The sequence below is a fragment of the Mobula hypostoma genome, chromosome 6, assembly GCF_963921235.1.
Source record: "Mobula hypostoma chromosome 6, sMobHyp1.1, whole genome shotgun sequence".
Taxonomy (NCBI): domain Eukaryota; kingdom Metazoa; phylum Chordata; class Chondrichthyes; order Myliobatiformes; family Myliobatidae; genus Mobula; species Mobula hypostoma.
In genome coordinates, this window is record NC_086102.1 from 79699450 (window position 1) to 80276165 (window position 576716).

At 41.1% G+C, this 576716-nt stretch overlaps 4 protein-coding genes and 2 long non-coding RNA genes across 14 annotated transcripts; 4 read left to right on the forward strand and 2 right to left on the reverse strand.

Annotated features, from left to right (window-relative positions):
• The first annotated feature begins 12180 nt into the window (after positions 1-12180).
• Positions 12181-78878, forward strand: LOC134348132 (BEN domain-containing protein 2-like). Of its 3 annotated transcripts, XM_063051059.1 has the most exons (12): positions 12181-12470; positions 31596-31751; positions 32911-33110; positions 36079-36168; positions 37880-37954; positions 38591-38695; positions 39177-39708; positions 44428-44631; positions 45143-45264; positions 53452-53659; positions 67225-67428; positions 76338-78878. In XM_063051059.1, the coding sequence occupies exons 1-12, from the start codon at positions 12455-12457 to the stop codon at positions 76580-76582; spliced, it is 2157 nt and encodes a 718-aa protein (XP_062907129.1). In that variant the 5' UTR covers positions 12181-12454; the 3' UTR covers positions 76583-78878. The 3 variants fall into 3 exon arrangements, with proteins under 3 accessions (XP_062907129.1, XP_062907130.1, XP_062907131.1); XM_063051061.1 differs by lacking the exon at positions 12181-12470 and having other exon boundaries at positions 31628-31751; positions 32916-33110; XM_063051060.1 differs by lacking the exons at positions 53452-53659; positions 67225-67428; positions 76338-78878 and adding an exon at positions 47170-48338.
• On the reverse strand, positions 76334-86750 carry LOC134348134 (uncharacterized). The gene is made up of 4 exons (XR_010018359.1): positions 86620-86750; positions 83155-83305; positions 78903-78991; positions 76334-76464 (listed from the first exon to the last, which is right to left on the reverse strand). It is a non-coding gene; the product is annotated as an uncharacterized LOC134348134 (long non-coding RNA).
• Positions 86751-87003: 253 nt separating this feature from the next.
• Positions 87004-252428, forward strand: LOC134348133 (BEN domain-containing protein 2-like). Of its 2 annotated transcripts, XM_063051062.1 has the most exons (12): positions 87004-87121; positions 115258-115419; positions 131952-132199; positions 144608-144694; positions 147085-147159; positions 152928-153029; positions 158714-159266; positions 169207-169410; positions 183802-183911; positions 200795-200963; positions 248592-248795; positions 250628-252428. In XM_063051062.1, the coding sequence occupies exons 1-12, from the start codon at positions 87085-87087 to the stop codon at positions 250810-250812; spliced, it is 2136 nt and encodes a 711-aa protein (XP_062907132.1). In that variant the 5' UTR covers positions 87004-87084; the 3' UTR covers positions 250813-252428. The 2 variants fall into 2 exon arrangements, with proteins under 2 accessions (XP_062907132.1, XP_062907133.1); XM_063051063.1 differs by lacking the exon at positions 169207-169410.
• Positions 252429-283783: 31355 nt separating this feature from the next.
• si:ch211-161f7.2 (retinoic acid-induced protein 2) lies at positions 283784-353793 on the forward strand. Of its 3 annotated transcripts, none has more exons than XM_063051071.1 (2): positions 283784-283865; positions 345790-353793. In XM_063051071.1, the coding sequence occupies exon 2, from the start codon at positions 345874-345876 to the stop codon at positions 347554-347556; it is 1683 nt and encodes a 560-aa protein (XP_062907141.1). In that variant the 5' UTR covers positions 283784-283865; positions 345790-345873; the 3' UTR covers positions 347557-353793. The 3 variants fall into 3 exon arrangements, with proteins under 3 accessions (XP_062907141.1, XP_062907139.1, XP_062907140.1); XM_063051069.1 differs by lacking the exon at positions 283784-283865 and adding an exon at positions 284005-284247; XM_063051070.1 differs by lacking the exon at positions 283784-283865 and adding an exon at positions 284334-285269.
• A 3529-nt stretch (positions 353794-357322) lies between these two features.
• Positions 357323-499028, reverse strand: scml2 (Scm polycomb group protein like 2). 4 transcript variants are annotated; one of them, XM_063051067.1, is made up of 16 exons: positions 498955-499022; positions 473754-473845; positions 462724-462792; positions 461979-462000; positions 452266-452336; positions 449391-449625; positions 439432-439520; positions 436486-436729; positions 421861-422108; positions 416089-416224; positions 415284-415487; positions 408544-408726; positions 390689-390814; positions 386765-387043; positions 359306-359469; positions 357323-359197 (listed from the first exon to the last, which is right to left on the reverse strand). In XM_063051067.1, the coding sequence occupies exons 3-16, from the start codon at positions 462724-462726 to the stop codon at positions 359072-359074; spliced, it is 2130 nt and encodes a 709-aa protein (XP_062907137.1). In that variant the 5' UTR covers positions 462727-462792; positions 473754-473845; positions 498955-499022; the 3' UTR covers positions 357323-359071. The 4 variants fall into 4 exon arrangements, with proteins under 4 accessions (XP_062907137.1, XP_062907135.1, XP_062907136.1 ...); XM_063051065.1 differs by lacking the exon at positions 461979-462000 and having other exon boundaries at positions 498955-499028; XM_063051066.1 differs by lacking the exons at positions 461979-462000; positions 462724-462792 and having other exon boundaries at positions 498955-499028.
• Positions 499029-499077: 49 nt separating this feature from the next.
• LOC134347579 (uncharacterized) lies at positions 499078-506659 on the forward strand. The gene is made up of 3 exons (XR_010018203.1): positions 499078-499159; positions 499398-499510; positions 506119-506659. It is a non-coding gene; the product is annotated as an uncharacterized LOC134347579 (long non-coding RNA).
• The last annotated feature ends 70057 nt before the right edge of the window (positions 506660-576716 follow it).

Genomic DNA, 576716 nt, shown 5'->3' on the forward strand with positions numbered 1-576716 from the left:
AAAGGGCTTGTTTCTGTGTTGTACTTTTCTATGACTCCATGACAGTGGCCATACCTACCCTCGATACTGGAGGAACTCAGCATGTGAGTCCCAAAAACAAGGTGAAAACAATGACAATTATCTCTAGCCAAAAGGGACAATTGCCTCAGACTGCTCCTGAGATCTACACAACCTTGTCTCTCTAAAATTTGATAAGAGTCTCTGTGATATCAAAAATTGTCTAGTAATAATGGACAGCAAAGGCTAGAAATCTCACTGATATTTAGCCCTTAATGCCAAACCTCTAGCCAGTCTGTACCAATCCACTGCAACACTGGGATCTATCTGGCAATCCTGAAAATCATCTATGTTTATTCTATCTGTATTAAAAAGAACAAATCCAATCTGGCCAGTTAACAACACACTGGCCCACCATTCAAAAACAAAGTGCTATTGTCAGTGCTTTTAAACTGCTCTTACCAACAATATGCTCTTAATACATTCTATGTGCCCTGCCAGTGTTAATACATTCTTGATCCAAACATCAGTAAAAAAGCTGAATATCAGATTTCAGAAAAGAAACACTTCCTGACGACCAGATGTGGCAGCAAAGATCCTTGGTAGAATAAACGCTCATGGGAATCAAAGGGTAAATCTCAACACAAATGGCTGGAGTCAAGATGGTTGAAGTTCAAAGAGACACATTACTTCAGCCTTAGGATATTGCTGCAGAAGTTCCTCAGGGTAATCATCAGACGTTTCATCAAAGACCTTCACTCCATCATAAGATAAGAAGTGGGAATGTTTGTGATGATTGTTTAATGTCCAATTCCACATGCAACCTGTGAGATAATAAAGTAATCTATGTTCAGATGCAGCAAGACTTAGATAACATTCATCTTACGGTAACTACAAGTTGCACTGTCTCAGTCCCAGGCAATGACTAAATCCAACAAGAGAAAGTCTAATCATCTCCAGCTGATCACCACTATTAACATCATTGAGTAACCAGGGAATTGCCATTAACTGGAAAATTAACAGGAGCAACCAGACAAATATTGTAACTAAAAACATACTGTAGGTCAGAGAATAGTTATCTTTTGAGATATGTGACTAATGAATCCACAAAGCCTTTCCAATACTGAGGTTATTGATGGAGTAATCACTGTTTGCATTAGAATTCACCGAATTCACCATGTATTTTCTTGAAACTAGACAATACTACATTTTGAAACCAGAACCAATGCATTCACATATGAACTATTTTTGAAATGCACCAGTGCAAGATGTTTGTGATATCAACTGTCATCAAACTTCCAAAAATTGCAGCAGAATTTAAATAAGTATATTCAGGTGGGCACCTAAAACTGTACTGAAACACTCCAATAAAATTAAAAACTACATTACAAAGTTGGAATTATTTGCCTTTCAGCAAACTGATTGTACTGTCACACAACGGGTTACATGCACTGAATTACTCCATGCCTCCATTTTGTACAAAAGTAATGGTTAATCCATTGATGGTATGCCCAAGCTGACTGGTAATTCTTTGAGTACCTTTCACATATTCAGGACCATAGCCAAATTCAGGTGATTCTGGGGCTGCTAACATATTCCACTTGTAATATGTGCTTCACGATGAAAGCCAACACTGATAAAATATGACACAGGCTTTCTAAAGAGCAGCAATTTTTTCTGAAACAGCAGAAATAATTTTGAAGAAGTATAAATAAACAGAATACAATGGTTTTCAATTTTATTGAGCGATTTTTCCGAGTCTATCCATGTGAGAATCATTAAAAATTCCCAGCAGGGACTTGCAACATGTCAGCTGCCTAGAAACCACACAAGCACTTTGGCATGCAGCAGATAACCTAACAAAATGATGCCATGCTTTAAATAAGCTGTTGGAGAAATTACAAAGCTTGTTTTGCATTAGAGGCTTTAGGATTGCAGAAGATGCCTCAATGGAGCAAGAGGGATGAGAATTTTCTCTCTTTCTGAAAATGGCTAGAGGTAGTAGAAAAGAATTGGCATCCTTGCAGGAAGGTTTCCTTCTCCAGGGGGTTTAATCCAGAATTGCAGGGGGCTGGGAATGGAAGTGCCAGGGTAGCTAGTGGAGTGGTTGTGGAAAAAGTACATGTTAAATTTACATACAAAGACAGGAATCAAAAGGTTGAACATGGTGGGACTAATGTTCTGAGTTGCATCCATTTCAATGCAAGGAATATTGTAGATAAGGCAGGAGAGCTTAGGGCATAGATTAGCATACGGGAATTATGATATTGTAGCCATTAGTGAGATTTGGTTGCAAGAGGGGTGGAACTGACAGCTCAGTGTTCTGGGGTTCTGTTCTTTTCAGCGTGATAGAGGGGATGTACTAAAGGGAGAGGAGTGGTATTATTAGTCATGGAAAATGTCACAGCATTGCTCAAAGAACAGAGTAAAGGGCTTGCTACCTAGGCTTTATGGATGGAAACGAGAAATGGTTGGCACCTATCTGTCTCGAAGGACAATGGGTGATGATGATCATCATCACAAACCTGGGTGGAAGGTATGGAGATCCTGAGATGCCCAATCATCAAGATCCCCCTCTCGGCCTCACTAGTGTAGTCCAAAGGAAAGATTATGAAGCAATACGTATGGCACCAGCTTGGCTGCAGGAGCTGCCAGAAGGATGTTCAATGATGTTCAGCTGCCTTAGAGGCTCCATTCTAGATACGCTGCCTGGGTTTATTTCTGTAGCCTTCTTCTCTCCCAAGGCTGCCCACGAGGCAGTGGAGCTATTTACCCACTGCTGGGGATCTGGTTCACAAGCACAAGGATGTGTCCACACACCAATGGGCCTGCTACGTGTGCAGGGGCCAGACCTTCTCCCTGTCCTCTGTAATTCAGCCTGGGACCGAAAGGAGTTCAGTTTCTGTGTGTCGCTAGCGAGGAGGCACTACATGAGGCTTGCGTTTGGACAGGCTACGTACTAGCAGGGAGAGACTGATGCACTCAGCTGTCCTTTTCACAAGACTAGTAGCCGGCGGTGGAAGCTGAAAGTGAAAGCGGCAAGCAATACCCACTACATTACCATAATACCACATGAGAAATAAGAAAGGGATAACCATGTTTTGGGATTACTTTATAGACCTCTCAATAGTCAGTGGGATTTAGAGGAGCAAATTTGTAGAGAGATAGCAGACAGTTGCAAAAAAATAAGGTCATGATAGGAGGTGAATTTAACTTTCTAGGGGCTTCTACAGAAATATTAAGAGGAAATGGAGAGTAAGGGACAAAATTGGTCCACTTGAATGTAAGAGTGTTCATCTATGTATGGAGCCAAAAGAGATGGGGAGATCTTCAATAGATTTTTTTGTATTTGTATTTTCTTGGGAGATGGACACAGAGAATATAGAACTGAGGCAAAACAGTAGTAAGGTCATGGATCACATACAGATTACAGAAGAAGAGGTGCTTACTGCCTTGAGATAAATTAGGGTCGATAAGTCCCCAGAGAATGACAAGGTGGCCTGTCAGACTTGTGGGAGGCTAGTGCAGAAATCGCAGGGGCTCTGACTGAGCCATTTAAAATGTCCTTAACCATGGGTGAGGTGTCAAGGGGCCTGAGAATAGCTATTACTATTCTGTTGTTCAAGAAAGGCTCTAAGAATTATAGGCTGGCAAGCCTGACAGCATTATTGGAAGGAATTTTGAGAGACAAGATATACAAGTATTTGGATAGACAGAGACTAATAAGGATAGTCAACATGGCTTTGTTCATGGTAGGTCATGTCTAACCATTTTTACAGTTTTTTTGAGGAGGTTACCAGGAAAGTTGATGAAGAAAAGGCAACAGGCATTGCCTACATGGATTTTGGCAAGGCCTTTGATAAAGTCCCACATGGGAGGCTGATCAAGAGGGTTCCATTGCTAAGCATTGCTTGATGAGGCATTCAGGATGAAGTAATAAAAAGTATTCGATATTGGCTTTGCTGGGGAAGCCAGAGAGTGATAGTAGATAGTTGCCTCACTGACTGCATGCCTGTGATTAGTGGTGTGCTGCAGGAATCAGTGCTGGGTCCATTGTTCTTTGTCATCTATATCAACGATCTGGATGATAATGTGATAAAGTGGATAAGCAAAGTTGCTGACAACATCAAGATTGGAGGACACAGTGGACAATAAGGAAGGCTATCAAAGCTTGCAGCGAGATCTGGACCAGCTGGAAAAATGAGCTGAAAATGGCAGTTAGAATTCAATGCAGACAATTGTGAGGCTTTGCGCTTCGGAAGGATAAACCAGGGCAGGATTTACACAGTATACGGTCGGGTACTGAGGGGTGAGTGCAAAGGGAAAATAGATCCATAATTCTTGAAAGTGGTAAAGAGAGCTTTTGGCATATTGGCCTTCATAAAACAAAGTATTGAGTACAGGAGTTAGGAGGTTATACTGAAGTTGAATAAGACTTTGATGAGGCCAAATGTGGAGTATTGTGCAATTCTGGTCAACTACCTACAGCAAAGATATTAAGATTTAGAATACAGAGAAAATTTACAGGGATGTTGCTGGGACTTGAGAAGCTGAATTATAGGTAAATGTTGAACAGATTTAGACTTTATTCCCTGAACCATAGGAGAATGCAGGAAGATTTGATAGAGGTATACAAATTATGAGGGGTATAGATAGAATAAATGCAAGTAGGCTTTTTCCTCTGAGATTGAGTGAGATGAGGTTGGGTCATAGGTCAAGAGTGAAAAGTGAAATATTTAAGGGGAACCTGAGTGGGAACTTCTTCACTTAGAGGGTGGTGTGAGTGTGGAACAGGCTGTCGATGGAAATGATCGATGCGGGTTTGAGTGCAATGCTTAAGAGAAGTTTGGATAAGTACATAGAACAGAGGGGTATGTTCCAGGTATGAGATGATGGGACTAGGCAGATTAACAGCTTGGCAGAGACTAGGTGGTCTGAAGGGCCTGTTTCTGTACTGTAGTGTTCTATGACTTTATCATTACAAAAACTGAAAGTCTATTGCAGTAAGTTGTCTTCTGCTTGCAGTAAGGACATCAAAGATTATGGGGAGAAGGTAGGAGTGGTATAACAAATCAGCCATGATGGAATGGTGAAGCAGACTCGATGGGTTGAAGGGCCTAATATTGCTTCCATGTCTTACATGTTTAGATGAGACTTATTCCTGAAGGCCAATTGCTGTTCAGGTGGATTTAAAAGGTCTCATAGAATTTTCCCATGTTCTGGCCAACATTTATCCCATTACCAACAAATTATCATTTGTTGCTGCCCATGGAACCTTACTGTGTGCAATTTGGATACCAGTACTTATAAATCTCCAGAGCTAAAAAAATTCAGACTTCAGTGTTTTCTGACAATATATTAGAATAACATTTTTTTTATTACTTCCTTCCACAAAGACCAACTGAAACAAACTAGAAAGACAGAAGAAGGAAGAAAGAAAGGAACTGATCTGTGTGTAGGAACAGTATTTAAAATACATTGTTTAAACATTGTTCTTTAGAATGATTGAGGCGTTAAAGTGAAGACGTTCATGAAAATACTCAAAGATTACATTCAATGGTTACGCCCTGAAATCAGCAGGTAATGAGTTTTTATCAAGTACTTTAAGCAATTTTGGCTGATTTGCTGTGTTCCTTTTTATTGAGAGGACAATAATTGAGATAGGTAATTCAGTTACTGCACCCTGTTCTACCACTCCAAAAGACATCACTGCTAAACTGAGTACTTGGCCTCCACATTTGCTTTGGCTCTATTTCATTTGATACTTGTATAAATTACAGATATAAAAATATTGATCAATCTAGCATTTGTTATTTTTACACATTTCTTTCACCCCTTAAAACCTTCTCTCCTGAACTTTAAAGTAATGATTCTATGAGTTGGACTCCCCACATCCTTACCCCAATGAAATCAGTTTCTATCTATCCTATCATTGTCTTCAAAACTTCAATCTAATCACCAGGTGATCTCAACCTAGTTTATGTAACTTCTTATAATCTAATGCTGATGAAAGAAGATCTGTGTTTTGACCTTATCAAAGAAGTGGCACCAAGAACTGACCATAGTACTGTACCCCAGATGTGGAATAAACAAGATCAAGTACAGCTGTAGAAGGACTTGTTTCCCTTTATATTTGAGGCTTTTAGTGAAAAAGATTATAAACAGAGCTTGCTGGAGAGTTAGAACAAATCAGCAGCACTTATGGAGAGAAAAAGTGAATGTTTCAAATAAATTACCTTTCTTCAAATGAAGGTCAAATGCAGTATGGATTCAGCAGGGTTAGATGAAGAGCGGTTAGTTAAAGTAAAACTTCCTTCCCTAGACTACAACCGATGATTAGATTTAAATTTAAAAGAAAATTGACCTAAATAGATGCTACCTGACCTGCTGGTATATGCAGTTTTCCTATTATTTCATTTTCCAGCCAATTGAAATCTTTTGCTTTCCATATTAGTTATAATGATTAAGTTTCTAGTTACCTCTTTGATTATTCCTATTTGTCCAGCAATATCCATATGCTGTGATTGTCCAAGACTAATTGCTCTGGACTGTCAAGGAAGTAAATAATCAAAATATATTGGTGGTCTGAACACATAAGTAAGGATAAAAGATCTCTCTTCATTCTCTGAAGGATATCCATGACCAGCTGACTTCTGTGATTACCAGTTCTGAAGCAATATTTTTTCAATTCCAGATTTATTCAGTTATTTGAATTTAATTTCTCCATCTGCTATGGGATTTCACATTACACCTTCTGAATCAAAGATCCAGTATACTGGCTGCAAGTATAGTAATTTAATCAGCAATCAGGCAGTGTAAGAGGGAGCAGAAATGCTGCAAGAGAGCTGAGCCACTACTGAGGCTGAGAGCTAACCCAACCAGACCAGTGGTCATCACTTTCCTGGCCAGCGTCTGCTTCCTAGATAATAAAATGGACTTACTGAGACTGAGTGAATGCACAGAAAGAGATGAGAAACTGCTGCTTTCTGATTTTCACCGAAACATGGTTGAACAACAACACGCCTGCCTCAGCATTTTAACTCAACGGGATGGAAGGGGAATCTGTGTGTACATTAACAAAGGTGCACAAACTCATCTGTAGTTAGCAATCACTGTTCCAGGGAAATTAAGCATCTTACAATTAAATGTTGGCCACATTACCTGCTCAGGGTTATTTACTGTTCTGTTCATCATCGCTGTCTACATCCCCCTGAGTGCAAATACCAAGGTTGCATTGGGAGGACTTTACAATATCATAAGCTCTCTACAAAATAAGCACCCGGATAGTCTATTCATAACTGCAGGAAACTTCGTCATAAGACCATAAGACATAGGAGCAGAATTAGACCATTTAGCCCATCAAGTGTGCCCCACCATTCCATCCTGTGCAGCTGTCTGTGGCAATGAATTCCACAGACTCACCACCCCCTGGCCAAAGAAAATTTTCCTCACCTCTGTTCTAAATGGACATCCCTCAGTTCTGAGGTCCTAGACTCCCCGACTATAGGAAACATTTTCTCCATATCTACTACATCTAGACCTTTCAATATTTGATAGGCTTCAGTTCATTTCACCATCATTCTCTGAAACTACAGCACTTACAAACTCAGAGTCATCAAACGCTCCTCATATGTTAAACCTTTCATGCCTGGGATTATTCTCGTGGACATTCCTCTCCAATGCCAGCACATCCTTTCTTAGATAAGGGGCCCAAAACTGCTGACAATACTCTGTGTGGTTTGAACAATGCCTTATAAAGCCACAGGATAATATCCTTGTTTTTGCGTTCCAGTCCTATCGAAATGAATGCTAACTTTTGTATTCTCCTTCCTTGCCACCAATTCAACCTGCTAGTTAATCTTTAGGGAACTTAGCACCAGCAATCCAAAGTCCCTCTGCACCTCTGATTTTTGAATTTGTTCCCCAATTAGAAAATAGTCCACACCTTTATTACCTACGCCGAAGTGCATGACTATGCACTTCCCTGCACTATATTTCATCTTCCACTTATTTGCCCATGCTCACTAACTGTATAAGTCTTTCTGCAGATCCCTTGCTCCTTCAACACCACCTGCTCCCCCCCCACCTATCTTCATGTCGTCAAGCAACTTGGTCAATTCCTTCATCCAAATCATTGACATATAACATGAAGAGAAGCAGTCCCAACACAGACCTCTGCAGCACACCACTAATCACTGGCAGCCAACCAGAAAAGGCTCCCTTTATTCCCACTCTTTGCCTCATGCCAATCAGCCAATTTCTATTCATGGTAGTACCTTTCCTGTAATACCATGGGCTCTCATCTTGTTAAGCAGCCTCATGTGTGGCACCTTGTCAAAGGCCTTCTGAAAATCCAGATAAACAACATCCACAAACTCTCTTTTGTCTACCCTGCCTGTTATTTCCTCAAAGAATTCCAACAGATTTGTGAGGCAAGATTCCCCCTTGAGAAAACCATGCTGACTTTGCAAACAAGAGGAAATCTGCAGATGCTGGAAATTCAAGCAACACACACAAAATGTTGGTGGAACGCAGCAGGCCAGGCAGCATCTATAGGAAGAGGTACAGTCAACGTTTTGGGCCGAGACCCTTCGTCACCAAAACGTTGACTGTACCTCTTCCTATACATGCTGACTTTGGCCTATTTTATTATGTGCACCCAAGTACCCCAAAACCTCATCCTTGATAATAGACTCCAATATCTTTCCAACCACGAAAATCAGATTAACTGACCTATAATTTTTCTTCCACTTCCCTCCCTTCTTGGAGTGGAGTGACATCTGCAATTTTCCAGCCCTCCAGAATCTAGTGATTCTTTAGAGATCATTACTAAATGAGTAGGTACAGAGGAGATGTCAGGGGTAAGTTTTTTTACTCAGAGAGTGGTAAGTGCATGGAATTGGCTTCCAGCAACGGTGGTGGAGGCAGATACAACAGGGTCCTTTAAGAGACTTCTGGATTGGTACATGGAGCTTAGAAAAATAGAGGGCTATAGGTAAGCCTAGTAATTTCTAAGGTAGGGATATGTTCAGCACAACTTTGTGGGCCGAAGGGCCTGTACTGTGCTGTAGATTTTCTACGTTTCTAATACCTCCACTTCTCTTCAGCTACCTCTTTCAGAACCGTGGGGTGTAGTCCATCTGATCCAGGTGGATTATATATATTCAGACTTTTCCACTATGTTAACCTGCAGGACAGTGTGCCCAAATTCCACTGATATGTCGTCATGGCCATTAGGGTAACAAAAGTATAGGACCATGTTTATACAGACACATATTTACAAAGCCAGCCCACGCTCTCATCTTGGCCTCTCTGACAACATCTCCATAATGTTAATCCCAGCATAATGACCCTACTGAAAATAGACAGACCAATCAAGAGGACCATCACTGTATGGCCTAATGAGGCAATCTCTATGCTCCAGGACTGTTTAGAATGGACTAAATGGCAGATGTTCAAGGAGGGCACCACAAATGAAAACACAGACCTTGAGGAACATGTCTTATTTGTCATCGGCTACATCAGTAAATGTGTAGAAGGCGTTGATACCTCAAGGATGGTCATCTTATGGCCCAACCAGAAGCACAGGCTGAATGCTGAGATGCACTTCTTACTAAAAGCCTGAATTCTTCCTTCAAGTCCGGTGACTGAACAGCTCTTTGAGCAGACAGGAGTAACCTCGTCTTAGGCATCAAGAGGACAAAGGCCATCTATGAACAAAAAATTCAGGAACACCTGTCCGATAACCATCTCCAGCATATATGGTTGGGTATCAAGGGCGTTACAGACTATGCATGAGAAAACAGCATCAACAGTACCAGTGACACTACCCTCCCTAATGCTCTAAACAACTCTTACGCATCTTCAAGCCTGGGAGTGTGCATTACACATGACATTTCAAGGTCCCAGAACACATCCTGCACAGTCAAGGAAGTTCATTAATGCCTCTACTTTCATAGGAGGGTGAAGAGAACTAGACTTTCCAGATCCATATTCACACGATTCCACAGTTGCGCAGTACAGAGCATCCTGAGAAGCTGTATCACTGTTTGGTATGGAAACAGTTTTGCATCAGACAGGAAAACTCTACGATGGGTAGTCAAAACTGCCAAATGCATCACCGGCACCAGCCTACCTGTCACCAAGGTCCCGTGTAAAGTGCTAGAAAAGGGCCAGAAACACCATGAAGGATCCCAGTCTCTTTGCTCATCCTCTACCCACTAACCCCACCACTACTTCATCATTTCCTGTCAGTCACCTTATGTACAGCCTAGTGTTACTTTATGGACATACAGTATAATCAATCTACTTATATAAGCTATCGTAGGTGTTTATATTTATTGTGTTTATTTTTTATTATGTTCTTTTCTTGTGCCGTATCGGATCTGGAATAACAATTATTTCATTGTCCATCACACTTGTGTATAGGAAATGACATTACACAATCTTGAATTAAGATTACAATTTTGAACCCCATTTAGTATAACTGAACATTGTATCATTGTAATCTGTGTGCAAGTACAACTAAGTGTCTTTAGATTCTTTACAGCTTATCATGATTTTATAACAAAGAACTCAGGTCTATTTACCAAAAATACATAATCCTATATTTGTTGTTATAGTTTCATACAGCACAGAAATAGGCCTTTTGGTCTACTCAGTCTGCATGGAGCATCAAGCACGCATTTATATAAATCTTATTTTATTTGCCCCTCCAATCCATCAGTAGTCAACAGATTCTACCAATCATCTACAAAATAGGGGTAATTTATAATGCCAATTATAATGCCATCTGCACTGAAATCCATCCAGCATAAATTTGCCTACTCACTGTTTGCCCTAGTAGTATCTAGCCACTGCCAAAGTCCTTAGGTCACTATTTCCTCAAATCTAATTTAGCATTTTACTTTCGGTTAACAAATTTAAATATCAGAATGTAATAATTAATGAGAGAAAGTTTAGGTATATACACCATGGGCACTGCTTCTGTCCCATCTCGGGCTTCACCTTCATTGGGTGACACTAAAACAGGATGGGACTGATCAGCTACTCCCACATCTACCTACCTGATTTTACATTGAAATGGAATTAATTGAGAGTTGGTACATTAGGTGTGTGTACAGGAATGTAGATTTCCTGGCTCTAGTTGTGGTGGTGGAGGGTAAATCCTTACCATTATACACAGATTTTTAAAACAAATTGAGTGGGGAGCTCTTGCTTCTCTATCCTTGCCTACTAGCCCAATCTTGCACATGATGATACCAAATTTGCAATCAAATTCTTCTGCAAATATTGTCATAAAGCTACAAAACACAACCAATCAAAAGTGAGAGGTGGGTACAGCAATTTTTGAAAATCAAGTAACTACAGGCACTGGAAATCTTAAATAAAAACAGAAAATATTTTCACAGATGCTGCCTAGCCAGTTGCCTATTTTCAGTATTTCCTGTTTTTATTTGGTACAATTTTTGGTCAGGCAATTTTAGGTCCATCTTAAATCTTGCAGATTCAGCAGTCCTAGTCACTCTTGTATGTTTACATTAAAAGACATTCCTAGTCCTCGTGTTGAATCAGGTGGCACCATTATTCTGGTTTATAACAAACGGCAGCTCATTGTGATTCGAAGTAGGTGTAGAAATTAATTTGCGTTTTTCTGTGTTAACACATTGCTACATGGCTCCCTAACATCGTTGAAAACTGATGCTTCCAGTTCCTACTCTGTTTCAGAGATAAAAATCATTTCCTGTCGAATTCCTCACTGCTGCCAGCATGACATTAAGTTCATTGACAGAGACCTTCAAATGCTGGTGGATCACAGGAACTGATGGAGGAATGTATCCTCGAAAAGGTGGACACAGATTTAAATAGCCAACATTAGATTTCAAAAAATAAGGGACAGTTCAGGCGCAGAAAATATAGCCTAGCTATTAGATCAATTTTCAAACTTCTTTTTTTACATACACACTAGTGATTTAACCTAAAGCAAATTCAATTGACGGGCTTAGTATTTATTTCCTGGCGACATAAACGTCGCAAACGTTCAACAACGCCTATTTCATTCTCTGAAGAAAAACACAAACCAGAAGAAAAAACGCGCAAACGCAAGCGATGCATTTAAGCAATGGGCGTGTCAACAACGAGCAAGTCCTTGCCTGGGGCGTTGCTTTGCATAGAAGCCTTTTGCAAAGTTCACAAACGCACCGAGACAGTAGAGTTCGGAGCGTTACTCCCCACCCCCAGCCCGTCAAATTTTGGCGATGCGTTAACAGCTGCGCAGTGTTGCCTCCGCGTCGCCTCGCTATCATTGGACTGGGTCTACAAAGGTTTTTTTTAGTTGAGAGTGTGTGTGTGTCTCTCTCTCTCTCTCTTCTGTTAAAGCGCCATTCGAGCGGCGGCTGAAAAAGGGACGTGGAGAACTCGACGGCGAAACACCCCGGAGCCCGCCCGTCTGCCTGCCATGTCGGTCAGCAACGGTAAGGCCCTCGTCATCATCTTCCCACCCCATCCGCTTGGCTGGTAATGCCGAGGATTCGGTGGCCCGCATCCCCATCGGCCGCAACGCGACAAGAGCCCAGAAACGGTTAAAGGGCGTTCGCTGCTCAACTCCTCCCCACCCCCAAACGCCGGGCTTCGGACCCGCCTTCGCCCCGCACTCGTTGCGCGCCGAATTGGGCCGCTTCCGAGCGTTGGCGACGTCAGGGACCTGCCTGTTATCGTGACGTCACGGACCCGGCGTCTCGGAGCGAGTGCGCATGCGTGTCGCCCGGCTCCGTCGCTAAAGGTTCCGCGTAGCAACGTGGTGGTCGCCGGAATGTACAGACGGACACCTAGGTGGTTGTCTGCAATGCACTGGGCGCACTTACACTGTTCTGTAGATTCTTAGCTGCGCTCTGGGTGCATTGCAAATCATGTCGCTGAGGTACAATCGATCGGCGTGAGCGAGGGTTCCTGAAATAGTCAGCTGAAATGCTTGTTTCCCGTGTTTCTGAAAAGAATGTTCTACCGTTTTAATTTACTTTATCCCCCCCCCCACACACACACGTTATACGGTATATTATGGATGATTTGTCATGATGAAGATTCCTGAGAATGACGTGTCCTCTGGAATTTCGGGATGAATATAAAACAGCGACTGCGCCGGTAATCAGCATATCAATAGTTTAACATGATGTGCTGGAGAGGTGTCAGGAAGGAACTGGCTCCATTGGCAGGGCTGATTGTTGATATCGTATGTGGGGGAAGTCACCTTGAGGTCGTGAAATCGGATATATGAATTGAAGCTTTTTTTGAAACCTTATTTTTCTTGTTTGTCCTATTCTATAACGTTTTACAACTCTGCAACTCTCATAATTCCTAAACGCGAAATCCCTTGAATTTCAGATAATAAGTTCACAAAACAGGAGCAGAATTAGACCATAGGGCCCATCGAGTCTGCTCTGTTAATCAATCATGGCTGATTTATTGCCGCTCTTAACCCCATTCTCCTGCCATTTCCCTGACTACTGGGTGCATGCCCTTCCCACTGCCTCCATCCTCACGTCTTTAACACCATTGATGAAAGCACTGCCCCTTTCTTAAATTAATAATCAAGGTACATTTATTATCAAAGCATGTATACATTATACAACCTTGAGATTCGTCTCCTAACAGGCAACCGTGAAGCAAAGAAATCCAAAAGTACCCATTTTTTAAAAACAAGACTGTGGAGCACCCAATGTTCAGAGAGAAAAAGAACAAATCTTGCAGACAATAACCACAAGGAAATAGCATTCTGAACTGAAGTCCGCTATGAGAGTCTCATAGTTCAGCACGTAGCTGAGTCGTGGGCCAATCCGAACCATCCCTCACATTGGGCCCCAGCATCCTGACCCTGGCACCTAAATCGGCATAATTGCCTTGATATGCTCTGGGGCCAGGACCCCGCTGCCTCGATTCGTCTTGTACCGACCTTTCACATTTGGCTCTACATGTAAGTCTCTGTCCACACATCAGGGTCATTTCCTTCAGTACACTGTGGAGCCTGGACCACGCTGCCTTCAGTTGGCCTGTAACCGACCTTTCTGATTTGGCACGCCGTTTAAATCGATCGAACCTTGGGTCTTCCTCACACTCGGCGACGGGCATGCCGCCTCCCCTTGGTTCTGTCACATCGAATTGCCTTCAAGTCCATAGGGAAGTTACAGACTATTACTTGCGATGTTAGTTTACCAGAAAAAGTGTGATTAACAAAGTATTTAGTTTTTCTTGTTTCATTAGCCACCAGGCAGAAGTCATTGAGGTTCAGCAGCACGATCTTAAACTGGAAATTTAATCAGCTTTTTTGTTAATACTGAAGGAAAGGTTGTCATGACACAATGTTACTGAGCCTGCTTTCTCCTTCCTGTACTCTGACTGGTTGATATTTGTGTTCTGGCCCACTATTGTGGATGGAGCTAGAGCCAAATCTGACTGCACAATCATGAGTGTACAGGGAGTAGAGTAGGGAGCTGAGGATGCACAGCATTGCGGAGCATCAGTGTTAAGACTGTGGTGGAAGATGTTGCTGCCTATCCTCATCAGTTGTCTATTGATCAAGAAGTTGAGGATCCAGTTGCAGACTGGGGTATTGAATCTCAGGTCTTAGAGTTTTCTTGGAATTATAGTATTGAAGGCAGAGCTGTAGTCAATAAAAGTAGTCAGAGATAGGTGTTGATTTGGATCCTGAGCTTGGTGATAAATTTAAGGGTGTTATTTATTTAAGTTTTTATTTGTAAAGACCATTCAGATTTGAGGGAAAATGGTATGAAGAGTGCCCAAGGACTGTGCTGGCATAAATAACAACTAATTATCTGGTACTGGTGACTGTTTCAGATCCTGGAATATAACTATTAATGATTCTAGTTAGACAGAATGACAACTGAACAATTACAGTATTTCTCCTTTTCCATCCTTCAGAGCAGATGGTACATTTAAACCATTTCACAAGTGTGGTTGTTTTTAAAAATTTTGGCACAATGAGGCCACTCTCAGGGTGGAAGAGCAACACTTTATATTCCATCTGGGTAGCCTCCAACCTGTTGGCACGAACATCGATTTATCCTTCTGGTATTTTTTCCCCACCCCCTTCCTCCTTCTATTCCCCACTCTGGCCTCTTACCTCTTCTCTTCACCTGCTTATCAACTCCCCTGGTGCTCCTTCCCTTTCTTCCATGGTCCACTCTCCTCTCCTATCAGAAGTCTTCTTCTCTAGCCCTTTACATTTCCCACCCACTTAGCTTCAGTTATCATCTTCTAGTTAGTTCTCCTTTCCTTCCCCCCACCTTTTTATTCTGGTGTCTTCAGCCTTCCTTTCCAGTCCTGAAAAAGAGTCTTGGTCTCAAATGTCAACTATATATTCGTTTCCATAGAAACTGCCTCACCTTCAGAGTTCCTCATGCATTTTGTGTGTGTTGCTCTTTTACCCAGGTGTACTTTTTTTTGTGTGATGATATACCCCGTTAAGTAGTTTTGCCCAGTTCTGAGATTTCTATTTAAGAGAATCAGAATTTGCAACATGAGGCTAACTTCCCGTTTAAGGTGGCACTACTGAAACTGGGCAGCAGCTTACTGGTGGTTAGTAAGGCAAGAAATACGACTAAATACTTCATTGTAACATTTTTTCTGTGGTAAATTGTGGTAAACTATCACTCCAAACAGTGAGGTGAGTGAAGTGCAGGTGTGACGCAAAGTCAGAGCATGGCATGTTGGAGGACAAATAGTCAGAGGGAGGTCGAGGTGGTGTTGGAGTCAGAGATGGAGTTGGCGCAAGTCAATCAGAGAGGAGTGTGTGGAGGAGTTTCAGAACCCAAGAGCGAGATTGGATCGACCTGAGCGTTGTGCCAATTTGGAAAGGTCGAGATCGGCCTTGGGCTGGACAGTGGGGTCCAGGCCCAGAGCATATCACTGTGGTGGGGCCCAGCTCCTAATGCGGGAAACAACCCAGTGTTTGGGCAATTTAAACGCTAGCCCAGATAGACTGAAAAGGCCTGGATGTTGGGACAGAGGCAAGGGTCAGGCTGATTCCACTTGCTCTTCAGGACCACTTCTTTCTCCAGGGGGGTACTGAGGCTGTGAGACTGCTCCAGCTGCTACAGTCTTCATGTCTGCGAGCTTCGCAGCAATTTGTCCTGCTGTGCGACGAACTGAGACCGAGACTGTGCCTGCTCCAGGCTCCGAGTCTATGGACTTAATTTGATTCAGAATGCTGTTGCTTCCCTTTATTGTTTATGATTTGTGTTTTTTTTTCTCTTTCTTTGTGCATTGGGTGTTGGTCTTTTTTTAAAAAATTGGTTTCTTGCTTTGTGGCTGCCTGTAAGCAGACGAATCTCAAGGTTGATCGATATATTCTTTGATAATAAATGTACTTTGAATCCTATTGAGCCTGTTGTCCATTCCGGTAAAAAATCGCTGTAACGCATAATCCCATGTTCTATAATTGTCAACTGCAATTGTGCTGGAAGGGGCAAAACAGTGAACTTGATGTATCAAACAAGATCATGGCAATTTTTGCAGCATTTAAAAATTTTTTTTTGTTGTCCTATTGTCTCTGGTGTACAGAATTCTTTGCAACTCTTTCCTTCACCTACAACTTTATTTGAGTCCTGTGTTTGTAAATCTTTGGGTTAGTTCCCTACCCAGTTGAATTGCTTTTATAGTCATTGCACCAGATATGGGATGACTTCCAGCATTTGTGGATTTAAAGCCCTGCATTTAATCCACTCGATATTATAGTCCTTGGATTCTTTATACCCAAATTCTCACAGGTCCTCGCACAAATGTAGTCAAACCTGTTTGTTCCCATGGTTAAAAAATCTTACTTGCATTGTGTAAAAATCCAACACATGGATAAACAGGTGCAATTCATTTCATTACCAGAGTGGTGTGGCTGGAGTGAATACATTGCAAAATGCACTATGGTTACCTATCTCATTTACTGCAAGATCTCTCAGACCGACAGTCTCTATCCTCATGAAGAATAATAGCAACAGGCATATAGGAAGCTTGACATGGAAATGTTTGACGTCACTGTTAGGTCTAAACCCACAAAGTCTCTAACCATTGGGTTACTGTGGCTAAAATAACTGCAACAGCTCATGTCAAACCCTGGGTATTCAGAATAGATAATAAATATTGGGATTGGCATTGATCTCTGCATCATAAATGATTAACTAAAAATGTACCTTCAGCGCTATTTTCTCACAGCTGTTTAAGAGCAGCTGAAATTCCAGCCAATTAGGTTCAGGGGCTTGCATTTATAGGAACAGTTCCTTATGAAGTATAGTGCCAGATTTGAAAAGTAAGTGGGGTCTGTTGGGACATAGGTTTAAGTGGAGTGGGACAGAATTAGAGTGGGTAACTGAGACTTTAGCTTGAGGCTTTAATGAAGAGGGGCAAAAGCTAGGTTGAGGTTTCTCGTAAAGTTTCTCTCTCTTTTAGTTCCTAGCTAGCACTGCAAGAATGTATCTCTGGTCACCAGTGTGCCCCTCATGAAAGATGTGGAAGGACTGGGAGTTTCCAGCCTCCCTGATTGTTACTTTTGTGAGAAGAGCATCTGGGTGCAGCTCCTCGTTGACTGTGTTAGGGAAATGGAGCTGAAGCTGGATGACCTCTCTCATTCAAGAGAGTGAGGAGGTGATAGATAATTGCAGGAGGCTAGTAGTTAGGTGACTGTTCAGAGAGGCAGAGTATCCCAATGGCCATTCCCCTCAATAGCAAGTACACCACTTCGGGCCTGTCAGGGGGAAGCCACAGTGACCAGGCCTCTAGCACTGAGTCTGGCTCAGTGGTTGAGAAGGGGAAGGAGGAAAAGAGGAGTGAAGTAGTGACAGGGATTCAATAGTTAAAGGAGCAGGCAGGAGATTTTGTGGATGTGAAAGAGACACCCAGGTGGGGAAAACATTAAGATAGATAAATCTCTGGGACCGGATGGGATATAGCCCAGGTTACTATGGAAGCAAGGGAAGGGATTGCTGTGCCTTTGGAAATTATCTTTGTGTTCTCACAGGCCACAGGGGTAGTACTAGAACATTGGAGAGAGGGCAGTAAATGTTATTCCTTTCTTCAAGAAAGGTAATAGGGATAATCCTGGGAATTAGATCAGCGAGTCTTGGTCAATGGTGGACAAACTATTGGAGAGGATTCTTAGAAACAGGATTTATGAGAATTTGGAAATGCATAGTATCATTAGGGTTAGTCAACATGGCTTTGTGAGGGGCAGGTCGTGCCTCACAAGCCTGATTAAATTCTTCCAGGAAGTGGAATAAATTGAAGGTAGAGCAATGGATGTGGTTTATATGGATTTTAGTAAGACGTTCAACTAGGTTCTCTTTGGTAGGTTCATTCAGAAAGCCAGGAGGCATGGAATCCAGGCTGCATGGATTCAGAATTGGCTTGCCCATGGAAGGCAGCAGGTAGTGGTAAATGAAGTGTATTCTGCCTAGAGGTTGGTGACTGGTGACGTTCTGCTGAAATCTGGTTTGTGACCCTTGTTCTTTGTGATTTTTTTTAATAAATGATTTAAATAATGAAGTGGAAGGGTGGGTTAGTAAGTTTGCAGATGACACAAAAATTGATGGTGATGTGGATCATGTAGAAGGTTGTCATGAGTTACATTGGGTCATTGATAGGATACACAGCTTGGCTGAGAAACGCCAGATGGAGTTCGACCTGGGAAAGTGAAGTGAATCAACATGGAAGAATGAAATTGAAATCAGAATACAGGGTTAGTGGCAGGATTCTTAGCAGTGTGGAGGAACAGAGAGACCTTGGATGGGTTGGTTAAAAAGGTGTATGTTGTATTGCCTTCATTAGTCAGCGCCCCAGGTTCAAGAGCCACAAGTTAAATGTTGCAGATCTATAAAACTGGTTAAACCACACTTGGGGTATTCTGTTCACTTCTGGTTGCCTCATTATAGGAAAGGTGTGTAAGCTGAAGAGAGGGTACAGAGAAGATTTACCAGGATGCTGCCTGGATTCTCATGAGGATAGATTGTGTGAACTGGTGTTTTCTCTTTGGAGCAAAGGAGAATGAGAGGTGAATTGAAGTGTTGTACAAGATGACAAAGGGCATAGATAGAGTGATCAGACAGCACCTTTTTCCCAGGGCAGAAATGGCTAATATGATGGAGCATAATTTTAAGGGGATTGGTGGAAAGCGTAGGGGAGATGTCAGGTAGGTTTTTTACACAGCGGTAGGTGTGTGGAGTGAGCTGCCAGGGGTAGTTGTAAAGGCAGATACATTAGGGACATTCAAGAGACTCAGATAGGTACATGGGTGAAAGAAAAAGGGAAGGAAGGGTCAGCTTGATCTTGGAGTAGGTTAGAAGAATGGTGCAACATCTTGGGATGAAGTGTTATTACTGTTTTATGAACAGTACTAGCCATTACATGCCATTATTTTATACTTTTAGCATAGACTTGGGCATATTTCATCACCTGACCAGTAATGAATTCAGGTAATCCCATGTTACTCCAACGTGATTGATAAGTACTCTGATAAGCCTGTGCTCTTTCTCTTTCCGTGTTATGTTACATGCATTAAACAATTACTATTAGAGGGCTTTTTCCTCAAAATCTGTGTAATTGCAGTGGTCTGGTTCGTGCTTTTTTTGACCATAGCTGAAAGCCTGGAGTAGCATTTTGGGGTATTGCCTTTAACAAAAAGTTTCCAGTGATTTTGCTTGTAGCCTTTCAGATGAGCTTAATGCTTTCTATTCTCACTTTGACCATCAAAACATGGAGTAACCATCATGAACTCCCACAGCCCTAGATGATCCTGTGACTTCAGTCTCTGAAACCAATGTAAGAGCATCCTTCAGGAGGGTGAAACCATGGAAAGCATCCAGCTCAGATGGGGTACCTGGCTGAGTACTGAAGACCTGTGCTGATCAACTGGCTGGAGTGTTCATAGCGAGAGATGAAAGATCCCAATGGTGAGAGATTAAAGATCCCAATGAACACTCCAGCCAGTGCCCACCTGCTACAAGCAGGCTTCAATTATACTGGTGCCTAAGAAGACCGTGGTAACCTGCCTCAACGACTATCATCCAGTAGCACTTGCATTCACAGTGATAAGAGTGTTTTGAGAGGTTGGTGACGAAACACATCAACTCCTGCCTGAGAAGCGACTTGGATCTGCTCCAAGTTGCCTACCAGTACAACAGGTCCAGTAGGTGCTATTTCACTGGCTCTTCACTCAACCCTGGAATATCTGGACAGCAAAGATGCATTCATCAGGATGTTCTTTATCCAATGATGGATGATAGTATGGCATTCAATACTATCATCCCCTCAAGACTAATGAATAAGTTTCAAAACCTTGGCCTCAATATCTCCTTGTGCAATTGGATCCTCAATTTCCTCACTTGCAGACCCCAGGCAGTTCTGATTGGCAACAGCAGCTCCTCCACAATCTCAACCAGCACAGGTGCACCACAAGGCTGTGTGCTTAGCCCTGATCTACTTACTTTACACTTATAACTATGAATTAGCACAGCTCCAAAGCCATATTTAAGTTTGCTGATGACACCACTGTTGTAGCTGAATCAAAGGTGGTGATGAATCAGCATATAGAAAGAAGAATCTCCCTCGTATATGATGACTCATCACCGTCTTTGACTCGGCCCACGACCGTGGTGACATCGGCAAACTGGAATATGGCATTGGTGCTGTTCTTAGCCATACGACATGTATTGCTTATTTATATGTATAACTTTTTTCTCTTTCTTTTTGTGTTTGCCGTTTGTTGTCTTTTGAACAGTGGTTGTCTGCACTGTTGTGGTCTTTCATTGATTCTATTATGGTTATTAGATATTTTGAGTGTACCCACAGGAAAACTTCAGAAGGGGTAAAATGAGGGAACACACCAGTTCTCATAAAAGGATTAAAAGTAGAAAGTGTGAGCAATTTCAAGTTCCTGGGTGTCAACATCTCTGAGGATCTATCCTGGGCCCAACATATCAAGGAAGGCACGACGGAGTCTATATATCATTAGGGGTTTGAGGAGATTTGGTATGTCACCAAATACACTCACAAATTTTGGTAGATGTACCGTGGAGAGCATTCTAACTGGCTGCATCACCGTCTGGTATGGGGGGGGGGCACTGCATAGGATCAAAATAAGCTACAGGAAGCTGTAAACTCTGTCAGCTCCAACACGGGCAACAACTAGCCTCTCCGGCATCCAGGACATCTTCAAGGAGCAGTGCCTCAAAAAGGTGGCATCAATCGTTAATGACCCCTGTCACCCAGGACATGCCCTCTTCTCATTGCTACCATCAGAAAGGAGGTACAGGAGCCTGAAAGCACACACTCAACAATTCAGGAACAGCTTTTTTCTCCCCAGCCAACAGATTTCTGAATGGATCTTGAACCCATGAATTTTTATTTTTGTTTTTGCACTACTTACTTAATTTAGCTTTTTCAGTGTGTGTGTGTGTATATATACTTAGCATACTTTACAGTTTTTGTTTCTATGTTTTGCATTTACTGCTACCGCATAACAACAAATTTCACAACATAGGCCAGTGATATTAAACCTGATTCTGAATCTCAGGGTTGCATATGGTGACATATATGTACTTTGATAATAAACTTACTTTGAAATTTTAACTTTCCAGATTCTTGTATAAGAATTATAACAGTTGCATTTGATTGAGACTTTGATTCTCAGATGCTGCTAAAGTAGCATTTTCTGTGGGAACGTTTGGCAACAGGAGACATGCTCCTGACATAGAATTCTTAGAATGAAAGATACAAAACCTACAGCATAATACAGGCCCTTCGGCCCACAATGTTGTGCCGAATATCTACTTACTTTAGAGATTACCTAGGGTTATCGATAGCCCTCTAATTTTTCTAAGCTCCATGTATGTATCCAGCAATCTCTTAAAAGACCCTATCATATCCACCTCCACCACCATCGCTGGCAGCCCACTCCATGCACTCACCACTCTCTGTGTAATAAAAACAACAACAACTACTTGCCCCTGATATCTCCTCTGCACCTATTTCCAAGCACCTTAAAATTGTGCCCTCTCATGATAGCCATTTCAACCCTGGGAAAAAGCCTCTGACTATCCACACGATCAATGCTGTCAGTAATTTCATTTTATCAATTGAGCAGTTACTTTTCAGAATCAGAATCGGACTTATTATCACTGGCATGTGATGTGAAATTTGTTAATTTAGCAGCAGCAGTTCAATGCAATACATAATCTAGCAGAGAGAGGGAAAAAAACAAGTAAATCAATTACATATATTGAATAGATTTTTTTTTAATGTGCAAAAACAGAAATACTGTATATTTAAAAAAAGTGAGGTAGTGTCCAAATCTTCAATGTCCATTTAGGAATCGGATGGCAGAGGGGAAGAAGCTGTTCCTGAATCGCTGAGTGTGTGCCTTCAGGCTTCTGTATCTCCTACCTGATGGTAACAGTGAGAAAGGGGCATGCCCTGGGTGCTAGAGGTCTTTAATAATTGATGCTGGCTTTCTGAGACACCGCTCCCTAAAGCTGTTCTGGGTACTTTGTAGGCTAGTGTCCAAGATGGAGCTGACTAGATTTACAACTTTCTGCAGCTTCTTTCGGTCCTGTGCAGTAGCCCCTCCATACCAGACAGTGATGCAGCCTGTCAGAATGCTCTCCACGGTACAACTATAGAAGTTTTTGAGTGTATTTGTTGACATACCAAATCTCTTCAAACTCCTAATAAAGTATAGCCGCTGTCTTGCCTTCTTTATGACTACATCAATATGTTGGGACCAAGTTAGATCCCCAGAGATCTTGACACCCAGGAACTTGAAGCTGCTCACTCTCTCCACTTCTGATCCCTCTATGAGGATTGGTATGTGTTCCTTTGTCTTGCCCTTCCTGAAGTCCACAATCAGCTCTTCCATCTTACTGACGTTGAGTGCCAGGTTGTTGCTGCGGCACCATTCCACTAGTTGGCATATCTCACTCCTGTACGCCCTCTCGTCACCACCTGAGATTCTACCAACGATGGTTGTATCGTCAGCAAATTTATAGATGGTATTTGAGCTATGCCTAGCCACATAGTCATGTGTATACAGAGAGTGGAGCAGTTGGCTAAGCACTCACCCCTGAGGTGCTAAGTTTCTTTTACTATTTTCTTAGGTGTTACGAATTCTTCCAGGAAGATGTATTTTGTCAGATTAATTGGGATTTTTCTAATTTTTTTTATCTCTTTTAAGTTGATGGTGGCTGGTGGTGTAGTGGCATCTGTGCTGGACTTCAAGGCAAGCAGTCTTGGGTTCAAATCCAGCCAGCTCCTTGCACGCTTTCGATCCATGCTGGGTTGTCTGTCAAGCTAGCAACTCAGCCTTGTGAAAAATAGACAAAAATGCTAAAGAATGGCATGGTTGCCACCTGATGCGCTACAAAGCGCGGAAAGGAATAACAACAATTAAAAGTAGCAGTTAAAATATACAAAGTGTTTTTAAATTGGCATTCAGAATGGATTTCATTGTCCATGCAATGTGGTAGGTGCACGAACTCTTAATATTAAGGTTACTTAGAAATAAGAGGACATTGCTTTGAATGGATGCTCTCAGGATGAGACTTTTCATTCTAGAACAAAGGAGATGTCATCCTTTTTCAAGGAAAGGGGCTTTCCTTCCTTCACCGTCAACGCTGCCCTCAACCGCATTTCTTCCATTTCACGCACGTCTGCTCTTACCCCATCCTCTCCTACCTCATTACCAAAGATAGAGTTCCTCTTGTCCTCACGTATCACCCCACCAGCCTCCACATCCAGCACATAATTCTCGGAAACCTCCATCACCTCCAACTGGATCCCACCACCAAGCACATCTCTCACCCCCACCCCCTCTGCTTTCTGCAGGGATCGCTCCTTACGCGACTCCCTTGTCCATTTGTTCCTCCCCACTGATCTCCTTCCTGGCACTTATCCTTGCAAGTGGAACAAGTGCTTCACCTGCCCCTACCTCCTCCCTCACAACCATTCAGGGCCCCAAACAGTCCTCCCACTTGAGGCGACACTTTGCCTGTGAGTCTGTTGGGGTCATTTACTGTGTTCGGTGCTCCCGGTGTGACCTCTTGTATATCAGTGAGACCTGACCTAGATTGAGAGACCGCTTCGCCAAGCATCTTCGCTCCATCCGCCAGAACAAGCAGGATCTCCCAGTGGCCACCCATTTTAATTCCACTTCCCATTCCCATCCGATATGTCCATCCATGGCCTCCACCACTGTCGAGGATAAGGCCACACTTAGGTTGGAGGAACAACACCTTGTATTCCGTTTGGGTAGCCTCCAACCTGATGGCATGAACATCAATTTCTCAAATTTCCAGTAATGCCCCCACACTCCCGTTCACTATTTCCTATCTCCTTGTCGCCCTCTCATTTTCTTTCCTTGCCTGCTCATCGCCTCCCTCTGGTGCTCCTCCCCTCCCCCTTTCTTCTTTCTTTCATGGCTTTCTGTCTCCTTCACCAATCACCTTCCTGGTTCTTTGCTTCATCCCTCCCCCTCCAAGTTTCACCTATCACCTAGTGTTTCTCTCTCCCCTCCCCCACCTTTTCAAATCTACTCAGCTTTTTTTCTCCAGTCCTGCCAAAGGGCTTCAGCCCAAAACGTTGACTGTACTTTTTTTCCATAGTTGCTGCCTGGCCTGCTGAGTTCCTCAGCATTTTGTGTGTGTTGCTTGGATTTCCAGCATCTGCAGATTTTCCCTTGTTTGTGAGTGCTTTAAGTTAGCTTCCTTATCCCCGGCTACTTCTATTTCATGACAAACAGGAAAGGGGATGTGCTGTATGTAAAAAAAAAGAGCAGCAAAATACTTGCTTTACTTACGAAAAAAAAACTTGAAATATGACTCATGGTATTGAGCAAATGTCACTGTTACCTTATCATCAGGTTGTTTTTTTAAGCATAATAATGAAACCCTTCAGCAATGCCAAAACGTCACTCCTAAATTAATGCTCACGAAAGGGGAAGGTTAAACTTTGAGCCATTAACTGCTTAAAGGACTTGTGTAGCAGACTTCAGAAGTTTAACATTTTGAGAATTAAGCAGGTTGCAAGTTTCCAATTAGAATTGTGATGAAGTAGGATTGTGGAACATCTTATGGCATAGCAGTAAAAAGTATAATTAGTTACATGAAAGAATTGGCTCTGCTTTTAGATTGAGAAAATTAGTGGCTATGATATAAAGGGCGAGGCCATTCAATGAAAACAATGCACAATGGATCTCGGGCTGTGGCAATGGTCTGTATAATCTAGTTTCATCTTTACTCAAAAGTCAAATTTGTTTTTGCACCTGCAACATATTCGTAGCCTGCAAAACATTAGTAGTCATAGTCATACTTTAATAATCCTGGGGGAAATTGGTTTTCATTACAGTTGCTCCATAAATAATAAATAGTAATAGAACCATAAATAGTTAAATAGTAATATGTAAATTATGCCAGTAAATTATGAAATAAGTCCAAGACCAGCCTATTGGCTCAGGATGTCTGACTCTCCAAGGGAGGAGTTGTAAAGTTTGATGGCCACAGGCAGGAATGACTTCCTATGACGGTCAGTGCTGCATCTCAGTGGAATGAGTCTCTGGCTGAATGTACTCCTGTGCCCACCCAGTACATTATGTAGTGGATGGGAGACATAGACAAAGATGGCATGCAACTTAGACAGCATCCTCTTTTCAGACATCACCGTGAGAGAGTCCAGTTCCATCCCCACAACATCACTGGCCTTACGAATGAGTTTGTTGATTCTGTTGGTGTCAGCCACCCTCAGCCTGCTGCCCCAGCACACAACAGCAAACATGATAGCACTGGCCACCACAGACTCATAGAACATCCTCAGCATTGTCCGGCAGATGTTAAAGGACCTCAGTCTCCTCAGGAAATAGAGACAGCTCTGACCCTTCTTGTAGACAGCCTCAGTGTTCTTTGACCAGTCCAGTTTATTGTCAATTCGTATCCCCAGGTATTTGTAATCCTCCACCACGTCCACACTGACCCCCTGGATGGAAACAGGGGTCACCGGTACCTTAGCTCTCCTCGGGTCTACCACCAGCTCCTTATTCTTTTTCACATTAAGCTGCAGATAATTCTGCACACACCATGTGACAAAGTTTCCTACCGTAGCCCTGTACTCAGCCTCATCTCCCTTGCTGATGAATCCAACTATGGCAGAGTCATCAGAAAACTTCTGAAGATGACAAGACTCTGTGCAGTAGTTGAAGTCCGAGGTGTAAATAGTGAAGAGAAAGGGAGACAAGACAGTCCCCTGCGGAGCCCCAGTGCTGCTGACCACTCTGTCGGACACACAGTGTTGCAAGCACACGTACTGTGGTCTGCCAGTCAGGTAATCAAGAATCCATGATACCAAGGAAGCATCCACGTGCATCGCTGTCAGCTTCTCCCCCAGCAGAGCAGGGCGGATGGTGTTGAACGCACTGGAGAAGTCAAAAACATGACCCTCACAGTGCTCGCTGGCTTGTCCAGGTGGGCGTAGACACGGTTCAGCAGGAAGACGATGGCATCCTCAACTCCTAGTTGGGGCTGGTAGGCAAACTGGAGGGGATCTAAGTGTGGCCTGACCATAGGCCGGAGCAGCTCCAGAACAAGTCTCTCCAGGGTCTTCATGATGTGGGAGGTCAATGCCACCGGTCTGTAGTCATTGAGGCTGCTGGGGCGTGGCGTCTTTGGCACAGGGACGAGGCAGGACATCTTCCACAATACCGGAACCCTCCGGAGCCTCAGGCTCAGGTTGAATACATGGCGAGGTACATAGCTGAGGGGCACAGGCTTTGAGCACCCTGGTACTGACACCATCCGGTTTTATGCATTTTTGCATAAAGCATCATGCAAAACAACCATTAAATTATATCCAAAGTTTGCAGTCAACAATGGCAATCTCTGATCTTGCCCAGATCCTTTCCAACCCCACCACAAAACAAACTGCAATGAGTGTCCTTAAAAATCTGATCTCCCCTCTTTCTGGAGATTTCGTAGCTTTGCTCACAATGGAGACTGTATACGACTAGTTTCACAGTTGTGTGGAATTAGCGTGATGCAACACAAAGCCTTGGCTCCCAATTGTGACCGTAACAGCCCCTGAATTACCTGCATTTGCCATCTATCCATGGTGACATTTTAAGTAGTTGTGGCATTTTCACATAGCAAACATCAAAAAGTGAAGAGCTGGGAAGTGGGATACATTTAAATGAAATTAGCAAGCTTTTTATTTCAAAAATAAAACAGAATACTGGAGATATTCAGCAGATCAGATATTAACTGTGGAGAGAGAAAGTGGATTAATGGTTCATCATAAATACCATCAATCTGGAATGTTTCTCTCTCCAAAGAAGCTGCTGACCTGAGTACAGCCAGCAATTTCTGTTTTTATTTCAGTTTCAGCTGTTCTACCATCTTCCACTTTTTCTTATTGGTGTTTTTTCAAATTGGTTCCATCAAACATGCTTGTTTTTCATGAGATTAATCTATTTATTGATTTGCCTTTTCCAACAACATATCTGTACCATTGTGTTTCAAGGTATTAAGCAGCAGGGCATCATGATTGCATTTGCAATGAAAATTATAATCCAGTAGCGGAAAGCCAAGAGATAAAATCACTTCTTTCAATATAAATGTAGAAACTGCCAATAGTTAATCAGGAAAAGGCCACAGTGTGAATTGGAGCACTCCAGTAACTAGTCATTTCTCAGTTGACACAAGGAAGGATATTGGCTGAACATAAACACGAGAAAGTCTGCAGATGCTGAAAATCTTAAGCAACACACAAAAAATGCTGGAGTAATTCAGCAGATCAGGCAGCATCTATGGAAATGAATAAACAGTTGACATTTCGGGCCAAGACCCTTCTTCCAGATTGAAAAGGAAGGGGGAAGATGCCAGAATAAAAGGTGAATTTTGGCTGATACCCCTGGAGATTCTCAAGGGTTCTCGTGTTATTTTGCCCCAGCTTTTTTTATGTTCAAGGTGAGTTTTAGGAGATTTCTTTGCAAAGTTGACAGAGTAATACTATGAAAATCCATCAGGTAGGAGATGCTCTTTACGCCTCTGGGAATGAACAGTGATTTGAGAAGAGCAAGGTGAATGAAGAAGTGAAAGTCTTCATGAGAAAATGAAAAGCTTGCCAATCTAAGGGTGGCATTGGTAGAGTAGGTATGGGCATACGGAGAATTGGAAAGATGTTGAAATTGTTTTTACAGAACAGCAGCATATGTTAAGTATCTGTACAAGATTGTCTGACTTCTAGTGCACGGGAATATATTTAACTTATTGGAACTCTCTAGCTGTGTGAACTCTTGTATTGAAAGTAAAAGAATATAAGAAATGTTTGGCTTCTAGCACCCTCTCGTGGTAACTTAACAACAGTAAGCACAAAGCATTTCCAGCTCCAAGGTTGTTGGCAAAAAGGAATCTGTTCAAATTGCAGCGTTGTCCGTTAAGCTGGAAAGGATGCAGAAAAGGTTCACAAATATGTTACTGGGACTGGACGATTGTTTTAAAATCAGTAATGACAATACTTAGCTATTGTGAAGCATGACAGGACTTTGTGTCTTGTATTTAGAGTTACAGCACAGTGACAGGCCCTTCAGGACCATAAGCCTGCACCTCCCAATTACACCTACTAACCTGTACATCTTTGGAATGTGAGAGGAAACTGGAGCACCCAGAGGAAACCTACGCAGTCAGTGGGAGAATGTACAAACTCCTTAAGACAGTGGCAGGAATTGAACCCATACCACTGGCACTCTAATAGCATTATGTTAACCACTACTCTACCATGTTACCTTGTTTTGTAAAAATCTTAGTATTTTCTTCACTTCATTTCATTCTCCACTTCAACTCCATTTTCGAATGGTTTAGAAGTCCTATTAGCATTCAAACGGAATTCTTTAGTAGTACCTCAGAATATGTTTTTCCCTTGCATCTAAATGAGGAATTCAAGAAACTTGAACTGAGGCAGTTGCTGGGAAGAGCCTGGAAATACTAATATTCCATTTCATGGACTGGCATAGAAAGCAACAATTCAGCATGTCTGGCCTATATGCCAGTATTTTAATGCTGCATGCAAGACTTCTCCCACCAATGCTTTGTCTAAATCCATCCATATATTCAGGAAATGTTGGAAATATTCGGCAAAATCTCCTTTTCTTATAAAAAGATTCAGATTTATTTACTTATGTACATGTACATTGAAACATAGTGAAATGCAACATTTGCTTTAACATCCAACACAACCTAAGGATGAGCTTGGGGCAGTCCATAAATGTTGCTATACCTTCCGATGCCAGTGTAGCATGCTTACAATGAACAACACAAGGAACAACAACGAGAAAACAAGCCCCTTTCCCACCCACCTGCTTACACACACAGGCCTCCAACCCCAGGACAGACTGTCTCTGGACCTCCAACCTCCAGCCCATGGCTTAGAATGACAGACGTTGGGCTTTTGACTTCCAGACATGCCAACCCAGGGGCTTCAACCTTTGGGCCTCGATCTCTGTTCTTGCCAACGTCAGTCTTTGACCTTCAGGCTTCGACCTCTGGACCTTGATCTTTGGGTTCAACTCTGAACTTCACCATCTTGTCATTAGTGAGAGTGCAATGAAGATTCATCAGATTAGTTTCTGGGATAGCATATTCTTGGCATGGGAGACAATGAGTTTATTTGGCATGTATTTCCTAGAGTTTAGAAAAATGAGAAAACATTAATTGCAACGTGAAATTCTAAGAGGTCTTAACAGGCTGGAAGAAATGTGTGTGTTTCCCTTGCCTAGAGAATTTTTGGAGAATCCAGTTTGCAAATACTTTTCAATTCAATTTTCCACATAACTGAAAAGCAAAGCTTTACTTCCATTTAATTTGCCTATGATGACAACTATTGATTTATCAGAGGATAGTTAAATAATGTTTCTTGCAAACACGCTCCCATCCAATTCTAAACTACATATATGCATACTTCTTTTAGCTAGAGTGGTAACAGTCTAACCATTTTAATTTTAAATATCATTGGGTTTTGTAAGCCTTCTGTGAAAAAACAAACCAGAATTCAAGGTTGAAATTGTCAGGAAATAGCCAGCTGATCCCCATGGAGCTGCCAGCATTTCCTCGCATGAATGACGGAAGATCGTATGAGCACAGAAATTCTCAACTTTCTGGCAGCTGTTTGTCAGTAGTTCTATAACTACATTCTGTTGCTACGTCCATCATGGAGTTCTGTAGAAAACTCATTCAGTCAAGCAGTGATGTGTAATTGTAACAACCCCATCTTCCTGCCACCTTAACAGTGATGGAGTTTCTCTTGCCCTTACCTACCACCCCATGAGCCTCTGCATCCAACACATCATCCTCCACAACTTACCTATCTTCAAAGGGATCCTTCCATTAAAATACCATAACCTGCGCCCCCCCCCCACTTTCCACTGGGATAGCTCCCTCCATGATTCCCTGGTCCATTCGTCCCTCCCCACTAATCTCCCTCCTGGCACTTATCCCTTCAAGTGCCCAAGTGCTACACTTGACCATTCACCTCCTCCTGACCTCTGCTCAGGGCCTCAAACAGTCCTACCAGGCAAGGCAACGTTTCACCTGTGAATCTGCTGGGGTTGCGTATTGTGTCTGGTGCTCCCAATGTGGCCTCCTTTACATTGGTAAGGCCCTTCGCTGAGCACCTCCACTCTAGTGGCCAGGCATTTTAATTCTGATACCCATTCCCATTCTGACATGTAGCCTCCAACCTGATGGCGTGAATATTGATTTTTTTTTTCCCTTCTGATTCAAAAAAAATCCCTCTCCTTCCACTCTTCTATTTCCCCACTCCGGTCTCTCACCTGTCCTCTCCTGTCTATCACTTCACCATGGCTCCCCTTTCACTTTCTCTGATGGTCCACTCTCCTCTCCTATCAGATTCCTTCTTCTCCAGCCCCTTATCTTCCCAACCAACCTGACTTCACCCATCACTTTTGAGCTGTCCTCCTTCCCCTCTCCCCACCTTTTTATTCCAATCCTGAAGAAGGGCCTTGGCCCAAAGCGTCAACTGCTTCTTCATTTCCATAGATGCTACCCGACCTGCTGAGTTTTCCAGCGTTTTGTGTGTGTTGCTTTGTAATAATTTTCCAGTGCTTTTGCTAGGTAATCCACTCTTCAATGAAGAAGAATGGTTGTGAGGAATTATGGTCAGTGTAAATGCACTTTTATTTTAGAATAGAATTTATTTGAATGTTTAATTGTAATAACATTAGCTTTTCTTGTAAATTTGTTATGGCTTGATTTTTAAAAATTGTTTTACAACATTCTTGAAATAATAGAAACAGTGAGTGCTTCAGCACTCTATTAAAGTTGGTTAGCGGTTTTCTATGTATGGCGTCTTTTGGCCCTCTTCTCTGATTGGATTTGTGTGTGGAAATGCTAGCTGTTTTGCAGAGCCAGGTTGGATCTAACTTCATCTAGCAAGCTCTAGAAATCTCATTTGGGGATGAGCATTGAAAGATGACGGCCAAAGTGATTTTCACTCACACAGTTCAAATTTTAGTGATAATGTGAACTCTTGCTTTTCTTTTGTTGCAGATGCACACCTTAGGGTTAAAGTAGAAGATGATGCAGAAGCTGTGATATTTAATGGAGCTGAAATGGTGGACATACAGAATGGTTCTTCATCCCCATCTATTGAAGATCAGTCACAAGTGAACAATCAGAAAAGATATCTAGCTGCTGTTGTTTATGGTAAATATAGATGTTGCTTTAATATCCCTATGCATTTAGAGCTAAAAGTGTTGTTCCCTTCTGTTGTAAAATACATTTTTTGTCCTGTGATCCGTAACAGAAAGTAAGAATTATTCTTATATTGACATTCTTCATTCTACTTATTTAATCAACTAGGACTCGCATCCTAATTCTATTACCTGTCAGATTGTTCCAATCATTCTGTTAGAAATTGCAAACAAATTTCGTCTTCACTTGTCATTATCTTTGGTATAATAGTTAATATTTGTTCATTTCCTGATTTCCTTTTTCATGACTTTACCATTGGTTTCACTTGCTTGTGACCTTGGTTTTGGAATTCTGTCCCTAACTGTATCTATATCTCGAACCATTTGAGATTTAACTTGAAATACAGGTGATCCCAATGTTGTGTTCCTAAAAAAATGGTTTCTATTCAGAAGCTAGGTGAAGAATGGGTAGAATATAGGGAATACCTCTCAAATATTGAGACCATAAAACTTAGATGAAGATCAGATTATGCTGCTTTCTGTCATATGTTACCAATAGTAAGACTATGGCTAGCAGTCCTGAGTATAGTCATAGAAAAAGAAAAAAAATGGCTAAAATGATGACAAACATAAATGTCCTGCTCTGATTCAGAAAAAAAGAAAGAACAAGTAACCTGAAATTGGAGAATTCAGTATTGAGCCTTTTAAAACCAAGGTGTTCCAGTATCTTAAAGTGACATTGCTTAACTTTGATGTTGTTCCTGTGTAAAAACCCTTTTGAGATTTTGCTGTGTTGGTCACAGTAAAGGCACTCTGCAATTGTTAAATGTGATTGTGGCATACTGGAATAAGGGGTTTCCTATAATCGTTTAGCTGTATAGAGTGTTATCATTAAGCTTCCCCCCTGTATCTGGTTTCTCTCGCACTCTCAAAAAGCACAATACAGTGCTCCAAATGTGGTTTGGCTAATGCAATACAAAGCTTTAGGTAACCTATGTGGATATGTATTATTGGGTTTGCCATTCCTTGTACTACTTGCCTTTACCAGTTAAGTTGCTGTTTAAAGTTGACTTGTATGTAATTGACATTGATATCACTTAAATGTTATGGTATATTTTTAAAAAGAAAGGCCTTTTTTCACTGTTTCACTTTCCCCATCCATTTTCTTTTAGTACAGCAGCCAGGAGTAGAAGGTGTACCTGGCGACTCCAGTGCGAATATCAATAAGTCAGCAGGAAACCAGCTACAGGAATGTGTGCCAAACAGAGAAGAGGCATCATCTGAAATCAGATCGTGTGAGGCTAGACGCACCAGTGGAGAATACAGCTATGTTTATAGGCCAAAGAGGAGGAAAATCACAGTCTGTAATGCAGTATGTGTTGCTACCTTGTAAAAAGAAAAGTTTGGGGTGATTGAGAAAAATACAGCATGCTTAACTTGAATTATCAAATAATTCAAAAAGCATTAATGACAGAGCATTTAATGCACATGCACTGGGTTCATGTTTGGCTAAGACTAGCTATTAACCAAGGCAATGTCAGGATGGAACTGCTGCTCAGGAATTGAGGGCACCAAACAATCTGCTGGAAGAACTTGTAGGAGGAAAGGAATTGAAGTTTTGGTTCAATATCCTGCGACAAGATTGTCCAACCCACTGAGTTCCTCCAGCAATTTACTTGTTGCTCAAGATTTCAGCATCTGCTGTCTCGTGTCTTTATTCATTGAGAGTCTCAGAACTGCTAATGACCCTGCGTAATCACTCCATTTTGAGCATAACATTGTATGTATACAGTGGCATGCAAAAGTTTGGACACCCCGGTCAAAATTTCTGTTACTGTGAATAGCTAAGTGAGTAAAAGATGACCTGATTTCCAAAAGGCAAAAAGTTAAAGATGACACATTTCTTTAATATTTTAAGCAAGATTACTTTTTTATTTCTATCTTTTACAGTTTCAAAATAACAAAAAAGGAAAAGGGCCCGAAGCAAAAGTTTAGGCACCCTGCATGATACTTTGGCAAGAATCACAGTTTGTAAACGCTTTTTGTAGCCAGCTAAGAGTCTTTCAATTCTTGTTTGGGGGATTTTCGCCCACTCTTCCTTGCAAAAGGCTTCTAGTTCTGTGAGATTCTTGGGCCGTCTTGCATGCACTGCTCTTTTGAGGTCTATCCACAGATTTTTGATGATGTTTAGGTCGGGGGACTGTGAGGGCCATGGCAAAACCTTCAGCTTGCGCCTCTTGAGGTAGTCCATTGTGGATTTTGATAGTCCATTGTGGATTTTGAGGTGTGTTTAGGATCATTATCCTGTTGTAGAAGCCATCCTCTTTTCATCTTCGTAAACACGAGGAATTCTGCAGATGCTGGAAATTCAATCAACACACATCAAAGTTGCTGGTGAACACAGCAGGCTAGGCAGCATTTCTAGGAACAGGTACAGTCGACATTTCAGACCGAGATCTGTCCTGATGAAGGGTCTCGGCCCGAAACATCGTTGTACCTCCTCCTAGAGATACTTCCTGGCCTGCTGCGTTCACCAGCAACTTGTATGTGTGGTGCTCTTTTCATCTTCAGCTTTTTTACAGATGGTGTGATGTTTGCATCCAGAATTTGGTGGTATTTAATTGAATTCATTCTTCCCTCTACCAGTGAAATGTTCCCCGTGCCACTGGCTGCAACACAAGCCCAAAGCATGATAAATCTACCCCCGTGCTTAACAGTTGGAGAGGTGTTCTTTTCAAGAAATTCTACAAACATACCTATGATCATTGCGGCCAAAAAGTTCTGTTTTAACTTCATCAGTCCACAGGACTTGTTTCCAAAATGCATCAGGCTTGTTTAGATGTTCCTTTGCTAACTTCTGACGCTGAATTCTGTGGTGAAGATGCAGGAAAGGTTTTCTTCTGATGACTCTTCCATGAAGGTCATATTTGTGCAGGTGTCGCTGCACAGTAGAACAGTGCACCACCACTCCAGAGTCTGCTAAATCTTCTTGAAGGTCTTTTGCAGCCAGACAAGGGTTTTGATTTGCCTTTCTAGCAATCCTACGAGCAGTTCTCTCACAAAGTTTTCTTGGTCTTCCAGACCTCAACTTGACCTCCACTGTTCTTGTTAACTGCCATTTCTTAATTACAATATGAACTGAGGAAACGGCTACCTGAAAACACTTTGCTATCTTCTTATAGCCTTCTCCTGCTTTGTGAGCATCATTTATTTTAATTTTCAAAGTGCAAGGCAGCTGCTTAGAAGAGCCCATGGCTGCTGATTGTTGGGACAAGGTATGAGGAGTCAGGGTATTTATAAAGCTTTGAAATTTGCATCACCTGGCCTTTCCTAACAATGACTGTGAACAAGCCATAGCCCTAAGAAGCTAATTAAGGTCTGAGACCTTTGTAAAAGTTATCTGAGAGCTCAAATCTCTTGGGATGCCCAAACTTTTGCATGGTGCTCCTTTCCTTTTTTTCCACTCTAAAATTGTACAACACAAAAATAATACACTAATCTTGCTTAAAATGTTGAAAAGAATGTTTCATCTTTAACTTTATGACTTCTGGAGATCAGTTCATCTTCTACTCACTTAACTATTCATAGTAACAGAAATCTTGACCGGGGTGCCTAAACTTTTTGCTTGCCACTATATATGCTGGCACTTGACATTCGTTCAAAATAGGGGATTCTATCTATTTGCATAGAAAACTTTGTGCTGGCATGTAACTGGCTCCTGATAAGGTGCTGCTTCTGTGTTCCATTGTATCATGCTGGCACTGGAATGTTTTATAATGAAATAGATAAGCCTTATCATCTTCCACTATTTTCCTATAGCAACCACAAGATGGAAATTACTATAACATAATTCCAAATGAATGCTTGATCCTAGATAGATATGGATGGTGTTTTTCATTCCTCCTTGATTTGAAAGGAATTATCTAGTTTTTAGAGTGTGAGTGTGTGAGATAGCAATTATAACAACCACAGGGTTTAACACCCTGTAGTTTTTTCAATTCTGTTTTGCCTTTTGCCTTGGTGCGTTGCTCCAAAGAAATGGTAGCAATGCTGTCTGACAAAGGACTAGACCACCTGATGACAACACTATGTTTTGATCACATTTCTAAATGTCGGGAGAGAAGCCATCTCATTAAAGCAGTTGTGTCACTTAAAGAGTTGTTCACCAAAACATGATTCCCATCTGCCAAAATGTTCATGCATTGCATTTACATTGATGCATATGTAGCTCATTGTAAGGCTGGAAAAGCAAGGTTTTTCTTGTTGATGAGAATTGTACACAATAACATTGTGTGTCTTAACCTTACTGCTAAATATTTTTTGTGTGTACTTATCTGCAGCCTCAGATGAGAACAAGAGACACTGGAGATTATGCTGACTATGAAGAGAATGGTGACTTTGTTTATGACTACAGTGCTGACTATGAATGTGTGAGTAATCCTAAATATATTGTCACTGGTTCTGTTAACATTCTCTTTTGTCTCACTTAGTATATGCTAATGACCAATGTACTTTAAGGAAATACTTAGTTTAAAAAAAAGGTTGAAAATATTCATACGTTGCTTAGATGGCCTTTTATCATAAAATCTACAAAAATATATCTTTGGAAGATTCTATTATTTAGTTTCCCTTGAAAAGCTTACTTCTGTGCACGTCCTGATATAAAGGACAGTTAGCAGCTTTTAGTCAGCTGCTTTGAAGCATGTTTTGGTGATTTACTCTCCCTCGTATATTGTTCCTCTAAATATGTCCAGATACAGATTTGTCCAGTGTATGCATAGTTTTAGTAATGTATGTTCCACTACCACTTAAATATGCCATTTCTTTGCATTCAGCTGTTATGATATATAGTGACTGTGTTACTGACCAGTTTGGTCCTTGTAGCTGGAAATATTTTCGTTCCCAAGCTGACTGATGCATTTTGGCAGACTTGAAAATATAATTTAACAGTTCTAGATTGCAAAATATTACTTTTCTCATTACATTTTTGCAATCCAGTGAAATGTACAACATAGCAAATGGTTCATCTGGTTCCAAGGCTGTATTTGTTGAATGAACTGTCTAGGCCAGGCATGACAAACCTTTTTGAGAGCATGTGCTAAAATTGGTGATAATCTTCTAGAAAATTCTCTCACATGCTGTGATAATTTTAAGCAGAGATTATTGCTGATTAATGAATTAGTAACAGTAATTATGGACGTTTTAAACCTCATGTATAACATCGAAAATGTGAACATGAAAGTAAATGCTTTGGTGCACATTCATAAAAGATAAAGGGAAGGAAAATAAACACTTTACTCTCTGAAACTTCTGTTGCAACACTAATGATGACAAATATTTTATATCTGGTTGTTTTGAGAGCTATGCACGTACCACTAGTTTCATCAGTAAGTCTACTCCTATAACTAGACTTGACCAGGTTCGTCACTGAAAGCAGTGTCTCACATGAATATTCATAAAAAGCACTAAACTATGTATACTGTTTACCCTTATTATCGTTGAACATCCAGAATTCACTCATAAACAGCAGAAGAAAAAATATAAGAATGAAGCCAGTGCCATCTGGCCCAGCTGTTACTTTCCAAGTACTGATGTATGCAGCAGGTCTGAGGGGTTTCGAAACTTATCATCCAACATCATATGTTCTCACAGCCATGTAGCCAGTGTGAGACATTTTCTTCTGAAAGCATCTCACTGCTCTAGTGTTGTAAAAAAAAATCATTCGTTGCTTCATTTGGCAGTAATGATAATCAGAATATATTTTGGGTGGGTATTAACGAATTGTGGGACGGCGCTGCGTGCCAACAAAAATTCTGAGCGTGTCATAGGTTCGCCACCCCTGGCTTGGGTGGAGGTAAGTGACCATTGGGTAATGCTCATGTAAACTGAGGGTCTCTGTGGATTTGGTAGGTCGCTTGCCTTCTCCCTTACAACAGACTTAGCATCCTGTGTAGTGCAGTAATGGGTAAATTGTTCAGCTGTTGGTGCTCTGTTCCATTTGTTGCACCAAGTGAAAATGCCCATTAATATCTTGGGGAATGGGAGAAAATTAAAAGCTGTGTTTATGTACTGCTTAAGTGTAACTCAGAGCATTTGCATTTTATACAATTCCAGTGAACCAATGCATCTTCTTCTCTACAGGCCAGTGATATGTCAGAAAGTTCTTTTGTTACAGATCAGCAGAGGACTTTAGTGGAAGTTCTTAATTACTGCCAGGTAATTGCTACCACAGTGACATAGCTCCTTGTATGGTTCTTTGAAATATTTTTGTAAATTTTATTTTTTACCTATTCCCAGCACACAAAGTTGAATCTAAGACAAGTCTGATAAAGCACAGGAGTCTGTATTTTCACGCAACATCTGTAGAAACTACTCCCTCCCTAGCCCCATAGGAATTAATCTACAAAATGGATTTGTATATCTGATTTTAAAAACTACATTTATAAACCAGATTGCCCTGTCCAGGGTATAAATCTTGGTGATGAACGTATTTAGAATTCATATTGTGTAGTGTAATATCAATAAAAATGTAGTAAAATCAGAAACCTGTCTTGGGTTAGTTCCAAAGAGCCTATCTGAACAGGTCCCAGCTGAGGAGTCTGGCACTGGGAATCCACTCCAAGTAGGTCACCTTTAAACTATATCCTTTTCCCTTGAGACATCTGTCCAAAGAATTAACCCTGGGTAAACAACTTGATTAAATCTTAACTATTTATTCACAAGTGACCCAACTTCTCACTTCTCTCTGTAATTCTTAATTCTGTTCAAATGTAATTTATCTGTGCTATGTTCTTCCACTATTTCTCAACAAAAAAAGCATCTCTTTTGTCATTATTTTTTTTTTTCTGACAGGTAATGTATGCTGCCATCCAAAGACTGGATAAAAAATTTGATGTCCTTCATCGTAGGGTCACAGAAATGCATGAGGGAAGAACAAAACCTATGTTTTTCAAGCCAGTGAGTATTGGTATTATTAGCTTCAACAGTTTTAATTATTGTACTTACTACTGTGTTATAAAGAATCCATTTTATGTTTGTGATGTAGCATATAGTGTAAAACAAATAATTTTTAATACTACTGTTCAGTAGTATTCTCCAGTATAAGGGTATGGTATACAGTAAAACTTTGATAAACCACTCCCTGATTATTTCAGAAACCTGATGGTTCAGCAGCTGGCTCACTGGGTGCTGATTCCTGTGCTCCCTTTAATGTACCAGGCCTCATTTCCTGTGCTCCCTTGAAATCTGCCTGGTTCAGTGGAAAATATTTTTATTCTACAGTGTAAACACTTTTTTTTGAAAACATGAATTATAAATGTATTGGAGTAGCAACAACATAGCATCCAATAGACCACAAAAAGTCTTATCCATGCCAGATTAACTGAGTTGTACTTATCTTTTTCTTCCCCATCGTATCGATTCTAATTGCAATTTGCAGAGACTTATGACATCGCATGGAAATTCACACCAGATGTCGCTCACTAAAATGAAAATGCAAAAGCCAGCGGAAAGACAAGTCAGGATCCGGATGCCTCCACCTGACCAACGGATTTGTTCTTCCCCGCTCAGGATCCGAGTAGAGAAAGAGCCATTGAACATCTCAGTTCAAAGCAGTACTGCCCAGTCATTGACCAATCCACAGACAACGTACAGCTGCACGCGGGCAACAAGTCCACCTCTGCCCACGATTCACTCAGTTTTGTCTTTACAAGAACCATCAATGCAGGGTTCAGCCACAGCTGTTGGGATTTCTGACCTTGTTCCTGTAAAAACAATTGTTAAGCAAGACACAGGGGTACCAAAGCTTTCAGGTGCCAATGACACAGGTAGGCTGTATCAAGATGGATACAGTTCCAGAGATACAGAAACATTTGTTAATGGCAATACAACTAATGGAACTGAGCAGCAAAGCAACTTGTCTGAACAGTTGTCTTGTGCTCCTTCATCAAGTGCAGCCAATATGAATTTTGGTGAGTTGTTCACATTTACTAAACAGATTTTCACAAAAAGTCAGCTAAATATTGGTACATAGTTACACATTAATTGCATGAATATATAGTTCTAAACTCTGTGCTTGAACACTTGAGTTGGATTTCAAAATGTTCATGTAATTTGATTTCTGTTTCAATTTTATGTTAATATTGTAGTTTGTAAAAATTTAGTTCTAGTGGATGAAGCCAGTTTAAATTAAGCTATTCCCAGGGATGTTAAAATATCTTTGTAGGTGGTTCTAGACACTTCCAACAGTATCTTCTATGTGGGAACTTCAGGTTGGGATTTAAATCTTGATTTTATGTACATTGTGTACATTTGCCTCTGTTATAAATTTTTGGCTCAAATTATTGAATGAATATCTGCATGTTATGGAGCCTTGAAATGTGATCAAAGTTAAAGAACAAGATTATAGAAAATATATCCTGAGTACTTGTGGCTTAAGTAACAACTTCAAGGATTTTAATTTCTATTAACATTCAGCTTTACAAAGTATCTTAATTTAAATATTACTGTTTTAAAAAAATAATAATTTCATTTTGATTGTGGAAGTCATACAAAATGCAGGGTTGTTTCCTTTGGAAATATAATTGAGGTGTACAAAATTCGGGGAATTAGACAGGTCCTTCCAATTTGTACGATTGCATTAACTGCTCATAGCAAAAAGATTAAATGAAAGTAAAAAAGGAAATATTCAGTTGCAGGAATATTTCAATAGCCTTGTTGAGTGAGCAGCAAAGGAGAAAATTAAACTAAAGTGGACCTAGAATTTACTACCACTTGGATTTTGAGCGGTATTGCAAGTCACCCGAATGCTCTTAGTGGAAGTTACACAATGAGAATGAACTTCCATGAACTATGTTGTCGGAATTTCTTGTGTAATGCTGTGCTGAAACTGTCACTAGTTTCAGCACTGTTCTTATGAAGCATCAGGGACCCGAAGCCTGAAACTGTTTCCCTTTCCACAGATGCTGCCTGCCCTGCTTAGTGTTTGCAGAGTTTTCTGTTTTTATTTCAACAGTCCTATTCTGTAAGTTGCCTCAGTTGTCAGCATGTAGCGCAACATGTGATTTTCACAGCCAGCTTTTAAAGAGCAGGACACAATGAAATGTTGCTGAAAGAATGGACGCTACGGCGAAGGGGGAGGGGAACATTTTCATCAAGTGATCAGAAGGACAGGTAGGGGACACAGGCTGCAGCAGGGGAGCCAGAGGCTTACAGCCAGGCACCCTTGGCAGGAAGTCGCAAGGTGGCCTGTATAAGGATGTGATTGTTGTCTCTGAATGCTTGCTTTTTAAGAAGTCTTGTGGTGGCCGTAAGAGGTTCCAGAGCTCAGGCAAGAATGCAGCCCGAGTGTCGAGCTGTATAACAGCAGGATTGCAGGAGAAACAAAGTTAGGGGGGAAAAAAGGTTGTTTCACAAAATAAGAACTGCAGTTTTCAGAACAGTGAGGTTGTGAACTCTCACACTAGATGAATTTTACATGCTGTGCTACTGCTATTAGCACCATTTGAGAGTTACGATCTTTCAGAAAATGAGACAAGTTTCTTGATATAAATTAAAGCATCGAGAAAGGTGAACCATGTCACTCTTGTCCTGGTATTTTTCAACTATCCAGTGTTCCCTCCCTGGATTGCATGAGTGAATTGCTACTGTAATGCAATAAAGAACGGCAAACAAGATGAGAGAACACCCTATAAATTGTAGGATACAATTGAAGTGTTGATGGGCAGAGGGAGCTTGAAGCTCACTCAAGAAGTTGTATGAGATTTTTGCCTTTGTTGTCTGAAGCAGAGAATTACATTAGAGGTCATGGTAGATTTATTAAAATATTAAATCATAGCTGGAACATTGCACTGGTTACAGGTAGGTGTGTTTACACTGATAGTATGTTAGGAGATTTGTAGGAAACATTTTGAAGACATGAAAGTTATACTATTGAGCAGAGAATGTCTAGGCTAGGAATGTTTTCTTTGCAACAAAATATGATTTAATGGAGGTGTACTTAATTACATATGGAAAGCCTGGTCAGGTTTAACCAGAAGGACATTTTCTTGACAAGAGGTCAATAAGCAGTAATCATAAATTTAAATCTTGCACCACGGATTTAACAGCAAGGGGTAAGAAATTTTCATCACATTAAAAGTACCTGGAAGAACCGATTTTGAGGTGAGATTAGTCTTTTAAAATTTCAATGGCTAATAGATAGTATATTGTACAAAAATAAAGGGCTTTTCCCAATAATATGCAAGCACACTGGGGGGGGGGGGAGGAGAAACACTATTAACCAATCGTGCAATTACTATAAGCACTAAATGCAAGCCTGCAACAATGTGCTCAGTATAGACTGTTAGCAGCTCCCGAAGAAAATATGATGCCGGTATTGAGACAGTTGTTGAACTCACACCAACTCTACTAAAACAACCCTTGAATCTGATTGGCCTTACTATTAAGACAAGGATATCTGATCCATTTATTTGCTCTTGTGTCTTAACCCATGATTCCTCCGTACGACACAAATATTTCTGCTTAATGAATCATTATCCTGTGCTCTCCGAGTTTCTCCAAGAGAAATTCCTCTTGCTGGTTTTAACTGAATCTCAGGATTGTATGTAGGTATGTGTGTGTATGTGTTCTAAGCTATGGCCACCAGTTTTAAACTCTGCTGACTGGGATGTGGTGAGGGGAGTGTAGGGAGAGACATTCTCAGCATCTTTTATGTCATATTCCCATTAAATCTTCTCATTATTCCTCATCCAGTCTTTGCTGCATTGCTCTGAAGGGGAATAAACCTTCCTTTGAATCACAGCATAAAACTTTACATGGTATACCAGATGTGGAAACAAAAGCCCTGTTAAAGATTTCTTTAACATTTAATTGAAAATTTAAAAAAACAATTGCAGAAGGTAGAAATCTGATGTAACAACAGTAAATTCTAGAACTGCTCAACAGATTAGGCAGCATCCATGGAAAGAGAAACAGAATTAAAGGTTCAGGTTGAAGAACCCATTTACTGAACTGAAAGAAAGAGAAGGAAAATATCTTAAGTTGCAGAATGGATGGGACAAAGGGAGTATATGATTCCAGTACCATCTGGTTAATAGATTAAAATGGTCAGTTTGTGTGTTTGAAGAGAGAAAGAGACAAAGGCACCTACTAATGCTGTGCCCGTTGCTGAATTCAGAACCAGAATAAGGATGTAGAAATACCCTGCCCAGCAGGCAGTATCTGTGGAGGGAGAAAACAGCAAATTAATGTAGAGATAGATAAACTTGCAGCAGAAGTATATGAACCATTCATTGTTTTCTTCCAGACTTCTTACCAGTCTTAGGTTTCTGGACTTTATTTCCTGTATGTTAGCTGTACAATTCCTCAGGAAATGAGTTTGACAATACATGATCTTTGAGTACATAATTGTTGCTAATTATTGATCGTCGTTCTCTGGTTATGCCGTTGGAATGTCTTAGCAGTCCAAATGAAGAACCAAAATGTTCCTATTGTTACTAGCAGAGCTGTATGGTTTTCATGTTTCCTTGTGTGGTATTCAAGCAGGTCCTCCAAGACGGCTACAACCTTGTCATGGGGTTTGAAGACCTGTGAGCCTCAGTGACCTGGAGAGCTATGTTGGCTGGAATCAGGGCTTTGTGCTTTGGCTCTAGGCAGGGTCAATCTTTGTCAAACAAATTAAAGAGTAGAGGCCAGCTACGTGTGGTCTACCAGTCCTCCAGGTTCAGGGGTTCAGCTCAGGCCTAGCAACTCTGACGGCTCAAAAAAAAATTGTTATGGAAACAGCAATGAAGGATCCTCCTATATCTGTACAGCAGTGTGGAAAGACATTGGCTGAGAACCTTCATTGCTGCCCTAAACACCAGGGACGTAACAGGCAGGAATTAAGTATTAAAGGAAGGTAGGAGGGAGGGAGGGAACGTCGACTCAGACCATGAGAGGTCTGCATTGGGCATTTTCATGCCTTACAAGGTGCAGATTGGACGTCTGTAGGGCGCCACTCCTCGCACAGACTAGAGCAATGTGTGATTAAGTGCCTTGCTCAAGGGCACAAACACTCTGCCACAGATGAGGCTCGAACTAGCGACCTTGAGATAACTAGACGAACGCCTTAACCACTTGGCCACATGCCCAACACTAAGGTAATATCCCCTCTATTTTTCCATGAACTCCCAAAGTCTACCACTCACCTACACTCAATAGGGGAAAATTTCTGTAGGCAGCTATCCTCTTGACTAGTATGTCTTTGGGATGCGAAGAAACTCACACAGTCAAAGATCTAACTTGCAAACTCCAGACAGACTAAGCTGGAGGTCAGGAATGAATCTAGGTTGCAACAGCTCCAGTAGTTGAGGCATTGTACTCTACAGGGACTGGTCAGCTCTGAATCAATTTCCAGATTGGTTAGAAATCAATAAAGATGGAGGCAGATAGTGGCTGCTCACACTCGGTGCAGTGTAGCAGAGCTAGAGGAACTAAAGACCATACAACCAGTATCCAGAGGATAAAATTAAAACAGTTATAAAACTAAAAATAAACTAAATGTGTTTTTACTGAAGTCAGAATCAATTCTGCCCTTTATAAAGTTCAACAAATAAATTCCATTCTATGGTCTATCCATATTTACTGATTAAGTGAAGATTTTTTTTTAAACATTATGCTTAACCCACCTTTTACTGTTGAAATCAAAGACTATTTAGGTGACCCAAGACGGAATATAAAGGTACCTGCAGCCTTCTTGATAAAGGCGCGTCAAAAGTCCAAGCCAAAGTATGCAGCACGTTACCTCATTCGGATGATGTTCCCAAGAGATGTACTAATGTGTAGTAATATGCAAGGTGACAAAGCTCGAGGAATCAAACCACTGGACTCTAATCGGGTCAATGCTTTACGAGGTAAGTGTTTCTCTGAATGACAGATAATTAATTAAGCTCTTGAGATGCTTCGAGTTTGTATCTTGTACCTTCACATGTTTTAAATTATAAATACCGTTGTATGTGAGGTGCAGATGTAGTTTGTTTTCGGACTGAATTGGTACTTGTGCTGGATCTAGAATCCATTCCTTTAAAATAAGTTTACCCATTTCCTTTTGGCTTTGAACCGTAAGATTGGAGTCTTTCATGTCTTAATGCTGTCTTCCTGATTACCAAGACTTCCATGGATCAACTGGAGTGTATAACTGCTTAGAAAAAGTAATTGGAGTATCAATGAAAAATTATGTGCTGATGCTCAATCAGTGTAAAGGTCTAAGCTGACAAGTTGAATATTCCTGATTTGTTGTAAGCAATTTTAAACAACTATTAAATAATTGTATATAAATATATTGCATGCTTTTGAGGCCAGGGTAAGCTTACAACAAATTTTAAATTTGCCTTATTTTAATAGAATCTTTTTACCTTCACCCAGAATTCCTTGGTACACTGTTTCCCACATTTGATTTGAATGAAGAAGGCAAAGACTGGAAGACTTGTGTCACCAGTGTAAATTCCATGATACGCAGCCTACGTTATGAGACACAAAGAGCAGCGGTAAGTAGAGTCAATAGAGAGTAGAAACATTAAATTTAGAGCAATGCAGGCAAATGTGCATTATTTTGAGCATAATCTGAGGCAATGTAGACAAAGAGCTTCAAAGAAACTGCATCAAAAGTTGAGGGGGAAAAAAAGTTTCAGAATACCTGAAATACTGTTGTCCCTACAGTGGGAGAAAGGATAAAGACACTTTGATGTATCAATATATTCAAACTAGGATTTTCTTGATTCGCTTTTTAAATCTGAGGTTACAGTCAAAGTAGCAATTTGAAGGATAGTTATTTTTGATGTACCTTGACTATAGAATTTAAAATCATCCAGTGTTCCTCTTCATGATTTCTATCTAAAACATCAGCAGTACTGTAAAGAACTGCCATGCAGCCCCAGACACTGGCATTCAAATCCTGACCTCGGGTTCTGCAAATGTGGAGTTTGCACATTCTTCCTATGACGAAGTGGAATTCCTCTGCATACTCCAGTTTCAGCCCATCCGCATCCCAAAGGTAGGCAGGTTGTAGGTTAAATAGCTGCTGTAAATTGTTCCTGGTTTAACCTGAGGAGAGTCGATGAGAATGTGGAGAATATTTTAAAAACGACTGATGTAGGACAAGTGTAAACGGGTGGTTAATGGTTGACATGGCCCCATTGGCCAAAGGGCCTGTTTCTGTTCTGTATGACTCCATGACAGATTGCTAGTAGTTTTTACAAATACATTGTCAGGCAGTACTTTCCAAAGGACATCATCTGTTCAAGACTTTATCAGGTCTGTAGGATTGCTAGAAAAAAGAATAAAGAAGGTATGTGGATAACTTTCCATATTAGAAACAGAATTTGGCAAGTACTTATTAAACCAATGCTCTGATTCTGTGCAGTTTTGAGCTACATTCCCTATGTATTTATGATCTTTATTTTTGTTGGATACTTTAAAAGTATTTTAAGCAGTGACTTATGTTCCACATTTGGGTATTTGATGGAAGAATGTGAACCAATAAATGAGTCATTCTATAATTGGTACATTTCATGTCCATTGATGATAATGATATTTTTTTCTAACTATTTTCTTCAAAAATATCATATTTTACCAATTAAGGGAAAGCATATTATAAAATCAGACGAACATTTTGTGCACACTATGTTTCATTCAGCTTGAAGTTGTCATGATGTTCCAAAAATTGACAATTTTTGCAATGTCCATTTTTCAATTGAGTGAGTCTTGTCCTCAAAATAGTGAAAAAAACCATTAAAGTTAGCATTATCTATTTGTTATTTATTTTAAAATTCTTAATACTTTAGAAAAATACAATTTTTAAAATTGAGTTTCACATTTAAATTAAATAAATATCTCAGTTTATTAATGTCCGTAAAAGTTCTGTCAACTATGTTACTAACAGAACACCCCCCGCCCCCCCCGTAACTAAAAAAGGTTTGTCCCAAAACCAGCATCACAGGATGTCATTTCGCTCAGTGGTGGCCATTTTTAATACATTCTGGTGCATGTCCTCTCATTTTTAAAAATATTTTATCTGTAATAACGCATTGTCAAGGAGTATATTAATTGACTATCAACTATGTTGGGTACATTGTTATGGTTTACAATTCTTTTACGATTTTAATTCAAATATATGTTGAAATTTAAGGTTAACCTGATAAAGAAAATGACATGTGGTCAGCCATGCAAGGCCTACCATTGAAATTATGGGCTAAAATAGGGAAATTGTCAACTATGTTACCCAGTAGGGCCAACTCATGAGTAACATAGTTGACGTGACCCTACTGGGTAACATTGTTCACTGATGATAATGGATCAGTTGCCATAGATCAGTATATTTTGTCATAGTTTAGGCCTGTATGTGCCAGAGGAGACTGAGAATTAAAGGGATATTTGCTAATGATTTTGAACAGATGTCAGCAGCTGAGAAACAGCGGAGATACAGGGCTCGGCGGGATGCTGATCCTGCAAGAAGGTCAGCATACTTGGAGAAACAGAGAGAGGCATGGCACAGGCTTAGAGCACAAGGCAAGGTCAAAACAGTGACAGAGATGAGTGAGAGACAAAAAAGAAGCAAGAGGGCCTATTGGAGGAAAGCACAGCAAAGAAGCAGAGAAAGAAAGAACCGGCTTGAGAACCTAGCTACGCCACCAGACACGTACCGAGATGTAAGCTGCCCTTACACCACCAAACAAAGTTTTGAGTGTCAGTGTGACAACACTAATAACTTTAGTTTTGGAGTTCAGCAAAAAACCCCTGCTCTGCCTCAAGCACACAAAAGCAAGGATGACGAAATCCAGTGGGGTCCTCATTTGATTGACCAGTGGTGTGCTCTGAAGTACGATGGTAAAATTTACCCAGGAGTTATTCAGGAAGTCACTGAGACACATGTGCAGGTAAAGTGCATGCACCACAGAGGAGTCAACCGTTTCTTCTGGCCACTAAGAGATGATGTGCTGTGGTACCTGTTTGAGGACATTGTGAGAATGATTCCTCCTCCAAAGCCAGTGACATTGCGTCACTTCGAAATCGATAAAGATATCTGGTCTAGTTTCTAAAAGGTCCATCTGAATGTTGCAGTTAATACTGTTGTGTTAAATATTGATTTTACTGTACTATTTTTAGGTTAGACTTCACTTGGACCCCTGCTGCCGCAGTTGTTTGAACCCATTACTTTAAAAAAGCACTACTTTAAAAAAACTGTTGTCTTCTATCATTCACCAGTTAGTCAAACCAAAGCTTGTTCCTCTACTACATGTTTGTTTTTTTGCCTCATGTCTGTCAAATTTCTAAATGTCAATGTAAAATACAGTATATTGACTGTTTTGTATGGATTATGTTAGCCAACATTTAATTCTGATTAAATGTGTGAATTGAAAGCACTTGTTTGAACCCTTCACCAGTTACTGGTCAATAGGAATGTTTTATCCAAACTGTACAAAAGCTTGTTCCTCTACAATGTGTTTGTTTTAAGTAAATGAAAATGTATTGTGTTCTGTATTCCTTTAATTAATCATCATTGAATTCTGTATCTATGAATTGAAAGTTTCAATTGAATGGCACTTCTGCCTTGAAATAAACACTGTGCTGATGGTTAATAATTATGTCCAGTCAACTATGTGACTTTCATTGTCAACTATGTTACACTTGATTTTTTTTTATCATTTAAACTAACTAAAATGCTGCTTCTGATATCCTTCAAGGTATACCGTACATCCACACAGGTTGGAGTTTTGCATAACATCTCTTAAAACTATCAAAATGACCTGTAAGGCAGACTTATGATATAAAAAAATACTCCTGACCTTAATGACAGCGCTGAGCATATCACATTTATATCTGCAAAATATTAAATTCTTAAAAAACTTTTAAAAAATCATCGTACATATGGCAGAATAGACACAAGAACTCCTATAAATGTATGTTACCTAAAGTAAAGCATTTAGTCAAAGTTTGTAATGGCATACAGTTTGTCCATAACATAGTTGACAAACTAACTAGCAAAAATATCCTTTCCCTTAAAATGTCAAAAAAGTTGTTAATGCTTAAGCTTTGCAACTAGTGGATATATTACACTGAAGGAATATTTTAACTTAAACCGCTGATTGTTTTATTGAGAAAATGCATTACTTTTGTACTTTTTTGTTTATGTGAGATTTACCCCCAATTATAGAATGACTCACAGATTAGTAACTTGATTTGGATTCAACATTGCCTCAAAAAGTAACTGCAATTAAATATGGAGCCTTCGTTATAAATGCTAAGTAATCTTAGTTTTTTTTTCCCCCAGAACTTGTTTTTAAGCAAACCTCTTTAGATTTTGGATTAAGCAGCACACACAAAATGCTGGAGGAACTTAACAGGCCAGGCAGCATCTATAGAAAAGAGTAAACAGGTGACGTTTCAGGCCAAGATGCTTCATCAGGATGAGGAAAAAAAGACAAGGAGTCAAATTTAGAAGGTGGGGGGAGAGGAGGAAAAAAACACAAGGTGATAGGTTAAACTGGGAGGGGGTGGGTTGAAGTAAAGAGCTGGGAGATTATGGTGAAAGAGATACAGGGCTGGAGAAGGGGGAATCTAATAGAAGAGAACAGAAGACCATGGAAGAAAGAAAAAGGGGGAGGAGCACCAAAGGGAGGCAATGGGCAGGCAAGGAGATAGAGAGAGAGAGAGAGAGAGCGAGAAAGGGCTGAGGAATGGTGGGGAGGGTATTACCGGAAGTTCGAGAAATCAATGTTCATGCCATCGGGTTGGAGGCTACCCAGACAGAATATAAGGTGTTGCTCCTCCAACCTGAGTGTGGCTTCATCGTGATAATAGAGGAGGCCATGGATGGACATGTGGGAATTGGAAGTGGAATTAAAATGGGTGCATATTTTCTTTTGTTTATATTTTGGATTAAGTCTGTTTTGAAATGGTTATTTAGAGACATTTACATTGTGGGTCAAATTGAGCCCAAATCTAGCTGTTTGATTAGCTGACTATCAGAAGCATTTAGAAACAGTTAAAAAAGCCTTTCATACTGCGTTGTCAAGATACCATCAGGGTATTTCAGAAGAGGACCTCAGCATCCACGAACTGTGGCTAAGTCAATGTATTGTCCATTCCGCTCCCCATCCCAATCGCTCAGTCATGAATTTTCACCAGAATTTGCTCAAATTATAATTAGAAGTCACTTAAGCAAAAATGTGTTACCTGTCCTAAGTAACACAACTGAAGACCAAATTCAAAAGCCATTGGGAATCATTACTGACTTGTCCCAAAATATCAGCAAACAATGCAAATTAAAATTGTGTATCTTCTAAAGAGCGAACTTTACATTGATTTGTTAAATACGTAAGATGAATACTGAACTCTATATCTTATCCTTTTCCATTTGAGTTTGTGCAAGCAGCAGAGAGAGACCAGAAGCTTTTGACTTCTTGTTGGCCAAGCATTCCTGATTGCTAGTTTTATTTTATTAAAATGTAAAAGGAATCACTTTATGAACAAAAATAACCACATTATCACAATGTTAAAGGCCTTAACATACAGTATAGAACAATACAGCCTAGTAAAAGCCCAAAGGTTCATGATCTTGTGCCGACCTTTTAACTTACTGCAAGGGTTAATTCCCTTCTACATAGTCCTCCATTTTTCTTTCGTCCCTATGCCTTTCAAAACAGTTTCTTAAATGTCCCTAACTTACCTGCTTCTTACCACCACCTCCCCCAGTGTATTCCATGCACTTACCACTCTCTGTGTATTTTCAACAAACTACCTCTACGGTGATTTAAGGAAATGTAGGAGGGATGTTAAAGTACCCTCTTGCATTAACCTAGATAAAGGTACCCACTGCCCACCCTTCCTGTGCCTCTTCTCAACTTGTACATCTTTATCAAGTCACCTCTCAACCGCCTTCCCTCCAAAGACAAATAAAAGACCCTAGCTCTCTCAACCTTTCCTCATAAGACATGCTCTTTAATCCAGGCAACATCCTGGTAAATCTTCTCTGAACCCTCTCTAAACCTTCCGCATCCTTTCTACAATGAGGCAACCAGAACTGAACACCATACTCTAAGTGTGGTCTAACCAGAGCCACAACATTATTTCACAGCTCTTGAACTCAGTTCCCCGACTAATGAAGGACAACATACCACACTCCTTCTTAGTCAACCTATCAACAGGCATGTCAACTTTGAGGAATCTATGGACATGGAGCCTGAAGATTTTTACTACAGAGTTAAGAATGCTGTTATTAACCTTGTTGTCTGCCTTAAAAGTTCAACCTAACAAAGTGAATTACATCACACTTCTCCAGATTGAACTCTTATCTGCCACTTCTCTGCTTCCTGTCAGTGTCCTCTTGTAACCCACGGCAAACTTCTACACTATCCACAACACCACCAACTTTTGTGTCAACTGAAAACTTACAAACCTATCCTTACGCTTCCTTATCTTACTTACAAATATCACAAAGAGCAGGGATCCCAGAGCTGATCGCTGCAGAACACCACAAGCTACCAAACTCCATGCAAAATACTACCACCGTCTGCATTCTGTGGGCAAGCCAATTCCAAATCCATGCGGTCAAATTTCCTTGGATTCCATGCCTCTTGAATTTCTGAATGAGCCTATCATGGTGAACTCTGTCGAGCATCTTACTGAAATCCATATACACCATATCCACCACTGTAAATTCATCAATTTGATCTGTCATTTCCTTGAAAAAGGAATCAGCCTCATGAGGTACAGATTCTCTAATCAGACCGTGTTTCTTCAAATGTCTGTCTCTAGGAATCCTCTCCAATAGTTTTCCCACCAGTGATGTAAGACTGACTGGTCTATAATCACCAGGATTCTCCCTATTATGTTTCTTGATCAAAGGAATAACATTTGCCATCCTACAATTCTGATACTACTCCTGTAGCCAGTGAAGACACAAAGATCAACTATCCCTTCATTCACCTCCTGTATATCCCATCCAGCCCTGGGGATTTATCTATTCTCATGTTTTTAAAGGTTCTAACACATCATCTTTCTTAACTTCAAAATGTTTCAGTATATTAGCTTGCTCTGCACTGGCCTCACATTCAGCAAGATCCCTCTCATTAGTGAACACTGAAGCAAAGTATTCATTAAGAACCTCTCCTACCTCTATTGACTCCAAGAACACATTTCCTCTTCTATCCTTGATTAGTCCTACCTTCACTCTAGTGATCCTTCCAGTTTTTCATCTACATATAGAACACTTGGAGATTTTCATTAAGGCCTTCTTGTGTCCCCTTCCAGCCCTCCTAACTCCCTTCCTAAGCTTCCCCTGGGTCACCTTGTAACTCTCTAGAGCCCTGACTGATCTTTGCTCCTAAACCTTATAATTGTAAGTATACTTCCTCCCTCCTGATGATTAAAGGTTCCACTTGTCAAACATGGTTCCTTCACATGACATGATTTTCATTTCCAATTATCCACTAAATTAAATATTTGTTTGATTCTATATGTGGAGTCTATCATGTGAAGTTCTTTGCAAAAGTAATTTCTGTCTAAAGATTGATCTGGATGAACTTGGATGACTTGCAGAAGTTAGAGAACAGGTTTACAAGAGTGTTTTCTGGATAAAGGACTTTACTTGCATGGAGAGACTTAAACTGGGGCTGTTTTCATTGCAGCTGAGATGATTGAATGTCCAAAAATTGCTCACCTTGTATATGCTTCTGATACCTTGATTACCTACAACAGGTATCGCAAGACACAGGAGAAGTATTACCAACATTTTTCTTGCAAAAAAACCCACTCCAAATTCAGGGGAAGAGTAATTGAACCAACATCACTTTCTTTCCCAGCAGTAATTCTGATTCTGATCTCTTAATAGGGAGACTGGCTTGTTGGGATTGGTTAAGATTCAAGAATGTCCTCAAAGCTTCTATAAAATTCAAATTACCACTGACTACTGGGAAACTTTGGCTCACAACAGACCAAACTAGAGAACAGCATAAGGGATGGTATTGAGAACATAGTGCCCATATCTTGGGAGCACTGTGTAAAAGCCCTGTGTAAGTGGTGGAAGGAGAAGCCCACCTTGCAAAATACATGCCGTTGTGCTCCATCAGCTATGGCTTGCAGTGAGTGATATGATTTGAAAATGTGGTGGAAGCAAAGTTGATCATGGCTTTCGCAAAGGAAGTACATTTAAGTACTGGAAGGAAAATTCTTTGGAAGACAATGTTGAGAGACCAAAGTAGGACAACTGGACTTGTTCAAAGGAGAAGCCAGTAATAGCTCGGTGGGCCGAATACCACTGCCCTTTGCTGTACCTATTGAATGGTTTGAATAAATGAGCAACAAACATTTGGGTCCTGCATGTTTACAAATTATTTTTAAAGAATTTGTTGCAAACTACTCTTTTGTGCTTGACATGGATCACACAAAAAAAAATCAATTGCCTTTTTGTGGTGTTGCCCATGCTCAGTGACCACATACATCTCAGAGGTAAATTGTACAAAATTACTGGTCATATTATTCTGTTCATCAACATAATAGAAATTGTCAGTGTAAAATTGTATATTCTGCTTGTACATTTGGTGAGGTGATCTGGTTTTGAGCCCTTCAACCAAATGAATACTGCTTTTAAAATGCTGGTTCTTTGAATCTAAATGCTGTGATTAGTTACAGTTTAAACAGATGTTAATCCTATTCATCATTATTTCTGGCCATAGAACATCACAAGTGATAAAGCTAAAACTTTGGGATCTGAAGGAGCACAGGTGTGCATAAATCTATATTCAGATAATGAAGAATCACTGATCCCTTCAGAAAGACTTGAGGAGCCCAAAGTTACTACTGAGCCACAGCAACAGGAATGGAATCAGCAAGATGTTACTACTGTACCTGAGAATGATAAGCAGAAAGCTTTTGAACTAAAAGGTATGGAGAATAATTTAATTTTTAACAAGTAATTTCATGAGCTATTTAAAATATTTAAGAACAGCATTTATTTAAATTGTTTGTTTATGACATTAAGGATTATTACTCATAATGTGATATCTGTGAGAGTTCTTAATTAAAAGAAAATCTTTTAACAAGACCTAGCTTAAGACATGGTTACAAAGAATTATGATTAATTGTGTGTAATGTTCTGTAATGGCATTTAAAAAAAAATTCACCCCAACTTTACATCTGGATCTGGTATCAAGATACTGGTTCATTTGTGGCAAGGGAGAAGTTTGAGTTTCCTTGAGTCTAGCAGCATCATTTTCTTAAGAGGATAAACAAGAAATTGTTTTGAAGAATCTTCACATGGCCCATCCATTTGCCAAAACGCCTGCACTAAGGGGACATTATGGACCGGGGGTCACTCTGCTTGGCAGCTGAGATTTGTGACAGTGAAATAATCTCAGGCTCTGGGGCCTCCTCGTGGTGTTTGTAGGAGTTGACTCTGGGACTGCAGGAAGTGGTTCTGACAGCTCTGGACACCTTTCTTCGCTCAAAATTGACTCAACTTGCTTTCTTCAACTGATTGATGTGTTGTCTCCAGATGACATCAGATGCAATCTCCACTGTGTAGGAGAGTGGTCCAACTGTGTCCTTATTGGCATAGTGTATATGGAAGGAAGGGAATCAAGCAGCAGTATCATGGAACATATAGAGATTAAAGAGGAGGAGGTGCTTGTTGCCTTACAGCAAATATAGGTAGATAAGACCCCCGGGCCTGACATGATATTTCCTCGGACCTTGAGAGAGACTAGTGTAGAAATTGCGGGGGTCTGGCATAAATATTTTAAATGTCCTTAGCCACGGGTATGGTGCCGGAGGATTGGAGGGTAGCTCATGTTGTTCCGTTGTTTAAAAAAAGGCTCCAAAAGTAAACCAGGTAACTACAGGCCAGTGAGCCTGACATCAGTAGTAAGTAAATTATTGTAAGGTATTCTGAGAGATCAGATATACAAATATTTGGACAGCCAATGGCTGATTAAGGATAGTCAGCATTGCTTTGCGTGGTAGATCGTGTTTAACAAATCTTGTAGAGTTTTTCGAGGAAGTTACCAAGAAAGTAGACGAAGGAAAGGCTGTGGATGTTGTCTACATGGACTTTAGTAAGGCCTTTGACAAGGTCCCACATGGGAAGTTAGTTCAGAAGGTTCAGACACTAGGTATCCATGGAGAGGTTGTAAACTGCATTCGAAATTGGCTGTGTGGGAGAAGACAGAGAGTGGTAGTGGTGTGACGACAAACCAAGTTATCAGAAGATTGATGCTAATGAGAGAGAGATAAGGGAGACAATGGAGAAACATTCAAAATGCTAATAAGAGAGAAGAGAGAGATTAACGAGAAAGAAACACAATTCAGATATTGACAGACCGTTTGCTTTGAACCTGAACTGTTTGAAGTTTGATGGACAGGCGATACCCCAGCAGGGGGATAAAAAGAACAGGTTCGCTAAGGCACGACACACACCATGAGATCACGAGATAACGAGATCCTGGAAGAGCGGTGTGCCCCCACAAGTTGGTGGGAGTTTGGAGGTCTGGTTCCAGGGAACCGACCATAGACTCACAGGGTAAAAAGGTACGATCAGCGGGAACCTGGTGTGTGTGTCCGCCCTTGCCTGGGTGCCGGGTTCACTGCGGAAGAACGGTCGTATCTGGAACGGAAGGGTCACAGTCGGTGACCACAGCGGGATAGAAGACATAATAGGGTCCGCCCGAAAGCCAACTGCAAAGAACATCAAAGGCCTGCTTGAATCAAAATTTGCATCTCTCTCTGTCTCTCTAACGGCACAACAGCGATTACTGCGAACTGTACTACGCTGAACTGAACTCTGCGTCACTTGAGACTGATCATTTTACCCCTAGACTGCGATAGAGCTTGGTTGATTCCTATTACCCTAGTTCTGTGTACATGTGTATTTTATCATTGCTAACCTGTTGCATTTATATCCTTACGTTTAGAGTACTGTGTTACTTATTTCTTTAATAAAACTTTATTAGTTTCTAGTAAACCAGACTCCAACTCATGGTCCATTTCTGCTGGTTTGGCAACCCAGTTACGGGGTACGTAACATAAGTGGGGATCTCGTCCGCAATTTTGAACACCAAATTTGGGACTGGGTAAATTGATTGGGTTAAAGTTCCCGAAAGAAAGAAAAGGCAAACAGCAGAAATGGAGATTGAGGAATTTCTAAAGGTGCCAACCTTGGAGGCATTAGAGGATGCCAGGAAATCAGAATTGGCGACTGTTGCCAAACGGTTGAAGCTTTTTATGGGGAAGTCGACAATGAGGAGAGCAGAGGTGCACAGAGCTATCATAGAGCATTATGTATGTAAAGGTGTGTTTGCCCAAGGGGAGCTGGAGGTGGTATCTATGGGCAAACCAGGTGAAGAGGCGGTGCAGCTGCAGATAGAAAAATTGAGACTCGAGCAGGAGTTCCAGGTAAGGCAGCTAGAACAAGAAGAGAAGTAGTTAGAACGACAAGAGAGAGAGAAACAGAGGGAAAGGGAACTTGAGCTGGAGAAGTTAAGGATGACGCTAGCGCAGGGGCCCATGCCGGACCAAGTTGGAGGGTTCGGGGCGATCCAGGAGGTTAGGCTGGTTCCCCCATTTGAGGAGGCCGATGTTGATCGGTACTTTCTACATTTTGAAAAAGTCGCTGCAAGTCAGGACTGGCCGCGGGATAAGTGGGCTGTTTTACTTCAGAGCATACTTAAAGGGAAGGCTCAGCAAGCTTACTCAGCATTGTCCGCAGAAGATGCCCAGAGGTATGATGTGGTGAAAGAGGTGATACTCAGGATTTATGAGTTGGTCCCGGAGGCATACCGGCAGAGGTTCCGGAATGTGAGGAAGCAGTGGGGCCGCATATATTTAGAGTTTGCCCATGAGATGCAGATGTATTGTGAGCATTGGTGCGCCTCGAAAGGGGTCAATGGGGATTATGACAGACTGCTACAGCTAATACTGATTGAGCAGTTTAAAGGTTGTGTCCCTGAAGGTATGAGGCCCTATCTGGATGAGAAAGAGGCAGAAACCTTAGCCGCAACTGCCAAGTTAGCGGATGAGTACGCATTAACACACAAAGCAAAGTTTACCCCGAGTAAAAGCTACCAGAAGGGTAGTCAAGAGGGCGGAGAGAGTCCACCAGAAAAGCCAGAAAGTAAGCCGGGGACTAGTGAGAAGGGTACGGAAAACCGGGAGCAGTTTAGTAGGAAGTCTCCTGGGGTCGTATGCTATGATTGTGGGAAAGCCGATCACTTTGCGTCCGGGTGCTTTGCCCCAAAGAAGGAGACGGGGAAAGGAAAAACGACAATTCCGACTGGCTGTATTGAGCCGGCAAACAAACCGCTAGGGGAGAAGAGGTCTGATAAAGTTCAGGAAGGGCGCAAGAAGTTTATCTCGGCCGGATTGGTGTCGGTGAAGGAGGGGTCAAACCCAGTTCAAGTACGGATCTGGGGAGACACTGGGGCTTGTCAGTCACTGATCTTAAGGCGTGTTTTAGATTTTAGTTCAGAGACCGAGACTGAGGAGGTCAGTGTGATAAAAGGCATTGGGAAAGGGACTGAAGCAGTACCTTTGCACCAGATACACCTAAAAAGTGACTTGGTCTCCAGATCGGTCACGATCGGGGTGAGGCCCGAACTACCGATGGAAGACGTGGAGGTCTTACTCGGTAATGACCTTGCTGGCAGAGAGGTGTACCCAGCAGTAAGATTGACAAGCCAGCCTGCCAGGATTGAGGCCCCGCCCATGGACTCACAGGTTTATCCCGTTTGCGCAGTGACTCGGCGCATGTCCAGAAAGGCTGCCGAAGCAAATGCAGATTTAGCTGACAACATACATCAAAGTTGCTGGTGAATGCAGCAGGCCAAGCAGCATCTATAGGAAGAGGTGCAGTCGACGTTTCAGGCCGAGACCCTTCGTCAGGACTAACTGAAGGAAAAGTGAGTAAGGGATTTGAAAGTTGGAGGGGGAGGGGGAGATCCAAAATGATAGGAGAAGACAGGAGGGGGAGGGATAGAGCCGAGAGCTGGACAGGTGATAGGCAAAAGGGGATACGAGAGGATCATGGGACAGGAGGTCCGGGAAGGAAGACAAGGAGGGGGGATGACCCAGAGGATGGGCAAGAGGTATATTCAGAGGGACAGAGGGAGAAAAAGGAGAGTGAGAGAAAGAATGTGTGCATAAAAATGAGTAACAGATGGGGTACGAGGGGGAGGTGGGGCCTTAGCGGAAGTTAGAGAAGTCGATGTTCATGCCATCAGGTTGGAGGCTACCCAGACGGAATATAAGGTGTTGTTCCTCCAACCTGAGTGTGGCTTCATCTCCACAGTAGAGGAGGCCGTGGACAGACATGTCAGAATGGGAATGGGATGTGGAATTAAAATGTGTGGCCACTGGGAGATCCTGCTTTCTCTGGCGGACAGAGCGTAGATGTTCAACAAAGTGGTCTCCCAGTCTGCGTCGGGTCTCACCAATATATAAAAGGCCACATTGGGAGCACCGGACGCAGTATATCACCCCAGTCGACTCACAGGTGAAGTGATGCCTCACCTGGAAGGACTGTTTGGGGCCCTGAATGGTGGTAAGGGAGGAAGTGTAAGGGCATGTGTAGCACTTGTTCCGCTTACACGGATAAGTGCCAGGAGGGAGATCAGTGGGGAGGGATGGGGGGGACGAATGGACAAGGGAGTTGTGTAGGGAGCGATCCCTGCGGAATGCAGAGAGAGGGGGGGAGGGAAAGATGTGCTTAGTGGTGGGATCCCATTGGAGGTGGCGGAAGTTACGGAGAATAATATGTTGGACCCGGAGGCTGGTGGGGTGGTAGGTGAGGACCAGGGGAACCCTATTCCTAGTGGGGTGGTGGGAGGATGGAGTGAGAGCAGATGTACGTGAAATGGGGGAGATACGTTTAAGAGCAGAGTTGATAGTGGAGGAAGGGAAGCCCTTTTCTTTAAAAAAGGAAGACATCTCCCTCGTCCTAGAATGAAAACCCTCATCCTGAGAGCAGATGTGGCGGAGACGGAGGAATTGCAAGAAGGGGATGGCGTTTTTGCAAGAGACAGGGTGAGAAGAGGAATAGTCCAGATAGCTGTGAGAGTCAGTAGGCTTATAGTAGACATCAGTGGATAAGCTGTCTCCAGAGACAGAGACAGAAAGATCTAGAAAGGGGAGGGAGGTGTCGGAAATGGACCAGGTAAACTTGAGGGCAGGGTGAAAGTTGGAGGCAAAGTTAATAAAGTCAACGAGTTCTGCATGCGTGCAGGAAGCAGCGCCAATGCAGTCGTCGATATAGCGAAGGAAAAGTGGGGGACAGATACCAGAATAGGCACGGAACATAGATTGTTCCACAAACCCAACAAAAAGGCAGGCATAGCTAGGACCCATACGGGTGCCCATAGCTACACCTTTAGTTTGGAGGAAATGGGAGGAGCCAAAGGAGAAATTATTAAGAGTAAGGACTAATTCCGCTAGACGGAGCAGAGTGGTGGTAGAGGGGAACTGATTACGTCTGGAATCCAAAAAGAAGCGTAGAGCTTTGAGACCTTCCTGATGGGGGATGGAAGTATATAAGGACTGGACATCCAGTTATGAGGGGTACAGACAGAGTAAATGTGAATAGGCTCTTTCCACTTAGCTTAGGAGAGATAAATACGAGAGGACATGGCTTTAGGGTGAAAGGGGAAAGGTTTGGGGGAACATTAGGGGGAACCTCTTCACTCAGAGATTGGTGGGAGTGTGGAACGAGCTGCCATCTGACGTGGTAAATGCGGGTTCGCTCTTAAGATTTAAGAGTAAATTGGATAGGTACATGGATGGGAGAGGTCTGGAGGGTTATGGACTGGATGCAGGTCGATGGAACTAGCGGAATAATGTTTTGGCACAGACTAGAAGGGCCGAATGGCCTGTTTTCTGTGCTGTAGTGTTCTATGGTCGTAATCTTTCCAAGTACCCACTTTTGATCACCTCTGTAGTTTCTCGCCAGCACTGTTTGTCCAGGAGTGAAATATCGAACCTCTGTGTTTGAGGAGTGCTCAATTTGTCTCAGCTGTTCGGCCTGCATAACCCTTCTGAGATGGATTTTGAGCAGATCCAAGCCAGTGACAACCCATTGCTGGTGAGTTGTTGGTTGTGGAGTGTGCTGCACTGCAATATGCAAGGAGGAAACTGGCAAACTTCTAATTGAGTGTTAGTGTAGTGTAGTGTATTCTGTAGACATTGCTCACAGTGCACTCTTCAGACCCTGGACAAGCCTTTCCACCAAACCATTTGTAGCTGGGTAGCATGGTGCAGATGTAATATGTCTTATTCCAATCATTTTCAGGAATGACTGAAACTGTTCCTCAACTGTGGTCCATTGTACAGCTCTCAGTCCCCATCAATGACAATGTCATTCCGATGATGGGAAAATTGGGGGGAACTGGAATTTCGGCTGCACATTCCAGCCATTTTGGGTGGCCAGGTACTCCTGAGTCATTGTGGGGTCTTTTGATTTGAGAATACATCCATTTTTGTAAATGTTTCAGGTATTTCCTTTTTCAAGGGTAAACAGGATAATCTGTCAGCATTTCCACGATTGTCTTGAATTTTATCTTGTAATTGTAAGATGGCTTTGTGGCTAAGTTTGCTGATGATACGAAGATAGGTGGAGGGGCCGGTAGTGCTGAGAAAACGGAGAGTCTGCAGAGAGACTTGGATAGATTGAAAGAATGGGCAAAGAAGTGGCAAATGAAATACGATGTTGGAAAGTGTATGGTTCTGTACTTTGGCAGAAGAACTAAACGGGCAGACTATTATTTAAATGGGGAGAGAATTTAAAGTTCTGAGATGCAACGGGACTTGGGAGTCCTCGTACAGGATACCCTTAAGGTTAACCTCCAGGTTGAGTCGGTGGTGAAGAGGGCAAATGCAATGTTGGCATTCATTTCTAGAGGAATAGAGTATAGGAGCAGGGATGTGATGTTGAGGCTCTATAAGGCACTGGTGAGACCTCACTTGGAGTACTGTGGGCAGTTTTGGTCTCCTTAAGAAAGGATGTGCTGACGTTGGAGAGGGTACAGAGAAGATTCACTAGAATGATTCCGGGAATGAAAGGGTTAACATGTGAGCAACGTTTGTCTGCTCTTGGACTGTATTCCTTGGAGATTAGAAGAATGAGGGGAGACCTCATAGAAACATTTCGAATGTTGAAAGGCATGGACAGAGTGGATGTGGCAAAGTTGTCTCCCATGATGGGGGAGTGTAGTACAAGAGGGCATGACTTAAGGATTGAAGGGCGCCCATTCAGAACAGAGATGCGAAGAAATTTCTTTAGCCAGAGGGTGGTGAATCTATGGAATTTGTTGCCACGGGTGGCAGTGGAGGCCAAGTCATTGGGTGTATTTAAGGCAGAGATTGATAGGTATCTGAGTAGCCAGGGCATCAAAGGTTATGGTGAGAAGGCGGGGGAGTGGGACTAAATGGGAGAATGGATCAGCTCATGATAAAATAGCGGAGCAGACTCGATGGGCCAAATGGCCAACTTCTGCTCCTTTGTCTTATGGTCTAATTGTGTCCTCCAAGGAACAGCTCATTTCTGCATTTATGTTACTGCTATTAGTGGACCACCCTACTGTGGATTGAAAATGGACACGAGTGGTTGATGATCAGTAAATCAGATCAAACTCTCTCCCGTACAAGTACTGGTTGAAAAGTTTCACACTCCAAACCAAACTCAAGGCCTCGCTGTCAATCTGTGCATAAGTTTTCTCTTCAGTGGTAAGGGAATGTGATGAGAAGGCTCTAGGGCATTCATTTTCATCACTCATAACTTGTGACATGACTGCACCTATACCATAAGGTGAGGCGTCATAGGCAAGCTTCACTGGACAACGTGGGAGTATCATGTCTGACATCACCATTTCCTTTACCCTTTGGAAAGCCACTGCTTTGTCCATTGCCATTTCTTCATGATCTTTAGTAATGAGTTCAAGGAGTGGAGCACAGTACCCAGGTATGGCCGGAACCTGTTATAGCAATTGACGAATCCTAAACAGGATCGCAACTATGACAAGTTCTTTGGCCCTGGGACATCCACCACTGCTTGAATTTTCTCAGCACACTTGTGTAATCCTTGTGCATCAATGGTGTGACCATAGTAAGTGTGGTCACACTCATTAAAGAATTCACGCCTGTTGCATCATGCTCTGAGTCCATCATCTTTTAATCTTTTTAACACAGTCTTGAGATGTTCTTTGTCATCAGTGCCATTAACAATGATGTCATCCAGGTAACACTGAGTTTCTGGGCAGCCTTACAGCAGCTAGTTCATAGCTTTCTGCCAGATTGCACTTGCAGATACCACTCCAAAAATAAACCTATTTTAATGATAAAGCCCTTTGTGAGTGTTTATGGTGAGAAATATTTTGAACTCTTCTTCCATTTCCATCTGTAGGTAGGCCTCAGCTAAGTCAACTTAGCTAAATTTTTTCCCTCCAGAAAGTTTTGCAAGGCTGTCTTCTATCTAGGGTAGAGGGTATTGACCTACTTTCAGCACTAGGTTAATTTAATGGTAACCTTAAATTCACCGCAGAACCTGACAGACCCATTCTTCTTGACATTGTCTATGGGCTCTACTCAACCATGGAAGAAACTTCTCAGCCTCCATGCAATCTGCCTCACTGGTTACTTTATCACAGATGGTGATAAAGTAACCAGTGAGGCAGATCGCAAAGGAACCAACAGGCTTTGTAAAACTTGGGAGTATCATTTTCATTTAATGCTTTTTTACCCTTGTTGTGATTGAGTTTTCCATTGCCATCCTTGAACACTGCTTTAGCACCTTCTTAGAGGGTGCTTGAAGGCTACTGAGTCATTCGAGGCAGTGGTGAGTTTCGTTGGAAATGCCAGTGAATGTCTGGAAGTGGCAAATCAGGTAGGTAGAGTAGTGAAGAAGGAATATGCAATGCTTTCCTTCATAAGTCCGATCATAGAATATTCTAAGTTGGGAAGTTATATTGAAAATTTACAACACATTGCTTAGACCACACTCTGAATATTGAGTGCAGTTCTGCCTGCCACACTCACAGAAGAACGTGGTTGCTCTGGAAAGAGTACAGAAGGGATTCACCAAGAAAATGCCTGGATTGGAAGCCTTTAGTTAAGGGGAAAGATTGGAGAGACTGGATTTGTTTTCCCTGCAGCAAGTGAGCCAAGGGATGACATGATTATGGACCATTATGGAGACAAAGAAGACTGCAGCTGCTGCAGTCTGGAGCGAGAGACAAACTGCTGGAGGAACTCTGGATCAAGCAGTATCTATGGAAGCAAAGGGTAGTTGATAGCATCAGGACTCAGGGTATTTCCAGCATTGTCCATTTTATATGTATTAGCTTAGAACCCAAAACGTTACAGAGATCAGCAGGAATTCCACTCTCAAATAAACGTACTAGAGAATTTATGCTGGGGCAAAGTATTTGAATGATCCACCGCCTTAATATAACTGTGCACTCAGATATTTGTGGAAATTCTGTACCCTTTTCAAATAAAGATCATGCTTCACCCAGAATCAGAATTATGTTTATTATCACTGACAGATGTTGTGAAATTTGTTGTTTTGTGGCTGCAGTACAGTGCCATACATAAAATATTACTATCGCTTGCAATGGATGTTCATGGATTGATGGACCATTCATAAATCTGACGGCGACGAAGAAGCTGTTCCTAAGATATTGTGTGTACCTCCTCCCTGATGGTAGTCTGATTCTGCCAGTGACTTGAACATTTTCATACACAAGCCCAAGAATATTACTAAAGTACAAGTGACAATTTAGAATGTGGATATCACTGGCAATAACCAGAAATTATAATCAATCACTATTACCCTCAAAAAGATGGTGATGAGTTGTCTTCTTGAGATTCTGCAGTCCTTCTTGGATGGTCACTGTTGTGTATTTAGTATTTCTGTATATTTTAGTGATTCCCGTACACATCAGAGAAGAGGGTGGTTTATTGGCATGCATCTCACTGTCTAAAAGTCCTTAAAATCTACTGGCACACTATTTAAACCCATGTAAGTGACCTTTCCCAAACAATATTCCCAGTTTTGATGGTCTGATCAGCTCCACTGGATCAGACCAAATTCTTGGTATCGGGCTTCAGAAGCATTTTACATAAAGCTCCATCAGAGCAAGAAAATTTCAGGAGGGCAGAAAATATCAAGGATTTCCTAAAATCTCGAAAGATGTGTAACATTATTGTTAACCTAAGGGAGTACCTGATCCAAAACCACTCAGGCTGCTATAGAAACATCTGAGAGGCTCCGAACAGTGCAAGTCTCTGAGGGATTACTTGGAAGATCAAGGGTAATCAGAAGAAGCATGCAATTATTAAAGCAATCTATCCACCTGGTACCTACCTGGCCTGCCAAGCTCCATATGTGGCAGAGGGGATAGATTGATTCATCATCTTAGAACGCAGATACCATAAGACCTAGGAACAGAATTAGGCCTTTCAGCCCATTAGGTCTACTCCAACATTCCATCATGGCTGATTTATTATTCCACTTAACCCCATTCTTTTGCCTTCTCTCAGTAACCTTTGGTGCCCTGATTAAACAAGAACCTACAACCTACAACCTCCACCTTAACTGTCTCCAATGACTTGGCCTGCACAAGTGTCTTGTGGGAATGGGTTCCACAGTTTCATCACCTTCTGGCTAAAGAAATTTTTCCTCATCTCTGTTTTAAGTCGATGTCCCTCAATTCTGAGGGTGTGGCCACTGGTTCTAGATGCCCCACTATGGAAAACATCCTCTCCCCATCTACTCTATCCAGACCTTTCAATATTCGATAAGTTTCAGTGAGATCCCCCCCCCATTTGTCTAAATAATAGTGAGTACAGGCCCAGAGCCATCAAACACTCCTCATACATTAACCCTTTCATTCCTGAGATAATTCTCGTGAACTTCTTTTGGACCAACTCCAATGTATGCACATCCTTTCTTAGAAGGGGGGCCCAAAGCTGTTCACAATACTCCAAGTGCGGTCTGAACAATGCCTTCTAAAACCTCAGTCTCATGCGGCACATTGTCAAAGGAACTTCTGAAAATCCAAATAAACAACATCAACTGACTCTCCTTGTTTATCCTGCCTGTTATTTCCTCAGTGTTCCAACAAATTTGTCGGACAAGATTTCCCCTTTAGAAAATCATGCTGACTTTGACCTGACCCCTCAAGTCACTTGTCTGAGGCTACTGGTACCATGTAACCCTGTCGCATGGTCGGGTGGTCGGCGACTAAACCAGCTCCCCCACCAGGCTTGCCTGTTGAGGAGGGTGGCTAGACACCCTGCAGGAGAAAAAATAAGACCTGTCAAAGGGCAGATGAACCCTTTCGTAGGGTCAACGGCCATCTAGCAAACATGTGCCGCAAAGCTTGGTCTGGCCATTCACTGCAACAGAACTTCCCCAGCCGTCTTGGACCCCACCATGCTGCTGGATCCGGGAGGAGATGTCGAGAGGGTGGGTCTGGACCTGTGCAACCCCCTACTCACCTAAAATCCATTCACGCACACTCTGTTCCTTTCTGAGGTTATCATGTGCCTCCAAATTACCCCCTCATCATTGATCCTTAATAATAGACTCCAACAACTTTACAACAACTGAAGTCAGGCTAACTGGCCTATAATTTCCTTTCTTCTGCCTCCCTTCCCTTTTAAAGAGTGGAGTGCCATTTGCATTTTTTCCACTCCTCTGGAACCATTCCAGTATTTAGTGATTGTTGAAAGATCATTACTGATGCCTCTACAATCTCTTCAGCTACCACTTTCAGAACCCTAGGGTGCAGTCCATCTGGTCCAGGTGACTTATCTACCTTCAGATTTTTCAGCTTCCCAAGCACCTTCTCCTTAGTAATAGCAATGACATTCACTTCCGCTCCCAACACACTCACATTTCTGGCATTCTGTCCACGCTGAAGACTGACACAAGATACTTATTAAGTTCCTCTGCCATTTTCCCCCCTATTGCTACATCTCCAGTGTCATTTTCCAGCAGTCCAACATCCACTCTCATCTTTCTTTTATTCCTTATATATATGAAAGAACTTTTTGTATCCTCTTATTTATTGGCTAACTTGTCTTCGTATTTTATCTTTATGGTTTTTTTAGTTAACTTCTGTTGGTTTTAAAATCTTCCCAATCCTCTACCTTCGCACTAATTTTTGCTAAATTATACGTCCTCTCTTTTGCTTTTATGCTCTCTTTGATTTCCTTTGTTAGCCACATTTGCCTCATCCTCCTTTTAGAGTACTTCATCATCTCTGGGACATCTTTCCTGCGACTTACAAATTTCCCCTAGAAACTCCAACCATTGCTGTTCTGCTAATGTCCTCTTCCAATCCACTTTAGCCAACTCTTTTCTAGTGCCTCTGTAATTCCTTTTCCTCCACTGTATTACTGGTACATTTGATTTTAGCAGCTCCTCAAACTACAGGGTGAATTCAGTCTTCTTATGATCACTGCCTTCTAAGGGTTCCTTTATCAAATCTGGGTCATTACATAATACCCAATCCAAAATTGCTATTTCCAGTGGGCTCAACCACAACCACTCCAAAAAGCCATCTCACAGGCATTCTGCAAAATCCCTCTTTTGGCATCCAGCACCAACCAGACTTTCCCAGTCTGCCTGCATATTGAAATCCCCCATGATTATCACAACATTTCCCTTTTTACATGCCTTTTCCATCTCTCATTGTAATTTGTAGCCCATGTCTTGGCTACTGTTCGGTGACCTGTATGTAACTCCCATCACAGTCTTTTTACCCTTGTGATGGAATTGTCTTTAATCCTGCAAAACAGAATGAAGAACTTTACCATCTGCAAAAGGCACTGTGGTTGCTCACTTGAGCTACTCTGATACCACCTCTTAAGCTCATAATCTCAACAATCAGGAAGGACAAAGGCAATGGTGCACCGGCACCTAGGATTCACACCATCCGAACTTGAAACTATGCCTTTGTTCCCTCATCAATGAGCCTAATCCCTGGAACTGCCAACCCAATGACAGGGAGCTGAGAGCACTTTCAATAGGAGGACCTCAGCAGTTTATGAAGGTGGTTAATCATCATCTCCATCATCAATAAATGCTGGCCTTGACTGTGATGCCAACATCCCATAAAGTGAACCAACAGAAAGATGCTCTCTCAGACCCTTCAAAATTAGTGTACTGTTGTTGTTTAAATAACGTTTATTTTCAACTGCTGATCATATCTCTATGAAGATCTGCAGATAACAGTGCATTTCAGAGGTTCAATAGTACTAACTATCTCCTGATCAATTTCTAAAGGCAACAAAGGATAAATACAGCCAATTTGCTCATGGTGCTTCAATTGTAGCTGCTTGAATTCATGACTGAACATTTAAGAAATTAATGTGCATTGGCATCTATGTGCCACGTAAGATTACTGTATGCTTGTACATATGTGTGTATGTTTTTTTTTAATTTGACCATTTTTCCTCACTAGAAACACTTGGTAATCCAGCTCGGCAAGTCCAACTCCCGTACTCTGCTGTGTACGTTGCTAAACAGAGATTAAGGCCAGAGCTGGCAGCCCGATGCCTAATTCGACATCTTTTCCCTGAGGAGGTGCTGGTCAGAAGCAATGTATATGGAAATTTAGATCGGGGTATAGCTCCTTTAGACTGCAACAAAATCTGTGCTGTCCGAGGTATTAATATTTAATCAATATGATTTGAATTTTGTATGGAAACTAAGAGAATTAAGGCATAGTAAACATGCTTAGTTGCTTGATAAATCTGCATCAAATACAAAAAGATAAAACCATTCAAATACTTGGAGAGCATTTCCATAAAGGCTTTGATTTCCAGTACTTATCCCATCATACTGTGTTGCTATGGGTGGTTAGCAGCTTTTGATTAGGCTAGACTAGGTCTGTATTCTCTGGTGTGGAGGAGTTTAAGTGAGGACATGATTGAGGTCTGTAAAATTATGTGTGATTATGGATAGGATAGATGGCAGGAAAATTTTCCCTTAACAGAGGTGAATAAAACCAGTTTGTGGTGAGTATCTGGAATACATTGCTGGAGAGAGCAGAGTCATTAACAATATTTAAGAAGTATCTAGATAAGCACTTAAATTGCCTCGGCATAGAAAGTTGCATGAAAAGTGCTGGAAGATGAGATTCGTATAGATAAGTGCCCAGTTAGCACAGATATGATGGGCCAAATGGCCTGTTTCCATACTATACAACTCTTAAGACACATCAATAGACATTTGTTTCTTGGATCTGTATCCTGATTGGTAGCAGTTTATACATTTAAAATGTGTGGCCACTGGGAGATCCTGCTTTCTCTGGTTCCAATTCCGTCCTCACTCCTTCCGAAAGACCCAATGCAGACTGGGAGACCGTTTCACTGAACACCTATGCTCTGTCCACCAGAGAAAGCAGGATCTCCCAGTGGCCACACATTTTATTTCCACGTCCTATTCCCATTCTGATATGTCTATCCATGGCCTCCTCTACTGTCAAGATGAAGCCACGCTCAGGTTGGAGGAACAACACCTTATATTCCGTCTGGGTAGCCTCCAACCTGACGGCATGAACATTGACTTCTCTAACTTCAGTTAATGCCTTTCCTCCCATTCTTAGCCCATCCCTTATTTATTTATTTATTATAATTTTTTTTTTCTTTTCCTTTTTTCTCTCTGTCCCTCTCACAATAACTCCTTACCTGCTCTCCATCTTCCTCTGGCACTCCCCTCCCCCTTTCTTTCTCCCTCGGCCTCCCATCCCATGCCTCTCCCTTCTCCAGCCTTGTATCCCTTTTGCCAATCAACTTTCTAGCTCTTAGCTCTATCCCTCCCCCTCCTGTCTTCTCCTATCATCTGGGATCTCCCCCTCCCCCTCCCACTTTCAAATCTCTTACTATCTCTTCTTTCAGTTAGTCCTGACGAAGGGTCTCGGCCCAAAACGTCAACTGTGATTCTTCCTATGGATGCTGTTTGGCCTGCTGCGTTCCACCAGCATTTTGTGTGTGTTGCTTGAATTTCCAGCATCTGCAGAGTCCTCAAATAATGCAAAGATGGTCAGAATACATCAAAGACCTATATGACGACAAAGACCTAGAGGACAACTTTGATACTGGCAACAACAAAGAGGGCCCAGCAATACTGAAAGAAGAAGTGGAATATGCTATGAAAAAAATGCGAAAGGGGAAATCATCAGGACCAGATAACATTCCAGTTGAACTGTATGAGGCGCTAGAAGATTTTGGTGTAGAGAAATTAACAATCTTATTGAGTGGAATATACAACAGTGGCAGAGTATCAGAAGATCTTTTAAAGACAGTATTCATTGCACTGCCAAAGAAACCAGGTGCACAGAGTATGGACAACACAGAACAATTAGTTTAATGAGCCATCTCACAAAAATTCTACTTAGAATCATCATGCTCAGAATCAGAAACAAAATTAAACCAGAGATCTGTGAAGAACAGTGCAGCTTTGTCGAAGGCAAGAGAACATCAAACGCCACTTACATTCTCAGGAATATTTTCGAAAGGTCAATAGAAGTACAACAAGACCTATACTTCTGTTTCATTGACTACACAAAAGCCTTTGACACAGTGAAACACCAAGTCATCATGAAAATGCTTAAAGATTATTAATAGAGTCATCAGAATGAGGTTAGAGGGAACCTGTATTAGGAAACAAATTTTCCCCTAACTAGAAAGAGAGCAGCAGGACTGTAATAGTTTGGTGACATTTTGAAGGGCTGATTACTGCAAATAAAGTCCTGTAAATGATTGCTGAAGGAAAGTACATTTTTTATCAAAAATAATCTTTGCCCCGAAGCTTTTGGATAGATAGCCTCAGATAAGACATGGCATTGAGAATGTCCTGTTCAGGCCCAAAATGTCCCAAGTATTTTACTATTAATAAGAAGGTCAGTGAGAAATGCAGGAATCTATAGAAATCAAAGATAGATAGGGCTGTAGAGGTGAATTACTTAGCCTAGTTCACTTAAATTATCCTAAAACAGACGTTGCACACCAGTCTACTGAGATTTTTTCTGATTGTTTTATTTTTAAGATTTTTTTTATCTTGTTGAATTGTTGTCAGGCCATTGGGATAATGTAGATGTTGATACAGGGGAGGGAAACAAACAAATAGCAGCACATATCAGATGGCATGCATGTGATTTTCATCTAAGCTTGCATGGTATGTCCACTTGTGCAGAGGTAAATTAGATGTGCTTCACATCACATGCTAGGAACAAGCTTATAGAGGTAGGTGCCTTGTAAGATCATACCAGAATCTCCATTGGACCCTTCCCTTCAACACCTAAATGATTGTTGCCCAATTTTCCTGAGAAATAACTGCCTCATGAGTCCTATGTTTTGTAACTTCATATCATTTAATTCAAAGGAAGACACAGGAGTCTGAAATGCGGGTCTAACTTCATATTTAAGCATGCATGTATCACGTGGTAGTGTGATGACATATGCAATTTACGTATTTTTACATATAACCCATAATGAATTATTTAAGTGAACAAGAATGCTTAATCAAAAATATACACATGATTACTCAAATATTACTGAAATATTAAATCACGAGTACCATGACTACTCCTTCCAATCACTCTTTTCTACTTGCCCTCTTCAGTACTTCCCAAAGTATTCCTCTTGCTGTCTTGAACTCCTGCCACTTCTCTTGTGTGACTTAGCTGCACTCTTGATGCCCTTTAAGTGCTTCGCAATAGTGAGACGCATTTTTAAGAAGTCCTTATTCTTTTAAGTCTGTTCACACCTAAATACCAAATACTTTGAGGAGCATTGGATTTTTGCAGCAGTGGGCCTTGAATGAAATACTCAATGAAATGTTAACAAGCCTAACTAAACAGATGCCATTCCATTTGCAGGCACAGAGGTCTCTTAAGGGGATCCAATACTATAAATGTTATTTTTGCATGTGCTATGTTATTTTATGTACAGAGCACTTTTAAAGAACATAATATTAACTTCCCTCTTAGCATTATTCACTATCCATCTGAACACTAATTTTAGATCTTGACAGTTTTGCTTCTAATCCCACACAGAGAATAATACATTTGATGGACATGAATATGGAGATTATAAAATATTTTCTAAAACACCCAGCTGTTGACTTTGCATGGTCCGCAGTTGTACTTGCACTAAATCTCCCAAAGTGCAGGCAACTTAAAAGAAACTTTTGTCCTGCAAGAGACATTTGAACAACACAGCGCATGAAATATAGGAGTACATTTGATGTCTTTTTGGAAGTTCTGCTGTAATGGGTTCATGGATGACTTGCTTTTGAGGTCACATTCCTCAAGATTTTTTTTTGCTTTTCAGTAATTTTACTGTAAGGTGTGGGTGTTGTTTCAGTGAAACTTTGTAAAGCCACCTATCCAAGGGAAGATTTGGAAATGTTTCTGAATTATACAACATTTCATATTTGATGCTTGCACAGGCGTTGTGGCCTGAAAGGGTCAGAATATATAGAAACATAGAAAACCTACGGCACAATACAGCCCCTTCGGCCCACAAAGTTGTGCCGAACATGTCCCTACCTTAGAAATTACTAGGCTTACCTATAGCCCTCTATTTTTCTAAGCTCTATGTACCTATTCTAGTCTCTTAAAAGACTCTATCATATCCACCTCCACCACCATTGCTGGCAGCCCATTCCACACACTCACCACTCTCTGAGTAAAAAACTTACCCCTGACATCTCCTCTGTACCTACTCCCCAGCACCTTAAACCTGTGTCCTCTCGTGGCAACTATTTCAGCCCTGGGAAAAAGCCTCTGACTATTTCAGCTCATGATAAAATGGCGGAGCAGACTCGATGGGCCAAATGGTCTACTTCTGCTCCTTTGTCTTATGGTCTTATGGTCTATACACACGATCAATGCCTCTCATCATCTTATACACCTCTATCAGGTCACCTCTCATCCTCCGTCACTCCAAGGAGAAAAGGTCGAGTTCACTCAACTTATTCTCAAAAGGCATGCACCCCAATCCAGGCAACATCCTTGTAAATCTCCTCTGCACCCTTTCTATGGCTTCCACATCCTTCCTGTAGTGAGGTAACCAGAACTGAGCACAGTACTCCTAGTGGGGTCTGACCAGGGTCCTATATAGCTGCAACATTACCTCTCGACTCCTAAATTCAGTTCCATGATTGATGAAGGCGAATACACCGTACGCCTTCTTAACCACAGAGTTAAGGTTTCAGAAGGTTTTGTGCTTCAAGTAGTTTTGACCTTGATATTTGGAAAATGTTATCTGTCAAGGTCATGTGATACCACGAGGAAAGTAGTTCTGTCATATTTCAGAAATTTTCTAGCCATAGATTCTCATTTTTCTAATGTTTCTCTATTAAATTTAGTTTAATAGTTGTTTATTAAATGTATGAAAACTTCCATTTTCTTCTTGGGATGGAAAAAATATAGGTGAGAATCATAATAGTTTATATTCATGAAAAACACTCACTAGATTGGGTAAGTCTCTGCTCCTTTGTCTATCATACCTCTACTACATCTATTTTCACTCTCTGAAGTTTGCTGCTTCTGAACCTGCAGTTGATGTATTAAATAAGATCCATTTCAATCTAATCCAAATTAAGGATACATTATTAAAATTGCTTTTATATTTCAATGTACCTGAAGGTTTCATTAGAAAGCATGTATGGGGTAGTCATTATTCTCATAGATGCAAGTTTAAGTTTTGTTGGTGCTTTTTATATAATTTTAGTTAGCTGTTTGGTAGCATTTCTACTTCATCGTATTGTTAAACACCTCCTAATTTCCAAAGTCAGTAACCATAAGTTGAGTTCAAGTTAATACTGCTTTCATTAGGATCACTTTGCATAATGTAAAATTAGCCTCAGACTGCTTCACAGATGCATCAAGCATTCTGTTCCTACAGAATACTGTTTTGCTTTCACTTTCTAACAGTTCTCAAAAAGATTCTTCATTTCATAACCAGATATTTAGGATGCAGTTTTTAACTTGATTATAGTAAAAATCATACAGTACATTCAGAACAAAGGTGGGACACCACTGTGGTGTAGTAGTTAGCACAACAGTGTTACAGTTTGGGGCGTCTGAGTTCAGAGCTCAATTCTGCCATCCTCTGTAAGAAAGTTTCTACATTCTTCCCATGTGCACATAGGTTTCTTACAGGTGCTCTGGTTTTCTCCCACAGTCCAAAGATGTACTGGTTAGTAGGTTAATTGGTCCTTGTAAATTATCCTACAATTAGGCTGGGGTTAAATCAGTGGGTTGTTGGGCAGCATAGCTGGAAGGGCCTATTCTGTGCTGTATCTCTAAATTTAAAAATAAGTAGTCTGCTTATCTTTGATACATCATGCACAGAGACATTACATTATCCATTCCAGATCTTTATTGATCAATTTTGCTAACTTGGTCTACATCGTCCTGATTATTTTATAAAGTTTTAAGGCCTGGAAATTCTTTGACAATTAGAAAAAAAGAAGCATTGAATGATTCAAACAACAGGAATTCTGCAGATGCTGGAAATTCAAGCAACACACATAAAAGTTGCTGGTGAACGCAGCAGGTCAGGCAGCATCTCTAGGAAGAGGTGCAGTCGACGTTTCAGGCCAAGACCCTTCGTCAGGACTAACTGAAGGAAAAGTGAGTAAGGGATTTTAAAGTTGGAGGGGGAGGGGGAGATCCAAAATGATAGGAGAAGACAGGAGGGGGAGGGATGGAGCCAAGAGCTGGACAGGTGATGGGCAAAAGGGATACGAGAGGATCATGGGACAGGAGGTCCGGGAAGAAAGACGGGGGGGGGGTGGGACCCAGAGGATGGGCAAGGGGTATATTGAGAGGGACAGAGGGAGAAAAAGGAGAGTGAGAGAAAGAATGTGTGTATAAAAATAAGTAACAGATGGGGTACAAGGGGGAGGTGGGGCATTAGCGGAAGTTAGAGAAGTCGATGTTCATGCCATCAGGTTGGAGGCTACCCAGACGGAATATAAGGTGTTGTTCCTCCAACCTGAGTGTGGCTTCATCTTTACAGTAGAGGAGGCCGTGGATAGACATGTCAGAATGGGAATGGTGGAACAATAAGCAGAACAAGTGCTACACATGCCCTTACACTTCCTCCCTTACCACCATTCAGGGCCCCAAACAGTCCTTCCAGGTGAGGCAACACCTCACCTGTGAGTCGTCTGGGGTGATACACCGCGTCCGGTGCTCCCGATGTGGCCTTTTATATATTGGCGAGACCCAACGCAGACTGGGAGACCGCTTTGCTGAACACCTACGCTCTGTCCGCCAGAGAAAGCAGGATCTCCCAGTGGCCACACATTTTAATTCCACATCCCATTCCCATTCTGACATGTCTATCCACGGCCTCCTCTACTGTAAAGATGAAGCCACACTCAGGTTGGAGGAACAACACCTTATATTCCGTCTGGGTAGCCTCCAACCTGATGGCATGAACATCGACTTCTCTAACTTCTGCTAATGCCCCACCTCCCCCTCGTACCCCATCTCTTACTTATTTTTATACACACATTCTTTCTCTCACTCTCCTTTTTCTCCCTCTGTCCCTCTCAATATACCCCTTGCCCATCCTCTGGGTCCGCCCCCCCCCTTGTCTTTCTTCCCGGACCTCCTGTCCCATGATCCTCTCATATCCCTTTTGCCTATCACCTGTCCAGCTCTTGGCTCCATCCCTCCCCCTCCTGTCTTCTCCTATCATTTTGGATCTCCCCCTCCCCCTCCAACTTTCAAATCCCTTACTCACTCTTCTTTCAGTTAGTCCTGACGAAGGGTCTCGGCCTGAAACGTCGACTGCACCTCTTCCTAGAGATGCTGCCTGGCCTGCTGCGTTCACCAGCAACTTTTATGCGTGTAGCATTGAATGATTGTTGCATGGGAACCGGGGATCTTTTCTGCACAGATTTGCCTACAAACTTCTAAAGTGAATGTGGTGAGCACGTGCAAAAGCCTTCTCTTCTGTAAACTCTAATGTATTTTTTGGGGGATGAAATATGGAAAGTTGGGATTGTTGGGTCAAGCCAGTAAATGAAGGTTTAAAAGACCAGAAGTGAAGGGAATAGGAGGGAAATTTGTGTAGTGAAGGTGATGTAGCTTGCACCTTGTTTGGGGCCTCTGGAGGGAAAGCACCATAGCCCACCTGATGTGAGTTATTAGTGCTAAGCTTTGCCTTCTGGGACCTGCTCTTTTCTTTAAACCCCCACTGATTCTTCCCCTTAACCACAGGCGAAACATGCTTGAAAATCAGGCAAGTAGCACCTAGATATGTGCTTTACACTGTTGACTGTTACTGCACATCTATAGATTGTGTATGTTTGTCAGCCTGACAGAAGCATAGAGGACCTTGTGGAAAATTTGTAGTCTTTATTGAGTTTGCATTAAGTCCCAGGTCATCCTTTCCAATAGAATTGTATCAAGCAAACTTTCAGCTCTGTGTAGATTTTCTAGGCCCTAGTGTTTTCTAATAAAGAAGGCTATTTGACTTTTATGATTAAGCAAGATATTATCCCATTGTATAGCCGCCTTTGTACTCTCAACTCTGCTTATTATTCATCCACTGTCAGCAGCATTTCTGGCAGGGGCATTTTTACATGCTATCAGTGTTGGATAAAAATTCTCTTATTATCTCAGTTTTATTTTGGTTGGTGATGTTGAATTCATGCCATCTAGTTACTGACTTGATCTGTGAAAATTGTTACTGAATATTACCTTTACCAAATACAGCTTTCTCTAAAAAGTCTATTGGTTGCTTCTCATCCCTGATATTGTTTCAGCTAATTTCTTCCATATCTGGTTTTGATATTTTGCCTTAAATAGAATACTGAAACAGGGTTTTATTTCAAGTTATGAGTAGAAACAAGATTTCTTCCTTCCCAATTGGAACCAGGTTTAGGGGAGTTCTGGTGTCAGTGATATTGATGTCAGCTGGCTGAATGGAGTTAAGAATTCTGAACAAGTTTTCACTAAGAATAATTATCTGTGAGGTCAAACTACTGTTTAAGATTTGATGATTTGGCTCTACTCCGTGATTTAGAAGAGGATGGTCAGGATAATGTTTGACTACCTCCCTTTAGAGTTATTACTCTATCTAGTCCCTTGTTATTTGATGAGCTGAAAGACCAGCACTGGGAATCAATTGTAACCAATACAACTGGAAATTTTGTAAAGATGCCACATCTTCTATTTGACATGAGAAGCAGAGGCTGTATATGGGGTAGTCAGGGGTGGGGGGGGGGAGGGGACCTTAATGGAATATGCTGCTGAAAAAATTATAATAGAAAACAGTGGAAAATAAATAATTAAGTTGAAGAAATGTTATGTTATTGTTCAGGTGTTTAGTTTGATTAGTATAATACCAGAGATCCTCATGTTGTATTAAGCAATTTAATCATCAGAGCAATTTATTCTAGCTTCAAAATACAAGTTGAATACAAACAGATTATGTATTTTATCCCATTCAGTGTAAATATTAAAGGAAATACAGCATGATTAGATATAGTATGCAGGAACTATTAATTTAAAGCAGTGTTTATAATTTGTTTTTGATGTATTGGCAGAGTTTCTTGAAGAAGCCTATCCAGTGTTTGACTTGCGTGAAAATGGACGTGACTGGAAAGCTTGTGTGGCCGCTATAAATAGTTCCATTCGCAGCATAAGGCATGACCTCAGGAAGTCTCTGCCAGGCTATAACAAGAAACAGCATCCTCAGTACTTGAGTTTATATAGCAAGAAACAGCCAGACAATCAGAGCAACAAAATGGATACTCCTCACAGCACTAACCACGAGAAAAATTCAAAATGACGCAAACATCCTCCAACCACCATCTTAAAAGGGATACTGAAAATGAAAATAAATGGAGAAAAATGAATGTATTCTTTGAAAGAATAAGGTCTTAGAAAGCATACATAATTAGCTACAGTATGTTTATGCGAAATCTGACTGAGAACTCCCTGAGTATGTAAAATTGTGCTTCAATATACTATAGTTTTATTCTTGTGTGCTTGTCAATGTTTGCATTTTTGCAGTAATCTAAAGTTTGAATTGCAGAATGGTAAAAATGGGGGAGAATAATTTTAGCAGGTAGCAAAAATATTCGCACAAAATGAATAATGAAATTAAACAGAATATTTGAGGTAACCTTACTGTGAGTTGCTGCTGAAATTTACTTACAGGGAGAAGACTGTATTTTCAGAGTTATTTTGTAAAACTCACTATTATGCTTTGAATGAAGATTTTTGATCTTTGAACTTTGCATCAAGAACACAGGCTTATATATGTGTTCTTGATGTACCACAACAAAAGCATTCCTCTTTCTCCTCTCAAGACAGAATTCTTCATTGTTATAAAATCATTACGGGCCAAGCCAGAGCTAATAAAATTCACCATGGTTACATTGGATAATTTAGTCTGGAGCCCTGGGATTTGAACTTTACTGAAAAGAAAATGTGGAATCATAAAACAATGCCAAAGGATTTGTACTGGGAAGGGAGAAACAGTTGATGCAGCTATTTAACATTTGTGGAGTTTTGAGTCTATTCCATGCCAAATTAATTAGAGAATGTATTTTACATAAATCCTACATGAGTTTGGGATAGTCTGGACCCAGTTATTTACAAGTCTAATACTTTCCATATTGTTGTACCTAAATTCCTCATGTCAGAGCTGGGATTGCTGTTCTGGGAAACAAAAACATGCTTGTGCGATAGAAAACAACAATGAGGTTTAAAAACCTTGCCCTTTATTGAGTCATTTGGGTAAAAGGTCATCTTTCCACCTAGCTCAATCAAACCCCATCATGAAGTATTTGACAAAGACTCTGAATTTTTAAATTATTCAGCAGCAAAAATTAACATAAAAACAATGTATGAATGAAAGATAGGGTTTGGAACCACTAATGCTTTGCCTTTTTCAGAATTATTATGCTTAAAATGTAAAACAAAACCAAGTGTCATGTAATGAAATCAATTTATTAAACTTATTTCCTGCTGGCATTCTTTATACATGATTTAACTTAAGGCTAAATTGTATTCTTGTAGAGCTATAATAAAATTTTGTGTATCAAATTTCAATTTGTTACCTATTTTCAGTCTGGTAGAACCCCCCCCCCCTTAAAAATTTTCAAATTTTGCAGACTCATTAGGCACCTTTAAATGCCCAAGCAAACTGTTTATGTGGATGTATTGGCCTGAAACATCGACTGTACTTTTTTCCATAGATGCAGCCTGGCCTGCTGAGTTCCTCCTCTTTGTGTGTGTTGCTTGGATTTCCAGCATCTGCAGACTTTCTCTTGTTTGTGAAGCTCTAATAATCATCAACATTTTCACTTGGAATTTATTTATTCAGTCATTGGTTTAGTTCAATGTAGCATTGTGATTACAGTAAGGGTACAAGCACACTAAAAGTATATTTCCCCCAGAAAACCAGGTTCTTCCCCCATTTTCCAATACCCAGTTCTTAGTTTTTCTATAATTTCTCAATGGTTGTTCATAGTGAACAGCAGTATTTCACGGGGAGAGCAATAGGTGCAACTCAGAGAAGGTTGAAGGGAGATTCTAATGGCATTTTTGTAGGGAATTGCCATGAATTGCTTGGTGGTCATTCCAACAAGTAACTGCTATTTTGCGGGAAGCAACACAAAATGTCATTTGGTCATTTATTTTTGTTGCAATAATCAGAATCAAATTTAATATCAGTGACATATGTTGTGAAATTTGTTGTTTTGCGGCAGAAGTACACTGCAATTACAAAAAACTATAAATTAAGAAATACATGTTTAAAAATTAAATAGCGCAAAAAAGAGCAAAAATAGTGAGGAAATGTTCATGGGTTGGTTCATTGTGTGTTCAGAAATATGATAGCTGAGGGGAAGAAGCTGTTCCCTAATAAGCCATTTGTTTATATCTAAATACCACAGCTAATTTTCAATTTTTTTGAAATATTTAGCTTGCCTTCTGCAAGAGAAGATTAGACTTCATTTGACTAGCCAACAGAAGGAGGATCATATTGTTGTAAAACTATATTTCTTGGCTCCATATGATAGCTGAAATGTTTGGTTTTGATTACAGGTATCTCGGATGATAGAGATTTGAAATGTTGCTGCAGTCACTATGAATGCACCCACCAGATACAGGAAATAAAATCTGTGCCAGTCCTTGTGTTGAGTTGTTCAAATTTGACTTTTGTTGAATCTTGAAGATTTCTTGTATGTTCCTGTCCACAAAACAAAACAAACCTAAGGGAAGGGTAAACAGAGTGGTCCTTTTGCCACAGGTTGCCCACAAATGCATTTATCTTTATTATATTTTTGTATTTTTATAGCAGCTCTAGTATTCAAAACCTCAAGGTACTTCCCATAATCAAAAAAATTGATCTTAGGTAAAGATATCAAAATGTGGTCTCTAAATCTTTGTCAGAAGAGGGAACTCAAAGGAGGGTCTTCAGAGGCAATGAGTTGAAGGTAGCAATATGGTATATAGGGATGATTGGGGTAGCACAGTAGTATGATGGTTAGCATAATGCTTTACAGTACAAGCAAACCAGGTTCAATTCCCGACACTGCCTGTACATTCTCCCTGTGACTGCATGGGTTTCCTCCCACAATCCAAAGAGATACAGATTGATAGGTCAGTTGGTCATTATAAATTGTCCCATGATTAGGCTCAGATTAAATCGGGATTGCTGGGCAGCGTGGCTGGAAGGACCTATTCTGTGCTGCTTTACAATGAAATAAATCATTAAAGCCATGGATTAAATGGGGTTAATAGGCAGGATTTAAAGTTGTAATTGATTGGTGCATGACAGCGCAAACTTTCGGTGAACTTTGATTAGGCTGCTTCTGCTGTTTATTGGAGAACCAACAGGAGAAATCTCCGGTACTGATCAACTCCTGTTTGGGCTGCTTTTGTTGAGGAAGATCATTGATAGGTGCACTCAAAACATTATCCTAAGGAACTCCGGCAGTGATGATCACCTCCCATTGTTCGAGATAGGACCTGAACCATCAGAAAATTGATGCCCACTGACATCAGTTTTAGCAGGATTCCTTGGTGGCACACTATGTTAAATACTACCTTGATGCCAAGGGATGTCATTTTCACCTCTCTACTGCGACAATGGGTGGAACAGGGGAAATTTTTTTTGTGGAGTGAAATGTGGCAATTAAGCCCCTCTGGGTAAAACGTTGGTAATCTAGTATATTCTGGCCTGGTGGGACATACCACAAATGAAAAAAAAAAGGTTGACAGGCAAAAATGACCAGACCTGAAACAAAGTTATTTGAAGTTAAGGAATTGAAGTATTGAGTCCTGGAGGCTGTAATTTGCCAAGACGGGAGGTGTTTTCCATTGAGATTGTATTAGGCCTAGTAACAATGCAGAAGAACACAGACAGGTTGGAGTGATATTCTAACAAACAATCACTCTGTTCAAGCTATCTCACCCGTGGGCTGCAGCATTTATAAAGTTCCAGAGGCAATTTGTGAAGAGCTTGTGCTCCTCCCATCTCATGCGTCAGTCTGCCCACACTGCAGTAGCTTTTGTCTCCGCAATGACCATCAGCACAGGTACACCACAAGGTTGTGTGCTTAGCCCCCTGCTCAACCCACTTTATACTAATGACTGTGAGGCTCAGCACAGCACCAATGCCATATTTAAGTTTGCTGATGACACCACTGTCACTGACTGAATAAAAGGTGGTGACGAATCAGGTTATAGGAGGGAGACTGGAAACCTGGCTGAGTGGTGCCACATCAACAACTTGTTATCCAATATCAGCAAGACAAAGGAGCTGATTATTGACTTCAGGAGGAGGAAAATGGAGGTTCACAAGCCAGTTCTCATCAGGGGAGAAGGGGGTCACAGATGGAGAAGTTCAGCAACTTTACATTCCTCAGTGTTATCATTTGAGGACCTGTCCTAGGCGCAGCAGGTAAGTGCTATTATGAAGAAAGTGTAGCAGCATTTCTACTTAGAAGTTTACAAAGATTCGGCATGTCATCTAAAACTTTGACAAACTTCCACAGATGTGTGGTGGAGAGTATATTGACCAGTTGCATCACTGCCTGATACAACCTCTTCTGACTGCTGCCATCAGAAAGAAGGTACAGGAGCCTCAAGACCCACACCACCAAATTCAGGAACAGTTATTACCCCTCAATCATCAGGCTCTTGAATAAATACACTTCATCAATGAAATTTTCCCATAATCTATCGACTCACTTTCAAGGACTCTTCATCTCATGTTCTTGATATTCATTTTGTATTTAATATTATTATTATTGTTCATTCTTTTTTGTCTCTTTGTGTTTGCACATTTTATAGTCCTTTGCATATTGATTAATCTGAACTGTTGGGGCGGTCTTTCATTGATTCTATTGTGTTTCTTGTGTTTATGGTGAATGCCCGCAAGAAAATGAATCTTGGGGCTGTATATGGTGACACACAGTATATGTACTTTGATAATAAATTAACTTTAAACTTTGAACTTTGAAGAATGCACCAATTAGACACACTTCACAACAAAACCTATATGAACTATGTTGTAATGATCACTGGGGTTTTCAATAGCATTGGGAAAATCAGACTGTTGTTGGATCCCAAGAGAAGGAATTTATTGAATGCCTGTGAGATGGCATTTAAGAGCAAATTTTGTTGTGCCCACTGGGGAAAAGGCATTTCTGGATTGGGTGTTGTAGAATGACCAGATTTGATTCAGAAGCTTAAGGTAAAGGAACCCTTAGGAGCTAGTGATTGTAACATGATAGAATTCATGCTGCAGTTTCAGAGGGAGAAGCTAGAATCAGATGTACAGTATCAGTATTACAGTGGAGTAAAGGGAATTACAGAGATGTGAGAGAGGAACTGGCCAAAGTTGATTTGAAGGGGAACTTAGCAGGGATGATGGCACAGCAACAATGGCTGGAATTTCTGCGGGTAATTTGGAAGGCACAAGATCAGTTCATCAAAAGGGAGGACGGGGCAACTATGGCTGACTAGGGCAGCATCAAAACAAAAGGGAGGGCATACAATATAGCAAAGATTAGTGGAAAGCTAGAGGATTGGGATGCTTTAAAAAACAGAAGGCTCTAACAAAACAATAAAGAGAGAAAGGATTAAGTATGAAAGTAAGCTAGCTATATAAAAGATGATACAAATTTTTTTTCAGGTGTGTAGTGAATAAAAGAGAGGCAAGAGTGGATATTGGACCACTGGAAAATAACGCTGGAGAGGTAGTAATGGGGAATAAAGAAATGGCAGACAGACTCTTGTGTTTTGTGTCAGTCTTCGTTGTGGAAGACACCAGCAGCATGCCTAAACTTCAAGTGTCAGGGGCAGAAGTGAATATAGTTGCCATTACTAAGGAGGAAGTGCTTGGGAAGCTGAAAGGTCTGAAGGTAGATGACACCCGGTCCAGATGTAATACATCGCAGGATTTTGAAAGAGGTAACTGAAGAGATTGTGGAGTAATAGTAATAATCTGTCAAGAATTACTAGATTCTGGAATGGTTCTGGAGGTCTCGAAAATTGCAAATCTCGCACCACTCTTTAGGAAGTGAGGGAGGCAAAAGACAAAATCATAGGCGAGTTAACCTGACCAATTGTTGACAAGGTGTTAAGGTCCATTATTAAGGATGAGATTTTGGGGTACTTGGAGGCACATGATAAAATAGACCAAAGTCAGCAGGGTCTCCTTACAGGGAAATCTTGCTTAACAAATCTGTTGGAATTCTTCGAGGAATTAACAGGCAGGATAGACAAAGAAAAATTAGTGGATATTGTCCAATTGGCGAGACCCGACACAGACTGGGAGATCGTTTTGCTGAACACCTACGCTCTGTCCCCCAGAGAAAGCAGGATCTCCCAGTGGCCACACATTTTAATTCCACATCCCATTCCCATTCTGATATGTCTATCCACGGCCTCCTCTACTGTAAAGATGAAGCCACACTCAGGTTGGAAGAACAACACCTTATATTCCGTCTGGGTAGCCTCCAACCTGACAGCATGAACATTGACTTCTCTAACTTCCACTAATGCCCCACCTCCCCCTTGTACCCCATCCGTTATTTATTTATATACACACATTCTTTCTCTCTCTCTCCTTTTTCTCCCTCTGTCCCTCTGACTATACCCCTTGCCCATCCTCTAGGTTTTTTTCCCCCCCTCCCCCTTTTCCTTCTCCCTGGGCCTCCTGTCCCATGATCCTCTCATATCCCTTTTGCCAATCACCTGTCCAGCTCTTGGCTCCATCCCTCCCCCTCCTGTCTTCTCTTGTCATTTTGGATCTCCTCCTCCCCCTCCCACTTTCAAATCTCTTACTAGCTCTTCCTTCAGTTAGTCCTGACGAAGGGTCTCGGCCTGAAACGTCGACTGTACCTCTTCCTAGAGATGCTGTCTGGCCTGCTGCGTTCACCAACAACTTTGATGTGTGTTGCTTGAATTTCCAGCATCTGCAGAATTCCTCGTGTTTATGGATATTGTTCACTTGGATTTTCAGAAGGCCATTGACAAGGTGGTGCACATGAGGCTGTTAAACAAGATAAGAACCCATGATACTACAGGAAATATACCTTTGCATGCATCGAAGTTTGGCTGACTGGTGGGAGGCAAAGAGTGGGAATAAAAAGGGCCTTTTCTAGTTGGCTACCAATGACCATCATGTTCTACAGGGTTCAGTGTTGGAACAACTTCTTTTCACATCATATGTCAATAACTTGGATAACAGAAATGATAGCTCTGTGGCCAAGTTTGCTGCATGATACAAAGATAGGTAGGGGGGGCAGTGAGTCTACAAAAGGACCTGGACAGATTAGGAAAATGGGCAAAGAAGTAGCAGATGGAATTCAGTGTAGGGAAATGTATGGTCATGCACTTTGGTATTTTCTAAATGGGGAGCAAATTCTGAAATTGGAGGTGCATAGGGATTTGGGATTCCTAGTGCAGAATTCCCTAAAGATTAACTTGCAGGTTGCGTCTGTAGTAAGGAAGGCAAATATAATGTTAGCATTAATTTTGAGTGGACTACAATATGAAAGGAAAGACATAATCATGAGGCTTTAGAAGGCAATGGTCAGACTACATTTGGAATATTGCTGGCAATGAAGACAGTTCTGAGGAGGTTCATGAAAATTATCCCGAGAATGAAAGGGTTAATGTATCAGGCACGTTTGATGGCTCTGGGCCTGTACTCATTGGATTTAGATAAATAGGGGGATGAGGCTGGCAGGATTTCATTTGAAATGTAAAGCATATTGAAATGCCTGGATAAAGTGAAGTGTAGAGCACTGCTCCCTCTAAGTTGCGTGAGTGCGCAGCCACACAGTAACTGCAATGCTTTACTCATGTAGCCTTTGTTGCCATGGAGCTGCAATAAAGAGATGAGAAAAACTTTATGAAACATAAGTGATATTCTTTGTTGTACGATATTTCATTATACCTTTCAATTAATAAATAAAAAAGTATATGATTTTTCAATTTTAGCTCTAATATGTTTCCAATAGTGGGGGAGTCTAGGACCAGAGGGCACAGCCCCAGAATACAAGAATGTTGCTTTAGAACAAAAATTGAGGAGGAATTTCTTTAGCCAGAGAGTGGTAAATCTGTGGAATTCATTGCCACCAACAGCTGTGGAGGCCAAGTCACTGGGTGTATTTAAAGCTGAGGTTGATAAATTCTTGATTAGTAGGGGTGTCGAAGTTTACAGGGACTCGACAGGGGAATGGAGTTGAGAGGGAAATTAAATCAGTCATGCATGATTGAATGGCAGAGCAGACTCAACGGGACGAAAACCTGATTCTGCTCCTCTACTTTATGGTCTAAAGAAAATCACGTGTCACCTAATTACAGTTCCACTCAAGAAAACAATTGTCAGGGGCTCCATGCAGAATGAATTATTAAAGAAATCATAAGGCAACAGGCCCAGATGGAGTACCTGGTGGGGCACTGAAAACCTGTGCCAACCAACTGGCGGGTGTGTTGAAAGACATTTTCAATATCTCATTGCTACAGTCGGAAGTTTCCATCTGCTTCGAAAAGGCAACAATCAGTGCCCACGAAGAGCAAGGTCAGCTGCCTTAACCACCAGCACTCATATCTATGGTGATGAAGTGCTTTGAGAGGCTGGTTATGGCTAGAATCAACTCCTACCTAAGCAAGGACCTGGACTCAGTGGAATTTGCCTATCGGCACAATAGGCATACAGCGGATACCATCCCACTGGCTCTTCACAAGGCTTTGGATCACCTGGAAAACACTAATGCTTGCTATATATCAGGCTGCTGTTTATTGACTACAGCTCAGCGTTCAACACAATCATTCCTACAGTTCTGATCAAAACGCTACAAAACCTGGGCCTCTGTACCTCTCTCTACTACTGGATCCTCGACCTTCTAACTGGAAGACCACAATCTGCACAGATTGGAAATAACACTTCCACCTCACCGATAATCAACACTGGTGCACCTCAGGGAATTGTGCTTAGCCCATTGCTCTACTCTCTCTACACCCATGACTGTGTGGCTAGGCATAGCTCAAATGCCATCTATAAAGTTGTTGATGACACAACTATTGTTGGCAGAATTTTGGATGGTGACGAGAAGGCATACAGGAACAAGATAGATTAGCTACTTGAGTGGTAATGCAGCAGCAATCTGGCAGTCAACGTCAGTAAGACCAAAGAACTGATTGTGGACTTCAGAAAGGGTAAGACAAGTGAACACACACCAGTCCTCTTCAAGGGATCAGAAGTGGAAAGGATGAGCAATTTCAAGTTCCTGGGTGCCAGCATCTCTGAGGATCTATTCTGGGCCCAACACATTCATGCAGTTACATTAAAGGCACAACAGTGGCTATATTTCATTACGACTTTGAGGAGATTTGGTATGTCACATGGAGAGCATTCTAACTGGCTGCATCACTGTCTGGTACGGGGGGGGGGAGGAGGGTGCCACTGCACAGGATCAAAATAAACTGCAGAAAGGTGCAAAACTCAGTCAGCTCAATCATGGACACGAGGACATGTGCCCCAGCATCTAGGATATCTTCAAGGAGCAATGCCTCAAAAAGGCGGCACCTATTGTTAAGGACCTCCATCACCCAGGGCATGCCGTCTTCTCATGACTACCATCAGGGAGGAGGTACAGGAGCATGAAGGCACACATTCGATGATCTGATGCCCTCTGGCATCAGATTTCTGATTGGGCATCTACCCCATGAACACTACATAAATGCTTTTTTTTTCTTTTTGCACCACTTATTTAATTAAGCCTTTAAAATATATATACGCAAACACGAGGAAATCTGCAGATGCTGGAAATTCAAGCAACACACACAAAATGCTGGTGGAACGCAGCAGGCCAGGCAGCATCTAGAGGAAGAGGTACAGTCGACATTTTGGGCGGAGACCCTTTGTCAGGACTAACTGAAAGAAGAGATAATGATAACTCTTTAAGAAGAGATATAAGAAATATATATATACACACACACATACTTCTTACTGTTTTTACTGTTACTATTATTTACTGTTTTTACTATTTTGTATTGTAATGTACCGCATGATAAAAAATTTCACGGTATATGCCAGTGATATTAAACGATTCTGATTTAGATTCCATTTAGGGTCTGAGCCTTAGTTGGCCTCATGGGGTGAGAGATCCCACTGATTTACCATTCCTGCTAACAAGATCCCTCTTGGTGTTCTTTTCAATAATGATATTGCTCTATATGGCCAGTAAATTAAAACTGCAGATGCCTCGATGAAGCAGTAGAGCCACAGATGATCTTCTTTCATATATATTAAAAAAAACACCCGATCGTCATCAACACCGGCAATTACTTTCTTACCTCATTCCAGTCCGAGAAACTGTATTTTCGTCCGTTGCCATGGAAATGCATGAGCAAAAAAATTGTTTAGGAATAAATCAACATGTTGGCGTTTTTTCCCGCTCCCGGTGGAGAGTATGTATGCGTGTTTCCCCCACATTTTGTATACGCTTGGGGCTGGATAAAAATTGGAGTTAGTGGGTTGTTCAAGTGGCCGGCTGTCCGGTGCAGGGTTGCAACGCAGCGCCCAATAGGCTGGCGAAACCTTCCGCCTCTGGTGTTTGCAGGCGGCAGTTTCCTCGCGAGAAAGCCCATGATGCTGATGGATGCACTGATCATCTTCATCAGGCGTTCGTGGGTGAGAGAGAGAGAGAGAGAGAGAGAGAGAGGGGGGGGGGGGAGAGAACAGCGCCATCAGGCAAAGAGGGAAACGCTCGACCGCCTTTGCTCGCCGCCCGCTCTCTGTGTTTGTGCGCGCACTTACGGATGGAGGCTGACCGGGCCGCCTCAGCGCAGCCCGACGGTAAGTGGCTGTGTCGTGCTTGCTGTATTAAATCGCCGAGCTCCGCAGCCCGCGCCCTCTCGTTGTCCACGGGAGCAGACCGTCGAAAATGGTGATGTTTTGGGCCATTTGTCGCTCTAGCGTCTGCCTCTCGCCTTCTGCCGACGCGCTGCGGCCGCCGGACACAAAGCCTTAAACGCGTTTCCTTCGCCTTAAAACCGATCGCAACATTTTATCCTTTTCAAATAAGAAAATTGTTGAAAGTAACCTGACGAAAACAAAAAAAAAGTGTCGAACGCGAAACGTAGTCAGATCGTGGAATACATATCGGGCTGTCTCTTCCTCTCCCTCCCTCTTTCTCTGAATCTCTCTCTCTCTCTCCCTCTCCCTTCCTCCCCCTGTTGGGGAAAAGCTTGTGTGGCTTTTCTTAAACGGCGGTGGATGTGGAAGAAACTTAATTCGGATCTCCCCCCCCCCCCCCAACCTTTTCTCTTGTATTCCTCATTGTGGCGGCTTGTTTCGTTTAGTCGCTGTGGCCTTCGGTTGGAGCAACGGCTCTCACCGCAGCTCTTGACTCCCAGCCTATTCGCCACGGCTGATAACTCCAACCTGACTCATATCGCTTGAAAATCAGGTTTTTTACTTCTGTATCTTGCCCAGAACTTATCATCATTTCAACTAAAGTTTGGGTTTTTGATAACCATTTCTGCAGAAGTTCAGAGTTATAGAATGCTGTGGAGTAAAACACCAGTGCCATGTTTTTTCATGATTTACGGTGGATATATGCATGATGCTGGGTTGGGCTTTGTCCTTTCCTGAAAACGGAGAGTTAAGTTTTTACAATTTATTCTGCCTTTAGGAAGAGCTGAGTACTTTTGTACACTGTAAAGGAGGCCAGAGCAGCTAGTGTTTTAGTTCCAAAAAATGAATGTGATATTTATTGTGCTTATATGCTGATTCTGCATTTATCTTAAAAGAGTGAAAGACCATAACACATGAGAGCAGAATTGGGTCATTTGATCCATCTAGTCTGTTCTGCAATTCCATCATGACTGAATTGTTATCCCTCTCAACCCCACTCACTTGCCTTCTCCCCGTAACCTTTGATACCCTGACTAATCAAGAACCTGTGCTTTAAATATACCCAATTACTTGGCCTCCACAGTTGCCTGTGGCAAAAAAATTCTACACATTCACCACCCTCTGACTAAAGAAATTCCTCCTCATATCTGCTCTAATTGGACGTCTCTTTATTCTGAGGCTGTGCCCTCTGGTCTATTGGATGCTTTTCATAGGTTAACCCTTTCATTCCCTGAATTCTCATGAACCTTCTCTGGATCCTCTCCAAAGCTAGCACATCTTCTTAAGGGGTCCAAAAGTCCTCACAGTACTCCAAAGTGCAATTTGACCAATGCCTTATAAAACCCCGGCATTACATCTTTGCTTTTATATTTTATTCTTCTCAAAATTAATGCTAACATTGCCCTCCATACCACAGACTCAACCTGCAGGTTAACCTTTCAAGAATCCTGCACGAGGACTTCCAAGTCTCTTTGCATCTCTGATATTTGAATTTTCTTCCCATTTAGAAAAAAGTCTACACCTTTATTCCTTCTACTAGAGTGCATAACCTTGTACTTCTCCACACTACATTCTATCTACCTTTACTTTGCCCATTCTCCTGATGTGTCCTCTTGCAGACTCAATACTACCTGCCCCTCCACCTACCTTTGTGAAAACATTCCCAAAAATAGTAGAAATATTTCCAGTTTTGTTCCAAAATCATTCACTTGCATATTCAGGTAAAGGTGACACAAAAGTAATTAATTTTTCTTCTGACTCTGCAAAGTGAGGTATTTGGATTTTCACACAAGTGTCACAAACAAAAGAAAATCTGCAGATGCTAGAAATTGAAGTAAGACACACAAAATGCTGGAGGAACTCAGCAGACCAGGCAGCATCTATGGAAAATAGTACTGTCAACGTTACAGGCCAAGACCCTTAGGCAGAACCCTTCAAGTAAATGTCCTTGGATCATAAATGTGAGAGAAGTGAAAAAATGAGGCTCAAATCTGACCAAGGAATTGATTTTGGACTTCAGGAAGAGGAAGTTGAGGGAATACATACCAGTCCTCATCAGGGGATCAGAAGTGGGAAGGGTGAGCAATTTCAAGTTCCTGGGTGTCAACATCTCTGAGCATTTATTCTGGGTCCAACATAGTGATGCAGTCTTAGAAAAGGCACAACAGCGGCTATGTTTCATTAGGAGTTTGAGGAGGAATGGTATGTCACCAAAGGCACCGGCCAGATTTCTCCAGATGTATCATGGAGAACATTCTAACTGACTCCATCACCAGCTGGACCACTACATAGGATCGGAAAAAGCTGCAGAAAGTTGTAAACTTAGCCAGCTCTATCGTGGGTACTAGTCTCACCAGCATCCAGGATACCTTTAAAAGGTGGTGCTTCAAGAAGGCAGCATCCCATAACCTAGTCCTAGGTTACAGACTCCCATCACCTAGGAATTGCCGCCTTCTCATTGCTACCATCAAGGAGGAGGTACAGGAACCTGAAGACACACACTCAATGTTTCAGGAGCAGCTTCTTCACCGCCGTCATCAGATTTCTGAATGGATAATTAACCCATGAACACTACCTTAGTATTTTTCCCTCTCTTTTTGCACTACTTGTTTAATTTGTTGTTATATATTACAATTTATGATTTTATTACTTTGTATCGCAATGTACTGCTGCCACAAAACAACAAATTTCACGATATATGCTGGTGATATTAAACCAGATTCTGTTTCTGAACCACCATTGTGTACTGTCCTGTTCTGTTGAAACTGCCCAATGTGTCAGATTGTCCTTGGAAGACAGAAGTTGCTCCCAGTATATCTTTAGCAAAACCAGGTGTTGTTATGGCCTCCATTACAGGCTGCAGTTTAACTTTAAGCCATTGTAGATGATTCAATATTGCAATCAATTCAATTGTTTTTGCTATTGCTACCTCGTCTTTTTCTCCTCATGTCTTCTTCTGCAGTCCACTTTCTGTTCATTTGAACTTCTTCACACCAGAATGTTGTGCTTTATATAACTGAGCCCTATATTAACTGGCATTGTTACGATTCCTTTGGCTTAGGCATCATACCTCTCTCCATCAAAGTCACCATTCCCTCGGAATCTCACTGTCCATCCAAAATATTTCTCGGTTTCTAACCAGTCCTTGAAGCTGATGTCCCCTCTGAAATCCATACCCTTTTTACTGCATGTTAGGATCAATCTTTCTACAGAATCCATTGTTTAGCTACAAAGTCTGGCCCTCATTCTCAAAAATAAATCAGGGTATTTGCAATTCTGTTGCCTTACTTAGTCCTGAGCTGAATTTGAGTCCCATATGTTTGATCACATCACCCTTCGCTGCCTTGCCTTAGCTTGAATGCTGTGGAAACTCATCATCATCCCTTTATCTTCTCCACTCTAGTTTAATGTTCTACCATCCATCATATTTTGTACCAAGTTAAAGTCAACCTTACTGTCATGAACAACTAAATGTACAGATAAGCAGTGTTCACAATAAATAAACATAAATTAAACCTAAATTATGCACAATCACTATAGAAGAACACAATCTGTACCACAAAAAAAAACATTGTGGTGCAAAGTGTTCATAGTGTTGCTGTTATGGGGTATTGATTAGGGAGATTAGTTCAGGAACCAAATTGTTGAAGGGAAGTAGCTGTTCTCGAACTTGGTGGTGTGAGTCTAAAGGCTTCTATACTTGGTAGCTGCAAAATGTGGAATGGTATGGGTGGTGGAGATCTTTGATGATAGATGTTGCCTTTTGAGTCATTGCTTCATGTAGATTCTACCATTGGTGGGGAGGGATGTGCCCCTGATGTATTGGGTTAGTCCACTATCTCTGCAGCTTTTTGCTTCCCTACACATTGAAATTGCTGTACCAGGCCATGATGCAGTCAGTCAGGATGCTGTCAAGAGTACATCTGTGAAGTTTGATTAAATGTCAAAGAGAAGTTTGAACCTCCTTAACCTCCTAAAAAAAAGTAAAGAAGCTGGCATGCCTTCCTTGTGATTGCATCTAAGTCCAGTCTATTCAGTGCACTTGACCATTCTTCACTTTAATAGCACTAGCTGTAATGGCACCGTGCTTTAAACATCCGCATCCTTGTTTAATCTTCACCAATCTTACAATTCCCCCATCTAATCTCTGTATCCAGCAGCACCACAGCACAGCATTTAGACCTGCTGAACAGCTCAAAGGATGCTGACCTCGAGTGTTGATTCTAAAGTTTTCTTTGACTACATAAGACTTATCCCAAGTAATTGGATTTTCTGCAATGTTACAAAGTTGTCCTGTTAAGATAATTGTACAAGAATCAGAGGAGGGAAAAAGTCATGGGTGGGGTGGGGAGAGAGAGTTTGTTTGTGTTTGGAGGGAGTTAAGAGGGAGGATGGAATTATGCTGAGACTTGGCATAGACCCAATGAGCGGAATAGCCTTTGTGTGATAAAAAGTTAGAAGTCAGTTGGTATATGTAGTTTGTTCCTCAGGAAATGATAACCATGTTTTATACCTTTTGAAAAGTTTAAATTGTGTGATGCAGCATGTTTTAAACTCACTGACTTTTTTTTACCAATACACATCCCTGTATGCACTGCAGTTCATTGCTTCATTCAGGATATGAAATGTTTGGCTTGTAGAATTAGTAAGTCTGGGATCTGGGTTGGGTGGACAGGCAGCAAGTCTTACAAGCAATGGACAAAGAAGTCAGACACCCTGGTAGCAACCAAGATGAAGCCCAGAGGCAAGAAAAAGAATTGGCTGGATGATCTGGCTAAGTGCAGTAGACACCTGCTGTTGGGGAATCTACAATAATGTGATTTATCCTATCCATTGTAATATATCATCTGATCAGCATTGCAGTCATCCTTCAAAGCAGAATTACGCTTTTCAGTTAGCCCTATGAAAAGTATTATTGCTTGCTTTCAATAAGCTATTTTATTCCATATAAGATTCATGTTATAAATCATCACTGTTAAAATGCTGAATGTAAATGAATAAACTAGCAAAAAAAACATAATGTTTACCAACCTATGATATACGGCATGGAAATCTTAATTGCAGGATTTCTATACCATAGAGAATGGGTTAGATAAGTGGTCAATCTGTACTTTATTGAACCTTCTGTGTCACTAAATTTGCCCTGTAATCTTCATATTGATATTTCTCTCATGCAGTGCAGTATCTTCAATATTTTTTTTCTTTCATGCCACTTCAATAGTAAATTGTACTTTTGTAGGACTTTTTGCGTAATAAACACAAATGTGATACACTTTAAACAATTTGACAAAACCACACAAGGTTGCATAACCAAACATTTCAGATAATAGTAAAGTTTAGAGTCATTGGAGACGTAAGGTGGTAGGGTAGGAAACTACAGAGAGCAGTTCAGCAATGGAAGGTACATAATAAGGCGCCTCCTCTTCCTTAGAAGTTTGCAAAGATTTGGCGTGACATCTAATACTTTAACAAACTTCTATAATTGTGTAGTGGGGTGTATTGACTGATTATATCACAGCCTGGTATGGAACCAAAAATCCTGCAAAAAGTAGTGGATACAGCCTAGTCCATCATGGGCAAAGCCCTCTCCTCCATTGAGTACATCTACATGGAGCTCTGTCACAGGAAAGTAACTTCTATCATCAAGGATCCCCACCACTCAGGTCATGCTCTCTTCTCACTGCTGCCGTCAGGAGGAAGGTACTGGAGCCTCGGAACTCACACTACCAGATTCAGGAACAGTTATTACCCCTCAACCATCAGGCTGTTGAACCAGTGGGGATAACATCATTCAACTTCACTTGTCTCATCATTGAACTGTTCCCACAGCCTGTGGACTCACTTTCCAGGACACTTCATCTCATGTTCTCAATATTTATTTATTCTTTTGTATTTGCACAGTTTGTTGTTTGTCTGCACTGTTGGGGGCGGTCTTTCATTGATTCTATTATGGTTCTTGGATTTATGAGTACGCCTGGAAGGAAATGAATCTCAGGGCTATATCTGGTGACAGATATGTACTTTGATAATAAATTTACTTTGAACTTCTGAAGAGGAGCATAGGAAGGTTGTGGAACTAAAGGATGCTTCATTATGGAGAAGGAGCCCAGTGTGCCTGTTGGTAGACCATGCCCATCAGTTCTATTTCCTTACAACATACTTTCTCTCAAATGATCAACCCTATTTTTATTTTTTTTTATTCTTTTGTTACTTTCCTATGGGGGGAGGAGAAGATGGCAGTGCGACGCAGCGCACGCGGCTGCTCCGAATTCATATTGTATTTGTTAAATAGGGACCATGCACAATCCTGATTTGATGGAGATGGATGTGAGAAGCACGGAGGAACATCTGGAGAAACTTCTGAAATGCCTGCTTCGCTGCTGCTGCTACTGTGCAATCGAGAATCTCCGGAGGGGAAGGCCCCAAATCCTCGGCTTTGCCTATTGCCTATTGCTGGGGCCGGGTTTGAAGCACTCGGCAGAGATGGTGTTCAGTGCTCGGTGTCGGAGGGCTGGTCGGAAGCTCAAAGTTTTCGGATGGACTCAGAGTCGGCTTTGGTCGGGTGCTTCCAGGGTGCTGCATCAGCAAGTTTGCGACGCTGGAGGTTCATGGCAGGGAGAGTTTCTCCCTTCTACCGTCTGCGTGAGATGATGGGACTTTCGAGAGGCTTTGAGACTTTTTTTTTACTGTACCATGGTCTGTTCTTTATCAAATTATGGTATTGCTTTGCACTGTTGTAACTATATGTTATAATTATATGGTTTTTGTCAGTTTTTTTAGTCTTGGTTTGTCTTGTGTTTCTGTGATATCATACTGGAGGAACATTGTATCATTTCTTAATGCATGCATTACTAAATGACAATAAAAGAGGACTGCGTGTCCTCATAGTCTAATCTAATCTATATGAGCATTTTCACAATGTTAAGTTATTCTACTAACAACTTCTGGGAAGTGGGAGAAAGCTGGAGCACCTGGGGGAAAGCCACAAAATCACAAAGAGAAAGTGCAACTTACACAGAGACTGGACCAGATATCAGAATAAAGTTGAGTTCCTGGAGGTGTGAAGCAGCAGACCTAACTTCTGTCCCACCAGACTGACTTTTTCAAATTAAAACAATTTGTTTAAAACTATAGTTAAGATAGAGCCTTGACCATGGAGGGAGACAGTAAAAGAGGACAACCGTCAAACAGAAGTGCCACTGGTAAGATCAGCTGCAGTTGTCACTTTCTGGTGGTTACTGAAGACAGTGCAACTCCATGGAGATTCAGTGGTTGGAAAGGCTCTGTTCACCAGGGAAACACTAAACCTGTGCTAAGTAGACCACAAAGAGACCTTTGCTACCAGTTCAGTGTCACCACTTTTATTAAGGGAACTTCCCACTAAGATTTACTGAAGTAACTGCATACAGGTGGTTTTTTTAATTTCAGCTAAATTTAGCAAGCAGGTATTTATTGCAGCCCTTTGTGGAATATTGTGAGCAAATCTGTTTTCTATATTATGAAATGCATATGGAGGTGCTGGAGAATCTTTGTGGGATTATGCATATCAACAAGGTTGAGCAGATGGTGTCTGTTTTCAAGAAATGGAAAGTTTGAAGGTTGTCCTGTGGGAGCACTGTGAGGGTCATGTTTTTTGACTTCTCCAGTGTGTTCAACACCATTCACCCTGCTCTGTTGGGGGAGAAGCTGACAGCGATGCAGGTGGATGCTTTCCTGGTGTCATGGATTATTGATTACCTGACTGGCGGACCACAGTACGTGTGCTTGCAACACTGTGTGTCAGACAGAGTGATCAGCAGCACTGGGGCTCCACAGAAGACTGTCTTGTCTCCCTTTCTCTTCACCATCTACACCTCAGACTTCAAATACTGCACAGAGTCTTGCCATCTTCAGAAATTTTCTGATGACTCTGCCATAGTTGGATGCATCAGCAAGGGAGACGAGGCTGAGCACAGGGCTACGGTGGGAAACTTTGTCACCTGGTGTAGGCAGAATTATCTGCAGCTTAATGTGAAAAAGACTAAGGAGCTGGTAGTGGACCTGAGGAGGGCTAAGGCACCGGTGACCCCTGTTTCCATCCAGGGGGTCAGTGTGGACATGGTGGAGGATTACAAATACCTGGGGATACGAATTGACAATAAACTGGACTGGTCAAAGAACACTGGGGCTGTCTACAAGAAGGGTCAGAGCCGTCTCTATTTCCTGAGAAGACTGAGGTCCTTTAACATCTGCCGGACGATGCTGAGGATGTTCTACGGGTCTGTGGTGGCCAGTGCTATCATGTTTGCTGTTGTGTGCTGGGTCAGCAGGCTGAGGGTAACAGACACCAACAGAATCAACAAATTCATTCGTAAGGCCAGTGATGTTGTGGGGATGGAACTGGACTCTCTGACGGTGGTGTCTGAAAAGAGGATGCTGTCTAAGTTGCATGCCATCTTGGACAATGTCTCCCATCCACTACATAATGTACTGGTTGGGCACAGGAGTACATTCAGCCAGAGACTCATTCCACCGAGATGTAACACAGAGCGTCATAGGAAGTCATTCCTGCCTGTGGCCATCAAACTTTACAACTCCTCCCTTGGAGGGTCAGACACCCTGAGCCAATAGGCTGGTCCTGGACTTATTTCCATCTGGCATAATTTACATATTATTTAATTACTTATGGTTTTATATTGCTATATTTATACTCTATCCTTGGTGCAACTGTAACAAAACCTAATTTTCCTCGGGATCAATAAAGTATGTCTATCTATCTATCTGTCTATAACAATAGAGTAGATGTGTAGGGGATCTTTAAGTTTGAAGGTACGTGTAGAACTAAGGACAGGGTAATTTTGCTCAAGATGGTTAGAGTAAGGAACGGATTACGATGTGAAACAGTCTGAGAAATGGCATAGATGTAAGGGAATGTAGATATGCTTCTGAGGGAGTAAATGATTGAAGAATCCATCAGTAAGGGTTTGATGAAGAATGGTGGAGGGGTTTATGTGGATCATAAATACCATTAGAGACCTTTTTAAGTCAAATGGATTGCTTTTGTGCTTCAAATATATTTTAGCCTTGGAATTTGTAGGTCTTAATTAACATTTCTCACCTATACCAGGGATTCCTAACTTTTTTTATGCCGTTGACCCTGCCCATTAACCGAGGGGTCCGTGGACCCTAGGTTGGGACCCTTTGCCTTATACCGTTTTTCTTACGACAAGCAACGTAAATATTGGCTAGAGCTTGCAGTCATCATCAAAGCTCAGCATGTGCTGTTGGCCTCAGCCATAAATATGTAGAGTTGGTGTGGATTTTTCTCTCTCAAAAGCAGGAATTCTTATTGGGTACTTTCTTCAGGAGAACCATAGCTTACAGCAACAGTGATATCTCAAGTTAAACTTGAAGATTTATGACAGGTACTAAAATGGGACATTTTCCACTTTAATTTTTTCAAATTTTATTATTTATACGTTAGAATATTGATATCAGGCTTTGATGCTGAGTTCATATGATATAAGATAAAGTATCATAAATATTTTTATACATTAGCGTTTTGAAATATTATTATGAACTAGTTGGAGGACATCGAACACCCAGCTCTTATTTTGAGGTTGTTCAGTAAGCAGTGATCAGATTTCCTAAACTGTGTTCTGGACATGGAGTAGAGCGGCATTCCTTATTGCAAAATAATAGTGGTCTAGTGCATTGGGACCTCTGATGCTACAGGTTACATACCAGTGGTAATTGGGCAGAGACTCTTTCAAACTAGTCCGGTTGAAGAAATCAAGCCTGGTTGCAGAGGGTCACAAAATTAGTCAGCTCCATCCTGGGTAGTAGCCAACAAAGTACCCAGGACATCTTCAAGGAACAGTGTCTCAGAAAGGCAGCATCCATTATTAAGGACTCCCCAGCACCCAGGGCATGCCCTTCCTCATCGTTACCATCAGGTAGGAGGTACAGAAGCCTGAAGGCACACACTCTGATTCAGGAACAGCTTCTTCCCCTCTGCCATCCGATTCCTAAATGGACATAGAACCCGTGAACACGACCTCACTTTTTTAATATATTATTTCTACTTTTGCATGATTTTAATCTATTCAATACACCCTATCCTCGTTATATGCGAGGGATACATTCCTCGAAGTTGACACATAATGTGAATAATTATTTAAATAGAGAAAATAGGGATGCGTTCCAGAGGGCTTCCTAAATATGTTTTATCTGTAACTTATTCACATTTTTATACCAATATGACACAAAAGCAGTACTACAAGACAACATTTGTATTATATTTAATCAGTTTAAGGTAATATTCAATGTAATAAATCATAAAAAGTTAACATCCTCTGGTGTATAGTACTCACCAACAGTGGCAGGTGTGTTCACTCCGGGAGATGAGTGGTTGTTGTGTCAGGCAGCTTTACACGGATAAGGTGGATGGTTGTGGTCGTCAGGATCATATCAAGCACAGCAAGGGGTTAAGGAAGACTCACAGAACTCTTAGAACTGCCGGCAGCTGAAGATTACAGCGATTTGCATAAAGAGGTGAGGGTAGTTTGCTTGGCAGCATTTTGTTTTTCAGCATAAATTTGCTTGTAGGGAAGAAGGGTTTGCGGCAGGGAACAACTGAAATGTTGACTCCGTTCTAAACATGGGTCTGTGTCCACCGCCATTTGTGTCAAGTGTTCCGACTTTCACCATTCCCTCACCGTTGGTAAAGTCCCAGGATTTACAAAATTGTCTATTGCTTGCAGGATCTGAGAGATAGTTCCTGGTAAAAAAATACGTAGGCCTTGAATGTGGATCACAACTTGGTCAAGTGGTTGAATCAGCGATGTTGTGTTAGGCAGCGGGAGACGCACTGTTATGTTAGGATGAATGCTGTCCAAATGTTTAGGATAGGCTGGCACATTGTCAAGCAACAAAAGAACTTCAAAGGCAAGATTCTGTTCCCGACAGTAGCGTCCCAGAGCTGTGTTAACCTTCAGCTGATGCCACGCTGTTTATAATTTCCAACTTTTTTTCAAGTATTAAAGCAGTTCTCTGCCGCTCGGCTGACAGCCCAGGACATGACATCGGACGCTTAGGAGGCATAGTTAAATATTTCAAGCGCAAAATCACTGCACCATAGGTAAAACCAACAAAAGTTTAAGATCGCGCATCCACACCTTGCCAAAACTAACGTGAGAGTGGCGGGAGTGAAATTGTGAGGCGCGTGCACCTGACTTGTATTGGTGGGAAAGCACTGCTTCTCATCCCAACAGAGAGACTGTGAGGCGTGTACACGTGACTTGTATTGGCAGGAAGGCAGTGCTCCTCACTTAACTGAATTTTGGACGCATATAACGAGATGTTGGCAGAAATAGGTTCCTCACATAACTGAATCCGCGTAGTCTGAAGATACATATAACGAGGATAGGGTGTATACATATACTGTAATTGATTTACCTTTTAATTTTTATTTTTTCCTTCTATATTATGTATTGTATTGAACTACTGCTGCTAAGTTAATAAATTTCATGACACGTGCTGGTGATAATAAACCTGATTCTGATTCTGAAGACCCCAACTGATTTGAAATGCGTCGGGGTGGACTGTTTCGTGCTTGGTGATGGCAACATGCAGTATCTCAAGTGCTGATTACAGTCTGCCAATGGTGGTATGTAAACTGCAGTTGGGATTGTGGAGGAGAACTCTCTTGGTAAATAGAATGGCCAGCACTTGATTGTTAGGTGTTCTAGGTCAGGTGAACATGAGTGCAACAAAACCACTACACTGGAGCACCACAAAGAGTTTATCATGGGTGCCACCCCGCCAGCCCCCCCATCATTTGCCTTTTCTGAATCAGTGGTTCGGTCTATCCTACGTCACCTTCTTGATGCAAAAATTTATAATCTGGACTTTCTGTTAAACTGGGATATTTCAGAACTTGTTTTAAAGAGAAAGTATAAATATCATATTCCCTTAATATATAAAGGACACAGTTTGGCCCGTCAAGTTTATGTTGGTTCAGAAAAAAAACATTTTATCCCACTTATATTCCTGCACCCGATTTCTTTCTCTCTCTCTCTCTCCCTCTCCCTCTCCCTCTCCCTCTCCCTCTCCCTCTCCCTCTCCCTCTCCCTCTCCCTCTCCCTCTCCCTCTCCCTCTCCCTCTCCCTCTCCCTCTCCCTCTCCCTCTCCCTCTCCCTCTCCCTCTCCCACCCCCCCTCCCCTCATCAATTTCACTCTGGGAGAATTGTGGAATTAGGACATGGGGAGATTGGAGTCTATGCTTTAATGGAGAGAATAGGATATGAATAGGTTAGAGGTCGGTACAGCTTGGGAGAGCCTGATAATTTTTAATTATCTCAGTTGTTGCCTATGATTGTTGTTTAATTCAGTGCAGTGCTCCAACATTCATCACTCCTGGAACAACTTAGTTTTCTAATAATGCTCCACTGGTGTAGCTACCGGAGCTGCTGCCTCACAGCCCCAGTGACCCGACTTCAATTCCTGACTTCCAGTGTGACCATGTGGATTTGTACTGGAAGCTCCAATTTCATTACAAATTGTAAAGATATGTGAGTTGCTTGGATGCCTGGCCACTGTAAACTGGCCCAACTGAGTAGCTGGGTGCTAGAATCTGGGCAAAGTTGAGTGGAAACTGGTGAGAATAAAATGGGATTACCATATGCCAGTGTAGACGAGTGGTTGATGGTTGCTGTGGACCTGGTGAGTCAATGGGTCTTTTACATGGGACTATGTGTAAGACATGATGAGTTTCTGCACAAATCCATCCATGACTCATCTAATAATAATAATTAATAATACTTGATTGATCTTGAGTGGGCAATTCTTTTGTTACAGCAGCAACAGTTGAATAAAGTAACTTGAATTTCTGGAATGACAGCATAGAACACAGAATTGGTTTTACAGCATAGAACACAGAATTGGTTTACTCCATTTCGTTTTGGAAATAAGTCTACATTTGTGAAAAAAAAATAGAGATTTAAGATTAGGGAAGAATCTGCAGAATTACATTCAAATTATGTGGCCATCAGATGTAGTCAAGAATTTTAAATGGTGGTTTTGGTGACCATAGGTCAGTATGAGGGAGGGATGCAAATTAGAGCAAAGGTAGCAGAGTTTAGGGTAACAAATTTTATAGAAGGTGAAAAGTGGGAGTCTTGTAGGAGAGTTAGCAATTTTAATATTGCACAATTAACAATTTGGTCACTAATTTCGCAATATGAAAATTGCTAAGTATCTTGCACTTTACTACAAATTTCACTTGAACTTTTCTAATGTAAACAGTTCAATCAGAAAAGCTTTTATTTTGAAAATTGTCTGATGGGTTATTCAGTACAGACTTGAAAGGCCATGAGTGGATTTCTCTGATCTACCTAATCTCATGCACAAATTAAAGATGAAAGACATGGTAGTATACACAATACTAATGTGTCAGTAGCCTCACATTGAATGGTAGACAACCAGTCTCTAATCATTCTTTTTTCTTTCTGTTTCCCCAACCAAGAACTGCTAGAAGGACAATATAGTTTGGGAATTTTAATTAATGGTGTAACAAAGAAATTGACTCATTTTGGCTACTGTCGCCCATTCCAAACTCTCACAGCACAAGGTGACCATTTGTTTTAGTTGCTTGTATTAAATTATTTGGTAGTCTTAGATGGTGTAGTTTTTAGATAGTGGAAAATGAGGGAGTTGTGAAGTTGGTTCAAAGTTCACATTTATGATTTGGTGTTTTTTTTATATTGGGTTTCACAGCTTTTGGTAAAACTAAATATTTCATTAAAATTGATGCAATATGTAGACAGAAACATGCTCCTGGTCAAGTAGTGCCACAACAACAACCTCTTACTCAGAGTCAGCAAGACTAAGGAGCTGATTATTAACTTCAGGAGGAGGAAGTCAGAGGACCATGAGCCAGTCCTCATTAGAGGATCAGAGATAGAGAGGGTCAGCAACTTTAAATTCCTCAGTGTTATCATTTTGGAGGACGTGTCCTGATCCCAGCATGTAAGTGCAATTATACAGCAGCACCTATACTTCCTTATGAGTTTGTGAAGGTTTGGCAAGACATCTGAAACTTCGACAAGCTTCTATAGATGTGTGGTGGAGAGTATACTGACTGGCTACATTGGAGCCTGGTATAGAAACACTGGCAAACATCATCAGGGACCCCTCCCCCCACCACCACCACCCAAGTAATGCTGTCTTCTAGCTCCTGCCATCAGGAAGAAGGTACAGGAGCCTCAGTACTCACACCACCAGGTTCTGGAACAGTGTTTACCCTTCAATGTATTGATTTTTTTTGTACTTGCACAGTTTGTTGTCTTTGGCAAACTAGTTGAATGCCCAAGTTGGTGCAGTCTTTTATTGATTCTATTATGACAATTATTCTATTATGGATTTATTGAGTATGCCAGCAAGAGAGTGAATCTCAGGGTTGTATATAGTGACAAATATATAGTTGGGTAATATATTTACTTTGAACTTTATAGCATTTGTTCAGCCTTGATAATTTTTTTCAAAGTTCTGATATGTGCTGCTATATGAACCTTGGCTAGTTTCATTCAACCCAAACTGGTTCAGTGTGACCTGAAAGAATCGGGTGCAAGAGACAATCTACACCCTTCCTAATGATTAACATTGCAAAAGGTGCATCAGTTTCTGTCATGTAATGATGCTGAAAAACTAATTCACACCTTTATATCGAATAGACTAGATTACTGCAATACACTTTTTACTGGCTTTTCAAAGCAATCTCATTTAAAACGCCACTGCTAGACTTTTAGCTAAAACTTGGATGAGGGAGCATATCACTTCATCCCAGCTACTCTGCATTAGCTTCCTGTATCTTTTAGAAATGTTTTTAAAGTTCTTTATATACATCACAGAATCATGCAGGCCTTCTTCCGCTGGTCTCTTAAATTTAAACAATCTCCCTCAAAATGTAATTGGCAAGTCAGCTTTTTTTGAACTGTGCTCCAAAACTCTGGAATTCAATACATAAAACTATAAGAGATGCAGACCTAATTGACACTTTTAAACAACAGCTCAAAAGCTATTTATTTAACCTTGCTTTCAACTAACATTTCTTTTATCTTTTATTTTCATATTTGCTCTTTTTCCCGTTGTAAAGTACTTTGAACTGCACCATCTGTACGAAAAGTGCTCTATAAATAAGTTATTTTTTCTTTGCTTTATTACTGCAACTTTGATGTGAGCAATGTATATGATATTGAACGGGTGAAAGTAAGGACGTATTTCATCATACTTAAATATGTGGATTAGGTTCAATAATTGTCAATACATTTGTAAACAATAGTTTGTGATTTATTAAAATATAATACACAGGAAAGTTGTATCAGGCTGTTTCCTTTACTCATGCGTGGAGACAACACAATAGTACTTGCAACTCATTGTGGCTATTTTTTTTAGTGTTAATTTCATTGCTGCGTTTCAAAATAGTTACCAGTTGTGCATCAGGTCAGAATAATTGTAAAAATTTTTTAAAAAACAAGAAGTGTAAGGTATGTTTGAGTTACTACTTCATAGAAACATAGAAAACCTACAGCTTCGTGGAACATTCTGTCTTACTGCAGTCTTCAATCAAAATGACAGCTAAAGTCTGATAGAATTCCACACAACTGGAACATTGCCTTTTCAAAGAACAAACCCATCTGTAAAACAGTACCATCCATCTTCAATTGGCAATGGTGAAAGTATAACAAAAGGGAATGATGAAAATCTCTTGAATATCTAGTCAGCCAATCTTTGCACCTTAGCTTTTTAACCTTTCAACTTACTTAACCATATCACTGAATTTTTTGCAATTGTTATGCTTAAAAAATGAGTGTAACATTTTTTTCCCTAAGTGCTTTCTCTGAGTCCTGCATTGTACATTCAAGTTTCTGAAAGATCATAATGGTCACTCTAAAATGAGGATTTTTAACCTTTTTTATGCCATGGATCCCCTTTGCAGTCCAGTGGAGCCCATGGACTCCTTCTCAGAATAATGTGTTTAAATATATAAAATAAAATGCATAGGATTACAAAAGAAACCAATTATATTGAAAAACAATTATCAAAATAGTTCTAAAAATTGTGACATAGTAAAATAGGTGCTTCTTTAATAACACATTAAATAACAAGACTATACATTTAAAATGCATAGAAACATAGAAAGCCTACAGCACAATACATGCCCTTCGGCCCACGATGCTGTGCCAAACATGTACTTACTTTAGAAATTACCTCGGGTTACCCATAGCCCTCTATTTTTCTAAGCTCCATGTACCTATCCAGGAGCTTCTTAAAGGACCCATTTGTATCTGCCTCCACCATTGTCGCCGGCAGCCCATTTCACGCACTCCCCACTCTCTGCATTAAAAAAGTCAACAAATTACCCCTGACATATCCTCTGTACCTACTTCCAAGCACCTTAAAACTATCCTCTCGTGTTAGCCCTTTCAGCCCTGGGAAAAAGCCTCTGATTGTCCACACGATCAATGCCTCTCATCATCTTATACACCTCTATCAGGTCACCTCTCATCCTCTGTCACTCCAAGGAGAAAAGGCCAAGTTCACTCAATCTATTCTCATAAGGCATGCTCGCCAATCCAGGCATCATCCTTGTAAATTTCCTCTGCACCCTTTCTATAGTTTCCACATCCTTCCTGTAGTGAGGTGACTGGAACTGAGCACAGTACTCCAAGTGGGGTCTGACCAAGGTCCTATATAGCTGTAACATTTCTTCTCAGCTCTTGAACTCAATCCCACGGTTGATGAACAGCGTCACACTGTTGATGAACGCCAATTCACTGTATGCCTTCTTAACCACACAGTCAACCTGTGCAGCAGCTTTGAGTGTACTATGAGAGACCTTTGGACTCAGACCCCAAGATTCCTGTGTGTGATTCTCCACAGTGTTAATACTTACTTAATACTTAATTGTTACCATTAATACTATATTCTGCCATCATATTTGACCTACCAAAATGAACCACCTCACACTTAAACAACAGGAATTCTGCAGATGCTGGAAATTCAAGCAACATACATCAAAGTTGCTGGTGAACGCAGCAGGCCAAGCAGCATCTATAGGAAGAGGTGCAGTCGACATTTCAGGCCGAGACCCTTCGTCAGGACCTGACGAAGGGTCTCGGCCTGAAACGTCAACTGCACCTCTTCCTATAGATGCTGCTTGGCCTGCTGCGTTCACCAGCAACTTTGATGTATGTCACCTCACACTTATCTGAGTTGAACTCCATCTGCCACTTCCCAGCCCAGTTTTGCATTCTATCGATGTTCCACTATAATCTCTGACAGTCCTTCACACTATCCACAGCACCCCTAACCTTTGTGTCATCAGCAAACTTACTAACCCATCCCTCCACTTCCTCATCCAAGTCATTTATAAACATCACGAAGAGAAAGGGTCCCAGAACAGATCCCTGAGGCATACCACTGGTCACCAACCTACATGCAGAATATGACCCGTCTACAAACACTTTTTGCCTTCTGTGGGCAAGCCAATTCTGGGTCCAAAAAGCAATGTCCCCTTGGATCCCATGCCTCCTTACTTTCTCAGTAAGCCTTGCATGGGGTACCTTATCAAATGCCTTGCTGAAATCCAATACATTACACCTACTGCTCTACCTTCATCGATGTGTTTAGTCACATACAGGCAAGCTAAATTTGACTTTTTAAAGACATCAGTGTGTGAAGGCTGTTGTTGCTTAGCTTGAATAAGAATATTAAACTGTGGGATAGTCTTTGACAAAGCTACACACGTCATGTTGAACATCCAATCGAAGGGCTGCCGATAGTTGGCTAACCACGTTGCACTAGTGTCTGCAGACAGGAAGACGGCAACCACGTTTGATCTAGCAGCATAATTTTGAAGTAAATGGCACTTTTAAGATATTTATAACAACTGTAATCTGATATGAAATACTGTTTCTCTAATTTCATTTGGTGTCCAAGTCACAGGTACTGCTCATGCTACTGTGGTTTGTTGCCTACATTTATAATTGAAGGAAATGCTAAATTTCAGTCAGAGGTTAGTGAAAATAAAGATGTAATTTTTTTTTGCGTCCAAGTTCAAGGACCCTCTAGAATCTATCCACTGACCTCCGAAGTATCCATGGACCCCAGGTTAAGAACCCCTGTTCTAAAATGAAATGGAAAAGCATTGGATGAATATTTTGAAGCATTCACAATGGGGCCTGGACACCTAGTCTGAGCTCGACCAGACAACTATTGTCAAAACTTTGGGCTAAGTGATTTTGATGTAATTTCAAAGTCATGAAAAAGCTTGCTAAATTGGACATAATAACTTTAAAGAAACATTATTGTGGCCTACACCTGTTTTTAACAGCATAAAGATCCTCCTTAGTCCTGTTTACTGGATGGGCTGTTTTTGTAACTTACAATCTCTTGATTAAATTAAACCATTAGAATAAGTCACTTACTTGAGCAAAATATGATGGAGAAATAAAGTCTGTGTTGGAGTAAATCATGACAGAGTATGCCGAGTCCAATTTCCCAATAGGCAGGATTTCAATATTAAATTACAAAGATGTTTTTGGTTCTTTTCCTAGTCACCCTTTTGTAAGTCCTCTGGCTCTTGACCCTTCGTCAACGGGGACTGTTTATGGTCATGAATTTTTTTGACAGAGTCAGAATCAAATTTATTATCACTGTAATATAAAATCTGTTGTTTTTTGGCAGCAGAATCATGCAGACATAAAATATATATTACAAAAATAGTGCAAGTAAAAAGGAATATGGAGTTGCGCTCATGGATCATTGAGAAAACTGATGGTGGAGAGAAAAGAAGCAGTTTCTAAATCACTGAGGATGGTACCTCCTTCACTATGTTTCTCCGGTCTAATCACAAAAGTAAATTCCCTATTGTTGGAATCATTCTAGCAAGTCTCTTCACCCTCTGTACAATCTTTATCTCTCTGTTAAGGTTTGATATCCAGTAGTTGTAGCCAAGCCAGTGTTTTATAAAGATTCGTTCTCCACTTCCAATCCCCTAATAAGCACTGGCTCATGAACCCCCAATTTCTTCTTCCTGTAGCCAATCATCATCTCTTTGGTTTTGCTGACATTGAGTGAACGGGTGTTCATAGCTCATACACTGCAGACCTGGAATGAGTTGAGTCACCCTGAACTCCCTCCAGTGCTTTCACATCCTTCACAAAATATGGAAACCAAAATTGTACATAATACTCAAGGTGTGGCCTCACAAGTACATTATACAGCTTCAGGAGAACAGCTCTATACTTGAACTCCTCTGAGCACGTCATATAGCCCAGCATTCTATTAGGCTTTCTGATCGCTTCTGTGCGTTGTCTAGATGTTGTTAGTGATGAGTCTACCAGGGTGCGCAAATCCTTGTCATACAATGTACTTTCTAACTCAAGAACCCCTGCCATTGTATATTTATCTCTAATATTTCTACTTCCTATATGTAAATGTAAAATGTTACTTACATTAAATTTCATTTGCCATTTGTCTGCCCACATCTGAATTTTGTTTAGATCTAGCTGTATTGATTCTGCTGCCTGAATGTTGTCAGCCCGTCCTCCTAACTTTGTGTCATCTGCAAACTTCACTAGTTTATTTGTTATGTGCTTATCCAAATCATTGATGTAAATTAAAACAGCAGTGGCTCTAAAACTGATTCCTGTGGAACCCCACTTTTAACATCTAGGTGGGAAAATGTTCCTCTCACCATAACTCATTGTTTTCTGTTTATGATCCAATCCTGCGCCCATTCACACACCTTGCCCTGAATCCTTGCCTCCTGTTGTTTGATTATTAGCCTCTTGTTGGGTACTTTGACAAAAAGCCTTCTCCAAGTAAATGATATCTACTGATCTGTTGTTACCATAAATTTTAGTTGCCTCTTCATAGAACTCCAGCATATTAATAAATGATTTCCCCTTTCTGAACCCATGATGGCTTTCTGCAAATGTGCCTGTTCTTATCAGCTGCTTTTCCATTTCATTTTTTCTTAATGTTTCCATTATCTTACCTACGATACATGATAAGCTTACTGGTCTATAGTTACCAAGGTCAGTGCAGTCACCCTTCTTGTATACTAGGAGAATGTTAGCCCATTTCCAGTCCATAGGGATTTCACCAGTTTTCACTGACTTTTGAAAAATACGTGTTAGGGGTTTGTAATCATAGACCTCTTTAGATACCCTTGGATAAATGTGATTTGATCCTGGAGATTTATTAACTTGCAGCCTTTCAGGTGAAACAGGACCTCACTTTCTAAGACCTCCAAGTTTCTTAAAACAACCTTGTTTTTCTCTACATTTACTGGCGTTTTGCTAACATCTTCTTGGGTGAATACTTTACCAAAATATAAGTTAATATCCGCAATGTCCTTTTCCACATAATTTAACCCTCTATTATTATTCCTAAAACACTTAATTTCCGACTTAACTTTTCTTTTACTACTAAAGTATTAAAAAATATCTCGTGGGGTCAATCTTAACAATATCCTTCTCAACCTGCCTTTTGGCAATTTAAATTTCCCTCTTGACTGTCGCTGTCATATTTTCATGTGTCCTACGGTTAATGTCGTTACTATTATTTTCTGTATTCCTCATATAGCTTTCCTTATATAGTCTTTTCTTCAATAATTTTTTAAGTACAGGTTTCCCCTGCCATCTGAAGGTAGAGCGTTCCTATGAAACGGTTCGTAAGCCGGAATGTCGTAAAACGAAGGAGCAATTAGCATTTATTTATATGGGAAAAATTTGTGAGCATTCGCAGACCCAAAAATAACCTACCAAATCATGCCAAATAACACATAAAACCTAAAATAACAGTAAAATATAGTAAAAGCAGGAATGATGTGATGAACATACAGCCTATATAAAGTAGGAATACTTTTCCACAATAATTACCTGCAGTGTTCTCCGTAGCGAAAATCTCACGCAAGCGCTCTCGGCAAAAACACAGCGCAAGCACTCTCCAGTAACCTTTAAGCTATGAAGCTGCCAAATCATACCAAATAATGCGTAAAAATACACAGCCAATATAAAGAAGAAATAATGTATGTACAGTGTAGTATCACTTACGGGAATCAGGAAGACAGCGAGCACACTGATGATGGTGTGTTAGGCTGAGTTGTCGGAGGTTGGGATGGTGCAGTGGCCCCCACCCTCCGGGCAGCGAACCAATACCAATCCGCGGAGAATGCAGAGGTCCGGTGGTGCCGGGATGCACCCAACACATCTCTAAGAAAAAAGCCGAAATAAACAAGCTAATTAATTAGGTGCCGCCCGGCTCATAAATGTCGGCCCAGATCAGAGGCAACGCAATCAGCAATTGCCTCTGATCTGGGCCGACATTTACGTGCCGGGCGGCACCTAATTAATTAGCTTGTTTATTTTGGCTTTTTTCTTAAAGATGTGCTGGGTGCCTCCCGGCTACTGCTGCATTCTCCGCGGATCGGTATCTGTCTGCGGCCCAGGGTTTGGGGTGGTGGGACACTGGGGTGTCATCTGTTTCCATCAGAGCAGGCAGGTCATCTTCTTTGTCTGCCTGCCTCGATGTCGAAGCTCGAGGTTGGTCATCTGCTATGGCTGATGTGGAAGGCTTGCTTGACTGCTTAGCCTCGTGCATTTTTAGATCATACAGTTCTTTGTAAGCACTCAAACCATCCTGCAAATATGCCCTAAACCGATGTACCCTATCAAAATTAAAGTTGTACTTTATCATTGCAGCGAAAATCTCATGTAGTTGCCTCATGTTCAGTACCTGGAGGACTTCACTGTTGGTCCATTCGCTACTGCATTCGGTTTTGATTGTTATCCTTTCCTCTTGCAATTGAATCAGCTCTTCATCTTCATAGATGATAGATTCTTGGTCATGGGATGCCAAAACCTCTTCAACATCATCTTCGTCGACTTCCGCAAGCCAAACTCACTTTGTCCTTACTTCATTCACCACGATCGAAACACTTAATTATGTCTAGTTTTACGCTAAGTGTAACACCCTTACGAGCTCTTTTAGGCTTTTCTGATACCTTAGAACTCATCTTGCAAACTGCTGCTCACAGGCATGTGTTTAAGCAATGCCGGCGAGAATGCTGTTCCAAATCCAGGGGAGAGCGGCTGCTCAGGGCGCATGCTGCTCTTTTTCATAACAGTGAAAATGTCTTCTATTAGTGAAAACAGGTAACTAATGTAGGTCTTTTGTAACAGTGAGGTTTCGTAAAGCAAACGTTCGAAAAGCGGGGGACACCTGTATAGCTTTCTTCATCCATGCAGTTGATCTATTGTTTTTATTGCTTCTCCTGACCTTGGGTATGAACATTTGCTGCACTGCACTTATTACCTCTTTAAGTCAACCCCATTGTTCCTCAACTGACTCAACCATCAAGCGGTTCCTTCCAGTTTACCTTCTGAAGTCTTTGCTGCATCTGCACAAACTTTGCCTTTCTGAAATACATTTTAACGCCTTTGGTTTTTTACTGATATCATCATCATCATCATCATCATCATCATCATCATCATCCGGTGCCATGCCCAGTTTGAGCTTTGACTGCCATGGCCCACACACTCCTGTTTTGGGTCAAGTGGATCAATTCATTGGTATTCATTTCCAGTTCTCTGGCTGCTGTCTTCATCCTCATTTGTCTTTGTCTTCCTCTTGTTATCTTCCCTTCAATCTTTCCCATAATTACCATGCATTCTAACTCCTCTTTCCTAATCACCTGTCCAATGAAGTTACATTGCCTTTTCGTGATGTCATACATTATTTCTCTTTTTGTGTTTGCTCTGTTCATGACATCCTCGTTAGATATTCATTTTGTAGATGATATTCTTTGCATCCTCCTCAAAAACCACATCTCGGCTGCTTCAATTCGTTTCCTTATGTTACTAGATATTGTCCAACATTCTGAGCCATATAACATAACTGGATAAACGTAACACTTCAGTACTGTGAGGCGGGTTGTCATGCCTAGTTTAGTATTGGTCAGTATACTCTTCATTCTCGTAAAGGTGTCTTTTACTATCGCTATTCTTCTTTTGATGTCCATGTCGCACCTGCCATCTGATGTCACCCAGCTTCCTAAGTAGCAAAAGTTCTGTACTTGTTTTATGTACCTGTTTTACTGATATACTCTCTCAAAAAACTTCGAGACAAACAATATTATGATCACTTGGTGTGACCACACCTGGAGTATTGTGTGCAGTTTTGGTTCCCTAGTCTGAGGAAAGACATTCTTGCCATAGAGGGAGTACAAAGAAGGTTCACCAGATTGATTCCTGGGATGGCAGGACTTTCATATGATGAAAGACTGGATCGACTAGGCTTATACTCTCTGGAATTTAGAAGTTTGAGGGGGGATCTTATTGAAATGTATAAAATTCTAAAGGGATTGGACAGGCTAGATGTAGGAAGATCGTTCCCGATGTTGGGGAAGCCCAGAACGAGGGGTCACAGTTTGAGGATAAAGGGGAAGCCTTTTAGGACTGCGATGAGGAAAAACTTCTTCACACAGAGAGTGGTGAATCTGTGGAATTCTCTGCCACAGGAAACAGTTGAGGCCAGTTCATCGGCTATATTTAAAAGAGAGTTAGATATGGCCCTTGTGGCTAAAGGGATCAGGGAGTATGGAGAGAAGGCAGGTACAAGGTTCTGAGTTGGAAGATCAGCCATGATCATACTGAATAGTGGTGCAGGCTCGTAAGGCCGAATGGCCTACTCCTGCACCTATTTTCTATGTTTCTATCACTTGTTCCTTATGACTCAACAACTTCCGCACTCAAGATTCTATCCTGATTGTTACATTGTTTGTTTCACTAATTCAGATACACGTAGCAGTTGAGGCACATGTATTGTGCGTTGTGCCAAGGAATTTTTGCACAGTGTGCCGTGCCCACTGAGTCTACAAATTGTGATCTTTGGTCAGGTAACAGCGACAGTGCAGCTTATTGAAAGAATTAAGATAGGCAGAGCAGGGCAGGTAATGTGCTACAATTATAGTTTGTGGCAGCTGACGGAGATTGTTGCTCAAGACACTTCAGCTTAAGATTTTGTGAGCTGAGGCCTAAGATTTGGACATTACAATGCATCAAGTTATTTGGATACATTCAGGGGTGTGCCAGAGCGCGCCCAGCACCTCTTTAAGAAAAAAACCGAAATAAACAAGCTAATTAATTGGGTGCCGCCCAGGGTGATTTGAGTATCTCAGAAACTGCTGATCTCCTGGGACTTTTACGCACAGCAGACTCTGGAGTTTACAAAGAATGGTGCCAAAAATAAAAAAACATCCAGCAAGTGGATTTAAAAAGATGTTTTCGCTCACACAACAGCCACTTGCTGGATTTTTTTTTTGCTTTTGGCACCATTCTTTGTAAACCATTCTTTTTCTTCCTAGTGCTAGAAAATATGTGATAGCATTGCCATGGTGGTAGCTTTCTGCCTCCATCAAGCCTCTTGTCTTTACCAGTCTTGCATGGGACAATATGGATAGACTTGAGGAAACTCTCACTGGAAAGGGTACATCACATAGAGTCAATGGCATAGCTGAGCTTCCGCACATTGAGAAACTGAAGCAGAGATCAGTCACCATTGAGGACCAAGAACTGGAGGTATACGTAGCAGGTGCACGTGTGGGCCCACAGTCTCTCCCAACCAGAGAACACTGTGTCCAGGAAACCAAGGAAACTGCTCTTCTTGCCTGCAAGAAGAACCTAGTGTGGACGCTTGCAAGGCAAACAGATCCAGAGAATCAGACAATTCCAAGCTGGCAAACACTAGGAAATCTGCAGATGCTGGAAATTCAAGCAACACACACAAAAATTGCTGGTGAACGCAGCAGGCCAGGCAGCATCTATAGGAAGAGGTGCAGTCGGCGTTTCGGGCTGAGACCCTTCGTCGGGACTAACTGAAAGAGGAGATATTAAGAGATTTGAAAGTGGCAGGGGGAGGGGAGATCCGAAATGATAGGAGAAGACAGGAGGGGGAGGGATGGAGCTGAGAGCTGGAAAGTTGATTGGCAAAAGGGATACGAGGCTGGAGAAGGGAGAAGATCATGGGAAGGGAGGCTTGGGGAGAAAGAAGGGGGGGGTGGTGCCAGAGGATGGGCAAGGAGTTATAGTGAGAGGGACAGAGGGAGAAAAAAGTGGGAAAGAAAATAAATAAATAAATAAATAGATAAATAAGGGATGGGGTACGAAGGGGAGGTGGGGCTTTAACAGAAGTTAGAGAAGTCAGTGTTCATGCCATCAGGTTGGAGGCTACCCAGACGGAATACAAGGTGTTGTTCCTCCATCCTGAGTGTGGTTTCATCTTGATAGTAGAGGAGGACGTGGACAGACATATCAGAATGGGAATGGGACGTGGAATTAAAGTGTGTGGCCACTGGGAGATCCTGCTTTCTTTGGCGGACAGACTGGTTTTGATATCAGCACCAGGGACCAAGAGCCAATCTCACAAGATGTTGTTGGGTATTTGCCAACCATCAATTCACCAGCCACAGAGTTGACCACAGTATTTGAAATCCTGAACCAATCAGAGCTAATCAGGAAGGAACTTCATCTAGAAACAATTGTGATAGTCATGAATCAAGCACTCTATGCAAAAGCCACTAAAATTGCCTGGAAGCACAAAGAGCGCTTCTCCAACATTCTTCTCAGGATGGGGACATTCCATACCATATGTAGTGCCTTAGCCATCCTAGGAAAGCAATTTCAGGATGCTGGTCTAAAGGATGTATGCATAGAGGCTGGAATCATCGCAGAGGGGTCCATCAATGGAGTCCTTGATGGTAAACACTACAATTGTGCTGTCAGGGTCCACAAATACATCTATGAAGCACTGATGAGACTCACATGGGCAGAGTTCACACCGTGGGTTGAGGGCAATGTTCCAGAGAGGAGTAGGATGATCAGATCATTCTTAGACAATGTGAACAACATGGCCAGTGACTTGAACCAACAGAAGTTGAACAATCTGCTGCAAAGTCCACTCTTAGCTGAGCTGAATAACCCTGTGGACAGACTTTCTGGAACACCTCTGTCACAACAATGGAGAGCTATCTGCGTTCTGGATATCATACATCGACATGGTAGAGAACGTAGCACTTCTGCGTGCCCCTCATGAGGGGGACTGGGGGTTGCACCTCCATGCTATAAGAACCATGATACCATGGTGCTTTGCCTATGATAAGGTGAATTATGTCAGGTACCTGTCCTCTTACTTTGCTCAGATGATGAACCTCCCAAAGAAGAATCCTTCTGTGTATGAAGACAGGCCAATTCTCGGTGCAGTTGTCAAGTAACAACCCCTTTGGGCAGATCCCTGTGGACCAGGCTATTGAAGCCACAGTGAACAAAGACACACAGACTCCTGGACGCACGTCACGATTCAGCCTGAATACTGGAGCTATCAAGCATTACTACATAACAGCTGAGCACCGCAGTGCATTCCTGGGACAGTTAAGGGACATGGTGCAAGGCAACAAATCAGAGCTTTCTTATGCGGAGCTACAGCAGCCAAGAATCTAGAAAGATGAGGAAGCAGTTTCAGCAGTGGTTAGCAGATGTTTTTATCATGTCTTTAGCATTTTGTGACAAGATTGCGGCCCCATTGTTCCAGAAGTGTGGCACTAGAACCCGTACAAGGCTTGTAGACATCAGGAAGGTTGCTGCCACTGTTGGCATAGAGGTATGTAGGGCTCTCATCGGGTTGCACGCATATGCAGGATGTGACACTGTAAGCACTTTTGCAGGCAAAGAGAAGACAAGTGCTAAAACTTCTGACCAGCAACAGGGAAACTCAGGACACATTCTTAGAGTTGGATCAGGAATGGGACCTCTCCTCAGAACTGATGGACAAACTGGAGGCATTTATATGTCTCCTGTATGCCCCAAAAGTATCGACCACCAAGGTCAATGAGCTCAGGTATCACCTTTTCTGTGCCAAAAAAGGTGAAATCGAAAGTCATCAACTCCCACCATGCAAGGACTGCTTAACAAAACATGCACAGTGAGCCATCTACCAGGTTGGTATATGGAGAAGATGTTTGGAGCAGGACTCACAAGTGCCAAGCCCTGTTGGTAGAGGATGCAAGATGGAGAGAGAAAAGGAAGCTGAACAGTTGGTGGTGCACTGGATGGAAGGCCAGCCAGCACCTGATGCCGTCCTGGATCTACTGACCTGTAACTGTCCAAAAAAATGTTCACTCCCAAGATGTATGTGTGTTGCAAATGGCCTCAGGTGTACTGACATGTGTAGACTGGCAGACTGTGAGAACCAGGCATCTACCTCAGAGAGTGTGGAAAGTTCAGATGAAGATGTGGAAGACTTGGAAAATTATTATGATTATTAATAGATTATGAAAGTATGGAAAACAAAGTATGGAAAGCAGTCTTTGATTAAATATATTTATTTTACAACCAAATGGGGCCCAGGTTATGGCCGTGTGGAACTCCACATTTGAATTATTGTACTGTAATTCTATATGCTATGACAAAAGTTTAAGATTGTTTAGATTTGATACAACAATAAGGAAAATATCATGACATTGATAAAACTCCAAAAATCTCTCCAAATGAGGTTTTTTCACCTTTTGGGGGGTGGGGTAACATTTTCTGCTGTACTGATGTTAATATCTAATATATACAGAAAGTGATTACTTATTTGAAGTAATAAAGCTACCATTGGTGCAATGCTCTCACATATTTTCTAACTCTAGAGATGTATACCTTGCCAAAAATACCGACCAATCCTACTGGCTCATGGACTAAGAGGTAGTTATACCCTCTATGCTAAATACTGTGCAATCAAGAAGAACCAGAGAATGCAACTGTGAATGAGGTCCAATGATATCATAACTTTAGGTAGATAGACCCAACTTAATTTTGAAGATGATGTTGTATTTCATTTTTAACAAGCAAAGCTCAATACATTGTTAAGCCTAATTAAACGTCAGGTCAATGCCAAGTACGTTGCTGAACTTGCCCTGTTTGATTAACAAAGTGAACGTTATATAAAAAAAACAGAACTTGAAATGACGATTTCTCACTTTTGCTTTTCAGTGAAAGCAGAAGAGGAAATAGAAGCACTGATTTTTGATGGTGCAGAGGTTGTTGACATTCGCAACATGCAAGTTCCTCAGCGAGTACTTTCGGTTAATAGTGTCCCCTCGACTTTACATGAGAGTGATGAACAAAGGAGATGCCTGGCAACGCTAGTATATTGTAAGTGATCTTGGAAGCTGTTGCTTATTGCTTTCAAAGTCAAATTCCAGTCACACATTATAATATGTAAGAAATATAAGATATACATACTTGCAATTTCATGCAAATTTTTTGTAACTTTGATATCAATTTACTGTCTTTTGCCAGTTTTAACTTGTTTGAAATAAGCATGGTCAAGAATAGTTTTGAACTTTCCATTTCTAACCCAGTCCTTTCCAACTTTAAACACATTTTATTTTGTGAAGAACAGAATTGCATAATACTTTAAGCAACACTCACAACACGCTGGAGGAACTCAGCAGGTCGGGCAGCATCCATGGAAACGATGAGTCGACCGGACGATGAGGCCGGAACCCTTCGTCAGGACTGTAGAGGGAAGGGGCAGAGGCCCTATAAAGAAGGTTGGGGGAGGGTGGGAAGGAGAAGGCTGGTAGGTTCCAGGTGAAAAACCAGTAAGGGGAAAGGTAAAGGGGTGGGGGAGGGGAAGCAAGGAGGTGATAGGCAAGAAAGGTAAAGAAGGAATAAGGGAAAACACAATAGGTAGTAGAAAGAGGCGGAAACATGAGGGAGGTGATAGGCAGCTGGGGGAGGGGGCAGAGTGAGATAGGGATAGAGGAAGGGAGGGGGAGGGAATTACTGGAAGTTGGAGAATTCTATGTTCATACCAAGGGGCTGGAGACTACCTAGACGGTATATGAGGTGTTGCTCCTCCAACCTGAGTTTAGCCTCATCATGGCAGTAGAGGAGGCCATGTATGGACATATCTGAATGGGAATGGGAAGCAGAGTTGAAGTGGGTGGCTACCGGGAGATCCTGTCTATTGTGGTGGACGGAGCGGAGATGCTCGGCGAAGCGGTCCCCCGATCTGCGTCGGGTTTCACCGATGTAGAGGACGCTGCACCGGGAGCACCAAATGCAATAGATGACCCCAACAAACTCACAGGTGAAGTGTTGCCTCACCTGGAAGGATTGTTGGGGCCCTGAATGGTGGCAAGAGAGGAGGTGTAGGGACAGGTGTAGCACTTACGCTTACAGGGATAAGTGCTGGGTGGGAGATCCATGGGGAGGGACATGTGGATAAGGGAGTTGCGGAGGAACCAATCCCTGTGGAAAGTGGAGAGGGGTGGAGAGGGAAAGATGTGCTTAGTGGTGGGGTCCTGTTGAAGGTGGCAGAAGTTGCGGAGGATAATGTGCTGGATCCAGAGGCTGGTGGGGTGGTGGGTGAATACATAATACTAATTTTGCTCTTTTTAGTCTTTACAAGTACTCTACAGGTGCATCAAGATTTGATTACTATGATGTGCAAGGGTTTACTTAACACTACCTCAACCTCATTATGGCTGTCAGTATCTTCTGGGAACTGGTGTAATTAAAAGGCAGTAAGGCAATTCACAACACTATGCGCTCTTCCAGCTTCACCCTAAAATAATTGCAGCAGAAGTGGTTACTCAAAAGAGGCATAAGGGAAAAGGGTGTGACTACAAGTGAAGCAGGTATGGGGATCCAAAAAGTAACACAGAAGCAGATCCAGTTCTTACACTTGTCTAATGCGTATGCAATCCTTGCAGCCTGTGTTGAGAGTGTAGTAAAAAGCAATGATGTGTGATGGGGCACATTATATGTATGAGGATCGAATCAGGAGCAGGTTTATCATCAGTGATGTATGTTGTGAAATTAATTGTTTTGTGGCAGCAGTACAACACATTACATAAAAATTACTAAAAGGTGCAATAAAAATATATTAAAAGTAGATAGTGCAAATAGAGAGCAAAATAGTGAGGTAGTGTCGTTGGTTCATGGACCATTCAGAAACCTGGCAGCAGAGGGAAAGAATCTGTTCGTAAAATATTGAGTGTGCATCTTCAGGCTTCTGTACCTCCTCCCTGATGGTAGTAATGAGAAGGAGGCATGTTCACAATAGTGAGGGTCTTCCAAGATGGAGTCTCCTTCTTGAGGCACTGCCTGTTGAAAATGTTGCCAATGGTGGGGAGGCTAGTGCTCAACATGGAGCTGGCTGAGTTTGCAACTTTTGCAGCTTTTTCCAATCCTGTGCGGTGGCCCCTCCATACCATACAGAGGTCCATAGTACACCTGTAGAAATTTGCTGGATTCTTCCTGACATACCAAACTTGAAGTTGCTCACTCTTTCCTCCACTGACCCCCCTCGATGAGGACTGGTGTATATTCTACCAACTTCCCATTCCTGAAGTCCACAATCAATTCCTTGGTCTTGTTGATACTGTTCTGTACAGGTGAGAATGTGTTGTGAAAGTTGTACTACCTACTTGGTGTCAGGGTTAAGGACATCACGCAAGATGAGTTAGATCAACACATTGAATTCTTGACTCAAGTATTAGTGTGATGGAAATTTATTTCAACATGGACACTGGCATTAGCACTGGAAGCTGCAGAGCTATTAATTTGGGATGAACTTCACATGAATTGAGCTGGAAATAATATTCAGAAGAAATGAATAACTAGAGCTGCAGGTGAGGTTTTAAATTCAATTTTGCAGGTAGGAAAATTTAAAGAGAAAAGAACCAAGTAATAAAGTTTGGATTGGATAGGTTATGGGTAATGAAAACCAGAGTCTATTGAGAAGGGAAGAGCATGAAGATATTCCTCCAGAGTTTAAGGAGGGAAAAATGGTAAACAAGGAAATCTGTCTATCTGAATGAACATAGTAATAAAAACAAACAGATAGATGAATTAACAGCACAAGGAACTCAAATATTACAGTGTAATAGCCATTACAGAAATGTAGTTGTAAAAGTGATGAATGCTGGAAATTAAATATTCCTGGATAGTTAGAGGGAGACACAGTTGGAAAAAGTGAAAGGTAATTCTAATAATAAAGAAAGCAATGAAGGCAGTAAAGAGAGAGGATCATGTCTGAAACAGTCAAGAGTTCTGGGTAGATAAGAAACAGCAAGGAATGAAACAAAGAGTGGTCTATAGAACCTCAGGCAATATTGATAACATGGAGCATTGCATAATTAAGAAAGTTAAAGGTGCAATTATTAAGTGTTATATAGTAATCATTGCAGATCTTTAATTAATACCGTATACAGTCTGGAGAAACCAAATTTTTAATAATAATGTTGAGGAAGATGATCTAAAAGAGGTATGAAACAGATGGTTTTCTAAATCACTATGTTGAGGTACCATAGAAAATTGGCTATTGTTAATCTGGTTCTTCAGAGAAGGATGTTCATGTCTGAAAACAGAATCGATTTAGTTCAATCTGAAACGAAGGTTTTAAATTGAAGCCAAACTACAAAGTTGTAAGACCCCAGTTCTGATGAAGGGGTTTTGACCTGAAATGTAACTAGAATTCTCTTCCCATAGATGTGGGCTGACCTGCTGAATATCTCCAGCATTTTCTATTGTTAATGTAAAACTACTTTAAAAGTTATAATATATAAGCAATGGCTATTGTTTGAAGTACTAACACATAGTCTGCACAAATGTATATCCTTTTAAAGCCATAAAAACCCAACATATAAAATGGTCTAGTGGTTAAGATATGAAAAGGCTTTTAAGGTTGCTATACAGTGCAGTAGGCCGATAGATTGGCAAAATTTCAGAGTTCAGTAAAGCAGAACTAAGACATTCATAAGGGAAGAGAAAGTAGAATACAAGAATAATCTGGTGACAAACACAAAAATAAAGTAAACAAAAACCTTCTATAGATTCATAAGAAAGAAATAATTAGGACAAGTTAATGAAAGGTCCTCATAGGATAAAACAAAATCAATAATATTGATTAATAAGGAAATATCAGGGAAACTATTTTGCGTCGGTTTTCATTCAAGTAGACCTTGAGACATAGGAGCAGAATTAGACCATTTGGCCCATTGAGTCTGCTCCACCATTTCATCATGGCTGATCCAATTTTTCTTCTCTGCCCCAATCTCCTGCCTTCTCCCTCTATTCCCTCATGCCCTGACCAATCAAGAATCTATCAACCTCTGCCTTAAATATACATAAAGACTTGACCTCCACAGCTGCCTGCAGCAAAGAATTCCACAGATTCACCACTCCATGGCCAGAAAAATTCCTCCTCATTTCCGTTCTAAAAGGACACCCTTCTATTCTGAGACTGTGTCCTCTGGACTTACACTCTCCCACCATAGGGAACATCCTCTCCATATTCACTCTTTCACCGTTCAATAGGTTTCAATGAGGTCACCCTTCATTCTTCTGAATTCCAGTGAATACAAGCCAGAGCCATCAAACGTTCTTCATGTGACAAGCCATTCAATCCTGGAATCACTTTCGTGAACCTTCTTTGAATCCTCTCCAATTTTAACATGTTCTTTCTAAGATAAGGGGCCTAAAACTGCTCACGATACTCCAAGTGAGGCCTCATTAGTACCTTATAAATTCTCAACATTACATCTTTCCTTTTATATTCTAGTCCTAGTGAAATTAATGCTAACATTGCATTGGCCTTCCTCATCCCAGACTCGACCTGCAAATTAACCTTAAGGAAATACTGCACAAGGACTCCCAAGTACCTTTGCCCCTCAGTTTTTTGTATTTTCTCTCCATTTATATAATAGTCAAGCCTTTCATTTCTTCAATGGTGCATGACCATACTTCCCGACACTGTATTCCATCTGGCATTTCTTTGCCCATTCTCCTAATCTGTCTAAGCCCTTCTGTAGCCTCTCTACTTTCTCAAAAGTACCTGCCCCTCCACCTATCTTTATATCATCTGCAGATTTTGCAACAAAGGTATCAATTCCATCATTCTGACATATAACTTATAAAGAACCGGTCCCAACACAGACCACTAGTCAACGGCAGCCAACCAGAAAAGTCTCCCTTTATTCCCACCCTCTACCTCCTGCCAATCAGCCACTGCTTTATCCATGCTAGAATCTTTCTTGTAACACCATGTAACTTGTTAAGCAGCTTCATGTGTGGCACCTCGTCAAAGGCCTTCGGAAAATCCAAGTACACAACATCAACTGATTCTCCTTCGTCTATACTGCTTGTTATTTCTTCAAAAAATTCTAACAGATTTGTCAGGCAAGATTTTCCGTGACGAGATTTTATCATGTGCCTCCAAGTACCCTGAGACCTCATCCTTAATAATCAAATCCAGCATCTTCTCAACCACTGAGATCAGACTAATTGGCTGATAGTTTCCTTTCTTCTGCCTCTCTCCTTTCTTGAAGAGTGGAGAGACGTATGCAGTTTTCCATTCTTCTGGAAGCATTCCAGCATCTAGTGATTTTTGAAAGATCATTACTAATGCCTCAACAATCTTTTCAGCCATGGCTTTCAGAAACCTGGGGTGTACACCATCTAGTCCAGGTGACTTATCTACCTTCAGAGCTTTCAATTTCCCAAGAACATTCTCTCTAGTTATGGTAACTTCGCACACTTCATGATCTGTGACACCTGGAACTTTCACCATACTGCTAATGTCTTCCACAGTGAAGACTGATGTAAAATACTTAATCAGTTTGTCCACCATTTCTTTATATCCCATTACTACCTTTCCAGCATCATTTTCCAGTGGACAGATATCCACTCACGCCTCTCTTTTACACTTTACACATCTGAAGAAACTTTTGGTATCCTCTTAAATATTATTGGCTAGCTTACTTTCATTTTCCATCTTTATCTTAATGACTTTTTTCGTTGTCTTCTGTTGGTTTTTAAAAGCTTCCCAATCCTCTAACTTCCTACTAATTTTTGCTGTATTATATGCCCTCTCTTTAGCTTTTATGTTGGCTTATTTTTCCTTTAGAATACTTCCTACTCTTTCAGATGTATATATCCTGTGCCTTCCCGATTGCTTCCAGAAATTCCAGCCATTGCTGCTTTGCTGTCATCCCTGCCAGTGTTCTTTTCCAATCAATTCTGGCCAACTCCTCTCTCATGCCTCTGTGATTCCCTTTACTCCACTGTAATACTGATACATCTGACTTTAGCTTCTCCTTCTCAAATTTCAGGGTGAATTTGATCATGTTATGATGACTTGCCCCTATGGGTTCTTTTACCTTAAGCTCTCTAATCAATTCTGGTTCATTGCGCAACACCTAATCTAGAATAGCTGATCCTCTAGTGGTCTCAACTAAGAGCTGTTCATGGTAGACAGTAAGCATTTGGAAATAATGGAGGCCAACAGGTCTGGTATGAATGAGGAGATGAAAAAATTGTTTTCTGTCACATATATACAGAAAAGGGCCAGTAACCTCATGAAAGATCCCATCCACCCTGCTCATGGGCTGTTTGCCCCACTCCCATCAAGGAGGAGGCTACATAGCATCCATGCCAGGATCATCAGACTCAAAAACAGTTACTTTCCCCAAGAGGTAAGACTGATCAATGCCTTCACCCACTAACCCACCCCTCCACACTGCCCACCACTGCTACTTTGTCATTTCCTGTCAGTCATCTTATGTACAAACACTTATGTGCCTAGCCTCATCTTAAGGACATGCAGTCAAACTATGTATTTAGGCTACTTTAGGTATTTATATTTATTGTGTTTTTTATTTTTGTGTTCTTTATCTTTTCGGATTTCTTTTTGTGCTGCATTGGATCCAGAGTAACAATTATTTCATTCACCTTTACACTGTGTACTGGAAATTACATTAAACAATCTCGAATTTTGTTTTTTTTTAAATGAGAGAAATCAATGGGACTGAAAGCTGTTAAATCCTCAGGGTCTGATAACCTGAACTTTAAGATTTTAAACAAGGTGGCTATAGAAATAGTGGATGCATGTCATCTTCCAAAGTAAAGTTAACAAATGTAAACACGAGGAATTCTGCAGATGCTGGAAATTCAAGCAACACACTTCAAAGTTGCTGGTGAACGCAGCAGGCCAGGCAGCATAAGAAGGGATGAAGAAGGAAAAGGAGAACTATAGAGTTGGAAAGCACACTACCATCTCTAGTTTCTCAGAAGGCTAAGGAAATACAACATGATCTTTATCAAATTTTATAGAAAGCATCCTATCTGATTGTGTCATAGCCTAGTCTGGTAAATACTCTGCCTCAGACTGCAAAAAATTGCTGAAAGTTGTGAACACAGCTCAGTCTATCACCCAAAGCTAGCTCTCTTTCCATTTGACTGCCTACACTTCTGCTGCCTCAGAAAAATACAAACAAAGAGCACCCCCCCCCCACCCTAGTCACTCTGTCTTCTCCACTCTTCCATTGAACAGAATTTTTTTTAAAAGCCTGGGAACAGGTACCACCAAACTAAAGATAACTTCTATCCCTCTGTAATAAGACTCTTGAATGGATGTTCTTGTACGATAAAGAACTTTCCCCAAGAGGTAAGACTGATCAATGCCTTCACCCACTAACCCACCCCTCCACACTGCCCACCACTATCAAAGTTCAAAGTAAGTTTATTATCTAAGTTTGCATACGTCACCATATACTACCCTGAGATTCATTTTCTTGCAGGTATTCACAGTAGAACAAAGAAATAAACTAGAATCAATGAAAAACAATACTACCCAATGTGCACAATAAGATAATCTCTGCAATTACAATAATATTAATAAATAAGTAAATATATAAACTGAGAACATGAGTTGTATGGTCCTTGAAAGTGAGTCTGTAGGTTGTGGAATCATTTTAGTGTTGAGGTGAATGAAGTTATCCATACTGATTCAGGAGCCTGATGGTTGAATGGTAATAACTGTTCTGCAACTTGTTATCTCAGTCTATCTCGGTATGACCCTTGCACCTTATTTGCATCTGATTTTGAGGGATAGCCATGTATGTGAGGAACTTTGCTCATGTCCTAGGAGGTTGTAACAGCTTGAGAAGTCTGGGATCCCTCAGTGAAAATCTGGGAGAAAGTGGAGAATGCCACTAATTTAATATTTCAATCCATTATATCTACAATTTTGCAGCCTACAATCTGTCTCATGCCATTGTGATCCATAGTATTTGGATTCAAAGATGGATTTTTATGTCATTACTTTTTTGTTTGACTATCAATGCAGCAATCTCATGTGCTTAATTTTTAACCATATGAGATGTATCCCTTGACTCTGTTATTACAACCAATTTAATCTCTTATCAGGTACTGTCCTTTGAGAAACACAGTTGGCCCAAATTCAGAGTTATCACACTAATCAGTTATATGGCACCTGTACATTTGTTTTGAGAATTGCAACTGTCAGCTATACTGTCCTGTATATGAGATGAATCACCGCAGAAAGAATTACAAGCCTGAGAATATTCTGTAACACATGTTGGTTGAGATTTACTGTAAGTCGCTTGTCACAGATAAATTCACGTTGTGTAATTCTGCTTTCCCAAATGAAAAGAGACTATTGTATGAAAAGCAAATGCTGGTATTTTAAAAAGTGAAGGATATGTTTTTAATTAAATTTGAAAATAAACTTTTGAGAAGAAATGCAGAGATTCATAAATCAATGATTATATGGTTACGTAGTCTTCGGCTGGTAATTTTTCATTTTACCCCACACCACAGCCTTAGTCAGTTTGATTCACTTCACCTCTACTTCGACCTGGTTCATCTATTGTATCTGATGTTCCCAATGTAGCCACCTATTCTTCAGTGAAACATGGCGTAGATAGGGAGCTACTTTGTCGAGCACTTTCACTCCATGTGCCACAGAAGGTGGAAGCTCTCAGTGGCTACTCATTTCAATTTGACTTCCCATTCCCATTCTGACGTTTCTGTCCATAGCCTGGTCTGCAGCCATGATGAGGCCATCCTCAGGTTGGAGGACTGGAGGAGCAATGCATCATATTCCATCTGGGTAGACATGAACAATGTTTTCTCTAAATTCCAGTAATTTCTCCCCCCCTCCCCCTTCTGTCTTTATCCATTTCCCATTCTGGTTCCTCTCTCATGCCTTCACTTCTCACCTACCTATCTCCTCCCTCTGGTGCCCCTCCTCCTTCCCTCTCTAGCAGGCCACACTCATCCCATATTAGACGCCTTTTTCTTCAGTCCCTTATTTCTTTCACTGTTATGTCCTACCTTCCCCCCGCCCCCCACCTGGTCTTACCTATTTCCTGCCAGCTTCTCCTTCTCCCCACCTTCTTATTTTGGCTTCTGCCCCCTTCCTTTCCAGTCCTGAAGAAGGGTTCTGCCTAAAACATCAACTATCTATTCATGTCCATAGCTGTTGTCTGACTTGCTGAATTACTCCTTCCTTTTATGTGTGTTGCTCAAAATTTCCAGCATCTGCAAAATCTTTTGTGTTTATAATTTCCTTATTATCCAGGTTCAGGACATTGCCAAGATCACACAAGTTGAATCATTAGGTAAACTCTAGTACTTGTAATGTTCAAGTGTGAAAATGTTCCCTTTCTGTAATAGTAAATACTATGACCACAATTCATAGAGGAAGAACATTTTGTCAATTCCCCAATATTTATTAGTATAAATTGTGGGCAGTAAGATCATAATTTTGGTTTCTTCAGTGTCTGAAATAGTAAGTTGGATCTCAGGCAGTTCTGGTTTCAACCTGTATATGTCAGCAGGGCACATTTTTAATAAACAAAATTATGAAGAGGGAGTGCAGATTTTAAGGATGGGAAAATATTGACAGCATAAATATTGCTGCTGTTCTTCCAATCTTGCTACCATCCTCACTACAAAAATATTATTTTCTCTTTTGATATACTTGTCAGAAGTGAACTGAATGCCTTTTGACTAATGATTTCAAGATAAAGTCTGTTCTCTAAAGCACAGCACAGGTAGCTTACAATTGCTGGCTCTCGTGGATACAGTAGTGGCGAACATGGCACCTCTCCAGGACAATTCCCCTTGTAACAGGGAAAGAACAACAGCAATATTCATGATGTCGTTATTTTCCCACCCTAAACTGAAAGTAAAAATCTGCTCAGCTGGCATATACAGTTTGAAACCAGATGAATTCCGAAGAGGTTTGGGAAAGTAATTCAGGTGGTGTAAGATTAAGTAAATGGATAGACTGGAGAAACTTTGATTGTTCTTCTCAGAACTGTGGGAGTTGCAAGGAGATCTGATAGAAGTTTCTAAAATCATAAGAGTTATTGAAAAGTACAGCACAGAAACAGGCCATTCAGCCCATCTAATTCATGCCAAACCATTTAAACTGCCTATTCCCAACGACCTGCACAGGAACCACAGCCCTCCATACCCCTGCCATCCATGTACCTATCCAAACTTCTCTTAAACGTTGAAATTGAGCTCACATGCACCACTTGCATTGGGAACTCATTCCACACTGTTGCGACCCTCTGAGGAAGGAAGTTTTCCCTAATGTTCCCCTTAAAGTTTTCACCTTTCACCCTTAACCCATGACCTCTAGTTGTGCCACCCAACTTCAGTGGAAAAACCTGCTTGCATTTACCCTATCTACATCCCTCATAATTGTGTATACCTCTATTAAATCTCCCCTCCATCTTCTATGCTCCAAGGAATAAAGTCCTAACCTATTCAGTATTTCCAAATAACTCGGGTCCTCCATTCCTGGCAACATGCTTTACATCTTTCCTAGAGGTAGGTGACCAAAACTGCACATAATACTCCAAATTATGCCTCAGCAATGTCTTATACAACTTCAACCTAACATCCTGGCAGAACATTGTGGGCCGAACGGCCTGTAACGTGTTGTAAATTTCAATGTTCTACGTTCAATCCCATCTCCTGTACTCGGTACCTTGATTTATGAAGGCCTATGAAGCAGGGGGATGGGAACTAGGCTGACTGAGCTGAAGATGAGCCAGCAGCTTTACGAGTAGATGATGGGTGTAACATGAATGTAAGGAAGGACAAGCCAGTCATTGGGTACAAACACAGACAGAGCAATGAGTTAAATTGTACCACAGAGGCAAAATTCAAAAGGGCGAAGAATGCAAGACTGAAGATGCTATATTTAAATGCGCGTAGCATTTGGAATAAGGTGGACGAACCTGTGGTGCAACTAGAGGTTGATCGGTTATGACATTGTGGGGATCACTGAGTTGTAGTTGAAAGAAGATCATAGTTGGGAGGTGAGAGCTTAAAATAAAAGGATATATTTTGTATCAAAAGGACAGGCAGGAAGACATAGGTAGTTGTTTAGCTCTGTTGGCAAGAGATGGAGTTACATCTTTAGAAAGAGGTGGCTTTTATTTCTCTTATAGCTAGGAGGACACTCTGGCTTAAATGGAAGGATATCGTTCCGCCTACTCACGCTCAATGGTTACATGATGTTATGTCATGTTTAACTTTAGAGAAGATCCATTGTTCAATTTCTGAATCTAGCCAAGACTTTCAAACATTGTAGGGACCATTTTTGAACTATTTTCGAAACCTTTGATTTGCTGTTAAAGTACAGATGTTGGCTAATAACGTATTTCACTATATGATAAGGATTTTTTTTTCCCTTTTTTCTTTCTTTACCAAACAGCTTCGATCTTGGTAGTGGGTTTAGATTCTTTTTTTGTATAATAAAATTATCACATTTCAATATTACAATTTAATTTAATTTACATGATTATAGGGTAATGAGATTGCAAGTGTGACTCAAATATAATGTATTTGGTATTACCTATTTTTGACTTTTATATATCTTTGTGTACTCTGTATTCTTCTATGTAGAAAATAAAAATATTGAAAAAGAAAAGAAAGAGGTGACATAGGGTCAGAGAATGTTGAATCTTTGTGGGTGAAGTTAAGAAACTGCAAGGGTAAAAAAAGTCATTATGGGAAACAGATAGTACTCAAGATGTGGAGTTGAGATTGCAAAGTGAGCTGGAAAAGGCATGTAATAAGGGTAATGTCACAATTGTAATAAGGGACTTCAATGTACAAGGGGATTGGGAAAATCAGGTTGGTGTCGGGTCGCAAGAGGGGGAATTTGTTGAATGCCTATGTGATGGCTTTTTAGAGCAGCTTGTGATTGAGCCTACTTGGGGAAAGGCTGTCTTAAGTTGGGTCTTGTGTAATAACCCAGATCTTATTAGGGAATTTAATGTAAAGGGACCCTTAGGAGGCAGTGATCATAATATGATTGAATTCATACTACAATTTGAGAGGGAGAAGCATTAGCCACATTTATCAGTATTGCAATGGAATAAAGGGTATTACAGAGGCAATGAATGTGGAGCTTGCCCAGGTGGATTGGAGGAGGATACTGGCGGGGATGATGGCAAAGCAGAGATGGCTGAAGTTTCTGGGAAAAGTTCACATGCTGCAGGATAGATATGTCCAACAGAAGAAGTTGTTCTCAAATGGCAGGGTTAGGCAACCATGGCTGACAACGGAAGTTAAGGAATACATAAAAGCCAAGGAAAGGGCATATAAGGTAGTAAAAGTGAGTTTGCATCAGTCTTCACTGTGGAAGACAGTAGCAGTGTACCAGAGGTCTGTGAGTGTCAGGGAGCAGGAATAAGTGCAATTGCTATTACAAAGGAAAAAGTGCAAGGCAGACTCAAAGGCCTTAAGGTGGATAAATCAACTGGACCAGATAGACTACATCCCGGAAAGGAAATTATAGGCCTGTTAGCCTAACCTCAGTGGTTAGGAAAGTGTTGGAGTCTATTATTAAGGATGAGGTTTTGAGTACTTGGAGACTAATGATAAAATAAGTCAAAGTCAGCATGGTTTCTGTAAAAGGAAATCTTGCCTGACAAATCTGTTAGAGTTCTTTGAGCAAGTAACAAGCAGGGTGGACAAATGAGAGGCCGTGGATGTCATTTACTTGGATTTTCAGAAGGCCTTTGAGGCTGCTTAACAAGAAAAGATACTGGCATGGATAGAGGAATGGCTGACAGGCAGGAGACAGCAAGTGGGAATAAACGGGGCCATTTCTGGTTGGCTGCCAGTGACTAGTAGTGTTCCTCAGGGGTCAGTATTGGGACCGTTGTTTTTCACATTGTTTGTAAATGATTTAGATAATAGAATTGATGGCTTTGTGGCAAAGTTTGTGGATGATATGAAGATAGGGGGAGGAATTGGTAATGCTGAGGAAGCAATGCGATTGCAGCAGAAGTTAGACAAGTTGGACTAATGGGCAAAAAAGTGGCAGGTGGAATACAGTAACACACATCAAAGTTGCTGGTAAACGCAGCAGGCCAGGCAGCATCTATTGGAAGAGTTTCAGTCGACGTTTCAGGCCGAGACCCTTCGTCAGGACTAACTGAAGGAAGAATTAGTAAGAGATTTGAAAGTGAGAGGGGGAGGGGAAAATCCAAAATGATAGGAGAAGACAGGAGGGGGAGGGATGGAGCCGAGAGATCTGACATGTCCATCCACGGCCTCCTCTACTGTAAAGATGAAGCCACACTCAGGTTGGAGGAACAACATCTTATATTCCATCTGGGTAGCCTCCAACCTGATGGCATGAACATCGACTTCTCTAACTTCTGCTAGTGCCGCACCTCCCCCTAGTACCCCATCCATTATTTATTTTTATACATACATTCTTTCTCTCACTCTCCTTTTTCTCCCTCTGTCCCTCTGACTATACCCCTTGCCCATCCTCTGTTCCCCCCCCCCCCGTCTTTCTCCCCGGATCTCCTGTCCCATGATCCTCTCATATCCCCTTTGCCAATCACCTGTCCAACTCTCGGCTCCATCCCTCCCCCTCCTGTCTTCTCCTATCATTTTGGATCTCCCCCTCCCCCTCTCACTTTCAAATCTCTTACTGACTCTTCCTTCAGTTAGTCCTGACGAAGGGTCTCGGCCTGAAACGTCGACTGAAGCTCTTCCAATAGATGCTGCCTGGCCTGCTGCGTTTACCAGCAACTTTGATGTGTGTTGCTTGAATTTCCAGCATCTGCAGAATTCCTCGTGTTAGGTGGAATACAGTGTTGGGAATTGTATGAGAATTCATTTTGGTAAAAGGGACAATAGCACAGACTATCATCTAAATGGGGAGAAAATTCAAACATCAGAGGTGCAGAGAGACTTGAGAGTCCTCATACAAAACTTTCAAAAGGTTAATTTAATAGGTTGAGTCTGTGGTAAAGAAGGCAAATGCAATGTTGGCATTTATTTCAGGGGGAACAGAATATAAAAGCAAAGAAATAATTCTGAGCCTTTATAAGACACTAGTCAGGCCACAATTGGATATTGTCAACAGTTTTGGGCCCCGTATTTCAGAAAGAATCTGTTGTCATTGTAGAGTCCAGAGGAGGTTCACGAGGATGATTCCTGAAATGAAGAGGTTGACATATGAGTAGCATTTGGCAGCTTTGGGCCTGTAACTCACTGGAATTTTGAAGAATGTGGTGGGGTGGGGGGTTGAGGGGAGGGAGATCTCAATGAAACCTACCAAAGGTTGAAAGGACTTGATAAATTGGATGTGATGTTTCCTATGGTGGGGGTATCCAAAATTAGAGTTTCCTGATTGGTCAGGGCATCAAAAGATATGGTGAGAAGGCATATGGTGTGGGTTGAGTGGGATCTGAGATCAGTGATGATGGAATGGCGGAGCAGACTTGATGGGCTGAATGGCCTAATTCTGCTATGACTTATGGTCTTGTGTGCCAAAAACTCTCTTTATGATTCTATCTATCTATCTATCATGAAAAGTATAAAGAGTGTTTGGAAAGAAATTAATCCAAGAATCAAGAACTGGCAGTCATAGATAAAGGTAATTGCCAAAAGAACTCAAAGAAGTACAAGGAAAATCTCTTTTTCAGTGGCAAGTAGTTCTCCGCTAAGATTAATAGTCGAGGGAGATTCAGTTGTAGTGTTCAAAAGGAAACTGGATGAGTATCTGAAAGCACAAACAACAAGAATTCTGCAGATGCTGGAATTTCAAGCAACACACATCAAAGTTGCTGGTGAACGCAGCAGGCCAGGCAGCATCTCTAGGAAGAGGTACAGTCAACGTTTCAGGCCGAGACCCTTCGTCAGGTCTCGGCCTGAAACGTCGACTGTACCTCTTCCTAGAGATGCTGCCTGGCCTGCTGCGTTCACCAGCAACTTTGATGTGTGTTGCTTGAGTATCTGAAAGGACAGTATTTGAATAACTTATGGGGGGGCAGGTAGAATGTGCAGGTTTCAGAGTCGCTAGATTGTTCTTACATTGATCCCGTATGAACTAGATGAGTCGAAAGGCATCCTTCCTTTCTGTAACAGTTCTTTATATGATGGAATGTGTATTTGACAGCATAACCTTTGTGTTTGAGGAATGGAAGGTGTGGGATCTTGCAAGAATCAATCATCCTTGTTTAAAGGTTTTGATGATTGCAGAATGTCACCGCTATGGCTAAGAGTGTGGATAGGTGGGGCTTGCGTGCCGGAAAATTGGTGTTTTGTAGAACAGCGGTCCCCAACCACTGGGCCGCAAAGCATATGCTACCGGGCTGCGAGGAAACGATATGAGTCAGCTGCACCTTTCCTCATTCCCTGTCATGCACTGTTGAACTTGAACATAGGGTTGCCAACTGTCCCGTATTTGCCGGGACATCCTGTATATTGGGCTAAATTGATTTGTCCCATACAGGACCGCCCTTGTCCTGTATTTCCCCCGCTAAGGTAGAGTGTTCCTATGAAACCTTTCGTGTCGAAATGGCGTAAAGCGAAGAAACAATTACTATTAATTTATATGGGAAAAATTTTTGAGCGTCCTCAGACCCAAAAAATAACCTACCAAATCATACCAAATAACACATAAAACCTAAAATAACACTAACATATAATAAAAGCAGGAATGATATGATAAATACACAGCCTATATAAAATAGAAATAATGTATGTACAGTGTAGTCGGGAAGATTAAGCCAAAACCAATTTGTGGGAAAAAATCAGCACGTGCGTGCGTGCGCACGTCAGGCATGTGCACACAGGTGCCCGCGCAAGGCTTCATGGTCATGGTAGTCTTTCTAGGGGTAAACACAAGTGTCCCATATTTGACTGCTACTTTTGTCCCTTATTTGAGAGTGAAAAAATTGGCAACCCTAACTGTAAAAGACATGTTGAGGTGAATTTAACCTTACTTGAACACCACCCCACCACCCCCCCCCCCCCCGGTTGGCTGGTCCACAAGAATATTGTCAATATTAAACTGGTCCGCGGTGCAATAAGGGTTGGGGACCCTTGTTGTAGAAGGAATGCAATGGTCTGGGTATCGTAGAATAACCATGAGCTATTCCGACGATTGCAGGAGAGTATTGGTGCTGATGGCTCTTTCATATCCTTTCAAACTGTAATGAGAACAGCATCAGCTGGTAGCTGTCAAGCCTACTTTGAGACCACTTCATTAAAACAAGTTCCACAGAATGGGATTTAAATAAATGGTTTTCTAAGTGTCAAGGAAGCATTTGAAACATTGTACCTTCTCCTTCTTTACATCTGTAATTGCTGTAAGGTTGCAATGTGGTTGCTTTCTCCAATGAGGGAGCAATAAACAGTGCATGCTTATTAAAGGATGATATCTAAGATTCCATATTTTTAAAAGGAATTTCTGTACTTAGAATTTCTTACAAATGCATGTCCATTCTTTTTATGGGTGTATGATACATGAATGAAACCAAAGAGTGTAGTTTTAATGAAAAAGGGAAATCTTTATATTATAACAAGGATTCTTATTGCAGTGAAAAATACCAGAAATAATAACCCTGGGGAGTGCAGCGCTGCAAGAGTCGATCTATCTAATGTGGAACCTGAAAGCACTAGTCACCAGGAGCAACCCCTAACTGGGAATAGGCGTGCTCAACTCATTACTCAACCATGTGGGCTCCGATCAGGCAAAAGGAAAATATTTGCTCCCTCTCGTACCCAGATGGACAAACCAGCCAACTACAATGAAGTAAGAACAAAGAAGAAGAGACTGCACAGTATGGTAAGCCATCAAACAGAATTATATGAGTTAATTTTAATATATTTTCATTTGTGCTAATCTTTATAAAAGTTACTTTTATGCCTGCTTTGGAAGTCACTCCTTGCATCTTTTAATGCATTATGCATCCTGAATGCTAGTTAACCTGCTAAAGTGCAATTGATGCTGTAGAGCATGTGATTTCTCGTGGGTGGTGTGTTTGGTTTCCTCACTCAATTCAACAGCTTTCATTCAAGATTAGTATTACAAGATTGTGACCTTTTGAGCTCATTCTGCAGTTTCTTGGATGTCACAAGTTGTTGATGTTATCAGGTCCAGGTAATTTTGTTATATTTTGCAGGACTGAAGCAAGCAGCATAAATTGACATTACTCAAATAATGTGCAACTTCATTTGCATTTTCAGTAGAAAATGCTGAGAAAGAGTGAGATCAGAGCTGACAGCTTTTCTGAGCTATGTTTGGTATGGCAGTATTGGTGGAGTGAGTCTTGGTAGTAAGTGTAGCCAATCTGATATCTTGACATTATAGGAAGGATATTGGGGGTTATGGAAAGAGTTCAGATGATGTTTACTGGTATGCTTCCTGGATTAGAGGGCATAAGCTGTAAGGGGTTAGACTTGTTTTATCTGGAGCAGTGGAGACTGAGATGGGATCTGACGGAAGTTTATAAAATTATGAGAGACATAAGAGCAGATGGCCAGAATCTTTTTCCCAGGCTCAATATGCCCAGTATTCGAAAGCATGCATTTAAGATGGAAAACGGAAATTTCAAAGGAGATGTTAGGGCAAGTGCTTTTCCAACGATTACATTGCAGGATACCGGTAATGTACTGCCAGGTTAGTGGTGGAGGCAGATACAAAAGAGGCAGTTAAGAGGCTCTTAGAGAGGCACGTGTACATGCAGAGGATCAGGAGGTGGGATATGGACCATGTGTGGACAAAGGATTAGCTATCTTGAGTTCAATTAGTAGAGCATGACAGTATGTCGGAAGGGCCTGTTCCTGTGCTGTAAAGTTTTATGATATTATGCATCTGCTGATAGCCCAAGGTGTCCAGGTGTAATATTAGAAGCATCTGACTTGGACAAATGTCCTTCCCAGTGCTTGTAGGTGAAATGCGGGTAAATCTCAGCTCAGCTTGCTCATGAATATTAAGTCAACTATTATCCTGGTGAACTTCCAACATTACTGGAGCAGAAATTCAATTATAGGGAGCACTAATGCAGAATTTATTTTGTTTGGTGCAACTTAACTATTTAACAATTGCTTTCCACATTTTGAAGTTGATTTGTCTTCATACAATGCATTTTCTTCATACTTTGCACCTATTCCCCTATGGAATCTTTTATCCATTTCACAGGAAGGTTCACAAACTTGTTGTTGGTTTTGGCCCTTGGATTTCCCCTCTGTATCTGTGGCAAAGCGATTGGCCTCCATTCCTAATACCTTCATTAGGACGGTCAAATTCCCAGCACTTGGCCCTTGTATCTTCTAAATTCTTGTTATGCATGTAAATGTACAGATGCTTAATAACTGTTTGTAATATACCTGCCTCAACCACTTCCTCTGCAGATTGTTCCGTATATGTACCACTTCTGAAAAAGATGTTACCTCTTGGATTTTTATTAAACCTTTCACCTCTAATCTTCAAATTATGTCCTCTAGTTTTCCACAACCCTGCAAAAAAAGACCATTCACTTCATCTATGTGCCCATGATTTGTATATCTGAGATCACCCATCAGTCTCCCATGCTCCTAGAAGTAAAGGCCCTGCCTGTCTAACCATCCCCTATATCTCTCAAGTCCTACTAACGTCACTTTAATTTGTGGATGTGATTTTTCTTTGGAAATCTGAGTTATGGTTTTTCCCCTTTGAGAATTAAAGGTTTATTTCTCTTTCCAAGGATCACTGAACTTGGCTGGTTGTCTGGTTCAGTGTTTGTAATTGTAGATGACAGTTTTTTTGACATTCTTGAAGTCTTTATTTTTTACTGAACTTTATTAGAGGCTATGGCTGATTTTAAAATCAGGTGCCAGAAGCAGATGGTGTTTCACTTGGATCAGTTCTTTGTGCATCTGTTCGGTAGATTTCTGTATCTTATCAGATTTTATACTCTTCCAGCTCTTATGGAGATGGTAATTTTTACTAGAGCTTTTTATTTCTAACACTAACTGGCCACAAAGTACATTACACTACAATAAGAGGGAGATAAAGGCTACCTTAGCCAGAGACTTGCATAAATAATCTTGAAGTAATAACCTGGATTATTCAATTATTGCTTAATAAATTGTTTGTTTGATGGCATTTTGTTATTGTGTGTTTGTAATCTTTAAATTTTGGCTGATCTGAATGATGACTTTGGTTTTCTTGATGGCATTTTGTTATTGTGTGTTTGTAATCTTTATCTTTTGGCTGACCTGAATGATGACTTTGGTTTTCAGAATTCAGTGGGCATTTCTGTTTACTGGAGCAAACAATTGGAGATATAAGAGATATCCAGCTACTGATGAGTTGATGAGTTCATGTAGCTGGCCAAAAGAAAATTAGTTTAAACATTTTCAAACATGAATCTAATCAGGACCAAGTTGTGTTGGCATTTTCTTGCATTGTAAAAAGGGAAGAAGTTCTGAATGTCTGGAAATGGTCCTGTCATTCTGCCATAAGTGCAGATGTTGATTCAGCCTCTTTAGTGGAAGAACCTGCTGTGCCACTACGCAAGAAGCAGCAAAGTTCATCCTGGCACCCAGACCTGCATTTGTCCAACTGCCACGTCACTTTAAGATAAAGCAAGTTTTCTCCAGCCATCATATGTTTGTGGGGTTTTGGCATGCACAGAACTTTGTTTATGAAACACTTTGGGATGATTTTCTTTTCTCACTCCTTTCAATGTGTGACTTGTCATCAGCCAACCTACTGTGATGTTTGGAGATCTGCCGTGGGTCTTCTATCAAGTTGAACTGGTCATCACGTGTGTATTCTACTCCATGTGGTGCTGAGTGAAAATGAGCAGAAAAAATTTATGGGTACCACGCCCACTTAAACTGTCAGTATTATTATATTTTAGAAAAATGTGCCAGATAGTCCTGATGAAGGGTCTCAGTCCAAAACGTCGACTGTACCCATTTCAATAGATGCTGCCTGGCCTGCTGAGTTCCTCCAGCATTTTGTGTGTGTTGCCCAGATCTTCTTTTTACATTCTTTCCCACTCTCCCAAAGCCTACAATGCATTGGGCCACTTAGCTCAATATAATAGACATAGGGCAATGATAAAGTACTTGCTTAAAAACAACTTTTCCTTTAATACGGTACTGCTGGATTCCTCCTATTTTCCAGGTTGCTTAGTAGCAAGAAACATGACTGGCAAGGAATTTCCGTCCATCTGTTTCCATTCCTCTAAGATTGGGAGTGGATGAGGTGTTATATTTAGGAATGCAGAAACGTGCTGTCCCTCTTTGCATCTTAAAGGCAGATTTTAAGAAAGTTTTTGGAGATGGAGAAGAAGAAGAATTTGGAGGAATTTGGAAAATAACTGTTGTCGTGAAGGGACTTCTATTTGGAGCATTCCTACAAGTGTGCTTTTTCTCTTGACGGCAATTTGTTCTAGCACTTTTAATTTATATATATTAAACTCTTTATGTCTTTGTACATGTGATACTTTTTTGAAATTGCTTTCTCGCTATCTTCCTATCTATCTCCATCTGATGCAATGAAATTGTACCCTGGTTTAGTGATTGCTGTTTATTCTAAGCCTCAAGTAGGACTCCCTCCTCTGAGCAATGTCATGGGAGATCAATGTGAATTAGATGGTGCTAACTCTGTCATAATAATTAATTGTCAAAACTTGGGTAGAAAGTGCAGACTTCAGGAGTTGAGATGTTATGTTGAAGTTCTATAAGACATTAGTGAGCCCAAATTTGGAGTATTGTGTGCAGTTCTAGTCACTTGTATACAGGAAAGACATCAATAACATTGAAAGAGTATAGAGAAAATTTACAAGGTTGTTGGTGGGACTTGAGGACCTGAGGTACAGGAAAAAATTGAACCGGTTAGGACTTCATTCCCCGGAGCGTAGGTCAATGAGGAGAGATTTGCTAGTGGTGTACAAAATTATGAGAGGTGTAGATAGGGCAAATGCAAGCAAGCTTTTTCCACCGAGGTTGAGTGAGACTAAAACCAGAGGTAACACACCCAAAAAAATGCTGGTGGAACGCGGCAGGCCAGGCAGCATCTCTAGGAAGAGGTACAGTTGACATTTTGGGCTGGGACCCTTCGCCAGGACTAACTGAAAGAAGCGATAGTAAGAGATTTGAGAGGGGGAGGGGGAGATCTGAAGTGATAGGAGAAGACAGGAGGGGAGGGGTGAATCTAAGAGCTGGAAAGTTGATTGGCAAAAGGGATACCAGACTGGAGAAGGGAGAGGATCATGGGACGGGAAGCCTGGGGAGAGAGAGAAGCAGGGAGGGAAGCCTGGAGGGTGGAGAGCAGGCAAGGAGTTATAGTGAGAGGGTCAGAGGGAGAAAAAAGAGAGAGAGTAAAAAAAAGGGGGGAAATAAAAAATATATTAAATAAGGGATGGGATGTGAAGGGGAGGAGGGGCATTCACGGAAGTTAGAGAAGTCAATATTCATGCCATCAGGTTGGAGGCTACCCACACGGAATATAAGGTGTTGTTCCTCCAACCTGAGTGTGGCTTCATCTTGACAGAGGAGGCCGTGGATAGACATATCAGAATGGGAATGGGACATGGAATTAAAATGTGTGGCCACTGGGAGATCTTGCTTTCTCTAGCGGACAGAGTGTAGGTGTTCAGCAAAATGGTCTCCCAGCCTGTGTTGGGTCTCGCCAATATATAGAAGGCTGCACCGGGAGCAGCGGACGCAGTATATCACCCCAGCCGACTCACAGGTGAAAGTGTCGCCTCACCTGGAAGGACTGTCTGGGGCCCTGAATGGTGGTGAGGGAGGAAGTGTAAGGGCATGTGTAGCACTTGGTCCGCTTACAAGGATTAGTGCCAAGAGGGAGAACGGTGGGAAGGGATGGGGGGGATGAATGCACAAGGAAGTCGCATAGGGAGCAATCCCTGCAGAAAGCAGGGGTGGGGGGGAAAGATGTGCTTAGTGGTGGGATCCTGTTGGAGGTGGCGGAAGCTACGGAGAATTATATGTTGGACCCGGAGGCTGGTGGGGTGGTAGGTAAGGACAAGGGGAACCCTATTCCTAGTGGGGTGGCAGGAGGATGGGGTGAGAGCAGATGTGCGTGAGATGGGAGAGATGCGTTTAAGAGCAGAGTTGATGGTGGAGGAAGGGAAGCCCCTTTCTTTAAAAAAAGGAAGACATCTCCTTTGTCCTGGAATGAAAAGCCTCATCCTGAGAGCAGATGCAGCGGAGATGGAGGAATTGCGAGAAGGGGATGGCATTTTTGCAAGAGACAGTGTGGGAAGTGGAATAGTCCAGGTAGCTGTGAGAGTCCATAGGCTTATAGTAGACATCAGTAGATAAGCTGTCTCTAGAGACAGAGACAGAAAGATCTAGAAAGGGGAGGGAGGTGTTGGAAATGGACCAGGTAAACTTGGGGGCAGGGTGAAAGTTGGAGGCAAAGTTAATGAAGTCAACGAGCTCAGCATGCATGCAGGAAGTAGTGCCAATGCAGTCGTCGATGTAGTGAAGGAAAAGAGGGGGACAGATACCAGTGTAGGCTTGGAACATGGATTGTTCCACAAAACCAACGAAAAAGCAGACATAGCTGGGACCCATACGGGTGCCCATGGCTACACCTTTAATTTGGAGGAAGTGGGAGGAGCCAAAGGAGAAATTGTTAAGAGTAAGAACTAATTCCACTAGACGGAGGAAAGTGGTGGTAGAGGGGAACTGGTTAGGTCTGGAATCCAAAAAGAAGTGGAGAGCTTTGTGATCTTCCTGGTGGGAGATGGAGGTATATAGGGACTGAACATCCATGATGAAAATAAAGCAATGGGGGCCAGGGAACTTAAAATCATTGAAAAGATTCAGCATGAGAAGTGTCGCGAACATAGGTGGGAAGGGATTGAACAAGGGGGGATAAAACAGTGTCGAGGTATGCAGAAATGGTGGGGCAGGAGCAAGCTGAGATAATAGGTCCACCTGGGCAGGCAGGTTTATGGATCTTGGGTAGGAGGTAAAAATGGGAAGTGCAGGGTGTGGGAACTATAAGGTTGGTAGCAGTAGATGGGAGATCCCATAGAACCATAGAAACTACGGCACAGAAACAGGCCTTTTGGCCCTTCTTGGCTGTGCCGAACCATTTTCTGCCTAGTTCCACTGACCTGCACACGGACCATATCCCTCCATACACCTCCCATCCATGTATCTGTCCAATTTATTCTTAAGTGTTAATAAAGAACCCGCATTTACCACCTCATCTGGCAGCTCATTCCATATTCCCACCACTCTTTGTGTGAAGAAGCCCCCCCTAATGTTCCCTTTAAACTTTTCCCCCCTCATCCTTAACCCATGTCCTCTGGTTTTTTTCTCCCCTTGCCTCAGTGGAAAAAGCCTGCTTGCATTCACTCCATCTATACCCACCATAATTTTATATACCTCTATCAAATCTCCCCTCATTCTCCAGGGAATAAAGTCCTAACCTATTCAACCTTTCTCTGTAACTAAGTTTCTCAAGTCCTGGCAACATCCTTGTAAACCTTCTCTGCACTCTTTCAACCTTATTTATATCCTTCCTGTAATTTGGTGACCAAAACTGAACACAATACTCCAGATTCGGCCTCACCAATGCCGTATACAACCTCATCATAACATTCCAGCTCTTATACTCAATACTTTGATTAATAAAGGCCAATGTACCAAAAGCTCTCTTTACGACCCTATCTACTTGTGACGCCACTTTTAGGGAATTTTGTATCTGTATTCCCAGATCCCTCTGTTCTACTGCACTCCTCAGTGCCTTACCATTAACCCTGTATGTTTACCTTGGTTTGTCCTTCCAATGTGCAATACCTCACACTTGTCTGTATTAAACTCCACCTGCCATTCTTCTTCCCATTTTTCCAGCTGGTCCAAGTCGCTCTGCAGGCTCTGAAAACCTTCCTCACTGTCTACTACACCTCCAATCTTTGTATCATCAGCAAATTTGCTGATCCAATTTACCACATTTTCATCCAGATCATTGATATAGATGACAAATAACAATGGACCCAGCACTGATGCTTGTGGCACGCCACTAGTCACAGGCCTCCACTCAGAGAAGCAATTCTCTACCACCACTCTTTGGCTTCTTCCATTGAGCCAATGTCTAATCCAATTTACCACCTCTCCATGTATACCCAGCAACTGAATTTTCCTAACTAACCTCCCATGCGGGACCTTGTCAAAGGCCTTACTGAAATCCATGTAGACAATATCCGCTGCCTTCCCTTCATCCACTTTCCTGGTAACCTCCTCGAAAAACTCCAATAGATTGGTCAAACATGACCTACCACGCACAAAGCCATGTTGACTCTCCCTAATAAGTCCCTGTCTATCCAAATGCTTGTAGATTCTGTCTCTTAGTACTCCCTCCAATAACTTACCTACTGCCGACATTAAACTCACCAGCCTATAATTTCCCGGATTACTTTTCGATCCTTTTTTAAACAACGGAACAACATGAGCCACTCTCCAATCCTCCGGCACCTCACCCGTAGACAGCGACATTTTAAATATTTCTGCCAGGCCCCCCGCAATTTCAACACTAGTCTCCTTCAAGGTCCAAGGGAACACTCTGTCAGGTCCCGGGGATATATCCACTTTAATTTTCCTCAAGACAGCAAGCACCTCCTCCTTTTCAATCTGTCCAGTTTCCATGATCTCACTACTTGATTCCCTCAATTCCATAGACTTCATGCTAGTTTCCTTAGTAAATACAGATGCAAAAAAACCTATTTAAGATCTCCCCCATTTCCTTTGGTTCTGCACATAGCTCACCACTCTGATCTTCAAGAGGACCAATTTTATCCCTTACAATCCTTTTGCTCTTAATATACCTGTAAAAGCTCTTTGGATTATCCTTCACTTTGACTGCCAAGGCAACCTCTTGTCTTCTTTTAGCCCTCCTGATTACTTTCTTAAGTATTTTCTTGCACTTCTTATACTCCTCAAGCACCTGATTTTACATTTTATACAACTCCCTCTTCTTCTTTATCAGAGTTGCAATATCCCTTGAGAACCAAGGTTCCTTATTCCTATTCAATTTGCCTTTAATCCTGACAGGAACATACAAACGCTGCACTCTCAAAATTTCCCCTTTGAAGGCTTCCCACCTACCAATCACATCTTTGCCAGAGAACAACCTGTCCCCATCCACACTTTTTAGATTCTTTCTCATTTCTTCAAATTTGACCTTCTTCCAGTTCAGAACCTCAACCCTGGGACCAGATCTATCCTTGTCCATGATCAAGTTGAAACTAATGGTGTTATGATCACTGGAACCAAAGTGCTCCCCTACACAGACTTCCATCACTTGTGCTAAGTCGTTTCCTAACAGGAGATCCAATATTGCATCCCCTCTAGTTGGTCCCTCTATATATTGATTTAGAAAACTTTCCTGAACACATTTTACAAACTCTCAACCATCTAGACCCCTAACAGTATGGGAGTCCCAATCAATGTATGGAAAATTAAAATCCCCTACCACCACAACTTTATGTTTCCTGCAGTTGCCTGCTATCTCTCTGCAGATTTGCTCTTCCAAGTCTCGTTGACTATTGGGTGGTCTGTAATATAATCCCACTAATGTGGCCATACCTTTCCTGTTTCTCAGCTCCACCCATAAGGACTCAGTAGACAAGCCCTCTAATCTGTCCTGCCTGAGCACTGCTGTAATATTTTCCCTAACAGGCAATGCTACTTCCCCACCTTTGATTCCTCTGCCTCGATCACATCTGAAACATTGGAACCCTGGAATATTAAGCTGCCAGTCCTGCCCCTCCTGTAGCCAAGTTTCACTAATTGCTATAATGTCATAATTCCACGTGTCAGTCCACGCCCTCAACTCATCCGCCTTCCCCGCAATACTCCTAGCATTGAAATATATGCACCTCAGAAGATTTTTACCACCACTCACAACCTTTCTATCAGTGGATTTGCTTGAACTTTTAACATCATTTATTTTCACCCCAGCCACACTGTCAGCTCTGGCACTCTGGTTCCCATCCCCCTGCAAATCTAGTTTAAAGCCTCCCCAATAGCACTAACAAACCTCTCTGAAAGGATATTGGTCCCCCTGTAGTTCAAGTGTAACCCGTCTCTCTTGTACAGGTCCCACCTGCCCCAGAAGAGGTCCCAATGATCCTGAAATCTGAAACCCTGCCCCCTACACCAGTTCCTCAGCCACTTGTTCATCCTCCAAAGCATCCTATTCCTACCCTCACTGGCACGTAGCACAGGTAGCAATCCTGAGATTACCACCCTTGAGGTCCTGCTTTTCAACTTCCTACCAAGCTCTCTATACTCACTCTCCAGGACCTCCTCACTCTTCCTTGCTATGTCATTGGTACCAATGTGCACCACGACATCTGGCTGGTCACCCTCCCACTTCAGAATGTCATGCAATCGATCAGAGACATCCTTGACCCTGGCACCCGGGAGACAACAAACCATCCTGGATCCTCTGTCACGACCACAGAACCTCTAACTATCGAATCCCCTATCACTACCACTCTCCTCTTTTTCCACCCTCCCTTCTGCACTGCAGAGCCAGACTCAGTGCCAGAGATCTGGCTACTGCAGCTTGTCCCAGGTAAGTCATCCCCCCCAACAGTATCCAATGCAGTATACTTGTTGAGGGGAGTGGCCACAGGAGAACCCTGCTCTGCCTGCCCTTTCCTCTTCCCTCGCCTGACAGTGACCCAATTTCCTGTGCTCTGCTCCTGTCCCCTGAGCTAATAAAGTTGGTGATGGTGTGGGAGACAATGGCCTGGTGCTCCTTAGTGGGGTCATGATCGAGGGGTAAATAAGAGGAGGTATCTGCGAGTTGACACTGTGCCTCGGCAAGGTAGAGGTCAGTATGCCAGACTACAACAGCACCCCCCCTTATCAGCGGACCTTATAGTAAGGTTAGGATTCGTGCGGAGGGAGTGGAGAGCAGAGCGTTCGGAAGGAGTGAGGTTGGAATGGGAACAAGGTGTGGTGAAGTTGAGACAGTTGATGTCCCGTCAGCAGTTAGCAATAAAGAGATCCAGAGCAGACAGAAGACCAGAGCGGGGTGTCCATGAAGAGGAGGAGGGTTGAAGATGGGAGAAGGGGTCATTGGCGGGGGTGGGAGAGTCCTTGCTGAAGAAGTAGGCTCGAGGTTAAGGGTGGAAGTTGAAATATTTAAGGGGAACCTGAAGGGGGAACTACTTTACTCATAAGAGAGGTGCGGGTGTGGAACGAGTTGCCAGTGGAAGTGTTGTATGCAGGTTTGATAGCAACATTTAAGAGAAATTTGGGTAAGTATATGGATGGGAGGGATATGGAGGGCTGTGGTGTAGGTGAATGGGATTATGCAGAATAACATTTAGGCACAGACTAGATTAGCTGAAGGGTCTAATTCTGTGCTGTAACATTCTATGACTTTATTTGTCATTTTTGTTACATAACTAAATGTTGCATTGCATAATTTTGTGTGTAGTTTGTGAAAATGGAGATTTCATAACATAATATGTTTACTGACTAGAATTAAAATGTGCCAATACTGCACATCCATTACAAGCTCTGGGGTTATTCTTGATTGGTATTCAATGCTTTAAATATAATATGGCAGTATTTTTTCCAGAGCTGTATTTAACTAAGATTGAGAAATTGTCAGTTGGTGACAGTTTTGCAAGCCTTGCTGAAATAACAAACACAAGAGCTTTTGCAGATATTGGAAATCTTGAGCAATACATGCAAAGTGAAGGGGGAGTCAGGAAGCATTTATAGAGGAGAATAAATCATTGAAATTTTGGGCCAAAACTCTTCATCAGTACTGGAAAGGAAGGTGGGGGCAGAAGCCAAAAGAAGAAGATGGAGGAAGGGGAAGGAGTATAAACTATTAGGTGATAGGTGAAACCAGGTGAGTGGGTAGTGGGTGGATGGGAAAAGGGGGTTGTCGTAAGAGGCTGGAAAGCGATAGGTGGAAGAGGTAAAGAGCTGAAGAAGAAGTAATCTGATTGGAGAGGACCATGTGGACCATGGAAGAAAGGGAAGGAGCTGGGGCACTAAAGGGAGGTGATGGCAGGTGTGGAGAAGAGAAGAGGTGAGAGGAGAACCAGAAAGGGGAATGGATAAAGAGAGAAGAGGGAGGGTGGAGATATTACTGGAAGTTAGAGAAATCGATGTCCATACCATCAGGCTAGAGGCTAACCAGATGAAATATGAGGAGTTACTCCTCTAATCTCAGTGTACCCTCAATGTGACAATAGAGGAGGCCATGGACCAACATGTCAGAATGGAAGTAGCATTGAAATGAGTGGCCACTGGGAAACCCTGCCTTTTGTGGTGGAAATAGAAAAGGTGCTCAACAAAGTAGCCCCTTCATGAACTGAGTAGTCCCTTCCTTTCCAGTGCTGCCGAAGGATCTCAGCCCAAAATGTCTTCTGTTTATTCCTCTCCATAGGGGACTGCCTGACTTGCTCAGTTCCTCCAGCACTTTGTGTGTTTGCCGAAATAACAGTTTTCCACTGTTGCCCTAAAATCTGAAGCGATCATTACTCTCAGGCTGCAGAGAAGAGATTATGAACCAACTGTTTCAGTCCTTGAAAGCAGTAATTATTGTCCAAAATCCTTCAATGTGTCCATACAGTAACAGGACTGTGATACAATGTTGGAATGTGAAATGGTATGAAATTGATCAAATCTCGCCTTTTACTTGGTTCTTGGTCTTGATCTTGGGCATGTGACACCCATCCTTCACCTCCAATGATGGACAAGAAAATCTGACCAGAGAGGTCATAGAGATGCTTTAAAGTGGTATTACAATAAGTACACTGTGATGGATAATTCCCCACTCCATCCCTTTGATTACTGATCTTTGGTTCATACAGCTCAAAATGACTGCTGTGCTGGAAGAGTTTTTAATGGCAAAAATTAAATAATCAATGTCACCGAGCCTCCTGAATGGGGGGAAAAAGATTAGCAGCTTGTATTTTGTCATATAATTTAGCTCTTTTTGACATATAATTGGTTGGTGCATTGAAATTCTGTTAAGCAGTACACTTTGAGCAACTTTACAAGAACAATCAGTACGCATTTCTGACTGTGTAGCAATTGTTACTTGACAGGTCATGCAGATAATAATTAGGCTTTCAGAATCATTACAGCTCCACCTTCAGAAATTATAGTGTTAAGTAACACAGCCTCCTAATACCTAATTCAGTGCTTGAAGAATTTCGATATGTTACTTATATTTGTGTTTATCCAGGTGAGGTCACCTGCATTAAGGAGACTATCAGATGATGAAGATTATGAAGAGTATTATGATGAGGAATCTGATGCAATGCCAGATAATGTAAGTAGGAATCTGTATAATAATTTTTATTGCCATGCTTTTAGTTGCTTCTCCCAAACCACCTTCCATGCCTCAATATCTGTTCTTAAAATGATCTTACTTGTAATTTTTTACTTAAAGTATTGAATGGCTTGGAATATCTTCTGCATTAGAGATGCTGAGACATTAAAAATGTAATCCATGTGACCAACTACAGATAGGTAGTGAACGTTAACCTTGTAAGTGGATCTCACCTTTCATGAAAGTATAAATTGCTCTCTTAAAGTTAAAGGGACAGTTGAAGGTACGAGAGAAGTAAACTATGAGAGGTGTAGGTAGGCTAACTGCAAGCAAGGCATCTCCACCAAGGCTGAAAGTAAGATTTCATAGAAATATATGATGGTCCTTCATCTTGATTTTTTTGTGCTACACAAACTACTAATCCTTTGATATGATGCACAGGAAGCATATAGGCAATAAGTGACAGTAATGTGCAGCCCACAACATTGGTCTTAACAAAACATAAGACATAAGGGTGTGCACCTGAAATCGATTTTTGCTTACTTACACAATGCAAAATATGGTTTGCTTCCTCATAAAGTAATGTAATTCAGGTGTGGCCTTTCAGGTGGTCCCTGAAGGGGTTGCTGTGGACTATCTTATATATACTGCTAAAACTCTCATGCTCTGTTTGTCTGTTTGTGACCTCCAGTTAGTGCAAACGGTGCATTATATTATAGCGGCACTTTTTTTTGGCTAAATCAAATTAAAATGCGCAAACTTACAGAATACAGGCAAAGTTCAGGGTTATATATTCGTATAAAATTGCTCATTCGCCAAAATCAACAGGCTCCCTTTTAACCCGAGAGCCGATCCACCATCACAGAAATCGGGACGCAACAGCCTGACATGTGCATGGCCAGCCTCAGCAGCGATACCTACCGGAGCAAAAGGGCAGGGCAGCTCTATTTCAAGGGGTCACATTCTACTAATCACCATCAGCATGTGCAGGATTGGAACAGATCTAACTGCTACCTATCACTTTTATACTTTATACTTTATTGTCGCCAAACAATTGATACTAGAGCGTACAATCATCACAACGATATTTGATTCTGTGCTTCGTGCTCCCTGGAGTACAAATCGATAGTAAATATTAAAAATTTAAATTATAAATCATAAATAGAAAATAGAAAAGGGAAAGTAAGGTAGTGCAAAAAAAACCGAGAGATAAGAGATAATTAAATTTTATTGTGATGACGTACTTCGAGACACCCATAAAACCCTTTGCTGCAGTCAAAGGACAGCGGTGACTATATCACGTCCATTTAGGAGAGCATCAACCACATCATCAAGAATAATCAGCATCCTTTAGTGTTACTGCTTCATATCTTCTATCCAGCATTAGGGTAAAAAAAAATGGCCAGCCTAATTATGCCGCGTGGAAAGGGAAGGGGGACATTATGGTCAAGAGATGACACCAAACGTTGTCGGGAAGCAGCAAGGAGAGGGAGAGGACAAGAATCAGATGAGGCCAGGGCCACACGACTCCAGAATCAAAGAGTCAGGACAAAAAAAGATGAGAGAAGAAGAGACAGAGGAGGAGAGGCATGCACGTCTCCAGGATCAGAGACAAACAACAAACAGCAGAAGAGATGAAGAGACGGGGGATGAAAGGGCTGCACGTCTCCAGAATGACAATGAGAGGCACAAGGGTGGCAGATAAACCAGAAATGATGCCATCAAAAGTGTCCTTCATTAAATGAGGAGCAGCTATATTTGCTTTGCTATGCATCGTTCTTCTTTAATAAACTGAGGTTTTCTACTTCAGTTTCCAAAGCAAAGCGATACCAATAATATTCAGGAAAATTGAATGTTCATTCTGGTCACATCAGACTGCACTACCCTTCTCTCAAAGGGTGCCCCAACAGGTCACTCTGTTGTCTAGTAATCATTAAACCCCAGTCCATAACTTGATTATCATTGCCACTTCCCTAAACCTTGATATCATTTGCTCCCTCCAGATCTTCATGCTCCACTCTGTTTTTGTCCTCTACCCACTTCCTGGTCTCTCCCACCATCCACCTTCCCTTCACCCATGTTGTCCAAGATACTTTCAGGTGTGAGTTCCTCTTGACATAGGACTGGAGCTTCCTTAAAAGATGCATGTGGCACTATACAAGCCCAAATTCTTACTCTTTGAATGGGAAACTGTACTCCAAGAGAGAGCTCAGGTAACTTTGAGAACTAGCACTTGATTCTCCTTAGAAGGAGGTGCACTTGGCTCTTCAAAGCTAGAATTTCTGCTGTAGGGGTTTTATGTTTAGAACATGGTGTTTCATCAATTTAAATGTATACAGAGAAAAATGAGGTAAGCAAAATACTAATACAGTTTTTCTTTAATTAATCAGGCCAGTGACTTGTCAGATAGCTCTGAAAATGTAGGTCAGCAGACCTCATTGATGGAAGTTATCAACTATTGTCAGGTAAGACAGAGGCGTAAAGGGCCTCAACTCTCTCAACTTTGTTAGTAGCCCTGAGCTGGATGTTTTAAATATTTAAAAGTTAATGTTTTGTTTCCCTGTATGTCCTGCGCATGATGAACACTTGACCAAGTGCATTCTTAAAGCAGTTGCCTTCTACAATGTGTACCTACTACGGTACATCCTTACTCTTCAACTTACTGAACTTTCACTGCAGCACAAAAGGGGCAGAGTGCTTGTGGGACACTTCAAACCCAGTGTCAATGATGAGAGACTAGGGTTTGTCTTTATAAAACATATTTTCTTCACTTCAACTCTGTGTTTGTGTGTGAGAGCTAGCTAGATTCAATTTGTTCTTGGCTGATTTAGTTAATTTATATCCCATGAAGTACATATAAACACATCTCCCTCTTTTGGAATTCGATATTTTATTTTCAAAATAGTTGCACTTTGCATGACAAGACATTTGTTCAGTGCAGTTTACATAAGAAAACAAAAGTTTGGATAATACAGTGGCTGAATATTGACTTCTGGTTTGCCCATACACCACTGTAATTTACATTCATGTTGGAATTTTAGGATGCTAATAATGGAGGAGAAACGTGGTCTGCCAATAAGCCTGCTGTGTACATTATTAAAGAGCAATGCAAAGTTTGTAGAATCAGAATTTGCAGTTGAGTTATTTATGCAGACTTATTAATCTTTGCTGATGTTCACATATAACTGTTTTCCCTTTCTGTATCTCATCTTTGCTAATGTAGAACGTTCCAATTACTTCCATTCCTGTTGGAATCGTTTAGATTCCCTTGCAGCCTCTCTGCTTCTGTAGGACTATTTTCATCCTGGCTGCCTGGAAGTAATGTGGCCAAATGTCCTTGTACCTGGCATACATTCAAATCTGTGGATGAAGGTGATCCTCTGGCCAAATTACTGCCTATTTGGTAAATTTGGAGAAGAAATGAGCTGTCCTTCCTCTCATAGTTGCTTACTTAATTTTTGGTTTTGTTGTTGGCATATTTTATCCAATGGTCTACGGTGGTGTCAGAAAAGAGGATGCTGTCTAAGTTGCATGCCATCTTGGTCAATGTCTCCCATCCACTACATAATGTACTGGCTGGGCACAGGAGTACATTCAGCCAGAGACTCATTCCACCAAGATGCAGCACAGCGTGTCATAGGAAGTCATTCCTGCCTGTGGCCATCAAACTTTACAACTCCTGCCCTGGAGGGTCAGACACCCTGAGCCAGTAGGTTGGTCCTGGACTTATTTCATAATTTACTGGCATAATTTACATATTACTATTTTACTATTTATGTTTCTATTACTATTTATTATTTATGGTGCAACTGTAACGAAAACCAATTTCCCCTGGGATCAATAAAGTATGACTATGACTATTCCTCAGTCGTTTTATATATGTATCACACATTCTCCTATTTACTTTCTTTGTCTCATTATTTTGTTTGAGATCAGCCTGCTCATTCCTTTATCTCTTGCCTCTGATGGAGATCAGAGCCAACCTTCAGGCTGAAGCTCATTAGTAATTACAGAAGTGATTCATTTTACTTGGGTATGATCAGGGACAGGGTTACCCAGTGGAATATTGGATGAGATGTTTATCATTTTTCTCATGTATTCTAAGCTCTTGAAATGGAGTTAAAGGTATCTTCAAATTCCTATGCAAGTTGACTCAGTTGGAGAAATTCTCTCACCTCTTCTCTCTCACCCCCTCTCCCCCTCCCCACCCCACTCTCTCCCACTCCCTTGCAGCCAATAGAATAAAACTCAGCCAGGTGGTGAACATCAGTAGGACCCTGAGGTTGGTTAACAGTTAGATAACAACATAAGAAATAGGGCAGGAGTAGGCCATCTGTCCCATTGAGCCTGCTCCGCCATTCAGTAAGCTCATTGCTGATCTGGCCAAGGACTCAGCCTCACCTACCTCCTTTTTCCCATAACCCTTAATTCCCTACTGTGCACAAATCTATCTAACTGTGTCTTAAATATTTTTTGATGAGGTAGCGTCTACTCCTTCTCTGGATAGAGAATTCCTCAGATTCACTACTCTCAGGGGAAAAATAGTTTCTCCTTATCTCTATCCTAAATACATTCCCCAAAATCTTGGTCCCCTAGTTCTTGTCTCACTTACCAGTGGAAACAACTTTCCTACCTCTGACTTATCTATCCATTTCATAAATTTTATTTGTTACTATAAGATCCCCTCTCATTCTTCTGAATTCCAGCTGCATCACTGTCTGGTATGGGAATTACAAGGCATCTGATCACAAATCCCAACAGAAGATTGTGAGGACTGCTGAGAGGGTCATCGGGGTCTCTCTTCCATCCATCAGAGATATTTATCAGGAACACCTTAGCATTGTCAATGATCTGTCCAACAATCTCTTTGATCCCTTACTTTGCATCCCAGTGTACTGAAAGAAATGGTGGAGGTTATAATTTACCCAAATTCTCTGGACTCTGGGCAGGTCCCAGCAGAACGGAAGAAGGTGAATGTCACGCCACTGTTCAAAAAAGGATGTAGGCAAAAGGCAGATAACTATAGGTCAGTTAGTTTAACATCTGTAGTTGGGAAAATGCTTGTAGCTATCATTAAAGAAGAAATAGGCATCTGGAAAGAAATAGATCCATCAGGCAGATGCAGTATGGATTCAGCAAAGACAGGTCCTGTTTGACAAACTTACTGGAGTTCTTTGAGGATACAACAAGCAAGGGGAACAGATGGACAATATTTACTTGGATTTCCAGAAAGCATTTGATAAGGTGCCACATTAAAGACTAACCATAAGATAAGGATGCATAGAGTTGGGGGTGACATATTAGCATGGATAGAGGACTGGTTAACCAATAGAAAGCAGAGAGTTGGGATACATGGGTATTTCTCTGTTTGGCAGTCAGTGGTAAGCAGTGTGCCACAGGGGTCGGTGCTGGGCCTGCAAATGTTCACAATATACATTAACGATCTGGAAGAGGGGACGGAGGGTAGTGTATCTAAGTTTGTTGATGACACTAAATTGAGTGGACAAGCATATTGTGCAGAGGATATGGAGAATCTGCAGAGAGATATAGATGGGTTAAGTGAGTGGGCAAGGGTCTGGCAGATGGAGTACAATATTGGTAAATGTGAGGTCATCCACTTTGGAAGGAAAAATGAAAGAGCAGATTATTATTTGAATGGTAAAAAATTGCAGCATGCTGTTGTGCAGAGCGACTTGAATCACAAAAGGTTGGTTTGCAGATGCAGCAGGCTATCAAGGCAAATGGAATGTTGGTCTTCATTGCTGGAGGAATTGAATTTAAGAGCAAGGAGGTTATGCTGCAACTGTACAGGGAACTGGTGAGTCCACATCTGGGTACGGCGTGTAGTTCTGGTCTCCTTACTGGCTTTGGAGGCAGTGCAGATGAGGCTCACCAGGTTGATTCCAGAGATGAGGGGGTTAGATTATGAGGAGAGATTGAGTCGCCTGGGACTGTACTCGCTGGAATTCAAAAGAATGAGAGGAGATCTTATAGACACATGTAAAATTATGAAAGGGATAGATAAGTAGAGGCAAGAAAGTTATTTCCACTGGTAGGTGAGACTAGAACTAGGGAACATGGCCTCAAGATTCAGGGGAGTAAATTTAGGACGGAGATGAGGAGGAACTGCTTTTCCCAAAGAGTAGTGAATCTGTAGAGTTCTCTGCCCAATGAAGCTGTAGAGGCTACCTCAGTAAAAATGTTTAAGACAAGGTTGGATAAATTTTTGCATGGTAGGGAATGAAGGGTTATGTGGAAAAGGCAGGTAGGTAGAGATGAGTCCATAGTCTGATCAGCCATGATCTTATTGAATGTTGAAGCAGGCTCGACGGGCCAGATGACCTACTCCTGCTCCTTTCTCTTATGTTTTTATGTTGTTATCAGGCAGGAGGTATCATAGTATTAGGACAGGAACTGTTAGGATGGGAAACAGCTTCTTCCCCCAGGCCGTAAGACTACTGAACTCCTTGCTACTACCCAGGTCTCATCATTTGTGAAGCACCAACAGCATTATACTGTTTACTTTTTAACTTGTGTCATAAATGGCACCTTATTATTTGTTAACTTACTTGTAGTAATATTACTTCATGTATTATTTGTGTGACTTCTATGTACTTTGTTGTGCACCTTGGTTTGGAGGAACATTGTTTGGCGGCATACATGTGTACAGTTGAATGTCAATGAACTGAACTGGAATTGAACTTGTTTTACTATATGATCCTTTGAATTATATCGTACAAACAATATAACTTGTGTAATTGATATAGAGCTTATTCATCCAATCTTCAGAAAATCTTATCAGAAATATTTAATAATATAAGTCAACAAAAATGTATTCACTTAGTTCTGCTCCTCTCCCATTTTGCAAAATTTCCCGCTACAATACTTGGAAATTATTATTAAACTTATTTTCATCATTCTTTCATGGGGTCCATTTCAAAGGTTAACAATAAATTTGGCAGAAGAATAGGAACATTCAGATACTTGTAATGGAGTTGATCTATTTTTCTCTCGAAGCTCAGGCAAGCTCTTTCAGAAAATGGTTCTCCATAGCTGATAATAGTAATGCATCATTCTTAGGGTAGTTGAAAGAAATCTCTTGTAAATAAACCCCAATAATTGCCTCTAACTATTTTCTATACAGATTATCACTGTAGTTACAGTTTAAGGATAAAATGTTAAAAGTCATTGATGAAATAATAGAGATGCCAAAATTATAAACGCAAACAACAGGAATTCTGCGGATGCTGGAAATTCAAGCAACACACATCAAAGTTGCTGGTGAACGCAGCAGGCCAGGCAGCATCTCTTCGTCAGGACAGAAGGGTCTCGGCCTGAAACGTCGACTGCACCTCTTCCTAGAGATGCTGCCTGGCCTGCTGCATTCACCAGCAACTTTGATATGTGATGCCAAAATTATGTTTGCATTGGCTATCTAGTTGTTCTAGGAAAATGTCTTAGATTGTTTATACTCAGTTAGTATTTTGTTGATTCTTTGGCAAGTCCTGCAATACTGGTGGCTCTATTTTCCTAACATCTGTTCTATAGAAAACTTAACTATTCCCACGATACCTTTTAAACTTGCAGGCAATATTGGAAAATTTATTATGTAACTGGGCAATTTTTTACAGATTAAAAAAAGAAGATTGTTTGGAGTATTAACTGGAATAAGATCCAAAGTTCTGGAAAATCTGCCAGTGCAGCACCGCTAAAGTTTTGATTTGCAGAGTTAACAAAGTTTTATAAAATTTATTTAACATCCTATTCTGTCTTGTAACTGCGTGCTTCACTTACAGTAATTTGATGATCAAGTGAAAAAACTAGTTCTCTACCACCTATTTTCTGCCATCCATTGTCATACCTTCCATTGTCTTAACATAGACTATGATTAGGGGTGATTCTATAATCGTTCATAACTTAATTTCCAATCTCTTCTCACAGCCAACTGAAAACTTGGAAAATCCAATTCTAAATGGGAGCTGAAGCCAGCATACAAAAATATAATCTTGGTTCATTTGCTTCATTCTTGCAGAGTCCTTGGTGGGTTGGTCACAGGTGGGTGGGTGGTGGAATCCTATGTTTAGTTAAACAACTAGATTTGGAAATGACTCTTCTTAACATTTTGCAACCACGCAGCAAGGTGTGAAAATCAGAACCAAGAAATGACTAAATAAAAATGTCTTTCTTCTTAATTATGATTGTCAATTTGCAAATATTTTTTATATTTACACAGGTTATTTATTCTGCTATCCGAAGACTGGACAGAAAAGTGGAAGTGATTCAAAGAAAAGTATCTAATCTGCGTCAAGGAAAAACAAGATACTTAACTAAACAAGTGAGTAACTTTTATGAGAAGTATCAGGGTCCAGCTGCAAGTTTTAAAACTGGATGCAACTTAGTGTTTACTCCATTCAACTGATGTTAATGTATTTGCTGAAAATGTGACCAGGCAGTTAAGATCCTAATCTTTGAGCTAATCTCAGTTTGTTGCCTCTACAAATGCACCTGCTCCACCTCCTCCTATTTCTTTATTTTCTTGGTTCCTTCTTGATAACTTGAAACAAATCCCCACCACCTGCTTCTCCAGAGAGTGGCCTCATCTTTTGTTAATGTGGTCATACTTGCCAGTGCATGAATCAGGTGTACAAAGTGCTTGGCTGCAGATTGTAGTTGGAAATGTAGGCCTCCTTTCAGGAGTATTGCATTGTTTGCTTGTGAGAAGGGATGTTGGAACTGCCCACTTTGTCCCACTACCTGACAAAGAACAGCAATTCTGCCAGCCCCATCTTGCAAGCCTAAGACATCTTCCCCAATGTTTAAGCATCTCATCTTCATCACTATTTAAAATCCTCATTCCCACCACCAACATAATTTTATGCCAATGACATCAATGTTTTCTTCTTTTAGTCTAAGCGCTGAGCAATTCTTATCATCATTGATTTCAACTTCCATTACAATTATCCTATCCTTCTCCCCTCTGAAGTCCTTCTCCTTCCTTCTGCATGTAACCCACCTCCATCTGTATACATGACCTTGATTCTGCCATTCCACGTAGATTCTATAATCCCGTCATGTCAGTCATAAATATGACCAACTCTAATCATTTCCCTGTGCATCTTTCTTTACTTCTATTCCCTTACATGTAATGAGTACTTTCATCTTCTTCAGTAAATAATGGTATAAAGCAGTTGAATATTTATATCAACAAAGCTGGTAGAATTAATGCATGGGGCAAAAATGTTCCAGAGCAGATATTGCCTGCTCCAGATAGCCTGAGTCCCAGATTGTTAAAAGAGGTGGAGGTGGCAAAAGAGATTAATGTTTTGTAGATATGAAGATGAGGCTAGAAAATTAGAAGGTGGAACATGTAACGTTCTTGTTTTTTTTAAATAACTGTAGTTTAGTATCAATAGTGGATAATGTTTTTGAACCAACAATCAGGGAACATAAATCAACATGCACATTGGAAGGGGTTAAATTAATTAAGAAAAATGAGCATAATTTCTTAAAAGCAGATTATATTTGACTAACCTAATTGAATTATTTGAAGTAACAGAGAAAAGGGATTATAAAAATGAAATGGGTATTGCCTGTAGCTGAAGTTACTGAAATAAGAGGGTGGTTGTTGGTTTGGATAAAGAAAAGCTCAATGGTAAAAGCAAAGTGTCATTGGAAAATCTATGGTTTATAGACTGGGGGATGAAGACAATAGTGCTCACAAGTAACAGTGTTAAGACCACTTTTCTTTCATTGAGAATGGAGTCCACGTCTCCATTCTTTAAATCAGGGGTTCACAACCTTTTTTATGCCATGGACCAATATCATTGAACAGTCAGCAGACCACAGGTTGGGATTCCTTCCTCTAAATTCTTTCTTATCTAGCCAGTCATAGCTAGAGAATTATCCACACTGGCTTCGTAGCATATCCCCATGCTGTTATCTCCAGAGTCCTTCAGTCACCTACTCTTTGGATTCTCCTGTTTCTCATCCACAAACTGCTCTTCGTATCAGTTCCATTCATGCCTAACTCTTGGTTTTCAATGAAGAGCAGTCTTTGACTTAAGAAGGACAGTTTCTTGGAGGATATCCTGTGCCAAGACTTCAAGCAATGTTTTACTAATGTAAAGATTTGTCTTTGAATTGCTACTTCCACTTGTTCAACTTGCAATAAAAATGACCTGCTCTTCAATTGATTAAAATTTAAATGAGCTGACCTCTAAGTCGCTGGTGGGAGTTGTGTACAGGCCACCTAACAGTAGTAGTGAGGTCGGAGATGGTATTAAACAGGAAATTAGAACTGTGTGCAATAAAGGAACAGCAGTTATAATGGGTGACTTCAATCTACATGTAGACTGGGTGAACCAAATTGGTAAAGGTGCTGAGGAAGAGGATTTCTTGGAATGTATGCGGAATGGTTTTTTGAACCAACATGTCGAGGAACCAACTAGAGAGCAGGCTATTCTGGACTGGGTTTTGAGCAATGAGGAAGGGTTAATTAGCGATCTTGTCGTGAGAGGCCCCTTGGGTAAGAGTGACCATAATATGGTGGAATTCTTCATTAAGATGGAGAGTGACATAGTTAATTCAGAAGCAAAGGTTCTGAACTTAAAGAGGGGTAACTTTGAAGGTATGAGACGTGAATTAGCTAAGATAGACTGGCAAATGACACTTAAAGGATTGACGGTGGATATGCAATGGCAAACATTTAAAGGTTGCATGGATGAACTACAACAATTGTTTATCCCAGTTTGGCAAAAGAATAAATCAAGGAAGGTAGTGCACCCGTGGCTGACAAGAGAAATTAGGGATAGTATCAATTCCAAAGAAGAAGCATACAAATTAGCCAGAGAAAGTGGCTCACCTGAGGACTGGGAGAAATTCAGAGTTCAGCAGAGGAGGACAAAGGGCTTAATTAGGAAGGGGAAAAAAGATTATGAGAGAAAACTGGCAGGGAACATAAAAATGGACTGTAAAAGCTTTTATAGATATGTAAAAAGGAAAGGACTGGTAAAGACAAATGTAGGTCCCCTGCAGACAGAAACAGGTAAATTGATTATGGGGAGCAAGGACATGGCAGACCAATTGAATAATTACTTTGGTTCTGTCTTCACTAAGGAGGACATAAATAATCTTCCAGAAATAGTAAGGGACAGAGGGTCCAGTGAGATGGAGGAACTGAGCAAAATACATGTTAGTAGGGAAGTGGTGTTAGGTAAATTGAAGGGATTGAAGGCAGATAAATCCCCAGAGCCCTTAAGCACATCTCAATTATCTCCACACATCTGTCCTCACTCTGTCCAGGAAGAAAGGGGGAAAGAGCAGGGATATCCTGATCCTCAACAGTCACCACATTTAACAGGTCATGCTTGGTAGTTTCCAACAGCTCCAGTAGAATTTCACCATCAAGCATCTGTTCCCCTTCCCTCTCCCATTTTAGCAGTTCAAAACAAGCATTCCCTTCACAGCTCCCTGATTCAATCTTCCAACCCCACTTCTTCTCTTGCAACTATCTGGGGTCCAGCCAAAACCTTCCAGGTTTTAATCCACTTGAACTTCTTCCCATCTAGTACGGTGCTTTTGGTGTTCACAGTGTGATCTCCTCAAGAGAAACCAAATGCATTCAGTACACAGAGGCAATCCCGTCATATTCCTTCCCCATCTCACTCTTGCTCTGAACTATCTTCTGTGGCCTCCTGCACAATTAAAATTTTAAACAAGACCCAATATCAGCTTGAGAAACATCACCCCATCTAGTTGATTGTAGTCTTCTGGACTCCATTGAATTCACCTGGCTATTTCTGCTGGAAACTATCCATCTGTAAACTAGGCTGAGTTTTTTCTCTTTCCATTAGAACAGCCTTACCTGCTGAGTGTGTCCCATAGCCCTTCACTTAGCAATACACAATACAGGCGAGTATAATCAGCCTCTAACTACTCCATTTATCCATATTTTCCCGGTCTCGTCGTATCTCATATTCTTTTATCTTGTCCATTACTCCTGCCACCTTCTCTACAAATTAATTTTTTTTAATCTGGTATTTTAACAAAGGGCCTTTGACCTCTTTCCACTTATACTGCCTGATCTGCTAAGTTGACGGAAACCTAACTTTATCTGATTTTATTGTCCTGATCTTCTACTTCTTTCTGCAAAATGTGCATATTTAGCTTTTCCTAAATGTTTGGATATTCTGCTTTAACTAACATCCAAGTAAATATTCTTCTTAATTCCTCAATATATTTATTGGCCTTTATAGGGCATTGTAAAATATTCAGCCCCCAACCCTTTGTTCACAAAAATGAGTATTACAACCAGGGATTTTGATAAATTTAACAGAGTATTTTTATTTTTATCACATGTTCCTTTTTCCCCCCACATTAGAACCCAAAAAAAGAGAAAAAAGTAAAGCATGAAAATCTAAAAATTCAAAAACTGAGATGTCAGTTCAAAAGTATTCATCCCTCTTTACTCAGTGCTTTGTTGAACCACCTCCCGCAGCTATTACAGCCAGTAGTCTTTTTGGATAAGTCTCTACTAGCTTTGCACAATGTAATGGAGCAAGTTTTTCCCCATTCCTCCTTGCAAACTTGCTCAAACTGTGCTAGTTTGGTTGGGGAGTGGCACTGGACAGCAAACCTGAGGTCTTGCCAGAGACAATTTGATTGGGTTAAGGTTAAGACTCTGACTGGGCCACTCAAGGACATTAATTTTTTCCATTTGAAGCCACTCCATGGTTGCTCTGGCAGTGTCCTTTGGGTCATTGTCCTGCTGAAAGACAAACTTCCTCCCCAGTCTAAGCTTTCCGGCAGGGGTTAACATGTTTTTATACAAGATCTCTTTGTATTCAGCAATCCCATAGCATGATGCTACCTCCACCATACTTTACAGAAGGGATTGTGTTACCTGGCTGATGTGCAGTATTAGAATTACGCGACACATACCACTTAGTGTTGAGTCCAAAAAGTTGTACTTTAGTCTCATCCGACCACATGACCTTCATCCACATCTTTACAGTATCTTCTAATTGACACTTTGCAAAGTCTTTACAGGCAAAAATATACTTTTTTTAAGCCAGGGCTTCTTCCTTGTCACTCTTCCATAAATGTCCTTATTGTGCAAGGCCTTAGAGATAGTGGAGCCATGAACTTCATCTCCAATTGCAGCCACCGACTTCTGCAGCTCACTCAGAATGACTGTTGGCGTCACAGTAGCCTGTCGTACAAGTGTCATTCTTCTCTGGCAACTAAGTTTAGAGGGGCAGCTGGACCTTGGCATTGTGACTGTGGTTTCATATTTTTTCCATGTTTTCATGATGGACTGCACTGAGTGACTTTGAGATGGTCTTGGCCCCTTCGCCAGATTTGTGCTTCTCTATTATTATTTCCCTGACTTGTCTTGAATGCTCTTTTGCTTTCATTTTGGTTTGGTCTATTGAAAATCTGCAATACTGTTGAAGCTCACAGAGAGAGGAGTATTAATTCTTATGAATTAATTAAAAACAGGTGATCCTCCAATTTTGTGCATCAGCAAATTGGGTAAATTGGTAAGGCAATGCATTTATTGCACCTAAGGAAAGTGAGTGTAGTAATTACAATAGGGATGAATACTTTTTTCGTCTCACAATTTTGGTTTATAATTTTTAGTTAATTGTTGGCAGGTTATGGATTTTTTTCTTTTGATTTGACATGATGCATAATGTTTTGTAAATTAGCTCAAAAATCCTCCTTCAATATATTTTAAACTTAGAAAATGAGACAGTAAAATGTGAAAATAGTTGTGGGGGCTGAATACTTTTTTAGAGCACCCTATTTCATTAGTATGTTATTTGTATTTCCTGTTTTTACACTCCCCACAAGTGGAAACATTTTCTCTCAGTACCTTGTCGAATCTTTTCACGGTTTCATAAACATCAGTAAGATCCCCTTTCAGCTTCCTATTTTCTAGGAGAAGGAGTTCAGCCTTTCTTGTTATATCTAAGGTAGCATATAATTATTAATTCAATTTGCTTACTTTTACTGTAGAGACAAGTTTTAGCATCTCTTTCCAATGGTTATAACCAGACACTGAAGAGGAAAATGGTACTGAAATCCAGCGGGAATACACGAAAGAAGAGAATTGCCAGCTCCAGCCCTTCTTATCAGAGTGAGCCAAATTACTCTAACGATCCTATAATAATTCAGGATGAAGAAGATGTTGCTGATGTGATAGTGGAAGAGAAGCCAAATGAATCAGCACCCTTTCATTCCACGGAACAGATCCTCAAAAACATGATGCCACCAACCAACTCAGCCATACCTGGTCAAGTAGTACAACCACCTGCCCTAAACTCAGACCTTCAGCAACCGAGCCCGAGGCTGCAATCCATGCCAGTTACATACAAAATGAACAAAATACCGAACAGCCACTGTCAGCGCCCAGTTCTTCAGCAGCTCGAAATTAAGAAAACTTTTCAACCCATAGAACATGCACTCCAAAACAATGATTCATCTCCTGATCATTGTAGTACTTTGGAGCATTTGAGAAGGGATCTGATGCTGCGAGATTCCTCTTTTGATCTTTCAAAGAACAGCTTTGGTAAGTTGGAACTTCTTTTATGTAATGAGTTAATTTTCAAACTTTTTAATAATTTGGAACTTAAGGGAGCTTATCTCTACACTGTTCAATCATGTTATTATGAGCACATTTGGAATTTTTCCAGCCTTTTGTCCATTTCATTGATAAATGTGTTAGCCCTTCAGTAAGTAACATAGCTTGAACAAATTTTCCTTAGTCTAGTAATGCAAAACCATAACCATGCTGGGCCAAAACAAATAAACAGAAAATTTGAAAAGAAATGTCAATTTTCTGTAACAAAGATCTAAGGGTTCTCTTGATTATTTCTCTGTGGGATGGTTTGGAATGTTGCAAACTTCCCTGTTTAATAGCTTGAGTCAGTGTTGTACTTGTTTCACATGTGTGCTCCTTCATTGAATTCGATTGCTCATTGTAGGATTGTGACTGATCATCAGGAGGTACTTACAAACTCTAAAACGATCAGAGAACCCAGGCTCTAATGCATTTGCAATTAAAGTCATAGTCATACAGTGCAGAATCAGGTCCTTCACCCACCAGCTCTATACTAATTGGTGGGAAGGATTTAAAAGACGGCAGTTTATTCCTCAGCGGTTTGATCGAGACACAACTGCACAAGCGCGTGGACGTCAATGAGTTAGACCGGCGGGAAAGATTTTAAAAGAAGACAGCTTTATAGAGTGGGTGTTGGAGTAGAGGGAGTCAGAGTTGGAGGGCTTTAGTTCAACGGGGCTTCAGCAATAATGGGTTGAGGTGAGGTAAGTTACTTGTGAGGAATAGGAAGTAAGTCTGTGAGGCCAGTGTTCTGTACTGGGTGTCAGATGTGGGATGTCTGGGAGACTCCCAGCCTCTCAGACGGCCACATCCGCACCAGCTGCGTCGAGCTGCAGCTCCTTAGGGACCGCATTAGAGAACTGGAGATGCAGCTTGATGACCTTCGTCTGGTCAGGGAGAGTGAGGAGGTGATAGAGAGGAGCTATAGGCAAGTAGTCACACTGCAACCTCGGAAGACAGAGGTTTTGTGAGAGGGGAGGATAGGCAGGTGAGAGAGAAGGGATGCACTCAGATTGATGGTTTGAGATGTGCCTATCTTAAGGTCCCCCTTAACAAGAAATACTCCTGTTTGAATACTGTTGGGAGTGGGGGGGAACAGCCTACCTGGAGAAAGCCACAGTGGCCGTGCCTCTGGCACAGAGTCTGGCCCTATGGCTCAGAAGTGTAGGGAAAGGTAGAGGATGGCAGCAGTAATAGGGGACTCTATAGTTAGGGGGTCAGACAAGCAATTCTGTGGACGCAGGAAAGAAACACGAATGGTAGCTTGCCTCCCAGGTGCCAGGGTCTGGGATGTTTCTGATCGCATCCACGATATCCTGAAGTGGGAAGGTGAACATCCAGAGGTTGTGATACTTATTGGTACCAACGACATAGGTAGGAAAAGGGATGAGGTCCTGAAAACAGACCACAGGGAGTTAGGAAAAAAGCTAAGAAGCAGGACCTGAAAGGTAATCTTGGGATTACTGCCTGTGCCTCGTGAGAGTGAGTATAGTATAGAGTGAGGCGGAGGATAAATGCGTGGCTGAGAGATTGGAGCGGAGGCAAGAATTAAGATTTCTGCATCATTGGGACCTCTTTTGGGGCAGGCATGACCTGTACAAAAAGGACAGGTTGCACTTGAATATGAGGGGGGCCAATATCCTGGCAGGGAGGTTTGCTAAGGCTATTGAGCAGAGTTTAAACTAGAACTGAAGAGACAGAGGAAGAGGCGGTTGGCTCACAAATAGAGAAAGCTTATAGGCAGTGTGAGAGGGGAGGATAGGCAGGTGAGAGAGAAGGGATGCACTCAGATTGATGGTTTGAGATGTGCCTATCTTAATGCAAGAAGCATCATGAACAAAGCGACTAAGCTTAGAGCTTGGAGCTATGATGTGGTGGCCATTACAGAGACTTGGATGGTTCAAGGGCAAGAATGGTTACGCAGAGTGCCAGACTTCAGATGTTTCAGAAAGAACAAGGAGGGAAGCAAAAGAGGTGGGGGCTTGGCACTGCTGATCAGAGATAGTGTCACGGCTGCAGAAAAGGACAAAATCATGGAGGGATTGTCTACTGAGTCTCTGTGGGTGGAAGTTAGGAACAGGAAGGGGTCATTAACTGTACTGGGTGCTTTTGATAGACCATCCAATAGTAACAGGGACATCGAGGAGCAGATAGGGAGGCAGATTCTGGAAAGGTGTATTAATAACAGAATTGTCGTGGTGGGAGATTTTAATTTCCCAAATATTGATTGGCATCTCCCTAGAGCAAGGGGTTTAGATGGGGTGGAGTTCGTTAGGTGTGTTCAGGAAGGTTTCCTGACACAATATGAAGATAAGCCTACAAGAGGAGAGGCTGTACTTGATCTGATATTGGTGGTCAGGTGTCAGATCTCTCAGTGGGAGAGCATTTTGGAATAGTGATCACAATTCTATCTCCTTTACCATAGCATTGGAGAGGGATAGGAACAGACAAGTCAGGAAAGTATTTAATTGCAGTAAGGAAAATACGAAGCTATCAGGCAGGAACTTGGAAGCATAAATTGGGAACAGATGTTTTCAGGGAAACGTATGGCAGAAATGTGGCAAATGTTCAGGGGATATTTGCGTGACGTTCTACAGAGGTACGTTCCAGTGAGATGGAAAGGATGGTAGGGTACAGGAACTGTAGTGTACAAAAGCTGTTGAAAATCTAGTCAAGAAGAAAAGAAAATCTTGCGAAAGGTTCAAAAAACTAGGTAATGATAGAGATCTAGAAAATTATAAGGCTTTCAGGAAGGAGTTTAAGAATGAAATTAGGAGAGCCAGAAGGGGCCATGAGAAGCCCTTGGCAAGCAGGATTAAGGAAACCCCCAAGGCATTCTACAAGTATGTGAAGAGCAAGGGGATAAGATGTGAGAGAATAGTATCAATCAAGTGTGACAGCAGAAAAGTGTATATGGAACTGGAGGAGATACTTTGCTTCAGTACTCACTACGGAAAAGAACGTTGGCGATTGTAGGGATGACTTACAGCAGACTGAAAAGCTTGCGCATGTAGACATTAAGAAAGGGGATTTGCTGGAGCTTTTGGAAAGCATCAAGTTGGATAAGCCACTGGGACCAGACAAGATAGACACCAGGCTACTGTGGGACGCGAAGGAGCAGATTGCTGATCCTTTTGCATCATCAATGAGGAAGGGAGAGGTACCGGAGGATTGGAGGGTTGCAGATGTTGTTCTCTTATTCAAGAAAGGGAGTAGCGATAGCCCGGGAAATTAAAGACCAGTGAGTCTTACATCAGTGTTTGGTAAGTTGATGGAGAAGATCCTGAGAGGCAGGATTTATGAACATTTGGAGAGGCATAATATGATTAGGAATAGTCAGCATGGCTCTGTCAAAGGTGGGTAGTGCTTTACAAACCTCATTGAATTTTTTGAGGGTGTGACTAAACACATTAATGAAGGTAGAGCAGTAGATGTAATGTATATAGATTTCAGCAAGGCATTTGATACCCCATGCAAGACTTATTCAGAAAGTAAGGAGGCATGGGATCCAAGGGGACCTTGCTTTGTGGATCCAGAATTGGCTTGCCCACAAAAGGCAAAGAGTGGTTGTCGACGGGTGATGTTCTGCATGGAGGTCGGTGACCAGTAGTGTGCCTCAGGGATCTGTTCTGGGACTCCTTCTCTGAGATTTTTATAAATGACCAGGATGAGGCAGGGGAGGGATGGGTTAGTAACTTTGCTGATTACACAAAGGTTAGGGATGTTGTGGATAGTGTGGAGGGCTGTCAGAGTTTACAGTGGGACATTGATAGGATGCGAAACTGGGCTGTGAAGTGGCAGATAGAGTTTAATGCAGATAGGTGTGAAGTGGTTCATTTTGGTAGGTCAAATATGATGGCAGAATATAGTATTAATGGTAAGACTCTTGGCAGTGTGGAGGATCAGAGGGATCTTGGGGTCCGAGTCCATAGGACACTCAAAGCTGCTGCGCAGGCTGACTGTGTGGTTAAGAAGGCATATGGTGCATTGGCCTTCATCAATCGTGGGATTGAGTTTAAGAGTCAAGAGGTAATGTTACAGCTTTATAGGACCCTGGTCAAATCCCACTTGGAGAATTGTGCTCAGTTCTGGTCACCTCACTGCAGGAAGGATGTGGAAACTATAGAATGGGTGCCGAGGAGATTTACAAGGATGTTGCCTGGATTGGGGAGCATCTCCTATGTGAATAGGTTGAGTGAACTTGGCCTTTTCTCCTTGGAGCGACGGAGGATGCGAGGTGACCTGATAGAGGTGTATATGATGATGAGAGGCATTGATCGTGTGGACAGTCAGAAGCTTTTTCCCAGGGCTGAAATTGCTTACATGAGAGGGCACAGTTTTAAGGTGCTTGAAAGTAGGTACAGAAGAGATGTCAGGGGTAAGTTTTTTATGCAGAGGGTGGTGAGTGTGTGGAGTGGGCTGCCAGTGACGGTGGTGGAGGCGGATATGATAGGGTCTTTTAAGAGACTCCTGGATAGGTACATGGAGCTTAGAAAAATAGAGGGCTGTGGGTAACTGAAAGCAATTTCTAAAGTAAGTACATGTTTGGCAGAGCATCGTGGGCTGAAGGGCCTCTATTGTGCTGTAGGTTTTCTATGTTTTTATGTGTTTTTAACCATCAAGCACCCATCATGCTAATTCCTTTTTTAATTCTCCCTGCATTTCCTTAAACTCCCACCAGATTCTACCCCTCATGCACACTTTAGGGGCAATTTAGAGCAGCCTATTAAACTACCAAGTGGAACGTCTTTTGGGATTGTAGGAGGGAACATGCAAACTCTACACAGACAGATTGAACTCAAATGACTGGAGCTGTGAGACAACAGTTCTGGTAGTTGTGCCATCTGTTTCTTGTTCCGTTTTGATATTGAATGATTTTATTTTGTTTATGAACCAAGAAATACCAAAATGAATTGAAATAGAATTTAAGAATAGATTAAAATGGAAACAGTAAATTAAATCAATCTGTTAAAAAATGTAGTACTGCATTAAAAGAATATTAACTAGTTACCTTGTCCTTGCCTAACACCCTATGAACCTACATATCCAGCTCATCAATCTCTGTACCTTCCACTATCTCCTACGGGACCCTACCTCTGGGTACATCTTTTCCTTTCCCCCACCCTAGCTCGGCTTTCCATAAGGATTGCTGTCTACATGACTGCTTGTCCCTCTCCACTGATCTTCCTTCTAGCACTTATTCCTGGAAGCGTGACAAGTGCTACACCTGCCCAGTCACCTCCTCCCTCACCACCATTCAGGGCCCCAAACAATCTGTCCAAGTGAGGGAACACTTCAGCTGCGGTCTGTTGGGATCATGTATTTTGTGCTTCCGGTGCGGCCTCCTCTACATTGGTATGACCCAAAGCAAACTAGATGACTGCTTTGTCCAGTACCTTCACTCTGTCACAAAAGGCAGGATCTTCTGGTGGCTACCTATTTAAATTTGACTTCCCATTCCCATTACAACCTGTCTGTCTAACCATGCCCTATTCTATTGCTACAATGAGGCCAAATTCAGTGAGAGGATGCCTGATGGTATGAACATCAATTTCTCCAACTTCTGGTAATTACTCCCCACTCCCTTCTTTTTCCTTTTCCCAATCTAGTTATTCTCTCACCTTACCTCTTCTCTTCTCCTCACCTGCCTATCACCTCCCTCTGGTTCCCCTTCTCCTTCCATTTCTTCCAGGGTTCACTGATCTCTCCATTTAGATTCCTTCTTCTTCAGCCCTTTACCTTTTCCACTTATTCCTCACTTGCTCTCACCTCTCATCGGTCAGCTTGTACTGCTTCCCCTCCCCCTACCTTCTTATTCTGGCTTCTTCCCCCTTCCTTTCCAGTCCTGATGAGGAGACACAGTAAGAGACATTGCCTGTTTATTCCCCTCCATAGATGCTGCCTGACTTGCTGAGTTCCTCCAGCATTTTGTGTGTGTCCTACAATGATCACATCTTACTTGTAGTGATTGTGTTTAGGCTGATAGCCAAGAGGTCAAAACTTGATGGTGTGCTTGGAATTAGAATATACAAGGGATGCTCACTTCCTGTACTGTTGATACAGAGGCTTATGTATCATTGTATGACCTGCAATTTCTATGTTTTCCCGGCCTAAGTAGCCTGAGGCAACACTGGTATTTAAAGCCTACTTGTGAAATGTGTAGAAGGTATAGTGACAGCTTCTACAAAATACGGTGCTCATTCATGTTCCAGATGCACAATGCCTGGTGCTGAAAGGGAAGTGCTTTTGATTAAATTGTTGAATATTTGTTTAATGGACAAGTACATGATGTGTCTCCAACAAACTTGGAAGGTCAAAAATTTAGTGCTTGACAGGCAACCAGCAAATTAAGTGCTGATATCTGATACCAGTGGTATCGCAGTGGTTAGCACAACATTTTGCTGTATAGGTGACCCGGGTTCAGTTCCCGCCACTGCCTGTAAGGAGTTTGTATGTTCTCCCCGTGACCGCATGGGTTTCCTCTGGGTGCTCTGGTTTCCTCCCACAGTCCAAAGATGTACCAGTTGATAGGTTAAATGGTCATTGTAAATATTCCCATGATTAGGCTAGGGTTAAGTCAGGGGTTGCTGGGCGGTGTGGCTCGAAGGGCCGGAAGGGCTTATTCCACGCAGTATGTCATTCAATCAATCAATCAATAAATATATTTCATTTGCTTGCAATTCCTTTTGTTCCTCCACTGCTTTGCGTATAATGCTGGAGGAATGCTCAAGGCATAGTCAGGCAAAATGATCTTTTCAAGTGCTAAATCAGTTCTGCCTGATGTAATGAGCAAAGATCCAAAAGAGATTTTGCTGAGATTACAAAAGAACCCAGGAAAATTGGAGAAAGGCCTCCTGGCCCCTCATGCCAGCTGTGCCAATCAATATGATCATCACACTTTTGCCCCATCTTCTCTTCTGTGCCAGTTCTCCATAATACTCAATTCCCAGATCTTTCAAAAATATATGCCTTCATCACCCTCCTGTGTAAATAATGCCAGAGCCTCACCACTCTATGAGAAGCCCTTGCAGCAGAAAGTGAAGACAAAAATGATAAGTTAAAATAAAAGATGCTGGAACATCAAAATCTCAGATTTATGTTAATTTGTTGGAGTCATACAGCACTAAAAGGAGCCTTTCATGCCAACCAAGATTCCCATTTAAACTACCTCCACTTGCCTCTGTTTGCCCCATTTCCCTCTAAACCATTCCTCTCCATGTATCTCTCCAAGGAACTTTAATTACCTTTTTAATTGTCTCATACACCAGGGTGCCATGAAATTCCTTGATCATGTGAAGCTCACAGAATAAACAGTATATTTGGTAACAAAAAAAAATGCTACAATAAATACAGCGAAGAGTGCAAGACAACAAAATGGTGCAGAGATTCAGTGCAATTCAGTCTGCTTGAAAGGTGCTACATCCATCATCCTAAATATTCACTCCCTCCATCACTTTCCCATTGGGCTGCAGTGCATACCATTTACAATATGCACTGTAGCAACTCTCCAAAGCAAATTTAATCTCCCAAATCCTCAACCTCTACCACTTTGCACAAGGGTAGCAGGTACATGCGAAAAGCACCACCTGCAGGTTTTCTTCAAAATTGTTCATATAATTTTTCAAGATATTTGTCTTGGATAGCTAATCATTGTTCCATCCTCATTGCTGGGTCAAATTCCTACCCAACACACTGTGGAAGTATTTTTACTAGGAGGACTACAGTAGTTAAAGAAAATGGTTCATCATCACCTTTTTAAAGGCATTTTGGGTGACTAATAAGTGCTGGTCTTCTTAGTTACACCCACATCTAACAAATGAATGGGAAAATATTGGAAGGATTTGTAAACAAACTATCTCTATATACAAATGCACATGCTGGAGGAACTTCATCAGGACCTTCAGCCTGAAATGTTAACTGTTTACTCTTTTCCATAGATGCTGCCTGACCTGCTGAGTTTCTCCTGCTTGTGTTGCCCTGGATTTTTCATATATACAGTCTGAGGTGAAATTCAGTTTTAGAGAACTGGATGATCTCTGATGAATAGGCACTTAATGTCTACTTTGTGACTTTTCACCTCAACTAAAAGAGAAATTAGGTAATTTGTCATGGAGTCACAAAGCATTAGAACAGGCATTTTGGTCCAACTCATCCATGCCAACCAAGATGCCCATCTAAGATGCATGCATTTGCCAATATTTGGACTATAGTTATCCAAATGTCTTGAATGTTGTTATTTTATCTGGCTCAACCACTCCTCTTGCTACTCATTCCTTATACAGTTGCAAGAAAAAGTTTGTGAACCCTTTGAGGTTAATTGGTTTTCTGCATTAATTACTCATAAAATGTGGTTTGAAAGACAAAAGTTGAATTTTTTGGCAGAAATGCCCACTGCTATGCTTGGAGCGAAACAGGCACTGCACACTAACACCACAACTTCATCCCAAATGTGAAGCATGATAGAAGGAGCATCATGGTTTGGAGTTGCTTTGCTCTGTCAAGGCCTGGACAGCTTGCAATCATTGAGGGAACAATGAATACAAAATTGTATCGTGACATTTTACTGGAGAATGTCGGGGTGGCAGGCTGTCACCCAAAACTTAATAGAAGTTGGATGATGCAACATGACAATGATCCAAAATACATGAGTAAGTCAACAACAGAATGGTTTAAAAAGAAGAAAAAAATCTTAACCCAATTGACATGCTGTGCAATGACCTGAAGAGGGCTGTTCCTGCAAGGTATCCTGGAGGCGTTGATGAACTAAAATGGTTTTGTGTGGAGGAATGGTGAGATTCCACCTTGCCATTGTGCAAGTTTGATCAGCAGCTACAGGAAACATTTGGTGACCGTTATATTGCTGCTCAAGGAGGTTCTACCAGTTATTAAATACAGGAGTTCACATACTTGTTCCAGCTGGACTGTGAATGATTAAACAATGTGTTCAATAAAGACATGAAAAGTACAATTGCTAGTGTGTTATTGATTTAGGCAGATTGTGTTTGCTATTATTGTGAATTAGTTGAACCAGGTAGTTCCAAAGGGTTCACAAAATTTTTTCTTGCAACTGTACTTTATCGTAGACAACAATAACTTTGACTTCAGGTGATAGTATTTCAAGGATCTATTATCATGAAGGGAAATATAATTACTGGTTAAAAAGAACAACTTGTACAGCTTCACCAATAAAGTTATGCAGTGAAATGAGTTGTTGCATATAGGGAACTTCATGGTCAAGATGACAATGATAAGCAACATAAACTCAGGTTGTGTTTCATGATATCACAGGAATCTGCACACCAAGCGTAGAAATAAAAACACTTCAGGATAACTTCATAGTGCAATCAGTCATTGAACAAGTTCATTTCTGTGGAATGCGTACAGGTCAAGCAAGAATTAATGGCTGTGAGAGAGTACATTAACCATCCGATGTCTTGATTATAAATAAAGCAGTTGCTGTGACACAATATCAGGCATGCCCTGGGTTCACTTCTGAGCTTAAGTCCCGGCAGGAGTTGCTGCTACACTAAGTCCTTGTCTGCAATAGGAATCCTGCCCAGTAATACCCGCTGAAAAATATGGAGGTTGTGAAAAACGTACTGACATACTCTAACTAAACTTATTTGGTCATTATGATTCACAGTTCCCTGGTATGTTAGTGGAGAATCCAGGATTAGCTCATTTTCACAGCAGATCCTTTCACAGCAAATAGTGTAAGTCGGGTATTAATGCACAGATTTTCCTGGAAAATATTCTATTTGGATTCATTTGTCTCAACAGTTGTAATTTAACTTGTACGTCACAGTGACCATGATTCAGATTGTTTGTGAAAGAAGTAGGTACTACATATCACGTCATGCTGAAGTTCATTTTCTCTGTCTTCCTTAAGGATTTCTGGGGAATCCCAAGCGCAATGTTAAAATACCTGGTGCATTTATATTGAAGGCCAGTCAAAAGACCCAGCCAAAGTTAGCAGCACGTTATTTGGCCAGGAATCTGTTCACTGATGAGGTTCTCGTATCGAGTAGTGTTCTGGGAAACAAACAGTATGGGCTGAAGTCACTGGATCCAAACAAACTTGCAGCTGTGAGAGGTGAGCTTACCTACTCTTTTGCGTCTAGAATCGGATATCATCTCAACTTAGTTCGTTGAGGAAGGAAGATTAGCCTATTTCGAAGTTTTAATTACAAGCAAACTGTGTCCTGTAGGAACCATTTACTCCGAAGTGTTTTTCCAAAGCAATGTTTGGATGGTCTTTCCGAGCAGTACTAATGCTTATGGATGGCACAGTGGTGCAGCAAATAGAGCTGCTATCTCACAGCTCCAGTAACGTAGGCTCAAGTGTGATCAGCGGTGCTGTCCCTGCGGAGTTTACATAGTCTCCTTGTGACTGCGTGGAGTTTCTCAGCTCCAGCTGCCTTCTATAGTTGTGCAACCGATCACTGCATTGCCCTAGTGGAGAATCTTTAAGAGGGTGGTGGGACTGCTGAGTGGAATTAGAATTGAGTTTAATATCACTGGCACATGTCATGAAACATGTTATCTTTGCAGCAGCAGTACATTGCAATATATAATAATGGGGAGAAAAAAACTGAATTAAGTGTGTGTGTATACACATAAAAATAGTTACATGAAATAAGTAGTGCAAAATTAAAAACAAAAAATGTAGTGAGGTCATGTTCATGGGTTCAATGTCCATTCAGAAGTCTGATGGTAGAGGGAAAGAAGCTGTTCCTGAATTGTTCAGTGTGCGCCTTCACGCTTCTGTACCTTCTTCCTGATGGTAGCAATGGGAACAGGGATGTCCTGGATGATGGGGGTCCTTAAGGAAACTATAGACCTGTTAGCCTGACACAGAAAGGAAACTATAGACCTGATAGCCTGACACAGAAAGGAAACCATAGACCTGATCGCCTGACACAGAAAGGAAACCATAGACCTGATTGCCTGACACAGAAAGGAAACTATAGACCTGTTAGCCTGACACAGAAGGGTAACTATAGACCTGATAGCCTGACACAGAAAGGCAACTGTAGACTTGTTAGCCTGACACAGAAAGGAAACCGTAGACCTGTTAGCCTGACACAGAAAGGAAACCATAGACCTGTTAGCCTAACACAGAAAGGAAACCATAGGCCTGTTAGCCTGACACAGAAAGGAAACTATAGACCTGTTAGCCTGACACAGAAAGGAAACTATAGACCTGTTAGCCTGACACAGAAAGGAAACTATAGACCTGTTAGCCTGACGCAGAAAGGAAACCATAGGCCTGATAGCCTGACACAGAAAGGAAACCGTAGACCTGTTAGCCTGACACAGAAAGGAAATCGTAGACCTGATAGCCTGACACAGAAAGGAAACCGTAGGCCTGTTAGCCTGACACAGAAAGGCAACCGTCGACCTGTTAGCCTGACACAGAAAGGAAACCATCGACCTGTTAGCCTGACACAGAAAGGAAACCATGGACCTGATCGCCTGACACAGAAAAGAAACCATAGGCCTGTTAGCCTGACACAGAAAGGAAACCATGGACCTGATCGCCTGACACAGAAAAGAAACCATAGGCCTGTTAGCCTGACACAGAAAGGAAACCATGGACCTGATCGCCTGACACAGAAAAGAAACCATGGACCTGATCGCCTGACACAGAAAAGAAACCATAGGCCTGTTAACCTGAAATTAGTGGTTGAGTTGTTGTTGGAATGGATTGTTAGGGTTGAGATTATGGAATACCTGGAGGCACGTGACAAGATAGGACAAAGCCAGCATGGTTTCCTGAAAGGAAAATCCTGCCTGACAAACCTATTGCAATTTTTTGAGGAAATTACAAGCAGGGTAGACAAAGGAGAAGCAGTAGACGTGGTGTACTTGGATTTTCAGAAGGCCTTTGACAAGGTGTCGCACTTGAGGCTGCTTAGCAAGATAAGAGCCCATGGAATTACAGGGAAGTTACTAGCATGGGTGGAACATTGGCTGATTAGCAGAAAACAGAGAGTGGGAATAAAGGGATCCTATTCTGGCTAACTGCCCGTTACCAGTGGAGCTCCACAGAGGTTGGCTTTGGGACCACTGCTTTTTATAATGTATATCAATGTTTTGGACTACAGTATTAATGGATTTGTGTCTAAATTTGCCAATGATACAAAGACAGGTGGAGAAGCGGGTAGTGTTGAGGAAACAGAGAGACTAGTTTAGGGGGATGGGCAAAGAAGTGGCAAATGAAATACAGTGTTGTAAAGTATATGGTCATGCACTTTGGTGGAAGAAATAAACGGGCAGACTATTATCTAGATGGGAAGAGAATTCAAAATGCAGAGATGCAAAGGGATTTGGGAGTCCTTGTGCAAGATACCCTAAAGGCTAACCTCCAGGTTGAGTTGGTTGTGAAGAAGGCAAATGCAATGTTGGCATTCATTTCTAGAGGTATAAAATATAAGAGCAGGGACGTGATATTGAGGCTCTGTAAGGCACTCGTGAGACCACACTTGGAGTATTGTGTGCAATTTTGGGCTCCTTATTTTAGAAGGGATATACTGACATTGGAGAGCGTTCAGAGAAGATTCACAAGAATGATTCCAGGAATGAAAGTGTTACTGTATGAGGAACGTCTGGCAGCTCTTGGGCTGTGTTCCCTGGAGTTCAGGAGAATGAAGGGGGATTTCATAGAAACATTCCGAATGTTAAAAGGCCTGAACAGATTAGATATAGCAAAGTTATTTCCCATGGTAGGGGATTCTAGGACAAGAGGGCATGACTTCAGAATTGAAGGACGTCCTTTTAGAACTGAGATGCAGAGAAATTACTTTAGTCAGAGGGTGGTAAATCTATGGAATTTGTTGCCACGAGCAGCTGAAAGGCCAAGTCATTGGGTGGATACAAGGCAGAGAAACATAGGTTCTTAATTAGCCAGGACATCAAAGGGTATGGGGTGAAAGCAGGGGAGTGGGGATGACTGGAAGAATTCGATCAGCCCATGATTGAATGGTGGAGTAGACTCAGTGGGCCAAATTACCTACTTCTGCTCCTATGTCTTATGGATGCCGCCTTTTTGAGTCAATGCTCCTTGAAGATGTCCAGGATCCTGGATACTACGGAGACACGTGCCATGATGGAGCTGACTAAGTTACAACTCCCTGCAGCTTTTTTCAATCTTGTGCAGCAGCTCCCACCCCCGCCCCCATACCAGACAGTGATGAAGTCATTTAGAATGCTCTCCACTGTAGAAACTTGTGAGGCTCTCTATTAACATACCAAGTATCCTCAAACCCCTAATGAAATATAGCCACTGTCGTGCCTCCTCTCTAGCTGCATCGATATGTTGTGGAGTGAAAAAAAAAGGGTCCTTGATGGTCAGCAAAATCTCAATAGGCCAAAGGGACTGTTTCTGTGCTGTGTTTCTCAGTGTCTGTCCGCAAACTTTCTTCAAAGGTTGACTGCCACTGGGCTTCTTTGACTTGGTTACAGGGAGATGAAGGAGAGTGTACTGTATGTAACTATTTAATGTGATGTCTTTGGAATTTACAGCCAGTAACTCTTTCCGTGGCTGTATTATGCACAACATTCATTCAGTCTTTGTGTTTGGTGTTACTCACAGAGAGATCTTGTTTAAACTAGAATGTTGCGTTACATTTCAGCATGGGGATAGCCCTAAAATCTGGAGGCCGTTGGCACAGGATCATGATTGAACAATGCAGAAATGGAGTCTCAGTCAGTAGTGGTTTGAGGAGGAATTTGGAAGAATGGAAAGGGAAATCATTAGATTTTGAGAACACCAAAGAGGGAGGTTTCAGCAGAGTATGATTAGACCTGGTGATCACTAGGAGAGGAGATTTGGGGAAAATATGCAGAGGAATTCTTGGGGACTGTGAATTCTCAAGCTGTTTAGGGGTTATGATGGATTGCTGGGTTTATTACACAAGGAATCAGCAATATCTGAAGAATTCAATAATAATTTGATGAAAATGTTGGATGATGATGCCATGATGTGGGCATGGGGGAAGGAGGTAATTCTGAAAATAAGGACTATCAATTGGACAATAGGTTATGGATTAAGTAGGCATTGGTTTGGGAACTGGTGGTATAATGAGCCTACAGCCTACAAGGAAATGTGACCCATCTCACCTTTGTCATTTAAACCATCTGCCCTTGAGTTTGCACTGTATGCTATACAGGTCCTCCCCACTTTATAAATGCCTGACTATATGAAAAATTGTATGGAAGACTGGTGGGATGGATTTTCTGACTGCTCTGGGGCTGCAGACATCTACTGTCCTATTGGAATATCTGTATAGTTTAATTAAACAGCCTAGTTTAACTACACGATGTTCTTGGTTGGTCAATAAATATATTGCCAGGCAAGCTGTATGGCAAACTCTCCAGGTTACAACAGGAACAGGATCATGTTGAAAGCTGAGGAGAACATATCAGTATCTATCAGCAGCTTCCTCACCAGATCTTGCGGCCACCATAAGCAAGCACTGCCTTCGTCATCTGTTGGTTTCTGCTTTCATAACCCTGTAATTAAACAGTTAATTGGAAATGTTCTGCTTAAGTTAATGGCTGAGGGTTTTGAATTAGGTTGCACAATTTCTTAATGGAAGTGGAAACCTCCCAAGTGCACTGTGTGAGTTATGTTGTTTAAAGTCCTCTAATTTAACAAGGCAAAAAATTTAATAAAAATGACACAAAAGTTCAAAAATCAAATAGTTGCCATGTTCTTCTATCTAAAGATTCTTTTAAATATCTAATATTTATAATAGAGGTCTCTTAATTGAAATTTTCAAAAACAAGCAGTAATTGACCAAATTAAGTAAGTTCTTAAAAATCAATCTCATTTTTCTGAAAGAACCTTGCTTAATTTCAAGTTAAATAAACTTGATTTCACAAATAATTGGGGGGCGGGGAAAGACACTGGAACCCTTGATCATAGAATAGTTATTTGCATGATCTTATCTATTAGATTAATCAGAAATACAGATTGAATGCTGAAATTTTCCAACCACACATTCAGAGTTCAGCCACAAAGGGGTTGAAAGTTCACTTCAATTTGTGTGGAATTGAAATAACTAATTGACGCCAAGCTTTAGAGACAGAGAAAAATGAAGGCTTTGATTGAAATTTGTAGTTAAGGTGTTAGAAAATTGAGTGTGACTAATTAGATAATTTTAATCTTGTTATAATGAAATATGCAATTTCTATTTTGTTTAAATATATTCAGGTACTAGGAAGGTGGAGTTCACAGCTTTGTACAAAGAAATATGACTTACTATGCAAAAATTGGTTTACAAGTTGTCTATTGTTCCTGTGAAACAAAGGGTAGTCATTCTCTTCCTGATCAATAAATTGTAACACTATAATCTAAAACGACCGTATTGACCACCCCCTGCAGCCGGCATGTACAATAGCTGAAGGTCATTGCAGAGACAGTGTTGGTGATAGTTGAGGACAGCTGATGTCAGTGTACCCGTGATAATATTCAGGAGAAGGGGAAAAAGAACCAAAGGGAAAATGAAATTCACTGCCAGATTAAAGATGTGCTAATTTTAAGCATACATTACTAGTTGTAATTTAAATTTGTTTACATGTGTCTAAAAATAATGTGCAGAGGGAAAACAGTTATCAATATCAATTAGAAAATATACATTTATTCTTTTGATATCAGCTCTGGATACTCCTAGTTCAGGTTTAGTAGCTTTGCTTCAGCAGCTTCTTAGAAAATCATTACTAAGTTTATGCTTAGAACAAGTTTTAATATTTTCTCCATTTCGTATTAATGTTCAAAGTTGAAAGTAAAATTTATTATCAGAGTACATGCATATCACTTCAAACAAACCCTGAGATTCTTTTTCTGCAGGCATATTTATCAAATAGTCATTACTTAGCAAATTATTACAAATAATCTGGTTGCATTTTTCATTAGGCTACTGCAGTCTGGCTGCCTACATTACTGAAATGGATTCGCATTATTCTGCAACTGCACTTTTTTTATTAGGTAGTGCACTAGGATTAAGGATAAGAAGTTTTGTGGGTTCTGTGGTGCTTAATTAGGCCAATGTGGTGACTAATGGGACAGACAGAATAGTTTGTGAGGCAGTATACTCTTTCCGCTGCTTATGAAGGGCGTCTGTGTGCTCCCTGATGCAGATCCTTTGTTCTCATCCAGATTGTTCCTTGCCCAATTTTGAGTGGTCAGAGATCAGAGGTTCCAGGGAGTTATTGGGAAATTTGCACCTCCTTCAAGGAAGTTTTGAGCATAGTACATTTTTTCTCTTTCCTCCTGATAGTCTGCTCTGATAACAAAGCTCATAAAAATGTCTGTGTTGGAAGTTTGGAGTTGCACATCCAAGCAATGAAGCCAACCCTAAACTGGCAACTAAATAGGGTTTTGATGCTGGGGTTGTTGGCTTGGGAGAGAGCATTGACATTGAATCAGAATCAGGCTTAGTATCACTGAACAACACACATCAAAGTTGCTGGTGAACGCAGCAGGCCAGGCAGCATCTCTAGGAAGAGGTACAGTCGACGTTTCGGTTTCGGCCTGAAACATCGACTGTACCTCTTCCTAGAGATGCTGCCTGGCCTGCTGCGTTCACCAGCAACTTTGATGTGTGTTGCTTGAATTTCCAGCATCTGCAGAATTCCTGTTGTTTAGTATCACTGACATATGTTGTAAAATTTGTTGTCTTTGCAGCAGCAATACGAAGCAATAGATTAGATTAGATTAGATTCAACTGTATTGTCGTTGTGCTGAGTACAGATACAAAGCCAATGAAATGCATTTAGCATCTGACCAGAAATGCAAAGAATAGTGTTATTTACAAAATAACTGCGAATAAAAAAAGTGCTACAGCACACAAATATAAAAGGATTGAGACAGTACAATACAGATGCAATACTGCTTAGCGCTGTGATGAGAGGTTCAGCAGTGTCACAGCCTCAGGGGAGAAGCTCTTCCTGTGCCTGCTGGTGCGGGAGCAGAGGCTCCTGTAGCACCTACTGGATGGGAGGAGAGTAAAAAGTCCATGGTTGGGGTGAGATGCATCCCTGATAATGCTTTTCGCCCTGCCCAGGCAGCGTTTATGGTAGATGTTCTCAATGGTGGGCAATTGGGTGCCGATAATCCGCTGGGCAGTTTTCACCACATGCTGGAGTGCTTTGCAGTCCAATACAGGACAATTGTCATACCACACTGAGATGCAGTTGGTAAGTATGCTCTCAATGGAACAGCGGTAAAAGTCTATCAGTATCCTGGGACAGAGGTGAGCTTTCTTCATGCTCCGCAGGAAATAAAGGAAGTATGTAATAATAGAGAAAAAAACATGAATTACTGTTTTTTATTTTTATATATATATCTATATATATATATATATATAAATAGTTAAATTAAATAAGTAGTGTGAAATATAAATAAAAGGAATAGTGAGGTAGCGTTCATAGGTTCAGTGTCCGTTCAGAAATCAGATGGCAGAGGGGAAGAAGCTGTTCCTGAACCATTGAATGTGTGCCTCCAGGGTGCTGTATCTCCTCCCTGATGGTAGTAATGAGAACAGTGCTTGAGTTATGGGCATCCTTAACAATGGGTGCTGCCTTTTTGAGGCATCACTCCTTGAAGATATCCTGGATACTTCTAAGGCTAGTGCCCATGATGGAGCTGACTGTTTACAACTCTCTGCAGCCTATTTCCATCGTGTGCAGTAGTACCCGCCCCACATACCAGACTAGTTAGAATGCTCCCCACAGTACATCTGTAGCAATTTGCAAGTGTCTTTGGTATATGTGTCCTTGATGGCAGGTAGGCTGGTGCCAGTAAAACTACCCATTGTAGAGCCCTCCTGCCCATCACAGTGCATTTTCCATAACACACTGCAATGCAGCATGTTAGGATGCTCTCGGCTGAATATCTGTGAAAGGTTGTGAGTATTGATCTTCAGCCTGCTCAGAATACAGAAGCAATGGTGAGCTTCCTTGACTGTGTAGAATATGTCCTGGGAGTATGAGAGGTTGTGTGAGATGTGCACTCCCAGGAGTTTAAATATTCACAGTTTCCACTGCTATGTCACCAATGTAAAGAGGGGTGTGAGTGGTGCAAGTTCTCCTGAAGTCAATAACCTTTGTCTTATTGACCTTGAGGAAGAGGCTACTTACCAGGCACCAGGCCTTGAGCTCTTCCACCTCCTCTCTGTATGCCATCTCATCGTTGTTGGTGATGAGACCCACCACTGTCGTGTTATCAGGAAATTTGACAATGTGATTACTCGGATGTTTTGCTGTGTAGTCATGTGTGAGAAGAGTGTACAGCAATGGGCTCGGCACATAGCCCTGTGGGGGCACCCATGATAGGGAGGGGGGAGTGGTTGTGTATTCTGACTGTCTGAGATATGTTGGTTAGGAAATCCAACACCCAGTTACACAGCCGTCTATTTAGACCAACTATTGTAAGTGGTCGAGAACTCAGAGTATGTAGGATTAAGAGGCTTCAATGAGAAGGCTGAGCAGAGGGAAGGTCTTTTCATTCCTTAATCTTTGGGCTGGGTGTAAACAGGATGACAGTCGAAACCTGGAGGATGTGGAAGATCAGGGAGACTTCTAGTGTCCCTAGACTACACTCAGCTGCAGCTCCTGAACAACTATGCCAAAGAAGTGGACCTGGAGATGGTTCCACTCAGAATCATGAGGGGATACTGAGAGCGTCATTGATAAGAGTTTTAGTGAGGTGCTCACACCCAAGGTATAGGCAGCAGGTAGCAGGGTGACTACCAGGAAAAATAAAAGTAGATGTCCCCTCAGTAACAGTTATCCTGCTTTGAGGTGGTGACTTTCAGAGAGTAGCAACAACTGCCAGATCAAATTCAAATGGTTCCGTTTAATATCAGAGAATATATACAATATACAACCTGAAATTCTTACTCTTCACAGAGACATCCACGAAAACAAAACACCCCAAAGGATAAATGATAGTAATATCAATCACACAATGTCTGACTCTGAGGCTCATCAGAGAAGGGTGATATCACACAGAGGCTAGTGATAGGAGACTTGATGGATAAGGGGTAGATAGATGTTTCTGTTACTGCAAGCAAATCACCAGAATTGTGTGTTGCTTCTGTCGTGCCAGAGTCCAAGACGTCACTGAGTAGGAATGGGATATTCTGAGAAGGGAGGTTGTGGTCCATGTTGGTACCACTGACATTGGCAGGAACGGAGATGAGGGCCTGCAAAGTGATTTTTGGGGAACCAGTTAGAAAGTTTGTTTTAAAAAAAAACAAGTACTTTAAGTGTAATTTCGGGATTACAATTTGCTCCATCTGCTAGTGAGCCAAAAAAATAAGACCATGCAGTTTAATAACTGGCTGAGGACCTCGTGTAGAAGGAGTGCTTCACATACGTGGACAGTTGGATTTATGGATCCTCTTCCCAGGCAAATGCGACCTGTACAAGAGGGACAAATTGTCTCCTTAAGTAGAGAAGAAGCAATATCCTCATGGGCAGAACAGCAAGTGAAAGGGTTAGAGGAAGAAAAGCAGGTAAAAAGAGAGAGAAAGATTAGCTTTACTTATCACATGTATATTGAAACATACAGCGAAATGCATCGTTTATGTCAACACCCAACACAGTCCAAGGGTGTGCTAGGAGCACCATGCAGGTGTTACCATGCATTGGCACCACATCTCTTATAATCCTAACCTGTACGTCTTTGGAGCATGGGAGGAAACCGGAGTACCGGAGAAAACCCACACAGTCATGGGGAGAATGTGCAAACTCCTTACAGACAGCGGTGACAATTGAACTCAGATCGTTAGCACTGTAAGTTGTAACACTAACTGCTTCAAAACCAAACGAGAAAATCTGCAGATGCTGGAAATCCAGGTAACACACACAAAATGCTGGAGGAACTCAGCAGGCCAGGGGTCCTAACAAAGGGTCTCATTCCAAAACATCAACTGTAATTTTTTCCATAGATGCTACCTGGCCTGCTGAGTACCTCCAGTATTTTGCGTCTGTTACTGTTTCAATACCATGCCACCTGTGCTGCCGTACCATCTGGTAATATAGACAGATAAGGATGTAAAAGCAACAAGGTTGTCAGAGTGGGTGGCATTAACTTCCCCACTATTGACTGGGTCTTCCTTAGTGCAAGAAGCTTGGATGTAGTACAGTTTATTTGGGACATGTAAGAGGGTTTCTTCAAGTAGAACATAGGTGGTCCAACTAGAGGAGGAACCATGCTGGCCCTTGACTTGGGAAAAGATCCTGGCCAGGTGACTGGCCTTTCAGTGGGAGTGCTTTTTTTGGGAATAGTGATTGCACCTCCTTAAGTTTTAAGATATTATGAATAAGGATATGTCTGGGAATGTGCTAAACTGGGGAGCGCAATTTAAAACTTTTATTAAACAGGAGCTACAGGGTGTGAGTTGGGAGCAGCTGTAAATCAGGAAAGTCCACGTCTGACACATGGAAGCCATTCACAGCTCAGGACCTGAATGTACCAGTGAGGAGAAAAGACAAGGATATCAAGGTAAAGGAACCCCAGATGACGAGAGGTTGTAAATTAAATCAGAAAGAAAAGGAAGTATGTCCAAGGTTTAGCAATCTAAAACTAGACAGGGCACTTGAGGGCACTTAATGTTAGCAGGAAAGAGCTCAAGCAGGGGATTATGAAGACCAAAAGAAGAGTGAAAGGCTGTTGGCAACTAGGATTAAAGAGAATCCCAGGACATTTTACACTTCCATTAAAAGCAAGGGGATAACTAGGGAGCAGGTAAGAGCACTCAAAGATAAAGGAGAAACCTTACAGACAAGATGGCACCAGCAAACAACACCTCCTCGGCCAATGTAATCCAGGAACTGTTTATTTCACTTCTGCATCTTCTTTTAATCTTGTGGGCCGAAGGGCCTGTAATGTGCTGTACTATTCTATGTCCTATGTTAAATGGATTTTTGGAACTGTAGGAACCTGTGACTTAAAGTTGGAGATCAATTGAGTGATCTAACGCTTTGCTGTCCGGAGACAATTCCAGTAGGCGAGCAGTTTCAAGGTGAAGAAGCTTAGAGACCATGATTGACTCTGTTTCTGGCTAATTAAAGCACCAAGGAAGATTGAAACATCGAATCAAATGTAGCAAGCAAGCGAATATTCAATGCCACCTACCTGCCTCTTGCTCGCTGCTGCCGGAGAAGGTGCCTGTGTGTGACGGCCTATCGCTCGTTGCTCCTGAGGGGAGGCCTCTGCGTTCGAGTGGTCTCTCTCTCTCTCTCTCCCTCGATGGAGTCAGAGAATGTTACTGAAGTTTCGCGATTTATGGATTGGACTGTGGACTGTATTTCAAATTGGTCTCTTCCAGCTAGATGTTTTTTACATTCTGTGTTTTTGTTTGTTCTTGTTGCCGTTTGCGTGATTTGTTTTACTGCATGGGGGTGATTGATGACCGTGTTGCAGTTTGTGTAATTTTTTTTCCACGTGGAGGGGGTTGATGATCATGTTGCTGTTTGTGAGATTCGCTTTTTTTGTGCAGGGGGCTTGATGTTTTGCTTTGAATGACTTCCATGGTTTTCATGGCTATCTAGAGAAGATGAATCACAGAGTTGTATACTGCATTCATACTTTAAAAATAAATGAACTTTTTTGAATTTATGCTTGGAATCAGAGGAAAAGGCCATGGTACTTTTGGATAGGATTCTTGGGCATAGAATTTGAGCATTTGGAAAACCATGGTCTGATTAGATACAGTCAGCACGATGTTGTGCAGCAGAGGTCATATCTTACAAACTTGACTGAGTTTTTTTTGAGGATGTGAACAAAGTTGATTGATGAAGTTAGAACAGTGGATGTTGTCTTCATAACTTTAGAAAGGCATTTGACAAGGTTCCTCATGGTGAGCTGTTCCAGAAGATAAAGATGCGTGGATTCAGAATGTCCATAGAAGACAGAGGTAGTAGTGGAAAGATATAAGTTCTGGCTGACTATCTATGACTAGTGGTGTTCCAGGGGAACTGGGACCTCTGCTGTTTGTATATTATAGAGTAATGACTTTGATGAAAATATGGATGGATGAGTTAGTAAGACTGGTCATGTTGTGGACAGTGGAGAAGATTGTCAAAGAATGCAGTGGAACTATAGATCTGCTGCAGATATGTGAAGAAAAATGGTACATGAAGTTTACACGGAGCAAGTGTTAGGTGTTGCACTTTTGGTCAAATGTAAGGGGAAAGTATACAATTAATGGCAGGACCCTTAACATCATTGAAGTCCAGTGGAATTTTGGAGTCAAGCCCACAGCTCACTGTAAGTAGTTACACAAGTAGACAGCTTGGTAAAGAAGGCATATGGCATGCTTGCCATCATTTGTCAGGGCACTAAGTGTAAGAGTAAAGAAGTTGTGTTGCGAGTAAGTAAAACTCTGGTCAGGCTGCACGTGAAGTATTGTATGCAATTCTGGTTGCCCCATTACAAGAAGAGCATTAGGGCTTTGGAAAGAGTATGGAAGAGCCTTAACCAGGATGCAGCCTGAATTAGGATGTATGAGCTATAAAGGAAAGATTGGACTTGGTTTATTTTTATCACATATACAGAGGTACAATTTAAAGCTTGGCTTGCATACTATTTATTACACTGTTCATGAGTAGTACAAGGTAAAACAATAGCAGAATTCAGAATAAATGTCACAGCCACAAAAAATGTGACAAACTTGGCTTGTCAGAGGCTGAGGAAAGACCGGATAGAAGTTTGTAATTAGAGAGGCATAGACAGGGTAGGCAGTTGGAGTCTTTCTTCACACTCTACCTCCACTGAACTGAGAATAGAAATATCAAACACTAGAGCACATTTTTTTTGTGTGTGCCATACTCTGCCAGAGCCTCGGTGAACACTTTTTTTCAAGTGGTTATCTTGGAGGAAAGACAACTAGAGCACATACATTTACATTAAGAGGGAGAAGGTTTAAAAGAGATGTAGGCAGCAAGTTTTATTTTTATACTTAGGGCGGTGGGTGCCTAGAACAAGTTGCCAGGGATAGTTGTAGAAGCAAATACAATAGTGGAATTAGAGATTTTCAGATTGACACAAATATGAAGGGGATGGTAGAATCTGGATCATATGCAGGGGGAGAAATTTATTTTAATTTTGCATCGTGTTTGGCACAAACATCATGGGCTGAAGGACCTGTTCCTTTGCTGTACTGTTGTTTGTCCTATAATTTGTGTTCATATGCCTTCATGGCAGTAAAATTATAATACATGGTCACAGTAGGTATTAATGGTTAACATCAATCCACAAAATTATCATTCCGGTAGAATCATTGTGACAAATGGCAGGGATCAGTTAAAGATAAACTAGATGCAAACATGGAAAGAAAAAGAGTGCAGATGGAATGAGAAGTAAAGCGGGAGGGGACACATACATTATAAATACAAGCATAGATCATGTATGTAAATAGTATTGTGTAAAATTCCACTTAATGGTAACAGACTGATAAACAAATAGACTTCAGAACAACATTCTTTCATGATTTGCACTCATTAACGACTTTGCTGTCTAAGTTGCATGCCATCTTGGTCAATGTCTCCCATCCACTACATAATGTACTGGGTGGGCACAGGAGTACATTCAGCTGGAGACTCATTCCACCGAGATGCAGCACAGAGCGTCATAGGAAGTCATTCCTGCCTGTGGCCGTCAGACTTTACAACTCCTCCCTTGGAGGGTCAGACACCCTGAGCCCATAGGCTTTTCCTAGTCTTATTTCATAATTTACTGGCATAATTTACATATCACTATTTGACTATTTATAGTTCTATTACTATTAATTATTTATGGTGCAACTGTAACGAAAACCAGTTTCCCCCGGGATCAATAAAGTATGACTATGACTACTATTTAGCAGCTTCTAACACTGGACAATCATATTGGCCGCTTTCAATAAATTGTTTAGCAGTTATCTGTAAAAGTTACTTCAGTACTTAAATTGATTCATCACTAAACTTTAGTTGTCAATTAGTAGTAAAGAGAATAAAGAGTGTGAATCCTCTTTCTTGATGGGGGTTTCTAAAACAAGAGGACGGATATAAAGTGAGAGGTCAGAGATGTGGAGGGGATCTGAGGGGGCCTTTCTTCTCTCCACACACGGAAAGGTTGGGATCTGGAATGCTCTGCCTGAGAAAATGGTGAAAGCTCTCACAACGTTTACGGAGCATTTAGACAAGCACTTAAATCACCAAGGCATTAAAGACACACTGACCAATGCAGGCAAATGGAATAATTATGACGGTTACCATGGTGGGTCGAAGCACATATTTCTGTGCAAAATAACTTTTATTCCAAGAAAACGTGAATCAGTTTAAAAAGTGACTCGTGTATATTTTAGACTGGGCATTGTAAGGTTTAGAAACTATTCTAGACCCATGTTAGAATGAGTTTTTGTGCTTTGACTTTTGCTTCCTCACTCTGAATCCGCTTGTGAACCTAGAATGGATATTTCTGTCATTGCAGAGTTCTTAAGCAAACAGTTCCCCCACCATGATCTCACTGAGGTTGGTAAGGACTGGAAGATCTGCATCTCTGCAATCAACAATATGATCAGCACAACAAGGAGAAGAGTTGTAAGTTCTTAACTTCAATGTTAAAACTGAACGAACTCTGAGAGAATTACAAGCAAGTCACTCCCCTGGCCTTTTCTTCAATGCAATTCAGAAAACTATCAATATTCCTGCAGCAACCAGGTCTCTGGCACAGAGTTTGGCACTGTGGCTCAGATAGGAAGGGGTGAGAAGAGGACTGCAGTGTTGATAGGGGGTTTCATAGTTGGAGAAGTAGACATGAGATTCTATGGACAGGATAGAGACACCTGAATGGTATGTTGCCTCCCAGATGCCATGGTTAGGGATGTCTTGGGTTGGGTCCAAGGCATTCTAAAGAAGGAGGGTGAGCAGCCAGAATTCTTGGTACATATTAGCAACAATGTACAAGTGGGAAAAGGGAGGAGGGTCTTGAAGAGAGAATTTAGGGAGCTAGGTAGAAAGCTGAAAAGCAGGACCTCAACAGTAGTTATCTCTGGATTGCTGCCTGTGCCATGTGCCAGTGAGGGTAAGAATAGGATGATTTGGCAGATGAATGTGCGGCTAGGGAACTGGTGCAAGGGAAGAGTTTCAGATTTCTGGATCATTGGGATCTCTTCTGGAGAAGGTATGACCTGTAGAAAAGGGGCAGGTTACACCTGAACCTGAGGGATACCAATATCCTTGTGGGCAGGTCTGCTGGAACTGTAATGATTGTTCAAGAATAACTAGATTCTGGCATGGTTCTGGAGGACTGAAAAATTGCAAATGTCACTCCACTCGTCAAGAAGGGGGGGAGGAAGAAAAAAGGAATTAATAGGCCAGTTAGCCTATCCTTAGTGGCTAGGAAGATGTTAGAATCAATTGTTAAGGATGAGGTCTCAGGTTACTAGGAGGCATATGGTAAAATAGACCGAAGTCAGCATGGTTTCCTTAAGGAAAAATCTTGCCTGACAGATCTGTTGGAATTCTTTGAGGAAATAACAAGCAGGATAGACGAAGGAGAATTGACGGAAGTTGGGTACTTGGATTTTCAGAAGGCCGTTGACACGGTGCCACCTATGAGGCTGCTTAGCAAATAAGAGCCCATGATGTGATAGAAAAGAAACTAGCATGGATAGAGGATTGGCTGATTGCCAGGAGGCAAAGAGTGGGAATTAAGAGAACCTTTTCTGATTATCTGCCAGTGACTAGTGGTGTCCGCAAGGGTTGGTGTTGGGACCACTTCGTTTTACATTGTACGTTAATGATTTGGATGTTGGAATCGATGGCTTTGTGGCCAAGTTTGTGGACGATACAAAGATAGGTGGAGGGTCAGGTAATGTTGAAGAAGCAGGGAGTCTGCAGAAGTACTTATACAGATTAGGAGAACGGGCAAGAAGTGGCAGGTGGAATACAGTATCATGCACTTTGATTGAAGGAATAATAGCATAGACCATTTTCTAAATGGGAAGAAAATTCAAAAATCTGAGTTGCAGAGGGAGTTGGGAGTCCTTATGCAGGATTCCCTAAGTAATTTGCAGGTTGAGTCAGTGGTGAGGAAGGCAAATGCAAAGTTAGCAGTCATTTCAAGAGGACTAAAATATAAAAACAAGGACATAATGCTGCGGCTTGATAAGGCATTGGTCAGACCGCACTGTGTTGTTGTATTGTAAGTAGTTTTGGGCCTCTTATCTAAGAAAAGATGCGTTGATATTGGAGAGGGTTCAAAGGAGGTTCACGAAAATATTCTGGGAATGAAAGAGTTATCACATGACTGTGGGCCTGTACGCATTGGAATTTAGAAGAATGAGGAGGGAATCTCATCGAAACCAATCAAATTTTGAAAGGCCTAGATGGAGTGGATGTGGAGAGGATGTTTCTTATAGTGGGGGATTCTAGGATCAGAGGGCACAACCTCAAAATAGAGGGATGTCCACTTAGAATGGAGATGAGGAGGAATTTCTTTAGCCAGGAGGTGGTAAATCTGTGGAATATGTTGCCACAGGCAGCTTTGGAGGCCAGTTCACTGGGTGTATTTGAAGTGGGGGTTGATATATTCTTGATTAGTCAGGGCATGAAAGGTTACAGGGAGAACGCAGGAGAATGGGGTTGAGAGGGAAAAGGATCAGCCATGATCAGATGGTGGAGCAGACTCAGTGGGCTGAATGGCCTTATTTTGCTCCTATGCCTTGTGGTGTAATATTTGTGAGTAGAAATTACCTGGTTATATTTTTTTAAAAATCAGAGTTTATGGTGTATCAAGTACTTGGCATGGTGCTAAGCTGCAGAAACCTGGAAATTTCTAGGTTTTATTTTAGGGTATGTTGATTTTTTTAAATGCTTTTCACTTGCAGGGCCTTTCTCCGTATTTCGTATTGAGATCACCCCATTGAAGAAATGCTTTTCTCTAAGCCACTGTGCACTTGAAACTGCCACGCTATAAGCCACACCATAAGAATGTAGGAACTGAACTAGATTTGACTCTGAGCAGAAGCCGGTTTATTATACTGTATGTCATGAAATTTGTTGTTTTACGGCAGGAGTATGGTATAATACATTTACTATAAATTACAATAACAAATTTTTTAAATTGGTGAAAAAAGAAAACAAAACAGTGAAGTAGTATTCATACATAAAAGTTGCTGGTGAACGCAGCAGGCCAGGCAGCATCTCTAGGAAGAGGTGCAGTCGACGTTTCAGGCCGAGACCCTTCGTCAGGACTAACTGAAGGAAGAGTGAGTAAGGGATTTGAAAGTTGGAGGGGGAGGGGGAGATCTAAAATGATAGGAGAAGACAGGAGGGGGAGGGATGGAGCCAAGAGCTGGACAGGTGATAGGCAAAAGGGATACGGCGAAGGATCTCGGCCTGAAACGTCGACTGCACCTCTTCCTAGAGATACTGCCTGGCCTGCTGCGTTCACCAGCAACTTTTATGTGTGTTGCTTGAATTTCCAGCATCTGCAGAATCCTTGTTGTTTGAAGTAGTATTCATTTTCTGTTCAAAAATCTGATGCTGGAGGAGGTTCAAAGAAGGTTCATGAAAATGTTCCAGGAATGAAAAGGTTATCCTAAAATGTTGTGTGTACCTTCAGGCTCCTGTGCTTCCTTCCTCATTTTTTTTGAGATACAGTGCAGAATAAGCCCTTCTGGCTCTTCAAGCCACGCTGCCCAGCAATCCCCAATATTAATCTGAGCCTAATCACGGGACAACTTACAATGACCAATTAACCTACCAGCTGGTACGTCTTTGGACTGTGGGAGGAAACCCATGCCATCACTGGGAGAATGTACAAACTCCTTACAGGTAGCGGCGGGAATTGAACCCAGGTCGCTGGTACTGTAAAAGGGTTGTGCTAACCACTACGCTACTGTGTGTGGTATGGGTGGTTAGGGCCCTTAATGATTAATGCTGCCTTGCCATTTGAAGATATCCTCAATGGTTGGGAGGCTAGGGCCCATGATGTAGCTGGCTGAGTTTACACCTCCTTGCAGGTTTTTCTGATCATTGGTGCCTCCATACCAGATGATGATGCAACCAGTCATAACTCTATTCACCCTTCATTTAGATCATGGCTGATATCTTTTTTATCATGAACTTCTGGCTCTAGCTCCTCAACCCTTAATATTCATCCCTTCTGAAATAATTACTTGTCTCAGTCTTAAAAACTTCTGTTAATTCTAACCCTAGCAGAATTTTTGCAGAAAGTGGCTCAAATCTCCTTCTTTAGAAGTATATGTTGGCATTAATTTGAATGGTCTAGCTCTGATTATCACACAAGTCCTCCTCAACTTCCACATCCCCACCTCTGTATTTACCCTAACAACTTATCAGAGAATTTCCTTTATGTTGGTGTAGAATAACTGGCTTTACTGCTGAGTTTCATCAACAACAACTGTAGTGCTCCAATCACACCACGAGATTGGATTATTTCTTATCTTTATATGGACTTCTCGTCTAATTTTAAAAACACTAGTCTGAGAACATTGGCAGTTTTGATCAACATAAAGAGATATTATACATAATTCACAACAGAACTCCATGACTTCAGGCACCAGTACTTTAGGACATAGAATACTACAGCACTGTACAGGCCATCCGACCCATGATGTTAGGCCAATCTTTTAACCTACTCCAAGAACGGTCTTACCCCTCCCTCCCCTGTAGCCCTCCATTTTTCTCTCATCCATGTGCCTATCTGGGATCTTTCAAATATCCCCAGTGTATCTCCCTCTACCACCACTCTCTGTCTATAAAAATACTACCTCTGGCCTTCCCCCAATACTTTACTCCAATCACCTTAAAATTATGCCTTCGCATATTAGCCATTTCTGCCCTGGGAAAAGGGTGCTGGCTGTCTACTCTCTCAAAGCCTCTTATCATTTTATACATCATTATCAAGTTAGTACTCGTCCTCCTTTGCTCCAAAGAGAAAAGCCCTAGCTCACTCATCCTTTCCTCATAAGACATGCTTTCTAATCCAGGCAGTGTCCTAGTAATTCTCCCTGGCACTTCACTAAAGCTCCCACATCCTTCCTACAATGAGGTGAGCAGAAATGAGCACAATTTTCCAAGTGTGGTCTAAACAGAATGTTATAGAGCTGCAACAGTACCTCATGGCTTTGAACTTGATGCCCCATTTTTGAAGGCCAGCACACCATTTGCCTACTTAACCACGCAATCAACGTGCATAGTAACTTTGAGGGATCAATGGATGGGTCCCTAAGATCCTTCTGTTCCTCCACGCTGCTAAGATTCCTGTATGTCTTCAGAGTCGACCTTGAAGACAGAAATGGGTGAATTTATTATGGGGAACAAGGAAATGGCAGACGAGTTGAACAGGTACTTTGGATCTGTCTTCACTAGGGAAGACACAAACAATCTCCCAGATATAATAGTGGCCAAAGGAGCTAGGGTAATGGATGAACTGAAGGAAATTTATATTAGGCAGGAAATGGTGTTGGATAGACTGTTGGGTCTAAAGGCTGATAAGTCCCTGGGACCTGATGGTCTGCATCCCAGGGTACTTAAGGAGGTGGCTTTAGAAATGGTGGACGCATTGGTAATCATTTTCCAATGTTCTATAGATTCAGGATCAGTTCCTGTGGATTGGAGGGTGGCTAATGTTGTCCCACTTTTCAAGAAAGGAGGGAGAGAGAAAACAGGAAATTATAGACCGGTTAGCCTGACGTCAGTGGTGAGAAAGATGCTGGAGTCAATTATAAAAGATGAAATTATGACATTTTTGGATAGCAGTAACAGGCTAGGTCCGAGTCAGCATGGATTTACGAAGGGAAAATCATGCTTGACTAATCTTCTGGAATTCTTTGAGGATGTAACTATGAAAATGGACAAGGGAGAGCCAGTGGATGTAGTGTACCTGGACTTTCAGAAAGCCTTTGATAAAGTCCCACATAGGAGATTAGTGGGCAAAATTAGGGCACATGGCATTGGGGGCAGAGTACTGACATGGAGTGAAAATTTGCTGGCTGACAGGAAACAAAGAGTAGCGATTAACGGGTCCTTTTCGGAATCGCAGGGTTCAGTGCTGGGACCGCAGCTGTTTACAATATACATTAATGATTTAGATGAAGGGATTAAAAGTAACATTAGCAAATTTGCAGATGACACAAAGCTGGGTGGCAGTGTGAAATGTGAGGAGGATGTTATGAGAATGCAGAGTGACTTGGACAGGCTGGGTGAGTGGGTGGATGCATGGCAGATGCAGTTTAATGTGGATAAATGTGAGGTTATCCACTTTGGTGGTAAGAACAGGAAGGCAGATTATTAGGAAAAGGGGAAGTACAACGAGATCTAGGTGTTCTTGTACATCAATCACTGAAAGCAAATATCAGGTACAGCAGGCAGTGAAGAAAGCTTAATGGCATGCTGGCCTTCATAACAAGGGGAATTGAGTATAGGAGCAAAGAGGTCCTTCTGCAGCTGTACAGGGCCCTGCTGAGACCACACTTGGAGTATTGTGTGCAGTTTTGGTCTCCAAATTTGAGGAAGGACATTCTTGCTATTGAGGGAGTGCAGTGTAGGTTCACAAGGTTAATTCCCAGGATGGCGGGACTGTCATATCTTGAACGATTGGAGCGACTGGGCTGTATACTCTGGAATTTAGAAGGATGAGAGGGGATCTGATTGAAACATATAAGATTATTAAGGGATTGGACACACTGGAGGCAGGAAGCATGTTCCCGCTGATGGGTGAGTTCAGAACCAGAGGCCACAGTTTAAGAATAAGGGGTAAGCCATTTAGAACGGAGTTGAGGAAAAACTTTTTCACCCAGAGAGTGGTGGATATGTGGAATGCTGTGCCCCAGAAGGCAGTGGAGGCCAAGTCTCTAGATGCTTTCAAGAAAGAGATGGATAGAGCTCTTAAAGATAGCAGAATCAAAGGTTATGGGGATAAGGCAGGAACTGGATACTGATTGTGGATGATCAGCCATGATCACAGTGAATGGTGGTGCTGGCTCGAAGGGCCGAATGGCCTATTCCTGCACCTATTGTCTGTAGACCTCCCAAAGTGCATCACTTCACATTTAACTCAGATTGAACTCCTTCTGTCACTTCTCTGCCTAGCTCTGCATCCTGTGTCATCTGACAACCAAATGTAACGCCGTTCCTCCAGACCACAGTGCACCCACAAAACACATATCACAAACAACATGTAGCATACATCTGCAGAGTATTTTGTGTTAACATGTAGCAGTTACTTGAAAACAGACCAAAACCACTGAGGATCTGAGTACAGGAGTTGACACTGTATGACACGCTTACAAATAAATGAGCTCCACGTTGAAAGAAGTATGTTCAGTCCTTTTATTACAAAGCCAGCAAGAATGAACAAACTTGTAGCGATTTTTTTTTAACTTTTAAAACTATAATTAGTGATACAACTAAATAAGTGAAATAAGCATCGAGAAAAAAATCACCCACCCAGTTCACTGTCTCTCAATGAAACTAACATGAAGCATGAATACATAACTATACTAAATGTCGTCTGTACTTGTTTTCCTTAGATGCTGCTTGGCCTGCTGAGTCCCTCCAGCATTTTGTGTGTGTTGCACGTAATTATTCTAGTTTGCTTCCACCACTCTCCAACCCATGTGACAGATTACCCATAATACACACGCAACACAAAATACAATATAGACAGAAAATAGATGCATAGCTTCTACATGGCGCATACCGTAAAATGAAGTATTACCACAAATAAGTTAATAAAATATAATCCAAAGTGCATGTAGTGCACACACAGGTAACCAGTAAACAACTCGCTGTCCCAGTTCTGAGACCTCAGTAGTGGCAGGGTATTCATTAGTCTCAGAGCCTGAGGGGAAAAAGTAGTTATCCATTTTGGCAGTCCTAGTCCTGATGCTCCTGTACCTCCTTCCTGACGATAGTGAGTCAAAGAGATTGTGGGATGGGTGGTAAGGAACGATACTTCGGGTAAATATCACAAACAGAGTGGAGGGAGATCCCAGTGATTCACTCGGCAGTTTTTACTGTCCTCTGTAGAGTCTTGCAGTTTGATGCCTTGCAACTTCAATAGAACTCACTGGTCTATAATTCTCAGGATTATCCCTATTACCTTTCATGAACAAAGGGATAACAATTGCTGAACTCCAATCTTCTGGTACTAGTCCTGTGGCCAGTGAGGACACAAGGATCATCACCAAAGGTTCAGCAATCTCTTCCCTCGCTTCCTGTAGTAACTTGTGGTATATCCTGTCCTATGGGAAAGATCATGAATTGTGGTCACTGTCTCTCAAATGCTCATCCATCAAGAGATCTGTTAAGTGAATAAGTTCTTTGCCTAGTACCAGATCCAATATTGTCTCTCCTCCAGTCAGCCTATCCATATATTGTGTCTGGAATCCTTCCTCGACATACCTAACAAATCTGCCCCATCGAAACCTTTTGCACTGAAGAGGTGCCAATCAATATTAGGGAAGCTAAAGTCACTCATGACAATAGCCCTGTTATTTTTGCACCTTTCCAAAATTTGCCTCCCAGATCTGCTCTTGAGTGTCTGTGCTGCTATTGGATGTCTATAGAATACTCCCAATAGAGTGATTGCTGCCTCCCTGTTTCTGACTTCTACCCACACAGACTCAGTAGACGATCCCTCCATGACATCCTCTCTTTCTGCAGCTGTGATACCATCCCTGATTAGCAATGCCACCTCTCCACCTCTTTTACCTCTTTTAGAGTTGTTTAATGATGTACAGTATTTGATAAATGCAGTTCTCAGCATTTAATTGTTTGAGCTATGCCACAGACTATAAAAATCCTATGTGTTATCCCATGTTTGTGTAGAGTTAATATATCAGTTGGGGTAACAGCAAAGGAATTGTATTTAACAGTAATCTCCTGACTATAGGCATTGAAAAGGGTTCTGCCCTGATCTGATTTTTAAGTTGCAGCAGTGTTGATATCAGTCAACAATTTAATTATGCTTAGCTGTTGTAATTTCTTAGTTGATCAGCCAGGTATTCAATACCTATTTTCTAAGTTTAACTCTAAGGAATCAATCCTTTAGTTTATAAATCTGACGCACCACCGTAATTCAGCAACAAGCTGACAGACTCCCTTTAGGGTGAATTTTTGGAGGAAAGAAGCTTGCCTGGATAATGTCAAGTTTAGCTGAGTTATGGCATTAAATGAGAAAACAATTATTGGCTGGGTAGAATAAATTTCAGAGCAACATCAAAAAGTTTATATAGTTGTAGTATTAAGTAACGAAGTGGAACACTGGAAGTTAGTTTTCTGCAGCATTATACTCTCCAGAGCCCAAAACCTAACAACCGTTAATTGTATAACGAAGAAACACAAACAGCAAGATCATTCAGATTTATGTTGGTGATACTGGCAGAAAAACACCTTTGTTTATAGTTTATTATCGGGATATGGATGATGCTGAATAGTTCATATTTCCTACTCATCTCTCGATGCCCTGCATACATAGGTCATGTGTAGAATGCATCTTACTGTGATGAAATGCAACAGGACAGTAAAACTTATGAAATTCTATTAACATTAGACCATAAGAAAGAAATAGGAGGAGAATTAGGACAATTAGACCATCAAGTCTGCACCACACTCCATCATGGCTGATTTATTCTCCTTCTCAACCCCATTCTCCTGCCATCTCCCTGTCACCTTTGACATCCTTACTAATCAAGAACCTGCAACCTCTGCTTTAAACATACCCAGTGAACCGGCCTCCACAGCTGTCTGTGGCAATGAATTCCACAGATTCACCACCATCTGGCTAAAGAAATTTCATCTCATCTCTGCTCTGAGGCTGTGCCCTCTGGTCCTAGACTCCCCCACTATAGGAAACTTTAGTTCCCCTCACAACATTCACTCTATCTAAAGTCAAAGTAAATTTATTATTGAAGTACATATACGTCACCATATATAACCCTGAGATTCATTTTCTTGCAGGCATTCACAGTAAATACTGGAAACTCGATAGAATCAATGAAAGACTGCACCCAGCAGTATGGACAAATAATTAAAATTGAAAAGACAACAAGCCATGAAAATACAAAAAGAAAGGAAATAATAATAAAAAATAAATAAGTAATAAACATTGAGAACATGAGGTAAAGAGTTCTTCAAAACGAGTCTATAGGTTTTTGAAACAGTTCAGTGATGATGGGCAAGTGAAGTTGAGTGAAGTTATCCCATCTGGTTCAAGAATCTGATAGCTGATGGTTCCAGGATGTTGAGGCTCCTGTACCTCCTTCATGATGGGAGAAGCAAGAGAGACCATGGCCTAGATAGTGGGAGTCCTTGATGATAGATGCTGCTTTCCTGCAACAGCGCCCCATGCGCTCAATAGTGGGGAAGGCTTTACCATTAATGCACTGGGCTGTATCCATCACCTTTTGTAGGTTTTTCCATTTAAGGGGATTAGTGTTTCCATACCAGGCTATGATGCAACCAGTCAATATACTCTCTCTGTGACACATCTATATAAGTTTATCAAAGTTTATCTATCCATGCTGGTATTGTTCCTGTAATATCATGTGCTCTTATTTGGTTTAACAGCCTCATGTGTGGCACCTTGTCTAAGGCTTTCTGAAAATTCAAGTAATCAACATCCACTGGCTCTCCTTTGTCTATCCTGCTTGTTATTTCCTCAAAAGAATTCCAACAGATTTGTCAGGAAAGATTTCTCCTCAAGGAAACAAAACTAACTTTAGCCTATTTTATCATGTGCATCCAAGTACCCCTGAAACCTCATACTTAATAATGGACTCCAGCATCTTCCCAACCACTAAAGTCAGGCTAACGGGCCTATAATTTCCTGTCTTTTGCCTTCATGTGAAATCTATGCTGAAACTGCATGTTCCAGTAACAGCATGTGGAGGAAGTGGATTATTATTAAGGAATTATATTTCCTCTTTGTCTTCCGGGTGGAGCAATTCAGCCATTAAGAATACGTGTTTTGGTAATTTAGGTTGATATTTGTTTTGCTGATCAATATTCTTAATTGACAAATATCATAGCACATCATGGTTTATGTCTGGTAAACAAAAAATATGAATTTAATTTCCTGTTGGACAGTACTGAGGATAGTTTTCAACGGTATGGCACATTGCCTAACAGCTGTCACTGCCTATCAGCGGCTGTGTAAAAGACCCTCTCCACTCAATATTAGTACCTGCCTTGAAAGTTGACATTGTACTGGCAAGTAGTACCCTACCAAGAAATACTGTATACTATGTAAACATATATGATTAAGTTTCATTAGATTGAACATTACATCACACTAGTACTATGACATGAAAGCTTCCAGATCACTGCTGCAGAGCTAATATACTGTATAACCTACCTGTTAAACTGTGATAAAGGAACATATAATTTTGACACATTACAAAATTGATTAGAAACATTTCCAATCAAGCAAATATATGCATAAGAACCTAACCTCTGACAAAGTGACTGCCTTAATTTTGATGCAGTTGACTTACTCTTTCCAATGTTGGCTAGCCTTGTGTATCCTCTCTTCAGTGTTTACAGTGCAGTCATGAACATCATTTTGATCAATATTTCTAATATGGCCACACTAATGATAAGAACTGCTCGTGCAAGGCCATCATTTTCCATTTTCAGATTTCAGCCATTTTTGACCTTTTGTCATTTTTAAAAATATGATAAACTGATAAAATTCAATTCAACTTCAAAGCATATTTATTATCAAAGAATGTATAAATTATACACCCTGAAATTTGTCTGCTTACAGGCAGCCACAAAGCAAGAGGCCTAAATAATCCAAAAACCAAAACCAAAAACCACTGCACAGAGAGAGAGTGAAAAAACACATATCACGCAAACAATAGAAGCAAGCCAACAGCATCCCAAACCAGACTGAGTCCTATATCTGCTGCTGGAGTTGCCCCACAGCCTCAGCACTGCAGAGAAATGAATAAACATTTGTGGGAGAGTGAGCAAAATCAGCCCAACCCTCATCTCCATACCTGACAATCAGGGTTCCAGACTGTCTGGGAGGTGTTTAAATTATCCAAGCACTGGGTAGGGCCCAGCACCCTGATGCACCTGGGCTACTCCACCCAAAGCCGTTCTCGATCTCACCAAACTGGCTCAGTGTTTGGAACAAACCAACCTCACACCTGGGTTAGGTGGGTGGGCATTGAAACTCTTCTGCATCAACTCCTCTCCAACTCACTCATTCCGTTGTACAACTCAGCAGTAAACAAATGAATCTTCGCTGAGAAAGCTTTCGATTCGGTTAGTTGGGCATTCCTATACAGAGTGTTAGGAAGATTCGGCTTTCAAGAAAGGTTTATTAAAGTAATTCAGACTCTATATGACAGCCCTACAGCCCGAATTAAGATAAATGGGGACCTCTCTGACTCCTTCATTTTAGAGAGAGGCACTAGACAGGGATGCCCAATTTCTCCTCTCCTTTTTGCACTATATATTGAACCACTTGCCCAACTAATAAGACAGAGCGAAATCGTAAAAGGTATCAAGGTGGCAGGGATTGAACAGAAAGTGGCGTTATTCGCAGATGATGTTTTGGTCTATCTGAGTGAACCAGAAAAATCATTTATAGGATTGTTTACACTGTTGGATGACTTTGGGAAAATATCAGGTTATAAAATAAATGTAAAGAAAACGCAGGTTATGTCCCTAAATTATACACCATCCAAAAAATTGCAGGATACATACGATCTTAAGTGGGAAGCTAAATCATTAAAATATTTAGGAATAACCCTGCTGAAGGATCTTTCAACACTGTCACAGGTAAATTATGGGCCATTAATCTCAGAGATAAAAGCAGATATGCATAGATGGAATCTTATCCCCTTTTTAAGTTTAAATTCAAGGATAAATACTATAAAAATGAATATTCTTCCTCGGTTATTATATCTTTTCCGTACTTTACCAGTGGAGGTGGATGATAATCAATTCAGGGAATGGGACAAATGGATTTCCCGCTTCATTTGGCAAGGAAGGAAATCTAGAATTCGATATAACACCTTACAGTTAGGGAAGGAAAGAGGAGGTATGGTTCTTCCTTGCCTGAGAAATTATTTTTATGCCTCACAGATAACCCCTCTGTTATATTGGTGTAATAGGGAATATAAGGCTAGATGGAAGGAAATAGAATTTGGATTAGTTGACAGTTTTCCTCTTCAGGCCTCAATAGCTGACAAAGGATTGATGGCCCAGTTGGAAAAATTTAATAATGCTTGGATAAATCTTACATTAAAAGTATGGCAGAAGGTGGTTAATTCATGTGGAATTAATAACATGCTAAAACTCTTTAGATGGTGTGCATATGATACCGAATTCCTTCCCAACAGAGGAGAAAAAAGATTTGAGCTATGGATAAAGAAAGGTCTTACAACCTACCTCTCATTTATAGATAAAAGAGTATTACAAAGTTTCCAAATCCTGCAGGACAAACATGGCCTAGAACATAATGACTTTTTTAGGTACCTTCAAATACGAAACTATGTTATCCAGAGTTGTAGATATACAGACCTATCAACAGTAGAATTAGAATTTTTCATTCTGAATTCGGCTTGCAGTTCAATACCTAGTAAATCAGTTTCTCGCCTATATAATGCACTCTCCCATGCTAAAAATGTAAATACACTGTATATTAAAGAGAAGTGGGAGAAAGAAGCGGGGTTGGTACTTTCAGAGGAGGCTTGGGGGAAAATCTGCAGCTTTCAATGGTCCTCGACTAATTCTTTGACTTGGAGAGAACATTGTTGGAAAAACATTATAAGATACTTCAAGACCCCATATCAGGAAAAATATAAAGATACAAATGTGATGTGTTGGAGAAGGTGCGGCTCCAAGGAGGCAAATCATTTTCATATTTTCTGGGATTGCCCTAAATTAAGTCTATTTTGGGAAGGTATTCATAGAACATTAGTTAAGGTACTTGGGTCCCAGATACCTCTGAACTTTGAGACGCTCTATTTGGGGCATGTATTGCTCCTTGAACAGAAGGAAGATATAAAGTTGCTGCAGGCCCTCTTAGCGGCAAGTAAGAAATCAATCACTAGAAAATGGCTAAATCCAATACCACCTACATTAGAAGATTGGTACGAAATTATCTTGGAAATATTTAAAATGGAAAAGTTGACTTACTCCCTGAGAACTCAAAAAGAAACATATTATCAAATCTGGAATAAATGGATTGAATATATAACCCCAATGCGAGCAGACTTTAGATGACTCTCCTAATGATTTATATTGCTCTTCTCATCAACACAGTAATATTGCTAATGTAAGCACCCCTAGTCTAAATGTTTGTTGTTTTTTTTTGGAAAATAGAGAATTAACACAAGTAAAGGGAAAGATTTGGGAAAGGGATAAAAAAAAATGAAAAAATTAAGTAAATAAGTACATAGGGATTGGATAATTATGTCTGCGGGCAGGAACAAGCACGAACAAATTGGGATATAAACACCTACAATGGTTGGTATATAGGCTTGTATGCAACATTTTGGACCAGTGGAAATGGTCCAGAAGGGTTGTATGGAAACTATTATTACCATTTTTCTTAACAACTAATTTCATTACTTAGCCTAATAGGTTAGATTTACCACAGTACATAATTATCTATTTAAATGTTTATTTTCCTTTTATATCATCTCAATGTGTACTTAAGAATGTATAAATAATTGTAGTTTTATACATATAAAAAAATGGAAAAGGTTATATGTGTGAAAAAAGTACATGATAATTGTGAATTCCTTATCCAAATAAAAATAAAATTTAAAAAAAACAAATGAATCTTTTACAAGCTGGTATCACAATTTTATTTTTATTACCTCTAGGCGGTTCTACTTAAATGTCACTATTTTAAATCCAGAATGCATGTAGAAATGGATTACAGGTATAGGGAAGAATGAAATTAGTGCTAGCTAATTATGCTTTACAACCACACTACTTGGTAACTTTTTACTCAAGTTCACAGTATTATTTTTATTTGCACAGTTTGTCTTCTACACACTGGTTGCTTAGTAATCTTTGTCTGGTTCTGTATAGTTTTTCATAAAATTCTATTGTATTTTATTCTTCCAGTAAATGCCTGCAAGAAAGTGAATCTCAAGGTGGTGTGGTAGTGTAGCAGTTAGTGTAACGCTATTATGTTAATGACCCAGGTTCAGTTCTGCTGTTGTCTGTGAGGAGTTTGTACATTCTCCCTGTGACCTTGTGGGTTTCCACTGAGTGCTCCAGTTTCCTCCCACATTCCAAAGACACGTAGGTTAGTGGGTTAATTGGTCACATAGATGTGACTGGGTGATGCGGGCTTATTGGGCCAGAAGGGTGTGTGACCATGCTATATTTACTTTGAACTTGAGGGCCACAATCCAACACATGATCATAGTCAATAATTACTCTTATAGTAACAAGTCTCAGTTCAGAGACAGCATGTACAAACTCCATTTCCAGAAAAGTTGGGATATTTTCCAAAATGCAATAAAAACAAAAATCTGTGATATGTTAATTCACGTGAACCTTTATTTAACTGACAAAAGTACAAAGAAAAGACTTTCAATAATTCTACTGACCAATTTAATTGTATTTTGTAAATATACACAAATTTCAAATTTGATGGCTGCAACACACGCAACAAAAGTTGGGACAGAGGCATGTTTATCATTGTGTTACATCACCTTTCCTTTTAATAACACTTTTTTAATCGTTTTGGAACTGAGGATACTAATTGTAGTAGGTTTGCAATTGGAAATTTTGTCCATTCTTGCTTGATATAAGACTTCAGCTGCTCAACAAGTCCGTGGTCTCCGTTGTCTGATTCTCCTCTTCATGATGCGCCATACATTTTCAATAGGAGATAGATCTGCATTGGCAGCAGGCCAGTCAAGCACATGCACTCTGTGTCTACAAAGCCACGCTGTTGTAGCCCGTGCAGAATGTGGTCTGGCATTGTCCTGCTGAAATAAGCATGGATGTCCCGGGAAGAGACGTCGCCTTGATGGCAACATGTGTCTCTCTAAAATCCTAATATACACCTCAGAGTCAATGGTACCTTCACATACATGCAACTCACCCATGCCGTGGGCACTGATGCACCCCCATACCATCACAGATGCTGGCTTTTGCACCTTTCACTGATAACAATCTGGATGGTCGTTTTCATCTTTGGCATGGAGAACTGGACGCCCATTTTTTCCGAAAACTAGCTGAAATCTGGACTCATCTGACCATAGCACACGGTTCCACAGTCTTTTCGGTCCATCTGAGATGAGCTCGAGCCCAGAGAACTCGCTGGCGTTTCTGCATAGAGTTGATGTATGGCTTCCTCCTTGCGTAATACAGTTTCAAGTTGCATTTCTGGATGCAACGACGGACTGTGTTGAGTGACAATGGTTTTCCAAAGTACTCCTAAGCCCAGGTGGCTATAATTGTCACAGTAGCATGACGGTTTCTTAGGCAGTGCTGCCTGAGGGCTCGAAGATCATGCACGATCAACAGTGGTTTCTGACCTTGCCCTTTACGCACTGAGATGTCTCTGAATTCTCTGAATCTTTTCACAATATTATGTACTGTAGATATTGAAAGACCTAAATTCTCTGTAATCTTGCGTTGAGAAATGTTCCTTTTGAACTGACTAACAATTCTCTCACGAATTTTGGCACAAAGGGGTCAGCCATGACCCATCCTTGCTTGCAAAGACTGAGCCTTTGATGGACGCTACTTTTATACCCAGTCATGATACCTCACCTGCTACCAATTAGCCTGCTTAATGTGGAGTCTTCCAAACCAGTGTTACTTGAATATTTTGTGCACTTTTCAATCTTATTTTAACTCTGTCCCAACTTTTGTTGAGTGTGTTGCAGCCATCAAATTCTACATTTGTGTATATTTACAAAATACAATTAAGTTGGTCAGTAAAACTATTGAAAATCTTTTCTTTGTACTTTTGTCAGTTAAATAAAGGTTCACGTGAATTAACATATCACAGGTTTTTGTTTTTATTGTATTTTGGAAAATATCCCAACTTTTCTGGAAATGGGGTTTGTAGGACTATAGCTTCAGTTTATGATTAAGCAATTAATAATAGGCACTACTTAAAGGAGAGAATCAATAAGCTATCATATTAAACAGGACTTTTCCCTGCAATATATAGAAGCTACATTGGATGTACCTCTCATCTTTCCATTGCCTTATTGTTTAAAAAAAACAATTTAAAAAGGCACACCTTCGATAAATAGCTTGTCATCAGGGGTCAAAGCCACTCATGAAGGGAGATCAACTGCCCACGAAGTGACAAATCTGCCACAGACCAATTTGTTGGGGGCGCATGTTATATTTATAATATCTGGCACCTTGGTGTGTTCTTGTACTATCAGTCAATAGCTTTTGGGTTAATGGGTTGAGGAAACAATAATAATAATATTGAATTCTGTTATCAGGAAACAGGCTCAAACCAGAGAAGAGAATACCTGTCTGATGAAAAAGCATCAACTTCATCCATCTCTCCATCTACCTCTGATTCTGCCGCAAATGGTCAACTCTGGTGGCTTTACCAGAATCCAACACCATTATCACCTGCTAAAAGTCAAAAAACTTATGAAAAATTAGGTAGGACTGATTTTTTTAAGGCCTTGCATTTTTATTAAAAAAATAGCCTGGTGACTGAATAGCTTTAATTTCCTGGCCCAAATGGAGGGAACATTTGTGGTTATCAACATCAAGGTGTGGTGGGGGAGGGTGGGCAAGATCATCAAATCAGAAGTAAAATAAGGCATAACTTTAATTACCAAAGAATGAAAAGAAACTGCAAATGGTATTTTATTATTGTTAATAACCTGGCTAATTCACATATAAACTGAACACTAACCAAATTTCCCTTACTTAGTTGCTTGTATTAGCAGAGAAAGTTTTTTTGAAAAGAATTTTTTGTGTGTGTGACTATGGTTACTTGCCACTGCATAAATGCTCTATGTGCCTTGTGATGTGTATGACTGTTGGTGATGTAGAAGATAAGAAATAGGAGCAGGAGTAGGCCATCTGGCCCATTGAGCCTGCTCTGCCATTCAATAAGATCATGTCCATGGACTTATCTCCAGCTACCTGCCTATTCCCCTTCTGTGCAAAAATCTATCCAACCTTTTCTTAAATATATTTACTGTGGTTGTCTCCAGTGCTCCATTGGGCAAAGAATTCCACAGGTTCACCGTTCTCTGAGAAAAGCAGTTCCTCCTCATCTCCATCCTAAATCTACTCCCCCAAATCTTGAAGCTATGTCCCTTAGTTCTAGTCTCACCTACCAGTGGATACAACTATCCTGCCTCTATCTTATCTATCCCTTTCATAATTTTATATGTTTCTATAAGATCTCCTCTGATTCTTCTGAATTCCAGTGAGTGCAGTCCCAGGCGACTCAGTCTCTCCTCATAGTCTAACCCCCTCATCTCAGGAATCAACCTGGTGAACCTCCTCTGCACCACTTCCAAAGCCAGTATATCCTTCCTCAAGTAAGGAGACCAGAACCGCACGCAGTACTCCAGATGTGGACTCACCAATACCCTGTACGGCTGCAGCATAACCTCCCTGCTCTTAAATCCAATTCCTTCAGCAATGAAGGCCAGCATTCCATTTGCCTTCTTGATAGCCTGCTACACCTGCAAACCAACCTTTTGTGATTCGTGCACAAGCACTCACAAATCCTTCTGCACAGCAGCATGCTGCAGTTTTTTACCATTTAAATAATAATGTGCCCTTTCATTTTTCCTTCCAAAGTGGATGATCTCGTATTTACCAATATTGTACTCTATCTGCCAGACCATTGCCTACTCACTTAACCCATCTATATCTCTCTGCAGACTCTCTGTATCTTCTGCACAATTTGCTTTTCCACTCTATTTAGTATCATCAGCAAACTTGGATACTGCACTCTGTCCCCTTTTCCAGATCATTTTGCACCCTGGTCCCAGGAGAATGCGGTTTCATTTGGCTTTATTCATGTATGGTTGAATGATGAACTTGAACTTGGACTCTGCAGATCTTTTCATAGAGAAGTTAATACGTTTGTAGATTGTAGGTATATTTCAAATGGTTCATTTAAAATTAGATTATCGTGCTGTTCATCATGAACTTCAAATACCTAGGTCATCAGCCCCTGGCAAATGAACAAACTTCTGTTTGAATTTTCCCCCCTCTTTAATCTCTCTCAATCATAATAAACAAATCTTCATGCATTCTCTGGAAACAGTATGGCTTAAGAAATTGCAGATTTGCTAGTATTGCCACTTCAATATCTCAACTGGCACTAGAGAGATTCAAGAGATTTCAGCAAGTTATTTAATGGTATACAACCTGTCAACAGACTGGCTGATGGAATTTAATGATAAGCATTGGAAAGTAGTAAGTATTCAAGGCAAGTGAATTACATGACAAAGTTTGCTAGATTGTGTCTGCAAGGTGAGAGAATTTTGATGCCAGTCAAAAACACTAAACTTCTTTCTGGTAAAAAATCAGGGTGAAAATCACAGGGTTAGGGATTTAATTGTTGATCATTTGGCTTTCTGGCTAAGACCCAGCACCATTGAGTGGCCAGTCTATAGGGATCACTTCCAGTTCCATTCTTCCTCTGATCATATCACAGTACTGTGATATGATCAGAGAAAGAGTGGCTTGCCACACTTCAATACAGTTTAAACTCCCAAAACAGGCTCCATGGAAAATCATACCAGAATATCAGTCACATGTTTAGATGGTATAAATGGACAATTTACTTTCCTCTAACATTAACTGGAATTGGAAGTGATATCTTTAGACTGGTCACTCAATGGAACTATTCACTGAACTGTTCAGTTTGATTTGGGATGTCTGTACTAGGACCTGCCTCTATCTTATCCAAAGTTCGGCCTGTTCATGACTGAAAAATATCAGTCTCAGTTTTGGCATTTGCTTTCAATGTATCTTGAATAGGTTTCAAGAGAATTTGCTCCAGATTTTGGTCCTTTGCAAAAGTAATAATATTTCCTGATGTGTTCTTTGAATGGACCAGCTCTAATTTTATGATTATACCACATACCTTCGCGATTCCTCACTAGAAGAAATAGTTTCTCGATGTCATAGTCATAGAGCACCACAGCACAGAAACAGGCCACTTAATCCATGCTGAACTGTTACTCTATTTAGTCCCATTGACCCGCACCTGGATCATAACCCTCCATACCCTTCCCATCCATATACCTATCCAAACTTCTCTTAAATATTGCAATCAAAAATGCATCTACTCGCTTCTGGTGCCAGCTCAATCCGCACTCACACCACCCTTAAATATTTCATCTTTCACCCTTAACCTGTGACCTCTAGTTCTAGTCTCACTCAATTTCAGTGGAAAAATCCTGCACCTATCATTTTCTTGCTTGTACTCCTTCCCCTCCCCCCACCTTTTTATTCTGGCATCTTCCCCTTTCTTTTCCAGTCCTGAGTTTTGGCCCAAAATATTGATTGTTAATTCATTCCATCAATGCTGCTTGATCTGCTGAGTTCCCCCAGCATTTTGTGTGTGTTGCTTTGTATTTCCAGCATCTGCAGAATCTTTTGTATTAATTTAATTTAGTTTGTTGGTTTTGTGTGTAAGTTTTGAATGACTGATTATCCCCAGTGTTTTTATCTTTGCGCATAAGAAGAAGAAAGCCCTTAACTCCAGGTGGGGTCACTGGGACGCCATCATGACAGCGATTTTTTAGCAGGCTTTCTTATTTTTGCAAGACCGAGTTGCTAGCTCGACGCTCAACCCAGCATGGATGGAAAGCGTGCAAGGGCGCTGGCTGGATTGGAACTCGGGAGTCTTTGCTCCGAAGTCCGGTGCTGATGCCACTACACCGCCAGCCAGCCTTTGTGCATAAACTGATACATAATACTGCCAAGAATCAACAATCGTCGTAGAAATATAGATAGTGGCTTCTGCTGCATTGGACTGGTAATTTAATCAGGGAAGCTTCAATTTTCCTTACCAAACAATTAACATAGAACAGTACAGCATGGGGTAGCCTGGCAACCCACGATACTGTGGGAAATTAATGAAATTAGTAATTAAATACCTAGCTAAAGTAACCCTTTCTGCCTACAATGTCCATTTCCTGCACAGTCATGTCCCTAAGTGTCTCCTGAACACCTGTTATATTTGCCTTCACCCCTACCCTTGGCAGTGCATGCCAGGCAGCAACCACCACTGTGTCTAAAAAAAACCTTGAACCCCCCCCCCCCTCTCATGTTAATTGCATGCACTCTAATATTAGACACTTTGACCCAGGGAAAAAGATACTGGCTGTCTACCCTGTCTATGCCTCTTAAAATCTCATAGGCCTGTATAAGATCTCCTCTCAGCCACTACATAGAAAGCAACCCAAGTTTGTCCAACTTCTCCTTATAGCACATGCCCTTTAATCCAGTCAGCATCCTGGTAGATCTCTTCTGCACCCTCTACAAAGCCTCGATATTCTTCCTATAATGGGGCGACCAGAACTCAATGCAATACTCCAGATGTGGCCTAACCAGAGTTTTCTAAAGCCGCAATGTAACTTCCCGACTCTTGAACTCAGTTCCTCAACTAATAAAAGCAAATATACTATATGGTTGCCTTATCACCTTTTGACCTCTACAGCCACTTTCAAGAAGCTATGGACTTTGGACTTCAAGATTCCTCTGTACATAAATATTATTAAGGGTCTTGCTGTTAACAGTGTGCTGTCACTTTATATTTGATCTCCCAAAGTGCAATAATCCACATTTAGCTAGGTTAAACTGCATCTGCCATTTCTTTGCCCGTATCTACAACTGATCTACACGCAGTGGCTAATTTACTAGGTACACCTGTACACCTACTCGTTAATGCAAATTTCTTATCAGTTTCTCACGTTGCAGCAACTTTGTGCATAAAAGCATGCAGACATAGTTAAAAAGTTCATTTGTTGTTCAGACCAAACATCAGAATGGGGAAGAAATGTGATCTAAGTCACTTTGACTGTGGAATGATTGTTGGTGCCAGACAGGGTGGTTTGAGTATCTCAGAAACTGCTGATCTAGGATTTTTACACACAACAGTCTTTGGAGTTTACAGAGAATAGTGCGAAAAACAAAAAAAAAATCCTGTGTGTGCCAGTTCTGAGGACAACAGCGCCTTGTTAATGAGAGAAGTCAACAGAGAATGGCAGACTGGTTCAAGCTGACAGAAAGGCAACAGTAACTCGAATAACCATGCATTACAATAGTGGTATGCAGAAAAGTATCTTTGAACGCACAACATGTCAAAACTTGGAGTGGCTGGGCTGCAGCAGCGAAGGGCCATGAACATACACACAGTCGCCACTTTATTGGGTACAGGATGTATATCCTGCTCTATCTTTTGGCTGTCATCTACGCTAGCCGCAGTAACTGCAATTGTACTATCATCTACAAACTTATTAACCCATCCATCCACGTTTTCATCCAGGTCATTTATACATGTATATCACAAACAGCAGAGGTCTCAGAAACCACTCCTCACAGACCTCCAGCCAGAATAAGTCCCATTGACCATGACCATCCCGTGCATTTTAATCATCTGGATAAGACTCCCACGAGGGACCTTGTCGAATACCTCATTAAAGCCATGCAAATACCATCCATAACACTACCTTTATCAATCATTCTCATCACCTTCTCAAAAAAAAAGCTCAAATCAACTTAGTAAGACACAACCAGCCCTGGACACATCAATTTGAATTCCCAATTGGAAGCACAGGAAGTTATTTCCCAATTGCTTATAAATCCTATCCCTAAGAATCTTCTCCAATAGATTCCCTATCAGTGATGTGAGACTCAATGCTCTGTAGTTTCCAGAATAATCCCTATTTCCCTTCTTTCTTTCTTTCTTTTTCAATCTTTTTATTAAGTTTCAAAATTAAACATAACAGTAATAGTAATTATACATAGAGATTGGGATTACAATAATAAGTTAACATGAACAAGCACAGATTCCAAGTAACAAATATAGTTTAGCCTTCCAATCTCAAGTAACTGACCATGAAAAAGATATTTTATAAAGAGAAAAAAAACCCTAAAGAAAAACAAAAAAAAACTTGCGCTGTCATATTACATTGGCTAAAATTATTATTTGTCGTTAACTCCGCTCCTCTATACATGAACAAAAAAATTACTACAAAGGATTCACAAAGGGTCAACTTACATCATATGAAAATATTCAATAAATGGCCTCCAAGTTTCTTCAAATTTAACCGAAGGATCCATAGCACCACTCCTAATTTTTTCCAAGTTTAGGCATGCTATCGTTTGGGAAAACCATTGAAATGTAGTGGGAGGGATCAGAGTCTTTCCATTTAAATAAAATGGATCTTCTGGCTATTAATGTAACAAATGCAATTAGACGACAAGCTGACAAGGATAACCGACTAGAGTCTATCACTGGTAGTCCAAAAATTGGAGTAATAGGATGAGGTTGTAAATCAATACACAGAACTACTGAAATAATATCAAAAATATCTTTCCAATATTTTTCTAGAAGAAGACAAGACCAGAACATATGTCTCAAGGAAGCTACCTCAGATTTACATCTATCACAGACAGGATTTATGTGGCAATAAAAACGAGCTGACTTATCCTTGGACATATGAGCCCCGTGAACCTCCTTAAATTGTATCAGGTCATGTCTGGCACACATTGAGGAAGTATTGACGAATTGAAGAATTTTTTTCCCATTTCTCTGTAGATAAAGATATTTGATGTCGTGGCCATTACAGAGACTTGGCTGGCACCAGGGCAGGAATGGATTCTCAGTATTACTGGATTTCAGTGCTTTAAAAGGGATAGACAGAGCGGAAAAAGGGGAGGAGGGGTGGCATTACTGGTCAAGGATACTATGACAGCTACAAAAAGGGTGGGTAATGTAGCAGGATCCTCTTTTGAGTCAGTATGGGTGGAAGTCAGGAACAGGAAGGGAGGGGTTACTCTATTAGGAGTATTCTGTAGGCCCCCTGGTAGCAGCAGAGATACAGAGAAGCAGATTGGGAGGCAGATTTTGGAAAGGTGCAAAAATAACAGGGTTGTTATCATGGGTGACTTTAATTTCCCTAATATTGATTGGCACCTGATTAGTTCCAAGGGTTTAGATGGGGCAGAGTTTGTTAAGTGTGTCCAGGACAGATTCCTGTCACAGTATGTGGATAGGCCGACTAGGGGGAATGCCGTACTAGATCTAGTACTAGGTAATGATCCGGGTCAGGTCACAGATCTCTCAGTGGGTGAGCATCCGGGGGACAGTGACCACTGCTCCCTGGCCTTTAGCATTATCATGGAAAAGGATAGAATCAGAGAGGACAGGAAAATTTTTAATTGGGGAAAGGCAAATTATGAAGCTATAAGGCTAGAACTTGCAGGTGTGAATTGGGATGATGTTTTTGCAGGGAAATGTACTATGGACATGTGGTCGATGTTTAGAGATTTCTTGCAGGATGTTAGGGATAAATTTGTCCTGGTGAGGAAGATGAAGAATGGTAGGGTGAAGGAACCATGGGTGACAAGTGAGTTGGAAAATCTAGTCAGGTGGAAGAAGGCAGCATACATGAGGTTTAGGAAGCAAGGATCAGATGGGTCTATTGAGGAGTATAGGGAAGTAAGTAAGGAGCTTAAGAAGGGGCTGAGAAGAGCAAGAAGGGGGCATGAGAAGGCCTTGGCGAGTGGGGTAAAGGAAAACCCCAAGGTATTTTTCAATTATGTGAAGAAAAAAAGGATGACAAGAGTGAAGATGGGACGGATTAGAGATAAAGGTGAGAAGATGTGCCTGGAGGCTGTGGAAGTGAGCAAGGTCCTTAATGAATACTTCTCTTTGGTATTCACCAATGAGAGGGAACTTGATGATGGTGAGGACAATATGAGTGAGGTTGATGTTCTGGAGCATGTTGATATTAAGGGAGAGGAGGTGTTGGATTTGTTAAAGTACATTAGGATGGATAAGTCCCCAGGGCCTGACAGAATATTCCCCAGGCTGCTCTACAAGGCGTGGGAAGAGATTGCTGAGCCCCTGGCTAGGATCTTTATGTCCTCGTTGTCCACGGGAATGGTACCGGAGGATTGGAGGGAGGCGAATGTTGTCCCCTTGTTCAAAAAAGGTAGTAGGGATAGTCCAGGTAATTATAGACCATAAGCCTTACATCTGTGGTGGGAAAGCTGTTGGAAAAGATTCTTAGAGATAGGATCTCTGGGCATTTAGAGAATTATGGTCTGATCAGGGACAGTCAGCATGGCTTTGTGAAGGGCAGATCCTGTCTAACAAGCCGGCATAGGATCCAGGAAAGTTTGGCCAGGTGGATTCAGAATTGGCTTGCCTGCAGAAGGCAGAGGGTCGTGGTGGAGGGAGTACATTCAGATTGGAGGATTGTGACTAGTGGTGTCCCACAAGGATCTGTTCTGGGACCTCTACTTCTTGTGATTTTTATTAACAACCTGGATGTGGGGGTAGAAGGGTGGGTTGGCAAGTTTGCAGACGACACAAAGGTTGGTGGTGTTGTGGATAGTGTAGAGGATTGTCAAAGATTGCAGAGAGACATTGATAGGATGAAGAAGTGGGTTGAGAAGTGGCAGATGGAGTTCAACCCGGAGAAGTGTGAGGTGGTATACTTTGGAAGGAGAAACTCCAAGGCAGAGTACAAAGTAAATGGCAGGATACTTGGTAGTGTGGAGGAGCAGAGGGACCTCGGGGTACATGTCCACAAATCCCTGAAAGTTGCCTCACAGGCAGATAGGGTAGTTAAGAAAGCTTATGGGGTGTTAGTTTTCATAAGTCGAGGGATAGAGTTTAAGAGTCGCGATGTAATGATACAGCTCTATAAAACTCTGGTTAGGCCACACTTGGAATACTGTGTCCAGTTCTGGTGGCCTCACCATAGAAAGGATGTGGAAGCATTGGAAAGGGTACAGAGGAGATTTGCAAGGATGCTGCCTGGTTTAGAGAGTATGCAGTATGATCAGAAATTAAGGGAGCTAGGGCTTTACTCTTTGGAGAGAAGGAGGATGAGAGGAGACATGATAGAGGTGTACAAGATAATCAGAGGAATAGATAGAGTGGATAGCCAGTGCCTCTTCCCCAGGGCACCACTACTCAATACAAGAGGACATGGCTTTAAGGTAAGGGGTGGGAAGTTCAAGGGGGATATTAGAGGAAGGTTTTTTACTCAGAGAGTGGTTGGTGCATGGAATGCACTGCCTGAGTCAGTGGTGGAGGCAGATACACTAGTGAAGTTTAAGAGACTACTAGACAGGTATATGGAGGAATTTAAGGTGGGGGTTTATATGGGAGGCAGGGTTTGAGGGTTGGCACAACATTGTGGGCCGAAGGGCCTGTACTGTGCTGTACTATTCTATGTTCTATGAAGTTCTCTTTCCCACTCATACTTAATTTTATCAGGTGTACCTAGACATATTTTCGTAATCAGATCATAAATGAATGCTATTAGACTCTTCTGATAGGGGTTTAAACCTAAAATTTTTTCTGTAACTTCAATTTGATGCGATATTGGAAAGGTAGATAAAGTAGTGTTCAAAAAGTTTCTAATCTGTAAATATCTGAAAAAGTGTGATCTAGGCAAATTATATTTATTAGACAACTGTTCAAAAGACATAAAACAATCATCCATGAATAAATCACAAAAACATGTTATTCCCTTTGTTTTCCATAAAAGAAAAGATTGATTAATTCTAGATGGTTGAAAGAAAAGATTAGATATAATAGAACTTGACAGGATAAATTTGTTCAATCCAAAGAATTTACAAAATTGAAACCATATTCATATTGTATGTTTAATTATTGGATTTATCATTTGTTTATTCAATTTAGTAAGTGCAAAGGGAAGCGCAGCTTCTAGAATAGAAGCCAACGAAAAACCCTGTACAGACTCCCACTCGAGGTTCATCCATCATGGACATTGAGTTTCATCCAATTCTTGTGTCCAAAACGTTAAATATCGAATATTGATTGCCCAGTAGTAAAATCTAAGATTTGGCAAAGCCAAACCGCCTTCTTTTTTTGATTTCTGTAAATATTTCTTACTTAACCTGGGATTTCTATTCTGCCATATATATGGAGAAATTTTAGAATCAATAATATCAAAAAAAAAATTAGGGATAAAAATTGATACCACCTGAAATAGATACAAAAATGTAGGTAAAATAATCATCTTAATAGTATTAATTCGACCAATCAAAGATAAGGACAAGGGGGACCATTTAGTAAACATTTGTTTAACATGATCAATTAAGGGTCCTATTTTCCTTCTTGAATAATGAAACGACGTTAGCTGCTTGCCAGTCCTCCAGGAGTTTTCCACTAGCTAGGGAGGCCTTGAAGATATTGCTCAATGCTCCAACAACCTTATCTCTGTCCTCTGTCATTAACCTGGGATGTATTCCATCAGACCCCAGGGACATCCACTTTAATGTTCTTTAAGAGACCCCATGTTTCCTCATCTTTTTATCTTGAAATGCCCAAGCAAATTAGTACAGTCCACCTTCATCTCCATTTTCCACATCCTTTGGTAAATACTGATTGAAAAATACTCATTTTGGATCTTACCCACATCACCTGCCTCCAAGCACGCTTTTTCCTCCTTTATCCTTAAGTGGTCTCACCCACTCCCTGGTTACCCTCTTGCTCTTGTTATATGTATAGAAAGATACATGTGTACTTCGTATACATGTATGATGTATGTATGTTTTGGGATTCTCTTTGATCCTACTTGCCAAGGACTTTTCATGGCTTCTCCTCGTTTTCCTATTTCTCTTCGAGTTCTTTTTCCGAGCTTCTTAATGATCAAGGGTTCCATATGAGTTTAGTTTCCTATATATTCCTTACATTTGCTTTCTTTTACTTTTTTGACTAAATTCACCACCTCTTTCCACATCCAGTGTTCCCTTAACTTGCCAATCTGCTTCATACCTGTCCCGTACTCTATACAGTAGATCTTTAAAGAGCCTCCACATGTCAGGTGTGCACTTGCCCAAAAACGGTTGTTCCCAACCTATCACCCTAGTTTCTACCTAATATCCTCATAATTTGCTCTGCTCTAATTTAATACTCTGCTGCAAAGTACTTACTACTTATGTTTTAAGGATTTGTGATCACTGTTCCCTAACTTGTTCTCCCACTGAGAAGTCAGTCACCCAGCCAGGCTCCATTACTCTACTCCATGTCCAGTATTGCATTTCCTCTTGATGAACTATCTACATGTTGATTTAAGAAACACTCCTGGATGCACTATGAAAATTTGTCCTATCGAAACCTCTTGCACTTATGATGTCCCAATCTGTATCAGGGAAGCTGAAGTCACCCACAGCTACAACCCTTTTATTTTTATATCTTAAACGCAAGAGATTCTGTGTATGTTGGAAATCCTGTGTAATACACACAAAATGCTGGAGGAATTCGGTCCTAATGAAGGGTCTCAGCACGAAACAGTGACTCTTTGTTCCTTTCCATAGATGCCACCTGATCTTCTGAAATTCTGCATAATTTTGTGTGCTTTTATAGCTTTCCATAGTCCCTGCCCTGCTGAGTCCTTGATGTCTGCTAAATGTCTGCAGGGAGTCATCAACATTGGCAGCACGTGATGGCAAGTTGATTTGAGAGTCAATTGTCACAGTTCTGTAAAAGGTGATTGCTCACTAAACCGAGCAAAGAAGGTGAGAGAGAGATTGAATACATTGCAAGGTAATCCTTTTCAAACATATCACAAATGCTAGGAAAATACCATTGAACCATCTATTCTAACATCTACGCAGAAATGACTTCAGTGTTCTTTGTCACAGACAGGCAGCTGAATTATCTTTAATTCTGCTCTGAAATATTTGATTTTTCATTATAACATTACTCTCAGGGGATTGTTTTAATATTTATGCAGACAAACAATTATATTATTTTAATATAGTCCATCTGTTTTATATAGCTATAATATGGTCATGGGTCACTGCTAAGAGAATGTAGAAAGGTATGTTGGCATATAGAAATACAGAGAAAAATCCACGAATCCACCTCTATATGAACGAAGAAGTTTGTATTGACAGTACTCCACTTTTTGGGTGGGGACAGTAATAGAAAGCTCATTAGATGCTGATCTGGAGCAGGATCTAATCTCTTCAAACATTAACCTACTTGGACTGTTATCAATTAGTATGATTCACTAATTAATTTCTCTTCCTCATCTCTGCTAGAGATGCTTAAGATAATCATTCAGGCATCTGAATGTGCCATTACCAGCCTATTCGTTCAGCACTACCATTTTTTAAAGTTCATTACCCATTTAAAAAAAAGTGGGAAAAGGCTGCTTTGAAAGACCCATAGGAGTTTTGTACAAATACATGGAACAGTGTGTTGCCAAATGAAATTCAATTCCCTTGTCTAAATTTGCATATTGTTAACAGGGTACATTTTTAGTAATCGGAAGCAAAAATTTGCACCAAAGTGTTTGGCCTCCTCTGCACACAGGTCATTTGTCTATGATCTAATCTGTATATTGCACCGTGAAATGTATTTATGCATTGAACTAAGAAGCCTGTTCTGTAGTTGAAAAAAAGAGCATCCAAAATAGGAGATGTAATCAGAGGAAGTATGTGTTGAGGCTTCAAACACAGCAGACTTTTGTAGAAATAGGCCACTGAGCACTTATCTTTGGCTATGACCACACTAGACTGGATAAATCTGTAACTGAAGCTTTTTCTCTTTGTTTTGACCCTCTGTCCACATTGAAATGCTGTTTTCTTCCCCCGAAAATGGAGCTCTTCAGAAATGCTCTCTAGAGTGAATAAATCTGAAAACGCCTAATATCCGGCGTAGTGTGTACGGGGTAACCAGCTATTTTCAAAGCTGCTGTCATGATGTGCCGGAACAAATGGTGGTAGCAGTGCGGCCTTTCATTGTTTTCTTGAACGCAGTCTTCAACACCACAACAATATCTGACAATAGATGTGTAACAGCCTAATGTAACATTGTATGGCAATACAAGATAACACTGCAGATATGTTTTATACATTTAACAAGGTGCTTTATTAATGTATTGCTTGTGCAAACATTCAATAGATGCAATTGTCACTTTTGCCCAGTAACTTGTTTTATTGCACGTGTTAAATACAACAAAATAATACACAAAGACATGGCAAAAGTAAAGGCAAACAAATGAGATAACAGCAAATTTCACTTTTGCCCAGTAACAAGCCTTATTGCATTTAGTTGTAGCTGTCGTCCCTTTCATCGGTGAAAAGACTATGGCTGTAAGAAATGTTTCTGGACAAATGTGCGCCAAGTCTTTCGTTTGGCAATTTCCTTTTAAGTTTTTCTAGTCTGTAACTGGACAAACGCGCACCAAGTATACCGTTTCCTCTTCGCTTGTTTTCTGTGTGTCCTGCGCATGCCCGATAGGAGGAGAATCGCCCAAATATCCGTTTTAATGTGGACGGAGGTATTTTCAAAAACGCCTAGTGTGGACGCCTGTCGTTTTTACGCGAAACCAGCATTTTCAAAATTATCCAGTCTAGTGTGGACGTAGCCTTTGTTTCCCTTGGTTAGATTTCTTTTTTTGAACACAGTGAATTTGATCTTTGAAGCACTTCTGTGAACTGTACCTTTTGCAAGCAGGATCATACGGTTAGCAATCTGTTCACCCTCCTCCAGTTCTCTCAAGGGTGACATGGAAAATAATAAAGTATTAGAACAACTAACTAGCCTACCATTAAATTCCATAAAATGATGTAGAGTGAGGAAAATGTTATAAATCTATATGAGAAAGTGAAGAGTTGATGCTATCAAAATGGGTAGTTCAGATTGCAGGAAACCACTAGTGGTTCAAAATTATTATTTTCCACTTCATTTCTGAACCTGAAGCTGTAGCAAGAATGGCAGTGAAAAATGATATGGACGGTTACCATTAGCTGTTAACTCTGCTGCTGTGCCATTCTTCACTGCTGCCTGAAACACCCTTGTGACAAAAAGGTGTCAGCCAGATTAGAAGAGGGGGAAAGACATTACACTGACAGCAAATATTTGGTGCTTTCTTTTAAAACACATATGCTATATATATTGACCTATTCAATCTCAATTTCAGTCAGTCTGCTCCCTCTCTAGCTCAATTATTAATTTATCATCCAGGATAATTATTGAAATATATACACATACACAAATTAGTATTAAAATAGACAAATTAGTCCTTTAATATTGCTCAGTCAATCGTGGGTGATCCAATTTTAACTTAAATATAAGGTCTGATGGCCGTGCCCCTGTGTTTGGCTGCTTGTCGTCACCTATTGCCATTCTTGTTTGTCCTGGCTCTGTTTGTGTCTCTGTGTATACATGATGTGCAAGCCACTATTGTCTACAATCCTCAAACACTACTGAATATTCGAGCCTCTGTCGTGGACTTATTCACTCGGGATTCCGGACAGAGAAGCTTTCACCGCTATTTTCCCAACTACCTGAAGGTATATGGGCTCGGCTCTGTGGCTACCACCGTAGGAAACCAGCTAGGAGGTGGAGTAAACGTGCAGGCGCCTCCCACTCTTGCTCGGCACCGGTCTACCTTTTGCAGCTCGATGATGTTGGACCCGGTTGGCCACGTCGCCCCATTCCTCGGCACTCTCTCAAGACCAGGCACGCCTTTCTCCGACCGATTGTCCCAGACACAGACCTGGACGCCAAACCATTTGTGAAGTGCGGTGGAGTGGTCTTCCAGAACCTCTGCCCTCTGGCGAGGGAGCCGTTGTCGGATTATACTGCTATCCCAGTCAAAATGACTGATCAACATGAGATCCTTATCCAATAAGACTTTTATTCTCAATGACTTTTTCACTGCTCAAGGCTTGGATTTCTTACTGGTGACGGAAACCTGGTTAAGCACAGGTGAGCTTGCTCCACTTGTTGAACTCTGTCCAGATGACTGTTACCTTTTTAGCACGCCTAGACCCTCCGGACGCGGAGGGGGTCTAGCCGCTGTGTTTAAGAAACATTTTAATTGCTACTGAACTCTGGTTATTTCCCCAGCTCCGAAGTGCAATTAATCAAAGTGGGCCTGGTCAATCCCCTCTTAATTGCTCTTGTGTATCGTCCACCAAAAATACATAAAGATATTATCACTCAATTTGAGGACTTCCTCTCAAATACTATGCCCAACTTTGATCGAGTTCTGATTCTTGGTGACTTTTAATATTCATGTTTGCTGTCCCGCTAAGCCTCTCGTAAGTGATTTTACGCATCTGCTTGAGTCTTTTAATCTTGCTTTGCTTATCACCGGACCACTCACATGCTAGGCCATACACTTGACCTGGTCTTATCGTCTGGTTTTCCGATCTGCAATGTGGAAATAATTGATGCATGTCTGTCAGATTATGATGCTGTTATGTTTCATGCTTCTCTGCCTTTTTCCCCTACTAAATTTCATCTTCCTGTACATTGCTGTCGTTACTTTAACTCTTCGACTGCAATAAGTTCTCTGAGGCTCTCATAACTGCTCCTAATACCTGCACTATTGAGGCTTCTTCTCCCCATCTCAGTACTGAGGAACTTACTTCCTTATTTAATACCACCTGCTTCTCTATTCTGAATACTGTTGCTCCCCTTAAATTCAAAAAGCATAAGCCTAAAGGTCTGTCTTGGCTTAATGACACCACCAGAGCCCTGAGGAGGAAGTGCAGAACATTCGAATGAAAGTGGAAGCGTGATGAGCTTCAAATTTCCTTTGAAAATTTGAGATACAATCTTCACAAATATCAGGATGCAGTTAAGGCTGCGAGAGCAAAATACTTCTCTGACCTAATTTCTAACAACTCTCATAACCCTAAGGTCTTATTCAGTACCATAAATTCTGTCATTTGTCCCACCCCTAGTATTAGTTTAGATGTGTCCCCTGCTAAGTGTAAAGAATTTTTTAAATTCTTCATTAGCAAAGTTGAAGACATTAGAATGAACATTCCCCCCCCCCCCGCCCCCCGTGACCTAACTGTCTCACTGGTCTGTTCGGCTAAAGGGACTGTTTCCAACCCATCACGCTTCCTTTCCTTACAAAGATTGTTTCCACCACGAAACCTGCAACATGCTCCATTGACATTGTCCCCACTGCCCTCCTGAAGGATGTCTTTGACATAGCCAGTCCCAGCATCCTCTCTATTATCATCAGCTCCCTGACCACTGGTACCGTTCCAACCTGCTTCAAGCGTGCCATGGTCCAGCCCCTCCTGAAAAAACCCAACTTAGACCCTACCTTACCTAGTAACTACAGACCTATTTCTAAACTTCCATTCCTGTAAAAGGTTCTCAAAAAGGTTATTCTCAGTCAATTGCTGCCCTACCTACACCAAAACAACATCTTGGAAAGATTTCAGTCAGGTTTTAAGGCTTATTACAGCACAGAGTCTGCCCTGCTGAAAGTGTACAATGACCTGCTCCTCTCTACTGACTCAGGTGACTCTGCCACCCTAATTCTTTTTGACCTCTGCACAGCATTCGATACTGTGGATCATGCCATTTTAATAGACCGTCTCCAGCACGGGGTTGGTGTTGATGGCACTGCTTTGAACTGGTTCACATCCTACCTCAAAAATAGAAGCTTCTCCATCAACATAGGTAAATTTTCCTCTTCTCCAGCTAGTTTCTCCTGCGGGGTCCTACAAGGTTCCATCCTAAGTCCCATTCTTTTCTCTATGTACATGCTTCCCCTTGGTCAAATCATTCAAAAACATGACATTTCCTTCCATTGTTATGCTGACGACACACAGCTTTATCTCCCCTTGAAACCAAACAACCAGTCAAAGTTAGTCAGTCTCATGAACTGCCTTGAGGACATAAAGTGTTGGATGGCACAAAACTTCCTACAGCTGAATGAAGGCAAGTCTGAAGTTGTCCTATTTGGCCCCCGTGACTCCATCAAAGTGATTACCAACAGCCTTGGTAACCTGTCCACCCTTGTCAAACCCCATGTCAAAAAGCTTGGAGTGATACTTGATTCCGCCTTTAAGTTTGACAAGCAAGTTAATGCAGTAGTAAAAGCCAGTTTTTTCCAGCTTCGTACTATTGCCAAAATCAAGTCATTTCTGTCTTTCAAAGATCTTGAGAAAGTCATCCACGCTTTCATATCCTCCTGCTTGGACTACTCCAACTCCCTGTATACTGGGATTAGTCAGTCGTCCCTGTCCCGCCTGCAACTGGTCCAGAACACCGCAGCTAGGCTCCTGACAGGTGCCCGGAAGAGGGACCATATTACTTCTATCCTGGCCTCTCTCCACTGGCTACCAGTACGGTTTAGAATTGATTTTAAGGTTCTCCTGTTTGTTTATAAAGCCCTAAATGGGCTGGCCCCCTCCTATATCGCAGACCTTCTAACCCTTTATTCTACTTCCAGGTCCCTCAGGTCGGCTGACTTGGGGCTCCTGGCTGTCCCACGATCTAAATTTAAGTTCAGGGGTGACCGCGCCTTTGCTGTTGTAGTCTCTAGACTGTGGAACAGCATTCCCCTCCCTATCAGATCTGCCTCCTCCATTGACTCTTTTAAGTCCAGGCTCAAAACTAACCTTTATTCACTAGTGTCTGAATCTTCCTGATGTGGCTGGTTTTTGGCTTGTGCCTAGGCTCGTGTTGTTTATTTTGTGCCTATAAGCTGTGTGCCTTGTTGTTTTTATCTGTGTTTCTTGTATTTGTGATTTTAGCTACCTGTATGGTTTGTACAGCACTTTAGTCAACATGGGTTGTTTTTAAATGTGCTTTGTAAATAAATTTGACTTGACTTGACTTAAACTTAAACTTTGCCTTCCAGTTTACCCTCAGAACCTCACCTTCTTGCTTATCAAGAACTTAATTGCCTCCAATTTCAAGTTTTTCCATCCACCATCTTTTGAGGAAAGGAGTTCCCAGAACTCCTGACCCTTTAAGGTAGAGAACAGAGTCTTACAAATATTGGTGGTAGAAGAGTTATTTTCTCATCAGAATTTTTAGCTGATATTCAGATATAGTAGTTTTGGGACTTCATTGGCCTCAGAGAATGAAGTCTACCAGATAGCAGCTGTTTCATATTTTTACACTCCTCGCCCCTTTCCCCACCTTGCTCCATCTGTATTTTTTCTCCCCTCTCCTACTTTTCCAGTCTTTTTTTTATCTGCTTCTATTATTCACCTGCCAGTCTCCCAACTCCCAAAGGGGTCTTCAGATCCCTTGCTTAATGCTATTGGTCCATAGCATAAAAAGGTTGGGAACCCCTGCATTATATTAATCCAACTTTATTCTCCCTTCAACTCCTCCTAGATTCCACCTCTCACCTACACATTGGGGTAAATTTACAAAGCAAATCAATTTGCCATACAGGAGCACGCCGAGGAAAACTGAACAGGGAGATCATGCAAATTTCACACAGACCGCTGAGAAAGATCAGGATTGAATCTGGGTCACCAGAGCTGTGAAGCAACAGTTCTCTCTGCTGTGTCGCGTGCTTGTGAAAGGAAGACAAGGGAAAACAAAGCATTGGACATTGGGCGGAGAACTGGACATGAAGTAAACAACCAAGAAGCAACAGTATGTTAAGTGTAGCTAGAACATTAAAACCTGAAATACATTCTAATTTAAAAGACCACAAAAAATAAACAGCTAGAGAGTGACAAATAATAAACAGCTAATGACATTTTGGGGGCGAGGGGGCAGAGGGAATGAGGTGTCATAATTATCTCTGGCTCTAAAAACTTTAATATAGGTCAATTGTACAGTTTAGACTGATTGAGGACTACTGTCTGCAGTGAAAATAGGACCATAAGATATAGGAGCACAATTAGGCCATTTGGCCCATTGAGTCTGCTCCACCATTTCATCATGGCTGATCCATTTTCCCTCTCAGCCCCAATCTCCTGTCAATGCATTGATACGTTGACATCCATTAACCACCTTTTTCCTGCGTGAGTAAAACTGCCATATCATTTCTGATAGTGAATTTAAGAATTTTATGTTGAAGTTGTATAAGACATTGGTGAGACATAACTTGGAGTATTGTCTGCAATTCTGGTCACCTACAGTACTTACAGGAGAGATTAATAAAATTGAAAGAGTATGGAGACAAGAATGTTGCTAGGGATTCAGGACCTGAATTATAGGAAAAGATTAACTTGGTTAGGACTTTATTTCTTGGTGTGTTGGAGAATGAGGGGAGATTTGATAGAAATATACTGAAATTATGAGGGGTATAGATAGGGTAAATGTAAACAGCCTTTTTCCACTGACACGAGATAATCTGCAGATGCTGGAAATCCAAAGTGACGCACACAAAATGCTGGAGGAACTCAGTAGGCCAGTCAGCATCTATAGAAAATAGTAAACAGTTGATGTTTGGGGCTGAGAAGGGGAGGCCCATCATCACCCTCTGGTGGTGCTTCTCCTTCCCTTTCTTCTATGGTCTTTGACCCTCTCCCGTCAGATTTCCTCCTTCTCCAGCCCTTTATCTCTTTCACCAATCAACTTTCCAGCTCTCTACTTCACTCTCTCCTCCCCTCTCCCAGTTTCTCCTATCACCTACCACCTTGTACTTCTTCCTCCTCTCTCCTCACCTTCTTATTCGTGACTTCTCCTCTTTCTTTCCAGTCCTGATGAAGAGTCTCGGCCCGAAATGTCTCTTTTTTCCACTGAGGTGAGGTGAGACTGGGACTAGAGGTCATAGGTTAAGGGTGAAAAGTGAAATACTCAAAGGGAACCTGAGGGAGATTTCTTCACTCAGAAACTGGTGAATGTGAAATGAGCTGCTAGTGGAAATGATGGATACAAGTTTGATTTCAATATTTAAGAGAGATTTGGATAAGTACATGGATGGGAGGGGTATGGGGGCAATAGTCCAGTTGCAGGTTGATGGGACTAGGTATAACGGAAGGTACTAGGTGGACCGAAGGGTCTTCTCTGCTGTATTGTTCTATGAGTTGGGGCATGGTTATTAATCCAGTGAGCTGTTACAAGCAGCTATTTTTCTAACTAATGCTGCTGAATTCTCACTTACATTGACTATTGCTAATCACTGTAACCGTCTGTGACACAAAATTTTATACAGTATTCCTACCAAAGTGCACCATATTATTTTTAATGTTGCCCTTACTTGTGAAATAGCCTGGCACCTTAATCCTGAGGAGAAAAGGGTTGTGAATTTAGCAATTGCCTAATAAAAGGAAATAATGCAAATGATGGAAATCTGAAATTAAAGAAAACATGAAATGCTTGAAAAACTTGGGAGGTAAGGTAGTGTCTATAAAAAGAAAAATAGTGTTCAAGTTTCAGGTCCAAGATCCTTTGTCAGGTTCCAGTTTGCAAAAAACGCTGGGAGAAGGATGGGTGGATCAGAGGATTGATGGGGTGAGACTAAATGGCTTAACATGACAACCAGAAGCAGATAACAGCTGTTTATAACAACACGCACAAAATGCTGGAGGAACTCCGTCAGGCAGCATCTATGAAAAAGAGAAAATAGTCTATGTTTCGGGCCGAGACCCTTCATCAGGACTGGTCTTTACAGCTACAGCTCTTCATATTATGTATTGCTAGTAACAGTGCTGTGAGACAGCCCTGCTACTAACACACAACCCAAGTAAATCAGCACATGTACAAGCAACATTTACACCTGACAATAAAAAGACATCATTCAGGCCATCAGAACAGCAAATTCCAGATCAAGATGCAAGGTAAAAAAAAAACCATAATAATATTGTAGGGTAATGTGTTTGGTGGACGCGTACATAGTTCACTGCCACCGACATTGAGTTGGGGTTCACTTTAAAAGGCTGGTCTACATGATGATGTAATTATGTAAAGCTTTTTTTTACTGCACTTCGTGTTCAGTGTTTGGACTACAATAAATCAGTTGCTGTGGTTTTTCTTAAATATAAAACGCCTCACATTGTTTTATTAGCATAAACCTATATTGGTGATCCCAATGCTCTGAGATGATTCCAGAGATACTAAGCATGTCGGCCAATGCATTCACTTTGAAACTGCTGCCAGAGCTTGGGGAGCGAAATGCCATTGCTCTGTTTGTACAAGCCGAGGCCCAACTCGCGCTGCAAGAAATCACTGTCAACGTCACCAAATTTTACTATATGGTAGCGTCACTCAGAAATTCCACACCTGCAAGAGTGGTGAGTCTACTAGAACACCCGCCTGAACACAATAAATACTGATTATCTTTTACAGACTGTTGGACTATCAGAGTCTGAGCGTGCCGAACAGTTGCTTCCTTTGCCCGGCCTCAGCGATGCTAAACCATTGGAGCTAATGGACCACATGCTGTCTCACCTGGGAAATCACCATCCTTGTTTTAATTTTAAACAACTCTTCATACAGCAAAAGTCTGATCAAGTTCACATAGCCCTTGCTAATGCACCCATGAAGGACTATAGGGAGCTTGCTAAAATGCTGATAGTTTGCCTACACTCAGCCAGGCAGTGGCACATCATTCCTCATCCTTTCCCTGCCTTAATAAGCTCAGTCAGTGAGGACCCTCAACATAAGGATGCCCGCGGCTATGAAACAGACGACGCCAGGCCTGTGTTTTTACCACACTCACTTTGGCACAAACACGGGTAAATGCTGACCACCTTCTTGGCCAGCGCTTTAGGACATCAGAGGGTCTGTAAACACCAGGGGTTCCAGTTGCCAGGATCGTCTACTGTTTATTACGGACACCCTTTCAGGGTGACACTTCCTGTGTGATATGGGTACTCAAGTGAGTGTGTTGCCAGCATTGCCTTTTGATGAGAAGGCAAAGAGCAACAAAACCTCATTGGAGGCCACCAACAGCAATAGGATGCAGACTTACAGGACATGACAAGTGACATTCTGCTTCAATGGGCCATGTTATACATGGGAATTCATCTTGGCTAATGTAGCTAGACCTTTGCTTGGGGCAGAGCTCCTGTGTGCCCAAGGACTATCAGTCAATCCTAAGAACTGTCAGCTTGTGAATGTCTAGAACTTTGGGTCGTTACCCTGCTCTCCCAGTAAGTTCCCCACAATGACTCTCTCAAGCGCATGAACTACCACTTGTCAGTTTACTCAACTGTTGGGCGAATATCCAAATCTCGCCAAGCCCACTTTCTCCACAACAGTCATAAAGCATGTCCCTGTGCGTAGACTAGACCCTGAAAGCCAGCAACCACGAAGGCTGAGTTTGCCAACATGGAAAGTCTTGGCATTGTACTTGGGTCGAACAGCCCTTGGGCTCCCCGCCCTCCATAGGCTGCCTAATACAGTGATTGTCACCCATGTGACAATTACTGATGCCTTAATGAGATCACCACCATTTCCCCTACCCCACACGATTGTTACTTGGTTCCACACATCCAAGATTTTTCGGCATATTTAGCCAGAAAATTCATCTTTTACAAAGTCAATCTAGTTAGGAGCTACCATCAGGTGCCTGCTTGCTCAGAGGACATTCCCAAAATGGCTGTGATAACACCATTTCCTCGAGCTGCTGAACTTGTGCTTCCCCTTTATAGTGTGATTAAAGGCAACACCTATAATCAAGTGCTTGACTGGTCAGCGGACCTAACCAAGGCATTCGATGATACCAAACAAGCTCTTTCCAACGCAACCCTCCTGGCATACCCATCTATCACCCTTACTACTGACTCTTCAGATTGTGCTGTGGGTGCTGTGCACAAACAGTTGGTCAGTGGGGTGGAGCAGCTATTCGCTGCCTTCAACCGCCAGCTCTGTTCCCCCAAAAGGAAGTACAGAATGTTTGGTGGTGAGCTTAGAGGGTTGCCATTTCACAGCGTTCATTAACCGCAAACCCCTGACAGCCAAAATATCAGACCCTTAAGGCTGATTTATACTTCTGCGTCAAATCAACACCGTAGGTACGGCATAGCCGTGAACCCTATGCAGAGCCTACGTGGATCCCTATGCCATAGCCTGATGTGCGCCTCTCCGAAAATGTAACTACACGTTGCGGCAACGCAGACCGCAACAGCTGTGATTGGTCCGCTTGGTAGCATCGCATTTCCTCCTACGCTGCAGTAGCTTCCCATTGGGCAACTGAAGGACAGGGAAGGAACTCTGGCTGCAATGCTTTCCAAAAACTTCACAGATCTCCAAAATTATGGAGGACACATTTCGCTTTTACGAAAAAAGACACTCGCTTTAAACTTGTTTACTCCGAGAAAGACTACCATGACCATGAAGCCTTGCACAGGCAGGTGTGCGCGCATGCGCGATGTGTCCAAATTGCAGAGCGACGCAGACACACCAACACACAAGTATAAATGCTCACAACGCGCGTTGTCCACTTGCGTAGGTTACGGCGTCCATTTGACACAGAAGTATAATTCAGCCTTTAGTCTGCACGGCAGCCATGCTGTGGCTGATTGCCTCTCACAATCAAGTGTTGAGTTGGGGTGATGACATAATTACGTAAAGTACTGTTACCGCACTTTTGTGTTCAGTGTTTGGAGTACCTTAAATGAGTTCCCTCACATTGTTTTATTTGCAAAACCTACAATATCAGCTTTATTAACAAATTCTATACAATGGGCAATTTATGGTTAAAAGTGCATTTTAATCTCAGCTGTTTGATATTTCAGAATGTAAATACTTGTACTTCAAAATGATTTGTGCTGACATCATAATTTTAAAGTGTGCTCCAGAGCATATAGTCCTTCCACAAATTGGGCTTGAATTTTCTACTCAGTTCAGGGTATTCTTTAGTCTTTTTTTTTCAGTGCTTGACAAAATTGGGTCATGTCAGTCATATAAAAATGTTTCTGGTTAATTGGGCAACCACTTATTTGGGACAACTCTCAAACAACAAAAACTAATCAAGAAACTAGCTGGGATTCCCTTCATTTATTTGGGACACTGTGCCACTTCATTGGGGCAGGAGACAGTTGCCGAACAGTTTCTAACTGGCATCAGATGTGTGCACCATGCTTAGAGCAAGCAGTTTTTAAATAGCATTAGTTATGAATGCTTGTGTTCAAAAAGCAATATTATTTGTCACCAATAGTGATGAGGAATAAATAGACAATTCAGACAACACACACAACATGTTGGAGGAACTCAACAGGTCAGGCAGCATCTATGAGAAAAAAGGTATAGTCAGTGTTTTGGGCCGTGACCCTTCAGCAGGACAATTCAGAACTGTTTTTGCTCACTATGATTTCAAGCATTCAGGCTTGGAGATGCCGGAAACTGTTGGGGGTGAAAATAAAACAATTTCACTACTTCAACAAGTTAGGTACTATGAAGAAATTGAGGGTATCAACAATCATTTTGAATGTTACAATCAGAATGAAGATTTGGTGGGTGCAATCATCAGTGACATTGCACTGGATTAATTCCTCCCTCAATAAATTAAGAACTAATACACAGTTTTATAGTACTGTAGTATTAATAGTGTTCGAATTTGTTCTATATTTTATTTAAATAGAAAGTTTGTTACTCAATTAAAAGGTAGTTTGCCTTTTTTTAAACTCCTAATTGGGGCAGCCACTTAATTGGGCCAAAATGTACTGGTCCCAGTGTGTCCCAATTAACCAGAATCCACTGTATTTGCAAACTCCAGTTGCTTCATGTTCCACTTCCACCCAACACTTTTACTACTCATGCTACTTAACTAGTATATCCCTCAGACAAACAAGATAAGCATGTATTCACTAAGATCATTTTAATGTAAAATGAATGAAAATACTGGATAGTGACAGCTATGGTCAAATTCACTGGTGGTCAGCCTTCAGAGCTGCTACTTCAGTTCTTATCAGTTGAAGTGACAAATGTTCGAATTCTGCTTAATGTGTAGACAAACATAGAATGCCAGAGATAACTGATAGGTGGATTGCTCCTATCTACCGTAATCAGAAGGAAGGTGTGAACACTCTAGGCATTGCTGTGCTACAGCAAGGTTCAGTTACTGAGCTGCACTGCATTTTGAAAAGGGCACCTGCAGACAATACATGCAGAAGACTGCTAATACCAAACTAAGTCCCCTTTGATCCATTCCATGGGGTCAACAGGAATGCAAGCCTATTTCTAGTAGGCACATGCACTGAGCAGGTGACTAATGAATTGCATAGCAAGGCAAGCACTTCAATAATTTTCCTATTAAAAGGCAATCACAGCAAGGACAGAACTTTGCAGTTTCATTATATTAACAGCTTCACACTGAACACTGTTGGCACCAAATAGCCACCTGAAAAAAGCCATGGTTTATGCTAACAGATAAAAGCTTACTCTCTGTCTGTGCACAACTGGAATATAACCAGCAACATCAAGTCATGCAGATCAGTATCCAAGTCCCAAAGAGAGACAGTACTTTTGTTTCAGGACAATTGCCTTGCTGGAAGACAAAGGCAGACTTCACGAATGACTATTTCAATTCAAAGCATTGCCATTTCAGCTTTAACTAATGATAGTCTTGCGTAAACTCCATTCAGAAACAGTGCTTAGAAAGGGTGAACTCCAAAACTTGATAGAGCGGTCTATCACATTTTGAAGTCAGGCATCACATTTCTGTGTATATTAAGGTCATCTCACGCTATTGTCCTGCCAGAGACTCCCTAGGTAATTTTGCTGTACAAAGAGTTGTAACAGTGATAGAGGTGAGGGTTCACTTATCATCAAGATTTTGGCAGGACAGACAATGGTGCATTAGTTGTTGCTATGGAAACAATTCAGCAGCCAGAAAGACTACAACAGCACATATTAAGCTAAATACAGACTCTACTATCCTTCTGCACACAAGCAGTGACTCAAAAAATTGTCCAATGTCTATCTTAATTACTGTCAATGCTACTGTATTTTGTAATATCACACATTCTCCAGCTGAAGGTCAAGTAAAATAGTGAGTACGGCCTGAAAGATGACTGTCTCATGTGTATTCCATTGCCTTGTGGTTAGCCTGACTAAGGAAAAGACTGAAGCGAAGAACTGATATCTTTGAAGAGCATAGTTCTCTGCGTCCTGGTCTTCACAATGACATAGGCAGATAGGAACAGGCCTCCACAACCAGACTCAGATTCATTTATCACATGTACATCAAAATATACAGTGAAATGCATCATTGGCGTTAATTAACAACATGCCCAAGGATGTAAATTTAAAAACGCAAAAACGAGGAAATCTGCAGATGCTGGAATTTCAAGCAACACACATAAAAGTTGCTGGTGAACGCAGCAGGCCAGGCAGCATCTCTAGGAAGAGGTACAGTCGCCTTTTTGGGCCGAGATCTCTTACTAGTTCTCCCCCTCCCCCTCCCACTTTCAAATCTCTTACTAGTTCTTCTTTCAGTTAGTCCTGACGAAGGGTCTCAGCCCAAAACATCGACTGTAACTTTTCCTAGAGATGCTGCCTGGCCTGCTGCGTTCACCAGCAACTTTTATGTGTGTTGCCCAAAGATGTGCTGGGGGCAGCTCTCGAGTGTCATCCCACTTTCTGACGTCAGCATCGCATACTCACAATGTCCAGCAGAACACAAGCAGCAGCAACAGCTGTACAGACTCCAATGGATCATGCATGGAACTAAAAGTGATTGGACCTTCTGTGGTCTGGGACAGAGAAACAAAAGAATTCAAACCTGTAGACAGTGGGTTCCTGTTCTTCTGTTGTCTGTGTCACTTGCTGCTCCTCACTTACTCAGTGGGATTCAAGCCTACTCTCTAAATCCAGCCTGGAGAGCAGAATCAGGCTTTACTGGATGGAATGATGCAGGATGATGTGAAATGTTGGCTTAATATTGTAGTAATTGAATGCCTGTTTATTTCCTGAGGCAAGTCTGTAGAAACAAAGAATGGAACACAAAGACTTCAATAGACAAGGAATTCTGTCCATTATGCTGCAGGTGCTAAAGTTTTAACCTGTACAACAAAGATTTCACAGCATATGAATAAGCCAAGTTTTGAATGTGTACTGTGTTTAAAAAGATGGACAGCCAGAAAAGCAAGAATGAGGATTTCCACGTATTTTTTACCCTGAGGTGTAATGGAAAATAAGCCTCTTCAATCACATAGACTGGAAGAACTGAGAAAATTGAAACCTTAAAATGAAAAAGGGAAGAGCACAATTTTTTTTAAGTTCTTATAAGTTGTACCATTCTAGACCCCTTGGGATGAGAGAAGTGTATAGATTCTGAAAAAATATTATATATTCATTCTTTTGATGGAAAGTAATCTTGTTTCCATGATCATTATTGTGGACAGTTTAGGGGTAAAATCAGTTATGGACTCTTGCAGCTGCACCAACAGCAATATACATTATTTATTAAAGAACATGAATTCACAACAAGTCCATTATACATGATGAAATATCTTTGTAGAAACTTTTTAAAACAGTTTCACAGACCATTACAATGTGTTTTGATAAGCACAACATACAAAATAAATTGCTGGATTTATTTACCCTGTGTTATAATCCCCAGAAGTCTAAAGTTTTTATGCATAAATGATTAATCATAGTATAGATTCTGTAAGTTCAAACTATGCTAAAGTTATTTCATTCCATTTGTCCATATTGAGAATAATGAGAATAGAATTTTGTTCCTTTTTGGGAGCGAAGAGGGTGTCCATTTGAGTTTCCCAGCGTCTGTTATTAAGGATGAGGTGTCAGGATACTTGAGGCACATGATAAAATAGGCCAAAGTCAGCATAGTTTCCTTAAGGGAAAATTTTGCCTGACAAATCTGTTGGAATAACATGCAGGAGAGTCAGTGAATGTTGTTTACGTGGATTTTCAGAAGGCCTATGACAAGTTGCCACTTATGAGGCTGCTAAACAAGATTAGAGCCCATGGTATTACAGGAAAGATACTAGTATGATAGAAGATTGGCTGACTGATAGAAGGCAAAGAGTGGAAATAAAGGGGGCCTTTACTGGTTGGCTGCTGGTGACCAGTCATGTTCCACAGGGGTCAGTTCTGGGTCTACTACGTCTCACACTAAGTGTTTATAATCTGGATGACAGAATTAATGGATTTGTGGCCATGTTTACATATGAAACAATAGCTATTGGGCAGATAGTGTTGAGGAGGCAGGAAGCCTGCAGAAGGATGGATAGATTAGGAGAATGGAAAAGAATGGTAGATGGACTGCAACATAAGGAAGAGTATGGTCATGCACTGTTTTAGAAGAAATAAAGGTGTAGACGATTTTCTAAACAGGGAGGTGCAAAGGGACTTGCAAGTCCTGTGCTGGATTCCCTATGGTCCTGAAAAACGTCATCTCGTTTTTACTGTGTACTGTACCAGCAGTTATGGTTGAAATTACAATAAAAAGTGACTTGACTTGACCTAAAGGTTAACTTACTGGTTGAGTCAGTAGTAAGAAGGCAAATACAAAGTTTGCATTCACTTCAAAAGGACTAGAATATAAAAGCAAGGATGTAACACTGGGTGTTTATACCACATTTGAAGTATTGTGAACAGTTTTGGGCTCCATCTATGAAAAGATATGGTGGCATTGGAGTGAGCCCAGAAAGGTTTCATGATTATGATCCCAGGAATGAAAGCATTAAAGTATGAGGAGCATTTAATGGCTCTGGGCCTGTACTTGCTGGAATTAAAAAGAGTGGGGTAAACTCAGTGAAACCGACTGAATATTGAAAGGCCTGGATAGTGTGGACATGAAGAGATATTTTCAATAGTGGGAGAGTCTAGGATCAGGGGACGCAGCCTCAGAATAGAAGGACGTCCCTTTAGAATAGAAATAAGGAGGAATTCCTTTATCCAGAGAGTAGTAAATCTGTGGAATTGATTGCCACAGGCGGCTGTGGAGGCCGGATCATAGTGTATATTTAAAGTAGAGTTTTATAGGTTCTTGATTAGGGCATCAAAGGTTACTGAGAGAAAGCAGGAGAATGGAGTTGAAAGTGATAATAAATCAACCATGATCAAAAGGCAGAGAAGACTCGATTGGCCAAGTGATCTAATTCTGCTCCTTTGTCTTATAGTCTTACAGAGATTCACAACATGTTACAGTACAATGTCACTGGATCTGTTATTAACAGTAGCATGAGTGCCTGTAATCTATGGAAAGCCTTTGCCTTTACCTCTTGAGATCGTCACAAGTCTACAGCTTTGGCCATGTTTAGAGGCATTATCATTTTCACCAGAAGAACACTCGTAACCATTTCATCTCCTCAGCTGGACGAGTGCATAGGTTCAGTGGAAGTGAAAAAGATTTAACACCAGCTACTATTCATCTTTGCCTTTGTACAAACACTTCACTTTTCTTTACATATCAGTTCGACATAAGTCTATAATGTTCCCTTGCTACAGAATGAGTTGATTAACGTGCATGCTATAGATAAGAAGAAACTGAACAGAAAGCAGACAAGAAGATCTAGGGAAGGGTTATTGCTCTTGCAGATGTAACCAAGGCTGGTTTGGAAATTAAAACAGAAGAAAAATGACGAGGTGAAATTGGCAGAGCACTCTACCTTTCAACTTGGCCTTTTCTGGTTAACCAAATTTACATAGGATTTTATATATATAAACTACAGTAAGTAAAATGTCAAAAACATAAACACGAGAAAGTCTGCAGATGCTGCAAATCCAAAGCAACACACAAAATGATGGAGGAACTCAGCTGGTCAGGCAGCATCAATGTAAATGAATAAACTGCCGATATTTTGGTCCAAGACCCTTCTTCGGGACTGAAAAGGAAGGGAGAAGATGACAGAATAAAAAGGTGTTGGGGAGGGGAAAGAGGCTAGCTGGATAGGGGAAGCTAGGTAGATGGGGGAAGGTAATGGGCAGCCTTCCCATCATCGAAGACATCTTAAAGAGGTGTTGCCTCAAGAAAGTGCATCTGTAATTAAAGACACTTACCACTTCTCATAAATACAATCAGGGAGGAGGAACAGGAGCCTGAAGTTCCACAATCAACATTTTAAGAACAGCTTTGTCCCCTCTGCTGTCAGATATCTGAACGGTCCATGAACACTAGCTCGCTACAGCTGTCCTGCATCCAGTTATGCCTCTAACTTCACATGATTTGCTTTTTCACTCTTATGATAGCCTTCCATAAGTTATACCGGGACTTCTTGTAGGGTTCTAGATTGCCAGTTTTGATTGCCATAGATCTAGCTTTCAGCAGACAGTAAATCTCCTGGTTCATCCACAGCTTCTGATTTGGTTATGTTTAATATGTTCCCAAAGTTAATATGAGTCCTGATAAAGCCAGTGACAACTGAGGCATATTCATTCAGATCGAAATATGAATCCTGAGATATGGTACAGTCCCACCGAACCAAAGCAGTCCTATAAGCACTCGTCCGCCTCCTTTGACCATACCTTCGTGGTTCTCACCATAGGTGCTCTGGTCCTCAGTCTCTGCCTTTATGCTGGGAATAGAAGTACAGCCAGGTGATCAGACAAAGTGTGGGTGTGGGATCACACAGTATGCATTCTTGATGGTGGTGTAACAGTGATCATGTGTGTTGATTCCTCTGAAACCACAGGTGATGTGTTGGTGGTAGTATGTCTAGAGACCTCCTCAAGCTGCCCTGGTTGAAGATATTTCTGCTGAAGAATGGAAATCCCAGCCTTGCTGTGGTGATATTCTGGAAGTGTTACAATGTCTTGAGGGTCACCTTTCAGCAGTTTTGCCTGAAAAACTTGAAACTTTGGTGGCTGCAAGTTAGTAGGTCCTAAACAGAAGGTTTTAATTACTTATTTATCAGCAATTTTGCATTTATGTAGAATCTGGAACCTAGAGGAGAAAAGATCAAGACGAAGAATTGATTGAGAAGATAGCAAATCTGGGGGCAAGAGGTGAATCTTAAGAAGGGTATAAACAGAAGTAAAAGACAAGACAGGAAGAATTCTGGAGAATACTCCTTGTCACAATAGGAAGGTCAGCAAAGTGCTGAGGATGGGAACTAGTGCTCACAATGTTTGTGGCCATTAACAGAGGGATGGAGAATTCCGGGTAGTTACAGGACTGAGATTATGGAAGACTTTAAAGCAGGGTTGGATTTTTGATATAACCATCAAATCTGGCCTATCTCAAGAGCAGCTATGTTCACTTTTGATAATCTGACAACTTCATGGTGTGTAATCTTTATGAATAGCTTTACCTGGAATTTAGGGTATAATTCTTAAATCAAAGTTTCTTTCACAAGATAGTGTCTCTCCACTATAGTGCATCTGTTTCATTTTTACATTAGTACTTATTCCCATAAGGGGCTCTGTACTCCAGTCCTAACAGGGAGAGCTTGGTTTATTATCATTGTTAATTCTCATGTGGTTTATGCTCTTCCTGTATGTATGTAGTGGTTAAAGTTTTATTACACTGTCAGCAAGTTTTGTTGAGTTTTCAGCTCATAAATCTGTTTGGTAAAATTTCTGCCAGTTCCTTTTTTAAAAGTTGTATAAAGTGCAAAAAGGCCTTTGCTCTGACTGATGGTTATAATTAGAGTTTTTCACTATACTGCAGCCAACGGTCAAAGGAACAGACTTCAAAAGCTCAAAAAGTTCAGTAGACTGAGGATAAGTGTAGATGGGCCAATGCAACACTCACGACACGCTGGAGGAACTCAGCAGGTCGAGCAGCATCCGTGGAAATGATCAGTCAAAGTTTCGGGCCAGAACCCTTCGTCAGGACTGACCCGCATGGGCCCCAGCTATGTCTGCCTCTTCGTTGGTTATGTGGAACATTCTGTGCTCCAAACCTATACTGGCACTGCTCCCCAACTTTTCCTTCGCTACATTGACAACTACATTGGTGCTGCTTCCTGCACCCATGCTGAGCTCGTCAGTTTCATCGACTTTACTTCAAACCCACCCAGCCCTCAAATTCACTTGGTCTATCTCGGACACTTTTCTCCCCTTTCTCGATCTCTTGGTCTCCATCTCTGGAGACAGACTGTCCACTGACATCTTCTACAGGCCCACTGACTCTCATAACTACCTCGACTATACCTCTTCCCACCCTGCCACATGCAAAAATGCCATTCCCTATTCCCAGTTCCTCAGTCTCCGCCGCATCTGCTCCCAGGATGAGGCTTTCCGTTCCAGGACATCTCAAATATCCTCTTTCTTTAAGGATCGTGGTTTCCCTTCTGCCGTCATCAGTGATGCCCTCACCCGCATCTCCTCCATTTCCCGCACTTCGGCCCTCACCCCATCCTCCGGCCACCACAACAGGGATAGAGTTCCCCTTGTCCTCACCTACCACCCCACCAGCCTCCAGATCCGGCACATTATCCTCCGCAACTTCCGCCACCTTCAACAGGACCCCACCACTAAGCACATCTTTCCCTCTCCACCCCTCTCCGCTTTCTGCAGGGATCATTCCCTCCGCGACTCCCTGGTCCACATGTCCCTCCCCACGGATCTCTCACCTGGCATTTATCCCTGTAAGACCATAAGACAAAGGAGCAGAAGTCAGCCATTCAGCCCATCGAGTCTGCTCCGCCATTTTATCATGAGCTGATCCATTCTCCCATTTAGTCCCACTCCCCCACCTTCTCACCATAACCTTTGATGCCCTGGCTACTCAGATACCTATCAATCTCTGCCTTAAATACACCCAATGACTTGGCCTCCACTGCTGCCCGTGGCAACAAATTCCATAGATTCACCACCCTCTGACTAAAAAAATTTCTTCACATTTCTTTTCTGAATGGGCACCCTTCAATCCTTAAGTCATGCCCTCTCGTACTACACTCCTCCATCATGGGAAACAACTTTGCCACATCAACTCTATCCATGCCTTTCAACATTCAAAATGTTTCTATGAGGTCTCCCCTCATTCTTCTAAACTCCAAGGAATACAGTCCAAGAGCGAACAAACGTCCCTCATACGTTAACCCTCTCATTTCCAGAATCATTCTAGTGAATCTTCTCTGTACCCTCTCCAACGTCAGCACATCCTTTCTTAAATAAGGAGACCAAAACTGCCCACAGTACTCCAAGTGAGGTCTCACCAACGCCTTATAGAGCCTCAACATTACATCCCTGCTTCTATACTCCATTCCTCTAGAAATGAATGCCAACATTGCATTCGCCTTCTTCACCAACTCAACCTGGAGGTTAACCTTAAGGGTATCCTGTACGAGGACTCTCAAGTCCCGTTGCATCTCGGAACTTTGAATTCTTTCCCCATTTAAATGATAGTCTGCCCATTTATTTCTTCTGCCAAAGTGCATAACCATACACTTCCCAACATTGTATTTCATTTGCCACTTCTTTGCCCATTCTTCCAATCTATCCAAGTCTCTCTGCAGACTCTCCATTTCCTCAGCACTACCGGCCCCTCCACCTATCTTCGTATCATCAGCAAACTTAGCCACAAAGCCATCTATTCCATAATCCAAATCATTGATGTACAACGTAAAAAGAAGCGGCCCTAACACTGATCCCTGTGGAACACCACTGGTAACCGGCAGCCAACCAGAATAGGTTTATCCCCACTCTCTATTTCCTTCTAATCAGCCAACGCTCTATCCACGTATGTAACTTTCCCGTAATTCCATGGGCTCTTATCTTTTTAAGTAGCCTCATATGTGGCACCTTGTCAAAGGCCTTCTGAAAATCTAAATATACAACATCCACTGTATCTCCCTTGTCTAGCCTACTGGTAATTTCCTCAAAAAATTGTAATAGGTTTGTCAGGCAGGATTTTCCTTTAAGGGAACCATGCTGAGTTCTGCCTATCTTGTCCTATGCCTCCAGGTACTCTGTAACCTCATCCTTGACAATTGACTCCAACAACTTCCCAACCACCGATGTCAAGCTAACAGGTCTATAATTTCCTTTTTGCTTCCTTGCCCCCTTCTTAAATAGCGGAGTGACATTCGCAAACTTCCAGTCCTCCAGACCATGCCAGAATCTATCGACTTTTGAAAGATCATCGCTAATGTCTCCGCAATCTCCACAGCTACTTCCTTCAGAACACGTGTGTGCATTCCATCTGGTCCGGGAGATTTATCTACCTTTAGACTATTCAGCTTCCTGAGTACTTTCTCTGTCGTAATTGTGACTGCGCGCACTTCTGTTCCCTGCCACCCTTGAGTGTCCAGTATACTACTGATGTCTTCCTCAGTGAAGACTGATGCAAAATACTCGTTCAGTTCCTCCACCATCTCCTTATCTCCCGTTACAATTTCTCCAGCATCATTTTCTATCAGTCCAATATCTACTCTCACCTGTCTTTTACTCTTTATATACTTGAAAAAGCTTTTAGTATCCTCTTTGATATTATTTGCTAGCTTCCTTTCACAGTTAATCTTTTCCCTCTTAGTGACCTTCTTAGTTTCCTTTTGTAAGGTTTTAAAAACTTCCCAATCCTCTGTCTTCCCACAAATTTTTGCTTCCTTGTATGCCCTCCTTTGCTTTAACTTTGGCTTTGACTTCTCTTGTCAACCATGGTTGCATCCTTCTTCCATTCGAAAATTTCTTCTTTTTTGGAATATACCTGTCTTGCACCTTCCTCACTTCTCACATAAGTTCCAGCCACTGCTGCTCTGCTGTCTTTCCCGCCAGTGTCCCTTTCCAGTCAACTTTGGCCAGTTCCTCTCTCATGCCACTGTAATTTCCTTTACTCCACTGAAATACCGACACATCAGATTTCGGCTTCTCTTTTTCAGATTTCACAGTGAACTCAGTCATGTTATGATCACTGCCTCCTAAGGGTTCCTTCACCTCAATCTCTCTAATCACCTCCGGTTCATTACACAATACCCAATCCAGTACAGCCAATCCCCCAGTGGGCTCAACAACAAGCTGTTCTAAAAAGCCATCTCGCAGACATTCTACAAATTCTCTCTCTCGAGATCCAGTGCCGACCTGATTTTCCCAATCCACTCGCATGTTGAAATCCCCCACAATTATTATAACACTGCCCTTCTTACAAGCCTTTTCTATTTTCTGTTGTAATTTGTAGTCCACATCACTGCAGCTGTTTGGAGGCCTATAAATAACTGCCATCCGGGTCCTTTTACCCCTGCTATTTCTTAGCTCAACCCATAAAGATTCTGCACCTTCCGATCCTATATCACCTCTTTCTAATGATTTAATATCATTTCTTACCAATAAAGCCATGCCTCCCCCTCTGCCTACCTTCCTATCCTTCCGATACACCGTGTATCCTTGGACGTTCAGCTCCCCGAGACATGCATCCTTTAGCCACGTCTCAGTGATGGCCACAATATCATACCTGCCAATCTGTAGCTGTACGACAAGATCATCCACCTTATTCCTTATGCTGCGTGCATTTAAGTATAACACCTTAAGACCAGTATTTGGGACTTTTCGCTTTGATTTCACTGCAACTCATCCAATGGCTACAAATTTGCCCCATCATCTGCTTGTCTTTCCTGACATCTTTACTGCTCACTATCTTAGATTTGTTTCTGTTTTCCCCTTCCTCCACTCTGTCATTCCGGTTCCCATCCCCCTGCCAAATTAGTTTAAACCCTCCCTAACAGCTGTATTAAACTTTCCCGCCAGGATGTTGGTCCCCTTCGGGTTCAGGTGTAACCTGTCCATTTTGAACAGGTCATACTTCCCCCAGAAGAGATCCCAATTATCCAAGAATCTGAAGCCCGGCCCCCTGCACCAGTCTCTCAGCCACGCATTCATCTGCCTGATCCTACTATTCTTGCCCTCACTAGCACGTGGCACAGGTAGCAATCCCGAGGTTACTACCCTGGAGGTCCTGCTTCTCAGCTTCCTTCCTAACTCCCAGAAATCTCTCTTCAGGACCTCCTCCCTTGTCCTATCTACGTCATTGGTACCAACATGTACCAAGACAACTGGCTGCTCACCCTCCCCCTTCAGAATATTCAGGACCCGATCTGAGACGTCCCGTACCCTGGTACCTGGGAGGCAACACACCATGCGAGTATCTCTATCAGGCTCACAGAATCGTAAGCGTAAATGCTACACCTGTCCCTTCACCTCCTCTCTTGCCACCATTCAGGGCCCCAAACAGTCCTTCCAGGTGAGGTAACACTTCACTTCTGAGTCTGTTGGGGTCATCTATTGCATCCGGTGCTCCCGGTGCGGCCTCCTCTACATTGGTGAAACGACGCAGATTGGGGTCCGCTTCGTCAAGCACCTCCCAGGATCTCCCAGTAGCCACCCACTTCAATTCTGCTTCCCACTCCCATTCAGATATGTCCATACATGGCCTCCTCTACTGCCATGATGAGGCTAAACTCAGGTTGGAGGAGCAATACCTCATATACCATCTAGGTAGTCTCCAGCCCCTTGGTATGTACATTGAATTCTCCAACTTCCGGTAATTCCCTCCCCCTCCCTTCCCCATCACAATCTCACTCTGTCCACTACCTCCCTCATGGTTCCGCCTCCTTCTACTATCCATTGTGCTTTCCCCTATTCCTTCTTCACCTTTCCTGCCTATCCCCTCCCTGCTTCCCCTCCCCCACCCCTTTAGCTTTCCCTTTACTGGTTTTTCACCTGGAACCTTCCAGCCTTCTCCTTCCCACCCTCTCCCCACCTTCTTTATAGGGCCTCTGCCCCTTCCCTCTTCAGTCCTGACGAAGGGTTCCAGCCCGAAACATTGACTGATCATTTCCATGGATGCTGCCCGACCTGCTGAGTTCCTCCAGCATGTTGTGAGTGTTGCTTTGACCCCAGCATCTGCAGAGAATTTTGTGTTTAGATTGGGCCAATGTAGTATCAAGGCCAAAAATCATCTAAAGTTATTTCACCTGTTGTCTTCCCGTAAGGGAATAGTTGCTGAATGCAAATCAGACAGTATGCTGTGATATGTGACATCTTTATGATTTCCAGATTTCTCAGAGTAGGTCTGCGTCCATTGTGCAAACAAAGTTCGACCCAGCATTGCACATTTAACAGTAAATGCGTCAGATGAGAAGTTGAGGGGAAGATTCATTATGTGATTCCATTTGAGATCATTTTGTCTTCCAAGGTATTATTCTAAAAATTGTTGATGAGACAGGAGTCCAGATAATTGATTTTGATGCCAACTTCTGTCCGCCCATCTGTGCATTAGGATGAAAAGTTTCAGTTTGAGTTGTTTATGATTGAAGTACAAATGTTTCTTGCTGTCCAGCTGAGCGCTTGATCCAGTTTTGATTCATTCCCTCATGTTGAAGATAGCTTTTTGTTTCAGGGAGTGGTCTTACCTCAACTATTCACCTGCTGGGACCACTATTAATTTCTGGGTGTTCTGAGTTTTTTTTAATGCAGTCTTGCATTGAGACAAATTGCTCTGCTTTAACTTGCTTTATCATTTGCAGTTTATAAGTACATTATTAAAATTGCTCTCATGTTCCTATTGGTATTCATTTTTGCCAGCTCACACGCCATTTGTACTTTGTGCTTTAATACGCTTTACAACAAGTTTTTCACTTTATTTTTCCACTGCTTTGTAAGAACTTGCATCTGCTTGTAATGTGATTGAACTAAATCCAGTTGTAAACTTGGCAAAGCCTGTCTGATATTTGGATGGCTCCTATTCGGGAACACCATGTCAAGCAATCATAGAATTTAGAAGTTTAGTTGAATTAGATAGTTGCATGTAACATCTTTGTGATTTTCATGTTGTTTTTAGTAAGTCTGTTACTCCATTCCAGCATAATTTCTCTGGTATCACTGTAGATATCCAAGGCATTTTGGAGTAAAATTTACAGCTAATATCATAATTGCTATCAACCAAGTTTCAATATTGTCAACTGTAGCACTTTTACCTCCAGTTCAGAATTTCCAGGTTCAGGTTCCAACTCCAGAAACCTGGGTTATGGTGCAGTGCTAAATAACTACTTTGTCAGTGGTGCTGTCTTTACAGGTGTCCCCCCGCTTTTCGAACGTTCGCTTTACGAAACTTCACTGTTACGAAAGACCTACATTAGTTCCCTGTTTTCGCTAACAGAAGGTGTTTTCACTGTTATGAAGAAAGGCAGCACGCAAAAAAAAACAGAGCGTGATAAAAAAAAAGGCAGTGCGCGCCCCAAGCAGCCGCTCTCCCCGGGAACTGTATTCTTGCCGGCATTGCTTAAACACGTGCCTGTGAGCAGCCGTTAGCAGGATGAGTTCTAAGGTGTCGGAAAAGCCTAAAAGAGCTCGTAAGGGTGTTACACTTTGCGTAAAACTAGACATAATTAAGTGTTTCGATCGTGGTGAACGAAGTAAGGACAAAGTGAGTTTGGCTTGTATAAGCTGACAAAGATGATGTTGAAGAGGTTTTGGCATCCCATGACCAAGAACTGATAGATGAAGAGCTGATGCAATTGGAAAAGGAAAGGATAACTATCGAAACCGAATTCAGTAGCGAAAGTGAAGTCGTCCAGGAGCTGAATGTGAAGCAACTGCGTGAGATTTTCGCTGCAGTGATAAAGAGGCGATCCTCTGATCTGGGCCAACATTTACATGACGGGCGGCACCTAATTAATTAGCATGTTTATTTCGGCTTTTTTCTTAAGGATGTGCTGTGTGCCTCCCGGCTACTGTTGTACCCCTGCATTCTTCGCGGATCGGTATCGGTCGGTGGCCTGGAGGGTGGGGGCCACTGCACCACCCAACCTCCGACAACTCAGCCTAACACACCATCATCAGTGTGCTCGGCGCTGTCTTCCCGATTCCCATAAGTGATACTACACTGTACATACATTATTTCTACTTTATATCGGCTGTGTATTTTTACGTGTTATTTGGTATGATTTGGCAGCTTCATAGCTTAAAGAGAGCGCTTGCGCCATGTATTTCAAATTTAATTGTTAAAATAGTCCCATTTGTGCTGTCACGTGAATGGGAAAGATTCCACAGCACTATCTTGAACAAGAGCAGATCACTATCTTAAGCAAGAGCACAGTGGTCCTGACAAATATTTTACCTGCTTATCATGAAGGAACCCATTTGGCCCATTATGTCCATGCTAACTCCCAGCAGAGCAATCCCATCAGTGCTATTCCTGACTCCTTTACTTTCCCATGACCCTCCCATTTATTTTCTCTAACGTGCCCTTTGATTCTGCTTGTCACCAAGTTCCAGTGTCTAGTTAACCTCTCAGCACATCTTTGGGGCCGGATGGAAATTGGAACAGCCAGTGGAACCCTTCACAGTGGCACTGGAGGTCAGGAATGATCCTGGGTCTCGGGAGCAATAAAGTAGCAATGTGAACTGCTGCATCACTTTCCCAGCCAAGCATATTCTTGACCTAAGATAATATTTGCAAAATTAAGTGTTATGATTTCTACATTAGAACAGTGACTATGTTTTAAAATACTTTGTAAAGAATTTTGTTACATTTCATTGTTAATTTTATATTGAAAGCTTGAATGCATTTTAATTATTGATCTGATGATCATTATTTGTATTGGCTTGCTCTGGGCTTTGGCTGTGTGCCTAACCTGAGAGAAGGAAAAGTCTATAAAGTGTGGTGTAGAATTTCATGAGCACATTTATATGCAAGCCAGACAGGATCCTTTGTGATTAGTCATGTTTCTTTTCATCTTGTTTAAATACAATATATTAATGACTTAAAATAGACCTTTGTGGTATGCAATATTTCTTTAAAATCAAATATAATTGGAGTAGAAAGGCAGATAATTCAGCAGAGTTGTGTGAAATGATGAAGGGTCTTGGCCCTAAACATCAACTGTTTATTCCTCTCCATAGATGCTGCCTGGTCTGCTGAGCTCCTCCAGCATTTTGTGTGTTCCTCAATGGTTTCCAGCATCTGCAGAATCTCTTGTGTGTATGAAATGTTCCCATTTGCAGTTGTCCCTTGACTTATGGTTGATCTCTGCCACAAAGTGGGGAAAGTCCCAAAATGACTTGGGAATTTGATTGTCACCAACCACTGCCTGCTGCCATTGCACATTTCAGCTTTGAGGGCAGAATCATCTCCTTTAAGCTGGCCTCTATTTGGAGATTGTGGGGTGGTTGAGGTTGATTGATGACTTAGTCCATCCAGCTAATAATAACATTATCTGATCGTCATTGTAAAATTTCTTCTGACCACTGTACTACCTCTGACCAAGGGCAATCTAGGGATGGAAGCCTTTCTTGTATGGATTTGGCTTCAAACAAAATGCCCATGCCAGAGGAGTTGTTGCATGATGAACATTGACTTCAGTAAAAGTGCTGATGTGATGTGATAAAAGTTCAGGAGGTATCATTATCTGGTAACTTTGCAAACTCTCAAGCTGTTGTCAACACCACCCAGGTCTCTCATCCTTATTAGGAACCTTAATCTTAATGTCACTTATTTGGTCACAATCAGTTTAATTGTGTCAGAACAGTCTCACAAACATCTATGCACAGAATCCTGTGCTGAATCTCACAATCACCATTGGCACATTGATAGGTGTGATTACTAAAGTATCATGTACTAAACTATTGCCAAAGTCTCCCTTTCCATGGTGCTTGTGGTGGATCAAGTGCAGGCTGATGGAGTATATTAGTCTTGTCGGTGTTATATTGGAAATAGGTCATCTTATTCTTGTGCAATAAAGTCCAGTGTGAACCAGAGGTGGTCCTGGTTGTGCCATTATTAGCATTCTGTTTGTCAGTAATTGAAATTTCATTCTACACATGAAGCCGAGGTTAAAAAGATGAGAACAACATCTTCTGTTCTGTTCTGTCTTCTGTTCTGTTCTGTTCTTCTGTTCTGTCTTCTGTTCTGTTCTGGATGTCAATTCAATCAGAGGCATTCTTTAGTGAGAGAAAACAATTACTTGGTAGGTGTAGGAGAAAGGGTGTACAACTAGAAAGAACTACTATAGTCACCAGCTGTCATGGGGTCCTGAGGAGCTCGAGTGAGGGAAGTACTGTAGGTGACAGTACATTTCCCTCTAAAATGGAAACCTGTAATGGACTGACATGAATCTTTGCTGCACTTCACCCTGTAGCAACTAATCCTTTAAGTACCTCCATTTAGATAGAGACTAAAGCTGTACACAGGTCTTCAGTGTAGTCTCAAAAAGGCCCTATACACTTGCAGTAAGATTTCCTTTCTCTTGAAACAAATCCTCACAAAATGAAGACAAACTAACACTGGCTCATGGAAACCGGAGGTCCATTAGCCAATCTTCACTGGGGAATTCAGAGGTGGAGAAGGTCAGCAATTTAAATTCCTCAGTGTTATCATTTCAGAGGACCTGTCCTGGACGCAGCACAAAAGTGCAATTACGGAGAAAGCACAGCAGTGTCTCTACCTCCTTGGTAGTTTACAAAACTTCGGTATGGCATCTAAAATTTTGACAAACTTCTATAATTGTGTGGTGGAGAGTATTAATGACTGGTTGCATCACAATCTGCGTTGGAAACACCAATGCCCTTTAACAGAAAATACTACAATAAGTAGTGGAAATGGCCCAGTTTATCATGGGTAAAGCCCTCCCCACCATTAAGCACATCTACACAGACTTGATGAAGTGTCTCAACCCGAAACGTCAACTGTTTAGTTTTTCCCATAGATGCTGCCTGGCCTGCTGAGTTCCTCAACCATATTGTTTGTGTTACTACATCTACACAGAGCACTGTGTTGCGGGAAAGCAGTATCCATCATCAGGGATGCCCTGTACCCAAGTCATACTCTCTTCTTGCTACTGTTATCAGGAAGGTGGTACAGGAGCCTCGGGACTCACACCACCAGGTTCCAGAACAGTTGTTATCCCACAAACATCAGGCTCTTGTACCAGTGGAGATAACATCATTCAACTTCACTTGCCCCATCACTGAACTGTTCCCATAGCCTTTGGACTAAGTTTCAAGGTCTCTTCATCTCATGTTCTCAATATTTATTGCTTATTTATTATTATTATTTATTTTGTATTCACATAGTTTGTTGCCTTTTACACGTTGGTTGTCTATCTGTTGGGTGTGGTCTTTCATTGATTCTGTTACGGCTCCTGGACTTATCGGGTATGCCCGCAAGAAAACAAATCTCATGGTTGTATATGGTGACATATATGTACTTTGAGCACGTGGCCAAGTGGTTAAAGCATTCGACTAGCTATCTGAAGGTCGTGAGTTTGAGCCCCAGCCGAGGCAGCGTGTTGTGTCTTTGAGCAAGGCACTTAATCACATAGTGCTCTGCGACGACGCTGGTGCCAAGCTGTATGGGTCCTAATGCCCTTCCCTTGGACAACATCAGTGTCATGGAGAGGGGAGACTTGCAGCATGGGCAACTGCCTGTCTTCCATACAACCTTGTCCAGGCCTGCGCCCTGGAGAGTGAAGACTTTCCAGGCGCAGATCCATGGTCTCGCAAGACTAATGGATGCCTTAATGTACTTTGATAATAAATTTACTTTGAACTTTGAATTGCTTGCTACACTTATTGTTAAGCACCTGGTGTACAAGCAGAGCCAAGTCCTTTTGAACATCATCAGCACCCAATCTTCCATCATTTAAAAAAAAAACTCTGCCTTCCCCAACCCCACACACACACACACACACACACACACACACGTACATTAAAGACAGCACATTTTGCCACACTGTATTCCACTGTAGAATCAGAGTCACTGAGCACTACAGCACAGAAACAGGCCTTTTGGCCCATCTAATCTGTGCCAAACTCTTATTCTGCCTAATCCCCTCGACCCCACAGCTGGACCATAACCCTCCATACCTCTCCAATCTATGTACTTATCAAAATGTTTCTTAAATGTTGCAATCAAACTCACACCCACCGGCAACTTGTTCCACACTCATATTACCCTCTAAGTGAAGAAGTTCCCCTTAAATATTTTACCTTTCACCCTTAACCTATGACCTCTAGTTCCAATTTCACTGAAAATCAATGGAAAAGGCCTGTTGCATTAACACTATCTATATCCCTCATAATTTTGTATACCTCTATCAAATCTCCTCTAATTCTCTGCTCCAGAGAATAAAGGCTTAACCTGTTCAGCCTTTCCCTATAACTCGGGTCCTCTAGTCCTGGCAAAATCCTTGTAAATTTTTTCTGTACTCTTCCAAACTTATTGATATCTTTCCTGTAGGTAAGTGACCAGAACTGCACACAATACTCCAAATTTGGCCTCACCAGCGTCTTTTGCAACTTCAATGTAACATCTCAGCTCCTGTACTCAGTACTTTGATTTATGAATGCTATTGTGTCAATAGCTATCTTTATAACCCTAAATACCTATGACATCACTTCCAAGGAATTATGGATATTTGTACCCAGATCCCTCTGTTCTACCACACTCCTCACTAACCTTCCATTCATTATGTAAGTCCACCCTGGTTTGTCCTCTCAGAGTGCAACACCTCACACTCATCTACATTAAATTCCATCTGCCATTTTTCATTCCATTTTCCAGTTGGTACAGACCTCAGTGCAAGCTTTGATAGTCTTTCTCATTGTCCAGTCTGCCCCAAGTCTTGGTGTCATCCACAAATTAGCTGATCTAGTTTACCACATTATCACTCAGTTCATTAATGCAGATGACAATTAACCGTGGACCCAGTTTGCATCCCTGCGGCACAGGCCTCCAGTCAGAGAGCCAGCCTTCTACTATCACTCTTTGGGCTTTCCCACAAACTGAAGGCTGAAACCAATTTACCACCTCATCCTGAATGCCAAGCAACTGAATCTTCTTGACCAGCTTGTCATGTGGGACCTTGTTAAATGTTCTTGCCTTATCATCTACTCATCCACTCCATATCCACTTGAAGCTTCCTGCTCTTGCTTTGTACTCACAAGTCATGATACTAAACCAGGTATAAGCAACTTGATAAATGACATTGTGTTCCCTCAGCTCAATATTTGATATAGACTGCATATAACTGGGACCTAATTACCGATCCCCATTAATCTGCTAACCTTAGAAGGATCTGTTTGTTCTAACCTTTTGCTCTCCATTCAATAACCAGTTCTTGTAAATTCCCAAATGAATCTCCCCTGCATTTCAGAGCTGAAAGGAAATACTCTTCATCTGCAGCTCTATTGCACACCCGTCTTAATAAAACTTCTTTTGCACAGATCCCCTAATGATATTTACTCTGCTGAACAAAAAAAAATAAACAGATTAAACTGCCCATACAGGGACTGGCAAGCAAATGTGTTATTCTTACTTATGGGCAATACAACTGAATCTTGCTTTGTCAGAACCCCAGTACATTGGATTACTATCATTCAATTCAGCAACGAATATTTTTAAGTTTTATGCTGTATCTGTGTTTATCACCAGCATAAAATAAAACATTTTGAAAATACGTCAAAGATTTCAGGATTTTAAAAAGTTATGAACAATCTAAAATGTAAGTGATGCTTGCAACTGATTAAATTAATAAACATCCAGTCACTTAGAAAAAGCTCCAAGTTGGAAATTTAGATGTTTATATTCCAGAAATACTCTGATCAAACCAGTCAGCTGAGCTGATACACAAAGGTTGATCTATCATAGCTTCGCTATACCTTATAAAAGACCTCTATAAACACAGTTCCGAAATAATGCTTTCTCCTTTCCTTTTTAAGAAGGTTGAGATTCAGTTAAGGCTACAGGAGCTCCTCTTTTAACTGACCTGATGAATCATTTTGGAAACACAGGTCCAAACACACAGTACTGGTAGTAGAAGTTAAAATGGTGACTTGCATGACATCATTCATGTTTCCATAACAACACCTTAACTGTTCTGCTGCTATTACCTTCACCCATGCCTTTGTTAGATCTGACTTTTCCAGCACCTGGCTGGTATCCTCATCCTACGTCCTGTAAAATTGATGTTATCCTAAACAGTGTCTCAATTTGCATAAGTTCACTTATCACTGCCTTGCTAGCTGATACCCCTGACACTGGCCTCTTGTTTATCTCTGAATTTAAAATGCTCCACCTTCAACAGTCAACTTCTTTAACCTTGAACTGTAATTGTTCAGAATATCACCCTGGCAATTCTTACCATTTTTCCCCTGTTGTGTACATACATCTATTGATGCTTCTGGACACATCTTCAGTGATGTTCCTGGAATCATCGGGTGTTTCGGGTCTTTCAACATCATACAACCTCCTCCAGGTGACCCAGCCGGGGCTGATCAGACCCCAGCTTGTGTCCAGATGGCTAGCTACTTATGACTCCATGGCTCCCCTCTCTTGAGCCACAGCCATCTTGAGGCCCTCTCTGAACTTGAAGGGGTTGGCGATAAAGGCAGCACGTTTTCGGGCCCTTTCACAACACCGCCTCCGATGCCACTCTGCCCGGCGGAGGACCCTGATCTTCTTTCGTAGTATGCACATCAGCTGGGCCAAGCCAATGCGCTCCTCTTCTCCTGCCTCCTTGTATTAGGACTTCAGTGCTTCAAGATATTCTGTGAAAATATCCAAGATCCTAAACTCTAATGTGCATTCAGTATATCCCCTGACTTCCCCATTTGCTCCAATGAGACATTCCTTAAAATCTATCTCTTTAATAAGCCATTTGGTCATCCATCCCCAAGCTACCTAATGTGCTCAAGCACAAGTGCTGTTTAATGTTCTTAGCCAAGTGCCTTGGGATGTTTTGCTAGACAATTAGAAATTATTGTTTCACATATGCACTTTTTGGAGGTGATGTTCAGGAGGATTCATCTGTGAAAACTGTTTTACCATCCATGTTTTGAGAACAAAAGGCAGTATATTAGCTCATTTGCCTTTGTATCACCTTCAGCCCTCAAATGCAGGCAGAGCTAGCATGGGAATTTGCCTGTGGTGCACACTCCCTCAAAAGTGTAGGCATTCAAATTGCAGCCTCTTGTCAAGGGCTGAAGTCTCAATGGTCCTTGTGGTTAACCTGCACAAAAGAAAAGCCTCTTGTGGGTGTCCTGTTCCTTCAGAGCCCTTAGGATCATTCTCCCACCCCTCCTTATCCCCTTCCCATCATTGTAATATTGATTTATTACCAATCTTGTCCCATGCTTTTCTGACTTCCATTGGTATGAATTTAGAGAGAGTTCACACAAACCAAGATACATGCCAATAACTTCAAAAACTTGCAGGACATCAATAAGAACAATGTGGTGAAACCACTGTTGTTAATATGACCATTGTCGTGCTTGGAGAAACCATTCCATGGTCTTAATTTTCAGTTAATTTTCAAGTTTCACTCAGTAAAGTTCCATGGTTCATCCGCAGAAAGCTTTTTTTTTGCATAGTCATAGAGAAATGCAGCAATGCAGGTCAACAGGTGTCTGACATTAGTAAGAGCAAAATAGAAAATAAACTGAATCTGAAAGTATGCAGATGTCACTGAACAGGTGCCTTAAAGTGCAATTGAATTGTCGGTGTACTAGATAAAGCGAACCACAAAGAAATATTAAGGACTCAAAGTCAAATCTGTTGCCAGTGATAGGTGTGCATTTGGTCATCATATTGAACATCCATGCTGTTTTTTTTTACCTCTGGTGAATAATTAATTGGTAACACTTTTACCTCATTCCTCTGTTGAAAGCACAACTATAATATTTATGACATTAAAAGCACTTCAAAATAACATTAATTTATCAAATAATTAGACAAACTCCTCACCCAACCTTTGGTTCTTTTTTGATGCAAGAATGCTTAGATTGTTTGTCGGCTTATGAATTTTTTGATACCTATTTCAGATTTTCATAATTAATCTGTTTGCTTTCGTCTGTAAAAGTATAACTAAGGAAACCTTGTCAGAACAATATGGAGCTCTGGCACCTGGAGATAACATTGATAGAGTCCCTTAAGGGAGGGAGGTAAAGGATGTATTGATGGAGTGATGTGGTAGGTTGGAAATAAGTTGATATGGACTATAAATACCAGCATGGATATTAGTCCTAAAGGCATGTTTGTGTTGTAATCACTACTTATGTAATTGCTGTGCAAATGCCCTGATATGATGTAAGCACAGAATATATTGGTCTCAATATGGATTACAGAAAAACACTCTGCCCTCCATAAAATTTGAAGATAACATTCTAGAAATACACTGAAATGCATTAGACTGGTAAACCAATCTTAAACTGATTTCATAATTGCTGTTCTCAACCATTATGCCAAAGATGGATTACTTCATATTTTTATTAAAATAAATTAAATATCCAGTCATATAAGGATAACCAGAGCAAATAATCATTGAGATCAGTAATAAATATCACTTCATTTTGTGTTCCAACGAAAACAGCACAAAGTGAGACAGAAGCCAAATATAAGAAATCTTAACTATGACATAAATTCTGGTGGGACCTCATAATGATAGAATTTGGCTTCATGTCTGCTTGGTAAATAACTGCTGGGGTGTGCAAAGTCTCCTCCCTACTAAGACATAGTTCAAGACATTCAACACAGCTGGATTGAGTAGAAGTACAGTACTTACATGTTATGGAATTTGTCTTCACTGCCTTCCCATCTCCTGATAACTAAGACATTGGAGAATGCATTGTGTGCTTCAGGGAGAGACACAGGTCTCAGGAGTGGAAGACCATGGGCATTCTTAGCTTTCCCTGACCTACAAAGACTGGAATCCCATTTTACTTGTAAACAAATGTATTAGGCAATCAATTGACGAATCTTCACTTTCTGCTTGTGCAAGCAGTTTGGACAAGAGATTACATCAGTTGTGTACCTACATCTACCGATGCCTCTGGACACATCTTCAGTGGTATCAGTAGATGTATGTACACAACTGATGTAATCTCTTGTCCAAACTGCTGTGTGTTGTGTATAAAAACAGCAATATTAAGTATGAAACTAAAAGAGTCACTTATTTTGTGGGACAGTAATTAATGATACTTCCTGATAATGTTACTTATCTTTGCATGAAACTAACCTTCCAATCTGGCCTGCTGTTCATATTTCGCCAATATTTCGAGCAAAGATCCTTCATTACATTATGAAGGGTCTCAGCCTAAACCATCAACTGTTTATTTCCTCCATAGATACTGCCTGACCTGCTGAATCCCTCAGCATTTTGTGCCCGTTGCTCAAGATTTCCAGCACCTGCAGAATCACCTGTCTTTGCATATTGATATTTCCTCATTTTTGTTTTAATTGTAAGCAATGACCAGGTGCATCTGAATTATTCCAAGCTTTATCCAGTAAGCTTTTATTTCAAATGTGTTGTTTAATTGATCATGTAAATGAATTTGTAACCAAGATTTTACTATACAATGGAAACTCCTGAATTATCAGTATAGAACTATATACTGGGTGAGTCAGTTCTTTCCCATTATTGTGTGTAGGAAGCTTTACTGGGGGATTTTTCACTGGTTGAAAATTTGCCCTTCATGTTCACAGTTTGATTGATGACATGTACTCAATCTTTTTATACTAGAGTGCCTCGGAAGATCTGACCGGAAAGTGGAGTTGCCAGCCTCTGTGATCCATCTTGCCAAGCAGAGGACACGACCTGAATTAGCAGCCCGTTTCCTCACCAGACACCTCTTCCCAGACAGTGTGCTTCTCAGGAGTAATGTGTATGGAGCAATTCGGAAAGGAAAAGCTCCTCTTGACTGTAACAAGATAAATGCTGTTCGAGGTGAGCTCCAGCTGACTGAATTTGATGTCATTCTCAATACAGCCTATTTCTCAATTTTAAATGGAGATAATCTGAATTTGGTATAAAATGAATATAGTCATATTCATAAAATGTTTAATTTCAATATGAAATAAACTGGAGAATTTTGAAAAGATCTTCAAGGCCAGTTGCATAATTGCAATGTTAAATCTCGGCCTGAAAACCACACGTTTTGTGCACCATTTAACATGGAGGTGTGCTGATAAAGCAAACCCCGTTTCACTGGATAGTGTTGTCTCTCAAGTGTTCTTGCAGTTAGACCTCTTTCGGGAAGTGGAAACTATTCCATCACATTTCTGGAAATAGTGCTTTTCAATTATTGTAGGATTGGTGGTGTCACCCTTGCTAGTCCTTGACCTTTTGTGGTGATGCCATTTGTGTGTGTGGTCCAGATGAACCTCCAGTCAACAATACCCAGAGGATGTTAGTGGGGCAAATTCAGATGGTGGTAATTCCACTGTGAAAGATAAGGCAGCAGGGTGACTCGCTCTGCACTGGAAGTTATCATCAATTAGTCCCAGTATGTTACCATGTAACCCAAGCATCAGTCTTATCCTGGTCTTGCTGTAATCGGATATGGACTGGTTCACTGAGGTTTGCTGGGCTTAGTAACGAATGATTGGTCTTCTGAGATTGTGATAGAGGAAATAAAAATGAATGTAGGATTAGTATAAATGGATGTTCGACAACACTGTGGACACAGTGGATCAAAGGGTCTTTTTTCCATGCTATACCTTTCCATGAAAGTCCAATTGTATAAAAGCTGGGTTCCAGAGCTTTACAGTAATTTTATTCCTTTGTATCAGGCATTGATTATGAAGAGGTTATGATTCTTTTAACACTTACTGTAAGCCCAGGTCTACATCTGCATCCTGCAGGACCTACAGTTCTGTCAGTGACTGCATTACCCACCCATAGTATAATTCCACCCGTGTTACCCTCATCCTCCTAACGTCCTGCCTGGTACGGGGGAGAGCAGGTAAAACAACTAAAGAAAATGTGTGATTGACAACCTATAAAGGGTTATTGTGCCCATGTTTGACCCAAACACAACTCTGAGCACTCCAACATACATTCCTGACCACAGCTCAGTTGCACAGCATCCCAGACTTAACAGATCTGTTCTACTGGTGGAACAAAGGACAAGAATGGTGAAGGAAGAATATTGCTTGATATTCATATACACAGAAGCATGCCTATAACAGGGTGGTACACAACTAGCCTGTCATGTTTAAGGCCTTCTTAGCCTTAGGAACAGTCCTCAGATGTTAGGGAGGTGACTTTTCAGCATTGACACAGCTGGACTTTGTCCTTCAGCTGTGCTTGTACAATGTCTAGGTCACATTCCTGTGATTTATAGGCTTTTTCACTTTCCTTCCCTGAGGCATTTTTAGTAAAACAACTGGATTTATAAAATAACCGAGTTGCCCTCATCATTTTAATTAAAAAGTGACTGTAGCTCGACCATACTCATTCCAACAAGCAGTAACACAAAATATATTAGCCTATTGTTTTCCTCCAGGTATTAATCAACCCACTTTCCATTATCAGGTGTTGTAGTTTTACTCTAGATTTCCAACATATGTTTTTTCTTGTATTTCCACTCAAATCCTTCTCCAGATGTTCTGGCATTTTCAATATTAATTCTACAATCTTCTCCATAAACACGTTTCTCAGAGATTTATGTGTTTCTTTAATCATTGTAAAATGCCTGAAAATAAAACTTCAAAAAAATTCTAGAAGTCATTTATCATGTAAAAATGTAACTTTGACTGGTTTCCATTGATCCACAGAATTTCTAGCGGAATACTTTACTGGTTTTGACCTGGCTGAGGATGGCAAGGACTGGAAAGTGTGTGTTGATGCAATTAATGGTGTCATTCGATGTCTCAGATATGAACTGAAGAAGACGCCACAAGGAAGGTCATTCCTAAAGCATTATTCATCACCTGTCCCAGGCCAAGCTGAGATGGAATGACATGAAGCAAATGAATGCAAGCTGTAATTACATGATCATAGGCGCAAACCCAAGTATTAATTGTATGCTGTTCTGAGGTGTATGGAAGAAATAATGGAAGGAACATTAAAGTGAACATTCCATCATTATCCTAGAGGTGATTTTGTTTACTGTTTCTCAATATGCTTAGAATGTTACAAAATCAAATCTCAAGAATAATTTAGAATGATAATACAAAAACTGTTTATGCCATGTTCACTTTATCTGCAGAGAAAACATCTACATTAAAAACTTCTTTAAAAATGGAGACCAATACAAACAAAATATTCATTACACAATTGCATGCATTCCTGAAAATAAAAATAAAAAATAGTCTGTAATTGGAAAGAGCCCGGTACCCATACTTTGTGAAAGGTTGATCATCTATTTTGTCACTGAAATAAATGCCATCATAATTATAGTTATGAGGTTATAAGCACAGGCAGCAGTATCTTTTCATTAATTCCATGGTTATTGATCTCCAAAATACACACAGGACAGCTTCAATGCTCTCTGTTGAAGATTCCCAACATAATGAATTTTAATCTAATTTGCCAAACAAAGTGGTGGCAAGTCAGTCTTAATATATGCTCGTTGTGTTCCAATTACATCACCAATAGTCAACTAAACTTTTCACTCAGGCTGAAGCAGGGGGAGTTGTCTTTAATTTCCTTGATAGACTGAATGAAGACAGAAAAGTATCTTACATTGAAAACACTCAGGAACATTTATTTTACTATGGAAAGCTTGGTCTTCCCGAGTACAGAAATTCTCCATCTGCTCTTCTCAAGCACAAGAACCATGTGAGATGGCCCCACATACCTACCAATGTCTGTAGGATTATTGAAGTCACAGCTGTTTGCCAGATCTCTGCCAGCCACCTGCTCAATACCCACACACAGTTAAAACTGAAACCCTGGGCACTAATTTGCTGAATTCATTGGTAAAACTGTTACAGGTAATAAGGATTAATATGTTAAAAATTTGTGATCATCACTGTTCTATGCCTGAGACACTATTGGTGCTATTTTTCAGATAAGAACTTAAATCAAAATCCTATCTGCCCTCAAGGTCTTAAGGAACAATATCAAAAATTTTAACTGGTTATGTTGCTTTCTGACATTATGTGGAACATTGTGTGCAGATTAGTTTCACCATTTTCTGCGTTGTAACAGCGACTACACATTTGCATTGTTTGTAAAGCACTTTGGGAATCTCGATAGGTAGTACTTAGCATCATAGAAGGAAAGATCACAAGCTGAGGAATTTTGGACCAGTTTGTCCATACTAGTTCTTATCCAATTAATTTTACTCCCTTGTTCTTTTTTCTGTAACCCTGAAATATTTCCTTGATGTATATCAAATTCTCTTGGCAGTTACCAATGAACCTGTTTCCACTGGCCTTTTGAGTAATGCATCCCAAATCACAGCAATTATAAATGAAAATCTTTCTCCATTCTTTGAATGGTATCTGGCCTTTGGTTTTTTCCTGTCTTTGTGTTTAGACTTTGAAGGAGACTACTAACTGGAACTACAAAGATCTATTTTGTGGAGCTTTTTTAAAAACATTGATCTACATTTTTTTAAATTAAAATTAATTTTGCCTATTTACATGTGTATTAGTTTTTATTCAAAAACGCTTATACATCACACTGGCTTAACTCTAGCATGTTTACTGTTTTGTGGCAGCTCCCATGTTTTTAATTTCAGACTTAACAACTCATCTACTTACTCTTCTCATTTGGATGTGACCAATTTCTGCTGTTTTTTTTAAATGGATCTGAAAAGAGTACATACAAGGTTTTATACAAAGCCACAGATGGTCAAACACATGATTAGTGAGCTATAAGGTCATTGGTTATTAATGGGCATGTTTGTACATTGAAACTGCAGCCAAAAACAGAACCTTGTTAGATTTTACATTAGAAAGTGATGGGTGCTTTCATGGTTAAATTGTATGTGCCATGTCAAAGTACAATATCAAGGATTTTGGTTTACTCAGAGGTAACTAACCATCACGCAGTGTCAACCAGACATTGAATTACAAACGGACAAAGAAAGCATAGCTGGATGAACTTTTACAGAGTAACTGTTACTGGGTAGCTTTTAACTCTGGGCTTCTAAAGAAAAAAAAGCCCTATTTGATTAAAAATGTGCTGCAGCAAGAATAACGAACGTGTTGTCTCAGACTCAGGATGTAACAAAAGTCAGTGGAATACTTTTTGAAAAATAACTTTAGGAACAAAATGAATAAAAAGCCACTGAATGTAAACCCAAGCCCTGACGTTGACCAGAGAGGTTACAGAGCAGCTCTGTGTTGCAACCATTTGGATTATCAAAATTCACTCTTACAGACTTCACAAATCACTTCCCAAAATCTTGAAATCCAGAATAAAATAAGCTCTCACAGAATGTGTGCTGAATAAAAGGGACATAAATCAACACAATACAGTATTTTTTTAACTCCAGTCTCTTGACACATGCAGAAAATGCGGCTTCATGCAACTGCCACCTTCCCTCCCCACCGAAACATGGGATCACCTATACTGATATGGGATCTTCCTGGACTATTAGTAGATAATTCTGAAGATTTCATCAAAGTGGAACTTTTCTTGACATTAACCGACATAGAAGGATATCCGATTCACTCTGTTCATTAGGGCAAGACAAGTTCATTCAACAACGTTTGTTAATTGAAGAGTTCACTTATTTTGGTCCATGCTTCTAAATTTTCTCTTAGGCAGTCAGATTTCTGAAGTAACCTACCAGACAAACTCATTGTTAACTCCCCCATTCCCCCTCACCATTATTTAAAAGTTAACATGAAATGAAAAAAATCAGAATGTACTTTGTGATTAAATGTGTTAATGTTGATATGAAAACACTGTAGGAAATTCCATATGTAATGACAAGTAGTCTAGAGGATATTAGCTGTTCCAGAGAAATTTGCAGCACGGATATTGCATCAAATTTGTTTATATGGGATAGTGGAACTAAGGAAGAATAGCTGACAAGCATTCAAATTGCAAAAGCTGCAGATGCTGAAAATATGAGATTAAAACCAAGAACTGATGGAACTACTCAGCCAGTCAGACAGTAACTATACAGAGAGAAAGAAATTAACATTTCAGATCTTCAGAATCGATGAAGACCAAACAGGATGTTTGAGTTCAGAGAAGACAAATGTGCACAATAATGGCATGATGCGATAGGAGTCCCGAGTGTTGGAAGCAGTGACGTTGGGTAGTTCCAGGACACAGGTATCAATGGGTATTCATTTGTTACATCAACCATATATATTAATGCAGCAGATGGAAATTATGTAGCAGAGTCCCTTGTTCTTGAAACATGACTTTATAGACAAATCAGCCCCAAATTATCTTTTATTCTGACTCAAACCTTTATGTATTCTTAAACTGCATTTAGCTTACAAGTCCTGCTCAAGTACCTTAAAACCATAAGACAGGGGAGCATCAAGTCTACTCCAGCATTTCATTATGGCTGAATTATCTCTCTCAACCCCATTCTCCTGCCATCTCCCAGAAACCTTTGATGGCCTGGCCAATAAAGAATCTATCAACTTCCACTTTAAAAATACGAAATGATTTGCGTTTCACAGCCATCTGTGCCAATGAATTCCTAAGATTCACCACCCTCTGGGCTAAAGAAATCCCTCCTCACCTGTTCTATTCTGAGGCAGTGCCCTCTGGTATTAGACTCCTTTGTGACAGAAAACATTCTCTCCATCTCCTCTCTTATCTTGACCTTTCAATATTTGATATGTTCCAATTAAATCCCCCCTCATTCCTCTAAACTCCAGTGAGTACAGGCCCAGAGACATTAAATGCTCCTTGTATGTTAACCCTTTCATTCCTGGGATCATTCTCACAAACTTCCTCTGGACCTTCTCTAATGCCAGCACAACCTTTCTTAGGTAAGAGGCCCAAAACTACCCAAAATACTCCCAAGTGAAGTCTGACCAATGTCTTATAAAGCCTCAGCATTACATCATTGTGTTTATATTCTAAACCGTAATACATAGCAGCAGAATTGGGCTATTTGGTCCATCAAGTCTCCTCCGCCATTTAATCATGGCTGATCCATTTCCCACTCAATTCCATTCTCCTGTCCTCACTCCATAACCTTTCACATCTTGACCAATCAAAAATCTATCAACTCCTGCCTTAAATACACCCAGTGACCTGACCTCCACAGACACCTGTGGCAACTAATCCCACAGATTCACTACCACCTGGCTAAAGAAATTCCTCCTCTCTTCTGTTCTAAATGGATGCCCCTCTATTTTGAGGCTGTGTTCTCTGACCCTAGACTCCCCCACAAAAAGAAACATCGTCTTCACATCCACTCTACCTAGGCCTTTCAACATTTGATAGGTTTCAATGAGATCCCCTCCCCTCATTCTTCTAAATTTCAGCGTACTGACCCAGAGCCTTCAAATGTTGCTCATACATTAACCCTTTCATTCCCAGAATTATTCTCATAAAGCTCCTCTGAACCGTCTCCAATGTCAGCACATCCTTTCTTAAACAAGGGGCCCAAAACTGCTCAAAATACTCCAAGTGAGGCCTCACCAGTGCCTTATAAACCTCAGCATTACATCTGTGCCTTTATATTCTAGTCCTCTTGAAAGGAATGCCAACACTGCATTCAACCTCCTCACCACCGATTCAACCTGAAAATTAACCTTTAGGGAATCCTACAAGAACTCTCAAATCCCTTCACGACTTGGACTTTTGAATTTTCTCCACGTTTAGAAAATAGCCTATGCTTTTATTCCTTCTATCAAATGGCATGGCCATACACTTCCTGACACTGTATTCCATTTGCCACCTCTTCCCAATCTACCAATCTGTCCAAGTCCTTCTGTAGCCTCTCTATTTCCTCAACACTACCTACCCCTCCACCTATCTTCATATTGCCTGCAAACTTGGCCACAAAGCCATCAATTTCATCATCCAAATCACTGACGTATAACTTAAAAAGAAGTGGTCCCAATACAGAGCCCTGTGGAACACCACTAGTCACCAGCAGCCGATCAGAAAAGAATCCTTTTATTCTGCCAATCAGCTAATGCTCCATCTATGCTAGTATATTTCCTGTAATACTCTGAGCTCTTGTTTACCAGCCTCATGTGTGGCACCTTGTCAAGGACCTTCTGAATATGCAAGTACACAACATCCACCAATTCTCCTTTGTCTATCCTGCTTGTAATTTCTTCAAATAATTCCAACAGATTTGTCAGGCAAGATTTTCCCTTAAGGAAACCATGCTGACTTTGGCCTATTTTGTCATGTGCCTGCCAAGTACCCCGAAACCTCAAACATCTTCCCAAACACTAACTGGCCTATAATTTCCTTTCTTCTGCCTCCACACCACCCCCCCCCCCCACCTTTTCCAGTCCTCCAGAACTATGCCGGTATCTATTGATTCCTGAAAAGTCATTAGTAATACTTTACAATTGTTCCTGTTATCTCTTTTAGAACCCTGGGGTGTAGTCCATCAGGTCCAGGTAACTTATCTACCTTCGGACCTTTCAGTTTCCCAAGCACCATGTCCTTAGTCATAGCAACTGTCTCACTACTGCCCCTCGGCACACTCAAAATTCTGACCTACTACTACTGTCTTCCACAATGAAGAAAGATGCAAAATACTTATTCAGTTCATTGACATTTCCTTGTTACCCCATTACTATCACTCCAGCATCATTTTCCAATGGTCCAATATCTACTTCCACCTCTCTTTTACTCTTTATATATCTGAAAAAAACTTCTGGAATCATTTTTGATATTGGCTAGCTTACTTTCATATTTTATCTTCACCCCCCCCCATGTTTTTTTTTGTTGTCTCCTGTTGGTTTTTAAAACCCCTAACTTCCCACTAATGTTTGTGCCCCCTCTTTTGCTTTTATGTTGGCTTTGACTTCCCTTGTCAGCCATGGTTGTGCATTCCTGTCTTTGGAAAACTTCCTTTTCTTTGGGTATATCAATCCTGTGCCTTCCAAATTGCTCGCAGAAACTCCAGCCATTGCTGCTCTGCCATCGTACTGCTGGTGTCCCCTTCCAATCAACTTTGGCCAGCTCCTCCCTCACGCATCTGTAATTCCCTTTACTCCACTATAATAGATTAGATTATGAGGACACACAGTCCTCTTTTATTGTCATTTAGTAATGCATGCATTAATCAGTATGCATTAATACTGATACGTCTGACTTTAGCTTCTCACACTCAAATTTCAGGGTGAATTCTATCATATCATGATCCCTATTTCTAAGGGTTCCTTTACCTTAAACTCCCTAATCACATCCAGTTTGTTATGAAACACCACATCCAGAATCCAGTAGGCTCAGCCACAAGATGCTCAAAAAAGCCATCTTGGGGCATTCCACAAAATTCTCTCTCTTGGGATCCAGCATCAACTTGAGTTTTGCAATCAATCTGCATATTGAAATCGCCCACAACTAACGTAACATTTCTTTATTGACGTAAACACAAGGAATTCTGCGGTTGCTGGAAATTCAAGCAACACACATCAAAGTTGCTGGAGAACGCAGCAGCTTTATTGACATGCTTTTTTGAATCTCCCACTGTAATTTATAGACCACTTTCTGCCTACTGTTCAGAGGCCTGTAAGTAACTCCCAATAGGATCTTGCAGTTTCTTAACTCTACCCACAAGGATTCTACATCTTCTGATCCTATGTCACCACTTCCTAAAAATTTCATTTCTTTTCTAACAGCAGAGCCACTCCTCCTCCTCTGCCTACCAGCCTGTACTTTCGATAGATTGTGTATCCTTGGATATTAAATTACCAACTACGATCGTCATTCAGCCATGACTCAGTGATGCCCACAACGTCATACCTGCCGATCTCTAACTGCACTACCAGATCATCTACGTTATTTTGTATATTGAATGCCTTCAAATATAGCACCTTCAGTCCTGTATTTGTCACCCTTTTCAATTGTCTCCCCACTTACACTGCAACCCATCCCACAGACTGCAATTGTGCCTATCATTGCTTGTTCTTCCTAACAGTCTCACTATAAACTACCTCTGCTTGTAAACCAACATCACTATCCTCAGTCCTATCACTCTGGTTCCCATTCCCCTGCCAAATTAGTTTAAACCCACCCCAACAGCTCTAGCAAACCTCCCCATAAGGATATTGATGACCCATGGGCTCAGGTGCAGCCCATCTCTTTTGTACAGGTCATACCTTCCCCAGCAGAGATCCTAGTCCTATCGAAATGAATGCTAACATTACATTTGCCTTCCTTGCCACTGACTTAACCTGCAAATTAAACCTTAGGGAATCTTGCACAGGAACTTCCAAGTCCGTCTGCATACATGATTTCTGAATTTTCTCCCCATTTAGAAAATAGTCAACATCTTTCTTCCTTCTACTAAAATGCATGACCATTCCCTACACTAAATTCCATCTGCTATTTCTTTGCCAATTCTCCAAATCTGTCCAAGTCCTTTTCCAATACTCCCTGCTTACTCAACACTACCTGCTCCTCCACCTATCTTAGTATTGTCTGCAAACTTGGCCACAAAGCCATCAATTCTGTCCTAAAATGATTGGCGTATAATGTGAAAGAAGCAGTCCCAACACCGAGCCCTGCAGAACACCACTTGTCACCAGAAGCCAACCAGACAAGGCCCCTTTATTGACGTTCTTGGTCTCCTGCCAGTCAGCCAATCTTCTACCCATGCTACTGTAGTATCTTTTCCTGTAATCTTGTTTAGTATTTCATGTGTGGCACGTAATCTACTAAGTCATCTAGAATCACAGCACGCACAAATAAAATGAACACATCCATAGAACAGAACCACGGGGCCATTAAGGAAGCCAAAGGGCCTGTTGCGCCAGTGCTAGCTCTTTGAAAGAAATTTGTCTCATTCCTCTGTCCTTCAATCAAAAATTCCTCCAAATAAGTATTCTATTCCTTTCCTTCAAATTATTAAATCTGCTATCATTACACTTACTGGAAATACATTCAGTGGCCACTTTATTAGGTAACTTCTGTTACTAATAAAGTGGCTACTGAGTACATATTCATGGTGTTCTGTTGTTGCACCTATTCACTCAAGGTTCAACATGTTGTGCATCCAGAGATGCTTTTCTGCACACCATTATTGTAATGTGTGGTTATTTATGTTATTGTCACCTTCTTGTCAGCTTGAACCGATCTGGCCATTTTCCTCTGACCTCTCTCATTAACAAGGCGTTGTTGTCCCAAAAGCTACCATTCACAGGGTGGTGGTTTGACTTTCTCTTTCGTCCCTCAAGATTGATGTGTGTGAAAATTCCAGGAGATCAGCAACTTCTGGGATACTCAAAAATTACCCCCCCCCATCCCATCTGGCACTGACAATCATTCCAGAGTCAAATTCACTTAGATCACATTCTCATTTTTCTGAACCTCTTGACCACGTCTGCATGCTTTTATGTGTTGAGTTGCTGTCACATGATTGGCTAATTAGATATTTGCATCAACAAGCAGGTGCACCTAAAACGTGGCCACTGAGAGCATATTACAGTTCTGAATAATTTCCTGGTAAAACTTTTTTTGGATGAACCACCTTGTCCACTGGTTGCTGATCCTCCCACCAGGGTGATATTTTACTCTAATTAACATATCAACGTACTTACGAACAGAAGAAAATCTGCAGATGCAACACACACAAAATGCTGGAGGAACTCAGCAGGTCAGGCAGCATCGATAGAAAAGAGTAAACAGTCGATATTTCAGGCCAAGACCCTTCATCAGAACCGAGAGGTGGGAGAGATGCCCAAATTAAACGGTGGGGAGAGGGGAAAGAGGCTAGCTGGAAGGTAAGAGGTGAAGCCAGGTGGGTGGGAAAGGTCAAGTACTGGAGAAGAAAGAATCTGATAGGAGAGGAGAGTGGACCATAGGAGAAGGGGAGGAGGAGGGGACTCAGGGGAAGTAATAGGCAGGTGAGAAGTAAAAGGTCAGAGTGGGGAATAGAGAGGTGGCGGGAAATTCTGTTCACCAGGAGAAATCAATATTCATACTATCAGATCGAAGGGTCTGAATATAGAGTGTTGCTCCTTCACCCTGAGGGTGGCCTCATCATGGCACAAGAGGAGGCCCTGGACTGACATGTTGGAATGGGAATGGGAATCAAAATTAAACGTTTGGTCACTGTGAAGTCCCACTGTGGCAGATGATGCGGAGGTGCTTGACGACCAGTCCCCCAATTTACAATGGGTCTCACCAACATAGAGGAGGCCACATCGGGAGCACCGGACACAACAGCTGACCCTAGAAGATTCACAAGGTGAAGTGCTGCCTCACATGGAAGGGCTGTTTGGGGTCCCGAATAGAGGTGAGGGAGGTGGTGTACGGGCAGGTGTAGCACTTAGGCTGCCCACAGGGATAAGTGCCTGGAGGGAGATTAGTGGGGAGAGATGAATGGAGAAGGGATTCATTGAGGGAATGATCCCTGTGGAAAGCAGAGAGTAGCAGGGAGGTAAAGCTATGTTTACTGATTGGGTCCCTTTGGAGATGGTGGAAGTTGTGGAGGATAATGTGCTGGATGCAGAGGCTGATGGGGTAGTAGTCCCACTGTGTAGCTTTGACTATCTCCACCTATCTCTAACCAAAATACGAGATGCTATTTTCCATCCATTACTCTTTGAGAAACTTGGTAGATTCTGAGTCACATGTTTCAATAAACTGTTTTCAAATCCATTTCAAAGTCATTAAAGTAGAGGCTGTAAAGGTAAGAGCCCAAAGCTGCCGGATATTTTATGCCGACTCTTGTGCTGTCACTCCTTTATGGATATAGTTTTATATATCCTGAGGAAAAAATGTACATTTATTAGCCCTCCTCTCACACAAATCAGGCCAAATTTGTATGGCTAATCGGAAGTAACTCAACCAGTGCTTACCTATAACAGAGCATTTCAGGAAAGGATTTTTTTAAAATTCCTTTTATTGGGACTTTTTTCCAACAGATTAAATTTCCATGCAGGAACTTGGGCCCCCACTCCCCAATTAAAACAAATTGCACCCCAAGGGCTTCCCTCCCCCCCAGGTGCAGGCACCAAATGCCCTGGCTTGAACCCTCTGAAACTCTCCGAGTCATGCCCCACTTGCTGTGAATGATTTGAAACGAAGGTGTGAAGTGTATACCATCACAGACAAACACACGATTTGCTCCATCCGCAGTCCCACCGTGTTGGGACTATTACCAGGTTACTGTATTCAGACTGTGATATTGTCTAGTTTATATAGGCAGTAAAACTAATGAGGAGAAAAGGATATTCTGCCCCACCACACTCTAAATCTTCACCCATACCCCAAATCCATAGCCTTTCACACCATACAGACTCAAAACATCTCATCAGTCAATCCTGAAAGCCCCAACTGAACAAGCATCCACAGTATTATAGGATAAATGTAATGAGGCCCTTCGTCGGTTGGATGTGGTGACCTTGTTGTGTACGCAAGCCAGGGCAGTACAATATGGAGGGCAAGCTGAAGCCCATGCAGCAAGCTCCCCCTCTCCACACAGCTGATGAATCCAAAGCAACGGCAGAGACCAACAGTTTGGCACCAGTGGTATCACAGGAGTTGCCAGTCAGTGTTTAATTCAGCATAGGACTGCCTTAGGGATGCTAGCTCTGGACTTTTCCCTCAAGGTTTACTCTGGAAGCCTGCCCCGAGTGGGCATAGCCGCAAGGCAGCGGAGGTTTGAGATCAAGCGTTTTCCTTCTCCTAGATGAGTGGCTGACTTTGGCTGACAAACCCCATCTGCCTGAAGCAACTGGTTTTAAGGCACCAGTAACCCGCCTTTGCCCCTTCTCCTGTCAGTAGGAACAGTTCTGCCAGGCTTGATAGCTAAACCACGAGTGACGGACAGGATCTGGACTTGGCTGTCAGAGGTTATTTAGGATGGTGGCCATTGGGTGCATTTAATAGGAAGTGGGAGTTCATCCCCACTACCCATCCCCTCATTATGACAACCTTAAGAAACCAGATATGTAAAATACATTGATGGTTTAAAAAGGAGGCATTTAAATAAGTTCTGCATAAAGACAATGATACGTAGATCATAGGATGTGTAATCAGAACCAGCTACATTTTTTACAGTGCAGCCATTTACAAGGTGCTTAAAAACCACAGATCCTGCTTCCAGCCATTTTAAGTCTTTGATATACAGTATTTAATTTTAAAAACTGATTAGTATTCCAAAATGTGAGTTTATCAAGACAGCATGTTAGTGAAATGAACAGTTTTCACCATGCCTCTCTGAAGCCATGCCAAATGTTGCTTTGAAACATCAATGCTCATAACTGTATTCAAACTTTAGAGAAATTTAGAACAATGTTACATGAGAGATCAAGGTTTTCTTTTAAAGATACTATTATCCCAGCTGGTTTAGTGGAGAATGAATTGTTACCACAGAAGGTCAACAAAGTAACACATAAAATGAAAAGTTAAACTTTTAACAGCACAGAATGTTTTCTTTATATTTTGTTTCAGCCAGAAATTATGGGTAAAAACTCAAGTTTTAACTATTAATTTTCTAACATATCCTTAGCAACTGAAATAACAATTATTTTTAAAAGCAATGTTTTGATTTGAAGTACAGTTTGAACAAACAACTATTGCTTGTTTCATAGCAGCTCTGAGGTGTATCCAAAATGATGTTTCTAAAAAATTGAACACAACTTCATTAAGCCATTCAATATTTAACCATGTTTCCATTTACTCACAGAAAGCTGACCACTTTAAAATCCCCAGCATTTGTCTTTAAATTAAATCCCAGGCATATAAAAGAATTAGATATTAACATGGCCAAAACTACTCTATCTGGTACCTTTCTTCATGGTATGTGGAAGAAACCTCTCCAGATAAAAGGTAAACCCAACGAAGAGGGAATACTTCAAACTCCACAGTAGCAGGAGTATTCTGAAAGTGCAGGGAGATTTTGCACCTGTCAGTTCATTATAAAAGTACATCCAGTCTGCACACAGATTTTTATTGCTCCCAGCTTACAGTGGCAAGTGGTCTCAATCTTGTAATTGAACCTGTTTCATAAAGTAAGTAATATCAGACAGCATAATGCTGTCAATAGCAAAACAAATTGCAGTGGCTTTCTACATTTATATTAGTGGTTAAGAAGGCATCTGGTGTGGAGATCTTCAGTAGTCAGGGAAATGAGATCAAGAGCCACAAGGTAATGCCACAGCTCTATAGAACTAGCAAGGAAGGGCTTTTCTCTATGGAGAGCAGGACAATGAAAGGTGGCTTGGGGGAGGTATAAATGATGATAAGAGGCATAGAGGCATAGATAGAGAGGACAGCCTGAGACCTTCTCCCAGGGTGAAAATGGCTAATGTGAGGGATCATAACATTAAGCTTTTTGGAGGAAAGTATTGGGGTGCAAAATGTCAGAGGTTGTTTTTTTTTATTTAAACACAGAGTGGTAGGTGTGAGGAATGAGCTGCCAGGAGTGGTGGTGGAGACAGATACATTAGGGACATTTAAGAGACTCTCAGATATGCACATGGATGGATGAAAAAAATGGCAGGCTATGTGGGAAAAAGGGTTAGACTGATCTCACAGTGGGTTAAAGGGTCAGCACAACATTGTGGGCCAAAGGGCTTGTACTGTTCTCTGTTCTATGTTCTCAGCAATAATGCTATGGTGTCATTTCTGGAAGAGTAGCAAACTTCCAGTTCCTTTCCTCTACATTTGCCAATTGGCACTGCAAGTTTCAATACAATTTGTAAGGCAATATTAATGAGCATGTCTAGCCTCAAAATCTAGTCTATTAGAAGTATCTTCATAACTTTAGAGTACACAACCATAGGATTTACTATCTGCAGCACTTATTATAATGGTGATTCAGCTGTTGAACAGGTCATCCATCTGCTTGTTTTACAAGCATCCATTTATTCTAATATTTGGCTTTACTAATTTGATACAAGTGGCTATACCAACATATTAGGAATGACTTCTATGATACTATACCAATATCTAGTTTGTTTTCTTCCACAGCTGCCAATGCAACATGCAAGAAACTGTTGAAAACACTCAAATTATGGGAGAATATTTGTTATTCTATGAGCTAGCATAGACTAAATGGTCCAAGGGTGGCATAGCAGCATAGTGGTTAGCAAAACAATTTATAGTACCAGAAACCCGCATTCAGTTCATCCCACTCTTGTAAGGAGTTTGTATGTTCTCACCATGACTGCCTGGGTTTCCTCCAGGTGCTCTGATTTCCTCCCACAGTCCAAAGGCATACCGGTTGGTAGGTTAATTGATCGTTGTAAATTGTTCCATGTTTAGGCCAGGGTAAATATTTCAGCCACATACTTCAAACTCAAATGCTTTTTAATCTTCATAATTTGATGCTCTTAAGCCCTCATAACATTCTGGTAAACAGAACTAAGGCCCTCCGAAACCTACAAATGCCTTGGGTGAATCAGCCAAAATCAAGTGCAGTCACCTAAGAGGTGCCTAATCAAGGCTCTAAGCAATAGTGGAAATTGTCCACCCCATGTTTTCCAGATTGCTTTCAGATAGAAATCCAGTATTCTGTGAGTCTTTGATTTTTTGTGTGTAGAAGTTCAGATTTTAGTGATTTGTATGCATGCTTATTCAGCTTTTCTTTTCTCTTTTGCCAATAAATCAACAACTCCCTTTGGGACCACAAACAACTTCAATGCCCCCAGGTAATATTGATGGCTTAGCTGGAACTCGCTAAAGCACAGTTGGGAGAAAAGGACTGATTTCAAAATTTGTGACACTCTTGTTTAATGATTGCAGCTCCATCTGTAACTCCCCACTACTTTATCTTACAACTTGCCTTGATCCTCCTCAATTATTCCACAATTTTTTTCAGGCAGTTATCAGCCTGAATATTTTTATTGTGCAAACTTAGTCATTCCAACTGCACATGATATTATTAATATAGCAACCTCATGCTAATATGTTGGGTTTTTTCCCCATTCTTTTCAAATTAGTATTTGCCCTTCTTTCCTGCACATCATTGCTACATCGAGTTTATTGTCATTTTAACCGTACACATATATACAGCCAAGCAAAACAACATTTCTCCAGACCAGGGTGTACATCACAGGATGTATAACACACACAACACAAAGTAATATTACCACAAATAAATTAACAAATAATAAAATGCATTTACATCTGAATTTAAAATAGTATAACACCACTGGCTCTTCAAACGTTGTGAGACCTGGGTGGTGGCAGTGAGTTCAGTAGTCTCCTGGGCTGGGGGAAACTGTTTCCCATCCTAATGATCCTTGTCCTAATGCTATGGTACCCCCTGCCTGATGGTAGGGGTCAAAGAGATTGTTGGATAGATGGGAGAGATCTTGGCATCCATTAGTCTTGCGAGACCATGGATCTGCGGCTGGAAAGTCTTCACTCTCCAGGGCGCAGGCCTGGGCAAGGTTGTATGGAAGACTAGCAGTTGCCCATGCTGCGAGTCTCCCCTCTCCACGATACCAATGTTGTCCAAGGGAAGGGCATTAGGACCCATACAGCTTGGCACCAGTGTCGTCACAGAGCAATGTGTGATTAAGTGCCTTGCTCAAAGACACAACACGCTGCCTCGGCTGGGGCTCGAACTCACAACCTTCAGGTCGCTAGTCCAATGCCTTAACCACCTGGCTACGTGCTAATCACTGACCATGCTAAGGGCCTGCCTACGCAGCACTCCTGGTAAGTATCTTAAATGGGTGAAAGAGAGACCCCGACGATCCTTTCACAGTCCTTTGTAGGGTCTTGGGGTCAGATGTCCTGCCGTTCCTATGCCAGACGGTGATGCAGCTGGTCAGGACGCTCTTAATGGTGCTCCTGCAAAAATTGGGGATAGGGGTCTTCCTTGCCTCAATTTCCTAAGGAAATGGAGAGGCTGCTTCGGTCTCTTGAGCTAGTGAGGTACTAGGTGAGATCGTCTGTTATGTGCGCTCCTAGAGACCTGGCACTTTTGACTCTCTCCATGGAGGAGTTGTGTTTGTGCAGCAAGGAGTGGTCAGCCTGAACCTTCCTAAAGTCCACAATCGTCTCTTTAGTCTTGTCCAAATTGAGACTCAAGTTGCTGTGCTCACACCATTCTACCAGCTGCTCTACACCCTTCTCAAAGTTGTTGTTGTGTCATCTGTGAACATGATAATTCAGTTGGAACTGAAACTAGCAGTATAACCGTGAGTCAGCAGTGGGCTAAGCACGCAGCTCTGGGGGGGGGGGAGGGGGCATCCGTGCACATTGTGATGGAGCTAGAGGTGTTGCTGCCAATACAGATGACTGTGGTTTTTCTGTCAAGAAGTCCAAGGTCCAATTAGAGAAAAAAGTTGTGGAGACCCAATGAGGACAGTTTAGTTTCTGAGGGATGATCATATTAAATACTGAGATCAGGTCGATAAGCAGCATCCTACCATATGGGGCGCCATTTTCCAGGTGGGACAGGATGGATTGGAGGGTAGATCAGCACATCAGCATTATAAAATTATTTAATTCTTCTTCTTGCACCATTTCTCATATTTACCTATAATTTTGCAATTTTATTGAAAGGGGCAGATCTGGAGGAGCCCAAGGTGCACAAATAATTGAAGATTAAAGGCTATTATGAGAATAAGTCAGATTATCAGATGACTAATAGATGCATGTTTTTTGGAGCTGCCAAGGTCATCTCTGATCAAAACACCCAAGTGCCCGCCCCAGTGACAGCCAAGTATATGGACAGCTTATAAAGGATTGACAGTCAACATCCAAACCAATTTTTACTTCTGTATTTCCTTGACAGAGAAGGGAACCATACAACCCATTTGGTCACGAGAGAGAGAGAGACTACAGATCAAAGTAAAATTTATTATCAGAGTACACACATGTCGCCACATACAATCCTAAGGTTCTTTTTCTGTGGGCATACTTAGCAAATCTATAGAACAGTAACTGTGAACAGAATCTGTAAACTGTAAACATCAGTAACTGTAAACTGTAAACAAACTGTGCAAATGCAGATAATAAATAAATAACAAGCATGGAATAACAAGATAAAAAAGTCCTTAAATAAGTGTAGTTGTTCCCTTCTGTTCTTGAACCTGGTGGTGCAAGTCCTGAGGCTCTTGTACCTTATACCTGATGGCAGCAGCAAGAAAAGAGCATGGCCTGGGTGGTGAGGTCCCAGAACCGAGCCTTGTGGGACACCACTAGTCACAACCCTCCAATCCGAATGTTCTCCCTCCACCACCACCCTCTGCTTTCTGCAGGCAAGCCAATTCTGAATCCACCTGGCCAAACTTCCCTGAATCTTTTGGAAAGAGACAGCAGCTGACAAGCCCAGGATCCATGGCATTTGGTTTGCAATAAAGAATTAGCTTACCTGTCAACTCTCTGAACTTCCGGTGGGGATCAGTGAATGCCTAATGATAACCCGTTTGGTACTTACCAACAATCAGATGGCAACCACTGTGAGTGCTAATCCACTGGACTCACGGGTATGAAATAGAGGCCTTCTACACTTGCCAAGACATGATACTGTTCACCGTCCCCAAGGAGGATAAGATCGTTCTCTTAGGGAACTTCAGTGTCAGGTTGGTCGGGACTTCAACCATTGGAAGAGTACCATAGGAAAGGAGAACATTAGAAACAGCAACTCAAGTGGTGTATAATTCTCACCATATGTGCTTGAGCACAATCTTATCATCATGAACATCTCTGCTACCAGAAAAACAAATTCAAGACATTTTGGCAGCACCCCTGATCTAGACCATGTCATTGTCCGAGCTAGGGATCGCTGTGATGTGAACATCACCCACCTGGACAGATCATCACCTGATCCTCTTCAACATGTCCATCAGACTCATGAAAAAGAGAAGGGTTCATAAGGAGCAGATTGAGTGGGCCAAGATTAAAACTTGAGAGTCTTCTTGAAACTACCACCCAATAGTATCTCCAGGCGTCATTTGGGAAAAATCTCCAACAGGAATATCCAGAGGTTATTAAGGAACATTGGGATCTGCTTAAATCCACCATCATCAATACCTGCAAAATCATCCTTGGGTACAAGTTCAGAAAACATCAGGACTGGTCTGGTGATAATGACATGGAGATAGATCAACTTATCTCCAAGAAAAGGAAAGTGTTTTGTGCTTGACAGAAGGACTTTGGCAGCAAGGCCAAAAGGGAAACCTACTCCAGAGCCAAGGTAAATGTTCAGTGTACGGTAAGGGAGCTAAAGAATCTTTAGTGGACTGAGAAAGTCCTAGAAATCCAGAGACTGGCAGATCCTGCTGACATGAGAGGCTTCTTCAGTACTACCAAAGCAGTCTATGGTACCAGTTCTTTTGGATTTAAACCCCTTGCACTTAAAGAATGGGAAGTACTACCTTAACGGATTGGAGGAATATCACCAATCAATGGCGAGAGCACTTACAAAAACTTCTTAATCGGAACAGCACTGCTGAATCAAAGGTTACTAACCAAGTTCTCTAGAGATCTGTGACAGAAGGCTTGGGGGAATATCCCAATATGAAAGAGGTCCATGATGCCACCAGGGGCCTGAAAAGCAACGTTGACTGGTCCAGCTGGGACCCTAGCAGACCACACACAAAATGCTGGAGGAACTCAGCAGGCCAGGCAGCATCTATGGAAGAAAGTACAGTCGATGTTTTGGGTTGAGATGCTTCAGCAGGACTGGTAGACCAACACTCCTGCACCACATTCATGCCTTGCACCTGAAGGTCTGTGAAAAGGAACAAATGCCCTCAGGGATGCTCTAATAGTTACCATATTCAAGATGTGAGACAAGGTGGACCATGGCAAGTACAGAGGCAACTTCCTCCTGTCATCAACAGGCAAAGTGTTTGCATGCATTCTTGTCAACTGACTCCTTCCACTATCTGAAAAAGCACTCCCTGAATCATAATGTGGGTTCTGCCTATCTAGCGGTACCGCAGATTACAAGGTGCCAATTACAAAAAAAATGCCGCAAACAAAAGCAATCCGCATATTTGACTTTCATAGATTTGACAAAGGCATTTGATACAGTAGACCATATACTATCAAGATATTGCTGTCCTGACATGTACTTACAGATACCAAGGCTACTGCATGACGGCATGTCAGCTACAGTACTTAGCAATAGTGGCCCTGAATCAGAACCTTTCAATGTCAAGACAGGAGTTAAACAGGACTATATCATTGCACCCATTCTATTTGCCATCTTTGTTGCTGCTATCCTTCACTTCATTGGCCAAGACCAGCCACAGGGAATCCCAACTGTGTACAGAATGGACAACTTGCTTTGCAACCTTAACAGCTTCAAGACTAAAAACATGGGTCAGCACCACCACCATCATGGAACTTCAGTATGTGGATGACAACACCATCACAACACACTTAGAAGAAAATCTCCAATGTATCCTGAATGCCTTTGCCATCCCAAATGGTTTTGTTTTGAATATTAAAAAAACACAGGTCCTATATCAGCTATCACCCAACCAGCCATATATCCAGCCCTCTGTAAAAGTTGACGGTATCGTCCTTGAAAACGTAGACAACTTTCCCTACCTTGGCTAGGGTAGTGCTGGTGGAGCCTACACAAGAGTCTTTGAAGACACTCATCTATGGGTTCAAACAAAACTTTTGGTCTGTAGAAAAGTTGTCCTCCCTACATTACTGTATGGAGCTGAACCATGGACCAACTATACAGTAAGCACTTGAAAGCCCTGGAACAATACCACCAATGATCCTTACAAAAGATTTTAAGGATCAGCTGGAAGGACAGACGCACTAACACCAGCATACTGCAGGAGGCCAACATGAACAGCATCTCCATCACGATAAAGCAATACCAACTCCGATGGATAGGTCATGTCATCCAAATGTCTAACTCGCTTCTCCCCAAACAAATCCTTTACTCCCAGTTGAAGGAAGGTCAGTGAGCCCCTGGTGGGCAAAGGAAACGCCTGAAGACATTGCATTCAATAGATGCACCTGGAGAAGATCTGTTCAAGAGGGAACTCTGCTACATGAGAACAACCTCCACTGCATCACAGAGAACAAGCAGCAGCTGCTGCAAAAGGAGAAAATAAACAACCAAGAGACCGAACCACTAACCACAGGCACCTCTTACTTGTGTCCACACTGCACCAGAATATGTAGATCCTTGACTGGGCTCTGCAGCCACCTGAGAGACACATTAGTAAACAACCTCTTAGGAGAGCATCATACTTGCTTCGACTGAGCACACTATTAATACTACAGAAAACCCAAGCACAAGAGTATTCCCCTGCTGCCTTCAATCAGAAAGGTTAGTATTAGGGTCCTCCTCGACCACTCTCTTCAATGACCATAGACTTGTTCCATGAATCACAGTGTGGATTCATCTCTCTGGAGGCTTAGTGCACTTGATTTTCACCATACATTAGCTTCAAGAGAAATTCACACAGCAGTATCAACCACAATATGTGGTCCTTTATAACATCACAAAAGCCACTGGCTGTCAAGAGGGACTGTGAACTATTTTCTCAAAAGTTGGGTGTTCTCTGAAATTGTCATTATGTGCCACCTGTTTCATGGGGAGGATCTTTACCAACAGATCAGTACCCAATCTCAGTGTGGTGGCAACCGTTAGTCTCGTGAGACCATGGATCTGCGCCTGGAAAGTCTTGCTTCAGATTGTATTAGAGCAGCGTCTGTTGTGGCTGTAGAGACCCACATGGGAGTGACAGTCTCGGTTGCAGCGACTGCACTTGAAGGCGCTGTCCTCCAGTGTTGTCTTGGTGCTGTTTTGCTGACAAGTGCGCTTTTCTTCAGCAGCAAGCCTCAGCTTCTCTTCTCCTCTTTTTAGACCTCTGCGTAGTTCCAGCCTCCAGTGAGAGCGATCGCTTGCGATGTCCTCCCACCTCTCGACGTTCATTTTCAGTGACTTCATGTCTCTCTTGCAAACGTCTTTGAAACGAAGATGGGGCCACCCTTGTGCTCTCTTGCCAGAGGCCAGTTCCCTGTACAGCAGGTCTTTCGGGATCCTCCCATCTGGCATGCGGTGTACGTGGCCCAGCCAGCGGAGATGGCGTTGTTGGAGGAGGGTGAAGCGGCTGGGTATCTGGGTGCAGGCCAGGACCTCATTGTTGGTGACTCGGTCAGTCCATGTGATGTCCAGGATGCATCTCAGTGTGAGCTGGTATTAAATAAGACTGTGACATCACCACAAAACTCTCTTCAATCTTTCTAACCTTAATGCTACACATTACATCCAGCAAAGCAGGACAGTGTCAAACCCACATTGCCTGCAATCCAGAACCAAGAATTCCCTAACCTCGTCAATCTGCAGAATACGGACATCACTTGGTTTAGATGCACATTTGGAGGCCAATCTCTATATCATTGATACAGACACATGAGAGTGTAGATGCTGGAATCTGGAGTAATAGATAATCTGCGAGAGGAACCCAGCAGATCAAGCAGCATTTGTGGGAGGAAACATTGAGTCAGATCTCTACATCCAAATCATCAAAAAATCCCTTGCTGAAGCATGAAGAGGATTGTCCTCACATGACACAGATTGGTTACTTGTTTCCATTATGCAATGTAGCACCCAACGATAAATGCTCAAAATGAAACACTGAGAAACATGGAACACAACCCTTACCTAGAAACCACTGCACAGCAAAGATGATACTATTAAATTCCAGTACTGCCTTCAATGCTCCAGCAGACACCGTCATTGAAGACCAATTCCTCAGTCCAGGCACAAAGCCCATGATTTGCAAGCAGCAAAGTTCCTTGCTCTCCTGTACACCTTTGAGCCACGCTCTATTTCAGCATACAAGCCAAAGTCCTTAAGAAGTACCTCCACAAAATCTTCATCCACCAATCAGTGAATCAAAGTCACTGCATTTCAACTGCTCGAACCTCCAGGACTAATGCTGTAATTACACACAACTGACTTTGAAGGCCAGGCCAAAAATTCTACCTGCCCAACACCACACTTCCAAATAGGCACTCTAAGCTCCATCAAGAAAGAGCTTCCCAAACAGAGGAAATAATTCAACATTGCTTCCAAAGCCTCCATGAAAAGGTACAGCTTCCTTACATTAGGACCAAAATAAGACATAGGAGCAGTATTAGGCCACTTAGCCCATTGATTCTGCTCTGCCATTCCATTACGGCTGATTTATTATCCCTCTCAGCCCAGTTCAATCCATAGCTCACAACCACTCAATTTGGCAGAGCAATTTCAAATCCCTTTGTGTGGAGCACGCATAAGCACAGTGTAAATGAAGGTCAGAGTGCCCCACCTTACAAAAGTTACTCCACTGGATGTCACCATGTCTTTATTAGTCAACTCAGAACCAAGAGAACTGGAGTGGTAACAACTCCTGCTCAATTCCTATTAAAAGAAGGTGGAAAAAAAGAGGAAGAAGAGGAGAAAAGAAAAAAGATTGTTCAGGTTTAATGCTTTGTACAGGCTTTTAGCTGGCCATAACTAGTTCCAGTCCTCTCCCTGATAGAGAAAGCAGAGGTCCTTGAAAATTATTCGGAGGAGGATTACATTGAATACCTATCTTGATTGAAACTTGTTATGAGCACAGGCTGGAAATAAGTGACTTTTTAAACTACGAACTCTAGGGGAACTGCCTCCATGTGGTGGAATCTAAAGCTAGGTATCATTAAGATAAAATAGACACAAGGAAAATAAGGAATTCAGAGAAAAACTTTTATTGTGAATGCATTGAGAATATTGAACCCACAACCACAGGAAGACATGACATAAATAACATGGCTATATTTAAGATAAAATTTAATAATGTATGGGAGAACAGAATAAAATCAAGATTTCTGCTACATTTTCATCAAATACAAATTGATTGACTTAATTGGATTAATTCTGTCAATCACACATAAGTGTGATGCCTCTGATCGGTATGCTTCTGTTAAAATTGTATCCTCTCTACTGGCTGAGCATCAGGTACAGTTTTGTTTTTCTGTTCACTTGAAAACAGATCGGAATGATTTAATTTTGAGCTAAAAACGAAGGGCAGATAGTCTCCACTGTGAGTTTAATGCTCCCTAAGGAGTCACTCTTGATTGTCACAACAGATAAAATGTACATTTAGTGCAAAAAGAATAAAAAAACTGGATAACTGAAAAGCAGTTTGCAAAGATTCCATCGCCTCTTCAGGTACCAGGGATTAAAGGACAGCTTCATTTATTGTATGGTAAATTTAACATGCTTGGGAGAAATAGGCATCTACAGATCTTTGGTTTCTAATAACTTCCTTACCCCATGACTTGGTCTGATGTAGGACTGAAGTTGATGATAATAAAAGGTCAACATTGATGAATCTTCTTGAAATGACCTGGATTTGGCCTTTGGCCTTTGTTTAGTAATTGTTCCATACAAGTCAACTACAATAAAATCATTATCGTCAGAAAGTTTACAGGTTCTGAGAGAGAGAGAGAGAAAAAAGTGAAAGATAAATTAACGACAGTATTGGGCACAAAACTCTTCTCATTTGACACAATAACAAAAATGCATTGCCGGTACATATGAGGAAGAAAAAGCACAATTCCCAATATTTACAAAAGAGGAAAACCGTACAGAATAACTTAGGGCAACTTCTTAAGACATTCTACAGATTTTGTTTACAAATGGATTCACTATAGAAAAAAATCAATTAATAGATCATTTTAATTCATTTAAAGTAATTTTTTGTTCAAGTAAAGCCATTATTATTTGATGTTCATGTTAAGCTAGTAGAATTATATTTACATTTTCTGCTTTAAATACTTGGTATTTAAGCATTATTTTGCCATTTTCTCCAAATTTGCAAATACCTTTCAAGAAAAAAATAAGCATTAATTCCATGGATAAAATGTTTACACAATGTGATCTCAAGAAGAAATTGAATATGCTCTTGGAAAGCAAAAGATAAAATTGAATGAGTAACACACATCGAAGTTGCTGGTGAACGCAGCATCTATAGGAAGAGGCGCAGTCGACGTTTCAGGCCGAGACCCTTCGTCAGGACTAACTGAAGGAAGAGTGAGTAAGGGATTTGAAAGCTGGAGGGGGAGGGGGAGATGCAAAATGATAGGAGAAGACAGGAGGGGGAGGGATGGAGCCGAGAGCTGGACAGGTGATAGGCAGAAGGGGATACGAGAGGATCATGGGACAGGAGGTCCGGGAAGAAAGACGGGGGGGGGGGTGACCCAGAGGATGGGCAAGAGGTATATTAAGAGGGACAGAGGGAGAAAAAGGAGAGTGAGAGAAAGAATGTGTGCATAAAAAAGAGTAACAGATGGGATACGAGGGGGAGGTGGGGCCTAGCGGAAGTTAGAGAAGTCAATGTTCATGCCATCAGGTTGGAGGCTACCCATACGGAATATAAGGTGTTGTTCCTCCAACCTGAGTGTGGCTTCATCTTTACAGTAGAGGAGGCCGTGGATAGACATGTCAGAATGGGAATGGGATGTGGAATTAAAATGTGTGGCCACTGGGAGATCCTGCTTTCTCTGGTGGACAGAGCGTAGATGTTCAGCAAAGCGGTCTCCCAGTCTGCGTCGGGTCTCACCAATATATAAAAGGCCACATCGGGAGCACCGGACGCAGTATATCACCCCAGTCGACTCACAGGTGAAGTGATGCCTCACCTGGAAGGACTGTTTGGGGCCCTGAATGGTGGTAAGGGAGGAAGTGTAAGGGCATGTGTAGCACTTGTTCCGCTTACACGGATAAGTGCCAGGAGGGAGATCAGTGGGGAGGGATGGGGGGGACGAATGGACAAGGGAGTTGTGTAGGGAGCGATCCCTGCGGAATGCAGAGAGAGGGGGGGAGGGAAAGATATGCTTAGTGGTGGGATCCCGTTGGAGGTGGCGGAAGTTACGGAGAATAATATGTTGGACCCGGCTGGTGGGGTGGTAGGTGAGGACCAGGGGAACCCTATTCCTAGTGGGGTGGTGGGAGGATTGAATGAGTAGTAATTTTATAGTATTTGTTAAATACTTAATGGTGATTCTCTAAAACATGCATTTTTAATTTTAAAAACTTAGCTAATTGAGTCCATTTTCAGATGTTGGCTGATCTATTATATCCTTAGTATTTTCTGATGGGATTCCACTGTTTTTTCATAACACCTCTCAATTACATAATAAAGCACACCAGTGTCAAGCAGAGTAACAATAACACCACTGTTATGTAAACAACATTTTCCACACACAACTGGTTAGCAATCACCTAGCATCTAAATTTTATAGTCCGTATACAAGTTAAACCATTGCATAGACTTGAGATGCACAAGTTTACAATTGCAGAAATTGCCATCTGTACATCAGTCCTGAAACATCATCGACTGTTTATGCATTTCTATATTATAGATGCTGCTTGACCTGCTGAGTTTCTGTACTTGCTTTGGATTTCCAGCATCCCTTTCTTCTGTTTATCATCTGTACAGCAATTTTTAAGATTTGTTTTAAGATACCAAGTGCTGCTTTAACCAAACTACCCCCACTTTCTTCTAGGATCCTCATACACTGTTTCTTTCCCGGGGTATTCCTCTTCCAAGAAAATTTTATTTCAATTGAGGCTTAACCAGTGTCTTGAACAGAAGGTTCTGTATTTAAGATCTTAACCTAAATTCTACAGTGACATTAGGAGCCTTAAGGGCTTATTCTTGCCTTTTTTAACTATGGATGATGATTCTTTTCTTGCACTTGCATTTCTTTCTGAATTGCATTGAGATGGGTACACATTAAAGCTTTCCTCCTTTCTTTATTATTATGTAATAACTCACAATTGATCCTTATTCCACTTGTTCTTGTACCTTTTTACATCACTCTGCCAGTTTTCAATTTGTTGGTAACTGGATTACCAGTCTTCATTTGAGTGTTAATCAGTTTGCAACGTTTATGACTAAATTAAATTTAGGGAAAATTAACACAGCCCCAGCTAGAATGCCATCCAAAAATGATCAGTTTTTCCACAATGCTTTATTTTCCTTTCACCAGCCCTTCAACAGAATCACTACATTCCCTTTTCCATGTTACAGGATCCTGATTTTCTCAAACAATTAGTTATGCCCTAACTGAAATAGCTTTTATGTAACCTACACACAATGCATTGCTCTGTTTTCAGCTATTCCCTTAAAATGTTATCTTGACCTTTTCTCTATAAATCAGTGCTAAGATTCCTAATAAATCTTTAGGTATTTATTTGAATTATCCTTAATTATGGTTTTTGCCAATTAATACCTATTGCAAATGATACCTGTTTTCTCGATTCCCCTTTGAACACTTAAAACATTAATGACAGATAACTGCTTTTTAAAAGTCCTAATAAGCCTATCGGCTAAAACTTCAATATTATAGAATCCAAGACAGTTGTAGAACCCTTATCTTCTTCAGCACTTTATATCATTGGTGTGAATAGTCAGCCATTAAATTTCTACCCTCTTACTAAACATATTTGCATAAATTTGAACCAAGCCCTGCTACCTGCTTTACTTGTGTCCATTCCATAATGTTTTGGTTGTTCCCATACGTTTACCTGCATTTCCGTTTGATGCACTGTGGGTGTACTTCAGGGACTGCGGTGGTTCAAGAGGCAACTCATCACCACCTTCTATAACTAGGGGCGGGCAATAACGCTGGCTTCGCTGGCGACGCCCACATCCCGTAAATGAATATTTTTTTAAAAATGCCCTTTCGACAAAATAAGGAGGAAATGTTTATGTACATTGAATTCTGAGAATGAAGCATGGACAGAATACTTTGCATTAGGTTCATAAAGATTGCAATACCAGCAAAGTGAAAAGTAGTTTGACTTTTGTCGAAAAGCAGTGATTGTAAATTTAATGTAATATCTAGATCTGGTCACGGTCTAATTATGATTTCACATTTTTTATTGAATTACTTACGTTTTGTAAGTAAGATGTTATTTTCTGAAAGGCACACGCGAATGCATCTCGACAGAGGCTATATTCTGCCAGACATACATTGAATGCGTAGTTCAAGTTTGCTAGCCTAAAACTCCCTCCCTACGTACTCTTAAACAACCCTTTGCTGGTGTGTAGTCCTGAGTGCGCGTGACAGTGTAGTGCGGAGAGCGCCAACGCCGCTACCTATTCATTTGATAAAACGACAAAGGTTTTGCGAAGACAACGGGGCCCGGCGGCTCTCCGGTGGGCTAGATCAGGCACTGTATAATTGACAGCGATCTCTGGGGAGGCAGAGAGGGCTAGCGAGTCCAAGTCAAATGCCGCCTAATTAAACGACAGCAATCTCCACCACCCAGTCGCCTGCTGCCGAAGCCGCTTATTTAGATTAATGACTTGTATTTCCGCTTTGTCAATGGAGTGAGCCACTGCTGTCTGGGATCTGCCTTTAGATTTTGCAAACGGCTTTATTTTGTAATCATTTTTATTTACATATTAGGAGGAAAACTCCCGCTTCCTTTTCCCCAGTTATTTATGTAAATGAAATCCCGCTGCCTTTAGAGCAAAAACAAAAAAATAGGCAAGCAAACGATTGTTGCGATTGATGTTGCTGCTGCAAGGCATCAGGTTTTGTTTTTTTGTTGAGAGCGAGGGACGTGCGATTTCCCCACACATGAACCCCTTGTACTAACGTTCCCAGTATCGGTTCGCTTGCTGTACATTCTGGCTCACCTACGTTTTCCGCGTACAGGCTCTCGCCAAATACGCCGCAATAAATAAATCTGCCCTCGTGACAGTGCTTAACGTCGACAATTATATCTCACTATCAGCAGCTTGGTTTCATCAAGCTTCATACACGGTTAATCTCTTCGTTCCTCATGTTTAAACTGTTCGTCGAAATAGAATCACAAGCCTGATGTTAAGTAGCTCGTGGGAATATCTACTTAAAAACGTTTGCCGTCATTTGTCATACACGATGTTTATCTTTGTATCAAAACCAAATTAATGATTACCAAACGAGGGACGGCTCTTTGACATGTTCACAGATTATTTTACGGAAAAGTTCACGAACAAAATCGTTAAATGGAGCAAAAGACTATGTTTTTTTTCATCGCCGCGCGTAATAAACAAACAACAATATATCTTTAGGCAAAGCAGAGAGAGAAAAAAATATTTATTACTTTACCATAAGTCTTGACGATGTTAGCGGGTACAGATTCAAAAATATTATCATTGTAATCGATTAACGTAACTTTGCAGCATGCAGCCACAAAAAGAAACATACCTTAAAAGCTACCAATCGAAATCATTTACCACTATTTATTAATTGCAACGTATTTGAAAGGTTCTATTTCATTAAAAACTTCAGCTTACTTCTGCCAACCACTCTTTGTCGAATCTTATTCCATACTAAATTTCATTGTGCTCACGTCTGTTAGTCAACCAAAATCTACTTGAATTCGCCTAATTACATCCTATTAACAACTGCTATTACCAGTAAGGTCGCCAGAACCCACTCGACTGCTCCCTCACCATCTGCCTACCCCATGGGCAGTGTTTTATGTGACTTTAAAAATTGTTGAAAGAACATTCGCAAACATCCCCCCCCCCTCTGCTTGGGGGGGATGTTTACTTTAATGCTTACATCTTGCATAATTTTAGGTGAATGCATATAGAATTGATAACTTACCAACTGTAAAGCAGGCTTGAAAAGTACTACCACCAGTTTATTTTGCCAGATATTATTCTCATTATTAGCATTTTCTCCCTAGATGGAAGAAGCTTTCTTTTGGGGGTGGGAGCTTTCCAATACTTTTTTTTGCAATTTTTTAAAACCAAAAAGGGCAACATTCAATCTTGTTGCATATTTTATCTAATCTTGACAGATTCAGCTTTAGAACATCCTCTTTAGAGTATATAGAAGCATAAGAAAAATGCTTGAGAAGATTTGCTTTTAGGCTCATGGGACAATTTCAATTTAACCTGTGGCAAGTTGCCTCCCTTGTCCAACTGGAAAACGATTCTTGATTTATTTTATTTTATTTTAAAAACTCATTGTGTTTGAAAGATTTTGCAAAAAAACAAGAAAAATAAACCACTACTTTAAAAAATCATGTCTTGACATTCCAGAATAATGTGAAATCATACATTGGTTCTTTCATATTGATTAAAGTGTCTATGGTGCCTTTATTGGTCTCAGTAGTTAAGGAGAGCATACTTGAATTTTTATTTGAAAATCATTGTGTATAACTTTCTAAAAAGTGTTATAAACAAGTTTTAGTTCATTATCTACTAACAAGAACACATTGTTAAAGATACACTAACCAAAAAAATGGTTTTATCAAGCTGCAATCCAATCAAAGGATTTAGATATCATAAAGCATGTTGCAACTATTATCTGGGTCTAGATATCAGATTACAGGGTTGAATGTGACCAGGAGCAACTACTTAACAGTGATAAGTTTAAGAACACATATTATTTAACTTTAAAGTTAGTGGATTCAGTCCAGTAAAAACCCTCCCAATTATTGAGCATATCTACATGAAACATTGCCATGGAAAAGCAGCATCCATCATTGGAGATCGCCACTGCCCAGGCCATGCTCCTTTCTCACTGCTGCCAGCAGGCAGAAGGTACAAGAGCCTTAGGATTCACACCAACAGGTTCAAGAACAGTTACCCCTCAACCATCAGGCTCTTGAATAAAAGGGGTCAACTACACTCATCTAAGGACTCTTATCTTGTTATTCCATGCTCGGTATTTATTATCTGCATTTGCACAGTTTGTTTACAGTTTGCAGATCCTGATTACAGTTACTATTTTATAGATTTGCTAAGCATGCCAGCAGAAAGCAATCTCAGTGTTGTATGTGGTGACATGCATGTACTCTGATAATAAATTTTACATTGAACTTTGAACTTTTTCCTGTGGGTGTGGCCATGTGTTCAATTTTAAATTAGGAAGATAGCAACCTAAAGCTTACCAAAACATGATTAAAGTTAGTTACTAACAGATTCTATTTATGTTTACATAGGTTGACTATCAGGACTGAGAAGCCAACAATTACATAAAGGACCATCTGACAAAAATACTGAAAATGGGAATTTTATGAATGTCACTTCAGCTTAGGGGAAAAAAAGGCTTTGGATGTATCAAATGCTAATATGTCTTATTATGGTGAATGAAGCTGTCAGCATTATCATGGATCAGCTTCTTACTGGGAATGGGCTGAGCTGATCCTCTCCCTGGGAAATAGTAACTGAAAACACAGGAAAAATATGTGCCATGTGTACATAAGGCAATGATAAGGATTGAACAGCTGCTGATATTTGATCTGAAGAAAATGATTTGAGGGGAAAGCTTTTTGACACAGTGAGTGTTTGATAAGTGGAACTCCCTGCCAGAGGAGGTAATAGAGCCACTATGATTAAGAGACATTTAGATGGACACTTAAATAGGCAAGGCATTAAAAAATATTGACTTAATGCAGACAAACAGAATCAGTGTAGATGGACAAAATGTCAGCATTGAATGTGGTAGGCTAAAGGCCATGTCTTGTGTGGTGCAACTCTGTGACATTATGATGTGTAATAACACTTGGTAAATGACCTAAAAACTGTTCAATGCTTAAATCATTATGTCAAGGAGCTTGTACTCAGTATATCCACCTTATCTGGTTTGTTTTCCCGCATTAACCAATGTTGTTCTGCATATTATTTATATTATACACATGCTCTTTTTTTTTGTTGAAGGGGTTTAATTAGTACTTTGTAATTTGCATGGCAGTTTCCACACTAGATTATGATCATATTGCAAACATGTCAGACTTGGAACAATGTACTAGCAAACCATAAGAAAATATCTTTGTTTGCTTTTAACTGTCATGGATAGACAAGGGGACATAATAAAAGACACAGAAGTGTCTTTATCCATATATTTGTGTATTAAATAGTGTATTCAGTTGGGAAAATATCTACAGTCAATATAACAATATTTCACATGATATTTGTATAAAGTATTTAACAACTGTAGTAACACAACACTTTCCAATAAATTATTGGAGCATATTCTGAGTGGTGAGTGACAATTTTACTACTTAAATAATGAAATAACAATTTGTAATATATATTCTAAGCTTTAGAGAAAGGGGTTTCATTCATATACTACTGTTAACATAATAAAACATCTCAAGATACTTGCAAAGCATTCCCATATAAAATGTGGCACCAAGCACAAATAAATATTAATTCAGATGAACAAATATTATATCAATGAAGCAGATTTTACAAAGCATCTAGAAAAAGAGGAAAGATGGATTTCAAGGGAGCGAAGGTACATCATTTGAAAAGTAAAGCTTGGCAAGCTGTAAACTGTGGTGAGGTGATGGAAATGGTTGTTGTAATTAAGTCTAAATTGGAAGAACATGGAGATCTTGGAGAATTAGGTTGTGGGCGGAAATTGCAGAGATGCCAGGAGGTGCAGCAATGGGTGGATTTTAAAACAAGATTGAGAAACTTAAATTCAGGCATATTGGTTGCCTTGGAGATGGAAAGGGCCAGGACCAGTAAAAGGTACCATGAAGGTTAGTTTAGCTGCTGCGCAGTTTTCAGATGGCATTGCCTCAAGTGCAGAAGTTGGGAGTAATTTTCTCCAGAGGCCATATGGACTGTACGGCTAAGGCAAGGACACAGATGGACAGGTTTGCAGAACAAGAATTAAGTAATTTTGGTGATGGAAGGATATTTGTGTCAGAACTTTAAAATTAAATAAAATATCAAGATCACAAACTCTCTGGTTTAACAAGAGGCATTAGCTAAGGATAGGAATGGAAAGGTTTACCATTGAATAATATTCTGTAGCTAAGGATCAAACACAGCTGCTTTGCTATCTTAACCATAAGACATTTCTACTTATCCAGTATTGTCTTTGCAACAGGATATATGACAAATTTGACAACATGGGGCTGAGAGAGGGGATGGAGAGAGATGGTAGTGAAGTGTCCTGCAAGTTGCTAAGATGAACACATAATGTGCTTTGAATTTATCACTGAGCATAGCATGTTGATGAAAAATATGAGGGTCAGCAACAGACTCTTGCAGAACAGGGAGACCAGGAAAGGAAGGCATCAGAAGAGATTTTCTAACTATCACTAGACAAATAAACAAGACCAATCCATTTGCCTGGATTAATTTGCAGGATTAATCCAGATCAATGGATTAGATAAGGACTGCATAGAGTGGGGAGGATATTTCGAATAATGTAAGAATCTAGGACCAGGAGGCACAGCCTCAGAATAGAAGGACATCCCTTTAGGACAGAGACCAGGAGGAATTTCTTTAACCATATGGAGGTGAATCTATGGAATCATTGTTACAGATGGCTGTCATTGGGAATATTTGACGTGGAGTTGAAAAGCTCTTGATTAATGAGGGCATCAATGATTATGGGAAGAAGGCAGGAGAACAGTGTTGATCATCAGTCATGATCAAATGACAGAGCAGACCGAAAGGGCCAAGTGACCTAATTCTGCTCCTATGTCTCTTGGTCTTATCAGGGTATTGAAGGCAATATCGATATCTATTGCCTGTAACACACATCAAAGTTGCTGGTGAACACAGCAGGCCAGGCAGCATCTCTAGGAAGAATGTACAGTTGACGTTTTGAGCTGAGATCCTTGTTCAATTACCCTTGAGGAGGTGGTGGCTTGACTCCTTCTTGAATCTCTAGATTCCTTCTGATAAAGGTTCTTTGCCAATGCCAAATTTTCTACCAATAAAGGCCAATATACTGTTTCCCTTCCTTAACTGCTTGCTGCACCTGTATGTTACATTTCAATGATTTATATACAAGGGCCTCCGGGGTTGCTTTGAACGTCAGTACCTCCCATTCACTCACCATTTAAGGTACTCATTAGATTCCAGTTTATTTTTGTTAAAATGAGATACCTGACACTTCTCAGCATTCTGCTCTATCTGCCAGTCGTTAATTTATTCCGTCGATTCCAGCCTTTTTACATCTTCATCATTACTCACATTCCCACTTAGTTTTACGTCATTAGCGAATTTGAAAGCCCTATGTTTAGTTCCCTCATATTAAGAAGAAACTGTTCGTACATATTGTGAATAGTTATTGCCTAACAAGTTTTAATTCAAAGAACTTTGGCAATGCAAAAAAAAGAAACGGGGTTAAACAATGATTAGCGATTATTAGTCACCTGTACGTCGAAATATACAATGAAGTGTGTAATTTGCGTCAACGATCATCACCGTCCGAGGATGAGCTAGCTCCCTGTAAGAGTTGCCATTCTTCTGGCGCCAACATAGCATGCCCACAATTTACTAATCCTAATCCCCGTACGTTTTTGAAACGTTGGAGGAAACCAGAGTACCCGGAGGAAACCCGCCCTGCCACGGGGAGTACATGCAAGTTCCTTACAGACTGCAACAGGAATCGATCACGTAGCGCTGTAAAATGTTACGGCAACCGTGTCACCCTCCGGCGGGGATAAGAAAGGCAATACATTGAATTGGAATAAACAATTTAAATATCAACAAAAACATTTAATTCAATCAGAAAATATGATTTAACACATCGGTGTTGTTTTAGTTGAATTACTGCTCTCAGTATAACAGTAACAATTAGCCATATTAAGTGGGTAGTCATGAGTTTAAATAACACAGCAAGATTGCTGATAAATTTAGAAAATTGATGGAAACAATGATTTTGGAAAAAGTATCTCAAACTGCAAACTAGCTAACCACAAACTATTTGCACTAATTGTTTTACTTTATTAGGCTCTTCCGTCTCCCTGTTCCATATCAAAGACTTGAGTCCCGCACAGTGTTTATCTGAGTCATCTTGTACTGTGAGATGTTAAACGTGCAATTGGCCCGCAGATAGACACGGCAGGGCAAGGCATGACGCAATTGCTTAAAAATATAAATTACTCTGAACCCTTTGAGCCTCTGCGGGAGAAATGTACGAACTGGAGACTGATGTGAACTTGCACCGATCCTCCCAGCGCTCAGGCCTGAGGGGTCTGCGCAGGACAGTGCACTTCCAGTAAGCGTAAAGTCACGGTTCGTAGCGTGATATCAATGTGTGAGGGCTGTGCCCAGCATGTGGGGGAGTTCTATTGCAGTTCAGTATGGGCGGGATGGGATGGGATGTGATGCGGCGGGGCGGGGCGTGCGCAGCCTGTCGCTTCGCCGCGATTAGGACCCGGTTCCAGGTCGGAAAGCGACCGCAGATCACAAGGCAACCTTACCTTGACAGCCCGAACACCGCCCACCCCTAAAACCGGAGGGGGCAGGGTTAAAAGAGACGCGCTTTAAACCGGGGGTTAAAAGAACGAGAGAAGGACATGTAACTAGAGGAAGCTCACACACAAGCGAAGCCTCCTCCGCTGTCTTCTCGAACACCAGCAATGAATGACAACAACAAGGTGAGTGTGGAAAAAAACATCCTACAAGGGAGCCCTTCATAAAAGATTAAAAATGAGTCCGTGCCGTCAAATCTTCGGTAGCACTCTGACACTGATACATTGTCACCAGTTCCAAAGGCCAGGCTGCGGCGGTGGAATGGAAGCTGCAGGCTGGCTAGATCCTTCTGTTTATGTGAGAATATTTGGTTTTGTCTTAAATGGTATTTTGCATTTCGAGCTCGCGCTGTCGAAATTCTCCCGCTCCCCGAAGCCCCTCTTGGTTTATTCCGTTACAGTTGTTACTGAGGTTTTTTTAAAAAAAATGTCGTGTTTTTTTTCTTTTGTTGAACTGCCCTGGGTAAATAGACTCGCAGTCCCGTGAAAATCAAGGTCTCGCTCTCTGCTGTTTGCGTAAACCTGCACATTCACAAAACTCGTAAATGCGGCCACGTTAATTATGTCCTATCCGTGTTCGTTTAAATTTATTATTTAGTTATTGGGTATGTGCCGCCATCCCGTCAAAACATCGGCAGCTGCAGAAAGTGCGCTTGTTTGGTTATGGGCACACGTTTTATTATTTTTTTAAAATTTGCTTTAATAATAAAGGCGATTTATTGAGAGCTGTCAACAACTGCTTCCCACCATCGCACCTTTATGCAAATGTGCATGATTACGCGTCAAATCCCCTCCCCTCCCTCCCATCACACGAGGATGTGCTTGTTCTTACCGCTGACGGAATCGAGATTTTGTGTGTGTGATGTATGTGTTTTTATATAATGTGTGTGTGTGTTGAGGCGAGGAAGAAGCCCCGCCGCTGGAGGTTTTTCCGGCTGAGAGCCCCATTGGAGGGTACAGCTGGCTGCCCCCTTGACTGTTGAGTCTGGCCCCGGCCCTGGCCAGCTGGGTCAGTGTTTACATCGCCCCATCGGCAACCTGCAGTTGGTCGTCGGCGCCCCCTTGATGGACTCCTGTTCCAAACGTCACCGCTGTGCTGTCAATCGACCGTCGATATTTGGATTGGTTGTCCTTCCTTCAAGCATCAGGTGCGTGTGACATACCCCTTATCTCAGGAAAATTATGCGTTTTTAAAAATTTCTGATATGGCGATATCAGGGATGACAATAGGAAAACGAGCTTTGGCGAGTTTTGATTTTTTTTTTGGTGGCGGAGGATCTGTCGATTTAAGAGAAATGTTTGGGGCCACCTGGTGTTTGAGCCCTCCGCTCGAAATGTCCCGTGTTGCTGGTTCTGTAAACAAGCCTCTTTGGGTGTTGATTCATATTTTGTAAACCTCACGCATCTGCAGCATCTTGCGTTTGTTAATTCACTGCCGATTGATATTTTAAGTGACGGGCTTGTTTGAGAGGGTTGAGAGCGCTAGTGTTTTTAAAATTGTGATTATGGTGGTGGGGGGCATAAGAAGTGGCGTAGGACTTGGCTCTGGGGTCTTTCGAGTCCATTTCAATAATAACTCAGCCTTCATCTATACTTCCTGGTCCCGCTAAATATTGATTTCTTCAAAAATCTGATATTTAGAGTAAAATAAATTCACGAAACCGAACCTTCGGGCAATGTAGGGGAGATGTTGAAAGAACCCAGTGTTGTTTCATTACTTAGCGGGCGTATGTGCTTTGTCTACAGACCTTGTCAAATCCTAATCTTACAAACTTCAATCATTCAGGGAAGAAATTCTGCCAAGGTCATCCTGTCTGGTGTTTCAGTGACCCTAAACACACCCATGTATTGACTCTGAACAACTTTCAAAGTGCGGGGAAATTAAGAATGGGCAATAAATGCTGCCACATGAGTAGATTGTTTTTTTTTAGAAAAGTTTATTGGCTGTATAATACACTTTAAACGGAATGAAAATAAATGGCTGACCCAGTTTTCAACGAAAACAATTTGCACAGCTAATGACTTACTGGTGGCTTGTTTCAACTTTAAGAGACTAGGAGTTGGTGGTTTTGGCAGATCTCAGTGAATTTTCTTTTCCTCTCACTATCTCCCCAAATGGGATGTGCAGAATGTCCTCAAAGGTCATAGAAGAGAGTTGCTGAAATAAAGAGGAAACATGAGTGAGGAGGTTACAGGAGGAAGGTGCAATAGTGATAGTTCCGTTTTAACTATTATTTCTTTTGAGGCTTAGAGAAGCTAATATCAATGGGTCCTTGAGTTGGCACTAATTTTTAAAAAAGATCAATAGAGTTGATCTTCAGATTGGACTTGGTAAGGCTGCACTCTTTTCAACAGCAATTACTAGCCAATATACAAGGAAACATATAGTTTGTGAACTAAAAATTCCCAGATGGGGTTCTTTAAATTCCTAGGTGGCTCCCAAGTGAACAGAATGTGTAAGCTTAACAGGTGCCATGGGATTCTAAAGGAACTCTCTGTCATGTACAATATTCAGTGTAATTAGATGCACCCTAATTAAGGGAATAAAAGCAGTTTTCTATGCTGTTGGAAAACAAATACATCGATCCACTAATCTGTAACCAGAACACAGCAGAGGAAAGGTCATTGAAATCAGAATCTATACTGAGAACGGTTACAGATACCTGAATAGTGTGATGGAATATGCAGTGTGATCCAGAACTACATTATTCCAGTGATCAATTCCCTTATGGTCACAACCTTCTGAAAAAACTTTATCTATTTTCGAAATATTCCACAGAAAATCCTAAATCTGGAAGTTGTTTTAAAAGAAAACCACACACACAAACACCCCCCCCCCAGAAAATGTTCAGCAAATCAGACAAATCAATGCTTTGTTTTTGACCTTAGTTTTTCCTTCCCCTACTACTTCAAGACATTGTTGCTATTGCTTCATTAAAATATATTAAAATTTATGGTGGCTTGGTGACAAACAGAAACCATAATACAAATGGACAACACAAAATAGAAGTGTACTGGATAAATTGACTAAGCCTTCAGGATACAGTAAACAGGAAGGCTGAAGGTCCTGTCAAAGGGTCTCGGCCAGAACCGTCGACTGTACTTTTTTTTCCATAGATGCTACCTGGCCTGCTGAGTTCTTCCAGTATTTTGTGTGTGTTCCTCAAATTTCCAGCATCTGCAGATTTTGTTGTTTTTTTTTTGAGATTAAAGAGGAATCGGTACCTGTGGATTTGACTTAAAAAGACACTTCCAATGAAATATCACATGAAAGGTTACTGCACAGATTATGAGCTTCTGACATTGGGGGTAATATGATGGTATGCCTAGGACATTGGTTTAACCTGCAGAAAATGGGATGCGGGTAGTTACATGGGTCATTACATGGGTCAGGTTGGCACATTGTAACTATTAAGGTGCTATTTGGATCAGTGCTGGGCCTCAGTTATTTAACCATCTGTGCAAGGACCAATATGTTGTAGCCAAATTGACTGTATAAAGATGCGTGGGAAAGCAAATTGTGAAGAGGACAAAAGATGTGTATTAGTTCAGAAAGTAGGCAAAACATGGCCTTGGAATTTTAAGAAGGAGGAATGTGATGTTTTCCACATTGATAGGAAGAATAGAGAAACATTATTTATTAAGGGAGAGATAATAAAATGCCGTGGTACAGAGAGATCTGAATGTCCTTGTTAGTGCAAAGTAAGCATATACAGTAGATACAGCAAGAAATTGTCTGTTTCTGGAGTTGGAGTAATAGAGCACAAAAACTTCAGCTCAACTGGTCCATGCTGACCATGGCAACTTCCTTGTTGCCCATATTTGAGCCGTGACCCTCTAACCCCATCCCCTCCATGTACTTATTCAGATGCCTCTTAAATATTGAAATTACACTTGACTCAACCACTTCTGGCAGCTCATTCCAGATGTTCTCTTCAGCCTGTTAAGAAGTATTTTCTCAGGTCTCTTTCTAATCTCTTGTCTCTTATCTAGTACCTGACTTCTCAAGGTTTGGATTTTCCAATCCTGGAGAAAGGACTACGACTTTCTACCTTGTCCATACCCCTCATGATTTTATAAACTGAGGTCACCCCTCATTACCCTGTGGTCCAGTGGATAAAGTTCCAGCGTGGCTAACTTCTCCTGAGAACTGAGGCCCTTGAATCCAGGCAACATCCTTGTCAATCTCTTCTATACTGTCTCCAGCTTGACAACATTTTCCTTATAACATTTTCCTATATACAATTCTAAAACTGCAGTCTTGCCAACACTATGCTGCAGTTATACAATGTGTCCCTATTCCTAAAATGGGTGCCCTGACCGAGGAAGGCCAGCATGCTAAATGCCTTCTTTACCATGTCTTCTGTACGGCTCGTTTCCCAAAAAAAACCTGTTCCACTTGTACTCCTTTTGAAAGCTAAAAAAACCTGTAATTTTTATATAGGATTGAATTGCCAGCCAATAAAACCCCTGAAAATAAATGGTCAATACTAGCTCATTTATTGAGATGCAGCATGGAACAGGCTCTACTGGCTCTTCCAGCCACGCCACCTGGGAATCCTCAGTTGAACCCTAGCCTAAACGCAGGGCAATTTACAATGACCAATTAACCTACCAACAGACACGCCTTTTGACTGCAGGAGGAAACTGGAGCACTCGGAGAAAATTTGCACATTCCACGGGGAGGACTCCTTAAAGTTGATGTCAGAACTGAACACTCACCTCTGATGCCCTGAGCTGTAATAGTGTCATGCTAACTGTTGTGTTATTGTGGCATCCATCTCTTATTAAAATCTCCCTGTCAATTTTTATTTTATCCAATGGCTATATGCTAATGTATAAACACCTACTAATTAAGTGACCTTGTGACTTATAAAGCATAGTAATATTGTGTATTGGCTAAATTTTCTGCTTAATTTTAATTCTATAAATCTGTTCTGTTGGGAAAGCTATTTTATCATGCAACATTTGCTGTGGATTACTGCATCGGATTTGACGGCTTCTAAATTCTGTGTCAAGTGAAGGTTGTATAACACATTACTTTTATTACCAAGATCAATTTGTACTTGGGGTTGGCTTTTGTTAAGTGTGAAACTGTGGCAACTATATCCAGTCAATCAGAAAGTGAGAGCCTTGGAGTAAATTACTACGACACTTATTCTCTGTCAGATAATAACCTTATTTTAATAAAGATGTCAAAAGCATACAAAATAATTTGTGTGAATAACCAATTCCACACACCTGTATCTTTCTCACATCACCTATGTTTGCAAAGTTGCTGCATTAATTTATGTAGATTTTATTAAATACTTTTGTCTGATTATTCAATCTGTTCCAGTGGTGCAGTGGTATCCGCACCCAGACTTCGGAACAAGAGGTTGTGGGTTCGAATCCAGCAGGTTCCTTGCATGCTTTCCATCTGTGCTGGGTTGAGCATTGAGCTAGCCTTGTTAAAAATAAAAGACAAAATGCTAAAGAAACTATAAGGTTGCTGCCTGATGAGCCAAACAAGGTGTGGGGAGGAATTTTACATGATTATTTAGCCACAGTTAATTTTCAAAACGTCAGAGGGTCTGTTAATTTCACTATAAACAACACATATTCAACTCAAAGTTTTTGAAATGAAGAAAAGTACTTAAGCTTGCTTTAAACTCGCCAGGTGGAGCTGCCTGCAATTTCCTTTAGTTACTTCACCAATAGCCCTATTTGGATTGTTGAAAGAAAAGATTATTAATCCATTTATGCACATTCCCCCCCCCCCAAGCATCCATGATTGATTCTGCAGATCTCAAAGTATGCTGTAAAAGTAGGGAGCATGTTCCTCTGAGTAACAGCCTTCTAAAGTTGTAGACAAACATGCTTGAAAAATAATACTTGCTTCCTCTTACTTGCTGTGATTTGCCAAGTTTAGTAAATAGGTCCTGACAGGAGTGCTGATGACCTTCCAAAATGCTATATCAAACATTCCATCCCATTATACTAGAGGCCTGTAAGATCTGCAGTTTTCATAATATTGCTGTTTAAATTGGACACTTCTTGAGTGATCTGAAGCATGGTCATCAATCTAGTGTAACTCCAGTGATCCTCTCACCAGATGCTGCCTGAACTGCTTGTGTTGTTTGTGTTGTATTGAAAATATTTGAATTATGAAGCTAATATAGTAATCCTTAGGAAAATTTGTTCTTCTGGAAAACATTTTATAAAGCAATTTGGCAAATCAAGAAGTCTACTATAATGGTTAAGATTAAAATTAATAATTTTATTTTGAATAAAGGTAAACTTTTAAATTTACACATTTTTCTGAGGCTACTCCCTGGAGGGTAAGGCTGCTTTTCATGCTGAGGTGAATGGGGAGACGAGAAGCTGAAGAGAGTTGGTGTGAGGCAGAGGGGCTGCTGGTGTTGGATGATAATGAACCTGGGCTGGGAACTTGTGATGTTGATGGCAAGGATTTTTTTGTGATATCTGCACTTCTGGATGGGTAATGAACAGGGCCTCAAGAGGTATCAGTAGAAGTCTGGGCAATCCTTGTTTTGATTTTAAAGAAAGACAAATTAGCTTTATTTGTCACATGTATAACAAGCATACAGTGAACTGCATCGTTTTGTGTTAACGATGTGCCGGGGCAGTGCGCAATTGTCGCCGTGCTGTTAGCGCCAACATAGCATGCCCACAATTTACTAACCCTTACTAATCCATATACCTCTGGAATGTGGGAAGAAACTGAAGCACCTGGAGGAAATCCATACGGTCATGAAGAGAATGTCCCAACTCCTTCCAGACAGATGTGGAAATTGAACCTTAGTCAGATTCTCCCTTCTCCACCTCTTTATCTCTTTCACCCACCAACCTCCCAGCTCTTTGATTCACCCCTCCCTCCTCCTCTCCTGGTTTCACCTAAACTCTACTTCCACCCTCCCCCCACCTGCTGATGCTGACCTTTCCCCTTCCTTTCCAGTCCTGATGAAGGGTCTCGGCCTGAAACGTCAACTGTTTACTTTTTTTTTCTGTAGATGCTACCTGACCTGAGTTCCTCCAGCATCTTGTGTGTGTTGTAGCAAATCATGCCATCTTGCAACACGGGGCCATGTTTAACGCTGTTATCCACAATGAGATTGTTGCCACTTGTTTGTGGGCTGCGGGGATGGGGAGGGGGCTGCTCCCACAGGCTGATCTTTGCAGGAAGTTGGTGTGATTCTGTGGCTTGTTGTTCTTTAACCTCTGTTAATCAAGCTGTAACAGAACCTTGTAATTCTAACAAATGACTCCAGTAACTTTTACATCATACTTTTGTACTTTGACAAACCCACCCAAGTCTGCCAGCTTGACATTTACTTTTCCCTTGTGTTTTTCAAGTTTGTAAACCTGCAGGATTTGTGAGCAAATATTGGTCATAATTTCATCCAAAAATCATTCCTTGTTGTATGGGTTACATTTCATGGGGCACTGAAGTGGTCCTTGGCTATCTTGCTGTTGTTCATCTTAATTTTCCAGAATGGTTGTGTTGATTCCAAAATGGCAAGCTTCATGATGCATTAATAGTAGGTATAATCTTCAATATAATGGAGAATGAGGGGCAAAAGCACATGGTTGTGACAGCTTCCCTTGTTAACTGGATATCCAGAGGTATTGTCAACAAAGAAAATTCCAATTTTCACACAGTATATTTCAATGAAGCCGGTGGAAAAAGGATTTAACATAGAAGATCCTACAAAGGACTGTGAGAACAGCTGAGGGGATCATAGGGATCTCCCTACTGTCCATCTGGGACATTTATCAGGAATGCTGCATGCATAGGGCCCTTAGTATCATTAAGGATCCCACCCATCCATCTAGCATTCTCTTTGATTTTCTACCATCAGGTAGGAGACTCCGACGTGCTGGAAGAACTCAGCAGGTCGGGTAGCATCCGTGGAAGCGATCAGTTGACTTTTTGGGCCAGAACCCTTCGTCAGGACTGAATAGGGAAGGGGCAGAGGCCCTATAAAGAAGGTGGGGGAGGGTTGGAAGGAGAAGGCTGGTAGGTCCAGTTGAAAAAACAGTAATTTGAAAGACAAAGGGGTGGGGGGAGGGGAAGCAGGAGGTGATAGGCAGGAAAACAATGGGTAGTAGGAGGAGGTGAAACCATGAGGGAGGTGATAGGCAGCTGGGGGAGGGGGCAGAGTGAAATAGGGATAGAGGAAGGGAGGGGGAGGGAATTACCGGAAGTTGGAGAATTCTATGTTCATACCAAGGGGCTGGAGACTACCTAGACGGTATATGAGGTGTTGCTCCTCCAACCTGAGTTTAGCCTCATCTACTACTCCTCAGGTTGGGAGAGCAACAACGTGGCCTCCTCTGCTCACAGCCTTCTCCTTCCCACCCTCCCCCCCCACCTTCTTTATAGGGCCTGTGCCCCTTCCCTCTTCAGTCCTGACGAAGGGTTCCAGCCCGAAATGTCAACTCATCGTTTCCACATTTGCTGCCGGACCTGCTGAGTTCCTCCAGCGTGTTGTGAGTGTTGCTTTGATCCCAGCATCTGCAGATTATTTTGTGTTTAAGAGACTCCGATGCATTAAAAACAAGAATGGTCAGAATGGCTTCTGAACTCTCTGCCGCACTGTATTCAAAGTGTCACTGGCTATGCTGTTCTGTACCTTACCATATTTAATATTAAAGCAAACAACAGGAATTCTGCAGATGCTGGAAATTCAAGCAACACACATCAAAGTTGCTGGTGAAAGCAGCAGGCCAGGCAGCATCTCTAGGAAGATGTACAGTCGACGTTTCAGGCCGAGACCCTTCGTCAGGACTAACTGAAGGAAGACTTAGTAAGAGATTTGAGAGGGGGAGGGGGAGATACAAAATGATAGGAGAAGACAGGAGGGGGAGGGATGAAGCCAAGAGCTGGACAGGTGATTGGCAAAGGGGATATGAGAGGATCATGGGACAGGAGGTCCGGGGAGAAAGACAAGGTCGGGGGGAACCCAGAGGATGTGCACGGCCTCCTCTACTGTAAAGATGAAGCCACACTCAGATTGGAGGAACAACACCTTATATTCCGTCTGGGTAGCCTCCAACCTAATGGCATGAACATTGACTTCTCTAACTTCCGCTAATGCCCCACTTCCCCCTCGTATCCCATCTGTTATTTATTTTTATACACACATTCTTTCTCTCACTCTCCTTTTTCTCCCTCTGTCTCTCTGACTATACCCCTTGCCCATCCTCTGGGTTCCCCCCCTCCTTGTCTTTCTCCCTGGACCTCCTGTCCCATGATCCTTTCATATCCCCTTTGCCAATCACCTGTCCAGCTCTTGGCTCCATCCCTCCCCCTCCTGTCTTCTCCTACCATTTTGTATCTCCCCCTCCCCCTCCCACTTTCAAATCTCTTACTAACTCTTCCTTCAGTTAGTCCTGACGAAGGGTCTCGGCCTGCAACGTCGACTGTACCTCTTCCTAGAGATGCTGCCTGGCCTGCTGCGTTCACCAGCAACTTTGATGTATGTTGCTTAATATTAATGCACTTTAGTTTGTTATTTATGTGTGATTTACCTGTAGATTTTATCCTTGCCCTCATAAGGTATCGTGTGTTAAGTGTCCTTTACACCCTGGTTCGGAGAAACATTGTCTCTTTTCTATGTACATGATATGGTTTTGTATGTTATAAACATGTATATAGTTAAATGACAATAAATGTGCCTTGAATAACCTTGGAAGAACAGCACTATCATCCAGCTTTTCCTTGTTAAATTGCCACACCACTAGCCTTTGAATATTTCTTTTGATCACTTGGATTTTCTGGATAGAAGTCTAAGAGAGGCTAAACTCAAACCCATTCTCGGCAATGCTTCTGAGCAGAAGAGTAGGATGATCTTTGCTGTTTGAAGCCTGGAACTGCCTTCTCAGCTTGCAAAATAAATGTGAGGGCTCTGCCAAAAACGTAACCCATTTCATTTGCATTAAACACCCGTTTAGGAGAGTGGCCATCTTCCTTAATGATTCACTTCTGTAAAAATTTGTTGCCTGTTGCCACAAGTAGAATATTACAGTATACATGCATCTTGAAGCATTCAAAGCAGTAAAGACTAGACTTAGAACATATTGCCATTTTCAGAAGGTGTATTACCCTCATTCATTCAAAGTCCTGGCAGAATGACTTTGTATCATCATGAAATACAGGAATATACTTGGCTGTCATCTTCAAACAACACACTCAACCCTTTTTCCATTTTTTTTTTGTTGTTGTAGTATCTGTCTTTTGTTAGGCATGAAGCATTTCCTGCACCAAGCAGCTCTGTAGACCCTTTGATTTGAAAGAGTTAATGGAAAATGTTCATTGTCCTATGCTTTTGTTAATTATATTCAGCTTGTTATTAGTTTGCCACGATTTACTAGCAGATAGGTATTCTGTAGGATTCCCAGGGTGTTTTACAACTAATACGAATGATACATAAAATAAATTGTGATTGTTATGATAAAACGTGTCACTGAAAGCACAAAGACATGAAGTTCTGCAAAGTGTATTTGAGTGGAGAGAAGTGTATGGTTTACTTATGGCAAGAAATATCTTTGTAAATGGAATACACATACCTGCAAGTGGCAGTATAGTACAACGATTTAAATCCTACATTTGCAAGTAGAGTACTGTTTTGTGTGCAGGTCATTGAAGTGTCACCAGGGAATAAAATGTTGCATGGATGAACTCAAGTTTAGCCAGTGTTAGTTATTTTCAGGGTAGCTGCTTGCCAACTTTGTTGGGAAAACCACAATAATTTTTTGGTTGTTGTCAATTCTTTCCTAAGGCTTGATCTAAATCAGTAGAATGAGTCATGATCTCTCATTTTAGTTGTTTGTACTTCAGAGTGCTACTTGGTATTTTGAGAATAAAAACTGCTATTATCTGTGGAATTAGAAATGATTGTTGATACATCATGTACTCGGGGGATACTTGTTCAAAGACATTGATGGATACTTTGTTAGTAAACCTACTGTATCTAAGGAAATGGTCTGTTTGTCCCAACCAGAGTTAAACGTGGATGTGAACACTAGTCCCCATCCCATGTTTCTCTTTCCATATCCCTTCACCTGTCTTACTTTCAGCCATCAACTTAAGCTTTTTTTAAAAATAAATTAATAATTTATCCCTCATTATCAATTTATTTTGTACTTCTAAACATATTAACCTTTTTATTGCTGGGATGTGAAGGTCTGTTTACTGTACAGAAATATATTGGTTAATGTGGTTAATAATTGCATGGAAGCAAAGCAAATGTAAAACTGCATGATTGCACACTGAAAATCGGACTGAAGGTGGGACATTTTGAATCTCAGACTGAAATGTGTATGCTTGCACAAAAATAGCAGTGGATGTTGGAGATGCTTAGTAGGTCAGCTGAAGTCTGTGGCAAGAGAAACTGGGCTAAAGTTTCAGACCTTCATTCTATTGTGTGTTACAGTGTGTCATCAGTTAAAACTCCATAGCCACATTCTCCTAGGTTGTTTCAAGTTAATTCAGTATCTCAGAAACCTGGGAGAAGTTTGTGACTGTGGCAAGCCAGAAAAATATGCAAGGGCACTTTCTTGGCTTGGATTGAGTTTGGGTAAGCAGCCAAGAGCATAGTTGTGAAGTGCCTGCAGCAGTCTCTGTACTTGCGTACTAACATGTTATTGCCTACAAAATTCGAGTTGCAGTGAGATAATGGTTTTTATTGTTGTCCCATCAAACCTCCACTATGACTGAGGCTGTATGTGGGGTGGGTGGAGGTTGCAGTGTTAGAGAGATGGGATTGCCTTCAAATCTCTGATGGGAAGGGCAGTGTGAGATCCAGTCATCATGTTGCAGATGGGTGGAAGTAGGTGGGAAGGTGGGAGGAATTGGTCTGGTGCATGGTGGGCAAGGTGTGAGTTAGAAAGCTGACATTGTCTGGCTAGGAGATTGGCAGCAGGAATGGCATAAAGTATCGAAATGCAATAGGGGGAGGGAGTAACAGTAAAGGGATTACTGGGATGGAATAGTACATTCTGAGTTCAGGGAGTGAACTGGAATTCAGGGGGAATGTAAGGAGGAGTGGAAGGTGTGTGCGTGTGTACACTCATTCATTCACTCACTCACTCACTTGTCAGCGCTGCAGGATTAAGACCAGAGGAGTGGCTAATGCTGTGACATCTCATGAGAGAGAGGAGGTCCATGTCACTCTGCAAGGCTTGAAAAGGGAGGTAACAAGGAATATTATCATTCCAGAGATGAATTCACTTTGACATCACTCCTAATTTGAGATTTGACTGGAAATGTGGGTAAGGTTAACTTTCAAATGCATAGCACTCAAATTCATCACCTGTACACAGTGATGAATCTTACAGTGTTATGCACTCACACCTTTCTCATCTTGCACCAGACCAATCCCACCCATTTTCCATCTAATTCCACCCCATCTGCAACTCGCGTATCTCATTAGTTTTGAGGATGCTGTTCCATCACACATTCATTACATATCCGGTCTAATTTGCTTAGCCAAGCAGCAGAGCAGGGAATCTGCTCTGGAGCTTTCCCAGTGTTTTCCTTGTACCTAACCATGAAGAGGTGTCGAAGATTCCAGAGGTACAAAGCTTTGCCTTCATTGCACTCCTGCCAGGAGTGGTTGCATCTTGTCTATGCTGCCCAGATAAGCAGTTAAATGGAATAGTATCCAGCCAGGTCCCATCCTCCTTCTGCAGCACTGGAGGATACTGTATTAACCCCTTTGCTTTTGATCTTCAAAGGATGGATGCATACGGTTGTATCCTGATGTTAGTTGGAATTCTGCTCTTGTTATCAAATGTGAAGATAGAAGAGTGATGTGAAGAACAAATTAATATTTTAATTCCAGTCACTGAAATCTCATTTCAATAAGATCTGAGGATGACCACAGTTGGCCACTATGCTTTCATTTGTGAAAGATGGCAACTATGAGGGGTGATTGATAAGTTCTTGGCCGAAGGAAGAAGGTGTCAATTTAAAAAAAAACTAGCACATTTATTTTTCAACATAGTCCCTTCCTACATGTACACACTTAGTCCGGCAGTCGTGGAACATACGGATCCCTTCTTTGTAGAAGTTGGCGCCTTGGACCTCCAGAAAATGGTCCACAGCAGGGTTGATTGATAAGTTCATGGCCTAAGGTAAAAGGAGATGAGATATTAACTTCAAACTTTCTGCATAATCACTGAGTTGAACTGTGTGTGCATGCAATGAGAGCTGTATAACTCATCTCCTTCTACCTTAGGCCACAAACTTATCAATCACCCCTCGTATGTAACACATTTTATAACAATTAAATACTGTTTTATTGCCGGCAAATTTGAGTTATAGTGAGACAACTTTTTAATCAATAACTGAAGTATAGATTAATATAATGCAATGATGCCTGGCAGTCAGACTTTCCTTCTGCCAGAAGTATAATGCGATTCTGATCCTGTTGGGGAACACAATGTAATTGTGTGAATTGATTATGGGGAGCAAGGACATGGCAGACCAATTGAATAATTACTTTGGTTCTGTCTTCACTAAGGAGGACATAAATAATCTTCCAGAAATAGTAAGGGACAGAGGGTCCAGTGAGATGGAGGAACTGAGCGAAATACATGTTAGTAGGGAAGTGGTGTTAGGTAAATTGAAGGGATTGAAGGCAGATAAATCCCCAGGGCCAGATGGTCTGCATCCTAGAGTGCTTAAGGAAGTAGCCCAAGAAATAGTGGATGCATTAGTGATAATTTTTCAAAACTCGTTAGATTCTGGACTAGTTCCTGAGGATTGGAGGGTGGCTAATGTAACTCCACTTTTTAAAAAAGGAGGGAGAGAGAAACCGGGGAATTATAGGCCGGTTAGCCTGATGTCGGTGGTGGGGAAACTGCTGGAGTCAGTTATCAAGGATGTGATAACAGCACATTTGGAAAGTGGTGAAATGATCGGACAAGGTCAGCATGGATTTGTGAAAGGAAAATCATGTCTGACGAATCTCATAGAATTTTTTGAGGATGTAACTAGTAGAGTGGATGGGGAGAACCAGTGGATGTGGTATATTTGGATTTTCAAAAGGCTTTTGACAAGGTCCCACACAGGAGATTAGTGTGCAAACTTAAAGCACACGGTATTGGGGGTAAGGTATTGGTGTGGGTGGAGAATTGGTTAGCAGACAGGAAGCAAAGAGTGGGAATAAACGGGACCTTTTCAGAATGGCAGGCAGTGACTAGTGGGGTACCGCAAGGCTCGGTGCTGGGACCCCAGTTGTTTACAATATATATTAATGACTTGGATGAGGGAATTAAATGCAGCATCTCCAAGTTTGCGGATGACACGAAGCTGGGTGGCAGTGTTAGCAGTGAGGAGGATGCTAAGAGGATGCAGGGTGACTTGGATAGGTTGGGTGAGTGGGCAAATTCATGGCAGATGCAATTTAATGTGGATAAATGTGAAGTTATCCACTTTGGTGGCAAAAATAGGAAAACAGATTATTATCTGAATGGTGGCCGATTAGGAAAAGGGGAGGTGCAACGAGACCTGGGTGTCATTATACACCAGTCATTGAAAGTGGGCATTCAGGTACAGCAGGCGGTGAAAAAGGCGAATGGTATGCTGGCATTTATAGCGAGAGGATTCGAGTACAGGAGCAGGGAGGTACTACTGCAGTTGTACAAGGCCTTGGTGAGACCACACCTGGAGTATTGTGTGCAGTTTTGGTCCCCTAATCTGAGGAAAGACATCTTTGCCATAGAGGGAGTACAAAGAAGGTTCACCAGATTGATTCCTGGGATGGCAGGACTTTCATATGAAGAAAGACTGGATGAACTGGGCTTGTACTCGTTGGAATTTAGAAGATTGAGGGGGGATCTGATTGAAACGTATGAGATCCTAAAGGGATTGGACAGGCTAGATGCAGGAAGATTGTTCCCGATGTTGGGGAAGTCCAGAACGAGGGGTCACAGTTTGAGGATAGAGGGGAAGCCTTTTAGGACCGAGATTAGGAAAAACTTCTTCACACAGAGAGTGGTGAATCTGTGGAATTCTCTGCCACAGGAAACTGTTGAGGCCAGTTCATTGGCTATATTTAAGAGGGAGTTAGATATGGCCCTTGTGGCTACGGGGGTCAGGGGGTATGGAGGGAAGGCTGGGGCGGGGTTCTGAGTTGGATGATCAGCCATGATCATAATAAATGGCGGTGCAGGCTCGAAGGGCTGAATGGCCTACTCCTGCACCTATTTTCTATGTTTCTATGTAATGGTCTCAGTTGCAATTTAGAATGTGACCTGCTGGAATATAACACAGAAGAGAATTTGCAGGCAAAATAGTGTGAAGAATATCCATAAAATATTTAGTATTTTCTTTCCTTTGAAGCAAAAGGCAGTCAGCTGAAATTCTGGAGATTCAGTGGAGTAAATCTCCATTGTCTTTTGACTGTTTTACCAAACTCTAGGCAATCGTTTGATGTACACAGAGTGAAAGAAACTTGATTTTATCACATGTTTATTGATAGATATAGTGAAATGCATAATTTGCATTAGTAACCAACACAACTGTGGGTATGCGGGGTAGCCCGCAAGAGTTGCCATGCATTCTGGTGCCAACACTGCATGCTCATAATGTTCAACAGAACAAGAGCAAAATAAGCCCCTTGCCTCCCTCCTACCTACTCGCTCATGCAGACACAGTTTTCAAACCCCAGGACAGGCCATCTCCAGGCCTCCAGCCTCCAGCGGACTTGGATCTGCAGATATTGGGTCTTTGACTTCCCCAGGGGACTCGCAGAGACTCGTAGTCCTTGGCTTCGGCCACTGGGCCGTGGGTTCCAGATTTCTGATTGACCTTTGGGCTTCTATCCTCAGTATCAATCCCATGATGATGATATATGAGGACTCCAGACTCCAGGCCTCTAATTCAGAATTGGGAGAGGTGGGGGTCTGGTTGTATCAGCTGTCGTCCCCGCTGGTCTGCCTACCTGACATCTGACCGTGGTCGTCCTTGGCCCATTGTCTATGCCTCTGGCTATTGAACATTGAGTGCAGGCCTACACTCTGGCCTGACCTCTAACTTCCCCACACTTCTTTCCCCGAAACAAGTCCTGTGACCCTGGGGGGGGGAGGAACTATTAAGTTTGAGTCACAACCTTGATGGAGACTGCAGTTTACACCATTGCAACATAGTCATAGGACCAACTGTATCTGCTTTTGGGTTGAAATGGACCTCACTGATCTTGCTCTGCAAGGTTTACTTTTACTTAGACATAGAAAAATGTATATTTTTAACTGCAACACTTAGTTTTGTTGTGTACATTTTTTTTCAAATATGGAGTCCAACTGGGAATTCCTTGGAACTCCAGAGTGTGCTAAACCTTGTATGTAAATAAACCACTCATTTGACTGTATGTTATTATCGAAACATACAGAACTTCATACCAAAATCTAAATGACTTTATGAAGAGTAGTATTTGTCAGTGATGGTCATTACATTTTTATTTTTAGCAAAAATAGAAGCTGTAAGTTAGAGCCACAAAAGACGGCAGGTGTTGGATCTGGAGCAACAGACAATCTGCTGGGGGAGCTCCGTAACCTATTTGTTGTGGGGATGGAGGGGGAGAAGTTAATGTTTTAGGTTGAAACTCTGCTTTATGATTTGAACTCTGGAAACCTGCCTTGTTGGATTCTGCACATCAGCTGCGATGTATAGGTTGCAAGAGAAATGGATCTAAGTATGGAATGTGGTGTTATGCCCTCTGCAGCTTTTGTGACAACCAAGAGTTAATAGTTCAACCATCCAAAGTATTATTGACTGCTAAATGGGCACAGTTTCAGATAAGTTTGATTTTTTTTTTATATAGGACCAGAGGTAGGAAATTTTATGGCTTTGTCAGTATTCCAGCAATGACTTTAAGGCTATGCTATGTTAAAAATAGCAGCTCCCAGTAAGGCCTATGTTTTTGAATGTACATGCAATGTTCTTGCATCTTAAAACTGTGCTTGTTTTGAATAAGTTTATAAATAATATATAACCTGAAATAGGCATTTAAGTTCAGCATGTTGCTTCAATTTACGCCTCGGTGAGATATTATGTTAAATCTTGACTGTTAGTATATGCAGTGTTGTTGTAAGACCGTTCTCAAGATCTTTGAGACCCTATTTTAAATGAAAGAAGTGAACATGACTGGGTGAGCGCTGGAAGTGGGATTTCTTCCGCTGTAGTCGGTGATGATTTGTGACAGGGTGAAGTGTTAAATCTGCTTCTTTTGTTATTTGTGTCTTCTGAAATTTTCAACATCTTCCAGTTTTCCATATCAAACATAAATACAAAAAATAAATGAAACTAAATTGTATAATTAACGTTAAGGGACAAATTTCTGTTGGGTAATATAAAATGAAGTTAACTTGCAGCTGCTAGACAAATATAACTGACAATTTCTGTGTTATGATCAATATGAGTATAATGGCTATATGAAACAGGAAAAATTGCAAATTTTACCTACTTGTAAGTTTTTTCAGACATCAGTGTAGTTCTTCTGCTTGATGTTATTGCCTCTCCCTCCCCATTGGTACAATGGCACAAAATTAGAGGCATGGAGGCTCTATAAGCATTTGCCTGCAAGTTAAACTGGTTCTGTCTGGCTCTCCATGCTTCCAACTGTCTAGCGTTTAGATTTTCCTACAACTTGGCTGTACATGAGTAAATGGTTCCTGGCAATTAAGTAAGTTGTCTTAATAGTTGAGTGAGTGGAAACAAAAATCAGTGATTGCACCACTGAGAGCCAATTGTCCATGTTTGTGCAAATAGAAATCTCCAGCTATTCAAATCCCATTTTCATGCCCCCTTCTTTGACTCTACTGCCGTTTTGGAAATTCTCTAGAAGCATTTTCAATGATATTGCATTTTGTCTACCATTTAGCAAATCTGTGAACTTTTCCCAAATAAAAGTTCATCTTTTGTCATCTGCATTAATTGTCTTCAAAAGCACTAATTGCCTTTTGTATTCAATTCCACACATTGGATTCTATTCTGCATCTGCTTCCAAGTCATAATACAGAGGCTCAAACACAAAAATCTAGATTGAAAGTCTAACACTGTACAGCATTACTCTGCATTGTTGGAGATGTCATTCTTTAGATGAGACAATAAGCCTGTCTGTTCTGTTGGGTGAAATTGAAAGGATACTGGCATTATTACACCCCAGAACAGAAGAGAGATCCTCCCTGTTCTGATAGTATTTATCTCTTGATCAATATTTCTAAAACTAACCTTATGAAATGCTGTCTGAGGAAAACTTGCTTGCTACAAAACAGTGCTTCAGTCATTGTAAAGTGCCTTTGAACACGCAGTATTGGTTTATACTCGTCACGTGGGCTTGGATACAGTGAAAAGCTTGTCTGTTCATACAGATCAAACAATTACAAAGTGCATTGAGGTAGAACAAGGTAAATTAATACCAATGCAGAATAAAATGTAAGGGCTACAGAGAAAGTGCACTGCAGGTAAATGATGAAGCGCAAGATCCTAACAAGGTGGAATTTATGGTCAGGAGTCCATTTTACCAAATGAGAGGTCAGTTCAGGAGTCTGATAACAGTGGGTAGAAGCTGTCCTTGGGCCAGGTGGTACATGTTTGCAGGTTTTTGGATCTTCTGCCCAATGGGAGAGGGGAGAAGAGAGTTGTCTGGGGTGGGTATGGGTTTTGATTATACTGACTGCTTTACTGATCTATAGTGAGAGGTATAGACGGTCCATAAGAGGAGGCAGGTTTTCACGGTGTGTTGAGCTTTGTCCGCAACTCTGCAGTTCTTTTGCAATTGCATGCAGAGCAATTGCCACACCAAGTTGCGATGCATTCAGGTTGTATGCTTTCTATGCTGCATTGATTAAAAATTGGTAAGGGTTGACAGAAATATGCCAAATTTATTTAGCCTCCTGAGGAGGTAGAGGCAGTGGTGAACTTCCTTGGCCATGACATCAATGTGATTAGACTACAGTAAGCTATTGGTAATGTTCAGTCCTGGGAACTTGAAGTTCTCAACCCTCTCAGCCTCAACATTGAGAGATGACCATGTGCACTGTTGCCTTTCCTGAAGTCAATGACCCAATTCTTTTGCATTGTTGATGTGCTACTAAGCTCTGTCTCCTTCCTGCACTCTGATACACTGTTATTTAAGATTGTGGCCCACTATGGTCGTATCATAGTGAATTTGAGCAAATGGAGTTAAAGCAGATCTGGTCGTGCGGCCTTGAATGTATAGGGTGTGGAGTAGTGGGGGGTTGGGGTGAAGGTGCAGCCTTGTGGATCACTAGTGTTTACAATAATCATCAGAGGTTTTGCCGCCAGTACAAAATGTGAAATGGCAAGTCTCTCATCATCAAAGAAGGGCATGTGGTTTGCAATACATTGAGCTAATCTGGTAGACTTCAATCTTGGTAGTTACTAATTAACCTGTTTAAAATCGTATGGTACAAGTCAGAATTTAAAACCAGCTTAAGCAAGCCATCAAACCATGCATTTAATTTTTCTTTTTTGTCAAAAGGTACATTTGATATAAAACAGTTAAAAGACTTGGATTAAATTAAACATCTCCAGTAAAATGAAATCAAGTTTAAAAAAAAATTCTGTAAGTTGCTTTTAATATATTAAGGAAAGGTGGGCATTTCATTGATCATTTATGTGCCTTCAGGATATTTCAAATTATTTACAAGGAAGTTCTTTTGAATTGTATGTACTGGTTTAATATACATTCTTGTTAAACCCTGTACAGTTTTTCAATTTCCAACCAATGCAACCAGCAGCTCTATCCTTAATCACTACAGTGACCACTTTGGGCATTTTTTGGTAAAAATCACTGTATAATTTGTTTTTATTGTGAAAGCTGCTTATATTTGCCTTCTACCTGTAATACTGTTGCACTGCTTTTTTGCATGTAGCCATAAACTCTGAATACTGACAGTATCCAGTTTTTCTTTCACTTTAAGTAAAACATTTTCATGTGATTGAAGTATTTTTAAGTTCTTCTATATAATAATCTAATTTTAATGTAGCAGAGTCTGAAACTGGGTTCATGTGAGATTTATGTATTCATTCCAATTTAAGATAATAGGATGGGTAGAAAATTTTTACTTGTATATGAATGAATATATTATAGAATGGATCCTACAAATTAACCTTTGTTGATCTGAACTTTTATTTGTGTAATTTTATACTACAATATGATTAAGTATTTGGGTAAGTGTAGGGATGGCGTGATAGTGTAGTGATTAGTGTAATGCTGTAACAGTGCCACAACCCAGGCTCAATTCCGCCACTGTCTGTAAGGGGTTTGTATGCTCTCCTGTGGGTTTCCTCCCACTTCCCAAAGATGGACGGATTAGTAGGTTGATATGTCACATGGGAGGTGCGGGCTCCTTGGGCTGGATGCTGGATCTCTGAATAACTAAGAAGGGTGTGAAATAAAGCAGTTCAAAATGTCTGCAGGTGTATTCAATTGATTTTGCTTACTATTTGGAAACTACATTTGAGTTTGCAGTCAAATACAAAATTGACCAAAATAGCTACCTGTTCTTGTGTTATCATTACTGTCTTGCTGCTAAGTTGGGCTCGAGGTGTTCTGTATGCAATCCATTACTGATAATTACTCATAATTATCAATTTAATAGATTCCATGCAGAAAAATCTGTGTTTGTGACCCCATTTCACATTATCACTGAACATGCTGTGTTTGCTTTAGGGAAACTTGAAGTTGCTGTGCTCCTGCCAACAAATGAAATGTGTTCAAAGATCATTGTGTTGTGTTTTTTTTAACAGATGATTGATATAGTGCATGTTGCTGCTCAATATGATACTTGTATGACTTCGGCTTCAGTTACAAAAGTAACATTATAAATGCATGTGTTTTAGGAAAATTTAAAGGATGTGGGCTGTACTTGCATAATTTCAGAGGTGACATTGCATGAGGGTAACATTTACTGTTCATCCCTGATGTCAGGAAGAAACTGTATATGAGGTGCAATTAAATGCAAAACAGACTTGGTCCAGGTGTTTAATCTCCTTTCCTGAGGGACATTATTAAACAGTTGGGTTTTAAAAGTTGTAGGGTTTCATCATTTTTTTTTTAAAAGTTCCGTATGTATAGAATTCAACTTTATGGGCTGTCATTGTTGGATATTCACTTTCAACCTTTTAGTTTATTAGTCTGTTATTACACCCATAACACCTAAAGTACTTGAATGACCAACATTTTAGTACTGGTGGAGTTAGCTTTCTTAAAATAGAGAAATAAGACTCTGTAATATTGAACAGAACAACATGCACAGAATGCTGGTGGAACTTGTAGGTCAGGCAGCAACTATGGAAATGAATAAACAGTTGATGTTTTGGGCTGAGAGCCTTTTTCAGGACTGTATAGGATGGGGGAAGAAGCTAGAATAATAAGGTGGGGTGGAAAGGAAGCTAGAAAATTCATGACCTCTACTGCAGCAATGAGGCTACTCTCAGATTGGAGGAGCAGCATCTCGTTTCATCTAGGTAGCTTCAAACTTGATGGCACAAACATCTATTTCTCCAATGTCTGGTAAGTTTTACCCTTCCTTCTGACTACTTCAATCCTCCCCCCCCCCCCCCACTGGCCTCCCTTAACTCTTTGCTTCTCTTTTGCCCCTCCCTTTCTCCCATGGAACATTCCCCTCCCCTCTTGGATTCCTTCTTAAGCCCTTTACCGTTTCCACCTATCATCTTTCCCCCTTCTTACTTCATCTGCCCCCCCCACCCACATGACTTCACCTATCATATTCTAGTTTGTACTTTCCCCACCCTCACCCTATTCTGGCTTCTTCCCCCTTCCTTTCTAGTCCTGATGAAGGGGTTCAGCTTGAAACATTGACTGTTAATTCATTTCCATAGATGCTGCCTGACCTGCTGAATTCCTCCAACATTTTATGTGTGTTGCTCTGGATTTCCAGCATCTGCAGAATCTCATGTTTATAATATTGGACAGACTTCCTTTTTTTAAAAAAAAGAACTGACAATTAATTATTTTAAGATGTGGTTGTTTTACATTGGAGCAACAATTAATGCAGATGCTCAGTAATCTAACCTTGTAAACAATTGAAAGTGTAATTGAAGGTAGGTGATTTCCACTTGTGCAGTGTGTAAGCTGGTTAGCCATTCAATCCACTTTAAAGCTGCATGTTACAATGGGATAAATCAGAGTGGAGTAGATATACTAGCAAATATTTCTCCCTCCATCAATCAGCATTGCAAAGACACATGATCTAATTGTCATCTCATCATTGCGGCATAGACATTTGCTCAAAGTGCAGAGTTCAAAATAAATTTATCATCAAAGTGTGTATATGTCACCACATGAGACTCATTTTCTTGTGGGCAATTGCAATGGAACAAAAGAAGAATAGAATCAATGAAAAACTACACCGAAAAAAAACCTGACAAACAGCCAATGTGCAAAAGAAGACGATCTGTGCAAATTCATAAATGTGGAAAACAAGCTGCAGAGTCCTTGAAGGTAAGTCCGTAGGTTGTGAAATCAGTAGAGAGTGGAGATGAGTGAAATTATTCATGCTGGTTTGGGAGCCTGATGGGTTGAAGGATAATAACTGCTCCTCAACACAGTGCTGTGAGACCTACAGCTCCAGTAGCCCCTTTCTGATGACGGCAGTGAGAAGAGAGCATGGCCTGGATGATGGGCTGTTTCCTCTATGCTCTATGCTGAGTCTGCAGCCACGCAGTAACTGAAGTGCTCCTGCAAACTTGGCCTTTGTGTGCAGCTGGAAAATTCCCTGTAATTTATTATGTGTTAATGAATATAATCCATAATTTTTCTAAATAATAAATATATCACAACATTTACTTTGAAACATATTGGAGCTTCAAGGTATTTACATTGTTAGTGTTTCAAGTTACAAAACTGTTACAAATTGTAACAATATACACTGAATGGAAATCATTTTTAATAAACAGCCTGGCCGCTGAAAACCAATTAGTTAAAACATTTTACTTTTGCCATTGTGCTTGTCAGTTGTTTTGACTGCCTGACATTGTTTGCTTTTGTGAGTTGTGGTTTGTGTTCGATTGATGTGCATATTACAAAAAAAAAATTAAAGTACAGCATAGTTTTTGGGCAGTGATTTTTAAAATTTATGTTTTATGTTCCTTCTCAGAGCAGTGGTTGAAATGTGCAGCTGTTTATATTTAAAAAAAACATTAGAGGAAACTTTGGGGGTCAATGATGATAGATGATTTCTTGTGACATTTTTCCTTGTAAATGTGCTCTGTGGTGGAGAGGGCACTTTGTTGTAACGTGAACAAAGTCACCAGAGAGGCACTGAAGCTGGTGGATACAAAAGTGGTTTGTTCAACAAAATGAGCTGCTCTTGGAGGAAGAGGCCTCTTGACCCAATATTACATGACATTTTTATATGCTAAAGATCAAAGGTAACAGCAGGATAATCCTAAAGTTACATTGTATCTACAGTGCGAACTCTGAATTACATACAGTTTTGCATCTCCTTCCTTACACTCCAGACACCTAAAATGAATGTTAATTGGCATTGCCTGGTTTAGTATTAACTCCAGTCCACAGCTCTGTGAAAACTATTGTTCAGAGCTACATTTTAAATTCCATCTGCAATCCACTTTCAAATCTGAAGAATGGCTGCTGTTGAACTTGATGTTTGTTATATATCCTAACTCCAGAATATGCCCTAACACTGTGATGGACTAGTATGTATACACTATATTTTTGAAGTCTTCTCCATCCTTGGACATTGGTGTTTTCATATCAGGCCCTGATACAACCAGTCGTGATGTACTCCACTCTTTATCTGTATATGTTTGTAAAGTTTTAGATGGCATGCTCAAATTTAAAAGATGTATCAAACGTCTGACTCCTTACTTTCTCCAAACTTAAACAAAACATAATGGAGGAGAGCCAAAAAAAAACAGTAGGTAGATTGGGATCCTTCTAGTACAATAGAATAGCCCTCCTAGCCAATAAAGTTGAGAAAGTTATCATGCGTTGAGCGGAAGCAGGAACGTTTCCTGCTTCCGTTGGAATAATCCCAAAGATTGCCATAAATGAATTAGGTTGTAGGTCTAAACCTATGACTTTTGATAACATTCTAAAAATATCTCTCCAAAAATTATTTAACTTAATGCAGAACCAAATCATATGAGTTAAGGTAGCCACCTCAGTGTTGCATCTATCACAGGTAGAATTTGTATTAGAAAAAATATGCACTAGTTTATCTTTTGACATGTGCACCCTGTGCACTACCTTGAACTGAGTCAAGGAGTGACAGGCACAGATAGATGAACTATTAACAAAATGACAAATTTTATTCCATTGATTATCTGAAAGTGACTCTTGAAGTTCCAATTCCCAAGCATGTTTAACCTAATTGTTAGACACCATTCGTAAATTCAATAGCCATTTATATATAATGGCTATCAATCCTTTTTGAAATGGTTTAAGCTGAAAGATAACATCTATCATATTTGGTATATGAGCAAATGGGTAATTCGGTAACAAATCATGTATTTTAAAAAAAATTGTGTATTAGATAAATCATATTTGTCCATTAGCATTAAACAATCCTCTAAAAACAAATCTAGATAAGTTTTTATTCCCTTAGTTTTTCATGTTAAAAAGGCCTTATCTAAAATTGATGGTTTAAAAAATAGTTAAAATGGATATTTTAGAAAGAACAAAGTTATTTAAGTCAAAAAATCTGTGAAACTGAAACCAAATTTTTAATGTATGTCTAACAATGGGACTAAGATCTTTTAAATTTGAGCAAACTTGGTGCCCTTTTACTCAATATTTTCATGTGATCTAATTCTTTTTACTTTTTCAGTTAATTTTTTTCTTCTCCGCGAAGTTTTAGATTTGACCAGAAGGATTTTTCCGTTTTTTTTTTAAATTGTATCCTCAAAATGGACTGCCCAGTCCCTTTTTTTTGTTTTAGGTTAGTTTAGTAGGTTTTTTTTCCCCTCAATAAGAGAAATCTTGAGTTTTTTTCTATGAACTGTTAAGAGGAGAAGTGATTCTTTTCTTTATATTATCTTAATACTATATATGATTTTGATAGTGTATATTCCTTTGTACTATTATTGAAATATGTATTTGAGATAACCTCTCCTGATTTGCATTTATCCTTTTTAAATCAATAAAAAAGATTGGAAGTGAAAGTTTTAGATGGCATGATGAATCTGTGCCAACTTTTAAGAAAGTAGAAGCATGGCTTTGCCGCCTTCATAATGGCACTTGTGTGCTGGTCCCAAGACAGATCCTCTGAAATGATAACACTGAGGAATTTCAAGTTGCTGACCCTCTCCACCTCTGAATCCCCAATACCAACTGGCTCATGGACCTGCTGTTTTCTCCTCCTGAAGTCAATAAGCAGCTCCTTGGATTTGCTGACATTGAGTGAGAGGTGGTTGTTGTTATGGCACCACCCAGCCAGATGTTCAATCTCCCTCCGATATGCACATAGTCTGCACATTGTTTGTCCTTCTACAGCATTTACCACTACACTGGATTTGTACAAGTACTTTGGGACTACCTAAAATCTTAGTGATCATTCCAGGATAGGAGGCAATAAAATATTCTCTTGAAATATTAAATCAAAAAAAATTGGAGCATAAAAATAAGAACTTGTCATCAAAATGCTAATTGACCCTAGTTGGGAGATGTGATTATATGTTTTTGACTAACTTTAGAGAGGTGTTTTCTAACATGAGACTGGTCTTGCAAGGTTGAGTAGTTCATGGTGAAATATGGACCAGTGAAGATCCTATTAGTGGGTTTTGAATACATATTAGAAATGTATAGAGCATTCTTTATACAGTGGGCTGGATTTGACATGTTACCCATGGTTGTAGACCAGATGCAGCTGAACAAGTTGACTCTCTGCATTCTTGAGGCCTCTGGTGATCGGTAGCGAGGCCTTGGGAGGATGTTGCTAAGCCTTTGCTCCCCCAGCACTTGGACAGGATTGATGGAAATTGGTGCAGGAGGTGGAGCTTTACCCCTTGTTGAAGCAAGGAAGCTTTGTAATGGGTTATTAAGTGTATCTGATATTGAGATTGGTTTAAAATCCTTTAAGTAACTGCTTTGGAGTTCATAACTATGAAATAAGTGACACCATTAAAACACTAACTCCTGCTAGAGGCTTGAAGAGGCCGGTTCCTTAGCAAGCTGAGGAATCCCAGCATGATCAAACCTTGCTATTGGATCATATTGACAGATATACTGGCAGATTCCAGACTTGGAATGAGTTTGCATAAATTCATAAGTTACTTGGCTGGGAAAGGCTGATCACTGCTGCTTCACTGGAATGCTGACTTTGACCAGAACTATTTGGTCTAATCAATAATGCATGTTCCATATTGGTTGGCAGAGGATCGAGATCTGAAACTTGGGCAGGATGCTTTTCTGTTGCCAAATACCTTGCATTCCTTAAGATCATGAGTCTACTAATCGTGACTGGTAGAAATTAAAAATCAGTTCTTGTAAATAGTAATGGAGTTGCTAAACAATAAAACATTTTTTTATATTTAAAAAAAATGAAATGAAGAATAATAGTCCATTTGGCCCTGCCACTCAACATTTTCATGACAAATCCTGTCTCAATACCATATTCTTAATTGTTCTCATGCCCTTGGATGCTGTTGACTGATGTCTGATAAGGTTGACTGATAAGGTGCCACACAAGGCTTCTTAACAAGATAAAATTCAATGGTGTTACAGGAAAGATACTGGCATGGATAGAGGAATGGCTGACAGGCAGGAGGCATCGAGTGGGAATAAAGGGGGCCTTTTCTGGTTGGCTGCCAGAGACTAGTGGTGTTCCTCGGGTCTGTATTGGGGCTGCTGCTTTTTACAATGTTTGTCAGTGATTTGGATGATGGAATTGACAGCTTTGTGGCAAAGTTTGCAGATGATAAGATGAGTGGAGGGGTGGATGGTGCTGGGGAAGTAATGCAATTGCAGAAAGATCTAGAGAAATTGAAAGAATGGGCAAAAAAGTTGCAGATGGAATACAGTGTTGGATAATGTATGATGCATTTTGCTAAAAGGGACAACAGTGCAGAGTATTATCTAAATGGGGAGAAAATTCAAATGTCAGAGGTGCAAAGGGACTTTGGGATTCCTCGTGCAAGACTCTCAGAAGCATAATTTACAGGTCGAGGCTGCGGCAAAGAAGGCAAATGTAATGTTGGCATTTATTTCAAGGGGAATAGAATATAAAAGCAAGGAGATGATGCTGAAGCTTTGTAAGACAATAGTCAGGCCGCAATTGGAGTATTGTCAAAAGTTCTGGGCCCCATATCTCAGAAAGGATGTGTTATTGGAGAGAGTCCAGAAGAGGTTCAGGAGGATGATTCTGGGAATGAAGGAGTTAACATATGAGACCCATTTGGCAGCTTTAGGCCGGTTCTCACTGGAATTTAGAAGAATGCAGGGGATCTCATTGGAACCTACTGAATGTTGAAAGGACTAGATAGAGTGGATGTGGAGAGAATGCTTCCTATGGTGGGGGTACCCAGAACTAGAGGGCACAGGCTCAAAATTGAGGGGCAACCTTTTAGAATGGGTAAGGAGAGATTTTCTTTTAAGCAAAGTGTAGTGAATCTGCAGAATGCTCTGCCACAGACTGCAGTGGAAACCAAGTCTATGGGTATATTTAAGGCAAAAGCTGATAGTTTTCTGACTGGTCAGGGCATCAAAGATGTGGTGAGGAGGCAGGTGTATGGGGTTGATTGGGATCCAAGATCAAACATGATGGAATGGCCAAGTGGATTTGATGGGCTGAATGGCCTAATTCTCCTATGTCTTATGGTGACCTCGTTGAAACATATCAAATGGTGAAAGGCCTTGATATAGTGGACATGGAGAGGATGTTTCCTATGGTGGCCAAATCTAAGACCAGAGGACACACCCTCAGGATAGAGGGCCATCCTTTTAGAATGGGGAAGAGGATTTTCTTTAGCCAGAGAGGGTGAATCTTTGGAACTCTTTGCCATAGGAAGCTGTGGAGGCCAAGTCTTTATGTATATTTAAGGCAGAGGTTGATAGACTCTTGATTGGTCAGGGCATAAGGTATACAGAGAGAAGGCAGGAGATTGAGGCTGAGAGGAAGATTAGATCAGTCATGATAAAATGGCAGAGCAGTCTTGAGCCAAATGGCCTGATTCTGCTCCTAAATCTTACGCTGTTATGGATGTACAAGGAGACCCGTGTCCATTTTGGTAGCTCAATGTTTCTCAGTCTTCCACTTATACTTATTTTTTTCATTCTAAGTTGGATAATCATTTTCATCAACATTTTATTTAATACGCCATTATTTTTGACAGCTCAATCAACTTATCAAAATTCCTTTAACATCTCCTTTGCATCCTCACAGTTCACAATCTCACCAGTTTTCATGTCACTGACAAACTTCGAAATATTATATTAGGTTCCTCCATCAATATTGATGCTGGTTCCACGTAGTCACCCAAAAGTCACTACCTACCACTGTGAAAAAGACCTATTCATTCCAAGCTAAATAGGCAGCAAAAACTGGTTGCAGTAGTAACTTTCAAAGGGTATTAGCTGATAGAACAGTTGATAGAGTTTTGCAGGATTCAGAAGGGCAGAGATCGGATCTCATAGCTCTTTGAAAGGTGGGCAGAAGTATGTTTAGAAGATAATTTGAAAGACTGCAACTGACTCACTTTTCTTTAGAGCATGTCTTCTAAAACAATTTAATCTGAAAATGTTTTTGTTTGGTTGTAAAAGAACTGACTTCACCAGAAACCATAAAAAGTTACATATGTTCTGAAAATGACCAATTTATTACTCTCAGAAGAATTTCAAAAAATGAACAGATTTCAGAAGAATTGGAAGGAAAGTTGATGTGTGCATGTTTTTAGCACTTGACCAGATGTTCTTTTTGTATTTTTGTATGAAAATATATTACGTTATGTTAAGATTTTTAAAATCTTAGGGGAGTAATTAATGTTGTAAACTGAAGTGTTATTAACAAGATGTTTTAACATTAAAATATTTAAGTTGATATCTAATTATGCTAGTAAAGTTAAAGGGATGGAGTAAAGTTGGGTACCCTGCAAATGATCATACTCCACTGACTAGAAATGCATAGAGAGGATCTTTAATCATTGTGTGTACGTTGCAAAACAGTTTGCTATTAATTGGCAAAAGGTTGGCATTCACGTTCAGATGATGGATGTGTCATTCTATATTAAAAAAGGACAGTACTTGTACTTGTGAATAGAATGCTTCTGAAATTGGAATAGCTTAAAAATGGTTTGTTTTACAGATGAGCAGAATCTTAATGCACGTGTGTGAGAAAGAGGTATCTGAAACTACTGTTGTGCTCCCATAACCCTAGGAGTCTGAAACCAGTCACTAGATGAATACAATGCTTAGGGTAGATTTTAAAAATATATATAAAATTTGAAATAAAATAAATTTCAACTCTCTGGACAGAGTCAGATTGGGACTATTTGTGCTAGAAAATTCCAAAGCACAATAGGAAACATGCAGAAAATAAAATTCCATAGACTATCCTGAACAGGAGTGTTAAAAGTTTGTTTTGGTACAGAGCAATTCAAAACGGGTCAGAAGCATTCGGCAAAGTACCAATTTTTAAAGTGATTCAAAGTTAATGCATAATTTGAGATGCTGGTTGCCATTGCAGTCTCTTCCTATTGTACTTTCATTCAATGTTACATCCTTTTAAAAACTTTAATGTTATATTTACCTTAAAAGTGAAGTTTTAAAACTATAAGTAAGATCTGGAATGCAATAACCTTTTGAAAGTAGAGTAAGGTTCCATGATTTACTGTTGCTTGAATGCTGTCAGTATATATTTTTTTTGAATTAAGCTTTAATTGATCAGATCATTAAAGGGGGCTTGTAAATTATCAGCATGATTTTTGGCCTTTTTGACAAAGGCAAGTTTTAGAATTTCACCTGTAGATGGTGTTCTTTATGCTGTAATTCTTGTGGAGGTCACGTTAAAGCATAATTAGCCTGGGCCGGTTGTAGTCAAATGAGACCACTGGAGACATCTCTGCTTACTACAGATGAGATAGGCAAGGATAAGTAAGGAAGTGTGTACTCAAGCTAAATGAGTGAAGCCTCTGTAGTGAGACTTTTCCCGAAAGGTCTTCCTAAAACATAGTGTCCCTTTACGCAACAGGAGGTGCCAGAGACAGATGAGATAGAACAACAGATGGATAATTTTCTATCGTCTGTACTAACTTCAAAGTATCATTGGCTGTCTGTTCGAAGTTTCGATTGACTTTACCGTCTCTATTGTGAATGGCTATTGATTTTGCGAGTAATGAACTCAAACTTGTACAATTTACTATGATTAATATCTGTAAGTGAGGGGCTAATTCTGTATAAAAATAGCAGTTTTCTGTACACACCTCAGCAGTGTGGGTGATGCTGTTTTCTTTGTGTGCAAGTAAAATAAATCAAGTATGCTGGAGTTGTAAGAGCGTGTGTGTTCTGGGCCTGGTTGTTTGGGTGTTTTTGTTTTATTATCAGCAATGGACAGTTACTTCAACAGTATGAGACTTTGACAAGGAAAAGGATGGACAACCACGGGAACAGGCTTTTACTTACTTAACTACCCCCATGCACTGAAGAGGATTATGCTGCAGATATATGCTAGAGCGGCAGTTTTCTCAGCATACTGGAGGTCTTGTTTGAGAAGGCATTAGCTGTCACAGCTGGTCCTAAAGTGGGGCATTCATGTATCCGGGATGAGCCTTGGAATGACTGCTCTCAACTTATTTTCTTTCTTTTTCCAGGCCCAACCAAAGTTTTTCTTTCACAGTTAGATTCCTAAATCTATCCGGACAGGCAAACAACTGATGATGTCACCTCGACTGGTGACGAGAGATACAGCGAGCAGCACTACAAGCAAGTAGCCAACCTGAGCTACCATTCTCCTCTTTCATTTCAAACCCATCTCGGTCCATGCCTGCCAGATCCTCTCTGATGCCATCAAAAATATCCTTTCTCCAAGTTAGAATCTCAATCCTAAAACCCCTTCACCATAATTATCTTGAAACTAATGGATCTATGATCACTAGATCCAAAGTATTTCCCTACTACACCTCTGTCATTTGCCCTGTCGCATTCCCTAATCAGAGATACAGCACTCTCTCCAATTGGTACCTTTACGTAAGTTAACACGTTTGACAAACTCTATCTCATCCAGCCATTTTATGGTATGGGATTTGTGGAACCTACCATCACTTACCATCATGACTTTATTTTTCTTGCAACACACAAAATGCTGGAAGAACTCCACCGGCCAGGCAGCATCTGTGGAAAAGAGTAAACAGTTGACGTTTCAGGCTGAGACCCTTCATCAGAACTGGAGAAAAAAGCTGAGGAGTCAGAGTAAGATGGGGAGAGGGGATGAAGGAATGCAAGGTTGTAGGTGATAGGTGAAACTGGGAGGGGGGTGGGAGGATGAAGTAAAGAGCTGGGAAGCCAATAGTGAAAGAGGTAAAGGGCTGGAGAAGTGGGAATCTGATAGGAGAGGACAGAAGGCCATGGAAGAAAGGGAAGGGGGAGGAGCACCAGAGGGAGGCGAAAGAGGGAGATGAGGGATTGGGGGGTGGGGTTTGTGGGTATCCATTACTGGAAGTTTGAGAAATCGCTATTCATGCCATCAGGTTGGAGGCTATCCAGATGGAATATAAGTTGTTGCTCTTCCAACTTGAGTGTGGCCTCATAACCATAGTAGAGAAGGCGATGGACTGGCATGTCGGAATGGGAATGTGAAGTGGAATGGAAACCCTCTCCCACTGCTCCCCCTCTCTCATCTCTGCTACCCACCAATTCTTCGACCACCCAGACCCACTACTACAGCCACGTATCCTTCCTGGGATCATGTCTTTGCCACCATCTTGTACTACATGGCTTCCAGATCCATTTCCAACTTGTCAATTTGGACCCTCTGAGGACTCCAGGTACTCACATCAATAACACTTTCCATTTCCATTCCAACATGTCAGTCCATGGCTTCCTCTACTGAGGACACTTTCAGGTTGGAGGAGCAACACCTTATATTCCACTTAGGTAGCCTCCAACTCCAACCTGGTGGCATGAACATTGATTTCTTGAACTTCCAGTAATGCCCCCTCTTCACCATTCCCCATTCCTGTTTCCTTCTTTCACCTTATTTCCTTACCTGCCCATCCCCTCCCCTTCCCCTCTCCTATCAGATTTCCCCCTCTTCAGCCCTTTATCTCTTTCACCAATCGACTTCGCACTCTTTACTTCCTCTCCTCTCCCCCACAACCCCCCCCCCCGTTTCACCTATCACCTCCTCCCATCCCTCCACCTTCTTACTCCTCACCTTTTTATTCCAGTTCTGATGAAGGGTCTCGGCCGAAATATTCACTGTTTACTCTTTCCCACAGATGCCGTCTGGCCTGCTGAGTTCCTCCAGCATTTTGTGTGTTGCTTAGATTTCTAGCATCTGATCAGATTTCCTCTTTATTTTTCTTGCAACTGTTGACTTTCTGTCTGTAAATTTGCTCCTGTAAATCCTGCTGTCTATTGTGGTCTATAATATAATCCCATTGTGAAAATCTATCTTGGTCCAGATTTTGCTGCCTTTTCGGATTTTGCTTTCTTGTTTTCAAATGTTTTTATTGTGAAACAATATCAGCCTAACCACAACCAACAATGTCCTAAAGTACATTGCTTTTTTTTCTTTTCTTTCTTATAACAACATAATGAAAATCAAATGAATGTATGTATAGTAAACAAACAAAAAGCAAAGGAAACGAGACCTGGGTGTCATTATACGCCAGTCATTGAAAGTGGGCATGCAGGTACAGCAGGCGGTGAAAAAGGCGAATGGTATGCTGGCATTTATAGCAAGAGGATTCGAGTACAGGAGCAGGGAGGTATTACTGCAGTTGTACAAGGCCTTGGTGAGACCACACCTGGACTATTGTGTGCAGTTTTGGTCCCCTAATCTGAGGAAAGACATCTTTGCCATAGAGGGAGTACAAAGAAGGTTCACCAGATTGATTCCTGGGATGGCAGGACTTTCATATGAAGAAAGACTGGATGAACTGGGCTTGTACTTGTTGGAATTGAGAAGATTGAGGGGGTATCTGATTGAAACGTATAAAATTCTAAAGGGATTGGACAGGCTAGATGCAGGAAGATTGTTCCCAATGTTGGGGAAGTCCAGAACGAGGGGCCACAGTTTGAGGATAGAGGGGAAGCCTTTTAGGACCGAGATTAGGAAAAACTTCACACAGAGAGTGGTGAATCTGTGGAATTCTCTGCCACAGGAAACAGTTGAGGCCAGTTCATTGGCTATATTTAAGAGGGAGTTAGATATGGCCCTTGTGGCTCCGGGGTCAGGGGGTATGGAGGGAAGGCTGGGGCGAGGTTCTGAGTTGGATGATCAGCCATGATCATAATAAATGGCGGTGCAGGCTCAAAGGGCCGAATGGCCTACTCCTGCAACTATTTTCTATGTTTCTATGAAACCCTACCACTCTGTCTACTTTCCCCTTCCCAGCCATACCCTACCCTCACCCCTCCAGTATGTGCTGTTTAGGTCCTACCGCCCCCCACACTTAGTTCAGCTGTCAGTCTCTTCTAAATACAACAGTAGTGGTTGCCAGATTTTTTCAAATTCCTTGAGTCTGTCCTTGATAACTATCTCTTCCTCTCTAGATGCAGAGTATCCATTAATGCAGCCAGCCATTGTCTGAGTGGTGGAGTTTCCTCCTTTTTCCAGAACATCAGTATGAGTTTCTTTCCATTAAGTAGGATTTTGCTTTCTTATTGCTCAGCATTGAAGTCAACATTTGACTGCATCCCCACTCAGCTTGTCCGTCAATTCATCGCAGTCAATTATAATAAAGACAGTGATGATACAAGAAATTGCAGATGCTGGAACAAAAAAGGGTTGGAGGAACACAGTGGGTCAGGCAGCATCAGTGGAGGGAAATGGGAGTTGACATTTTGGGTCAAAGCCCTTCAGTAGCATGAGTGTCTTGATGTGAAAGATGAGTTTAAAGGCAGTGCAATTTACTGCTGTCGCTACTGCATGATGTGTTTAGCGCTAACAGTTTGGGATGAAGTTCAAGGCACAGATTTGGTAACTTTGTGCTACTATTGCACGCACTTGCTGTGCCACCATCTTGTTGAATGTAAGTACAGTGGATTTTGGTTAATTGGGCCATTGGTTAATCAGGGCAGCTGCTTATTTGGGACAACTCTTAAAGATCAAATCAAGAAAACAGACAGGACTTCCTGTGTTTATTTGGGATGCTATATGCTTAATTGGAAGAGGAGACTGTTGTCAAACATTTTTAGTCGGGTGCACATATACACCATGCTTAGAGCAAACAGTTTTTAAATAGCGTTAGTTGCATATGCTTAGGTTATGCCATTAATTTGGGTCAACTGCTGCCAAATTAAAAAGCAGTGATTTTTGACATGACTTCATGCATGAAAGCAACGAAGGCACTAGATGCCCGTGCTGATTTTGTTCATTTACATTCAATCAAAAGAACATGGCAGTGTACACTGTATGATTTCATCTATCAATAACTATTGGGAACTAATACAGTTTTATAATACATTTGTACTATTGGTGGTGTTCTAATTTGCTATTCAAATGATAGTTCATCTTTAAACTATTTCCATGAAACTGCAGCTAATTGCAGCAGCCGCTTATTTGGGCCAAAATGTATTGATCCCAATGTGTCCCAATTAACCAGAATGCACTGTATTATTTTTCCTATTTGCTGATAGGTAACATGAATATTTTACCCTCAGACTTCTGCGATAAGTCACTTCCTTAGAACTACAACAAATCTCTACCATTTGTATTATTTAGTACAATTGCCTTCCAGTTGCTTTAATTCTTGCTCATGGTCTCAATTTCCAAAAAGGTTATGCAGAAGTCCATCTCTTCCATCTACTTTAGTTGGTTAACCAAACGTTTCAGTAAGGTTTGTGGACAAATTCAAATTGGCTCTTGCTATTCACCGTGTTCTTAATTATAGATAACAAAACTTGCCAACTGTTTGTAAATTCCTGCTTTATTTTGGCTTTCTGAATCAAGTAGTTTTAATTTCCAGTATTTGAATCCAGTGGGTTGTGAAAGTTTTGCAATATTGTAAGTAAAGCATTTGCATACCTTAAAGTCTCAAGGTGGAGCTATCTGTTCCTAGAAATTAATTAAATATAGCACAGTTACTTTTTCTAATACACTTCTTTTTCCCTTGGGTCAACTATTTGGTTTTTAGTCCTTGATTCCTTTTAATGGCTGATATTAATTAATTCTATGTTTGCCATGTCTTTATTTTCACAGTAATATTACCCTTGTCTTACTGCCATGACCACTTCTGTTCTTGGAGAATTGTAAAAAAAAATTGTACTAATCTTTGGTTATTGAAATTTCTTCACTCATTTACAACTTATTTTTGTTTACTATATTGCTCCTTCATCCTTTCACTATTACATAATATTTCCATTTAAATTTTGCATATTATTTTATTTGGTAAGGAGAGCATTTTTCAGATTAGTCAGTGTGATTTTTGTTTTGGTATATGCTCTGTTTACTAAGTTATTTATTAAATCTTTCTGGGGTGCCTTTCAGGATGATGAATCATTTCACTGTGATCCATCCCTACTTCATTTTGTTAAAATGAGCCATACCAAAATCTGGACATGGAACAATTTAAATTTATATCATGTCTTTCCTGGCCATTGCAATGCATGTTGCAGCTAATTAAATTGCTTTATAATAGAGAAAGCATAACAGGCAGTTTGTGCAATCCAAGTGCAACATCAGTGATACTTGACAGAGCCTTGCAGCCTCTGCCAGCACTTGGCTGTTCCCACGCAAGTTCTGCAGGACTGTTGGTAGGTGTAGATACCAGTGCACCTGACACTCTTTTTGTTGCACCTTGCTTTGCTTATCCCATTCTACAGCCAAACAGGATCAGAGTCTCCTTTCATTTCAAAGATTTTCAAGCTGAAGGTTAAAGGTAGGATTTTTAAACTTGTTAAAAATAATTTCTTTACCTTAATCATTTAAATAATTTGTTACTAAAACTTATAGTAGCATTAATTATGTCTTTAATAGACGTTTAAGAAAAGCTTTGTGGGATTTGACAGAGATGAAGCCCTGATCTCATCAACACTGGATTGAAAGAAAGTCTAGGCATTCTGCAGGCATAGCTTCAGTATTCCCCCAGCAGAAGCCTGCATTTTGTCTCAATATTTACCTCTCAACTAACATGGCTGAAAGAAACGCCAGCATGATTCAACTCTGTCTGCTTTTAGTGATTGGAGAGATAAATATTGGAGAGGATGGCAGAAAAATGGCATTCACCTTAAAAAGTCAGAGGGACTAGACTGAAATATGGCAGCTCTGGTTACATTAAACCGTTGCTTCTCCCCACCCCCCCCCCCGACCCCCAACCATCAGACTCTTGAACCAGAGGGGATAACTTAACTCATTTTCACTCGACCTAAAACTGAACTGTTCCCACAACCTATGGATTCATTTTCAAAGACTATTCATCTCATGTTCTCCATTTATTGTTTATTTATTATATACATGTTCTTTTTGTAATTTGCAGTTTGTTGTCTTTTGCACATGGCTTGTTTGTACATCTTGTATGCTGTTTTTCATTGAGTCAGTGGTGTTTCTATGTATCTACTGGGAATGCCCACAAGAAAATGAACCTCGGGGTTGTATATGGTGATATGTATTTACTTTCAACTTCAAATCTGAATTTGTAGGCATGCAGTCTTATCACTGGGGAATAATTTTGAGATGTGTTGCAGCAACACTTTATTGCATTTGTTGATGGAATCTGCTTTTTATTGTATCAAAAGTACAAAACCAAAAGGTTTGTGGAATGTTACATACCTCATGGAGACCTTGTGACTTTCTTGTGAGAACAATGTAATGGTCTTTTGGAGGTCACCTGATGTAATTTTCCCGCAGATGTGAGGTCACGTGATGACAAGTTCACCACGGGTATAAAAGGGAAGCGGGTATAAAAGGGAAGACCCCTGGTGACGCAGTTAGTTTTCCAGTTAGAACGTCAATGAGATACTCCGCTCCGATGTGTATTTGCATTATGATGCAGTTTTGATTTTAAACAGATTTTTACGTTCTGTTGTAAGGTACAGAAGTCTGGGCCGGCAGTTTAACCAATCGCTGCCAGGTTTGTTAATGTATCTTTTCAGTAACATTGGAGAGTGAAGACGGGAACCTGAAGGAGACGTTCGACGGGTCTGGAAAGGATCAACCATTATTGAATTTGTTCAAGAAAGAGTGATCTGCATGAGATAACCTCTGCTAAAAGTGGTAGAAAAGACTGTGCAGGATCTATTCTATGGAGGAGGAAGGTCAGTGCCTTTAAAACCATCTTATTTCCGTCGTCAATCCTGTGGACAAGGCAGGATCTGGCTGGGAGTGGCAGTGACGTCGTGTCTTCGAGGAATTCGTTACTTCATGGAAGTCTCTCCTAATTGACTATATTAATCTCTTGGACTTTAAAATTTACCATTCGAAGAACTGTGTTTGAATTTCTCCCTTTAAGACCTGGTTTTGCGTTTATCGCTTTAAGAATTAGTACTGAGTAACGGTTTACTGAATGGTCGCAGAGCCGTTTACTTCCAGTTAGGGTTTTCGTTTTTTTTCCATTGTTTATCAGGGTCTAATAAATGTTTGTTTGTTTATAAGTCCTGACTTGAGATATTCATTGTTGCCGATCACGTGACAGGAAAGAGTGGGGAATATGGTGTTGAGGCCAATATTGGATCAACCATGGCCTTATTGACTGAATCATTGAACTGACTTGTAGATGACTGGCCAACTCCCTTTCCTGTTATGCTTTTGCACAAAGCTGTGCAACCATCGCTCAAGTGCTTTATTCTCTGAAAATGGAAGGATTCGAAGACCTGAAGCTTTCATCAAACAGCATTGTACTAGTACAAGTAAAAGGAAATGTCGTCTTTGATGTAAGTCTTGTGATTTGTTTGAAACTTTAAAAAAAAAATGAGTGAAGTAGTTTTTGTATATAGGCAGTATAAAGGATGATGGTATGGAAACTCTTCCATGAATTCAGCCTCTGAGAGATTGCTCCTGATATAAAGAGAGTGTGTTTTCAAGAGTCTTCCTTGTAATGTTGGAGGGCAGTGTGGTGCAGCAGAATCAGATTTCTGGAGGAGCTCAGATGTTGAATGCATCCTTTCTTGTTTCAATAAACTACCCAGTCTTGGATATTGGTTTCTGAGGGTGTGCGAACGCACACATCATCTGCAGTCTGTAGCTCAAGTGTTGCGATTCTGGAGTGCTTAGCTTTGAAGTGTAATCACCATACATTAAGGTTCTAATTATCTCTGAAGAATATTCCACCTTTTGAAGTTTATTTGATTTGAGATGCAATATTGGGCAAGAAATGGAGGAAAAATTATTTGGGGTAGTGATGAAGCCATGACCCCAGTTCTCACTAAGATTTATTAGTATTGTGGCTTGCATTCCATTGTGGAGCAAATGTAAGCTGGAAACCAACTTTAATGGGCATCTAGATTTGAGGAGAGTCTTACACAGTTTCTCTTGATTAATGGTGTTAAGGCTTTTGCGAGGTCAAAGAAGTCCATGTACAGTGATATTTTTTGAGTTATCATTTGATGTCGATCGTGGTCCACTTTGCATCTGTATAGATGGAATCCATACTGATATAGGTACAACTCTTTGGTCACCGGGAGAAAGTGGTTAAGGAAGACACCATGATGACTTTCCCACTGTAGTTACCACAGTTGGATCTTCTCCCCTGAAGTGGAGTATGACATGGATGGATTTGGGGGGGGGGTGGTGTGGAGGGGAGAAGGTTGGTAATGGGTAATCATCTAACTGCAGAATGTCTGTAACTACTTGTCACTTAACCTGAATATCATGCTTTCAAACCATGTGCCACAGAAATGAAGGCACAATGTTTATAGGCTTTCTTCTTTCGAACTGTTATTGCAATTAAAACTGGTTGAAGCACCCAAGTTGTAATGGGGACAAGTGCATTGGCAGTTTTCTCAGCTAGTATTTTTATTAGACAGTATTTGTAATAGTCAGAACTATTCTCTCTACCTTCTGTTTTACCCATAACAAAATACTGGCTTCATTCAAGTCTAAACACAAGTAATTTTTTTACCAATGTGAAATGACGGGCACTTGTATCCATATATAGTAGTGTTAAAATCCTGCTGGTTATATTTATATATAGCAGCATGACTTAATTGATGATCCTTATTGCTTTCTTTAACATCAGCCTCCACATTTTAAGCCACATGTGGTGAATTGTGGACACCATGGTGGCCTCTCGTATCACTGTTTCCCAGACATTCAGTGGATTCTGTTTAGACTGGATTTTTCCTCGCGACTCATGGATGCCATTTCTCTGTTTCTTCAGGTGATCCATAGTAATGTGAAGTAACCGTCAGTAGCAAACTGGGTTTTTCTCCATGTGTTCATCAAGGCTCTTGCACATCTGAGTTGAGGGAGAAGTTTTTATGTCTTTTTAGGCTTCCTTGTGCCTTCTATAATTATTACCAAGTTTATTTTCATCTAGATTTTAGTTGTGTGCTGGTATAATACGTTCAACTCCAAGAATACACTATTCCTAAATTTGTGTACTACAATTAGCTTATTTTAAGTAAAACTGGGGAAGTTGAAACATACATTCAATAATTTTAAGAGCAAATTGAAGATTCATGTCTCAAACCACCTCAAAAAAAAATAGTAATCAATTTCGAATGGGATTTTGTTTTGGGAAAGTGAGCCACTCCATTAAAATCTGTTTTGACATATTCAATACATTGAAGGAAAAGCTCCTGGCATTAAGCAATTGGGTTCATGATATTTCATAGGAATTGAGGATGCAATCCTTTAAAAACTAAAAGGCATAATGAGAGAAGCTAATGGGTGACAATGCATTTCTTCAGACCCAACAGAAACTAATGTTTGTTCAGCACTGGCACATGAGAACGAGTGAGTTTCCACCTGTCGAGGAATGTTGAATTTTGTATGCCTGCTAGTATGAAAGTATGACCAAACATCTTTATGGAGGAGATGAAGTCACCCTTCTTACACGGAGATATTGGTGGTATAATTAAGGGATATGTTTCCATTATAATTTGAAAATTGTTATACATAAGGTTTTGTTTAAAAGCCCAGTGTCTGGACATTGGCACAATTGGCGCATTGTTTGTGGACATGAGTAGTTTTATCCGAGGTTGGATCAGGCTCATGATCATCTCTAGATGAAAGGGCAGCCTTTTTTAATTGGATGGGGCTTGCTGTTTTACTGGTGTTGTGTATTTGTGCCACTGGTCACACAGTGTGTATTTTGATGCTTACTGACAGAAGTTGGAACTTTCAAATACAACTGACGATAAGGGTGGATACTTGTAGGACCACATGTTATTTTGGATTTGTATTCATTTTATAGGACACACAAGACAATGTTGAGACCTGACTCAGCAGCTTCAAACACCACCTAAAATCCACTGTGTGTGCTTAACTTCATGGAGAGTGCTTTCAATTCAAGGCATCGTTATTGGTATAGGAGCTATGTATCTGCTATCTGCTTTGTATTCTGTGTTGCGTATGTGTTATGGTAGTTTGTCACATGGAGGGGGCCTGGTAAAAGCAAATGGAATAAGTTACATATTTCTGCTCTGTTCTGGGCAGTTTGGGGATGGGGACTGGAGGATATTTTTTTTACCACTTAATTCTGCTTAAGTTTCATCGCTTCAAGATCGTATGTTTTGTTTGTTGCTAATGAAGGATCAAAAACAGTTCTTGTGATTGGAGGGTGCATTGTACAAGGATAACAATCTGTGGGGGTTGCCAGCAGAGGCAATTGGTTAAGTAGAATTGGCTGCTACAATTGGTATTAATGTAGGGTTGGGTCAGAGAAGCAAAGATGTGTTGCCTGTAAAGGGCCCACTTCTAGAGACTCTTCAAAAACCCACTTCGACCTGGACCTCTTCTGAATCTGTACTTGTAGCTTCATGTTTTTCAAGGCAGTCAATACTTAGGTTATGTAAAATGATCCTTGGCTGCAAATACACTGAGTTTCTATGTATAATTAGCTGGGAATATTAATACTTCACTTAAAAGTAGGAATAGTGTAGCATATGTTAGAGGAGCTCATGTCCCTGATATTATTTAAGCAAAGTGCCACATTTTTGGTTCTTGAGCAGACCCAGCAGACCGCATAGTTAAAATAACCGGAATCTCTAGTTACCATTCTGGTCCTGTAAACTCAATTTTAGAACATGATATCAACAACAGTTCTTTATATTGGTTAAGGGATACTTCAAATTTAAGAAATGTACTTTAATAGTGAAGTACTGTAATGTAACTCCTGCAAATGGGCAATTCAAAGCAAACAACAATATCACTTACTAGTCAATATTTATATAGATTGTGAGACTGAGTACCACCGAGGAGCAAAATGCACTTGTTCAACAAATCAAAACTTCCCTGCTTAATCATCCGGGCTTATTTGCTGAAGATGTGGATAAAGGAGCGACTGTATTTGACAGTGGAAGGAAACTTAGAGCCAGATCAGAGCCCCAAAACAAGTCTCAAGATTTTGAAATGAGTATGTATTGGTCTGGATTGCAGAGTCCCACCAGCACCATCTGCACCTCCTGTGGATGCCTGGTGTACTCGTGGGCTCCCAACTCCTTTGTGAGGCAGATCAGCCCTTGGGTAATGAGTAGACCGGAGGAAGCAGAAACTAATTCCTTGCCTGCTGTCTGCCCTAATGAACAACTGACTTCTGATGTAAAAGGTCTCTTCCATAGTTTCTAAATATCTCTGATATTGAAAGACATTACGAGACAACTCAAAAATGTTTCAATTTAAAGGAAATGTTACTTAAATATAAACCCATTTCAAGCCCACAGACAACTTGTATTAATTGAAGCCCTTTGCTTTTTTTTAAAAAAAAACACTTGCCCTCACTAGCTTTCTAGTGAAGAACTAGGTCTACCTGTGAGGACTGTAGAGTTAAGTAGCTGGATATGGTGTATCTGGCCCCTTAGTTCAGTGTATTATGGAATGCCTCTGGACTCTTGTTTGGAAGATTTGGGAGATAAAGTACTGGTGAAGTGATTAATTTTCTGTACCTTTCCACTATAGCAAGCTGGCCACTTTGACCAGGACTTTCTACAAGACAGTTTCTCAAAGTTTTACAGTATGCCAAGTAAAAGTAGTATCAGTGGTCTTTTAGTTACTGTCTGCAGCATGAATGGCACCAGGAACAAAATTGATGCCTGCACTCTCTATTGGGTGGTGGCTGGTAAGTGGGCATCATTGTGCTATGAATCAGGAGGAAGGGGCAACAAATATGGGTACTTGTTGAGAGCTGTGAAATACAAGTGTTCAGAGGTCATACATGAATAACAGATGCTTGCATCATTTTTGCTTGTGGTGATAAAGTTTAAGGGAATGGGGGACTTTCAGATCCCTGTAAACAATGGATTCAGTACTATGTCTGTGACTGCAGTGTGTTTGAATAATGTCTCTCAGCTGCTTTCTTTAGAGCAAGATAAGGGTTAAAGTTCGCCCAGATCCACGTAAGATGTCTCTGGGCTTTTCACACCTTCTGATTTTGACAAAAAGCAGTACCTGACGGAAATTAGACAGAACATTCCTTTCTTAATTAAAGCACACATTTGACAGATGTTCTTATCTTTGTCATTAAGTTGTGGCTCCAGCAAACCAGGTAGGACATTTCTTTCCTTAATTAAGGTGGCTGGAGTGTCTAACAAATTGATTGTACTTTTGTATCAATAGTCCATTGACTTGGCCAGAATAGTTATCAAACTGATTGTTCTTTTGTATCGGTGGCCTTATAACTTCTGACAATTCTGATATCGGGCAGTGAACTTGTAGAACTGACGGGGAGATGAGAAAGGTTCTCTCCCTGAAGTCGAGTCCAAGTTCACTTGCCGGCTGATCTCAAAGAAATAAACCGGTGAAAAGATTAGTTACGATATTTTTGTGCTGTCGTTATTTGATCCAGCAAAGTTACGTTTACAGTGGGTGTAATGTAACTGAATTATAAATCTTCATTAAAACTAAATATATCAAAGGTTATAGATAAATTGTATCTATATGTAATATGCAGATAATAAGTTCTTGTTTAAAGTTGATTCTGTTTTGAAAAATATAAAATATTTACTGATCTTAAATCTCTAGTGTCAGAGTTTTTTCTACAAAAGTATTCATTAGTTTGAAAGGCTTTTCTGATAATTGGCTGTCTGTAGTAATAATTTTAAAGAATTATGTTTTTTGTTTTGCCTACTTTTCAATGCCACAGTATGACAGATTATCTGAAGTGTATTGAGATTGCAAAGTGCTTACAGCCACAACTAGATAAATAAGGTTAAATGATAGGAACTTTATGTTTGTATTAAATCTGTGTAAAGGATTTGCAGCAACAAACAAAAACCATAGAAATATAGAATCATGCAGTACTGCGTCTTGGACCTCCGGCCCAATGAGTCCATGCCAACCATGGTGCCTACCCAGCTGGTCAAAATAATGAAGATTTCAGTACAATCGAAGGTGTCAAACCTGTGCAACTAAATATTATCTCATTATTCAGTAGTAAAGAAGGCAAATGCAGTGTTGGCATTTATTTCAAGGGGACTAGGATATAAAAGCACCAATGTAATGCTGAGGCTTTATAAAGCATTGGTCAGACGTTATTTGGAGTATTGTGAGCCTGGGCCCCTTATTGAAGAAATGATGTACTGGCATTTGGAGAAGGTTCAAGGGAAGTTTACAAAATGCTCCCAGGTATATAAAGGTTAATGTATGAGGAGTGCTTGGCTCTGGGCCAGTGCTTACAAAAGCTTAAAAGATTGAGGAGGGGAGGGATCTCATTGAAACCTATTGAAAGGCTTGGGTAAGGTGGTCATGGAGAGAAGGGGAGTCTAGGACCAGAGGGCACAACTCAGAATAGAAGGATGTCCCTTTAGAATACAGATGAGGAATTTCTTTAGCCAGAAGGTGGTGTATCTGTGGAATTCATTGCCACAGCAGCTGTGGAGGCCAGATCTTTGGGTATATTAAAGTGGAGGTTGATAGGTTCCCGATTAGAAGGAGTATCAAAGGTTATGGGAGAAGGCAGGAGAATGGGGTTGAGAAGTAAAATAAATCAACCATGATGAATAGTAGATAGGCCAAGAGGCCTAATTCTGCTCCCATGTTTTATGGTGTTGTAGTTAGCCTGACATCGTATTATTAAAGCAGTAACTGGGCAGGTAGAAAATAACAAGATTGGGCATTGTTTGTGGATTGGAGTAATATGCCGGCACAGATTGAAAACTGGCTCGGTCTCTTCAGGATTTTATGGCTCCTGTCCCGAGACCTGGGAGTTAAATGGATAAATCTTTCTTTTAGAGAGCCACAGGAATACACCCCACTGCATGGTTTGGTTAAAGCCTGAAAGTGAGGTTTAACTCCCTGCAACAAAACTTTCTCGATGTTAAGTAGCAGACACAAAATGCTGGAGAAACTCATCAAGTCAGACAGTATTTATGGAGAGAAATTCTTATTGTTAAGCCCCCTGATAAGAGTATTGTGGCAAACTCAAGACACAATCTGCCTTACTTTATAGTATGGTATACCTCTTATTAAGGCAAGTGATATGTGTATTTAATAAGATTGTAAATTGATGTTTGTAGTTTTTAATCTGTGAGGAGAACAGGATGACTTTTCCAGTAAAAATGCCAAAATTATTAATTCTATACAAGGCACTTTACGAATTGCTTCTGAATAGATTTCAAGTTTTTTTTTTAGTTTCTTGGAGTTCATTTAGAAGAGAATACTCTAATTAATGGATGAACTACAACAATTGTTCATCCCAGTTTGGCAAAAGAATAAATCACGGAAGGTAGTGCACCCGTGGCTGACAAGAGAAATTAGGAATAGTATTAATTCCAAAGAAGAAGCATACAAATTAGCCAGAAAAAGTGGCTCACCTGAGGACTGGGAGAAATTCAGAGTTCAGCAGAGGAGGACAAAAGGCTTAATTAGGAAGGGGAAAAAAATTATGAGAGAAAACTGGCAGAGAACATAAAAACTGACTGTAAAAGCTTTTATAGATATGTAAAAAGGAAAAGACTGGTAAAGACAAATGTAGGTCCCCTACACACAGAAACAGGTGAATTGATTATGGGGAGCAAGGACATGGCAGACCAATTGAATAATTACTTTGGTTCTGTCTTCACTAAGGAGGACATAAATAATCTTCCAGAAATAGTAAGGGACAGAGGGTCCAGTGAGATGGAGGAACTGAGCGAAATACCTGTTAGTAGGGAAGTGGTGTTAGGTAAATTGAAGGGATTAAAGGCAGATAAATCCCCAGGGCCAGATGGTCTGCATCCCAGAGTGCTTAAGGAAGTAGCCCAAGAAATAGTGGATGCATTAGTGATAATTTTTCAAAACTCGTTAGATTCTGGACTAGTTCCTGAGGATTGGAGGGTGGCTAATGTAACCCCACTTTTTAAAAAAGGAGGGAGAGAGAAACCAGGGAATTATAGATCGGTTAGCCTAACGTCAGTAGTGGGGAAACTGCTGGAGTCAGTTATCAAAGATGTGATAACAGCACATTTGGAAAGCGGTGAAATCATCGGACAAAGTCAGCATGGATTTGTGAAAGGAAAATCATGTCTGACGAATCTCACAGAATTTTTTGAGGATGTAGCTAGTAGAGTGGATAGGGGAGAACCAGTGGATGTGGTATATTTGGATTTTCAAAAGGCTTTTGACAAGGTCCCACACAGGAGATTAGTGTGCAAACTTAAAGCACACAGTATTGGGGGTAAGGTATTGACGTGGATAGAGAATTGGTTAGCAGACAGGAAGCAAAGAGTGGGAATAAACGGGACCTTTTCAGAATGGCAGGCGTTGACTAGTGGGGTACCGCAAGGCTCAGTGCTGGGACCCCAGTTGTTTACAATATATATTAATGACTTGGATGAGGGAATTAAATGCAGCATCTCCAAGTTTGCAGATGACACGAAGCTGGGCGGCAGTGTTAGCTGTGAGGAGGATGCTAAGAGGATGCAGGGTGACTTGGATAGGTTGGGTGAGTGGGCAAATTCATGGCAGATGCAATTTAATGTGGATAAATGTGAAGTTATCCACTTTGGTGGCAAAAATAGGAAAACAGATTATTATCTGAATGGTGGCCGATTAAGAAAAGGGGAGGTGCAACAAGATCTGGGTGTCATTATACACCAGTCATTGAAAGTGGGCATGCAGGTACAGCAGGCGGTGAAAAAGGCGAATGGTATGCTGGCATTTATAGCGAGAGGATTCGAGTACGGGAGCAGGGAGGTACTACTGCAGTTGTACAAGGCCTTGGTGAGACCACACCTGGACTATTGTGTGCAGTTTTGGTCCCCTCATCTGAGGAAAGGCATCCTTGCCATAGAGGGAATACAAAGAAGGTTCACCAGATTGATTCCTGGGATGGCAGGACTTTCATATGAAGAAAGACTAGATGAACTAGGCTTGTACTCGTTGGAATTTAGAAGATTGAGGGGGGATCTGATTGAAACGTATAAAATCCTAAAGGGATTGGACAGGCTAGATGCAGGAAGATTGTTCCCAATGTTGGGGAAGTCCAGAACGAGGGGCCACAGTTTGAGGATAGAGGGGAAGCCTTTTAGGACCGAGATTAGGAAAAACTTCTTCACACAGAGAGTGGTGAATCTGTGGAATTCTCTGCCACAGGAAACAGTTGAGGCCAGTTCATTGGCTATATTTAAGAGGGAGTTAGATATGGCCCTTGTGGCTATGGGGATCAGGGGGTATGGAGGGAAGGCTGGTGCAGGGTTCTGAGTTGGATGATCAGCCATGATCATAATAAATGGCGGTGCAGGCTCGAAGGGCTGAATGGCCTACTTCTGCACCTATTTTCTATGTTTCTAAAGTACATTTTGTAACTGTATTTATTGCTGACAAATTTTAATTTGGTTCACAGTTTGAACTACTCTCCTGAAGGTACTTATTGCTGGTACATTCAGTACATGTGTAAAATTTGACATCTTCAATTTTGGTTTACTGCTGTCAGATTAAGATTTGGACATTTATTTTTTTCAAAAAAACAAATAATTAACTTTATCATTGATGTGCTGAAGAGTCTTGGCCGGAAATGTTGACTGTACTTTTTTTTTCATAGATGCTGCCTGGCTTGCTGAGTTCCTCCAGCATTTTGTGTGTGAAACTTTATCACTGTTACATTTGTTCCAGATTTGAAATATTTGCAATTGCTGTAGTTTTGGGATAGTGCCAGATATCAGCACCGACTGTTGCACTAAAGCAAAGCTAGTTAAGTAGATCTTATTGTCAGTGATCTATTAGAACTGCATTGTCACCATATTACAATAAAAGTTGTGCTTTGTCATGGACCAGAATCTAGAAATGTTATGATTCCTGATGTAGGGTTTATACCTAAATTGGTGACAAGCCCTTTCCTCCTACAGATGCTGCTCAGCCTGCTGAGTTTCTTCGGCAGATTTGTTTGTTGCTCCAGATTCTAGCATCTACAATCTACTTTCTATTGACTTCACTTGCTGAATAAAAAATGAATGGAAGGATTGGGAATTTTTATCCTGCACTGTATTATCTGAACATGTGGTGCAGTAACTTGTTTGCATTGGGGGTCATGTCTAAAATATAATTCCATTAGAATATACTGTACGTTTAATAGTTACAAGTCAATTTGGGTGGAAGGTATCACTTAAGAGAATACTAAAATTTGTCATTGCTGAATTATAATTACTTGGGTTGTGACACCACTATTTTGGAAAATTTTCAAAAGGCTAATTGAAGTAATTAAAAATGGGACATTAAAAAAATTAATCTTGTGATCATTTAAACATTTGAAATTTTTTTTGACTTTTTTGTTCTCAAGCGCACATTGGATTTAGTGTCCTTCATGGCACCTGTGCAGCTTCCATGACAGGTGTGAATTGTACCTTGATGTAGGTTTCATTGGACATTGGGCAGGAAGAAATAAAAAGTTAAATTATATTTGTTTTGATTTATATTAATCAGCTTTTCATGTATATGTCAATCCAATCAATTTCGTAGTAAAATGTTTTCTTTTCCAAGATGTTTACTTCCAAGGTGAATTGCAAAGGAGTCTGACTTTTGGTAAGGTAGGGCACAAGAAAGGGAGAACAAATCTTGTGCTTTAACGTGTGCATTACACTGAGATACACTCAAACTTCTATAAATATATCGTGGATCTGACAGGCTGCATCACTGTCTGGTATGGGGGGGGGTGGGGGGCTAATGCACAGGACTGAAAAAAGCTACAGGGAGTTGTAAATTCGGTCAGCTCCCTCTTTGGTACTAGCCTGCAAAGCACCCTGGACATCAGAAAGGCAGCGTCCATTATTAAGGACCTCCAGCACCCAGGGCATGCCCTTTTCTCACTGTTACCATCAGGTAGGAGGTACAGAAACCTAAAGGCACACACTCAGCGATTTAGGAACAACTTCTTTCCCTTTGCCATCCGATTCCTAAACGGACATTGAACCCATGAACATTACCTCACGTTTTTAATATATATTTCTGCTTTTTGCAGTATTTTTAATCCATTCAATATATACTGCAATTGATTTATTTTTTCTTCTATATTATATATTGCATTGAACTGCTGCTGCTAAGTTAACAAATTTCACGACATATGCCAGTGATAATAAACCTGATTCTGAGATGGAAGGGAACAATTATTTATTGTAGGCGTGACATATTTTGAATGGGGAAGGAGGCTGGGAGCAGAGTAGTGGAAATCCTCCACTCTGGTAGGGGGAACAAATACCAAGTTCTTCATAAGACTACGGCTAACATTCGGATTGAATAATCCAGAAGAAGAAAGCAGCCACTGGAGGTTGCAATAAATGTCCAAAATCTTCAGTCTTTTTTTTCAGGTTCCACAAATGCATTAGTGAACAAATGACTCTTTGGGTATTTAATATAACTCGTTGTGATGTAGAAGTATCTATGCTAGTTCCCAGCAGAAAAGTTTCATGAAATCCCGTTTGTTGTTATTTCAATTAAACCTGCAATTTATTCTCTCCTTTTGTCACTTAATTACACCAGGGCAGTCTGCTGCAGCCGGTTAATCTACCGGTACCTTTTCATATGTAGGAGAAAACAGGATTCACATAGTGATGGGAGAATTTGTAATCGTCACACAAACAGCATCTGAAATTCAGATTGAACCTGGATCACTGGAGCTGTGAGATGAATTATTTTTGCTTTCTTTAAATTGATCATTCCAACACTTTTTTAAAAAAGTCATTGCTGTAAAAACTTAATTTCAGGAAAGCGGACTTCCTGATTTATTTGCAACTGATTGCCATCTTCATCCACTTTTTCATTCACACAGCAGTTGTCACTGTGCAGGTTTCCTGAATTCTAGTGTCTATCAAGGGGTTTTGTGCACAAGAATTGGCTGCTTTATATGTTTGTAAGTGGCTTTGGAGCTCATTGCTATAGATGATGTCGATTTATAATTTTCTTTCAAAATGGTGGGTTTTCTTTTATCTCAAATATAATAGAAACATAGAAACATAGAAAATAGGTGCAGGAGTAGGCCATTCGGCCCTTCGAGCCTGCACCGCCATTTATTATGATCATGGCTGATCATCCAACTCAGAACCCAGCCTTCCCTCCATACCCCCTGACCCCTGTAGCCACAAGGGCCATATCTAACTTCCTTTTAAACATAGCTAATGAACTGGCCTCAACAGTTTGCTGTGGCAGAGAATTCCACAGATTCACCACTCTCTGTGTGAAGAAGTTTTTCCTAACCTCGGTCCTAAAAGGCTTCCCCTCTATCCTCAAACTGTGACCCCTCGTTCTAGACCTCCCCAACATCGGGAACAATCTTCCTGCATCTAGCCTGTCCAATCCCTTTAGGATCTTATACGTTTCAATCAGATCCCCCCTCAATCTTCTAAATTCCAACGAGTACAAGCCCAGTTCATCCAGTCTTTCTTCATATGAAAGACCTGCCATCCCAGGAATCAATCTGGTGAACCTTCTTTGTACTCCCTCTATGGCAAAGATGTCTTTCCTCAGATTAGGGGACCAAAACTGCACACAATACTCCAGGTGTGGTCTCACCAAGGCCTTGTACAACTGCAGTAGTACCTCCCTGCTCCTGTACTCGAATCCTCTCGCTATAAATGCCAGCATACCGTTCGCCTTTTTCACCGCCTGCTGTACCTGCATGCCCACTTTCAATGACTGGTGTATAATGACACCCAGGTCTCGTTGCACCTCCCCTTTTCCTAATCGGCCACCATTCAGATAATAATCTGTTTTCCTATTTTTGCCACCAAAGTGGATAACTTCACATTTATCCACATTAAATTGCATCTGCCATGAGTTTGCCCACTCACCCAACCTATCCAAGTCACCCTGCATCCTCTTAGCATCCTCCTCACTGCTAACACTGCCACCCAGCTTCGTGTCATCCGCAAACTTGGAGATGCTGCATTTAATTCCCTCATCCAAGTCATTAATATATATTGTAAACAACTGGGGTCCCAGCACTGAGCCTTGCGGTACCCCACTAGTCACCGCCTGCCATTCTGAAAAGGTCCCGTTTATTCCCACTCTTTGCTTCCTGTCTGCTAACCAATTCTCCACCCACACCAATACCTTACCCCCAATACCGTGTGCTTTAAGTTTGCACACTAATCTCCTATGTGGGACCTTGTCAAAAGCCTTTTGAAAATCCAAATATACCACATCCACTGGTTCTCCCCTATCCACTCTACTAGTTACATCCTCAAAAAATTCTATGAGATTCGTCAGACATGATTTTCCTTTCACAAATCCATGCTGACTTTGTCCGATCATTTCACCGCTTTCCAAATGTGCTGTTATCACATCCTTGATAACTGACTCCAGCAGTTTCCCCACCACCGACGTTAGGCTAACCGGCCTATAATTCCCCGGTTTCTCTCTCCCTCCTTTTTTAAAAAGTGGGGTTACATTAGCCACCCTCCAATCCTCAGGAACTAGTCCAGAATCTAACGAGTTTTGAAAAATTATCACTAATGCATCCACTATTTCTTGGGCCACTTCCTTAAGCACTCTGGGATGCAGACCATCTGGCCCTGGGGATTTATCTGCCTTCAATCCCTTCAATTTACCTAACACCACTTCCCTACTAACATGTATTTCGCTCAGTTCCTCCATCTCACTGGACCCTCTGTCCCTTACTATTTCTGGAAGATTATTTATGTCCTCCTTAGTGAAGACAGAACCAAAGTAATTATTCAATTGGTCTGCCATGTCCTTGCTCCCCATAATCAATTCACCTGTTTCTGTTTGCAGGGGACCTACATTTGTCTTTATCAGTCTTTTCCTTTTTACATATCTATAAAAGCTTTTACAGTCCGTTTTTATGTTCTCTGCCAGTTTTCTCTCATAATCTTTTTTCCCCTTCCTAATTAAGCCCTTTGTCCTCCTCTGCTGAACTCTGAATTTCTCCCAGTCCTCAGGTGAGCCACTTTCTCTGGCTAATTTGTATGCTACTTCTTTGGAATTGATACTATCCCTAATTTCTCTTGTCAGCCACGGGTGCACTACCTTCCTTGATTTATTCTTTTGCCAAACTGGGATGAACAATTGTTGTAGTTCATCCATGCAACCTTTAAATGCCTGCCATTGCATATCCACCGTCAATCCTTGAAGTGTCATTTGCCAGTCTATCTTAGCTAATTCATGTCTCATACCTTCAAAGTTACCCCTCTTTAAGTTCAGAACCTTTGTTTCTGAATTAACTACGTCACTCTCCATGTTAATGAAGAATTCCACCATATTATGGTCACTCTTACCCAAGGGGCCTCTCACGACAAGATCGCTAATTAACCCTTCCTCATTGCTCAAAACCCAGTCCAGAATAGCCTGCTCTCTAGTCGGTTCCTCGACATGTTGGTTCAAAAAACCATCCCGCATACATTCCAAGAAATCCTCTTCCTCAGCACCTTTACCAATTTGGTTCACCCAGTCTACATGTAGATTGAAGTCACCCATTATAACTGCTGTTCCTTTATTGCACACATTTCTAATTTCCTGTTTAATACCATCTCCGACCTCACTACTACTGTTAGGTGGCCTGTACACAACTCCCACCAGCGTCTTCTGCCCCTTAGTGTTACGCAGCTCTACCCATATCGATTCCACATCTTCCCGGCTTATGTCCTTCCTTTCTATTGCGTTAATCTCTTTTTTAACCAGCAACGCCACCCCACCTCCCCTTCCTTCGTGTCTATCCCTCCTGAATATTGAATATCCCTGAACGTTGAGCTCCCATCCCTGGTCACCCTGGAGCCATGTCTCTGTGATCCCAACTATATCATAATCATTAATAACAATCTGCACTTTCAATTCATCCACCTTATTACGAATGCTCCTTGCATTGACACATAAAGCCTTCAGGCACTCTTTTACAACTCTCTTAGCCCTTTTTAATGCTTGCCCTGGATTTGTCGGCCTGCCACTTTTACTTTTCCCCTTTGTACTTTTTGCTTCTACGCTCACTTTACACCCCTCTGTCTCTCTGCACTGGTTCCCATCCCTCTGTTGTGAACTAACCTCCTCACACCTAGCCGCTTTAATTTGATTCCCACCCCCCAACCATTCTAGTTTAAAGTCACCTCAGTAGCCCCCGCTAATCTCCCTGCCAGGATATTGGTCCCCCGAGGATTTAAGTGTAACCCGTCCTTTTTGTACAGGTCACACCTGCGCCAAAAGAGGTCCCAATGATCCAAAAACTTGAATCCCTGCCCCCTGCTCCAATCCCTCAGCCACGCATTTATCCTCCACCTCATCGCATTCCTACTCTCACTGTCGCGTGGCACAGGCAGTAATCCCGAGATTACTACCTTTGCGGTCCTTTTTCTCAACTCCCTTCCTAGCTCCCTATATTCTTCTTTCAGGACCTCATCCCTTTTCCTACCTATGTCATTGGTACCTATATGTACCAGGACCTCTGGCTCTTCACCCTCCCACTTCAGGATATCTTGGACACGATCAGAAATATCCCGGACCCTGGCACCAGGGAGGCAAACTACCATCCGAGTCTCTGGACTGCGTCCACAGAATCGCCTATCTGACCCCCTTACTATCGAGTCCCCTATCACAACTGCCCTCCTCTTCCTTGCCCTACCCTTCTGAGCTACAGGGCCAGACTCTGTGCCGGAGGCAGGGCCACTGTCGCTTCCCCCGGGTAAGCTGTCCCCCCCAACAGTACTCAAACAGGAGTACCTGTTGTTAAGGGGCACAGCCGCCGGGGTACTCCCCATCACCTTCCTTTTCCCCTTCCCCCTCCTAACCGTGACCCACTTGTCTGCCTCCCGTGGCCCCGGCGTGACCACCTGCCTTCCACTCCTCTCTATCACCTCCTCACTCTCCCTGACCAGACGAAGGTCATCGAGCTGTAGCTCCAGTTCCGTAACGCGGTCCCTTAGGAGCTGCATCTCGATGCACTTGGCGCAGATGTAGACGTCCGGGAGGCTTGGAGACTCCAGGGCCTCCCACATCCGACACCGAGAATCTGTTACTGGTGACTTCTAAAAGGTCTTTTTCATCTTTGAACTAAGATTAAAATTCTGTACCTGTTCAAACTGGGTCTAGCCATTATCTCAGGACCTGAAATTCTTCTTTCCATTTAAAATGCCTCAGATGGGTTTGGTAAGGCTGTGATGATCCCCTTCAAGTTGTAGCAATATTTTATACATTTAGAGCAGCTCATTATTTCTAGCCACCAAGTCTGATGCATGGAGATCATGTAGAAGTCTTAAAGTAATTTGACCCATGAAGTGCTGTGAATAACTTATCCCTTCAACCAGACACCCACCCTCCAGTCCAGCTCCCAGTCAAAACCACCCCGATAAGAAAGTTTGACTTACAAATATACTAAGTACACAAAATATCAAACACACAGCTTGTTGGGCAACATCGGACAAAGGAGAAGTTAATCTTTTTCATCAAAGATCCCAAATTGGAACTATTTTAGACTTCTCACTTTATTTCCACTGTCTGCAGTTTTGTGATCATTTTTTGTGATCATAAAAAAAACCTCAACGGTAGAATCAGAATTATTTGTCAAATTACTGTTAAGTTCATATAAAAAGAACTATCATTGTTTTAGAAATGGAATATTTTTTGGAACTTTAAAGGATGGTTAAGAAAGCATATGGAGCATTGGCCTTCAATCATGGGACTGAGTTTAAGATCCGAGAGGTAATGTTACAGCTATATAGGACCCAGGTCAGACCCCACTTGGAAGTACTGTGCTCAGTTCTGGTCACCTCACTGCAGGAAGGATGTGGAAACCACAGAAAGGGTGCAGGGGAGATTTACAAGGATGTTGCCTGGATTGGGGAGCGTGCCTTATGAGAATAGGTTGAGCAAACTCGGCCTTTTCTCCTTGGAGCGATGGAGGATTAGAGGTGACCTGATAGAGGTGTACAAGATAATGAGAGACATTGATAGTGTGGATAGTCAGAGGCATTTTCCCAGGGCTGAAATGGCTGGCATGAGAGGGCATAGTTTTAAGGTGCTTGGAAGTAGGTACAGAGGAGATGTCAGGGGTAAGATTTTTTTACGCAGAGAGTGGTGAGTGAGTGGAATGGACTGCCGGTGGTGGAGGTGGAAATGATAGGGTCTTTTAAAAGACTCTTGGATGGCTACATGGAGCTTAGAAAAATAGAGGACTATGGGTAAGCCTGGGTATTTCTAAGGCAAGGACATGTTCAGCACAGCTTTGTGGCTGAAGGGCCTGTATTGTGCTGTAGGTTTTCTATGTTTCATGATGCATTAGAAAGCTGTCTAGCTTTGATTTGTATTTGCTTTTTACAAGACTCCTGATTTTTTTTCTTTTAATTGCCTGGTTGCCATTCTGACAGTTCGCCTTTTCATCTTCGTTTACTTCCTAGCTAATGTTCAGCTTCAGGCATGAACTGTTTAGAAATAAGTTAAAATATATTGGCTTAAAAGGTATGTCATGACTTTAAGCTTAACCCACATCCCTGAGAGGTAAATCATAAACTCTTAAACCCATTTAACCCATATATATTTTTAAAAAGTGTAATCGTGCCTTTTAACTATTGCCGAGTGCCATTGAGTACAAACTTCACATGTGCCAACTGTTAATAAAACTAATAATATAACAAAAACTTTCAGAGTAGTTCATCCTCTCATGTAACTGAATTCCAGAAGCTGAATGTAGTGTACAGTTCAAAGTACGTTGTATTATCAAAGTACACATCACCATATATAGCCTTGAGATTAATTTACCTGTGGGCATACTCAACAAATCTATGGAATAGTAACTATAAGAGGACCAATGAAAGATCAGCTAGAGTACAGAAGGCAAATTGCATAAATGCAAATATAAATAAATAGCTATAAATAACAACATGAAATAACAAGTTATGGAGTCCTTAAAGTGAGATCATTGGTTGTGGAACATCTCAGTGGATGGGCAAGTGAGTGTAGTTATCTCCTTTGTTCAGGAGCCTGATGGTTGAGGGGTACTAACCGTTCTTGAACCTGGTGGTGAAAGTCTTGAGGCTCTTGTACCTTCTGCCTGAGAGCAGTATTGAGAAAAGAGTATTGCTTGGGTGGTGGGGATCTCTAATGATAGATGTTGCCTTCCTACGACAGCATTTCATGTAGATGTGCTTCATGGTTGGGAGGGCTTTACCCATGATGTACTGGGCCGAATCCACTACCTTTTGTAGGATTTTCCGTTCAAAGGCATTGATGTTTCCATGCAAACAACAGGAATTCTGCAGATGCTGGAAATTCAAGCAACACACATCAAAGTTGCTGGTGAACGCAGCAGGCCAGGCAGCATCTGTAGGAAGAGATGCAGTCGACGTTTCAGGCCGAGACCCTTCGTCAGGATGTTTCCATACCAGTTTCTACCATGTGTTATGTGTTCATGCTGTTTTAAGGACATTGGAAAAAAAATTGCATAAGAGTGGCCTGTCCCACCCCTTGAGCGACAAGTCACTAGCTTATCTACCCCAACATTACTGCAGTACACCATTTCCCTAACCCTTGATTCCTCTGATGAATATTGAAGGAAACCAACAACTGAGGATCCCCAGCCCTCCAGGGCGGGTAATTCCAAAGTGCACGTCCCCATTTCAAAATGGAAATGCACAGTACCGATCTGATACACAAGAGGTTCTGCAGAAGCTAGAATTCCAGAGTAACACAAAGTGCTGGAGGAACTCGGCAGGTCAGGCAGCATCTGTGGAAAAGAATAAACATTCGATATTTTGGACCAAGATCCTTAATCGGGATTGAAAAGGAAAAGGGAAGAAGCCAGGATAAGAAGATGGGGGAGGGGAAGGAGTACAAGCGAGAAGGTGATAGCTGGGGGGAGGGGAGATGAAGGGAGAAGCTGGAAGGTGATGGGTGGAAAAGGTAAATGTGGTGATATCATGTGCAATGATGTGCCAGTACGTGATTGGACAGAGCACTGAACATGCACGGGATTGCCAGAATGTTCCGGCACGTGGCTGGGTTAAGACGTGTTTGTTTATTACTGTAAATAAAAGTTCTCTAATTCTTCCAGAATATGATTCTTTACTGTTAACCCACGGTACGTTTAAACAGAAGTAACATAACAGTAAAGGAGTGAAGAAGTGATCTGAGTGGCAATGAGAGTGGACCTTTGGAAAAGGGTAGGAGGAGGAGCACCAAGGAAGGTGATAGACAGATGAAGGGGAGAGGCGAGAGTGTGGAATGTAAGAAGGGGAAGGGAGAAAATGATCAGAAGTTAGAGCAATCGATGTTCATGTCATCAGGTTGGAGGCTACGCAGACTGAAGGTGAAGTGTTGCTCCTCCAACCTGAGAGTGGCCTCATCATGGCAGTAGAGGAGGGCGTGGACCAAAATGTCGGATTGAGATTGGGGATTGGAATTAAAATATTTGGCCACAGGGAAATCTTGCTTGCTCCAGACAGGTGAAAGTGCTCGACAAAGTGGTCCCCCAACCTATGTCTGATCTCACTAATGTAGAGGAGGTTGCATTGGGAGTACCGGATACAGTAGACAACCCCAGCAGACTTGCAAATGAAGTGTTGCTTCACCTGAATAGAGATGAGGGAGGAGGTGAATGGGCAGGTGTGGCACTTCTCCTTACAGGGATAAATTCAATTTTAATTATCATTCAACCATACATGACTACCCTTGAATACAGCCAAATGAAACTGCGTTCCTCTGCGGCAAAGGTGCAAAACACTGTACTAACAGTCAAAACACAACACAAGGCACATTTAGCACATATAAAATAGCAAGTAAACATAACAGTCACAGAGAAAAATGTATGTATATAGCCCAAGTGACAGGTCCTGTTAATTAATGATGCATGGGTGTTGTCAGCAGGAAAAAGCGGTACTCAACAGTCCACAGTTGAACGTATGCAAGCATACAATCCACCTTGTAATTCCACAGATCCAACACTGGAGGGCGACACCAATAGGAGGACCCAGCACCTGCACCCACCCCACCCCTGACCCAGCATGGACATCGCACTACACTGCCTTCTACATCTGCTCTCCTGGACTGCTGCAACTGAGTCCACGCTCTCTGTCCCACCAATAAACAAGGAAAACAGACTTGCACCATTTTACATTATCAATGCCAACAGGGTTTTGCAACCTCAAGGGAAATGCCCAAGACCACCACTCGCTGGTATACTGCACCCCACCTTTAGGCACTGACTCCGATGTCTGCTACAAGAGGGCAGTAACATGGTCCACACCATGTCAAACTCCTCCACCAATGAGCAGCTCACTGATAGGGTTGACCTTCAGTACCCAAGGTTCTTGATATCTAGCATTGCCCTGCGATTGTTTTTTCAAAAAAGACATTTTTAAAGGAGACAAAAACACCTTTGGTTGTTCCCCAAAGGGCCACAGTGATCAAACTTGCCAGATAAATGCCAAGAGGGAGATTTTTGGTGAGAAATCAATGGCCAAGGGAATCACTGAGGAAGCAATCCCTGCAGAGATTTGGTGGGGGGGGGGGGAGGATCCTGTTGAAGATGGCAGAGGTTGGGTTGGATACGGAGAGTCATGGGTAGTAGGTGAAAATAAGGGGAATACAATCCTTGCCAAGGTGGTGGGAAGATGGGTTGAGGGCAGATGTATGGGAAATGGAGATGAGAGTATCAATGGAGGAGGAAGAGGAACCCTATTCTTTGAAGGGGGAGAACATCTCCGAGGTTCTGGAATTTGAAGGATGATAATATTTTGAGACAAACTCTTCATTTGCATATGAGTAAGGGGACCTTTTCTCTCTTTCCAGATAGTGCTTGATTTCTAGCAATCATGCTTTAACTTTCAGCAAAACAAATTTTAAATAGAGTACATTCCCCAACATGTGGTCACTAGCAATTTTGTCCTAATCGCATGTATATCAAATCTTAATTTCCTGATTAGTCTAGATTGGTTTATCCATAGTTAAAATGGCATCATATAGGGAGCATGTAGAGCATGTTGTCTGTTAGTGTGTGGCCTGTTCTCCAAACCGATCCCACTCTTGAGCTTCTTTTGATTAATTTTCAGCATTGACATTGAAGATGGTTTTCATTTTTATTCTATGTATTCAAGCAAAGTAAATTTTCCAGTAATTTATATTTTTACTTTGGAATCCCGTATAGTCAGCGGACAGACAAAATGTATGTGCCTGAACTTGAATTTTGCAGGCATCCCTCTAAGCTATGGGAATGAAATGAAAATCTATTCACCATAGGTGGATTTCATGATTTACCACATGATTTACTTAAATCTAAATAAGGTGTGTGGTTTATTGCTAGCTTCTATAATGTAAACTCTTATAGACAGGCAGAATGAAGTACCTTTCACTCGAATGTTCATATTGCTCTTTAGTATTGTGCAGGTACTGCCACTCTTGTATTTCAAGTGTCCCGAGCTGCAATCCTAACCTGGTGCCATCTCCATGGAGTTGATTGTTTTCCCCATGCTCACGTGGGGTTCTCTTGGGTGCTGTAATTACCTCCTACATACGGAAACTGTGCTAATTGTTAGGTTAATTGGTTACTCTGCATTGCCTCTAGTGTGCAGAGGATAAAAGCTGGAAGCTGTAGTGGGCCAGAATAGGTTACAGGCTAATAAGCTAATGTTTGGTATCCATAGGGGTACTCTGAAAGCAAACACTCGATGGGCTGAATGGCCTTCATCTACGCCCAAAGGAACTATGAATTAAACATGTGCAAAACTTTTATAAAGTTAAAGTTTATTTTATATAAAGGACTTGCTGTTAAGAAACGTAAGAAATGTACAGCACATTACAGGTCCTTCGGCCCACAATGTTGTGCTGGCCATGTAACCCAGTGGCCCCCAACCACCAGGCCGTGGACCAGTACTGGGCCGCAAAGATGTGCTACCGGGCCGCAAGGAAACAATATGAGTCAGCTGCACCTTTCCTCATTTCCTGTCACGCACTGTTGAAGTGGAACACCCCCCCGCCCCCCCCGTCAGCCAGTCCGCAAGAATATCATTAATATTAAACTGGTCCACAGTACAAAAAAGGTTGGGGACCCCTGATATAACCTACCCTAGAAGCTGCCCGGAATTTCCCTACCATATAGTCCTCTATTGTTCTAGGCTCTATGTACCTATCTAACAGTCTCTTAAAGGACTCTCTTGGAGCTGCAGAACCTGTGTGGTTGGTTGGTATGATGGTGCATACTATTGAATGTCAACGGATGGCCTTTTACCTCTTCTACCCCACCTTCTCATTTTCCATTCCCCATTTTGGTTACCCTCTCACCCCTTCTGTTTTCCTGCCCATCACTTCTTGGTTCCCCAGCACCTTCCCCTTATTCCACGGTCTACTGTCCTTATTAGATTCGTTCTTCAATCCTTAACCTCTTCCATCTATTATCTCCCAGCTTCTTGCATCATCCCCTCATTTTGTCTCACCCATCATCTGATGGCTTTTACTCTTTCCCACTCCCTCAACCAACTTGCTCTGGCTTCTGCCCACTTACTGCCTGGTGAAGAGTCTTGGCCTGAAACATCAGTTTATTCCTTTCCTTAAGTGCTGCCTGACTTGCTGAGTTCCTCCAGCATTTTGGTTGTTACTTAGAACAATGCAGGTCCTTTGGCCAACCTACATAAACCTACTCAGTGGTCAATCTACCCTCCCCTCTTACATAGCCCATAACCTTACATTTATATCCATGAACCTATCTAATAGTCTCTTGTATCAGCCTTACCACCACTCCTGGCTGTGCATTCTGGGCACCTACCGGTCTGTTTCGAAAAAGCCGGCCTCTGACATCTTCGCAAAACTTTCCTTCACGCACCTTAAACAATATTCTCTGGTACTGGCCTGTGCCACACTGGAAAGAGGTGCTGACTGTCTACTCTATGTGGGATTTCCCTGAGCACTGGGCAATCTTTGTGGAGAAAGAAAAAAAAACTTGGTTAATATTACAGGTGGATAAACCTAGAGTAGATCCGGCCATTTCTAATACAAATGGGGGTTGGGGGAACAAGTTAAAGGAAATAGCTGAAATGACTGTTTAATCCTGAAGGCTGCAACATGCTAAGTCAGATGAGGTTCTGTTTCTGAAGCTTGCATTGACTTCACTGGAGCAGAACAGCAGATGATAAATGATTGTGTGAGTGGGATGGGATACTAAGTGACTGGCATGTAAAAGAAGGGAGCTACCTCTACAGATGGAGGAGTTGCTCTGTAAAGTGGTTACTCACCTGCATCGAATAGGGCTGAAGCAAGGATTTTTCCACCTATCCTACAGGAGATTCATAGCTTGAGCTCATATGACTTCCCATCACCACATCTTCAGATCTGAAGAATGAGTAGAAACGAAGTTGGTCAATGTAAGAAAGAGTTCGGTGCCGTGAATGAAGTGGACTGCTTCAAGTAAGCAGAGGACCCTCGAACCATACTGGTATGGGATGGAGATGTAGAGGGCTTGTTTGTCATTGGAGAACGTGAACCAGTCAGGAGCAGGAAACAGGAAGCTGTCAGAGGCGGAGGGTGATAAAATATGTTGCAGGTGTAAGTGCAAAGGGTAGGAAGGATGAATTCTAGCTTGGGGGAAAAATAAATTTGGTGATGTGAGGGGGCTGAAACTTGGATGATCTTGCATGTGGATCTCAGGAAAGGGGTAGAAGTGGATTGCGAGAGGTTGGAATATGATGAATTGGAGGGTATGAAGAAGTCTAAATGAAATGAGATTGATACCTGGATGAGACTTGAGATACTGATGGAGAACTGTGAGTGGATGATCTGTCCATCGTTTAGACTTGTTAGTGCACTGGAGAAGGAAGGAAATGTAATTTTAAAAATAGTTTAACATAAACCACAGCATTCTAACATGACTTGAGTACACGATCTTCAGTTGTTGAGAGCTTATTGTTGAATTTTTCCAAGTTCTATGTCACAGCATCATAGGCGAAGAAATCCAAAAGGCCCTGGTCACTAATAGAGATTTTTCCATTTAACTTGCAGGCCTGCGATTGGTGTAAACATATTCACCACACTAAAGACAATGCGGATACCAGTGACAGTGAGAGCAAGATACAGTTCTGTAGCATGAAATGCTTAAACCAGTACAAGATGGATCGATTTTACAAAGAAGCTCCATCTAGCCTGCCAATGGATGTTACAGACTCTCCATCCCCTATAATAACAAACAATAAATTGGAGAATGGCGTGACGCAGCTCATTACAGCAGAGGCTTGGAATATCAATCCTACAGGTATCATGAGAAAAGCACTTTCCCCTTTAGTTGCAGTTCCAGCTTCTTCTATAATGACACCACAAACTGAACCTCCTAGTGGAGTCTCACTTAAGTTGGCTGCTACAGTACTCCAACCAATTTGTTTAGGAGATAATCCTATGGTCCTACCAATCCACTTGCAGGTGGCTGGTAGTTCAACGCCACAGGTACCTCCTGGTAGTAACGCACCATGGGTGATGACGAATCAAGGTGCAGTGCCACTGTCTGTATTACTGGAACAGCATTTGATTCAACATTTAAATTCTCCACTACTGTTGACTTCACCTACCCCAAGTCCTGTGAACTCTGCCCAGAACCACATTCTTCAAGGTGCTGCTGGTTCTTACATTCAGACCCAACCACTGGGGCAAAAAGCCTCAAATCAAGCACCAGAGTATGACTTGACACCACCCCTTCAGATCCCTGGTTTTCCTACAGTTCTACAGGATTTCTTTCCTCCACACAGCATACCATCAGTCCCGAATGTTCAGTTGGGCCCTGAGAATACGTCAACGGGTTTTTCCTCATTTCCACACCAGAACCTTGGTGGTGTGCTTTCTCCGTTAGTTCCCCCTGCCACTCTTCTTGTTCCATATCCAGTGATAGTTCCTCTTCCTGTCCCAATACCAATTCCCATCCCCATTCCTATCCCCATGGCCAAGGATTCAGATCTTAACAAACAAGCAGACATGCAGAGAAAAACTAACTTCAGCAACAGCACCACAAACAGAGCAACCCAGACATCAACTGAAAAAGAACAAAAAATCTCGGAGTGTCTTCAGCACCAGGGAGTACAAGATTATCAACACACCAATTGCAAGTTCAATGCTGAAGCAGAAGCTCTTGATCTTTCAATGAAAAGAACATTTGTAGTAAAGAAAAATGAGTTTTTTTGTCAACCGATTGAACAGGATGGAGTGTTGGATTTATCAATTGCAACCCCCAAGAAACTGAAAGAAAGTCAGAACATATCAGGTAATGCATCTTCTAATCCATCAGCTAATTTGTTGAATGAACCTCTGTCACATCCTAACGAATCCTGGTCCAATGGAGTACCACTGTTAAGTGCACAGAAAGTGGAAGGAGTGTTACACGCCTCAACTAACAGCTGCGAGTTTTCTAGCCAGCATAAGTGGGTAGTGGATCAAAATTACAATAGAATTAGGGATGACTCGCGAGCTGGCAGTAATACTGACACCTTGAACAGCACGGATACTACGAAAGTCATTGTGTCTGTAAAAGATGCCGGCCCAGCTATTCTCTGTGGTAAAATAAAAACGGTTGTTGGAGTATCTACGAAAAACTTTTCCTACAAGACAGATTTATCACAGGAGTCTGTGTTGCAGTGTTATGATGTCAAATCACAGCTTGATCTCAGAGACAGCAAAAAAAACAATAAAAATAGAAGCATAAAATTAAAGAAAATGAACTCGCAGGATTTCCATGTCCTTCCAATAAAAAAACAACGATTAGCTGCCTTTTTTGCAAGGAAGTAACATTTGCCATTTTACAGTACTTCAGGAAACAAATCCTGTAAAAAGGAGCAAACTGGAATACAGATTAGGTTGAGGCATCTGTTTTGAAATGAATTCCTGTCGTAATGAAGTTTTATGGAATATTTATTAAATAAACTTTTGTTTGAACCTTGCCGACAGCTTGTATTGAAACAAAATTAGAATAATTTTCAGTCCCCCTCCTATTCACACAGGAGCTTTGGTAAATGGCCAGTAGTTGTAAAAACAATTACAAGGTGTATTGTTTCATATCCTGAAATATTTCCTGTTGAACCCATGACTCTGCAGGTGTTAAATCTCTCTCCTGGCTTGGTTTAAGCGCTTGTATAAAAGTCAGTTCACTTCATCATTAACCTATTTAATGTCCAGGCCTGTGACTGGAAGCAACACGTATCAGCCCACATTAAAATTAATGAACAGTTGTTTCTTTGGTTTTCTTCCCCCTCCTCCAAGAGAGTGGTTAATTTTGTCTGAGTAGTATTTGCAGAAATTAAAACAAAATTCATGAGGGCAACTGTTCCATCTGAATCCATTCAATAGTGTATGGTGTAATGTCAATGTTGTACTTAATTTTATTTCACCATATTACATGTGCCTAATTTAGTATAATTTACAAGAATGATAAATGATTGGATTTCCACCTGGTTGTTGACTGTTGTTTTTGAACAGTTAAAAGGAATTGGTAATGTGTTACTTGCCGATTGTTATTGCTGCAGTCTAACCATGGGAGTCTCCAATAGTGTTTTAACAGCACTAATGGCCAATAAACTGGTATCTTTTGTATCGTTCTGAAATTCTGACTCTCCAGTAATCTGAAGAAAACAAGTTTGACAAATCTACAACTGCCACAGAAGTAAAATTGGCCAGAAGGCAACAGAACTGTCAGCGTAACCATGTTTGTATCCATAATTTTTGTGTGCCTCATTAAATGAGATGATGTCTGCCTAGATTAATATTCCAACACAGTGATTTCCATGAACTCTTGAAAATTCATCATGGATCTTCAAGCTGATTCAATCATCAGTCACTCAGTTTAACTTTGTATGAAGGTCTCTTGAGGATTCATACGAAACTACACTTGCATTCTACCTAAGCCAATCATGTAACATACAAAAAATGTAGTGTTAGAAATGTCTTGCATCTCGTGTAGAAGTATGTACTTTAAGAGATCAGTTAAGAGTGGATGGTAGTCATATTCACATTAACACAAACCCAGACAGCAGTTTCTGCAGTACTCCTGAGGGTGCTTGTGCAATATTTTAAATAATGAGCATATTGTACATGAATGCAAAGTTTTCACTTGTGTCTCCATTGTCATCATTGCAAACATGAGTGCACTGGTCACCAATGCTTACCATAGAAAGTTTATATTTCCTGTGTGTAATTTAAAAATATTTATTTTGTACATTTCTTTCAAGACTGCATTGTTTTCACTGGGCTCAGATCATCAGTTGCAAAATCAAACTGAATAACGAGTAAGATTAAATGTTTAAGATTACTGCAATCCCTTCAGTATTCTCTATTCAGCCAATTTAACAAGGCTACAGAAAATGAAGTCCTTACTTGACTGGGAGAGTTAAGTTTTCTTTTAAATTTGTTTTTTGGAGAAAAAAATCAATGTGATGATTATATTAAGTTTGCAGTTTATTCAGAATAGTTAAAAACCTAATGACTATAGTACTTCAAAATTGGCATATAACAAGACTTGTAATTAAGCCTTCTTTCAAGAATTCTGAACTTGAAAGTGATAACTAAACTGTATTCATCATAATTAAATGATTTTCTTTGGGGAAAATATGATCAGTGTAGTGTTAGAAAATGCAGTTTAAAAAAAAAAGTTGAGGGTAAAATGTAAAAACTTATTATGTAGCCAGAATGACATCAAAAATTAATTTGTTTCAGAAATTATGGTTTCAGAAATAGTTTGTATTGTATTTTAATTTTGCACTGTTTGAGATGAAAGGCTGAACCACCAAATTAACCATTTTATTTCAAATTGTGCAGTAGTTTTAGAAACGTGTATAGATGGTTTTGGAGAAAATTTAAAACATACATTCAACAAGATGTCAAATATTACTTTCAATTGATAACCATATGCAAATAGTCCTTCAAAAGTAATTCTTCTTACACCCTTGTGGCAAAAATTGACAGTGGATTAAAATGCATACACTTCACTAATTTTGAAGAAATTATTATGAAGGTATTAAAGAGATTTGACCACTTGATGTGTGTATACTGAAAGGTACAAATCTCGGACTAGTTTTTTTTGTTTCAGTTACTCTTTAGGTGGGGTCATTCCATTTTGATTTCTTCACTACGATGTATGGTATGTGGTAATTCTTAATCCTTTTATGGCGCATTAAATGTACAATCTAAACCTTCAATAGAAATCATTCTAGGAGCAATTTCATACAAGTCCAACCATGTATCAAATTCTTAATGCTTTTTGTTCTGCTTATATTTGCTTCATTGAACCAGTTACTTAATCCTACAAATTATGTTTGTAGGGTAATATGCAACTGTTCCTGAACTTAGTGGTGTGGGACTAGGGCTTCTGTACCTCCTACCTGATGGTAGTTGTGAGAAGAGAGCATGGCCTAGATGATGAGGTCTTTGATGGATGCTGCTTTCTTGTGGCAACACTCCATTATAACTGGGCTGTATCCACTACTTTCTGTAGCCTTTTCCATTCCTGGGCATTGATATTTCTATACCAGGCTGTGATGTAGCCAGTTAAAATATTCTCCATTGTGCACCTGTAGAAGTTTTTCAATGCTTTAGGTGAAGTGCTGAATATATGCGAACTTCTAAGAAAGTATAAGTTTGCTGCCATGCCGCCTTTATGATGATACTTTTTGTGTACTGGTCCCAGGACAGATCTTCTGATGGTAACACCAAAGAATTTAAAGGTACTGACCTTTTCCACGCCCAGTCCCCTAATGAGAACCGCCTTGTGCACCTCCAGCTACTTCCTCCTGTAGTCAATAATCAGCTCTTTCTTAAAGTTGTTCACTCAGTCCCCATATCTGCTGGCTCCACATTCTTCAATGGACAGGCTGCTCATTCTTGCTGCTGCATTCAGTGTCCTGTGCTCCTTGCCTCCATTTTGCAGTGACTCTGGATTCGCCTTTCACCCAGCTGTAGGCTCTCTGGACTTAATTGCTCTTGGCTCCGGACTTTCATTCCTGTCTTGCCAGCTGGATTACAGGTTCCAACAAAATTTAATGGCAAGGCACCTTCCATTTATATTCCTGGCTCACTGTAAACAGCCCATTCTTCCTCAATTGTTTGTTTTCCCTTAAGTAACCTTGAGACATTAAGGACCAATAAGTCTTGGGCTCACTTCCTTTCCATTTCCATGCAAATTTTGGTTGATGCTCCACAACTAGATCCCCCCCCCCCCATAAGATCTTCTCTCCTTGCATCTTTCTGTCATGATACTTACTTCTCCTTCCTTGAGTACTTTGCTTCCAATTACTACCTCGACACTGCCTTCGTCTCTTACTTGCATCTCAAACTTATAAACAAACTTTGACAAGTCTACAGCCACTCTGCCTCTCCTTTATTTCCCAAGGGCTCCAGCAAGGCATGTCACACAAGCAAAAGCTTCAACTGCTCCACTTGCTCATTATTTTCTTGTTCAGTATATTTGCAGGGAGCTAATTTCTCCTAGCCCCATCTCCATACTATTCCCCAGTCAAACACTCCTCATTCTTCGTCCACCTCTGAATCTATAAATTTCATTAATGGATTACTCTCCCCTCCAAACATGTACCATAAAGACAATTCACATGACTGGATACTGGGATGGAAAATTTCAATTGCATTCATTCAAGTTCTAGTAATTGTAGCATTTTGTTGCCTGTAAATATTCTATCTGAAAGAGCTCAAATATCTTTAATTTAGTTGAAACTGGATATGGATCCAACATAGCTTCTGAGTTGCTAATCAATTGGCAATATTACTCAAGGATTGACTTCTGGGAATTGTAAAAATGTCACATTGGTGCAGATGTAAAAATATGATTTAGAGGTAACTGTATCTAAGCACACTGTACCTAATTTGGGATTAATATGGACATTGTGCATGTTATTTGGGTGCTGCAGTTAACAAGGCAATACATCTTGGTTTGTTTAGAATTACAATTTATGAAAGTGCCAGGTCTACGGTGTACTTGATAAGAATTTTTGAAGGATTATATGAAATCCGGCTAAGCAAATGTGTTTAAGGTCCATCTAGGGACCAGATAACTCTTGTGCTGTGTTAATTTTGGTTGCCATTCTGGCTTTGCCTTATTCTCTCTCCCCTCCCCCCCCCGACCCCCTGACCCCAGTGATAATAGTACAAAATGTGCACAATGAGCTGTTGAAATCTGCCTTAAATAACAATGAGTGATAGTAAAATTAATTGCTTAGCAAAATGGAATAATGGTGTTTAGAAAATGTTATTTATGGCAAATTTTTAAATGTAATTTGTATTTTATTGTTAAACATTGAGAGAAATCTATATATTCTAAATTAATCTTAATTTTTTTCCAGAAGATGGCCAAATGAATTAGCATAGTTTGTTATTCAGCATCATTGTAAATGTGGTGTTCTTTAATAAATTATTATATATAGTTGTCAATCTGTAGTCCTATTATTGACTAAAACAGGGAATAAAATTACAATATGCTATGGTTTTCTAGATGTGATGGATGGGTGTGGAAATCTTTAAATGCTTCCTCTACCACAATACACACTTACCTTTGCTATTTTATCTGCCAGTCAATAATCCTTAATTTGGTGAGAGAAGAGCAAATTCTCTGAATCAGTATAATTTGGTATATATGCACACAGAACAATCCCATGATTGTATTGAGATGTATTGTACACTATTTCCACCCAAACTAAACAAAAGGACAGGAACTATAATGTTCTATACCTGTATATTTTTGTAGGGTTTTACATATGCCTGTGGTTAATTCTCAGATGCTAATGTGAATGATATGAAATTTAAGTCTCCCAGTATAAAAACAGTTAAAAGTTTGTGCATTTCAGAAAAGTAGTGCCATGTTTTGAACTCCAAAACGTGAAACTAATTGTGGGGGGAGGGGGAACCCAGAGCCGGGAGATGTGTGTCTTAGTTTCATTTTACTTTAGTGAGGTGCGCACTTATGACGTGATGGTGTAATTACATGTTATTCACGTACATTGGCATAACATTTGTAATGAATTCAATAAAGAATGCTTTATCAAACAATATATTTATAATGACTCAAATATTACTGAAATATTCAATGTACAACTCTCCTCCTTGTTTAGCTAACTCCAACTCAATATAGAATGCATCTCACCTTCACACACCCGTGTGTGTGTGTATATGTATATATACCCACACCTTTCTCTTTCCCCCCTCCAAGCAAACTATCGTGACATTGACAACACAGTAAATTTTAAATTGTCCCATTTTTAATTGTGAAGGATTTGTTATTCTTGTGGGAAAATGTCTACCCTGATAAGGTCACTCTGTTTGGCAGGTGAGACTTGTGTCTGTAAAACAATCTTGGGTTCTGTGGCACTTGCAGGAGTTGACTCTGGATTGCAGGAAGTCTTAACAGCTCTTGATTTTTTTTTTCTTTTCCAAGATGCTCTTGGCATTTTCTGGACAAGTTAGCAACCCAACACTGCAAGGCAAGCTACTCGATCTGCAGATCTATCTCAGGCCACCTGACAAAGCTTTCGGCCAATGTTTTCATTTTAACCATGCCTCGATGACTGGCATGGAGCTCCTCCAACCCTTTAGTGCTCAGTTCAGATAGTACACTCTCAATCCCCACATAAAGGCAACCCCTATGAAGGGCATTTTCATCCCAGTGCTGGTAAAACTGGGGGAAAATGGAATTTCTACATGTTCTAGCCTTTTGGTTTGCCATATTGACTTGAGCCAGTGTTTGGGTTTCCCTTTTGATCACCTCTGCCATAACAGGAAGACTTTCAATTTGCATTAGGAAGAATACACCAAGAAATGTCCTATTTTGTATGTAAAATTTTCAGGTATTTTCTTTTCCAAGGGTAAACGGGACAATCCATCAGCATTTCCACGATCAGTCGTCCTTTTGAACTTGATCTTGTAATTGTGTCCTTGAAGAAACAGCCCACCTCTGCATTTGTGCTGCTGCTGTTTTCAACACCCTTCTGTGGATTGAAAATGGACACTAGTGGTTGATAATCAGCAATAAAGATAAACACACTCCAGTACAAGTATTGGTTGAAATATTTTACACTTCAAACCAGACTCAAGGCCTCTCTATCAATCTGTGTGTAATTTTTCTCTGTACTAGTAAGAGAATGTGATGAAAAAGTTATGGGCCATTCACTTCCATCACTCATAACAAGTGACTACACCTATACCATAAGGTGAGGTAACACAAGCTTCACTGGAGGATATGGATCATAATGTGAATAGAGTGTCTGACATCACCATTTCCTTTGTCTTTTGGAAAGCCACTTCACACTACTTTGTCCATTGCCCTAGTTTCCTAATCTGCAGGGATGAGTTCAAGAGGTGGAACATGGTAGTCAAGTATGGCAGGAACCTATTATAGTAATTGACAAATCCTAAAAAGGGCAACACCTGTGAGATATCTTTTGGCCTTGGACCATCCACCACTGCTTGAATTTTCCTTATGTGTCAATGGTGACCACAGTAAGTGGGGCAAATGCTGCACCAAAAATAAGCATAGCAATAAAGCCCTTCATGAGTGTTTATGGTGAGAAACATGTAGGGCTCTTTTTCCATTTCTATCTGACTTGTTGGCCTTTCAATCCTAACAATTCTCTCAGCATCATTGCTTAAATTTGCCCTTCTTGGTAGAGGCCAGGTTTGTTAACATTTCTGACAGAATATTTGTGAAGATAGGATGAAATTTCTGTGTTTCTTTGTTATCTGTTATAAACTGTCGTATTTCTAACTGTTAGGGTTCCTGTGGAATGTATGGGTTTTCTCCGGTGCTCCAGTTTCCTTCCACATTCCAAAGACATACCAGTTAGGAGGGTAATTGGTCATTGTAAATAATCCTGTGGTTAGGCTAGGGTTAAAAATTGGGGGTTGGTAGTGCAGCTCGAAGGGCCTATTTCATGCTGTATCTCTAAATAAAATAAAGAGCACCAACAAAAGGCAGGGTTTTGCCCAATTTATGGTGCAGCAGCACACACCGTGAATCATTTTTTTGTTAAAATAGAGTTTACTTACTCATGAATATTGAGCAAGGTTAAAACAAAGGTACCTGGGGGGTGAAAATTCTTAAGTCCTTGAAAGTAATAGGGCAAGTCAAGAACACAGCTAAGAAATTAAGTGGCATCTTGGCTATGTAGTTTGAAATACTGGATATATAATTTTTAAAAATGTACCAAATCCTTACAAACTCCATCTTAGATCTCAATTGAAATAGCATAGCTGCCTGAACTGTGGAAATTAAGAACAATGTCAAGGCCCCTGGATTGCATAGAGGGTACCAGCATGGAGTTCAATTACGTGAAGAAATCAGATGATGACATTCTTTCCTTCAGAGCAGAGAAATTTAAGGGAAATTGAACAGAGGCATTCAAAATATGGGCCAGCTGGTGGTGGTGTGATATCAGCACTGGACTTCGGGGCGGATGGTCCTGAGTTTGAATCTGGCTGGGTATCTGCGCGGAAGCAAGGCCTGGCAATCTACCTCTGTATCTTGCCACAAAAACCCTATGGACAACTACACTATCCATAGGGTCACCATAAGTCAAAGATGACTTGACGGCACTCAATAACATAAAAAAAATATGGAGGATTTTGATCAATGAAGTAGGGAAAGTAATTATTTCCTCTGGAAATTGATTCCATAACATAGGTTATTTATTTGTTATAAAATGAAAAGGCTAAAAGGAATTTCCTCATGTTTAAGATTTAGAATACACTTCCGAAAATGATGCTGAGGGTGGAAGAAGTTGGGGGTACAGTTCTAAATGTGGGAGTATCTTTATGTCAGTGTAAGTGGGATGGGCGAAATGAATTTTGTGCTTTAAAATTCTGCCAATATGAATGACATTTATAAAGGAATAAAGTACAAATTATTTAGATCATACCAATGACTGAGGTTATTCTGATCGGCTGTGTAATTCTGGGAAAAAGTGCCTGACATGATTGTATGTTTGGTCAGTTTGGAAGTTTTGAATGCACTGTTCATAAGAACATTTTGATTAACCACATTGCCTGAGGAAGAACATTTCTGATCAGGAAGTGTAACTGGGACAGAAAATAATAAATATGATTTTTATGGAAGGGTAATATTTCATAGATCTGTTAAAAGGTTTCTTGGAGCAGAATAATTTGGAGAAATATAGTATGTGTATTCTGTGTACACATTACTCAGGAGAGGGTGGGTCACAGACTTTGCACAACTAAAACAAGACCTGGGTCAAAGCTGGATCTGTGGCATAGTTGCAGAGCCTGAGTCAGAAGCTCAGGTCCAATCCTGACCATAAGTGCTACCCACATAGAGCTTGCCCTGTGACTGTGGGATTACTTTGGCTCTTCTGGTTTCCTCACGTAGATGACTACCCATGAAGTCACCTATGGATAATCAGGTACAACATCAAACTCAAATGAAGCCATTAGAAACCATAAACTCATAGAAATAAAGTTTATAAACAAACATGTACCTGAATGGCAGCACCAGTATTGGAAAAGGGTATAGAGTTAGAGACACTGCACAGTAACAGGCCCTTCTGGCCCAATATGCCTATGCACTCAATTACACCCATGTGACCAATTAATCCACTACTCCTCATGTCTTTGGAATGTGGGAGGAAACTGGAGCATCCAGAGGAAATCCATGCTTCATACAATCTCCTTCCAGACAGTGGTGGAATTGAACCCAGGTTGCTTGCACTGTAATAGTGTTAACACTAACTGCTACAATACTGTGTGCCTGATGTTTGGAGAAGACCAACTGCCTTTTTGGTAACACTATCCAATTAATTCTACTTTTCTGCTCTTTCTCAATAGCCCTGCAACTTTCCCCCCTTTAATTATTAGAACATAGAAATCTACAGCACATTGCAGGCTTTTCAGCCCACAATGTTGTGCTGAACTACTCGAGAGACTGCCTAGAATTTCCAGCCCTCTATTTTTCTAATCTCCATGTACCTATCTAAGAGGCTCTTAAAAAAACCTATTGTATCCACCTCTACCACCATTCCATGCACCACACACTCTCTATGTAGAAAAACTTAGCCCTGACATCCCCCACCTCCCCCCCCCCTACTTTCAAGCATCTTAAAACTATGCCCTGTCATGTCAGTCATTTCAGCCCTGGGAAAAAGCCTCTGGCTATCCACATGATCTATGCATCTCATCATTTTATACACCCCTGTCAGGTCACTTCTCATCCTCTGTTGCTCCAAGGAGAAAAGGCCAAGTTCACTCAATCTATTCTCATAAGGCACTCTCTCCAATCCAGGCAACATCCTTGTAAATCTCCTCTGCACTATCTCTATAGTATCCACATCCTTCCTGTAGGGAGGTGACCAGAACTGAACACAGTATTCCAAGTGGGTCTAACTAACATTACCTCACGGCTCTTGAACTCAATCCCACAGCTGATGAAGGCCAACACAACATACACCCTCTTAATAACACTGTCAAACTGTGCAGCAGTTTTTGAGTGTCTTATGGACAAAGACCCCAAGATCTCTCTGATCTCCGATCCTCCACACTGCCAATATTCTTGCAAATATCTTTTGAAATGTTACCATTGTTCCTGGTTTCACCCTCCTTTCAGGCATAGACAACTTGTTGTATAATATGCATTTCTTTACATTACCTTTTCTTAAGTTTAAGAAATCACCTTACAATCTGGCTTCTGCATATTATTCTGCCGCAGGAAGTTTCTCTTTATTTACTCAAAAACCACTAATGAAATATCAACAGAAAATATTGAAAATATTCAGGTTATCACCTATGGAGAAAGGGTTAATTTTTCAGCTCAGTGATATTTCATGAGTTCAACATCTACTGCTTCTCTACAATGCTCCATCGATATCTAAATATATCCTTGAAAACTGTCACATTATACATTGTATTCATGCCAACTTTTGTCGATATGCCACAAGAGGCAATGAAGCACAAAACAGCAAACTGACCAAAATCATTTATTACTTGCCAAGATGCTGTATTATGTACAGTGCTTTAACTATTGCTTATTAGAACTGCAATAGAAAAATGTTCAGTTAGAACCAAAAATGGAACTGTTCATAAACAATGACAGACTATATTTAAATTACAACATGACTACACTTACACAAGTTACACAAGTTTATATAACTACAAAATGTTTATTACGTATAAAGCATTTTTGCCATAAGTATGTCATTACCAATGCAAAACAAATTTGCTTTTATGTTACTAAAAGGAAATTACCTTGGATAAAAAGGCAACCAGCAACAAAATAAACTATTTCACAGACTTCAAACTTGTGTAAAATAGTTATTTCTTCCAATTAATTTACTCATTATGAAATACATTCAAACTGTTACTGGCTAGGAAATTTTACATTCTTATCCCTGATTTAATTTATCTTCACAGGCACAGATAGTAAAATAGATTACTATCAATATGTTAGACCTCACAGTGTATAAAAACATGGCTAGTTGACTAATCATATAGTCAACAAATTATATAAAAACTTGAGGGTAAGAACATACTAGAAATGTGTGAAGGTCTAAAACATAACCTTCCAAAACATTGTGCTAGTTTTAGTTTTCAATTACTGCATAACAGTGTAAACTACTGTCTGACCCCTTCAAGGGTGACAGTATTAGCCTGGTTGATCATACGATAAAAATCATATGGTAGAAGACAGATTGCTCCACTGGAGCATAGGAAGAGCTAGGTAAGAATAGTCACAGGATTTGCTATCGAGGCAAGAACACCTGATCATTCAAAAATCCTTCTAGTAATCTAGAAGCTTTGCATAAATATTTTAGCACAGTAAAATCCTGATGTAGATATCCTTTGGATTTTAGCTATTTTGGTAACAAGAAACAACTGTATTTATGGATTATCAGAAACTTGCAAATATTGTAACACTACTGCACTTTAAGGAAGATACAAATGAAAGGTATGTAAACTGCAGACTGAAATGTGTCAAAAAATTAACAAATTTACATAAGTATAAATGCATAAAATTTAGCATTTTGAACTTTGAATATTTACTTTGAATTCTGCACCCTTGTTTGAATTACCAAAGCAACAATAAAACTTACACAAATATTCTTTGACAATGATTAAAATGGGCCATTTCAAATTCTACATTGCAGGATGAAACTGTACATTTTTCTTGGTTTAGAAGTCTCATTAAACAGCAAAGCAGCTGCTCCTCCAAGAGAAATCTGAAAATTGTTATACACAAGAGAGGATATTGATGGCTTTCAGGATCAAAACTTCCATCTAGCTGTTAAAAATGAAATGTTATTTTCTCTTAGTATTTTCCATGCTTCAATCTTTCAATATGATAACAAAGCTTCAAAGCTGGGCCCAACTTCAGCCCCATGTATTTCATTATCATGTCACTTCGCAGTAAGAGTAGTGCCTTCCCATCGATTTCCTGCAATACCATAACACATGTTAATACAAGAATTGCTGCCACAAAGGCAATACTTACAAACAGTAGAGATAAAGAAAAGTACTTCTGATAGCTCTGAAAACTACTTGCATGTTTTCTGAAGAGATCTGCATGTGGTGCCAACGCTAGGGGATCTGCATCCTTAACAAATTTCATGACTTCTTCAATTGACCAAGTTGAAGGATCTTTGCTATTAGTTCTTAGAGACTCTCGTTCTGTCGAATGAAGGTCAGGTCCAGTAGTAGAACTTGCAGCTACATTAAAAATTGTAAAATTACAACAAGCTGAACATTGAAAAGCTGTTGATAATTTTGTAATAATTCCTGTAAAATCAGCAAAACTGTTTTCATCTTCTGAAATCATTTATTGATCTGCTCTGTAGAAGTGTAATTACCTTTTAATTGATTGATTTTTAGGTAACCACAGCACTTGAAGTGTGTACTGACAAATGTCAATTCATTGTTTAGTTCACTTTAGTAAATTATTTCAGAAATATCCAGTTGTCAACCAGAATTTGCAAGAGTAAGCCAAGAGAAATTTTCTGTGAGTTAACAGTGAATTGAGAAAGGAAGCCAAAAAAGAATTTTATTTGTTATCTCCCACATCACTGCCATGTGTATGTTTTAAAGAAATTACAATACAAACATATTGCTTTGCTCCCAGTTTGAAGCCTATGGAAATCAGTACTGTCCCATTGACCCCATGAGCTCACTGGAGCAAATAGTAGTCCAGAAGGCACAGGAAAAAAGTGAGGCCACTCAGCCGATAGAGTCTGCTCCACCATTCCATCATCCCTCTCAACCACAATCTCCTGTCTTCTCCCCGTAACCTTTGACATCCTAACTAATCAATAACCTATCAACCTCTGCCTTAAATATACTCAGTGACTTGGGCCTCCGCAACCATTTATTATCCTACCTATGTCATTGGTACCAATTGTTCATCCCAGTTTGGCAAAAGAATAAATCAAGGAAGGTAGTGCACCCGCGGCTGACAAGAGAAATTAGGGTTGTTATCAATTCCAAAGAAGCAGCATACAAATTAGCCAGAAAAAGTGGCTCACCTGCGGACTGGGAGAAATTCAGAGTTCAGCAGAGGAGGACAAAAGGCTTAATTAGGAAGGGGAAAAAAGATTATGAGAGAAAACTGGCAGGGAACATAAAAACTGACTGTAAAAGCTTTTATAGATATGTAAAAAGGAAAAGACTGGTAAAGACAAATGTAGGTCCCCTACACACAGAAACAGGTGAATTGATTATGGGGAGCAAGGACATGGCAGACCAATTGAATAATTACTTTGGTTCTGTCTTCACTAAGGAGGACATAAATAATCTTCCAGAAATAGTAGGGGACAGAGGGTCCGGTGAGATGGAGGAACTGAGCGAAATACCTGTTAGTAGGGAAGTGGTGTTAGGTAAATTGAAGGGATTAAAGGCAGATAAATCCCCAGGGCCAGATGGTCTGCATCCCAGAGTGCTTAAGGAAGTAGCCCAAGAAATAGTGGATGCATTAGTGATAATTTTTCAAAACTCGTTAGATTCTGGACTAGTTCCTGAGGATTGGAGGGTGGCTAATGTAACCCCACTTTTTAAAAAAGGAGGGAGAGAGAAACTGGGGAATTATAGACCGGTTAGCCTAACGTCGGTGGTGGGGAAACTGCTGGAGTCAGTTATCAAAGATGTGATAACAGCACATTTGGAAAGCGGTGAAATCATCGGACAAAGTCAGCATGGATTTGTGAAAGGAAAATCATGTCTGATGAATCTCAGAATTTTTTGAGGATGTAACTAGTAGGGTGGATAGGGGAGAACCAGTGGATGTGGTATATTTGGATTTTCAAAAGGCTTTTGACAAGGTCCCACACAGGAGATTAGTGTGCAAACTTAAAGCACACGGTATTGGGGGTAAGGTATTGACGTGGATAGAGAATTGGTTAGCAGACAGGAAGCAAAGAGTGGGAATAAACGGGACCTTTTCAGAATGGCAGGCAGTGACTAGTGGGGTACCGCAAGGCTCAGTGCTGGGACCCCAGTTGTTTACAATATATATTAATGACTTGGATGAGGGAATTAAATGCAGCATCTCCAAGTTTGCAGATGACACGAAGCTGGGCGGCAGTGTTAGCTGTGAGGAGGATGCTAAGAGGATACAGGGTGACTTGGATAGGTTGGGTGAGTGGGCAAATTCATGGCAGATGCAATTTAATGTGGATAAATGTGAAGTTATCCACTTTGGTGGCAAAAATAGGAAAACAGATTATTATCTGAATGGTGGCCGATTAGGAAAAGGGGAGGTGCAACGAGACCTGGGTGTCATTATACACCAGTCATTGAAAGTGGGCATGCAGGTACAGCAGGCGGTGAAAAAGGCGAATGGTATGCTGGCATTTATAGCGAGAGGATTCGAGTACAGGAGCAGGGAGGTACTACTGCAGTTGTACAAGGCCTTGGTGAGACCACACCTGGAGTATTGTGTGCAGTTTTGGTCCCCTAATCTGAGGAAAGGCATCCTTGCCATAGAGGGAGTACAAAGAAGGTCCACCAGATTGATTCCTGGGATGGCAGGACTTTCATATGAAGAAAGACTGGATGAACTAGGCTTGTACTCGTTGGAATTTAGAAGATTGAGGGGGGACCTGATTGAAACGTATAAAATCCTAAAGGGATTGGACAGGCTAGATGCAGGAAGATTGTTCCCGATGTTGGGGAAGTCCAGAACGAGGGGTCACAGTTTGGGGATAGAGGGGAAGCCTCTTAGGACCGAGATGAGGAAAAACTTCTTCACACAGAGAGTGGTGAATTTGTGGAATTCTCTGCCACAGGAAACAGTTGAGGCCAGTTCATTGGCTATATTTAAGAGGGAGTTAGATATGGCCCTTGTGGCTATGGGGATCAGGGGGTATGGAGGGAAGGCTGGGGTGAGGTTCTGAGTTGGATGATCAGTCATGATCATAATAAATGGCGGTGCAGGCTCGAAGGGCCGAATGGCCTACTCCTGCACCTGTTTTCTATGTTTCTAAGAGAGAATTCAGGGAGTTGGGTAGGAAGCTGAAAAGCAGGACCTCCAGGGAAGTAATCTCAGGATTGCTGCCTGTGCCACGTGCTAATGAGCACAAGAACAGCATGATCAGGCATATTAATGCGTGGCTGAGAGACTGATTTAGGGGCCAAGGCTTCAGATTCCTGGATCATTGGGGACTCTACAAAAAGGACGGGTTACACCTGAATCCAAAAGAATCCAATATCCTAGCAGGCAGGTTTAATAGAGCTGTTAGGGAGGGTTAAACTAATTTGGCAGGAACCAGAGTGATAGGGCCGAGAAAGGGGAAAACAGAAATAAATCAAAGATAGCATGCAACAGAGATGATAGAAAGGAGAGGCAGGAGATGAGCCATAATCACAGCCAGTGGGATGAGTTACAGGGCAATAGAGGTGTGGTGCAGTTAAACCAGAAAGTAACAAATACTGGACTGAAAGTGTTATATTTGAATGCATGCAGCATAAGAAATAAAATGGACGATCTTGAAATTCAGCTACAGATTGGCAAGTATGACATTGTGGCCATCTCTGAAACTTGGCTAAAGGATGACTGCCATTGGGAGCTGAACGTCCAAGTATACACAGTGTATCAGAAAGATAGGTTAGTAGGCAGAGGGGGTGGTGTGGCCCTGTGCATAAGAAATAATATTAAATCATTAGAAAGGAATAATATAGGATCAGAAGGCGTGGAGTCTCTATGGGTTGAGTTAAGAAATGGCAAGGGTAAAAGGACCCTAATGGCAGTTATGTGTAGGCCTCCAAACAGCAGCTGGGTTGTGGATTACAAATTACAGCAGGAGATAGAAAAGGCATGTCAGAAGGGCAATGTCATGATAATCGTTGGGGATTTTAACATGAAAGTAGATTGGGAAAACCAGGTCATTACTGGACCTCAAGAGAGAGAATTTGTAGAATGTCTAAGGGACGACTTTTTAGAACAGCTTGTTGTTGAGCCCACTAGGGGATCAGCGGTGCTGGATTGGGTGTTGTGCAATGTTCCAGAGGTGATAAAAGAGCTTAGAGTTAAGGAACCCTTAGGGAACAGTGATCACAATATGATCGCATTCACTTTGAAATTTGAGAAGGAGAAACTAAAATCCAATGTGTCGGTATTTCAGCGGAACAAAGAAAATTACAATGGCATGAGTGGGGATCTGGGCAAAGTTGACTGGAAAGGGACACTAGCAGGAAAGACAGCAGAGCAGTAATGGTTGGAGTTTCTGCAAAAAATGATGGAAGTACAAGACATATATTCCAAGTAAGAAGAAATCTTCGAATGGAAGAAGGACACTACCATGGCTGACAAGTGAAGACAGAGCCAAAATAAAAGCAAAAGAGAGGAAGCCAAAGCTAGTGGGAAGATAGAGGATTGGGAAGCTTTTAAAACTTGCAGAAGGAAATTAAGAAGGTCATTAGGAAGGAAAAGATGAATTATGAAAGGAAGCTGACGACTAATATCAAAGAAGGTACTATATACTTAAAAAAAAGTGTTTAAAGGGTAAAAGAGAGTTAATGGTAGATATAGGACCAATACAAAATGACGCTGGAGATATTGCAATGAAAGGCGCAGAGATGGCAGAGGAACTGAATGCGTATCTTGCATCAGTCTTTACAGTGGAAGACATCTGCAGTATACTGAACATTCAAGAGTGTCAGGGAAGTGAAATACATGCAGTGAAAATTACAACTGAATAGGTGCTCAGGAAGCATAATGGTCTGAGGTGTACAAATCTGCTGGACCTGATGGAATGCACCCTCGGGTTCTGAAGGAAGTAGCTGGAGAGATTGCAGAGGCATTAACAGTGATCTTTCAAAAAATTGATAGATTCTGCCATTGTACCGGATGACTGGAAAATTGCAAATGTTACTCCACTATTTAAGAAGGGTGGGAGGCAGCAGAAAGGGAACTATAGACCTGTTAGCCTGACGTTAGTAGTTGTGAAGTTGTTGGAATCGATCATTATTGATGAGATTACGGAGTACCTGGAGGCAAATGACAAGACAGGCCAAAGCCAGCATGGTTTCCTGAAGGGAAAATTTTGCCTGACAAACCTACTGGAATTTTTTGAGGAAATTACAAGCAGACTAGACAAAGGAGATGTAGTAGATGTGGTGTACTTGGACTTTCAGAAGGCCTGTCACACATGAGGCTGCTTAGCAAGATAAAAGCCCATGGAATTACAGGGAAGTTACTAGCATGGGTGGAGCAATGGCTGATCAGCAGAAAACAGAGAGTGGGAATAAAGGGATTCTATTCTGGCTGGCTGCCGGTTACCAGTGGAGTTCCACAGGGGTTGGTGTTGGGACTGCAGCTTTTTATGATGTATGTCAATGATTTGGACTATGAGGTTAATGGATTTGTGGCTAAATATGCCGATGATACAAAGATAGGTGGAAGAGCGGGTAGTGTTGAGGAAATAGAGAGCCTGCAAAGAGACTTAAGTAGTTTAGGGGAATGGGCAAAGAAGTGGCAAACGAAATACAATGTTGGAAAGTGTATGGTCATGCACTTTGGTGGAAGAAATAAACAGGTAGACTATTATTTAGATGGGATGAGAATTCAAAATGCAGAGATGCATGCAAAGGGACTTGGGAGTCCTTGTGCAGGACACCTTAAAGGTTAACCTCCAGGTTGAGTCGGTGGTAAAGACAACAAATGCAATGTTGGCATTCATTTCTGGAGGTATAGAATACAAGAGCAGGAATGTGATGTTGAGGCTCTATAAGGCACTCATGAGACCACACTTGGAATATTGTGTGCAGTTTTGGGCTCCTTATTTTAGAAAGGATTACTGACATTGGAGAGGGTTCAGAGAAGATTCACGAGAATGATTCCAGGAATGAAAGGGTTACTGTATGAGGAACGTCTGGCAGCTCTTGTGCTGTATTGCCAGGAGTTCAGGAGAATGGTGGGGAGGATCTCACTGAAACATTCTGAATGTTAAAAGGCCTGAACAGATTAGATATGGCAAAGTTATTTCCCATGGTTGGGGAGCCTCAGACGAGGGCACGACTTCAGGATTGAAGGACGTCCATTTAGAACAGAGATACAGAGAAATTACTTTAGTCAGAGGGTGGTAAATCTGTGGAATTTGTTTCCATGAGTGGCTGTGAAGGCCAAGTCATTGGATGTATTTAAGGCAGCGATAAATAGGTTTTTAATTAGCCAGGGCATCAAAGGGTATGGAGAGAAGGCAGGGGAGTGAGCAAGACTGGAAGAATTTGATCAGCCCATGATTGAATGGCAGAGCAGACTCGAGGGACCGAATGGCCTACTTCTGATTCTATATCTTATGGTCTTATATCTCATCTTCTGGCTAAAGAAATTCATCCTCATCTCTGTTCTAAATGGACGTCCCCGAGGCTGTCTGGTCCTAGACTCACTCACTATAGGAATCATCATCATCTCTGCATCCACTCTATCTAAGCCATTCAACAGGTTTCAATGGGATCTCTCTCCCCCTCCCCCCCCATTCTTATAAACTCCAGCGAGTGTGGGTCCAGAGTCATCAAATGTTCCTTATACACTAACCCTTTTCTTCCTGGAACCATTCTCCTGAACCTCCTCAGGACCCTCTCCAATGGCAGCACATCCTTTCTTAGATAGATAAGGGACCCAAAATTGCTCACAATGTATGAAGCTGCAGCATAACATCCTTGGTCTTATATTCTAGCCTTCTTGAAATGAATGCTAACATTGCATACGACTTCCTTACCACTAACTCAGCCTGAAAGTTAACATTTAGAGAATCCTGCACAAGAAGTCCCAAGTCCCTTTGCACCTCTGATTTTGAATTTTCTCCATGTTTTGAAAAGAATCTACACCTTTATTCTTTCTACCAAATTACATGACCATACACTTCCCTCTACTATATTCTATCTGTCACTGCTTAGACCTTCTCTTAATCTAAATCCTTCTGCAGACTCCCTAGTTCCTCAACACTAGCTGCCCCTCCTTCCTATTGTCTGCAAACCTGGCCACAGAGCCATCAATTCTGTCATCCAAATCACTGACATATAACGTAAAAAGCAGTCCCAATATCGACCCTTACAGAACACCAATAGTTATTAGCAGCCACCAGAAAAGGCCCACTTTATTCTTACTCTTTGCTCCTGCCAGTCAGCCAAAGCTTCTATCATTGCTTCTATCTTTCATATAAGATGATGGTTTCTTAATCTTGTTAAGCAGCTTTATGTGTGGCACCTTGTTAAAAGCCCCCTGAAGATCCAAGTAAACAAAATCCACTGATTCTTCGTCTATTCTGTCTGTCATTCCTTCAAAGAATTCCAATAGATTAGTTGGACAAGATTTCCCCTTTAAGAAAACCATGCCGACTTTAGCTTACTTTATCATGTACATTTGAGTACTCCAAAATCTCATCCTTAGTTATGGACTCCCAACATCTTTCAAATCACAGATGGTTAACTAACTAGTCAGGCTAACTAGCTTATTACTTCCTGCCTCTCTTCCTTCTTAAAGAGTGGAGTAACATTTGCAATTTTCCAGGCCTCCAGAACCATTCCAGAATCTAGTTATTTTTGAAAGATCATTACTAATGCCTCCAGAATCTCTTCAGCTACCTCTTTCAGAATCCTGGGGTGTAGCTCATCTAGTCCAGATGACTTATCCACCCTCAGACCTTTCAGCTTCCCAAGCAACTTCTTAGTAATAGCAACTGCACTCACTTCTGCCTCCTGACACTCTCAAATTTCTGGCATACTGCTAGTGTCTTCCACTGTAAAGAGAGATGCAAGATACTTATTAAGATCCCCTGCCACTTAATTGTCCCTCATTACTACTCTTCCAGCGTCATTTTGCAGTGGTCCAATATCCACTCTGTTCTACTCTTTATATATCTGAAGAAACTTTTGATATTTTCTTTTATATCATTGGCTAGTTTATCTTCATATTTCATTTTTTCTCTCATTTTTTTAGTTGTCTTCTGTTGGTTTTTAAAAGCTTCCCAATCTTCTAATTTTTCACTAACTTTTGTTATACTATATGCCCTCTCTTTTGCTTTTACGCTGTCTTTGACTTTCCTCGTCAGTCACAGTTGCCTCATCCTCCCTTTAGAATACTTATTCATCTTTGGGATGTATCCATCCTTCGCCTTTTGAATTGCCTCCAAAAACTCCAGCCATTGCTGTTCTGCCATCATCCCTGCTAGTGTTCCCTTCCAATCAACTTTGGTCAGCTCCTCTCTCATGCCTCTGTAATCCCCTTTACTCCACTGTAATACTGATACATATGACCTTACTCTTCCTTCTCAAATTGCAAGGTGAATCCTATATTATGATCACTGACTCCTAGGGGTTCCTTTACCTTATCAAATCTGGTTCACTGCACCACACACAATCCTGAATTGCCTATTGTCCTAATGGGTTCAATCACAAACTGCTCTTAAAAAGTCATCTCGTAGGCATTCTACAAATTCCCTCTCTTAGGATCTAGCACCAAGCTAATTTTCCCAACCTACCTGCATATTGAAATCCCCCATGACGATCATAACATTGCCCTTTTGACATGCATTTTCTATCTCCCATTGTAATTTGTAGCCCACATCCTGGCTACCGTTCAAGCCAAATGTTGTGGGATGGAAGAGGTTCATAATTTTATAACATTAATTACTGGCAATGTATGAAATAATTAATACATTATCAGTAAATAGTAGATAGATAGATAGATATACTTTATTGATCCCAAGGGAAATTGGGTTTCGTTACAGCCGCACCAACCAAGAATAGAGCATAAATATAGCAATACAAAAACCACGAACAATCAAACAAAAAAATGCAAACTATGCCAGACGGAAATAAGTCCAGGACCAGCCTATTGGCTCAGGGTGTCTGACCCTCCACAGGAGGAGCTGCAAAGTTCGATGGCCACAGGCAGGAACAACCTCCAGTGATGCCCAGTGTTGTATCTCAGTGGAATATGGCTGGAGTCCAACAGCAAAAAGCTCAATATCCGGTCTACAAACACGTTCCTTGATCGTAATATGACCCGGATTGCACCATCTGTTGTTAACCAGAACAATAAGCACCCAATTCCTTTACGCTTACCGCTCTCAGTGCACTTCCAGTCAGCCCGAACAGTCTGGAAGTCGTCCATGGAAAAGTTTTGATCGGGTACGTCCTCGTGCAGCCCCGTTCCAGTAAAACACATAACATTGCACTCCTGAAATGTCCTCTGACGCCTGGCTAGCGCCGTGAACTCATCTATTTTATTACCCACTGAACTCCTCTTCTCCATAAGTCTCTGTTGTCTCCACCCGGTCCTCTTTCCTCACCTTTGTGATCCCCCTCTGCATCCTCTATGTTTTCCTCCAGATTTCAGCAGGGGTGTCCGCCACTCTGCTCACTAAACTGGCCAGCATAAGCTCAATCAGCTGGTCCCTGGAATAAACAGTGCGACCATGCTTCTGCCCCGCTAATGAGATATGTCGGAATGTAACTATTTCCAGCGCTAAAAACCCAAATAAAACTCTCTCTACCAGCATGTTAGAGAGGGTGCAACTTCAACATGTTACCGTGAAAAAAAAAATACAATAAGTAACATAAGTTAAAACAGTAAGAATTAGTCGGAACAGCTGTAACAGGCTGCATGCACGACCGGCGCATGTGCACTTTTATATAATGTTGTGTTTGGAGTGAGAATACATTCAGCTTTTTAAATGATGTTTTTGACTGGATAACCATGCAGTAACACAGCCAATAAAAGGAAGGCAAGATCAAGCAGAGTGACCATTTTGAAGTGGCCAGTTATAGACAAAATGGCAGCCAGGGCAGTTGAATGCTTCCCCTGCAAGAAATGGGAAGTCAGTGAACCTCAGGGTCCCCCTGATAACTGTATCTACAGGAAGTGCACTCAGCTGTGACTCTTGACAGACTGGATGAAGGGGGTACTGTTGGATGTACTCAGGATCATCCAGGATGCTGAGGACATTATATATGAAAGTTTTAGTGTGCTGGTCATGCTTATTGTGCAGACTACAAGGTGACCACAAGGAGAAGTAAGGGAGTTAACAGAGAGTGCAGAATTATACAATAGTTATTCCCTTCAGTGACAGCTGTATTTCTTTAGGTGTGTGTACGCGCGTGGGGGAGTGCCCTTTCAGAGGACAGCAGCAGTAGTTGGGTTAGTGGCACCATGCCCAGCTCTGAGGCAAGGAAGGGAAGGTGAAGTCAGGCAGAGTAATAGAGATAAGGACTTGATAGTAAAAGGTGCGGATAGGCATTTCTGCTGCTGCAAATGAGACTCCAGAATTGTGTGTTGCCTCCCTGGTGCCAGAGTCAAGGATGCCTCACAGAAGGTACAGGCGATTCTGAAAGGCACAGGTGAGTAATCAACTGGAGATTATGGTCCATATAGGTACCAAATGACATGGGCCCGAGTGGGATGAGGTCCAGCAAAGGGAGTAGCCACTGAGAGATGGAGGAACAGATACATAGACAGTTAATTAAAAGTGCAGAAACAACAGATTTGTCATAATGAAAGACTTTAACTTTCCCAGTATTGATTGGAACCTCCTTAATACAAGAGACTTAAATGGAGCAGAATTACTCCAGCGCACCTAAGAGGGGCTCTTAAAACAGTATGTGGAGAGTCCAACTAGAGGAGAGAACATAGTAGACCTGGTTTTGGGAAGTGAACCAGGTTAGGTGACAGACCTGATAGTGGGTGAACATTATGAGAAAAGTGACTACAACTCACTCTGTTTTAAGATAGTCATGGATAAAAATAAAATTGGAACTTGTGGTCAGGGGCTAAATTGGCGGGGGGTGGCAGAAGGGTAAATTAAGACAGGATGGGAAAAAAGCTAAGGGGTATTGACTGTAAGCAGCTGCTGACAAACAGTCTGACGTCTGGGAGTTATTTAAAAGTTAGCTGATCAGAAATCAGGATGGGAATATTCTGGTAAGGAGTAAAGACATAACGGCAAAGTAGTAGGATCTTTTATGGCCTGTGAGGTCCTAAATTTAGTCAGGAAGAAAAAGTATACACAAGGTGTAGGAAGCTGAAGTGATACTGGGTCCTTGTGAAATATAAAGTAAAAGTTCGGCACAGACTAGAAGGGCCGAGATGGCCTGTTTCCGTGCTGTAATTGTTATATGGTTATATATAAAGAAAACAGGCAAGTGCTCAAGCAGGTGCTTAAGAAGGGCATGAAATATCCTTGGCAAACAGGATCAAGGAAAACTCCAAGGCATTTTTTATTTGTGTTAAGGAAAAAAAGGATAACTAAAAAGAGGGTAGGACCACTCAAGGATAAAGGAGGGAATTTGTATTTGGAGTCAAAGCAAATGACTGAGGTGTTAAATGAATACTTTGAGGTATTTACCAGGGAGAAGGATTTGGAGAATAGGGAAAATAGAGTTGGACGTGCCAATATGCTATGATATTTTAAGGTTAAAGAGGAGGTAGTGCTGAGTCTTCAGAAAAGCATCAAGGTGAATCAGTCCCAAGGCCTGAATGCATAAAGCAATATGTGAGAGGATTGTTGGGACTTTGACAAATATCTTTGTGTCCTCGCTATCAATAGGTGACGTCTGACAGTACTGGAGAGTAGCAAATGTTGTTTTTGTTCAAGGAGGAAAATGGGGATAATCCAGGAAATAATTGGCCAGTGACCCTCATATCAGTGGTTACAGAGAAACTGCAGTGCAGTTAGACAAAAAGGCACAAGATTGTAGTGAGGCAATTGTGAGGTCAGGAGTCCAACATATATTAGGACACCATTCAAGTCTTATAACTGCAGTATAAAAATTATTAAAAAAGGTACATGCTTTCAGGCTTTTGTATCTTCTGCCCAGTGGAGGGGGGTGGGGGAGAAAAAAGAATGGTTGGTTGGGACCTTTAATAAGGCAGTGAGAAGTGCAGATAAAGTCCATGGAGGGGAGGCTGTTCTCCATGATGTGCTTTGCTGAGCTGTGCCTACAACCCTCTGCAGTTCAAGCTGACACAAGCAGAGCAATTGCTAAACCAAGCCGTTTTGCATTTGGATAGGATGCTTTCTATGGTGCATTGATAAATATTGGTGAGGCACAAAGGAGAAGATAAAGATGTATGGTATCCAGGGTGAATTGCAAGTTCGGATTCAGAACTGGCTTGACATAGAAGATAAGAGTTCAGGGGTGGAAGGCTGTTATTCTAGCTAGAGTCCGTGACCAGCAGTGTTCTGCAAGGATCAGTGCTAGGTTCTGTATTGTTTGTGGATGACTCAAAGAGTGGTGGAATTGTGGACAGTGTAAAGGACCATCAAAGAATATTGTGGGATATGGATACATTACAGATATGGCAGAGAAATAGCTGATAAAGTTTAATATAGGCTGGTGTGAGGTATTGCACTTTGGGAGATCAAATTAAAAGAGAAATTTTGGTACAGAGGGATCTTGGGGTCCAGCTCCATAGTTCACTGAAAGTTGCTATGGCAAGTTGATAAAGTGGTAATGAAGGTGTATGTTATGCTTGCCTTCACTGGCAGAGATGTGAGTAGAAATGTAAAGAAGTGATGCTGTAAAACACGTTTGGTCAGATCACACTTTGAGCATTGTATGCGGTCCTGTTCACCCCATGTAGGAAGGATGTGGAAACTAAGATGCTGCCTGAATTAGATTAAGGAAAGGTTGGACAAACTTGGATTATTCTCCCCAGAGCATCCGAGGAATAGATATGGTATGGTATTAGAATGTTTTCCCCAGAATAAAAAATGAGAGAGGAAGCTAGTGACTTGAAGGGCAAGTTTTTTTTTTAAAAAACACAGAAAATGACAGGTGCCTGGAATGGGTTACCAGAGGTAGTAGATGAAGCAGGCATTTTGGTGGAATTTAAGAGATTTTTCAATAGACACATGAATATAAAGGGAACAGAGGATGTGGATGATATATAGGAAGAGAACATTTAGTATAAATTGGCATGCAGTTTGACATATCGTGAGCAGTGCTGTACTGCTTCATGTCCTTATGTTGATAGTTACAAGATTAATAATAATTGAACTATAATTATGATTGTGCCAGCTAATGGAATAATTTGTGATTCTTCACTGGAATGTCATGGTCCAGATTCATCCAAGCAGATATTGCAGACTAGAAAAAGCTCATGTATTTCCACATGGATACTCATTTAAGTATTAACATTAGACTATTGGTCCATAAGGTATAGGAGAGGAATTAGGCCATTTGGCCTATCGAGTCTACTCCATGCTGATCTAATTTTCCTCTCAGTCCCAATCTCCTGCCTTCTCCCCGTATCCCTTCATATCCTGGCTAATCAACAAGTTATCAACTTCTGGCTTAAATATACATAAAGACTTGGCCTCCTCAGCTGCCTGTGGCAAAGAATTCCAGAGATTCACCACTCTGGCTAAAAAGATGCCCTTCTATTCTGAGGCTGTGTCCAATGGTCTTAGACTCTCCTACCATAGGAAGCATCCTCTCTACATCTACTCTATCAAAGCCTTTCACCATTCGATAGGTTTCCATGAGGTCACCCCTCATTCTTTTAATTCCAGTCAATACAGCCACAGAGCCGTCAAATACTCTGCATTTGACAAGCAGTTCAATCCAGGAATAATTTTCGTGAATCTCCTTTGAACCCTCTCCAGTTCAACATGTCCTTTATAAGATAAGGTGCCCAAACCTGCTCACAATACTTCAAATGAGGCCTCACCAGTGATTTATGAAGTTTCAACATTACTTTTATATTTTAGACCTCTTAAAATGAATGCTAGCATTACATTTGCCTTCCTCACCAGACTCAACCTGCAAATTAACCTTTAGGGAGTCCTGCACAAGGACTTCCAAGTCCCTTTGCACCTCAGTTTATTGTATTTTCTCTCCATATAGAAAATAGTCAATCCTTTCATTTATTTAACAAAAGTGCATGACCATACACTTCCCGACACTGTATTCCAACTGCTATTTCTTTGACCATTCTCCTAATCTGTCTAAGCCCTTCTGTAGGCTCTCTACTTCCTCAAAACTACCTGCTCCTCCAACTATCTGAATATCACATGCAAACTTTCAAACAAAGCCATCAATTCTATTGTCCAAGTCATTGACATTTCACGTAAAAAAAAATCAGCCCGAACACAGATCTCTGTGAAACAATAATAGTCAACAGCAGCTAGCCAGAAAAGGCTCCCTTTATTCCCACTCTTTGCCTCCTGCCAATCAGCCACTGCTTTATCCATGCTAGGATCTTTCCTGTAATACCAGGGGCTTATAGTTGTTCAGCAAACTCATGTGTGGCACCTTGTCAAAGGCCTTCTTAAAATCTTTGTCTATCCTGCTTGTTATTTCTTCAAAGAATTCCAACAGATTTGTCAGGCAAGATTTTCCCTTGAGGAAACCATGCTGACTCTGGCCTATTTTATCGTATGCCTCCAAGTACCCTGAAACCTTATCCTTAATAATCAATTCCAACATCTTCCCAACCATTGAGGTCAGACTTACAGGCCTATAGCAGTATTGCACCCATATTATACTGTCTCAGTACTTATACATTTGTGTGCTGTAGCACTTACTTTTTATTCAAAGTTATTTTGTAAATAACACTATTCTTTGCATTTCTGGTCAGATGCTACTGCATTTCATTTGCTTTGTACCTGTACTCGGCACAACGACAATAAAGTTGAATCTCATCTAATCTAATCTATAGCTTCCTTTCTTCTGCCTCTCTCCCTTCTTAAAGAGTGGAGTGACATTTGCATTTTGTCTTCTGGAACAATTCCAGTATCTAGTGATTCTTGAAAGGCCATTACTAATGCCTGCACAATCTCTTCAGCCACCTCTTTCAGAACTCACCATCTGGTCCAGGTGATTTATCTACCTTCAGACCTTTCAGTTGCCCAAGAACCTCTCTCTAGTTATGGTAACTTCACACACTTAATGCCCCCTAACACCTGGAACTTCCACCATACAGCTAGCACCTTCCACAGTGAAGACTAACGCAAAATACTTATTCAGTTTGCTTGTCATTTCATTCTTCCCCATTTACCACTTCTCCAGCATCATTTTCCAGCAGTCCGATATCCACTCTCGCCTCTCTTTTACACTTTAGTGTATAAACCCCTAACAACCCTGATTTAACCCTAACTTAATCACAGGTAATTTACAATGACCAATAACTCTACCTGGTACATCTTTGGACCGTGTGAGGAAACCAGAACATCCATGGGGAGGACATACAGAGACTCCTTACAGAGAATCCTGGAATTGAACTTTGATGGCCAACATCCTAAGGTGTAACAGCGCTATGCTACCATGGCAGTATTCATTTTGCCACTTCATCTGTACATTCCACCCTATCACAGACCTTCCTTTTGATTTTCTTCTCCCCTTCCTCCTCTCTCTGAAATTCAAGGAATTCTATTTTTTCTTAATTCTCAAAAGGTCACATTAATTTTCATTTTCATTTAGATCTTTTTATTAATTATTGAAAATCGACAACAAAAAACATTAATATAATCAAGTCAACATATCAATATGTATAATAAGAGTTAAACTATTAACCAAGCTAAACAGTATATCAATAATAATAATAATAATTTAAAAAAAACAAAATGTTAAAGCTTTTTTTTGGGAAAAAGAACCCCTGCTAACTAAAACAAAAAAAACCCTGCTAACAAAAAAAAACAAGAAGCACCCATTTGGAGCACAAACCCGGAGCTATACGCCATACAAGCTTCCATAAAAAAAAAGACATCAATCCGCCAACCAAATCCATTTACCCAAGAATCAGAAGGGGACCATCTTAATTAACACAAATCAAATGATAGTAGCGGGCAAAAGAACCCCAACTTTTCTCAAAGTCAAATCGAGGATCAAAAGTTTGACTTCTGATTCTTTCCAAACTAAGACATAGCATCACCCGAGAGAACTATTGTATCAAAGTGGGAGCAGAAGCATCTTTCCATTTTAATAAAATAGCCCTTCTAGCCAATAATGTAACAAATGCAATTACATGTTGGTCTGATATAGAAATACCATGAATACATTGAGGAATTATACCAAACAAAGCTGTCAATTTATTAGGTTGTAAATTAATTTTTAAAGCTTTAGAAATTGTAAAAAAAATATATTTCCAAAACTGTTTCAATACAGAACATGACCAAAACATATGTGTCAATGTAGCTATCTCAGTTTTACATCTATTAACATTAGGAAATATTTTAGACAGTCTCTCCTTTGTCAAATAATAACGATGTACAATTTTAAATTCAATTAGAGAATGACTGGCGCAAATCGAAGAAGAGTTAACCAACTTCAAAATTCGCAACCAATCCTCTGTTATCAAGGTCATGTTAAGCTCTCTTTCCCAATCTTGCTTAATCTTAAGTAGAGGATAATTATCCTGTTGTAATAGTAAATTATAAATTTTCTCAATAAAACCTTTCACTAAAGGGTTCATTTTTAAAATAATATCTAACAGGTCAGAATCTTGTATATATGGAAAATTGCTTAAATATTCTTGTAAAAAATGTCTAGCCTGAAGATATTGCAAAAAGTGTGAGTGTGAAAGAGAGTATTTAGTTGTTAATTTCTCAAAGGACATCAATCGGCCTTCTTGAAACAGATCCATAAAGGAATAAATTCCTTTATTCCTCCAAAGAGAAAAGGCAGGATTACTAAGTGAAGGTTTAGATAAATACTTTCAATAAATTAAACTAAGGTGGTATAAATTTTTTAAGATTAAAAAACTTCAGAAACTGGTACCAAATTCGTAATGATTGCTTAATAGAAACCATAGAACCATACAAACTACCACACAGAAACAGGCCTTTTGGCCCTTCTTGGCTGTGCCGAACCATTTTCTGCCTAGTCCCACTGACCTGCACACGGACCATATCCCTCCATACACCTCCCATCCATGTATCTGTCCAATTTATTCTTAAATGTTAAAAAAGAACCCGCATTTACCACCTTATCTGGCAGCTCATTCCATACTCCCACCACTCTCTGTGTGAAGAAGCCCCCCCAATGTTCCCTTTAAACTTTCCCCACCCTCACCCTTAACCCATGTCCTCTGGTTTTTTTTCTCCCCTTGCCTCAGTGGAAAAAGCCTGCTTGCATTCACTCTATCTATACCCATCATAATTTTATATACCTCTATCAAATCTCCCCTCATTCTTCTACACTTCAGGGATTAAAGTCCTAACCTATTCAACCTTTCTCTGTAACTGAGTTTTTCAAGTCCCAGCAATATCCTTGTAAACCTTCTCTGCACTCTTTCAACCTTATTTATATCCTTCCTGTAATTTGGTGACCAAAACTGAACACAATACTCCAGATTCGGCCTCACCAATGCCTTATACAACCTCATCATGACATTCCAGCTCTTATACTCAATACTTTGATTAATAAAGGCCAATGTACCAAAAGCTCTCTTTACGACCCTATCTACCTGTGACACCACTTCTAGGGAATTTTGTATCTGTATTCCCAGATCCCTCTGTTCCACTCACCTCCAATCTTTGTATCATCAGCAAATTTGCTTATCCAATTTACCACATTATCATCCAGATCATTGATATAGATGACAAATAACAATGGACCCAGCACTGATCCCTGTGGCACACCACTAGTCACAGGCCTCCACTCGGAGAAGCAATTCTCTACTACTATACCACCTCTCCATGTATAACTAGCGACTGAATTTTCCTAACTAATCTCCCATGCGGGACCTTGTCAAAGGCCTTACTGAAGTCCATGTAGACAATATCCACTGCCTTCCCTTCATCCATTTTCCTGGTAACCTCCTTGAAAAACTCCAATAGATTGGTCAAACATGACCTACCACGCACAAAGCCATGTTGACTCTCCCTAATAAGTCCCTGTCTATCCAAATGCTTGTAGATTCTGTCTCTTAGTACTCCTTCCAATAACTTACCTACTACCGATGTTAAATTTACCGGCCTATAATTTCCCAGATTACTTTTCGATCCTTTTTTAAACAATGGAACAACATGAGCCACTCTCCAATCCTCTGGCACCTCACCTGTAGACAGCCACATTTTAAATATTTTTGCCAGGGCCCCTGCAATTTCAACACTAGTCTCCTTCAAGGTCCGAGGGAACACCCTGTCAGGTCCCAGGGATTTATCCACTTTAATTTTCCTCAAGACAGCAAGGACCTCCTCCTTTTTGATCTGTACAGTTTCCATGATCTCACTACTTGTTTCCTTTAATTCCATAGACTTCATGCCAGTTTCCTTAGTAAATACAGACACAAAAAACCTATTTAAGATCTCCCCCATTTCCTTTGGTTCCGCACATAGCCGACCACTCTGATCTTCAAGAGGACTAATTTTATCCCTTACAATCCTTTTGCTCTTCATATACCTGTAAAAGCTCTTTGGACTATCCTTCACTTTGACTGCCAAGGCAACCTCATGTCTTCTTTTAGCCCTCCTGATTTCTTTCTTAAGTATTTTCTTGCACTTCTTGTACTCCTCAAGCACCTTATTTACTCCCTGCTTCCTATACATGTCATACAACTCCCTCTTCTTCTTTATCAGAGTTGTAATATCCCTTGAAAACCAAGGTTCCTTATTCCTATTCACTTTGCCTTTAATCCTGACAGGAACATACAAATTCTGCACTCTCAAAATTTCTCCTTTGAAGGCTTCCCACCTACCGATCACATCCTTGCCAGAGAACAACCTGTCCCAATCCACGCTTTTTAGATCCTTTCTCATTTCTTCAAATTTGGCCTTCTTCCAGTTAAGAACCTCAACCCTAGGACCAGATCTATCCTTGTCCGTGATCAAGTTGAAACTAATGGTGTTATGATCACTGGAACCAAAGTGCTCCCCTACACAGACTTCTGTCACTTGTCCTAACTCATTTCCTAACAGGAGATCCAATATTGCATCCCCTCTAGTTGGTCCCTCTATATATTGATTTAGAAAACTTTGCTGAACACATTTTACAAACTCTAAACCATCTAGACCCCTAACAGTATGGGAGTCCCAATCAATATATGGAAAATTAAAATCCCCTACCACCACAACTTTATGTTTCCTGCAGTTGCCTGCTATCTCTCTGCAGATTTGCTCTTCCAATTCTCGTTGACTATTGGGTGGTCTGTAATACAATCCCACTAATGTGGCCATACCTTTCCTGTTTCTCAGCTCCACCCATAAGGACTCAGTAGGCAAGCCCTCTAATCTGTCCTGCCTGAGCACTGCTGTAATATTTTCCCTAACAAGCAATGCTACTCCCCCACCTTTCATTCCTCTGCTTCTATCACATCTGAAACATCGGAACCCTGGAATATTAAGCTGCCAGTCCTGCCCCTCCTGTAGCCAAGTTTCACTAATTGCTATAACGTCATAATTCCACGTGTCAATCCACGCCCTCAACTCATCCGCCTTCCCCGCAATACTCCTAGCATTGAAATATATACACCTCAGAAGATTTTTACCACCACTCACAACCAATTAGTGGATTTGCTTGAACTTTTAACATCATTTATTTTCACCCCAGCCACACTGTCAGCTCTGGCACTCTGGTTCCCATCCCCCTGCAAATCTAGTTTAAAGCCTCCCCAACAGCACTAACAAACCTCCCTGAAAGGATATTGGTCCCCCTGTAGTTCAAGTGTAACCCGATCCCAGCTGCCCCAGAAGAGGTCCCAATTATCCTGAAATCTGAAACCCTGCCCCCTATACCAGTTCCTCAGCCACTTGTTCATCCTCCAGAGCATCCTATTCCTACCCTCACTGGCACGTAGCACAGGTAGCAATCCTGAGATTACCACCTTCGAGGTCCTGCTTTCCAACTTCCTACCAAGCTCTCTATACTCACTCTCCAGGACCTCCTCACTCTTCCTTGCTATGTCATTGGTACCGATGTACACCACGACATCTGGCTGATCACCCTCTTCAGAATGTCATGCAATCGAGCAGAGACATCCTTGACCCTGGCACCCGGGAGGCAACAAACTATCCTGGATTCTCTGTCACGACCACAGAACCTCCTATCTGCACCTCTAACTATTGAGTCCCCTATCACTACCGCTCTCCTCTTTCTCCCCCCTCCCTTCTGCACTGCAGAGCCAGACTCAGTGCCAGAGATCCGGCTACTGCAGCTTGTCCCAGGTAAGTCATCCCCCCCAACAGTATCCAATGCGGTATACTTATTGTTGAGGGGAATGGCCACAGGGGAACCCTGCTCGAAATCATAGGATCCTAAATCCTAAATCATAGGATTTATATTTAAAATAGAAATTTTGGCTAGTTGTACAGGTAAAGAAGCTCCTAATAACGAAGTTAAGTAAAATTGTTTCACAGCTTACAATTCCAGACCAACCCATGGTGGTCGTTCATTTTTATTGGTCCAATAGAACCAAGAACACGCATAACGTATATTAACCGCCCAATAATACATTCTTAAATTAGGCAAAGCAAGACCTCCGTCCATTTTTAATTTTTGTAAATGACATTTTCCAATTCTTGGTCTTTTATTATTCCAAACAAAAGATGAAATAATAGTCAACCTGATCAAAAAACTTCTTAGTTAAAAAAACAAGAATATTTTGAAATACATATAAAAATTTTGGTAAGATCATCATTTTAACTGCATGAATTCGATCAACTAACAAAAGTGTAAGAGGATTCCATCGAGAAAATAATTACTTCATAAAATCCACTAAGGGAACTAAATTAGTTCTATAAAGGTCTCCATAATTTTTAGTGATGATAATACCCAAATATTTAAAAGAATCCGTAACTTTAAAAGGAATATCATCATACATAAAAGCAGAATCATTTAAAGGAAATAGTTCGCTTTTATGCAGGTTTAATTTATATCCTGAAAATTTTCCAAATTCATTTAATAATTTCAATAAACTGGGAACAGATTCTTCAGGATTCAAAACATAAACTAAGAGATCATCAGCATAAAGGGAGATCTTATGAATAGTCCCATTTATGGAAATTCCTTGAATACCCTTAGCTTCATGAAGTGCAATAGCCAGAGGTTCCAGCACCAAATTAAATAACAAAGGACTTAACGGACATCCTTGTCTCATACCCCGTGGAAGTCGAAAAAAGGGGGATCTACAGTTATTAGTAATCACAGTGGCAATAGGGCTTTTATATATCATTCTAATCCACTTATTAAAATTAGTACCAAAGCTAAATTTCTCTAAAACATTAAATAAATATTTCCATTCAACTCTATCAAATGCCTTTTCAGCATCAAGAGAAACAACACATTGGGGAGTTTTCGAGGGGGATGAGTATATAACATTTAACAGTCTCCGAGTGTTAGAAAAGGAATAACGGCCTTTTATAAAACCTGTTTGGTCCTGAGAAATAATTTTAGCTAGTATATTCTCCAACCGATTAGCCATTATTTTTGAAAGAATTTTAGCATCTACATTTAATAATGAGATAGGTCTATATGAAGCACAATCCATAGGGTCTTTATCTTTCTTAAGAATTAAAGAAATAGAAGCTTCATAAAATGTGGAAGGTAACTCTCCTAACAAAAAAGAATCTTTAAGCATTTCCAACATATAAGGAGTAAGCAAATCTTCAAATTTTTTTATAAAATCCTATAGAAAAATCATCCAGTCCAGGAGATTTACCAGATTGCATTGAAAAAATAGCTTTCTGAATTTCTCTTTCAGTAAAAGGAGTATCAAGAATTTGTTGATCTTCAACAGATATTCTAGGAAAATCAATCTTTTGTAAAGAGGCATTCACTTTAGAAGGATCAGCTGGAAACTGAGATTTATAAAGTTCACTATAATAGTCTTGAAAAATTTTATATCTTCATAATTACAAGATAAACTATCATCTCCCTTACAAATTTTTAAAATTTGCCTTTTAGCTCTAACTGCTTTTAGTTGGGATGCTAATAGCTTATGACTTTTATCTCCAAACACATAAAATTGACTTTTTAATTTAAGCAAATTTTTTTCAATAGGATAAGTTAATAATAAATTATATTGTGATTGAAGTTCAACCTTTTGTTTAAATAAATCAATATTAGGAGAAACTGCATAAGTGTTATCCAAGTCTTTAATTTGTTTTGAAATCCTACCTAACTCTATTTTTGGTCACATTAAAACATTAATTATCTTTCCACAGGGACTGCTCAATTGACTAAGAATATTCACTATTTCCTCTATTTCAGATTTCCAGTATTTACAGTACAATATTTTGGTTTTGCTCTTCATATTCCCAATGGCAGGTTAATTGGCCAATGTAAATCTCCCCTAGTGAGTAGGTGAGTCATAGAACGTGGGGATAAATGATAAAAATTTAAGGAGAACAAAATGTGGGTTCATTGTAAGTGACTGCTTGATGATGGGTCAAAGGGCCTGTATCCATGCCGTGTCTCTTTATGGTTCCACGTCTTGAATCAAAAATAAAAGACAATGAATTACAAGTGGTAATTACAAGAAGCACTACAGAGATTAAGAACTTAAAGATGTACACGATACCATATAAAACCAACACAAAATCCTCAAAAAAGACATTGCTAATGTAGATAATGAGCAATGACAGGAGAGGTAATTGTCATACTAGAGAAAAAAGTTTTAAACATATTCAAAACAGGAATGATAGTAGACTGAGGGCTGTATAAAACAGAAAAGTATCAAGAAAGAAAAAAAATAAGCATTAACTAACAGGAAATGCCAGTATTAATTGAAAATGTTTAAAGGCAAATGAAATGCACGATGAAGCAAAAAGATAGAAGCAGGCAAGACTGGTATTGGCTTGCTAAACAAATATCCCTTTCATGATGGGAAAATTACAATATTCTACCTGTGTAATAATCTTCAATGTGTGGAAGGCAGAATATTGCATGTAAAACAAAATAGATATGGCAATGATAATGGTTCATAAGAGAGACAATTATGTTGTTGGTACTGTCTACTTCTTAATTCAAAACAAAATTGTGAATATATAGTCTATAATTTTCCAAACTCGTTAGAGACAGGAAATACACTCTAGAAATAGACATGTGAAGCATAAATGATCACAAGAGTGGTGAAGAAAAATAAGGTCCACATGGATTCCAGAAGACATTTGATCTGGTATGGCACTGAACTACTGGAAATTGAGCTCAATGTGGTTAATGAAAAATTATTTACTTAATGTTTGGATACAGAGAACTGTTAGGGAGGAAAGAAATGGGTATCTATGTACAGAAAACTTTAAAAGCAACATACAAGAATAAAGGTATTCAAAAAATAACTGATTGCTGTATTTTAGCCACCTTAAGATAGAAACTATGAGGAAGTTAAACTTCAGTTATGCAGAGCTATGATCAGATCAGAATTGCAGTACCACATATCATTTGGACATAGAACCTGAGTGAATGCATCAGTCTTGTATTAATAGAATGGAGATTCACTAGAACAATACCAGAGTTCCAAAGGCTAGAGAACATAAGTTGCCTGACATTTAATATTATAATTCACAGATTGAAGAACGTGTAAAATAATAAAAATGTCTGAAAAAGTAGATGGCGAGAAACTATTTACTCTTGCACCTCTTATGCATCAATCTCAAAATGAGAGTAGGCATATCATGAGTATGGCATTTTGAGGCAGCCTTGTACAGAAATATTGATGGAAAGCTGGAAAACTTCCAAAAAGCTGCTTCTTTTGGGGCAAATGGAGTTTTCAATAATGAAAGATTAATAAAAGATATCCAGCAGCATAGATCAAAAACACAGAGACATAGGAGTCACAATCTAATTCAGGTGCTTGGGATAGTAGGTCTGACAGATAGAATGGCCTACTTTCTGCTCTTTGAACAGACAAGCAAAACTATGAGCAGTGCACTTCAGATCAGTGTTATCACCAGAGTCAGTATTATGTACCATTAAATAGTGTTCAACAGCCAAGTTATTCTGTACAATTCATACCGCATGGACTTTCTCAGCAACTCAAACAAAACGTATTTTTGGTGTCTGGTTTCTCACCAAACTAAATAATCAAATCGAATTTGGGGGAGGGAAGAAAGCAACTAAGAAGGGATTCACTTATATTGAAGTAGAGTTCTCTATAATTAAAATAACCAGTTTAGTCCACACTTTGGTAAATCAGATTACCAAGGTGTGCACTTTCTCTTTGCATACAAACAGAACCTGAAACAGGATGATCCAGCACAGAAAATTGTACTGTCTTCTGTCTGAAGAAATACATAAATTCCTACATGACTCCATTGAGTCAGTACACCAGTCCATGTTCAAATGCTCAGCAGCCAGCCTAGGTGAGTGTTTCACCATCATCGTGGACTTAGTCCTTCAAGCATTTGATGATAATGTACCAAAATGGACTGCCTGGTTGAAACCGTGGGTGAACCAGGAGATCCACTCGCTACTGAAATCTAGGACTGCAGCATTCATATCAGGTAACCCTGACCTTCACAAGAAATTAAGATATGAACTGCATAAAGCTATCAGAGATGACAAGAGACCATACCAGTCCAAAATCAAATCCCAAAAGAGCTGTCTGTTGTGGCAGGACTTGTAGGCTATAAAAGTCAGGCAGCTCATTCCTTTCTGTTTTAAGCAGAAGGGGATCAGTATGTCACCCCCACACCAACAGCTTCCAATTCATATGAACCTACAGTCACCGCTGCAGGCTTAAGATGAATCTTCTGGAGAGTGGACCTGCCTAGTGCGTCTGATCCGAATTATGTTCCTGGCTGTGTCCTTAGCTCTCGCACGTGTTGATCAGTAGGTGGGGGTATTTTCAGACATTTTTAACCTCTACCTGCTTCTACCTGAGGCTCCCACCTGCTTTAAGATGATCACAATCACTGTACCTAAAAAGAATTGAGGTAATGTGCCTTAATGAAAACCACCCAGCGGCTCTGAAACCCACCATCATGAAGTGTTTCCAAGAGGTTGGCCTTGACATATTATTAACTCCAGCCCCCCTGACAGTTTTGACCCACAGCAATTCATTTACCACAATGACAGGTCTATGGAGCACTTCATCCCCCTCACCCTACATTCATCTCTGGAGCACCTGGACACTAAAGATACCTACGTTAGACTATTGTCTATTGACTACAGCTCTGCCTTCAATATTATAATTCCAAGCAAACTCATCACCAAAATCAGAGGTGTGGGAGTCAACACCTTCCTCTGCAAATGGATTCTTGATCCAGTAAGGAGAGACAACATCTCTACCACGATTATCCTTAACATTAGTGCTCCACAAGATTACACAACCTCCTAATCTACTCCTTGTACACTAATAACTGCATGGCCAGAATCTGCTGCAACACTCATCTAAAAGTCTGCAGATTATACCACCATAGTGGCCTGTATCTCAAATAACAATACACTGGAGTACCAGAAGGAGAAAGACAGCTTAGGAACATGAAGTCATGGTAACAACATTTCCCTCAATGGCAGCAAAACTGAAGAAAGGGTCAATGACTTCAGGAAAGGAGCTGGTGCAGAGACTCTTATCTACTTATCTAACTGGAGGTGGAGCTGAGGATGGTGGTGGTGTCTAACGGTGACACCTTTGCTTGCATCTTTGGAAACAGCCCTATTTCTAGCTTTGATATCTCAATTTTTCCCTTTCAAAGTTCTTTTGAAGACCCTGACCTGGAGTTACACGCTGACTTCGGTTCTTTGTAGGCTTTGACATCTCATCAGAATGACTGGATCATCCTGCCTTTAGGATACTTATTTGCAATGTATCTATCCTGCGCCTTCCCAATTCCTCCCAGAAACGTCAGCCATTGCTGCTCTGCCATCATCCCTTCAGTCAATTTTGGCCAGCTCCTCAGTTATGCCTCTGTAATTCCCTTTAATCCACTGTAATACTGATACATCTGACCTCAGCTTTTCCTTCTCAAATTACAGGGTGAATTCTATCATATTACGATACTGACACTCCCCCCCCTCCCCACAGGGTTCCTTTACCTTAAGCTCTCTAATCAATTCTTGTTCATTGCACAGCACCCAAATCAGAACAGCTGATCCCCTAGTTAGTTCAACCAGGAGCTGATCTAAAGAATACCAAGTAGTCTATCTCACCTGTGAGTTGCTTGACAGCAGTGAAGCTGGACGTGTTGCACATCGTTTTGTAGCTGCATCAGGGAATAAAGCATCAGAGGCAGTGCACGAGGGTGGTAAAGCATCAGAGGCAGTGCACGAGGGTGGTATGTGATCGAACAAACAGTGGAAATGATTGGCTCGGACGGCAAGACCCTGTTGAATACTGAGAGTCTAATTCATTGGTTCATTGGAGAGATCAATGCTGGGGGAGCTGCATTGCCTTGGTTGTTGCATGGGTAGGGCCTTCATGCCTCTGGGCTGGCTGTTGTGGCTGCTGGGGAAGGAGGCAACAGAGCTGCCACTGGATTCGGTGTTTGGTTGGGGACTGGCCCCTCATTTCAATGCTGCCCTCAGTGTTTGCTTAGCCAAAGATGAGCTGGATTGCATTCATCTACAACTGTACTAGGCGAGATGAGGAACCGCTATGGGCTTGTTCTACAGAAACGTGTCTTCAGGACAACATCCATACACCATCTATCTACATGCCGTGACACAGTGATTTCTGCTGTATATTTTTTAAAATATATTTTTTGTGACTTGAGTTTTTCTGCTATCATAATTACATGTGCAATATCTGCTGTGTGCTGAATGTGACTGTTGTGTTTTGCACCTTGGCCTCATAAGACCACTGTTTCATTGGCTGTATTGTATGCTTGAACGACAATTAAACTTGAACCAGAATGCATTCTGTCTGGATATATCATGATTTGGTATACCAATTGCTCCGCCTGTGACTGCAAAAAACTGCAGAGCATTCAGCACTTCATGGAATCCAGCCTCCCCTTCATGGATTCTGTCCATACCTCTCACTGCCTTAACAGATAGCATAATCAAATATCCACTCATCCCGAACATCCTCACTTCTCCTTTCTCTCATCAGACAAAATATAAAGCAATAAAACATGTACCACCTGGTTGAAAGACAGCTTCTACCCCACTGTGGTAAGTCTATTGGATTCCCTATTACAATAAGATGGACTCTTGACCTCAGAATCTTTATGATCTTCTTGCATTTACCGTTTATCTGCACTGCACTTTCCTCTTAATATTGTTATTGATTTACCTTGTACTACCTCAATGCACTGTGTAATGAATTGATCTATATAAACACTATGTAGGATAAATTTTTCTCAGTACTTTAGTACATGTGATAATAAATCTCAATAATATTCCTCTATTACCACAACTAAATTTATTAAAGTTCTAAGATTACTGGCAGGCAATCCACTGAGCTGATAAGTACTATTTTTTAAATGCTTCTGCACTATGCCACTGACTGTAAGAACTAGAACCAGTTTCAGTGAAGGTAAACAACTATTTTAAATTGGAATCTGGAAATCTCCATTCATTTCTTCCTGTTTTCTTTCCTATAACTATGTGATCCTTACATCAAGAAGAATATGCTTGAACAATAGACAACAAACATGTTGTCACAAAAAAAAAGTTGCACTAATTAATTCCTTACCTTCTATTCTCCTTTGCATTCTGGCTCTATTGACATCGTAGTAACCATTATTTGCTGCTGAGTTTGAAGTCATCCTTCGTAAAGTAGATGCAGAGTTTGAGGTAGAACAGGATGGTACAACTGAACTTCTGAAACCAAGTTTACTTCCTGAGTTACGAAATTCACTTGAATTTCGTTGAGAGGGGCTAGGTGGTTTAGCAGAGTTCAGAGCAGAATCCAAGGACTCTGAGTATTTGTGTTCCTTTGGTGTAATATTATCTTCTGCAGGCAATACCTCAGCTAAAGGTAAAAATGAAGAGGTGAGAACCTGCAGCCTATTAAAACAATTACATTAACACTTCCCTGATTTATGCTTTAGAACTATGCCCATTTAAATCATTTCTCACAAACAGCACATGTAGCTTCACCAAATTAAACCAGATTAGTCTTTCATTTGCCATACTGATTCATACATATGATAAAGTTTGAGTCACTGATTGTACTAGTGTCTTCAAGAGTAAATGAGAGTGATTCAGTGATTCAAAGAGATATATTGATACATAAAAAACTGGTTCCAGAGGATGACATTTTCAAATGATTAAAAATATGTATTACAAAGTAGTGCTTTAGCACTAAAAGCAACATAGAATAAGTGAAACACTTCTTGAACATATAAATAATATATATGTACACAATTACAATATCAATTACAATAGAACTAACAAAAGTTGGGCAGTCTTTCATTGATTCTGTTATGGTTACTATCCTATAAAATGAATCTCAGGATTGTATATGGTGACATACATGTATAGTACTTTGACAATAAATTTACTTAGAACTTTGAAAAATGTATTTCAGCCTCAATATTTACAGCAATTATTGCTTGGCATCTTCTGTTTGGAATCTGGCTTCAAAACAGAATCCATATTTGGAAGCCACCGAATAAGATTTCATTTAAGCTTTAAATGTAAATTGACCAATCACAGGTAGCATAAAAATAACTAATTGCTAAATACATTCTACCTTAACTTTGTAACTTATATTTCTAATTCAACTAGCATTAACAACTAATTTCATTTCGCCAAACCAAGCAGAATCAAATTTAAGCAGGAAGCATAAATATTCTACTTTGAGTCACAACCTATAATTGTTGTGATTTAATACAAATTCCTGCATCAAGCAGTTGTAGGGAAATTGCTGGAGAAAATTCTTAGGGATAGGATATATGATTAAGGAAATGTGTAAAAAATAATAGGGTTATTGTTACAGGGGATTTCAACTTCACTAATATAAATTGGATCCTTCTTAGTGCAAGGAGTTTAGATGGGGCAGAATTTGTTAAGGGTAACCACGAAGGTTTCTTAAATCAGTATGTCAATGGTCCAATGAGAGGCGGTGCTGTACTAGACCTGGTGTTGGGTAATGAGCCTGGCCAGGTGACTGACTTTTCAGTGGGTGAATAGTTGGGGAACAGTGACCACAACTCCTTAACTTTCAGAATAGCTATAGGCAAGGATAAGTATGGTCCTTATGAAAAGGTTTTAAATTGGAGTAGGGCAAATTACAAGGGCATTGGGCAGGAATTTAGTCAAGAAGAGAAAGGGAAAGTATGCAAAGCTTTGAAGTTAGGATCAAACGAAGCACACGAGGAGTATAAGGAAACCAAAAAAGAACTAAAGAAGGGAATTAGGAAAGCTGGGGCGGGGGGGGGGCAAGAAAAGTCCTTGGCAAGTAGAATGAAGGTGAATCCCAAGGCATTCTGTACACATATCAAGAACAAGAGGATAATTAGGGAGAGGGTGGGACTACTCGAGGATAGTGGGGGGGGGGAGACATTTACTTGGACGTGGAGAATGTGAGTGAGGCACTTAATGAGTACTTTGCTTCAGTATTTACCATGAAAAAGGATATGTGGACCAGGAGATCAGTGCTCTGAGTGTGTAAATATATTAGATCACTTAGGAGGTCAAGGAGGAGGAAGTGTTGGACCTTCTAATGGGTATTAAGGTGGTTAACTCCCTGGGCCTGATGGGATTTACCCCAGATTATTGAAAGAGACAAGATTGTTAGACCTTGACCAGTATCTTTTTGCCCTCTCCAGGCAAGGTAATGTCCTGGAAAATTAGCGAGTGGCTAATGTTGTACTTTTAAGAAGGGAACAAGGGAAAATCTTGGGAACTATAGTTTGATGAGTCTCATGTTAGTTGTAGGGAAATTGTTAGAGAAAATTCTTAGGGATAGGATATATGAGCATTTGGAAACTCATGGGCTAATTAGGGAGAGCCTGTATGGCTTTGTGTGTGGCTTGATTGAGTTTTTGACAAGGTGATAAGACAGATTGATGAGGGTAGGACAGTAGATGTTGTCCACATGAATTTTAAGTAAGGTGTAACTCATGCAAGGCTAATCCAGAAGATTAAGATGCATGGGGTCCATGGTGAATTGGTTGTTTGGATTCAGAAGACAGAGGGTAGTGGTTGAAGGGAATTATTTGAGCTGAAGGTCTATAATTAGTGGTGTTCTGTAGGGATCTGTGCTGGAACCTCTGCTGTATGTGATGTATGTAAATGACCTGGATGAAAATGTAGATGGGTGGGTTAGTAAGTTTGCGGATGATGCTAAGATGGGTGGAGTTGTGGATAGTGTAGAAGACTGGCAAAGAAGACAGCACAATATAGGTTACTTGCAGATATAGGCAGAGAAATGGCAGTTGGAGTTTAACCCAGATAAATGTGAGGCGTTGCACCTTCGTAGGGCTAAAGCAAGGAGACAGTACACTGTTAAGGGTAAGATCCTTAACAGTGTTGCTGAGCAGAGAGATCTTGGGGGTCCAGGTTCATAGCTCCGTGAAAGTGGCTACAGAGGTCAATAAGGTTGTTAAGAAGGTTTATGGACTGCTTGCTTTTATTAGTCGAGGCACTGAGTTCAAAAGTCAGGAGGTTATGTTACAACTTTATAAAACTGGTTAGGCCACATTAGTACTGCGTACAGTTCTGGTTGCCCCACTATAAGGAGGATGTTGGGACTTTTGAGAGGGTACAGAAGAGCTTTACCAGGATCTGCCTGGTTTAGAGGGCATTTAGTATCATGAGAGGCTGGATAAACTTGGGTTGTTTTCTCTGGAGCGCTGGAGGCTGAGAGGAGATCTGATAGAGGTTTACAAAACTGATAGGCAGAGATAGAGTAGACAGGGAGTATCTGTTTCCCAGGGTAGAAATGTCTAATACCAGAGGGCATGCATTGAAGGTGAGAGGGGCCAGGTTTAAAAGAGATGCAAGTATTTTCACTCAGAGGATCGTGGATGCCTGGAATGCACTGCCTGATATGGTGGCAGAAGCAAATACATTGGAAGTTTTTAAGAGATGTTCGGATAGGCACATGGATGTAAGGAAGATGGAGGGATATGGACATTGTGTAGGTAGGAGAGATTAATGTTTGGGTGTTTCTGATGTGCTTTTTAGCTGTTTCAGCACAATATTGTGAGTCGAGTGGCCTGTTTCTGTGCTGTACTGTTCTATGTTAAGCATCTCAGAAAAATAAATATTGGAAGGACGCAAGTTAAATTGATTCCTCTGTGATTCATACACAGTAAATTAAGGCAATGGAGACAGATCAACTAACTTCAGCCTCCTCCTCACTGTTTATAAAATAGTATGTATTCATGGTAAGGAAAAACTGAACTACATCTATTGCAATGTTAATTGCTACCAAATGGAGAAAATGGATGCAATAACATAAAAATTCCAACTTTAAGTTACGTACTAGTGGATACCTCTTTAGGATTCAAAATGGCAACTCAGGCAACTAAGCAAAACCAGCACACAAAAAGGGGAAGAATGTTCATCAGGGTAAATATATTACTTTGTATTCAAGTTAAACTCATTTAATCTAAATACAATTCATATTCAGTAATTAATAGATCATCTTCAGTAAAAAGTACAGTACCTTCAGAAGGATAAGATTCTGCTCTGGGAAGCTTTGGGGAGAGGGGAGCAGTATATGGTGGAGATTCCTGTGGAAATCGTTTTAGTCCCCTGCTTAGTGTAGCAGGATCTGATATCTCTTCTTTGGCTAAGGGAAAGAATTGCAATATTGTCATGAATATATTACATCAGTCACACCATTAACTTCAATAGAATACTGAATCTCAGACTGAGTGTAGACTTAAAAGTAATAAATTTGACGAGTTGCCTATTTTTTGCTTCGGAACTATCTTGGTTATTCAGAGCTATCTACCCAGAAGGAAAAAAAAAACAAGAGTTAATCCAGTTCCTATTTAAAAGCTTTAACTCAACCTGTATCAGCTTTCCAAAACTGCAACTCACCACATAAACTAACAATTGAGAAGTTCAGTCTCTGCACCTCTAGTTCCAATTTAAGAACTTTACTGCATAGTAGTATTAATTGACAAGAGAGACATAGTGAGGCATGTATGAGGATCCAATTACTAAATCTTCATATTGTACCTCTAGTTAATTTAACTACAGCTTAGATTAGAACTTCAAAAGTATCCTTGTTCAAAAATAACATTCCTCCATTTCATTTGAAATTAAAGCACTCCATACCAATTGCTTACAGAATATAATAGTGAAAAAAATCATTGCAAACGGTGCATTTTGATCCATTAAATTAAAAAGATACTGTGACACAAGAGGCCCTCACTTGTAATCAATATCACTTGAACATAACCACGTGGATCAGGAAGTGAATTTAAAAATGGTACTAGATTCTGTATTAAATTTTGCATCATCTTTCCACAAAAAGTCAGATATTAATATCATTTTCAAATGAACAAACTTAACTTTTAAGTAAATGCTTTGTAACATTGATACGAAACTGAGAAGCATAGGGTAAATTTAAATTCAAATTGCTTTTAGAGAACAATAACTGTGACTTAATATTCTCTGTAGCTATAATTGTTAGGTTTACATCAACACAGTACAAAACTTTTCATGTCTCAGCAGTTCATTCATTTTCCATACACTAATGCAGTTCCTAGAGACCCAATACCAGTTAAAACTATTTCACAAGATTGACAGTTTTGTGCATCTGAATATTATAAAAAGCAAGCTGTTGTCAAGTGAAAGTGGAGTCTGCGGGCTACGCTTTCATCCTAAACTCAACACAAGTGTTCAAAAAGAGAAACTGAGCTATCTTGCTACTATGTTTAGAGTAAGTACTGCTTCCTTCAAAGACATGTTTGTCAATTTCAAAACTTTTCTATGATTCATGATGCTTTAAATATTCATTAAAACTGTTTATTAAAGCAGCAGTTTTTAAAAACGTTCAAATATATTTAAGGCAATTTCTGTTTCTTTTGTAGATCTAAAACACATACATGGATCTGTTAAAATATTATTAGTATATAGTTGTAATACTAATGTCCAGTGGCACAAGTCGGCCCTTGAATCAACAAACAGTTGCAGTTTGTGTGTATTACAATGCTGATCTTGGTTCTTCAATACTGTAGTACTCCTAGTTCAATAAGCATAATGGATCGAACCTGATGCATCTGAAGTGGTACAAGTTTCCACTCTTTTAAGGGTATATATTGTTCTGCAGGTTAATGGTTCAAGCTTGCAAAATCATTTTCATATTAATTTCAGCAAACTTGTGAAGCTGAGGTCCTCTAAATTTATTTGCATTTTATAGGTCTTGATAGGTTTATTATTTAAAAGCATTTTAAGGGTTCATTGCCCTAAATGTTTATTGATCCAAGATGCTGCATTAGCTTGTGCAATTTGTGCATTTCTGGTGCCTTATTGTCTGAATTGCTGTAAATGTTTCAGTGCTGTGCATTTAAGGTACTCAATTTTTTGATGCATCTTAAATGCAAGTAGTGCATGGATAATCTAATGCTGTACAATACATATGTAATTAAATTATGCATGTACGACTGCATGACTTGTGTGTCTGAGATGTTGCATTTTTGGGGTGCTCTATGATTCTGAAGAACTGCATTAATTTAATGGGCTTCGTGTTTCTGATATACTACATTACTTTAGAGTGAATTATGAGCCTATAATGTTCTATTATTTTGAGGTGCTTCAGAGTCCTCACTTTTGTTGCAGTATGGTATACACCATGGGTCTGAAGTGCTGTTTTACTTCAAACTGCTGGTATGGATGATGTTTTATAATAATCCTGCTGTTGTTTATTTACTTAGGCTGCAAGATGCAGTATTACAGGTGTCCCCCGCTTTTCAAACGTTTGCTTTACGAAACCTCACTGTTACGAAAGACCTACATTAGTTACCTGTTTTCACTAACAGAAGGTGTTTTCATTGTTATGAAAAAAGGCAGTGTGCGGGAAAAAACCAGCGCGCCGCACGCCCCGAGCAGCCACTCTTCCCTGGATTCGGAACAGCATTCTAGCCGGCATTGCTTAAACACGTGTCTGTGAGCAGCCGTTTGCAAGATGAGTTCTAAGGTATCGGAAAAGCCTAAAAGAGCTCGTAAGGGTGTTACACTTAGCACAAAACTAGACATAATTAAGCATTTCAAACGTGGTGAATGAAGTAAGGACAAAGTGAGTTTGGCTTGTGGAAGTTGACGTAGATGATGCTGAAGAGGTTTTGGCATCCCATGACCAAGATCTGATAGATGAAGAGCTCATGCAATTGGAAGAGGAAAGGATAACAATCGAAACCGAATGCAGTAGCAAACTGAACGTGAAGCAAGTGCGTGAGATTTTCGCTGCAATGATAAAGTACGACTTTAATTTTGAAAGGGTACGTCGGTTTAGGGCATATTTGCAAGCTGGTTTGAGTGCTTACAAAGAACTGTATGATAGAAAAATGCGTGAGGCTAAGCAGTCAAGCAAGCCTTCCACATCAGATAACAAACCTCAACATCAAGGCAGGCAGACATAGGAGAAGATGAGCTGCCTGCCCTAATGGAAACAGAGGATGATGAGATGACACCCCAGTGTCCCGCCACTCCAACCTCCAGGCCGCGGACAGATACCGATTCGTGGAGAATGCAGCGGTAGCCGGGCGGCACCCAGCACATCTTTAAGAAAAAAGCCGAAATAAACATGCTAATTAATTAGGCGCCGCCTGGCATGTAAACGTCGGCCCAGATCAGAGGCGACGCAGTTGGCAATCACCTCTGATCTGGGCCGACAGTTACGTGCCAGGCGACACCTAATTAATTAGCATGTTTATTTCGGCTTTTTTCTTAAAGATGTGCTGTGTGCCTCCCGGCTACCTCTGTACCACTGCATTCTTCGCGGCAATGTATCGGTCGGCGGCCTGGAGGGTGGGGGCCACTGCACCACCCCAACCTGCGACGACTCAGCCTAACACACCATCATCAGTGTGCTCGGCGTTGTCTTCCCGATTCCCATAAGTGATACTACACTGTACATACAATATTTCTACTTTATATCGGCTGTGTATTTTTACGTGTTATTTCTTATGACTTGGCAGCTTCATAGCTTAAAGGTTACTGGAGAGCGCTTGCGCCATGTTTCTGCCGAGAGCGCTTGTGTAAGATTTTCGCTACAGCGAACAGTGCAGGCAATGGTTGTAGAAAAGTATTTCTACTTTATATTAGGCTGTGTATTTATTATATCATTCCTGCTTTTACTATATGTTACTGTTATTTTAGGTTTTATGTGTTATTTGGCATGATTTGGTAGGTTATTTTTGGGGTCTGTGAATGCTCACAAAATTTTCCCATATAAATAAATGGTAATTGCTTCTTCGCTTTACGACATTCTGGCTTACGAACCCTTTCACCTACCTTCGGATGGTGGGGGAAACCTGTAATATGAGGCAGAATCACAGTTTGAGGGTGTTTTTGGTACTTGGATTCTTAAATTGGTTGAGGTGCTTTTAACAGCCTCAGATTACATACTAATTTGGTATAGTTTATAGATCCATGGAGCTGCGACAATTTCTGCTTTAAGAGGTTATGTATTTATAATAATTTCAGATGTTCATAGGTTCCCTATGATTTCATGGCTTTTATGGATGAGATATGGTTAGAGTTGGATTTGAGGTTTTGTGCCTACAGGTCTGCAATACTCCATTCATTTGATGTCCCATGTAGGTGTACTGGCTGGAACTACGTTGTGGTCTATTGTTCTCTCAACTTATTGTAATTTTATGGCTCTGATGAGGGGTGGACCCGTAAAAGTCTGATTCACTGAATAAAAAGTAATTGGTGAACTTGAGTTTATGGATAGTTTGAGGGTGCTTTAATGACATGAATGCTGCATTTGTTTGAGATGTTTTGAGTGTCTGAGGTGCTGTAATACATTTATATGCTTTGAGGGGCTGATGGACAAGGAGCTCCAGAGCAACAAAGCACTACACACACTAACCAGAAGCCATGGATGACCGCATAGGTGCATGCGCTGCTGAGGACCCGTGACTCCGTCTTCAGAGGGGCTGACAAGGCAGCCCTAACAACAGTGAGGGCCAAACTGTTCTGGGACATTACAGGGGCAAAGCATGCACACGCCCAGCGAATCCACAGCCACTTCCAGGACAGCGGCGACACGCGGCGGATGTGGAAGGTCATTCAGGACATCACCAACTACAAGACAACACCACCTGCCTGTGCTGGTGATGCCTCCCTCCCAGATGCATTGGATAACTTCTACGCTCGTGTTGAGGCGGAAAATGACGTGGCGGTGAGGAAGACCACCCCTCCTCCAAATGACCAGGTGCTGTGTCTTACCGTGGCCAACGTGAGGAGAACCCTGTGCAGGGTCAACCCATGGAAGGCTGCTGGACCAGACAATATTCCTGGCAGAGTGTTTAGAGGATGTGCAGACCAGCTGACATCTTCAACATCTCCCTGAGCAGCACCATCGTTCCTACATGCTTCAAGGCCGCCATCATCGTCCCCATGCCGAAGAAATCTTCAGTGTCCTGCCTCAACGACTACCATCCCGTCGCACTCACATCCATCATCATGAAGTGTTTCGAGAGGCTCGGCATGAGGCACATCAAGACCCTGCTGCCCCCCTCACTGGACCACCTGCAGTTCCTGTACCGTCCCAACCGTTCAACAGACGATGCCATTGCCATCACCCTCACCCTCCACCTGGCCCTAATCCACCTGGACAAAAAAGACATATATGTTCGAATGCTGTTCATAGACTTCAGCTCAGCATTCAACACAATCATTCCTCAGAAACTGACTGGAACGCTGAGTCTACTGGGCCTGAACACCTCCCTCTGCAACTGGATCCAAGACTTCCTGACTGGGAGACTTCAGTCAGTCCAGACTGGAAGCAGCATCTCCAGCACCATCATACTGAGCACAAGGGCCCCCCAGGGCTGTGTGCTCAGTCCACTGCTGTTCACTCTACTGACCCACGACTGCGCTGCAACACACAGTTCGAACCACATCATCAAGTTCGCCGATGACACAACCGTGGTGGGTCTCATCAGCAAGAATGATGAGTCAGCATACAGAGAGGAGGTGCAGTGGCTAACAGACTGGTGCAGAGCCAACAACCCATTTCTGAATGTGAACAAAACCAAAGAGATGGTTGTTGACGTCAGGAGGACACGGAGCGACCACTCTCCGCTGAACATTGACGACTCCTCCGTAGAGATTGTTAAGAGCACCAAATTTCTCGGTGTTCCCCTGACGGAGAATCTCACCTGGTCCCTCAACACCAGTTCCATAGCAAAGAAAGCAGAGCAGCATCTCTACTTTCTGCGAAGGCTGAGAAAAGTCCATTTCCCACCCCCCATTCTCACCACATTCTACAGAGGTTGTATTGAGAGCATCCTGAGCAGCTGCATCACTGCCAGGTTCGGAAATTGCACCATCTCGGATCGCAAGACCCTGCAGTGGATAGTGAGGTCAGCTGAGAAGATCATCGGGGTCTCTCTTCTCACCATTACAGACATTTACACCACACGCTGCATCAGTAAAGCAAACAGCATTATGAAGGATACCACGCACCCCTCATATAAACTCTTCTCCTTCCTGCAATCTGGCAAAAGGTACTGAAGCATTCGGGCTCTCACGATCAGACTATGTAACAGTTTCTTCCCCCAAGCCATCAGACTTCTCAATATCCAGAGCCTGGACTGACACCAACATACTGCCCTCTACTGTGCCTATTGTCTTGTTTATTATTTATTGTAATACCTGCACTGTTTTGTGCACTTTCTGCAGTCCTGGGTAGGTCTGTAGTCTAGTGTAGTTTTGTGTTGTTTTAGGTAGTTCAGTGTAGTTTTTGTATTGTTCATGTAGCATCATGATCCTGAAAAACATTGTCTCGTTTTTACTGTGTACTGTTCCAGCAGTTATGGTCAAAATGACAATAAAAAGTGACTTGACTTGAAAGGGCAAAGAATTATTTTACTTACTTAGAGATACAGTGCAGAACAGGCTCTTCTGAGCCACTGAGCTACAATGCCCAGCAGCCCACGTATTTAACAGTAGCTTAATAACCGGACATTTTACAACAGCCAATTAACCTCCTAACTGATACGTCTTTGAACTGCAGCTAGGCTTGTGACTGCATTGTCACAACAATAGTGATTTACGTATCTATGCAAGGAAATTTACATACTAAAATGTAAACATGCACGAAATTACAAGTCAACATCTGTGACTCAGTCCTACTACTTAATTATTGAAATTGGTGTTTAAAATGCACCTGCAGATCCTAAGTGCTTTTGACACAAGCTGGAAAAATATGGGTTCTTCTTGGTTTGCCAACTCTCAAATCTAGCATATTATAAGTTTTCCTAGTTTATGGCAGAGCTAATTTTGGTTGCAGGATAAACAACAAGTTAAGCCACATCATAGTGAAACCTCTGCATTGGTGGAATGAGTGAATGCAACTGCATATTTTTCATTAAGAGCAACACCATTAAAAATACCAATTTCCCTGTGCATGAGAACCATCAACGAGGTATGTTGATATAACTTATGTTCCAAATCTTTGACTATTTACCAGTAAATCATATATATTAATCTCATAAATCTAATTACTTGTAACGTGAATTGGGAGCTTATGACAAATGACGCTAGAAAAAAATCCAGACTCTTTAAGACATTTACCATATACAGACAGTAAAAACAGAACTTTATTTTGTGAAATACCTCAATAATCTTTAGTGTAAATGTTCTACTGAATCACATACATACAGTGCAATGTTCAGGCTTAACAAAGTCCGAAGTAAATTTATTATCTAAGTATATGTAACATCACCACATAATACCGAGATTCATTTTCTTGCAGGTATTCACAGCAAATACAAAGAAATACAGTTGGCCCTCCTTATCCACGAGGGATTGTTTCTGAGACACCCCCGCGAATACCAAAAAACGCAGATACTCAAGTCCCTTATTTAACCTGTCACAGTGCGGGTGAACTTTAGGACCCAGGGCAGCACAGGACCCGCCGCCCGCGGTGTTTCTGTTCCATTGATATATAATATCTAATACAATGTAAATGCTAAGTAAATAGTTGTTATACTGTATTGTTTAGGGAATAATAACAAGAAAAAAAAGTCTGCACATGTTCAGTACAGGCACAACCATCTTAGCTCTTCTGGGAATGCTGATGCTGCCTTGGCATCAGCTGATCCTGATTCTCCTGTAATCTTTAAGTTCTTGAGGCTGTAACACTTTACATAGCCAGCCAGCCAGCCAGCTATCCCTAGCACCAACACTTCCACGAATTTCAGCTTCTTTCTGCATTATTGTGAGAATGCTCAATTCGTTCTTACGGCCCACTTTGGAATGCGACTTTTCAAAAAATCTAATATTTCTAATTTCTCGGCGAGAGATAGCACTTTATGTTCCCTCTTAGCCTTTGAGGAATTGCTTTGACCACGTAATTGTTTTTTAGGAGCCATTTTTTCCACAGAAACAAAGTAGCAAACGAATGAGACACGAAGCGAACAATGCTCGAACGAGTGCTGGAGAGAGAACTTCCGGGTTTTCCCGATTCGCGGTTGGTTGAATTCGTGCATGCGGAACTCGCGTATAAGGAGGGCCGACTGTACAAAAGAATCAATGAAAAACTGCACACAATGAAGACCATGAGCAAAAGACAACAAATTACGAGGGGTGATTGATAAGTTCATGGCCTAAGGTAGAAGGAATCAATTTTAGAAAACCTAGCACATTTATTTTTCAACATAGTCCCCTCCTACATGTACACACTTAGTCCAGCGGTTGTGGAGCATACGGATCCCTTCTTTGTAGAAGTGGTCCACGGCAGGGGTGATTGATAAGTTTGTGACCTAAGGTAGAAGGAGTTGAGTTACTAATTTCAAACTTTCTGCATTATCACTCAAAGATTTGAACTACATGTGCACGTAACAACAGCGTCTTGGACTCCAGGTGGTCCACAGCACAGGTGACTGATAAGTTCATGACCCAAGGTAGGGTTATAACAGCTCTCATTACATGCACATGCAGTTTGTCTCTTTAAGTGATAATGCAGAAAGTTTGAAGTTAATAACTCATCTCCTTCTACCTTAGGCCACGAACTTAATCGCCCCTGCTGTGGACCAGTTCTACAATGTAAGAAAAATAAATGTGCCTAGGTTTTCTAAAATTGTCTCCTTCTACCCTAGGCCACGAACTTATTAATCACCCCTCGTATGTAAATAACAACAAAGGGAAAAAAAACAAAATAATAAGTAATAAATATTGAGAACAAGAGTTGTAAGATCCTTCAAATTGAGCCCCTATATTGTGGAATCAGTTCATACTGTGGTGAATGAAGTCATCCACTCTGATTCAGTAGCTTGACGGTTGAGGGGCAGTGTGGGTCCTGAGGTTCCTGTACTTTCTTCCTGATGGCAACAGCGAGAAGAGAGCATGGCATGGATAAAGAAAGTCCTTGATGGATACTGCTTTCCTATGATAGCACACATCATAGATGTGCTCAACGATGGGTAGGGCTTTACCTATGATGAACTGAATCTACTATTTTTGCAGGATTTTCCAATCAAAGGCATTCATATTTCCATACCAGACCATGATGCAGTCAGTATACTCTCCACCATGCATCTATAGAAGTTTGTTAAAGTTTTAGATGATATGACAAATCTTCGCAAAATTCTAAGAAAGTAGAGGTGCTGTGCTGTGCCTTCTTTGTAACAGCCCTTATGTCCTGGACAGATCTTCTGAAATGATAACGCCAAGGAGTTTATATTTACTGACACTCTCCACCTCTGATCCCCTGATGAGGACTGTTTCATAGACCCTTAGTTTCCTCCTCCTGTAGTCAATAATCAGCTCTTTGGTTTTGCTGGCATCGAGTGAGGTTGTTGTGGCCTTCTGCCAGATTTTCAATCTCTCTCCTATATGCTGATTTGACACCACCTTTGATTTGGGCAGCATCAGTGGTGTCATCAGCAAACTTAAATACAGCATTTGAGCTGTATTTATCCTCACAGACATAGGTATAAAGAGAATAGAGTAGGGGTTAAGCACATAGTCTTGGGGTGCACCTGTACTGATGGAAATTGTGGAGGGAATATTGTTGCCAATCCGAACGAACTGGGGTCTGCAAATGAAGAAGTCAAGGATCCAGAAGGCATTGAAGCATAGGTCTTGGAGCTTAATAATTCATTTCGAAAGGGTAGTCGAGTAGAATTCAAAGCTGTAATCTATGAAAAACATCCTGATGAATGCATCTTCACTGTCCAGATGCCCTAGGTTGAGTGAAGAGCTATTGCTGCTGACCTATTGTGATGCTAGGTAAATTGAAGCGGATACAAGTTGCTCCTCGGGCAGGAGTTGATGTATTTTTATCACCAACCTCTCAAAGCACTTCATCAAAGTGGATGGAAGTGCTGATGAATGATTGTGAATGAGACAGGTTACAATGTTCTTTTTGGGCACTGGTATGATTGAAACCTGCTTAAAGCAGGTAGGGACTTCAGACTGCTGAAGCAAGAGGTTAAAGGTTATCAGTAAACACTCCAGCTAGTTGATCCGTACAGGTCTTCATTGCTCAGCCAGGTATACCATCTGGGCTAGATGCTTTTGGCGGGTTCACTACCTGAAAGATGCTCTCACGTCAGCTTCAAGGGACTGAAATCACAGGGTCGTCAGGGGCAGTGGGAGCTCGTGAAGGTGCCATGTTTTGTCAGTCAAAGCAAGCATAACAGGCATTGATTGAGCTCATCTGAGAGCAAGATCTTTTTGTCACATATGTCGCTTGGTTTTAATTTGTAAAAGGTGATAGCATTCAAGCCCTACCATAGCTGTTGAGCATCCTTCTGTGATTCAAACTTGGTTCAGAATTGCCACTTTGCATGTGACTTGGCTTTCCAGAGGTCATACCTGGACACTTGCATTTTACTTGCTCGCCAAACCTGCACGCCATTGATCTGGCCCTCAGCAGATTCTCAATCCCTTAGTTCACCCAGGGGTTTTAGTTGTGGAAGAGTTTGGATGATTGTGTGGGACCATACTCATCCTCGAGTAATTTTATAAAGTCTGTGTCAACCATGATGTATTTGTTCAGATCCTCTGTTGGGACTTTGAATACAGCCTAGTCCACCAAATCAAAGCAATCCTGCAGCTGCTGCTCTGCCTCCTGCACCCACCTCATAGTTATCCTTACCTCCGGAGCCTTGCTATTTATTCTCTGCCTGTATGCAGGTAGGAAGAGGACAACCAGATGATCAAATTTCCCAAAATGCAGTCTAGGGAATGATCAGCAGGCATTCCTATCATGGTGAAACAGTGGTCGAGTTTGTTGGGACCCCTGGTGCTGCAGGTGATAACGATAATTGGGCAGAGAGATTTCTTCAAGCAAACATGATTCAAGTTCCCAGCAATGATTTGTCAGGCATTGGAGTAGGCTGTTTCTTGCTTGCTAATTGCCACACTCAATACATCAAGTGCTTGCTTAACATCTGCCTTTGGTGGTACATAAACTGCGATCAGGATCACATCAAGCAGAATGGATGGCTCTGAATTATTAGTTATTCCAGGTCAGGAGAACAAGAGTGTGACAAAACCACTATCAGGAAGACATATTTAAATTAACCTTTAATTTAATGTCTTGCATCTGCATCATCTTCAATTTGCAATTGCTTCCTTTCAACAGGGATATTCACAATTATGTGTTGCTGATTCTGCTTTAAGGGTTATCACAAGGAACATACTGTTTGGAAACACTTTAGCATTCAATACTCATGGCATTAAATGTCTCACAATAGAAAGGCGGGTGTCAGAAAATACTTGAAGTTATTGGAAAATAAATTTAAGCTTTGAAGGGGTAGGAAAGAAATCACATTGTTGTTAAATGCAAAAAGATTTTAATCATATTCAGTGACCTTCTGTTCACCTGGTCCATGATGCTATTTTGAGAACCTTAATTTAAAGCAAATTAAGTTCAGGTTTTAGAAATCAAAATTCATTGAAAACAGTAAACCAAAGCTAACAGAAAGTTAACAAGCAAGAAAGGAGGTCTCGTTAAAATCTATTTAAACCAACTTGTTGTGTACCAGCCATTGAGGTCCATTGAAAGTGTTAGAAATTGATGACTGGAAGTTCACAAACGTACTTTGTGGATTTTCTCTGTATTCAATCCTAATGTAGTCAAATTAAAAATCATGCTCAAGGTTGTGTTCATAAAGCATCAATAAACTTGCAAGCAATTTCCACATTGTTATGTAATTACCAGTTCTTTTTTTTTAAATGACATCAGCGGCTAATAATGTTTTAAAGTATTCCCAATGCTATTCGCCTGGACTCATTCCTAATACCTTTGGTTGCTTAAGTGGTAATATGCCTTCCCTCCCCTTATACTATCATGATTTTGTCTGAATGACTCCTGTCTTACATTCTATCACACACTTGCCCTTGTATTCGTTTCTCCACTTCTCATTTTTCTAATATGCATTGCATTTGCAGTATTTTAATGTTAAAATAGTAATCATTTATCTCCAAACATGTTTCCTGATCTGTTTTATATTTCAGTTTCACAGGATGGGGAAATACTGTGTTCTTTCAAAAACTCATTTAGATTGACAGCAACAAGAATATTCCAAAATATTCACACAAATGATATGAGAGAATTGGATCTACTTAAATGCCAAATAATCTCCAGCCAAGTTAAATGTGATTCCCTCAAACAATAAGGCTGAGTGACAATGCTTTAGTTTTTAAACTTCAGAAAGTCTGGTAGCCACCAATTATCCTCTCATATTCTTCCACAAAATATGCAGCATTACTGTCTACTACTACAGCAAATTTTGTAAGTTGTCATATTTCATTCTCTTGATACTGAAGGACTGTTAACTCTTAGAGGGAAATGGTGCAATGCACAGTGAGAGTATAAACTAAAAGAGAAATTGTAAACCTAAATTCCCTTAGAATAGCCCTGCTACCAAGCAACTCTTGGTGATGGCGGTTGAGCCTACATGTAGAATATACACTGTACCCTTGCTACTTTCAAGGTATTGTTCAACATTGATTTATTAAGGATAGAAGGGGGAAATCAGTTGCTTTCTTTGCCCATGCTTGACCCATGCAACTCCCTTCTGCGTGTATACCACCATACTGCCAATTCCAGCGGGTCCAGACTGTGATGGGGGAATCCGGCACTTTATGAACAAGTTATGATTCTGTGGCTGTAACTACTGTAGGTCAGATAGTTACTGGGTAAGTCTGTGGTTCATCTTTCTCAATTTTGACATCAATCCTCAGATAATTGTGAGGCAGATTACGCACCTTACTGACCTATAGCTTTTGCTTCTGAATTTGATACCTAGATTGAAGATGGGCAATCTATTTGGTTTTACCTCCACTCCGTTTTAACACTGCAATAAAGATACAAACAAGTGGCCTGTTGGGCAGTTTCAGTGAGCAATTAAGTGGCCATCACATTGATGTCTATCATCGAACATACACATTCAAAACTGGGCAGGGATTGTAGATTTCCTACCCTGAAGGGCAAGAATCTGGAAATTCCATAGTCATCATTAAGAGTAATATTTTTTTAAGTTCCACAGTTGCCACGGTGGGATATGAAGTTGGGATTCTGGATTATTAACCCTGTGTCTGAGTTACTGAAACTTCTGTGGAATATTAAACTAAACTTATATTCTTTTTAGGAAAAATACTGTGACCATTTACCTTGCCCCTCATGATTTTATACACCCTTGAAGGTCACCCTTCAGCCTACTAAGCTCAAGCTTTACTATACTAAAGCCCAACAGTTCCAGTATCACCCTGATAAATCTTTCCTGTACCTTTCCAGTTTAATGACATCCTTCCTATGCCTAGGTGGCCAGAACTGCACACATACTCCAAGTGTGCTTTCACCAACAACTTGTAGAGATGTGACATGATGCCCCAACTCCCGTACTCAGTGCCTTGACTGATGAAGAATATATTTGGCATGCTTGTCTTCAATATCTCCAGTTTTAGAGATCTCTTTGCCTGTTTCCTTAAGTTTCTCTGTTGTGTAACATGGTCCAGAGCACTACCATTTACCAAGTCCTACCCAGGTTTAATTTACCAATATGTAACACCTCACACAAATCTGAAATTAATTTTATCTGACATTCCTTGGCCCAGTCTCCCAGCTGATCTAGATTTTAGGTAGCCCTCTTCACAGTCCACTATACAGGTTTCCCCCGCCATCCGAAGGTACAGCGTTCCTATGAAATGGTTCATAAGCCGGAATGTCGTAAAGCAAAGAAGCAATTACCATTTATTTATATGGGAAAATTTTGTGAGCATTCGCAGACCCAAAAATAACCTACCAAATCATGCCAAATAACATAAAACCTAAAATAACAGTAACATATAGTAAAAGCAGGAATGATATGATGAATACACAGCCTATATAAAGTAGAAATACTTTTCCACAATCATTGCTGCACTGTTCTCCGTAGCGAAAATCTCACGCAAGCGCTCTCGGCAGAAACATGGCGCAAGCGCTCTCCAGTAACCTTTAAGCTATGAAGCTGCCAAATCATACCAAATAACACGTGAAAATACACAGCTGATAAAAAGTAGAAATAATGTATGTACAGTGTAGTATCACTTACTGGAATTGGAACAGCGCTGAGCACACTGATGATGGTGTGTTAGGCTGAGTCGTCGGAGGTTGGTGTGGTGCAGTGGCCCCCACCCTCTGGGCAACGAACTGATACCAATTCACGGAGAATGCAGGGGTACAGCAGTGGCCCAGATGCACCCAGCACATCTTTAAGAAAAAAGTTAAAACAAACAAGCTAATTAATTAGGTGCCACCCGGCACGTAAATGTCGTCCCAGATCAGAGGAGACGCAATCGGCTCTGATCTGGGCCGACATTTAAGTGCCGGGCGGCACCTAATTAATTAGCTTGTTTATTTTGGCTTTTTTTCTTAAAGATGTGCTGGATGCGTCCCGGCTACTGCTGCATTCTTCGCGGATCGGTATCTGTCCGCGGCCCGGGGGTTGGGGTGGTGGGACACTGGGGTGTCATCTTATCGTCGTCTGTTTCCATCAGGGCAGGCAGGTCATCTTCTTCTATGTCTGCCTGCCTCATAGTCGAAGGTCGAGGTTCGTCGTCTGCTGTGGCTGATGTGGAAGGCTTGCTTGACTGCTTAGCCTCGTGCATTTTTCTATCATACAGTTCTTTGTAAGCACTCAAACCATCCTGCAAATATGCCCTAAACCGACATACCCTTTCAAAATTAAAGTCGTACTTTTCTGCAATTATTGCAGCGAAAATCTCACGCAGTTGCTTCACATTCAGTTCCTGGATGACTTCACTTTTGATCCGTTCGCTACTGCATTCGGTTTTGATTGTTATCCTTTCCTCTTCCAATTGCATCAGTTCTTCGTCATGGGATGCCAAAACCTCTTCAACATCATCTTCGTCAACTTCCACAAGCCAAACTCACTTTGTCCTTGCTTCGCTCACCACAATCAAAACACTTAATTGTCTAGTCTTACGCTAAGTGTAACACCCTTACGAGCTCCTTCAGGCTTTTCCGATAACTTAGAACTCATCTTGCTAACGGCTGCTCACAGGCACGTGTTTAAGCAATGCCAGCAAGAATGCCGTTCCAAATCCGGGGGAGAGCGGCTACTCAGGGCACGCGCTGCCTTTTTTCGTAACAGTGAAAATACCTTCTGTTTGTGAAAACAGGTAACTAATGTAGGTCTTTCGTAACAGTGAGGTTTCGTAAAGCGAACGTTCTAAAAGCGGGGGACACCTATACGACTAATTCTGGTGTCACCTGCAAAGTTACTAAACATGCCAAATATATTCTCATCCAAATTATTAATATAAACAACAAACAACAGGGGACCCAACACCAATCCTATGGCATACCACTGGTCACAGCCACCAATTTTAACCTTACACTAACATTTTCTGCTTCCTTCCACTAAGCCAATCTTGTATTCAATTGGTTTGCTCACTCTGGATCATACATTATGACTTGCCTATCATGCTGGACCTTTATCAATGGCCTTGCTAAAGAGTGGCTAAGGTACTAGGAATATACTGTGTTCCAATAATTCTCTAACATTGACAATTCACTTATGATCAGACTAAACAGTATTAGGTACATATCCAGTTATATATGGATACGGTGTATTAGAGGTATTGCCTTCAGAGTTCTTTAAAAGCAAACTTCAAGAAGAGTAGTTTTTCACATGCGTTTGCAAGATCCTTTTTTTCTGTGCCAATGACAATAGCTCATGCATGTCCTCAAACTCCAGGACTTTATTTTTCCCATTATGCCATGATTTATGGTTCACATAGTGACCAGCATCTTGTTCACACACAGAAAAGAAAATATGACACTTAAGGAGACATACTACAATTCCATTATTCATAATCTGTGCAATCAGATCTCTATTTATCCAGCCACATTCAAACTGCAACTTCATTATGTAACGAATATGCAGTTGGTCAAGTAAAAACAAAACTGTTTCAGGAATAGTGTACAATACTTGATTTGTTTGATGGGTAGCATTTGTTCTAGTAACATAGTACTTTAGAAGTATTGTTACACTATTAATACGTCAATAACATATTACAGGTCGACTTTCACTCATCCGACTACCTGTGATATGGTTCCTTCGATAATCCGCACTGATTTCAAATCATACCAGTCTGCTGCGCATTGTTTCAGTTGTGCTAGTTCTGTTCACGTGTTGGCGCGCTCTTGTAAGCAGGCAATTCCTGCTTGCTTTCCTGCGGGGGAGCTGGCGCGCGCTGGGTTGGTCCGCCTTCTCACCTGCCTGCCGGCAGTCGCACAGTGCCCTCCAGCATTGCCCAGCCAGCACTCCATTCTCTTCTGCCTACGACTCAGATCAGACGTGGCGACCCACTGAATTTAAGCATATTACTAAGCGGAGGAAAAGAAACTCACGAGGATTCCCTCGGTAACTGCCAGTGCAATGTAGTCTTTGGGGTAACTGCAAGTCTATGTCTTTGCTATCGCTTTGCTCACGCCTGAGTGCTGGTAGTGGGTGCACTTTATTTTTTGCCGGTGGGGAGGGGGGGGATTGTTGCTCGCTGCCGCTTATGTGCGGGAGGAAGGGGAGCTGGGGGGAACTTAGGGGTTCTAATATTTAACTGTCGTTCATTCTTCAGGGCATTCCTCTGTTTTCGTAGATGGTTGCGAAGAATAAGCATTTCAGGATGTATATTGTATACATTTCTCTGACATTAAATGAACCTTTGAATCCTTTGTTATTTTAAAGGTATGATGAGACGGTTAGCTATTGCTTGATGTGATCCTTCAGTAATTCGGCATTTTCACTAATCCGGCACTCTTCAGGTCCCAATGGTGCCGGATTATAGAAGGTTGACCCATAGTACACTATAGCACCTTTCAGCTGTTGAGAACAGTCCAAAATTGACTCAAAGTTTGTTTGTTCAGATCTTGCAATCATTACACAAGAGTCACTTGACCAAACTAAGGAAGCCTTTCCCCAAAAATCAGCGCCATTAGAAATGGAAAGATTTAAAAACACAAAACTCTACAGCACATTACAGGCCTTTCAGCCCACAATGTTTTGCAATGTAATTATGCTAGAAACTGCCTAGAATTTCTCTACCGCATTGCCCTCTATTTTTCTAAGTTCAATGTACCCATCTTAAGAGTCTCTTAAAAGACTCTATTGTATCCACTTCTACCATCTTCACTGGCAGTGCAGTCCATGAACCCACCACTTTCTGCATGAAAAACTTACCCCTGACATCACCATTGTACCTACTTCCAAGCACTTTAAAATTATCTCCCCTCACGTTAGCAATTTCAGCCCTAGGACAAAGCCTCTGGCTATTCACATGATCAATGCCTCTCATCATCTTACACACCTCTATCAGCTCTCATCTCCTCTAATCTTCCGTCACTCCAGGGAGAAAAGGCCAAGTTCACTCCAACTATTCTCATAAGGCATGTTCTCCAAATCTTGTAACAAATTAACCAAGTTCATCTCCAATTTTTTATTTTGGATTGAAAAATGTTATTAATTTGAGAGTTGTTGGTGTTTTTTTTTATTACTTAAATCACATTCTTGTTAATACCATGTCCCAAAATGAATGTTATGAGACAGATGAGATGAAACAAATAAATACAGTTATTTAAGCATTGCCTTGTCTTCCTAGATGACTAAGCTCATGTCATGGAAGTAAAACTTAAGATCCAATTATCTTCATTTCCAATCACTGTTGAAAATAAAATAAAACTTTGCTCCTAAGAATGGTCATTATTATTAGTATATCTAATTCCATTTCCTGACATATTATTTTGCAATTTTGCATCATACCCTGCAGTACGTAATATTGCATTTACCTTTAGAACAATAATTAAAATTGAATGCTCTTTACCTGATTTTACTCTTTCATATTCTGTTGGACTATGTGCATTTCCTATATATGGGCTGAAAGGCTGGCTGCTGAAAAGGTTCTCACAATGCAGACTGTAACAGAGTTTTTCCAGAAATCGTAATACAAATGAGACACTATTTACAGATGGAAGCTTCACTGTGTGCTTCTCTCCATCAAACGAGGCTGCAATGACAAAAAGGGAAAAAAGTGTGTTACAATGTACATAACAATAAGGAAAAATTTTTTAAAAATGAAATTAAATACAGAATCTTATTAAATTAGTTCAGTCTATGAATGGGCCTTGTAGTCCAAGACTTGTGTAGTTTTAGATCTACTTGCTTTTGTAAGTTCCTGAATGACATGGAACAGCTCCAAAGTATCCTACAATATGACAGAATTAAAAATGTTTCAATATTTAACAAATTTGGAAATGTAGTTCAGAACTCCAGTAGATAATACCGAACAGAATATATACCAAATGATGTTAACATCCCAAAACTGATCGCTGAGCGTCTTGCGATGAAGATGATCTTTGCATCATCAATAGGGACGGGAGAAGTACCGGATGATTGGAGGGTTGCAAATGTTGTTCCCTTGTTCAAGAATGGGAGTAGAGATAACAGTCTGACTTCAGTCATGGGAAAGCTGTTGGGAGAAGATCCTGAGAGACAGGACTTATGAGCATTTGGAGAGATATCATCTAATTAGGGATAGTCAGCATGGCTTTGTCAAGGGTAGTTCATGCCTTATGAGCTTGATTGAATTCTCTGAGGATGTAACACATTGATGAAGGTAGAGCAGTGGATGTAGTGCATATGGATTTCAGTAAGGCATTTGATAAGGTTCCCCATAAAAGGCTCCTTCAGAAAGTAAGGAGGTATGGGATCCAAGGAAACCTTGCTTTGTGGATCCAGAATTGGCTTGCCCACAGAAGGCAAAGGGTGGTTGTAGATGGTTCATATTCTGCATGGAGGTCGGTGACCAGTGGTGTTGCGCAGGGATCTGTTCTGGGACCCCTCCACTTTGTGATTTTTATAAATGACCTGGATGAAGAAGTAGAAGGGTGGGTTAGTAAGTGTGCTTGATGACACAAAGACTGGAGGTGCTGCGGATAGTCTGGAGGGTTGTCAGAGGTTACAGCGGGACATCAATAGGATGCAGAACTGGGCTGAGAAGTGGCAGATGGACTTCAACCCTGATAAGTGTGAAGTGGTTAATTTTGGTAGGTCAAATTTGAAGACAGAATATAATATTAATGTTAAAACTCTTGGCAGTGTGGAGGATCTGAGAGATTCTGGGGTCTGTGTCCACAGGACACTCAAAAGCTGCTGTGCAGGTTGACAGTGTTGTTTAGAAGGCGTATGGTGTGTTGGCATGCATCAACCGTGGGTTTGAGTTCAAGAGCCGTGAGGTAATGTTGCAGCTATATAGGACCCTGGTCAGACCCAACTTGGAGTACTGCGTTCAGTTCTGGTCACATCACTACAAGGATGTGGATACTATAGAAAGAATGCAGAGGAGATTTACAAGGATGTTGCCTAGATTGGGGAGCATGCCTTATGAGAATAGGTTGAGTGAACTCTGACTTTTCTCCTTGGAGCGATAGAGGAGAGATGACCTGAAAGAGGTGTATAAGATAACGAAAGGCATTGATCTTGTGGATAGCCAGAAGCCTTTTCCCAGGGTTGAAATGGCTAACACGAGGAGGCATAATTTTAAGGTGCTTGAAAAAGGGTACAGAGGAGATGTCAGGGGTAAGTTTTCCACACGGAGACTGGTGGGTGTGTGGAATGCACTGCTGGCAGCGGCGGTGGTGGAAGTGGAACAATAGGGTCTTTCAGGAGTCTCTTAGATAGGTACATGGAGCTTAGAAAAATAGAGGGGTATGCACTGGGGAAATTCTAGGCAGTTTCTAGAGTAGGTTACATGGTTGGTACAACATTGTGGGCTGAAGGGCCAGTAATGTGCCATAGATTTCTATGTTCTAAAACTTCTATATGCTGCTGGCCATCTAGTCATAACTGCCATCTGAATGTTAGAGTCAATGTCATTAGCAATAACATGTCATTTCATCTTGTAACCAAAGAATATAGCTTAATATAGCAAACTCAATCACTAAATGTTTTAAAAAGATATATTAGATCGAATTCTTGTGGTTTGGGATAAACGTGAACCTGTCCACGTGTAGGCTTTACAGTATGGAAAATATTTGTTCGAATATTCCTGATAACAGTAAACAGAACATGTTTAAAGTTTCTTTTTATCGGCTTCTGTATCTTTCTTCGAAAGTTTCATCGATTTACTGCCAAACGAGTCTTCGCTTCATACAATTCATATTTTGACAAAATTTTTCTTGTATCCTTCCCTCAATTTTTTCAAGCCTAATCACATTTTGTGACATTTTTTACTGATCTAAGCTAAACTTGGGAATCTGATAAACCTGTAGGATATGAATGTAAAGGATTTCCAGTACATTTGGAAGTAATGACTTTCTCAAATCAAGGGAGAGTTATTCATCCCATCAAGTCCATGTCAGGTCTCAGAGCACTCCCATACCTCCACTTTTTCTTATTTCTTCTCACATTCCTATCAACTGCATCCCAATTCTTATGTACTTACCCACATTAGGGGTAATTTGCACAGTTACCAATCTAGCTAACAACCAGTACCTTTTTGGGTACTAAAATGCCCTGAGAAAACCCATGTGATTACAGGGAGAATGTACAAACTCTACAAAGATAGCACTGGAGGTCAGGATTGAATCTAGGTCAATGCAGCTGTGAGACAGTCACTTTTCCTGCTGTGCCATTTCAGGAAAATATGCCACTGACTTCAGGTGCGTTAAGATAAAGGCTCATTACAGCATTTAACAATACCTCTGCTCAGCCTCAGACCTAAAGAGCTACAGAATCAGGAGGCTGAAGATGACAATGCAAAAATAATGTTACTGTTTATTTAAAATGATGTGTGCAGATCTGTAATCTAATGGCACTGTAATAGCATTGCACTAATTGCTACAGTGCTGTGATACCCCAGATGTGAGGCAATGTTTTGAGGGGGTGGGGTGGGGAGGGAGGCAAACAAGGTAGCGGAATTCACAACAAATGCTAGAATTCTAAGAAGTGCATGTCCACAGATCATGTGGTTAGTTAGCAAGTTTAAGTAAGCAAAAGGATTAGTCTTCTTCGATAGCCAAGGCATGAAATACAAGAGCAAGGAGAAACAGCTCAGTACGGCACTGGAGGAGTAGCTAAGAGAATTACATGCATGTCTAAAAGCCAGGAGAGTTTTAGCCATGACCAAAGATTGGGTGCACTGGTGTGTCTTCTTGGATTTGAAGAAACTGTGGGAGTAGTTAAGTGTTTATAACTATAATGGACATTGGTATATTAGATAATTTAGTAGAGAAGTGGGTAACCACAGAAAGTAATAAGAGGATGATTAAAAGTCAATATTTGTTTTCAAAGGATAGTACATTCAAACTGCTTGAAAGTATAGTCATGGCATAAATACTAATCACAAATGAAGTGTGTTTGAATAAGCTAGCAAAAGGGATACACTGGATAGTATTTCTTCAGCTGATATTGACAGGCAGGTTGAATAACCTTCTGTATAGCTGAGTTTTAATTCTATTATAGCAATTTGTAAAAAACATTGATTAAAAAAAACATCTTAAATCCCTTCAGCAAGGAATCACCACTGCAGGTTAACCGATTACTTAAAAGAATTAGTAGTAATAATGTCTAGAAAAACATTAAGCAAGTAAAAACTGGAAACTGAATCTGGACTCTCCTCTGAACTCTTTGATTTAGTCACAGTTTAAGAACTATTCTTGACTGCCCGTGGAGAATGAGTAATCTATGCCTAATCTGGTAGGCAAATTTTGCAAAATGGATCTCTGATTTTTTTTTTTGTTAGCACTTTAAATCCCATCACATGTCTCTATGCCGACAATGGGTCATCAGCATTTTCATTCCTTGGCCATCAACCTACACCGAGAAAACACTCCATCTTTTAACTTAGATACCTACAAATTCTTCCATCTTGGGAATGCTAAGTAAGTAAAGTTTATTATCGAAGTACATACATGTCATTACATACAACCCTGTAATCTTTTTTCTGTGAGCATACTTAGCAAATCTATAGAACGCTAACTGTAAACAGGATCAATGAACAACAAACTGTGCAAATGCAAAATATAAATAAATAGCAATAAATAACGAGTATGAAATAACAAGATCAAGATTTCTGAAAGTGAGACCATCGGTTATGGGAACAACAGAAAAAGAATGAGTGCAGTTATCCCCTTTTGTTCAAGAGCCTGATGACTGAGGGGTAACAACTGTTCTTGAACCTGGTGGTACAAGTCCTGAAGAACTTGTACCTTCGACCTGACGGCACAACGAAAAAAGAGCATGGCCTGGTGGAGAGGGTCTTTGATAATGGATGCTGCTTTTCTACAGCAATGTTTCATGCTCAGTGGCTGGGAGGGCCTTACTGTCTTACTGTGATGTACTGCACCGAATCCACTACCTTTTGTAGGCATTTCCACTTAAAGGAATTGATGTTCACATACCAGGCAGCAATGCTACCAGTCACCACACTTTCCACCACACATCTATAGAAGTTTGCCAAAGTTTTTGATGACATGCCAAACCTCTGCAGACTCCTAAGGAAGTAGAGGTGCTGCAGTGCTATCTTTGCAGTTATATTTATACGATGGGTCCAGGACAGGTCCTTTGAGATAGTGACACCTAAGAATCTGAAGTTACTGGCCCTCTCCACCTCTGATCTTCCAATGAGTACTGGCTCATGGACCTCTGGTTTCCCTCTCCTGAAGTCTACTATCAGTTCCTTGGTCTTATTAACATTGAGTGAGAAGTTGTTATTATTACACTACGCAGCCAAGTTTTCAACCTCCCTCCTGTATGCCGATTAATTAATTTGATATGGCCCACAACACTGGTGTCATCAGAAAACTTGTACATGATGTCGGAGCTGTACTTAGCCACATAGTCATAGGTGTAAAGTGAGTAGAGCAGGGGGCGAAGCACACATCGCTGTGGTGCTCCTGTCCTGATGGAGATTGTGGAGAGATGTTTTTGCCAATCTGAACTGACTGGGGTCTGCAAATGAGGAAATCCATAACTCAACTGCACAAAGGAGTAATGAGGCCCAGGTCTTGGGGTTTACTGATTAGTTTTGAGAGGATGATGGTATCAAATGCCGAGCTGTAATTGATAAAGAGCATCCTGATATTTGCATCTTTGCTGTCCAGATGTTCCAGGGTTGTGTGAAAAGCCAATGAGATGGCATTCACTATAGATCTGATGCTTCATTTTAAGCAAATTGAAGCAGATCCAAGCCACCAATCTGATATGCTTCAACACCACCCTCTCAAAACACTGGGAAGATGGTCATTAAGACAGGTTGCCACGCTGTTCTTGGGCACCAGTACGATTGAAGCCAGTCTGAAGCAGGTGAGTACCACACAGTGCTGAAGCGACAGATTGAAGATATCCATGAACACACCAGGCAATTGGTCAGCACAGGTCTTCAGTACTCGGCCAGGTACTCCATCCGGACCGGATGCTTTCTTTGGATGCACTCTCTTGAAAGCATCTTCAAATACTGAAATCAAACAATTATTGGGAGGCACAGGGGAGCATGATGGTTCCCCCCATTCTGGTGGTGAAAGCGAGCAAAGGCTGCACTGAGCTAATCTGGAAACTCTGCCTTCCCCTATGTTGCAAGATTTAACTTTGTAGGGGGTTATGGCATTCAAACCCACCCTGCCACAGCTATCGAGCATCCCTTGTTGATTCCAGTCTAGTCTGGAATCTCCACTCCACCCTTGAGGTGGCTTTTCGGAGGTCATACCTGCACTTCTTGTAGCGTTCTTGAGCTCCAGACTTGAATGCCTCTGTTCTGGCTCTCAGCAAATTCCAGATTTCATGGTTCATCCAGGGCTTCTGATTGGGGTAAACCCTGAAAGATTTTATGGGGATGCACTCATTCACAGCTGTTTTAATAGAATCTGTAACCACCCTGGTGTGGTCATTCACGTCCTCAGATGAGCTCTTGAACACTGACTGAAGGCAATCCTGCAACCGTTCCTCTGCCTCCCATGACCACCTCTTAGTTGTCTTGATTTCAGGAGTCTTGCTTTTTAGGCCCTCTTTGTATGCAGGTAGTAGGAATACAGTCAAGTGGTCCAATTTGCCAAAATGCAGTCTGGGAAAGAAATAATAATGTAGTAGTGGTCTAGTGTGTTGGGACCTCTGGTGCAACAGATTACATGCTGGTGATCACTGGGCAGTGTTTTCTTCAAACAGGCCTGAAAAAGTGTCCTGAAGAAGGGTCTTGGCCCCAAAACGTTGACTTTTATTCATTTCCATAGATGCTGCCCGACTTACTGAGTTCCTCCAGCATTTTGTGTGTGTTGCAAAAGGTATGGTACAAATGATTGTTATTTTCAATTGATGCAAGGGCCTATCTACATTTTGACTACAGTACCGAAGTACTAAATCAGCTGTAGTGTGTTCTTCAGTTACTAAAGGGTGATCTAAACTATGAAAATGTGAAACAGAAATCTACTTGAGTGAACCATCTTAAACTTTTACCAAATATACAACAATCTTTGTATTCCTTTATAAAATCTCATCAAAAATTAAGTATCTATAACTCTTTATCACTTTATAATTAATGTCATTGAAAGGACAAAAGGTATTCCCTCTCACCAGTTATTGCCTCTCCTCCATGATGTCCAGACTTCAGAAATGAGAAGACTGTTTTAGCCTGGTAAGCACAATCAACACAGCCTTGTACAGCCTGCTGAAGCACTGTTGGCACAGGGCCTGGCCCAAAGTGATCTGGAAGCTGCTGAACTTTTTTCTTATTCAGATGAGGTCCACAGTTTCCATGTTTGTTAACGTACACACAAACTGTAACAAAACAGCCACTATTAAATATCAAGACTTAACAACGAAACAATTAGTGATAATTTCCATTGCATACAAGGTGCCATGAGTAAAAGCAATTCTCAAAGATAAGGAAGGACAAAAGATTAGTACACTCGTCAGCTGCTTTTTTAGCTACTACATTAATGGACCTTTAAAACAGGGACCTGATTAAAAATTAAGCACAGACTTATGAAATGGGTTATTCAAAGACTGGATGTCACTTAGGTATTAAATTTACAATGCTCCAATACTTACAAGCCACTCAGTCCAAATATTTCTTTTAAAATATCAAATAGAACAACAAATCTAACAAAAAAATCTATAACTTAATATTGCCTTCTTTGGGGTTTGAATTGTGCAATTTACAATGATCAAGGCACATCTTTGTTGTGCATCACACAAATTTATGTAATTCACTTGATTAGAATTATGTAAATTATGTGAACTTAAAGAGTGAAGTGTAAATATTAATCATTTTAAATATAAGGAGGCATCAACTGTCATGCCACACAATCATCAACTGTTAAAGACTCTTGTCCTTCCTTGTATTTGACTATTATTAGAAATGAATAGAGTTGTTTACCTGTGGATAAAACTGATGGCGTCGTATTGGGAATACTAACAGCATCTTGGGGTCCTTGGGCACTGCTAACGTCAGTTTTGGCTATTGTTGCGGTGGGTGAAGGAGGATGCGGGCTCTGTACTGTTCGACTCTTTCTCTAAAGTACAAAAAAAAGTATCTTACAACTTTCCACAACCTGTGTAAAGGTATGCAAAAGGAATATGTTTTTATTTATATTTTAATAATGTGACATAACCAAAATGATTGCACATTTCATCTTTTGATCGTGTCTCTTTGGGCATGCTTTTGTTCAATTACGCTTTTCACAGTCTGCTTTATTAAACTTAGCATAAACTCACCTTTATCCAAAATTGTACTGTCAATGCTCTCACATTAAGCTTGATTCACATAAAGCTGTCTTTGCTGAGTTGCACTGGCACACGTTTAAGCAACGCTTTGATTTTCAAATTCTATTCACTTCAAAAAAAAAACATCTGCAGTGCCTTGCTTACCATCTTTCTCATTAACGATGACCAACAATTCTTCCAAGAAAACTTACATTTTTAAGATTCAAGCATCTTTCTTACCTTTGAATAGCTTCCTTCAACAGAATAAATGAATGGCCCAGTCTGAATTAGTAAATTGTTTTATTGTCATCACATGCATCAAGGTACAGTGAAAAACTTTGTTTTAACTTCAATACAGATTACTTTATTACAATAATGCAATGAGATAGTACAAGGGAAAACAAGAGAAACAAATTCTGGAATAACTCAGCAAGTCAGGCAGCATCTATGGGGTGCTTTGAGCCAAGACCCTTCAAGAGGACAGAAAAGGAAGGGAGAAGTCAGAATAAGATGGGGTTGGGGGTTAAGGGAAGGAGTACGAAGTAGGCAGGTAACAGATAAGACCAAGTGAGGGGGAAGTTGGGTGGCTGGAAGAGTAGGATGAAATAAACTGTGAGAGATAGGTGAAAGAGACAAAGGGCTGAAGAAGGAATCTGATAAGAGAGGACAGTGGACCATGGAAGAAAGGGCAGGAGCAGCGGAACCAGTGGGAGATGACGGACAGGTTAGGAGAAGAGAAAGAGTGAGAGGTAACCAGAATGGGGAGTTGAAAAAGAGAGGAGGGTTGGAAGGGGAAGAGATTACCCAAAGTTGGAGAAATCAGTGTTCATGCCATCAGGTTAGAGACTATCCCAGATGAACATGTGGTGTTGCTTCTCCAAACTCCAATAAAGGTAGATTATGGAATCACAAGGTTCACCTTGGCAGACAAGAGATCTATTCAGTAGTTCTGTAACAGTGGGATTAAAGCTTTCCTTGAGTCTGGTGGTATGTGCTTTCAAGCTTTGTATCAGCCTGACGGGAAGGAAAAAAATGTTCAGGGTGGAGAAGGGTCTTTGATTACGTTGGCTACTTTACCAAGTCAGCAAGGTGTGGGCATAGACCATGGAGGTGGCACAAGAGATTCTGCAAATGAAGGAAGACTTCAGCAACATACAAAATTCTGGAGGAACTCAGCAAGGCAGAATGAAAAGCCTCAGCCCAAAAAGTTGATTGTGTATTCCCCTTCATATATGCTGCTCCAACATTCTGTGTGTATTGCCAATGGAGAGGGGACTGGTTTCCATGATGTGCTGCACTACACCCACAACTATCTGCAGTTTCCAGCAGTCTTGGGCAAATCATGATGCCAACCCATGATGCATCCAGTCAGGAGCTTTCTGTGATGCATTCATAAAAATTGGTGTGGTTCATAGAAACATAGAAAATAGGTGCAGGAGTAGGCTATTCAGCCCTTCGAGCCTGCACCGCCATTCAGTATGATCATGGCTGATCATCCAACACAGAACCCTGTACCAGCCTTCCCTCCATACCCCCTGACCCCCGTAGCCACAAGGGCCATATCTAACTCCCTCTTAAATATAGCCAATGAACTGACCTCAACTGTTTCCTGTGGCAGAGAATTCCACAGATTCACCACTCTCTGTGTGAAGAAGTTTTTCCTAATCTCGGTTCTAAAAGGCTTCCCCTTTATCCTCAAACTGTGACGCCTCGTTCTGGACTTCCCCAACATCGGAAACAATCTTCCTGCAATCTTCCTAGATTCATTCAGTTGTCTATCCTTATGACACACTACCAGGTTCACACTGGAGGGAGGCTGTTCACCTGCTGTGAATGTGGGAAGCAATTCACTCAGTCATCTAACCTTATGTAACTCTCCCTTCGGCTAGCAGCTTAATACAGGGGGTGACACGCCCCAGCCCTGTCAAACTTAAGAAATCTTGTTTGGGTGGATGCTGCGCAATGTGTCCCCTGTAACAAATCAGTACCCCAAAATAACAAACAGTACATAATGTGATAAAACAATTGAGCTTCATAATTCTTACTTTGAGTATAGGGTTAGTGAAGTAAACAAATAAAAGAGAAAGGGCCCACTCTCTCCTTTCGCGTCTTCTCATCTCTCCCCAGCAAAAGACCACAAAAATCTCTCTTCCAGACTCACAAGAAAGAACATAGAAACATAGAAACATAGAAAATAGGTGCAGGAGTAGGCCATTCGGTCCTTCGAGCCTGCACCGCCATTTATTATGATCATGGCTGATCATCCAACTCAGAACCCAGCCTTCCCTCCATACCCCCTGACCCCTGTAGCCACAAGGGCCATATCTAACTTCCTTTTAAACATAGCTAATGAACTGGCCTCAACAGTTTGCTGTGGCAGAGAATTCCACAGATTCACCACTCTCTGTGTGAAGAAGTTTTTCCTAACCTCGGTCCTAAAAGGCTTCCCCTCTATCCTCAAACTGTGACCCCTCGTTCTAGACCTCCCCAACATCGGGAACAATCTTCCTGCATCTAGCCTGTCCAATCCCTTTAGGATCTTATACGTTTCAATCAGATCCCCCCTCAATCTTCTAAATTCCAACGAGTACAAGCCCAGTTCATCCAGTCTTTCTTCATATGAAAGACCTGCCATCCCAGGAATCAATCTGGTGAACCTTCTTTGTACTCCCTCTATGGCAAAGATGTCTTTCCTCAGATTAGGGGACCAAAACTGCACACAATACTCCAGGTGTGGTCTCACCAAGGCCTTGTTCAAAGTGGCATGCTGAATTTCTTTAGCCTTCCAAGGAAGTAGAGGTGATGATCCACATTCTTGGCCATGGCATCTACTAGGTTGGACCAAGGCAAGCGGTTGGCAATGATCACACCTAAGAACTTGAAGTTTTCAACTCCCTAAACTTCAGCACTGTTAATGTAAAGGGAGTAAATGCATTGCACCCACACCCCCTCCCAATGACCAAATCTTATGTTTGGCTGATACTGAGGGAAAAGTAATTGTCAAAACACCATGCCACTATGCTGTCTATCTCCTTCCTGTACTCCAATTCAATTGAGATTTGACCCATTATGGTGGTGACATTTGTGAACTGATAGGAGAAGTTAGAGCAGAATTTGGCCACATAGTCATGAGTGTACATGAAATTAAGTAGGGGGCTGAGGATGCAGCCCTGTGGGACACCAGTGTTGAGAATAATCATGGCAAAGCTGTTGCTATCTTGTTATTGATTGTGGTCTGTTGAATGGGAATTAAGGATCTAGTAGCAAAGGCATATGTTGAATCTCAGGTCTAGGAGTCTGGAGATGAATTTGCTTGAAATTATAGCATTGAAGATAGAGCTGTTGTCAATAAACAATAGTCTATTACTGGTATTGTTACCATCACAATGCTTGATAAAGAAATGTAGAACCAGTGATATGGTATCTACCATAGACCTGCTTAGGTGGTAGGCAAATTGCAGTATGTTGAGGTTCTCTGGGATGTTGGAGTTGATGTGTGCCACGACCAGGCTAAAGGGAGCCATGGCCACTTGAAATGATTTGTTTCTGCTTGAACACATTTGTGTTAAGTGCTTTCGGATGTTTTGCTGTAATATTGACTATTATTTGAAGGAAGTACACACAAAACTAAAACAATGCTCTTTCTATCACTGTACATTTTTCAGAAGTTTCTTTCTGAACGGTTCTGCCATACAACACATACAAAATTCTGGAGGAACTCAGAAGGTCAGGTAGCATCTATGGAAAAGAGTACAGTCGACGTTTTGGACCAAGACCCTTCAGCAGGACTAGGGAAGACATAAAAGGTGGGGGGGAGGGAGGGAGAAACACAAGGTGATAGGTGAACTGGGAAAGGGAGGGATGAAGTAAAAAGCTGGGAAGTAAACTGGTGAAAGAGATACAGGGCTGGAGAAGGGGGAATCTAATAGGAGAGGACAGAAGGCCATGGAAGAAAGAAAAGTGGGGAGGAGCACCAGAGGGAGGTGATATGCAGGTAAGGAGATAAGATAAGGAAGGGAAAAAAGGGAAAAGGGGATGGGGCAGTGGGGGGGGTATTACCGAAGTTTAAGAAATCGATGTTCATGCCTTCAGCTTGGAGGCTACCCAGACGGAGTACAATATGTTATTCCTCCAACTTGACTGTGGCCTCATTGCAACAGTAGGGGAAGCCATGAATTGACATATCAGAATGGGAATGGGAAGTGGAATTAAAATACGTGGTCACTAGGAGATCCTGCTTCTTCTGGCAGACTGCTTGGGGCCCTGAATGGTAGTGAGAGAGGTGGTGTAGGGGCAGGTGTAGCACTTGTTCGAGGAGGGAGATCAGTGGGGAGGGACAAATGGACAAGGGAATCGCGTAGAGAGTGATTCCCACGGAGAGCAGAAAGTGGGGGTAGAAAGATGTGCTTGGTGGCAGGATCCTGTTGGAGATTGCAGAAGTTGCGGAGAATTATGAGCTGGACATGGAGGCTGATGGGGTGGTAAGTGAGGACAAGAGGAACCCTATCCCGAGGGTGTCAGGAGGATGGGATGAGAGCAGATGTGTGTGAAATGGAAGAGAAGTGGTTGAGGGTGGCATTGATGGTGGAGGAAGGGAAGCCCCTCTCTTTTGAAAAGGACATCTTCATTCTGGAATGAAAAGCCTCCTCCTCCCGGTTTCAATGATCACCTTGTGTTTCTCCCTCCCCTCCACCCACCTTTTAAATCTACTCCTCATTTTTTTCCCCCTAGTCCTGCTGAAGGGTTTCAGCCCGAAAAGTCAACTATACTCTTTTCCATAGATGCTGTCTGGCCTACTGAGTTCCTCCAGCATTTTGAGTATATTGCTTGGATTTACAGAATCTGCAGATTTTCTCTCAGTTCTGACATACAGCTGGGATAGAGAACAAGTTATCTGCTTGCTCACCTACAAACAGAATGGAATTTCATTTTAAAAAATGTAAAGAGCAGAAAGATTAGGCCTGAAATGTTCATTTAAAATTGAATCAGTTGAGTAATAAGGGAAATAATAGCAGCTTTTATAATTAATTTCAAGATACTCTGCACCCCCACAAACTTTGCTACATTAGGATATCATTGGCAGACAGCATGAAAAAATATCAAGTTTCTTGACATTATTACTCTTATCAAACAAATACTCATCGAACATCACAAAAATGAGTTATGACTGGTATTTCATAGGCAAGTGCATTTATAATAGTGTGCTCAATTTTGGTTATCAGTAAACCTTCTTTCTGGTACTTGTATAAGTACTAAGTATCATTCCTTTCTATCTATTCAGCAAAAAGAGTTCTACAAAATTCAAATAAATTATTGAAGATCCTGTACAACCATTTACCAAAATATCTATGAACCTTTTGTCTCTGACAACATAACATATAACAGACACTTTGGGTATTGCATTTATAAATACTCAAAAAGTTTAAATAGAAGTGTCTGGACAAACCTTAAGTCCAGGCTTTGCTCCTCTTTTAGCTGGTTTGATTGGATCAGTACAAGAAACAGATTTAGGTGATAAATTACTTTCAGATGCTATGGTCTTTTTTGAAGTGGACTGCCCAGGTCGTTTTCCTCGAATGTTCTTACGGCCTTTCTGTGTTAGCACTTCATCAGGTTTCTGTGGTGACTGCATAGTCCTTTTAGTCAATCTTGAAGGAGTTGATGGAGTTGCAGGAATACTCTTTGAAATAGAAACTGTGAATAAGCAGAACATTTAAAAAACAGAATTCCTTAACATGTCAAAATCACTGGTATCTAATATATATTCCTCTTGTTCACAAGAAACAAATCATTCCATATTTTTCCTTCACAATCTAGCAAGACCAATCACTTCTCCATCTGTTTTATTGAATGCTATTGTCAGCCTGTCAACAATAGTATATTTACCTCTTCACCAGAAGTTATGAGGTCCAACTCTAGTCCTGATAGATAAATATAACGGATGTTTTAAGGCTGTATAGATGGATATACAATTTAAACCAGAGGAGAAAAAAAATCTGGTTTAACAAAAACTAAACTTGTGAGAAAAAGACATACGGTCCTGTGCAAAGTCCTAACACATATATATTTAGCTAGAGTGCCTAAGACTTTTGCACAGTACTGTAGTAAAAAATCCTAATTTCATAACATATGTGAGTGATGATAAACCAGATCCAGATACACATCTCTACTGTGGACTGAGAGTGGGAAAAGGGCAGGCAGAGGGGAATCATGGATGGAAAAATGGGAAGGGAGAGGGGAGAGAGCGGGAAGCACCAGAGAGACGTTCCATAATGATCAATAAGCCAACTGTTTGGAACCAAACGTCCTTGCCTGGTGCTTCAGGGCTGGGTGTACCTGGACCAGTGCCTGATACTATGCTACCTGTCACACACCCCTCCTGCAGTGTGCCACCCTCACCATTACCAACATTCTTTGCTCTCCACTCCACTTTGATAAACACAGTACTGTGCCAAAATCTCAGGCATCCTAGTTATATATGTGCCTAAGACTTTTGCACAGCACTGTGTGTGTGTGTGTGTGTGTGTGTGTGTGTGTGTGTGTGTGTGTGTGTATTTTTTTCCCTAATATACAAATTGTTAGTATTTAGAATTATTAACTCTAGTTTTTGAATTCTTCTGTCTGCTTGGGAGGTTGGAAAGAAGAAATTATTGGTTTAGTGCAGCTTCATTGGAAAATGGGTTTATGTGAGACCCGTTACTGAAAAGCTTGAAAAAAATAATTTAAGGTTTTGCTAAACTTGAAGAAAAATCAACTCTCACCCATTATTATTTGACTAATTAAGAAGATTAGTAATCCTCTGTTATCCAACAATCCACTGAGATGAAGAAAAATGAGAAAAATCAGAAAGGATTGCAAAATGTAACTGACAGAATCCATATGGTCCTTAAACCTGTTGCAATTTCTAACTGAGCCACATTCACAAAACAAGAGAAAATCTGCAGATGCTGGAAATCCAAGCAACGTGCACAAAATGCTGGAGGAACTCAGCAGACCAGGTAGCATCTATGGAAAAGAGTACAGTCGATGTTTTGGGCCCAGACTCTTTAGAGGGGTCTCATCCTGAAACATAGACTGTACTCTTCTCCATAGATGCTGCCTGGCCTGCTGAATTCCTCCAACATTTTGCATGCATCACATGCTTACCATTGGGTCTTTTGACTGAACGTCCTCAATGGAATTAAGAAAAGCTTAATTCACAAATACAGAAATTGGAAGCAATTGTTTATATTAGATCTTGAGTGCTATTTATAAATTACTGTGTGTGGTTTCCATGTTTTCCCTAAGGCCACATAGGCTTCCCTCAGATGCTTTAATTTCCTTCCACATCACAAAGAAATAACTAACTATAGTAAACTAACTCTAGTAAGGGTAGGTTCCAGGAGGATGTGATGGGTCTGTGAGAAAGAATGGACTAAGGGAAATTAGGGATCAATAGGAGTGATAGGTGTGCTCCAAGAGCCAGCACTGAGTAAGCCAAGTGGTTTTCTATGCTAAATGGGTATTTCCATGCAGTCTGCATTAAACATTTCATTTTTTGAGTGGAAGACAATAAAATGGTAAGGAACCTTAGTATTCATATGGGTTTAGCAAAGTAGCTTTTCATAAATACTTTATAGAAATACAATATAAAATAATTGAAGTGCTCATGATTTTAGATTGTACACAAAAGAACAGTTTTTAATCAAAGATACAGATGTCCGCCACTTTTTGAATGTTCGCTTTACGAAACCTCACTGTTACGAAAGACCTACATTAGTTCCCTGTTTTCGCTAACAGAAGGTGTTTTCACTCTTACGAAAAAAATCAGCGCGCGATAAAATCAGCCGCTCTCCCCCGGATTCGGAACGGCATTCTCACTGGCATTGCTTAAACACATGCCTGTGAGAAGCCGTTTGCAAGATGAGTTCTAAGGTATCAGAAAAGCCTAAAAGAACTCATAAGGGTGTAACACTTAGCGTAAAACTAGACATAATTAAGCGTTTCGATCGTGGTGAATGAAGTAAGGACAAAGTGAGTCTGGCTTGTGGAAGCTGACGAAGATGATGGGCATCCCATGACCAAGAACTGAAGATGAACAGCTGATGCAATTGGAAGAAGAAAGGATAACAATCGAAACCGAATGCAGTAGCGAATTGAACGTGAAGCAACTGTGTGAGATTTTCACTGCAATGATAAAGTACGACTTTAATTTTGAAAGGGTACATAGGTTTAGGGGATATTTGCAGGATGGTTTGAGTGCTTACAAAGAACTGTATGATCGAAAAATGCACGACGCTCAGCAGTCAAGCAAGCCTTCCACGTCAGCCACAGCAGACGACAAACCTCAACCTTCGACATCGAGGCAGGCAGTCATAGAAGATGACCTGCCTGCCCTAATGGAAACAGGCGATGATGAGATAACACCCCAGTGTCCCACCACCCCAACCCCCAGGCCGCGACAGATACCGATTCGCGGAGAATGCAGCAATAGCCGGGAGGCACACAGCACATCTTTAAGAAAAAAGCCGAAATAAACATATGAATTAATTAGGTGCTGCCCGACACGTAATTGTCGGCCCAGATCAGAGGCGATGCAATTGGCTTTTTTCTTAAAGATGTGCTGGATGCCTCCTGGCTACTGCTGTACCACTGCATGCTTTGCAGATTGGTATCGGGTTGCTGCCCGGAGGGCGGGGGTCACTGCACCACCTCGACTCCGACGACTCAGTCTAACACACCATCATCAGTGTGCTCGGCAAGCTGTCTTCCCGATTCCCGTAAGTGATACTACACTGTACATACATTATTTCTACTTTATATCGGCTGTGTAATTTTACATGTTATTTGGTATGATTTGGCAGCTTCATAGCTTAAAGGTTACTAGAGAGAGTGTTTCTGCCAACGGCGCTTGCACGAGATTTTCTGCCAAGAGCAAGAGCACTTGCGCCGTGTTTTTGCCGAAAGTGCTTGCATGAGATTTTCGCTATGGAGAACAGTGCAGCAATGATTGTGGAAAAGTATTTCTACTTTATATAGGCTGTGTATTTATCATATCATTCCTGCTTTTACTATATGTTACTGTTATTTTAGGTTTTATGTGTTATTTGGCATGATTTGGTCGGTAATTTTTGGGTCTGCGATTGCTCACAAAATTTTCCCATATAAATAAATGGTAATTGCTTTTTCGCCTTACGACATTCCGGCTTACGAACCGTTTCATAGGAACGCTCTACCTTTGGATGGCAGGGGAAACCTGTACTCCAAAAGCTGTACTACTAAAATGTAGGGGAAAAAACATTACTTTTTATGACTTTTCAAACTCAATTAACGTTAAGCACAAGTTTAACACTGAATTTATCTGGTGTTAACTATAGGCAACTCTAGGCCCATGTGTAGTTGACTTAACTGCCCTCTGAACTATCCTAGCAGTTCACAAAAAGTAAAACTCCAATAATCTCCAATCCAATTGTTCAGAAATCCCAGAAGTTAAATATCGGCTCACCATAGTACTTTTCCCACAGTCAATTTGAAGTCACTGGGGCCTATTCCCTCACTTTAAACACAGCAGGCACCATTTCCTCTGTTAGTACAAACACTACCATTGATGTCTGACACATGTTCAGTTATAGACAGTAAAAGTGATAATCCAGCTCCCTTGGTTGTGCCAGATTTGGTTCCACAATCCTCTTTTTAAGAGGAACCTTACCAGATTCACAGGAAAATTTATTGTTTGCTTGTAACATCTCTAGAAAAAAGCTAATTGAAAGTGTGTTGATGTACAAATCCAATAACATGCAACAGTCTGGAAAATGGCACTAGCAAGATTGTTGGAATATCAAGAGTCTTACTGAACAGATGTCAGATATCATACTTCGAATTTGTACTAAGAGAGGCACACCCAACTAAGACCTATAAGATTAAGTGATCAAATTCAAACCCTAGTCAAGTTTGATATAGATCATCACAATCAAAGCTTTTAGCCATTATCCCAGGCAATTCCATCATAGTGTTCTGCCTCACCAGCAAGACAGAGATGGGAGGCCATGGAATAAAATCAGGTGCTGTGGTCCCAGCAGTACTCCTCCCACAATTCCACCACATCTAAAACAACATTAGGTCAGATAATTCTCACTCTAACATTACTATTAAGCCAGGAAATCAAATGACATTCAATCATTGCAGAAGATCAAAAGAAACACCAGTCAGACATAAAAATGAAATTCTACTCAATGTACCATCAAAAAAAAAAGGATATGAACTAAATCTAAACTATAATAGGAACACAATGAGTGACACAGTAACGAAGGTTTCCTATGATCATGCCTCCGGCACTCACATTTGAATCATTTATAGAGTCATACAGCACAGAAACAAACCCACCAGCTCAAATTTGGCTCTATGTATTCAGTAATCAGAGACAAGATAAACTGAAATAACAGGAGAGCTTATGAACATCGACACAAAAGGCCCAGCACACAAATGCCGTAGAAGATGAATACCTGGAGTATGGAAACAGGCCACCGGCCTATTGCGTCTAAGTTGATCAGTGGGCAACCATCTGTATTAAACCAGTACTTAGTTCATTGCCTTCTATGATTGGTCGATTCAAGTGCTTATCTAGATACCTCTGAAAGACTATCAGCAACGATGCTTAAACTAATCTCTTAGGCAGTGTTTTTCAGGAACTCACCACTCTCTGGGTGGAAAAGCTCAACCCCCACCAGATCCCTTTGATGTCATTCTTCTTGCCCTAAATCTATGACCTCTGGAATTACCTGCCTCCAATATGGGGAAAGGTTTATTGCAGTCCACACTGCCTATATCCTCAATTTTCTAACCAGTTCCTCCATCTTAACCTCCTCCATTCCAGGAAAAACAGACCTAGCTTCTCCAGTCTCTGCTCAATTAAAATACTGTATCCCGAATAACATTCCAGTAAACCTTTGCTGCACCCTCTCCAGCACCAACAGATTTTTTTTTAATGTGTTAAGGTTGAGAGTAACATTTAGGCTTCAGCTAATGACTGGCAAGTAGCATTTGCACAATGTATCAGGCAAATGATTACAAGAGAACATTAAACTACTTCCCAATGACAATGGCATTACCATCAGAAGACCGTGTAAGGAATCTGGAGCAGCAGCTGGATGACCTTCGACTCATAAGGGAGAATAAGGCAGTCATAGATGAGAATTCAGGGAGGTAGTCACACCTAGGCTGTCGGAAGCAGGTTGTTGGGTGACAGTCAGAGGGGGGGAAAGCAAAGGTGAGCAGACAGGTAGTGCAGAGCACCCCTGTAGCCATTCCCCTGAATACTAAGTTTACCATCCTGGATACTGTTGGCCGGGACGACCGACCAGGTGTGAGCCACGGTGGCAGGGCCTCTGGCACTGAGTCTGACCCAGTGGTGTAGAAGGGTGGGACGGAGAAGAGGAGAGCTGTCGTCATTGGAAACTCTATAGTCAGGGGAGCAGAAAGGAGATTTTGTGGACGTGAGAAGGACACCCGCATGGTTTGTTGCCTCCCGGGTGCCAGGGTCTGGGATGTCTCTGACCGGGTGCACGACATCCTGGTACGAGAGGGAAAGCAACCAGAAGTCGTGATACATGTTGGGACCAACGACATAGGGATGAGGTCCTGAAGTGTGAGTTTCGGGAATTAGGCAGAAGGCTGAAGAACAGGACCTCAAGGGTGACGTTCTCAGGATTGCTGCCAGTGCTACATGACAGAGATGGTAAGAATTGGAGGAGATGGCAGTTGAATGCGTGGCTGAGGAGTTGGTGCAGGGAGCAGGGTTTTAGATTTTTAGATCATTGGGATCTCTTCTGGGGAAGGTGGGACCTGTACAGATTGGATGGATTGCACCTGAACTCGAGGGGGAGCAATATCCTTGCAGGTAGGTTTGCTAGCATGGTTCGGGAGGGTTTAAACTAATTTGCGAGGGGGATGGGACCCAGAGCGATACAGCAGTGCAAGAAGTGCATGGAGTAAAGCCAGATCTAACATACAGAGAGGATTTGAGGAAAGAGAAGCAGAATAAACGGTGTAAAGACAGTAAGGTAGAAGGGCTGAAATGTGTGTACCTCAATGCAAGAAGCATCAGGAACAAAGGTGATGAACTGAGAGCTTGGATACATACATGGAATTATGATGTAGTGGCCATTACAGAGACTTGGCTGGCACCAGGGCAGGAATGGATTCTCAATATTCCTGGATTTCAGTGCTTTAAAAGGGATAGAGAGGGCGGAAAAAGGGGAGGAGGGGTGGCATTACTGGTCAGGGATACTATTACAGCTACAGAAAGGGTGGGTAATGCAGCAGGATCCTCTTTTGAGTCAATATGGGTGGAAGTCAGGAACAGGAAGGGAGCAGTTACTCTACTGGGGGTATTCTATAGGCCTCCTGGTAGCAGCAGAGATACAGAGGAGCAGATTGGGAGGCAGATTTTGGAAAGGTGCAAAAATAACAGGGTTGTTATCATGGGTGACTTTAACTTCCCTAATATTGATTGGCACCTGATTAGTTCCAAGGGTTTATATGGGGCAGCATTTGCTAAGTGTGTCCAGGATGGATTCCTGTCACAGTATGTGGACAGGCCGACCAGTGGGAATGCCATACTAGATCTAGTACTAGGTAATGAACCGGGTCAGGTCACAGATCTCTCAGTGGGTGAGCATCTGGGGGACAGTGACCACCGCTCCCTGGCCTTTAGCATCATCATGGAAAAGGATAGAATCAGAGAGGACAGGAAAATTTTTAATTGAGGAAAGGCAAATTATGAGGCTATAAGGCTCGAACTTGCGGGTGTGAATTGGGATGATGTTTTTGTAGGGAAATGTACTATGAACATGTGGTCGATGTTTAGAGATCTCTTGTGGGATGTTAGGGATAAATTTGTCCCGGTGAGGAAGATAAAGAATGGTAGGGTGAAGGAACCATGGGTGACAAGTGAGGTGGAAAATCTAGTCAGGTGGAAGAAGGCAGCATACATGAGGTTTAGGAAGCAAGGATCAGTTGGGTCTATTGAGGAATATAGGGAAGCAAGAAAGGAGCTTAAGAAGGGGCTGAGAAGAGCAAGAAGGGGGCATGAGAAGGCCTTGGCGAGAAGGGTAAAGGAAAACCCCACGGCATTCTTCAATTATGTGAAGAAAAAAAGGAAGACAGGAGTGAAGGAAGGACCGATTAGAGATGAAGGTGGGAAGATGTGCCTAGAGGCTGTGGAAGTGAGCGAAGTCATCAATGAATACTTCTCTTCGGTATTCACCAATCAGAGGGAACTTGATGATGGTGAGGACAATATGAGTGAGGTTGATGTTCTGGAGCATGTTGATATTAAGGGAGAGGAGGTGTTGGAGTTGTTAAAGTACATTAGGTCAGATAAGTCCCTGGGGCCTGACGGAATATTCCCCAGGCTGCTCCACGAGGCGAGAGAAGAGATTGCTGAGCCTCTGGCTAGGATCTTTATGTCCTCGTTGTCCGCGGGAATGGTACCGGAGGATTGGAGGGAGGCGAATGTTGTTCCCTTGTTCAAAAAAGGTAGTAGGGATAGTCCGGGTAATTATAGACCAGTGAGCCTTACGTCTGTGGTGGGAAAGCTGTTGGAAAAGATTCTTAGAGATAGGATATATAGGCATTTAGAGAATCATGGTCTGATCAGGGACAGTCAGCATGGCTTTGTGAAGGGCAGATCGTGTCTAACAAGCCTGATAGAGTTCTTTGAGGAGGTGACCAGGCATATAGATGAGGGTAGTGCAGTGGATGTGATCTATATGGATTTTAGTAAGGCATTTGACAAGGTTCCACATGGTAGGCTTATTCAGAAAGTTAGAAGGCATGGGAACCAGGGAAGTTTGGCCAGGTGGATTCAGAATTGGCTTGCCTGCAGAAGGCAGAGGGTGGTGGTGGAGGGAGTACATTCAGATTGGAGGATTGTGACTAGTGGTGTCCCACAAGAATCTGTTCTGGGACCTCTACTTTTCGTGATTTTTATTAACGACCTGGATGTGGGGGTAGAAGGGTGGGTTGGCAAGTTTGCAGACGACACAAAGGTTGGTGGTGTTGTAGATAGTGTAGAGGATTGTCAAAGATTGCAGAGAGACATTGATAGGATGCAGAAGTGGGCTGAGAAGTGGCAGATGGAGTTCAACCCAGAGAAGTGTGAGGTGGTACACTTTGGAAGGACAAACTCCAAGGCAGAGTACAAAGTAAATGGCAGGATACTTGGTAGTGTGGAGGAGCAGAGGGATCTCGGGGTACATGTCCACAGATCCCTGAAAGTTGCCTCACAGGTGGATAGGGTAGTTTAGAAAGCTTATGGGGTGTTGGCTTTCATAAGTCGAGGGATAGAGTTTAAGAGTCGTGATGTAATGATGCAGCTCTATAAAACTCTGGTTAGGCCACACTTGGAGTACTGTGTCCAGTTCTGGTCACCTCACTATAGGAAGGATGTGGAAGCATTGGAAAGGGTACAGAGGAGATTTACCAGGATGCTGCCTGGTTTAGAAAGTATGCATTATGATCAGAGATTAAGGGAGCTAGGGCTTTACTCTTTGGAGAGAAGGAGGATGAGAGGAGACATGATAGAGGTGTAGAAGATAATAAGAGGAATAGATAGAGTGGATAGCCAGTGCCTCTTCCCCAGGGTACCACTGCTCAATACAAGAGGACATGGCTTTAAGGTAAGGGGTGGGAAGTTCAAGGGGGATATTAGAGGAAGGTTTTTTACTCAGAAAGTGATTGGTGCGTGGAATGCACTGCCTGAGTCAGTGGTGGAGGCAGATACACTAGTGAAGTTTAAGAGACTACTAGTCAGGTATATGGAGGAATCTAAGGTGGGGGCTTATATGGGAGGCAGGGTTTGAGGGTCAGCACAACATTGTGGGCCGAAGGGCCTGTACTGTGCTGTACTATTCTATGTTCTATCACCGATATCTCACCATTCTGTTGTTCACAGCTAAAGCAAAATTTAACTAGACCAGATACTCAGACAGTACAACTAAAGGATTATCTTTGCTTCTAAATTGGTAGTGTGTTGTGATACTCTACACCGATCTGGAAGAGTATATTTTTGAAATACTCAAGAAGCTGAATACAACAGATTATCTGTCACCTCTGTGGATTATGGCAGACTATAGCTGCAGTGTGTATTTCAGCCTCCCTGCAGTGTCCTAACCAAGGATTCTGTGACAGTATCTTTGTGACACTACCAGAAAGAAGGATTTTGCTGATGAATAAACACAAGAGATTCTGCAGATGCTGTTAATCCAGAGCAACACACAATGCTGGAGGAACTCAGCAGGTCGATCAGCCAGCATCAAAGGGGAGGAATAAACATTTTCAGCTGAGCCCCAGTCCAGATAACACACACAAAATGCTGGAGGAATTCAGCAGGCCAGGTAGCATTTATGGAAAAAAGTACAGTCAACGTTTTGGGCCGAAACCCTTTGAGTGACCCAGTCCAGATGAAGGATCTCGGCCTGAAGCTTCGACCACTCCTCTCCATAGATTATGCTTGACTTGCCGAATTCCTCCAGGAATTTGTGTGTGCCGTTCTTTTATCGACGAATCATAGTAAAAAATGGAAATCGTTGAAAAGTACAAAGGAAAATGTTTGATTATCAAGGCAAAGGAGGAATGGAATACTATCATCCACAGTACCTGCACTACATGCACATTTGTGGCTTAAATACCCCAACTGTCATTTGCGATGGGCAATAAATAGAGGCTTGACAGCAATCTGTTACTGCATGGATGAACTTAAAAATCTTTCATTAGCCAGCAAGAGGGATGGAAGATTATTCATTACAGAACTGAGAGGTTCAGGCAGAACGTAGCAACATGGAGGAGGAGAAGATGGCGGCACGACACAGCGCGCACAGCCTCTCTGGTGGTGATGTCTGTTATCTGTCAAGTAGGAGGCCGTGCACAATTCTGATTTGATGGAGGCAGACGTGACAGCACGGAAGAACACCTGGTGAAACTTCTGAAATGCCCGCTTCGCTGCCGCTGCTGCTGTGTGATCTGAAGTCTCCAGAGGGGAAGGCCCCAAATCCTCGGCTTTGCCTGTTGTTTGGCGGCCGGGGCTGGGGTCGAAGCACTCGGCAGAGATTGTGCTCGGTGTTGGAGGGTTGGTCGGAGGCTCAAGGTTTTCGGACGGAGTCAGAGTCGGACTGTGGTAGGGTGCTTCCAGGATGCTGCATCGGCAAGTTTGTGGCACTGGAAGCTCAAGGCAGGGAGAGTTTCTTCCTTCCACCGTCTGCGTGAGATGTTGGGGCTAATCGGGACTTTGAGACTTTTTTTTTTACCATGCTCATGGTCTGCTCTTATCAAATTACGGTATTGCTTTGCACTGTTGTAACTATATGTTATAATTATGTGGTTTTTGTCAGTTTTAGTCTTGGTCTGGCTTGTGTTTCCGTGATATCATACTGGAGGAATATGTATCATTTTCTAATGCTTGCATTTCTAAATGACAATAAACTAGGACTGAGTGTCCTCATAATCTAATCTAATCTAACTATACTTTCCCCCAACACCGTTTATTGTCTAACCCGAACAACTTCATGAACTAGATGAATTGCCTCTAAATAACTCAGCATGGAAAACTGAAGAATACTGAGGAGAAAACGAAGTGTGCAAATATATTAATTTGTTGAATTTTTAAGCAATGTCACAGAGCCAATTTATTTTAGTTCACAAGTAGGACCTTGGTAAGTAGTGCAAAATTTGAATTTGTAGTATTTCAGTTTGTTCATTTAATGATACACTGTCTTTTTCTGATCATTGTTTAAATTGAGAAATACAATTATTTTGCAATTGACATGAGGCAGCTGGTGACCATAGAGTATTAAGTGATATATGAAATATTATTTCACAATCAATATACCAAACACATCCATTACTGGTCCATTCAAACATCTACTTAAAAACACAGCAACAATAAGAAAACTATTTTGCTATCCACCTTAAAGAATAATTCACCCTTCTCACAATCAGCAACTGTTCTAATTAAATAATAATTTTAACAATGAACATGAGTAATTTTACTAAAATGTTAGATGAATTAAAACTTTAGCAAATGGTATGGTCTTGTTCCAAAACAAAAAAATCAAATCTACGAAGAAACAAATTAATCTTTCAAATTTTTAATTAAGTTAAATTCTATCACAATAAGCTCAGGACTGGAAATGTTTGATATTAAAGTTATACTGTATCATGCATTTATAATTAATAGCACAAAATACAAAAAATATTCACCAACTGCATTAGAATATATATCAATTTTTGAGAGCCTGGACTGGTGATAAGTGTATTGCAACACCATTTACTGCACATTTGGACTTAAGCACTCTTATCAAACAAAAGCTACACAGGCAACCAATAACAAAGGTAGCTTTGTTCATTTAAAAGAAGTAAAATAAGAAATATATATGCTTCAGTAACATTTACCGTGGTTTGATTTAGGTGCATCCTACCAACTCCTACGAGCTTAAAAGTCCCTCATTTCCCTTCTAAATTTTCTCTGTCGACTGTACTTTTTTTGCCTACCAACCCATCCACAAAGCTCATACTTGACTGAAGCTTGATATTTGCATTAGTTTGGGGATGTGGGGGGATGGTAGAAAAGTGATGAATTTTAAACTAATCTGTATACCGTGTGCAGGCTAGAGACAGTGCTCATTCCGTCACCTGCTCCCACTATCTTCACCCCTAATTTTGCACAAGGCTAAAAGGTTAAAATGGGTCACAGATTCACAAAAGGCAGAAACTCAAATTGGTCATCTGCATTTGCAGACAACGGTCGCCATTCTAAAATGTATACTAAATCAAAACCAGAAACACTTGCATCAAATTCTCATGCATTGGTAGTCTTATAGTCAGTAAAACAGGTTTTGACATTTACATAAATCTCTGATTATGTTACCAAATAGGGAAACAGGCAACATTCATTTCACAACTCTATCATATAGAACACACTTATTATAGCAACTAAGAATTAAAACCCAAATATGCCATTGCAAATTCTATAGAAATTAGATATGGTCAAATAATGGGCAAATATTCATCAATAATTAATTTTCACCTTGTTTTTCAAGTGATCATATTTTACAAGGTCACATGAATATTAAACAAAATGATCATAACTTATTTACCTAAAACAAATTAAGAGGAAGCTGTAAAGTGCAGTAGTTTACAGATTAGACTCTCAAGTCTTGACATTAAAGGAACGTATTTGACAGTTACAGGGCTGGAAATTTGCATGTAACTATCCCCTAGGTAATTTGCAGCATGTAAGAATTCATATCCATACACTAATTTGAATACTTCTATTCAAGTTTAAACTTGCACATAGAGCTACTTCTAAGCATCTTACCAAAACTTAAAATTTGAATTTGAAATTGAACTATCAATCTGCCATGTTTAACAAAAGATCAGCTACATTTAAAAATATTAAGATTGAATTCAAATTATAAATTCCAGGATTTATCAGTCAATATCATAGCAAAATAAATGTTTTAACAACCTCAAATAAAGAAAGAATTTAATCTACAACACTGAGCATTACATATTATTGTTAGGCATCTTGATATATACGATCAATGGGCAGGGTTAAATAAAAACATAAAAACTGTTTTGTTGGAAGGACAGATCAATAGTTCAGACCTTTTCAGAAAATGTCACCCTACTGCCTGCCAGTAAGTTCAATTGCTCATTCCACACTCTGTGCCCATGTTGTTACTAGATTCCCACGAAAACAAAGAGCCTCTGTCTTATTGGCTGATATTTGAATGCTGTGCCTTCCCTGCCTTTCACATTCAAAGTGCTTGTGTGCAACTATTGTGACTCCTGAGTATCATTTCAATATGCAACTCAACTAAGCATGGTCTGATCCTCCTGAGTTCTATGAAATAAATGAAAGCCCAACTAAAATATTATCAACTAGAGCTTTCAATTTATTCAACCTTTTTAAACAACAGTTGTGGATTTCCAAAGCCAACAATATTTAATAATTCTCTGACAATTAAATTTCTGAAACAAAGCAAATGATATTCCTCAAATTTTTAATGCTAGATTTTAATAAAGGAAAATGAAACACAATCCAAATATTCTAACCATCTGATTTTATTTAAGATTTCATTTAATGTACACTGTCATATGGGAAGAGTCTTAAGGTATCTTCAATCTAAGCCATAGAGCAACTGAAATAATTGAAAACTCAGTCATTGATTTAATTAGCTAATATAACATATAAACAAATACATGCACCATACAAGTTAAGCCTAGCTCTCAAATCACAATAATTCCCATCTAACAGAACCGTTATCCTCAAACCCTTCCGTCCCCATTTTTGTTTCTCTCTCCTTCTGATCCAACTGGCCCCATCACCCTTAGTCTTTCTCCTCTCCCACCCTTTCCCCCTTTGTCATCCTCTGCCCATCACTCACACACTTCTCCCAACAGTTCCCCAAATCTCCATCCCTGAATTCCATGCTTCACCATCTATTCTGAAACTGTCCGTGAATTGATATCAGTATAAAATCATCTGAAGATGTTATTATTTCAAACTTTTATCAAAGAATGACACCACGTCAACTTGGAAATCAATTTCTAGTTTTGGATCATCAATAGTTAAAAATCTTACACTTTCCTGATTATTTATCAGAATTCATTACAACATTCAAAGTTTATCAACAACTCTTCAAGGCAAACTAAGAGTAACCAGTAAATACAGGAAATTTTTTTTACTGGCTCCCATATCTGAAATTTTCAAGAAGGTTGTCTACAGCTAAGTAACAGTAAATTAAAAGTTTAAATTAAACTAAAAATAACTTGCATTTCTACAGCAAATCTAATGGCTTCAACATCTGCTACTGAGTTATAATCATTGCTGTCATGTCAGAGAAGGTGACAGGTAATTTACTTGACATTGTAATAAGAATTAAGGATAATCTTGTGAGATTTTGGTTGAAGTATGAAAATTGGCTAGGTAACCAACTGATAATTCTACAATTAAGCAAATCTTTGTTAAACATACCAAAATGTATCTTCCTCACAAAACTTTAAAACAAACAATATTCAGTTTAAAACTTACCCCTATTGCCAGGTGGCTGGAGACTATCTCCTGTCATAGCACACCATCCCACTGGAAAAATATCACGAGAGTCATATTTGCACCAGTAGTCGAAAGCACCTCTCCAACCATCAAATGTTATAAAAATGTCATCTCCTTTCACTTCACTGATAGTTGCTGGACAAATCAGATGAGGATTTTTCCGGTCCACAGCTTCCAGTTTCATACCAACTTTGAAATGATTATGCTGTGGACTGGGAGGTTCCTCCAAGAGAAGAGAAGTATAATTTTTAAGTGTACGCATTCATTTAAAACTCATAAAGAATATTACAACTTTAACTAAACATTAACTTAAGTGTAAAAGTAAGTAATAGAGGCTTGGCATCATTCTTCAGTTTTCTTGAATGCAAAATTTAACTTTTTCAATCAAGTATGATTTCAGTTACAAGGTTAAAACTTAAATGGTGTCCTTTGTTGAAAGGAACATGAAAAGCAAAGGAGGAACAAGAAAGTACTGAGGTTCAAAAGCAGATTCACTAATTGAGCAATTTTTATCCAACAGACTCATAAATATTTAAGTCTACACCTGTCCACAAAAAATCCTTGTAAGCATACCCAACTCTATCGCAACACTGCCTTTTTCAACTTCTTTACTCCCTCTAAAATGTCAGACAACTAATTTTAATTGCAGTAACAGATAAGCGCAAGTTTCCTGCAACTAAAGGGCCACTATCATCTTTGACATAAAATGCATATCCCTAGCAATCATTTAAGTGAGCTAAATCATTCAAAATTTTGTCATACCTAACTGAAGTTGAACTTCATCTACATATGCATCACATCACTACGACCAACTACTTCCAATTCTATAACATAATTGAAATTCAACCCAAACTCAGTTGTCAATTGTTGAAGTCCTCATCCATGCCAGAGTTACTGCAAGACAACTACTCCAATTTACATACGTTAGTCTCCTTGTTTAATCATGATGAAGCAGGGTAATTTGGGATAGGTTCTAAACATTTTTGTTGCTTGCAACCGATCTCATGTTAAATTTTGCTTAACTATACTTGGCAGGTTAAGCAATGTTCCAGTATTATTTTTTAATTATGTTTTCAGTTCCCCCCCCACCCCGCCACCCATAGCTTCCCTACTCCCAAACTCAGTAAGCTCCTCTAGCCCCACAATTTCAGATACATTCTAATTCTAGTCTGTTGTGATTTAGAACTATAGTTATTCCACCACTGGCACCTATGCCATTTAGTTGCTCAAAGACTAAACTCTGGACAAGCTTCCCTAAACTTCTTCACTTTTCAAAGCCTTTTTTTTTAGGCTCTTCTTAAAATTTGACACTTTGCCCTCTGCAGCTTGATCTGGTTAGGTATCTTGGTATAATTTATTTAGGATCAAATTTAAATCAAAGAAAATGAAAATATTAAGTTACACACATCAAAGTTGCTGGTGAACGCAGCAGGCCAGGCAGCATCTCCAGGAAGAGGTGCAGTTGACGTTTCAGGCCAAGACCCTTCGTCAGGAAGATATTAAGTTCTTCAGTTTGCTTTCAGAACAAAAAAGGTGTGGATCAAAAAAGGAACCACACAAATTTATATGTTTAACGGCTTGATTAATTTAGGAAAGAGAAAAATTTCTGGAGAGATCAATTTAAATTATAATTTAGGATGGAAAACTTATTTTAAGTCTTGCACTGTAGCTTAAACTTAGCCTGGATTGGCAGTATAATCAAATAGCAGTACAGCAGGGACTACATTTAGGAGACAAAAACCATTGCTGCCATTAAAAAAAAACTACCAAAACAGAATAGCCAAGTAACAGCTTGCATTAACAGCTACCATTAAGTGACATTTTATCACTACCTCTGAACTCCTGAATTCAGCTACTGATTTGATCATTTGTGCCAGAGATTTGGTTGGTTTTCCAGATAAACGTGCTCCCAATGTCATTTCATCTGTTATCAAACATTATTTAATGAATTTTAGGGCTCTGTGTAGTAAAGCATTAACCTTGTTGAAAATATTTAGCAATATACAAAATGAATTCCTCAGACTTAAAATAGTACTCCCAGCATCCTATACTGAAAAAAATGCAAGGTATAAATATCATCTTGCCATCAGTTAAATTGGACTAATGATCCTGTGTTTATAGTGTAAGTTTATTCACAAGTGAAAATACAACCCAAGTATATTACTGCTACAAAGCATCTTGTAAATCTTTGAAAGCATCTCGTCATTAGTACTATTTCCTACAGCTCAATACTTGCTTTTTAATGATGCTTCATTATGTCCTGAAGTTCTTCACAAAAAATGCATTCCTTTTCAAATGCTGTAACTGATACTGAAGTAAATGTGAGAAGTCTTTGAAATAAGATGCCACAAATGGATAGCAACCAAATAATCTGTTATGCTAGTGATGCTCGTTGAGAAATGGATTTTAGTCATGCCACCAGGGGACCTCCTTGCTCCTTACAAAGGAAGTTCATGTCCATTTCACTCTGCTAAATCTAAAGTTCCATCTAAGAGGGTGTTTAGAAAAATGAAATGCTGTCTTAATAGAGCACTGAAAAGTCAACCCAGTTCTGTGTATTCAAGTTTTTAAAATCTTCAGTATGATTTAAAGGATTTTCCTAAATCAATATCCTTTTAATTATTAGTTTATATTTTGAAAGAAGATTCAAATCTTTTCACCCTATGCCAAACACAAATAGTTTCAAATCTAACATCACCCTATGGCAAACACCCTTGTATTATTTACAAGGATGGGTGACACCTTCACATGAGAAGCAGAATCTTCAGAACACTGCAGCCTAGCAATAAAATATTAAATTTTATAATTAAAGGGGTAAGAGGGCAGTGTTGGTCAATGCACATCAATAAGAGTTCAACAGAAAATAAGGCATCAGATAAAATGGTAACAACACTTTGTGTATTATTTGAAAAGGACATTTCTTACCTTTTTAAATATAGATGCTGGGGCCATTTCTGCTCCATTTAATGTTCTAAGCAGAAACATCGGCCACGAAGAAGCATTCATTCTGAATCCTGTCCACCCATGCAAAACAAACATGAGGTAGGTTTCAAACAGTACTGAAATCATAGGGGAAAATAATGCCAATTCCAAGTTACAGAATAGATTTTCCATCGCAAGCGGCCAGTCTTTTATTTAGAAGTTTTAAAAGCTGTTTATGTCATTTCTGGTGCTCATAAGTAAATCCTTAAGATTACCACTTCGCAGGCATCAAAATTATGTTATACATTTAGATACCTTATATCTCAAATGAATAGCCCAGCCAAAGGTGATGGGAACAGTGAACTAAATTAAGAGACAAATTCAGTTTGACATCTTTTTGTGAAGACAGCTCCAATTTTTAACATGGACAAACAATGAAATAGAAATGTAGATCAAAAAAAGAAAACTCCAAACAGTTCAAAACTTCATGGCCAAAGGCCTTTATGTCACAAGTTGGTACCTACACTTGCCTGCCTTTTCACAAGCTTGAGACAAAGTCAACTCTTATTTTGAAAATAAATGTAAGCATTGAAAATGTTAAAAATATGCAAACCATCAGGAAAACAAATGGTACAATGCCCTTTATTGTAAGAGGATTTGACTATAAAATGCTACATGACTTTATGAGTGGAGATATCTTGCTCCATAAAGGCAAGATAACATCTGGAATATTCATCATTGAAGGATATACTTATTATAGATTGAGAGTAGCGAAGGTTCCCGAGATAGATTCCTGAAAGGTCAGGTAAAGCAGATTGTGTCTATATTCTCCATTGCAGAAAAATAAGAGGCTACTTCCTTGAAACACACAAAATTCTCAGCAGGCTTGGCAGGGTAGATATGGATCTGATGCATCCCATGCCTGAGATGGTGGAGAATAAGGAATCACAGTTTCAAAATAGGGATCTGCAATTCAGGATGGGGTGGGGGGGGGCGGAAGAGGGGAGGGAAGAATTCTTTGCACCCAGAAGACAGTAAATCTTGTTATGGCCATGGAAGCTGAATCATTGACATTCAATACAGATTTTTTAAGCTATTAAGGAATATGGGATTAATGCAGGAAAGAACAGAATTAAAAGATTCATCTAATTGAATGGTGCAGCTGCCTCAGAGGAATGAATAGCCTACTCCTGATAGTCTTACCTACATTCTACTAGCTTAAGTTCAAGACAAGGGTGGTGATCCTACAGCACCCACGCCCAAGATGGCACATGCAAAAATTTTGTTGGCAAGCAGCACATAGTGCCAACCCTCAATTCTTTAAACCCTATCCATAAATAAAAAGATAATGATTATCTTTACTGCCAAATAAATCATGATATTTTACAACCTGAGAACAGTGAGATGTTTGCACAGGAAACAGCTAGGTGGTTATGAGAGCACGTGATGTTGGATAATGTGTTTTAAAAACCTCACAGACCTGGTGCACCTATCAGTACTTGGTTAGTAAACAGATACAATAATAATATTTGGAAATTATATTCTTTCAATTATCTTTAACAAGATTAATATTAAAAATTTTGAAACTGATTTTCTAAAATGTTTCATTTATTTCAAGAGCAATATGCACTAAATGCTGGAGAAACTCAGCCAGTCAGGCAGCATCTATGAAATGGTGTAGTCAATTTTTTTGGACTGAGAACCTTCATCAGGACTTAATGAAGGGTCTTGACCCAAAACATCAACTGCTTACTCCATTCCATACATGCTATCTGACTGGCTGATTTCCTCCAACATTTTGTGCTTGCTGTGCAAGATTTCTGGTATCTCTGCTGAATCTCATGGTTGTTCTTATTCCAATCTGTCTCTTTTTATTTTATTAATAGTCAAACAATGAATACATGTAAGTAAGCAACAAGACTCATCCTCGTTCCTTAAAAAATTCCATAATTATTGTTACTAATTTGTTAACCAATGATCATCTCAGCTCCGTATTACCATGGCACATGAGAAAATTTTTCTTAGCAGACTGTCACCAATTCTCAAAAAGGTACTCCACCTCTTTTCAAGAAAGTTAGAGGCAGGTTATCGATTTTGGCTTAACTTCTGATAAAGATCAGACCAAAATCTAAATTGACTTTTGTACACCTTCTGATATGTGGATTCCCAGAATTTTCCTTAACCTTTATAACTGTTTAAGTAACAGGCTCTCATATTGAAATGGCAAATAAATAAAACATCAACAGCAAAATAGTTTTCATGGTAAAAATTCCAAGTTCCTGGTCCTTTTACAATTTATATGAAACGAAAAAATGTGAAACTTTCTAACCTGAAACAGATGGATCCCTGTTTTCAGCATTCTAAAAAATTATAAAGCTTGTCTGTTGGCCTTCTCCTTTCAATTTTCCCACATAATATTCTCATAGAAAAGCAGTTAGCCTTTATTCACAGCCACTCCTGATGAGATTGTAAACCACAGAGAAATGAACATCAGAAATAGAAGAAAAAAGATCTAGCTAATCTACGATGCCTGATACAAAACAAAGCTACTCTGGGTTCCCTAATATCCAGTGGAAAACTCATGGATCCCATGTACAAGAGTAATTAAGGTTGTTTTACTAGTTCTTTGATAAAGTAAAGAATAGTACAACTATAGCAACTTTTCTTTTCATTAGCTTAACTTAAAAATATCTAGAAATATAATTTTACAGAGTTTTAACAGCTAGTAGCAGGTGATTGGTGTCTCTGTTAGCAAAAAATAGAGTGAAAGGAAAGGAAAGGGAAAGAGAATGACACGTTTTCTCATGACTAACTATTGCAACATCAATTAACAAACTTGTGCCTCAAAGATTCAGCTCATGCAGAGGGTCTAGCTGATTCTGAGTTTTGTTAAGATTTTACAAGATGCATCCATATCAAAACTAAACTGCCAATAGTCAAACCATTAAAGCAACTGGTTCAAGTCTAATAAACATCACCAATATAATTATTGTGCTTTGAAGAATTAACTAACTTAAACTGAAAAGTTACATGTGAATGGGTCATATATCATGTTTATGCCTCATACCTGGGGGTTCCATTTCTTCCTCAAGAGAACCAGCTTAAAATATACAACCATAATTAAAGTGTATTGTCTAAGGGTTGACCATAATTGCTAATAATTTTAAATAAATCACTTGAGAGTAAATATCAAGCTGAAGTTTAAACCAAAAAGGTATTTAGCAGAACATCTAATCAAAGAGGTTGTCAGGAAAAGTAACCCTACCATCCAACTACACAAAACTGTCTTGATTCTTTTCCAAAAAGAAAACAAAGGAAAGCCTCTAAGATTGGTTGGGATCAGGGCATGATTTGCTTCCCCCCCCCTCCCATCTTCCAAGATCAAAAGTGTGTCTCACATTCAAAAATAAAAGGAAACAAAAACAGCCTCAGCCATTATTTGCAGATACACTATTTGTGTGGACACAGACCACTGCAATATGCCACTCGATCACTTATTGAATAACAAATGCAATACCTACGCAAGACAAAGCTATGGATGACCAAAACCACCAGCCGTTTATGGAGAAAACCAACAGAATAATCTGCAAATACTCAGATAGTAAGGCAACAATTACGAGGATGAGGCCCACTGACATCTTACGCTGCCTTCTATTAAACCTTTTAACACTTAATCTCATTTTCTACCTTGCTATATTTTGTCCTTCTCTTTTGATCTCTTCCACTACACGTTTAGTGTTTCACAAAGTAATATAGCTTTTTGCAATTCTGACCAAAAAAAAGTTATCCAAAACATATAACTGTTTATCTCTTCTGCAAATATGCCCTGACCTGCAGAGTATTTACATTTACTTCATTCAAACGGAGGGAACGTCGACTCAGACCATGAGAGGCCTGCCTCCCCTTCGACGTTCCCTCATTCAAAGCTTGTGTGCAATGTAAAGTATATTGACAAATTTCTATAGATGCGAGGTTGAAAATATATTGACAGGTTGCATCATGGCCTGGGACGGAAAAGCCTTCAGTGTTGACACAGCCTAGCCCATCATCCTAGCTATCACTGCTGTCACAGGAAAACAGCATCTACCATCAAGACCCCCACCATCCAGGCCATGCTCTTTTCTTGCTGCTGCCGTCAAGAAGAAGGTATACGAACAGTTATTACTCCTCAACCATCAGGGACTTGAACCAGAGGGGGTAACTCCACTCAATTTCACTTGCCTCTTCATTGAACTGTTCATATGACACATGGAAGAAGGACTATTTATCTCATGTTTGCTCTATTCATTGCTTATTTATTATATTTTTAATTTTCTTTTTGCATTTGCATAGCTGGTTGATTTTTTTTGCATACTGGTTATTATTGTTCCTCTTGGGTGTGGTCTTTCATTAGTTCTATTGTGTTTCTTGTATTTACTGTGATTGCCCATAAGAAAATGAATTTCATACTTGTATATGGTGACATATATACTTCGATGATATATTTACTTTGAACATTGATCAAGGATAATTTCATTCCAGGCTTTGCTCCAAAACAAAGCAATATCATAATGAATAAATTCCAGTATGAAATTTGAATGCATTGTAATTTAACTTACATTTATAACTCTTCAGTGATGTCTGGATCTAACTATAGTTAAATATCTATTTCCAAATATCACATGTTAAATGAATTCCAACCTACACAAATCATATTGTCTGGAGTCCATCCTCCATACATTGATCTTCTTAAACTGTGCTCACCCATTAAAGTATATACACTCAACTTTACTTATTATTTTCCCTTCTATTTTTACTTTAAATTGTCCATTCTATTTGAAGCACTTTGAAAGTTAAAGCAGAGGTATTATAGCAAACAGCATTCCTGTAAAAAAACAGAAATACACTAGATTCCAGTTAATTGGGCCATTGGTTAATTGAGATAGCCATTTATTTAGGACAACTGTTAAAATAAAGAAAATAGCTGTGATTCCCTTTGTTTATTTGGGACACTGTGCCACTTAATTGGAAGCTGTTGCTGAACAGATTCTAACTAGCTTTAATCGCGTGCGCTTGTGTGGCCTTTAGACACTGCACCATGCTTAGGCAAAACAGTTTTTAAATAATGCCAGTTGCATACGCTTGTCTTATGTTATCCATTGGCCAATGGACACCAATTCAAATTAGTGAATTTTGATAATTTTGTTTTTATTTCAACTTTTAAAAATTTTCAAACCCTTGTCAAGATGTCATGAAAAGATTAGACACTAGCCAAAAAATTACCCTACTGGACCACATTAAAAGCCATCCACCAAACATCAGTTATTAGTACAGTTTCTCACTGGTGGGAAATATGAAGTCAAGGAATGTAACAAAGGTGGTACATCTAAACAAAACTGGAAGACTGTACAGGATGACAGGATATTTATTGTTGGATTACCAACACTACTTCATGCAGGAAGACAACGAAGGAGTCCATTATCTGTACTCGGTGTCTGCGCTGAATTTGTTCATCTACAATACCTGTAAAAAGTATTCACCCCTTCCCCCAGAAGTTTTCATGTTTCCTTGGATTTAATGTGGCTTTTTTTTTAAAACATTGAATCAACAGAAAAAGACTCTTTCGTGTCAACATGAAAACATATTCTTCAAAGTGATCTAAATTAATTACAAATATAAAACACAACATAATTGATTGCAAATATTCACCCCCTTCAAGTCAGTATTTAATAGACACACTTTTGGCAGCAATTACAGCCTTGAGTCTGTGTGGATGGATCTCTATCAGCTTTGCACATCTGGACACTACAACCTTTCCCCATTCTTCTTTACAAAACTACTCAAGCTCTGTCAGATTGCATGGGGATTGTGAATAAACAGCCCTTTTCAAGACCAATGGAATTGAGGACTCTGACTTGGCCACTCCAGAACATTAACTTTGTTGTTTTTAAGCCACTCCTGTGTAGCTTCGGTTTTATGCCTGGGCTCATTGTCTTGCTGGAAAACAAATCTTCTCCCAAGCCACAGTTCTCTTGCAGACTACGCCAGGTTTTCCTCCAGGATTTCCCTGCATTTTGCTGCATTCATTTTACCTTCTACCTTCACAAGCTTCCAGGGGCTGATACAGTGAAGCATCCCCACAGCATGATGTAGCCACCACCATGCTTCACAGTAGCGATGGTGTGTTTTTGATGATGTGCTGTGTTTAGCTTATGCCAAAAAGCTCTATTTTGGTTGCATCAGACCATTGAACTTTCTTCCAGCTGACTTCAGAGGCACCACATGCCTTCTGGCAAACCCTACCTTACAGTTCATGTGAGTTTTTTCCCCCCAACAGTGGCTTCTCTTTGCCACTCTCCCATAAAGCTGTGACAGGTGAAGCAAATGGGCAACAGTTGTTGTACGCGCAGTTTCTCCCATCTCAGCCACTGAAGCCTGTAACTCCTCCACAGTGGTCACAGGTCTCTTGGTGGCCTCCTTCACTATTTCCCTTCTTGCACAGTCACTCATTTTTTGAAGACAGCCTGCTCTAGGCAGATTTACAACTGTGCCATATTCTTTCCATTTCTTGATGATTAACTATATTCCAAGGGATATTCAGTGATTTGGAAATTTTCTTGTACAGGTGTCCCCCGCTTTTCGAAACCTCACTGTTATGAAAGACCTACATTAGTACCGTTTTCGCTTTCAGAAGGTGTTTTCACGGTTACAAAAAAAAAAGCAGCGTGCGATAAAAAATCAGCACGCGAAAAAAAGCAGCGTGCGATAAAAGGCAGCACGCACCCCGAGCGGCCACTCTCCCCGGATTCGGAACGGCATTCTCGCCGGCATTGCTTAAACACGTGCCTGTGAGCAGTCGTTTCCAAGATGAGTTCTATGGTATCGGAAAAGCCTAAAAGAGCTCATAAGGGTGTTACACTTAGCGTAAAACTAGACATAATTAAGCGTTTCGATCGTGGTGAACGAAATAAGGACAAAGTGAGTTTGGCTTGTGGAAGTTGACGAAGATGATGTTGAAGGGGTTTTGGCATCCCATGACCAAGAACTAATAGATGAAGAGCTGATGTAATTGGAAGAGGAAAGAATAACAATCAAAACCGAATACAGTAGCACACGGACCAAAGGTGAAGTCATCCAGGAACTGAACATGAAGCAACTGCGTGAGATTTTCGCTGCAATGATATAGTACGACTTTAATTTTGAAAGGATACGTAGCTTTAGGGCATATTTGCTGGATGGTTTGAGTGCTTACAAAGAACTGTATGATAGAAAAATGTGTGAGGCTCAGCAGTCAAGCAAACTTTCCACATCAGCCACAGCAGATGACGAACCTCGACCTTCGACATCAAGGCGGGCAGTCATAGGAGAAGATGAGCTGCCAACAATGGAAACAGACAACGATGAGATGACACCCCAGTGTCCCACCACCCCAATCTGCGACGACTCAGCCTAACACACCATCATCAGTGTGCTCGGCGCTGTCCCAATTCCGGTAAGTGATACTACACTGTACATACATTATTTCTACTTTATATCAGCTGTGTATTTTCACGTGTTATTTGGTATGATTTGGCAGCTTCAAGCCTAAAGGTTACTGGAGAGAGTGTTTTGCCAAGAGCGCTTGCTCCGTGTTTTTGCCGACGGCGCTTGCGTGAGATTTTCGCTACGGGAACAGTGCAGGAAATCGTTGCAGAGAAGTATTTCTAATTTATATAGGCTGTGTATTTATCATACCATTCCTGCTTTTACTATGTGTTACTGTTATTTTAGGTTTTATGTGTTATTTGGTAGGTTATTTTTGGGTCTGCAAACGCTCACAAAATTTTCCCATATAAATAAATGATAATTGCTTCTTCGCTTTACGACATTTCGGCTTACGAACCATTTCATAGGAACGCTCTAACTTCAGATGGTGGGGGAAACCTGTATCCATCTCCTGACTTGTGCTTTTCAATAACCTTTTCGCAGAGTTGCATGGAATGTTCTTTTGTCTTATTGGTGTGGTTTTTGCCAGGATACTGATACATTAGCAGTTGGACCTTCCAGATACAGGTGTATTTTTACTACAATCAATTGAAACATCTAGACTGTACACTAGTGATCTCCATTTAATTAATTATGTGACTTCTAAAACCAATTGGCTGCACCAGTGATGATTTGGTGTGTCATATTAAAGGAGGTGAATACTTATGCAATCAATTATTTTGTGTTTTATATTTGTAATTAATTTACATCACTTTGTAGAGGCATGTTTTCACTTTGACATGAAAGAAGTCTTTTTCTGTTGATCAGTGTCAATAAAAGCCAAAGTAAATCCACTGATTCAATATTGTAAAATGATAAAAATTGAAAACTTACAAGTGGAGCAAATACTTTTTATAGGCACTGTACATTCAAAAGAACAAGGCAGCATGTAGTTCATTGATAATCATTAGGAACAAATACACAGTTTTATGGTACTGTAATAGTATTGGTAGTGTTCTAAATTATTCTATATTTCATTTAAATACATAATTTGTTACTCAGTTAAATAGTAGTTTGCCCTTTTTTTAAAGAAAAAAATACCTTTTTAACAACTTCCACGAAACCAGTTAATTTGGGCAGCTGCTTAATTGGGCCAAAATGTGGTCCAATTATCTAGAGGCTACTGTATATCTAAACACTAACATTCGGAATCAGAGATTGAAGCAGGTGAAAATTATCCTGGGGAATTTAGATCAGAATCTCTATTTTCTATGTTTTATGGTCAATCTCAACCCCAGGATGTAATATAGAGAACCACATCACTGTTCAATAAACTTGCAACAGTGATGTAACATATTCTTGCACAAGAGTTCATGCTTATCACTGGTAAATCATGATTCAATGATATTGTTGTTAAATAACCTCAGAGTGAATATACATTATGTTTCAGAATTTTGACTGGCTTGAGTGGAAAACCAACTGAATTTATAAAAGGATTTTTTCATTAGGTTAAATTTAGCTAAAAAGGTTGTAAGGTCATAAATTCTATACAACATATACAATATTTGAAAATGGCAATATCCAGACGTTTTTGAACACAATTACATGACTTGCATGCCAAATTTATTAAGTACATTTAAGAACAGGATTTGGATGTAATCTTAAAATCACCTCATCACTGAGTAAGCCATAGGGGGAATTTTGGGAACTTGTATTGATTCAATTCTAAAAGGAGTATTTCAGCAATGTTCTGTATATTTTTTAAAGTTAACTGTATTGAGTACATTGGGTCTACTGAAGGGAGAAAATTATGTCCTTTCCCTTTTAGTTTAAATTTCCTACAGAATTAATTAAAAGTAAGGACATTAACAGGACAGGTCTTTCTTTTTTTACATATCCTGCTTTTTATTAAAACAAACAAAACTATTAATTTGATAAAATGTTATCCACTAAATCTCCAAACCATAAGAGGAGGAGTAAGCATAAAGTTACAAGCCCAACTCCACCTAGCTTAGTATTGAATAAAATAGTGGATTGATCTTCTGTATTAAATCCACTTTCATACCTTTTCTCCTTCATTCCTCCCAGCTCAAAATCAATGAGCTTGTGTATATTCAAAAATGAACTATCATCAGATTCTCTTCAGCTGCAAGAATTGTAATCCTTTTACTGAAGGCATTTCTCCTTAGTCCAATCCCAAATATTTGACAGCGTTCTTTGGGAAAGGGCCCACATGAAAAAGTTATGGATGTTCTTTTTCAAAAAAAGTTACAGAACGATTTTGTGGGACAAATGATACACACATAACTTAAGAGAATAACTTCGTTTCACAAACTATAATTATCAATCAAGCACCCAAAAACAGATTCTTACATTTGTTATTCTCTAAATTTGTTGCAATTATTTACACCTTGTCATTTAGTAACTAATTTATTATGTAGGAAGTGAATAGCATTTACATTTATATACTGATGAAGTGTACACCATCAATTCAAACAGGTAAACAAAGATTTTCTTACCGAGTGGAGGCTGCAGCATTCCGCTGTTCTTCTCACAGGTCCCAATAGGTTGTATATCAGATGAGTCAACTAATCGCCAAAAATCATTTTTGTTGTCACTCCCATCAAGACGTAATCGCAGCCTTGCTCCCGTTATTCCAACCACAGTGGCTATACAAATTGAAGTAACATTCCTTGGATCCTGAGCTTCAAGCTTCATGTTAATTTTGAACTCATTGTTGGGTGGAATTCTTGGCTGATGTGAAGAATCAATGTTAATACAAGTCTTCAGTGAAAATTTTTGTCTATATTTTCATAAAAAGGCAATGTAAATTTTAAACAATTTTCTATCTCGAAATACAGTCAAGCAACTAACCACTTCAGGATGCTTGCATGAGAGTGCAAGGTCTCAAGACTCTCTTTCCTCGAGACTGTATGATCCCTTAGGCCTATTCTAATGTTACCTGAGAATACTGCAAAGAGTCTACATGCAAACTTCTCCAATATTGAAGGGTGAGTAATTTAGACAGTACTTTGTACAAATAGGCATTACTAGACAATATTGAGGGATTCATCTTCAAATCTAAATGAATATACCATAGTTGTCACCAACTTCATCAAGACCTGTGTGGATGAGTGTGTGCCTTCGAGAACATATTGGACAAACCTAAATCCAAAGTCATGGATGATTTGTAGTCTGCTAAGGGCTATATCTGTGGCTTTCAAGACTGGTGATCTAGAACTATACAAGTAGTTCAGGTATGACCTATGAAAGGCAAAAAAAAACTATTCTGATTGAAGTTAGAGACAGAATCAGATGCACATTGGCTCTGGCAAGATTTGTAGGCCATGACTTCCTACAAGGCGAAACCTAACATCATGAGTGGTTGTGATGCTTCACTCCCAGTTGAATCCAATGCCTGTTATGAATGTTTTGAAAGGGAGAATAAAACTACTCCTGTGTGAACCCTTGCAGCTTCTGGTCATCTTGAAAGATCATCTTTCAAGAGCAAACCAACTGGCCCTGATGGTGAACCTGGTAGGGCACAGAAAAGCTGTGCCTATCAACTGGTAGAAGTGTTCAAGGACATCTTTAGTCTCTTACAACTGCAGTCAGAGGTTGTGACTTCCTTCAAAAGGGTGACAATTATACCAGTGCCCAAGAAGAGCTTTGAAAGTTTGGTCATGGCCAGAATCAGCTCCTGCCTAAGCAAGGACCTGGACCTGCTGCCATTTGCCTATTGCCACGATAGGTCTACAGATGTAATCTCACTGGCTCTCCATTTGGCCTTGGATCGCCCGGACAACAGCAACACCCACATCAGGCTGCTGTTGATTGATTGCAACTCAGTATTCAATACCATCATAGCTTCAGTGCTAATCAAAAACCACCAAAACCTGGACCTCTGCGTCTTGCTCTGTAACTGTATCTTTGACTTCATCAGGAGACCACAGTCAGTGCAGAACAGAATTAACATTATCTCACTGACCTCAAGGATGTGTGATTAGCCCACTGCTCTACTCTCTCTGAATCCATCACTGCGTGGCTAGGCACAGCTCAAACTCCATCTATAAATTTGCCGATGACACAACTACTGTTGGCGGAATTTCAGATCATGACAAGGGGGCATACAATACAGGAGTGAGATAAATCAGCTGATTGAGTGGTGTGATTGAGTGGTGTCACAGCAACAACCACAAGGGGTCAGCAGTGCAAATACTGAGCAGTTTCAAATTCCTGGATGTAAACATCTCTGAAGATTTATCCTGGGTGCAACACATTGATGCAATTACACAGAAGGCATGACAATGGCTATATTTTAGGAGTATGAGGAGATGTGGCATGTCAAAGACTCTAGCATATTTCCGCAAATATACTAAGCAGAGCATTCTAACTGGTTGCATCACCATCTGGTATGAAGGAGCCACTGTACAGGATCAGGAAAAAGCTGCAGAAAGTTGCAAACGCAGCCAGCTCCATCATGGGCACTAGCCTCCCTAGCTTCGAGGACATCTTCGAAAGGCAGCATCCATCTTCAGAGACTCCCAAGATTCAGGACGTACCTCTTCTCATTGTTAACATCAAGGAAGAAGTACAGAAGCCTTAAAACACACACTCGATATCTTAGAACAGTTTCTTCCACTCCACCATTAGATTTCTGTATGGACAATAAACCCATGGAAACTACCTCAATAAAAACTGTCCAAGTCCCTCAAAACTGAACCAAAGTAACCAAAGCCAAATCTTCCAAATTTAGGTAATAGAAAATTTTCTCTTGAAGTAGAGATACACAGAATGTAGATTACAAGTACATATTAGTGAAAAGAAAACATATCTGATATCCTGAGATACTCTCAAAATCAAACAATACCTGTGCAAATTCCACCTACAGATGAAAACATTTTAACCCATTAAGTTAAAGAATATGTTAACAATCACCAATAAATTGACATACTTGTGTGCATTGGGATTAGATGACAACACTGCAAAGGAGCCAGTATCCGTTGGCAATTATTGAGAAAGGTTAACAGCAAATACTGAAACTAATTCTGACAACAGTGAATGCTGAATAACAATCAACTAAATAAATACACCTCCACAAACAAGAAAAGTAATGTCAAATCTTCACCAATGCAGCTTGGAAAACAAATGAGTCTGTGTGTTGGGGGGGCGGGGTGATTGCAGCAATGTGAACAAAAGTAAAATCTTCATTTTAAACCATGAACTTTATATTGTGTTGGAACATTAACAACACTTCAATGAAGATGTAGAAAAGTTATATAACTGAGCCAACTCTATTGAACAGTTTGATCCTGTCATTAAACGAACAATGGCCTCACTTCAAAAACCTAAATGACTATCACCATGTGCAATTCAGCTTCTGTAGTTACATACCTGTCTAAAACAATGTGGGGGAGCTGGAACTTCTCCACTTTCTTTCAAGTAATCATCCCAGTTAAAATGTTCTGTAAACAACAAGAACAATTTTGTACAATAGAGTGTCATACAAGTTCTATTCTTGATGGGTGTTTTCGCCATTGCAATTTAAATGTATTTTGGACAAAAGTAAGAGGTTAAGGAAAATTTGATTAGGATATTTGGATGAAGTAGCTTGAAGTTTCAGAATTTCATGACTGATAATCTTGTGACCATGAACCTGCTTTTGTTGGATCAATATCCAAGTTGTTAATTAATTAACAATAATTATTTCATTTTCTATACAATAATACCATCTAAAATTGTGTTACTGAGCAAGAAATGGAAGAAATATTTATGGCATAACAGTTTAATTATTTTCTTAGCTCCAAATTAATTATTCCCTGCAGCTATTCAATTTGCCTTGTTCAGAAATTCAAACAAATGAAGCTGAACATAAAAGCTGTAATAAGTTTAAATATGTAAGACCATTAGAAAATCACTTAAGAACAGGGGGCACGTTAAATCTTATGTATAAACATGAGAGGCTCTTATAAGTTCTGCACAGTAGCAATAACATGCACTGATAATCATGGTTTGGGCCTCCTCATCGTAGGGGGAGCAATATCCTTGCAGGTAGGTTTGCTAGCATGGTTCGGGAGGGTTTAAACTAATTTGCGAGGGGGATGGGACCCAGAGCGATACAGCAGTGCAAGAAGTGCATGGAGTAAAGCCAGATCTAACATACAGAGAGGATTTGAGGAAAGAGAAGCAGAATAAACGGTGTAAAGACAGTAAGGTAGAAGGGCTGAAATGTGTGTACCTCAATGCAAGAAGCATCAGGAACAAAGGTGATGAACTGAGAGCTTGGATACATACATGGAATTATGATGTAGTGGCCATTACAGAGACTTGGCTGGCACCAGGGCAGGAATGGATTCTCAATATTCCTGGATTTCAGTGCTTTAAAAGGGATAGAGAGGGCGGAAAAAGGAGAGGAGGGGTGGCATTACTGGTCAGGGATACGATTACAGCTACAGAAAGGGTGGGTAATATAGCAGGATCCTCTTTTGAGTCAATATGGGTGGAAGTCAGGAACAGGAAGGGAGCAGTTACTCTATTGGGGGTATTCTATCGGCCCCCTGGTAGCAGCAGAGATACAGAGGAGCAGATTGAGAGGCAGATTTTGGAAAGGTGCAAAAATAACAGGGTTGTTATCATGGGTGACATTACCTTCCCTAATATTGATTGGCACCTGATTAGTTCCAAGGGTTTAGATGGGGCAGAATTTGTTAAGTGTGTCCAGGACAGATTCCTGTCACAGTATGTGGGCAGGCCGACCAGGGGAATGCCACACTAGATCTAGTACTAGGTAATGAACCGGGTCAGGTCACAGATCTCTCAGTGGGTGAGCACCTGGGGGACAGTGACCACTGCTCCCTGGCCTTTAGCATTATCATGGAAAAGGATAGAATCAGGGAGGACAGGAAAATTTTTAATTGGGGAAAGGCAAATTATGAGGCTATAAAGCTAGAACTTGCGGGTGTGAATTGGGATGATGTTTTTGCAGGGAAATGTACTATGGACATGTGGTTGATGTTTAGACATCTCTTGCGGAATGTTGGGGATAAATTTGTCCCGGTGAGGAAGACGAAGGGACAAGGAAGGGACGTAGGGTGAAGGAACCATGGGTGACAAGTGAGGTGGAAAATCTAGTCAGGTGGAAGAAGGTAGCATTCATGAGGTTTAGGAAGCAAGGATCAGATGGGTCATTGAGGAAAATAGGGAAGCAAGAAAGGAGCTTAAGAAGGGGCTGAGAAGAGCAAGAAGGGGGCATGAGAAGGCCTTGGTGAGTAGGGTAAAGGAAAACCCCAAGGCATTCTTCAATTATGTGAAGAAAAAAAAGGATGACAGAAGTGAAGGTAGGACGGATTAGAGATAAAGCTGAGAAAATGTGCCTGGAGGCTGTGGAAGTGAGCGAGGTCATCAATGATTACTCCTCTTCGGTATTCACCAAACAGAGGGAACTTGATGATGGTGAGGACAACATGAGTGAGGTTGATGTTCTGGAGCATGTTGATATTAAGGGAGAGGAGGTGTTGGAGTTGTTAAAATACATTAGGACAGATAAGTCCCCGGGGCCTGACGGAATATTCCCCAGGCTGCTCCACGAGGCAAGAGAAGAGATTGCTGAGCCTCTGGCTAGGATCTTTATATCCTCGTTGTCCACGGGAATGGTACCGGAGAATTGGAGGGAGGCGAATGTTGTCCCTTTGTTCAAAAAAGGTAGTAGGGATAGTCTGGGTAATTATAGACCAGTGAACCTTACATCTGTGGTGGGAAAGCTGTTGGAAAAGATTCTTAGAGATAGGATCGATAGGCATTTAGAGAATCATGGTCTGATCAGGGAAAGTCAGCGTGGCTTTGTGAAGGGCAGATAACAAGCCTGATAGAGTTCTTTGAGGTGGTGACCAGGCATATAGATGAGGGTAGTGCAGTGGATGTGATCTATATGGATTTTAGTAAGGCATTTGACAAGGTTCCACACGGTAGGCATATTCAGAAAGTTAGAAGGCATGGGAACCAGGGAAGTTTGGCCAGGTGGATTCTGAATTGGTTTGCCTGCAGAAGGCAGAGGGTGGTGGTGGAAGAAGTACCTTCAGATTGGAGGATTGTGACTAGTGGTGTCCCACAAGGATCTGTTCTGGGACCTCTACTTATCGTGATTTTTATTAACGACCTGGATGTAGGGGTAGAAGGGTGGGTTAGCAAGTTTGCAGACGACACAAAGGTTGGTGGTGTTGTAGATAGTGGAGGATTGTCAAAGATTGCAGAGAGACATTGATAGGATGCAGAAGTGCGCTGAGAAGTGGCAGATGGAGTTCAACCCAGAGAAGTGTGAGGTGGTACACTTTGGAAGGACAAACTCCAAGGCAGAGTACAAAGTAAATGGCAGGATACTTGGTAGTGTGGAGGAGCAGAGGGATCTCGGGGTACATGTCCACAGATCCCTGAAAGTTGCTTCACAGGTGGATAGGGTAGTTAAGAAAGCTTATGGGGTGTTGGCTTTCATAAGTCGAGGGATAGAGTTTAAGAGTCGCGATGTAATGATGCAGCTCTATAAAACTCTGGTTAGGCCACACTTGGAGTACTGTGTCCAGTTCTGGTCACCTCACTATAGGAAGGACGTGGAAGCATTGGAAAGGGTACAGAGGAGATTTACCAGGATGCTGCCTGGTTTAGAAAGTATGCAGTATGATCAGAGATTAAGGGAGCTGGGGCTTTACTCTTTGGAGAGGAGGAGGATGAGAGGAGACATGATAGAGGTGTACAAGATAATAAGAGGAATAGATAGAGTGGATAGCCAGCGCCTCTTCCCCAGGGCACCACTGCTCAATACAAGAGGACATGGCTTTAAGGTAAGGGGTGGGAAGTTCAAGGGGGATATTAGAGGAAGGTTTTTTTACTCAGAGAGTGGTTGGTGCATGGAATGCACTGCCTAAGTCAGTGGTGGAGGCAGATACACTAGTGAAGTTTAAGAGACTACTAGACAGGTATATAGAGGAATTTAAGGTGGGGGCTTATAATGGGAGGCAGGGTTTGAGGGTCGGCACAACATTGTGGGCCGAAGGACCTGTACTGTGCTGTACTATTCTATGTTCTATGTAAGGTGTAAATCTGTATTTTTCAGCTGAATAAGAATGTCAATGATTGATTACACTCCAAGCATCAAACAATTATTGAGAAATATTTTAAAAAGCCAAATAAAATTTCAGAGAAAAAATAAGCATTTGTACAGCCAGCTATTCAGAGAACTCCATGACTTTTACTGCAAATGAGAGTGTACATCAAACTGCTGGATAATTTCAATAATACTCTTAACTGGTTCTGACAGTTAAATTTGATCCAGACCAGATCATTGCTCTTTGGCGACAGCTTCAAAAATGCTAAGAGTCAAATATGGAGAAACTGTAAAGGAAAAGGTATATCATAAATACAGTTGCAAGAAAAAAAGTTAGTGAACCCTTAGCAATTACCTGGTTTCTGTATTACTCATAAAATATGGTCTGATCTTCATCTAGGTCACAATAATAGACAAACACAATCTGCCTCAATCAATAACGCACAAACAATTGTACTTCTTGTCAATACTGAGTACACCATTTAACAACCACATTCTAGGTTCAAAGAAAGTATGTGAACCTCTGGGATAATGCCCTCTACAAAAGCTATTTGGAGTCAGGTTTCCAATCAATGAGATGAAATTGGAGGTGTGGGTTGTAGAGGTTACCTGCCCTATAAAAAAGACAAAATCAGGTTACTGACAGAGCACGCTCTTCTCAAGAAAGATCTGATTATGTGCACCATGCCTCAATCCAAACAACTTTCAGAGGGCCTTAGAAGAATTGTAGAGATGTATGAAGCTGGAAGAGGCTACAAAAGCATTTCTAAGACCTGGTTCATCAGTCCAGTAAGAGAAATTGTCTACAAATGGAAGAAATATAATACCGTTGCTACTCTCACTAGGAGTGGGTGACCTGCAAAGAGCACAACGTGTAATGCTGAAGGAGGTGAGAAAGAACCCAGAGCAAAAGACTTGCAGAAATCTCTAGAACTTGTTGACGTCTCTGTTCATGTGACCACAATAAGAAAAACACTGAACAAGAATGATATTCATGCAAGAACACCACAGAGGAAACCACTGCTCTCCAATAAAAACTTTGCTACGTGTCACAAGTTTGCAAAAGACTACCTAGATGTTCCACAATGCTTCTGGGAAAATGTTCCGTGGACAGATGAGAAAAATTTGAACTTTCTTGCAGAAATGCATACCACGATGTTCAGAGGAAAAAGGCACTGCACACCAACACCAAAACCTCATCCTAACTGTTAAGTATGGTGGAAGGAATATCATGGTTTGGGCTGCTTTGCTGCCCCAGGGCCTGGTCAGCTTGCAATCGTTGAGGGAACAATTAATTCAAAATTTTATTGAGACATTTACAGGAGAATGTCAAGGTAGTGGTCCATCACCTGAAGCTTAATAGAAGTTGGATGATGCAACAAGACAATGATCTGAAACACAAGACTAAATCAACAACAGAATGATTTAAGAAGGAAGAAAATTTGTGTTTTGGAATAGCCAAGTCAGAGTCCAGACCTTAACCCAATTGAGATGCTGTGGCATGACCTAAAAAGGACTATTCATGTAAGGTATTCCAGAAATATTGATCAACTTAAACAGTTTTGTATGGAGGAATGGTCTAAAATTCCTCCCAGCTGTTGTGCAAGTCTGATTAGCAGCTTCAGGAAATGTTTGGTGCAGGTTATTGCTGCCAAAGGAGCTTCTACCAGTTATTTAATACAAGGGTTCACATACCTTTTCCGGCCTGAAAAGTGAATGATTAAACAATGTGTTCAATAAAGACATGAAAAGTACAATTGTTTGTGTGTTATTAGATTAGGCAGTTTGTGTTTGTCTATTATTGTGACTTAGATGAAGATCAGACCACATTTTATGGGTAATTAATGCAGAAAACCAGGTAATTGCAAAGGGTTCATGAACTTTAACTTGCAACAGTAGCTAAAAGACTGTCAACATTGAATTGATAAACCTTCTATTATACTTGAAAATAGTTAGCCGGATTAATTAGAGGTTTTCTTGCTTTGAGCTAATTTCCCAATGGAATTTGAAGCTATTATTTTATTGCACACTTTAATACCAGGAAACAATGTGGATATCCACCATTTCTGTCATGTGGATACTGGTACTTTGAAAATGAGTATAAAACAATGCAAAGGGCAGTCTGTTTTAGTGATTAAAAATGATGTAATGCAATTTTTTGATAAAAATATGCAACCCTGGGTCCAGGACTGATTAACATGAGCAAAGCTGCGAACTATGCACTGAACACCTCTGAATTTCAAATGTTACTCTAATGAATCCTCCTTCTCTCCCACCTATTTCCCTCCTCTACTGGGTCCACTCTCAATATACCAATACATAAAGGCAGACAATGGCATTATTATAAGCTAGTTAGTCTGACCTTACTGGCATAAGTACATAATTGAATACATTCACTGAACACTTGGAAAATTTTGCAAAACTGAAATTATGGTATCATAAACACATAGGATTCATGAACAGAAATGTTGTTTGAAAAATCAGATACTTTTTTCTGAGGTTGCAACTAAGGGGGTTGATAAAGGAAGAATCTGAGCAAAATGTATTTGCAGTTTCAAAAAGCATTCAATGATGCCACACAAGTGGTTACTACTCAAAATAACTGTTCGGTAATGGAAGATTTTACTTAACAATATAGCATAGATATGCGTACAGGTAAAAGGATTAACAGAATGGTAGGCTGTTATCCACAGCAATTATGTAACAGTGGGGAAATCAGTAATAATAGTCCATATTTTGTCACCAACTTCAAAGTAAGCTACCCACAGAAATCACACATTATCAGTGTCATGGATTTCTTCCCTCCATTTCATAAATTAAATTTTCGCAATATTAATGTCATCAAACATGTTGAAAAATAGTTATGTAGCCTTGGTCTATATTCCCTTGAGTTTTCAAAAAGGTAAGTTATAAAAGTGAAGCCTGATATCACCAAAGAGACTATAGGAGATCCTTCTCTCTATACGAGAGGCCCTCTAAAGTATCCCTGATTGCCCGTTTAGCTCTCCCTGTTAAAAATATGCACCTTTGAGTTGCACAAACACAGCACCAATAAAATGCATCCATCGGCTGCTGTGCACAAATATAGGAATTAAAGGAAGCCATCATACAAATTTCACTAGCATTCATTTTCATTGGAAAAGCACAAAAATAATGACCAAATTACTCCATTGGAGGACACTAGAGTTCTTTTAACTGACAAAACATTCCAACAGAAAAATCAAACTTGTCCGAATCTCAAATCCATCTTTTACTTATTTGGGAAAGTTAGTGCAGAAACTAACTTCATCTCAATGTTTTTAACTTAAAATTTTAAATGCTTTCTAAAATTTAAATCAACCACATCTAAAATTAAGATTTAACTTTAAATAGTTCAGCAAGAAATTGTATAATATAGACGTAAATATCTAGTGGCCTTGAGTGATGTGTGGAGACAAAACTACTGAATCTTGGACTTGTTCAAAAAGCTGCAGCATAAAAGAGTTTACTCTTTATTTCTTTGTATTCTAATAATACACTCTAGGAAAATTGTGCATCTTAGCAAAATGGACTTGATGAGAAATAAAATTGTATCTTCAAAAAGCTTTTGCATGGCATCTCTGCTTGACAGCTGTACATTTTTTTTTAAATCAGATGCTGGGACCTCAACTGTTTATAATTTATAGTCCTGACAGATGGAGAGATTAAGTGTACTGCAATCAGATTTACTAAAGATACAAAGATATTTAAGAAAGCAAGGTGTGAGGAGAATTCAAAGAATCTACAAGGAAGCAGAAAGGTTAAACAATTGGAGAACATTTTGGCTGACCAAGTTCTATTAACAAGAAAATATGAGGTTATTGTATTGGTAGAAAGAATTAAAAAGGAGAATAGTGTTTAATAAATAAAAAGTATGGAGGGACCTGAATGTCCCGTATATGTAACATAGAAATACAGCATTTTAGGAAGATAAATGGAAGATTAGCTTTCCTTACAAAGGCAGTGGCATATAAAAGTCATGGTGCGACTTTCAGGACATTGGCAATACAAACATCCATAACACTGAATATAATTCTTGTCTCCTGGGTGAAGAAAAAGTATTTCTGCATCACAGACAGTTCAGAGAAAATGCACTAGGTTGAATCCTGAGACTGAGAGTTTGTCTAATGAGAAAAGATGGAGTAGGTTGGGAGTGCCTACAGCAATTGACAAGAATGAGGGGTGACCAAATTGAAACATAAAATATTCTGAGAATGCTTGATAACTTTGATTCCAAAATAATGTTTCGCCATGATACCTTACAAACATCATACAAGAAAATAATTAATCCACATGTATTGAGGCTTACTAATATTTAATCCTAGAAGAGTGCATTTTAGAAAAAGCATTTCTATTCTGTCCACCATAGTCAATGATGAAAACAAATACCAGCAAGGAATGTAAAGGAGACTTGGCTTGAGCCCTCAGAAGAATCAAGAAGCCAACAGTTTGGCAAATGAGAACAAAGGTTTTATATTTTTAAAAATCAAACAAGGTAATTAAAGCTAGCAAAGAGAATATTGGTACAAAGAGATCATGGATTTAATGCATGTTTCACTCAGGAATTTCTTTCCTGCTGCTGGAATTTCACAAGTCTCACATACTGTGACAAAGAATCACATAGCAGACATACAGAATACAGAGAAACATAACAATTTAACATTATTTTCACCTATTTTTAATATAGTATAAAGTGAACAATTTTATTGTCAAAATTAAGCCTTATGGTCAGAAACAATTACGTATAACATTGGGCTATATTCATGACATTAGTGAATACAATGTATACAAGTTTTGTATTTAATATTCAAGCAGTTACAAAAAAAACAATAAATGTGCATCCTTAACATTTAATTTACAAAAATTAACTCAATCTTTTCAATGAAGCAACAGTGAATTTGTGCTAACTCTCAGATGTTGCAACAACCTTATCTTTAATATTTCTGAAGGCAAGTCTTACAAAAGATCATAAGCCAAATGCACTGGCTCTAAAAATAATGTCCATATTTCAAAGAGTTTGCTTAAAAATCCTCTAAATATTTCTATATAGTCACTTATTTTAGAAGAGTTAATTTTGCAGTGTTACAGTCCTTCATATGAACAAGCTCACTATTCAAAACTACCATGTGAAGCAAATTAATTAATAACTAGTAATGCATTGCCAATTCAAAGTATCAAGAAAAAAATGACACTGAAAATCAAGCATTGTTTGGATATTTTACATAAACTCTATACAAGTTTCTTTGTTTACCTGTCTCACCAATGTAAAGCAATTTCAAAAATCCTTATTCAAAATAATGATTAACGAAAAACCTATTAAGATGTGTCATTTTTGCAACTTTACAGTAAAATCCATCAAGGTCACGTATCTTCATACCAAAATGAGCAAAGAAAACTAAAACTCAACCACATAAGCCCAGTATATACAGCTGTCCAAACTACACAAAAATCAAAAAAATGCAAATCCAGATCAAAAATACAAACTAAAACTGAATTTTTGGAGTCACTTAACAAATATTTAATCAACTTGGAAAAGAATTAAAAGAAAGAAATGGGAAGAAAACAATTGCATACATGTACATACTTGCACAGAGTGAAATTAAAAGGGGCCTGTAAGCTCTTAAAACAGAAAATAATTAAAAAGGCTGATGTGATATAAACCCAAGACGATATGAAGCATAAAAAAAGATTTAACGTGTTTCACAACCCCTGGATATTTCATAGTGATTTACAGCCAAATGAAGTACTTTCATGTGTGGTCACTGTTATGACATGGGAAAAGCAACAGCCAATTTGTGCAACAAAAAAGCTCCTATAAACAGCGATGTGATAATAACCAATAAAAAAGTAGGAATGGCAAAAAAGAAAGCTAGCAATGCAAAACAGGCTCAGGAAAAGAAAAGGAAAATAGCATGCCAGAGACACAAAGGTGCAGAAGGCCCCACCAGTTCAGAGTTCTGTCAGAGGGCCCCCACCTCAAGCACCAACTCACCTCCCCGAAATGCCAGCATCTCCTGCCATAGAGAAAGTGTGATTTTAAGTTTAGTCAGAAATTAGAGATCAGTATTAATTCCTGAGGTTAAACAAATCTTTAAGTTTGGAAACAGTAATGACATGTACCAAAAGCACTGTTTTTTTTAGTAGTTTAGATTCCCAAACTGGTTTTTAAGCTATTTACAATTATAAGAATAACTAACTGCTCTATGACCTACTGGTATAATTAAATCAGTCATTAAATATGAGCTTATTTACTGCATCCTCTGAAGACACAAAGGTTTGTTTAATTCTCAGTTACTTTAACAGGATTACTGCAACAGCATTTGTCCTGTTAACTCAAAGCTGAGACAATCTGACAAATGCATCCTTTCCAATAGCACTGGTCAAATCAGAGGCTTCTATTGTTGTGACACCAAATCTATCACATACTCAATCTCTTCCAGATATTCTAGACATACATTTGAAGTAAACACTCAAACAACAGCTTTAATAAAGGGAAAAAAAACTTTTATTTCAACAAGTTTTACTTGTTTGCATGCATAATACAAAATAATAACACTTCAAAAAGTTACAATATTTAACATATAACAGCATCTCCAAACCAAGCCACAAAAAACAGAATTAATTCAAAAGGTAAAATAATATTTTAATATACACAAACTTAAGTGGTTCAAAAGATGATTATCAGGCATCCTCACGACAAGATTTTATAGTTTGCTTTCCCTAATGTAAGCACTTACCATTGTTCTTAAGGGAATTATTTGGCAGATGATTCTTCCCAGATTTTTCTTTACGACCTTCCTTTGAATCTAAAATAAGTGCAAATATGCTGCTTTAAGTACATTAATTATAGCTACAGAAGAATAAGTTCTTCATCTGATGAATAAATTAAATACCAAATAATTTGTTTACCCCTTTTGAAAGGCACTCTGACCAAAATTAATCCTTACTCAAACTAATGATTTTATCACAAAGAAAATAATAACCTACTGGGGGAACTCAATGGGTCAAATGGCACCTGTGGAGGTAAAGACATGGTCAACATTTTGACCAGTCACAATGCAGGGGCTTGATTCAAGACAGAGGATCCCTTTGCCTCTACAGATGCTGCTTGATCCACTGAGATCCTCCAGCTGCTTGTTTTTTGCTCCAAATTCCACGACATCTGTAGTCTCTTATATCTCCAATGAATTTGTCACAATGGGCAACCTATGATAAGGCTTCATCTGGCTTTTACTGGTTACAACTATGAGGTCAAAGGTGAAACAAAACATACAAAAGAGCTTTTTATTAAATCGACATAATACCAAAGTCTAGTACTGTGCTGTACTATTCTATGTTCTATTAAGAGACTACTAGACAGGTATATGGAGGAATTTAAGGTGGGGGGTTATATGAGAGGCAGGGTTTAAGGGTCTGCACAACATTGTGGGCCGAAGGGCCTGTACTGTGCTGTACTATTCTATGTTCTATGTTCTAGTTGCAAGTTTCATGTTCAAAAACCATGGTTCCAAACTGTCTTTACAAAGGGAATGCCGATGGTTGTATAAAACACACTACATACAAAAGTGTGTCAAACAAAATACTTAAATAATCTATTACTTCATGCAGAAGTAAAGCCTGTATAGCCACTAGCCAAGCCCAAGAGTAACACATGCAACTCTGGCCATAACACTTGGCATGAAAAGTTCTTGGCAAATGGGATTAAAGAGAATTCCAAGGACAGCAATTGTTGGAGTTGGACAGTGTAAGAGTGGGAGGCTAAAGCTTTGACTCAAGAGGCTTCAGCGTAGAGGTGGAGCAAGTGGCCGAGGAAATAAAAGTACAGCACTTTTTAAGAGAAAGGCTTTGGTGAGAAGGCACAGATAAGAACAGGTGGTGTTTTATTGTGTCATTTATCCTTAGTCCTTGATTCTGTCTTGGCAGGATAGTAGGGGTTAGTGGAATTATCCTGCAAGATGTGGGAAGTCAGGGAACCTCAGGGGATCTCTGAAAAGTGCACGACAAACTGGGCCAAGGAACTGGTGCTGAATCTGCAAGTACTCAATCATCCGGGAAACTGAAGGCTTCGTGGACAAGACTTTTACTGAGGTGTTCGCACACAAGGAAGCAGCTTCAGGTAGATAAGTGACTACCTAGAATAAGTAAGGAGAGTTGGCACCTGGGGCCATTCTCCTCAACAATAAGTGTACCTCTTCTGATACTGCTGGAGGTGATGACCTATCAAAGTGCAGCAGCAACACCCAGGTAGTGGCACTGTGATTGCCTCTGAAACTCAGAAGGGAAGCACAAATTCATCCAGAGCAACTCAGATAGGAGACATGACAGTAGGGGAGACAGAAAGGAGATTCTGTGGGTATGTAAGAGACACTAGGATGGTGCACTGCCTCCTGGGTGCTATGGTTAAGGATGCCCCAGACAGGCTGCAGAACATTCTTAAGAGAGACAGTGAGTAGCCAGACGTCATGGTGCACACTGGCACGAATGACATAGGTAGAAAGGGAGAAGAGGTCCTGCACAATGAGTATCGGGATTTGGAAACAGATAGAACAGATGAATGAATTGCTGAGGGTGCAGGAACAGGATTTCATGTTCCTGGCTCACTGGAATCTCTTTTGGAGCAGACCTGACCTGTACAAGACAGATGGATTGCATTGTATCTGGAGAGGAACCAATGGCCTGGCCAGGAGGCTTGCTGAGGTTAATGAGGTGAGTTTACACCAGTTTGGTATTCTGGCATGTCAGAATGTGGAGGAACTGAGAGGAACATAGATGCTATGACAGGACCAAAGTCATAGGCACCATGGGATGGAAAGATTGAAGTGTTTTTTTTAATTCTAGGAACATTATGGTAACATTATGGATCAGTACATGGAACTATGATGCTGTAGCCATAGCAGGGACTTTGTTGGGAGGGGGAAACGAATGAATGCTTAATATTCCAGGGTTTTGATGTTTTAGAAAAGAGAGGAGGAGGTAAAAGGGAGGGAAGTGGAGTTGCACTATTGATCAGAGACAATATCACTTAGCTGTGACATAATGGAGGACTCATCCTGAGAGCCTCTATGGGTAGAACTCAAAAATAAGAAAGGTGCAATCCCTCTGAGAGGATTATATTACAGACACCCCAATAGCCACTGGAACATTAAGTACAGTTATGCAAACAGATTAGGGAAAGATGTAAAAATCAAAGTTGTAGTAATGGGCAACTTACACTCCCCTAATATTGACAGGGCCTCTGTACTGCAAGAAGTTTAGACGGGGCAGAAATTGTTTCTTGCATCCAGAGGGGCTTCTTAAATCGATATGTAGATAGCTCAACAGGACCTGATGTTGGTTAATGAACCTGACCAGGTAACTGACCTTTCTGTAGTAAAAGTTAGGGAACAGTGATCACAACTCTAAGTTTCAAGACAGCTATAGGTAATAATAAGTATGGGCCTTGCAGAGACCATCAAATTGAAGCAGAACAAATTACGAGACTATTAGGCAGGAACTGGAAGAGTTAATTGGAAACAGCTGCTTTTGGAAACATCCACATCTGATATGTGGAGGGTATTTAAAGGCCAACTGCACAGAGTACAGAAGAGGTATGTTCCAGTAAGAAGAAAGGACAAGGATAGGATATATTGCAGGCTATTGAGAGTCAAGACATGTCATTGCTCGGGCTTTGACCAATATACCTGTGCTCTCTCTAGCCACAGGCAAGGTCCTGGAAGACTGGTGAATAGCCAATGAGGTTCCATTATTCAAGAAGGAAAATAAGAATAATCCTGGAAACTATGAGTGGTAAAGAAGTTAAATCCTCGAGATAGGATTTATGAGCAATTGAAAAACAACAGCCCAATTAATGCAAGGCAAGTCAGGCTTACTAACTTGACTGAGTTTTTTGAGAAGATGACAAAGGTGTTAGAGAAGATAAAGCTCTGAATGTTATCTACGTGGATTTTATAAAGTGTTTGACAAGGTCCCTCATGGTAGGCACATCTACAAGATTAAAATGCATGTGATCCACTGTGAATTGGCCACTTAGATCAAAATTTGCCCATAAAACTCAGAAGGTAGTGGTTGATGGAACTTATTATGGGTGGAGGTCTGTGTCTTGTGGTGTTCCATAGGGATCAATACTGGGACCTCTGCTCTTTGTAATATACAAGTGACCTGGATGAAAATGTTGGATGGTGAATTAGTAATATTGCAGTCAAAACTGCTCTGCTGAAGAACATCCCTACTCTACCCACTGGAATAAATGAACCTATCATGAAATTCCGCTCTCCTCTCAGCAAGTCCTGGCATATCACCATTGTCAGTGTCTATGCAACAACTCTCGTGAGTCCAGATGAAGACATGGAAAGTTTCTACGAGGACCTGGAACAGACTATTCAGACAACCACCAGCGACAAACTCGTCATCTTGGGCGACTTCAACACTAGGGTGGGGACAGACAGCGACAACTGGGACGGAGTCCTTGGGAGACATGGGGTGGGAAAACTAAACAGTAATGGCCTGCTGCTTCTGAGCAAGTGTGCCGAGCACAACCTGTGCATCACTAACACGATGTTCAGACTTGCAAACACGTACAAAACAACCTGGATGCATCCCAGGTCCAAACACTGGCACCTACTCGACTATGTCATAGTACGCCAGCATGACCTTCAAGATGACACCATCACCTGGGACATGCGAGGTGCTGAGTGTTAGACAGATCACAGGCTGGTTCGGTTGGTCTTCAACCTGCACATAGCCCCTTTGCTTTGTAAGCAACCAAAGACTGTCAGAGTGTCATTCAACATTGGCAGACTGCAAGACCGAGGTCAAGTCCAACGTTTTCGAGATGTATTTAATGAAAAACTCTCCAGCAATTCACCACTTGTGGAACCTGTTCTGAAAAGTGGACACAGTTCAAAGATGTCATCAGCAGACTGCAACAACTGTACTCGGACTGAAAACCCGAGTGCATCAAGACTGGTTTAATGAAAACCACAAGACCATTTCAGCAGCCCTTCAGGCCAAGAACAAGGCCTATGCAGACTGGCAGAATAACCCCTCATCTGTCTCAAAGAAAGACAAGTTTAAACACCTGCAGTCCAAAGTACAGGCGGAACTGCAAGAAATGCAGGACAAGTGGTGGCAGATAAAGGCTGAGCAGGTGGAACGCTATGCAGATATGCATGCCACCAGAGAGTTCTTCAGCACCATAAAGTCAGTTTACAGTCCTTCTAAACCAGGATGTTCCCCCTTGCTGTCATCTGACAGGTCGAGCCTGATCAAAGACCAGGAAGGACTGCAAAACCGCTGGGCTGAACACTTTTCCAACCTACTCAATAGGCCGTCCACAGCTGATCCTGATGTCTTACAGCAGATCCCTCAGCAGCCAGTCCTGGATGACCTAGACCTGCTGCCCTCTACTGACGGGATCGAGAAAGCGATCTCGCAGATGAACTCCAATAAAGCAACAGGGCAGGATGGCATTCTTGCCGAGATCTACAAAGCATTAGGCCCAAATGCCTTACGGGCGTTCCAAGACATCCTGGAAGACATCTGGATCACAGAGGAGATGCCTGACAACTTCCGTGATGCCCTCATCGTGGCTCTCTACAAAAACAAGGGAAGCAAATCAGACTGCGGAAACTACAAGGGTATCTCACTGCTGTCCATTGCAGGCAAGACTTTTGCCCGCATTCTCCTGAACAGACTTGTCACTGTCTCGGAAAGGAACCCCCCGGAGGCGCAGTGTGGCTTTTGGCCAGAACGGAGTACAACAGACATGATATTTGCTGTGAGAAGTGCATCGAGCAGAATAAGCCTCTTTACTGTCTTCACTGACCTGACAAAGGCATTTGACAGTGTAAACAGGGAGGCCCTCTAGATCATCCTGAGACGTTACGGATGCCCGAGGAAATTTGTGAAGATGGTTCAGCTGCTCCTCGACGGAATGGCTGGACAGATCCTTTGCAGTGGTGATACATCAGCTGCATTTGTCATTTCCAATGGGGTAAAGCAGGGCTGTGTACTAGCCCCAGTCCTGTTCAATCTGTTCTTCACTTGCATGTTGTCATGTGCTGTCCAAGGTCTGAAGGAGGGAGTGTACATCAGCTACTGATTGGACAGCTCTCTCTTTGATCTTCGCCACTTAAACGCATGGACGAAGTGCCTCCATACAGTCATTCAAGAAACCCTCTTTGCTGATGGCACTCCTGGCACACAAGAACAGTGATCTACAGTTGATGCTGAACAAATTCTCAGACGCTACTACGTCCTTTGGCCTGACTGTCAGCCTGAACAAGACTGAAGTACTTCACCAGCCCGTACCAAACACCAACCCCATAGAACCAAAAATCACTGTTGATGACATCCAGCTGACAATGTAAACAGCTGCAAATACTTGGGAGGCATGATCTTGAGTGATGGGTCTTTGGACAGAGAAATTGACTCCAGGATCAGCAAGGCCAGCCAGGCTCTGGGGAGGCTGCGTACCAGAGTGCTCAATCGACACAACGTCTGCATCTCCCCAAGGCTGAAAGTCTACTGTTATATACCCCTAGGGTTCATTTTTTCTGTGGACTGTCACTTTAAAACACCAAGAGAATGAGACTGACATTTGGACACTGTTGGATTTCTGCTGACTGCAAAATTGCATGCAGCACTGTAAAGGTATCAGCAGCAACAGAACATACCTGGAGTCTGTTTTTGATGTTAAAATCCACCATCTTTATTAGTAACTTCTAAATATAGTAACTTAACCAGGTGATCAAAAGTTAGCAGTGTTATGCATATATAGGTGTATAGATAAAGTTTCCAAACTCATTCGGGCTCAGGTGGTCAGAGTTACAGTCTTACGATGGTATGTAAGAAAGTGCAGTTCAATCCTCAGATTAACTAATGCGAGATATTTGTAATCCAAAGGTGAATGTTGTGAGAAGGCAATTAAGTCGCTATTCCACAGCTTCAACGACAGCAATACAAAATAACGATAGCAGTAGGTTTTATCTCTGAAGATGTTCCATTCCACACACGAAGTATCACCAACGGTAGCTTATCACAAAAGGGACCATCCTCAAGGAAACCACCACCCAGGCAAGGGTACACACACACAGCTCAGAGTCAAGATGGTTTCAATCAATGAAAGACACCAGTGAGTGGGGTCGCTGGTTTAAACTTTCAGTTGCCCAAAAGGGATGAGTTAAGATTGATCCAGAGTATTGATAAATGACTCTCACAAAGTACTGCAACTACGTTTGTAGAAGAAGTTAGCAGAGAAAGAGGAGGGGAGAGAAAGGCTTGAAACAGCAGAAACCGAGTGACAAAGAGGTCACTATTTGGACTCTCTCCAAGTAGCCCGTAAGGGTGAGTTTGATTCCATTCGAATACAAAAGTGTGACTGTCACACAGTTAATCCACAGGAGTGGCTTCTCTGGTGAGGGGAAAACCTTTGTGAATACCACGTGTGCGCTTACCCTTGTCTGGGTGTAGTAGTTCACTGAAGAAAGGCACACCTGTGGCAAATCACTGTTGGAGTTATTTCATATGTCGTGGAACTGGATAAGTGGCTATCACGTTGTGTGTTTGAGGTAACCTGATACTTCATTTGTGGAGTGGAACAACTTCAGGGATAAAACCTACTGCTATTGTTATTTTGTATTGCTGTTGTGGAATCTGTGGAATATTGATGCAATTGCCTCCTCACAACATTCGCCTTTGGATTACAAATATCTCACATTAGTTAACCTGAGGATTGAACTGAACTTTCTTACATACCTTTGTAAGACTGTAACTCTGACCACCTGAGCTCGAATGAGTTTGGGAATTTATCTATACACCTATATATGCATTACACTGCTAACTTTTGATCACCTGGTTAAGTTACTAATAAAGATAGTGGATTTTAACATCAAAAACAGACTCCAGGTGTGTTCTATTGCTGTTGATACTTTTAGTGTTGCGTGCATGTAACCAGTACTTTTCCCAGGGTTGCGTGTACGTAACACTACAGAGCTGTGGTCATCCCTTCTCTCCTATATGGATGTGAGACCTGGACTCTGTACCGACAAAACATCAAACTGGAGAAATTTCACATGCACACCCTCCGCTCCATCCTTGGCAAGACCGTGTCTCCAACCTGGAAGTCTTGGATCGCGTGGAGTCTACCAGCGTTGAGTCCCTGATCATCAGAGCCCAGATGCGGTGGGCGGAACACGTCATCAGAATGGACGACCACCCTATGCCTCGCCAGCTGCTCTATGGTGAACTGGAGACCAGAAAGAGACCTTAAGGTTGACCACACAAGCGCTACAAAGACACTGTGAAGGAAACCCTACGCTACTGTGACATCCAGCCAAGGGAACTAGAAGCTGCGGCTGCTGACAGAACCCGCCAGCGAGCCCTGCGCTACGAAGCCTACACCAGTTTTGAAGACTGGCGCTGCCAAAAACTGTCAGAAAACTGTGAGTGCCATCACAGAACAGCAGCCACAATTATTACAACAGACTTCCAGTGCCTCCATTGTGCTAGACTCTGCGCTTCCAGACTGGGAATGCAGAGTCACCTCCGTGTCCACAGATGAACTGCACAACAGTGTGTCTTCTTCGAATCCAAAGGACTACCAATTATTATTATAATATTGCAATCAGTACAAAGTATTGGTGAGGTGGTAGAGTAAAAGACAATGACAACAATACAGCGAGATATAGATCAGTTGCAGATATAGATGAAGGCTAGATGGAGTTTAAGTGGGCCAACTGTGAAGTATTGTATTTTGGGAAATCAAATGCAGAGACACAACACTTAATAGCAAGGCCCTTAATTGTGTTGATATGCAGAGGGATCATGGGGTCCAAATTCATAACTTACTGAAAGTGGCTACACAGGTTAATAGGGTAGTAAAAATGTATAGTAAGTTTTCCTTTATTCATTAAAGAATTGAGTTCAAGAGTCCAGAAGTTATATTACAGCTTTATAAAGCTCCACTGCCTCTGAATTATTCAATTCAGTTCAGATCTATTTCTTACCCCACCCCAACCTTTAAAAGAGAAATGAAAGGGAACTTCTTTATATAGAGTGTAGTGAGTACCTGGAAGGAGCTGCCAGAAGAAGTGGTTAAGGCAGATATGATTGCAAAATCTAAGAGGTACTTGAATAGTTAATTGAAGGGGAGGGGGTTTGGAGGGTTAAGGGCTAAACACAGACAACTGGGACCAGCAGGGAAGATGCTATGGTCAACATGGACCAATTGGGCTGAAGGGCATGTTTCTGTCCTGTATTAGCCAGTGACAGTGTAATCATAAAAACTTTTTGATACAAGTAGAAACTACTGTCCCATTGAGACATTTGTCTTCTAGTTTGCCAGTTCCATCCATCTAGTTGATCCCGCAATCAGTACCATCTATCAAATCTTTACTGAATGGCCTGCAATTTTTTTTTCCAACCTTTAGTGTCAAGCCAATTCTTGTTACCAGTCAAGCACAGAGCACCTGAAAGAAAAATCGTAGACCATGCAACTCTACTCTATTCTGTTTCTTCTAAAAGCACCATATCGTTTCAGTAATAGAAACACAGACTATCTGCCTATTTATTATTCCCAAAAGGCTAAAAGCCATCATATTCTGTAAGCATTAAATTCCTTGCCCTGTTGAAATAACAAAATAACAGACTTAAACTTATACAACCTTATTACTCAAAATAATTGTAAAAATTTTTTAATTAATCACCTAAAATTCCTTTTATCACTTCACAATATGTAACTCTCAAAACTATCCAAAATCTGATTGATTGGAAAGAAAAACATTGAGAAAATTGTACAATTCATGTTTTTCAGTGTTCAAGTACACATATCACTGCTGTACTACAACATAATTGTCAGACATTTCTTTTCATACACTGCTTTGGATTCAAATGACATAAACAGTTAAAATTTTGCAATACTCATTGCATCTGGTATCCATAAGTAAGCATACTTCAAGTTATTATTCCATCATTGTGTCCCATCAGGATCACGATCACAACATTTCTTAGTAACACATAAACAAAATTATATTTAGAACAAAGCAGCTGACAAATTTCATTCATCAACTTTTACCAGTTAGTTAGTTATTTTTGTAGTATTGTTGATCCTGATTCACATTTTCACTTCTTTCCTACTGCAAGATGATCATATCCTCTTCACTCTGAAGAAATACTTGCAATCAAACTGAAAGCTGATTATATAAATAAGAGGATGTAGAATATAATTGCTAAGAAAGTGCAGCTGCATATAGTTCAAAGAGCTGTTGATTAACTCTGAGCCGACATAGCGTTTATAATGCAATGAGTATACTAGGGGTAGGCAACTTTAAGCACAAATGATTTTCTAGCATGAGTTATTCATTAATATGAGGCAAAACATAATTAGATGTATTTAAATGGATAATTCCCATATTTCAAGTTTTTTATGGCATTTATCCGGCCCACAGGGGCAAAAAGGTTGCCAACCCCTGGTGTATACCATAAAAATTAAGTTATTGCTTAGAGATCAATATTATCCTGCCCATCAATCTAAAACAAATCCAAAACCCAAGGTCAGTCTCTTCCACAAATCAATTGTGATGCAAGTTTTTAAAAATTAATAATCTAGAAAAGCTCTGATTCCATTAATTGCATAAATTCAGATTAAACCAGAAAATCCTGCACCTCTCACTCTTAACAGAACCAGTCAATGCTTGTGATAACATCTGGAAGCACACAAATTCAGAATGACGGAATGTTGAATGGAAAATCTTTGCACTTGCCTCTTAATTATTAAATATCATGCCCTATGTAAGAACAATACACAAACAATAATAAAATTAAGATGGTGCTGGACAGCTACAAAACATTGACCACCATAAGTGATCAAAAGTAATTTTTCATTTAATTGCACCATAGGCCCTCAAAGGAGGAAAAAGTAGCAAACAGAAGATGCCAAACACCCTTCAGGGGTTCCCAACCTTTTTTATGCCCTGGACCAATACTTTTAAGCAAAGGGTCTGTGGACCCCAGGTTGGGAACCCCTGCATCTAAATGGTCATGTTGCTGAAACAAATATGTACAATCACAGACTACAGCACAAATAACTAGCAAACACCAGCAACCACTCAGGAACAACTGTGGCAGCTGATCAGCAGGGAAATTGACAGCATTTGAGTAACTTAGCAGTTTCTTGTCAAGACAGAGGGAAATGGTGCCATTTTCTAGGCCCTGAGCCCAAATAAGGTATGGTGAAATGGGCTACAGAGAAGTGGAAATGCAGAGACAAACCATTGGACATCTTTTCATCTACCCATTGCTCCAACAGTGTCCTGTACGTTTCAAAATTTTGCTGAGCTTTGTAGCTTAGCTGTCAATAGAAAAACTGATAACTGGGTCAATGGATACAATATAAAAAGGATATAAAAGGAGAAAGAAGCAGTGAAAATGAAGGGTTCAAGAGGAAATATCATTTCTTGCACTTATAATTCAATGGACAAAGTTACCAGGTTTGCTTTTTTTCATGAATCAGTTTCTTACATTTATTTTAATACTGAACGTTGTCATCTACTAGACAGCTTTCCATTTGTGATGGTTGTTACAAATCTCGCTTTTTGAAAATACCCAAATTATTCCTCATCGCTGAACCACAAACATATAATATTAGTTAATTCTCTCGAACATTTAGGTTTTTGTCATTTTAAGATTTGCAACTGACTGTTTTCAATGTGCTTTAACTTTAAAAGTTAGGTAGCATATCCACTATATCATTTGAGCTGGTCAGGCTTACCTTTTGTTGTTGAAATCCTCCCCATAATAATCGTTTCTGTGTAAAATGTTCCGGATAACACAAAAGCTTCTTTTTAAAAAAAGAATGATTTCCTGCAAAGAATTATAAAACATTATCCAGAATACAAGACTGTGTGATTAGTTACAAAAATAGAAACAGCTGCAAATAATCAGTGGGTCAGGTAACATGTGACAAGAGACCATGCAATATATTCTATCGTCCATATAGATAGCATGGCGTTTTTCCATTGACCCCAGTAAAATGCGTCCTCCTTCTTGACATTAGTCAATTTCAAAGTGTACAATTCTCAGAAAGTTAGGCAATGCTGGACAATTAACATTCTAGCTCACATCAAGGGGGAGAAAATAAGTCAATTTGCTCATGTAAGTTATTCAAACATGCAGACTAATATGTTACTTCCTACTTTCTGTTGAATGGTTGAGATTTAACTCGGAAGGGCAGAGGAGGGACATTGTGCATCTGAATAATTAATGATGAATGACTGCATGAGTGACAGCACTAAAAATCTGTATGGGATTGTTATTAAAATCTGACTCAATCATGACAATTCCAACCAAGAGCATTTATAATTTATTCATAAAATATCACCATAAGACTAATGTCAAACTATTCTTTAATCTTTTTGAAGAACAAGTACCAATCAAGAACAGAGAATATAGGCAACAAAACTGATAAAGTGACACGACAAAAAGTTTTACACACAATTCAAACCTGACACTATCAGTACAATCAGACTGTTGTCCAGTAGATAAGCTGTTCATAGCTCACCAACTGCCACACAACACATGCAAAGTCAATGGGCAGCATTTTAGTGGAGAAAAAAGAAAAAAGTGCTCTATGCAGCTATCAGCTGCAATTTCTTTATAAATTAGTTTTTCGCAATATCATCACCATTTGTTGGCTCGTCACTAATATTTATTTAACACACCCCGAATTGCTCTTGAATTGCTGCAGTCCTGCTCCCACAGGGCTTTTGGGTAAACAGCACCAGGATTAACATTTACCAAAGTTGAAATAACGGGAGATACATTTTCAAGACAGGATGATGTGCAACTTCAAGGCAACCAGCAGATGGTGACATCTCCCTGCACATGCTGCCCATGTTCTTCATAAAAATGCTATACATGTTAGAATATCCTTGTAGTAGTCTCGATGTATTTTGTAGCTGGTACATGTTGCAGAAATGCCAATTTGGAGGCAGAGGGAGTTAATTTTTAGGATGGCAGATGGGCAACCAATCAAGTGGGCTGTTTTGTTCAGATTAGTTTGTAGCTTTTTAAGAATTGTTAGAGCTGCACTTAACCATCAAGAAGAAATTATTTCAAAAAACTCTTTATTTAATCTTGTGGAAGATGGAAGGATTTTGTCAGAAGATGAATCATTTGCCAGAGAATACTCAGCCTCTGAGCTGGCCTTATGTTGACTGCATCTATGTGCCTGGTTAAGTTGAGTTTTGTGTCAATAGTAGCTGCCAGGATATCGTTGATGGGATTTTTACAATGCTAATGTCATTGAATATGAAAGGCTGGTAGTCAGAGTAAAAGAACTTCATATTCCACCTGGTCAATCTACAACCTGATGGCATGAAAATTTTCAGATAACCTCATTCCCCTTTATCCCTTTTCTCTTTTCTCTGGATCTACTCAGTTCTGCCTTCACCCATCTCTACAATCACCCAGTTTCTTTCCCCTCCTCCACCAACTCCACCTGCCCATCACACTCCTTCCATAGGGCTCCCTCTACCTCCCTTATTTGGTTCCATGCTCCACATTCCTTTTCTATCTTATTCCATGACCTGCAGATCTTTATTGTCTCTACCTCCCAGCCTCTGTCACTACTTTGACTCTTCCCTCCATCTCCATTTCACCCTTCATCTGGATCCATCTATTGCTTGCCAGCTGTTGCTCCACCTCTTCCCATCACCTCTCTCCTGGTGATCTTCTACTTCAGTTAAGATGTTGACTATCCATTCCCCCCCACCCCCATAGATGCTACATGACCTACTGAGTTACAGCAGCTGTTTGCTTTTGCAAACAACAGCTGTCTCCCTTGTTGGAGATGATTATGCCCAGCACTATCAGCCCAAACGTTGTCTTGGTCTTGGTACATGCAGGTGTAGATTGCTTCTTTTTTTGCAGAGGTGCTGCAGAATGTACTGAACAAGGTGATTTAGCAAAGGAAGACAATGTTCTTAAAATACTTTTCTGGCGAAAGCTTTCTTACAAAATAGATGACTTACTTGAAGTATAAGACATTCAAGTCCAGGAAAACAAATTACAAGCCAAGTTAGTAAAAATAATTTCAAATACCAGCAATCAGGTCATTCCTAATAACAGCAAATTTATGCATTTTAATTATGAGCATTCCATCATTCAATGCTCACTTGTTCTTGCATTTAAAATGATATACCCTTCAAGATGCTAGTGGATGAAACTTTGCTTAAAACAATGCCATGTCAGAAGATAATCCTTAAAACAGATGAAGCATAAAGCCTGATTTATACTTGTGCGTACGGGCTATGCCGTAGGCTTGATTTATACATTTGCATAGCCCTATGCCGTAGCGAGCATGAGTAGTTGTGTCTGCGTCGCTCTGTAATTCGCTGTCAAAACGCTAGTTGGTGGTGGGGTTTCTATGCCACTGTGTTGAGTTTCTTCATGAGAGAAATGGACGAGGAAATGCATTTCAAATATTTTCGGATGTTGGCAAGTAGATTTGACAATTTGGTTCATCGTCTCCAACCATTTATTTTGCATCAGTGTACAGACATGGCAGAGAAAAGCAACCGGAAATGCGCAGGAGGAAATACGATGCTACCAAGCGGACCAATCACAGTTCTTGCGGTCTGCGTTGCCACGACGCGCGAGTTACTTTTTTGGGGAGGTGCACAGCATAGGGTACGCAGAACCTACGGCGTACATTTGACACAGAAGTATAAATTGGGCTTACTGCTCATAAGAACAGTACAAATACATGCAAGGTTAAAACACAAACTGAAGTTAGCAGTTTTTCTTTAAAAACCTTTATCATGTGGTCAGCCACAGAATAGTGTCATGATGATGATTTACAAAGAAATCAAATGAAGTATTCTCTTCTTTAACCCAAGATCAGGTGACATTGAATTCAAAAGCATTGGTAGGCTCTAATTTTAAATTAGACTATTATTTATTAAATTATTCTCAATTATTTTGCTGTCTTAGCTTACTAATTTAAAAGGAACTGGAGATACTGTAAGTAGTAGCAATTTCTATATCTGCACTACAGAATCAACTCATGACATTGATGAAAGATCATTCAAGAGGGATGTTTATAAATTTTAATTTTAAACTACTTTCTAAAAATGTAAGCTTCAATTTATGACTGAATTTGTGAAAATACACTGCAAACCTTCAAAACCATTTTTTATTCTGTTGCATGTATAGAAAAGGACATTGTGTTATTTTAGTATTTCTGTGCTGTAATTGTTATAATCATTTAATTGAAATTTAATGCATTATAGCTAACATACAAATATACTAAAATTCATCAATGAAATAATGCTGATGTGCTGTTATAAATTTTAAAATCATTCCTTCACCACAATACAATAGGTAAAGTGCATCTAAGACTGTACACTCAGCATGGTAATTTTCATCCATGGGGGTCCCAACCTTCTTTTACGCCATGGACCAATACCATTAAGTAAGGGATCTGAGGACGCCAGGTTGGGAAACTACAAGATCATACAAAAGTGCTGGAGAAACTCAGCATGCCAGACAATATTAATGGAGGGAAATGGACAGTTGGTGTTCAAGGTTGAGAACCTTCATCCAGTCTAAAGGTACAACTGTACAAAATTAGACAATTAGTAATCATCCAGTTAAAATTTGGCGGCCTGAGATCATGTGAGTTGTTGCTTATGGTGAGTGAGTGTGACATTTAAAAAGTTACTGAGACTTGTCAGGACTTCTGGTGGAGCTTGAGATCATTGGATAATTAAGCACTTGGCAAGGGCCAATAAAAAATTAGGTTTAAGAAGAGCGGCCATTTTTGGAGTGAGACAATGTTAGGGTGGGGAGTGTGAGGCTTTGGCTCAATACGATATGGCAGGAAGAAACTAAGGCAAGTTTCTAGTAAGTTTCTTCCTTATTGCACAGCTAGAGCAGTGAGAATGACAGTCTGAACTTGGAATGCTGTTCTTGCAAGATGTGGGAAGACAGGGAGACCCTCCAGTATCACTGATGATTATACTTGCAAGAAGTGCATCCAGCAGCAACTTCTTGTAGACCACATTAGGGAGCTGGAGCTGGAGCTCCAGATCATTTGGGAAGACGAGAGGTTGATTGACAGGAGATAAAGGGAGATGGTTACATCTAAGGTGCAGGTCACAAGTTATTGAGTGACCATCAGGAGAGGGAAACGGGTCCTCCCAGTTTCCTCCAGGTGCTCCCCCACATTCTAAAGAAATACTGGTTACTAGGTTAATTCGTCATTGTCAATTGTCCTGCAATTAAGCTAGGGTTAAAAAGGTGGTTTGCTGGGCCAGAAGGGCCTGTTCTGCAATGCATCTCCAAATAAAATAAAATATTCAGGGGTTCTGTTGTTTTAGACGTGATAGGGGTCAAGGTATTGGTTGAAAGTAGTGTCGCGTTGGACGGAGGAAAAGGATGAGGTCCTCCGTGACTGCTTTGAATCGGTGGACTGGTTAGCATTCAATGACTCAGCAGCTAGCCTCGATGAGTATGCCTCAGCTGTCACGGACTTTATTTGGAAATGCACGGAGGACTGTGTGTCTCGCAAGACGATCCGGGTATTCCCTAACCGGAAACCTTGGATGAATTATGAGGTCAAGTCCCTTTTAAAGGCTCGAGCTGCAGCTTTTAGGTCCAGGGATACCAGTCGCTACACGGAATCCAGGCATGAACTCAGCAACAGAATAAAAAATGGTTTTGAAGGTTTGCATTGTATTTTCACAAATTTAGTCATAAAGTGAAGCTTACATTTTTAAAAAGTAGTTTGACCCACCCAACCAAAACACTTTTCGTCCCTCTTCCCTCCGGGAGAAGGCTCAGGAGCTTGAAGACTCGTACGGCCAGATTTGGGAACAGCTTCTTTCCAACTGTGATAAGACTGCTGAACGGATCCTGACCCGGATCTGGGCTATACCCTCCAAATATCCGGACCTGCCTCTCAGTTTTTTTGCACTACCTTACTTTCCATTTTTCTATTTTCTATTTATGATTTATAATTTAAATGTTTAATATTTACTAATTTTTACTATTTTTAATATTTAATATTTGTAATCCAGGGAGTGGGAAGCGCAGAATCAAATATCGCTGTGATGAGTGCACGTTCTAGTACCAATTGTTTGGCGACAATGAAGTATAAAGTATTAAAGGGGGAAGGGTGGCATTAATGAACAGGGGAAAATGTCACCAGTGTTTTTTTCGCACCTGTGCTGGTTCGGGAGATGGACACAGTATACAGAACTGATGCAAAATAGGGGTGAGGTTATGGATCGTATCTGGATTGTTTGCTGTCTTGAGCAAATTAGGGTGAATATGTCCTCAGGACCTTATGGGAGGCTCATGTAAAAATTGCATTGACCCTAGCAAAGGTATTTAAAATGTTCTTAACCATGCTGAGGTCCCAGAGGATTGGAGGACAGCTAATGTTGTTCTGTTGCTCTAGAAAGACTCCAAGAATGAGCCAGGCTATTGAGCCTGACATCATTAGTGGTTAAATTATTGGAAGTTATTCTAAGCGACAGGATATACAAGTATTTGGATGTACTGTGCCTGATTAGGGATATTCAATATGACTTTTGAGGTGGCAGGTCATGTCTAACCAATTCTTAGTTTTTTGAGGTGGTTACCAGGAAAATTGATGAAAGATAGTCAGCAGATGTTGTCTATGTGGCCCTTAGTAAGGTCTTTTGCAAAGTCCCATATGAGAGGCTAGTCAAGGTGGTTCAGTCACTTGGCATTCAAGATGATGTGGTAAATTGGGTTCAATATTGGCTTTGTGGGAGAAAGTAGTAGTGGATGGTTACTTCTCTGACTGGGGCTTGTGATTAGTGGTGTGCTGCAGGGATTGGTGCTGTGTCCATTGCTGCTTGTCGTGTGTAAGAATGGTCTGTATGATAATATGGTAAACTTGTCAGCAAATTTGAACAGGGCACCAAGATTGGGGCCTAGTCAATAGCGGGGAAAGCTATCAGCTTGCAGCGGTTCTGTACCAGCTGGAAAAATTAGCTAAAAAAGAAGAAATTTAATACAGTTAGCGTGAGGCATTGCACTTTTGGAGGACAAAACAGGGTAGGACATACACAGTGAATAGTAGGGCATCAAGGAGTGCAGTAAACCAAAGGGATCTGAAATACAGATCCATAGTTCCTTGAAGGTCGGGCCAAAGGGTAGATAGAGTGCTTTTAGCACATTGGTTTTCATAAATCACAGTATTAAGCACAGGAGTTCAGATGATATGTTGAAACTGAATATGACGTTGGTGTGGCCAAATTTGGAGTATCATGTGCAGTTGTCATCACCTTCCTACAGGAAAGATATCAATAAAATTGAAAATTACAGAGAAACTTTACAAGGACATTACTGAGACTGTGTTAGAGGGAAAGGTGAATAGGTTAAGACATTTGCTCCATGAAGCAAAGGAGAATGAGGGGAGATTTGATGGGGTATTATAGGTAGAGTAAATACAAACAGGCTCCCCCCCCCCCGCCCGCCACTGAGGTTGGGCGAAGCTGGATCTAGAGGTCAAGTTTGTAAATGACACGAAGGTTGGTGGAGTTGTGGATAGTCTGAAGGGTCTTAGGTTGCAATGGGATATCGAAGGGATGCAGAGCTAGGTTGGGAAATGGCTGATGGAGTTCACCCCAAAAACTGCGAAAATGGAACATGCTAGTTATACAGATTGATTCATTTGTCACATGTACATCGTACCATACAGTGAAATGCATTTTTTGTATTAACAAACCAACAGAATCCAAGGATGTGCTGGGTCAATCCACTGGTGTTACACACATTTTGGAACCACATAGCATGTCCACAATGTTCAGCAGAATAACTTAGACACAATAAGCTACAAAACAAGCCCCTTTCCTCCCAGCTACACACACCTCCAACCGCAGGACAGGCTTCTGACTTTGCCCATAGACTCTCAGACTTGTACACCCAGTGCTTCAGCCATTGGTTTTCAACTTCTGATTGACCTTCAGTATTGACCCCAGGACTAAATAATGACAGGATCCTGAACTCCAGGCCTTAAACTCATGTACCTAGGGGATCACTGGCCCTCGTGCCTTCTGCTCATATGACATCTGATCTGAGGAAGGACCCATCTGGATGGGCAACAGCCCTCTTCTTTGCTGGTCCTCATCCACAGTGCCTGCCAGCACGGCATCCACTGCTGTTATTCAACACATTTCTGCTTCGCTAGACTTTGAACAGATAGTGCGGAATGAAGCTATAGACTCTGACCTGACCTCCAACTCTTCCTCAACTCTGACCCTAAACTCTAACCTGGCCCCTAAAGCCATCCCTACAAACTTAAAAAACAACTAAGTCTGAGCCACGACCTTGACAGTTCAGTGTCACCTTGATAAGTTTATGATATTACTATAACTGCTGCCCTTCAGTTGTGGTAATATCATAAACTTACTGCATTGGTTTCTGATCAAGATGATAATAGTCACAACTTTGACAGGTGCTATCAAACCTGGTGATTGTGTGGTCTAGATAACTAACAGCAGTGCATTTTGTATATGATAGACTAAGTGCCTGAAGCAGAGGCACTTGCTTTAATATTGAAGGCACTGACTAAATTGCCTACAAGCAGATTGGCGTGCACGAATTGGTATGAAGCTTCTAAATATCATTGGGAGCCGTACTCATCTAGCAAATGGAGAGTATTTCATTGCATTATTGACTTGTGTCTTTAGCTGATGAAAAGGTTATGCACCGTCAGTTGGCACATGATACTCCGCCTCTGACCTGCTGTATACCACAAAAGCTCTGTGGCTAGTCCAACTGAGCGTCTGGAGAATATCAGCTCTCAGATGTCCATGAAGTGGAAATCCACAATAGGTGGGTAGGTGGCTGGATTGCTTCTTGGTGGAGATTATCATTGCTTCGCAATATGTAGTTCTAGTGTTACTTGCCACTCATCAGGTCATACCCAAATGCTGTCTAAGTATCATTGTACATAAACACAGGATGCTTTACATGCTAAAGAGTTCAATAACACTCAATTCCATTCACAATTAGGAAGCATCCTCACATCTGATCTTATTATTGATCATTGATGAAGCAACTGAAAATGGTTAAATTTAGGGCACCTAATTTGCATTCTTAAAGACATGTTTGGAACTGGAAAGATGACCTTCAACAACCACAATAACTTCCTTTGTACATTAACTGAGATTAACCAGAGGATAGTTCCTAAATGCATACTGACCTCAAATTTATTAGAGGTGCTTGATGTTCCAGCAATGTTGCCTTGATGTTAAAGGCAGTTGCTCTCATCCCATGTTAGACTTTTAAAACCATGTTTGGATCAAGGCTGTGAAGAGCTCTGCAGCAAAATGATCATAGCAAAACCCAAAATGAGCACTGCTGAGCACAGTATTGGTGACTGTGCCATCTGACATCATTCTCTATGACTCTTCAAATGACAACTGATGGAGAGTTGGCCAATTAGAGGTACTTATGTAGACTGGGTTTGCATTGTCTTTTGTTGCAAAGGACAGATTTGCCCACATTACAAATCTAGCAGTGCACAACTGAACTACAGGGAAGTTAACTCGGATGTACAAATCTTCTAAATTATAGTTGCCTCTCAGTGCCAGAGATCCTAGTTCAATCTTCTCACAGTATGCATACTCTATGTGCTATTTGGATTTATTGAGTGTTCCAAATTGCTCCCATGTCTTATAGGAAAAGAGTAAGGTTGATAGGTTAAGCGGTCACTACAACTTGTGTATAGGTACAGAATGTGTATGAAACTGATAGTAATACAGGGAGAATAAAATTGTGCGTGTGCAAGAAAGCTTTAAGTGGATGTTTAATAGTTGTCACGCATACAGTCTATCTCCATCATTTTCTTTTTTTCCTCACATTTTCCAAGATTGTAATTGAGTGCAAAATAAATAATACACCTTTATATCAAAATTGAAATCAAAAGAAAGTCCTCATAAACTATTTGATATGACCAATAAAAGCAAAGGCTGGTACCTCCAAGAAATCATGCATGAAACCATAAAATTATACTCATTTATAGCAACATCAATACTGATCTAAAGCAGAGCTTCCCCAATTATTCCAACTAATTTCAATTTAATAACTTTAGGTCAGCCATAGTTTATCTTTTCATAACATGAGTTTTTTTTTTAAGTTTTTGCACTGAAGAAGTTCATTGCTAGTTGATATATTTTTTACTGGTTGTATTCAAATTGCTCTTTTAAAAAAAGTAAAATCCCCATACATAAGGTGGCAGTCAAAAAAAAAATCACATCACAGGACAAGTCCAAGAATCTGGCAGAAGGTGCTACACTGGCTGTGGACTTCTGTATTACTGGATCCAGGCGTAAATAGTCGGTTTCTAGAGAATCAGCATAGTGCAAGGTCTCTCTTAGTACAAGCAGCCAGATGCGCTGACAAGAAAAATGTTGACAATGGTGAGCTCTATCCCCAGGCTTATTACCTGTGAAACCTGCATGTTCAATTCAATGATCGTGTCTCTGACATTCAAGTATTCAAATATCACTTAAAACTTACCAAAAGTTAAAATGATTAAAAAGAATTAAAAGTTAACAAAATCAGGCACGCACACACATTCTTAGAAAGAATGAAAGCTTTTAACTAAACTCCAACAAATACATTGCTTATCTCCAATCCAGCAGATGTCTCATATTAGATTCAACTTGGTGTACAGTAGATTAAACAGGTGGACTCCCCTGCCTGAGAGCTGGGAAATTTGTAGAAGTTCCTATCATATATGATTTAATTGGAAACCCAAATGGACAGTTCACAGCACTATGGCCAATATGCTACTAAAGATTCACTGAGACTTTGCCAATTTACAGACCTATCCCCTAGCAAATCCAATGCAGATCTCTATGGAAGATTTCCTCCAACAAAATGAGATGAAAACTAAATTTTGGTTAAGTATGTCTAAAAAATACACAATTAGAAACATTAAACCGAAAATTAAAATATTTTCTCCTCCCGTGAAAATATAAGAAAACTGCTGATGCTAGAATTCTGAAACTAAAAATAAAATGCTGGAAAAACTCAGGCAAGTTGGGCAGCATCTAAGAAAAGAAAAAGTTGACCTTTTAGGTCTGCAATCCTTTATCAGAACTAGGATGCATGTAGGTTTTCAGTGAGAGGGAAAGTTAGGGTGGGATTTATGGAACAAAGGGAGCATCTGTGATTGGATGAATCAAAATGACCTAATGTAGACAATTCAAAACAGGTCCTCCTAGGTCCCAAGAATTGCACACTACCCAGACCACAAGTTTAAAATACAACCATGATAGAGGTCCCACATAGCACACGATGCCGATATTATCCTATAGGAACAATCGAGAGAATAAATTTTATTTTCAATTGTCATTCTTATAATAAATCTAATTGCAAGAAAAATTAGTTCGAGCCTATACCAGGCTAATAATAAATTTTTTTTAAGATTTTACTGTATACAGGTTTCCCCCGCCATCCGAAGGTAGAGTGCTCCTATGAAACGGTTCGTAAGCCGAAATATCGTAAAGCGAAGAAGCAATTACCATTTATTTATATGGGAAAATTTTGTGAGCGTTTGCAGACCCAAAAATAACCTACCAAATCATGCCAAATAACACATAAAACCTAAAATAACAGTAACATATAGTAAAAGCAGGAATGATATGATAAATACACAGCCTATATAAAGTAGAAATACTTTTCCACAATTACTGAACTGTTCTCCATAGCGAAAATCTCACGCAAGCGCCGTCAGCAGAAAATCTCACGCAAGCGCTGTTGGCAAGAACACTCTCTCCAGTAACCTTTAAGCTATGAAGCTGCCAAATCATACCAAATAACATGTAAAAATACACAGCCAATATAAAGTAGAAATAATGTACAGTGTAGTATCACTTACAGAAATCGGGAAGATAGCTTGCCGAGCACACTGATGATGGTGTGTTAGACTGAGTCGTCGCAGGTTGGAATGGTGCAGTGGCCCCCACCCTCCAGGCCGCCCAGCGATACATTGCCGCGAAGCATGCAGGAATGCAGCGGTAGCCAGGAGGCACACAGCACATCTTTAAGAAAAAAGCCGAAACAAACATACTAATTAATTAGCTGCCACCTGGCACTTAATTGTCAACCTAGATCAGTGCCGATTTCCGATTGCTTCGTCTCTGATCTGGGCCGACAATTACATGTTGGCGGCACCTAATTAATTAGCATGTTTATTTCAGACTTTTTCTTAAAGATGTGCTGTGTGCCTCCTGGCTACCGTTGCATTCTCCGTGAATCGGTATCTGTCCGTGTTCTGGGGGCTGGGGTGGTGGGACACTGGGATGTCATCGCGTCATCGTCTGTTTCCATTAGAGCAGGCAGCTCATCTTCTTCTATCTCTGCCCGCCTCGATGTCAAAGGTCGAGGTTCGTCGTCTGCTGTGGCTGATGTGGAAGGCTTGCTTGACTGCTGAGCCTCACGCATTTTTCTATCACACAGTTCTTTGTAAGGACTCAAACCATCCTGCAAATATCTCCTAAACCAACGTACCCTTTCAAAATTAAAGTCGTAGTTTATCACTACTCATTTGGTTTCGATTGTTATCCTTTTTTCTTCCAATTGCATCAGCTCTTCATCTGTCAGTTCTTGGTCATGGGATGCCAAAACGTCTTCAACATCATGTTCGTCAGCTTCCACAAGCCAAACTCACGTTGTCCTTACTTTGTTCACCACAATCAAAATGCTTAATTATGTCTAGTTTTACGCTAAGTGTAACACCCTTACGAGCTCTTTCAGGCTTTTCCAATACCTTAGAACTCATCTTGCAAATTGCTGCTCACAGGCACGTGTTTAAGCAATGCCGGCGAGAATCCGGGGGAGAGCAGCTGCTTGGGGCGCGCAGCGCGCTGCCTTTTATCGCACGTTGATTTTTTATCCACGCTGCTTTTTTTTTGTAACAGTGAAAACACCTTCTGAAAGTGAAAACAGGGTACTAATGTAGGTCTTTCGTAACAGTGAGGTTTCGTAAAGCGAACGTCCGAAAAGCGGACGACACCTGTACCAAGTTCTAAATAGGATACTGCTGCTGGCCCAGATGGCACATCTCTCAATAGAATTCACAAAATAGACATCATTATGTCAAATAGAATGTATTGGTGCATGATTCTTCCTAGTAGAGTAACGTTATAGTTGAGACCTGAACCATTGGGTCCAGGAATGAGAGTTTGAATCATGTCTTGGAAATGTTAATTGAAGTATCTAAATAAGTAAACACGTGATTTTAAAAAAGGTAAGTCATAGTGAAACTACCTGTCAAACTACTAGATTGTCATTAAAACCTATTAGTTTCAGTAATGTCCTCTGGCACAGAAATCTGATATACTTATCCAGTCTCGCCATAGGTAATTCCACATCCACCAATGTGGTTAACTCTTAATGTCTCCTCAGTTCAGAAAGCATCCAGAGATGGACAATCAATACCAGCATTGCTGCTTATGTAGAAGGCTTTGTGGCCAAGTTTGCAGATGATACAAAGATTGGTAGAGGGGCAGGTAGTGTTGAGGAAACTGGTAGGATGCAGAAGAACTTAAGACAGATTAGGAGAATGGGCAAGAAAGTGGCAAATGAAATACAATGTTGGAAAATGCACGGTCATGCACTTTGGTAGTAGAAATAAATGTACAGACTATTTTCTGAACAGGGAGAAAATCCAAAAATCTGAGATGCAAAGGGACTTGGGAGTCCTCGTGCAGAACACCCTAAAGATTAACTTACAGCTTGAGTCGGTGGTGAGGAAGGCAATTGCAATGTTAGCATTCATTTCAAGAAGTCTAGTATACAAGAGCAAGGATGAGGCTTTGTAAGGCACTGGTGAGGCCTCACCCTGAGTATTGTGAACAACTTTGAGCCCCTCATCTTAGAAAAGATGTGCGGGCATTGGAAAGGGTCTCGAGGAGGTTCACAAGGATGATTCCAGGAATGAAAGGGTTATCATACGAAGAACATTTGATGACTCTGGGTCTACACCCACTGGAATTCAGAAGAATGAGGGCATATCTCATTAAAACCTTTCGAATGTTGAAAGGCCTAGACAGTAGATGTGGTAAGGATTTTCCCCATGGTGGGAGAGTCTAGGACAAGAAGGCACAGCGTCAGAATAGAGTGGCGCTCTTTCAAAACAGAGAAGCAGAGAAATTTCTTTAGCCAAAGTGTGGTGAATTTGTTGCCACATGCATCTGTGGAGGCCAGGCCATTGTGTGTATTTAAGGCAGAGATTGATAGATTTTTGATAAGACATGGCATCAAAGGTTACGGGGATAAGGCTGGGAACTGGCGTTGAGGGGGAGGAAAAAAGGATCAGCCATGATTGAATGGCAGAGCAGATGCGATGGGCCAGATGGCCTAATTCTGCTCCTGTGTCTTATGGTTTTGTATTCTTAGTGAGCTTAATGTGGCAAAATTCCAACTAGTATCAAGAATAGCCACCTGCAGCCCAGCAGACAACCAGCAAGTCCATCTCACCGATCTCCCAAATGCTCATTGACGTGTATGGGCAGACACAAGTTGGTGGTCATAAATTGGGAAGGACCTGTAATAAGTTATCAACAGGGAGGTGGTTAGACTTGCCCAGCAGATTAGACCTACGCAGAACTGGAGTCAGAGCAATGCAGCACAGAAACAGGCCCTTCTGCCCAACTCATTCACTCCTAACCAGACCGTGTACATTCACATCCAAATTGTCTATATAAATGACAAACAGTGGACTTAGCGCCGATCCCTGCAGTACACCACTAATCGCAAGCCTCAAGTCCGACAAACAACCCCCACCATCGCTGCAGTAATACAAACAAAATGGTCGAGGAACTCAGCAGGTCAGGCAATATTTATGGAGAGGAATAAAGAAACAACTTTTCAGTCCTAGACCCTTTATCCACCATTGCTGCCTTTCTCCTACCATTAAGCCAATTTTGTATCCAATTGGCTAACTTACCCTGGATCCCTTGAGATTTAACTTTCCAGACTAATCTAGCATGTGACACCTTGTCAAAATTCTTGCTAAAATCCATGTAGACAACTTGACTCCCTCATCTATCTTCTAGGTCACCTCTTCAAAAAAAAATCTCAAATTCAAACATTAAAAAAACAAAAAAGAAAAAGCTGTAAAATCTAAGCAAGTCAGGCAATTACTAGGCTTAATTCCCATTCACATCAATTGGGGGTTCAGATCCTGCATCAGTCTGTTCTATCACGGGATGTGAAAGGTGACTTCCTGACGTGAATGCTCAAGATCTGAGCATACTGGAACTCTACTGTTGTAAATCAGCTGTCATTCAGCAAATCTGAGTCTTCTACATAATAACAAGCATACGAAGCCCTAAACTTGCTACTTCTTAACTGGCTATATAACAGTGGTTCAATTTGGAAACACAGGCATTTACCAGAAGAGTTAACTGAAACTTACAATGTCATTAATGAATTTGCCAAGCCATTTCTGTAAAGTGGTCTGAAACACATGATATGACAGATTCAAATAAGAAGTTTTGAAATAGACATTCATAAACTTTGGAAGGTACAAATATGTTCAAGGATTTGCACAATAGAAGAGAGTTTGGAAATGGAAGTATTGTGTAACACATGCAATATGCTTGTGTAAAGTTCAGAACTAGAACTACAGCAACTTTCCTCAAAACAACTAATCATGACAAATAATGTTCAAAAAGCAGATTCTGAAGATATCATAAAACAGAGGAAATGTACCAGTTCAAGAAAATCTGTAGTTTGATAGTCAATTCTATTTTGAAAATCATCTGTGCCTTTGTGTGCAACCTCTGATACAGTTGTTGCAAATGGAACCAGAGGACTAAAGTGGCAAAACTTTGCTGACCTTTACTCTCTCTGGTTCAATCAGACAAGTTTTCCAATTTATCTTGTCAATTTAAATACTCTCCTAAATTGTCATTCTTTGGAGATTACAGCTGTTACTGTGTATCACCTTGTTGTCTCTATTAAGATCTATAATATTCATCTCACTTACTGCTTCAGGTATCCCTCAGTTTACAATGTTCCTCGATGAAAACTTACTATATAAAGCCAGTAACCTGTCCTCTATTCGTAAAGCCTTTCTTGCTATCTAAAAAAAGAATCTCAACCTTAACTTGTGCAGTACTTCCTCTCACAGTTTCGATTCTGCTGGTATCATAATGCTTTGTTTATTTCTGGGATTCATCAGATATTATTCCATGCATCAAGATGACTTCAAAGTGCACCTACAGTTCCACGGATTGCATTTCCTCGAAGAAACCACAGCGACCTCCATTACAAATACCAAGCTGAATGCAACTGATAGACGTGTAAAAGGTGAGCATCAGCTGTTGTTTAAATCTTCTAGTTTGTTAGATTGTCAAAAAAAAGAGAAAATAAAAATGCCTATGTTAATCTAGGAAGTGCAGGTTTTTCCCAATTATGAAGGGTAAAGAAGAATAGGAAGTTGTTTCCAGCTTGAGTGAGTTTAAAAGATCAGAATGACAAATGCCTGAATTAATAATGATCCAAGATAGAAAAATTTGAAAGAACGCAAGGAGGGTGATGGATCTCCCAGAAGTGTGAGCATATTCAAAGCTATACATGACTGCTTTCAAGAACTTTCCTTTTGCAGCATATCTTTTCCAAAGGAAATAAAATGAAGTTGCACTTTAGGGTGGCTACTTTCCAAACATGTGCATAATATACATAATAGAGCCCTTTTGGAAGATGCCCTCACATACATTCATCACAAGCAATGGAAAAACTGCTCCAAGCTTCAAGACAGTCAAAGATCATCTTTATCTTCTCCTTAGAAGCAACATCAAGAGTGCCTTTAAACTTAATCTTCTTAGTCCACAATTCAGAGAATCCAGGAATCCACATTATTCAAATGCCAATCTCCAAGGGATGTGACAATCCAACAAAAAAGACAGTTTGATAGCACTGCTTCATGACATGAGAAAAGAAGATAGCAGCCGTTTTCCACCAACACCTTTTTTAAGGTTTGTACATCAGCAATTCAGCCACACAGAAAATCCCTGCCATCAACAATGCAAACTTCAAGCTATGTGACAATTGTACCTCTATGGAAAGTTACCACCACCACCTTTAAAATTGAAGAGACAAATTAGAAGCTGGAGTACACTAATTCAGTACCAAGTTCCCGCCGACATTCAATAAGATCATGTCTCATCTGATCTGATTGCAACCACAACACCGCACCTATCACCAAGCAGAAACTTTGCATTTTTCAGGTAGCTACTCATATCTGCCTTTCTAATTATACATATTCAAGGACACTACTTCCACTGCACTCTGAGTAAGAATGGTAGTGTAGTTGTTAGCACAACACTTTACAGTACCTGCGACCTGGGTTCAATTCCTATAAGGAGTTTATATGTTCACCCTGTGATGGCATAGGTTTCTTCTGGGTGCTCCAATTTCCTCCCACAGTCCAACTACATACCGGTTGATAAGTTAATTGGCTGTTGTAAATTGTCCTGTGATAGGCTAGGATTAAATTGGGGGATTGCTGTACAGCAGGGATCGAAGGGCCGATTCCGCACTGTATTTCAATAAATACATAAATTCCAAGCAATTTCACCTCATATGCTCCATCTTTCTCAACTTCTGACCCAACCACCACTGCAATTCCTCACCTCCCTCCCCCAATTCCCCCAACCTGCTCTGCACCTAAGAAAAGGTGTGCTGGCATTGGAGAAGGTCCAGAGGAGGTTTACGTAAATTATCCTGGAACAAGGAGCATTTGATGGCTCTGGGCATGTACTCCCTAGAGTTTAGAAGAATGAGGGAGGATCACATTGAAACCTACTGAATATTGGGAGCCCTAGATAGAGTGAATATGGAGAGTAAAACATAGAAAATAGGTGCAGGAGTAGGCCATTCGGCCCTTCGAGCCTGCACCGCCATTCAGTATGATCATGGCTGATCATCCAACTCAGAACCCTGCACCAGCCTTCCCTCCATACCCCCTGATCCCTTTAGCCATAAGGGCCATATCTAACTCCCTCTTAAATATAGCCAATGAACTGGCCTCAACTGTTTCCTGTGGCAGAGAATTCCACAGATTCACCACTGTCTGTGTGAGGAAGTTTTTCCTAATCTCGGTCCTAAAAGGCTTCCCCTTTATCCTCAAACTGTTTCCAATAGTAGGAAAATCTAGCACCAAAGGGCACAGCCTCAGAAAGTATGTTCCTTTAGAACAGAGGTGAGGAGGAATTTCTATTTGAGATGGTGGTGAATCCGTGGAATTCACTGCCACAGAAGACTGTGGAGGCCAGGCCAGGCCATTAGATATATTTAAAGCAAAGGTTGATAGGTTCTTGTTAGTAAGGACAGACGTTACAAAGGCAATAGGGTTGAGGAGAAAAATAAAGCAGCCATGATCAAATGGAGCTGAATTGATGGACTGAATGGCTTAATTCTGCTTCTGTGTTTTATGTCTATGATCTTATCTTTCCTAATGATCACAGACAAACCCAATTTAGACCATCCAGTTTAATTCCCTCAGAATAATTCCCATCAACTCCACCCTTATTCTCCTACCACCCTGGGATAAAGCCTAGTTTATACTTCTGTGTCAACGCGTCGCCCTAAGGTCTGCGTTGCCCCAAACCCTACGCAAAGCCAACGCGGAACCCTACACGAGAGCCTGCGTTGCTGCGACACGCACCTCTCCCAAAATGTAACCGCATGTCGCGGCAACACAGAACACAACAGCTGTGATTGGTCCGCTTGGTAGCATCGCATTTCATCCTACGCTGCAATAGGTTCCCATTGGGCAACTGAAGGACAGGGAAGGAACTCTGGCTGCCATGCTTTCCATAAAGCTTTACAGACCTCTGAAATTATGGAGGACACATTTCGCTTTTACGAAAAAAGATGCTCGCGTCTTGTTTACCCCGAGAAAGACTACCATGACGCCTTGCGCGGGCAGGTGAGTGCGCATGCGTGATGTGCGCGAATTGCAGAGTGACGCAGACAAACCAACACACAAGTATAAATGTTCACAACGCGCGTAGGCCACTTGAGTAGGTTACAGCGTCCAGTTAACGCAGAAGTATAAACCCAGCTTCACTGTGACTGGAGCTAATTAACATGCCAAGCAGCACGTGTTTATGATGTGGGAAGAAATCTGAGCATCTGATGGAGCCATAGATTAGAGGGAGATCATGAAGACTCTACAAAGAATAGAACCCAAGGTCAGAATCGAACAAGGTTACTGCAGTTTTAAAGCAACAGCAGTTTCAATTATGCCACTGTGCTCCCATCTTCAGCTTTAAAATGTTCAGCCCTCAGTTTGAGACAAAAACTCCCTCAACCAAAAGAGGATGCTCCATTCTATCAAGAACTCAGGCTAAATGTTTACTGCATATTGTTTTTATCTTAATTGAAGATTCAATTGTTAATGACATTTCATATCAAATTTACTTAAAATATCTGAGTAATACTTCTGACAGATCTTGAGCTCTGAATTGTAAGAGAAATTTCTTCAAAGGGTGGTAAACCTTGAGAACTATGGAAGCCAAATTATTGTGCTCATTCAAAATCAGATCTATAGATTTTTGTATATCAAGGAACTCAAAGGTCATGGCAAAGTCTTTAAAAGCAGCAGAGATAGAAAGCCAGCCACGACTCCAGGAATGACACAGCAGGCTCAAAAGGTCCGGTGGTCTATCCCTGCTATTTATTTATATAGCGATGAAGCTGGGTGGAACGGCATCATGATTCTTAGCTCCTTCCTTAGCAAGCTGATAGTTTTACTAAGTTTCACTTTGAATATCATTAACTTGATCTTTCTTGGCAAGACTCCCTATGGTGACTATATCTGTCCTGAGTTAAAAACTTTGCATTTACCAATTATAACCATCCCTACCTTTGTTTCCAATGGACCGTGTTTTATTGCCGTGTTGCCATTGCCTCTTTGATACCATGAAACACATGCCAAGCATTCTGTGTCAGAGGACAATGGGATACTCTGGAAAAAGTGGTATTTCTTGCCATCTGAATCCAAAATGCAAAAACTGCTGCAAACCGACTGGTCCACTGCCTAGATGTTTTTAGACTGCTTCAAAAAGTTCTTAATGCATTCAGTCTCTTAAGAATAATGTCTCCTCTGAAGTTGATGAGGGCAGATTGCTTGGCTTCAAAAAAAAAGGACCATAACAATGAATATTTGTCTCTAATCAGCAACAGTTTTTGATTTTCTGCTGCATGACTTAGAAGTTCAATATTTTACAATGTGCAAGTTTACAAATTAATTTTGAATTTGATTTAGCATTCAGAATGGGAATAATGAAAAGCACTCATCAACAGAATCCAAGAATGTTAAGATTCTTATCAGAAGAGAGACTGATTGACATTGAAATGGGGACAGCTTTTCTCCTTCAAATAGAAAAGCTTCAGGGAGACATCCTGTTTGTATAGACATATTTTCTGAGTCAATGATAGTATTGTGATGGCTGTGTTAAGAATACTGTTAAGACAGACATCTACTTTTGTCCAGATATGGCATTCATTTATGTCTTGCCTTCAATATCTCTTGAACATCTATTACTTAATTTGTTTTAAAAAGGTACAGACTACTCATGACAACAATATGCGTTCCTTGATGTGACATCAGAAGCAAATGGGCCTGCCTCTCTCTGCACCTTCATATTTCTACACAGTTCTCACTCTTTGTTGAAGTATTCTGTCTTTGGGATTTCATTGATGGTGGAATCAAGCTCAATTAAATATTTTATCTATGGGACAATACTGGAAGTACGGACAATCGAGTTTTTTTTTACTGTGGGTTCCATCATTTAACAGTGAATTCCTTGCTGTGAAGCGTACACATTACTCACACATTTCTTCTGAATTCTTCCCCTACTAGGTGAAAATATTAAATTACTTCTTACAATACTCTCAAAGCCTTACATCTTGTAAGCAGGCTATGTCAGTGTTCAGTCCAATTTCCATGTCAGTTACAACATTCTTGCAGGTGACAGTCAATTACCTTTAAATTCCTTAATGTCCAAAAATCTAGGTTTACTTTTGAATGAGCATAATAATTTGTCTTCAACAATTCCAAAGTTTACCACCCCCTCAACGAAGAAGTTTCTCTTGCAATTCAAAGTTCAAGATCTGTCAAAACAACGATTATTCAAAGTTACTTCAACAAATATTACCATTTATTAGAAACATAGAAAACCTACAACATAATACAGGCCTTTCAGCCTGCAAAGCTGTGCCAAACATGTCCTTATCTGAGAAATTACCTAGGATTACCCATAGCCCTCTATTTTTCTGAGCTCCATATGAAAAGACTCTATCGTATCTGCCTCCACCACCGTTGCCGGCATCCCATTCCACTCACTCGCCACTCTCTGCATAACAAAAAACTTACCCCTGATATCTCCTCTGTACCTACTTCCAAGCAGCCTCTTGTGCTAGCCACTTCAGCCCTGGAAAAAAGCCTCTGACTATCCACACGATCAATGCCTTTCATCATCTTATACAGCTCTATCAGGTCACCTCTCATCCTCTGTCACTCCAAGGAGAAAAGGCCGAGTTCACTCAACCTATTCTCATAAGGCATGCTCCCCAATCCAGGCAACATCCTTGTAATTCTCCTCTGCACCCTTTCTATGATTTCCACATCCTTCCTATAGTGAGGTGACCAGAACTGAGCACAGTACTCCCAAGTGGCAACCAGGGTCCTATATAGCTGCAACATTACCTCTTGGCTCCTAAACTCAATCCTATGATTGATGAAGGCCAACGCACCGTATGCTTTCTTAACCACAGAGTCAATCTGCACAGCAGCCTTGAGTGTCCTATGGACTCGCAGCCCAAAGATCCCTCTGATCCTCCACACTGCCAAGAGTCTTACCATTAATACTATGTTCTGTCATCATAATTGACCTACCAAAATGTCATTCACAATTTAAACTTAAGGTGACATGTGAGTCCTCTGCATGTGTTTCTAACATTCGAGCTTGACAATCAAAGAGCTGGCATCTTTTCTTTACATTTAATCTACTTGTAGAATTAAAACTCTTAACTCTAAGCAGCAAGTAAAGCGGGTGAACCATAGTGGATCAGCACCTCCCAAGTCAACAACTTTCTATCTTTAAGTAGAATGCAATGGTTCCTCCAAATACCAGTCAGTCTGTCAGATCAAACCTGAATACAACATCTGGAGACCCTGGCTGACCCCTCAACCTCCATGATTAGGTTAAAAAAGAGCAATTAGGTAACATGCCACATGCACAAAAAGTCATTTATTTTTCATGCCACAAGTTTAAAACATTAGCTTTATGATCAAGATGTATTCACAATAAATCCCTCAACATAACTCTTTGCTTTGATATGTTATATAAGAATACATTCATTAATGCCAGGTAGATCAATGAAAATGCTCATAATTACTCCAATGAATAGCTTATTTTATCCCAGATAATAGAAAAAAAATTCTCATTACCATCACCTACAAAACATAAGGATAGTCTTTTACAGGTATCAAGATTAGAATCAAATAGAATTAACTTTCCATCCAGATAATAATGAAAACGTATAGAATGTTTTGAACATCAGTGTCACACATTTGTACATCACTCAGACATTCCTTTGAAACATCACATCCTAAAACATGTTGAAACATTTGCTGTAATATCCAACATCAAAGAATATTCCCAATTGCTATTTGAGAAAAATACATTTCTCCTTGAAACAAGATTTCCAAAGACATTGATAAAAGACGATAGAGAGTGAATTGGGGAAATAATACGAAAATGAATAAAGCTTTTGTAAAGGATAAAAAACTGGAGGATTAAATGTCATTTTGAAGTCAGAAGACCTATTGGTTGGGCTGCAACTCTTCACACCACGTATCAATGACACAGATAAAGAGAGCATACACAATACAAAGTTCACTGATATTGGGTACATAGGGAAAATAAACTGAGGAGAATACAAATGAACTGTTGAGGAATATTGGCAGATTCAATGAATAAGCAAGAAAGTGGCGTGGGGGGAATATTGTCTGGGGGGGATTACTTATTCACTTGCGTAGAAAGAATGCAAAACAATTCCCTTTAATGGATGGTTTCACAGTTTGTGGGGCCTGGGTTTAATCCAGACATAAAATGCAGCCAATGTGGAATGTACACATTCTTCTAACCTCAGTATGGGATCCAAAACATGCGCTGATAGGTTTAGTGGTTACTGTAAACTACTCATTACTGTAGGTCAAATGGCTACAAGAACCTGTAAGGGTATAGATGAGCAACACACATAAAAGTTGCTGGTGAACGCAGCAGGCCAGGCAGCATCTCTAGGAAGAGGTACAGTCGATGTTATGGGCCGAGACCCTTTGTCAGGGTATAGATGAGATGTGAGAGGAATTAAGTTGCGGAGGAAGTGAGTAACTATGTTGAAATGGGCTTGAGCCCCCCATGAGCTGAACAATCAAAGTAAATAAAACAGCAATTTTGTTGGGAGTGTCTAAAACTTCGAAGCAAAGCACAGCTCAGGCAGCCTTTCAGCCAAAATGATACCCTCTGCTGGTTGGGGTTGACCATGGATGTTGCTTCCTGCAAGCCGGTCAAGTACGCAAGCCAGGGCAGTATAACATTAGTTGCTCATGCAGCAGACTCCCCTTGTCCACTCAGCTGATGAATCCAAAGGAATGGCAGATATCGATATAGTTTGGCGCCAGTGGCATTGCAGGAGTTGCCAGTCAGCATTGAACTCAATGTAGGTCTGTCTTCGGGACTCAAGCACTCGATTTCTCCCTCTGGCTTTACTACCAAAGCCTTCCCCATGAGCAGGCATAGCTGCAAGGCAGCATAGGGTTGAGGTTAAGAGTTTTCCTTCTCCTAGATGAGCTACCAACAATGATTAATGAACCCCATCTGCCTAAAGCAACTAGTTTTAAGGTGTCAATAACCCACATTTGCTTCTCATCCTGTCAATAGAAACTGTTCTGCCGGACTAACTAAGCCACACGTGAAGGACAGCAGCTGGACTTGTTTGACAGAGGCTATCTGAGATACACACTATTGGGAGCATTTAATAGGTAGTGGGAGCTTATCCCCACCCGCCCTGCTACAACAACATTAAGGAACCTTTTGGTCAATTAAGTATACTAACCTATCTCAATTTAGCATTAAAATTTCTTTACCTTCCAGATCTATGACGACTTTTCCACCCCTGGAAACAGTCCTGATTGAAGTACTGCAGTAAACCATCATCCCTCAACTTTCCTAATCTATCTCCATCACCATTAAAACAGCTGAATGAAAACAAAGATGAGAACATCTCCAAGCAACACACACAAAACGCTGGAGGAACTCAGTAGGCCAGACAGCATCTGGAGAAAAGAATGAACAGTCGACATTTCGGGCTGAGATCCTTCAGATGAAGGGTCTCAGCCCAAAACGTCGACTGTTAACTCTTTTCCATTGATGCTGCCTGGTTAGCTGAATTAAAACAGGTTCTCCATTTTCATCTGTTTAGCCATTACTAAACACCAGCCTCTTCTCCATCTCCTACACCACTATCTCTGAAGTACTAAAAGTTTATATCCTTGACACTCTGTTTTCTATCCTTCAAACATATAATTAACAACATGGAAGAGTTGGGCTGAAAGGCCTGATTCTGTGCTGTATTGTTCTACAACATACCAAATGCAACCACTGCAAATATTTATTTCCATCTTGACAGCATCACCAAATCCCAGGGCTGTTCAAACCTCATCTTTACTGATGCAGGATAAATATTCCCACAGGGACGTCCATTTAGAATGGAGATGAGGAGGAGTTTCTTTAGCTAGAATGGTGGAATTCAGTGGAATTCACTGTCACAAACAGCTGTCGAGGCCAAGTCATTGGGTGCATTTAAAGCGGAAGCTGATAGGATCTTGATTTGTCAAGACCAAAGGTAATGGGAAATGGGGTTGAAAGGGATAATATATCAGCCATGATGGAATGGCGGGCCACATCGATGGGCCGAATGGCCGAATTCTGCTCCTTGGTCCTATGAATATTCTCAACAGTTCACAGTAAAACGGATTAATGTAACATGATTCAAAGCACTGCAAAGTAAAAGTTCGTTCAATTTCGGGCCATTAACATTTGTCTGGGAAATTTGTATTGATTTTTTAAAAAAAACATACCATTTTGTTAAACGGACATATAACACCACCACGCCTATAAATCGGCTGCCATGGCAGCAAGAAAAAGCTGCGAAAGGTCACATCAAAAGGCCATTTTTCCACAGCCAAAAACGTACATTCGCGAATCACACACCTGTAGCTCAAGAGAGAGTAAGAAAGTTGCAAAACTTTCAAGCTTCTGCCCACGGTGCGTGCATAAAGAAGAGCAACATTTTGTAAAGTGGAAAAGACGGCGACAGAGAGCTGAGCGATGTTTCTGGTGGGAGGGTTATGAGGAAAGCAAACCAACTACAGTGAGACAAGGGAGCAACTGGCACCTTGGAACAGCAAATGAGTGCACAATCCCTACTCCGATGCCCACCAGGGCAGCCCCTCGATTTACACCAGCAACCGCAGACTCTGCGTTGCTGAGTGCAACCCAGGCTGCAAACTGCTGCGAGACTTGAACGAGCCGACAGGTGAGCCGAGGGAGCGAGGTCGCGCACAACCACCCCCCCCCTCCCCCCGCGAGGAGGGGCGCGAGTCTGAGGCTCGGGCTGGCGCCGCGCTGTTCCGCTCCCGACTGGGCACGAGCCGTAGCATCGGTTCGAGCTCGCGATCTGAAGTCGGGACATGAGGCTCTCCTGCACGCAGCCGGTCAGCAAACTGGCCGTCCGGACCAGCTACACCTTACCTCACCCACCCCCCCAACTCCTTCCCACTGCACACCTGCCCACGGGACCAACGGCCAACCGAGCTGATCGCTAGTTAAAAGATCACTCACCCACAGCGTAAAAACGCTGAGAAACGATGAGCTCCACAGTCGCACCTTCTACTGAGCCGCCATATTCCGCTGCGTAACCGCGACGTCAGGGTCATCGTATACACGCACTCGCTCACGCAGCTGGGCGGCTCACGGTGAAAGTGCACGTGCTGCGAAGACACAGCGCGTTCCCAGACCAACAATTTGCCGTCGGCGGTGAGAGGCGGTATGTCCCCTCAGATAGATTTCTATTGTTTTGATCGCAATTAACTATCTTTTTCACCGTTATGTTAGTACTATGATTGATGTAGAACATAGGAAAGCGCGTTTTGAATAAGTGAAATTAGATTATGTCCAGTTAATTAACAAAAACAACTCGTTTGAATCAAGTATTTCATCTGTTTAAAAATAATTTATTTGAAACAATTTTGTGCGAGTTTTAAACTCTATTTTAACTTATTTAGAGATACAGCACGTCATTCTTTCAGAAATGAAATGTGAATTACCGGGAATAACTAAGGCGGCGTCTGTATAAAGGAGGATCACTCAAGAAGCTTTGAAAAGAGAAACATTTCAGGTCTGGGACCCTTCATTAAAACTCTCTGAATAGATCAATCTCCTGCTCTCAGATCCAGAAGTTGCATTTTCCTTCTCTTAAAAAAAATCTGCAGTTGTACCCTTTACCCATCTAGAAGTAATCTTTTTTGATTTAGCTTCATTCACATTGCACATTTTCATAACGACTGTAAATTTTTAGCTATACATCATGAAAGGGCTTTTTTTTAAGTTAACGAATGGACTTAAGTTTTGAAAATTCACACAAAATTGTGTTTGACTTCAGTCCTCTGCAGATTCAGAAATTTAAAAATCCATTCTGAACAGCTTTTCTTTCTGACAAAATAATTTTGTATTAAGGGAATAGCTTTTAAAACATGTTAAATGTTTGCTAATGAATACTATAACAATTCAAATAATTGTTATAAATACAATAACCTGAATGTAATACACCAGCATTTAACATGAGTGTAAATAAAAAATGTCCCTAAACCTCATTAAAAAAAAATGCTTGGTCAAAATTATGAATCTTAATGAGAGTGCCTTAAAATAAGAAATTTAGGTTGGCAAAGCGGAAAGGTGTAGAGAGAAAAAAACTAGGTATCAGGCCTTTGGTAAATAAAGGCAAGGCTACCACTGATTTAAGTCCTGACGAAAGGTCTCGGCCGGAAACGTCGACTGTAAATCTTCCTATAGATGCTGCCTGGCCTGCTGTGTTCACCAGCAATTTTTATGTGTGTTGCACTGATTTAAGAGTTAAGCTGGTTGATCAAGATTCCGGAGTAGGTGACATATGAATGCCCTGGATGACTAACACTAAGGCAAGTGGAGAGGGAAGGACTTGGTAATTAATATGAGAATTTCAATAGACTGCTCAGGCATTGCAAATATCTCACCAATACCCCTGCACTATCTGATAAATTCACTTGAAGGAAAATAAATTTCCATGCATATTGTCTCCCAGGTTAACATTCGAGACATTCAGTTACACTCAGTCTGCTATATCAGACAGGCCACATAGTTCACATGCTCCATGCTGGAACAGATACTATATTCCACATTCTGCTGGAGGAGATTTCTAAGCAGACAGAGAAAAGATATAGGTATGTGCACAAAGTCTCTCTAAAGAAATCCAACATCCTGACTGATTGCTGGGATCTTTAGCCAATGGATTTCCGTACAGTGAAGTCAGAGTATTCAGGATGAGTCCATGCACTGTGACTACAAAGAAGGCTTGAAAAATCAGTAGAAGAAAAACTACCCACCATTCTACCCCACCTGTGGTAAAGCCTCTTGCTTTCATAGTTACCTGATCAGCTGCCTCAGGGCCTACATAAGAAGAATGGAGGTAAGAAAACAAAGGAGACTGCATTTGTGTTGGAATCGGGAACAAAAAATACACTGGAGGATCTCAGTAGTTTAATCAGCATCTTCGGGGCCAAGGTGTAAATTGACGTTTCAGATCTGCTCCCTGACCCTCAACACAGGTGTCCCTCAGGGCTGTGTCCTAAGTCCCCTCCTTTACTGTCTGTATACCCATGACTGTGTCGCTACCCACAGCTCCAATCTGCTAATTAAATTTTCTGATGATACTACACTGATTGACCTGATCTCAAATAATAATGAGGCGGCCTACAGAAAGGAAGTCATCACCCTAACACAGTGGTGTCAAGAAAACCTCTCCCTCAATGTCGCAAAAACAAAGGAGCTGGTTATGAACTACAGGAGGAATGGGGATGGGGTAACCCCTATTGACATCAATGGATCTGGGGTTCAGAGGGTGAACAGCTTTAAGTTCCTCGGCATACACATCACCGAGGATCTCACATGGTTGATCCATACCGGCTGCGTGGTGAAAAAGGCACAACAGCACCTTTTTCACCTCAGACAGTTAAAGAAGTTTGGTATGGACCCCCAAATCCTAAGAACTTTCTACAGGGGCACAATTGAGAGCATCCTGAATGGCTGCATCACTGCCTGGTATGGGAAATGTACTTCCCTCAATCGCAGGACTCTGCAGAGAGTGGTGCAGACAGCCCAGCGCATCTGTAGATGTGAACTTAACACTATTCAGGATGTTTACAGAGACAGGTATGTAAAAAGGGCCCAAAGGATCATTGGGAACCCGAGTCACCCCAACCACAAACTGTTCCAGCTGCTACCATCTGGGAAACAATACCGTAGCATAAAAACCAGGACCAACAGGCTCTGGGGCAGCTTCTTCCACCAGGCGATCAGACTGCTTAAGTCATGCTGATACAATTGTATTTCTATGTTATATTGACTGTCCTGGTGTACATACTATTTATTATAAATTACAATAAATTGCACAATGTACATTTAGATGAAGACATAACGTAAAGATTTTACTCATGTATATGTAGGATGTAAGGAAGTCAATTCAATTCAATAACCTTACATCAGGATTTGAAGTAAGTCATCCTTGAGTTAGAAGGATACCATAAGACATAGTAGCAGATTGTGTAATTTGACTGCCATTCCATCATGTTTGATTTAAAGTTCAAAGTAAATTTGTTATCAAAAAATGCATACGTCTCCAGATGGAGCAACAGGGTTAGTGCATTGTTTACAGCACCAGCGACCAGAGTTCAATTCCCACGACTACTTGTAAGGAGTTTGTATGTTCTCCTCAGGACCACGTGGGTTTCCTCCCGTATCCCAAAGATGTGTGGGTTCTTAGGTTAATTGATCACACGGGTGTAATTGGGCACTGTGGGCTCATTGGGCCGGATTGGTCTGGTACCATGCTGTATTTCTCAATTTAAAAAAAGAATTCAAATACTATCTTGAGATTCATTTCTTGCAGGCATTCTCAGAAGAACAAAGTAAAAGAATAGAATCAATTAAAAACTACACAGACAGAATGACCAGCAACCAATGTGTAGAGGACAAATGGTGTAAATATAAAAGAAGTGATAATAAATAAATAAGTAATGATGATTTATTATCTGATGAATCAACCCATTCACCTGCCTTCTCCCTATAACATTTGACACCCTTACTAATTAAGAACCTCAGCTTTCAATATGCCCAGTGACTTGGCCTCCAACAGCCATTGGTGGCAGTGAATTCCACAGATTCACCACCCTCTGGCTAAAAGAAATTCCTCCTTATCTCTATTCTAAAGTGACGTCACTCTATTCTGAGGTTGATCACAATACTGCAAGTGTGGTCTGACCAATGCTTTTTGAAGCCTCAGCATTACATCCTTGCTTTTATATTCTAGTCCTCTCAAACTGAATGCTAACATAGCATTTGCCTTCCTTACCACCAGCTCAACCTGCAAGTTAAGCTGTAGGGAATCCTGCACTAGGACTCTTAAAACCTCTTATATCTCTGATTTCTGAATTTTCTCCCCATTTAGAAAATAGTCTACGTCTTTATTCTTCTACCAAAGTGCAGGACAGGTTATTAGTGGTTTGTTATACTCAGCTTTTCGGTATTAGAGATTAAGGTTGTGTCTTTTCTCTGCATCACTGACACTCACATGTTACTTTTGTAACACAGCAATAGATATAGATTTACTATGGTGTGTTGCAATTCCACGAAATTTATATAACTTAATTTTCCAAAGCTAAATATAGTTTAGTTTTGATTTTGTTGATTGGTGCATTTGTAGGTCAGTTGAACATCAAGTCTATGATAGAAATATAGAAAACCTACAGCACAATACACGTTCTTCGGCCCACAAAGCTGTGCCAAACATGTCCTTACCTGAGAAATTACCTAGGGTTACCCAGAGCACTCTATTTTCTGAGCTCCATATAACTGTCCAAGAGTCTCTTAAAAGACCCGTATTAATGATGACTCATTAATATTCAGCTTTGCACTTGGTTATTTCATGGATACTCTGACCACTTAGGGTTTATTCCTTTATAATGTTTTGATAGTTAATCTGCATTAAATGTCATGTATATATTTCATCTAATTCACATTTAAGGCCCAATTTAAATTGCAATATCTGCAACGTTAGGCCTGCACCACTATACACAAACAAGAGAAAATTTGCAGATGCTGGAAAGCCAAGGAACGTACACAAAATGCTGGAGGAACTCACCAGGCCAGGCAGCATCTTTGGAAAAGAGTACAGTTGACGTTTTGGGCCTAGACCCTTCAGCAGGACTGGAGAAAAATGATGGGGGACAGAGTTAAAAGGTGGGAAAGGTGGGGAGAGGGAAGGAGGAACACAATGTGTAGGCTGGTAGGGGGAGGGATGAAGTAAACAGCCAGGAAGTTGATTGGTGAAAGGAATACAGGGCTGGAGTCTGATAGGAGAGGACAGAAGGCCATGGAAGAAAGAAAGGGGGGAGGAGCACCGGGGGAAGTGATGAGCAGGCAACGAGATAAAGTGAAAGAGGGAAAACAGGGACAGGAAATGGTGAAGGACAGGGGTGGGTCATTACCACTATAGGCTGGATGATGCAACCCACACTTAGCAGTTTCTGGCCTCACTCATAAACACTCTTCAGATTCTTTGGCTAGTCCTAAGCCATTCTTGGAGGTCTCTGCCCACACTCTAAACAGCTCAAAGGATTGAACTCCATCTCAGCCAGTTCCAGTAAACTTTACCCACGGGAGACATCATGTGCTGGAGTAATTATTTCTCTTGATTGATACAGTGAACTGTAGATCATACCACAGATATAATTTGATTGAATTAGTCATTTCATAAGGATTTTACACTCAACAGTTTTGCATCCACTTAGTAACTTTTGACATATTTACTCCCTCTATATTGACAGTGGTTATTGTTCAATTTAATTATGGTGCATATCATGAAATAGGAAGAAATGCTACATATGTCAGTGCACTGAAATGCACAAGACAGTATCCCAAAGAAATACAAGCTAGCAGAGGGATATTTGTTGTACTTTATAATGTGAAGTTAAATCATACTTGTAATTGTTGCATTGATAGTTAAAGTTAAATCGCAATTCATCTGTCAAACTTGAGCTGATAGCAATTGTATCCTTGTTTCATTGCAACACCATGAATTGTGATGCTAAATTTGTGGCCCAGTTGAAATTGCCCAAGCTTCCTCAAGTGCAAACATAACTTGGAGAATCTGGGTAATACAGTGTTTATTAAATACATTTGTAAATCTATTCTTACACAGGTGCACTTGCTTTCACAAGGTTGTCAGGATTGTTGAAGTAAGCATGGTATTTGAAGTAAACAGAAAGGATCTGACAGACGAAAAGAAAAATACTGATTTTGAATACATTGTGTTTGACTAGTCAACAGATGACAAAGATAACTGCACTCAATATTGTTGCTGCACCTCGTGTGTGGCTTGGAAAAGCTGTTGGCAGTACCATTGTTGAAGCTGTGAATTATTCCAAACGATGCCACTACTGCCTTTAAATGACCAATAAGTTTCAAAATAGAATTTGACAGACTGTCTGAGATGGTGACATACCATGCCATGTAGTGAAAGGCACAGTACAATGCAGTCCAATTGGCCTGATTCATAATTTGGTGCACAAACACCAAGTCTGACTGGTGATTAGCAGTGGATTTGTTTCTCTGAAGTTAACAAATTTTCTTTAAAAATTGCAGCCGTCAATTTGCTAATTTCAGTTTACAACACAGAGAAGTAATAAATTGATACTGGCAATGTGGTTCTATGTTCATAACTACTATTGACAAGATAGAATTGATGGTTTGTAGTAGTTCTTACTATACTCTGCATGTAAATAGTCAGCATTGATCATGAACCACAGGTCTCATTTCACATCCGAGTGATGGACACACAAATCTCATGATTAAATGATGTAAATCAGATGCTTCACATATAGTTCATTGCTCAAAATGCCAAAACATTGATGAAATCTTTCCAGTCTTTTGAGATGTGTTCTGTTCCATTCATTGGTTATATTACAATCAGTGGATTTGACTCTTGAAACACAAGACAACACACAATGTGCCCAGTGGAGATATAGACTGGTATGCAACTTTTCAAATGGTCAGCAAAATGCTAGACTACACAACTGTGAGGAGAGAATTGAAGGGGCAATTCAATGAAGGCCAGAATGTTTTGAGATTTGTACACATTTGAAAAGAGTTCTATAAACTTAAATGGTAGGCCTTGTGTAAATTAGATCTTGTGGCATCAAGATATGATTCTGCTCTCTAAAGAAAACTTTTAATTTCAGATATTTGTGGAGTTATGTCATAACCAATCTGTCATCAGTTTTAGTTGCCAAAGCATGTATGCAGTGAATTTTTTTAGTCAGTAGTTAACCCTTAGATTTTGATGTTAAGTTAATTGATAATCCCAAGATGCTAACTTCCTGGTGCTTGTGTGGCTAAAACTTTATTTGCTACTTTTCAGCCATATCTTGAACAGTATTCTATTATTAGTATTTGAGACAGGTTAATTGAAAGTCTGAATACCATGCAATCTTCAGCAAATGGCCCTACTTTTATCCATGTAATGGAGAAGTCTGATGATGCAAATGAAAATAGTTGGGCATGGAATACTGCCTTGATAATTGCTTACAAAGAAATACTTGGAATGAAATGATTTATCCTACCGGCAATTTTAACAGCCTTTCTATGTCAATTCTGTGAATCCAATACTAGAGAGCTTCTCTTTTATTCCCACAGGCCAGCCTTACTATGGCATAAAACTGGAAACTACTGGAAAGCCTCATCAGGTCCATCTCTGTCCATGGAAAGAAAAAATGGGTTAAGATTTCACATTAAAGATTCTTCATTAGCTGCCTGAGCAGCTGAAAGCTTAGAGCATTTTGTACTTTTATTTCAGATTTGCTAATTCAGCAGTTTTGATTTTAAAATATTATTGTATTTACTGTCTTTTCAAGGAATTCAGTTATACTATGACAGGATTTATGTCTATCTCTTTTTCCTTGTTCACATTGATTGGTTTTTGTTTTACTTCATGTTTTTTAAAGGGTGTTGATTAAAGCTCAATTGCACTGCTATATTTCTTTCCAAACAACTCTTACCTTAAAAGTAATATGTTTTCTCTCTTCCCAGTTCTGACAAAGGATTTTCTACCTGAAGCATCAGTACTGTTCTTCTTTTCCCAAATGCTACCTGATCTACTGGCCATTTTGCTTTTATTTCAGATTTCCTGGATGTGCAGTTGTTTTTAATTTTCCCTTAACTAAATATGGATCTTGGGTAGCACATTTCATGCATGCATTATTTGTGTCAAGAAGATCAATATCATTTCATTGCTGATAATTATTGGATCAAATGTTTAGATTTAGATTATGAAGACACGCAGTCCTCTTTTATTGTCATTTAGTAATGCATGCATTAAGAAATGATACAATTATCTTAGAGTCTTAAGAATATCTGAACAGAACAACAGTGATCAAGTTATTGGTGAGTAACATTCACTTCATAACATCTCTGACAATTCCATCCATTGTTTTGATGTAAACCAGGGGTTCCCAATCTTTTTTATGCCATGGACACCTATCATTGACCGAGGAGTCAGTGGATCCCAGGCTGGCAGCCCCTGATGTAAACTGATGTTGTAATATGGAAAGTAAATATACGTAGAACGTTTTTCACATTTTGTGGAGCATGTGGCAGTGCGGCAGGTGCAGCAGAACAACTTGACTTGAACTTTTGAATTGTTGCTAGGATATTGCTGGACATAGTAGCTTTTACTCTGTCCACTCAGCCGTTTGTAAATGTCATATGAAGGGTGCATTGAGGTGGTGAAAATGGGCAATGCAATGATTACCAACTCATATTTCTGGCTATATGTTATGCACCACTTCAGCTAATTCTTCTCTCTTGTGCAGAGCTCTATGATTTTGAGAATGGAGAACTTAACAATATTATGCGTACAGGACTAATGATTGGAGATTTAGTTTGCACAAAAGGAGGTGTTTGTAGTTGTTGGAGATCAATCATCCTAGCTGAGGGCAACAGTGCAGGTGTTCCTCAGGGCAGAGTCCTTGGCCAGATCATCTTCAGCAACTTTATCAGTAGTCTTGTACCATAAAGTCAGAATTATGTCATGTGTACATATGATGTTGAATTTCATTTGCAGCTTCTCTGCAGATAGCGCAGTCCAAGTCTACAAACAGCAAGATCTGGACAGCATTCAGGAAATGGTAGATAAGTGTCAATTAACATTTGTGTCACAAAAGACAATACATCCATTGACATTAAATGGTGTTATCAATGAGTCCCAAACTATCCACATCCTGAGGATCACCATTGACTTAAAAACTCAGTTGGAGCAGCAAAAATTGAAAGAATGGTTGCCTTCAGGGTCCAAAATTGAGTATACTGTAATGATTCATTGGCCTTCTTACACCATAAATACATTCTACCATCTACATGGCATATCCAGAATGTGATGTGACATTTTCCATTTGGATAAATGCAGCTTCAGCAATGTTCAAGAAGCTTAAAATGCATTGATTGGCAAACCATCCACCATCCTTGACAATATGACTGACCAGTGTTAATGTGGATTTATGGAACATGCATTTTTGAGGTTCAGAATGGAAAAGGAGAAAGCAACTGGATTTGGTGTATTTGGGCTTTAATAAAATGACCCACAAGAAGTTACTGAACTAAATTGGGGCATGTAGATTGGGAGTAATAGAGGAATGAGGATTGATAAATGAACAAAAAACAAAAAGAAGGAATAAACTGGCTGTTTTGAGATTGCAGCTGTGAAATAGTGAAGTTGGTGTTGGTATTGGTGTTAGGACCTATGCTGTCACAATGTAAAAAGCCTAATGTAATAGGTCCAAGTTTCTTGATGATAAACCAATTTAGAGATGAGCATTAAGTTCTGGTCTTGCCAGTGGTGCCTAATTCTTAAAAAGTGAATATGTTAAATAAAGCTTCCCCCTGTTTCCAGCTAAATACGGCAGAAGTACAGATCTCAGATTTTACCCACTTTTTAAGTGTCACTTAGCTGTATAGTAACATAACATTTTCACTGTTCAACATACACATACAGGTATTGCCATTCTGTAGCTTCTTCAGATTAACAGCTCATTTTCAGTTATGCCCTGTGCTGCTCCTGATATGTGGTTTGACATTGTTGGACACATTTGGTTCAATAGTAAGGATAGACTGAGAATTATCCAAAGGGTTGAAGAAACAGATGAGGGCAGTTTGTAATATTGCTGCAATAACTAACCTTGAGTACTTTATGATACAAACATTTTGAGTTAATAATAATTTATTTATAGAGCACTTTTCATACAGACTTGTCAAAGATGTTACTTGGAAGAACCACAAAAATCAAGTTTGTCTTGCTGGGTGACATATTGCATAGTAGAGGGGCCAGGCCTACCTTTTGCAATGCCAAGGACAGGAAGAAACTCAGAATGTAATAATACTTGGTGCCCATGTAATTTGGTCCACACCCTGATACAGCCACACTCGTAAGTAGTCACAATGAGGGCAATGCTGAGTTCACATAGTGACCCAGCGGACTCACTCCATTTGAAGCCCCAGATAAACTGGAAGATGTCTTGGGTGATTACCAAGGGAGAAGAGTGTGGAGCAGGTCATACCTGCAACAAGTACAGCAGCTCTGAGAGCATATCACAGCTGAAAATAAAGGTTTTCCCAGTTACTGAGAGAGCATGCCATTTCCACAAAGCCAATTTTTGTTTTACCTTCCCAATTCATTTCAGCCAATTCTCAGTACGTACCTTAGTTACACCAAACCAGATCCCTAGTATTTTCTGGTAGCTGGGACTGAGAGTGACGGGGTCATTGGATTGCTTTGGCCAATGAGAGGTGACCTGATAGAGGTGTACAAGATAATGAGAGGCATTGATCATGTGGATAGTCAAGAGGCTTTTTCCCAGGGCTGAAATAGCTAGCAGGAGAGGGCATAATTTTAATGTGCTTGGAAGTAGGTACAGAAGAGATGTCAGGGGTATTTTACGCAGAGAGTGGTGAGTGAGTGGAATGGGCTGCCGGCGGTGGTGGTGGAGGCAGAAACGATTGGGTCTTTTAAGAGATTTCTGGATAGGTACATGGAGCTGAGAAAATAGAGGTCTATGGGTAAGCTTAGGTAGTTCTAAGGTAAGGACATGTACGGCACAGCTTTGTGGGCCGGAGGGCCTGTTTTGTGCTGTAGGTTTTCTATGTTTCTAATTACTGAAGAGTATGGCCTTATTCTTCTTGCAGTTGACTCTGATCCCAGATGGCAACTTGAACTGCTCGCAGACCATGGATCCAAGCAGAAGACGGAGCCATTGTCCATATATAGGAGGTTTTGACTTGCGTGCCTCTGCTGCCTGGCAATGTCACCCCTCTTAAGCTTCCTGATGGATTTGGCGAACAGTTCTATGCAGCACACAAACAAAACAGGAGAGTGGACAACTCTACCTGACTCCAGACTTGATGGGGAAAGGATCTGTCACCCACCCATTGATTTAGACTGCACTACAGATATCTGTGTAAAATCCAATTTCTGGTTCTCTCTCCCACCAAAATCCCTGCATGTAGGCAATGGTATCCCTGAGTAGTACAAGGCCATCTTCCTGCCAGGTATAGCACAGATTTGGCTCAGGAGAATCATCTGCCCCAGAGCAGAACTGAATTCTGGACACAAGGTGAAAGTGACTACTGTGAACACAAAAGGCAGCATTTGACAGTGTGGCATCAAGGAACCTCAGTGCTACTAAAAAATGACAATGTAGCCAGAAATTCCCCGACAGATGCTTTGTGTATATGAATGATGTAATTGTAGTGATAGCTTGTGAATTAGTCTTCCCTCAGAAGGATTAGGAATGATCTTGTTAAATGAAAGCAGAGTGTTTAAATTACTAAGAACATGAAAGCTGCTGAGAAACTAGATGGAAGGGTGGGGGCAAGACTATTACATACTTTATTTAAGTCAAGGAAAATAACTTATTAATGTGTTTCTTTGTTTCATAGCTGCCTGCGGGGGGATGAGTCTCAGAGTTGTAATCTGTATACATACTGTACTTTGATAATAAATATACCTTGAATCGTATATTCTGGGACACATCAGCAGTGATGTAACCTGGGATCACCGGGTTAGGGTTAGGGTTATCTTCTGCACTGTGTTTGATCTTTCATTGATCCTGTTAGAGTTACTATTCTATAGATTTGGTGAGTGTGTCTACAGGAAAATTAATCTCAGGGTTATATATGGTGACATGTATATACTTTTGATAATAAAATTTACTTTGAAATTTGAACTTAGAATATTTGAATATGCAAAATCTGATTTTGAGAGTGGACTGGCAGTGTCAAGGCAAAGTGCAGCAATAATTCAAGTGTTTACTTTCTTGAATCTATAATGAGAAGCTTACTCACTTTATCATGTTCAAATAGAGAAAAAAATGGGACAGAATTATTCTTTTCAGCTCAACTTTAGTTCAGTCACCGAAAGCAACATTGTTGTACAAAGAGGTATTCACCATCCTGTGTCTGGTTGATTGTGAAAGTTAGATAAAGTACAGCTGAAGGGCTATGAGTGATCCCACAGCAGCAGGGGATTCTGTTTTATGGCTCAAAGCAATTTGGAATTGGGGGTGGGGGATGTGAGTTCTCAGAAGAGGAAATGTTTTGGAGCAATTGCTAGCAATTCCTCAGATTTTTAACATTGTTCTTTTGTAACGTTGAAGGAATTGATAACAGCATTCTTCAAAACTAGTTGAGGAGAATTAATGTTATTCACTACCACTGGATATGAAAAAGTCTAGTTAATCAGAAAGCATGAAGGTCAGACAGGATTCTGGTTTCCAGTAGCCTGTTGAAACATGAAATATTATTTATCAGATGTGATATGTTACATGAATTAAAAGTGGAAAATTTAATACATCGCCAAAGTTAAAATGTCAAATAAGTTTTGCCAGTCTCCTTTTAAATAACTAAGAGCAAAAAAAATCAACCATACGGTTGAGCTGTAATATGCCTGATTGAAAAGCATGCTTTTCCACAGAGTTGTATTAACCAAGGTGCTGTTGGAAGGTCGTAAAGCTGACATGTAAAAACTGTTTTCCCTTATATGGATGCTTCTTGTATGTACCCAGTGGTTTATTTCAGGTGGAGAAACATTACCAGACATTAAAGTTATGTCATATAATAATCCTTCTATTCCTAATTGCATCTTGGGCGGAGCTTGGCAAGCTTGGGCAGAGTAGTACACGGGAGGTGTGGAGAGGCATGAAGAACATAGCTGTAGAACCTTGGAATGCAGCTATGAACGGCCAATTGAGTTAAACCAATTCTTTAATAGATTTGACAAGGCTTCTTTTCACAGCCCCCTCAGTACATCAGCCCAGGTGTCGAGGCACCCAATGCTCTCTGAACACCAATACCTCCCCTTTTCTCTCCTCTCCCCTCCAGATCAACATATGGATGAACAACACAGGCTACCACCGTCTACACCCCTTCCTTCCCCAGCACCTACCAGCTTTCATTGCTGGGGGAAAAGCTCCGTTCAATGCGTTGGCACTTACATTGTATCCTGGATAATGGACTACCTGTCTGGCAGATCACAGTTTGTGCGGCTGCAAAGCTGTGTGTCAGATATGGCTATAAGCAGCACTGAGGCCCCACAAGGGACTGTATTGGCTACCTTCCTGTTTACCCCGTATACTTCAAACTTTAGATACAGCACTGAGTCATATCATCTGCAGAAATTCACTGATAATAGTAATATTTGGGTGTGTAATGGGAGGAAAGGGGGATGAGTACAGGGCCCTGGTGGAGGACTTTGCTGAATGGTCCAAGCTGAATCATCTGCAGCTCAACATCAGTAAAACAGAGGAGATTAGATTATGAGGACTCTCAGTCCTCGTTTATTGTCATTTAGAAATACATGCATGCATTAAGAAATGATACAATGTTCCTCCAGAGTGGTATCATAAAAAAAAACAGGACAAACCAAAGACTAACACAGACAAGACCACATAATTATAACGTAGAGTTACAGCAGTGCAAAGCAATACCATAATTTGATAAAGAACAGACCATGGGAATGGTAAAAAAAAGTCTCAAAGTTCCGATCAACTCCTGATAGTCCCCGATAGCAGGCGGCAGAAGGGAGAAACTCTCTCTGCCATAAACCTCCAGGCACCGACAACTGTCGATGCATTGGAAGCACCCAACCCCAGCCGACTCTGAGCCCATCCAAAAACTTCGAGCCTCCGACCAGCCCTTTGACACCGAGCACCATTTCTGCCGAGCGCCTTGACCCCGTCCTGCCACCGAGCAACAAGCAAAGTCAAGGATTCGGGGCCTTCCCCTCCGGAGATTCAGGGTCACACAGTAAAAGTGGCAGCGAAAAAGGCATCTCAGAAGTTTCTCCAGATGTTCTTCCGTTCTCTCACGCCTGTCTCCGTCAAATCAGAATTGTGCATGGCACCCTACTTGACAGATTACAGATATCATTCGCCGGAGTGGCTGCGCAAGCTGCGTCGTGCCACCATCTTCTCCTCCTCTGATGGACTTTAGGAAGACCAAGCCTGCACTGCTCCCTGTTACTATTGATGGTGAGGACGTGGATGTGTTGAGGACCTACAAGTACCTGGTGATGTAGCTGGACAACAGACTTGAGTGGAGCACCAAAACAGAGGCTGTGTACAAGAAGGGCCAGAGTCGCCTGTACTTCCTGAGGAGGCTGAGGTCCTTTGGAGGATGTGGGACTCTCCTTCACATGTTCTACCAGTCTGTTATCGCCAGTACAATCCTCTGCGGTGGTGTGCTGGGGCAATGGCATCAGCATGGTTGGTGCCAACAGGCTCAATATATTGATTGGAAAGGCTGGCTCTGTTATAGGAATCAATCTGGACACACCGCAGGCTGTAGTAAAACAAAGGGCCCTCTGGAAAATCCTGGCAATTCTGGACAATATTTCTCACTGTCTGCATGCCACTTTGGCTGAACAGAAGTGCACTTTCAGTAAAAAACCAAGACAACTGTGCTGCTCCAAAGAGCACAATATGAGGTCTTTCTTACCCTCGGCCATCAGGCTTTTATAGTGAGTCAACTTATAGGTGTGGATGTGATCTTGCAATCTTTGACTTGTACATCTTATTTCTAAGGTAACTTATTTTTAATTCTTTCTTTCTTCTAATATTTGTACAGTATATCTGTACACTTGTAATGCTACTATAACACTGTAGTTTCCTTTGGGATCAAGAAAGTATCCATCTATCTTCTCCAGATCCCTCTTTTGACTATTTATGCCAAATCATTAATGTGAATTTGGCACCACATTTTTTGCCTTTCTTCCCATTACTGCTTTCCCTGAATCTTAAAACTTGCCTTATCACCAACGTTTTTCCTGTTCTGAAAAGAATTGAAGGTTCAACTGCCTTCTAGAACTAGATCTTTATATTCTATTCCAGGTGCTGTCTTGCCTTGACAATATGTAATTACAGTAAGACATTTTCATTTTGTCCTCTAATTCTATGTCAATGAAGCTTAATGGGCTATTCAGTCTTATTAACTGCTTCCTGCATCTGCAAATTAACTTTATGTAATTCATGTACAAAGACTCATGGATAGCTTATTTACATAACAGTTTGAACTTGTTGAAAAATATGGTCTAAGCAAAAAGATTAGTGAGCCAAAAGGGCCAATTCTGTGACTTTATAAATGCATGTTCTGTTTTTTTCTAAAGCATACACAATAGTCTGTAGACCGTGAGGTGCTTTCTGAAAAAGTAATGCAGGAAGCAATACAGTTAATCAGCAAACAGCAAGAGTGGCTCGAAGGGTTGAAAGGGCCTACTGCGCACAGTATCTCAATAACTAAACGATAAAGTAAAACTAAATAATGGCTGGCTGTTCTGCTTCACTGGCACTGATTTATGATCTTGGCCAAAAAAGAAATTAATAGATATGAATCTTTTAGCTTAATATGGGAGGGAGATTGGAAATCTGGCTGAATGGTGCCACAACAACAACCTCTTACTCAGTATCAGCAAGACCGAGTAACTGATTATTGACTTCAGGAGGACGAAACGAGGTCCACGAAGTCCTCATTGGAGGATCAAAGGTGGAGAGGGTCAGAAACTTTAAATTCCTCAGTGTTATCATTTCAGAGGCTCTGTCCAGGGCCCAGTATGTAAACGCAATTATGAAGAAGTCTTGGCAGAACCTCTACTTCCTTAGGAGTTTGTGAAGATTTGGTATGACATCTAAAACTTAGACAAACTTCTATAGATGATTGGTGGTGAGTATATTGACTGGCTACATCACAGCCTGCTATGGAAAAACTAATGCCCTTGAATAGAAAATCCTACAGAAAGTAGTGGATACAGTCCAGTCCATCAGGTAAAACCCTCCCTGCCATTGAGTACGTCTGCACAGAGCGTTGTCACGGGAAAGCAGCATTCATCCTCAGGGACCCTCACCACCCATGTCATGCTCATTTCTCACTGCTGCCATCAGGAAGAAGGTGCAGGAGCCTCAAGACTTACACCACCAGGTTCAGGAACAGTTATTACCCTTCAACCATCATGTTCTTGAACCAAAGGGGATAACTTCACTCAACTTCACTTGCCCCATCATTGAAATGTTCCCACAACCAATGGACTCACTTTCACGAACTTTTCATCTCACGTTCTGGATATTTATTGCTTGTTTATTATTATTTCTTTATTTTTGTATTGTATTTTTTACACTCATCAACTGGATGACGAATCAGCATACAGGAAGGAGAATGAAAACATGAAAACTGACTGTAAACTTCAGGAGAGGGAAACCAGAGGTCCATGAGCCAGTAATCATTGGAGGATCAGAGGTGGAGAGGGTCAGTAACTTTAAGTTCCTGGGTGTCACTATCTCAGGGGACCTGTTCTGGACCCATCATATAAATATTATTGTGAAGAAAGCACAACGGTGCCTCTACTTCCTCGGGAGTCTGCAGAGGTTCGGCATGTCACCAAGAGACTTGGCAAAGTTCTGTGTTGCAAAGTGTGCTGACTGGCTGCATTACAGCCTGGTATGGGAGCACCAATGCCTTTGAGTGGAATATCCTACAAAAGGTAGTGGATTCAGCCCAGTACATCATAGGTAAAACCCTCCCAGCCATTAAGCACATCTACATGAAATGTTGCCGTAAAAAAGCAGCATCAATTATCAAAGATCCTCACTACCCAGGCCATGCTCTTTTCTCACTGCTGCCATTGGGTAGAAGGTGCAGGAGCCTCAGGACTCACCCAACCAGGTTCAAGAACAGTTGAGTATGTCCACAAGAAAATGAATCGCATGGTTGTAAATGGTGAAATAGATGTACATTGATAATAATTTACTTTGAACTTTAAAACTGCATGCTTTTTCATAAATTTTACTCTAAGAAGTTATGAAAGTGACGGCCTAAATCCTCTGGTTTTCAGGTTAAACATCTCCTTTGGAATTGCTCAGTGAATCAAGCAGCATCTATGGAGGCAAAGGGAAGATAGATGCTTTGCATCGAAACTTCACATCATAGCAGAGTGGAGAGGGAAGATAGCTAATATATGAAGTAACACAGCCAAAATGCTGGAGGAACTCAGAAAGTCAGGCAAAGCCTATGCAGGGGACTAAGCAGTCAATGTTTCAAGCTATCTTCATCAGGAGTGTAAAAGAAGGGTGCAGAGAGCCAGAAAAAGAAGATGGGGAGAAGGGGAATGAGTACAAATGACAGGTGATAGATAAGACCAGATGAGGGGGAAAGTGGGTGGTCGAGGGAGGAGGGGATGAAGTAAGGAGCTGGGAAGTGATAAAGGGTTGATGAAGAAGGAATCTAATAGAAGAGAACAATGGACAATGGGATAGAGGGGAGGAGGGTAAACAGGGAGGTGATGGGCAGGTGAGGAAAAGAGAAGCAGTGAGAAGGAAGTAGAATGGGGAATGGGAAAAGAAGAGGGCAATTACCGGAAGTTAGAGAAATTGATGTTCACATTATCAGTCTGGAGGCTCCTCAGATGGAACATGAAGTGTTGCTCCTCCAACTTGAGTTTGGCATAGAGGAGGCCATGGACCAACATGTTAGTACAGGAATGGAAAGTTGAATTCAAATAGGTAGCCACAGGAGATTGGGTCTTTTGAGGCAGATAGAACGAAGGTGTTTGATGAAGCAGTCCCCAATCTGTGTCAGATTTCACTGATATAGAGGTGGCCACACCGAGAACACGATACAATAGATCAGTGTATCCCAGCGGGGGGGTGGGGGGATTACATATCTTAAGAGGGTGTTAGGGGAAATTAAAGTCGTCGTGGAGCGTTCAAGATTCTTGGAGGGGCAGTAAACGGCACCCTAACTTGAGGCACGAGACCAGACTGACCATTAGGAAAACAGGCACTTCCAAACAAAAGGATGAGGTTCAGAAACACAGGAAGAACCGTAGCTCTGCAGACAGTGAATACTCATCATCATATTGTGTCTGAAACTCAGCAATCTCATCCGACTTTACCAACCAAACACATTATTGGGAATGTATAAATTAGCAAAGTTGAAAAGAGCTTGGGAAACAAGATTGAACTTCTGCATGGAGATGTGGCATGCCTAGCTGATCTATATGACAAAATGAACATTCTAAATATGAAACTACAGGGTGAGAATTTCAATTTAATCCAGGCAAAAGGTACAGTGTCCACTTTTATCAGAAAATTGGAAATACATAAACAAAACATTGGGAAAAGAATGTTCTCACAGTTTCCCTGCAAGAAAAGTGTGGCACTCTCTTTCACAGGTAGTGATTTGCAAGAGTACTGCTCACAACTGCAGTTACTAAAGAAGGATTTTCAGAATTGATTCAAGGATTTGAATGATCTGGAAATTCTGGATTGGTTAATTAACCCACTTCTTTGCAAGGTGGAAGAACAGGAAAAGAGCTTGCATGAAGAAATGATCAAAATTCAGAATGATGAAGAAGCAAAAATGTTGGTATGTTGTATGTGGCTACACTGTTATACAAAGTTTCCTAGTCTGGAAAAGAGCATTTCCATCCTCCTACCTTGTTGAAAGAGGCTTCGTGCAGTGAACCATATACTCACAAAATACAGAAACTTTTTGGACATTGTTACACTTGGGGACTTAAGGCTTTTGCTGTCACAACTTGAATGAGATATTTCAACTCTTGCTAAAAACCATCAAGTTCAAGGCTCACATTGATATCGAAGCTACTGTACAGTGCACAGGTACTGTGTAAGCTAAGTTTAAAGACAAATAAAAATTTAAAGCAGTATCATTTTTCCCTTGTTAGCTTATGGTAGACATGTTTTTACACTGTGAGGGTGCTTGAAAGTATATTGTGCCTAAGAAAGGCATTGGCTAGTATGAAGGTGCTCTAGGGGGGCACTGGGCAAGTATGAAAGTGCTTTATGGGGGAGGTGGGCTATAAAAAGGTTGGGAAACACTGCAATAGATGATCCCAACAGGCATACAGGTAAAGTATCACCTCAGGTGAAAGGATTCTTTGGGACCCTAAATGGTAGTGGAGGAGGAGGTGTAAGTGTCGGTGTAACTTGTCCATCCCACACTGATCTCCCTCCTGACACTTTTCTCTGCAACTGCGATGAGTGGACAAGAGAGTCATATAGAGAACAACTCTATGGGAAGTGGAGGAGGAGGGAAGGGAAAATGTGCTTGGGATACAGAAGTTGTGAAGATTGATGTGCTGGGTATGGAGGTTTGTGGGGAACCCTATCCCTGTAACAACATCAGGAGGATACAATGAGGGCAGATGTTTGGGAAATTGAAGCAACATTAAGAGTGGTGGAAGGGAAACCATAGTTTTTGAGCTGTGTTCCAGCTCGACCTATCACCTATCAGTCTCTGTCTCGGCACACCCCTTTTGCTCCACAAATGCTGCTTGAACTGCTAAATTTCTCCAGCAGTTAGTTAACTTTTTACTCCAGATTTCAGCATCAGCAATTTTTTGTGTTTCTGTTTGGAACTGTCCCTACTTCAGATATCCTCCTACAAAATCAGTTAAATACTAATGACACTTTAATTTGCCTTGGTGAACCAGGTTTTGCTACATGTCAAGGTACTTACAGCCACAAAAATGCCAGTTTGAGCCACAATTTCCAAATACAGTGGATTTTGGTTAATTGGAACACATCGGGACCGCTACGTTTTGGCCCAATTAAGCAGTTGCCCCCAATTAGTTGAAGTTTCATGGAAATAGTTAAAAAGACAAGCTACTGTTTAACTGAGTAACACTTTATGTATTTAAATGAAATACAAAATAAATTAGAACACTTAATACTACTATAGCAGTATAAAATTGTGTGTTAGTTCCTAATTGTTATCGATAGGGGAATTTATCCAGTGTACTTCTATGTTGCCGCATTCTTTTCATTGACTGTAAATGGACAAAATCAGTGCTGACACCTAGTGTAAATAATGGATTGCCTGCATACAATGCAATTGATGATAGCATCCTCCAACTCTTCATTTTAATTGTAACATTCAAGATGATTGTTGATACCTTTAAATTGTTTGTAGTTCCTAACCTGATGAAGTAGTGAAATAATTTCATTTTCACCCCTGCCCGTTTCTGGCATCTCCAGGCCTGAATACTTGAAACCACAGTGAACAACACAGTTCTCACCAACTATTAGTGACAAAAATCACGATTTTTTGAATACAAGAACACGTAACTGACATTATTTGAAAATTGTTCACTCTAAGCAGGATGTAGTGTCTAATGGCCACACAAGTTCACACATCTGAAGTTAGTTAGAAACTGTTCGGCAACAATTTTCTGCCCAAATTAGGCAGCATGGTGTCCCAAATAAATGAAGAAAATCTTAGCTATTTTCTCGATTAGTTTTTGTTCTTTTAGAGTTGTCCCAAATCAGTTGCTGCCCCAATTAGCCAATGGGCCAACTAATTGGATTTCTATTTCCATTTTCAGTAGTCTAGCGGAAAGCAACAGAAAAAAATCGATCCCTGAGGTCCTGGCTACCCAGGAATGACTTGAAATCTGGGAATGCCATGTGTCTACTGTTTAAAGAATGCTGATGGCAAAAAGTAGTTCAGTTCACATGATTCAAAAACTAATTAGATAGAACATAGAACAGGCCCCTCTGGCCCAATGAGCAGTGCTACACAGCAAACCATCTATTTAACATTAGCCTAATCATAGGATAAGGTATGATGACCAATTAGCCTACTAACCAGTATGCCTTTGGACTATGGGAGGAAGCTGGAGCAACTGGAGGAAACTCACACAGTCACACGCAGAATGTACAAACTCTTTACAAGCTCTAATAGCGTCACACTAACCGCTACCCTAATACTTCTCTTGTGTGTTACAACTGACCGTAAGAGACCAAGAAAGAACAAAGAAACACTGATGTAGTAAACTGTTATTGAGTAATTTCCCAGCCCTGTCATTCTTCATATCCACCCAAAACAAAATACATCAGGATGAAATCAGAAAATCTCAGTAGCATTGGTGATTATTGCTATGTGATCCTGCAGTTATATCTAAGTGCATCATTGTCCAACTTTGTCACAACCAGAGGTAATTTTTAAAAGAAAAAGAAGAGATTTTTTTTTCAGTTAGAATATAGATTGTGGATATGCACTGTTCCTTGGATTGTTTACCTTTTATGTCTAATTGATTTTGGACTACCTCTGGTTTTTCACTTTGTGTTGCAGGTATCTCATTTGATATAATGGGGATTTTTAAGCTCTCTTTGTATTTATCACTTTCATTCAATTTGGGATAATTTAATTAGCACTGTATTTTCAGTGTCTTGCATAGTAGTTGTTGTCTTTGGGGATTATTGCTTCATCTGGACACCTATGATGTCTGATTGGAGCTGAATTCCTACATGCTCTAGGGTGTATTTCAGCGAGGTATGCCAACCCTTCTTTGTTCAGTCACTGTGGATCCTTGCCTGGTGAAACTCAGACCGAGTTCTTCTGTGTATCATTGAGTGATTTCAGTTCTTCAGATTCTGTATGCATTGTCTGAGCTCATGTTAGTTTTGCTGGTTAATTTCTGTAATAAATCTTTTGTTTTGTTTGAATTGCCAAAGTCTTTGTGATTCCTGCACTTGAGTTTGCTAGTGACCTTTACAATCTTACACAGTAAATAGCTGTGATCCAGATCTGCTAACTGTGTAGTTGTGTTTTATATTTAGATCTCATTGGGCCACATGGTGGCATAGTTCCGGTGACACGGGATTCAGTGCTGAATATATGGTAATTGCATGATCTTCTTGTGACCAGTTACCTCCAAATCCCAAAGATATTTCTGGCTAGCAATCCCAGTTGCTAAATTAATTGGCTGCTATTGGTAGAATCTGGGACAGTGAATGGAAATGTGGAGAGAACAAAATATGATGAGTGAAAGTGGGTGTTTAATAGTGTCAATCATGGGCAGAATCATGTCATCCATTGTACAGCCTTCAGATGGAGTGGATCTAATTGAAATTGTGTCCCATTTTTCTGCAGCTTCACTATTGAATGGCACTCACAGAAAACTACATGTAGGTTACCGGAACATCATTTACTGCAGCTATTCTAGTCAAAAGCCTGTCATTTTATGCGTATATCTGTAGTCTGCTGCATTGTTCTTTGGAGTCCTGTGGCATTTGGAAGGTTATTAAAATCTGCCTTTGCAACTTCGAATGGGCAACTGCCATTTCTCCTCATTTTTCTCTCCTTTTTTCTCCTTTTGTTTCTGTTGACTCTGTGATGATCCCATTAGATGTGTTGCATCAGCTGGGCCTACAGGAAAGTGACGGTCTATTGCTAAACATGTCAAAGGTAGGAGGGACAAAAGAATTCATGCCTGTAAACTCTCTTCCCCCAGATAAAAGATGATGTCCAGGACAGGGAATAGTGTTCTCACTTTCAGACCTTTGAAAAAGAATGTGCCTGGAGGCAATGGTTTTCTCAGGCTACGTCCACACTAGACCGGATAAATCCGTAACCGAAGCTTTTTCTCTTCGTTTTGACCCTCTGTCCACGCTGAAACGACGTTTTCCTCCCCTGAAAACAGAGCTTTTCTAAAACACTCTCCAGAGTGTTTAAATCTGAAAACGCCAGTTGGGTGTTGTAGTGTGTATGGGGTAACGGGAGGTTTTAAAAAACCTGTTGTCCCTTTCATTGGTGAAGAGACTATGTCTGTAGGAAATGTTTCCAGGGTGACCCTTCTGTGGGAGTGGGGAAGATGTTGGTGGGGCCACCCGGGGGTCTGTGTGTCCGTATGTGTAGCTATTGTAGTGGCTGTGAGGCTGGTATTGTGGTAGTGAAAAGTACTGGGCGGGGAGCCATCATATTCCTCGTCATTGCAAATCCCTCTGCAACAGAGTTCAAGGTTTGTCGTCAGTATGACCTTACTGTTCGTGAACTCCCTGTTGGTTGCCTCCATATGCTCCAGTATTTTTTTTCAGTTTTAAGTCCTCCTGCACGACAGCCAACAACTGTCTGTCGTTTGGCAATTTCCTTTTTAAGTTTTTCTAGTCTGTAACTGGACCAAGTATACCGTTTCCTCTTCACTTGTTTTCTGTAGATGTGTCCTGCACATGCCCAGCAGGAGTAGATTCGCCCAAATACCCATTTTAATGTGGATGGAGGTATTTTCAAAAATGCCTGTTGTGGTTGCCTATCGTTTTTACACAAAAGCAGCGTTTTCAAAATTATCTGGTCTAGTGTGGACGTAGCCTGAGTCAGTTGAGCCAGAAGCCAATGACAGACAGAGTTCCAACCATGCAGCAATTCTTGTACAACTTTGTCTTAGATTATTAATTTGTAAATTGGCTTACGTTTATCACATGTACTGAGGTACAGTGAAAAGCTTGTCTTACATACTGTTCATGCAGTTCAATTTGCTACAGAGTTCATTGAGGTACTACAAGATAAATCAATCTCAGAACAAAGTGCAATAGCTACAGAGAAAGTGCAGTGCAGGTAGACAATAAGGTGCAAGGCCATAATCATTATTGTGTGGTCAAGAGTTCATCTTACTGCATGAGGGAAAATCTCTAGATCTTTTCAAATGGCAGTGGCTGGTCTATGCCATGTCCCAGTTTACTGCGTTCTTCATGATCAAGAACTTCACCATTACTCTCAAGGAGGTTTGTCCCTGCACTACCCTACAGTTTCACCTGACATCACCATCCAAGACCATGACCTTTGCCATCAAGAATAACAAGACCAGTATATATGTGGGAACACCACTGTCAGATGGTTCTCCTCCAAATCATACCTTTTAACTAGATGTTTGTACCAAACGGTACCATGAGAGTAATTTAACCAAATAAAATACAGCAGTTCAAAGAGGTGGCTTATCACGACAGTAAGTGATGAGCAATGAACACAGGCCTTTCTAGCAACACCTGCATTCACAGAGTATAATAAAAATTTGGAAAGTTGTTCCAATACTAGAAAATTTGTGGAATGAGGTAATTAAAATATAATTGCAAATAACAGCAGATGTAAATCTATATTGAAATGAAATATACTTAAGTAAGTTTGGAAATAATGCAGAAAATATTTACAACAGTGTTGCCAGAACTTAAGCAGATGAGGATTTTATTCATTGGAGTGTAGGAGAATGAGGGGTGATATAAAAGAGAGGGGTAGAGATAGGATTGTTGCATAGTCTTTTCCCCAGGGCTAGGGAATCAAGAACTAGGGGGCAGTGATTTAGGGCGAGAGAGGAATGATTTAATTGAAACTTGAGGGGCAACATTTTCACCAGAGGGTGGTCTGTATATAGAATGAACTGCCAGAGGAAGTAGCTGAGACAGGTATATCGACAATATTTTTAAAAAATTGGCCAGGTCCATGGATAGGAAAGTTTTAGTGAGATATGTGGCAAATGCAGGGATCTTGGTCAGCTTGATGGGTTGGCCAATGGACATGTTTCTATCCTGTGTGACTTTGTGACTCTAAATGTGTCATTCATAAATTTTATCCATTTACTCCCATTCTGATTATAGGCAATGTTGCTGCATGAATGAAATCACTGGAGAGAGTTACTGGTAGATACAAAGCAGCTTCTTTATTTGACAAAGCAAGGTACAGCAGGCATCATAAGGAGTTGCTTTCGGTTTAAAGGTCTGCATGCTCAACGTGGGGCTAGATATTTATTTGCTAAACACAAAGGACAATTTCATATTTACAAAGTACAGACAATGCTTTCTTTTGAAGCTACATACAAACTTCACACCTTCTGATTTGCATCCATCCCACAATGCCAGCAGGTCTGTGGACTGGGATTTACAGCTTCTAGGAATGCATTGTTCCAAATTAAATCCACAATACATTTTCAAGGAACAGAAGACTGGTAGCCAAAGCCATTTGCTAAATGTAAATGACCTAAACCCAAAAATCACTCCAATAGGCTATCAGTAAGAATGAATACTTTGAGTCATCAGTGCTTGCCAAGGAGTTGTGCTAATGCTTATGATTCTTCAAACCAAAGGTTGAGAATCTCACCAGACTAAAACTGTAAATAATATGTACTGTATCTTTCTTTGGACAATTCTCAACATTAATTAAGTTGTACAGATGTTGCAAAACATAATACTTTAAACCTGCCAACAAGGTTAATTTCTGGTGCAGCAAACCAAACATCATTCTCCTATTTAATGGTGCACTTTAATCTCTTCATAAAACCTGTGCGAATGGCATGAGAGACTCAAAAAATAATTGTAATACATCATATTAAAGCAGGAAGAATAAGTCCTGGGGTTCCTCAACTTTGACTCTAAGCTTGATGAGATTAAATTAGATCAAGTGAAGCATGAACAAGGAAACCTTCTCCTGATTATCTGCTGTTGTTCTTCCACAGTTGACTTATCAATGTTCCTCCACATTGAACAATGTGAGGAAGAGGCATTGAAAATAACAAAGGCCACCAAGATTGTACTGGCCAAGTCCTGAAGGACATACTTGGAATGAGTGAACCAACATAAGTGATAAACCTGATTCTCATCTGTCTGCTTTGATTGATGCCTCTGCCCAAGATGGTGTTGTGAAAGTGACCATCATGCGGTCCTACCATCTGTTACTGCAATCATACAAAATGAGGTGGATTCAGAAGAGAACAGACAGTTCAAAATTGGACGACTACAAGGTATTGGAGACTATTATTAATAGTAGAATTGTATACCATCACATTTAGCACCCCCATGGCTGGAATATCCATCACTCTGGTATTATAAAGATGAAATATGAAGCTAAGCTAGCCAATAATATAAAAGAGGATACAAAAAGTCTTTTCAGATGTATGGGAAGTAAAAGAGAGACGAAAGTGGATATTGTAACTGGAAAATGATGCCAGAGAGTTAATAATGGAGGACAAAGAAAAGGTGGAGAAGCTTAAGTATTCTGTATCAGTCTTCACTGTGGAAGACATGAGCAGAATGCTAGAAATGGTAGAGTGTCAGGGGAAGAAGCAAGATCATTGCTATTTCTAAGGTGCTTGGCAAACTGAAAAGTCTGAAGATAGATAAGTCACCTGGACCAGATGGAGTTCACCACAGGGTTCTGAAAGAGGGAGCTGAAGAGATTGTGGAGGGAATAATAATGATCTTTCAAGAATCATTAGATTCTGGAATGGTTCCTGAGGACCAGAAAATTGAAAATGTCACTCTATTCTTTAAGAAGGAAGGGAGGCAAAAGAAAGGAAATTATGGGCAAGCAACACACATCAAAGTTGCTGGTGAATGCAGCAGGCCAGGCAGCATCTCTGGGAAGAGGTACAGTCAACGTTTCAGGCCGAGACCCTTCATCAGGACTAACTGAAGGAAGAGTTAGTAAGAGATTTGAAAGTGGGAGGGGAGGGGGAGATCCAAAATGATAGGAGAAGACAGGAGGGGGAGGGATGGAGCCAAGAGCTGGACAGGTGATTGGCAAAGGGGATATGAGAGGATCATGGGACAGGAGGTCCGGGGAGAAAGACAGTAGGGGGGGAACCCAGAGGATGGGCAAGGGGTATAGTCAGAGGGACAGAGGGAGAAAAAGGAGAGTGAGAGAAAGAATGTGTGTATAAAAATAAATAACGGATGGGGTACAAGGGGGAGGTGGGGCATTAGCGGAAGTTAGAGAAGTCGATGTTCATGCCATCAGGTTGGAGGCTACCCAGACAGAATATAAGGTGTTGTTCCTCCAACCTGAGTGTGGCTTCAATTTACAGTAGAGGAGGCCGTGGACAGACATGTCAGAATGGGAATGGGATGTGGAATTAAAATGTGTGGCCACTGGGAGATCCTGCTTTCTCTGGCGGACAGAGCGTAGGTGTTCAGCAAAGCGGTCTCCCAGTCTGCGTCGGGTCTCGCCAATATATAGAAGGCCACATCGGGAGCACCGGACGCAGTATATCACCCCAGCCGACTCACAGGTGAAGTGTCACCTCACCTGGAAGGACTGTTTGGGGCCCTGAATGGTGGTAAGGGAGGAAGTGTAAGGGCATGTGTAGCACTTGTTCCGCTTACAAGGATAAGTGCCAGGAGAGAGATCAGTGGGGAGGGATGGGGGGGGGGGACGAATGGACAAGGAAGTCGCGTAGGGAGTGATCCCTGCAGAAAGCAGAGAGAGGGGGGTGGGGAGGGAAAGATGTGTTTAGTGGTGGGATCCCGTTGGAGGTGGCGGAAGTTACGGAGAATAATATGTTGGACCCGGAGGCTGGTGGGGTGGTAGGTGAGGACCAGGGGAACCCTATTCCTAGTGGGGTGGCAGGAGGATGGAGTGAGAGCAGATGTGCGTGAAATGGGGGAGATGCGTTTGAAAGCAGAGTTGATAATGGAGGAAAGGAAGCCCTTTTCTTTAAAAAAGGAGGACATCTCCCTTGTCCTGGAATGAAAAGCCTCATCCTGAGAGCAGATGCTGCGGAGACGGAGGGATTGCGAGAAGGGGATGGCATTTTTGCAAGAGACAGGGTGAGAAGAGGAATAGTCCAGATAGCTGTGAGAGTCAGTAGGCTTATAGTAGACATCAGTGGATAAGCTGTCTCCAGAGATAGAGACAGAAAGATCTAGAAAGGGGAGGGAGATGTCGGAAATGGACCAGGTAAACTTGAGGGCCGGGTGAAAGTTGGAGGCAAAGTTAATGAAGTCAACGAGCTCAGCACACGTGCAGGAAGCAGCGCCAATGCAGTCGTTGATGTAGCGAAGGAAAAGTGGGGGACAGATACCAGTATAGGTTTGGAACATAGATTGTTCCACAAAGCCAACAAAAAGACGGGCATAGCTAGGACCCATACCAGTGCCCATAGCTACACCTTTAGCTTGGAGGAAGTGGGGGGAGCCAAAGGAGAAATTATTAAGAGTAAGGACTAATTCCGCCAGACGGAGCAGAGTGGTGGTAGAGGGGAACTGATTAGGTCTGGAATCCAAAAAGAAGCGGAGAGCTTTGAGACCTTCCTGATGGGGGATGGAAGTATATAGGGACTGGACATCCATGGTGAAAATAAAACAGTGGGGGCCAGGGAACTTAAAATCATCGAAAAGTTTAAGAGCGTGAGAAGTGTCACGAACATAGGTCGGAAGGGATTGAACAAGGGGGGATAAAACCGTGTCGAGGTATGCAGAAACAAGTTCAGTGGGGCAGGAGCAAGCTGAGACAATAGTTAGCCTGACTTTAGTGGTTGGAAAGATGTTGGAGTTTATTAAGAGGATTTTGGGTACTTGGAAGCACATGATAAAATAGGCCAAAGTTAGCATAGTTTTCTAAAGGGGAAATCTTGCCTGACAAATCTGTTGGAATTCTTTGAGAAAATAACAGGCAGGGTATACAATGGAGAGTCAGTGGATGTTGTTTATTTGGAGTTCCAGAAGGCCTTTGACAAGGTGCCACACATGAGGCTGTTTAACAAAATAAGAGAACATGGTATTACGGGAACGATACTAGAATGGATAGAAAATTGGCTGACTGGCAGGAAGCAAAGAGTGGGAATAAAGGGAGCCTTTTCTGGTTGGCTGCTGGTGACTAGTGGTGTATTGCAGGAATTAGTGTTAGGAATACTTCTTTTTAAGTTATGTGTCAATGATTTCGATGAAGGAATTGATGGCTTTGTGGCCAGGTTTGCAGATGATATGAAGATAGAGAGAAGGACAGGTAGTATTGAGGAAGCAGGGTGTCTGCAGGACTTAGACAGATTGACGGAATAGGCAAAGAAGTGGAAGATGGTATATAATGTAGGGAAGTGCATGGCCATGCACTTTGGCAGAAGGAATAAAGGCATAAATTAATTTGTAAGTGGGGAGAAAATTTAAAAAAAAAATCAGAGGTGCAGAGGGACTTTGAGTCCTTGTGCAGGATTCTCTAAAGGTTAATGTGCAGGTTAGAACATAAGAAATAGGAGCAGGAGTAAGCCATCTGGCCTGCCGAGCCTGCACCGCCATTCAATACGATCATGGCTGATCTGGCCATGGAATCAGCTTTAAGTTGAGTCAGTGATAAAGATGACAATTGCAATGTTAGCATTCATTTTGAGAGGACTAGAAAACAAAAGCAAGGATGTAATGATGAGGCTTTATAAGGCATTAATCGGATTGCACTTGGAGTACTATGAACAGTTTTGGGTCCCTTATTCAAGAAAAGATGTGCTGGCGTTGCAGACAGAGGAGGTTCATGAGAGTGATCACTGAATGAAAGGGTTAACATATGAGGAGCATTTAAAGGTGCTGGGCCTTTCCTTTCTGGAGTTTAGAAGAATAAGGGGGAATCTCATTGCAACCTATCAAATATTGAAAGGTCCAGATGGTGTGGATGTGGAGAGGATGTTTCCTATCATAGGGAGGTCTAGGACCTCAGAATTGAGGGACGTCCATTTAGAAGAGAGATGAGGAAAAATGAGAGTGGTAAATTTGTGGAATTCTTTGCCACAGAAGGCTGCAGAAACCAAGTATATTTAAGGTGGAGGTTGATAGGTTCTTGATTAATCAGGATGTCAAAGGCTATGGAGAGAAGGCAGGAGAATGGGATTGAAAAGGATAATAAATCAGCCATGATGGAAGGGCAGAGCATACTCAATGGGCTGAATGGCCAAAGTCTGCTCCTAGGTTTGATGGTCATATGGTGTTGTATACAAGCTGGGGACCAGCTCTGATGCAATGAAGAATATTGAAGGGATATTGAGAGCAGCACCAGGCTATCACAAAAATAGGCTTTCCCTCTGTATTTCTCACTGTCTCAAGAAAGCAGCCAACATAATCAATGACCACTCCCACCCAGGTCATTCCCTCTTTCTTCCCCCTTCCATCAGACAGAAGATACAAAGGCTTTAAAAAAAATTACCACCATACCCAAGGAGAGCTTCTATTTCAGCATTATATGACTCTTGTACAATAAAGATGCACTCTTGATCTCTCAATCTACTTCGACGTAACTCTTACACCTTCTTTGTTTCTATGTGTTGCACTTTCTAAGTAACTATCATTATTCTGCATTCTCTGTTTTCCCTCAATGAAATTCCTCAGTGCAAGTACATTTGGAATAATCTGACTGGGTGTTGTACAAAACAAAGCTTTTTACTGTACGTATGACAATAAAATATTTATTGATTTATTGAGATACAGCGCAGAATAGGCCTTTCTGGCTCTTTGAGCCCTGCCACCCAGCAATCTCCCGATTTAATCCTAGCTTAATCATGGGACAATTTACATTGACTAATGAACCTAGTCAGCTGGTATGTCTTTGGACTGTGGGAGGAAACCTGGAGCACCTGGAGGAAACTCATGTGGTCACAGGGAGAACGTACAGTACAAACTCGTAACAGACAGCAGCAGGAATTGAACCCATGTCACCTGATCTGAAAAGCATTGTGCTAACCACTATGCTACTGTGTCTCCCCACCCCAATTACTCAGTAATAAACCAATTACCAATCTGAAATGAAGTGCCAAGCTGGTGGAACTACACAACATTCCATGCATGATTAGTGGCAAAATCTGTATTCAGCAGTTTCAGTCAGGCAACCTCACAACCAACAGATCAGATCAAAACTTTGTAAATCTGCTAAATTATGTCATAGATGATGGAGAACAAATACTTAACTAACAGGAAGAGCATGTTTCAAGAAAAAAGCTCACCCACATGATTGCAGGGTCCAGAATGTGAGTCTTTATACCAGGTTTAGGTGTCAAGGAGGTTCACCAGGTTGATTCCAGGGATGAAGGGGTTAACCTGTGAGGAGAGATTGAGACACCCGGGACTATAGTCTCTGGAGTTCAGAAGGATGAGAGGGGATCTTATAGTAACATACAACATTTTGAAAGGGGTAGATAAGATCGAAGTAAGAAAGTTGTTTCCATTGGAAGGTGAGACTAGAACTAGGGGACATTGCCTCAAGATTCAGGGGAGAAGATTTAGGATGGAATTGAGGAGAAACTGTTTTTCCCAGAGAATGGTGAATCTGTGGAATTCTCTGCCCAGGGAAGCAGTTGAGGCTTCTTCACAAGATATATTTAAGAAACAGTTAGATAGATTTTTACTCAGTAAGGGAATAAAGGGTTATGGAGAAAAGGCAGGTAGATGGACAGATCAGCTATGATCTTATTGAATGGAGGGGCAGGCTTGATGGGTCAGATGGCCTACTCCTGCTCCTATTTCTTATGTTCTTATGGATCTTGATTTCCTGCTTGAATCCCCCACCATCAAAGAAGCTAGTCTTCAGTCAATTATATTCACTCCATGTGAAATTGAGCTGAAAAAACAGGATGCAGTCAAGGCTATAGGGCCAGGTAAATTCCAGTAGGTTTGAAGATCTGCATTCTAGAACCAGCCGTCTGCAAGGCAAGTTTAAGTTTAATTGCCATTCAACCATACACATGCCATAGTAACATGTATGCAGCTAAACAAAACCTCCTCTGGGGTCAAAGTGCAAAACATAGTACATACAGTCACACAGCTCATATAGTAATGATAGCTCATACAGCCACACAGCTCATATAGTAATGATAGCACATACAGACACACAGCTCATATAGTAATGATAGCACATACAGTCACAAAAATCAGAGTAGCACAGCTCCCTGAGTGGTATGATCTGAAGATTGATGGTGAATGCGAGGAGTCATGGAACCATGTTTCCGCGAGAACAAGTATGCAGCAGATCCTCAGTGAAGGTACGTTTGTAAATCAACTTGTCTTGCGCAGTGTCAGCAGCAAACAATGACAATCCAGTTTGTCTTCCGGGGAGCGAACACTGGAGATCAACACCAATGGGAGAGCTGGCCTGTAACCCAGCACAGATCGCTCCATTCTCTTCCACACCAACTCCTGCGCCTCCTCCCTGGGAGGCTGCAACAGATGATGCTGTGGCATGAGGGCCTGGTCTGCACAACAACTGAGACAATGCAGCTCCCTCGCCACTGGTCTGTCCAGTGAACCAATGAACTGGACTTGCAGTATTTTATATTATCAATGTCCAACAGGGTCATGCGATCACAAGAAAAATGTTTTAAGACACATATTTGTACAACAAACGCGTCTACCCAACAACGTTGAATTTAACCTTGATTTATGCTATTTACGAAAAAACAGGACAAATCCATCCTGGCAAGATACTGCCTGGTCAATTTAATTTCAATCATAGCACCTATGCTGCAATAAACTGCTCAACAATGCCTAGTGTTGGTTTTGTTGGGTCTGCACGTTCTGGGCTTTCTTATAGTATTGGTCTAAACAACAAACCAAGAATTGAATCTTAAAGCTGAAGTCAAACAAAGAGTGCTCATCTAAATACCTCTTAAATATTGTGAGAGTACTGTGTCCATCATCCCTTCAGACAGTGTTCCCCATTTCAGCTATGTCCCGCTGAATAAAATCTTCCTCAAGAACTGTCTAAATCTTCCACCCTTTACCTCAAATCTGGTCTGGTTATTGACACCTTTGCCATGGGGAACTGTTCTCTCACTATCTGCCCTGTTGATACACTTCCTAATTTTCCATACCTCAATAAGGCCCACTCTCAAACTTTTCCACTTCACAAAAAAAGAAACAAATTAACCCTATCTAGTCTCTCCTCATAGCAAATATACTCCATCCTTGGCAAAATCCTGAGGCATACCATAAGTTAGTTACCTGAAATTGGAAAATTCAATATTCATACATTTGGGTTATAGACTACATTCCAGCAGTGAGGATTTATGTAACACATACATTCTCAGTACTCCGATTTTTCTTTAACTGCTATGAGCTATCTTTTTGCTTTTTACCCGAAGCTCAGTATTGGAATTGGAATACCGTCTAACATGTTGGGTTTAATGGGCACATTGGTCTTGTTGCCTGTAAGGAGTTTGTATGTTCTCCCTGTGACCGGGTGGCTTTCCTCCTGGGTGCTCCAGTTTCCTCCCACAGTCCAAAGACATGCCGGTTGGTAGGTTACTTGGTCAACCATTAATTGAGTATAATTTTGATAGTTACAATTGAACCATTGATTTCATATAATTAATATCAAGATTCCGAAAGTCCCTAAAGTCTTTTATTGCCCTGTTGTGAAAGCTCACTCTCTTGATACATAAATGCCTTAATTCTTTGTTGCCTATGACCTTGCCTGATGTGCTAAGTGGAAAAATAAGCCTATCTGGGACCTTTGTTGGTTTGCTACAATGATGAAAAATATATTTACTCAAGCAGGCCAATAAAACAGCCCAAAATACTCTTAACTTAGTTGCATAAGGTACTCCAATTGTACCTCACAACCCTGTAACTTAGGGTACCATCAGCAGGAGTGCCTTCCCTCATCCCACCACCTCCAAGTTACCTGCCATCCCAACTTAAAATATATTCGTCGTTCGTGCTCCATTGAAATTCTGAAAAGCACAGTGAGAGAACTTTCACCAGGAGGACCGTAGTGATTGAAAAAGGTAGCTCATAACTGCTTTCAGAATGGGAAGTTATGAATGGCAAATACACTCAATGGCCAATTTATTAGGTACCTTCTGTACCTCATAAAGTGGCCAATGGGTGTATGTTCATGGTCTTCTGTTGTTATAACCCATCCACTTCAAGGTTCGACATGTTGTGCATTCAGAGATGTGCTTCTGCACAACACCATTTTAACGTGTGGTTATTTGAGTTACTTTCGCCTTCCTGTCAGTTTGAACCAGTCTGGCCAGCATCCTCTGACCTCTCTCATTAACAAGGCGTTTTCACCCACAGAACTGCCACTCACTGGGTGCTTTTTGTTTTTTTTGCCACACCATTCTCTGTGAACTTCAGAGACTGTTGTGTGTAAAATTCCCAGGAGATCAGCAGTTTCTGAGATTCTCAAACAACCCTGTCTGGCATGAATAATCATTCCATGATCAAAGTCACTCAGATCGCATGTCTTCTCCATTCTGATGTTTGGTCTGAACAACAACTGAACCTCTTGACTATGTCTGCATGCTTTTATGCATTGAGTTGCTGCTACAGAATTGGCCGATTAGATATTTGCATAAACGAGCAGGTGTACCAAATAAAGTGGCCACTGAGTGTATGTTCCAGGCTATCAGTAATGGTCCTGTCTCAAAAGAAAGAATGCTGCAAAAGAAACTGCTGTGCTACGAATGCAAGGTTAAGCCTTGGTTCTTTCCATTTTACATATATGCATGTAAGCTTAAGTATCACAAAAATGTATTTGGCTGAATTGTGCAGGTTTCTGGCTTAGAGTATTAGTAAATGTCTCGTTTCCAAATAGGAAACATGTCAGTGACTTGTAAGATTATCTGGAACTAATTGGGAAGAATCCCACATCTCCTTGATGATGGTCTTATCTCAATCAATAAACCAGTCTGCTGATAAATTATTGACTGGCTGCCTGGCTCAAGTATCTGATTAGCAAGTCTGCTACTGAGAATTAGTTCACTCCAACCTCCTGTTGTCATTGTATTTGTCCGGCGTTTGTTCAACCCCCTCTTTTCAGATAGTGAATAGACATTCACCAAGAGTTAATTTAGGTTCCAGCTAGACAGTGGCAACAGGAATTCTTTAGGCCATTACTGTTTGAGCAAAACACATTCATTTTAATGTGTGGTTCCTCTTTCTCTCACAAAAACAAGCACAACATATTTTTGGATCATTTAGATTTGTCGGATTTTTTAGTATCCCTTCAGCATCACAGAATCTGGCCCTGTGGCTCAGAAGGATAGGGAAAGGAAGAAGGCAGCAGTAATAGGGGACTCTGTAGTTAGGGGGTCAGACAGGCGATTCTGTGGACGCAGGAGAGAAATGTGGTTGTAGTTTGCCTCCCAGGTGCTAGGGTCCAGGATGTTTCTGATTGCGTCCACGATATCCTGAAGTGGGAAGGTGAACAGTCAGAGGTCGTGGTTCATATTGGTACCTATGACATAGGTAGGAAAGGGGAGGAGGTCCTGAAAACAGACTACAGGGAGTTAAGAAGGAAGTTGAGAAGCAGGACCTCAAAGGTAGTAATCTCGGGATTACTGCCTGTGCCATGTGACAGTGAATATAGGAATAGAATGAGGTGGAGGATAAATGCATGGCTGAAGGATTGGAGCAGGGGCAGGGATTCAGATTTCTGGATAATTGGGACCTCTTTTGGTGCAGGGGTGACCCGTACAAAAAGGATGGGTACCAGGGGGACCAATATCCTGGCAGGGAGGTTTGCTAAGGCTGTTGGGGAGAGTTTGAACTAGAATTGCTGGAGGGAGGGGGTGGGAACCAAACTAAAGAGACAGAGGAAGGGGCAGTTGGCTCACAAATACAGAAAGCTTCGAAGTGCGAGAGGGAAGATAGGCAGGTGATAGAGAAGGGATATGCTCAGACTGATGGTTTGAGATGTGTCTATTTTAGTGCAAGAAGCATCATGAACAAAGTCGATGAGCTTAGAGCGTGGATCAGTACTTGGAGATATGATGTTGTGGCCATTACAGTGACTTGAATGCTTCAGGGGCAGGAATGATTACTTAGAGTGCCAGGCTATAGATGTTTCAGAAAGGATAGGGAGGGAGGCAAAAGAGGTGGGGGTGCGGCACTGCTGATCAGAGATAGTGTCATGGCTGCAGAAAAGGAGGAAGTCATGGAGGGATTGTCTACTGAGTCTCTGTGGGTGGAAGTTAGAAACAGAAAGGAGTCAATAACTCTGCTAGGTGTTTTTTATAAACCACCCAATAGTAACAGGGACATCGAAGAGCAGATTGGGAGACAGATTTTGGAAAGGTGTAATAACAATAGAGTTTTTGTGGTTGGAGATTTTAATTTCCCAAATATTGATTGGCATCTTCCTAGAGCAAGGGGTTTAGATGGGGTGGAGTTTGTTAGGTGTGTTCAGGAAGGTGTCTTGACACAATATGTAGATAAGCCTATAAGAGGAGAGGCTGTACTTGATCTGGTATTGGGAAATGAACCTGGTCAGGTGTCAGGTATCTCAGTGGGAGAGCATATAGGAGATAGTGATCACAATTCTATCTCCTTTACCATAGCATTGGAGAGGGATAGGAACAGACAAGTTAGGAAAACATTTAATTGGAGTAAGTGGAAATATGAAGCTGTCATGCAGGAACTTGGAAGCATAAATTGGGAACAGATGTTCTCAAGAAAATGTAGGGCAGAAATGTGGCAAATGTTCAGGGGATATTTGCGTGGTGCTCTGCAGAGGTACAATCAACTGAGACTTATTCCCTTATTCAAGAGGAGGAAATTATAGACCAGTGAGTCTTACTTAAATGGTTGGTAAGTTGATGGAAAAGATCCTGAGAGGCAGGATTTATGAACATTTGGAGAGGCACAATATGATTAGGAATAGTCAGCATGGCTTTGTCAAAGGCAAGTCATGCCTTATGAGCCTGATTGAATTTTTTGAGGATGTGACTAAACATGTTGACGAAGGTAGAGCAGTAGATGTAGTGTATATGGATTTCAGCAAGGCATTTGATAAGGTACCCCATGCAAGGCTTATTGAGAAAGCAAGAAGGCATGGGATCCAAGGGGACATTGCTTTGTGGATCTAAAATGGCTTGCCCACAGAAGGCAAAGAGTGGTTGTAGATAGGTCATATTCTGCATGGAGGTCAGTGATCAGTGGTGTGCCTCAGGGATCTGTTCTGGGACCCCTTCTCTTTGTGATTTTTATAAATGACCTGGTTGAGGAAGTGGAGGGATGTGTTATTAAGTTTGCTGATGACATGAAAGTTGGGGGTGTTGTGGATAGTGTGGAGGGCTTTCAGAGGTTACAGCGGGTCATCGATAGGATGCAAAACTGGGCTGAGAATTGGCAGATGGAGTTCAACCCAGATAAGTGTGAGGTGGTTCATTTTGGTAGGTCAAATATGATGGCAGAATATAGTATTAATGGTAAGACTCTTGGCAGTGTGGAGGATCAGAAGGATCTTGGGGTCCAAGTCCATAGGATACTCAAAGCTGGTGCGTCAGTTGACTCTGTGGTTAAGAAAGCATATGGTTCTTTGGCCTTCATTAATCGTGGGATTGAGTTTAGGAGCCAAGAGGTAATGTTGCAGCTCTATAGGACCTTGGTCAGATGCCACTTGGAGTACCGTGCTCAGTTCTGGTCACCTCGCTGCAGGAAGGATGTGGAAGCCATAGAAAGGGTGCAGAGGAGATTTACAAGGATATTGCCTGGATTGGGGAGCATGCCTTATGAGAATAGGTTGAGTGAACTCGGCCTTTTTTCCTTGGAGCGATGGAGGATGGGAGGTGACCTGATAGAAGTGTATAAGATGATGAGAGACATTGATCGTGTGGATAGAGAGGCTTTTTCCCAAGGCTGAAATGGTTAGCACGAGAGGGCACAGTTTTAAGGTGCTTGGAAGTAGGTACAGAGGAGATGTCAGGGGTAAGTTTTTTTACACAGAGAGTTATGAGTGCACGGAATGGACTGCCGGTGATGGTGATGGTGGTGGAGGTGGATATGATAGGGTCTTTTAAGAGACTCCTGGATAGGTCCATGGAGCTTAGAAAAATAGACGGCTATGGGTAACCCTAGGTAATTTCTAAAATAAGTACATGTTCAGTACAGCATTGTGGGCTGAAGGGCCTGTATTGTGCTGTAATTTTTCTATGTTTCTTCAATGAAAGCAACTTGCTAGTATTAACAGGGCTTACATATGCGCCCTCAAATAACTTCTTCCAACAGGTGTCATTCCATTGCCGAGTTTTATAATCAGTCTGTCTGGATGCAGTCTTTTCCTGCTTTTTATGTCCATTGGTAATAGAATGCATGTGATTTACCTCCTATAAAGCACTCTGGTGGCTTCAGCAAACGACAATATATTGGATCATTAAGTACTTCTTTTACGCTTGTAAAGTGTGATCAAATTTCTAAGCATCAATGTCTGCCTACCTGCTGGAAGCAGCAAATGGCCACAACTGAGGTATTTTAGGGTTGCTTGTTCTTGAAGAACGTATCCTTGTGGCACTCAGTGTCAAGATAGTAGAAGCTAAATAAAATAACCATTTCTTAAATCTTAAGAGTTTTATTACTTCTCATAGTATTAAAATCCTTCTGTTAAATTACTTGTCATGTGATGTTGGCAAATAAGAGCCTTTGATCCAGATGGCAGGTTTATGGCTGGGGGCAGAGAAGGATTGGACCAATTACAAAGGAATACTTGCTGGAGAAAAAACTAGAAACGAGACAATGAAAGGCAAAAGGCAGACAGATAAACAGGCTGATGTTGTCAGCAAACTGTTCATGTTTTTTCAGCCCCAGGCTCCATGGTGAATGGAATTTTCCAGGTCTGGTCTGAACTACAATGAATACCATGTCAAAGACTCGGTTAGCACATTCTTAAAGAACAATGTCTAACTGTAGTTTGCATTTATTTAGGCAGCAGATTCATGAGAATGAAATGAAGTTAACTGTTATACTATAAGATTCTCTCTTGTAAAATCACTTAAATCATGATTAAATTCAAGATATTTTGTCCTTTTTATAAAGATGCATCAGATATAGTTCTTGTAGAATATGAAAATGTGATTTGCAATTGTTGAAAGTACTGATTACCTTTTCACTTGAAGTTAATGGTAAATGTAGATATTTAAACAGTTGTGGTAAACAGTTTGACAGATGGAATTTAATGTATACGTGAGGTGTTGCACTTTGGGAGGGACAAACAAGGGTAGGACAAAATTTGAATGGTTGGGCACTGAGGAGTGCGGTAGAACAAAGAAATCTTGAAAGTGGCATCACAGATAGATGGGTCATAAACAGAGCTTTTGGCACATTGACCATAAATCACAATACTGATTTACAGGAGTTAGGATGTTATGTTGGAGTTGTATAAGACTTTGTTAAGGTCCAATTTGGAGTATTATGTGCAGTTTTAGTCACCAACCTACAGGAAAGTTATCAATAAAATTGAAAGAGTACAGAGAAAATTTAGAAGGATGTTGCCAGGACTTGAGAACCTGTATTTATTGGGGAGATGTTGACAGATTAGGGCTTTCTTCCCTGGAGTATAAGAAAACGAGGGGAGATTTGACAGAGGTATACATAATTATGAGGGGTATAGATAAGGCAAGCACAAGCAGGCTTTTTAACTGAGGTTGGATAAAACTAGAATTGGAGGTCATAAGATAAGGGTGAAAGGTATGAAATTTAAGGGGAACCTGAGGAAAATCATCTTCACTCAGAATATGGTACAAGTGTTTAATGAGCAGCCAGTGGATTTGCTGGGTGTGGATTTGATTACAACATATAAGAAAAATTGGATAAGTACATGGAAGGGGAATGGAGGACTTGGCAGAATAACAGTTTGGCATGAATTAGATGGGCCAAAGGGCCTGTTTCTGTGGTGTAATACACTGTGATTCTATAAATTTAATATTTTAATCTACCAACAAGCTCTTCTTAAACAATCATTCCATGAACTTGTGTATTAAGATTAGTGGCATCTGGATATATGTATGTTAGGTGCTCATTTGAAACATAGTCTATGAATATTTTAAAATAATTTTGAAGACTGGTGAGAGTACATTATTGAGCTTTTTAATGCACATGAAGGAGATGCTGAACTTTGGTAGTATCTTTCAATTAAATAAAATGTTTGGCAATTTTGTGTACAAACTATTACATGATCTTTCAAGAAGTAACCTGGGGGCGTTTGGTACATTTGCAACCAAAGACAACTTTATTTTGTTCATTTCCCATGGCATGCTTCATTGGCAATTTTCTGTAACTAATCCAGCATGTTTTTGATCATGCATTTCCGCCTGCCTTTTATATTTTCCATAGCTTTATTTTCATTGCGATTGTTTCTCTTTCCACCCCCCCTTCTCATTTCAGAATCATTCATTACAGCTTTTTTATATAATAAAATTATATTCTATTCTTTGCTTTGTTTTTCTCATTTCCCAAAGAGAAATGGAAGCCAGACTTAGGATCCCTATCTCTTCATTAGCAGGAATTTATACTTATCCAATTGAATGCAGAAAAACAGAGTGTAAAGTGAAAAAGATGTGGCAAGTTTGACAGGGTTAGTTTATACTACGACTAGATTGGCTGGAGTTTGGGAGGTCGTTGATTGGGGAATGATGGAAGTGTCACTTGTTTTGTGATCCTCATTACCTACATAATTGATAATGCAGTAGCAGTTACTTGGTTAACAAGAGTGTAAGAACATCAGAAGTAGAAACAGTTTTGCCTTTCAGTTCTGACTCCTTTTCCTCCAGGGCTGATATTTTTATCTCAACCCCACAATCCTGAGTTAGACCATTTCCTTTGTGTCTGTCCACTCACTGCATGCAAGTTTTGGGTATGCTCGATATTTTTTTATTATGATTGCAACATCCATTTAGACTTAATAAAGTCTAGACCAAAAATCTATGATTTCTTTCCGAAATATGACATTGTTTAATCCTCTTCAATAGGAAATAAAGATTCATAAGACCATAAGATGTAGGAGCAGAATTAGGCCATTTGGAACAGTCAACATGGATTTGTGCATGGAAGGTCATGTTTGACAAATCTTATTGAATTTTTTGAAGAGGTTACTAGGAAAGTTGATGAGGGTAAAGCAGTGGATGTTGTTTATATGGACTTCAGTAAGGCCTTTGACAAGGTTCTACACGGAAGGTTAGTTAGGAAGGTTCAATTGTTAGGTATTAATATTGAAGTAGTAAAATGAATTCAGCAGTGGCTGGATGGGAGACGCCAGAGAGTAGTGGTGGATAACTGTTTGTCAGATTGGAAGCTGGTGACTAGAGGTGTGCCTCAGGGATCTGTACTGAGTCCAATGTTGTTTGTCATATACATTAATGATCTGGATGATGGGGTGGTAAATTGGATTAGTAAGTAAGCAGATGATAATAAATAGGTGGCGTTGTGGATAATGAAGTAGATTTTCAAAGCTTGCAGAGAGCTTTAGGCCAGTTAGAAGAGTGGGCTGAAAGATGGCAGATGGAGTTTAATGCTGATAAATGTGAGGTGCTACATTTTGGTTGGACTAATTGAAATAGGACATACATGGTAAATAGTAGGGCATTGAAGAATGCAGTAGAACAGAGGGATCTAGGAATAATGGTGCATAGTTCCCTGAAGGTGGAATCTCATGTGGATAGGGTGGTAAAGAAAGCTTTTGGTATGCTGGCCTTTATAAATCAGAGCATTGAGTATAGGAGTTGGGATGTAATGTTAAGATTGTACAAGGCATTAGTAAGGCCAAATTTGGAGTATTGTGTGCAGTTCTGGTCACCGAATTATAGGAAAGATGTCAACAAAATAGAGAGAGTACAGGGAAGATTTACTAGAATGTTACCTGAGTTTCATCACCTTAGTTACAGAGAAAGGTTGAACAAGTTGAGTGTTTATTCTTTGGAGCGTAGAAATTTGAGGGGGGACTTGATAGAGGTATTTAAAATTATGAGGGGGATAGATACAGTTGACGTGGATAGGCTTTTTCCATTGAGAGTAGGGGAGATTCAAACAAGAGGACATGAGTTGAGAGTTAAAGGGCAAAAGTTTAGGGGTAACATGAGGGGGAACTTCTTTACTCAGAGAGTAGTAGCTGTGTGGAACGAGCTTCCAGCTGAAGTGGTTGAGGCAGGTTCAATGTTGTCGTTTAAAGTTAAATTGGATAGCTGTATGGACAGGAAAGGAATGGAGGGTTATGGGCTGAGTGCAGGTCGGTGGGACTAGGTGAGAGTAAGCATTTGGCACGGACTAGAAGGGCCAAGATGGCTTGTTTCTGTGCTGTAATGGTTATATGGTTATACAGTATATACAGACCACATTTGATCCTTGGTGATGCTTATGCCGAGAAACTTAAAGCTGTTCACCCTCTCAACCCCAGATCCATTGATGTCAATAGGGATTAGCCTGTCTCCATTCCTCCTGTAGTCCACAACCAGCTCCTTTGTTTTTGCGATATTGAGGGAGAGGTTGTTTTCTTGACACCACTGTGTCAGGGTGATGACTTCTCTGTCGGCTGCCTCATTATTATTTGAGATAAGGCCAATCAATGTAGTGTCATCAGCAAATTTAATAGCAGATTGGAGCTGTGGGTGATGATACAGTCATGGGTATACAGAGAGTAAAGGTCAACATATACTTGTCTAGGATAACATATACTACAGCCACAATGGTGAAATATATTAATAAATCCTAGAGATATAGTTATTCTAACTCTGGCAGAAGCAGTGAAGAAATTAATACAACACAATTGTGCTGGAAAACAATTATGTTAAAACTAAGATTCTGCAAAAATATTATTCACTCTTCACTTCAAACAAGGCATAATATTAGTTTTCATACATTCATAGTTTTGAGTATCTTCATGCAGGTGAAAAAATTTGCATCTGCTGTAAACTTGGCAGTGAATATTTATTATCTGATTTCAGTGCAAAAGCATCAAAAACAATACAACATACCTTCTAATTAGATATTCTGTTCTGCTGGTTTCTCTTTTCTTAACATGAAGACATTGGGACTGCCACAGATAACAAACAACACAGTGCTAGACTGAACTAGAACTGAGGTGAAACTGAATGCACCTGGACTCTTTCAGTGACTTTTGTGCGTTGGTGTTTACATTTCTTGTTTTGTTCCTCTTTTATTTTGCTGTTTGTGAGGTTTGATTTTTTTTTTGCATGGGGGTGGGATTAGGTCTGGTGTTTTTCTCTGAATGGATTCTATGGTTTTTCTTTGTTTCATGGCTGTCCATGGAAAGACAAATCTTAGGGTTGTATACTGTATACATACTTTGATAAGAAATGTACTTCAAACTTTTGAACTTTGATTTATTCTAGGTTCTAACATATGAAAATGAGCTAATTATTCAATAAAAAATAAGCCAGAAGAACTCAGTGGACCTGGCAGTATCTGTGGAGGAAAATGGGTTTTTATTCAAAAACAAGCTTTCTAAAATATAGACAAAAGAATAAATAGTGCAAGACCTTTTTGCACTCTTAGTGTCACTTTAGTGAATACATTCAGTATTCAGAGAGAAAGGAGAACCTGAAATTGGAAAATTCACTGCTCATACCATTAGGACATTTGGTTTCACCCTTACAATGGAGCAGGCTAAGGAGAGTGGGAAGTGCAGTTAAAACATACTGCAACTAGAAGGTCAGATACTCAGTAAAATAGTCTATGCTTGGCCTCATCAATGTAGAGGAGGCCACATATTTTTCAATAAACTTGCCTTTGTTTGTGTTGGCGTCTCTTCAGAATATGTGATGCATCTAGGGTGAAACCAGAGGACCAGATGGCACAGCCTCAAAATAGAAGGACGTCCTTTTGCAACAGAGAGAAGGAGGAATTTGTTTAGCCAAAGAGTGGTTAATCTCTGGAATTCTTTGCCACAGGCAACTGTGGGGGCCAAGTCATTACAAAAATTTAAGGCAGAGATTTTTCATTGGTCAGGGCATGAAGGAATACGGGGAGAAGACAGGAGATTGGGGCTGAGAGGAAAATTGGATCAGCCATGATGAAATAGTGGAGCAGACCCAATGGGCCAAATGGTCTAATTGTCCTATATCTTATGGGCATGGTCTTAAATAATGCTATCTACAGCGCATCCATGAAACCCCTTTTTACCGGGTGTCTATTGAAACACCCTCACTAACAGTCACTGGACTCAGTGGTGAGGAAACCACCTTTCTCAAACTCCGTGCAGCTAGGGTCAATATGACTCGGATCTTGAGTCCCCATCTGTTCAAATACTGTGTAAATACTGCTTCCCTGCAATTAGCTGTCAGCAAGAAATAACAGATTGTACACTGCATACAATTATAAAGAAAGTATATTTACAAATTTCAACTTTATCAAATAGTTAGTAGGAAAAAAAAAGGGGGTGGGGAATAAAAGGGCCCATTATAGTTAGCATAGTCCAAATGTGCACATAAAGTTGGAGCTTATGTTGAAGTTGTCTTTAACTCACGTTCTGGACCCACGGTCTGCGTGAAAGCATACACCATCTTCCAAACGTCGCTCGAAATCCATCTCAATCAAATGGGCTCCCCCATGGGATACTTGCCCTTCAACCTTGAAGCTGTTCATCTGCACAAAGCACCCTGTACAACCGGGATGACATCCTCAGCCATCTTCCTCCTGTCTTCCCCCAGTTCCCCCCAAAAAGGACCTCAACCCACACCAGTGTCCATTACAAACACCTTTCCACCCAACATTTTCTACAACCTTCTCCCAATTCCCCCATCCTGACTGGCTGATCCAACATCCCTAAGTTGAATATCACAACTCCTTGTTTCTAACTCAAACCAGAAAACTATTAAATGAAATACCCTACAGCATTAACAGTAAAATCTTAACCATGTTGTTAAACTGTTTCCCCCCCAACAAAGATAGTCATGTCCTCATGACTTTGACATTTATCAACCTATCATTTATAACACAGTTTAAGAAGGAATTTCATGAGGTCAGGACCTCCAATCCATGTAAATGGTAGTGACATATCTCACTAGGGGGACAGACACAACACTCTGTTCCCCCAGTGCTTCATAGGCCAGCCTATTTGGAGGTTTCTTGACTCTTTGAGACCTCCTTATTCCCATATTCAGCTCCTCCAGCTTCATGACTGAACTTAGCTTCCTTCAGTTTAAGCAGGTGCTGCCAAACATCTTCAACCTCCGCTGGTGCTAACTGGCGAGACCTCTCTTGGAAAGGGGTGTCCTGAGTTGCTCTAATAGTGTGGCAAGTACTCCTGGAGTAACCAACATCAGACTTGTCAGTGGAAGAGGCATCTTATCATTCCAACATCTTCTCAGTTAATTTGCTCTTCCATTCCTCGGACATTTCATCAAATGTGGGGCTTCCTGTCACTCTGGCTACTCCTCCATTACGCAACATGACAGGTTTAGACTGGGTGTACCACACAGTTCCTCATTTCTGCTCATCATCCTTCTTAGGAGAAAATTGTACCTTCTCAAAAGTGGCTCTGAACACCAGGTGAATGGACAAGGTTTGCAAAAAGGTCTTTCCATTTCTCTCCCTGCATGCTCCCACGAGCTTTTTCACAATGGAAGTATTTGTTCCCACAGGAATGGAAGCTCCACTCTTTTCAGCTGGATCCAGGCAGACCAACACTGACCTGTCAATCATCTGAGTTATTCCCACATCTGCTTCCAAATACTCCAGTTTCAACGACAAGTACCATCGTATGGGTACCCTTCAGTACTAAGCCCCTGAATCTCAAGGGTACAAAGTGGCGTCAATGGTAAATGCATCAAATACTGGTCGTAAAAGGATCTATTAAGCAAAGTAACTTGAGAACCTGTGTCAAGTGTGGCTCCAGCATAAATACCTTCAATCTGTATGGATACATCAGAGCTTGGTCCCACTAAACCTTCAGGAATAGAGTTTTGTACTTTAGGATTTCCCTTGATACACTGATAGGAACATATCGTCTCCGAAACGCCAGCCCATTCCTTTACCGGGTCCTTCCATAGTTTTACCTCTTCTGTATGATTAACTGCTGACTTACTTTTCAAAGATTTTCCTGTACTTCACATCTCATGTCCATTTTGAGATGTCCATCTCATCCACAGTTGTAACAGAAAATGCCAGTTACTTCCCTGGTCAAGGGACCCCATTCAGTAGCAGCCCTCGCCTCGGTACATCTCACCAGAGGGTCCATCTTCCTATCAGCATTCTCATGCTTTGTGGCAGCACCAGCCGATATCATCCAAGACACCTCAGCCATCAGATCTTTCATGACATCGTGCAAAGCCCCCGCTTGTGCGGCATCAGGGGTTTCTTCAGCAACAGATGCTACTAATGAGGATTTTGCCCTACTGATGGAGGCTTCCCGTTCCTCCATCACGATTTCTGCTTCTCTAACTTCTCTGAGTAATTCAGTAAAAGATGGAGGAGGGTGCATCTTGTGGGCCATTTGAACACTTTCTGCAATCACGTCATGTGATAGTGTGCCCTTCACAAGTTGCTCCATCCTCAACAATTTCTCTCAGATGGTTGAATGCCCCCTTTGTGGGACAAACAGTGCAATAGCTTCTCCCACCTGAAAGTGGAGGCAGACAACAACTTCCTCCTGAAATGTGTGCCTAAACTTCATCCTAAGATAGGCTGCACTTTCAGCTGTGCCAAAAACATCTTCCAGAGCTTGCAGATAATTAGCTAATGTTCTTAATGGACTTTCTTCCTTGAGGAACCTCACTATTTTAGCCACCAGACCTTTTAAGCTCTCTACCAGTCTCAATTTTTTCCTATTTGAGCTCTGCCATTCATCCAGTAACTGAGATGTGTGTTCAGCCCAAGCCTCATATTCTTCTTCCCCCTCAGGTGAGGGCTTGACCCCAGAGAACACTCCCAGCCTACAATAACTTTGGCTCTTCACAGAGGTAATTATGCTTTTATCAACCAGTAATGTAGTAGCCAAAACGAGCTCAGAATTTAAATCAACTGCTGAAGAACTCCTTACACCTTTTACATAAGACAGCTCCTTCCCCACACTTCACAGAAACAACAGCAACTTGTTTTTAAAGTCTCTGCCTTCAGCTAAGGGAAACTCATCTTCCAATACTGAACCCTTCCCTCTTCTACACTCCCTTCTTGTCTAAAAGTAAGGATGGCCCATGGCCCTGCCTCTTGAGGTGCCCCAATTGTACCAGGCAGATCCACTCCCGTCACGTCATTGCTAGTCTGAAATAAAATGACATCTTGTGCGCTGCTTGGTCAAACCATTTTTTCAAGAGCATAACTTTCCCTAATACTGGAACCGAACTTAAAATTCTAATCAACGTTTCATCTGGGCTGCGGATGCCCGCCCTGCTCAGAACACAAGCAATAGTTATGGGTAATTCCTTTGAATTTCACCAACACTTGACCCCTGTGGTGTCCATAATCATGTATCTTAATCACTTTCCCGGACACTAGTTTAAACTCAAGCTTAAACACACACCCCACTTAATCAATTCCTACAACAAATACATAGTATTCAGCGAATCCAATACCGGACAATAGCCCCCACAATGAAACCCTTTTTTACTGGGCATCTATAGAGACATGGCTCGTTAGCCCATTACTAACAAGTCACTGGACGCAGCGGTAAGAACACCATCTTTTGTGAACTCTGTGCATCTAGGGTTGGTATGGCTTGGGTCCTGTCAAAACTGGGAAGTTGGAATTTTTTTTTAGATCAGATCATGAGGACACGCAGTCGTCTTTTATTGTCATTTAGTATAGATTATAGATTATGATGACACGTAGTCCTCTTTTATTGTCATTTAGTATAGATTATAGATTATGAAGACACGTAGTCCTCTTTTATTGTCATTTAGTAATGCATGTATTAAGAAATGATACAATATTTCTTCCGGTGTGATATCACAAAACACAGGACAGACCGAGACTGAAAAAACTGACAAAACCACATAATTATAACATATAGTTACAACAGTGCAACAATACTATAACTTGATGAAGAACAGGCCATGGGTACAGTAAAATTCAAAGTCTCTCAGATGTCCCACATCTCACGCAGATGGGAGAAGGAAGAAAAACTCTCCCTGCCACGCTGACCCCAATCCGACTCTGAGTCATCCGAAAACTTCAAGATCTGATCAGTTCTCCAACACCAAGTACTGAGGGCCATCTCTGTCCAAACGATTCGACCTCCTTCTCAGTCGCCAAAAGCAGGCAAGGCCGGGGATTTTGAGGCCTACCCTCCGAAAGATTCCCACCATGCAGTAAGGACAGCAGCCAACAAGCGTTTCAGAAATTTCTCCAGATGTTCCTCTGTGCTTTCACATCCATTTTCCATCAAATCAGAACTGTCCACAGCCCCTATTTAACAGATACGATATCATTTTTCACCGGAGGGCTGCGCACATGCAGGCGTGCTGCCATCTTCTCCTCCCGCCTTTTGCTTTTGCAAAAGTAATGCATGCATTAAGAAATGATACAATATTCCTCCGGTGTGATATCACAGAAACACAGGACGGACCAAGACTGAAATACTAACAAAAACCACATAATTATAACATATAGTTACAACAGTGCAACAATACCATAACTTGATGAAGAACAGGCCATGGGTACAGTAAAAAAGTTCGAAGTCTCTCGAATGTCCCACTTCTCACACAGACGAGAGAAGGAAGAAAACTCTTCCTGCCATGCCCAACCACAGTCCGACTCTGAGTTGTCCGAAAACTTCGAGCCTCCGACCAGCCCTCTGACACTGAGTACCGAGCACCATCTCTGCCGAACGCTTTGACCCCAACCTTGGTCACCAGCAGCAGGCAAAGCCGGGGATTTTGGGGCCTTCCCTCTGGAGATTCTTGATCACACAGTAGCAGTGGCAGTGAACCGGGCATTTCAGAAATTTCTCCAGATGTTCCTCTGTGCTTCTCACATCTGTCTCCATCAAATCAGAATTGTGTACGGCATCCTACTTACAAATACGATATCATTTCACTGGAGAGCTGCACGCGCTGCATTGTGCCGCTATCTTCTCCTCCCATTTTGACAACCAAGACTCCGATCTGTGTGAACTCTGTGTAAATACTACTCCATGCAGTTAGCTGTTGGCAAGAAATAACAGATTGTGCACTGCATACAATTATAAAGTAAGTATATTTGCAAATTTCAGCTTTATCGAACAGTTAGTAGGAAAAAGAAAAAGGAAAAAAATGGCCATTTTAGTTAGCGTAGTCCAAATGTGCACATGAAGTTGGAGCTCATCTTGAATTTGTCTTTAACTCATGTGCTGGACCCACGGTCTGTGTGAAAGCATGCACCATCTTCCGAACATCGCTCGAAATCCATCTCGAACAAATGGGCTCCCCCACCAGAGTATTCGTCCTTGAAGTCATTCATCTGCACAAAGGACCCTATGCAACTCAGGATGGCATCCTCAGCCATCTTCCTCTTGTCTTCCCCCAGCTCGCCACCAAAAAGGACCTTGACCCACACCAGTGTCCATCACAAAATCCTTTCTGCCCAGCTTTCTCCGGACCCTTCCCTCAATTCCCCCATCCTAATTGGCAGACCCAACATTCAACATCACATCCCCACTTCTCTAAATGAAACCCAAACAATCAGCAGAACAGACTGCTTCTACAGAAAAATGTTAAATGAAATACCCTCCCACGGCGTTAGCAGTAAAATCTTAACCAGGGTGTTACTTCTATATAAATTATTAAGAGTCAAAGGAAAGATGCTGAATTTCTTTAGCCTCCTGCGGTGATTGTGTGCTTCTTTGCCTGTGGAGTCCATGTGGTTCGACCAGGACAGGGTACAGGTAATGTTTCCACCTCATGGGGTGGAAGCCGGGGTTGGTTTGTGACATATATCCCAGCTGCACTGTGATCGCTCACAATCTCTTTGTGATGTAACGGCAGGCAGGTTAACCCCGGTCACATTCAGAGAGCTGTATCAATGACAGGTTAAATTACAGTGCAAGTCCAAGCAGCAAAGATTGGGGAAGGCCCAGGCATTGTGAATGCTAGATTCTGGGGCCACTTACAAGATGCTGGAGGAACTCGATGGTTCAGAAAGCATTTAAGGAGGGAAATTGACAGCCAAAGTTTTGGGTCGAGACCCTTCATCTATAGAGGGCAAATAGTATAGAAGGGTGAGCAAGACCTGGCAGGTGATAGGTGGACCAGGGTAAGGATGGGTGATAGGTAGATGAGGGAGGGGAAAAGGAGAATACCGCCATAAACTGGGAGGTGATTGGTGGAGATGACAAAGAACTGTAGTGGATGGCATATGTTTGGGGAGGAAGAGGGAGCATGGAATAAAGGGAAGAAAATGAAAAGGGGAACAGTACAGGAAGGGGGACTCAGGGAAGAGTGTGTGGATGATGGGCAGATAGTGTGAGAGGGGAAAGGAAATGGATGATGGGGGTTGAGGTGGGTATACCGTAGGAGGAACTGGGCAGGTCAGGAGTGATAGGAAAGCAACAGAGGGAGGAGCAGGTTACTGGGATATGGAGAATGCATTGTTGACAGCCTAGATGGGATAAAAGGTGATGTTCATCTAATTTGCTTTTTCCTCTGTGGAGAAAGCCAAGGACGGACAGGCCACTGTGGAGGACAGATAAAACATTTGGCAATCAAGAGTGCCAAACAGCCATGGCAGACAGGGCACGGGTAATTGGCAAACCAGTTGCCCAGTCTGGGTCTGGTTCCACTGATATAGAGGAGGCTACATTAGGAGCACTAGATTCAATTGACAATGGAGGAGGAGGTGCATGTGAACATCTGACTCACCTGGAAGGCTCTGGATGGTGGTGTTGGGGCATATTCTGGAATCAGGGTACATAGCAAATATTAACTTTAGCAACCAATCTTTAGACCTGAACGTGGATTGTGGATTAAATTTATAATGCAGCCTTGGACAATAGTTTCCTGGAGCTGTGGACGCTGGCTAATTGAAAACCAGATAATGCTGATTAACATTCATTTTGGGTGTCTGAAGTGTGGGTGCGAAGGAGGTGTGAAAGTTACATGTAATCCAAAGGAAGCATTTAAGATACATTGTAACTACAGAATTATCCTTTGATTTTAGCATATAAAATGTCATGTAATATTGTGTCAAATAGGTCTCTTCTTCCAAGGGTATCTCATTTTGCTGAATAAAGCACTTCTGTATTCACTAGCTTCAGTGTTTTGACTGTGACTTTGTTCACATTACAACATTTGGGGCCTCGTCTGGGATACCATCATGACCCATGGTGTGACCGGCAGTCAAAGTGAGTGAGCATTTTTTAAAATTAGCACCACACATACACTTGAATCTGTTCAGATCGCTGACCATGGGATCACGAGGTATCATGAACATGGCAGAGAGATGAACTAGTAGATGTATAAGTAGTGTGGTGTGTGTGCATGCATGCATGTGTATCCATGTAAAAGACTAAACATTTGTGTTAGTTTGGTGAGATGGGGCCACCAGTTGTGAAGGGTGGTTACTAACAGTTTGGGACACCAGTGGGGTGCGTGTATATTCATTCTGGAACTGTATTTTGGCAGACGCATTTGCAAGTGTCTGTGTGTGTTTTAAGAATATGTTTGTAACCTTGGTGTAATAGTTTTAAATGCAAAGGAATACAATAAGCATTATTAGCTCAGTCGCATATAAGTGGCAGTTTGCAGAGTAGTACTTAGTGGTTTGAAGTATGTACTGTTTAATTTTTATCCATCATTTACATTTTGCATAGTGTGGGAATTTGTGTGGAGATATTTGAGGGAGATGTTATACCCCGTTAGAATATATCTGTTGGAATGGCACTGTTTGAGGTCAAGCAACCCTGACAACCCAAGCTAGCCCTCGTCTTTGGTTACGACCGTCCATAAGCCCTTATCACAGTCGGTACAGAATGTGTTGGACAGTGTAAATCTTCCTTTATAATATCCTATCAAACATTTACAACATTTGTTCAATACTGTTACACATTCTCTCTCTTCTCTTCTGCCTTTCAACTCACTAGTGAGCATAGGCCATCAACAACCTCTTTCCAGATCAACCTGTCTTGTGCATATCTCTCCAGCTGTGACCATGTCATTCCCACTCTCCTGGCGTCGGTTAACACTTCCCTCCTCCATGTGGACTTGGGCCTACCTCGCTTTCGCTTGCCCTGAGGATTCCATATGAGAACTTGTCTGGTGATACTATTTGGGGGCTTCCTCAACGTGTGTCCTATCCAGCACCACCTCCTTCTCTTGATCTCTGCCTCAATTAGTGTCTGGTTGGTCCTTTGCCATAATTCTGTATTGTTCACATAATCTGTCCATATTAGCTCAAAATCTGACGCAACCACTTGTTGATGAAGGTCTGGATTTTTCTGATTACTTCTGATGTCAGTCTCCAAGTTTCAGAGCCGTATCGGGGGACAGGTTTGACATTTGAGTTGAAGATTCTCAATTTGGTTCTTAACCTTAGTTCTTCTGCCATCCAAAATGGACGTAGTATTATGAAGGCTCCTCTGGCTTTTTGGATCCTGATCTTTACATCCTCATCTGTACCTCCTTCCTTGTTGACAATGCTTCCCAGATAGACAAATGACTCAACTTCTTCTGGAGGAGCATTTCTCAGGATAACTGTGTTGTTTCCTGCATTTACTTTACACATTAATTGGGTTTTATTTGCACTGATCCACCAAGTCCACCCATTTCAGGGCAGTGGCTGAATAGCTTCTCTGCAGAGGCCTCTCACACTCTTAGTAGATCAACTGCAGAACCTAGTACACAGTGCAAAGCTCTCTCTGAATTGTTTAATCAAAAGATCAAACTCAGATCTAGTGTGCCTGCATTACTAACCTTACACTCAGATTAGGCTAATGTCAATGGGTTGCATCAAAGATGAACCCTGATGGAACTGACTTATGGCTTGGATGCCCACCTAAGCAGAAGCCTCATCTGATGTCAGTCAACAGTGGTTGTGTCAGGCCCGCTCCTGCAGGGATCTCCCAGCATCTAATAGCATTCACCTGCTGCTCGTTGCATCACCTACAGCCTATTTTACTCCATTTCTCAGCCAATGTCCTTGCTTACTTATCAAACCATTTGCTGCTAGTTGCCTGTTGAGCTTAGTTTCTGTTCTCTCTTGGTTTGTGGCTTGTTATTTTGCTGTCAAGTATTAAAGTTATCAGTTACTGCTAAATTGTCTCTGCTGCTCTGCTTTTGGGTCGAGCCTCCTTTACACTTCCTGACAGGATGAGTGAATCCTAAATTGACCCAGCAGAATATGTTCAAAGGAAGCCCTCTGCTGACATGAGTACATAATCCAGAAACAGCAGAAAACCATGCTTGCCACTCTCTTCCAACTCTCTGTCTCAGTGCAGCAACTCTGCACCAGTCAACCTCCTCCCTCTGAGCCTGTATTCCTATGCAGAATGCTTTGATGGGTCTCCAATCCAATTCTGCAACTTTTTGTTCCAGTGTGTTGTACACTTCGAGCTCCAGCATCTCATTGTTCTATGGGCCAGGACAAGATCACCTTCCTCCTCTCTCTTTTGACTAGGTGAACTCTGACCTGGGTCACTGCAAACTGGGGCAATAACTCCCCATTGACAACAAATATGAGGATTTCGCCTACAAGATAAGCTGGGTTTTCAAACATCCAGGAAGTGGAAAGGAGGCAGTGGATCTGATTCTTTGCCTGTGTAAAGGCTCACGCTCTGTGCTGAATTACGCCATGGAATTCGAGACCCTCACAGCAGAGTGTGGCTCGAATGTGGAAGTGCTGCTGGCCTATCGCCATAATGGCTTCTCAGAGCACTTGAAAGATGAACTGTCTACCTGGGAGATGCCCACCAGCCTTGAAAGCCTCATCAATCTGGATCTTCATATTGACAACAAAAAATAATCTGCAGATACTGTGATCAAAGCAACACTTTCAGTATGCTGGATGAACTCAGCAGGTCAGGCAGCATCAGTTAGAAATGATGAGTCGACGTTTCAGGCCAGAACCCTTTGTCAGGACTGAAGAATGAAAGATGGGGAAGGATTTGAAGAATGCTTGTAGCTTCAGTTGAAAGACCAGTAATTTGAAAGACAAAGGGGTGGGGGAGGGGAAGCATGATGTCATAGCCCTTGAAAACAATGGGTAGTAGAAGAAGGAGGCGGAACCATGAGGGAGCTGGGGGAGGGGGTAGAGTGAAATAGGTATAGAGGAAGGGGGGGGGGGAGGGAATTACCGGAAGTTAGAGAATTCTATGTTCATATGAAGGGTCTGGAGACTACCTAGACGATATATGAGGTGTTGCTCCTCCAACCTGAGTTTAGTCTCATCATGGCAGTACAGGAGGCCATGTATGGACATATCTGAATAGGAATGGGAAGCAGAGTTGAAGTGGGTGGCTACCGGGAGATCCTGTCTGTTGTGGCGGACGGAGTGGAGGTGCTCGACGAAACGGTCCCCCAATCTGCGTCAGGTTTCGCCGATGTAGAGAAGGCCGCATCGGGAGCACCGGATGCAATAGATGACCCCAACAGGCTCACAAGTGAATGTTGCCTCACCTGGAAGGACTGTTTGGGGCCCTGAATGGTTGCAAGAGATGAGGTGTAGGGACAAGTGTAGCACTTACACTTACAGGGATAAGTGCCAGGTGAGAGATCAGTGGGGATGGATGTGCGGGTAAGGGAGTCATGGAGGGACAGGTGTCTTATGGACCCTCCAGATCATGAACCAGACCCTCAGTTCCATTCCTAAAGCCATTTCAGGTTGCAGGGCTCTCATCACCAATGGCTCTAGATCCCATGCAGGTAGGGACAGCTCCCTTAACTCCCCCCCACCAGAGTGTGAGCGGCAGTGGAGAAGCAACTTGTACACCTACTGTGAAGTAGCTGACCGCTAACCTATCAAGTGCCCACTGCATCTGGGAAAACTGCCTCCAGGTCAGGATGAGCGATGTCCTATCAGGCAAGCTCTCCCTGGCCCCAGCCTGTCTCACTCTGTTCTTCTCCACACTCTGTCAGCCCCACACAACAAGAGGCTCTGGTGGATTTTGGTGCAGTGGACAACTTTCTGGACTGGACACTGTCTGCAGCTTAGAGTCCCTACCAAACCTACCTCTGACCCATTCAACATCATGGCCATTGATGGACATCCCTTGGGGTCTGGGACAGGTAGAATGCGCACACGGCCTGTGCACATGAGTGTTAGAGAGCACCGTGAGTCCATACAATTATTCCTGATTGAATCACCCAACCCCTCCCTCATCTTGGGTTACTCCTGGCTCTGCACTTATGGTCCTCATTTCACCTGGTCAATCCGGTGCCTTGCTGAGTTGGGGGACCACTCGCCTGCAACCTCAGTTCACTTCAGCCTGTAAATCCGTAGATATGGAAGAAACGTTCGAACTCACCAAACTTCCACGGGACTATCATGACTAAGCCATCTCCTTCAGTAAAAGGGAAGCCTGTACCCTACTGCCTTACAGACCACCTCCCAGGCACCACCCCTCACTGATGCCATCTGTTCTCCTTTTCTCCTCCTAGGACTACACTGCTGAAGTGCTACAGTGCAGCTTCATTCACTCATCTCAGTCCCCAGACAGTACTAGATTCTTTTTTTGTAAAAAAGGAAAGATGGGGGATCTTCGTCCCTCCATTCACTACCATGGACTCAATAAAATCACCATTATGAACCGCTACCCTCGCGCCTTGATGGATAATACATTTGAAACATTCTGCAGGGCCCAACTCATCACCAAACTGGATATACGGGGTGTGTACAACTTGATCTGCATCTGCTATGGGTATGAGTGGAAGACAGCACTCACAGCACCCGCTAGCCACTATGGATACTTGGTGATGCCTTTCGATTTCCAACAGTCCTGCCATTTTCAAAGCCTTCATTAACATAAGCACCTCTCTCTACTCATCCCTTCTCTTCTCCCCCCTCCCACTGCCCTTACCCCTGCAACCACAAAAGGTGTAACATCACTGTTGTAATGTTAATAAAGTCACAGTTGAGACTCTGAAGCTAGTGAATACAGAAGTGCTTTATTCAACAAAGTGAGACACATTTGGAGGAACAGAACCTTTTTGACCCAATAATACACGATACTTTTTATGCTAAAGATCAAGGGACAATTCTGTAGTTACAATGTATCTTAAATGCTTCTTTTGAATACATATAAATTTCACACATCCTCCTTCGCACCCACACTTCGGACGCCCAAAATGAATGTTAATCAGCATTGTCTGGTTTTCAATTAGCCAGTGTCCACAGCTTCAGGGAACTATTATCCAGGGCTGCATTATAAATTTCATCTACAATCCATGTTCAGGTCTAAAGATTGGTTGCTAAAGTTAATATTTGCTATGTACCCTAATTCCAGAATATGCCCTGACAGTCCCTTCTCTTGGCCCTTCTGAACAAAAATAAATTTGTTCCCGGGAAGGCCAAACCTTAAGGAGGATCTAATCAAAAAGGGCAACAAAAATGCCCTATACTCTGGAACCACTTCCTCAGTTACCCTACATGCAGCTGCATCTACACTATAATCTCTAATGGCTTCCTACAAGACTCTAAGCAGAGATTGTTCCAGAAATCTGATCAGTCTTTAAAAGGCCATTCATATGTCTGTTACCTCCTTCCCTGGTGGTTCGATTGCAGTTTAATCACATTCTTCACCCCTTCAATTTCTGATAGCTAAAACTCTGCAGTGGCAGTCAGTAGTTACTCTCTGGTCAGGGGCACAAACAAGGTAAATGCATCAGACTCACAGGCCCTCTCATTGACGTACAGGAAGGGGTTGAGGAAGTCTCTATTTGAATACTGTAAGGACCTCTTTCCACACCCCCTCCCCCGGTGGATTTGGTGGATCAGTGCAAATGAAACCCAATTAATGTGTTGTAAATGTTTGATAGGGTATATAAAGCAAGATTTACTCTGCCCAACACATGTTGTACCTGCTGTGATAAACTTAATTAGACAATTGAGAGGAAAGTACAGGACAATTGAGAGGACTCTTGACCTATATGATATGGGCTAATATCGTCATTGATTCATTGATGGCTTGAAATCATTCACATTCTATATGCTTTTAGACCTGGAGAGGTATGGGTTCATTTACAGATGTTAGAGAACAGCAGATGTCCATTGCCTATCTACAGTACTGTGCAAAAGACTTAGGCACACATATATAGCTAGAGTGCCTAAGACTTTTGCACAGCACTGCATTTGTCAACGTGGAGTAGAGAGCAAGTCTGTAAATATGGTGGGATGTAAAGGATGTTGGGAATAACGAGGGAGGGGTGTAGGACAGGTGCCAGAAAAGGAGTGCTGCGGTAGGGAATAGCGTAGGTGCAGACACACCCAGCCCTGAGACACCAGGCAAGGTCATTTGATTCCAAACAATTAAATATTGATCATTACAGAATATCTCTCTGGTGCTTCCCACTCCCTCTCCTTTACCTTCCACTTTTCCTAATCATAATTGCTTCTCCCTTCTCCCTTCCCCCTTCCCACTTTCAGTCCACAATAGATATTCATATCAGAATCAGGTTTATCATCATTCACCTATGTCATGAAATTTGTTTTTTTTTGCTGCAGCAGTACAGTGCAATATATAAAATTACTACAGAATTGTGCAAAAGTATTAGGCACCGAAGGAATACATATGTGCCTTTTTCACAGTATTGTATGTTTTGTTTCATCTTGTTAGATTAGAAATAATGTGCCTATGTGCACATGTATGCATGTGTGAATGTGTGTCTGAGTGTGTGTGTCTGGGTGTATTCATAAGACATAGAATTAGGCCATTCGGCCCATTGAATCTGCTGCACCATTCCATCATGGCTTATTATCCCTGTCAACCCCATTCTCCTGCTTTTTCCCTGTAACCTTTGACACCCTGACTAATCATGAACCTATGAACCTCCACTTTATGCATGCTTGAATGTGTATGTTTCTGTGTGGTTTTGTATATGTGTGTGTATGTGTTATGCATCTATAAGTGTGTGTGTTTGTACATATACATGTGTGTGCATGTAAGTCTTCATATTGAAGGGATTTTTCAACTTTTATCTCCAATTCTTCAATTTGCTTCATAGCTTAAGACTAAGAATATTCCTCCAAGATACCTGGCAATGCCTTTGCAGCAGTGTACATGCGACACAAGTGTGCAACATGCAAGAGAGTGCCATCCAGTGGTCCAACCTCGAGCTGGACTATGGCAGAGGGGAGGGTGGGAGCTCTTGGACATTCGTTCAACATGAGGAGGTGAAGAGCTGACTGAAATCTTGGGGTCTTTGGAGAATGGGATTGCAAATGAGATGTGGCTCTTCATATTGTGCACATGATTGTGAAGGTATAAAGAGCAGCATGTTTAATGCAGAACAATTTGATCAAAGGATTCACGATAATCCATGGACTGAATATATGGATTGTCATTTGGCTTTCTTGCTGCTATTAATGGCCCTTATCAATGGGCTAATGGTGAATCTCACTATTTGCTTCTAACTAGCATTCAAGTTGGTTTGGATTTTGTTTCCTGGAATATTTCCTCTGGCAATAGATGGTAGAAAAGATGACCCTGATCACCAAGTGTTGGACCAGTTGGGAAACCCCTGGAGATAATATCCTGATTATTTATCTCACTCATAACATATTGGAGCAGGATCAGGAGCTTGTTGCAGTCACAATTCCTGGAGCAGTTTGGGAATTTTTAGTAATGTACTTTAAATGACAGCTCATCAATCATGGAACAGTGAGCATACAAGCCCATTTCCAGCACTCCCTGTGGAATTCATTGCCAAAGTGCAATCAAGCAGGCAGGGCAATATTGACAGGAAATTCAATAGCGAAGGAGACAGCCAGGAGATTCTGTGGTTGCAGAAGACGCTCCAGGATGAAATGTTGCCTCCTGGGTGCCAGGGTTAAGGGTATCTCTGCGTGGCTGTAGAAAATTCCTCAGTGGAAGGGTGAACAGACGGAGGTTTTGTAAATGTTGGTGAATCTGAAGCCACTGACAGCTGTGGATGCTAAGGCATTGGGTATACATAAAGTGGAAGCTGATAGGTTCTTGATTAGTAAGGGCATCAAATTTCCAATAAGGAAGCAGGAGAATGGGGTTGAGAGGGACAATAAATAGCCTGACGGTGTTGTAGTGGCATCCGCACCAGACTTTGAGTCGAACGGTTCTGGGTTTGAATCCATCCAGCTTCTTGCACACTTTCCGTCCGGGCTGGGTTGAGCGTCAAGCTAGTAATCGGCCTTGTAAAAAAAGAGACAAAACTGCTAAAGAAACGGCAAGGTGGCCACCTGATGCAGCACAAGGTGCGGAAAGTAGTGACAGGGGACAATAACTAGTAACAGTTGAATGGTGGAGCCAACTTAATGGGCTGAATGGGCTAATTCTGCTTCCGTCTTGTGTCTTATGGCCTAATATCACAGCAAACCATGAACAGTCCCAACAATGAGTTTTTAAAAATTAGAACTTCGGTGACTTCAGGAAAGGTTGAGAAAATGTTATTCCTTAGACTAACATCGCTGGCCTGAACATCTTGCTGGAAAAATGAAACTTTTGTCAAGAAGCCAAGAAATTATTATTTTTTAATTAATTTCTAAAATTCTTTCCTAGTTACATAATTTACTTGAGATTAGGGATAGTGCAGTTTTGATTGCATTAGCAGTTCTGCAAGCTGTCTTAATTAAACCACGTAAGTGAGATGACCTACAAACAGTTTACCCTGCTGCTTTCATTACTGAAAATTAACTTATTTTGTTTTTTGACTCCTACATGTTTGTATTAGAGAAGAAAGGCCTATGGAAAATGAAACTGAAAGGGAAAACTCAAGTAGAAAGTGAAAGTACAGGAGGCTGAAGATTAGGAGCTATCAGTGCACCCAAATTTGCTTTGTGTTTAGTATTTCCAAAATACATTTCATTTGTCTGCATCAGTCATTTGGGTTTGGAACAATTTAGCCCTTAATCTTCCATAACAGGTTCACCATTAAATGCAAGTACATTACAGTGTCTATACTTAATTGATTTAGTGTTCTAATGTATAGTATACTGGAGTGAAAATGTTAACCTTGCCTAAGCAAAAATGCCTCTTGTTTGCAGGAAAGAACAAGGTCGTAGGGCAGTAATTTTGGACTGTTCTTAATAGGCCATTCAGCATATCAGGCATTTAATTAGATGAATTAAAATTGTCTCTAAACTGCATTTATTTTTCTTGACCCTGAACCTCATCAACCTCTAATGTAATACAAATTTTAAAATATTTTTTGATGTTTTCAATTCAATTCAATGCCATCAGGTTTGAGAAGTCAATATTCATGCCATCAGGTTTGAGAAGTCCTGATGGCATGAACATTGACTTCTCAAACTTCCGCTAATGCCCCACCGCCCCCTTGTACCCCATCTGTTAATTATTTATATACACACATTCTTTCTCTCTCTCTCTTTTTTCTCCCTCTGTCCCCCTCACCATACCCCTTGCCCATCCTCTGTTTTTCCCCCTTCCCCCTTTTCTTTCTCCCTAGGCCTCCTGTCCCATGATCCTCTCATATCCTTTTTGCCAATCAACTGTCCAGCTCTTGGCTCCATCCCTCCCCCTCCTATCTTCTCCTATCATTTTGGATCTCCCCCTCCCACTCCCACTTTCAAATCTCTTACTAGCTTTTCTTTCAGTTAGTCCTGACGAACATCACTGTACCTCTTCCTAGAGATGCTGCCTGGCCTGCTGCGTTCACCAGCAACTTTTATGTGTGTTGATAGCAAATTTAGCCTGTTATTCCCATGCACATACGTGGTCCACTCCAGGACAGGCTGTCTCCGGCCTCCAGCCTCCAGTGGACTCGTGGATTTGCAGACGTTAGGCTTCAACTTCTCCTAATGGACTTGCAGACTCGGGGTTCTAGCCATCGAGCCTCGACTTCCAGACTTCTGATTGACTTTCGGGCTTCAATATTTGGCATCCGTCCTAGGACCTGCCAATAACAGCAAATAAGAACCCCAAACTTCAGGCCTCTGAGGAGACTCTGAACACTAGGCATCGAACTCCTGTCTCACCGATTTGTGTACCTAGGGGTCACTAGCCATCTTGTCTCCTGCCTGTACGGAACTGCAATCCCTGACTCCACCAATTCACTGACCTGGAGGGGCCAATAGTTCTTGTCCTCGGCCTGCCAGCCCAACATCTGACCATGGGTAACCTTTATCACATGTCCACATCATTGGCCTTTGAACTCCTCCATATCTGAGTTCCTAAACCCAATCTGACCCCTATCTCCCCTCCGTTCCCAAGACCATCCCTACAAACCTAAAAAAATTTTGAACACTGAGACACAACCTCAGCAGAGAACTCAGCTCAGCTCCATCTTGATCAGAACCAGAAGGGGGTAAGCAATAATGTTTACCTTCACTGGGAGTTCACTCCTTAGCATCAAAAGTGAATCACATTTTCCAGGTCTTTATCTGAGCCCTTCTTTGTTGGGGAACAGCATTGTGCAGCAGTAACAAATTAGTACAGCAATTACTTTCTTACAGACCCATTCTTTTTCATTTCACTCAGTGATGACTAATATTGTGTCTGTTGGAATTGAATTTGTGGTGGACCCATTGTTTAAAATTACAATTTGCATGTAAATATGCAATGATACAAAATCGTAATAAATTTGAGGTGAAGAGATGAATTGAGAAGGAATCCTTATAGTCGACAAAAGCAGAAAGCTTTTGATGTTGAAAAAAGCCATGTAGTGTTTGGTTTTCTCCCTCCATTTTTATTGTTGAGCAGTGTTGTTGCCTGAATGAAATCACTGGAGAGAGTTACTGGTAGATAAAAGGCAGCTTCTTTATTTGACAAAACAAGGTAAAGCAGGCATCACATGGAGACTCTTTCGGTTGAGAGGTCTGCTGGCCCAACGTGGGGCTCAGTGTTTATGTGCTAAACACAAAGGACAATTCTATATTTACATACAAAGTATAGGCAATGCTTTCTTTTGAATCTACATACAAACTTCACATCTTTTGATTTGCATCCATCCCACAGACGCTAGCATCATCTGGACTGGGATCCACAGCTTTGAGGAAAAGTATTGTTCCAAATTAAATCCACAATACATTTTCAAGGAACAGAAGACTGGTAGCCAAGGCCACTTGCTAAATGTAAATGACCTAAACCTAAAAATCACTCTAACAAGCAGCCACGCTTTATCTCCCCCACCCAGAAGCATGTGATGACAATGAACATGTTTAATGCACCTATGCCCTTCCTGGAAGTCCTCACCTTATTAGCTGTTAAAGTTAAAGAAGCAGGGAGCTGTGTTGATATCAAGGACCTGCAAGTGCAAGACCAATGATAAGAAAGTCATCATTCACCCACTCTTGGTGTTGGCCTTTGGAGGAAACTGTGATTAAATGGTATAAGCAGGGTCACTCAGTGTGTGTTAAACCTGGACACAAGATGACCCTATGGAGTGCAGTCACCTGCAAGCAGGAAGGCCACTGGACAAAAGAATGTAGGGAAAGCCAATGTTGCCATCTGTGCTGGCAGGCAAGCAGGTCATCTCTTCAAGGCCTGACCAAACTGTGCTTCCACCTTTGCACTGGCTATAAGATGGAGAGATGGCTAACAACAAGTCTCTGAGGAACACGGACACACTTTCTACCAGTGCAGAAGCCAAGTAAAGACAAAGACCAGGAGGAATGAGGAAGCCATCCACCTTGAGCTCCCGAAACCCAGCCATAAGCCCCTAGCTTTCTCCCCAAGAAGTGGAGTTAATGGACGAGGACATGGCAGATGGATTAGAGGGGGAATGGCTAAAGGGAAAGGGAAAGAAGATACAGTAGACTCCATCCAAGAGACAACAGGCCACTGAGAATAAGAGTACTGGGAAGAAGAGATAAACAACAGCGACCTATGCTCATCAGAGAATGAAGTAAGTATGGGAAGCCAATGACGTATGCTGAAGAAGCATCAAAATGGAGGGTCAAAGAAGAAAAGGAGAGCCTACAGGAAAACACAAACAAAGGGAAAACAAGCCTTTGCCCCCCAGCTGAAGGAGACCAAGAGCAGCTCAGAAGCCATCAGCTTCCAACATTGGGAGATCAGGAGCAGCACTCCAACTTTAGACCAGGAACAGTTCAGAACCTGTTGCTCCTCAGCTCCTTTAGATAGTGTTCAGAACTCAGGATACAGGGGCTGAACAAGAAGGCAGACTAATCTAACTCCCCCTCATTCACTTTGATATCACCTCCTTCACCCCATTCACGGAGGGAGACCATTCTCAGTACCTGAGTCTAAAAACATTGCTGCAGTTCACCAAAGCTCTAGGCATAAGACTCATGATGACTGACAATGCACTGTGTATTTGTAAACCATGAACTCCATAATAACTATGGAGATTAAACACATACATTGTGAAGAGTGCTGTCCAACATGTTAACAAACTCAAAGTTGGGTTTATTGCCATGTGTGCAAGTGTGTGTATGAACAGATGTTTACCTGCAGCAGCATCCCAGGAACATAGCATCATATAAGCAGTAATCACAAGAAAAAAACGAACACAATTTTTACAAGAAAGGATACAATTTTAAAAAAAAGTCTAATATTGTGCAAAGTGATCAAAGTGATCATAATGTTACGAAACTGTAGTGCAGTAAACACCTTGCAATACCTTGTCATGGTCAAGGAGGATGTGACTTTTCCACAGAGGTGTGGGCTGCCATACCCTCACAACAATCGGAAGTGATCATGATGCTAGTACCATGAATTGTCTATTTGGTCGGAGGAAATGATTGTCAGATTTCTGTCTTGAGTATTCTACTGTGGGGAGGTAAAACTTCTCAATTACTGAAGTGAAAGATATGGTTCATGGGTATCTCCTCATGGCAGATGTAAGGTATCATAACATTCTGCTCTGGCTGATTATTTTATATGCCTTGCCCATGCCAACTGAGTGGCTGGCTGTCCTGCAACTGGACATTCCAAGCTGCAGGAGCACATGCTGAGGGATGTACTGAGATTTGGTGCAGCCAATGCAGGGTCTTTGTGGGGAAGTATCCCAGTTTAGCCTCTTTCCGCTACTGGACAAGGGGTTGAATCAAGCGGAGACATCTCTCAAGCAATGAGGATGTATCATTCCAGCTGGCTATATGAGTAGCAATGGTGCTATGGTTTAAAAATATTGTTAATACTACTGAATATATTAACCAAATAATACAAAGAATATAAAGAGTTTGACAATGTTTATTTTGTATATTTTTTCTTCTCACTAAAGCTTGTGTTTGAATTAAGACAAAATTCCTTTGCCCCCACAAATAGTATTTGACCTGCTGAATTTCTCAAGCAGTTTGTTGAAATATTAATGTCCAGCTTAATGATTAACACAGTTTCCATGTTCACAGAGCAACATTCCAATGAATAGTATGGCTGAGCTAATTTCATTCCTGCCCTAGGATAAATGTGGTTTAGGAGTTCTAAGTCAAGAGTTTGCGACAGTAGGAGGCTATTTGTTCCACCTGAATCCTCATTTCTAGCTAGAGTTTCCTTTTAAGTGAACCACACTAGTCAAGAAGAAGCACATCTCCCACCTTCTCTAATATGAAATACCTCTACAATTAAGTGGTATGTGTGGTAAACCATGTATATATGTTGTAACTCGGTTACCTGTCTGGACACACCCCTCTGCTGACTGGCCCTGTGGCTCCTCCCACAGAGTCCTGTATAAAGGTGTTCATCTTGCCCCTCCCCCTCAGTCCGGGGGCAGACACTCACCGTGGAGGTCGTATTGTACAGCGAATAAAAGCCTTTCAGTATTTTACCAAACCTCAGTCTTTTGGAGTAATTGAAGGTGCTTCAATTTTATTCACTGTACGTTTTAAAACATGGAACAGTCCCTGAGACCAGAAAAATTAGACCTCAATCCGCAAACACCTGAAGCTGGAAACGCTTTCGAACTCTGGCTGGCCTGCTTCGAAGCGTATCTAGAGGAGATTAAAGCGACCGACCCCGTAGCGAAGTGCAGAGTTCTACTCTCCAGGGTCAGTCCACGGGTCTATTCGCTGATCAGAGACCAGCCGAACTACGACGGCACAATGAATGCATTCAAAAGACAATACCTGCGGCCGATAAACAGCGTCTATGCTCGGCACCGTTTAGCAACACGGCAACAATGTCCCGGGGAATCGAGTGCTGAGTTCGTCCAGGCCCTACGGACACTCGTACGAGCCTGCAATTGCCAGGAGCTGACGGCGGCGCAGCACGCAGAACTCCTAGTGAGAGACGCCTTCGTCACGGAGACCAGGTCAGTGTACGTGCGCCAGCGGCTGCTGAAAAAAGCCGATATTACCCTAAGTTCGGCGATGGAGCTGGCTGATACATTGGAGGCCGCTCTGCATAACTCAGAGGCTCTCCAGGCACGCGATCCCCCGATGGCCTCGTGGGTGCCGCAGACCCCGCAACCTGCCGGCGAATCGACCTCGGCTGCCGCCAGTCGTGAGTCCGCGAAGTGCTACTTCTGCGGACTGGAGAAGCACCCCCGGAAACGCTGCCCAGCCCGACAAGCTACCTGCTCCAGCTGCGGAAAGAAGGGCCACTTCGCTAAGGTCTGTAAGTTAAAACTGCGAGTGGGATCGAGCAGCGCCGCGTGAGAGATGTGGGGGTCACCATCTTCCCTGCACACTGCCACCACGTGCGAGACATGGGGGCGGCCATCTTGGTCAGCGCCACCTCCCACCGCCTACGACCAATGGGTGCTCACGGGGCACCCCACCACGCCGGACCAAGACAGCGACCCCACCCTGGCTTCCGTGACCCTCGACCAAAGCGCTCCCCACCAGCTCGCAAGGTCAATGATGGACATCCTGGTGGAGGGGCACAGGACAAGCTGCCTGTTTGACATAGGCAGCACGGAGAGTTTTATCCACCTGGCCACGGTGCAGCATTGTGGACTCATGATACGGCCAGTAAGTCGGAGGGTCACCATGGCCTCCAGGTCGCATACAACAGACATCTGGGGGGGGGTTGCGTAGTGACACTAGTGGTGCAGGGCACAGAATATCGGGACTTTACGTTACTGGTTTTGCCTCAACTGTGTGCCCCTGTGCTGTTGGGGTTGGACTTCCAGAGCCACCTGAAAAGCGTGACAATGAAGTATGATGGGCCCCTCCCACCAATTACTGTCATAAATCCCCTGTTTTGTAGAGATATGTCACGTACCCCGCTACTGACCACACACACACACCGACCCACGCATCCCACCCAACATCATGCCAACTGCCACACTACCGACACCACTTGCGGCCTCTCCACCCTCAGGATCCCTCCCCCACTGCTATTGGCCAACCTGACCCCCGACTGTAAACCTGTGGCAACTAAAAGCAGGAGGTACAGCGCGGGGGACAGAGCTTTCATTAAGTCGGAGGTGCAGCGGCTGCTCAGGGAGGGGGTCATTGAGGCAAGCACAAGACCTTGGAGGGCGCAGGTGGTGGTTGTTCGGAACGGGGAGAAGAATAGGATGGTCATAGACTATAGCCAGACCATCAATAGGTTCACGCAGCTCGACGCATACCCTCTACCCCGCATCGTGGATATGGTCAATCAGATAGCACAGTACAAGGTGTACTCGACCATAGACCTAAAATCCGCTTACCATCAGCTCCCCATCCACCGGGAGGACCGCCCTTACACTGTCTTCGAGGCGGATGGCAGACTTTATCAATTCCTGTGCGTCCCCTTTGGTGTCACGAATGGTGTATCTGTCTTCCAGAGGGCAATGGACCGGATGGTGGACCAGTGCCAACTGAAGGCCACGTTCCCATATCTGGATAACATCACCATCTGCGGTCACGACCAGCAGGATCACGACAACAACCTCCAAAAATTTCTCCAAGCGGCCAAATCTTGCAACTTCACCTATAACAAGGACAAGTGTGTATTTGGGACCACCCGACTTGCTGTCCTTGGGTGTGTCGTGGAGAATGGAGTCATTGGCCCTGACCCCGACCGTATGCGCCCCTTGTTGGAACTCCCTTTTCCCAATACCCTCAGAGCCCTCAAAAGGTGCCTGGGCTTCTTTTCATATTACGCCCAATGGGTCTCTAACTATGCAGACAAGGCCCACCCCCTGGTCAAGTCCACCACATTCCCCCTCTCTGCCGAGGCCCACGCGGCCTTCAACCGCATAAAAGGGGACATTGCCAAAGCAGCAATGCATGCGGTGGATGAGGCCATTCCCTTCCAAGTAGAGAGTGACGCCTCCGACTTTGCGCTGGCTGCTAGCCTCAACCAGGCAGGAAGGCCAATGGCGTTCTTCTCCCGTACCCTTCAAGGCCCTGAAATTCGGCACTCTGCGGTAGAGAAAGAGGCCCAGGCCATAATGGAAGCTATAAGGCACTGGAGGCACTATCTTGCCGGCAAAGGGTTCACCCTGCTAACTGACCAGCGCTCAGTCGCATTCATGTTTAATAATCAGCAGCGGAGCAAAATCAAAAATGATAAAATTCTGAGGTAGAGAATCGAACTCTCCACCTACAACTACGACATCATGTACAGGCCTGGGAAGCTCAACAAGCCCTCCGATGCCCTATCCCGGGGAACATGCGCCAGCGCACAGATCGACCGGCTATACGCCCTACATGTAGACCTTTGCCACCCAGGAGTCACCCGGCTTTTCCACTTCGTGAAAGCCCAGAACCTGCCTTACTCCCTTGAGGAGATCAGGATGATGACCAGGGACTGCCAAGTCTGCGCAGAGTGCAAACCGCACTTCTACCGACCCGAAAAGGCACCATTCATCAAGGCCACCCGCCCCTTTGAGCGACTGAGTTTTGACTTTAAGGGCCCCCTTCCCTCCACCGACCGCAATGTGTACTTTCTTAACGTAATTGACGAGTACTCGCGGTTCCCCTTCGCCATCCCCTGCCCCAATACCACTACCATGTCAGTTATAAAAGCCCTGCACAAGCTCTTCACTCTGTTCGGATACCCATGCTATATCCACAGTGACAGAGGGTCCTCGTTTATGAGTGACGAGCTGTGCCAATATCTACTGACTAGGGGAATTGCAACCAGTAGGACCACGAGCTATAATCCCCGGGGGAATGGACAGGTGGAGAAGGAGAATGCCATGGTGTGGAAAGCCACACTCTTAGCCCTCAGGTCAAAGGGACTGCTGGTCTCCCGCTGGCAGGAGGTCCTTCCTGAGGCACTCCACTCCATCTGCTCCCTGTTATGCACAGCCACCAATGCCACCCCTCATGAGCGGCTCTTTTCTTTTCCCAGAAAATCGACCACTGGAACCACCCTACCAACTTGGCTGACATCCCCGGGGCCAGTGCTGCTCCGGAAATATGCGAGGAGCAATAAATACTCCCCGATAGTCGAGAGGGTTCACTTACTTCATGCGAATCCCCATTATGCCTACGTGGTTTTACCTGATGGGCGGGAGGACACGGTTTCCATCCGCGACCTGGCGCCCGCAGGAGCTCCGGGCCCCTACCCTGAACACTCCGTGGTGACTATTGACCCCGTACCCACCAATGTATGTACCTACGAGACACCATGCACCCCAAACCCTATACAGACACCACACGACACTCCCATACCGGGCGCGACGCACACGCACGAGGGATTACCGACGCCTAACTTGCTGGCACCTGAAGTCAGGCCGGAGCCAGCACAACCGCCATCACCGGTGCAATCACCGCCGGTGCTACGTAGATCACAGCGACGGACTCGACCGCCTGATAGACTTAACCTGTAAATATACTTCTTGTAAATATTGTCAGTCACTTCACCCTGCGGGACTCTTTTTAATAAAAGGAGGGGTGAATGTGGTAAACCATGTATATATGTTGTAACTCGGTTACCTGTCTGGACACACCCCTCTGCTGACTGCCCCTGTGGCTCCTCCCACAGAGTCCTGTATAAAGGTGTTCGCCTTGCCCCTCCCCCTCAGTCCGGGGGCAGACACTCACTGTGGAGGTCGTATTGTACAGCAAATAAAAGCCTTTCAGTATTTTACCAAACCTCAGTCTTTTGGAGTAATTGAAGATGCTTCAGTATGCCTGAAGTAGGCTCTAATTGGATTATATAGCAACAGTTTAATTTCTTACCTGGAATCTAGATCTAGAGGTAGCCTGTACAACTAAGTGAAATTCTCTCTAGCTACTCATTGAAGATCATCACTAGCAATTGCTCTGTACTAACCTTCTATAAATATATTATCCTATTCTAACAACTGGCAACTTTGATTGACATATTATAGAATAGCCCACCTCCTTCTCAGTTAAGTATTTCTAACAAAGATTGGAGAGTGCAGCTGCTTGTAAGTCAGTGAAGCCTGAAGAAGTCGAGACTGGCTGTCTCCATTTTACAGCCCACCTTGCCTATCCATCAATCTAATTTGCCATCCTTTTGTGTTTTACACAAATATAAGTTTCTGTCTCACTGGGAGCCATTGCAAGGGTCTTAACGTCTTCATAATGCCTTTAAACACTTTGCAGAAATGTATTTGTACACAAGCCTTCATAGTACAATTAAAGTATCATACAGCTTAAAAACCTGTATTTGACTGGCTTTGCATATAGCAATTTCTTAGCTTTGAGGCAAAACCCCACATTGTGTAAATCATCTAAGTACATTTTACTGTTTATGGGACATTTTCTATGAATTTGGAAAAAAAAACTAATTCATGGGGTTTCATTTGGATGTCAATGCTTAATGAAGTTAGATATATGAAAGAGTTCTCTTTGCCTGCTAATCCAAAACTAATCCTAGAATTCTCAAATTGTAACCAATTGGTTTTTGATCAATGGTCACTTTTTCTATGCTCCCTTGATTGGGGAACGCGATGAGACATTGAAGTCTGTATGCAGTGTTTGAAATGGAAAATCTGTCAAAGTATTGTAGTGTTATAACAGTTTTTAGTTAAGTGCATAATGAGCCACACAGACATTTGTTTGGTTTGCAGCTTTCTCACTGCATGAACTTAAATGACTGTTTACTGTTTTCCATAGATGCTGCCAGGCCTGCTGAGTTCCTCAGCATTTTTTGTGCGTGGATCTTAAATGAAGTAGTCAGTAATTTCCCCTTCTCCATTTCTTTATGAAGAGTTTTCAATTATGATTGAGTCTAAGATGAAAGTTGATGAATTTCATTATCAACACCTAATCTAATTTGAAAGATTAATGTCCAGATTAATATTTGTTTTGATTATTAAGACTGAGTTTGTGCAACAATCTTTATGTTATTTGTCTTTGTTACCAGTAAACTACATACTTACCTTTTTTCTAATATAACTTGCATTAAGATGAATGACTTTTTGATATTTAGATAAATAATTTGCAAATCTTTCCCAAAATCTCTAGATTTAATTGCAATTTATTTAATTATTCCGACCTTCTGCAAAATGTGTGCTTGCTTACAAATTCAATTAATGAACAATCTTATTGATGTCTAATTCACAACATTAGGGATTTCCTGACTTTATGTTGATGAATGTATCACACCCAATGACAGAATGCATGTACGGTATAATGACACGAACACTAGAAAATCTGCAGGTGCTGGAAATCGAAGCAGCACAATGGGATCTCCCAGTGGCCATCCATTTCAATTCTACTTCCCATTCCTATTCCAACATGTCAGTCCATGGCCTCCTCTACAGCCGTGATGAGGCCACACTCAGGTTGGAGGAACAATGGTTTGTATTCCAACTGGGTAGCCTTCAACCTGATGGCATGAACATCGATTTCTCGAACTTCCAGTAATTTCCCACCCCCGCTTCACCATTCACCCATTCTCTTTTCCCTGTCTCACCATATCTCCTTACCTTCTCATCACCTCCCTCTGATGCTCCTCCCCCTTCCCTTTCTTCCATGGTCTTCTACCCTCTCCTATCAGATACCCCTTCTCCAGCCCTGTATATCTCTCACCAATCAACTTCCCAGCTCTTTACTTCACTCCTTCCCCCTCCTGGTTACACCTATCACCTGGAGTTTCTTCCTACCCTCCCCCCACCTTTTTTGCTCTCACTTCTCATCTTTTTTTTCCAGTCCTGATGGAGGGTCTCAGCCCAAAATGTCGAGTTTACTCTTTTCCATAGATGCTTCCTGCCTTGTTGAGTTCCTCCAGCATTTTGTTTGTGACAGTATAATGACACCTCTTTGACAAGGAGTGCAGCAGTCACACCTAATAAAACTGAAGTGAACAGATGCACTAGCAATGTGGAGACTGGTGAGGATGAAGCCAAGTATGTTTATCATTTCTATTTATTCTTTCCTCACCCATTTTGTGGCTAGGAGCTTGAGGACACATCAGATTAAATATTGGTGTAGCTGTCAAACCATGCTTCATGGGGTCATGAGTCAACAATGAGACTTCCAACACAACTCCCTCATGATTGTTGAATTCAGCCTTCATTTTGACACTTAGTAGATATGTAAAAAATATGTACACATGAATTGCAGAGCTTGAGAGATGTGTTGTGAGGCACGATTCTGTGAGGCTGATACATTGTCCTTGACTGAACTGTGAACTGCTCTCCCAGTTTAGATGCTTGTATTGGGATTGCAGGGCCATCTCTGTGGGTTTGATTTTTGCCTTTGTTGCATCTGGTACCTAGTACTGAGAAATCTATTTGGTTTGGATGGTATCTGGATGGCACAAGCTTCTTTGTACACTGTAATCTGTAGCTGAGAAGGCAACTGTCCAATCTTTCATGGCAGACATCCCACCCTGCAAAAACTCATTTCAGGGAGGTAGCACCCCTGCCCCCCCACAACCCCATATCCCCCCTCCACCACCCCCCCCGTCAACCTCCAAGGGTGTATGTAATACTTTGTTTAGTGATTTTGTCTAATTTGTAAACCAAGTTGTGTCTATGCAGCAAATGTGACATTAAGATATGTACTTATATTATATTATCATGTTTATTCTATTGCAACTTTAAGCAAGTCTACAGGGAGTTTGGCCTCAACAGGACATCAATAGCGTAGCTCCTTGGCAGCTAGCCAGCTAGTTTAAATCAGGGGTCCCCAACCTTTTTTGCAACATGGATCGGTTTAATATTGATAATATTCTTGCGGACCAGCCAGGTCGGGGGTGGGGGGGTGGATGTTAAACGCGACCAGAATATAGGTGACAGGTCACTATAAGTCACTTGTAAGTGGCTAATACACTCAATTTTGTTTCTAAAAGGGTTTATCTAATGAATTTAATATTAAACACCCAGCGCATATTTTCCTCGCATGAATGTAGTGATAAGTCAATTATAACAGTGGTCCTCAAGCTCCGGGCAGCGAACCGATACCGATCCGTGGAGAATACAGCGTTAGCCAGAACGCACCCAGCACATCTTTAAGAAAAAAGCCGAAATAAACAAGCTAATTGATTAGGTGCCACCCGGCACGTAAATATCGGCCCAGATTAGAGGCAACGCAATTGGCAATCGCCTCTGATCTGGGCTGACATTTACGTGCCGGGTGGCACCTAATTAATTAGCTTGTTTATTTCGGATTTTTTCTTAAAGATGTGCTGGGTGCGTCTCGGCCACCGTTGTTTTCTTCGCAGCCCAGAAGCTGGGGACCACTGAATTATAAGTCACTTATAAGTCAATAGCATCATAACATTTTAAGTAACGTTTGGATATTAAACACACCGCATATTTTCCTCGTATGAACACATAAAATCATTGCAACACACCAATATCGCTGAATCAGTGGGAGCCCTGGGCTTGTTTCCCTGCAACAAGACAGTCCCATCGAGGGGTGATGGGAGACAGCAATACTCGAAGGGGGTTCCTTATGTCCAGTCTATTCTGCAATTTAGTTTTCGTTGCATTCATCGCAGAAAACTCCGCTTCGCAGAAATATGTTGGAAATGGAAGCAACGTTTTCAGTGCTTTCATGGCTATCTCAGGATATTCAGCCTTGACTTTGATCCAGAATGCCAGCAGAGATGTTATGTCAAACATACTTTTCAGCCCACCATCATTTGCAATCTCGAGGAGTTGATCTTTTTCCCGCGCTGACATGGATGATTCACCAGAGACATTCACAAATGGGTCACGGACCCATTCCTTTGCACGTCTTGGGTCACTAATGACCTCGCATGCATTAATATTCAACAGTGCATGACAGGGAATGAGGAAAGGTGCAGCTGACTTATATGGTTTCATATCGCCAAATCATATTGTTCGCTTGTTGGGGACCACTCTTAGCACGAAGAGAGACCAATCAGGATACGCGCTCCCCCTTTCCCTCTCCCCCTCAAAAAAATCTATTTCCGGGATATTGTATATAATTTCCAGGCGTCAGGGAGCCACTATCAATATGCAGGAGACTCCCGGAACTTCCGGGAGAGGTGGGATGTCTGTCTTGGTGGCATTGGGAGCTCTCTTAGAAGGTGGCTAATCAATGTTGTAACATCTTCCTTTTGATTACAAGTGGGCACATAAATATGCAAACAGACTTGTCCACACTTTGACAATGGAAAGAAAATGCTTTAAACTTTGCACAAAGCTCTGTCAAGCTGGAATTGGAATCCCCCTTTTTCCTTGAAATTAAAAATTTCAAATCATCTCAATGCACCAGACATTTCATTTGCATATCCAGCAGCCTTCATCTATATGTTGAGTCCTCAGGGGTAGAATTCACTCAATCTCTCCTACCAGTTGCTACACACATTATCCATGCCTTTTGTCCTGGTTGGAAACCAGTAGATCAGATACCACTTCAATTGTATCCTTTATGTGCAAGCAGAGCTGGTGATTTTTGAGAGCTTGAAACTAAGTATTTTGTATTTCCTTCATACGTGAACTTTTAATCCTGTACTGCCTGGCCAGGGTGCATTTCATGGGTATCTGCTATCAATAGTTTCAAGAGTAATACTATGGCATGGGGAGAGTGAAAACTTATGAGCTGCATCCTCACACCATTTCTTTCTACAAGCATTATCCTCTAGAACTCATTCAGTGCTAATGATACAGTATCATTCCTGATGAGCACTGAAGTGCCCCATTTGGGGTACTCTATGTGCCCACCAATGCCTGGCTGCCTATGTCACCGAGCATGATTCTTCCTAGTAGGGTAATGTTATAGTTGTGTCTTGAACCATTGGTCCTGGAATGTGAGTTTGAATCATGTCTTGGAAATGTAAATTGAAGTATCTGAATAAGTAAACATGTGATTTTAAAAAAAGAAGCTAAGTCCCAGGGAAAGTACCTGTCAAACTATTAGATTGTCATCTATTAGTTTCAGTAATGTCCTCTGGCACAGAAATCTGATATACTTATCCAGTCTCGCCATAGGTAATTCCACATCCACCAATGTGGTTAACTCTTAATGTCTCCTCAGTTCAGAAAGCATCCAGAGATGGACAATCAATACCAGCATTGCTGCTTATGTAGAAGGCTTTGTGGCCAAGTTTGCAGATGATACAAAGATTGGTGGAGGGGCAGGTAGTGTTGAGGAAACTGGTAGGATGCAGGAGGACTTAAGACGGATTAGGAGAATGGGCAAGAAAGTGGCAAATGAAATACAATGTTGGAAAATGCACGGTCATGTACTTTGGTAGTAGAAATAAATGTGCGGACTATTTTCTAAACGAGGGGAAAATCCAAAAATCTGAGATGCAGAGGCACTTAGGAGTCCTTGTGCAAAACACCCTAAAGGTTAACTTGCAGGTTGAGTCGGTGGTGAGGAAGGCAAATACCATGTTAGCATTCATTTCAAGAGGTCTAGTATATAAGAGCAAGGATGTGATGCTGAGGCTTTGTAAGGCACTGGTGAGGCCTCACCTGAGAATTGTGAACAGTTTTGGGCCCTTCATCTTAGAAAAAATGTGCAGGCATTGGAGAGGGTCCAGAGGAGGTTCACAAGGATGATTCCCGGAATGAAAGGGTTACCTCATGAAGATCGTTTGATGGCTCTGGGTCTGTACTCACTGGAATTCACAAGGATGAAGGAGGATCTCATTGAAACCTTTCGAATGTTGAAAGGCCTGGACAGAGTAGATGTGGAAAGGATGTACCCCATGGCGGGAGAGTCTAGGACAAGAGGGTATAGCCACAGGGTAGAGGGGCGCCCTTTCAAAACAGAGATGCGGAGAAATTTCTTTAGCCAAAGTGTGATGAATTTGTGGAATTTGTTGCATATGCAGCTGTGGAGGCCAGGTCATTGTGTGTATTTAAGGCAGATTGATAGGTTTTTGATTGGACATGGCATCAAAGGTTACGGGAAGAAGGCTGGGAACTGGGGTTAAGGAAGAGGAAAAAAAAGGATCAGCCATGATTGAATGGTGGAGCAGACTTGATGGGCCAGATGGCCTAATTCTGCTCCTTTGTCTTATGGCCTTGTGTATGCATCCCTGCAATGAATATATTAAAAATAGTTTTTCACAAAGTGAAATACTGATTCATCAGCTAATAATGAGTAGTAAAAGCCAATCAACAGATAGTTTGCATACTGGATATGATATTTTGTCACTTTGCGGAATCAATATTAAGAATTCCTAAAGTCATTCTCTCTTAACTGTTCCACTCCTAGCCTTGATTGCACCACTGTTAGCAAACACTAACAATGTCAAAAACGTGATGCCTTCCCCAGTCTTGCTGCTGTATCTACTTGTGCTTCTTTGCTTGGCAAGAGGGAGGACAGTGTTTTAGCAAATATTGTACAGTAAATTTGGATGATCTGGCTTAACTGAATAGCTGGGAGATCTATGCAAGCTGTGACATGTGAAAATTGTGTGAAAATGCAGTGAAGCTTGAAATGTTTAGGATCATTATTGATTGACAAAATTTTTTGTCGGTAAGCAATGGGGATGCCTGTGGCTTTAAATACATTTGCCAGGATATGAGTGAGGATGATTTCATCAACACAAGAGATTACGCAGATGCTGGAAATCCAGAGCAATACAAACCAAATGCTAAAGGAATTCAGCCATTCAGGCAGCATCTATGGAGAGGAATAAACATTCAATGTTTTGGGCTAAGACCCATCATCAGCACTGGAAAGGAAGAGTGAAGAAATCAGAATCTTCAGATGATTTCACTTGCTTCCTGAGCTGTAAGGTCATTGAACTTGAACACTGATTTCTGACTCTGACCTCGAGTTATCAGTTCTCATTGACTTAAAGCACCTATCTGGATGTCTTATGATTGTATGATTTTTTTTCCCAAAAACAATCAGATTACTTAAATGGTGAAAGATTGCAGCCTGCTGTTTGCCGAGGGACTTCTGAGTGCTTTTACATGAATCACAAAAAGTTCATTTGCTGGTGAACAGATTATCGAAAAGGCAAATGGAATGTTGTTTCCACTGGTAAGTGAGATTAGAACTAGGGGACATACCTCAAGACTTGGGGAAATGTTTTAGGATGATGAAGAAAAACTGCTTTTCCCAGAGTAGTGAACCAGTACAATTCTCTGCACAGGGAAGCATTACAGGCTACTTCATTAAATACATTTAAGACACAGTTAGGTAGATTTTTACATAGCAGGAGAATTAAGGGCATGAGGGAAAAGCGGATAGGTAGAGCTGAGTTCCCAGCCAGATCAGCTATGATCTTATTGAATGCTGGAACAGGCTCAACGGGCTGGGTGGCCTACTCCTGCTCCTATTTCTTATATTCTGCAGAAAGAGGGTCACTCCCCAACTTTTTAACTGAAGCCTCCTTTGCTGCATCCCAAGAATGTAGAGCCAACTTAGTTCTGTATTGTACCACTGAGTTTCAATATGAGAGCATCTGCTTCATTCACAACAAACCTTCTGTCAAACAGGACCTTAGCTTTAGTCAAGCTTTAATTTTCATCTGCCATTCATAGATGGACACTCCAATTGTTATAATTGATTTGCAGCATGGGTATGGAGTTTCTGCTGCACTCCATAGAGAGAGCATGGGTCATTTGTGAATCTTGGTCTCTATGCCCATTTTTGAAGGTTATTGAATTTAGCTGCTCAATATGTCAAAAATGCACAATAAGAATGTATGCTTTTTTCAATTTATAATTTTTCTTCAAGCATCCTTACATTAGACTACCTCAATCTTCCTCAAATTTTTTAATGAAAAAGACCTGCATTGTTACTCTATTTAGTCTGTATTTTGTTTCTCCAGAAATATTTCATTAAAAATAAATGAGGCAGAATGCTGTATTACTGTTCCTCTATCTTCCACTGAGAACATGTCAAGATGATTTTATTGTTATGTGCATAACTAAAGTGAGGTACAGGTGCACTGAAAAACTTGTTTGCAGCAGTATCACAGGCACATAGGTACAGAGAATACATAGAATATAAATTATACATAATTTGTACAAGAGAGAAAAAAATAGTCTTCAAAACAAGACCTTAATGCAAGAAAACCTATAGTAGTTCAATACATGCTTGGAGGGAGGAGCAAAGTCACAATGGCGCTAAACGGCAACTCCTTTGCTTGCATCTTCGGAAACAGATGGTAAGGCTCTGAAAACCTGTGCCAACCAACTAGCTGGAGTATTCAAGGACATCTTCAATCTCTCACTGCTATGGGCAGAGGTTCCCACTTGCTTTAAAAAGACAACAATTATACCAGTGCCAAAGAAGAATAGTGTGGGCTGCCTTAATGACTATCACCCAGTAGCACTCACATCGACAGTGATGAAATGCTTCGAGAGATTGGTTATGACTAGACTGAGCTCCTGCCTCAACAAGGACGTGGACCTATTACAATCTGCCTATCGCCACAATAGGTCAATGGCAGATGCAATCTCAATGGCTTTCCACACGGCTTTCGACCACCTAGACAACACAAACACCTATGTCAGGATGCTGTTCATCAGCTATAGTTCAGCATATAATACCATCAATCCCACAATATTGATTGAGAAGCTGCCGAACCTGGGCCTCTGTACCTCCCTCTGCAACTGGATCCTCAACTTCCTAACTAGAAGACCACAGTCTGTGCAGATTGGTGATAACATATCCTCCTCACTGACGATCAACACTGGTGCACCTCGGGTGTGTGCTTAGCCCACGGCTCTACTCTCTGTATACACATGACTGTGTGGCTAGGCATAACTCAAATACCATCTACAAATTAGCTGACGATACAACCATTGTCAGTAGAATCTCAGGTGGTGACGAGAGGGTGTACAGGAGTGAGATATGCCAACTAGTGGAGTGGTGCTGCAGCAACAACCTGGCACTCAATGTCAGTAAGACGAAAGAGCTGATTGTGGACTTCAGGAAGGGTAAGACAAAGGAACACATACCAGTCCTCAGAGGGATCAGAAGTGGAAAGAATGAGCAGTTTCAAGTTCCTGGGTGTCAAGATCTCTGAGGATATAACCTGGTCCCAACATATTGATGTAGTCATAAAGAAGGCAAGACAGTGGCTATACTTTATTAGGAATTTGAAGAGATTTGGCATGTCAACAAATACACTCAAAAACCTCAATAGTTGTTGCTTGGAGAGCATTCTGACAGGCT

Coding starts and splice junctions, on each gene's coding strand:
- LOC134348132 (XM_063051059.1), top strand. Junction 31,752..32,910: donor TCTAGCTGCTGTTGTTTATG/GTAAATATAGAT, acceptor ATTTTCTTTTAG/TACAGCAGCCAGGAGTAGAA. Junction 53,660..67,224: donor GAAAGCTTTTGAACTAAAAG/GTATGGAGAATA, acceptor TTTCCTCACTAG/AAACACTTGGTAATCCAGCT.
- LOC134348133 (XM_063051062.1), top strand. CDS start 87,085: ATGGAGGCTGACCGGGCCGCCTCAGCGCAGCCCGACG. Junction 183,912..200,794: donor GCACAACAAGGAGAAGAGTT/GTAAGTTCTTAA, acceptor TTCTGTTATCAG/GAAACAGGCTCAAACCAGAG. Junction 248,796..250,627: donor CAAGATAAATGCTGTTCGAG/GTGAGCTCCAGC, acceptor ATTGATCCACAG/AATTTCTAGCGGAATACTTT.
- scml2 (XM_063051065.1), bottom strand. CDS start 473,778: ATGGGGAGGATTTCAACAACAAAAG. Junction 462,793..473,753: donor GAGGATTTCAACAACAAAAG/GTAAGCCTGACC, acceptor CACTTATTTTAG/ATTCAAAGGAAGGTCGTAAA. Junction 416,225..421,860: donor GAGCAAAGCCTGGACTTAAG/GTTTGTCCAGAC, acceptor TTTGTACTTTAG/AGAAAGAGTCGAACAGTACA.